The 527,556-nt window shown below is 42.2% G+C and overlaps 1 protein-coding gene, 2 non-coding genes and 1 pseudogene across 4 annotated transcripts; 2 read left to right on the top strand and 2 right to left on the bottom strand.

Moving 5' to 3' along the window:
• Positions 1-89,191: 89,191 nt before the first annotated feature.
• NLGN4X (neuroligin 4 X-linked) lies at positions 89,192-316,705 on the top strand. 2 transcript variants are annotated; one of them, XM_006210173.4, is made up of 6 exons: positions 89,192-89,930; positions 194,969-195,028; positions 198,529-198,681; positions 301,671-301,856; positions 305,563-306,352; positions 315,834-316,705. In XM_006210173.4, exons 1-6 carry the CDS (start codon positions 89,459-89,461, stop codon positions 316,681-316,683), a joined length of 2,511 nt encoding a protein of 836 aa, XP_006210235.1. In that variant the 5' UTR covers positions 89,192-89,458; the 3' UTR covers positions 316,684-316,705. The 2 variants fall into 2 exon arrangements, with proteins under 2 accessions (XP_006210235.1, XP_072811755.1); XM_072955654.1 differs by lacking the exon at positions 194,969-195,028.
• On the bottom strand, positions 148,906-149,011 carry LOC116277230 (U6 spliceosomal RNA). The gene has a single exon (XR_004186709.2). It is a non-coding gene; the product is annotated as a U6 spliceosomal RNA (small nuclear RNA).
• LOC140692024 (uncharacterized) lies at positions 248,213-262,792 on the bottom strand (annotated as a pseudogene).
• Positions 316,706-437,662: 120,957 nt separating the features above from the next.
• On the top strand, positions 437,663-437,734 carry TRNAG-GCC (transfer RNA glycine (anticodon GCC)). Its single transcript has one exon. It is a non-coding gene; the product is annotated as a tRNA-Gly (tRNA).
• The last annotated feature ends 89,822 nt before the right edge of the window (positions 437,735-527,556 follow it).

The raw sequence follows: 527,556 nt of genomic DNA, 5'->3' as shown, positions 1-527,556 counted from the left end.
TATACTTCAGATAGAAAAAAAAGAATGACATAGGATAAATAGGTGTCATAAAGTTAAAAAAAAAAAAAACACAAATCATTCTAAGTTGACATGGATTTAAAGGGCCTTTATTTCACAACAGCAGATCTCATGAGATTTCCAGGGGAAAAAAAGTGATATTCGTCAAACAAAACCATGGTTGATGAAGTCAATAGAAAGATGTAACAGTATACCTAGACTTGTTGTAAATGTCCTTGTTAAAGGTACATCTTGAGTAATTTAATAGGTACATATATAAGACAGAGTTCTTTTTTTTGTTGAATTATGGTTGATTTACAACGGTGTTAGTTTCTGGTGTACAGCATAGTGATTCATTTATATACACACACACATATATACATACATTCTTTTTCATATTTTTCATTATAAGTTACTATAAGATAATGAATACAGTTCCTTGTACTATACTGTAGGACCTTATTGTTTATCTATTTTATGCATAATAGTTTGTATCTGCTAATCCTAAAATTTATCCCACCCCCCATTTTCTCTTTGGTAACCATAAGTTTGTTTTCTATGTCTGTGAGTCTGTTTCTGTTTCATAAGTAAGTTCATTTGCATCATTTTTTTAGATTCCACACATAAGTGATATCATATATTTGTCTTTCTCTGTCTGACTGACTTCACTTAGTATGATGATCTCCAGGTCCATCCATGTTGCTGCCAATGGCATGATTTCATTCTTTTTTATGGCTGAGTGGTATTCCGTTGTCTAAATAGACCACAGCTTCTTTATCCAGTCATCTGTTGATGGACATTAAGGTTGTTTCCATGTCTCGGCTGTTGTAAACAGTACTGCTATAAACATTAGGGTGCATGTGTCTTTTCAAGCAATGTCTGACTTTATCTTTCTCAAGCCATGCAAGTGCAATTTAACTCTTTGAAGGGTTGTTTATAACCGAAAAATAGAAACAGGCTTGTGATCCTTATGACTGCATCGGCTCCCTTCTGAGGGCGTTGCTAGGCTGAGTGAAATTCCACAAGAAGAGGAGAGAAGAGTTACTGTTGCTGCATTCTCTCTGATGGTCTAGTTTTGTATCGTCACAATGTAATAATCACATGCAAGTCAGCACCTTGCCTCATGCCCCCGTCTTGGAATAAAAGGGAGCTGTGAGAATTCAATTAGAAGCAGAGGAGTATTAACCCGAACACGTTTGCTTTTAAGTGTGAAGCAATTAAAGAGAAAACAACACTCATTTAATTATTTTCTCCGAAATAAGACTTTCTTCAGAATCCATTTGGCACTTTTTGAAAACGTTATTTTTTCCCTATCTCCTCTCCTCTCTGTGTCCAGAACTATATTTGGAGAGCGGTGTCAGGCGTAGACGTTGCAAACGCTTTAGAGCTAAGAGAAGAGGGCAAGTTACGGTTAATCGTGGGGAGGACGTTGAGTGACCCTTGACACCATGCAGATCACGTACCTGGGTATTTTCCACTTTGTAGCTGCACGAGGTAACTGAGGGTCACCCGCAAGCCTGCACTGAAATCCTCTCGGTTTTTGACCTCCCCTTGTGAGAGGCACCCGTTGAGGGGTCAAGGGCTCATCCCACATGCTGCTTCGGTGGCCCACGACCCTTCTCATAGGGTTAACGGGGCTTGCAGACTCTGGGCAGTCAGCCTGTGGGGCTGGGGCTGCACCCTTCCATGGCTTCATCCTCCTGAAACCCTGTTCCAGGCCAGGCCCAGGGACACCACGCTGCACACCCGAGGAGGAGGTACTTCAGTGTGTGTCCCTACACCTAGACGGTCACGGCATGAATGGCAATTTCTTTTAGACTTTCCTGGCGCGATGCTCTGTTGCAACTTCTCAGCTCCCAAGGCAGCGTGAAGCAGCACAGAGAGGCCCGGACAGGCGTGGCCGTGTCCCAGTGAAGCTTTCTTGGTAGACGCTAGAATTTAATTTTCGTAAGTTTTTCACGTGTCAGTAAAGATTTCTTTACTGCAAATGTACCGTCCTTACCAAGCTCGTGGCCAGGCAGGTACCGGCAGAGGTTGGCCTTGGCCCAGGGAGCTTCGTTTGCCAAACTTTCCCATTAAGGACTAGACTCTCCTTTGCTGTGATGCTTGCCGCTCACTTAGGATGTGCAGATCACTGCAGCTGACTTTTTTATTATTATTATTATTGAAGTACAGTCAGTTACACTGTGTCCATCTCTGGTGTCCAGCACAGTGTCCCAGTCATGCACATACATACGTACATACATTCGTTTTCATGTTTTTTCCCCATTACCGCAGACTGATTTTTTTAAATAGCATTTAATTTTTTTTTTACAACCTGAAGAGGAACAGCATTAGATTCAGAAAAACAGGATCTGAGAGCTGATTCGCACACATTTGTCGTTCAAGTTCAAACAAGTCCTGTGTGAAAATCACAGAGCAATAGGAATTCCTCTCTTGCCCAAGTCTCTGGATTTTTCAGCAGAAGAACACAAAGGAACAAAAAGAGAGACTGCCTTTGTAGCATCAACAGAAATGAAACGCACAGCCTGCAAGTTCAGGGTTGTCATTCCTTCATCGGGCGGACTTCCGGACGGCCTGAGCCTGGGGGCCAGCCTCTCGGATCGTGCAAAGAAACTGGTGCAGCCAGGCAGGGGAGAAGCCAGGATATATAAGGGTTTTTGGTTTTTGGTTTTTGGGGGTTTTTTTGGCAACAAAGAACAGGTACTCAGATCATCAAAAGATTAATGTTAATTAAAGAAAGCCAGACGTCTCAAGTTAAGGAAGTTAGCGCTTTTCTACGTATAGGAAGGCGGAAAGCTCTGGGCTCATTGACATCACTCCTTTGCAGTCGGGGGCCAGTGCCTTGTTCTTTCATGTTCTGAGTTCCTTCCAGGTGCACCGTTGGGGGTGGCTGCAGAGGCCGGGCGCCTGCCTGTCTCCACCCTGAGTTACCTCCACTCCGTGTTGGGGGTGGGGATGGGGTGCACAGCATAGTAGCGGCTGATGACTTGGTTTGTTTCCTGACGTGGCTGCGATCTTTTGCACACGCAGTGGTACGTACTCTCCACTGCAAATGCAGATCCCGTGGAAGGGGGTTTGTGTGGCTTGGATGTGACTCTTTGATCCTCGAAGAAAGACATGTATCCTTTGCATTGCCGCCCACCCCCTGAAAAGAAATGGATTTTGACTATCTTGGCTCTCCCTCATTCTGTCTTTTTATAAGTAATTAACAGATACGGTCTCACCCACAACTTAGTTGCCGGGATGAGATTGCCCCCAAGGTGGAAATGATTCTGCAGTCAGCGCCACGTCTTCAATTCACAGGTTGACGTCCGTTGATAAAGGGTTACTTGAAGGAAGCCACTTGTCTCAGTCATGTCTCCTGCTCACTCCATCCTTGGTGTCAGAACCAACTCCTCTTTGCAAGCATCCGCTTTCTAATGACCAACAGACAGTCTGAGTGTGAATCCCTGCCGTTGAACGGTTAGGGTACCCAATCTCTCTTCATGTTATTTTTGTTGTAAATTATTTTAATGTTTCATTCATTAAAAATATGTGGATTTAAAAAAAAAAGTGATACAAGTTTTATTTACAAGCCAAAGTCGTACTCACACAGACTTAGAAAACAAACTATGGTGACTAAAGGGGAAAGGGCAGAGAGGGGTACATTAGGGGTTGGGGATTAATAGACACACAGCCCTGTCTTTGCATGTGCATTTGATTCAGCGATTGTCTGAGAAGTCACTTAACCAGTTCACCCAGTTAACAAGTGGCTTTGAGGTTGCATCAGGAGAGCCAGCCACATTTTACACACTTTGAGTTATTCCAACATCAAAACAACAGCTGAAGTATTTACACTAGCCAAGACATGGAAGCAACCTAAATCTCTCCATCAACAGATGACTGGATAAAGAAGCTGTGCTCTATTTGTACAGTGGAGTACTACTCAGCCATAAAAAAGAATAAAATAATGCCATTTGCAGCGACATGGAAGGACCTAGAGATGATCATACTAAGTGAAGTCAGTCAGAAAGAGAAAAAAATACTATATGATATCACTTATATGTGGAAGCTAAAAAATAGTATAAATGAACAGAAACAGACTTTCAGACATAGAAAACAAACTTACTGTTACCAAATGGGCAAGGGGATGGGGAGGGATAAATTAGGAGTTTGGGATGAGCAGGTACAAACCACTATATGTAAAACAGATAAACAACAGGGTCCTACTGTACAGCACAGGGAACCATATTCCATTTCTTGTAATAACATATAATGGGAAAAAATCTGAAAAGAAAATGTGTAGGTATGCATAGGTATAACCGATTTGCTTTGCTGCACACCTGAAACCAACATTGTAAATCAACTACACTTCAATTAAAAATTTTTTTTCCCTTTACCTTTTTATCTGTCGGCTGAAAAAACAAAGAATGCCCAATCGCACAGTCAACTTTCCTGGATTATTTTAGGCCCACACAGCCCTGACTGTACTGCTGGGAATGGTTGTACTGATCCTGACCATCTGTACTGGAATTTATGCCACAGAGTAAGCCCACCCTTCCAGGAAATGCATGTTAATTATGCTGAATGCAGTGCCTGAAGGAAAATGAAGACATATCAGAGAGTTTAAATTCTCACGCTGGATGTTTTGTCTGCGGAATGAAACCAGGGGCATGCATTTACAACGGGGTGTACATAACAGTGGTCTTACGGCTCTTAACAAAGATAGTCATTTAAATCAATGACTTCATTGTTTGAGGCCTGATGTAACTAAGTTTCCTCTATTTTTGTCTTTAAATTTTTTTTTTAAGAAGGAAATGGGAGGGGAGGAGGGTGTAGCTCCGTGGTACAGAGCCTGCTTAGCATGCAGGAGGTCCTGGGTTCAATCCCCAGTGCCTCCTCTAAAAATAAATAAATAAATGAACCTAATACCACCACTTGCCGAAAAAAAAAAAAAAACCCAAAACATTTAATTAAAAAAAAAGAATGAAATGGGAAGAAGAAAAGCTTAAACACAGGGTGGGAAATCCTACTATATCAAAGTGGAGATAAATGGTCTTGAATTCTTCACATAGTTTTTCATATTTCAGTTTCTGGGAAAAAAAAAGTGCTCATGTGCTTTAGTTATTATTTTTACAGTCTTAAAATCAAAATGTCTTCTAAATAAAGCCGAACACTAAGTTGAAAAGTTTCTTTCCTTTTTTTTAAAAAAATCTTTCAAACTGGTTGAAGCTTCTGCTAATGCTGAGACCAAAACAAAACTGACTTAACGGCCAGACCAAATTGGTTGTTCAATTTCAAGGTGTCCCAAAACGGATTGAGTGTACCTTCCATTCAGATCACCGCAGACCTATTGGGACAGCCAATCCTATTCTTTAAAAAAAAAAAAAGCAAACTTTAATTTGAGCTTTGTGTGAGCTCTGACTTACCGAGAAACAGAATCGACTGCCTCTGGTTTCAGGTTTTCTTAGCTAAAGCCACAGTCACTGTGTATCTTCAGTGTGTCTCTTGACTGTATATGAATTTGTTTGCGGATAAACACTTGCGTATTTTAACCCGTGGTTTAGCCAGAAGACTCTTTGAGGGTGAGATGGGACTATGAGAGATCATTTGTCCCCTGCCTTGTATTTCCCAGATGAGAAGTTCCCAAGGGAAGACCCTCCTCCCATTGGTGGTCATACACTATATATTTATTTATCTCAACAGAACAAGGTCCCCGGAAAATTACGACAGCAGTGTGGCCGACCCCCATGAGGTTTGCAAAATATTAAAATGAAGCTGGGTTCCTTGTGGCCACGAAGGTTCCCTCGGAACTCTTGTCCTCAGCTAAAATTCTCTCCGAGCCCTCATATTTGCGCATCCTTAAAATGGACACTATTCAGCCGGCTTCGCAGGGTAGATGCAGCCAGCTCCATCCAGATGGTAACAGCCAACGCCAACTGGGAAAACCCAGTTGTTCACAACTGAAACTTACCCACGCACGTCTGAGGGCAGCTCGCTCACTTAAAGTCTAGCACACACGCAGGCTGGCAAAGAGGGAGCCAGTTTTCCAACAGTAAGGAGATGATTATTTCGAGGTGGTTAAAGGTCTCCAGCATTTGAGAAGCAGAGGAAATGTGCCATGATTGACTCTGCCAGTGGAACACTCATCAAGATTATCCACATCCTAAAATAAACACACACACGGCAGCTCACCCACCTGCTCTCAACACACACAATTGGCCACTGCAAGCTCACTGACTTTTTCACAGTATAAACATATAACTCACCAGACTTCTACCCTGTTCTGGAAATATACCCAAGTGCCCTCTAGCACATTTTTTTTTTTCAAAACATAGACTGTTTTAACTGTAGCTTTCTGACTTTTCATCCCCAGTAAAGCTGTTAGCCACACCCCCTGCATCACACAGACAAAGGAGAACACGTTTGAAGAAACACTCAGTTTGCCATGAATGCCAGCAGAAAGGTCTTTGATCTCAGGCATTTGCCTTCCCAGAAATTTCCCTGGTAGTAAAACTAGGGGCTTTGCATTACTTTTTTTTTTTTTTAATGGGACATCGTTTTGATAAGTGTTTTTAAAACATCCAACTTGACCAACAAAACATGTCAAGTGCTTCTCTATAAAAGTAGGAACCATGCTTCTCAGGCTGACTAATGGCCTTGATATGCTCGGCGAAAGCTCCCTGCATTTCCACCTCCCCATGATGGAACGCAAGAAATAGAATTTAGCACATTCCAATAGTTCACGTTCACAAATTGTTTCCTGCCTGTCTTTTTTCTTCCCCTCTGGTCATAAGATGAAACATTCATCTGTGGCAAATGCCCAAATTCCATCACCATGTGACGTTTACTGAAATGTCTCCCTCCGTGAGAGCAAGTGGGCATTCTCAGAACTAAATCTTGTACGAGGGTTTCCTAAAAATCGACTGAAATTTTGTGTTGCCACTATTAATCCCTTTACAGGGTGAGATGAACGTTTAAATTCCTCTCCGTCAACAAAACAAACCTCCGTAATCGCACAGGAAAAAAAAAAAAGATTGCTTTTGATGTTTCTTTTCTTTAATTGCGGTTTAATAACACTGGCTTATGAATAAGAGGGGAAAGTTTTGCTAATGCTTGAGTTACACTGACGGATGCAGACGGTTCTCTGGATGACTCACTGCAGGGCTGTGGGAATATCTACGGAGCTGTGTCTGGCGCATCCCCAGTTGGAGATCTCTTGCTCTGATTCTGCTCTCAGATCACTGGGGGAAGTGGCTATGGCTGGAATCTTCAGTATCCAGGGAGCTTCCGTGTGCCGAGAAAAACAATTGCTTGCATTTTGTTCATTGTTCACTTTATTAACGTATAAAATTTATAAAGCAGGTTAATAGAGACTCTTCAAGGGGGAGACGGTGCACCTCAAGTGGTAGAGCTCGTGCTTAGCATGCACGAGGTCTTGGGTTCAATCCCCAGTCCTTCCTCTAAAAATAAATTAATAAACCGAATTGCTTCCCCCCTAAAAAAAGAAAAGAAAGACAATCTTCAAACATCGTCAGTAAAAAGAACAAATAAACTCTATAAATGCTAAGAAGATATAACCGAATACACTGAAGCTTCAATGCAACCAACTTTAATATCTGTCTCTTAAACCTAGTACTGAAGTCTCATGCCTCAGTTTCTCTCTCACCCATACCATCCTCACTCCCACCCCCCAAATCATAAAAATTAGACCTCATCTCCTTTGGAGAAGAGGATTTCAGAAGAGGACAGTAACCAATCACTCGTTGCATTATAGCCACATCTGCATTTTTATTTAAACCGAAATGTACATGTTCACGTGATAGGTTTGGTGGAGTTTCATTTCGAACAGTTATTTAACTTCTTAAATATGAAAACTCAATGACCAGAAAGCACGTTTGCTTTAAAAAAAAAATAGTTCTGGCTCCTTCCCGAAAAGCCACAGAGGTCAGATTAAAAGGTTTTCCGTGAGTCTAGTCACAATAACGTGACTGTTTTACATACAGTAGCAGTAAAATGACCTGGGACCAGCTGACTTTGTGGAAAACCATCAAAACTCAAAGAAACTCAGCAAAGAGAAAGTGAAACTCAGCAGCCAGGCAGGTATGGACACAACCAAAGGAACCTGACGCTAGATTTGGTTGAACTCTTCTTAATTTGAGTAGTTGATGCCTCGAGCAATTGATTTTTGATTCCCTGAAGGGCATCCTGCCTCGTCGAGGCCTCCTGTGCACACCGTCCGCCGTTCCCTCCAGGCGTGTCTGCGCTGTTCTGGGCTCGGTTCATGCCGTCTTGTGATCACGGCTGGCTCACGCTACAGGAATTTTGAAAGTGTGTTCAGTGGAGCCCTCCGTGGAAAACTTCATTATAGAATCTTAAAATTAAATGCATCACATAAAATGCTGACAAATGCTTGCAAGTCATCACTCACGATTTTGTAACATTTTGTGATTCTCCGTGCTCTTGAGTTATTTATCAAATCTACTGTACCTTTGTGGTGTAAATCTGGTATCACTAAATGCCACTAAACATCGTCCAATTTCAAAGTTCTGGAACTTCACATTTCTATAGGAAACTGGCCAGGATGCAAGGAAATCATCAAATGGCACAAACCACATCCCCTTGCCCCACAGACCTGATGGTTAACTATTTGTCTGCAGACATCATGCTTGACATGTATGTTTTCCATGTGTATAAATACATGTTTCCTGTGCACCGTGCCTTAATACCATTGGTTGATCTCATTAAACTGTCCTGCACTAAATGGAGCTTGTACAGATTGATTAAACTTTTCTTTTCTTACTTTAGGTGAGTGGCTGGTGGTGCTATTTGAAGAAACAGTAACATGCAGTTTGCCCCTCCACCCACATATTCAGTGTCTGCTAGCAGTGTTTCTCAGCCTGTTCCTTATTCGGTCTTCACCCCCAGTGAGAATTTTTAGAACTTTTCCCCTAATTTCCCATCTTCATGTTTTTCAATACCACAGGTTTACTGTGCATTTGCTTACGTATGGTCTCTGTGTGTGTGTGTGTGTGTGTGTGTGTATCTTTATACACTCAAAGAGTAAGGTTTTTTTTATCCCTCAAGAACCAAACAACCTAAGTGTCCATCAACAGATGACTAGGTACATTTATACAATGGAATACTACTCAGTCATGAAAAAGAATAAAATGCCATTTGCAACACCATGGATGGACCTGGAAATTGCCATTCCAAGTAAAGTAACTCAGACAGAAAAAGAAAAATACCATATGCTATCACTTATATGTGGAATCTAAAAAAAAAAAAAGACATATATGAACTTATTTACAGAACAGAAGCAGACTCACAGCCATGGAGAATAAACTTATGGTTACCAGGGGGGTAAGGGGGTGGGAAGGGATAAATTGGGAGTTGGAGATGTGCAAATACTAACCACTATATGTAAAATAGATAAACAGCAAGTTTCTACTGTACAGCACGGGGAACTATAGTCAACATCTTGTAGTAACTTATAATGAAAAGGAATCTTCAAATGAATATATGTCTGTATATGTATGACTGAAACGTGATGCTGTGCACCAGAAATGGACACAACATTGTAAATTGACTGTACTTCAATAAAAAACAATGCCAAAAAAAAAAAAAGAACTAGTTTTTACCCCCTTGGAAGTGGCATCGCCCTGTTGAGAATGCAGATTTTCTGGTTTAGATTACTGTTGGCCACTCCCCTTTCCCGTTCCTCATTAGCTAAGCCACATTACGTGAAATTCTTCTTTAATATCTTGCTGACGTCTTTTGTTGTCTCTGCTTCCGTGTAGGAAACATTGAGTGTTCTTTGAAGTCCTGCCCCGTCCTTCATTAGCTCCGTAAATCAAAAGCCTGCTTCACGCAGCCTCTAAGCCTTCCTCTCCTCATCCAGGTTATGGGCGACGTTAAATGCCACCTTCTTCCGCTTGCTGCAAACGATAAGGTGATGTGGGTGGGAAACTCTGTTCCTCTCTCTGACGAGCCTTCCTGCACTGCCCTGTCCATGAATTAAAAGAAAATCAGCTGTTGGAGGTGCCTATTGAACAGTATCCTTTCACACTTGCTAGAATGATGGCTTTCTAGGACTGGGTGTGGCGGAGGAGACATTTAAAGGAATGCAAGATGGTTCACGTGAACACAGAGTCAGAGGGTCTTCACCTTACTGGGCAGTGTTTTTCCTGGAATGCTGTACCCTTTCTGGAACTAGGGAGCGTGCGTCTGAGATTTTACTCAGTGTGATAGCCAACAAGATAGCCAGCCCCAGTTTGATGACGCTGGCAGAAGACACGAAACCCCTGGGTCACAGACGAAAAACTGTTACTCTTTACCCACAGCAAGCAGCCTTGTCAGCATGGTGCTGTAGACGGTCTTCGCCCTCTGAGTTCCAAAAGTAGCCCAGGTGGCTACTTCCCATGCATCCTGACTTGACAGAAGTCATGCATTTTATAACAGGCAGCAAAAGAAAAAAAACCCTGCATTTGCGGGGAGGGTATAGCTCAGTGGTAGAGTGCATGCTTAGCACGCACGAGGTCCTGGGTCAGTCCCCAGCATCTCCATTAGAAAGTAAATAAATAAACAAATAAATAATAAAATAAATAAACCTAATTATCTTCCCCCATGAGAAAGAAAGAAAGAAAGAAAGAAAGAAAGAAAGAAAGAAAGGAAGGAAGGAAGGAAGGAAGGAAGGAAGGAAGGAAGGAAAGGAAGGAAGGAAAGGAAGGAAGGAAGAGCAAGCAAACCTGCATTTGCACTGTAAGGAGACACTATTCCGTCTTCCCACACTGTTGACTGCGCAGATATTCTTGGAAAGACAACGCAGAACATATGAAGGGCGAGTGCCCCTCTCAAAAGTCCTACAGGACAAGAGAGCCTGATGGAAAGTATTTCCCATCACCCATCCCCGAAGGAACTCTCCAGTTGAGGATGAACCCAACACAATTTTTTTTTCCCCCAATTTTGCAAAGCGGAAGCTGGAAGGCAAGAACATTCATGTCCCTTGTGCGTTCTTAGCCGGCTGACTGGGAGCCCAGAGGATGAAGGAACACATCATGTTCTTCCTCCTGCCTGTCCTCACAAGTTTTGTTTCTGTTTCTGTCTTGCCGGTTCCAGCCGCTGCTTTAGCCCTGAGGGTCTCCACCCCGCAGGGAAGCTCTAGGAGCTTCTGGAGTTTCAGGACCAACAAAGACATGAGGCCCGATTCAAAACATGAGGAAAAGCAAAGACGAGGTCGTTTCAATCATGCATTTCCTATTTTTCTAAAATGGGCGGGAGTCCTGGCTTTTACTCACCAGTCCTTTCCCCAAATGCAGAGGTCCTGACCTCTTCTCGGAGAAGCCAGAAATTGAGCACAGATTAAGGACATCTTGCAGATCGCCTGCCTTCTTTATGTCTCTACTGTGTCTGTATAATTAGATATTAGTCATGTCACTGGCAAACTTAAACTCTTGATGTAAGGCTAAATATTTTCATGAGGTTCGTATAAGATTGAATTTGAGGGGAGGGTACAGCTCACTGGTGCAGCATGTGCTTAGCAGGCACAAGGTCCTGGGTTCCATCCCTAGCACCTCCGTTAAAATAAATTAATTAAACCTGATTACCTCCCCACCAAAAAATAAATAAATAAATAAATAAAAACCATTAAATAAAAATAAAAATAAAAATAAATAAAAAATAAAATGTTTTTTAAAAAAGGATTGAGTTAATACGTGGTATTTAAGGTGTAATGTCTACTGGCATGGGACCAGCTAAACTCAGATGTGGAAAACAATTTGAGGGGAAAATGATTCACTTAAGATTCTGGTCTTTGTCTTTCTGTTTCTCTCTCTCTCTTTTCATTTGTTTCCTCCCTTCCTTCCTTCCTTCCTTCCTTCCTCCTTGTCTTCCTTACCTCTTTCCCTCTGTCCTTCCTTCCTTCTTTTCTCTGCCTCACTCTTTCTCTTTTTCCCCTTTCTTTCTCTTTTTTAAACTTCAGCACAACTGGCAGGTGGATTTACAATAGCTAGACCCCCGTGACCACCAAAGCCCCTGAAACTGGAAATACACTTAGGAGCAGAAGTCTGGAGCGGAAGGCACAGAGAAGAGTTTCTTTCTCTAGGAATTCTCAAACTGCCTTATTATCTAGGGTCTAAGCCAACGCTGGGTGTTGGACTTCCATGAGAAATCAACGTGTGTGTCATTAATTAAGAAAAAAAAAAAAGTGGCTTGAAAGAAGCCAGATGGTTGAGGAGTGAGCCTCCGGAGGAAAGACAGCTCTCCTCGTCTGACGAGGCAGACGGGGTGCAGACTGATGAACCCCAGGAAGACGCAGCCTCTGCAGCCCAGCAAAGATTGCATTCCTACCCCTCGGATTTAAAGTGCCAGCCCCCAGGATGAGCAAAACTCTTGAGGGCTGCCCATGGCTGCCTTGTTCGTGTGCAGCGTTATTGTTTGCACAGAGCAGACAGACTCGAGGGGAAGGTCCTCTGGGGCGACCATTCTGCAACCTTAGACCTGCTCTCCTGAAGCACGGGCCAGGGGGAAGCAGGCAGGTGGGCAGGGCCAGGGGGCGTCACACATTCGGAACGTTTGCAATTTTTGAGCCTCTGGTTAGATGTGAAAGCTAATGAAGATACACTAAACAAAAAGGTTATAAAAGCCGTGGACTCTTTTAACATAAGAGTCTATGCACTGAAAGAATGATTGCTTTTAACACATAAGAAAGAGAAGACACCACAGTGATTGCTTAGGGCCGAAAGCAGCTCAGACCGGGGTCCTCGGACACATGACCCCTCAACCTCCTGACTCTCATCCTCTGCCCTAGCCTTCTAGGCTTGTGGGGTGGCTGCAGGGACTGGAGATGAGCCAAGGCAGGGGGTCTCCTGGAAGGGGCAGCTCCACGTGCCCGGAGACGGACGGATGGGTCCGGGGGAGGCAGAGGTCTGCGGCCATCCAGGGCCTCTGAAGGGAAAAGCTGGTGCAGCAGGAGGCCCAGAAGGGCCCGTGAGGCCCCTGCGAGGACCAGGAGAGGCTGCAGAATGAGGTCATCCCTGCTTCTCACTGCCCAGTCCTGCACAGGGAATAGACGTGTGTGTGTGTGCGTGTGTGTGTGCACGTGTGGGTGAGAGGGAGCGACACAGAGAGACACAGACAGAGGAGAAAGAGACACACTTCCAGTGTGCATTTTAAAATATGATCTGTGCGTGACTTTTATTTGCTTTAAATTGGCCAACTTGGAATAACTGTCCCTTTGTAGTGTTGTCACCCATGAGCTAGGAGCGCCCACTGAATACTGTTGGTCCCCGATTGCTACAGTGAGGGCTTGTTTGCGACCCTGTCAAGGACCTACAGACCTTAATGATGCTGGTGATATCTGAGGTTGACTTAAGAGCGGTGATGCAGTGGGCACGAGGCTTCTGTTGACGGGGACTTCAACCCTTCCGTGCGATTGCTACAGCCGTGTGGCTTCATTTCACACCAGCAGGCGCGTGACTGTACGTTGGGATTAGATCACGTGTGCAAATGACTTCATCGTGGCCTCCCCAGCGTGGACATGTGAACCCTCAGGAAGGAGACATGGGAAGACAAGGTAGCATCCGTCCTTCCTGGCACATTTCCACTGATGCTGTCAGAGGAATCTGCCCAATTTGTGAAGTGAACGTGGATGAACGGGCGGGTAATGGCTCAGTGGTAGAGCGCGTGCTTAGCAGGCATGTGGTCCTGGGTTCAATCGCCAGGACCTCCATCAAAAAAGAACTTCCTAACCTGTATGTCACTTCCAGCCATAAAATTGGCTTTAATTAAAAAATTAAAACGAAAATAAAATAATTATTAAAGCCAAGGAAAGGGAATGAATGAAGATGAAACAATTCAACTTCTGCTATGTTAAAAATAACATTTTAAAAGTGAGGTGCTAGGAAAAAAATGTGACAATGAGTGTGTATATGTCCATGAATGACTGAAAAATTGTGCTGAATGCTGGAATTTGACACAACATTGTAAAATGATTATAAATCAATAAAAAATGTTAAAAAAAAAAAAGACTCCAGCAGAGAAGAAAACTTAAAAAAAAAAGTGAGGTGCTAGGGATAGACAAAATGCAGCCTACAGTGCACTGGACAAGATACACACACACCCTCTATGTGCCACTGGGAGTAGGTGGTGTACGTGTTGTCAGAAGATCAACATGCTTTGGGACCAGTGGAAGTGGAATGATGAGTTTTTTCTGAAGGAGGATGCAGGAGCAGAGAGCTGGAAATTATAAATCCTTTGGAGTAGAAGAGTATCTCCCAGACTCTCCCACCCTAGTTAGCACAGGGCTGACCAGAGAAGGGCGTGTGTTCCCTGATCCCTCCGTGATGCGCTGCATCGTGAAAACATCAAGGCTGTGGGCGAGAGAGTTAAACAATTTTCAGCCAGAGTGCAGGAAACCTATTTCGCCGGAGGCAGGAATTACAGATTCGGTTGTCACATTGTGCCTCTCCGTAATTTGATACCTTTTGGCAGTCTCCACGAGCAGATAATGCACTTGTTCCTCTGGTTCATTCATCTACAGTGTCTCTGAAAGAGCTGTTGCTACAGCTTGCTTGCGGTATCTTTGTCCATCTGTGCGTGCAGGCAGGCATACCTATTTCTGTAAGTAATATGAGCTGTCTGTCACAGTGTAACAAATTACCAGCCGTAGAGGCTGAGACACACACTGGCTACAACTTAGCCGAGTCCTCTGCAAAAGAAGTTCGGAGGCTGCAGTCCAGGCACCCGCTGGGGCTGGGGTCTCATCAGAAGAGTCGAGTGGGGAAGAATCCACTTCCACGATCACATGCTGGTTGGTGAGAGTCAGTTTCACACAGGCTGTTGGGCTGAGGAGTTCGGTTCTTCCCTGACTTTTGGCCGAAAGGCACCATCAGGTTCTTGAAATGAAGATATGACACAGGTTTGGCTGTTTTCTGTGTAACTGTGGGCATGACTGTTCTCAGAATGTGTTACCTTATTACTCATGGCCCAATGGCTTATTACAGAAGTTGACTCCTATTAAAAACCAATCCGTCCGTGTTAATTTGCGTCTTCTTCCTGCTCTGGTACCAAATGTATGGAAATCCACATACATGTCACATGCAAAGGACAATGTGTAACACTTTCCTCTCCTCAAGGATGAATTAAAAAAAAAAAACTGAAATGATTATTTTAATGAAAACATTCCAAATCTTGAGGTTGAAAGGGTAAAAGACAGCAACTATACTCATAATGTTTTGCTCAACCTCATTTTCTTTAAACTGAAATTTTAAGCCACGTTGCCTTCACCAGAGATGTTCTATTTCCCTCCTGGTAGAGCTGATACAAGTCATGAACAAGACAGAAGGCTTCCTGCGTCAATAAACAAGGTCATCTATGCCACTGCTCCTACTTTGTGTCCCCCATCCCCCCAATACTCAACTTCTTTCTTTGTAAACATAGACGATCTGAAGCAAAAAGTAGGGAAGTAGGTAGAGAGGGAGTGTTTATACACAGGACAGGGATCCAGGGAGAGCATCAAGAATCAAGCAACCATGCTGGGAATATAAACATGCCTCTAAAACATATAGTATATATATAATATAGTTATATTTACCTATAAACTAGAGATAGAACATACACTTTATATATATAACCCCATATACATATATCATATATAATACTATACAAGCAGACCTCATTTTATTGCATTTTGCTTTATTGTGCTTCACAGATATTGCATTTTTTTTTTTTTTTACAAATAAAAGGTTTGTGTCAACCCGACTTCAAGCATGCCTATCAGTGCCATCTTTCCAACAGCGTTTGCTCGCTCTCTGTCTCTGTGTCACATTTTGGTAATTATTGGAATATTTCAATCTTTTTCATTACAATCCTACTTGGTATGGTGATGTGTGATCTGTGGTGGCCCTTTGACGTTACTGCTACAACTCGCGGAAGGCTCAGAAGATGGTTGGCAATTTTTGGCAATACATTATTTTTAAAATTAAGATGTGGACAATTTTTTAGACAGAATGCTATTGCACACTCAGTAGACTAGAGAGTCTAGTGTAACCAAAACTCTCATATGCTCTGGGAGATCGAAAAAAATGTGTGACTTTCTTTATTTCTGTAATTCTCTTTATTGTGGTGGTCTGGAACTGACCCACACTATCTCCGAGGTCTGCCTGTGCAGCATATATAATGTATATAACCATTTACATTATAGATAAATATAATAAAAATTATAAATGCTATACATATTTCCTATAACCTGATATATAATATATAACCACTCTCCATTTTATATACACACACACACACACTTTGTGTGTTTTTTATATATGTATATGTGTGTGTATGTGTAGGTATAAATATAAAATTTCAAGTACCCTGGAAATAGGAAGTTTATAAAGTCTTAGGCAATAACTGTGGGAAAGTGGCTGCAAAATGTCACTTAAAAATGAACTCTTAACTATTTAGGGCTACTATTTGGGATCCAGTATTCATGGTTTTCATACAAAAGCAATAGCTAGTGGGTTTCTCGCCCTCAAGGAACGTAGTGAAATTCAGGAGCTTGAATCCTTTCTAAAAGTCGGGGCCATTTAAAGGTCATTTAGGCTAATAATGTCCAGTGACGAAATAATAACTAGGAAAAGAATTTCTAAAAATCAGATGGAAAGTCAGTGTGTGTCTCTGCACAGTGTATGCATCTTACATAATTAGTGCTGTTTTCAGGAGTTAAAATAAGAGTCAGAAGGACAAAGTCATGCTGGAGACTGGGGGGCAGACTCCCACCCAAAGCCAGTGGAGACCCTCTGTGTATCTTCTAACTAAATTTCTATAGATATTGTTACACGTATGAACAGGTACATACATCAAACTCATCTGAGAAAACTTCACGGATGTGGTGGACGTCAATGTGGAATTCATGACAATTCCACTTCAGCTGGTGTCAAGTTTCCTTGTGTCACTGAAATGACGAGATCTCTTGGGAACTTCGGAGCAGAAAGTAGGACAGAATGGACTTTGCTGAACGTGTTACGTAGCTGATCGTAAGGCACCTTCGGCTTTCAGAGGCACTGCCTACTCCATGTCTCATTTGCCTCCCAGACGTTGCCCACTGGGAGAGATTTCCCAGCTCTGCTCTCCAACTCCCCTTGAAAACCTTGTTTCTCTCTGAAGGAGTTTCTCACCGTCCCTGCAGGGAACCCACCATGCCTCTCACAGTCCTCCAAGATGGCACAGACCTTGGATTTTAGTAGCCGAAGAGCCTGATTTATTGGATTTTAAGCACCTTGTGGCTTATACACATTTATATCTCCAATAGTGTGTGGTCATTAATACAGTAGTACATATTCATATTGCACTAATAATTATTCATCTTATGTAATCATATTCTGTTTCATCGTAACCATTGTACCAGCGGAGCCAACGTGAGTTTTGCACGATCGACTGTCTACCTGGCTTCGCCAATATTGCACTTTGGGTTAAATGTGTCAGCCCCCGAGGAGCATGAACATGATTATATCAGAATGTGGCTGGTGCAAGTAAGCTGAGATCATCACACATGGTGCATTACAGATTGATTCTCTCTCAAGTTTCCTCTTGTTTTCTGGTACCACATCCAGCTCCTGTATCAACGAGGCTGTCTCTGTACCTTACGGTGTTACATCTTTTCTGACCTGTGTCCTCAACTCACCAGACTCCATAATCGGATTTCAAATGGAAACAAGAAGAATTATCTCCTCTAGGAATCCTGGATTTAACACGTTGTGACTTTTCCTTGTGTTACAATCTGTTCTCCCAACCACTGAGTGGTGTTTTTGCTTTTCTGAGCCTGGTTTGAGGTGGGGGACTTTGGATGAGGGACAATGATAAACTCTTAAAAAATACACATTCACTTTTTCTTAAAATAGTTACTCTGTCTGCTTAAGTTTTTTTTTTTTTTTAAGAATCTCTATAGTCACTCAGACAGATATAAAAATGACCTTGCCTGCCCCCTCCCAGATAACAGGTCAGGGAAGCGAGCTGGTACTCGGCCCATCCCCCTACACACTAAGACAAACAGGAAAATTTTACCCGCTAATCCGAACTCTGTCACCAAGTTCACTTTTTTTTTTTTTACATGCTGCCTTAATGTATTTAGAAATGACGTCTTCTACCAATACTAACAGCTATTTTCTTCCTTCCTTTCTTTCCTTTTCTTTTCTTTCCTTCCTTCCTCCCTCCCTCCCTCTTTCCCCGTCTTATTTAGGACTTCATTCCTCTAGGACATCCCTCCTTGCAACAGTCTCAGAAAACATGTCTTTCCTTTCAGGCCTGTCCTCCTCTGCCTCATTTTTCCCATTGCACCAAAGCAACGGTCCTAAAATACAAATCTGATTCTTCCTCCCCTAACAGCTACTGAACACATGTTCTTGGTGCCCGCTGCCTGTTGGATAAATCCCACCTATTGAGCATGGGATTCGAGATCCTCCAAAAGCGGGTCTCAGGAGAATTCTCCACGTCCTTGTCTTACCTCTCTTCTTTTCACACCCTATACCCTGCCCGCACCAAACCCCGTGCATCTCAAATCCCCACCTACAAGTTGTGTCTGCTCTGCCTTGATCCAGGCTGTTTCCGTGGATTTTTTTTTTTCCCTTGATTTCTGCACTTGATCAATGTCTATTCACTGTCCTGTTACTGCTCACTGCACAACAGGCCAATAAATTGAGAAGCGCTGGGGCAAAGGCAAAGGACTTTATTTGGAGAGCCAGCGGACCGGGAAGATGGAGGAATAGTGTCCCCAAGAACCATCTTCCCAGAGGTAGAATTTAGGCTTCTTTGATACTAAAAGGGGAGGGGGTGTTGCAGACTTCTTGGTGCCTTTTGTTCTTGCAGCTATCCATGGTAGTTCTGGTCATAATGTTCCTGTAGACCTCCAGCAAGACAATTGCTACCTTCTGTCCTGCAACTTTTTATTATACCTTTAAAGGTCAAGCCCCGAGGCAGCGACGTGACAATGGGCTCTCCTGTGTATTTCAGGGCACAGGCAACATTCCTTTACAAAGTTGCAGAGCGGGCATGATAAGCACAGGTCCCAGAGCACAGAGATGAGAACTGAAGGAATAGGTCCCATATAGAGCCAAGGTAGCTGTTCTCTGTTAACAATGCCTTCCCAGCTGAGAGCACTTTTTCTTTGAAGACCTTTACTCCACCATTTCCACCCCGAGGATCCCTAGGAATTCATAACCTCCTGGTAATCTTTCTTTTTTTTCCCCCTTAGGCCATTGTCTCCATTATCCACTAGACTGTATGCTTCTTCAAAAACAAAGGGATGTGTGTTACAAATTCACTTTAAGTGCTTAGGACCATGGCTGTGCTCAAAAGATACTTGATGAAATTGTAAATCAATCAATCAATTCACGCTTTCATGGCAAAGCCAGTGACCTTCTGAACTGCTGTAAGTTGTCTACTCAATAATAGCAAAATACATACTTATGTAAGACATATGTATGTTTCTTCTTAAATATATCTATGTTTATATATAGTACATGTGATTATAAATAGCTCTATATATCTATGTGTATAATATAATATGACATATATATATATATACATAGCCTTTGGTAAAGGATATTTTCATGCATATTATGTCATTTAGTCATCCCAAGGAACGCACAGGAAAGCTTTTTTTTTTTTTTTTAAATTGAGGTATAGTTGACTTACAGTGTTGTGTTAGTTTCTGGTGTACAGCAAAGTGATTCTGTTACACATATATTTTTTTCATTATAAGTTATCACAAAATACTGAGTGTAGTTCCCTGTGCTATACGGTAGGACCTTGTTGTTTATCCCTTCTGTATATCCTAGTGTGTATCTGTTGATCCCAAACTCCTAATTTACCCCTCCCCTACTGTCCCCCTTTGGTAACCCTAAGTTTGTTTTCTTTGTCTGTGAGTCTCTTTCTGTTTTGTAAATAAGTTCATTTGTGTCTTTTTTTTTTTTTTTAGATCCACAGGAGAGCTATTTTAATCACTGTTTCACAGATACATTCCCCAAGATTCATAGAACCTCACAAACTTTCCAACAGGTCAAAGCGAGCAGAGGTAAGACACGTGATTTGAAACTAGGCTCCCAACACAACGTTCATTATCTTCCCGACTGCTGGCCATGCCCCCTCCCTGAGAGTCCTTGTCCTAAAACTTGTGAGGAATCCCTAATTATGCCATCCCACCAAATAATGACAGCTGGCTGGATGCCTAAGTTTGCTGCCTTAATGTGAAAGCAGTTGTGAGGAGATCCTATGGATCGAGGACATTATCTTTGTCCTTCAATGAATAAACTCATAGACTTGTGAAATAGCGTTAAGAAAAGCAAACATTTATTCAGAGCTTTTCCATGCCTAGTCCGTATTACCTAGCATCTCACAGTGATATTGCGAGGTCGTTTCTTTTATCTTCTCCATCTTCCAGAGACAGAAAGCCAGACAAAGCATTTGAATGCACATCTAAGGTCGTAGGTAACTTGAACCCAACATGGCTTGAGAATCTGCATTCGTATTGCCACAGCGCTATGTTGTGTTTCCAGATTTATCAGTGAGGCCCTTCAGACATTGCCCCAATTTACAGCCAACTCCCTCTAACCCAATGGTAAACAGCAGGTCATATTACCAAGCTTAAAATTGGCTGGAAAAGATTAACTCCTGGATCCCAAAAGTGAAAAAAAAAAATTAAATATATCACTGGCAGATCCTAGCAGCATCTCCAATTTTTTTTTATTATTTATTAAAAACATTTCCCCCCAGTTGTATGGAGATATACTTGGCACCGAACATTGTATCAGTTTTAGGTGTACAATATAATAATTTGGTCTCTGTGTATATTGCAAAATGATTGCCACCATAAACTTAGTGATCACCTCATACACTTACAGATTTTTTTTCTTGTGATGAGAACCTCTAAGATCTACTCTCTTCACACATTTCAGATATAAAAATAGTTACTCAATGTTTTATTCATCAATATCATTACTGTATAAAGAAGGAAACAAACGAACAAATTCCAAAAGGCATTAACCCATCACCTGGGCATAGAAGACGTTCGGTCCTTTGCGGATCTTCATTCTAATTTTGCTGTCTGTGTGTATGTCATTGGGGTGTGTGTGTGTGTGTGTGTGTGTGTGGGTGTGTTTGCTTGCCAATGCAACCACCATAGTAACGTCTACAAACAGTGACCCATTCCGCAGCCTGACCCCGGGGAATAGCTCACACTGCTGGCTGGCACTCACGCTGGGAGAGCATGACCTTAAAGGGTTAAAGATGTCTGCAAGGATGGGTGTTTGGGGTTCTCTGCAGGGCCTCTGAGCAGCGCAGGGAAACAGAGAGGAGGCCCTCCCGAGCGCGTGTGGCGCGGCGGCCCAGTGCGGCAGGCTCACCTGTCCCAGCGCCGGGGCACCGCGCAGCGCTCGGCTCCAGCTGGTCTGCGCCGGGATTAGCTGCTCTTTGCACCGGCGTGTGGCGGTGGCTGTGGTTTCTGTAGTGACGGGCCCGACTGCGGAGACCCATTGGCTGCTGGCTTTGTAAATTTCATTCAGTTTGGTCCAATAGCAGAGGGGGAGCTGGGAGCCATCGGGACCTCTCGCTTCAGTCTCTCTCTTTCTTGCAGACCAGTCTCTGTCTCTCCATACAGAGCTCTTATTCAGACCCTTCCCGCTGCCCTTCCTGCTGCGACTGTGTGCTGTGTCTTCCTCCCCCGAAGACTATTTACAGCAGAAACAACGAGTTTCCTCCAAACGGCGGCGGTGCCGGTGGTCCTCACATTCCTGCGGGGGAGACACTGTAGCTGGCACTGGAGAGAGCCAAGGCGCCTGGACTTGACACGTCCTGAATCATACCCTCGCCAGGGCTCCCTAGAAAAATCTGGATATATAAAAATATCTCTTCCAGCCCATGCTGCTCTCCCCCGGCTAAGGTAGGTGCCTTTTTTTTTGTTCGTTTTTTTTTAAAGATGTGTCTCTGGGTTATTATTATTTTTTTAAGCCTTTTTCACATTTTGGCTTGTCTGTGCTCCCCAGCAAAAGATAATCAGCCTGACTCCAAACGTTTGCGCTTCCCTTTATCCGACATTTAAAAAAAATTTAAGATTTTTTTTGAAAATTTGCATAGGACATTCTTCCATCTATCGCTCCATTTCTTAGGTGTGGGTGGGAGTGTGGACATATATGTTCGGCGTGTCCTGTGAACGCTTCAGGCATATCTCGACAGAAACGTTACATGCTTTTTTTTTTCTTTCTCCCTTTTGACTTAAAGAAAAAAAAATTGGGACCATCGTGGTCTGGAAGCATTTTGCTGCAATCAGCTATTAGAACGGCTCTGGACCGTGTGTGATGTGTTTACAAAGTAGCGCTGTGTTACATAGAAATAAACAGAGGAGTGTGGCGGGGAGAGGAGGAAAAAAAATATATCTGCAATACAGGGCGAGAAAGAGCGAAGCGCCAGTTCTCTGCAAACCGAGGCTGGAGCTGGAGGCAGGAGGACTTCTTTCTGGAAACTGTGAGCAACCAAGGGCTTTCTTTCCTCCTCCTCCTTCTTTAAGGAAACTGTCAGGTACCACCTCCCGGGGTGCATTTGGGGGGGGGAAGTGGTTAACCAGAGAGTAAAAAAAAGGGAAAACAGGCTTAGCTGGGTTTGCATGAAGCGATTTTTTTTTCCTCCTTCCTCTGCTGGCCTTGGATAAGATGACGGCGTGTGTGATGCACGAAATAGCGCACGTGATTGATTAAGACCTGGCTGGGCTTTGCTGGGGAGCGACCCGGGCGCGCTGGAGACCCGCGGTGAAGACGAAATGACGGTGGCTCAGCGCTGTTTCTGCAAAGCTGGGAGCGGGCTACCCGCCCCACCTCCTTTTCCCGTGCGTGTGGGTTGGGGGAAGGTGGCGGGGGTGTGTGGGGGGGTGCGGGGGGGCGGCTGGTGGTTTTGCTTCTTCGGGGGCCTTTGGGTCTGGCCTGGACCTCGGCGAGGGGCACGCAGCTGCCGCCCGAGCACGGCCCCCGAGCTGCCCGCTTTTCTGGAGGACCACAAAAGTTGGTAGCCGCGGGGACAGGCGCTGGGCGCCCTAGCCGGGGTCTCATGGGATGCAGACCCCATCGGCGCCCACGGAGAACCCCGGTCCCCTGGGGTAGAGCCCGCGGGGCGCATGGCCCGCCGGTCCTCTGGTCCGAGGTAAGACCGGGGCTCTGGGGAGTCGGTTCTAATTTGCGCACCACCCCCATAGTCCTGGGCACGGAAACAGACAACCCCCATCGCTGAGCTCTCCGACATCCCGCGCTTCAGATCCCGCCCTCCCCCCACGCCTTCCCAGCCGACTTCATCCCGACCTCTCCCCCCACCCAACCCCCCACCATTCCCCAGCCATTCCCGCGCGGCTCGCCCTGACCCCCTCCTACTCCAGGGGGCCGAACTGGTGGCCAAGACCCGCCGAGCCCGCAGCCTGGGGGCGGGGGCGGGGGGGGGGGCGCCGGAGGTGGGTGAGGGGCTCTGAGAGGATTGTGAAAGCAAGTGAACTTGAGTCGCGCCCCCTCCCCAAGGCCGCGGCGGAGGCGCCCCTGGCCTGCGCCCGCACTCGCGTGGCCTGACCTGCGGACACGCGGGCGGGGGTGCGATGGGATGCAGGGATGTGTCGCTCAGCTGGAAATGGTGCGGGGGCCGGGGGCTTGCGGCGGGAGGACAGGCTGAGGCCCCCGCCTGCACCCCCACCCCACGACTGCTACCTCCCCCTCCCGCTCGCCAGAACGCCCTCCGCCTCTCTGGACGCAGCGGCATCCTTGTCTCCCAGACGCCCGCTCTTCCCCCGTCCGCCCCGCAGCCTGTCCCCGATCTTTCGGCCCCCGGAGAGCCGGTAGGCTCCGTTGCCCCGCACGGGTCTTCCGGGCCGGCCCCCCGGGCTTTGCGCCCCCGGATCCGGGCCCGGGCCCCGCGCAGCCCTGGGCCCGGGCGCACCATTCCGGCGCCTGCTCGCCGCCAGACACAGCCCCCTTTCTTCCCGGAGCGGCGGGGGCGGGAGCCGGGGGTCACTGCAACCCCCGCATCCCCGCGGCCTGGCCCGGACCACCCTGGGAACGGATGTCCTCCTCGGAGGGCGAGGGGCACCCGGAGGACGTCCTCTGCATCCCTCCTGCCCCTTTCCCAGAGGCTTTTTAAATTTTTCATTTAAATTTTTTTTCTCCTTTGGCTGCGGGTTTCCTGTTCTCCGACTCCTTGCTCTGAACCGACCAGCAGGTGTGGTTTCTTTTTATTTATTTTTGGAGCCACTAGGCTGCCATTTCGGGGCTAGCGGGGGAGGGGGGTGCAGGAGGCAGCGTCGGGGGTCCAGGGGGTGGCGGTGGGGTGGCTCCCGCCCTGCGCGGCGGCTGGCCGCCTGCGCCCGCGCTGGGTGCGCGCGGAATGAATTAAGCGGAGAGCCTGGGCGAGTCTGGGGTGAGGCAGCACCGCGCACTCCCGTCTGTCATTTGGACCCAACTTCAGAAATTTGGGGTGAGCGTTGTCGGGTGGGGGTGATCGAACTAAGCAGGTGCTGTTTTTGCGAACAGAATCCACAAGGTGGTAGTGTGGACTCTTCCTTTGATTTTGGTTTGATTTGATTTGACTTGGGTTTTTTTTCTCCCTTCTATTTGGTCAGTTGGGAGAAACGGCTTTCGGTGCCCATATCCTGTGCTTTTTTTTTTTTTTTTTTGAAGGGATCCGCCGTTGGCCGGGCGGGCACATCCAGGGCGCGCGGTGCATCGAACTGTTCTCTAGCTGGAGGCTAGAGAACAAGCTACCTCCCTTTTCAGACTCGGACGCAGCCGGATTTGAGGGCCGGTGCGCAGAGGAAAAAAAGAGAGAGAGAGAAAGGAAAAAAAAAAAAAAGAAAGTTTGGGGAGACTTAGTTATCCGACGAGGCAGCATTTGCAGGTTGTGTAGGCGTTCTGCGGGCAACTCAGGAGTGCGTGCGCAACACATGGCGGGTGGGTGCCTTGCTGCGCGAGAAATGACCAGGGCGCGCAGACCTGACTTGCCACCAGAACAAAGCCAGCCTCAGCTGTGAAGACAGCTGCGCCGTTTGAATGGAGAGGCTCAGCGATTCTCCTAGAGGGCGGCAGATCGTGGAGAAGCGATCCCATGGCTGAGAAATCTGCATTTTTTTCTAGGGTCAGATCTGGGGAGTGGGCAGTGATTTCCTGCCTTTCCTTGGCTGTGGGAAGGGATGGACCGCAATCCTGAAAGTCCTCAGGCTGGATTTCCCTGTGTAGATGGAGGGGAAGGTGTGTGTGGGTGGGTGTGTTTGTCTGTGGCATGGGTGGAGTGGGGCGCGCGTATGGCACGTGGCTGCACCCATCCCTTATTTCCAGATTTAAAGAAAAAAAATTCGAGTTTCAAAAATACATCCCCAAATTAAGAATGTAAGAATTTTCATGGAAGCCTCTGCAAATACATATTTTCTTGCCAGATTAGAAGTTCCGTATTCCATTACGGAAGGAAATGTCTTTGGAAATATATATATATATATCAATTTTAAAGAGTATTTTCCTTGACATGTAAGTGAACAATCCAGGCTAGTAGTAGTAAGTGGAAAACGACTTCATCAGTGTTAAATCACTGGATGCCAATGACAGGTTTAATTTTTTTGGAAAGCAGAATGATTTCGATCAGGGATGGAATGATAATTGCGTTCTCATGATGATGGCTGTGCTTACATGCTTTTTCCAAGGTGCTTGCGTCTCCTTTCCTTTGGTGGAAGAATGGTGGCTTTCCTTTGTGCGTGATTTGTCTGTTTATTTATTTTTTATTTTAATTTTTTTTTTTTTGCTAAATAAAATAATGCTAAATTTACAGTTGGCCTTAGACCAGCTCTCCAGCTAATTTTTACTCAAATGTAACAATAGAGAAGATACTTGCTCAGGGACCAGTTGCTACAGGAAGTGGATAAAGGCAGCTACATCTGTGCTATTTAATTTACAGTTGAACAGATGTGAACAATTCCAAAGTTCATTTTTCTTGGGTGGGGGCGCCTGGAATATAGACTGACAATAAGTATATATATGGGGAGGGTTCTTTATTTCTGAACTTGGCCTTTCCTTTTTTTTTTTTTTTCCTTTGTGCTAATTTGTGAAAAGCGTCTGGTCTCTACAAAGATGAGTGTGTCTCCTCTCTACACATCACCTTGCTTTCAGAATGCGCAAGGCTCTCTTTAGGAAGTCCTCAGAATATTGTGCTTTTATGCCTGGACCACAACCACAACCACCACCACGACACACACACACACACACACACACACACACACACAAAACCCAGAGAGGGTTCCCACGAAAGTAAATGTTCAAGTGCACAGGGACTGCCTGGGTTTACGGTTCCTCCGTTTTAATTGGTGCTCCCTGTCTTAAATGTCTATCACACAGCATCCTCAACAGTGCAACTCATGCACAAAACTTTAGTTGTTCAAATAAAGCAACCATAGGAAGATATTTAAAGTCCTTGAATGCCCTCACTCTGAAGACAGGCTTCTCTGCTTAAAAACATACTTAAATTTCCAAATTTGGTGACAGCTGATTTTTTGCATTTGAAAATTAAGGGTAAGAAACAGATATTTTTTCTTTTTTTTAGTGCAAAAGCAAGAACTGTATTCTTTCTGTAATGGTCTCCACCCTTCACATTATATATTTTATTCCCCAATGAGAAAAAATACGTTCAGGGTTTAGTTTAAATCAGTTGCCCAGTTTAAAAAAAAATTCTGAATACTGTATCTTTTCTGAGGAGACCCTTCGTCTTCTACTTAATTACGTTCAAGAATTCTGAGACAGACTCTGCCCTTCTGATTAGTCCCAAACAACTGATGTCTTAAACTTGTCAGCTCCCAGTACGAAACCAAACAGCCTGCTTTTGCCCAGTTCCATCAAGAGACAGCGAGAATCTTGAAAACTGAGCCCACGTCTTCCTAGGCCATTAGGTCATCTGTTGTGGGCGGTGACCATTCATGGGCTGTTCACCCCATGAATATTTTCCAGTTTTGTCATTTTTCTCTATAAACGACCTACATTGGGCCTTTCAAAGCCTCTTCTGTTCTTTGCTTCGTGAATGGCCCCATGGGACGCCCGCCCTATTCCTTCGTGGTGGGTGGGAGGGGGGGTGCAGAGTAGCACAAATGAAGAAGGGAGGAGAAAGCAAGGGGCCTTGCCTACAAGTTTGAACTTGGCCACTGAGGCTTGGAAGGGCCATTTCTCTCTGTGGTGGTTACATAACCCAGCCGTGAAATAAAAGGCATATGAAGCTAGCGCCTGAGCGGAGAACAGCCCGTCCAGTTAGGGATCTGGCTTCAAACGTCAGACGTTGACAGTTGACATCACCTGTCCCAGGTGTGTGCGCTGAACCCCCGGGCTCCACCTGCCTGTGGAAATTGACCAGTTTCCAGAATGATCGTTTCCTCTGACCCAACCCACCTTCCTCCTCCTGTAAGTGGTTGAACCCCAGTAAACATAAAATATTCGGTAAGGTGAGCTTCTTGACATGGAATTTTTAAAAACTGAAGTGTAGTCAGTTTAACAATGTGAGATCTTATGCGATTGATCCCAGAAGGGAAAAGTGCAATCGTCTTAGGGAGGATGTGAGGGAGAAGAAACCCTGCAGGGCCTCACTGGATGCATCTCAAGGAGACGGTGCTAATTACATGACAAGGGCTTTCCCAGCTCTTTGGAAATGAGGAGAAGGAACCCCGGGTTTTGTCGGGGTGTTTTTATTTAAAATGTGTGTGCTGGAAACAGTGATTTGCCCCAGGACAGAGCGTGAGGGTCTGGCTTCCCATTGGACCTTCTTGGGTTGGGTATGTTGAGGTTGGTGACCGCCTCTAAGAACATAACTCACGCCTCATGCTTAACATATACTTGAAGTTACTGTGATTTTTTTTTCCCTGGCAACCCCCTTCCACTCTTTCATCCTATGAATTTGTTTCTCTTAGGTATCTGCAGGCATCAGCCCCTCCTCCAGTCCCCTTGTTCATTTTTGTTTGTTTGTTTTTCTCTTTTGCCGATGGCGGGCTGGGGAGGAAAGAACGCATGTCTTACAAAGTGCACGTCTTTCCATCGCAAAACTTGGCTTCCGATTTTTGTACGTGAAGATGAAAAGAATCTTGGTGAAGGTTTTGGATCCTCTTTAAAAAAAAAAAGTATGAGAGTGAAAGAAAGCGTGATTGGCAGCGGTGAGAGGTGTTAGGGTGGGCGCGAGTTTATTTTTGCAGAGCGCGGAAAACGTGTCTTGGGCTGTGCTCCTAGAGCTGTGATGGGCTTTGCACATGGTGTTTCATGTATCAGCGTCGCAGTTCTGCTTGGTTCAGAACTGTGACAGGGACATGGATCATGTTACCTCGGAGGGGGTCCGCTGGCTGCTGCTGCTCAGTCTGCAGCATCCAACTGTGGTCTCAGAAAACAGCCAGCGGGGAAGGGGGTGTGGGGACCAGAGCCCACTGGGGTGGCGTGCCTGTCACGTTTACAGATTTTTTTTTTTTTTTACTCCTTTGAGTATCACTCTGTGGATGGGCGAGGTGGGAAAACATAAAGATAAACACAGTAAAAAATTGATTGAAGGGTAGTCGGCTTTACCTCATTAGTTTCGGGTTTCATTACAGCATAGTGATTCAGTATTTTTACAGGCTGCACTCCATTAAAAGTGATGGAAAAATATTGGCTATATTCTCTGCACTGTACAAGGTATTTTTGTAGTTTATTTATCTTGAATCTGGTACTTTGTGTCCCTGAATCCTCTGTCCTGACGTCACCTCTCCCCGCTTCCCTCTGCACGCTGGTAATAACCACTAGTTGGTTCTCTAGATCTGTGAGTCTGAGGAGACGCGTCTATTAAACAAACAAACTGTGTCGCTGTTAACTGCTTTTCTCAGCCAGTCAGATATTCCCTCGTGGCCAAAAGGCATGTGGTAAGAGCTGAAGTGTGTCTGAGTCTGTTTATAAACTTAGGTGTGCCCATATGCCCCAGTGCAACCGGGAGGCATGGCTCCCGTCAAATGTTCTTCTCAGCCACTGCAACACATTAGAGCAAAGCAAACAAATACAAAAGATCAGAACGAAGAGTGTTCTTCTGCCGTGGTCATTCTCCGTGTCTTTGCTCCATCTTTCACCAAACGTAAGTGATGTTAAAAAGAATTTCACAATGTCAGTGACCTGCGGGGGAACTTCTGACTACGTCTTCTTGGACGGTGAAGACATCCATTAATAATGAGACTTAAAAGCCAGAATGAGAAAGAAAAATACCATATGATATCACTCATATGTGGAATCTGAAAAAAAAAAAAGATGCTATGAACTCATCAACAAAACAGAAACAGACTTGCAGACTTAGTAAACAATCTTACGGTTACCAGGGGCGAAAGGGGATGGGAGGGGATAAATTTGGGAGTTTTAAGATGTACAAATGTCAACCACTATATATAAAAATAGATTTTTAAGAAGTTTTTTTTTTGTATAGCAAAGGGAACTATGTTCAATACCTTATAATAACCTTTAATGGAAAAAATATGAAAACAAATGTGTGGTGTGTGTATATATATACACACACACACACGGCTGGGACATTGTGTTGTACACCAGAAATTGACACATTGTAACTGACAATACTTCAATGAAAAAGAAATACAGAGACTTAAATAATTTGAGAGAGTCTGCTTAGGGACAAGGCTCCATTTTCTCTAACTCTCCATCAAGCTCTCTCTTCTGGTTTGAGTAATAATTGCTAACGAGGTACGTAGCTCCAGGTGGCATACTGGGGTGGAGAAATGGACCATTTTGGCAGGGATCAAACTGGACACTCTGTTTTCAAAAAGGCACAGCTAAATAACCCTTCTATCTGCCTCATGGGAGATGCACGCCTTTATTTCTCTCCGCGCCCTGAGAACTCTGCTAAGGGACTGCTGTCCTTGCAAATGTCTGGCACAGTGATTGGCGTATCGGGTCAGCCCAGCAGACAGACCCCGGGGTTCACGTTCAATAAACACGGAGACGCTCCAAGTCCCCAAAGTGCAGAAACTCATACTAGTCTCTTTGTGGTCTTGGGTCCCCGCTTCTTGGCGAGTTCCCCTTCTTTCCAGTTTGGCGTGGACCACTCATTCGCAGTGCACCCACGGACACGCACGGGCAAATCCCAGCCCGCAGGAGAGCCACCGCCGAGGTGAATTAATGCCCGAGGAGTTCCCGACCCGGGCTGTCACTTCGCCACCGTGCGCAGGTTCTTTGGAAATGGCTTTCCAGGTAGACCGCAAACAGACGTGGGTCCCTGACATGTCCGTGTGCTGGCGTGTGGGCGCGAGCGGCCTTGGGACGGTGACAGCCACAGCACAACCAAGCTGTTTCTTGCATAAAATCCTTTTATTGGCCAGTCATATCTACAAAGCCTTCACCATCTAAACCAGCTGAATTTCATTTGAATATATATGTATATGATGATTGCTCTATTACTGTGTTTCTATATTGATGTAATTATATTTATATACTATGCATTCATATAATTGTGTTTATAGACAGTTTATATACTCTATCATCTCAAGACGCTTTATTTCAAAATTCGTTGGAAAGCCTTTACATAGATAATGAATAAAATTCATTTAGCTCTGGAATGTATTATAGAAATGCAATTGCATATTATATAATGTGCGTAAATATTTATCATATACAGTAAATTAATACATAAAAATTGATGTAAATATACATGCAGATAGAGATGAAGGTAAATGGGTAGATAGTCTGGTGTACATTTTCCAGAAGAAACCATTTCATACATGGTAAGTGGACTTGCAGGCTGGTCCGCAGACTATGCATTTAATGGTCCACAGCAATGACGTCTTCACATCCCAGTGATGGTGGAAGGAGCTATTCATGTTACCATGGTAACAAGCATGTTGCAGAGCTCACAGAAACATGAGAGACTGACACTTAGTTTGCTGCTTTGAACCAGTTGAGGAGCCTCGCGCCAGTGGCTTCTTCCTGCGTGGATGGATAGACATCACTTTCTGCCACTAGAACACAGGACGAGGGTCTGTCTCAGCAGGACAGAAGCTGTGGCAGATCAGTGCTGTCCGTGATGGGCAAGGGAGTGGTGGGTCTGGGCAGTCGCTCTCCATCTGAGGATCTCTTTCTCCTCTGTGGGCTGTGTGCTGTTGTTGGTCAGGTCTCTTGTGTGACCTTCAGTCAATATGGTAGGCTCAGGAGTGGTGCTCCTTAGCATTGGCAAGAAAGAAATTCGGTGACTAAGTGACATGTATCTTTTTCTGGAAACGAGCTTCTGACTTCTGTTTCTTCTTTCATTCATCACGTTTTTAAAATTGAAATGTAGTTGATTTACAATGTTGTGTTAGTTACTGGTATACAGCATAGTGATTCAGATATATATATATAAACACACATACATTTTTTTTCTGATTCTTTTCCGTTATAGGTTATTACAAGATATTGAATATAGTTCCCTGTGCTCTGCAGTAGGACCTTGTTGTTCATATATTTTATATATAGTAGTTAGTATCTGCTAATCCCAAACTCCTGATTTATCCCTGCCACCCTTCTTTCCCGAGGTAACCAGAAGTTTGTTTTCTATGTCTGTGAGTCTGTTTCTGTTTTGTTAACAAGTTCATTTGTATAATTTTTTTAGATTCCACATGTAAGTGATATCATACAGTGTCTGTCTTTCTCTTTCTGACTTAGTTCACTTAGTATAGTCATCTCTAGGTCCATCCATGTTGCTGCAAATGGCATTACTTCGTTCTTTTTCATGACTGAGTAGTATTCCATTGTATAAATATACCACAACTTCTTTATCCAGTCATCTGTCGATGGACATTTAGGCTGTTTCCATGCCTTGGCTGTTGTAAATAGTGCTGCTATGAACACTGGCATGCATATATCTTTTCAAATTGGAGTTCCCTCTGGCTATATGTCCAGGAGTGGGACTGCTGGATCATATGGTAAGTCTATGTTTAAGGTTTTTTAGCACTCCATAACATTTTCCATAATGTCTGCACCAGTTTACATTCCCACCAACAGTGCATGAGGGTTGCCTTTTTTCCACACCCTCTCCAGCATTTGGGTTTTGTGGCATTCATCACTTTTCTCGAGTGTGTCCAACTTCCAGGATTGGAAGTCAATTTAGTCTTGGTAATATAGACATGAATTAGGCATGTACCTCCTCAAAATCCTTGCCTGGCTGTGAATGTTCATAAGAAAGTTGCTAAGGCACTGAGTTCATGTGTACGTTGCCCCTTCCCATTTTCTGCTATACATTATGAATTCTTAACTTCTTTTAATTCTCCCTCCCTCCCCCCTCTTCCCCTCCCTCCCTTTCTTCTACTGGTGTTGAGTGGTGAGAGCTCAGAGGTCCTTAAAGGACTAAAGGAGTGAATGAAGGTAACTAGACAGAGGAATGGATGGATGAATTAGTCATGGAAGACCAGCAACAGGAAATGTCCAAGAACAGTTTCCATGAGAATTTAATAGAACTGCTTCACATGCCCCTTTGTGTAACTGCTTCTATTTTTAAAAGTTGTCAAAGACTGTGTTCCTAAAATGTTGATTTTCATTTTAGTAAATCATGTGAGTGAATACATATATAAAACACATGACTTTTTTCCTTATCTATTTTTTCAGTTGAAGGATAGTTGATTTACAGTGTTATGTCAATTTCTGGTGTGCAGCATAATGCTTCAGTCATACATGAACATCCATATATTCCTTTTTATATTTTTTTACCATAAGTTATTACAATATATTGAATATAGTTCCTTGTGCTGTACAGTAGGACCTTGTTGTTTATCTATTTTGTATGTAACAGTTAGTATCTGCTAATCCCAAACTCCTAATTTATCCCTCCCCCACCCCCTTTCCTCTTTGGTGACCAGAAATTTGTTTTCTATGTTAAGACAGATTGCTTTGCTTCAGTAAAGTATTGAGGGCCCATGGAATATTGTTTTGTTTTTTTTTTAACATAAGGTAATGAATCCAGCCTCATTAATTAATGGCCTATCTGGTGGTCATTATACAGATCACCAAGCAGGAGGTAGATACTTCAGCATTTTTGCAGGCCTGACCATACATTCTCACGTACCCGAATCTCAGAGATTGTCAAATCACAGATAATTGTCTCAAACTCCAGCACCCCCTCGTAGAATCCACTTTTCAACCATTTAAGGTCTTTGCCAAGACCTCCCATATTGGAGTTCTCTCTCTCTCTCTGTCTTTTTGTTGTTTTTTTAATTGTTTTGTTGCGGGGGGAGAGGCAATTAGGTTTATTTATTTATTTAGTGTAGGTACTGGGGATGGAAACCAGGACCTCATGCATGCGAGGCATGCGCTCTGCCTCTGAGCTGTAGCCCCCGCAGATTCTCTTTTAAAAAGAGGCTCCCAGATCAAATAATTTTGGAGAACCTCAGATGTCATACCCGCATCTTGAATTTTACACTGAAAATAGACACATGAGTGACTTGAGACGCCCGGCACTAATGGATTCAGGAGACGTAGTGTAAATCAAGACTCTCTGTCACCAGTGTGAGGCAGATTCCCCGACGGCAGTCACGGAGAAAGCTTCTGCGGTGTTCTGTTGACACGGAGCGGAAGGAGCGGGGGAAAGGGTCCGGGGGTAACTGGAAAGTGTTTAAATTCCCTAGGTAATCTAGAGAAATGGACTTGTTGCTTTTTTTTTTTTCCTATTTCATTCATTTATTGAACGTTTCCTGAGGCTGTGTTATCCACAGGACAGAACCCCCCCCCCCAAAATGATGTGTGGGAGCTGGGTGCACACAGCAGAGCACGGACCATTCTCAAAGTGGTAGAGCACATGCGAAGCATGCATGAGGTCCTGGGGCCAATCGCCAGTCCCTCCTCTAAAAATATTAAATAAAGTAAACCTAATCACCCCCCCAAAAAAATTTTTAAAAAAAAGCACAAAGAAGCAGCTCGCTTCTGTTTTTAATTTCTCATGTCCTAGGTCCAAAATTAAGGAAAATAACAGCTTAACTGGACGTTCATGAATCTTTTAAAAATAAAGGCAGGTCATTGGGGGCATATAGGTGAACTATTAGAAGTCAGGTTATTTTATGATTTTCAGATGGAGATGATGGACTTAAATTTTGGCTTCTTCCAACAGCACAGGCTATTAGAGTTACTAAGCAAAGAGATGATCTGATAAAGGATGGGGGAGTTAGCCAGCAGCCTCGGGAATAGGAAGGCTACCTGCCCTCGAGGATGCCAGGGACGTCACCGTGTCCCAGTTTTTAGCCAGCAGGCTGGGTCTCTCTGCTGCAGCAGGACCAGCGAACGCATCCACGTGCGTCTAAATTTACCCACATGCCACGCTTTCGCGGTGCCCAGCCCTGGAACAGTTCAGATCACGGTACGGAGCATGATGTGGAGCTGGTGTTGTTAGAGAATCAGAACCCTGGGCAAGTCGAAGACACTCTGAGGACAAAAAAAAAACAAATATAAAACACAAGGCAGAACCCTGACTTGTGGACTGACCTTTGCCTCGCAGCACAGAGCTGAGGGCTGCAGGATCCCTCAGCAGGCGGGGCAGGGGAACGCATCTCTTGCTGGGGACTAGGGTCGTGCAGACCCCAGAGGGACCGTCACACTTACACGGAGTCAAACAGCAGCTCAAGGTGCGGACAAAGGACGGATCACGCAGAGATGCCAGGATGGCCAAACAGAAAGGTGGAGAAATCTGAATTTGTTAGCACCAGCCAGCCAACCTCAGTGAAAGTGTGATTGGTGGCTGAGCTGTGGACGATACAACACATTAAAAAAAAAAAAAAAACAGGACGAGGAAGGAGCATCATATTTCCTATCCTGGGAGAAACACTGTCTCGGCTCCCATCTCCTGACAATCTGGGCTCATTGCAGAAATCAGCCAGCAGTGTGTTAGGGGAATCAGCGTGTGCTTCACACATCGCTTGGCTTAGAACTTGTGCTGCGCTGATTCTGCTAAAGTGATTTCACAGATCAACTTAATGTCCATGAATCTGTGTGATAATTATATCGATTGGAAAGTCTCTCTGTGATGCATAACAAGAATCAGCTATTAAAATGTATCAAAAGTACATGAAGTCACATAAACAAGCATGCGTAGTCATTTCACAAGATTGGGGGGGAGTTGCTGGTGTTGAGACGACTATGTCTTCCCACGTAACGGTCGATGCGTCTTCCAGTTTCTCCTGACGATGCCAGGAAGTGTCCTCTTACTGGCGGGGATTACCCGGCAGCACGTGTCCCTAAGGACGTCGTAGGCAGCCATCGATGGGGGCGGCAGGTGGCTCCCTCTGGGTCCCGCGGGTCCTGGGGGTCCCAGCAGAGCGGGTCCGAGAGGAACACAGCTGTTTCTACTCTTCGAGTCTGACAGTCCTCCAAACTTCCTCCACACAGAAGCAAATCCTCTCTTTCAATTAAGAACAGTATTCAAGTACGTACTATATACAATCTTTTTTTTTTAATATTTCACTTTATGGGTTCGGGGAGAGGATGCCATGATTCCAGGAAAGCGTGCGTTTTTGTCCACTTTTAATTCCAGGAATATGAAAATGAGCTTAAACCATTCCTGAATCACCCCTAGTAAGTGTAAAGCATAGTTGGTTGAAGTATGTGTGATAAAATAAGAAAATAATTTAGAACTGCAGGTTGTGAGGACTTGGAAGAGAGTGACTCACTGTTTGTATCCCCTCGTTCACACACAAAGAAACTGAGTCACGCAGAGATGCAGTGATTTATCCCCGACTGCGCAGCTGGTCGGGACTTTCAAAACACCGTTCTTGAAATGAAGACCAAACACCTGTCATTTCAGGGTTTGTTCGCTCTGTTTTGGCCAATTTATGAGAAGCTTAAGAAACCCGAGGCGTCCTCAAACAAGTTACTGAAACAAAGCGAGTGATTTCATTTTCAAAACCTGCTTTTCTTTCTTTGGCGCAGCAGAGATTTCAAAAGATCACATCGTTTTGACAAAAAGAACTTGGGGAGAGAACTGGGGGGTGAAATTCCAAAACTGAAAGCAAAACTTGTTACTTGGAAATAAAAAAAAAATTTTTTTTTTTCTGAGTTACTATGAAATCAACTGACCTGCTTCTGGTCTTCCTTTTCTCTTGATGCTTAATTAGTATGCGTGAGAACCGGGCGCCTCTGCATTTTTTTTGCAACGTTACTTCATTGCACTTCCGCATCCCACCTGGCCGTGCTTCGCCCGTTCCTAGGAGGGGGTGCAACTTTTTCAGGCGTGCCGTCTCCCCTCTCCCGACAGGATTTCATCCAAGGTGGGACCTCTGTATATGCCATCTCTGCAAACACAAGTGGATTTTACTTCTCCATCCGTGTCTTTACAGTCCTGGGAGACAGAATCCAGAGGAAAGAAATGGCCACCATCCCTTAAATTTTAAAGACCACCAGAGGGGTGGCGGGGTGGTTCCTCTTTCTGGTGAACATAGGGGTCTTCATCTGTGCAAAGGGGGCGAAGGCAGAGCAGCAAGGTCAGTCAGTTCACAGGGGCTGGTCTGTGAGTGTCCGGTCACATTGAGGGCTTTCCAGGGCCACTGGGGACTCTCCAGTAGAGAAGCCGACTTGGGGAAAGCTGTATTTTTAGGATGATTCACTTGCATCTGAGGGCTGAATCCAGAAGGACTCAGAAGTGAGGATAAGGTGTTGCTGACTTACTATGACCCGAACGATCTGTCTTGTGCATCAACAGAGTCCACTCCTGACCCCTGTATTTTTGGATAATGGTCTGTTGTCATGTGCATCTGAGGAGCCTGGAGTGTTAATTGGGTCGCAGCTTTCATCGAGATGCTCTGCTCCATCACGGCTGTTTAATGCTTTTTACTCTCAGCCACCGAAGGACTTGAGCACGGAGACGGGGGTGAAGATCTCTTTGTGTCTGAGACCATCCCCCCGGCACCTCCATTTTCCATGATGCTTTAAAGTGAATGCCCTTGAAACGAATCCTTTTTTATCTCGATGAGAAGTTAGTTTTACAAAATAGAAACCTTTTTTCTTGAGGGCGTTTTGCCATACAGTCAGACTTGGTTTTATTGCACTTTACACATAGTGTGTCTTTTTTTTAAAATATGTATGTATACAAATTGAAGGTTTGTGGTAACCGCCTGTGGACCAAGAGTCTGCATCATTTTTCCAACAGCGTTTGCTCACTTCATGTCTGTGTCACATTGTAGTAATTATCCCAGTGTTTCAAACTTTGTCATTATGGTTATATTTGTTACGGTGACCTGTGATCAGCGATCTTGGATGTGACCTCTGTGACATGCTGAAGGCTCAGAGAATGGTCAGTAATTTTTAGCAATAAAGTATTTTTTAATGAAGGTCTGAACATGTTTTTTTTTAAGACACAATGCTTTTGCACACTTATAAGACTCCGGTCTAGTGTAAACATAACTTCTATATCCACTGGGAAGCCAAAAAATTCGTGTGACCGGCTTCACACAAATGGTCTGGAAGCAAAGCTTCCATATCTCCGAGGATATGCCTGTACCGCTTTCATTTTTAAAAAATGCACTGCGATTCAAAATAGTTCTAGATTTACCAAAAACATCATAAAGATAGTCCAGAGAGTGTCTGTTGTCCCGACATCCAGTTACTGTCTGATAGGACTATGAGACAGCTGCCGAAACCGAGCCATCAGACTGCCACAATCCTGTTAACTAAACCATACACTCTGTGTGGATTTCACTGATTTTTTTAACCTAATGCTGCTTTTGTTTGTTTGTTTGTTTGGTCTCAGGTTCCCACCAGTATATCACATTGCATTTATTATTATTATTTTTCAATCCAGCAGACTTTGTTCCCCGCATTGCATTTAGCTCTGATGTTTCTTTTTCTGTCTAGTCTGGGACCTTGTTTTCCCTGAGTTTAATACCTTCGTATTATTATGTAGAAAGTCCGCTAGTTGGGGTCTGTCTGATGTTTTCGACTGGGGTCTGTGTTTGAGGGAGGAGAGCCATGAAAATAAATGGCCTTCCTCATCCTGTCCACGTCCTATCAACACGTTGATGTTGACCGTGATTACCGGGTTGAGGGGCAGCGTCTGCCGGGTTTTTGCGCCGTCACACCTCACCTTTGCATAGTCTGTTCTTTGGAAGCGAGTCACTTAAAGGTGCCTTCAAGGCGGGGAGCATCCAATGATGGAATATTGGCATCAGTTTTTTATTTGTTTTTTTTAGAATTTCCCCTGTGAGGAAGATCCATCCTTCCTGCCACCCTTTATTTACTGATTCATTCAGTTGTTCCTTTATATCTGTACAGACTCATGGATATTTACTTTGTACTTGATATACTACAGTCCAACCCTGCCCTGCTGTTACTTTGTTATTTATTGTACTTTGTGGCTACAGTTTGGACACATAGACGTCCGTGCCTTTTGATAACTGGAAAAGCAGAGAACCCTACCTGGTAGAACCACTAGAGGAAAACTTCCATCCAGGGTTTGGACCAGGGAGGAGGAGTCTATTCTTGGAAGCACCAGATGTGACTCTGCTGTTTCATTCAGACTCTTGCTTGTGTCTGTCTCCACAGTGTTTACCTTACAAAACTGCCACTTGCCATCAGGAAGCCTCAGTGGACTGGCAGAGCTCACAGTGTTCTTCACGGTCTCTCACTGCATTCATCTGTAGCTGTTGTGTGTGTGTAAGTGCAGGAAACAGAACGCCCATCTTGCAGCTTGAGGTTGGCGTGGCGCTCACTCCTTCCCACACCTCATCTGAATATTTATCTGTAATGAGGCGCAAAGTTCAGGGAGGTCTGACTGACCAGAGACTTCCCCCTGGCACCCTGTCCGATTTTCAGATGTCCATGACCATGGCCATGTTTTCATCACGATCGATATTTGAAAAAGTAATTTCATCCTCTTAACATTACCCTGTGGGTTTTAATATAAAATTTTAATATGCACACCATGGTTATCACTTAAGTGTTTCCTAAGAAGTGTTCCTTTTTGAATTCTGGTAATGGGATCCATTTGATGAATAAGTCATAGACGCACACTGCAGCCTTTTCAAGGAGATTTTAGGGACAGTGCGTTTTTCTTTACAAAGAAGGACTGAGGAGTGTTATAGGAATATAGAAGTTTTGAGGAAAAAAATGTAAACAACAATTTTTGTTCCATAAGCCAGTGGTTAAGCAATTTGTATAATTTCTGTCAGAATTTACTGTCTTAATTATCTCAATATTTTAGTTATTTATCTACATCTTTATCTGTACATGTGTATGTGAATACATATATATATAAAACTATATGCATATTCCACTTGTATCTGTAGTATCTGTACCATCTATATTATAACCACATCTACAACTAAACCTATATCATATTGTTCCTACCTATATGCATGTCTCAATTATTTCCATATTTATATTTCTATCTATAACCATATCTTTCTTTACGTACCTCTTATATAAGATCTGTCTGTATCCATCCCACTTAGAACTTAACATTTCCTCTAATATTGTAACAAAAGTTAGGATTATTACAAATCCTTATAAGCATTATTTTTCATAGTTAATTTTTTCAAGGAGGTTAGGTCTTAGGTTATGTAATCATTTCTTTAGTATTTTTTCCATTATAGGTTATTACAAAACATTGAATATAGTTCCCTGTTCTGTATATTAGGACCTTGTTGTTTACCTATTTTATATATAGTAGTTTGTATCTCTTAATCCCAGACTCCTAGTTTATTGCTCCCCACCCTTCCCCTTTGGTAACCATCAATTTGTTTTCTATGTCTGTGAGTCTGTTTCTGTCTTGTATTAAGTTTATTTGTACTATTTTTCAGATTCCACTCATATGGTATTTGTCTTTCTCTGACTTCACTTAGAATGACAATCTCCAAGTCCATCCATGTTGCTGCAAATGGCATTATTTCATTCTTTTTTATGGCTGAGTAGTATTCCATTGTATAAATACACCACAGCTTCCTTAGCCAGTCATCTGTCGATGGACATTTAGGTTGGTTCCATGTCTTGGCTGTTGTAAATAGTGCTGCTGTGAACATTGGGGTGCAGGTGTCTTTTCAAATTAAGAGTTTCCACCAGATATGTACCCAGGAGTGAGATTGCTGGATCAGAGACTAAGTCTATTTTTCACTTTTTAAAGAACCTCCTTACTGTTCTCCGTAGTGGCTGCACCAATTCGTGTTCCCACCAGCAGTGTAGAAGGGTTCCTTTTCCTCCACACCCTCTCCAGCATTTATTATTTGTAGACATTTTGATGATGACCATTCTGACTGGTATAAGGTGTTACCTCATTGTAGTTCTGACTAGCATTCCTCAGATAATTAGCAATACTGAGCATCTTTTCATGTTCCCCTTGGCCATCTGTATGTCTTTGGAAAGATGTCTGTTTATATCCTGTGTCCATTTCGTGACTGGGTTGTTTGTTTTTTTGATATTGAACTGTAGGAGCTGTTTGTGTATTTTGGAAATTGAGCTCTTGTTGGTTGCACTGTTTGCAAAGATTTTCTCCCAGTCCATAAGTTGTCTTTTTGTTTTGTTGATGATTTCCTTGGCTGTGTAAAAACTTAAACAAGTTTGATTATGTTGCATTTGTTTATTTTTTTCTTTTATTTCTTTTGCCTTAGGGAGACTGACCTAAGAAAACATTGCTACAATTTATGTCAGAGAACATTTTTTGCCTGTGTTCTCTTCTAGGAGTTTCATAGTGTCATGTCTTACATTTAAGTCTTTAACCCATTTTGAGTTTATTTTTCTTTGTGGTGTGAGGGAGCATTCTAACTTCATTGATTTACATACAATTTCTTTATTTTTTTTGACAGGTAGAGTGTTTATATAGGTTTACACTTATATTTTATTTTCAAATCCTGTGTGTGTAAATCCCACATTCTTCATCTAAGGGGCGTTATTTATTTAGTTTTGTAGATTTTTGTGTAGTATTTTGATTTGTAAACTTATTTTTTCTTTTGTAATTTTGTGTTGTGCTTGGAATCTATGGACTATTTTACTATTGAAAATTTCAAGTACTTGCAAGAATAAAAAGAGGAAAGAAAATGGAATAAGTCACCCCAAGTACGCATCACTCAGACTCCACAGCTGAGAACACACACCCTAATCTTTCCTATTTAACCTCATCCAGGGAGAAGGAACAGCTCAGTGGTAGAGTGCGTGCTTAGCGTGCACGAGGTCCTGGGTTCAATCCCCAGTTCCTCCTCTAAAATTAAATAAACAAACCCAATTACCACCCCCTCAAAACAAATAAATAAAAAAATATATATCAGCCTCAATTATTTCCCCCATTGTCACTGTGGCAAACTGTAATGCATCTAACAGTATGTCAGTATATTGCTTTAAAATATGAGAATTTCCAGTGTAACCACTGTATCTTATTACACAATTCCTCATTGTCATCAACTCTCAAGTCATAAAAGTCAAAGATGAATTTTTTTAAATTTAAATTTCAATTAATTTTATATATATTTTTAAAATTAGAATAGAGTTACAATGTGTCCGTCTCTGGCGTACAGCACAGTGTCCCAGTCATGCATATACATACATACAGTCGTTCTCATGTTTTTTTGAACGGTTTGCCAGCTCTCGCAAGGTCTGTGTGTTGCAGGAGGTTGATCTGTCTTTGGAGCTTCTTTTCCTGGGCCTGTGTCCCTCTCCATCTTTCTCATACAGATTCTTGTTGCAGACATGACTATTTCTTTTTCATCCTATAGGAAAGTAGGTTGTGGCATCAGCAAAATGCAGTACTCAAGTTATTTTTAAAAGATCGTGAGTGTTTTCCGGAGCACTCAGGCTCAGCGCACCAGCTCCTTAGGGAGGAAGCACTTACCTGGGGCAGAGCTGTTTCATACGGCCGTGTGTGTGTGTGTGTGTGTGTGTGGGTGCCCTCTGGGATTACTGGATCTTGTTTTACCTGGTACCCACAGTGCTGCAGAGATGGGGAGAGTTGGAAGGTAACCTCTGTTCCGTCATTGCACACACAAGACCTGCAAGCTTTGCCCCTGAACAGTTTTGTTGAGATTTAATGGACCTATAACATTGTGAGTGTAAGGTGTACAATGTGATGATTTGATACATTTCTATGTTGCAAATCGGTTACCACCATCACATTCGTAACACCTCCATCATGACACGTGGTTACCATTTCTTTTCTGTGCTGAGGATGTTGAAGATCTGCTGTCAGCAATTTTCACGTCTATGAGACACTCTTGTTAACTGCAGTCACCATGCTGTCCACTAGACCCCAGACTTTATTCATCTTCTAACTGGAAGTCTGTGCCCTTTACCTAACATCTCCCCCTTTTCCTCCACTCCCCAGCCCCTGGCCACCACCATTAATATTCTCCCGTTCTAAGTTTATTTCATCCTTCAGCACAATAGCATCCAGCCTTGGGGTACATGACTGCCCATTTGAGAAAAAAATCGATACTTATAAGATACCTTGTAGAGCAGAATGAAAGGAACAACGTATCGACCTCTCAAAAAAGCAGAGTCTTGCTAGGAACAGCAAGATGCGCCCTACATGTACGTGTGTCTGTGCGTCCTTGATAAACCCAACGTCTATAACATAGATTAGTGATGTTAAACTAATTGGTAGGAGATCATTGGAATTTATTACGGAAGTCTGCGTTAGAGAATTTTGCAATCTAGTAAGTGCTGAAGAAGATTGGAAAATGTGGTTTGATTTACTCAGGTGTGTTGTGGGATTACATCTTTGTTAAAAATAAGATGTGTCCGCCTTCGCACTCCTGGTGTGGGGGCTGGTGCAGCTTTTTGGGAGCTGGCTGTCAGCTGTTTAGCGAATCCCTGGATTCAAACGTCTGGATGCCTGTGGCCCTTCCATCCCTTGGGGGCAAAATCCATCCCGTGAGAGCAGGACCTCTGTTACAAAATGAGGGCTAGCCAGGGCAGGCCTGACGCAGGGAATTTCACTGTCTGTAGGGTTCTGTTAGTCCATGATGCGTGACAGGCATGACCAGGAAAATTGGGCAAATGATATGCAATGAGAAGTCCTAACGGTATCATTTCAGACGTTCTTCTGCAAAGACTCGGCTTTATGAATTGTATCGGTTGTAAATGTGAATGACGAGGATGTTTGGGGACGGTCATGGTCATTGCCCGTCATCGCAACGCAAGAAGGCATCGATCTGTGTTAAGGGGGAGCTTTAGAGAAAATTTAAAAAGAGAATTGAGAATAGAAAAATCCCTGGTAAGTATCTTTCAGAACAAAGTGCCAGGTGAAACGCAGCGAGCTTATCTGAAATGGGGGCAGAACCGCACTGCGATTGAGAGCTCGCTGGATGGGAAGACAGGATGTGAACAAGTTGATGCACAGGACGTGATTTTCAGTTTGCAGATGAGCACAAACTGGCGAGAGCTGCCCGTTACTTAGAAGTTATCGGCATCGCTGGGAACGGCACGAACGGGCTGCTCGGAGGATTTAAGCCTTTGTTGTATTTTCTGAACTGTTCCCTGGATTGTTTAAAATTAGGTCCTTCAGCAAAATAACAAGTCTTAATATTCTATGAGTGAATACAAGATGGATTTAAATGGGGGAAAAGTGTGTTTTTCACAGAGGTGCTATATTAACCTCGGCGACTCAAAAATAGTATCATTCACCCTGAATGAATGCAGTGTAAGATTTGTCAGAAGTGACTGCAGAATAGGTCACTTTGTATTATTGTCTTTAATTTCTGTAATAAATGGGCACCTTTTACGTTTTTTATGATAAAAGGATTATGCAAAAACAGCGATTTTTATTCAGACGGTAATAAAACAGCAGTGCATGCCTGTGCTTCATTTAAAGTGCTGGCATCAGCTCCGAAATTGTTCCTGAAAGTCTGCATGACACACACCAGCGAATTATTAGGATTCTGATTCTGTGCAATTGGATCATAAACATGCAGGCTGTGCTTTCTCTATACACCCGCCTTCAGTATCTATGTTTGCTATAAAGAATCGTATTTCATTGTTTTCGCGTCGTAATTCAGACATAACAAACGTTTTACTTTTTCTTGTCTACGTGTTGAAGACTTGGTCGTATTTTTGAAACGCGGATGCCGTGTCTAAAACGTTCCAGTGATAATTTTTAATTTGTTTTCAGCGTTAAAGGATAATTTTAATAATTGTACCATAAATTTTCGATTTTTATTAAATTAAAATGGTCCTAAGTGTTTGCTCCACACAGACGCTAGGCTCCAGTAAGAATGGGAAGGGCAGGTTTTGTTATGCAGTTACCGCAAACAGCTTTGGGGGCGTGTGTGCAAATCGCCCCCAGGTACAGTTCGGCTGCTGTTGTCCCCAGGTTTCTGGTGGATGCGTGTGTGAGCGTGAGTTCTGCAGGCAGCACACGCCAGCCCTCCTTCTTTGCCCTGATGCAGGTGTGCAGAAGGCGGTCTTTGTATGATGAACAAAATACCTGGTTGAAAGTGAACACATCCAGCCAGTCTTCAGAATCTTCCGGTTCCACAATTCACATCCAAATGCATGTGTGTGTGAGAGAGAGAGAGAGAGAGAGAGAGAGAGAGAGAGAGAGATTGACTGGTCTAGAGCAGTTTTCTCGTTCTGTTTCAGTCTAACACTAAGAACCAAAGCCAAAAATTCGTGACCCAGCCATCCCATTTTACGAATAAACCCAGCAAGGGGGGTTGAATTATGTTTCTCGAAAACGTGTCCTGCGGTCCTGACAGGCCCCAGGACCTCCAGACACGGCTTGTCTGAAGGCAGGGTCTTCTGCAGACGCGGTTACAATGAGGTCATTAAAGTGGGCTCTGAGCCAACGGGACTGGTGTCCTTTGAAGAGAGGAAGACGCCCTGTGAAGACGCAGACGTGCGCAGTGGGACACCTGGCGAAGGCAGAGGGACAGCCGAGGGCAGGACAGCGGGACCGCGGACGCAGAGACTGGAGGTGTGCGGTTATAAGGCGTGGACCACTGTTGATCACCAGCAAACCTCCCAGACCTAGAAGACCCCAGAAGGATGCCGCCCCCGGCACAAGAGGCTTCAGACGGAGCGAGGACCTGCAGCACCTTGCTTTAGGACTGCTGGCGCCCAGAACACAGTCCTGTTCTTTTCAACTGGTCCTTGGTTCCAGCAGCCCTGGAGCTCTCATACTGCAAGGTGCGCAGATCACTCTAGGATTAGCCGAACGGCAACAGCCAGTGTGGGGTCGGGCTGGGTGAGGTGCAGACTCCCCACCGCCCGCCCCAGCTCTGTGCACGTTCTCAGCCTTGTCCTGTTTCTCCGACACACTCCTGCACCTGGGGGACGCTGCTCTTCCACGAGCGGCTCTGTTGCATCATGATTGTAAGGATGCCACGCGTTCTGGGGGTGGAGGTGGGATCCCCTTTTTAATCACAGTCTTTGGAACGGAAACAGCTTCGTTTACCCCTCGAGGGTAAAATGAGTGGGTTGGACCCATCTCCAGGCCCTTTCCTGCGAGTCTCATTCTGCCTGATTGGAGAGCCGTGATCATGGTAATTAAGACTCTTGATGTGAATACCGTGCGTTTTGAAGCGTGATTAGCGGTGCCACGTGCTCCGTGGATTTTTCTGAATGAACGTCACTGGGACCCGGTGCATCGTGGGGGGCACGTTGTGGGCGGTTGGCACTCGGAATTCTGGGCGGATCGACCTGCCAAAGGGCATCTAACCTGTCGAAAGTCCAGATCACGAACCACAGGGCGGCATTCCCGGGATGAAAGTCAAAATTGCACTAAAATGAGGTCATCAGGTTTCGTCTTTCCCGCTCCCTCTTCCTGCGGTGTCTGGTGGTGAGGAAAAGCGAGGGGCACCGCTGGTTTTTCTGCAGGATGCTCTGCACTGCGAGCTGCCCCTGGGTGGGAAACAGAAGCCAGAGTGCAGGCGTTGAGTCTTTCTCGTCTTTGTGGGCACGAGAGGGGACGTCCTGTCCCGTTAGTCATGGCTTCTCTCCTGCGCCCCCCTAGGAGCGGTTCCGTGACCTCTGTCAAGTGGATGAATAGGAGCTTTTTAAATCTCCCAGGCCGCGTGAATGTCAGCCCCTTGAGAAGCACAATTGTATGTTTAACACTCTGAGTGCCTCTTGCCTGGCGGGCGCTGGACGGCCCTTGGCGGGTGGATGAGGAAGAGACACCAGCTCTGTGGTGGGGTCTGTGGTCCCCTGGGAGGACGGAGGCAAGGAGCCAAGCGCCTGTGACATCCTTACTTTAATGAAGGTGGCACAGTCACAGTTTATAGAGCTGGACACACAGGAAGATGCATGAATGGAAGAGCTGGTTCCCACCTCCTTGCTGAGATTTTCCATCCGTGGCTTCGGGGCTAAATTCCCGTCCGTTTTATTTCTGACCTTCTCAGAATAATACTGTGGGGGAGTTGGTTCCGGGAAGAAGGTCTTAAGTCCTTGTTAAACCAAGGCCCCTGGGGTCCACCCGTCGGAGTTTCTGAGTCAGTGGATCCAGCACGGGACCCGATACCTTCGCACGGGAACCTGCTTGCTGCTCCTGGTCTGGGGGCCACCGTCTGAGGACCACTGCTTTCCCCCTCTTCAGGTTGTCTTTCCACAGACGACCTGTTTCATTTTCGGCCTCGATGTCTTATGTTGGCCTTTCCTGTTCGGAGGGTGGTGTCAACACCTCCGGGTCGCATCGTCCGCTTTTCACGTCCGGTCTCGCTCTGCTGGTTCACGAGTCATTGTCGTGTGTGCAGGTTCCCAGTCCGTTCAGGCCAGTGCGTGTTTATTGCGCTTTGACCATGTGCTCTACTCGGAGGGATGTGAAGATTGGTAACAACCACCATAAAATCCAAGGGACCCAAGGGCGCTTGGACCAGACAAAGGGCTGGTTGTTCCAGGCTGCCCGGAGCTCCTCCTCCTTCAGAGGATGAGAAACCCTTGAGCAGAGCATCATTCGTTCATTCATTCATTTGATCCTTTGATCACCATGTGCTCACATCTTATTTTGAGAAGGTCACCTTGCTAGATACTGCAGGACATAGAAACATAGACGAGGTTCAACCCCTGATCCAGTGAGGTCACATTCCAACTGCGTCGCTGGTGCTGTCCAGTTGTAAACGGGGAGACGCAGTTCAATGGAGGTGTGAGAGCACTTCTGCTGTGCGCCACGGGTCACACCGTCCGAGCCTGCTGCCCTGGGGAAGGAAGGGGACCACGGCAGGGTGTTCATGCATCTTGGAAGCTGCTCTGTCACCCAGGCGTTTCCAAAGGAGGTGGCTGGTGAGCTGTGGCTCAGAGGACGGACAGGATTTTGTCTCAAAAGGGGAGAGGGAGTAAGTACAGGGGGCTCAGCAAGTGTTGAGGGAAGGCGTGTGCTGAGTCCACGCCGCTGCGTGTGGAGAATTAAATTGAAATTGGAGCATTTTAGCTGAAAGCCAGTTGATATGATGCTGGGGGCAGCGGAGACCGCAGAAAGGAGGTGTTTGCGGAATGTCAACTTTGCGGTGACAAGCGTGGCGGAGGCAGGGAGCAGTGACGGTGCACGGCGACGGCACGAGGCTAATAACAACGTAATTTAAGATCGCGTGATGGTGGAGGCTGAGGAAAGGCAGCCGCTTTGCCGCTCCCCGGAGGCCCGGGGAATATGGCAGTGGCAGGACCTGGCATCCTGTTGGACACAGAACAAGCCACGGAAGGAACCCCCAGAGGTTGGGGTTGTATTTTGGGCACTTTAATGACGGGGAGAGGGAAGGTTCAGAAGTTGAGCAGGCAGGTCAGCGTTGTCCGATAAAACGCTGTCAGATCTGGGAGATGGACAGGGAACCTCTTCCTTTTTCGGTGATGTTCAGGAAATGGACAGACTTCAAAAGATGATCCGTTGTTCACCCCACCTACTCTCTTACTGTTACTGTTCTCCTTCCTGAAATGGGTCTCACATCTTCATTATCAAGACCTTCTCAAGCATTCTCATCGTCTTTCCAAAAAATCCTATTTAGGCCCTAACCCATAAGCCCTGAAGGAACTCTTCATACGAAACATTTATTTATGTACTCTCTCCCCTCTCTTCTGCTTTCTGTTGGGCAGCACCCCCGGCCCCCACTGGTGGTCCAGCTCTCCGCGGGAGCGGCCGATCCCTCAACAGAGCCCACTGCCTCCTTGGATTGTCTCCGTAGCCTCCGACATGTTCATTGTCTCTCTGATGGGCCTTTAGCCTTCCTTGAATTCCAGAACTCTCCTCTCTAGCCTTTCTGCTCTTTTAATGAACACTTTGCACTCTTCTGCATCTTCAGTTATGTGTTGCTCCCTAAATTCCAGCTTCGAGACTATCCCACATCACTTTGGATCGCCTCCCTTCCACCCGGGAGACCCACGTGTCTCTACTTTCTGCCCTGAATTCTCTCTTAAGCTCCACCCAACCCTTCCATTGCCTTTTGGACAAATATCTTCTGTGCTCTCTGCCAAAAACTTGTCCAAAGTCGATTCACCGTCTTTCTCACCAAGCTTGCTCTGTTCTCTGCATTTGTTTCCCCATGAATAGCATCTTCCCTACACAGTCCCTCCCCTTGCTCTCTGAATCTCATGTCCTCATTTTGTCCGCAGTATCAATTTCCAGGTCTTAACGGTTTCCCCAGCTGAGGTACGTCCTCCACTTTCCTTGATCATCTTTCACTTTATGTGTTATATATTTTTTAATGATTTTTCATAACGTCCTGTCTAGCCTTTCACACTCTTTGATCTATTTTTCAAATCTATTCCCTGTTGTAGCATCTTAAATAATAGGTTGCATAAAACAGCCATCCTATTCCGGAACCACCCACAAGCATCCGTCTGGGTACTTCCTGGTCCATCTAAAGCGAGTGTGGCTGGGAGTCCCTACACTTGTGTTTTGTTTTTGTTTTTTGCTCTCTCTTAATTCTTCTCACACTTTCTTTCGACCTGGGATACACTCATATTCCCCCCTCCCGTATTATTTGGGAAAAACACTCCTGTGTTTCTCCTTACGCGCTCATCCATACTACTGAAAACACACGTAGGATTTTTTTTTCCCCGCCACGCCAAGCCATTCTCCGGGACACCAGCTGGGTGTCCTACAATTCGTCCCATTGACAATAACGAGTTGGTGCAGCTCTACAGGTTAGGGACTCAGACTTAAGACTGCTCCCCTGCCCCGACTTCAGACGCCAACTGCCAACAGCAGGTCCCCCCAGATTACTCACAGCTTGGCTACCAATTGGAGGTTCCCATGATTCCATCATCTGCCAGAACAGTTCACAGAAGCCAGGGAAACACTTCTGTAATGGTTTCCGGTTTATTTGACAATAAAGAACATGATACAGGAGACGGATGAACCGTAAGATGAAGAGATACAGAGGGTGAGGTCTGGAAGGGTCCTGAGCGCGGGAGCGTCTGTCCTTGTGAAGTTGGGGTGTGCCAGCCACCCCGCAGCACGGGGGTGGCTGTCCAACCTGGAAGCGCCCTGAACTCTGTGCTTCGGGGACTTTTATGGCAGCCTCGCCATGTAGGGTTTAGCAGTCGTGAGCTCAATCTGCAGCCCCTCCCCCTTTTCTAGAGGATTGTGAGGTGGGGCGGGCCGGCGGGTGGTGAGGCCGAAAGTCCCAATGATCTATCTATGGCCTGGTGTTTCTGGTGATCAGCCTCTGCCCTGAAGCCACTCAGGAGTCCACCCAGAGTCATCTCATTAGAACGAAACACACCCAGGGCACTCCAGGGGATTTGGGAGTCAGGAAGCAGGTTCCAAGGTCAAAATATTATAATGAGAGATGCTCCCAGCGCTCTCATCACCTGGGAAATTCGAGGGGACCTAGAAGCCCCATGGCAGGAACCAGGGCAGGCACCTATATATGCATTTTCCATTATTTGACTCGAAGACATACTTTGTCCATCACGTGGGGCCAGGGTCGTCTTCCACCCACGCGTTCCTCCCCCTTGGACGTGCATCCCTGGCGATCCTCTGGTGACCATCCGTTTCCACCAGAGGACCCCGGCCGCTGGATACTTCCAACTGTGCGGACTTTCCACGTTTCAGTTTTCTCCCTTGTTATAAGGGTTATGAAGAGAGTTCTTAACCTCTAGGGACGATCGCAACGTAAATAAGTCAGTGGAGCTTCTAAAGGACCTTAACATCTAGGCACGGAGCGAGCACTGGCGGTCGCGTCTTCCTAGTGTCTGTCTTTGACCTTGTGTTACTCCTTCTTCACCTAAAATATTTTACAAAGCGTGGCTTCAAATTACACTTGGGCTACGCCCCCCAAATTCCTTTCGGTGACCCCCTCTTTGGCTTTACAGAACGAGCGTCTTTTCTACCCCCCAGTTCCAGCCCTTTTCATTCTCTGATGATGGCAGTGCTGGTGTACCAGTTGCCTTTGGGTTTTGTGACCCAACTCGGCAAGTGAGGGCACAGCGCGTGCCACTGCCCCTGCCCGGACCGACCGTCCTGTCCTCTTCCCGCTTAAAGTGGGCTGCACGCTGCTCTGCTGTTTCAGATCTCTGCTGTTTCTCCTTCCTTCTCAGTTCTCACCCAAACTTGAAAGCATTCTTAGCGTTTTGTCTGTACGTGTGTGTGTGAGAGACGTGATTTATTTCTGAATGCCTGTGCATGTTTTAAAATCTTTGCCTGTATTCACATCCTGAAGAGTTTTTACAAATTTTTCTTCTGTATTTTTTTTAAAGACAGTATCACAGAAAACCTTTTGTCCGATTTCTCATTCTAGTCCACGGCTAGAAAATTTAGAGGGCTACGTTTTAGGAACATTAAGGATTTTTGGAGCTTAATCATTTAAAGTCTTACGTGAAAGCCATAAACCTATGTTGCATTGCTGCTTCTTTGCACTGTTCACTGGATGGACGGCTGTGGTTCTTTTTAATTTTACTGTAAATATTTGGGTCAAAATTAGCAATGCGGACAAGAAAGGAATTTCCTGGGAGTTCATCAGAATTCTGGGAGGCTTTGGGACGAGAAGGATGGTGTAAAATCGATTATCTGTATTTTAAGTTACTCGTATTAAATTCTAAAGGAAACTTTTTCTCTTCATTTCTTTTTTCTCCTGGATTTTCATCACGCTAAAAATTAAACAATCCAGAAAATTGGGAGTAAATCCAAGGCAGAAACGTACGTTTTATTAAATATGCATCTTTTCAAAAATGAATGTAGTTTGGAAGATTGTTCTGTTTGAGAGAAAGGAGATAAAATCTGGGTTGGAGAAATTAGGGTGCAAATTAAAGTGGTTTATGTTAATTTGAACATTTAAATACACATCCGGAAATATCCACGGTGACCCTGCTAAAACCTAGAGCGGGCATTTTTATGTTAAGCCACTCACGAAAGTCCATCAAAATTTAACGTGTCCCTCCCATTTTTCTTTTAGAATGTTAGCAGGTCATTGTGACTCAGAGGAAAACTTAATACATGGTGGCTGGTGCAACTTCTTTTTCTTCTTAATTTAAATGTGTCTGGAATAGCTTTGGGCTTTAAAAATAAGTTTAATATTTTCCTGTTTGTGTGCGACTAGATGCAGACGTTGGTGATAAGTGAGGTCAGATTCTTGGGAGTCCTTAGCTGTGACCTTGGCACAGACTCCCTGAGGACCTTGGACAGTCCGATGTGCTTTCCGTCTCACGGTTCCCATGACAAATACGGTCTTCCTTCGAAGCCGTCTGCAATGCCACCTCCTGAGGGCTTCCCAGAGCTGTTACATCTTCTGCCCACGGCGCTCTGTTCCTTGATCGCTGATGCACATGCTCTTGCAATTCTCTCTGAACACTTGCTTTAACGATGCACCCCTGCCCCCCGCCCCGCCAGGAGACCGCACGTCCCTCGAGGGCCACGTTCCTCTTTGGAATCCCTTTTCCTGTCCTCCTTCCCCATTCAAAGCCTGTGCTCAACAGATATTCCTGGAATGAAATAACCTAGGATTTCCAGACAGTGTTTATTGTACATTTTTTAGGGACAAGGGACTAAAATCACGCTCGAACCAACTTTAAGTCAGAGCGACGTCGGCAGCATCTTTTATGAAAGTATTTTCTATCCTGTTCCCTTATGTTCCAGGTGTCTTTGTGACCTGCTCCCCAGGGCGAATGGGAATGGCTGTCAACGTCTCTACGAAGCCCCAGGTCTTCAGCTGTGAAGATGAAATTCTGTGGCGAGTCTTACTGGACGCGCTGTCGTAGCATGGCATAGACCAGCTCGGCGTCTGCGTCTGCGTCTGATCGTCCGCCAAAGGTCTGTGCGCCTTGACTCACGTATTCTCCGTGTGCTAAAATGCCGATCACGTGGCGTCAGGTTTTTATGGTGACGTTTGCTCATATGTCTGTGATTTGTAAATGTTGGGTTTGCCTTGACCGGTTGATGTCAAGCATCACACGTGAGTGATCCTCCTGTTTAAAGGAAGCTTTTACAGACGAATCAGTAGCTTATTAGGGAGCGTGGAAGTCTTTACAAGTGATCTGTATATGGTGGCGTATAGTTTTGCATGAAAGCAAATTATAAAGCGTAATTTCTTACTCATTTCAAAGTAATCGGCTACTTGATGTCCTATTTACCTGCGTGGTTGTTGCAACCGAACTTTCGTAGAACCACCCATCCGTGTTTTCATCCAGGAAATTGATTCTTTCATCTCTGAAATATCTTAGCCACATATCTCTGTCTTAGGATGGTAGTTTCAAATACAAGAAGTAAAGCTTACGACCTCATGGCTGGCCCCCCACGGAGCCCTGTAGCAGAAAACAGATGAGAAAAATGAAAGAGCGATTATTTGAATATAGGAACGTCCACAATCAGCATTCCACCTTGATATCAATAGTTAACACCAAAATCTCACCGTGTTAAAAAAAAAAGGGGGGGGCACTGCCTTTTTTCTGGCTCTTTGGGGTGTTTGGAGATTTTTGATACAAAAAGCAGTCTGAGAGGATGTTAGGCTGTGAACTGACACACGAAGGGCTATCCTTTGAGAAGAAGTTACAAAAATATTTGGAATGAATTTCCCCTTGCACAGGAAACATAGTCCAATCTGTGTTGATCATACTTAGCCGGGCCCAGTAACGGAGCTAAAGACGGTGAAGACGGCAGGCGGGGTGGGTGGCCATATTCCTGCCAGGTGAGTAAAACACTAGAGGATGTGAATATTTTGTTCCATCAGATTTTAGGGGCACCCGATTTGAAAATAAATGAAACTCATGCCAGTACTAATTCCTTAATATTTCCATCTCACTTTTGCCCCCTAAAAACCATCTCAGCAGAATCAAGCAAGCCAAGAAACAGACAAAAACTCACACCCAAAATCCTAAGTCAAATAACATTTTTCTTGACCATCGTACAAGGGAAGACAAGGCACGGTCCGTCAGACATGACTCGCTCGTTTTGGTAGGGCCTTTCCTGACACGCACCTGCAGCGTTCACGTTGCGATTGTGAATTTAACGCTTGCCTGTGGCTGCGAGCCAAGATACGATCTCCGATCAAGTGAAACAGAGCCAGTTTCTAAGTTGTGACATTATTCGTACAGGGTGAGCATAGCTAATACTGCGTCAGCGTTTGCTCGGTGCATCGCTCGCTGAGGCTGTCTTTGCGACTGATACCAAGTAACCTTTCTGTGTTGCTGATGAAACCTGTTTGGGATGCAGATCCCTCACAGAGTGGGGACTGAGGGCGGGCAAGAGACATGACGTGAACTCCTGCACCTGCGATAATGTCGCGGTGTCGATGGAAGACAAACTCCCCTCTTTGAGTCCCACTGCACCCATCCCGGCTCCGTGATCTTGGGCAGGTCCGCCGACACCTCCCTGACTTTGTCATTTCGACTACTGGACGTAATGTTACCGTTTGTGCTCATTATGACACAAAGAGTCTGCGTATAAAATAATGTGTGAAAGGCTGACCCACCGTAGACAGGTTTCTTGTGATAACAGTTACTGTTATGTTGGGTTGGGGAGGGAGCTTGGTGATGTGAAGAGAGAGCGGTCTTTGAAATCAAGCCAGACTTACGTCCGACTCTGCCGAACAGCTTACGCGTCGCGGGACTTGACCTCGGAGCATCGGTGTGCCTAAGTGGGAAGTCGAGGTGATGGTCCCTGTTCCGCCTGTCTGTGGCAGGGTCAGCTGTCAGTGACTGCACTTACAATTGTCATTACCTAGAAGTTCATTTTCACCAAGGTGTGTTTTAATCAACGTGTTTACGAGATAATAACTAAATGTGCTCGGTGTCAGTAGAAAGAGGCGGCTTGCTTGAAAGGCATCCTTTAGAGAGAAGATTCCATAGTGAAATGACAAGAAAAGTGCCAAGTGGTCCAGAGATGGTAACTGATCAACTGGTGACTAGTTTTGTCCCTTGGGACAGCCCAGACAGTGGGGCAGGCTTGGATTCTGTCCCTCTGACCCACTGCTGGAGGGAAAGAAAAAAATCTCTGCAGGCTGAAGATTCGTTCTTACAAATAGATGACTTCTAACAGGTTACGTTGGTGGCTTTCACAAATTAAATTTTGCAAGGATTTTATTTAATTTTAATTTTAATTTTTATTTGCAAGGATTTTAAATTCTTTTTTTTAACTTTATATTTGTGTTGCTATTTATTTATTTTTATTGATTGATTTTTAACTGAAGTACAGTCAGTTACAATGTGTCCGTTTCTGGTGTACAGGACAGTGTCCCAGTCATGTGTATACATGCATACATTCTTTTTCAGTATCTTTTTCATTAAAGATTATGACAAGGCATTGAATATAGTTCCCTGTGCCCCACAGAAGAAATTTTTTTCTTTACCCATTTTTATAGATAGTGGCTAACATTCACAAATCTGAAACTCCCAAAGGATTTTACATTCTTAGCTTAAAGTAAGCTAGGTTTAGCATAGATGTGGGACTGCATGGATGAGCAATCTCCAAGGAGAATTTAATGGTGCCCAGATGAAGGCAGATGAGAAGTATGTTGGTAACCACCAACTGTCTCCGTGTATTCTGGATTCTCAAATTGCATGTGGACTTCAGTGGTTGGACATAGAATCGACATTTTGCCATAACCGTGTATGTTAGGAATCAGTTAAGATTACTTTATGCCATTACCACCTCATTCTTGTAAACTACCCAAAAGGAAGCTTAGAAGGAATGTAGCATTGGATTGGAAGCATAGCGCCATCTCTTTTACTGAGTGGAGAAATCTCTCTCTGTCTGTCTCATTTTAAGAGGGAAAAGTGTGCTGAGATGGAAAAGAAATCAAGTAGGTTTCTGTGGAGGCATTTTTAAAGGCATCTCCTTAGAAGGACAATGTAGTGCTAAGTATCCCCAAAAACTCGCCATTAATCTCCATAATCTAGTTTATCTGGTTGATGCATTTACAGCCTGGTTGATTCAAATCTAGCCGCAGTTTCAGGTTACGTTGCTGGTGAAAGTCGTTTCGTTTTGTTTTGGTTTGTTTTTAAAAGATCTGTTTGAAATTCACCCAAGTGCAAAGCAGTGGTTTCAAGCTGGCTTGGAGTGCTCATAATGGCACGCTTTGAGAATTTGGGATTCCCTAATAATTGTATGTTTCTCCAAATAGCCACAGTGCAGAGTATATCTCATTACATAGACAGGAGAGTCAGCCCTCTGACTCACGTTGTGTAAATCCTCCTGGAATTTGCCCTCATCCCCACTGGCCACGGGGAATCCACTCCATTCTGTGTAAGCACCTCAAGCTACGGGGGCGTCTGAACCACCCCAGCATTTCATATTATTGTTTTTGGTTGCAGTCCCTGGAGAGTGCGATACAAAGTGTCAGGTGTGCTTCTAGTGCAAGCTGAGGGCCCACTGAGACCACGGGATCGTTCTCTTCATCTGAAAGCCGGACACAGAGCATAGCCGAAGGAAGGGAAAATGGGTGGAATGTTTGGATCATCTACGGTTGTGAGGTTCTGTAAAATTCAAAACTGGGACTCTTTCCCACCATGTTTAAATTTCAGCAAGAATGTGTTTTGATACATTTCAAGTAAAGGGTGAAGACTTCTCAAGGCTTCGCTGTCAATTCAATCCCTGCTGGGGCAGTATTGATGATTTTATGGATACAATAGTGGCTGTTTACCGACTTCCTTACCGATTTGAGCGCCATAGCCTCCAAACATTTTTCAAAATGTAGGCCCTAAGTAGCTTTTGGGTGTCTGTTTACAGTTAACCACCTAATATCCTTATCTGCACCCTGTAACGCACTTCTGTAACTTTCCTGCGTTCTAGAAGATTCTCAAGGTCTCACCCTTCATCCATCTCCTTTTTCCAACACACCAGATTTCCAACCTCCTCTTCTTGTTCCCTGCCGGAGAAAGAAATGCTAGTTTTTTTTTTTTTTCAAAAAATTTTAAACTTTTTTTCTGTTTTTATCCTTATCTTTTTTTTTAATTTTTAAAAAATTTATTTATTTTTTTGGAGGTGGGGAGATAATTAGGTTTTCTATTTATGTATTTTTTTAATGAAGATACTGGGGATTGAACCCAGGACCTCATGTATGCTAAGCTTGCACTCTATCACTTGAGCTAGTCCCCCACCCCCTTTTTCACTCTTTTTTTTAAAAAAAAATATTTTGGGGGGAGGTAATCAGGTTGATTAGTTAATTAATTAATTTTAAACTTCTTTTTTTTTCCTTTTTTTATTTAGTTTTTGTGGGAGAAGTAATTAGTAATCATTTTTTGTGGGACAATTTGGTTTTAGAGGAGGTACTGGGGATTGAACCCAGGACCTAGTGCACGCTAAGCACATGCTCTGCCACCCTCCCCCATCATAGATAATTTGTGATTAATAAAGAAAGATGAGTGCTGGCCCCCTTTGTGCTGTTAACATGCACATGTGGAAGATGCTCATGGATGAGAAAACAGACGGTCAGTTGTCTGTCTTTATTGCGCACGGAGGTACCTGTTTCATCAAGGGGGCTCAGCGTATATACACATTTCTCATCAGCACATCCAGCTCAGCCATCAGCAGCCTCACGAGACGTAAATCCCTTTGTCTTCCCATTTTCAAAACACTTTTTAAAAAAACCCCTGCATGTTCATTTCCTTCCCCCCACCCCCCCGAATCTGGAGGAGCATTAATATTACCACCGAGGCATGAAGTCTCCCAAGGCTCCGTCTGCCCTGTCACCACCAGCAGCCCGCCTGCGGCTTCGGCTTGCCATCATTTCAGGAGCTGCAGGCAGGGAGCACTTGGCGTCACAGAATCCGGCTGCCCTAGTTCCGAGGCAACGTGGTCCTCGCAGGTGTGGCCTCACACTCAGCGTGGCAGACGGCACAGCTGGTCTTGTGGCAGCTCACACGGGAAACCCAACGAGGACGTTCTGTGACGTGCACCGTCTGGGGACGGGGAGGACGGTGTCTGAGTTGGGGAAACACTTCTTACCGTTTTCCCATACGCACTTCCGTTCCGTCTGTCTTTGGAACCCCTGGGGATTGATCCATGTGGTCGTGCTTAGAGTCTCCGATAAGGCGGACACTTTGCAGTGTGGATGCGTGGTGGTCTGGTGGTGGAATGTCCTGTATTGTCTCATGAGGACGGCTTGGCTGAAAAACTAATGGCTAAACAGCTTTCTTTTCCCAGCATCCTCCAGACCCTAAGTGACAAGGAAAAGCTCCGTCACTCTTTCTTAAAATATTTTTAAATTAAAAAAATTTTTTAATTGAAGTATAGTTTGTTTACAGTGTGTCCATCTTCAGTCATGCCTAGGCATACATATATTCATTTTCATAGTTTTTTCATTAAAGGTTATAGCAAGATATTGAATAAACTTCCCTGTGCTCTACAGAAGAAATTTGTTTTTTAATCTATTTTTATACAGATAGTGGTTAACCTTTGCAAATCTCAAACTCCCAAATTTATCCCCTCCCACCCCTTTTCCCCAGTAACCATAAGATTGTTCACTGTGTCTGTGAGTCTCTTTCTGTTTTGTAGATGAGTTCATTAGTTCCTCTTTTTTTTTTTCTTTAGATTTTCCAGAGCAATTGTCGCCTATGAGGGAGGGGTCCGGGGGCACGTGTAGACCCATGGATCAGGGCATGTCTGTTGTCTGCAGTCATGGAGTTCTGCTGCTAATTAGCCAGTTTCTGACGGTCAGGCTTCTGATGTGTTTAAACAACAGATGTGTATTTATTCCCTTTTCACTGTGAAGAATCTGTGATTATAAATGAAGAAAACCGTTTGTGCAGGACGTGCAAATAATTCATGAAGCCTATCGAATACTGGAAAATTTCAAGCCAGGCCACTTTAATGCAATTTTCCCTAGACTTGTAGAGTGAACACTTTCTGGGTTTGTCACCCTGTGAAAGGAAAGTCTTTGCCGTGGATTTCCATGGCTGTCTGGGACGTTCTGTGTGAACCGATCTTTGACATTCCTTTATTTATTTATCTATTTTTCCCCAAAGATGGCTTAGTTCAGTTCAAAACTGATGACCAGGAACAATTCCTTTCACGGCAGCCCTGAAAGAGTACTTTTCATCTCTCAGTGAGCGGATCCAGAGATGGACTAGAGTTAGGGAGTTCAGTGTTCTATGCACGCACTGAATTTGTGGCTGTTGGAGATCCTGGTACTAGGGTTACCCCAGGGGTAAGAAATGTGGGCTTGTTTTTACTCTGCTTGGTCCCGATCACCCATTATCCAAACGCACCTCTTATTGAAGCATTTTGTGATTGACAGGGACACAGAGGGAGGCCTTACGGAGATCACTTTGGTATAGCACGTGGCGTAGAGATTTAAATAATGATGAAGAGGCACAGAGATGTCATAGGTAGCACAAGAAAAATGCTTAAGATTCCTGTGGTCACTTCTGTGTGGGAACAGATGGTGACGAGGCTTGTCGGGGTGACCATTTCGTAACGTATGCAAATAGCACGTCATTTTTGTAGCGTATGTGAAACTAACATAACGTCGCGCGTCAACGGCCTCAATACAGATGTGAAAAAATCAAAAAACATAAATGCAGAAGCATAAAATATAGCAATACTAAGTAATGTAAACACATACCTGGAATATGCATATTCTCTATAACATGTTATAGAATATAATACAGTAATAAAGTCGTGTAAATATTAACGATGCATTCTTGGGTCCCCTTGACCGTTTCCTTGTCAGCTGTCTCCCAAGCTCGTAATATTTCCTCGTACCAAATACTACACTGCTTATTTTTATTTTTTTTTTTCCTGTGTGGAAAGAGTTCTTTTCTGCCAAAAAGATATGTATCAGACTTGGGGGGGAAAAATGGGCAAACGTATCCAGTTGAATACATCATCCTACACTATCAGCTTTTTTATGCATAAGCTGGTTTGGTTTGGTCTCTGGAGGCCGTAGATACACTCGGCTTTGATTAAGTGACCGTGGTACATGACCTAGCAGAAGATGACCCACCCATAGCCTGTAGGTGAGTCCACCTGGTTTTATAAGTAATGCCTTTTTATCTATTTAATTTTATGTATTTATTTTATTATTTGTTTTTAGTAACGTCTTTTATACTGCAATGCCAGGGTTGAATGATTGCAATGGAAACTGCATGCCCTGGAAAGCCTAAAACATGTATTATTTGACCCTGCAAATTTTATTATTATGAAGTCAGTTTGCTTATCCATACTTAGGGCCATGGCGTCATTTGTTGGGGAGGTGGGGTGGGGGTGCAAATCATGGTAATTATCTGGGGTGCACAGATTACTAACAGATGTGAACATATAGCAAATGATCAATCCTACAGGGATATGCTTGTATGTTAGGAATTCTGCTGATGGTCCCACTACAGTCTGGTAACCAACCATGCAGCAGGTGTCTGTGATCTGCAATCTGGGGTGCACGCCTCCGTGGGGTCTGGGTGCTCCCTGGAATTTTACCTGTGAAACTGATATGCACCAGGGGGAGATTCGATCGATGGTTGTCACAACACAGCCTAGGCGATGCAGCTTACCTGTCCTCGTGAGCGTGGGGTGGCTCTACCAGCCACTTCCCGTGGCTCTCTGATGGTTAAGGCCAAGGTTCCCGATTAAGCCGATGGAGCCTGGGGCACCCTGTTGACGGGTTTTGCCCCTGTGCTGGTCCATGGGCTTCGCCATCTAGAAGATGAAGCAAAAGCAATTAATGTGATTTTTTTAATTGTGCTCCACTGAACTTCACCTAATGAAGTGCATTCTATGCAGTTAAAACCAGAGAGTTCATTGAGTCCACTTCTGTTGTGTGTGTGAGAGACAGGACCGGAGTCAGCACGCTTCCCTGAAGTGCATGATGAATACCAACGGCGAGCGGGGTTGTTCTGGCTTCCTCCGCCGGCTTGTCGGATGTCACACTTGGCGGGCTTGTGGACCCGCAGTAAATAGTCACAAGACATACTTTTGTTGTAAATGATGAAGGCTCTTTGGCCGAAAATTACGGGCTTCCTATGCCCGGCGTCCTTCTGTTTCCACAGTGGCTGCAGACACAGGATTTCCCACCATGTTGCTCAATACGAATTCGCTGAAGCAGGACGTGGGGTGGTGGGGAACGGAGCACGCACGACCTGCACGAGGCAGAAGGGAACAGAATCCGTGTGAAGACCCTTAGTGCACGGCAGGGACGGGGGAATGCCATCGTTCCCCTCCCGGTGTCCTCCTTTGCAGGCGGTCGGAAATTTCAGTAGCGATCTGCGTGTCTAGTCAGATATCCCTGAATCCCAACGCATTCATTCAGTGCTACTTGACTCCTTTTTTTTAAAAAAACACAGCACAAGGCGTGTGGAAGATTCGCGGTAAGCCCCGGATGAATGCAGACCCGCATGCTTACCTCGGTGGGTTAGCAGGAAGTGGGAGACGGACTTCGTGGGAGCCAGCAGCCTGGCTGAGGTGCCCAAGGGGGCTACTCACGTTGGACAAGTCCCCCTCTTTCCTCCTGCCCCTGGAGCTCACGCGTGGAGGCATCAGCCTGGGTGACGTCACTTTTGTCCAACTCTGGAATGGAAGGTACCGTCCATCACAAGCCGGAAGCTTCCCTGCATGCTGGTCCAGAGCTGACCAACCTGTGAGTGGACCCCACTCTTCTGCATCATGCAGAAGATCCCTTGGCGATCCTTTAATACCAGGAGGAGAAAGCAAAGTCATTCTGGCCCATGCTAGTTCTGTTTCAGGAAACCAGACATCTTGTTTTTTCACCCAGCGGTGAATCGATATTACTTTATCCTTTGCATTTTGTGAATCCGGTTGGAGAAGAAAATATTTTTCTTCTCCCCGCATTTTTCTATAGGTGTCTCACCGCATTTTTCTATAGGTGACATCAGCTTGGAAGCAATGGAGGGTCGATCCTAGAGATTTTTTTCCCCCGGTAATTCGTTCCGGTCTGGTATATATGCACGGAAGAATGTAAATTATTTAGCACTGACATGTCTGTAATTAAGTCTTCTAAAGGGACGACCCTTTTCGCTGCTATATTTTCTTCCCAATTACTTAGAAAATTTAAGCCTTCCCTGGGGAATGCCTTCTCTTTCACTTGTCCTTTTAATGGTAATTGATGGGCTTCTTCAAATGATGCTGTTCTGGGAAGAAGATTAAATAAAATCTAGCAAATAGCGCCATATGAATGAAGAGCTCTTGACGTCCTGGATACGTGGCCTCATTAATTTCTCACCTTCCCAAAGTTACAGCTTCTTGACGAAAGTAGACCTGAAAAAGCGAAATACCCGAGCTTTTCAAGGAGTTTAAACTTCATGACGGGTGTTGTTTGGGTCTCTTTTGTTGTTGGTCTTTGCGTGGAGCCTTTTATAATCAATCGTCAATTAAAAATCTCCACTAATTTAATTCCTTTAATATTGTAAGTTGTATTTTCTTTAAAAAATAGTGAAACCCAGTGCTTGCTCAAAAATCAGTTAATGGGGGAACTGGAGCTGAGCGTGGAATCATTTTGATCGTGGAAGCATTTTACTGAAAGTGTGCCATCCTAGGAGTGCCCATTGTTTACCCTCGCTTAACCGTCCCTGTATTTTAAAATCATCATTTCAGTGATGACGTCTAAGAAGCGGTCTCTGAGATGATGGGACAGGAACCATTTAAAACTTGTTTTTTTTTTTTTTTTTTTTTAAAAAAGGAGTCAAGTAGCACTGAATGAATGCGTTGGGATTCAGGGATATCTGACTAGACTGGAACCGATTTAAGGAGCAAGTCAGTTTAATCTGATTGCCTTTGAACGTTAAGAGCCAACACTGGCAGTCCGTTCCCACGGTGCCGCCATCTTGTTTCTGCGCAGCTGAATGGATCTTACGTCTTCCATGTACATTGGGATGGTTCTTTTTGTACTGAAGTGGCTAAGCTGCTTTGGAAAGACATTTTTCCAAGAGATTTGCCTTTTTGGGGCTTCGAGACAAAACTCTAGTTCTGACTGTGTACGCTTTCTCACTAATGTTTTCCACCAGCTGCTGGTGGACAGTCTCTCCAATGGATTCCTTTCTCAGGGCCCCTCTGGTTGGAAAGGCAGTACCCTTCTTTCACATCTGAAAGGCTCTCTCTTGAAGCGTCACCATTACATCTGCTGTGTATTGCTTAGCCAGTCTTCTTGAAGGAGCAGTCAAAATGCATTTTCCTTATTTCTCAGTCTCTTTGTAATGTAGTAGTTATCTTGCTGTTGTCACAGATGCTCACAGACTTAATGGTGTGAACAGGACACAGTAAGAAACGCAGTTCTGGAGGCCAGGTGTCTGGGGCAAAAACCAGTGTCGGCAGAGTTGGTTCCTTCTGGAAACTTTAGGGGAGGATCCGTTTCTTTGCCTTCTCCCACTTCTACGGTTCCTTGGCTCGTGGTCTCACATCATGTCACCTTCTTTCTCTGTGTCAGGTGTCACGTCTCCTTCTGTGACTCTCTGACCGCTCCCCACCTTCTTGTTTAAAGACCTTGTAATTCCACTGGGCTCACCCAGATCACCCAGAATCACCCCCGCTTTTCAAGACTCTTAATTTAATCACATCTACAACGTCTAGGTAAGGTTCTTTACCATGGAAGATTATATGTTCTCAAGGATTCTGGGAATTCACAAGTGCGTGATGTTGCGGGGACATTAGTCAACCCACCTCACTTAGGACTCCAGGAATGCGTCTCGCTGTCATCTTCAATGATCTATACAATGTCCATCCCCTTCCATGGAATTCTCTCTCCTCCATCACTGTGAGAACATTCTTGTTTCTCCTTTCTCTCCCCAGTGGTCACCTCTCAGTCTCATCCCTAGGGTCCTCCGCACTCCCCTTCTTCCCCACGCCCCTTCCTCCTTCTTTGCTCCCATCCCTTTGGAATCTCACCCTCCGTACTTAACGGAGGGTGTGTGTAGAAGACCCTCCCATGTGTGAACAAAGACTGGGGGCCTTTGGTGACTTGGCCGCAGGCTCCCCACTCTACCCCGATGGTGACATCCTGCCACAGATGCTCTGTCCCAGACACGTCAAACCATTCAGAACCTTCCAGAACCGGCTGTGTTCGGTATCAGACCTCCATGTCGCCTGTAGGGCTAACCCCCATCCCCTGACTTCGTCCCTTAGCTGACCTTTCTTGGAGCAGAAGAAAATCCAGTCCTGAACAGCACCTCCATTGTAAGCGTTCTACTGCCTGTTTACTTAAACGTCTGACTTCTCTCCCAGCCTGAAAGCGCCTTCACTATGGGAACTATTTCGTACCGCTGTCACCACCGTCCCATCTCACGCGGTGCCCGCCCACCACACAGTCAAAAATGGTTGATCGAATTAATATTGTAGTGAAATGGCAGTGACGAGTGTATTTCAAGGTCATTTCACTAATTTGCAGTCACTCTCTTAGACTTTTATTCATTTGTGTTAGTTCTGTAGTCTGTGTATCTTCGTGTCTAGGTCAATTATAATGGATGGCTGAGGAAGTCACGCATCTCTTGAGAATTCTTCAGGCCACCCGCTAAAATGGATTAAATCCATACAGAGTTGTCGAAAGAGGGCAGATGTTCCAAATAAGCTGAACCGTCCTCATTCTACACAGGCCCCTTCCTGAGAGCTGTCGACGCACCAAGGAAAGTGAGAATTAAGTTCCATCTTGAGCACGGAGAATTATTGTCACTGTCCCTTCGAGGGGGAGAGGCAAAATATTGCTGTCTCCTAATGCAATATTGTTTTCCTCCAAGAATGTGCTGTCTTCACTTTACTTAAAGAAAAATGTTGGCTGGGGTGGTGGAAATGAACTGATAACCTTGTGCTGGTGGATGGGACTCTGCTCCAGGGAAGATACTAAAGAGTAATGTTTTCCAAATAACATTGAGAAATGAAAGTGAACATTAAAAAAAAAAATGCTCTCAGCAGTTTAGACCTTCTGAAGGTCATGTGGATGGAGAATGGCTTAACTAGAGTTATTGCAACTCTGATCTCATTTTTTTTTTGAGGAATGGCTTGGCCAAAGATTTTTTTTCTGATACTTTCTATGCTTATAAACAGTTAACGGGCATGTCTGATGTTAATTATGTGCAGTAAACGGACACGTCCAACAGTACATTGGCGCACTTCCATCTTAATTTGTATTTTTTTTAATTGAAGTATTGTTGATGGACAATGTTGTGTTAGTTTCTGGTGTACAGCATAGTGATTCAGTTATACATATGAGTGTGTATATATATATGCACGCACGTATATATATGCATACATATATACTCTTTTTCAGATTCTTTTCCATTATATGTTATTATAAGATACTGAATATAGTTCCCTGTGCTGTACAGTAGGACCTTGTAGTTTGTTTATTTCATATATAGTACTTTGTATCTGCAAACACAAACTCCTAATTTACGCCCCCCCCCCCCCGACCCGGTAACCATAAATTTACTCCCTATGTCTGAGTCTGTTTCTGTTTTGTAAACAAATCCATTTGTCTTTTTTTAGATTCCACATGTGAGTGATATCATATGGTATTTGTCTTTCTCTGCCTGACTTACTTCACTTAGTATGATCATCTCTCGGTCCATCCATGTTGCTGCAAATGTCATTATTTCATTCTTTTTAATGGCTGAATAGTATTCCATTGTATAAATAACCACAGCTTGTTTATCCAGTCATCTGTTGATGGACATTTAGGTTGGTGTAGTTTCATAAGGGTTCTCCCACTTGAAAATTCACTTAGGACTTTTTATTCTCTTGAAGATCTCTTGTGTTAATTTCTGAGTTGAACAAATTTCCTGAAGCTATGCATTAAATTCTCTAAGACAAAAGGAGCTAAGTCTACTTAAATCTTGAAGGGCTCTTAGTGTCAGGACATCAACTTCTCAATCTTTTCCTCTGTGCTCTAAAAAGGTAGTTGTCTTCATCATCATGACTGTTAGATGAAAGGAAGTGACAAGGAGACGTCTTCGGGAAGGAGGAGAGGGTCAGGGAGCCTACATCACAGCCCTGCAAGGGAGGAATAACCCACTTCTTTTTCCATCTTCTTTGTGCCTGTGACATAAGCCCAAACTTTGCTGGCATCCCTGCGATTTGTAGTTGCCTCCTAATCCTGAGGGAGGAGTGTTTGCCCCTTCCAGCAGATGGCTCCAGGAGGCCAGGCTTCAATGCCCAGTGGTCACTACTGAGAGACGTGCAGTCAGGGACAGCCCTGCAAGACGGCGTGAACCCCAAACGGACCAGAGTGGGACATCAGCGTCAGCTCACCCCCACCCAGTTATCAGACCAAGGTGCCCCATGTGCACCCCGCAAGATGTCTTTTCTCTTAGGAATGCCATCAAAGTTACATAAGTAGCCCTATTCTAAATTTCAGCCTACTGTCATTTTTGGTTTTTTTAAATGGCTTACTCAGAGCCCTTGACACTCACAGGAGGTGGTCGATATGCAGGATATTTCAGTCCCGTGTGTCTGTCTTGCGTGATCGTAATGCTAAGATGACATGGTCTGAAGCCTTGAATATGTTGCTATTCCATAACCTTGCTGGACAAAATCAGCCTTTTCCCTTGGTCAGTGAAAGTCATGCCGTAAATCGGTGGCTTGGTGTTTTTTAGTTATAAGTGTACAGGAGCTTTGTCAGCTCAGGACTTCAAAAGGTTCAGTTGATGTTCTGTCTTTGCCAAGCCCATGGGATACATGTTTCCACCATCATACGTGAGCTATTAAACTATCTTGGCACACGTGTGTGCACGCGCACACCGACAAAGGTCAATGTATGCTTTAGCATTTCCATATTTCACACTTTTTTTTAGGATACGTCATTGAAGAAGGTATTTCTCTCATGCTTTTGGACCCCAAGCATGACGTGGAACCATTCGCACCATGGTTCCCGTGGTGGCCACCACGGCATTCCAATACTAGATTTTAAACAAACGAATGAATCAGTGGCCACTAGAATACTCGTTCATTCATGTGTTGCTTTACAGTTCTCAAACTTCCCTTCATAGCTGGGGTTATATTGGATTCTGCCAGCAGCTTAGGCTGACCTATCCTGTCCGTTTTCCGGAGGTACATACCGAGGTGCGAGGACATGACGTGGTTGCTGGAAAAAAAAAACTTCACCGCGACTCCTTTTCACTGATGGTCTTGTCCGTTGCGTACAGAAGGATCCTAGAAGGTGGTGCCTTCCCGCAGGCAGTGTAGAGTAACAAAACTGGTATATGAACGCAGAGAGGAATCCACTTCGACTTATAGTGAAGCACGCTGCGATATGTAGTCAAGTATCAGACCTCAGTGAGTGAACGAGATGGCGTTCAGTGGCACTAAGTGATGTCATGGTGGCAAGGTGGGCTAATGACCCTTCTTACGGTGATTTTTCATCATGGGATTCTGGTCATGTGTCATCCTCTGTGTCCAGTGCCTTGTTTCGGAGTCCCAAGTTTTGTGCGTTTGTGTGACCGAAAGATGGGCGTCCGTGTTTTATCTCAGGCAGTCATGGAAGCCAAGGAACCTCCGAGAACACACAGGGGGACAGCCAAGACCTGCCTCCCTAGCTCCAGGAAAACATCTGAATCCTGTCCTCCCCCATCATCTTCCCGCCTTTTAAAGCCTGGGTGGGTCAACATTAGAAGGTGTCTCCTGGTGTTCTTTAGAAAGTCCTAGAGCTCTTTCTGTCCACAGGCAACGTTTTTCATGCTCAAAGGACGGGATTCTGCGTGACTGGTCTGTTGCATCTGAACCACTGACTAGAATGATGCATAAATCTTGACCATCCCCCTGCAGGAAATCAACACGCATCAGGGTATAATGCTTGCGTCGTCCAAATGATGGTTAAGCAGTATAGGGCCCCATTGGCAATACTGAAAGTCTGTTAATGGGAGTTTTGTGCCTCCAGATACCACCATGTCCCTGTTCACTTTGCCAACATAGCGTTCCGCCGCTGGAATTCAGCCTTATCTCTTTGGGTCATCGCTCGTAACCTTGCTCGTGACAGAGGCTGCCGTTCTCTGGGCGAGGACCTGTTCCGAGTGCTGCATATTTACTAACTCAGCCATCTCAGCCACTGGACCGAGTACTTATCGTCAGCCTTAGCTTCCTATTGCTGCTGCAACTAATTACTACGGACGTAGATGTATTATCTTGCAGCGCTGGAGTCAGAAGTCCAGAATGAGTCTGAAAACCAACATGTCGGCAGGGCTGCGCTTCTTCTGTTTCCAGGGGACACTCTTGTTTCCCCGCCTCCAGAGGCTGCCTGCCTCTGTCTTCAGAGCTGGCGGCTTGAGCCCTCCTCACGCTCTCTGGCTCCCTCTTCACTTATAAGGATTCCATTGGGTGCATCTGGATAATCCAGAGTGATCTTCTCACATGCCAAGATCCACTGATTAGCAACTGTAATTCCATCTTCAACCGTGGTTGCTCCTTTTCCGTGTAAAATTCACAGGTTCTGGGGGTCAAACCCAGGGCATCTTTGGGGGACCATTACTCCTCCCACCAAATGATTATTATCTTCGCTTGACAGCTGAGGACACTGAAGGCTGCATGGGAAACAACTTCCTCGAGGGTAGGACTCTGACGTGATGGAGGAGGGGCTGGTGCAGTGAAGCCAGGACTGCAGTGTTGTGGGGCTTTGCACTGGGCCAGGGGGCAGGGGCAGATATTTTTCTCTGATCCTTGTGAACACAGAGTCAGTAGGTGCCTATTGACCTTCAGGATGGAGGAGCAGGTGCACAGAAATGGGGTGGAAATAGTGGGGGGAGGCACAATGAAATTAACAGGGACAGTGAAACAACATTGTACCGAAATATGAAGCCAATGGAAACAATTTTGGAGTCATAGATTTTTTTTGAGGGGGTTGTGTGTGTGGAAAGTACAGGCACCAAATTCCTCAGAATCTGAGTTTAGAGGGTGCTCCTTTTTAATTTATTTTTTAATATATATTTTTATTGAAGTATAGTCAGTTTACAATGTGTCAGTTTCTGGTGTACAGCTCAATGCTTCAGTCATACATGAACATCCATAGATTCGTTTTCGTATTCTTTTTCACCATAAGTTACTACAAGATATTGAATACAGTTCCCTGTGCTGTACAGTATAGACTTGTTGTTTATCTATTTTATGTATAGTAGTTAGTGTCTGCAAACCTCAAACTCCCAATTTATCCCTTCTCACCCCCGTTCCTGCCTGGTAACCATAAGTTTGTTTTCTATGTCTGTGTGTCTTTTTCTGGTTTGTAAATAAATTCGTCTTCTTTTTTAGAGTCCACATATAAGTGATATCATACGGTATTTTTCTTTGTCTTTCTGGCTTACTTTACTTACAATGACGATCTCCAGGTCCATCCAGGTTGCTGCAAATGGCGTTATTTTATTCTTTTTCATGGCTGAGTAGTATTCCATCGTAGAATCTTCTTTATCCAGTCATCTGTGGGTGGACATTTAGGCTGTTTCCATGTCTTGGCTATTGTAAATAGTGCTGCTATGAACATTGGGGTGCAGGTGTCTTTTTGAAGTAGGGTTCCTTCTGGATATATGCCCAGGAGGGGGATTTCTGGATCCTAGGGTAAGTCTATTTTTAGTAGAGGGTGCTCTTTATTCCCTAAATGACATAGAAATTTTACATGAATTATCAGAAGGGAAAGACATCTGATGATTATCCGAACTCAGTTTGTACATGGACCAGGGCGGTCCAGATTTATCAGAGTCCTTTCATCTCTACAAACACTTTGATTGCAGTATCAGAAATGAATTTCTTGGTTTCAGAGACTTGTGAAAAACCCTCCCACAAAACAAATGGTAACTTTCTCAGTCCTGTGTTTCATTCTGAAGATCACAGCTTTATTTAAAATATTTAATTTTGCTGATGCAGTTGAAGCACTCAGACTACGGAGGGGTCGCTTTAAAGTCAGCCCTCTTTTTCTATGAGTGCTGCCAAATATCTTTAACTTCAAAGAGAGTTAAGTAAGGGGCACAGGAAATTTTACAGTGCAGTGAACACCGACGGGGCTTTTATTGTTTAATTTTTTGAGCCCCACCGTGTGGTATATTATCATGCTGGAGAGACTGTCTTTCCTCATGGTTCGGAGCACAGGCTTTGGGGAGGGAAAAAAAATGGTGTGAAGACTGACTCTGTCTGCTTGGATGGGTTTCAACTTTTTAGAGCGTCTGTTTTCTCCTCTGTGAAATGGGTAGAGTGTCTCTCAGGGGATGTCTTGCAGAGTAAGTGGAAAGGCCTGGAACTCCGTTGGCTTGCAGTGAATGCCTCTGAAATAATGATGACTTCTGGAGGACAGAAATATTTTATTTAAAAACAGTTTTGTTGTGATTACATGATTTTTTGGGGTATCTTTTAAAAAATAAATCCACACTTTCTTTCTAAATAATTTCCTCCGCTGTCTAACTTCTTGCTGCTTTTTATTTTTTTTTAAACTGAAGTATAGTCCGTTTACAAGTTTGTGTCCATTTCTGTTGTAAACCTGTTTAACTCCAAGAGGGCTCCATCATCACCTGGATTCTGTGACCAATGGCCTCAGCGGGAAGGTTGCTTCGGAATTTGGCCCAAACCACACCGCTGTTCCCATCTCGAGTGCAAACAACCTTCAATCTCCCCTCTGGTTCTGGAGATCCCGCTTGGAGCCAGCAAAGATGGCCTCGGGCCCCAGCCTCCCAGACATCTTTCTCCTTTTAGACGTCCTGCTCCCAGCGCGCATGGGCTCCGAGATGGCTGAAAGAGCTCTGACTGTTCTTTGAAAGGAAGATTTTATTTTCAGAGCAGGTTTAAGTTCACAGCAAAATTGAGAGGAACGTACAGAGAGTTCTCGTATGCCCCTGTGCCCGCTTCTGCCTGGACCCCACGGTTATGAACATCCCCCACCCCCACAGTGCCATATATATATATATATTTTTTTTTTTTTCTAACAAGGGGAGAATTTTATTGACAAATCATAATCTTACAAAACTCACTGTTAGCATTAGGTTCTTTCCTGGTGTTGTCCATTCCATGGGTTTGGACACATGGATTAATGACAGGTCCCACCATCACTACAGAATCATAAAGAATATTCCCCGTGCCTTAAATTTCCTTTGTGTTCTGCTGAGTCATCCTTCGCACACTGCCACCCCTCCATCCTAAACCCTGGCAACCACTCATCCATTCACTCTCTCCATAACTTTGTCTTTTCTCGAATGTCAGAGTTGGACTCCCAACAGTCCACAGCCTTTTCAAACCGCCTTCTTTTCACTTAGTAATATGCGTGCATTTAAAGTTCCTTCGTGTCTTTTTATGGCTTGATAGCTCATTTCTTTGTAACACTGAGGAACATTCCACTGGAGGGACCCCCGTGTATGTATCCCTGCACCTCCTGAAGGGCATCTTGGTTGCCTGGGCGGTGGTAGACACAGCTGCTGTCAACATCTGTGTGCAGCCTTTGGGGGTGAATGCACCTTTTTCTACTCCTTTGGGTAAATGCCAAGGGGTGTGGTGGCTGGGGTACACCCGATTCGTCCTGTCCTGTGAAACGGAAGAGGCTCCTTTTTTCTTGAATTCTAAGAAACATACCACGTGAGATCACTCATATGTGGAATCTAAAAAAAAAAAAAAAAGGAAAGAAAAAGACAAATTGAACATAAATGCAAAACAGAAACAGACTCACAGACATAGAATACAGACTTATGGTTGCCGGTGGGGAGAGGGCGGTGGGAAGGGACAGACTGGGAGTCGAAGTTGGTAGATACTGACAGGCATCTGTAGAATAGATAAACAAGATTATACTGCATAGCACAGGGAAATATATACAAGATCTTGTGGTAGCTCACAGCGAAAAAGAGTGCGACAATGAATGTATGTATGTTCATGTATAACTGAAACATTGTGCTCTACAGTGGAAACTGACACAACATTGTAAACTGACTACAACTCAATAAAATAAAATGAAGAAAAAAACAGTTGTGTGCATGGGGAATGAGGGTGCATTAGCAAAATTATCCTTCCAAATACAGTGCCCACGTGTTTGCCAAAGGGATTAATGAGACCTATTTTTAGGATGGCGTTTCTAGCGTGGAAAACAAGAAATGGGAGGAGGCGTTTGGAAGTGCCCACTTGTCTGCAGACCAGCCACCTGCCATCAGCTCTTTGGGTGAGGCTGGTGTCGGAGGCAACCCAAACTGATTGACATTGACCTTCCTGAAACACACGTGCGTCCCCAGCAAATCTCTACCTGGGAAAACTTAAAAGAACCGGGCAAATCTAGTACGTGATTCATGTTGCAGAAAATCAAATCTGATCCCCTGTCCTCTCCTTTTTTTTCTTTTTTCCTCTCAATGCAAATGTTTTCCACATCTTCGCCACCTTTCCCTGCCTACGCCTCTCTTCTGCGGGAAATGTATGGGATTTGATTTTCTCGGTATCTAATCCGAAAATTGGAAAGTTAATCCCACGGGACTGTTTATAGATAAGCTCTTGCGTTTCCATTTGCAAATTCGAGGATATGGAAATTGGCATACGATGCGGATATATTTTTGTCTAAAAAAATTGAGGCCATGAGAATGTAATTCTGATTAACTGTAGCATCTGGGGTGACTGCAAAATAGCTGTAATGCGTTCTGTTTTTTATTTTTTTAATTTAATTTTTTATTGAAGTGAAGTTGATTTACAACGTGTTAGTCTCAGGTGTACAGCAAAGGGGTTCAGTTATACACACATATATACATATGCTTTTTCATATTATTTCCCATGACGAGTTATTACAAGATATTGAATATAGTTCCCTGTGCTGTACAGTAGGGCCTTGTTTTTAATCTACTTTTTTATTTTTATACTTCTTTTTTGGGGGGTAATTAGGTTTATATGTTTATTTATTTAGTGGAAGTGCTGGGGATTGAACCCAGGACCTCACGCACACTAAACACGTGCTCTACCTGCTGAGCTCTACCCTCCTCCCCCAAATCTATTTTACAGATAGTCGTGTGTGTCTGTTAATCCCAAACTCCTAATTTATCCCTCCCCCGCCCTTTCACCTTGGGTAACCGAAGGCATTCTGTTTTGATAGACAACTGTGTTTAATTATTTCTCTTCTATGCTTTTCAAAGGCATCTTTGTATTTCTTACCCCGTACAAAGGAGCCTCCAGTCCCGGAAAGCTGGATGCGCAGTGTGGAGCTGGTTGGCTATATGTTACTGTCTTGCCCCTAGGGTTAATTTTAGTTTCACCAGCACCTCCCACAAGATGACTTGGGGGTGCAGGAAACACCAGTGGACGGTGGTGGCCATGTCTTTTTTTTAAATTTGCATTGAGTTTTGGGGAGAGCATACATCTAGTTTATTGCCCCAGTTACCGTATGACTACGTTCACTGAGTTTAAGTAGAGTGCGTTGGGAGACCCAACATAGTCAGTTCCATTGGGTGTTGGGTATCAATGAGACTCTTACTCCAGTTTTGATTTAAGACACCTGGGCTGAGTCAAAAAAACACTCGTGGCCATTATGAGCCCTTTGGGAATATAATGGACATCAGAAGACACACTTTGTGATCTAGAATTGATTGGATGGCGAAGATGGAAGAGAGTGAGAAAATTAATGGAGGAGCGTTTAGAGCTCAAGGTTGGCCAATGTATTTCGTCATGCATTCAGTGTACGCGACCCTCATTCCTCGTTCCATCTTATTTTTCTGTATAAGTTTTCACTTTTAGTCCTATTTCTTTTTTTTTCTTTTTCTTTTTTTCTTTTTTTCCTTTTTCTTTTTTGAAGTAGAATTGATGACAATGCTGTGTTAGTTTCTGGTGCACAGCATAAGGATTCAGTTATACGCATATATATTCTTTTCCATTATACGTTATTACAAGCTATTGAATACAGTTCCCTGTGCTGGACAGTAGGACCTTGTTTGTAGTCCTCTTTCTTACTTATTTAAAATTTGCTTTTGTCCTGTATTAGAGGCATCTTTGCCAGATAAAAAAATGAAGAAAACAGAAATAAATTGTTTAGGATTTGATACGTGGAATGAAACGATGAAACAGTACATGAAAAATATCAGATCAAGCGATTTATTAAAGACTTGGGAAGCATTTAAATCCATGTGATGGAAGGTCTATTTCGTGGATCGCATGTACCCTGCTTCAAGGGGGTGTAATTCTACCTAATTTTTTTTTATTGAAGTATTGTTGCTGTTCGATATTGTATCAGTCATGGGTGTACAGTGCAGTGACTCCCATTTTTTAAAGCTTTTATTCCATTTATGGTTACTGTAAAATATTGGCTGTATTTTCCGTGTAGTGCAGTATACATCCTGGTAGCTCATTTTATACCTGAGACTTTGGACCTCTTCATCCCCTCCCCCATCTCTCCCCTCACCCTCCACCCTCCTCTCTCCCCTACTGGTCACCACTAATTTGTTCTCTGTACCTACAGAGTCTGCTTCTGTGTTGTTAGATTAACTACCTGATTCTTTGCCACTCTGCCATTTACATGCAATTTATTTTAAATGCAGGTCTTCCTTTTACATGCAGTGATACTTTTCTCAGAGTAAGAAAAATAAACATATTTCCTTGATGGGGGAGAATTTGATTATCTCTCTTTGTCTAGGTTCAGCTGAGTACCCTATTTTTTTTTTTTACCTCTTTTAAAACTCTAAGCTCAGTTGAACTTCTGTTAGACCATAGATTTCCATCCTGTGTGGCAAAGTACTGTCTTTTCCGTCTACTCCCCAGGAAATAGAAGATGTTGATTTTGGAAGGAATTTCATGCAGGAAGGCAGGACCCAGGGGCTTCAGGATGGGTGGAGAGAGGACTGAGGGTCCAGGCTGGAAAAGGAGGGGATTACGCACGGCAAGTGGGCTCCTACTGTCCCCTCCCTCCCTCCAACATGAAAGCCACTAGACTTGTAGAGAGGGACCGGAGGCTCCTGTGTACAGGGAGACTGAACACGGTCACTGAATTCCGCAAACAGCATTTGAAAGCCATTTGCATCAATTAGTTTTTTTCACTGAACAGAAATCCACCTGCTGAGGGCCACTGCCGACTGGACACAGAGCTTATCTTAAAGGAGAAAAGAGAGATTTCTATCCTCAATATTCTCAGATCGCCTCCCATAAGAGAGTCTTAAAAAACAAACAATTCAGAAATGCTATCTGGAGGAAACGACAGAGCACTTACTAGAAACATAAAAGAAAAGAGGAAAAAAAAACCCCAATTCTAACTTGTGGGAGATATGCTAAAATAATCATCCTTTAAAAAAGTGAAAAATCCTATGAAAAAGGAACTTAATAGCCAAGTTTTTTAAACAATTGGATCGGAACATAAATAGGAGGAAATTTCCTACAGAGAAAACCTGGTGAGAGACAGATGGTGGCGGGGGAGGGGGAAGAACTAACCTTAAGTCTCAGTCTAGGAATTCATCGTCCACACAGTAGTTACAGCAAAGGATGACGTGAAATACAAGAAGCAGGAAAGACTCGTAAATAATTTTAATTTTTTCCCCTTCGTTGGAAGCTCTCAGCTTCCAGGCATAAGTGGCACATTGGATGGCCAGCACCTGAAGGAAATGAAAGTCACTCCCTAAGCACACAGCTGTGAAGTTTCACGACAGAGCTGCGTGGACAAGATTCTAAGGGCTTGGGACCCTCAGGGCGGTTGGAAGGGCAAATTTAAAAAAAGAGAAAAGGCTCAAATAATCAAGACTTAGAATACCACGGGGGTGGGGGGGCGGCCTTCATCATCTTTCCCGAAGATTCAGAGGCAAAGAAAAAGTTTCAAAATTGTGAATGAAACTGATTTCCAACCTGGAACCCCATTCTGAACCAAAGTATCCACGTAAGGTCAGAATCCAGAGCTTTTAAACTCATGCACGGTCTCCAAAGATGTATTTATTTTTCAATTGTACTAAATGCTGTATTTTATTGTTTTATTTTATTTAAATTTCTTTTAATTGAAGGACCGTCGGTTACCATGTGTCCGTCTCTGGTGTGCAGCACAGTGTCCCAGCCATGCATAGAAAATGGATACATATATCTATTTTCATATTTGTTTCAGTAAAGGGCATTACAAGATATTGAGCATAGTTCCCTGTGCTCTGCAGCAAAGGTGTATTTTTCAGGCTTGCTTTCTCCGAGAGCTGTGCGGTGGTGTGTTCCTGCAAGTGGCACAATATGTGATGAGGGGGAAGGCGTCGCTTCCAGAAAAGAAGGGACTGAACAGAGGAGAGGCAGAGGAGCTGGGTCCCCGAGGAATTCTGGGAGGAGGCTGGGACGGGAAGGATGCTGGAGGGAGAGAGCAAGGGAAAAAAAAAATTAAGCGCCAAGGGAATGAAGTGTTTGGCCCCGTGGACGTCATCCTGGAGATGATATTTAGTTTCAGGGGAGGAGGGTGTAGCTCAGTGGTACAGCACATGCTTAAAATCCACGAGGTCCTGGGTTCAGTGCCCAGCACCTCCATTAAAATAAAGAAAAATAAATAAACCTAATTACCTACCCCCCCAAAAAAAACTTGAAAAAAAAAAGTGACCACTGTGGGTGGAGGGCACAGCTCAGTGGTAGAGTGTGTACTTAGCATGCACAAGGTCCTGGGTTCAATCCCCAGTACCTCCAATGAAATAAAAAAAGACAAACCTAATTACCCCCTCCAAAAACCTTAAAAATAAACGAATAAAAGTTTTTCAAAAGAGTGATCATTAATTGCACGAGTCCCGTAACGTTTGTGTTGGAAAATGATACAAGCAAAATAGTGCTGTAACGACACTGGGGAAATTCAGAGGGAAGCGGTAGATCGCATGGCTCGTCTCTAGCTAAGAGCTAAAAATGATTTATCCAGAAAAAGTAGGAAAAAATAAATAGTTTTTAGAACTACGATGGAGCGTATTTTGAGAAGCAAAGCTGAGGCACCTGGAAATGTCTGTGTCCTGAGGCATGGTCCTGGCAGGGAGGGGGCGTGCACTTTGGGGCAGGAATTTAATACAAGGAAATAATCCATGTTGTTTGGCTTTTAAGACTCTGTGTGAGTCTTCTTTTGCTGAAATGGATTTTTCTGTAAAGGAAAAGAAAAAAAGATGGGTTCCCAGATCCGACGGCGTGTGCACGTGACGACGTGCGGCCGACTTGCCCGCCCATTGGAGGCACCTGGGGCGTTTCATCAGGAGCAACGCTTGTGCCTCGTTCTCCCCGCGATTCAGGCTGCCTTGGTCTGGAGAGCGGCCTGGGCAGGGCGGTTTTTCAGTTCTCCCCCAGGACTCCGACACCCAGCGGATTTTCCGAACCTCGGGTCTGCAGGAACACAGATTCCTGCTTCTTTTAAAACGGCATCCAGCGTCCCCGTCACCGTGGTAAGGAGCTCTTCTTTAAAAGATAAAAACGAGGATGTGCACTGAGCAAACCTCATCACTCAGCTGTTTTCTGAAAGTTCCTCTCTTATCTGAGACGTTCTTTGTACGAAGGCAGTCATGGCGTAAAAAAATGACCTCCTGTGTCTCTCAGAGAGCTTTCCGTTTCCTGATTTCTCTTGTTGTTTGTTGGTTTGAGACCAGAGTCACCGAATGTTCTGGCCGTGCGGTCCTTTGTCGACCCTCCGGGAGCGTTCAGCGGTGCCCCCTCTGATCTCGTTGTCCCACATTCCCCGGTTCCCGCAGCCGCACGTGAAGGTGAACTTAAATATGATTTTCCCCGGTGGCACTTCCTGGCGGTCACTCTTAAGTGGAGGAGGTTTGTGCATTCTGCCGGGCTCCTTCCGTGCGGTCCTCGGAGTCAAGGGCCCGGGACATCATTACCGGCCTCTCGAAGTTTCGCCAGGGGTCCAGGATTCTTGTGTTGACGCCAAGTTTTCTTTCGCTGTGGTCTTGCCTTTCTCAAGCTTCTGCGGGGAGGAGGGCTGAGCCTGTCTCAACAGCAAATTATGGAGTGGTTCTCAACAGGGAGCTTCGTCTTCTGCAGCCAGGGGAGGCTGCGTGCCTCCTGCACATTGTGTACCCAGTAAACATCAGATTGGGTGTGCTTAGACGGGAAGCCAGAGTGTGTACTTCTGAAGACTTGCGTTTATGCTCTGCAAAAGGCACTCATTAGCTGGCGTGCAGGGCTGGCTTTACGACACGATCTGATCCTTGGGTCTCTCCCTCAAATGACTGATCTCGGTGGAACTCGCTCCTTTTTTCCCCTGTGTTCTGTCCTGCCTTGAGGTCCTTTCCTGTGTCTGCAAAACCAGCCCGTTTCCAGGAGAAAGGGCTCCTCTCACGACATGTGTTCTGATTCGACTTTACTTTTTTTTAAGAGTGTCGGCTTCCTTACGTTGCTCTCGGAAAAGCCGCAAAGCGAATGCCTTTCTGATGTTCCTTGGCGTGTTTCTAGAAGCTCCGTAATTTGTGAAATAAAATTAAACATCACAACGGGCCCCCGTGGAAGGAGGCTTCTAATTTTAATCTAGTTGGTAAAAGTCTCGGGGAAGCTGCCACAGGCGGCCCCACCGCCGACACACCTGAACTTTATTTGTGAAGACACGTTGAAGACCGTTATCTGGGCTGCCCCGAGTTTGGCGTGTTTTTCTAATGACGTGAGTAATTCAAGGGACATGCTGAACAGAGGCAAACTGTTTCCTACAGGGTTGTTTTAAACCCTCTTTGACGCCGTCAGCCTGCGCTGTTCCCGTATTTGAAGCTGGAATAGGAACTCTGCCTTCCAGTGGCACCCACCTCCCCAGTCCCCTCCCCAGTCGGTACATTTCCATTCAGGGGAATTTGCCAGATGATAATTTGACATCAAGATTTTATATAAGCGTGTATCACGTCCTCTCACTGACGCCGTCAGGGGTGAGCCGGTGGAAAGGAACATGCAGTTCTAACAGATTTGTTAGAGCGTAATTAAACGTGGGGGAAATAGAACCGCCGTGGCAGACGATTTAATTGGATTTAATTGGCTTCAGAGCAATAGGCCAGGGTAAAAGAATGGCTCTTAATAGGAGGTCCGGAAATAGCCAAGGAACGCAGGAATCGCAGGAAAACCGGGTGGCATCTGATTACTGTGGTTGGAAAGAAAAGATCAGCGTTTTTATATCCTTCTCTGTCCAGGAGGAGAGAAGGACTGGGAGACAGAAAACTTCCCTCCTCTGTATTTGAGGGAAGCAAGAGGGAGTTTCAGACGCAGAAGGCACATGGTACAGGCGATGGGTCAGAAGAGACGACCTTGACTGTTCAGGGTTTCGGGGCTTTGGCATTTGTTCGGAAACGTGCTGGAGCTTCGATCTCACCGAGCCTTTCTTCATCCGTTGTCTTAGACAAGGAGCGTGGAGACCGGGCAGGGACAGGAGTGGAGAGACGGTGGGGTTAGGCAAGCGTCCGTCCAGTCTGTTCGTGCCTGCCATTGTCCGTGGCTTTCACGAGCAGACACTCTGTCCGGGTGCAGAGCATCCGACGGCGACTTGACTAACGCCCCTCCTTCCGACTTGGCCTCCCTCTGTCCCTGTGCGGTGCTTCAAGTGGAAATTCACGTCTCACCTGTGATTAGAAAGACATGGTAGCGTTCAGTGTTCCTCTCTGTTCAAGTCTGACGTTTAAAATTTAAGTGGCTTTGGTTCCGAGAGAGAAGGACCGTGTCCTGGCTGCAATCATTACAGAGGTTGTTGGTGTAGGGGGGTGCCCTGTTCCTGGAGTTTATCCCTGTGCATATCCACATGCATGTGGTGTAGACAGGTTTAATTCCTGGCTTCGGTGTTCCCATTAGTCACGTGTGGTGGGCATACATTTGGCAGCTAGAGAAGCCACGCTGGGCCGATGGCAGGTTCCCCCAAAGGTGAGTGGTGAGGGATGTCCAGGGAGACTTGCCTGACCCGGGGGGAAACGACCGGGGCAAAGTAAGACCTCCCCAGGATGGAGGCGAGTGAGTGTCAGTCACTCGCATGGAGCGCTTGTCGCCAAGGGCAGGTGTCCCAAAGAGAGGACAGAAGAGCCCGAAAAGCTTTGTTACAACATAGTGAAGTATGTCGTCTCTGTTCACTCAGCCCCGTGCACCGCATCCACCAGCAGGAAGCCTACATGAGTCTTAAATTAACTCTATAACTTTTGCTCTACCCACCGGGTCAGGGCAGCTGGAGATGCTGGTGGGCTCAATACTTTGGCAATTAAAGGGATCTTAACCACACATACTTGGGGTGTGTGTGTGTGTGTGTGTGTGTGTTACACCTACATTGGCAACGGAAGCAAACACTACATTTCAGTGCACAAAACAAAGGCGCCATTTCTCTTGTTTCTTCCAGTTTATAAACCCGTGGTTCCCATTCCAGAGCACCTGGGTGGGAGTCCGGATCGCGGACCCTGAGTCGAGAAACCCTGCATTTGGAACTGCGTGGAGGAAAGGACTTTAACATTTATCTCCTTTGCCTTTTTAAAACCTGGGGGATGTGGTTGGGAATTTTAGCAGGGGTGGGGGATGGGAGAGTGATTCGTTTCCAGCAGAGCAGGTGGTGTGTGAGAACCTTGGTGTGTGTGTGTCCAAAAAAAAAAAAAAAAGTGAGGAATCTGGTAGGTTAGAATCTCTCTGCCACTTTCATTAAAAAAATGTGAACGTCTCAGGAACAATTAGTGTTCAATGTTATTTACAGTGTTTCCATTTCTCTTGAATGAATTTTACTTGGTTACAACGGTTGCAAGACTTCGGAGGTAGATTGACATGAAGGTGCCTTTGAGTCTTGCCTAAACCCTGACTCCATCTCTTGACTCCAAACGTCTTTTTCTTCCTTCTTTCATGAGCCTTACCTTCCCCTGCACCTCTTTTCTTGCTGCCTCTTCTCCGTTCCCACGCCAACGTGAGACACCAAGGTTTTCATGCGTGTGTTCCACATCTTGGAAGACCCGGGCAGGTCCTGGAGACGGAAGGTCTCAACTCAAGGTAATGTCTGATCCGAAGGTGGGAAGCCTCTCTGGAGTGTCTCAGCGCCTGGGAAGGAGACAGTTTTCACACGTTACATGTTCCTGTTTGAGGAACGCAGAGGAGAGGTTCTGGGGAATTGGGTGGAGATGGTGGCGGCCAAGTCTGAAGACAGTTCCTGCCTTTTCCGGGTGCGTGGACACAGTCCTGCTCAGCGAGGAAAAGGATCACTGAATCACCCGGAGCCCTGCCACGCAGAGGCACATCCCTCCCCGTTTCAAGTGCGTCTACACCGGCAGACACACAGGAGGAAAGAGCTGGGACTGCCACAGTGACTGTCGCCCTGAAAATAGACATTTCACAGACACAGCGTCTTCCCTCTGAGTCGAAACAGCCTTCCCTGCAGGATGAAGTGTCCTTTAGGCAAACAGGATGCACACTTCAGGGAGAACGTGGGGCACTCCAGCTGGGGCTGCGTGAAGCGGGGCCGGTCCTTGAGTCCCCGGCGGTGTCCCCGGAAACGTCTTGAGCACACTCTCCATCTGGGGACATTGTCCAGTTCAACAGGACAGGCCGTGAAGAGCCGTTTCAACGCCGCTTACTCAAGACCCACAGAGATGCACTTAATCATCATCCTTCACCATGGCGCTTGACTCTCATCTCTCCTTTGGGCGAACTCAGCTCTTCTTCTGCACGTTAACCCCCAGAGTGTCCGAGTGTTTGGCGGTCGATCTGCAGACCCACCCTCGGACTGGGGGAGGTCCCACCACCTCTAACGTACTCAGTCCAGGTCAAACCGTGGTGTTTAGCAATGGACCTCCTCCTCCTGTTTGACTCAAGGTGGCAGCTCTCGGCGGGAGAACTCACTCAACTTCCTCTGTCTTAAAATACGTCCTTTTGGGATCAGGATTATTCCTACGGAAGTTTTCCAGCTCTGGGAAAGCGTGTGATAGTGACGAGTGATAAGGCTGCCTGGCACCGGGGCTTCCTTCCTTTACTTTCAGACGAATCCTCAGAACTGGATCTGAACCCTTTAAAAAAACAGGTTTTGTTGAAATTGGCTGAAACTGGCAAGATGCCGAAGCCGTGAACACTTTGTATTTCTGTGTCATAGAGCAAACGCAAGACACGTTCTGTTTATTATGAAATCACAGCGGCTGGGTCCTGATCCAGTTGGGAATATGAATGCAGGTGCTGCTGGGGTCCCCACAGGAGGGGAGCCAAGGACGGCGTGGTGAAACCCGACCTTGGCGTTTCTCTGCCTTTCTTGTCCCAGGGTCCTTCAGGCTTCCTTCTGCACCATGTCTCTTCCTTTTAATGGAATGACTCTTTGCTGAGGTCCCTGTCTTTCCCAAGTCTAAGTATTCATCATCTCTGATCCCTGCCCTTAGATTGCTCAGAGTCTTGCGGTGAATGTGAACATGGAGGCATTCTCTCTGACATCATGTGTGTGCCTTCGGGTGCGGTATTTCTCACTCCTGTAAATCTTGGTCAGCCTGCGTTCACTGTCTTGAATTTCACTGTTGAACTCCTCCGGGACTGCCTTACAGAACCTCCCTGGCCCAGCTCTCTCTAGATCTCTCATGTTTTAAACGCCTCTCTTGGACATTCCATCCGAAATTCCATCCTGCGTGAGCCCCAGGTCGGTCCCGCAGTCCCACCAGAGGAAGGGATGGGCACAAACGGACCCCTTGGTTGCTTGATTATAATAATTTAAATAGAAGCTTTATCTCTTTGAGTGTCATGCATGCTCTATTCAGATGGGAGCTGGATTGGTGTATCTTCTTGTTTATCAAAGTGGCCTTCACAGCGGAAGCGCTGAGTAGGACTTCAGTAAGGAGTTGCAATTAGCTGTCATTTCTTTGGGGAACCCTTCTTGCTCTAAATTTTTAGGTAGATGTTTATACAGCCATATGTATGCATATGTGTATTTATAGACGTATAAACCTTTATGTATATACATTCACGCAGATGTGTACAGCCCCACGCGTCTACCTGCGATGATGTCCATGAGCTGCGTCCTATACTATGTGCATCTGATAGTGAAGGGTAGGGAGGCATCGATGGTTCACACCCTTCACCGTGGTTGCCTATGTTGTTAGTTACAGCCAGGGTTTAGATCTAGGAGCCCACGTCCGGAAGGCGTGCTCCTAACTACCGCCCCACGCTGCCTCCCAGATACGTACACTGAGTACAAGGAATCCATGAATATTGGGGGAAAGAGAATGAATACTTGTTCTGAGTCTTGGTGTAGGATTGAGCTGAATGAACATCTGGTGACAGTCTTATCTTGCTAATAGACGTTCTGTGGTGCTGAGAAATGCATTTCTTAAGAAGAGGGCTGGAAGCCTATTTCACCTGCTTCTCATACCTCAAGTCTGTCCGTGTCCCTTGGTGTCGGTGTCGCGGCTTCCTGCTTCCCTGGAGAACTGGCCGTTCCCACCCGCTTCTGTGTTTCATGCACCCTCAGTTTTGAGGGTAACAGCCTGTGGTTCCAGAGGATCCTCCTGCTGAAGGCAGCTGAAGAGGTCACTTCATCTGCACCTTCGTGGTGCGGTCCAAGGAGCGGACGCTCTGGGCGCTAAGTGATGTTCCAAAGGTCACCTGGCTAATTGGTGACTGAGGGAGCAGCGGTCATAGGTGACGTGACTCTGTTTTAGCGGTGCTGTGGGCAAGCGCTGCCTTTTATGGATGGTGTGGGCGGATGGTCCACTGCCGTGGGCTTGTGATGGAACCTTGGCGTTTATCATTTTTCCTTCACTTTTGAAATTCAAAGCATTGTAATTTAGAATTTAAAATAGTTTTTTTTTTTACTTAGAAGTTCTTTTTTTATTGAAGTATAGTTGGTTTGAATGTGTTAATTACTGGTGTACAGCATTGTGGCTCAGTTATACACAGACATACATTCCCTTTCATATTCTTTTTCAATATAGACGAGATATTGAATATAGTTCCCTGTGCTCTACAGTAGGCCCTTGCTGTTTATTTATTTTGTATATTTATATAGTTAGTATCTGCAAATCCCAAACTCGGAATTTATCCCTCCACCCCCTCCTCCCGTTTCCCCCTGGTAACAACAAGTTTGTTTCTGTGTCTGTGAGTCTGTTTCTGTTTTGTAAATAAGTTCATTTTGTCTCATTTTTTTTAGGTTCCATATATTAGTGATGCCATATGGTGTTTTTCTTCCCCTTTCTGACTTACTTCACTTAGTATGACAATTAATAAGTTGTGGTATATATACACACATACATACATACACACATACAGTGGAATACTACGCAGCCATAAAAAGAATAAAACAAAACCACTTGCAGCAACATGGATGGACCTGGAGATTGTCATTCGAACATATTTTTAAAGTGCTTGGGAAGATAAAATTGTGGAAGACAACCTATGTAGACAAGCATCTCTTGACTAAAATTGGCATTGTAAGATAATTATCTTCAGAAAACATTCACTATATGGATAAACATCTAAATACATATATAAGTATATAAATTAAGCAAATATACCTACTGCTGGACTACGAAACACAACATTACCAATATCTTTGTACATCCATGTGAGTGACTATGGGATAGTAGTTGTCGATCCAAGAACTTGGTTTTAACAATGCCCTCGCTACTTTTATATTTGAGCACCAGTGCAGCGCTAAGCACTGGATTGTTTGGTTTTATGTAGTCTTATGCAAGTAGCATCACACCCTATGTATTCTTCTGTGACTGGCTTTTGATTTGGGGGATTTATCCGTTTTAGCTCATATCTGGTGTTTTATTCATTTTTCACGGGTATGTAATGTTCCGTTTTACTAGCCAACACTTCACCTCTTAGTGGACGTCTGGTTTATTCCAGTTATTTTGCTATTAAGACCGTGCCTTCAAATGGAAATTTCTGTGCATGTCTCCTGACACGAATATTCAAGAACGTCTGTAGGAAAGGTAAAGACTATATATATATATTGTGTGTGTGTGTGCACACTCAACACTTTTGCATGTCAACTTTCCTACAGAACACACAATTTTTTCTCCCGTGGTGCCCCTAATTTTCACCAGCGTGGCATGGGAACTCTTCCACATCCTTGCTTGACACTTTCTGCCATCGGTCTGGTATTTTTGCTGACCTGTTGTGATCTCTCCTCTGTTTCACCGATAACCGGTGAGGTCACATCTCTTGTCCCTGTGTGAAGACCCCCAGCAGATTTGAGGAGTTAACTGTATGTGGGATCTTGCAAGGGGAACCACCAAAGATGGCTTTGAATCTAGTCTCAATAATTAGATAAAGGTTGCCTACCCGTGGTTGAGATATTGAACAGACGTATGGAAGGAGGTGGTTTGAGGAGCTCAGAAATGAGATTTTTCAGAGCATCACAAGACGTCTTGAAGACGTGGCAGTGTGACCGTGATGATCTGTGACTGAGTTTGCTGAGCGAGGTCCGCACAAACCCTGGAGGTATTTGCAAGTCGTTTGGTGTAGATTTGGAGATCCCGTTTGGTAACGGTTTAATTAGACACAGAAAATCCAGCATTTAATGAGCTTTTTCATACATGGCAATCCTTGTGCTTGCTTTGGATCTGACGTGATGAAAACGGTGAAAAGCACCACTCTCGGGGTTACTTTTTTTTTCTCCTGAATGGCATTGTTTATTGAATTCACTACATTATTGTGTTTTCTTAAAGCGTACAGGGTATCGTGTACCCACTTCATTAAGTACTGTGCTCAGAAATGACTCAAGTGTTCACAGACATTTAGCCTGTGATGGCTCACAATCTGTTATTTTTTAGTTCATAAAACTACTTTTTACTTATTTATTCACTCTCCCCTGTTTCTTTGTATTTTCTTTCAAAAGATCCCTTTCGTTTTGTTTTTTCTTTCCCCAAGGGGATACTTTCATGAGCGTGTAATCTCCTATGAGCAGAAACTGTCTCTTCTCCAACCATGTCCCCATATCCTAGAATAGTGATCTTTGTGACCTGTGACAAAGTCTTTTTTATTGAAGTATAGTTGATTTACAGTGTTGTGTTAGTTTTTGGTGCACAGCAAAATTATTCAGGTATATATACACATATTCAGATATAGATACTATTTTTCAGATTCTTTTCCATTATAGTCTATTGCAAGATATTGTTTACAGTTCCCTGTACTATATTACTATAGGACTTTATCTATTTTATATATAGTAGTGTGGATCTGCTTATCCCATACTCTTAATTTATCCCTCGCCCTACTCCCCTTTCGGTAACCATAAGTTTGTTTTCTATGTCTGTGAGTCTGTAACTGCTTTGTAAATAAGTTCATTTTTTATTATTTTTTTAGATTCCACATATAAGTGATATTATGTAATATTTATCTTTCTCTGTCTGACTTAGTTCACTCAGTATGACCATCTCCAGGTCCATCCATGTTGCTGCAAATGGCATGGTCTTACTCTTTTTTATGGCTGAGTAGTATTCCATTGTATAAGTATACCACATCTTCTTTATCCTGTCATCTGTCAATGGACATTTAGGTTGTTTCCATGACTTGTCTATTGTAACTAGTGCTGCTATGAACATTGGGGTGCAGGTGTCTTTTTGACTTAGGGTTTTGTCCAGATACATGGCCAGGAGTGGGATTGCTGGATTATGTGGTAGCTCTCATTTTAGCTTTTTAAGAAACCTTGACAGTTTTCCATAATAGCTGCACCGAATTACATTCCCACCAGCAGTGGAGGAGGGTTCCCCTTTCTCCACAGCCTCTCCAGCATCTGTCATTTGTGCACTTTTGAATGATGGCCATTCTGACTGGTGTGAGGTGATACCTCATTGTAGTTTTGATTTGCATTTCTCTGATAATGAGCAATGTTGAGCATCCTTTCATGTGCCTATTGACCATCTGGATGCACCTATGACTAAGGGGACAGACAGGCTTAATTCTCTGGCCAATGTAGGGTCCAAGAATGACTGTCTTGCAGGGAATCATTCTAAGATACCCAATCAAGGTATAAATCAAGTTGAAACGGCACTTTGAGATATTACTACTAGTATAACTTTTGCAGAAATAAAAACATGCTATGAAGTCCTTCCTAACTCCCCCATTGTGTGTATTCAATGAATTCCCTTTTCAGTATCTCCTTTTTATTTGGGGAAAAAAGTTATAATACATACATTCATATTATGGAAAAATATATAACATATACCTATATGTTTAATGTATAATATGTATTACATATCTACATATTATGTGTAAATATAACAGCATTTCACTCCTTGTGAAATCTTTTTCAGTATGTGAAGTTCACCTGGAAGTTCTTTTATCTTTTTGTCCCACATTTATCGGTTGGTCAAATTTACAGTGATTTTTAAACAATGATGGTGATGTGTGTTTAATAGGTTTATTTCAAAAATCTTGATTGCTTGTAGAGCTAAAACCTTTAAAGTTGCCAAATATGGAGCACACACATCCACATTTGTGTGAATACACACACAAATACATATTTAATGCCTCTGATTGTAGTTTTCAAATGGACCTACTGATGGTTCATTGTTTATATGGCCGCCATATTCCTGTATTTGAAGATTTAGACCAGTATTTCTTTCCTTGAGGTGATTTTGCCCCCAGGAGTCATTTAGCAGCGTCTGGAGACATTGTTACAACTGAGACGGGGTGACGCTACTGGCCACTAGTGGGTAGAGCCCACGGTGATGTTAACCACCCACAGGGTTCAGCATGGCCCCATGACAGAGAACTGTATGTCCCCAATATCAACAGTGCTGACTGTGACACACCGTGCTGGCAGTTGGTTGCATTCCATTTGTGCAAACTGCCAAATTCCAAAAATGGAAATAATTCAGATGGCCCAGAAGGTATGATTCTTTTGAATGCCTAACCTGAACGTAGCGAGTGCCCAGCTGACCTACTCGTCTTAGGTCCAGCTGCTTCATGCTCTCTCTCTGGCCCTCAGAACCTAGTGGACAGGTCGGTTTAGACAGAGAGACTTGATCATACACCGGGAGCATGAAGTCTGGGTGTGACCCCACTTGCTCAGCCGTAACGCACAGGGGACAGGCAGGAGCTCTCATCCCTGTGGAGCTGGAGAAAGGATGCTGTGGGCCAGATGTCCCCAAGAAGTTGACACTGTCGAGTCCTGGGACACATTCATTCTACCTTTATGGGACTCTCCATTCCGGGGACTGTGTGATGCCTTGGGTGGACGAACTTAGGGAATCCCCAAAGAGAAACTCATCAGTGAAGAGGGGAGGCTCAAAGAATTGAAATGCCCTGCACCATGCCTGCTCGATGCCACTGCTGGGCTGACTTCAGTGCGTTTTTGTCTCTGTTCCCTGGGGGTCTTGTGAGCAGGTCTGCGTTCAAAATCCCAGCATCGCACATGTGTTGAGTAGCCATTTGCTCCACCCTGCCCCTTCTCATACTGCCTCACTCTTGACTCTCTGCAGCCCATGAAGATGGCATGATGGGGCATTGATTGAAAGCCCGGGGAGGTCACCTCGGTCCCCTCAGCCCACAGAGGGAGCGCTGAGGGACCCAGGTCCGTGAGAATCAGAGATCACTGGCATCTCCTCTTACCGTGAGGAAGGCTTGAGAAGGAAGTACTGACGCTGGTTCGAAACCAGAAGGTTTTCAGGAAAACAGAGGATTGCAAACGTGTCATCACCTCTTTCGTGTTCTTGTCTCGTCTGTGAGTTATCCAGGAATTGGATCGCAGTGTGGCAGGAATCCAAATGTTGTCTACAGTCGAATTCAAAGATAGAAGGAAACACATAAATGAGCCATGGGGTGTGATGCTAATTTCTACTTTCAATGCTCCCATCCAGATTTTCAGTGCATTTTCATTCAGCTCTGGTGAACTTGGCCCAGAATGTCAGGGATTTCGGAAATTTCCCCAGAGACATTATACCTCAAGAGAGCCAGCTTAGATAGGTTTCATTTAAGAAAAAAATTATCTGAATGACTTAGTCTGCTCAATTGTTGACTTAAATGAAGTGCATGATCATATTCTGGCCCAGAAATGCTCTGAATAACCCACAGTGTCCTTACAGACACATTGGTCTATTTTGGGTGCGGTTGAAGAATGCTGTATTTAAATGTGTAAGTCCTTGCAACACCGCATGCCGTGTTTTCTATCCCCAGTGCATTATTTGCAATGCTCTCCAGTCTTGCAGGGCATTCTGTAATGCCGTGCAAGCAGTGGTTGGTCTAGACGGAGCTGTCATACGATCCACCCTGAGACACATCGAGGGAGTTGCTCCTTGGAAGGTGACTCCTCCCGGACTCAACAGGGAGATCCCTGAAATGGACCATATGCTTCTCAAATAGGCTGCAAGGTTTACCCTCAAGGCATGCAGTGCTTTACATGGAAATCAGGATAGCTGTAGCCACACTTTTTAAATGATGAATGATGTCTTGATGTGACAAGCACTACGGCACGTACTTGAAATGCACCATCTTGTTCCGTTTTCCTCACAAGGAAGCTGAGATTCAGGGTGATGATGGATGTAGCCCACTGATGACGTGTGCTGTTGAGTAGCCCAAAGAGGATTAGTGTACGGCGTCTACACCCTTTCCCTTAGGTGATGCTCCCTTTGTGTTAGCCAATCAGTTTGGTCTGAATGCACAGTTCCCTTTTCCCCCCTTTTCCCCGTCTTGGACAACTTTTTGAGGTCCGCTCTTATCACCTTGAGGGGACACGACAGTTTTCTTAAACACCCGAGAAACAGTGTTTTCGGACTCCCTTTCCACTGATGGGCTCATCCTGAAACATAATGAGATTGGGAGATGTCGGCAGTTACTGTGTAATGCGTATAACTTTGGGCGATTGGTGTGTTTGTTCACCAAGGACTTGCGTGTTTCCCAAATCCTGGCCTTGTCCCAGGGGCTGGGGCTCACCCCTGGGGCTCACTGCACAACGTAAGCCAAGTGACGGTCTTGCCAGACTCTGCTGCTTAGAGATGCTCTTCCTCAATGAATCAGAATTTCCTTGTGTGATGTTGACTGTTGCATGGAAGACCCAGCAGACGCTGTAAGTGGCCAGTGCCTTGACCTCATTATCCTTCTCTTTTTCTTTCTCCCATTAGGCTGACCGCTCTGACTTGGCATTTTTGTGAGGAACTGTTGCCCACAGGAGGTGTTGGATGGTCCCTGCTTCCTCGGAGCCTGGCCCTCGCTGGGATTCAGATCCAGGACTGAAGGAGGGTGGCTGTCTGGCCATGGGCTGCCGAGAAGACCTCCGGGCTTGCTCTTAACCCTGGGCTCTGTCTATGACCCATCACCCATCGGAGGGGCTTCCTAAGCAGCCCTTCGCCTCTCTTGGGTCTTGCTGCCTGCAAAGCCCGCTCTCTCCCGGCCTCGCCTGCTCGGAGCTGCACCCCACGGACGCCTGCGGATGTGTGGCTGAACCATGTCGCGACCCAGCGGACTGTTATGGCTCCCGGTGTTCCTCACCCCGGTCTGCGTCATGTGGAACGCCAACGTCCTCCTGTGCATAACCGCCCTCGCCGTCAAGTTCACGCTCACCGGCAGCCAGGCCCAGTACCCCGTGGTCAACACCAACTATGGCAAAATCCGGGGCTTAAGAACACCATTGCCCAATGAGATTTTGGGTCCCGTGGAGCAGTACTTGGGGGTCCCCTACGCCTCGCCGCCCACTGGAGAAAGGCGGTTTCAGCCCCCGGAGCCCCCGTCCTCGTGGACCGGGGTTCGGAACGCCACCCAGTTTGCGGCGGTGTGCCCCCAGCACCTGGACGAGCGGTCTCTGTTGCACGACATGCTGCCCATCTGGTTCACTGCCAATCTGGATACTCTAATGACCTACGTGCAAGACCAGAACGAGGACTGCCTGTACTTGAACATCTACGTGCCCACGGAGGACGGTAAGTACCCGACCTGGACAGCCGGCACCTCGCTGCCACTCGGTGCCGGAGCCATCGGCCAGGAGGGTTTTCTAACTTCCTGTGCGTGGCATTTTCTGGGACCCATTCTTCCCCCCACCTTCCGAATGTTGCTATTTCCGTAACTTGTCGTTTGTTCCACTCAAACATTCACACAGCGTCTAGTAGGTGGACCACACCGTCATGAACGACTTGATTCTTTCCCTGGGCTCCGTCTCTAGCCTTGCGGTGGTGTTTGTCTGCAGGTGATCACAAGCGAAGGCGGAGAGTGTTACGCGTTGTATCCTGAATCGTCTGTAAAGGAAGGAATCTAGGCGGAATAAGAGAATTAAGAGCACGATCGTGGTCAACTGAGCAAACTGAAAATTATGTAAGGACTGGTTCCTTGTGCTTGGACACCTTTAGATGTTAGCGCCGCTGTTTTCTGAGTCTTAAAAGGAACCGCTGATACTTTTAAATACACAAGTAAGGGATGTTGCATGAAATGATAGGACTTTCTTGTTTAGGATCCACGTTGTTGACATAAATTCGGACTAGATTTCCTTCCGATAGTCGCTGCCATCACACGGCAAATGTGTATCGTTGGGGGATTCTGGCTCTGCTGGAAGATAATGTGTTTGTCTGAACAGAACGCCCCCCTTTTCTTGGTGACATCACAGCAGTGAAAAAATCTGTAAACAAACAAACAAACAAAAAAACCCACCCTGTTCCATGTATCGACTCAGTGCAGGGCCCGTAAAATTTGGCTGCCTCCTTGTTGATGTAGAGGTCAAATTAAAATGCTTCGTAAAGGCTAACCAGACTGAAGGGGTGCCAGAGTGATACCCCGTTTCTTATTTGCATATGCTGTTTTAATGTAAGAGAAAGAGAAGCGTAGAACGAAATCTTCCTGGAGTTTAAAAGCGTCCTTCAGAGGAATCATAGCCATCACTACTACTGACTATAGGAAGTGAACTGCGTCCTTGTCCTTCGTAACTTCTATGGCGGTATTTCTTCCTTCCTCCCTCCCTCCCTTCCTCCCTTCCTCCCTTCCTCCCTTCCTCCCTTCCTCCCTTCCTCCCTTCCTCCCTTCCTTCCTTCCTCCCTTCCTCCCTTCCTTCCTTCCTCCCTCCCTTCCTTTCTTCCTTCCTTTTCTTTCTTTTCTTTCTTTCTTTCATCCTTGGGAAAAGTTGCTCCGTGCAATTCGGCTGCAAGTCTGCCATCAACAGTCACATTATTCAGTGATCTCCAAAGTGTGCCTGCCTTACCGTTCCTCCTCCGTGGGGAGGCTGAAAGATGGTCTGAGTGCCTTTCATGAGAAGCCAGGCTGGGGTGTCTGTTAGGGAGATGACAAAGAACCCGAGGGAAAGAAATGACGGGACTGAGGTCCGTTTCATCATAGCTTTTGCCACGTGGCCTCTGTCGTCACGATGACAGGTCACACAGTTACCCTGTGACGTCGTGGTCTGCGTGGGATTGGAGGAGTTAAACTGGCGTTTGGACGCAGCACATCCGTGCTGGGCGCTAGGCTGCGTGGTGCTGATGTGGGATTGTGCGTGGGCGTCCCCGCCCCAGAACCAATCAGAGTTCTCACTGCAGGAGCCACCTGGGTCTCCATCTTCCTCCTAATGAGCCGTTCAAATAGAGGAGTGAAAAGAAAGACAGACAGAGGCGGGGAAAGAAAACAGAACAGGGTACAGGATTAAACTTGCTTTCAGAATACATTTTGTCGAGCTGGCGTCTGCGACCCAGTGACTTGATTGCGTTAAGCTTTCAAACGAGGAATGCGCTTCAGATGGCATGCCTCCTTGGGAGAGGTGGGACCCAAGAGGATTAGCCATGAAGAAACAGCAAGTGTCTCCTTTTTTTTGAATTTTTATTTTTTTTAATTGCAATGTAGTCAGTTACAATGTGTCAGTTTCTGGTGTACAGCACAGGGTCCCAGTCTTGCATATACATACAGATATTTGTTCTCATATTCTTTTTCATTGTGAGATATTGAATAGAGTTCCCTGTGCTGTACAGTAGATCCTTGTTATGTATCTATTTTGTATATAGTAGTGTCTATCTGTTAATCCCAAACTCCTAATTTATCCCTCCCTGCCACCCTTCCCTTTTGGTGACCATAAGTTTGTTTTTTATCTATGTAAGTCTATTTCTGATTTGTAAATAAGTTCATTTGTATCGTTTTTTTTGGATTCCACGTATAATTGATATCATATGATATTTATCTTTCTCTGTCTGACTTACTTCACTTAGTATGACAATGTCCAGTTCCATCCATGTTGCTGCAAATGGCATTATTCCATTCTTTTTCATGACTGAGAAGTATTCCATTGTATAAATATAACACAGCTTCTTTATCCAGTCGTCTGTCAGTGGACATTATCACAGGCAATACCTCACAACATCCTGACAAGAGAATCAGAAATCTCATAGGGGCTGCATGGGTAAAAATCGATCTCACTGCAATATGTAACTAATGGAATTTTGCTGGTGAGAGAAGCTACATGCCTGCACATTTGCAGAAACAAAACGTACATATATTGTGAAATGATGAATGCAAGAGGTTCAGCCCACATCTGTCTTCTCATACAAGTATGATAAACACAAAGGAAGCAAACAGGTTTTTGTTTCCTTGTGATGAGAACTCAGGATTTACGTCTTGACAACTTGCCCATATCTCGTAGAGCAGTGGGAGCTGTCATCATCTTATTGCATGTTATCCCCAGTACTTATTTATCTTAGAGCTGGGAGTTGGTACCTTGGGGTCACCTCCATCCAATTCCCCAGCCCCCAACAGCCCCCTACCTCTGGCTGCAACAAATCTGATCTCTTTTTCTCTGAGTTTGGTGGTTTTGTTTGTTTTAGATTTCACATACAAGTAAATACACTGTTTGCCTTTTTCTGACTAATGTCACTTAGCATCATGCCCTCAAGGCCCATCCACACGGTCACAGATGGCAGGAATTTGCTTTTTTATGGCTGAGTAATATTCCATTGTAGATCCACCACAGCTCCTTTATCCATTTGGTGGACACTTAGGATGTTTCCATGTCTCGGCTGTGGAGACTAATGCTTCTATGAACATGGGGTTCAGATCATCTTTTCTGTACCCTTTTTAATGCAAATGTGGTTCACTCCTTCAGCTCAGCTTGGAGGATTGGTCGAGAACGTGCCTGCCAGGCTTCCAGTGCCAGCTTGTCCCCTTGCCAGTTGAGTAATGTGGGCATGGAACTCAGGTGCCCGTGTACCTCAGTTTCCTCGTGCGTAAGTAGAGGCATGCTGGGAGATAAAAGATATTAATTAATGCAAAGTGCTTAATATGTTGCACATATAACCACCCAGCAGTCTGATGTTAATGGAGCATAACTCATAGTAGAAAACAGAACCAGAACTTTTCAGCTAAATTGCATGTGCACATTGGTGTTTTATGTATATATGTTATATATATAATATATATGTTTTATATATATAATATATATATTTATGTATATGCATGTCTGTTATATGCACATATATTAATAATATGTGTGTATATAAATATATGCAAATAATATATAGATGCACACAGAAATATAAATGCACATATACATATGCATATAAATCTCATACATAACTCATGTGCATTGTCCGTAACGTCACTACTTCTTGTGGTCCTGGAAGGGGTCAGCTTAAGAAATGAAGGTAGGAGTCAAGGGACCGTCACTTCTGACAGTTCCTAGCATGGCTTTCAGAAAAGGGAATGTTGAGGAATGGCTTTTTTTTTTTTTTTTTGGAAGAGCAGGGGATTATCTCGTTCTGCTTGATTCCTAAGCTTTGTCTTCTTCGGCCTGAGGTGTCAAATGGGTTTTTAGCCTCCTGTGTGACGTACGGAAATTAACCATCAAGAGAGCATTAAAATTGATGCACTCTGTTTTTTTTTTTTTTTTTTACGTCAGATAAAGGGAAACTTAATTCCTTTCTCTTCTTGACAGTTGCAAATAGTTCAGTTGTCTGCAGAGAGTGGCAGAGTCCAGGCGAAGGACTAAAACTTAAGTGGGTAGAGGCAGTGAGACCGACGCTTTAACCGACCAGCTCTGAGAAAATAACGAAATGATGTCCATTTTCGTCTGTCAGTTGGACCTTTGACGTTGTGTGCATGTAGCTTGTAAGTGAAGATAATTATGAAAGATGATTAAATAAACATCTCCCTGACAGGGATTAATTGAAAAGAGTCCAGTATTTTGTGAACATGGCTGAGCAGGAGTGGATTCTTGATAACACGTGTCTGTGTTCCCAGCTTTTAAAAGGTTCACCCTTAGGGGAATAATCCTGTAGGGGGTTTAGAAATTGTACAGATTTGGAATAATACCATTTGGTTACGATGACTTAGACCTGTTTGGATAATTTAGAAAAACTGACAGCTTGCCCTTACACCTTGTCATCTTCCAGGACGTGAATTTTAACTGAATTGCATTTGCAATTCAGGGTGCTTTTCTGCAATCAGAAAAAGTCCAAATGCCTTGGAATGTATTAAAAACCAACTTTGCTGTACGTGCAGATCATGAGCAATATTACCCCCAAGAAACTGTTCAAGATAGAAACTGCAGGTGCAGTTAGTCTGCTGGAATATTTGTCAGTTCCCAACAACATGCTCATTAGTTACTTGTGCAAGATCTTGCCCCCAGGACATGGAACAGCTTCATTTGTTGCCAGACATGCTGCTGGTTTGGACAGGGTATTTATCTTCCATGTCGTCTTGGTCCAACCTTCAGCCTTTTCAATATTTAGTGACCTCGGTTACATAGTATTATAGCTCCTCTGAATTTTTTTTTTTAAGGATTATAGTGATTTTTGGAGTAAGCTACTGGGTAAGAAACAACTATAAAATAAAGTCCGCTGTTTGGTTCTCCTAACCCCGGCTGTTTCCAAAGGGAAATATTTCATATTTTCTCCTTCTTGGTTCCGAATCCTTCTTCCGGGTGCAATAATGTCCAAACCGCAAGGGAGGCAAAGAGCAGCTGGGAATCGCTCAGCTGCGGGTCTGAGGACCACGGAGGGTGCGTGAGATGCAGGGAGGAGGCCGTCCAGGGGGAGGTCAGAGCTGCCCGGTGGACGCACAGGCACCGGCGCCGGCGGGGGCGCCTGAGCCAAGTGTGGTCTCTTCATGTACAGACCCCTTGTTAACCGGAAATGAGGATCAGACACTGTGGTCTCTGTGTTAGCAATTCCGTCAAATATTGTGTACTTAGAGAAGTCTGTTTCCACACATTGGAAGCAGATGCAGAAAACAAAAATGGGGACAAAAAAATGTCCTGTTAGATTTCAAATGTCTGATTATCTTGGGTGGGGAAGGTGGGCATTGGTGTATAGTCTGTGCTCTGTGTGTGTGTGTGTGTTTGTAGGAAACCCCAAGAGAGAAATATTCAGAATTCCCTTAAGATCGAATGTGTTCAGGTTTTCTGGAAAAATCCAAGGTTAGATGAACACGGAACTGACTCTACTGCGCTTTCTTCTCCGAACTCCCACGCACTCTGAAGTCTCCCTTGGTCAGGACACCCTCTTGTCTGCTGTGAAAGGGGCTGTGGGCACAACAATCAAGTCTGCCCTGGTTGGGGGCGTGCGTTCCCATCGGAAAGGGAGGAACCCTGAAAGTATGGAGGGCCTTTTGTAGCGTGGTTTCGACAAGATGGGAAAACCGTCCCTTCCAAAACACTCCTGTCCCTTTCCTTCACACTGATGCTTTGAGCTGTGTTCTGCTCCATCTGCTTTATGACAAGACACAATCCATCATTCCATTAAAAACTGGACCGAAGGTTCACCTGACACCCATCTGCCTGCTACGCATTCCTGTAGTTCTGGCTCAAGCCAGATAACCTATTGACCTCTGGATCCCAGCTCTGATTCTCTGTGTATTTTCCTGTCTCCTCCATCCTTTATTCTCTTGAGAGCTCTTTTCAGCTGATGTATTTAAAAATCGTTGATCAACAAGTTACTGTTTGCAGTTACCACGTGCAAAGCTTTGGGCAAGTCCAAGGGGTGATGGAAAGAGACGTGAGCCCTTTGATGGAAAAGGACAAAGAGCCCCCAGCAAAGCTCAAGTTTCCGAAAGGGGTCAGCGTGCACATCAGATTCAAGCAGGGGGTCTTTTCAGCTTTCAGGGGAAAAAGGGAAGAATCTGAAAGTTGGTGTTCTCCATTGGCAACCCATCACGGGAAGGTTTCCGCCCATCTTTTTATTTTAGTTATTTTATTTTGGGGGGGGGATGGAGGAGGTAATTGGATTTATTTATTTTTACAGGGGATCCTGGGGATTAAACCCAGGACCTTGTGCATGCTAAGCATGCGCTGTACCACTGAGCTATACCCTCCCCGTCTCCACCCATCTAGAGATCAGTTTCCAAGGCACATAATCCTACGTTGTGTGGTGAAGATGTGCTTTCTCAGTTCCCTGAAACTCAGCTTGTCTGTTGCCTCTCTAGATGGACCAAGACAAAAATGGGGAAGGAGGGAAGAGATAAAACCATGCCAGAACTATAGGAAGGTGCATTGACGGTATAATTTGTCATGCAAGGTCCTCACTTAGGTATTTTTTGCATTGTTATATTTTTGACGTTGGAGGATTTGTAAATACAATTCCAACCAAAGGAGTGCTAATGCAGAGGTTTGTTCTCAACAGGTGCTGTGCTAAGGTTAAATCAAAGAACTCATGGTTCCGTTCTTACCAAATTCAAACGTACTTAATTGCCTGGAATTTAAAAAAATACATGAAAAGTCTGACTGCTCCCCCCAGTTTTTATGCCATGAAATTCTCTCAGAACTCTATTTTATAACATGTGCATTCAGATAACTAATCGGATATCACCATAATATTAATTTTTTGTGTTTTGAAAAACAGATTTAAAAGTAGAGTCATAAACCTTAAAAACTGTTTCTACTCTAGGAAAATTAGACTGATAAAAGCATACAAGCTTAGAGTAGATATTTCCTTTTGAGTTTTGAAGGATCCGGTAATAATGAGCTCAGATTCCACGAAAGCGCGCTGTACAAGGATGTTTGCATTTCATGCGTTTTTTTTTTTTCTCAAAGAAAGGGATTGTGGTAGATTGACTATCATACTGTGCAATCACCGTATTACCTGGGGGTAAGAGATGGACTCAGCTAAGACTTCAGTCACACAATTCTAAGATCTTCCACGTTGAAGGAACCTGAGGGGCTGTTTCACCCAAACTCTTTCCCAGTGCGGTATTTCTGTCTTCATCAACCCTCTGAGGCCCCAAGCAGAGATGAAACGGCCCCCTCTGTGTCCCCAGAGTCCCACTCTGATCACCATTTTACAAGTCTGCACCCCTGGCCGACTGTGCACCCTTTGAAAGCAGGGTGCATTTGTGCATTTCATGAATGCATCGTCTGCTTGAATGCATGAAGCAAATGAATGCGTGGACAGTCCCCGGGCACGCAGCCGCCTTTGAACCTGGCCAATAAAGACATTTGCAGCTTTGTAAGGGAGTCCCTTTCACTGCTTGAAAGGACTGGCGATCCATACATGGGAAATCTCTTACCCACTGAGCCAAAGCACTTTTGAATGGATTCCTGCCTCACCCAGCCTATTGCTCTGGAAATCTTTGAAGACAAGAAATTTTGTTTCTTCCACAGACGTATTTTGCAGGCTCAATTTCCTCCTGCACATGGCTTCAAGACCCTCTCCTCCTCCTTTGTAGCCTGCTGTGGGTAGGCTCTCAGCCCATTATCTTATTTTTATGTGGATGTCCTGGTAGCAACAGTCATTGCTGATGTCAGCCAGTAGGCATGCGTTTGTTCTCATTCATCACAATATGCATTGTAAACTCTCAGAGTTCATGTTGTGGTTTTTTCCCCCCTTTTTGGCGAGCGCCTTCAGCTGTTGGCTTACATATATTGAACCTGAAACTGCGTGTTTTCATAATGTTTTTAAAGTCACATCATATTTCACAGTATGAGTTAGAAACTCAAGGGAAATACGATCCCTCTGCTTTTTACCGCAAGCTGTCCTCGTACACCAGGGCAAAGCAGCTTGCAGCTGTGGCTCAGGTGCCCCCCGGGACGTCGCCTGCACGACAATTACCAGTCGCAGCCCGGCCAGAATCTGTTGGCTGCACATTTCCCCGAAATACCAAGCCCCTGAGGTGTTACGAAGGAAGGAAGCATAAAATTGGGACAGGACGGCCAACACACTAATTGGTTTGTAGTTTTGAGAAAGCGGTGGGGTGCCTGGTTTTGAATGTGATCGACTGTAATTTGACTTAATGGAGGCAGAATCATTTCCAAGAAATTAATTAAAGTTCACAGGTTGCAAAAGAGTTGAGCTCCACATCTTAGAAGGCTTTTTCTAGACTTAGGGGAAAATGAGCTTTCTCCAGCGTTTTCTTCAAATTAAGATTCTGTAGTTTTTTAAATTTATTACTGTTTTATTATTATTATTATTATTATTATTATTATTATTATTATTATTATTATTACTACTACTACTACTACTACTATGGTCATGATTTAAATTAGAGAAGCTATGAGGAGGTACCATGACGTGATAACTTGGAGGAATTTGGGGTCTGTGAGATACAAAATTATTATTCTAAGACCACAGAATATCAGTTGGAATCTTTGAAAGACTTTTACAGACCATGCCATGGGGATTAAATCCTTCAAATTTTTCTCTTGTCACAGGTTCTGAGTTGACCTGTGTTAGGGGTTGAATTATGTGGCCCCTCCCCAAACGATGTGTTGAAGTTCTAGCCCCCAATACCTCTGAACGGCACCCAGTTTGGAAATAAGGCTTTTACAAATGTACTCAAGGTAACATGAGGTCACCCTGTATTAGCCAGGACCCTGAATCTATCCTACCCGGGGTCCTCAGAAGAAGAGACACATTATTTTTTCAAAAATACCCCAACAATCCAATTTGAAAATGAGCACAAGGTCTGAATAGCCTTTGTTTTCAAAGAAGACGTGCGGGTGGCCAACAGGTACATAAAGGGAAGCGCGACATCATTAATCATCAGACAAATGCAAGTGACAGCTACAATCAGACGTCGCTTCACACCTGTTGGGGTGACTATCATCAAAAGGATAAGAAATCAAGTGTGAGCAAGGATATGGAATAAAGGGACCCCTTGTGCACTGTTGGTGGGAGTGTAAATTGGTGCAGCCACTCTGGAAAACCAGTATGGAGATTCCTCAAAAATATAAAATAAATGATCCTATGAGCCAGCGAGTCCACTTGTGGGTATTTATCTAGAGAAAACAAAAATACTAACTTAGAAAGAGATCTGCGCCCACATGTTCACTGCAGCATTATTTACAACAGCCAATATATGGAAATAGTCTAAGTGTCCACTGAAGGATAAATGGATAAAGAAGGTGTGGTGTGTATATACATATACACATATACACATACATATAATGGAATGTTATTCAGCTGCAGGAAACGGAAGTCCCGCCATCTGCGACAACACGGATGGATCTCGAGGGAATTATGCTCAGTGAAATGAGTCAGAGAAACACAAATACTGTATGATTTCGCTTACAAGTGGAATCTAAAAACGAAAACCAGAAACCAAAGAACCCAAGCTCATAAATACAGAAAATAAATTGACAGTTACCAGAGGTGGAGATCAGGAATAGGGGGGAAGTAAAAGAATCATATAAGTTTCACTTCTTTCATTTCTAGGACTCCATTAAAAAAAAATTGGGGAAGCCATATCTTCTCTGTGAAGAGAAGTGGATGTTTTCTTCAACATGTAGGAAAGAAACAAATATGAAAGAAAGGTGGTCAACCACGTCACCGAGAGCACCTTGTCCTTCTCGTCTCTGTTGGGCAGAAGGCTCTTAAAACTGAGACGGAATCTTAGAACCTCAGCACAAGCGCTCCCACCTGCACTGTTACCAGGCCATGAATTAATGTGTGTTGAATGCTTACAGTGTAAGGAGGAGAAGGAGAAGACGACGAAAGCAGAGGTTCACAGGGAGAAGACCAGGTGGAGATGGAGGCAGAGACTGGAGACATGCATCTACAAGCCAGAGAACGCTGAGGATTGATGAAACACGCCAAAAACTCAGAGCTGAGAGAGAGAGAAACGGAACCGAGTTTCCCTCAGAGCCTACAGGAGGAACCAGCTCTGTGGACTCCTTAATACTGGGGGTCTCTCTGCAGAGCAGGGAGACATTTAAACGCCCGTGGCTTGAAGCCACCCACTGTGTGGTCGGTTGATGCAGTAGCGCTGAGAATCCTACTACAATCTGGATTGTAATGCTTTCTCTCTGCACCGTGGTTGCTGAAACCCTCCATCAGCACCCGCTGCTCTCTCCTTAGGGAAGCCCTCCCGACAGTCTCCTGCTCTCCTGGCTGTCTTCTCTCCCTCTGCTCACCAGAGAAGAGCATCTTCTCGGCTTGCCAGCCCCCTAGGGTGGTGGTTTTCCAGCTGGAATAGTCTGTGCATTAACGAGCTAGAAAATGAATGTGATGTTCTTCTCCTGAAGTCTTGTTCCTGAGGAAGGACTGGCCATTCCTACACTTCTTTCTCTTTTTGGAGAATCCCCTTGAGTCCATCCAGGAGGCCCAACTGTTCCATCTGAATCCACGTCTGGCAGGCCAGGAAGATTCTCGTTGTCTTTCTCTGGAAAATTCAAGGCACCAGCACCACTAGTACTGCTGTGGGTGGTGTCTGGTCGACTGACTCCAGCAAGGCCTTCTGTTACCCTGGCATCCTGGTAGTCTTGCTCTTGTGGAATTCCGTCTACTTGAGCGTGGGCAGGACGTGGGGCTCCCTTCTAACCAGTGGGATGTGAACGGGTTGGGGCGTGTCACTCTCCATGATTACATTGCATTGGCTTGGGACTCGTGTCTTCCAAGCAGGCGCTCTCTGTTGCCCTGGTAGTTTCCATGCTTTGTTGGAACAAACTGCCATGTCGGAAAGATTTCCATGGAAGGAAACAGAAAGCTGCATTTGATGAGGAGCCAGCAAAGAACTGAGGCATTCAGGTCAACAGGCTACAAGGAACTGGATGCTACCAAGAACCAAGTGAGCTTGGGGTCCAGTCTTGCCTGGTCAGATTTCAGAAGAGACCCCAGCTCTGTCCAACGCCTTCACTGAAGCCTCATGGGAGATACTGAAGCAGAACCCAGTTAAGCTGTGCCTGGATCCCTGACACACAGAAATTATGATAAAATAAATACATTGTTGTGAGCCACTAGGTTGGTGGTAACTTGCTACGAAGCATTCAGTAACTAATGCAATGTGATAACGTGATATGTAAAAATCAATGAATTTCAAAAATTGGCCAAATTGTAACTCCAGTCCTGCTTAGATATCATGTCTCTGGTTGGAGGGATATGTATTTTGAGACTCATGAATCTGTTTCTTACGTAGAAATGTTTTGATGGCCGGTGAAATAAGTTCAGCTTCAGTTCGCTTAAGGGGGAAAATGCATTCATGGGCTCAACGCACTGAGAGTTCTAGCCATGGACGTGGCTTCAGAAATGAGGTTCTCGGACCTGAATCATTACCTTTAGGAACCTGGCACGTTGGGGCCATCTTTTTATGTTGACTTTCTTCTCAGAGTGGCTGTGTTCATGTGGTGGCAAATATAAAAGGTCACCAGCATTTCCCTGTGACATCGTCACTGAGCTCAGAGAAGCACATTGGCCTGGAGATGATTTTTTTTTTTAATTAGCCTAGTTTGGGTTATAGGCTAACTCTGAACCAGTTTCCATATCTAGAGGGAAGAGTGCCTTGGATTGCCACGGCCTGGGTTAGGTACACACTTCTGGATGGGGAGACGGATGGGTGAGTCCAATAGGAACTAGCTTAGGGAAGATTCAGAACAGGCAGTTCCCTGAAGGGAAATTGAATGCTAGGCAAGCGAAAACCACCGATGTCCATTGCCATCCGTCACTTTAGGGATAGTAACTGGACAAGAAGGAATGGTGGGGCGTCGTGGCACAAGAGGTGATCATGGTAGACCCTTACCTTAACTATTATTTCTTTTTTGGCCCAAAGAGGAACCTAGTGATTTGAAAATGAGAAACCGTGCTTATGAGGTGTTACTCTTGTTTTGTAAGCATCTGGATGCCTTGGTGACATGTAGTGATAAAGTGACCGGCCACACCTAGCAGATCAGGAAATTTATACTGGGACATCATCCAGGAAGTGCCACATTGGGTGTCCCACTCCAGAGAGAGTTCCGGATCTGAAAGATGTCAGCTGACGGCAAATAGGAGAAACAGAGGCTGTAGCTCCAGATGGACAGCTGGGCCTAAGATGGGTGAGATGGTGTAGCTCAGGGCGTTACCTGCTGTTCCCACAATTTCTTTGAAGAGTTCCAGCTAAAGGGTTAGGGTTACTAAAGGATCAGCCCGTTTAGAGAGTTGATCCGGGGGAAGGGAAACTGCATTTGAACAGCTTTCAGCCTAAGCCTCTAGCAGGGGGAAGGCGTGGGAAGGGTTGCGCTGAGGGGCGCTGAGGGCTGGCAAGTTCCAGTACTCCCCTCCTCTGTCGGGGGGGTCGGCAAGCCAGGAGGCCACAACTGGACGGCTTCTTTCTACTCACTGGGCTTTTTTTGTGAGAGGCTGAGGTGGCCTTCGGTTTTGTGCAGCTGTGTAAATCCACGTGGCTTTACTTAATTGACTTTGGCTTGTTGGTTAAGATTTCCTGCTGTATGGGCCCTGACATGAACAAAAGCATGTTTTTTAGTGTTTTTTTTCACTTGTGCTCATGCATTCAGGGACTACTTAGCTGGTTCTCATTGACAGACCACTTTGTTGAATGCGGTCCCATCCCCTCTCTTGCAACCACACGGGGGAAGACTGACTGGAATCACCATTTGGTGCAGTCGATGCTATGATGCCGCACGTTGGGGAGATTCGGGGATACCTGGAGTGACCCAGGCTCCAGGCTCACGGGGTCAGAATACACTAAGGAGAAATTTTAAGGGCAAATAATTGACCAAGTTGCTGTGGGAAGAGGTATTGCTGAGGGGAGAGTGAATCACAGGTTCAAGGATGGAGCCTGGAGGCTGATGTTAATACTGGTTCTCTTAGCTGAGCATCGTTGAAGAGACCAAGTGAGTGCATCTGAAATCTTTGCTCAGCCAAGCATCCAAAGTGCAGCCACTGGGGTCAGTTAATGGCGTGGCAGCGTGCTCTGATCATTGGCTGAGCTACGGAGACTACTGACCGATGCATTCCTAGGAAAATTGAGAAGCCCCACGAGGACAAGTGTTGGACTAAAACACGACCTCCCTTCCTTGTAGAGACGTGAAGCAGGAGTGAATGCTGTAACTCAGAGGCTGAATCTGTCTTGCTGCTCGTCTTGTGAAAAACGTTCCTGGGACACAGCCACGCCAATTCATTTGCCTGTTTTCAGTGGCTGAGCTCACACGACAGTGGCAGAGGTGAATGGCTGCAAAAGAGGCCACATGGCTTCAAAATCTAAACTGTGTATTATCTTGTCCTTGGTGGAAAAAGTCTGCCGACCCTTGATATAAAAGGCTACCTTCATGAGGTCATTGGGGAATCTGCTCGTTAACACACAGGCATGAATGACAGAGCCCAGACTTACATGCTGCAGAGCAGTTGTTCCCCAACTAACCAGGAACTTGCTCATATGCACTTTCCCAGGCTCCATCCAGGCCCCGCCCTGGCTCACTAATTTGGGGGGTGAGCCCCAGGAATCAGCATTTTAATGACCCTGAAGGTGATGCTGACAAAGACCTTTTGTATAATATCATCATAAAAAGATGTGTTAATATATATTAATGATTATCATATTATATGACTATATGGACCATAGATTTCGTGATATGACTAATTTTAGACCTGAAATATTTTTAAACCAAGTGTAAGCAAATACTCCTTTTTGCCATTAGGGGAAAAAAATAGGAAAAAATGATGAAATCATTAAGGAATCCATGATCCATAGAGCGTACACCCAGGGTGGCTTTTCAGAGTGACCTCCAAGGTGATCTGGTTATGAATTGGATCTGTAGGCCATTTCATTAATGGACAAACAACAAGGGATTATTAAATTAATCTTTAAAATCAAATCAGTTTAAACAAAACACTAACATCCCTGTGGCCAAAGTTCACAACCGACCCATAGATGAATAAATAGAGATAGCAGTAGATTTTGAAGATGGTGCTGATACAAGAAAAGATGGTGATGATGGTGTTGATGATGGTGAAGACAGCAATGAAGAAGATGAAGATGATGATGGTGGTGATGATGACGGTGATGATGCTGATCATGATGATAATTTTGACAATGAAGATGATGATGGTGGTCATAGTAGTGATGGTGGTGGTGGTGATAATTGTGATGGTGATGATGCTGATGGTGGTGATGGTGATGATAATGATGGTGGCGGTGATAATGGTAATGATGGTGATGATAATGATGGTGGTGATGATAAGGATGGCAATGATGATGGTGGTAATGATAGTGATGGTGGTGGTGGTGATAATGGTGGTGATGGTGGTCATGGTGATGATGATGGTGGTGATGATGGAGAAGGTGATGATTGGGTGATGGTGGTGATGATGGTGGTGGTGATGATGGTATCAATGAAGATGATGGTTTTTGTGATGATAATTTTGGTGGTCATGGTGAAAATGACTGTGATGATGGTAACAATGATCATGATAGTGACAGAGGTGAGGATGTTGATGGCGATGGTGATGATCATGAGGATGATATTAAGTGGCATCCAGTGAGGGAGTTTTTATAGCACATGCATTGCACTAAAGCTTGGGAATCTTCTATCCATGAGTACACCTCATAGCACTCCAAAATACCATGTCACAAATGGGGAGAGTGGAGCCACGAGTGCTTCATCCTTTATTTAAATCATGCAGTTTGTAAAAGGGAAAACCAGAATTCAGATCTAACTCTTTCTGGCTCTGTGTCATTCTATTAAGAGTAATTAAATGTGATTTAATAAAAGAAAAAACCATTTCGCCTATAGTATTAGCAAAGGCTTAGTAAAACAATATTCAGTGCCAAACAATGTGCACACATGGCTGTTTTTATAATTGAAGTACAATATTGTGTTTCAGATGCATAGCAAAGTGATTCAGTTCTATGTGTGTATGTATACCCACATACATATATATGTATGTTTTTAGATTATTTTCCATTACAGATTATCAAGAGATACTGAATATAATTCCATGTGCCGTATGGTAGGTCTAAATTGTTTATCTATTTTATATATAGTAGTTTGTATCTGTTAGTCCCATAGTCCTAATGTATCCCTCCTCTACCTCCCTTTCTCCTTCGGTAACCATAAATTTGTTTTCTGTAGCTGTCTGTTTCTGGTTTGTTTATAGATTCACTTGTATCATTTTTTAGATTCCACATATAAATGATACCATATAAGATTTGTCTTTCTCTGGCTTAACTTCACTTCGTGTGATATTCTCCAGGTCCATCTGTGTTGCAGGAAATGGCAATATTTCATTCTTTTTGATGGCCGAGTAATATTCCATTGTTTAAATGTATAAACACCACATATTGTTAAACCAGTTGTCTGTTGATGGGACACTTATGTCATGTCCATGTTTTGGCTATTGTAAGTAGTGCAGCTGTCAATACTGGGGTGGGGGCATGGATCTTTTTAAATTAGAGTTTTTGTCTCTCTAGATATATGCCCAGGAGTGGGATTTTTGGATCATATGATAGATCTATCTTTAGGGTTTTTTTCTTTTCTTGAAAATTTGTCTTTCAATTTTTTTAAGGAACCTCCATACTGTCCTCCATAGTGGCTGCCCCGATTTACATTCCCACCAGCATTGTAGGAGGGTTCACTTTTCTCCACATCCTCTCCAGCATTTGTCATTTGTGGACTTTTTGATGATGGCCATTCTGACCGGTGTGAGGAGACACCTCATGGTAGTTTTGATTTGCGTTTCTCTAGTAATTAGAGATGTTGAGCATTTTTTTCGTGGGCCTGTTGCTATCTGTATGTCTTCTTTAGAGAAATGTCTATTTAGGTCTTCTGCCCATTTTTTTTTTAATTGGGTTTGTTTTTTTTGATATTGAGTTTTATGAGCTATTTGTATATTTTGGATATTAACCCCTTGTCGGTTGCATCATTTACAAATATTTTCTCCCATTCTGTAGGTTGTCTTTTTGTTTGTTTGTTTGTTTGTTTTTGGATGGTTTTCTATGCTGTGTAAAAACTTTTAATTTTGGTTAGGGCCCATTTGTTTATTTTTGCTTTTGTTTATTTTGCCTTGGGAGACTGATCTAAGAAAATATTGCTACAATTTATGTCAGAGAATGTTTGGCCCGTGTTCTTTTCTAGGAGTTTTATGGTGCATGAGTGACTTTTCTTGGTAGATGTTTTTGTAAATAGATACATGGAAAAGCATGGGGCTTTTGAAAAGTAACATAGCAGTATATATGAAAAGAAGTTTTTAAAATGTGCATAACTTTTGAACAAATGGCTCAACCTCAAGCAAGCCATGTTAACAAAATGACTTTTAAATTTGATCCTAGAGGTTTTAGGGGGCTAAGCATTTGCATTCATGATAGAGGAAATAAAGGAAATATAAGAACAGATGGGAGGTAAATTAGGGTATCTTAGTGGGATGAAGCGCAGTGTAGCCTGCATGCATTTACGGCATGCACGCAAATGCCGGCAAATAATGCCCAAAGGTCAGGGGCAAGTTTGCTGTGACCAGCGTTGAGGGCAGAGAGCCTGCCTTGGTTTCTCCCCGTCGGACCACAGGGCGCCGCCTCCGCCTTCTGTAGCGTGGCTCTGTTTGCGGCCAGTCAGGGCCCTTCTGTGGCACTAGCCTGTCCAGCAACGGAGCATAACCATCTGATGCTCTCGCTGCTACTGGCAAATCCAAACTTGGATTCTTTGATTTGAACGGCAGATGATGGATTGGAGGTGTGGGAAATGAGAGATGGCAGCTGGGGGCACACTCAGTCCTCCTTAAAACTCCTTGACCATGAGGGAACCAAGGTGCCGAGGTCTGTGTTCAGGTCCTGCCCCAGGCTTTGGTGGTTGGATGTCCTGTGACACCCCGTGGACAAATTCCCGACCCGTTCCCTCATTTTCCCACCACCTCCGAGATCCTGTCGGACACACGTGATCCTTCACTCAATCGGTGATATATTGCCTATAGGTTCAAGATGATTAGATTATTAAATAATGTATGTCAGGCATGGGCACGCAGCGTCAGGGGTGCACCCAGGGCTGGGGTGTTGGATGCAGGGTTGCTGTGAGGATAATGGGATTTGTAGTGGCACTACTCTTTCACTGTTTAGAGACGTCAGCATCGTCCATACCTGGGTCAACGTGTGGTGCACGTGAGAGCTGATCGTACAAATATACATATCCCATTTCATCCCCAGCCCTCTGCACGGGGCCTGGATCACTAATGGAAGGCTTGGAATAGGAGCTTGACCTCATTCAACAATTTCTCTCTCTTTTTTTTTTTAAATTATTTTATTTTACTGGGGGGAGGGAGGTTTTTACTTTTGTTATTTTTTTAGTGGAAGTCCTGGGGGTTGAACCCAGCACCTCGTGCGTGCTAAGTGCGTGCTCTGCCACTGAGCCATACCCCTCCCCGCTTCACTCAGCAATTTCTGGAACACATGATTGTCCGTCATCTAATTCTTAATGTCACTTTATGGCAGAACAGTGCACACCAGCATCAAAAAGCCGTAGACGTGCAGAGCATATGGGTAGGTCTAATATTCTCAGCAAGTCAGCGTTCTTCGTGGATGAACACGCATGTTCCCAAAACGTTCGTGAAGTCAGAGCGTTTCTCATCTCTCTTGTTCACTTTTTCTCCCTCTGCTGACGTTTGTGGACCTCAGCACTTCCGGCATCCTCCGTTGAGAGGGGCTGTCCCGTGCAGGGTACACGTCCGGTGGTCTTCCTGGTCCCCACCTGCCGGAGGGCTGGGGAAACGCTGCAGGGCCAGAACGGTGTGAGCGATGCGGATAAGGTCCTGCGGAGGCAGGCTGGAACCAAAGTGCACCGGCTCTCCAACGGGACAGGGAGGCAGAGACAGAGCCCAGCAGGTGGTTTGCGTGTGTGAGCTCATTTGTCCTTTTTGGGAATTATCTTGTTGACAGCCCGAGTCCCAGAAAGGAACGTTTTTTTAAGCAGTCAGATGACAAGCTGTGATTTGCATTTGGAGATGAATTAGGCAGACTGCGCACTCTTTGTTCCCTTGCTTGATTTGGCCCCAGCCGACATCTCAGTGGTGTAATTTGATTTATTCTGTAGAGAGGTAATCTGCCCCTACACTTCTCCTGGCCCGCCGCCTAAATTTCTGACCACTAAAGACATATTTGTTTCGATTGTGGCAGCTCATTTCCAAAGATCATCAAGGAAGTGACAGGTCATCCTTCAAACAAGATGACCAGTGGGTTACTCTATCTGACGATTAGCTTGACCTGGCTTGTTTATCAAGAAATGGAGCATTAAGAGGGGAGAGTGGGACAAGCTGGGTTATAAAACGCTGTTTACTGCTGTTGTCTGAAATAGGGGAGGTAGAGCAAGAATATAAGGAAGCATGACCTCACTCCTGCAGGTAACAGTGTTGTTGTATTTTGCCATACTGAGATGCCTCAAGAAACCATCTCAAATGCAGCAAAGTAGCTACATTTAAGAATAAAAGCTACATTGAAAAATAAATGCAGCTACATTTGTAAATAAACGATGAATCCTTCATCCTTGGTAGAAGAAATGATCTATTTACAATTGCATGGAGTCTGAAGCGGGATGTAGCAGTCGCCATGAGGAGGTGACAGACAGTTCCCCGAGGCCCTTCTTCTGCAAGCCGTGATGACAGCCGGAAGAAAACTTCAAGAAAGACAGACTGTGGCCCTTTTACGTACAACCGGTACAGAAACACCCACATCGCCGCAGACTCTGAAGGCCACCATGCAGACGATTCTTCCACCGCCATTAACAAAATTAGTCTGTGGGCCCTACCGTGGGATGGCTGATGCATTTTATATGTTCTTGATTAGATTCCAGAAGCGAACAATAAGGCCTAATTGATGAAAAACAGGCTGTAATTTTGTGCTTTTAATATCATGGCCTGTGGCCAACTACAGCCAAAGAGAAGCACGTCTGATTCGTTGCTTCACATTGGTTTCTCCCATCCTGCTGGAAAACAGAGATGATTTACAGTTTTAATGTATTTTTCATGCACAATTAGCATCATTGTTGCCAGATTTACAGACAGAGCTGGGAGAGCGGAGTCGCGCTGATTTATTAGGACTGCGGGAGACAGAATTAATGCCACCAGCCGCAGAGTTGAATGAGACCAGGCTGAAGAACAAAATCATAGAAACGCAAAGAAAGCTTGGTTTCAAAAGCATGTCAGCTTTAGGTAAGTGTCTGGCTTCAGTGGACACTGCTTCTTCTTTTTTTTTTTTTTTTTTTTTTTTTTTTACTAACAGCAACAATAACGTATTCACAATGAGGACTCTGGTCCATTTGAGAAGGCTTCTTGTGGCATTTCAGTATGGTAAAAATAAGACAACACTGTTAAATGAGGGACCGAGGCAAAATCCAGTTACAAGGTGAACATTTCTAGAACGAAATACGTAGGGGATATTTTAAGAACCTCTTATCACACTTGCTATAGAAATTGAAAGCCATGCATTCAACAACAGCCACATGGGTTTTTTAAAAAATTGAAGTGGAGCTGATTTACAATAGCATGTTACCTTCAGGTGTACAGCAAAGTGATTCAGCTATACGTGTATTTATTTTTTCACATTCATCTCCCTTTATAGGTTATTACAAGATATTGAATATAGTTCCCTGAGCTCTACAGTAAATCATTGTTCCTTATCTATTTTATGTATAGTAGTTTTATCTATTAATCTCTTACCCCTCATTTTTTCCTCCCCCTTTGGTAACCATAAATTTATCTTCTATGTCTGTGAGTCTGTTTCTGGTTTGGATCTAAATTCACTTGTTTATATCATTTTTTAGATTCCAGATATAAATGATGTCATATAACATTTGTCTTTCTCTGTCTGACTTACTTCCCACAGTAGGATAATCTCTAGGTCCATCTGTGTTGCTGCTAATGGCAGTGGTTCATTCTTTTTTATGGCTGAGTAGTATTCCATTGTATAAATATACCACATCTTCTTTATCCAATCATCTGCTGATGGATATTTCGGTTGCTTGTCCAAATAGGTTTTTTTTTTTATAACATTTTAATACCAAACAGTTGTCCATCTTGGGTGTTTGTGCATGATTTTGTGTTGTATTTGCTTTATGGTTTTTGTGTGTGTTGTGGGGGGGTAATCCTTTCAATGGATCTTGGAAGAGTAAGATGCATTTTTGCCAAGGGGTACTCCTCATGGACAGATTTCTTCACCTCTCCACCACCGTTGTTTGAGACCCATGAAGTGATTAGCACTCTTTTAGGCGGGGATGCGAGCCCTTCACCTGTCATCAGTCATCCTGTAATGTTCTCTAGCGTATGGCAAACAATAAGGGCAAAATCAAGACCTTGCTGAAAAGCAAGCAGGCGTCTGTGAAGCTACTGTGTTGGAGGACTGGCTACACCCAGGGGTACCTCTTCGTCTGCTTAGCTTGTACCTGCAGACGGGCACCATCACACATCGGCAGATGAGTTCACTGAAGCTGGTTGCTAATATGTCTTCTCTGCCCCTCTGACCCTGAAGATCGTCCCTGTCTGTGGGGGAGATTGCCTGTCATTAGGTGATGCGCGGCCTTTCTATTTCCACCACAAGTAGGACTCCAGGGACAGGCAAGACTTGCGCTCGTCCCTGTGAACCTTCGACGTTGCAGAGGACCGAGGCATGCAAACACAGCTGACGCTAATTACTCCTTAAATCTACATACATTTTAGCATAAACAGTGAACTCACATCTTCCCGTTCTCTTTGGAAGGAGGACGTGAGTTTCCTCTATAGCTGTTGTGCTTTGCGGGATCAGCCCCTCTGCCGTCTCATAAAACCCCGGTAACTATGGACGGGGTTAAACGCCCACCCAGCCACACCGTGCTGGAGGGTTCGCCAATCTGCAGATTGTCCTCACCTTCCTGGGAGAGAATGTAGCACTAGGTGGCAACTGCTCGGACTGTGTGCCAGGGAGACATTTCCCAGCACAGAATTTTATCCTTAGGAAAATGCTTGGACACGTGCAGAAGGATGCAGGTGTATGGATTCTCACTGCCGAGCGCTTGTGATAGCGGGAAAAAAAAAAAAAAAGGATGCAACAGTGTTTAACAGGCTGGCATGTGTTAGGTCATTTGAGCTATGGTACAAGCATGGAATACCAGCCATTGTAATTGTATTATAGGATAATATTTAGTGATATGGGGAAATATTCAGAATGTATTGTTCAGCAAAAGCATCTTAATCATATTATCTTCCATTGGACTTGCAGTCTTTTTAGGCTCCCTTTTACGATCTACTCCAGGTCTCAGTTTTATTTCCTATTATGACAGGAAGAGAAGGCGATGAAGGGTTGGCGCGTTACATACTGAGAATATTTATAGTGGTGTAAACAGAAGACGCTGCCCGGGTCGGGAGGAGCCTGCCAGGCGGCTGTGTCTCCTTCAGGCTGCCCCAGCCTTCATGACCCCAAGTTGTGGTTCTCCACCTAAGACACACACGGTGCCAGGCACACAGGTGAGTGTGCTCTGGTTAAAAACTCAACCATCGATCATTTTATACATTACAGATACCTTCTCACTTTGTCCCAATTCTCTCCCATCCATCACCACCATTTCTGATGCCCTTTGTTGAAACAAAAATGAATAGTTTTGATCTAGCAAGGATCCCTCAACATTTTTCCCCCCCTTGCATCCTTCTCTAAGTGGAACATACTGAAAAAAATCCCAGCTGACCTCAAGATCACAAAATTGTTCTCCTGCATGTTTTTTTTTAGCATTGTTAGAGCTCAGACATGGTTTTCTAACCTATGCAGAATTTATTTTTTTAATATGGTGTGAGGTAGGGATCTCATGTTATTTTCCTCCAAATGGTGAACCAGTGTTTCAACATATAAGATACACAATATATCCTTTCCCAGTGATTTGTGGTGGCGGCCAGGGTTCTGATAGGGAAAGGTAACACACACAAAAGGGAGTGTATTACACATGATAAATGCCGGAGAGGGTGTGGAGAAAAGGGAACCCTTCTAAACTGCTACACTGCTGGTGGGAATGCAGTTTGGTGCAGCTATTGTGTAAAACAGTATGGAGATTCCTCAAAAGACTAAAAATAGACTTACCACATGATCCAGCAATCCAGCTCCTGGGCATATATCCAGAGGGAACTTTAAATTGAAAAGATTCATGCACCCCAATGTTCAAGGCAGCACTATTTACAGTAGCCAAGACATAGAAACAACCTAAGTGTCCATCAACAGATGACTGGATAAAGAAGTTGTGGTATATTTATTCAATGGACTACTACTCAGCCATTAAAAAGGGTAAAATAATGCCATTTGCAGCAACATGGATGGACCTGGAGATTGTCATTCTAAGTGAAAGTAAGCCAGAAAGAGAAAGAAAAATACCCTATGATATCACTTATATGTGGAATTAAAAAAAAAAAAGACAAATGAACTTGTTACAAAGAAACAGACTCACAGACATAGAAAACAAAGTTACGTTTACCAGAAGGGGAAGAGGGTGGGAAGGGATAAATTGGGAGTTTGAGATTTGCAGGTAGTAACTACTGTATATAAAATAGATAAGCAACAAGTTTATACAGTAGAGCCCAGGGAACTCTATTCAATATCTTACAGTAACCTATGGTGAAAAAGAATGTGAAAATGAGTATGTGTATGTATATGCATGACTGGAGCGTTATGCTGTACACCAGAAATGGACACATTGTAACTGACTAGACTTCAATTTTTTAAGAAAAGGAGTATAATAGAAAAAAATAGGGGCAGGATATAGGAAAACCAGCCCAGGGCAATGCAGCTACCATGTTAGGGAGCCCTGATGTGAAGTTACGGATATCTACTGAAGCTGTACTGGGCGTACCTGCCAGCGAGAGCTGGAGGTTGTCCATGCAGGCCACTCCCTCCTTCTGCCATCCAGATTTCCTGCTGGTACCTCACTTGGCTGAAACCCAAGGGAAGCCGCGGGCAAGACCGACTCCCTGTGGGCTCAGGGCAGAGACCAGTGTGGAACTCTGAGAGATTAAGGCTGAAAAAATAGCCTGCCAGAGAACAACCCAGTCAAAACACCGGACGTCCGCCGCGTACACAGAGGACAACCTACGGCTTCTCTGTCTGGTCCCGTCCACCTCCTGCTCTGCTCCTGCAGGAGAGCAAAGCGTGAATCCCATACAACACATAATGTGTTTTTCTTCTTCAGTGTTCTCTTTCCTCTTTGTCGACGATATCTATTCCTTCACATACAATTGAGAATCAACTTGTCAAATTCTGCAAAAACCTACTGTCTTTGTTGGGAGCTGTACTGAATGGAAAGATGAGTGTAGGAAGAACGGATACCTTTCCAAATTCATGTTGCCCCCGCCATAAACTGGCATAGTTCACCGTTTATTCAGACCTCCTTTGAGCGCTGTTAAATAATATGTTAAGTAACTTGCTCTTTTGGTAAATATTATCTTTTTTCCTATGTCATTTCCTACTGCCAGTATAAAGGACTGTCTTGACTTTTAGTACATGGATTATGTATCGAGCAATCATTCTGGAGTATCGATTATTTGTAGTACCTTATCTATTATCTTCTCTACGTGCATGGTTTGCACAACAATGATCACACTGTCTACGTCTACATACAGGGACCATTTTCTCCCTTCTCTTTGAATATTTGTACTTTTCATCGCCTTTATTCCTTGCATTGTGGCATTGACTCAGCACACTGTGTTGAACTGTGTGAGTGCAAACTTACACCCTTGTTCATGATCTTACAGGAAAGGAGTCTAACCGTCTTTAATAAGTGTGATGTTGGCTAGATATTTTTGGCACATGGCTATTATCACATAAAGGAAATTACCTTCAATTTCCAGCTTTCTTCCATGTTTAAAATTTTTTAAAATTATAAATAGGTACTGAATACTGTAGAAACTATTTGGCATCTCTGCAGCTGACTAAATGATTTTTCTCTTTTTTCTTCTATTCATGTGGTTTAATAACCTAATACCTTTTTTTCTGTTAGTGCATTTTTGAGACAACCCTGTTTTGATCATAACGTGAACTTTCCAAAAATTGCCCGTGCTCTGTTAGATTAGGTGTTAATATTTCATGTGGGATGTCTGCCTTCACATTCATAAGTGGACTTGATTTATAATTTTATATGAATTTGAATCGGATTTGATTTCTAGATTTGGTTTCCTCATCATGCAAGTCCTTATGTGCTTTTGTTGTCTTAGTAAACTAATCTTACAAAAATAGTTTGGCTGTTGCCTTTCATGATATATTTTCTGAACAAAATGTCAATACAAAGAGTTACTAGAAACTGCCTGAAAATGATCTTGGCTGGTGAGTTTTCATGTGGGAGACTATTTATTTCATAATATTAATAATGTTTAGCTAATTTATTTAAATCTATATATTTGTGTTCAAGCTTTATTATTATTTTCTCAAGTATTTATTCAAATTTAGGTTTTTCTAGCATCAGTGCTTATATCATTAAAGTTTTACTTTGTATTTTCATATTGTTATTTTATTTAGGGTTACTTGAACTGATTTTGCTCTTATTTCATTTATTTTCATTATTTCTTGATTTTGCTTGAACAGTCGCACCAGATGTTTGCTTATAATACTGAGCTTTTCAGTAAACTAGCTTTCATTTTGCTAATTAGTTCAACTGTTTCCTTGTTCCCTATTTCACAGACTTCTACTCTTATCTCTGTCTTACATTATTTCATTATTTACTTGGGTTTATTCTGTTCCTATTATTCGAGGATTTTTGTTTGTTTGTTTGCCTCTGTGGCTCATTTATTTCCACTCTTTCTCATTATCTTGTAAGTGTATCTGAAGTTTTAATTATCCATGTAAACATTTCTTTGAGCCCATCATATCTGTACATGTGATGCCTACATTATCACTGAATTCCAAGTATTTTGTATCTTTCCTTTAGCCTAAAGGTATACACGCATACACGCAGACATATTTAAGTGTTCTGACACTTCTATGGGGTGTTCGAAACTGTTGGTTTCTAAGTCTGTTGATTTATGGTCAAAGACTGTATTGGTGTGTGATGCTGGTGCTTTCAAGCACCGCTTACGAACGGTACAGTTTGTAAACAGTGCGTGTGCTTGAAAGTGAACACAGACATATACACACGTATACAAATGCATATATGTATTTGCAAATATGTGTGTGTGTTTTGTCAGGCGTAGATTTCCCGGTATGTCTCTTGGATGACACTTACTGAAATGTTCTGTCTTTGAGTACTTTTTGTCTCCTAAGTTGAGCCATTGAAAGAAGGCGCTATTTTAATTTCTTAGAGCGTTTTATTTTTTCTTACATTTCTTTCAGCATAAACATTAGCTGTATTATGTATCAATATTATAATAATATGGTATTAAATGTAATATTTATAAATATAATTTTTAACTATGTATTATATCATCTATAAATATACATGATATATTACATAAATAAAATGTACAATGTATAACATAGTTACAATATTATAAATAGATTTATATATAGTATATAATTAATATATATAAATTAATTTTTTAATGAATATAATATAAATTTATATAATATAAATACATGAAAAATAAATACATGAAAAAAATATTAACACACAATATATATATACTTCATGTACACATGTAATATACATTTTTCTCTTTTTACATCCTTTCAGGCTTAACTCTGAGGGTTCTACATAAATGAATCAGTTACACATTTTCTCTCTTCTGTTCATTTCCCAATATTTAATATCCCATCATGACGGTTAAGATTTTTTTACCTGATATTAAATTCGCATCCCATATAGTTTTTCACTGAACTTACTTTATACTTTATCTTTTCTGTTGCTTTTATTTGAGGATCATGTAGCCTTGGGTTTTAAATGTATCTCCTGCCACCAATATGTTGATAAAAACTGTAATCCAAATGGATCCGTTTATGCCATTTGTATTTTTGCAACTACAGTTCTTTTAGAGCATATAATCTGTGTCTTTTTTGTTTGTTTGTTTATTCTGCTGACCACGCTTGCTGGATTTTTACTTATTGTCTTTGCTTTTCCTAATGCCCATTGTATACAGCTCTTGAGTTTCTGTGGCTAATGTCATTGTCTTACAATTTTTTTCCCTCTGTTTTGTCTTCTTCTGCCTTCTTATAGGTTGGATTCATCAAGTTTTCCTCTCCTTGCTTGAAAGTTATATTCTGCAATTATATTTTTAACATAAGACCCATACCTGTTCCTAGTGTTACCTATTAAACTTTCCAATATTCATAATTTCCCCCAGAACAAGGCATGAATTTAATATGCTCTTTGACTATCTCTCTCTCCTCACCCACCCCCAACCAGGCTGGATTCGAAGGGAATTTTGAGTCTAGGTTAATTTTTTTTTCAATTTCTTTTAGATGACTGTTTTCTGAAACTACCAACGCTGTCTGCCTACCTTTGTTATATTGCCTTGTTCTGCATCCAAGTCTCTCCCTGTAGAAATAATCACATGATTCCAAGAGTGTTTTCAAGAGGGCTTTAACATGCAGTGCATTTTATAAGACTTTTGCAAATTTTATTTTCCTTTTCATTTAAAGCGTAGTTTCACCATATAAAAAATCTGATAAGTAGCGGGAAGTAATGCTCCACTTGCAGCCGGTGTTGCTTTCCTCTCTTGTGCTGGTGGGAAAGAGCCCGCCTGAACTAAATTTCCCCTAAAATTGGCGTAGCATCTGCTTTTTTTTCCCTCACTGAAAGCCTTCAGCACGTTTTGCGTGTAACTTATGTTCCTAAAAGTCATGGTAATTGGTCCAGAAGTTGAGTTTTCATATTTTTTTTTTAAATAAGCTTGCTCTTTACTTTGTGAGGTTTCAGCTGTAAGCCTTACGCTTTTCTTTACTCCTGGAAAAGAGCTCTTACTTTGAGCAGAATTCCTCTCAGCCTTTCCATCTTTGTTGGTCTCTTTTCAGACCTCCCGTCTTAGAAGATGGGTGGATTTGTCTTCCAAATTTTGGCACCTAGGGGATTTTTCCCCCCATTTCTCTCTCCCAATGCCTTTTCGAAAAATGACTATCTTTTGGCCCCTGTGTGTGTTCTTTGGCTGAATTCTCTGATTTCAGCACATCCTTTGAAACTTTCAGTTCGGTTACTTTATTTGTCTTGCCCTGTCCTCTCTCTTGCTCCCTTCATAATTGTTCCAGTCTCCTTCCATCCACTGGGGGATATTTCATAGACTTACACGGAATGCCTTCTGTTTGTTCATCTAACCCATCCGTCTTTCTAGTAAATAGATGGTCCTTTTTGTTTTTAGTGTTTGTGCTCCTGGCTGACTGCTAAGTATTTCTTATGAGTTTATCATGGATTTCCTTGGGACCGGCAGATACCTTGGCAGGTAATTTTTGTCCAGTGTCCAGTCAAGAGCCCTGCCCTTGATTTAATGCCTCCAGGTCTATTGGAGGGGGAGGCGAGCCCCCCTTTAGAAGCCCCTCTCCTTCTGGCTCCCGGACCGAGGACTGGACCCGCCTTCCTGTCTTCTCCCCTGTCCCATGCACAGGCAGGCTCTTGTCTGGGACATGCAGCAAGTTGAGTTGTAAATACACAGCCTGCCGCGTGTAGGACACCAGGACGGAATGCCACACACACAGGGCTTCACCAGCTCGACTTTTTATTGCTCTAAAATCCCCACTGCAGTGGGAAACCAGACGTCTACGGAGTTTGCAGGAAGCTCAGGCCTTTGCTTTTTCCAAGGCGTGCACCGTGCACTTGCCGACTCGGAGCCCTGACGCCGGGGGAGCCGTGACCCCGCACGGTGAGCGGGAGTGATGGACACGCCGGCGGCGCCTTCCTCCCCTGGGTGGCTCCGCTGCGGGGACCCCCTCCACCTCACCGTGGAGAGCAGCTGTTCCTCGACTTCGGTCGTGATTTCAGAAGAGGCCAAGGGTCGGCTCAGAGAAACAGGGACAGAAATGGAGGCGGCGCGTTCAGAAAACGGAGTGGAAAATTCTGCGGCTGAAGTGGTTTTGAAGTATTCCTGTTTCTGTAAATAAAAAGCCATTTCCAGATGTCTTAAAGAAAAAAAAAAAAGAATCTGGCTCCGAGAACATTCTCTCGCAACATCTTATTGCCTCTCCATGTGGTATTGTTAACTTGTGGACCAACAAACCTGCAGCAATTTGCCGCTTTGGGGATTTTTTTTTTTTTTTAAGTCTGAGGCTTTTTGATTGGCAGCAATTTTCATTGCATTAGAAGCTGACCTGTCTGTCTCATGTCAGTGTTTATTTTTACCATCACCTCCTCTATTGGTTTCCAAATATCCTGCCCTTAAAGACATAAGGACCAGCTCAAAGACATCCCTTGAACTTGCGAAGCTGTTTTTTTAAATTTTATTTTTAATGGACGCAGTGGGGATTGAACCCAGGATCTCGTGCATGCTCAGCACGCGCTCCGCCACTCAGCTCTCCCCTCCCAGGGGAGCTCTTTTCATTTAGACAGAACAGTGCAGTGGATTTTACTCGTGGGTTAGTCACCCCAGAGAGCATTCTGAATATTCTAGAATATTGTATGTTGAAACGCAGGCTGTGTTAGACAGTAGATTTCTCCTACCTGAAAACCTTAGGGTAATACACTTTTTTATTTCAATTAGATTTTTTTTTTTTTAGACCTTTTTGGCCTTGAATAGGATTTTCCCTGGGATGTAAGGACTTCAGATGAAGGTCTTTGTAATTCATTTAAGGATAAATTCATGCTTCCTTAGAAGCAGCAGGCTGTAGGACCCCCACTCATTGGCTAAGGCTTGTTAGCATTACTTCCCGTGGGGGATGCGTGCAGGACCAGCCGTTTCTCTAAAGCTTTTTCGGCCTGTGTTCCATAGCATCCACCAACTGCAGTTTTTCATTCTCATTCCTCCTTTGTATTTCTTCCCTTCTCCTTTCCCGCAAGTGCTCACTGCTCTCTTCTCTTCGCCGTGTGATCTGTGCCCCCAGATCTGGTGACCAGTCTCCCCAGAGCCCTGCTGGAAACAGAATAAAGAAAGCTTTGTAGTTTTCCGTGCAGGGGCACTGCGCCGAGGGGGGCCACACTTTGAGTCCTTTCCCTTGCTTTTCTGAGGCACGACACCCCACAGCTGACTTACCTGCCAAAAACCTCACTTGTCTGGTAGAAAAACCTTGCTTATCTGGTGGTGAACTGAGGCTAAAAACCACGCCCTCTGCACAGGCCTGTTGTAAGGATGGCGATGATTTATGCAGCTTCCTAGCTCAGCGCCTGACTCTCGGGACGTCCTTAATTCACGCCAGAAGTGACTAATTTTATTACCTTATGATGACTTGACTGAGTGAGTAAGGGCCACGCCCACTCCCATGCCATTCTTTCATTCAAATGACTTCCAATTATTTTTAATTTTTCTTTTGCTCCAAATAAGTGCCAGACATGGTGCTGGGTGCTGAGAGCACACTGACAGCTAAGCAGTGTTTTCATCCTAAACACTCATCTCTTTTTCAGGGACTGGCCTTTCTCTGTCTTGCTCGGAGATGCCTGTTTCGCTGTAAATCATGATTCTTGCCTCTGTTCTGTGTAGCGAGGTTTTGGTAGCAGCTTTGTGTTCTGAGCATGTTTAAGTTAGACGGGTTCATTGGTACATCATCCTCTCGGAGTTGGAGGCAGGTCTGTATAATGGTGCCCTGATAGTCACCCTCCTTTGACTTTGCAGGCTCTGAAACAAGTCTTGTACTCAGTTAAAATGTTTGGGCATACAGAGATGCTGGAAATTTTTGGCTAAACAACCCCCCATGTTTATAACATCTCCAGAAAATGTGTAGGATTTGGCAGCCCTGAGCCAGTGGTTGAAGAGTAGGTGTTTCCTTGAGAGACAGCATTCACTCGGCCGCTTGGCCACACTCCCCACCACTCCCTAATGTCTCCCCCAACACTCAGGTTGAATGTATGTTGCCTGATTTTTTTTCTTCTTCATTCTTTCCTGACGCTTGTATTTTTTTTCCTGAAAATGTATTTGAATTGTTGTTTGTGTCACACAGTGGTTTTGTACTTTTGAAGAAAAAAAATCAATAATTCAACACCAAGTATTGACTCAAAACTTTTCATACCTTCCTGCTCATCTCTCTGAGTACTTAGGAAATGTTTCTGTTGGCATTTTCATCAACACCTACAGTATGTGTGTAATTATCCAAGTAGATACTGAATATGATTAAGATTTCCATCTTTCTAAATCTTCTGTCTGTGAGCCACTTTATTCCTAAGCGTAGACATTCGGTTATTCATTCAACAACTATTTACTGAGCATCTACTTGGAGCCAGCCACTTTTCCGCACAGTTAAATAACAGACCACAGTAGACAGCATCTTTCCCCTTAGGGAATTAAAATGAATGAATACTTGAGTATCTAGTTTTTTGATCGTGATTCATGCTGTGGAGGAAAACCATACAGATTCAAGTAGATAGGGCGTAACAGGAATGGGCTGGCACATGGTTGTTTTAAGTGCAGGGGTCGTTGGAAGCCACCACGAGGGGTCTGAAGGCAATGAAGGAAGAGTTTTCTGGAAGCAGGGAACAGCATGTGCACAGACTCTGGAAAGGGACTTACAAGGAGACCATTGTGGCTGGAGATGCAGAATGAGGGCCCAGTCGTGGAGATGAGAATGCTGCGATGCTGGACATCACACCATGCAAGACCTTCAGGCCATTGAAAGGGCTTCCGCTTTCCACCAGTGGGGATGGGAAGCCACGGCAGACTTTTGAGTGGAAGAATAATGAGCTATGATTTACATCTTTTCCTGGAGCGCTCTCATTCTGGTTGGAAAATGAGCTGTAAGAAGGGAGATGACTTAAGTAGCCTTCATCATTATGTAGTCAAGAGATGATGGTGGTAGGGGAATGACGGGCGAGAAGGGTTCGGAGTCTGGGACTGTTTCAAAGGAAGGACCGACAGAAGGATGATGCACTGGATATGAATTAAATCCATCATCCCATCCGTCACCCATCTGTTGCTCCATCCCAGGATGGGTGGAGACAGCTCCAGACTTGACAACGGTTCTTTTGTCCAGAGTAACCGGAAGGCTGGAGTTGGCATTTCCTCAGCACAGAGAGATGGTGGGTGGTGTCGTTTAGAAAGAAGGAGATTGATTTTGTTCAGATTAAGCACAACCAACAAGAGATGTCTGGTGGATAGCTGGGGACAGGAATGCCATTGTGAAAGGGACAGGTCTAGCCTGGAGATACTCATTGAGGAGAAATCAGAAAGTAGATGGGTTTGGAAGTTATGAGACCAAATTGGATTTCCAGGAGAAATGAATGTAGGTAGAGATGCAGGTGTGGTCAAAGGGAAAGGGGGAGGGAGAGGAGGAGGGAGAGAGAAAGAGGGAGAGACACTTGGAGTCCAACTGCATTAACCCAAAACCATCATCTCAGTTATCCACAGCACGAGCGGTTTAGTTTTTTTCCGGTGATGCACCCCCATGATGGGGTGGTGTCAGCCCAGTTCCGTGTCTTCCTCATGCTGGAATCCAAGCTGGGGGAGCCCAGAAGACCGGGCTCACGGCAGGGGTAGGGGGAAACGCGCAGTGGTCCTTCAAGTGTCTGCTCGTCTTTGGACTGTGCCACATCCACTCACGCTGGATTGCTCAAACCACTCCCCGCTCTTCTGGGGATGCGCCACAAAGACCATGGCTGTGGGTGGTGACGGACAATGGAACAGCAAATTAGGTCCCCGCAGGCATGTGTGCAGCATTTCAGGAAAGAAAAAATAAAGGGTTGACTGTGCGAAATGGTGGTGCTGCGTATAATCACGTGGGGGTCACAAATGACTGACCGCTGAGCCTTTTGCTTGAAGGTCATGTTGGGGGGCGCTCCAAAGAGTGGAGAACAGAAGCCAAAGGCAGTGCTTTTCAGGGATGGTGCTGTAAGTGGCAGCCGGGGGGTGGGGCGGCCTATGGCCGTAGGGCAGATGGGCTGGAGGGGAGATTCTCAAAGCCGCAGAGGGTTAAGAGTGGTTCTGGGCAATCAGGGAAAGAGGGGGAGTTGAGATACTGATCAGAGGGACAAACTGCAGGGCACCATCGCTGAGTTTGAGGGGGTGTGGACCTTTCTTGTCTGTGCCCGGGAAGGATGGGATGACGGGGTCCCCTGGCTGAGAGGCAGGCGGCAGAGACCCTTGGTTGCCCTGGGCTGGCGGAGACTGGGGAACGTTCTTGCGACTGCTTCTGCTTTCCTGGGTCTGCCGCTGAGCGTCAGGCTGGGGACGGACGGTGTAGACTAGTCGTCCGGGAGATGGATGCATGGACCCCGGCCTGACGGGCTGTGGGGCACGTCCTGGAACGAGGTCTCCCTCCAGCCCTGGCCTCCTGGTCAGGAACAGCGGTACCGGGGTACGGCTGGGGCTGGGGCTGGGGCTGGGGCAGGAGCGGCGTGACACCGGCAGCGGGCGCCGCCGAGGGAGTGCCCAAGCGGCCAGAAGGGGGGTCCTGAAGCCCGGCCAGGCTCTGCGCAGGCTTGAGGCAGGTAGCGGAGAGCACCGGGGGGGGGGGGGGTTAGTCTCTTCATGGTGCTAATTCATGCATTTATTTTCTTATTTTTATTGGAATGCCGTTGAGTGACAGTACTTTATTAGCTTCAGGTGTACAGCATAATGATTCAAAAGTTTTGTAGCTGATGCTCCCTTTGAAGTTACTATAAAACAGAGCCTGTGTTCCCTGCTCTGTATAATACATCCTGCTCCTTATTTACTTCGCACATGGCCGTGTGTACCCTTTAAGCCCCTTCGCCCATCTGGTCCCTCCCCTCCCGGTCCCCTCCCCACTGGCGGCCACTGGTTTGTTCCCTGAGAGTCTGCTTTTGCTTTATCGTATATATGCATACAGTTCTTGTCCCTGCGTGTCCCGGAGCCTGGGAGGCTTCGTCCCAGTTTTTTACGGTTCCGACTCCTCCTTCATCATTGGGGATGCAAGGTTCTGGGTTGACATATCTCTTTCCCCAAGGAGACCCTAGCCATATTTTCACCCAGCTGCACCCAAAATAGCACGAATGTTCTATAAACTGGGGAGAAATGCTTGCACTGACGCAGATTTCGTTTTCAGCTTTTTGTCAAGAGGATGCATGCAGTAGCCTCTATTTTCAAGAGCTGGCGTGCCGTGATTTTGTTCCTGTGTGCAGTGCTCTGCTCATGGAAAATGCATCTACTCTGCTCCCAGCCCCTCCTCCGCTCCTAGTACCCGTGTGCCCTGGGACACCTGACGCTGAATTATTCAACCGTCCCCTCAGCCGCTTGCTCATAAAAGCACAAGTTCTTTCATCACCACGTCATTATCCCTCAGTTTTTTTTTTTTGTCTTCCCAGAAGCCGCTTGGAGATGAAGACCCACTTTAGAAAGTAGGTTTGCTTTTTTAAAAATAGCTTATAGATGGCAAGCAGTGACAACAGGGCGACTGGCATTTATTCCTGTTCCAGATTGTTTCTCCGGAGTTAATGAAAGACAGAACCAAACGTGTAGCAGCTTATCAGCAGGGTTTGGGCAGTTTCCAGGGTGAAGGGTCCCGCTTTCTGAGACGGCAGACCTTTAGAAAGTGGGCAAGGATGTTGACTGAACTTTCTATGAGATACCTAATTCGCAGATTCACAAAGAAGTGGTCCACCTGCATCCTCACGGACAGCTGCGCCCACTGCCTTCAGTGCCATCATGGTCTGTTACCAGATGTTGGAGTGTGCGTGTGTATGTGTGTGTCTGCCAGTTCAACAGGAAGAGATTTTACAGAGGCTGGTTCTTCTTAAGACCTTTCCGTTCCATTCAAGCTTTAAGTGGGTTGTAACATTGATGGCATATGTCGGGGAAATTGGGAGGATGTGGCTTAAAAGTCGGCAGCACCTTGTTGTGGTCCAGACGGAAATGTGTCAACAGGATGCTTTTTTGTCTCCGCTTATAAACAGGAGCCGAGTGTTGTGATTTGTCTCAACAAATCCCATCAGTAAATGTTCGTTCAATAAATAAACGAAGCTGACGAATATCCTTGACTATCCTAGTAAGACACTTCTTTCCCAAGTGCGTCTTGCCAGAAGCCACCGAGTGTCCCCGGAGCCTTCAGTCTGTGATTATGTAAGGGCGGACAAGACACTCAGGGAAGATGACGATGTAGACCAAGTTTAAGATACATCGGTTTAACAAAAGCTGCTCCAGTTCTGCAAAACTCCACCATGACTCAGATATGGGTGGGTTCTTCAAGTCATCTGTGACTCTTGTATCGTTTATAGATGTTCTTGGAGAACCAAGCATGTCACAACCTGAATTATCCCTTAGTATCCTGATCAAAGCCAGGGTGTTTCAAAGGAACCCAATGATGCTAGATGGAGTAAATCGAGGCCTCTTTTAATTCTTCAGGAATTTGAGATTTATTGCAAAGTTGTAAATTCCTCCAGTGTTTTTTTCCCCTCCTGTCACACCCAGTAAGTTTAAAAACTTGAACAACCGATTTCCTTTATAAACCCTCTTTTCACTACTTGCTCCTTTTAGATTTTTTCCTTTTTGCTAAATTATTCACGTTCAAAATGTGAAGAACTATTATGTGTACACTGAAATAAAAATTTTAAGCGTATTTCTTTCAAGTTCATATACACGTGAATTACTCTCCTGAGAAAGCAATTTGTAAGAATGACACTCCTGAGAAAATATTATCTTGGGTTGTCCTTAAAATAAACTTTCATTTCTAGTTGGAGATTGATGGAAACGTTGGGAAGATGTGGAATTTCTCTACCCCTGGTTTCCTTTGCTAGTGACATCTTGCATTATGAATATACATTAGTAATAAATGTGCAATTAATGAGACCATATCTACGCAGTACTGTCGCCTGAAGTCCACACATTTCGAAGGTTGTCCCTGCTCAGCATTTGTGTGGTTCTCTTCCAGGATCTCATGATAACGTTTAGTCTTTACAGCTCCTTAGGCACCTCCTGGCTGTGACGATCTCTCCTCACCTTGCCTTTTGTGCCCTTGCCTGTCTTGAGGAGGGCTGCAGGTACCTCGTGTGTGACGGTCTTCGCGATGCTGGGCGGCGGTTATGGCTCCGGGCAGGAAACGCTGTCTCTCCTTGAGTGCAGACTAGCTCCATAAATCATCTGACCTTATTCTGCGTGAGAGATTTGTCCATTTTTTACCCCTTCCCCATTTGTTTATTTAATCATTTACTTCTGTCAAATGGGCTCTATTTTATACTTGGAATTAGACTCCAATATTGGGTAACGTATCTGCAGCATGTCTTAGCAAATAATCTAGAAATAGGAACACGTTTATTTTTGAGCGTTAAATTGCCAGGATCTGGTCTGGGACGTAGGTCAGAAAAACACAATTCTAGGTCACATTTTAGGACGTCAGTGTTTCCTAATTCACCTTGGTGTCCTAGAAACCGGATTTTCTATGCGTTCACTCAGGACTCTTGCTTGCTTCGTTAAAATTCCTCCCCTAAATCTAAGGGCCATGTTGTTACCCTGAATTTTTTTAAACAAATATTTGCACTACTGTTTCTCCTAACGGCTGTGGTTAGATTCCTACAAACCACCAGAATATGCTGTTTGATCTGTGCTGAATGTGAGATCTAATGGCCTGTGTCAGGTGAGGGGTGTTTTGGACTTGAGGGACCCTACAGGAAGCTCGTTCATATATTCCTGCTTTTCCTGAAACTAAACTGAGTGAAGAAATGAATGAGATTTTATGAATCATAAAGTAACGGTTGGGAACGGCCCAGGGAGGGGCGTCGTGAGCTTTTTAGGGCTTCCCGTCTCTTGTGGTTTTCGTGATGGGCTTGGCTTTGTCAACTGGGACAGGTCCAGGGACGCCCCCCGCCCCTCCACTTTCAAAAATTCAGTTTACGCCACCTCACCTTTGCCAAAGACCCATACTGGAAGCTGTTTTTGCTAATGAAAGAAATCCAAGGGGCATTTTCACTTTTTTTTTTTAAGAATTTCATTTATTCATTCACTCATTCATTTTTTGGTGGGGGAAGGTAATTAGGTTTCCTTATTTATTTACTATTAGAGGAGGTGCTGGGGATTGAACCCAGCACATCATGCATGCTAAGCATGTGCTCTACCACTTGAGCTATGTACTCCCCCGTCTTTTTTTTGTTGTTTTTTTAAGTTGAAGTATAGTGGATTTACAATGCTGTGTTAGTTTCTGGTGCACAGCATAGTGATTCAGTTATACAGGTATGTATATATATATATTTCAGATTCTTTTCCATTATGGGTTATTCCAAGCTACTGAATATAGTTCCCTGTCCTCTACAGTAGGATCCTATTATTTATCAATTTTATATATACTAGTGTGTATCTGCTGATCCCAAACTCCTAATTTATCCCTCCTCCCCTTTCCCCTTTGGTGACCATACGTTGGTGTTCTACATCTGTGAGTCTATTTCTGTTTTGTAAGTAAGTTCATTTGCATCATTTTTTTAGATTCCACATATAAGTGATATCAAGTGGCATTTGTCTTTCTCTGCCTGACTTACTTCACTTAGTATGATGATCTCTAGGTCCATCCATGTTGCTGCAAATGGCATTATTTTTATCATTTTTTATGGCTGAGTAGTATTCCACTGTATAAATATACCACAACTTCTTTATCCAGTCATCTGTTGATGGACATTTAGGCTGTTTCTGTGTCTTGGCTATTGTAAATAGTGCTGCTATGAATATTGGGGTGCAGGTGTCTTTTTGAAGTAGGGTTCCTTCTGGATATATGCCCAGGAGCAGGATTCCTAGGTTATAGGGTAAGTGTGTTCCTAGTCTTTTGAGGAATCTCCATACTTGTTTCCACAGTGGCTGCACCAAACTGCATTCCCACCAGCAGTGTAGGAGGGTTCCCCTTTCTCCACAGCCTCTCCAGCATTTGTCATTTGTGGACTTTTGCATGATGGCCATTCTGACTGGTGTGAGGTGATACCTCATTGTAGTTTTGATTTGCATTTCTCTGATAATTAGCAATGTTGAGCAGATTCGCACTCTTAAGAGAAAAGTTGAAAAGCAAAAATGGCATCCAGCGTGTTTTGCAGGGAGCATAGGGGCCGCAGGCACCCCAGCAACCTGCGGGCGCCCCCGAGCACATTCCCAGGGAACCACAGCCCCGCATCTCAGCGTCCCGCTGCCCTGGTCTCCTTCACATGGTGTCTGTGAGCACCTGCGCTTTATTTCAGTTTATTATGTGCATCCCTGAGCAAGATGTGCCCTAAGGCACTTGCATCTTTGTTCTACGCCGTTTCGGCTTAGGAAAGATTTCCTTGGAGCGCTGTACTTTTGGAGGGTGGCGGAGACCTGCATTTCCCCCCAGCACAGCCCTGGGGGGGTGACCTTCAGTGGTGCACATGCGTCTTCTGAGTCACACCGCGGGTCCTCCCCCTGCACAGACTCAGGGATGGGCGATACAGAGGTTCAGATCTAACCATTCTCTGTCGTTGCCTTTCATCATCATTCCCAATGCCTGCGAAGTCTTTTTTTTTTTTTCTGATGAGTGATGGTTTTCTGTTTTATTTTTTATTTATATTTAAAAATTTAAAAAAAGTTTGGGGGTAATTAGCTTCCTTCCTTCCTTCCTTCCTCCCTCCCTCCCTCCCTCCCACCTTGTGCATGCTAAGCAGACTGGCTACCACTGAGCTGCAGCCTCCCCCTGCCCCACAAAGTCTGTATTCGGAATCACACCTGCCGGGAGACACTCCACGATTCCGGGACCGTGGCTCCCAAAGGCACGCAGTTCTCTCGGGTGGACGTCACAAGCATCTCCAGGATTGAATGCATTTCTTTCGTTCTAGATTTTCAGGGTTTTAGCCCCAGCGCACTGTTCCCAGTGAGACTGGTAGTCGTGAGGCTTCCTGCCTCGGGAGACCCGCGGCTTTGAAGTCGATGCTGTGCAAGGCTGCGTGCTTCCCGTGGTCCTCCACCGGTAAACTTCGCTCAGAACGAATTTGCCCGTGGCCCTCAGCACACGAGGAAGTCCCCATCGGCCGGGGGTCCCTGCCAGTGAGTGGTGCAGGGGACCTCCCGGACAGCCAGGGCTCCGATGGCTCAGCTCTGTGCTCAGGGAGGCCCCCAGCTGCCCTGCTGCAAGCCCTGTCTGTTCGTGGCGGGGTGCCCCTGTGCCTGGGCTGTGGTGGCACACGGGCCTGGGCGCGCAGCGAGAGCCCTGCGGCTGCCCTGGGACTCCGGAAACTGCGCCTGCCCTCCATCCTTCCAGCTCGCTCTTCCAGGACGTGCTCTGCGCCCGTAAACAGAGCTTCCGACCGCGCCAGAAATCTCAGGAACAAATCTGCCTGCCAGTAGAGCTGGGAGCGTAATTCTCCAGTGGCTTTTAGTCTCCTCCCCGGGGCTGCCTCTTTACTTTCCCACGAGGCTGGGCGGGAGAGGCAAGAGGGGACGGGCAGCCACGGCCCTGCATCGGAACCTGTTTGGTTTTCCTTTGGTGCATCAGAAGTGCATCTCTCAAGCTCCAAGACGTGGGTACCCAGCAGGGGATGCTGGAGTCCGCACCTACTTACCTGGCTGATTTCTGAAGCCTCCCCCTTTGGGGCGTCATTGCTGGCATCAGGAGACCTGTAACCCACAGATCTGGAAAAGGTTTGCAAGCACAAAATAAAAATGAGAAATACTAGGAATCAGCTACAGTGTCTGGGCATTGTACGATTTGTTGTTTTTCACCCAGACTGCTCACAGAACAAACCCAACGTGCGCGTGCATCCACGCACGTTAGCCGCCTTTGAAAGTCCAGGTTTATCCTTGATGGGCCAGAAAGTTGGAGATCAGGGAGATCTAAAAGACGGATGAATCGATGAATCAGTGCATACATTTTGTTGTGGTGGTGGTTAGTTAGGATCAGGGCATCAAGTAATAGAGTAAGAGCTGTCCGTGTTTCCCATGATAATGAAGGTCGACTCATGTCATGTTGAAGCCCATCCTCTGTGTGTGTCTCTGTGTGTGTGTGTGTGTGTGTGTGTGTGTCTTCCTTTCCTCCTACTGGTCTCCCCCTCCCGCCACCCCGTATTTTATGTGATTCAGGGGTCTGACCCACATGTGCAGTATACAGCCAGGTGTTACTTCATTTCTGAAGGTTTATAACATGGGTGGGTGTGATACACGAGGCATGAGAGCTCTTGTTAAAAGGCAAGACGGATAATGAATAAATACTAGTTCAAAATGTGGTTCGTCTCATGCTGCTTAAAACCACAGTGAGCTTGGGAGAAGCTCGTAGCAGAATCTGATCGGATCTTGGAGGCAGCCTGCAGGGCTTCCTGGAGGAGGCACAATTTTGGCCCAGACCTGAGAGAGGAAAAGGGAGGGACAGTCAGGCAGTGAAACTCACACATTAAATTCTTCAGCCAGTGCGTCTGATTGTATGGAAAAGGGATTTCTCCAACTAAGCTTTATGTTTCCTTCGTTCTTTATTTTAATTCATTTTTTTGGTCTCTCTTATTTTTTCTTACTGAATGAAAGATTCTTTAAATTCTGCAGTGCTTTACAATTTTTAAAAGTTTCACACACATGATTTCATATAATCCCATAATCTCTTTTCATAAACTCTTTTCTTACTCCTACCCCTTAATGCCCCTCCCTCCCTGTCCCTTCTCCCCGCCTGTAACCACTCATTCTGTCAGTCTGCTGCTTCTTTCTTTTATTCTCTACTTTGTTGTATTTTTTAGAGTCCGCATAAAAGTGATACTACACAGTATTTCTCTTTGTCTGTGTGACTTACTTCACTTGGCATAATGGCCTCCAAGTCCATCCATGTTGCTGCAGACAGATGGCATTATTTCATACTTTTTTATGGCTGAGTAGTATTCCATTATATAAATAGACCATAACTTCTCCATCCGGTCATCTGTGGATGGACATGTAGGCTGTTTCCACGTCTTCTACTGTAAATAGCGCTGCTATGCACAGTGGAGTGCATCTAACTTTCCGAATTAGAGTTTTCTCTGGATGTAAACCCAGGAGTGGGATTGCTGGGTCATAGGGTAAGTCTACTTCTTAGATTTTTAAGGAACCTCCATCCTGTTCTCCATAGTGGTTTCACCAATTTACATTCCTCCAAACAGTGCAGGAGGGTTCCCTTTTCTCCACACCCTCTTCTGCATTTATTCTAAGCCCTGGGCTTCTGATTCTCCATGTAGTTTTGTCTTAGGACTGGCTGGAGGAGATCAGAAGGTACGCCCATCCAGAGCCCCTTATGGACAATTCGAGATCAAAGCATGGGAATGATTTTACAACTCATCTGGGGCAAAACCTGACCTGACTGGTGGCAGCTGATGGTCTTTATTTTCCCACATTTAGATATCTTGCTGCGAACGTTATCAGTGAATTTGATTGTGGAACGATGTCCTGGGTTCTTTAAGGGCTGTTGTGTTATGTATGTAAAAAAACGGAGAAATTCTCAATTCCCTTCCTTCCCCCAAAGCACGTTCGTTCTCAGGGGTTTCAGATCACTAATGGTGGACCTGCGGGACCAGATTGTGCAAGATCTCGGTGGTCAGTGGTCACGTGGACAGAAGGTGTGCAACGTAGCCTGGGATGCACCCAGTGCCCACACTAATTTTAGTCATGTTTACTGATTTCCAAGAGATGGCAGGCAATCTAACTGCCTCCCTCCCTTACCTCTAAAGACTGATAGAAGATTATGAAAGCTGGAAAAAAAAACAAAACAAAACTGGCTCCCATCAAAATAGTGACGTTTCTTTGTGTTGAAAGGAGGTGAAGGATGAGTCTTGACGTGAGCCCTGTTTGTCAGTTAAACTCCCGGCTTAATTATCGAGGTGGATTTCCAAGGCATGGTTCTGGAAACCAGTGGCCGTTAGAGCAAGGTGATAATTTCCCCATTATAACATTCATTAAGAAAATACATAATTTGCTTAATAAAACAGGTGAGGCGACACTTTCTAATACCGAAAGGTATTGAATGCACTTACCTTCGTTCACTTACAATGTTTCTATTTGAAAGATGCTAATCTACAGGTTTAAGGCAAGACTTGTTTTGAGGCACAGTTTTTGGTTTGACTTCATTAAGTGACACCCATTTAGACATTTCATTCCATGTTGTAGGTTGTACACATCGATACACACCCATCCGAGGCTACACGTGAAGGTCCCATAAAAAGGAGAGAGACGCTTGCAGGTTTTATAGAATCACATTGATGAAAGAGTCTAAAATAATTTGGTTTTGTGCACGCAGTTGCTGCTCCCACATAGGAAGTATCACGGCGGTTTAAACAGCACGGACGTCTAACCGCGGTGCTTCCATCCCGACCGTTGTCCATCCACCCAGGAGCTCCATTTAGCTGGGTCCGTGTGCGAGGGTCTTTTTCGTGCCTCCGTCCCCATACACTCTGTTTTTGTACCTCCCCTCCCCCTGCAGGTGAGTCCCGGGGTCCACCTGCCAATCACTGCGCGGGTCCCGGGAAACGCGTAGAGCAGGGAGGTCGGTGGGAACGCTGGTCTCTCCGGATGGCCTCTCCCTGCAGCCAGGCCCTCAGTCCCTCCCCTCGCCCGGACTCCACTCTTACCCTCTGAGCGGCCGCGGTGGAGGCCAGCATCCACTTCCCCACTGCTGTCTTTTCCAAGCCCTCATCATTTCCGAAAACAGGAGGTCCTCGACTTTCCCGGGCAGCTTCCTTGTGAACACAGTCAGACCCTTGTGTGCTGTTAACGGACTGATTTGTTGATGGTCAAAGTACCTACGAACAGATTTGGCTAAATATCCCGGCCCTCCCTCTGGAATAAGTAGCCTGGCTACACGTGGACGAGTGTATTTTACATTTAGAGGAGCCAAAGAGTTGCAGGTCTTGGTTAAGTAACTGAGTTACACTGTACACAGACATACAATCCTATATATGTATATATATTTATATATATATAAATATATATTAAATTTATAAATTATATGTATGCATATATATTTATATATATACTTATATGTATGCAAATATATGCAAAAGTTTCTACACATTTGCATATATATAATCTGACCTGCAAACACATGCACACGTATGTGTGTGTCTATTTCTACCTCTCTGTCATCTATCCATCCATCTACATGTCTATATAGGGAGATGTCTGTTATATCTAATTCTCTTTGGTACATTTCAGTCAAAATCCACATAGCTTGGAGGACACTGTGAGGATATGTACGTGCAATCTAATTGTTTGAAATTAATGGATAAATGATGCTATTAATTATAATTAGAATTAAAATTCTCCCTCAGGAATTAAATTCTCCATTCGCCTCATTAATTGTCATTAATAGTATTTTAGCTTTCTGTCTATATCTGTTTATCATCTGTCTGTCTATCATTTAGCTATTCTTTCCATCCATCCACCCACCCATCTATCTACCTATCTACCCATCCATCCATCCATCCATCCACCTACCTACCTACCTACCTATTTATCCATCCATCCATCTATCCATCCATCTACCTACCTACCTACCTACCTATTTATCCATCCATCCATCCATCTATCTATCTATGTATCCATCCATCCATCCATCCATCCATCCATCCATCCACCCATCTACCCACCCACCTATCTATTTATCTATCTGTCCATCCATCCATCCACCCACCCATCTAATCTACCCGTCTGTCTGTCTTTCCATCTGTCTATCCATCCATCTATCCCTCTTCCTTCCATGTATCTATCCAGCCAGCCAGCCAGCCATCCACCCGTCCGTCCATCCATCTGTGTATCTATCTAATTCTTGAATACAGGCTTTTAAAATAAGCTTACATTTCTGACGGATTTCATGGGGGGGTGCAGTCTAACAAGCACATCAACCTTACAGTTTGAAAGTTCTATTTCTCTTTCTGGCTTTTCTTCCCTTATTGAGTAGATAGATAGATAAGATGAGATTCCATTGCCAACTGGTCCTGGTTAGGAATAAATTCCCCCACTGCACTCCCACTGAACCTTTACCTGCATCCGTACATTACGCTGCAGTTTCTGGCACTCAGCCCTCCCAGGTGGTAGGACGTGATGGAAGTGAAAACCCTGCTGGCTTTGCTTTCAGAAAACCGAAACGACATGCTTTGCACTTGGCCAATCACAGGCAGCCTTTCATTTTGTCCGACGGTGGTTGAACGAGGCGGGGACGTGCTCTCACCTTATTCAGTAGAGAAAGCAAAAGCCCAGAAAAGATGACTATGCTGGATTTTATTCCCAACAAGTAAGCAAAGGCGAGTGTCTTGACTTCAGATCAACCGCATCACAGGGTCATCGGAACGTTTTCCCAGCGTCCTGTGCCTCCTCCATGTGCGTGTGTTCAACCCTGCCGTTGTATACAGTCCAGCCCAGCCCAGCTTGCTTGCTTGCTTGCTTTCTTTCTTTCTTTCTTTCTTTCTTTCTTTCTTTCTTTCTTTCTTTCTTTCTTCTTATGGGGGTAGTTAATTAAATTTTTATTTAATTTTTTTTCTATGTCAGTACTGGGAATTGAACCCAGGACCTCGTGCATACTGGGCACGCAGTCTACCACTGAGCTACACCCTACCCCCGGCAGCAGGCTTCTTATCCCAATCAGGTTTTGAAAGGTGGATGCCTGCGGAGAGAAGCCCTCCAAAGAATGAAGAAACGGGTCTTGCCTTCAGAAAGAGAGGAAGGAAGGACAGAATGACGGTGACAACAAAAAGGTCGTGAGAGGACGCAAGTGAGGCGTTGCTGGATGCACTTCAGAGCCACTTTTGTGCTCAGACCTCGATAGAAACGGACGAGTAAGACCTGCTGATCTGAATTGTCGCTCCCAGAATATCCCACCAGCTGTGACCCGGTCAGAAATTAACCCACAGTTACTGCCTGTGGGTTCACGTGCCCACCAAAGTGCCTTGAGCACCTCCTGCGTGTTCCCCACGGAACGACACTCTGAAAACAGAACTTTGGGCAAAACAGACATCGTTTGTAAGTTAGTGGAGCTTGCACCCTAGATCAGCGATTCTCAATCAGGGGCGATTTTGCCCCCCAGGGGACATGTGGCAATGTCTTGGGACAATTTGGACTCTCGTGACTGGGGCTTCCTGCTCGTGGGTAGAAGCTGGAGAAGCTCGTGAACGTCCTTCAGCACACCCCCACGAGAAACAGTTACCTGACCCAGAATGTCAGCAGTGCCCAACGAGGTTGAGAAACTCTTGTCTAACGGCGGAGGAAAAATGACCAACTACGTACCCTTAAGGATAATTGCAAACTCTAATAAGTCTTCATTGCTGGTGGGGCTCATTTCAGGGATCTTGTCAGCAGGATCCCCGATGACAATGAGAACAAAAGGGAAACCAAAGGGTGAGGGTGGCTTATTAGGGCAAGAAGATCCTGGTGGTAGCGGGACTGGCATGTGCAAAGGCCCTGGGGTTGAGGTGGGGGGGGGGGCTAGCATAGTCCAAGATCTGAAGATACAGGTCTGGCTGAAGTGCAAAGGGGTTAGACAAGAGGAAAAAATGGAAATGCAGATGGGGGAAGATCTGTGAAGTGTGCCGTGCAGTATGCGCTTTTGATTCTGCCCCACAAATGTGATTCTGTGGACTCCTGTCCTGTTTTCTGTGATAATATCCAATCCTTGAATCACCTTTTTTTTTTTTTTATTGTTGTTGTTGTCCACGCCCATCTAACCCAATGATAGACTTTGGGGATGGAGAGATGAATACAAAGTGGTCCTTGCCTTAGGGAGTTTGTATTCTCCATCAGAAGAGCTTTGCTGGGCTCCATCTGTGATTCTCAGATGCATGTCCTCTTCTCCTAGTTCCTCATGCTTTTCCAGTTTCCTGTTGGTCTCTTTTCTTCCCACATTTTAGGTTAGAGTTACTGAGTCGTCACTGTTCTGTTGAGGTCTGTCTTTCCTTCTTTCCTTTCCTTTCCTTCCCTTTCCTTTCTTTCTTTCTTTCTTTCTTTCTTTCTTTCTTTCTTTCTTTCTTTCTTTCTTTCTTTCTTTCTTTCTTTCTTTCTTTCTTTCTCTCGTTCTCTCTTTCTCTCTTTCTCTCTTTCTCTCTTTCCTTCCTTCCTTCCTTCCTTCTCCTTCCTTCCTTCCTTTCTTTCTTTCTTTCTTTCTCTTTCTCTCTCTCCTCTCTGTTTCTTTCTTCTCTCTCCTCTCTCTTTCTTTCTTTTTTCTCTCTCTTTCTTTCTTTCTTTCCTTCTTTTTTTTTTCTCTTTCTTTTTTTTCTCTTCCCAAAGTCAGACTGCAAACAATCAGAGCTTGTCACTCACAGATTTGAGATGCTGCGTGTTGATTCTTCCAGAAGCGCTCATGAAGAGTTCTGATTTAAGGACTTTGGTCATTTGTTTTAAGCCTGCGGTTGAATTGATTTGAGTTGTTCGTGATTGCTAAGCTATCCTGCGGGGGGCGGTGGGGAGCCCTCTGAACTGAAGGGTGATACACATCTTTTTTTTTTTTTAATTATTATTCAGGTGGACAGTACATGTGCTAAAGGCGTCTTTTAGAGTATCGTCAGGTCATGGTACCTGTTTGCCATAAAAGCTGAGTGTACTGTGTTTCTCTCTCTTTTTTTTTTTTTTCAGTCTTTCACTATTTCTCCCTCCGCTTGTTAAACCATTTTAAACTCATTTTGGGGGTTGTGTTTGCTCCGGGGTCCCATAGAGAGGCTAGCTGGCTAGGGTTAGGGTGAGGGACTGTCCGGAATTCCATGTTTTTACAACCACGGCAGGATCATTTAAGACTGTTTTGCTAGATTTAAGTCGTTGTATTCCTCACATTTTATCATGCTACCATGAGCATTTTCAAAAGAACAGCCAACAGACACAGAATTGTAGACTCTTCATTGGTTTTGTCTTAAAATCTGGAACAGAAGAAGGAGGTCCACTCTCCCTACGTGTCTTTAGCAATGAATTAACTGGAGGTCTTCACCAGGGCAGGGAGGTTTAAAAAAAAAAAGAATTAAGAATATGTATTTGGAAAGAAGAACTGTCTTTATGTGCAGATGACATGCTTTTGTTATGCGCAAACTCCTCAGGCTTTCACAAACTGCTAAAACACCCAAGTGATTTTAGCAAGGTCCCAGGATTAAACAGAGACAAAAATGTTTCACTTCTCTACTCAACTCGTTAGAAAAATGAAATTTACAATAACATGATCAATCATAGCAAACTTAAGTTTAAAGCATTAGAAATATGTTCAGTAAAGTTTTTGTAAGACCATACAGATTGAGAGAACGTGTATTATTTTTAACAAAGAAATGGGATTTGGGGATTTTTAATTAAATTGGTGATAAACGTATAAACAATCTGACTTTAGACTGTCGAGTTATCCAATCCATGAGCATGATTTAGCTCTCTATATGAATCTTCTTCATTTTAGGAGGGGCAATATTTGTCATTTTCCGTGTAGAAATCTTGCTCATTTTTGGTACATCTTTATTCCTATCTAAAAGTGTAACCATACACTAAGACTGCAATTCTCAGACATAATCTTGCTGATGATAATGAAATTAAACTAGTAATGCATCTTAAATTTTATAATATCTGAAAATGACACGACAAAATTGGATGAACCAGCGTCCTAATATTATTACTTAATCTGTCTCTTCTGAAATATCCATACCCAATTAGTGTTTATTTATTCAATATTTCATAATCCTCGACGAAGCCTTGTCTTTTAAATCTTCTTTTGGTGTTTATGGCAAAGTGGCCACATTCAGTATTCCCCCATTGGGGCAGATTTTCTTCTTTTTCACGTTGAACCATTTCTATCCACTACATTCCCAGATTCAACCTGTGTTAAGAACGCTCTTTTCTCTGGCTTCCATTGACGTGATTTTTTTGGCCTCTCCACCTTGCTCTTCCTCATCCCCCTGGTATCCTGAGTCTTTTTGCCTTTCCTTCTCCATTTAGACCAATCTTTTCAAAAGGTGCATCTCAAAGGGAGCAGTGCTAAGGGGGGCAGAGGCATGGGAGGCAGTGGGACTAGGGGAAAGTCTGCTGGTTCCTCAAGCATCACTTGCCCCTCTGTCTCTGTAGAGCGTGTGTACACGGTCCGCTCACCACCTCTATTTACACTGTGCTGTAGTTTTAGCTTGTTATCAGCACCTTCAGGAGCGAGGAAGGCTCTTTGTAGACAACACAGTCCTTTCTCAACGGAAGAAAAAAGTGTATCTTAAAATCCACGCTGTCCTTTGTTGTCACTCATGGGTCTACATCCAGCGTCCGCCATATTGTAACCAGCAATTTTTTCTTCTGCAACCAACTGAGATAATCTTCCAAGGTCCTGTGTTACGCAGCTTCAGAGGCTCAAAGCACAAATGCCTTACAATCAGCGTTTTATACATTTATTTACTTACATCACCTTTGCTCACGTGTTTATATGACTTTGCAGTGTCCCAAATGCCCCATAGATGCTTCGGTGGTATGACTCGCGTCCTATGAGATGGATGCCATTAATCCATCATTAATAGATGAGCTAACTGTGTGTGAGAGATGAGTGAGCCATTCGAGGTCTAGTTAATGCACTTACAGCTCAGACCCCAGTGTTCAGAGTCTTTCCCTCCCTTGTAGGAATCCAGCTGCTTGGGGACAATGAAGCGTCCTTGAGATGTATTTTACTTGATTTTTGTTTTTAATTTCAGCCTTTTTTCTTCCTGTTATACCTAGGTTTAATCAAAATCAGTAAGATTTTGTTATATCTGTTACAAATTTGTCTGCAAAAAATAGCTTGGTATCATAAAAATTCTTTTAAGTAAATCAAATGCAAATGAGATAATAAAATACTAAACCTTTAATTGATAAACATTGGCTTCCTTTTACAGAGAAACTAAAGGTATTCAGGACTATTAATAAGTATAAGAAAGCACATGGTTTTTAGAATTTGTTGGTATTGATGTTTGCCAATCTACAAAATGCTAATATGAAAGAGAATTCATAATTGCGTACTTCTTAGTTTTCACTAGAAATTGTGGGGGTTTTTGGGTTTTTTTCTTTTTTTGTTTTTTAATTTTATTTTACTGAGTTATAGTCGGTTTACAATGTTGCGTCAATTTCCAGGGTAGCGCACAATTTTTCAGTTATTCATGAATATATACATATTCATTGTCACATTCTTTTTCACTGTGATGTATTTACATAAGTAGTCGAGCGTGTGATTTTAGAGATTAATTTTTTTAAATAACTTGGTTTGGAAACTTGCTTTTGCTGGAGCAGAAATGGTTGGTTTTAGCCAAAACGTTTCTGAAATGTTTTGTTTTTGGTCCGATGACACACTCATGTCCGTATGTGCTGGCTTCTGTCTATGAGATTTTCACATCAAGTGGCCAGAGGCTCTCAGCACATTAACATCTTTGACCTTAAATTCCTCACGTAATGACTTAACACTGTCCATTCTTCTACAGGAGGCATTTGGGGGGTCTAGGGACACACGAGCCTTCCTTTTGAAAACAGAAAACCAATTGCATTGTAAATTCCATCGTTGTTCTGGGATGTTTCTTCCCATCATTAGTATTTCTTTTAAAGATGCGTATTGCAAAGGTTAATTCTGAGCCGAAGACGCTAAAGGTTCACAGTTAATCAGGGCACATTGCACACTGGGTGTTCGATGCCAGTGATTTCAAATAATGAGATGATTGTTTCCGTTTTTCCAACTGCAGCTTGGCCGCTGATCCCTGGGAGAGGCTGTGTGTTACAGGCAGGAAGTGGGGCTGGTTCAGAATGGGAAGGACCAATGTTAATTGACCGTGACAATCCACAAAAAAAGAGGGTGTCCCGTGACAGGCTTTGAATGTGTTCGATTAGTGGCTGATTGTCCCCTCCGCTGTGCAAATGGTCACTAGGGCGAGCTTGAGTCAGGAGGGGCTCCCCGTTTGGAGTCAGCTAGACCCGTCCCGTGGCATCAGGATTTGTGTGTGCAACGTACCCTCTTCCTGGGCTGCAGGACATGAAACGGTTCTTCCCTTGTGTAGACAGACAGTTCTGTTTCATGGTGAGTACCCTCCACTGGCATAATTAACAGTGTGCTTGATGGTGAGGAAAGGTTTCAGCTGAAATTCCAAACCACTGAACGCTGGGGCTTCCGTGGTCAGATGGGGATGCTACATACAGGGGATGCATGGAGTCAGGCCAGGGGCCATTTGGGTTTTTCCACCTGTTTCTTCCTCAGACCCAGGGCTTGTCGCCATGGGCACTGTTGTCACTGCACGATGTTTCACAGCATCCGTGACCGCTACACACAAGACTGAGTTGCAACCAGGAGTGTCTCCAGACTTGGCCAGCTGTCAGCTCAGAGGGCGTCACTTGTCCTCTGACGCACTGAGCCCCCATGCCCTCATCCATTCAATTCTGTGATGACTCCTCAGCCCACATGGGGAACATTTGTCTAAAACACGGCATGAACATGAATTTCATTGGTAATTATTTGTAGCTGTTGCAATTATATGATATCATCTCAAAAGGTTAAATCCCCTCTTTACAGAAACCAATGTGACTGCATATTAAAAAAAAAAAAAAACCCCAAAACTCTTTTTAGTCTTTAGGCAATGAGCATTGTGACAAAGCTACGTCTTCAAGGTGGCCGTTGCTTGGAAGGCGAGGTGCAGTTTAAGAGTTTAACAAGCACAGATTTATGCATGGCATTGAGGCATCGCCGTATTGAACCTGTGACGTTTGTGTGGCCTTGTTATCCTGATGTTCCTTTAAAACCCTCCGTCCGCGAGAGAGTGACATGTGTCCTCCAGGATACAGCATGCTCACTGGAGCGTGTGTCTGCTGAGCACGAGATACCAAAAGCGGGCTCCCAGGGCCCTTGTTAATGCCCTTGTCAACATCACCTTAATTACACACCTGTGCGCGCGCACGCACACATACACACATTCTTAAAGCCTTAGCTACTTTTTAATAGAATGTAACAACTAAATCTCATCAACATAGACCTCTACCCAGGGCACCATCTTGTGTGCTCTAGTAGAGCAAACGTATCCTGGAAAATAACGCTCTAATGAAAATTTGAAATCGTCGCCTGTTCTTTTGGTTTTATGTGGTGCATGTTTTTTTCATGGACACTCTAAACCTTTACGCATGGTCCACCCAAATTTGGTGTCCGAAATTCGGCAGTGACTTTCAACTCACTTGACTTGGGTGCTCTGCTTCATGCCCAAAACTTTAGGATGGAATGTTGAGACAAATAAAACTTACACGTCACGTGGCTCTAGAAAAACAGTTTTCACCTCTTGGTGTCTCAGTGGTGGTGTTTGTAAAATGGGAAGACAAACCCATCTTCTCTGAGGGTCATCCTGACACTGAATATGGACTGAATAAATCCCTGTATGTGGTGCACATCATTAGAGTATCGATTGATTGAAACTAGAATGATAAACTTCGGTAACTTTCAAATCAGGACGTTGGAGTGTGTTTCATAGTTATTTATGACTAGGGTGAAAAAGTGGATGGTGATTTAAAAAAAAAGTACTTTATTCTTTCATGACTGGCTTTATTTTCTCAATAGTGTGTTTTCATTATGTAAGAATTATAAAATACAGTAACATAATTCCTTTTAGTGCTAGGATTTGTCTGTATAAATAAATAATAGAAAGTGTCTAGTTTGGGAAATGTAGCTCAATTTATGCAAGTTATTAAACACATAAACATGTTCACTTGTGCATTTTATATATAATATATGAAATATTATTATATATGTATATATATTTACCAGAACTCTCTAAATACTTACCTAAGTATTGAGGGAATGTTCAAATATGTCTCTTCTCCATTTCATTTCCTCTTCATGGGACTCTAATAGATACATCTTACACATTCTCGTCTTCACACATATGTCCCCAAATTTCACTGTCCTATTGTTCATTTCTGTGTCTCTGCTGTGTTTTCTAAAGCTTTCTAAGCTATATCTTCCATTCTCTCTCTTTTCTACTGTGTCTGGTCTTCTCTTTGACTAGTCTACTGCTTGCTATTTTTGTCTTTCCCAGCAATTTCCTGTATCTCGCTTCTCTGTTTATCTTCCATCCTTTATCTCTTTCAACATTTCTTACATGGCTGTTTACATTTTATATACAGTACTTTAAAAATCTCCATGCTCTGGTGCTCAGTGATCTCTGATTGTGAGCTCATGTTTGCTTGATCTTAATCTGTGGGAACTTTCAGGACTCGGTGTTGGGGATCCTTTCCCCAAACAGGTTTGCTCGTCCTCCTGACTGGAGTGTGAGATTTGAGCCCACGTGGGGGTCCAACGTCTCCACCTTGCTGGAGTGTCCCCTGTCTTGCTGATTGGTTACCCTCAGGTGTCTGCTCTCATGCCCTGATATGACTGTAACCATGGACCTCCTCTCTCACGGCCAATCCCCTTTTCCAGTTTTCTCATTACTGAGGACACTCAGGTGTCCTTTAGCTCACGCTGGTGGGGGAGCATCCACCTGGGCTATTTCCCTTAGGTGGGTAAGCCTGGAAACTCACCACCAATACGTCTTAATCCAGATGCAGCTGTACTATAGAGAGGGGTCTCTCAGCGTGCTGCTTTATCTGCTGCTGGTGTAAGTGGAAGCTTTTCCTTTCAGAAAGTTTCACCATATCAAGAAAGAAAGAGAAGGAGAAACAAAGAGAGGGACAAAGGGAAGGAAGGAAGGAAGGAAGGAAGGAAGGAAGGAAGGTAGGTAGGAAAGAGGTAGGGAAGGAACGGAGGAAATAGTGATGTTTATCCTATCCGGTTGTGAAATCCAGTCCCCGTATACTGTTTCCTACAAGCCAATTACATTTTTTTTTTCCCAGAGAGAATTGGACTGTCTCACTCTATAACACAGGTCCATGAGAGAATAGGTTTCATGTAAAGGGATTTGACAGCATTATACAGTTGGCAGGACTAGAGCCGCATGTTGTAATGGTGCATACTAATCCTAAACAGGAGGATGAGAAGAAAACCAGCGTTCAAACGGTAACTTCATTTGTGCGTGTGTGTGGGTGACACTCATCCAGTATTGATGTGGAGTCACGCCCAACTTCTGGGAGCAGCTTCCTGACCAGGAACAGAATCCCCTTTAATGTTCTGTAAGGAACGGGCATTTTTAAGAACCAGATCCTGCTATGTTGATGTATGAAAATGTGTATTCCTTTCACGAGGGTTCCGTTTTGTGGCACGGAAGACGGGGGACGTAAGCGGGGACCTTGTGAAGCTGAGAACGTCCAGTCACTGCCCCCTTATTCTCGCCTTATGTAAACAGAAGGCTTCCGCGTGGTAGAATCTTGGAACCTGTGATATCTGGGGCAAGTCATTAACCTCTTAAGGTATTGCTAATGCCCTTGCAGTAAAATGGAGACAAAAATGTCTAGTTCCCAGAGTTACTTTTAGGAATAAATGATCTGTCTTTTTACATATATCAGACTATCATAATACCAAGCTGATTTTCTTTCCTCCCTCTTTCCTTCCTTCCTCCCTCCCTTCCTTCCCTCCTCTCTGTCTTCCCTTTGTGACTAGATTTCTCAGCCTTGGCACTACTGACATGTAAGCCTGGGTATGATTTGTGGATTGGAAAATCTTTATCACCATCCTTGCCTTCTACCCACTAGATCCCAGTAGAACCCCCACCTCAAGTTTTGAAAACCAGTAACGTCTCCACATATTGTCACATCTCTTCTGTGGGTCAAAATCATCCCCGTTTATGAGCCCCTGCTCAGAAATGCACCATCTATTACGAAAACCCTGCTTTAAATCTTTCACTCACTTCAAGGTTATAAGGTTATAAGATGCTGGTGTTTGTTTACAAAGTTCCTAAAGATGCTCTTGGATTGACTCTTAAAATCTTCACCACCATTGATGGAAAAAAGATTATATTGTTATTTTTATATCCCCTCGAATATCAGCATAAACTTGGTGTTTTATGGGAATGAGTATGCACCTTCATTGAATTGTATCAACAACTTTTACGTGTCTAAAAATGAGGCTGTGATAAGGGAAAATCAAAATAAGAGGGCAAAAATAAGTCGAAAGATAAAGATAAGGCATTATAATTATTGCCTGATTTCCCATCTCAGGTATGTGATAATGACCTTATACTCCATTATTCCTGGTACCTTACCGGAATCCTTAAGATGAAAATAGTTTTATTTAGCTTTGATCTAAATACATTGAATGGAATGTATAATCATATATTAATGGTATACTCTATCCACATATTGATTTATGCATCAATAGTGGGATATGGGAAGACCAAACACTAAAAGTTTAGCTCATCCGTAAGATTATGAGAAATACTTACAAAGCAAAGACTAAAATTAGGTTAGCAGAACACATCCCAGCTTCATGGCTCCAGGAGAGCTGATCTTAGTGTAGGGCTGGGGGAATATTACTGTGTCCTGTTCAGGTTATTCTCAGATCTTTTGTCACCTTCGTTCACCAACTTGCAAGCCCATGGTGCCTGATACGGACCACCACGGTCTCATTAATTATCTTCCTTTTACAGAAAAGGAACTTGGGGCACTCGGTGGTTAAGTGGCCAAGTGAGGTCAGCCTCCTGCTTGCTCACGTCTGAAGCCAAGGCATTTTCTCCGTCTCCTCCGTGGTCTCCCGGCAAGCATGTCTGAGTTTGCCATGTTGGACTCTTTCTAAAGGAGGCTCTTCGACATCACTGTTTCTTCACTGCCTTTATTTACTGAAATGTTGGTGTGGATGGTTTCCCATGCTGTTCAACCTACCCCCACCGCCCCACCAACCCTTTATTTTTGGATGGGGGGTGGGTAGCCCTGTTTCCCACACTTCACCCACTTTTCTCTTTCTTATACCCCTGGGGTGAATACATGGGGAGGCAGACAAAAGCAGAAATTAATTACATGCTACTTGTAGACATGTGACTTCTGTTACCATTGGTAGGCGACTTCGGTTTAAATAAAAATATCCCTCAATTCCCGTATCTTTCAATTTCGCAGTGATTCATTGAACACCTGCTGTCTCCTTGTGCTCTATGGAATAATTCAGTGATAATATGAGAGCTTGTAGAGATACTAGCAAGCTCTCCTTTTCACCCAGGCAACATAGCTAAGCATTAAACTCCTAGTGGACAACACAGGATGAAGGGGAATTAGTCTCAGGATGTAGGGAATCGGAAGTCATTCAGCTTTGATTAGCTCAGTAAGCATTCACATTTGCTCATCTTTACTTACATTGATTGAACATTACCCAAACGCCATTCACTGTCATTTCTAATACGTTACATTGGATTTTATACATAGTCATTTTTTTGAAAGCTGAAGTACAGTCAATTGCAATGTATCCATCTCTGGTGTACAGCCCTGTGTCCCAGTCAAGCATATACCTACATATATTTGTTTTCATATTTTTTTCCATTAAAGGTTATTACAAGATATTGAACATAGTTCCCTGTGCTCTACCAAAGAAACTTCTTAAAAAATCCTTTTTTATACTCAGTGGCCAACATTTGAAAATCTCACACTCCCAAATCTGTCCTCTCCCACCCCTTTTCCCCGGTAACCATAAGATTGTTTCCCCTTCTTTTTTTAGATTCCATGTATGGGTGATATCTTATGGTATTTTTCTCTTTCTGGCTTACTTCACTTAGAACAGTGATCTCCAGGTCCATCCATGTGGCTGCAAATGGCATTATTTTTCTTTTTTATGGCAGAGTAGTATTTCATTGTATAAATACACCACAGCTTCTTTATCCAGTCATCTGTCGATGGACATTTAGGCTGCTTCCAAGTCTTGGCTATTGTATATAGTGCTGCTGTGAACACTGGGGTGCATGTACCTTTTCTCATTAGAGTTCTCTCTGTTGTGGTCTTTATTACAACTTTAATGCTGTGGTCATATTTTTCTTACCATTATGGAAAACTGTTGTCTTGTGGTTGAAATTAAGTGGTTTCCAAATTATGAATTTTTGTAAGGAGTTTACTTGTGATTATCCGAGGTGCTAACTTCATATGTCATATTTTCATATGTCATGTTTTCCTCTCATTGGGTACAGATAGTTTTTATTCCATTCATGGATTTTACAAACATTTATATGCAGTTACTCTGTGTGAAGTGAAATGTCAGTGTCTGAATGGAAGATGGTCAAGAGAAGGATGCTCTGTCTTTGTTCCTCAAGGAACTTACAGTAGAAGTACAAGCACAACCAATAATAATTGTAAAAAAAAAAATAGCCAAAGGAATTTTTAACGACATGCCATGGTCAACCCCATGGGGGAAAGGTAGAGTGTCGTGGTCATGAACCAGCACTCCAGTGTCATCAGTGAGAAGAGGACTGAGTGGCATTTGAGCTGAGGCAGGTGGGAGCGCCCTACAGTCGAGGAGCTGAAGAATGAGTGTGAGGATCTCCTGTCCCTGGGTTTGGGGCTGGCACGTTTTCAATGCAGAAAAATAAAGAGGAACGTAAGGTGAGGGTGACAACATAAAGTGGCCAAGTCATCGAGGTCCCTGTTGGAGAATTTTATGCAGGGATGTGTCCGGGTCAGTGCTGTGGTTTTGATGGGTTCCTCAGAGTTGGGAGCCACAAGAAGAGCGGGTGGGCATTGAATCAGCACGTCACTGTTATCCAGAGAGAGGCTGGTAGCCCTGACCAGAACGGCCAAGATGAAGAGAGGTGGATGGAACCATTTAAGAGATACTTGGGAAGGAAATCAGAGAGGGGTTAATGATGAATTTATGTTACCGAGTCCAAACTCGTTCTGCTCGCTGCACGACAGGCCAATAAATCGGGAGACTCTGAGGTGTTGGGGCAAGGAATAGCGACTTTATTCAGAAAGCCAGCAGACCGGGAGGATGGCAGACTAATGTCTTGGAGAACCATCTTACTCAAATCAGAATTCAGGCTCCTTTTATACTGAAAAGGGGAGGGGGTGTGGTTGGTTGTTGCAAACTTCTTGGGTTAGGAATTCTTTGTTCTTGGAATCCTTTGTTCTTGCAGCTGTCCGTGTGGTCAGATCAGGGGTGTCCCTGTAAACCTCCAACAAAGCAATTGTTATTTTCCATTCTACAATTTGTTATCTTTATATAAGTGCAACAGTGTTAATATCCTTAAAGGTCAGAGCCTTGAGAACCCGCTCTCCTGTCTATTTCAGGCTCGAGGCAACATCCTTCTACAGAAGGTGCAGAGCCAGCGAGACTAAGCCCAGAAAACAGGGCACAGGGTTAAAGGCAAAGAAACAGATTTCATATGGAGTCAGAATTGTTCTTTGCTATTACACTTAGACTCTGGGAAAGAGAATGGAAAGTGATGTTGAATCTCCACTTAGTTTCTGTAGATCATCTCCTTGCGTGGGAAGCTCATAAGATGGAAAACACTTAAGATAGAAAACACCGGACCATTACAAGAGGCTCAAGTAGAGGTTCCCATAAAGAGGAGTTCCGTTTCTAAATCCTCGTCTAAACAAAGATTTGAAGAGCATTGTCTGTTACTAGATACTTACAACTTCATGATGTATGATTTCAGAAGCTATTGCCTGTCGGGCAAGTGGCCTCTGAGAGTAATGCTTCGTGCAAAATGTTACTCAAGGAATAGTGATTTAAAGATGATTTCATCAGTGACTAATGTATGTGTGGCAAAGAAAATAAATATGTAATATAAATCTTACATAATCAATGCTCATAGGATGCATTTCCCAAGATACATATTTGAAAGGAAAATCAGAGAAGTGGTCATGATTGAGGGACCTTGGCCAACTTTCATGGTGATAAAATGTTGAATACTGTTTCCTTTCATGGCAGGCATCCTCGGATTGAAAAATATCAGTCCACAGAAATATTTTAAGTAGGGTAATGTCAACAATAACTGTAGCATGTATAGCAGATAATTAACTATGTAATTTATGCATGCTATGTAGTAAATTGTGATATGAATGATAAATAGTGATAAAGAATCACTTACACTATTTTACGGAGGTAACATTGTTTAACAGAAAATTACCAAACGTGGTACAGAACCTGCCATGGTTTAGGTTGTCTCAGTTTTACCTGAGTGCTGCTGTATTTTTGAGAATACAGTGGAAAAAAAAACAACTAACTGCAAGCTTTGAAACTGAAATCAGAAATAGGATAAAGAATATGAAAAAGTATACATATAGGTATCACTGAATCACTCACTATGCTGTACACCAGAAACTACCAGAACATTGTCAATTACCTACATGTCAAAAAAAAAAAAAAGAGAGAGAGATAAAGGAGTTACAGCAAATTTTCCATCGATACGGGAGTGATCCACTGCGCTGATCAGAAGGTAAAGCCAGACAGCCTTTCCTCTCCATCACTAACTCCCTGAGATGTGTGCGTGGCGTTGCCATGGGTTACATCACCGTCTCCGACGGGACTGGACCCCGATGCCGTGTGACGTAAACATTGTCACGCAGTGAGCATTTCGGGAAGGAGCAGTTCCCTCAGTTTTATTCTTGGAGGAAGTCGTTTATTGGCTTTCTACCTACATAAGCAAAGCTTTTTGATCATAACCGGAAGATGGTTTGGTATTTTTATTGTCCTTTAAAGCTCCTGTCTCATTCCTGTGATAAAACAAAGCCAAGGCAACAGACATTTATGCACCTCTTTCTAGGTACCAGACACGGGGTGGAGCAGGGAGTTTGGTGCTAAACCGGACCAAGGCACTCCTGAAGCAGAGAGCCTGATAAGAAATACTGTGTTATAAACTGTGTGGTGAATCTGCCAAATAAGAGTTGTGGGGACAGACAGGAGGCTACGTATGTTATGTTCTCAGATCTGATGCCTGAAATCACGTGTAGGTGAGCCCGTGGGAAGAGAGTCCAGTGGGAAAAACAGAGACATGCAGACAAATGGGGCTGGGGGGCAGTTCTTACGCTGGCTGTGAGCAAAACCATATAGTACATGGTCCTGGGCTGGGGGAGGAATGGTGGGTCCACACTTGGGCAGCATGATGTGTGCCCTTGAATGTCATAGACAGGTGAGATCTACTTCCTCTGGGAACTGAGGAAGTAAATGAGGTTTAAACCCTTTTAGATTTAAAATGAATGTTTCCTGGACTGACAGGGGATTTGTTGCTATCACAAGAGAGGCTCCTGTTTATTTGAAGAACCTGTGGTGGTACGTGCTCCATGCTTTAATTTTGTAAGGTGATATCTGTTCCTTTGTTTCCTCATGGAATGAAAATCATTGAAACCTTTAACTTGATTGGTGATGATAAAGCATCCAAAGAGACCTTAGGGCACTGTCCTCCCGGTTATCAGAAAAATGACTTATTTCTTGACACTGAATAATGATTATCTTTGACCATTTCCATCCGTGGGATTCTTCATGTTGCAGTAATTGTTGTAATTATCATGATGGTTGCATTTCACGGTCAGTTTATAGTAAATCACAATCTCAGTGCCTCCATGGATGCTGTAGCTTCATGAATGGAAAGTCAAAATGGACAAAAGAAATACTGAATACACATTTGGGGGGAGGGGAAGATTGCCAAGATACGTTTTCCAAGAGAACTTAAAATTTTAAATGGTTGTGTTTTCCTTAACATCCCATGAATATTCACAGTTGAGATCTCATATCCTTGCTATTTTATGTTTTCAAGATTTTGGAAGAATAGTTAAATTATTGTCATGCCAAATACATAGAACCAGAAATCTATTATCCTTAAAGAAGAAATAGTTCAAACAATTGAGAGGTACTTTTTTTTTTTAATTGAAGTATGGTCAGTTACAATGTGCCCATTTCTGGTGTACAGCACAATGTCCCCGTCATGCATATACATACATATTCATTTTCTTATTCTTTTTTTACTAAAGGTTTTTACAAGATATTGAATATAGTTCTCTATGCTATACAGAAGAAATCTGGTTTTTTTAATATCTATTTTTATATACAGTGGCTAGCATTTGCGAATCTCAAGCTCCCAAATTTATCCCTAAAAATATGGAACACTTCACGAATTTGCATGTCATCCTTGCTCTCAGGGGCCGCGCTAATCTCTGTATCGCTCCGATTTTACAATATGTGCTGCCGAAGTGAGCATCAGAAGCACTTCTTAACACTTCGTTTTTAGTTCATTAATTCTTAAATCAGAACAGCTTTTAAAGTTAAATGATTTTTCTTTCATTAAGCATATCCAAATATAAATGACTGTGGATGTATATATATAAATTTTTTTCTTTATTGCATGATGTGAATTCTACTGCCTTACATTTGTCAAGAGATGTGTTCCTTAATTTAAAATAATTATCTATGTGAACTCAGCACTATTTATATATATAATATATATATATAATATATATGTATATATTATATTATCATCAAACATGTTCAAAACTCACCAACATCTATTGTTACTTTAGTTAAAAAGCTAAATGGAAAATCGTAGTTAGGGTGCTTGGATGGAGAAAGGGGAAGTTTAGTTTTTACATTTCCAGCGTTAGTCCCTTGGAGTGTTTACACAACCTTTCTTTGGTGACCTCACAGTGTAAACTTATTTTGTCCTTAAAATGGGCAGTAGAGGGATTTGCTTGGCTTACCCTGTATAAATGCCATATTAAGAGTGGATTTCCTTTGAATCGCGGTTCAACCCTGGTGGCATCCCGCAGCACCATTCCTGAATCAAAGCACAGGAAAACCAGCTCCCCCCCCACACACAGGGCCACACGTGTGTCTGACGTCCCCCCGGATGGAAAACTGTTGGATATTGATGGCTGGTTTTCAGGCACTTTGACCATCTCGCCATAGATTTCTAGCCACGGACCGTGAGAAACAGCTTCTCCAGAGGCTTAGGAGACAAAGTGAAGGCCGTTGCATTTTCTCTCGGCATTTGCTGCTATTGTGAAAAAGGTCAGATGTGCAATTTAAAGTGGGCCGTGTGTGCCGCGTGACAAATGTCACGTAGAAAATGAAACTGCTTGAGCTGGCACTTTTGGCGAGTTTCCATAGGGTCCCGGAGTGCACATTTCCCCCGTCTCGTGGATTTCCAAATCTCACTTGGTGTGAAATGCCTGCCCCACCGTGAATTGCAGGCAGGAAGGGAAGTGCTGTGAGTCAGAGATGGAAACTCTGTGCCCAGGAGAACGCTGAATAGAGAATGAAGTTGAGAAATTAAGCAGCACCCCAAAATATAGAGGGGAGTCTTGTAAATGACTGTCAGAACTGTTAGGAAGCACATAGTTGAGGATGTAAATGTCTAAAACTCATCAACAGAAATGCCAAAACCCACTCATGTTTATTGAAAGGCAAATTAATGTTATTTTATTTTACTTGATTTTATTATACTTTTGCCTAGCTTAGTGGCAAAGCTAAATTCATTTACCTGCGGGCTTGGTCAAAGGAGCCTTCTCACACTTTGCTAGAGGGTGGATGAATGGATGGAGGCTTTTGGAAGACTCAGTATTAAAGACTCAAATTCCAAAAGAGACTCAATTTTCTCTCCAGCAATTCTCTCCCAGGAATGTATGTTACATACTCGTGGCCTTAGTTCATTCAAGCTCCTGTAACAAAAATGCCACTGACTGGGGGTTTTAAACAGACATTTTCTTTTTTTAACTGAAGTACAGTCAGTTACAAGGTGTCAATTTCTGGCGTCCAGCACCATGTCCCAGTCATGCATAGACGTATATTCATTCTTCTTTTACATTAAGTTATAATTCACGCACGTTATAATAGTTTCAGGTGTACAACATAATGATAGAATATTTGTGTCTATTGCAAAGTGATCACTGTAATAAGTCTGGTTAACATTCCTCCCCACACATAGTTACAGAGTTTTGAAGACTTGTAAGATCTGCTCTCTTAGCAACTTTCAAATATGCGACACAGCATTGTTCACTGTAGTCTCTACGCTGTAGATGGCGTTCCCATGACCTACTATCTCTCAAATACTTCTTTGCAAATAATCTCTATTGACAAATGCACGAGAGAGATGACTTTTACCCAAATTACAGGCTATTAGAAACATAGGATCTCCTTGGGTGAGTTCAGGTCACGAAAAGGTGGGTGGAGGGTAATTATTTTATATTGGAAAATTACTCAGTGAATTATTAAAAATATTTATTTGACATGACATGAATCGCCCAAGGCTTCATGCATCATAGCACAGTTGAAGAAACATGGGGACGTCTCTCGGTTTTTTGTCTCCATCTTCGGTGAGAAAGTTCTTGTAGCTCGACGTTGGCGGCGTAATCCTGCTGTTGGAAAATGAGACCATTCACTCCTTCATTTCTCTTGCCTCATCTGGCATTTTGACTCCTCTTGGGTTTCCTGTTCCAGAGTTTTGGTTTCTGGTTTCTCGAGCATGGGCCAGGGGATGGCGTTTGGAGGGAAGGGAAGCACTGGCAGCAGTGAGATGGTGTAATGTCATGCCTTCCAGACCCAGTGTCCTTTTGTGTCCTTGAGGCCATGCTTTTTCTCGAGTGGTTTGCCTCTGGAATGTCTCCCAGCCTCTGTCCCCAGGGAAGCAAACTCTTTCCTCTTGTCGGGTCCACATTGTCCAGCAGATCAACCAACTGGGAAGACGGTCTTGCCCAGACACACCTTCTCACTCTGATCCTTGGCTTTTACCGACCTGGAGTGATTCTGTTGCTGAGTCCAAACTCGTTCTTCCTCCCACGTGACAGGCCAATAAATCGGGAGACGAGGTGTTGGGGCAAGGAATAGCGACTTAATTCGGAAAGCCGGCAGACCAAGAGGGTGGCAGACTAATGTCTTGAGAGCCATCCTGCTCCAGTCAGAATGCAGGCTCCTTTTATACAAACCAAACCAAACCAAACAAAACCAAACCAGGGGAGGGGGCGTAGTTGGTTGTTGCAAACTTCTTGGTGCAGGAATCCTTTGCTCCTGCAGCTGTCCACCTGGGCCAGCTCATGGTGCTCCAGCAAAACCTCCAACGAAACAAATGTTATTCTCTATTCTGCAACTTGTTACCTTTACGTGAGTGCAGAGCTAGCGAGACGAAGCCTAGAAAACAGGGCACAGGGTTCAAGCCAAAGGAACAGATCTAATATGGAGTCAGATTTGGTCTCCTCTATTACAATTCCAGAACCTTCACCGCAGGCAACAGTATCAAGTGCCCCTGGGGTTTGGCAGCAACTTGAGCCAGCCCCCCAGTGAGGTAGACCAGCTGTCTTGTTTGCTGCCCTGCCCACCTTGTATTTTGTTTCTCTTAGCAAAGAAAAGGCTTATGTGAAAACTCAATATCCACGCTGTGTAAGTAGAATTGTGCATACAATAAAGGTTAAAAACTCTTTATTCCAACAATCTAAGCGCAGAATATATTTACCTTATCTAACTGATGACAGTGTATTTTTATTTTAGTTTATCAGATGGCTTTTTATTTTAAGAAGCTGAACGTTTTCTTTAGACTCAATGCACACCAAGTTGCATTTCAATAAACGCCATGAAAACTAAGACAACCCAGGAAAAAAAGGGGGAAACAGTTTGCAGGCAGCGAACGTGTGCTTGTGGGCGTCTTGGATAGAGTTACCGTTACATTCGTAACTTTTCGTTATCCCACACCGTAATATCAGACGACTTTCTGCTTTGGTGGTGGCCCTTATTTTCTGACGAGTTGATTTTGGTAGACTGAGGATGCCCATTAAGTGAGGTACCTGGAGACACACTCAGCACACACGTGCATGTCCATCTGGGCCACTACACGCAGGTGCGTGAGAGAACCCACACGCCCTTCTGCATGGTGCTACTCCCCTCCCTCCCTGTGGAGAAGGACTGACGTGTACTGGGGGCACTGAGGGTGTCCTTCCAGGGGCCGTGAGGGTTTGGAGGAGAGGATACTTTTGTACTGGACAAGAGGAGGTAAAAATAACCAGGATTGACTTCTGCAGCTCTGTGTGCACTTGTTCTGGAAAGCTACCCCAAAAGTGATGCACGTGGCCACACCTCTAACTGCGGGCTGTGGTTTGCAGCCAGCCCTGCAGGTCATGTGGCCTCCACCGTATAAAGGTGTGGATCTGACCTATAGGCAAATGAGGAGATGGTGGCCGGGAAGGGAAGGAACGGGGACAAAGCTCCGGTCTGAAATCGCTGGCCAGCATCCTCCTGCCTGACGGCCTCCAGCCGCCGTCTCTGCCGTGAGAGTGGGGGCGCCTGCGCAATTGTTGATCGAGATTTGATTATTACTTTAAATACTATCATCTTGTCTCCAGTGGGTCAATTTGTTTTCCAAAGAAAGGCACCCTTGTTGCTTTTAGCCCGGGGAGAGTTTCCAAGCTAAATAGATTCCTCCTAAATAATAGGGAGTTTGCTTTAAGTCCGTACGGCGTCCGCGGCTGTCAGTAAAACACGCCAATCCCTGGAGAAGACATTTAGATCAGCTAAGAGAGAAGCACCACTGTTACGTTTTCTTTATTTATGGGAGTACAGTTGAGTTACAAGATGACAGTAGTTTCAGGTGGACAACGTGGTGATTTGATGTTTTTCATAAATTCCACACCTTCCCAAGTTCCCGCTATGTTATGACTGTGTTGCCTGTGCTAGTCATGGCATCCCTGTGATTTATTTATCTTTGTAACTGGTCGTTGGTAACCTCCTAATCCTTTCATTTAAATTTCAAATTTCTACTTAGTCCTGAAAGTCTGATGCTGTGGACCTTGCGTATATCCCCTTTCGTTCATACTGAAGATAATTTTGCATCCTTGAAACCAGCTGTTTTCAGCTGACGGCCGTGAACCCAGGTGATCTAAGATACCCGCCTAACCTTTACGGCACTTCTGTTAGAATGTATTTTCCAATGGAAGGAACGTCCCCTCAAAGAGGTCTGCGACCCAGAAAGGAGGAAGGCTCTCTGATTTGGATTCTGAGTGTCAGGACCACTCACTTGGAACATCAGATCTTCTTTGTATATATCAGATTCTGTCAGAACCGCGTGGAATTGACTTTCGCTTGGACCTAAAACTGTCAAGTATTGTCACGTTCATAGGATTCGTACTGTATTTTTCATGCATTCACGTTACCTCTCCTCCAAAATAAATAGTCAACTCCTCCAAAAGGCAGAATATATTTGCTTCCTGTCCCCATGGACCTCTTTTTAGAGAAAATGGCTGGAACAGAGGATGTTCACCCTGAAGAAAGTGTTGGTTTGAGTTTGACGGCCCTTGTGTGAAACCTCACCTGAGTGATCCGGGGTGAAAGTGTGCAGCTCTCTGGAAAACTGGTAATATGACCTCGTATGATTGTGAGAAAGTCTCTGAAGTTACGAATTTTACAATAAACAAAAGCGCCTTTCCCTTTGGGTGACAAAAATGACACAGAGGACAATGCCAAGGTCCCCCTTAGTGTTTTAAACACACAACCGCCACTCACATCCGTGGAGTGTTTACTGTGTGCTGAATACAACTGTCTGCTTTAAGGTATTTATTCTCATACGAAACAAGCGTTTATTTAATTCCTACTGTGTGCCCGACACTGAAGACCCAGCCGTCGCTGGCCCCGGGGCCCCCTGCTGTCGTGGCTGCACCTTCCGGCGGGGGAAGTGAACGCGCAGAGATGGGCTCAGCGTTGTAAACTGGGTCCTTACGCTCAGTAACCAGGACGGGGGTGGGCGGTGCTTGACGAGGGCGCAGATTAAGCAAGGAGGTTAGGATGTGCGTCTCTTCTGGGCAGCGTTCGAGTAGACAGTGGGCGTAAACCTTACCTGAATTTTCCTAGTAGGGCCAGAAAGTGACAGTACTTATGAACGTGGTTTTATAGACGTGGACACGGAGCATCAGGGCGAGGAGATGACTCGCAGTCTTCAGATGAGGCGCGGGGCTAGCAGCCTTTCCAGCTAGACTCTCTGGCCACTGCGCACAGAGTGTTAACATCACCGCGACAACCGTGACGAAGGACAGAGGGCACCTCTCAGTTCTCTTTACAAGGGCATGCCCCTCCTTTAATTACCTCGTTCAGATGCCCCCGGACCGTGACTCAGGGAGCGACAGGAAACCAGTCCTGAATGGTTTCCACGTGATCTAGAAACTCTCAATATGGTACTTGTGATCCGTGGTGAATTAGAAAATGGTGACTGTTGTCTCAGTGGCTGGGGTCACTGGGTAACCCGGTGGACATCGGGGTTTGGGTACATCGTCAGGAGTGTATAATTAGAGTTGCTCTGCGTGGTTGTCATGGAAACAATCCTGTCCCTTCATCCCCCATCACAACCAGCTTGGCCAGGATGGGCGAACTCAGTAGTGAGATGCTACAAGTCACCAGAGATCAGAAGTTAGTGGGGAAGGAGCAGGAGGAGAGGGCCTTAGAGCAGAGACAACGTGGATGCATGGCCGCAGGTGAGGTGAACCTTTCAGAGGCCACTCCACTGCCTGAACCTCTGTCTTCCCTTCCCCTCCTTCTTTTTCTCTTTTCTCTTCTTTTCTTTTCTCTTCTTTTCTTTTTCTTTCTTCCTTTTTTCCCTTCCTTTTTTCTTTTTTCTCTTCTTTTCCCTTTTTCTTTCTTTTCTTCCTTCCTTCCTTTCTTTCTTCTTCCTTCCTTCATTTCCTTTCCTTTCTTTTCCTTTCCTTTCCTTCCTTCCTTCCTTCCTTCCTTCCTTCCTTCCTTCCTTCCTTTCTTTTCTGTTCTGTGAATACTGATGAACCCTTGTTCTTCATCCTGAGGCCACACTAGTAAACAGTTTACACAAATGTCTTTCTCTCTGTAGTGGGGGAGGCAGATGATAAACCAGGAAACAAATCCTTGGAGAACAGAATTTCAGACTGTGATTAAGAACTGTGAGAGTAACTTGAAGTGTGTGATGGGGACACTTAAGACTGCACGGCCAATGAAGGTCTGTCTCCATGAGCTTTAGGAATTCAGGGTGCTAGGGGAAAGACAGGGAAAAAAATAGAAATGCAAAGAACAGAACAATTATATCCCAGAGAGAGATTCTGGGCTACACGTTGCGTTTTTCGCCCTGTGAAATAGCCTTGCAAGTTTGCTGAAATGTAATAAACTTGACAGTAGGAGTTCAGGGTCACGCTGCAAGGAAGCCAGCTTTCTGTGGGGCCAGAGGGATCAGACAAGGCGCATTGCTGTAAATCCCATGGGCAGTTTCCAAAGCTGGTGACAGACTAAGGCGAAGAAATGTCTTGCCATTTGCCAAGCAAACAAAAATGCACTGAACCTGGCAAAGAAGTGTCTTCCTACAAATTCTTGCCTTTTCATAAGCCTGACTTCTCTTTTTTTTTATTTTATTTTATTGAGTTATAGTCAGTTGACAATGTTGTATCTCTTTCTGGTGCACAGCACAATTTTTCCGTCATACCTGAATATACATATATTCATTTTCAAATTCTTTTTCACTGTGTGCTACCACAAGATCTTGTATATATTTCCCTGTGCTCTACAGTATAAACTTACTTATCTATTCTATATATACCTGTCAGTATCTGCCAAGTCTCAAACTCCCAGTCTGTCCCTTCCCACCCCCCTCCCCGCTGGCAACCACAAGTTTGTTTTCTATGTCTATGAGTCTGTTTCTGTTTTGTATTTAAGTTTATTTTTCTCCTTTTTTTTTATTTTTTAGATTCCACATATGCGTGACATCATATGGTATAAGCCACACTCTGTATTAATTTTCCTTTTGGTTCAATTGGTCAGTGGTTGGGTAATTAGCTTGGTGCTTCTCACATAGAGAAGAGATGAGAGGAAAAGGGGGGCAATTCCTATTAAAGCTAGGGGGAAAAATTTGAGGAGAAATGAGACAATACTGGTGTATAGAAGTGTAGAATTTCAGAATGTAATATTATTGATGCTAAGGCAAATTATGAGATAAGGTCACGTAAAAATATGTTTGCACCTCACGATATAAATTCCTCTCTATGGATTAGTTACCAAAATTGGAACACAAACATTTTCAAACACACAACCTGTGCCCGTATTAGGCCTGGCAGGTAGTACATGATGTTTTATATTGAAGATGTATGTGGCAGTGAAAGAAGAAAGGTTAAAAAAAAAGTGTACAGTTTGGAATTTTAATGAAAGAACATGTTGGAAGTAGGGGCTTTGTTCTTTCAGGGTCGGAAAATCACCGATGATGCTAAAAACAGACCCTCAGGTGTTAATTGACATCCATTTGAAATCAACGCTGAGCGCTGAGAACCGTAGCACACGCTATCAGTCAGATGAACCTTGTAACTGCTCATTTTCCTCTGCCGAGGAAATAAGAAAGACCCATAGGGTTAGTCTGCTTAATTGGTATTTTTATTTCAGTGATGCAGTGATGAGTGTGGCTGAGTACATCCAGCATTGCCACCTGAAGCTTTCGGCACATCACATGGTAGCCAGTACGGAGGGTTGGAGAGGATCAAGTTTCCCCTGGGGTTCGTGTGGGAGCCGATGCAGAGACAGTCCCAACTCCGACCCCAGAGCATTTCCTCCAATGTGGGTCCTAAGAGACGATCAAGGCTAGACCATTGTGCCTTTGTAAGATGTTTGCTGCCATGAAAGTCTCAAACACTGCATCAGAACCCTTAGGAAAAAAAAAAAAAAGAAAAAAGCCAGATTCCACCAGAAGCTCTTTATTCCTAAATAATGCCTTAGACCCTCTTAATCTACTGTGTGGTCTGGTCACGTCTGTGTTGGAAGCTGTTGCAGCCGTGGGTAATTCTGATAGGGTCCAGGTAAGACTGGTTTATGGGGCTGTTTATGACGCTGTTTTTTGTCCCCCTGCATTTACGTGTTCAGAGACCCGTGATGCTAAACCTTTATCCCCCTTCGCCATGTTGTAAGTGGGGTTGGTTCTGCCCTCCCCCAGACACTCTAATGTCAGTCTGCAGTGCAGAGATCACGGCATCCTCTTGGGATTAGAGTTACGCAGAGATTTTGCTGGTATGTCTTGGAGACTGACTTCAGTGATGAGGAATTGGGAGGGGAAGAAGGTGCTACGTCAGGGCAGAGTTCATGTTTCTGGCTGTGGGGGCCAGTCCACAAGGGAATGAAACCGTAAGAGATTGCTCCTGAGATGACCTCAGTTCTTGTCTGTCCTCCCCGTGTTCTCCTCCCACCTCCTCTTAGGTCCCCACTGTCTTGCATCTACATGATGGTCACGTCTCCCTCTCAGGAGCCTCCAGCTTCAGTGATGTGTCTCGAGTTATCTGTAAAAATGCAGACGTGGGTGAGTGGAGGGTGTAGCTCAGTGGTAGAGCACGTGCTTAGCATGCGTGACGTCTAGGGTTCCATCACCACTACCTCCATCAAAATAAGCAAACGAACCAACCTAATTATCTGTCCCCCACGAAACCCATAAAACAAAAAAAAATTGAAAATAAGAGGCATTACATTGAAATACCAATGTGGTCACCTTTCTTTCCTGCCGGAAATGCTTTAGAGGTTCCCTGCTCTTTACGAGTTCTGTCTCCACCCCTGCCCATCAAGTCCACGAAGACCAGGTCAGAGTCTCAGCAGACCCGGTACCCCTTCTGTTCAGGATTCCTAACACACTCAGCCTTCTCCGTGAAGCTTTCTGTCTCCGCGCTGCTCACGGGGTAGCCACGTCGCCTCCAGCACGCCCTTCTCGGTAGCTTCCAAAGGCTCTGATTTAGCTTGCGTCTCTTGCTTCCGCGGCAGCGCTCTTGCCCGTGCACGTGTGGGCTGCTGGGTGCACCAGCCCAGTACCTGGCCTGCAGCAAGGTCTCCGGAAGTGATGGCGTAGCTACCAGAGCTCCCTTTGCTCGCACACGTTTTCCTGAGCATCTTCCGTACCGTGACCGTCGGTTCTCCGTGAGTCAGTCTGAATCAGAGACGTGCAGTCATACAGGCTTCGGTCTCATTCTTCCTTCCTGATTGCACTTCCTTCTCCTGCCTGGTCCAGGGCTGCTAATTGGCTCTCTCTGCTTCTCCGTCTCTTCCTCAGTATAATCCTGTTAGGTGGCCGTGCTGTCTGCTGTCGCTATGATGATTTGAATGGGGTCAGACTTTAACAGTATCGGCGGGTAACACAGTGACAAGACCTTCACTCCCTTACATGAGAATCTGACCTTTGTTTGACTGTCTGGCTCTGTTCACCTTTCAGCCAGTTGAAGGGCAGGGGAGCAATGATGGTGGTCACTTGCCTTACCATACAGGGGTCACCATTTCAGGAAAGCACATCTCGGACTGTGTAGAACCGTGAAGAACTACAAGAATCCACAAGCGATGTCACAACCTTGGCTTCCCTGAGGGCAATGTCTTGCGTAACTGCCATGTTCCCTCTGGGGACCCTGGAAGCTCTGCTTCTGGGGTGTTTGTAGGCAATGTTGGCTCCTGTGAAGCCAGCAGTTCCTACACCAGGGAGAGGCTAACCCCTATGTGTGTGGACCTTGTAGGGATCTTGTCTCTTAGCATCTGAGTGGCCACCTGTGGAGTCAATAGCTCCCAGATGCCTGCTGCAGTCCTGCTGACAAGCTCCAGCTCCCTGTCGTGTATCCTTCTGAGTTGGCTGGTGCCCTGCTGACCTTGGATGGTCTCCTGACCATGCATGTTCAGTTGGACCTAAGAAGACCCCCACTGGGCATTAACACCGAGCAGAGTGCTGGCTCAGCAACCCATTTCCTCTCTGATACCTCTTCCCTGCTTGGAAAGCCCTTTAGTTCTAACTTAGTCATCTCTTCTTAGACCCAGCTCAGCCTTTACATCTTTCTTTCTTGATCAGTAGTCTTTCTTGATCTTCTCTCACCCCACACTTTAAAAGTTTTTTCTACCTGTGTCTCCTCATTTCACCCTTTCCTAGTTGATGATGCAGTTTCTTATATATTGTCTGATGACTGCCTCTCCAGTCACCACCCTTGGGTATTTCACCCTCGCCTGCATCGTGCACTCCCTGAGGGTAGAGACCATGCCTTTCTCATCTTCCTTCTTCAAAGCATAAAATACCACAATGGCACAATGAATTTTCTCTCGTGAGCCTCTCTCCTGTTCTACTGGCGCACAGTGACACAACTTTGGCAAAGGTGGCATAGGTCCTCTGGTGAAAATTTGACCATCGGGGACAATGCTAGAATAGATCGTAAATCTCAAGTCCAACTGTATGTTATCCTAACTTTAAAATATATGAGCTTGGCGCTATTGCTGTATGATTCATTAGTTCATTCCAACAGCAAATATTTATCAAGTTCCATATCTGTACAAAGCAGAGTCATAACTGCTATTGGGAAAAAATGGGGGCAAAAAACCCCCAATTTCTAGAGTAAGAGAAATAAAATATGGATGACGTTAACTTTCAGACAAGGCAGGGGGATGATTCTGGACTTGTGCTGTGGGGATAAAGAGGAGGCTTGATGCTGTTTAGATTGTAGCTCTAGGAAGGAAGTCATAAAAAGGTGCTGTTATGACTGGCTTTTAACATACAAGTCAAAAGGAGGCTCTGGGATTCACAGTTAACTCCAAGTACATTGGAAAGCTTACCTTATGACTAGAAAAATGGAGGAATTCTTTAGAAATAGTGCCGTTGGAGGGCTGTTAGTCCCCGTTCGGAACTTCACACCTGTGGTCTTCAGTAGTTCCATTTGTTTTGCAGGGAAAAGAGAAAGACAAGGTGGAGACAGATGTACCTGACGGCTAGATTATTCAGGCATCAAAACCTGAATATCCCTCAAACCCCAGGGAAATCCGTCTCCAGCTTTCTCTTGCAGTCCCCGAGAGTAAGAGGACACATACACCATCCACGCTATCCTGTGGACCAGTACCTATCTCAGCTCATGGGGGGAAAAAAGAGGGGAAAAGAACATGAGTTTGCCAAGGATGTTTCTGTAGTCTTTGGGTAGTCATCAGCTGTCCGTGGTGCTGAATTTGTAGTGACGGTGTCACATTGACGAGCCAGATCGCTGGACTTCTCCAAAGGCTCATTGGGTGCTACTTCAATGTGACGGAGCCAGGCTATTGTCTATAAAGCACTCTCCCCAAGCATCTTCATTAATGACGTTGGGTGGGAGGCCCTGCTGCCCTGTTAAAATTCAAATCCTGCTCATGGCAGAGTGAGGCCAGGATTTCAACGCACATCCAGAGATCCCTCCAGCCACATGCAGCGCACAATGCGTGTGTCGGTGATATTATGCTGTACAAAAAGGTGCAGAGCGGCTGCCTGTGTCCAGCACTGGGATGACATCAGTCTGATTAGGGCTTCCCTCCCAATCACAATGGCAGGAAGCACAAACCTGTAACATGCCTGACTCTTCAGGACCTGCCTTCCTTGTGGTAAGAACAGTTCTCTATTAGAGAGTCTTTTGCTTCACTGCTTTTGGATTTCGTTCCAGAAGCACATTTTACTATTGTTATAAAGGCTTTAACTTTAAGTTTAAACTAATCTTGAATGGACACATTTTTGGCTCCCACCACCATGAATATACCATCTCTTGGCTATGATGATTAACTTCTTAATTGTCATGAAAACATGGTGCCTTTGGTCCCAAATGGTTTCTTACTCTCTCAGGCAAAGATTTCATATGAGCTAAGATAAAACTTGGGTTTCATATGAACACATTTTAAGGTTTTCCAGCAAAGAGAGAGTTTCTCTGTCCAAGCTTATGGGAAATCTGTATTGAGTGAAAAAAAATCAACACCGTTAAAATGTATTGTATTGACATTTGAGAAATAACTGAGTTTTCAGTAAAGCCAGCAGTTTTAGTAGTTAAAGTTGTGTTTCTAACATCTTCATATTCTTGTTTTAAGGGTTATATACATTTTTGTTTGTTTGTTGATGGAGGGTTTGTTTTGGATGTTCACCTGTCCTGCTGCTGTGGACACCTCTCAAGGATATGGTGTTGTCTTATTTAACAGGTGGTGTGGTGTCAGGCACCTGGGTGGGGGCTTCATGAATATTAAGTTTGAATTAGTTGATGATTGTAGTGGCTTTTTGTTGTGTTACATTCAGGCGTCTTTCACTCCCACATCATTATTTTCTATCTAGAAACTAAAATTCTACTTCGTTATCTCATATGTCAGGTATCCAGATAGTTTTCCTCCATTTTGCATTTCAGGATGAATAAAATTATTAGAAATGTTCACAATAAAGCTTCTCACCTCAGCAAAGGGTGGGTCTTGTTATGGTGACAAATAACATCAGTGTAACTGATGGAATCTTCTCTAAAATGATTAAACATGGTTTATGGATTCTGTTTCTGAATGAGCTACTGGGTCATTAGATATATTTCCAAGTGATGTTTTTAAACTGTTAAATTTAAGTTTGACTTTCTATAAGATAATCTTCTGAGATTTGAAATCCACAAGAAAATAAATGACTGATACTCATCAGTGATCTTTCACCTTCTTTCATAACAGCAATTGACAGTTACTTTTGTCTTTTTGTGGGTGGATGGGAGGTAATTAGGTTTTATTTATTATGTATTTTTAAATGGAGGTACTGGGGATTGAACCCAGGATCTTGTGCATGCTACGCATGTGCTCTACCACTGAGCAATTGCTTTTGACAGTTGTTACTTTCATAATATTATTTTATGGTCCGTATCTTCCTTGTTATTAAATTTTTATTCAACTCTGTTCCCATAAGTCTTATCCCTTCAATGCTTTGCACCAGAACTGTGTCTAATTCTTTTCTGTCTCCCTTGCACTTAAGCTGGATACCGTTCACTACTGGATGTTGGGTAAATCTCGGTAATTTGGCTGGATTCCTGGTGGTGGAATGTTCACCTATGCTGTTGCTCTCAGGTGAAGGGTGTAATGAATTAGAAAAGTGATCTAAGCTTGGCTCAGTGACATTCAGGCATTAAAATGGAATTACCTCTTCAGAGCAAACCTGTCCTTAGAACTGGGCGCAACTTGGTCAGCTTTCAGTACACTTTCCCAACCTGCCTGTAGTCAGGGGGCATCAGAGATGAGTGGGGCCAGGAAGACACCTGAGGACTCGTACGGGGACTCTTTCAGAGGAAGCTTCCTTTCTGGTAATAAAAGGGGCCCGTACAATTTTCACCAACTACTTCCGTTCCGTTCACCGGGATCGGGGTGACGTGATCTCGTGTCAGGAGCTGCAAACCTGAGGACGAGGTAGAAACTCAGTGCCAACCCTGGCAGGGTCGTGAAATGGAAAGAGGTGACCTGGGCTCCTGTGGGCATCACTGGCAAGCTGAGCCACAGGCATCTATCACTGGCTTTCTAACTGTCAGGTTAAAAACATCTCCTTCTTCTTTGATAAAGTTCCTAATTTAGACTTTCCAGTATACACTGCCGGATACTCCTTAACTACGATTGTGGGCTTTAATCAGAGATAAAATGTCATGCGCTACCATAAAACTGTACGGTAAACACAGAGAGACTGGATTTGAAAATACAGATCCTACACAGCGGAAAGTGCCGTGAAGCTACATGGATGGATTATTGGGGATTTGAAAAAGGATAATTTCTTTTGTTTCAGTTTTGAAGCAAAAGAAATGGCGTCAAAAGACAATTTCTCCTCTCTTTTGCTTTGGAGAGGAACAGAATCTCGTAGAAGTGAGATGAGCATTATCACTACAGTGTTCATTTAAATGAGTGATTCCAGCGTCAGCCTGCATGCCACTTGTATCCATCTGTTTCAATTTTTTTGGCAAACAGAATGACAATTAGAAATGTGTGTAAGTCATAAAAATAATAACGTGAAATGCAGATCATCCCAAATCCCCTAGGCATTCCCCCTGCGAGAGGAGGTCTGTGATATGGGGTAACTGGATTATGGAGAGTTCGCCTACCCAGGCAAGCGCTTGGAGATGTGCCAGGACCTGGTGTGTACCTGGATTGTGACACAATATGGTCGTGGAAGTAGTCTCCAGTGACCGTAATCCAACTCTAATACTGGAATGAAGTAGACTAAAAGACAAAACCTTTATTATAAGCGTGTGTGTGTGTGTGTGTGTGTGTGTGTCCGTCCGTCTGTCCATCCTCTGGGGTTAAGGTGCCAGGGTAACCACTATTATGAAAATAATAGTGGCAGAAAGATCAGAGAAGGAATGATCCAAGCAAGAAGAAAAAGATGAGAAGAAAGAGAAGGTAGGAAGGAGAATGAGCGTCTCTGGAGGATAGGAGGACCTCAAGATCATCGCATGCAGTGTACTTATAAGAAAGAAGCCAAAACTCACCAGCGACCCACGTCTGTTTGTGGATGAACACTGAGAATGGCAGTCGTGGGCGGGTGAGGGACGGTTATCAACTTGCATGCCTCCTGAGACTTTTCTTAATCCAGATTGTCTGCATTTGCTTGTTTATTGTCTTGAGTGGCATTTAAACTGTGAAAGGGAATGTCAACTGGGTAAAGCCATGTGGAAGAAAAAAATACCAAGGGTCTGAAGAGGGCATGCAGAGAAGAAAGTGGAAGAGAAATAAATAGGCTCTGAGACCAACGTGAAAGTGCATGGCGAGAAAGTGGACTTCTCTTTCTGCAGAAGAATTGCAAAGGACAGAAATGATAGGACACTGAACATCTGAAAAGTAGAGGATGTTTGTAAGGAAAGGTAACCACTGAGGAAGAAGAACACATGGAATCATGTTACTTATCTGAGTAGAACAACCCTGGATGGGAGTGGCAAACATCACATCTGATTCACCACTGTGTTAAAACATACATAGCTGACTCAAACCTTTGCTAATATATCTGAGCACTAAACACTAAAACTGGTACAGATAGTGTTGTTGAAAAATGAGCTTTATACCCCTGCAAAGGAAAAAGTTCTAAAAACTTAAAAAAATGAGTATTATACTTAAAAATCAATCTTAAGATAATCATAATTTGTTGGAACCATCTATTCTGTTTCCTAGCTGAATGTAGAATTGGTAAAAACATACTTGGCATGTTTTATTTTGTTGTTTTTGTTGTTGTTGGCATTTTTAAATGAGGAATTTAATTACTTGAAAAAGCAGCCTTAAAAAACCAAACAAATAACCTTAGTGTGTCAAGAAGCATAAGAGAAAATTTTAGGCACCAAAAAAATTGAGGCCATGTTTTCTGACCCACCCTACGTGAGTTGGATGGAGATTTTTTTTTTTTTTTGGCAAAGAACAGATTCCATTTTTGGTGCACCAAAGCAAAATTTCCAGAACTTCTATATTGAAATCAGCTTTGAAGAGGAAGCCCTGGCTGTGTGGTAGACATCCTATTCAAGTGTTCAGTTAGTTAACTCCCAACTATCTCATCCTCCCTTGAAAAAAGCTTGGATGATAAAATATGATTAAAAGTGATCGTTGTGTGTCGTTCAATTGTCTGCCATCCTTTGTTTCTTATCTTTTTCTTCTTCTTTTTTATTTACTTTTCTGTATTTTCCTAAAGTTTGGAATTGAACATGTAGGACCTTGTAATCATAAGCAGGGATGACTTTTTTCTTTGCCAGTCCATTTGCGTCTTAGAAGTTTCCACTCCCTCTTGATCTCCTGTGCATTTCTGCTTCCTTCCACTGCACAAACTCTATTCTGTTGTTGACTCCACTGTATGTTTCTGTTTCCACTTACATTCCCTGTGCACATGCACACACACACACACACACACACTTCACCAAAGAGACTGCTGCTCTCTGCCTTCCTCTCCCTGATCATGCTCTCTATGTAGCTCTCAGCATGCACCTGCCTACCTGGTTCTAAGATGAGATAATCATACACGTGTTTCCTGGAAATGGAATGGCACCCAGGAGAAGGTCGGCACATCTCTTCTGGAAGGGAAACCTCTTCTCTGAGGAACAGCAGAGGTTCACGTGTTTTCAGAGGCAACGTAGCCTTTGGTCCTCCTGTGAAAGACGGAGGCTGGCTTCATCATCCTCCAGAAGCTATTCCCAGATGTGCAGCTGCATTACCCATCTGCTGTAAAGCAGAGAAAATGTTGATAAAATCTTGACACAGGCGAACCCTGCTTTTCAAGAATCTTTTAGGACTCTTAAGACTTCATGAGAAAAGAGCTGGGAGGAGGTAGACACAGAATGGGGTGGAGGTGACAGAAATAAAAGGACAACCCTTTGAAAACCAGAGAATATATGCAGTTCATCAAATTGTTACATGTCTGTGCAGAAGGGCTATAGACTCATTGGTGACATCTCAAAATAAGACAGTGAAAGTGAAGATATGTATGTTCATGTCTGACTGAAGCATTGTGCTGCACACCAGAAACTGACACAATGTTGTAAAATGACTATACTTCAATTAATATATATATAGGACAAAAATAGGGAACAAATAAAGGAACTGAAATATCAGTTCATCTGTGACAAAAGCAGGAAGCCAAATGAGCAAATTAAGGCGAAGCCACCTGCAGCACTGGAAGCAGCCGTCTGAGTCATGCCTCGGTAACCTTGGAAGGACGTCTCAAGTAGTTCTGTATCTGGTGAAGCTCCTTCTGTACAGTTTCTCGACTTGTCCTTTGTTGATCATCACTTCCCCTAACCTGAAAATTCGACTTTTCAAGTAAACGAGTCTCTAACATTTTTAAACATTCATTTTTTGTGCTTTACACATCAGTATAGCAGTGTGTATAATTTCCCCCAAAAACAACATTCACATCATAGTATCTTTTAATAATTAATTTTTACCATTGATTCTTCCAACCAGTATCTTAGTGCTCAACGTGTGTTCGGAATTGTTCTAAGCATTGTAGACTGCATCCTTGTCAACACAATAGACAAAATTTCCTGCCTCATGAAATTTATATTCTATGCAGGGGATGGAAAATAAACTTAAGAATTAGATATGTTTTGTGTTATTTGGGGAAGTGATGAGTGCTATGAAAAAAACAGAAGAGGATAAAGTAGATTAGGACTGCCGTGGAAACTGCAGTTCTAAGCAGGGTGGTCAACATGCACCTCACTGAGAAGGGAGAATGCGAGTAAAGAATTGAAGGAGGTGAGGAAGGAAGCCTCACCTGAAAGGCGTCCCAGGCGGAAGGCACAGCCAGCACAAAGGCCCTGGAGTGGGAGGGCTAACAGCTGCATTGGGAAACACCAGTAAGATTGAAAGGGATCAAAGTGGGATGGGACCATGAAGAATTTGCCTTTAATTCTGAGAACAAAAGGAGAACAATTAGAAGAATACGGAAGGGGTGGTGAATTCACTTCAGCAGCCTTGTCAAGACGAGGCCATGGGGGCAAGAGCAGAAATCAGGGGACAGGTTAGAAGGTGAACGCAGGAGTCAACATGAGGAACTGTGACTGCACATTTAGGATGGGAGCAGGAAAAGTCACTGGGTATTTTGTTCTTCTTGTTGTTGTTAAATATTTTGAAAATAAGGTTTGTAGGTAATTTGGATGTGCAATACAAAAGGAGTCCAGTGTTTTTTATTTAAGCTCCAGAAAGGAAAGAGATTCCAGACAAATGAAATTGGAGAGAAAGGAGAAAACCTTGAAAATTCACTGAGGTTTGAAAATTTGAGTTGGAAGTGTATGTGGGACGTCACAGAAGAGATGTCCCGTAGGCAGGGGGATGTCAGCATCTGTGGCTCAAAGGAGACATCTGTGCTAAAGAAAAGAATATCGGACTAGTCATTGTGGCCGTTATTTAAGGTCAGGAGAGTGAATGAGGTCACCAGGAGAGTTCTGGAGATAGAGCAGAGGAGTGAAAAAAGGTCACCAACATAGCAACCTGGAAGTTACTGGTAATTTTTACTAGAGCAGTAGTCATTTTGGAAGACTGTTAGGTGCACAAGCCCGGTTGGAATAGGTTTAATAGACAATACAACGTTGGAATTGGAGTCGGGGTATAGAGACAACCGTTTTGGAGAACTTCTCTATAAGAGAGCAGAGAACTAGGCAGCAGCTGGAGGGATATACAGACCCAAGAGAAAATGACTGTATTTCTTTCAAGGCAGAAGTTCTCACAGCATGTCTGCATGCCGCAGGTATGAGCTAGAGGCATGTTGTGTCAGTCAGTTTAACTTAAGTTGTGCTGCGTTAACAAACATCCCTGATCATAGAAAAGCTCTTCGGTAGCTTGTAATAAACTATAATGAAAAAGAATATGAAAAGGAATATATATATAGGTATAAGTGAACCACTGTGCGGTACTCCAGAATCTAACACCACATTGTGAATCAACTGTAGCTCAATGTTTTAAAAAAGAAAGAAAGAAGAATGATGCAGGGAAATTGAGGGTATATGCAAAGTTATGACTCTATGATTCAAATAAGGAAAGATCAAATATCATTATCACCATCGTGGAAATGATAAAAGAATGAAGCAAATTTATTTGCCAGTTTTCACAGGATTCTGGGAAAACTTCATAGTTTGCCTGTTTCCCGTACCATCCTCTGTGTGTAAGTAAGAACAGCTTTCAGGGTTTGCCCTAAAATGTGAACCATATAGATTCATTTTTTTTTCCTGTTCAAGTATCGTTGATTTGCAATGTTGTGTTAATTTCTCATGCACAGCATGGTGACTCAATCACACACATTCATATATTCCTTTTCATATTTTTTTCATTATAAGCTATTGCAAGCTGTTGAATATATTTCCTGTGCTGCACAGTAGATTCTTGAAACGAAAGCAGTAAATAAGAGAAAGGAGTGAAGACACGTTTTTGTGTTTTCCGTAATTAAAATGGGTGCCTCGGCTGCTTATGAGTAGGAAGGCATTTGAAGCGGAAGCAATTTGTCATGTGTTCAGTTTATGCCCAAGAGTAGTGAGATGAAGTCAGCTGTATGATCAGCTTGGTGATGCAGAAACCTATCCGATGTTTTCTTGAAGTGTCTTGTCTCAGGGAAGAGTCCTTGTGTCATCTTGAAGAAAAAAGAAAAAAGACTTGGTATCATGAACATAAACAAGATAGGAGAGCGATGCTATATATTGTGCAGACAGAAAGTGGCAAAAAAAAAAAAATGTGTCTTAGTAAATAAGTGGCTGGCCTAAATTCTCATCATTTTGGATCCAGATCTTATCCTGGAGTCTCGGCTGAAGTCGGCCTTCACCACATGGCGTGCTGTGACGTGTGGTTATCATTTAAGCAGAAAGCATTTGTTGACAACACACCATGTGCTGCAGGAAGGCAGATGCTGCAAAAGGAACGTGGGTTTTGACACAGTTCCCAAGAAGCTTCACGTCTTGTTGGGAAAACCACCCAGACTGTAATTAGGGACTAAGAGAATGTGTAATTAACTGCCAGCATGTTGCGGGGGCGGGGCGGGGCGGTGCATAATTAGAGGAGAGGGCGACACAGATGTTTGAAGGTGCTGAGGGTAGGTTTTAGACAATAATGGAGGATGGAGGGGAACACCACCCACGTGGGTTGAAATCATCAGGGAGCTTTGGGTTTCTCTTGTGTTGTTCCCCTCTCACCCGTGTTTATTGAGTTTGATGCTCTCCCTGTGAATGGTAGCTTTTTCGGAGCGTCTCTTAGTTTCTCAGAGAATTGCTCCACCCCGTACACGGAGAGATTCATTCATAGATACACAGGGATCTCATTGGTAGGCAGAGGGGAGCTACCAGTGAAACCCAATCACATCCACCGCCTTTCCGAAATCTGCCCACATCACATTCATAAGTCCATGGGGTCCGCTGCGTGTGTTTGTGAGCTAATTCGAGAACCTAATTCACTTTGATCAGTAGCCTCGTGTGGCTTCCGTGTCTTGCCTTCACGATCAAACATCTCCGTGGCTCATCTTTCAGTAGACCATAGGTCAGGTAATTTGGGATGACACTTGTATTAATCTTCAGTGAATCATCCCATACTAGAGGTAAACACATCCGTCTTGCTAAATCCATAGCACAGTTGTCTTTTGTTATTTTAAGCAGGTTATGCAGGTGGCGTAGACACGTTAGGTAGATTGTGTACACAGACCACGTATAAGGCGTCGAAGTGTTGTGCCCAGAATCCACCTTGTGTTTAACTATGTTATTTTTTTAAATTGAGTTGCAGTCAGTTTATAGAGTTGTGTCCATTTCTGGTGCACAGCACAGTTTTTCAGTCATACATGAATATATATATATATGTTCATTTTCATACACCTTGTGTTTAAAATCATGTTTAATGACTCTAATTACAAGTAAAATCTTGTATCAGTCATGCAGTTTGAGTCCCTTATTTCTTAAATAACTGTTAATGTAATAGGTCTTTTCCTTAAAAAAAACCCATAATACTCCTTTGTCTGTCAAACACTAAAAATAAAAATCCCTAACAGGTGGGTCATTTTCATACACCTGCAAAATACGCGAGTCAGTATTTCAATAGCAGACCTTCAACAAAATAACCGCTTCCATATTCCTTTGCTTTCATTTTCTGGATCAGATAATTAATTTTTATGCAGTTTTGAATCCTCTGTGTGTAGTAAATTGAGGCAAACGGGTATTCGTTTTCTTCAGTCTGACAGCTGAATACCTGGAACATATTACATTATGTTTTGTGTGCGTAGATTTCCAAATTGTCTACAGCAAATGGCAGCTGCTACAAAACTATCTTAGACTGTAACGTATCACGCATCCGAGCCGTCAGTGATTCACATTGTACGTGTGTTAACACAGGAGTCCACCTTCCGTGAATGGGAAACCTCTTTTGCTCTTCTTTGTGACTGTTGACACCTGAAATTCTGCCCAGAAGCCCAGGTGTCTGTGTCCTTTCGGACACTTTCCGTGCGTCTGCAACATCTTGTCGGGATTGATACTTGAAAATGTGAGCTGTGCATTACCCCATGTCTCCAAATCTTATCTCGTGCTGATGAGTTTTAGGTGGACTTCTTAGGCGGGAACTTGATTGCAGCTGGCTAACATCCTACGCCGAGTGTTTCGCTGAGGTACTTTTGGGTCCCCTGGTGGCATTTTTTTCGTTTATTGACTTTCACTGTTCACGCTGCTAATTTGGAAGTAAATCTTTGTTGTTGTTGTCCTGGTTAACAGTTCTGTCAGTTTATGTATCAGCTCCCCGTGGGTCACATCATGTAATTAATTACAGAAAAAAAAGTTAAGTACATTGTATTGAAATTAGAACCTTGAGCCTGCATGGATATGAATGAAGTTAAATTAGCCGGATGGTCTGCCGTGGTGGTTCCATGTTCATGAAGTCTCTGATCCGTACCCAGATACCTGTGCAGTTTAATGATCTTTAAATATGAAAAAGATATCTCTACCTGTCTGTCTGTCTATCAACCATTTTATTTGTCTATCTGTCTGTCTATCAGTCTATCTATCATTCTGTCTAACTCTTATCCATCAGTCAATCCATCATTCTATCAAGACACTTTGTAATTTAATCTCTTTGATGAACGGTTACTATGGTATTCACTAATCCTTATTCTGAATAATTTTGAGCCTCTTAATGGTTTACACCCCGCCTCTGCTCCTCTTCTGGGTGTCCGTCTAGGCGTCTCGGCCTTCGTATGCTTGAGAATTGTTGGCGGGTCCCACGACCCCCAGCGTGGTCCTCGCTCCTCGGACCTGATTCTGCAGAATCGCACTACCTCTCGACAGCCAACCAAATCCATTTTCCTACGACTGGGTTCCTGGAGCCACTTTTCCAACGTTGGGAAAACACTGCTGCTCGGTGCAGGCAAAAACCCACGACACGTGGCGGGTCACTCCGTCAACATCACGCAGCTGCCTTTTTTGGCATGCTTTGTTTTCCGCCGTGATCCTGTGATGACACGACCTGTTTATTCTCACCACCTGAACGCTTTAGATCAGCACCCCTGCTCCCCGTAAGTGTCTCGTCCTGTTGTCTTGGTTTTCCTACGCTGCTCCATGTCGTTAGCAACAACCGTAGCATCACTGGAGACATTGCCCGATGGCGGAGGAAGGTGCTGCTCTTCAGGCCGATCCGATCACCGCTGACATTGGCTTGGATTTAGCAGTTGTCTGTCTCTTTCCACTGGTGTTTGCCAGTAGCCTCCTTTTCTTGGTGACCTGCGAAATATTTTCTCGTCACACCGGGCTGGTCCCAATCTGCTCCATGTTGCTCAGGCTGTCAACTCATAATGTCCAGCTAAAAGATGGTAATGCATTGTTGGCCTGGGTCCCTTCCTCTCTGCCTAATTGTTTGCTTTCAAAGCAAGAGGTCACGTTGCACGCCATCATTCCTCTGTCCAGTTAACCCATGCTCCCCCTGGCCGGTCTAATGGGGAAGTTGACCCTTCTTCCTTCAGCCCAAACAAAACAAACCAGAAAACAAAACAAAAACAAAACAAACAAAAAAACCCTTGCACGACACTGAGCTTTGCTTCTTTTGCAATCTCTTAGGCTAAGGTTCACTTCACATCACACTTACCCATCTTTCCACAGCGTGAAATTGTCCAGGGGAAATGATAGCTCTTCATTGATGGCATGGAAACCCTTCGTGTGGGTTTAATAAAACAGAAATAGGTTATAAATAACAAGAGGACTCCATCCGTCGTATGGGATGTTGCTGGCATTTAAGAAGTTTAACACTTGCCTGGCTCTTTGCCTCGACACGGTCTGTCCTTTCGTCAAGAAGACTGGAAGAAGTAAGTGGGTAGATGGCTGGATTTGGACTCCAAGATGGCAGGAGAAGGAAGACCAAAGGCCAGGTGCTCAACACCAGTTTTCTCCTGCCCCGTGAGGAGTGTAGCTGTTGGCCCCCAGCCTTCCGTCACGGTGGGGCGTGTCTGCCTTCACGGCAGAGTGGCCGACCCTCCTCAGGCCTGAGTGATGTGGGCTCATGACCGCTGGGAAACTGGAAATGGTTCTGTTGATCGCATGGAAGAACCACAGAAGTCTGCAGACAAAGACAAAGCACGGAGATTCCAACCAGCGTGGAGATGACTGCAGAGAGGCATGCTCAAAACGCGATGCCTGATTTAGTGCTGGTTTCCGATCTGTACCTTTGTCCCCACCCGGGAGTTCTAAAAGCACAGCTGGAAGGATAGGGTGAAATGTGACACATGCTCCTTGGTCTAGGGTTAAATGGGATAAACTTAGAATGCAACTTAACCTTGTTCTTCCCCCCAGCCCCCCCAAAACCATGCGAGGTTTTTAAATTGCAGGACAAACATGAAGATGGCTGTGTTTACACACACAGTAACTTTAATTTTTAACTGCACCCAAAAACATTTTATTTGGACCTAATCGTTCCCTACCTCCTAACGAATGCTAACAGTTTGTGAGCTCCGCTGATTTTCAGTCCCTTCTGTGCTTCCCTTAATATAGGTCATTCTCCCCTTGGCAAATCGCGCTGGAATACAAAGGTGGTCCATCGCAGACAAAGCAGACAAGACAGGGCAGCGCCCCAGGGGGGATGTAAAATGTACGTGTCTTCCTGACGCTCATTTTTCACGGCAGTGAAGGCGTCCAGCTGAAAGAGACCACCTCTGCTTTAAATGGCTCATATCCTCGCTCCTTTTCGAAGGCTCCCTCGGTAACGCCGGGTGCCAGGCCCTGAGAGAGTCTCTCGCAAGGACCCAGAGTTCATTTGGATTTGGTTTACTGGATGCTGTTAGAAAATGTGGTGGTGGTTTCTAAACGATCTTCATAGCAATGAAATGGCAGTGTATATGGGGTAGGGGGTGGATGTGGTTGCCACCTCTCTCTTGACGGATAGAAATGGAGCTTTGTATGCCTGTGAATTCAGGGATTTGACCTTTAAAAAATGCCCCTTTCCCTCCTCGTGGACGTGCTGACTGTGCCGTGTGCGCAGCGGGGAGCCCGCTGGCCAGCGTCCGCCTGGGCCTGCCGGGGCGGGGGGCGCCGGCCGCGGCTCTGCGGCGCCCCGAGCCAGCGGGCACCCCGTCTGCTGCGTGAGCGGCGAGTGGACACACACGGTCCTCCCGAATTGCTCACGGGCTGCTCGGGGAGTGATTTGCGCCCCCTTGGAACCCATCCTGTCGGGGGAGTGCTCGGCCCTCCCCGAGTTATGGCCGTGTGTCCGTGTCGTCGGAGGATGGAGATCGTTGCCGCATCCCTGCCTGAGTCCAGATTTTTGTGTTTTGTGGAGCAAAAACACAGGGTCGGGCTTGGCAGACGAGACAACGTGCCATCTCGTGGGGGATGCCTTTCCTTTAGCGACCTCAGTCCCGGGCATCCGAGCCTTTGCCTCACGTGGACTCTGGCAGGTGTCCATCTGGGTTGAGGATGGCGCCTCCGTGAGGGCGGGGGAGACTCTTAGAGTCGATGTCGGTGAAAGGCAGTGAATGAAAAAGGGACAAAGGCAAGGCGAGACAGCCAAGGCCACCGTGGAAGGTTTTCAGAGCACCCAGGGCATGTCGGCCACAAGCCAGTGACTGCTTCCATTTCTCAGCAGCGTTATCATTTGATGCGTCAGTGGCTCAGATGCCATTTACGGCTTGGCTACGGCATCGCACACTCTGGCCTGTGGGCCCGGAGGTGGCCCACGGGGTGCGCGTGGGACAGATGGTGATACTGACCGGGCCGCAGGAGGGCAGCTGACAGGCCGCCCCGACGCCCGTGCCCACGGCTAGACTCCAGATGGCTCTCTGGGGCTCCCGGGGCCTCCCGTACATCCTGCCTTCCTTGGGGTCTCTCACAGAACCCCCACTCCCTGCAGTTTGAGGCAATTTGTCGGGTTGGCTAAACCAACTTGACACGGGCGGTCGGTGGGCAAACTGATGGAAAAAGAGACCAAGGCTGCCTCTGGGGGTACTCGCATCTTTGTGTTCCGTTGCTGCACCACAAGTCACCACTGACACAGTTCCTGCCACTGAGGGAATCTGGGCACATCTCAGCCAGCTCCTCTGCCCAGGGTCCTGGGGAGATGCAGTCAAGGGGCCAGCTGGGTCGCCCTCCTTTCTGGAGCCCGGGCTGTCCTCCCAAGCTCACGTGAACATTGTAAGCATTCAGTTCTTTGCGGTTGTAGGACTCAGGTCCCCCTTCGGTGCTGGCTCTCCCGGAGGGCTGCCGGAAGCTCCGTTCCCACATGGCAGCCTGCTTCTTCAAGGCCAGAGGGGCAATCTCCTATTCCAGTTGGCCGAGAAGCGTATCCTATACAGGAAAGCCTAAGCAGGGGAGTGGCACCCCCCTCCCGTTTCCCAGACAATGTGATGTCAGCGGGGGTGCGTCTTCCACCATCTGTGCAGGTCCAGCTCACACCAGTTAGCACGGCTCATTAGGGCTTGCTTTAGGGGATGGTCACCATGCTATTGTTCAATGCCCAGCGTCTTAGTTTCCTGGAGCTTTTTCTATAAAAATTTGCACAAACATGGTGGCTTAAGATACCAGAAATGTGCTCTTTAGATATTGGCCAGAAGTCCAAGGTGTCGGCAACGCTTGGTTCCCGCTGGAGGCTGTGAGGCAGAATGTGCTCCAGGTCTCTCTCGCAGCTTCTGGGGGCTGCCTCGCTTCGGTGCCTGCCTTCATCTGCACACTGTCTTCCTCTCTGTGTGTCTCCCGCTGGCCTCTTCTCTTCTGATAAGGACCCCAGTCACTGGAGTTAGAGCCCCCTGCAAATCCAGGGTGATCTCACCCCCAGATCCATCACGAATTACATCTGCAAAGACTCTGTCTCCCATCAGGTCATCCTCTGTGTTCTGGGAGGACAGGAGTTGTTCTGCGGCAGTCTGCCAAGCTTGGCCTGTGGTCTGGCACTGCCCAGCCTGCCCTGTCTCCTCTGGCATCCAGCTCTGAAATGTTTTCCCCTTCTGCTTTTGGTCTTCTTAACTCCCCATTCAGCTGACAGCTCCGTTATTCCTTCGGGGAGATTTTCCTGACCACCAGACGAGACAGGGTCCCCGGGATGTCTACATATCCCATATTTATTTGCATGTCCACACATCACGTTTTCACAGTAGGGATTTTTAAAATGTGGTGTGATTCTCGAATTAACTGTCACATATTCCAGGAGACTGTGGGCTTCATAAGGGCAAAGACAGACTCTCCTTATGACCATTACCCCCAGCCGTAGCACTTTGGAATAAATGGACGGCAGGTTACCCCACGTTGTCTTCCTACTGGAAGCATTCTCTGGCTCTAAGAGGGGATGAATGCAGATTCTCTGGCACTCCTTTTTAACCAGGGGCCCTGCCTCCATGCTGTGCTTCCGACCTGGGGATTTTATATTAGCCGTTGAAGGCTGGAATGATCCGTGGTACGAGTTGGATTCCTGCACAGAAATATTTTCTAAGTGTGATCCAAATGTGTCCCCTCCCAGATTTCATGTGTTGAATCCCCAACTCCAAGACTGATGTGTCAGGAGGTGGGGTCTTTGGGGTGTGATCAGGTCATGAGGTTGGAGCCCTTAGGAGTGGGATGAGTGGCCTTGTGAAAGAAACCCCAGAGGGGTCCCTTTCCCCTTCCACCAAGGCAGGAGGACACAGCAAAGAGATGAGTATCTGCGAAGCAAAGGGCAGGTCCTCACCAGACGCTAAATCTGCCTTCACTTGGATCTCAATCTTAACAGCCTCTTTTTTTCTTTTTTTTTTCTTTTTTTAAATGAGTTATGGTCAGCCTCTTTTTTTTTCTTTTCTTTTTTTTTTTTACTGAGTTATGGTCAGCCTCTTTTTTTTTTTCTTTTCTTTTTTTTTACAGAGTTATGGTCAGCCTCTATTTTTTTTTCTTTTCTTTTTTTTTTTTTTTACTGAGTTATGGTCAGCCTCTTTTTTTTTTAATTGAGATATAGTTAATTCTCAATGTTGTGTCAATTTTTGGTGTACAGCATCATGTTTCGGTCATCCATATATCCCTCTTCATATTCTTTTTCACTATAGGTTACTATACCATATTGAATATAGTTCCCTGCGCTACGCAGCATAAACTTCTTGCTTACCTACCGTATATTTAGTAGTTAGTATCTGCAGATCTCAAACTCCCCAGTGTATCCCTTCCCACCTCACTCCGGTCAGAATTGTTGTGATTTGCGTTTCTCTGATCATTAGTGACACTGAGCATTTTTTCATGTGCCGATTGGCCATTTTCTGTTTAACAGCCTATCGAACTGTGAGAAGTACATTTCTGTCACTTAGAAGCCACCCACTGTGTGGCTTCTAAATCACGTTTTGTTATGTATATATATACATTTTGTTGCACACACATACGTGTGTGTATATATCTGCATATAAAATATTTGTTTTTGTTACAGCAGCATGAACAGACTAAAATAACGTCTCTGATGAAGGTGCCACAGGCACTGAGGTAAATGAAACAGAGAACAAAAGTGTCCCGGACGTATCTTTAGACATTAAGTACAGTGACAGTGTCATACCCTAACTTCTACCACTGACTATTTTTAGATTTCAAAAAATCATTTGTCACGAATTTCTCCAGTTGAGTAGCTTGGTGAGACAATTTGGGACTTTCCCATTGTATCTTTACTTTTTCCTGTTAACTGCCTGAAATTGGCAGCTTATGGTGTTTTCTTTTTTTTTTTTTAACGTCACAGGTGATTTTATACATAGTCCCATATTATTAGCTAAAATACTCTTTTTTTTCAAATCACATTTATCTGACATCTCACTTTGTTTAACAAGAAATTTGAAGTGATTATTCTGTATATAATTTTCAGTCCTTCTATGTCGTTATTTCCCCATCCTTCACCTTAATTCTGACTTCATGCTCCTTGAATTCTTGACCTTAATGGAGTTTCATTCTCCTCAACGTATTACACGACGGGAGCATTTCTTCGTATTAACTTTACAAGAGCCATCAGGGAGCATATAGTTTCTTGGTATGTGCATCTCAGAAAATATTTTCTCAAAGGACAGATTGGCAAGGGTTTTCCACCAAAATATAACAGATCCTGCCCCATGAACTAGTCCAGAGAATTCTAAAGTGAGAGAGATTTTGTGTTTATAATGGTCCTGAAGACGTTTTAGGGAGCGAATCACAAGCAAAGTGACAGATAGAACACAGATTGTACAAAGAATGTAGAAACCCATTGGAGCACAGGGCGGGATACATGTGGAACCCCACGGGACCAAGAACCAGGGATGGATGGAACCCCAGCACCTGGGATGGAGATGGATGGAACACCACCGCCACCTGGAATGCTCTTTGCCTGTCCATAGTCTGACGTTTCTTCCTGTCACCTGGTACCCAAAGGACTGGGGACATTTCAGACTGGCTAACTCCTTTGGCTCCTTTGGGAATAGGGGTGTCCTGGGATGTCTACACAGCTGACCCTCAGATCACAGCCAGGGCCGTGGTGGGGTGGGAGCTGGGTGAGGAGAGCCCACAGAGCCTTTGACAGTGGCCCTCTCATCTGGGGTTGGGCTGATGTCCAGTCCTGAAGGATGCCTCCAGAGATGCCCGCTCCTGCAGGGAGGTTCTGCTGGTTTCTTCTCGGACGCCTGTCATTCTGTTTGCTTTTCTTTGCATCACTGATTTTTTTTTTTAATTGAAGTGCAGTCAGTTACAGTGTGTCCATTTCTGGGGTACAGCGTCATGTCCCAGTCATGTATAGACATACATATATTCGTCATCATATTCTTTTCCCTTGTAATCACCTTTAATGAAAAAGAATATGCTTCACTGATTTTAAAGCAAGTCACCCGGCTGCGTCTCCGAGCTCAGCTCTTTTCACGTATTATTCTGGAAACGACAGGGCTGTTACTCTCAGAAATATGGTCTTCAGTCTTTATCCGGATTCTGCACAATTATCTCTGCTTCCTTCTGCACCAGCCCTCTTATGTTGTATGTTCTTTATTGGTTGATTCTCTTTTTCTCTTTTCCTTACTTTTGACACCCAATATCATTTTCTCTCTGAGTCCTTTCTGTTTCTGACTATATATATATAATTTAAGTATGTGTAAGTATATCTATTTCCTCAGTGATGCTGTCTTTATTAAATACACATATTCACATATGTACAAATGTGTGTGCACAAATATATATGGACATATGCATATTTTATTTAAATATATAAATATAAATATGTATTTTGTAAGTGAAGCTAATTTTCACTAAATATATATGTATATATGTATGTGTGTACACAAATTTTTGTAAATATACATATTTTAATTTAAATAAATGTATATAAAATATATATTTAAATTTATTTTTCATGTATATAAATATATATTTATTTTTAAATTTTTAAAAATATATTTAAACATTAAAAATATATTTCACATATATACATTTTATATATATTTTATATATTATTTTTATACACCTCATATATATTTAAATATATATAAATTTATATAAATATATATGAAATATATATTCAAGCATATATGAATATATGTGAAATATATGTTAAAGTACACATAAAATAAATATTTTCTGAGTGATGCTAATCTTTATTAAATATATGTATACATTTGTGTGTGCACAAATATGTATGTATATAGACATATTTTGTGAGTGATTCAATTATTTTTAATATGTGTATACATTTTATGCACATTTGCTTTTACTATTTTAAAATTATATGTATTTATATACGCATTTATATGTTTACATGCATATAAATATACAGGCACCCCTCAGAGATATTTCGGGTTGGGTCCCAGACCACCACAGTAAAGCAAATATTGCAATAAAGAGAGACACTTGAATTTTTTGTTTTCCCAGGACACACAGAAGCTGTGTGCACACTAGTCTGCAGTGTGTCAAGTGTGCGGTAGCATTACGTCTAACAGAACAATGTACATACTCTAACTTCAAATACTTCATTGCTAAAGGATGCCGAAGAAATGGCAGCGACCATAGGAACATCAAAGACCACTGATGGCAGGTCACCATAACCAATATAGTAAGGATGACAAAGTCGGAAATATTGTGAGAATGACCGAAATGTGACTTAGAGACACAAAGTGAGCCAGTGCTGCTGGGAAAAGGGCACCAGTGGGCGTGCCCGAGGCAAGGTTGCCGCCAGCCTTCAATCTGTGAAAAATGCAATACGTGCGAGGCACAGTCAGGTGAAGCACAGTAAAGCAAGGTCTTCCTGTGTACTTTCTCATAAATGATCAACGTGTATATACATTATATGTGTGTGTGTGTGTGTACACTCAGAGCGGCATTCGGAAAACATCCCTGTAGAAGCTGACTATACAATCATTTATGTGCCTGTATATAAAACCAGAATGCCATCATCTTTATTAATCAATGCTACCTTTCTTTATTAATAAATATATTTCAGCTCAGAATATTCACCTAGGTGGGAGGGTATAGTTCAGTGGTAGAGCGCATGCCTAGCATGCACGAGGTCCTGGGTTCAATCCCGAGCACCTCCATTAAAGATAAATAATTAAATAAACCTAATTACCTAATCTCCCACAAAAAAACCCCAAAATCAAATTAAGTTAAATTTAAAAACAATATCAACCTAAATGCAATAGTCTCACAGATACGTTTATTGTTTTTTTTGAAATAATATATATTTAATGAATCCAGAATAAATTTTGTACCAAGATGATGTTTTTATATTTCTCTCTTTTCAAATGTTTAGTTAATGGTACTTTTTAAAAGAAAAGACTTTATCATGCTCATTCTGCAATTATTAGTAATATTATAAATAATGCAATGAGGGCAGAAAAACCTCCTTTAACCTTCTTTGAGCCAAAATTATTCATACTTGCATATGTTTTTCAGAATTGATGTTATAATAATTTTGTTCAGTTGTCAGACAATCTGATTACCAATGAATTCATTTGAAAATGCATTAATAATGTTGCACACGGTTTCTACCACTGAATACTTCCAAATAAATACGGTTCATCTTTTATGCCTGTTATAATTTGATAGATTTTATACATTGTGGGTTTTACACTTCTTAAGGTTGTTCCTAGAGCATTTACTAATACGAAAAACATTTCTTTCTAAATATGTTCCTCTGTGTATGAAAGTTGATTTTGCGTGTTGTGTTCATACAGTTAGAACCAATAAGTCTTCCATTCTAACTGATTTTGTCGGTGTTCTAAATTGTTTTCCCCTGGTTAGATAATCATTTGCAGGAAATTGCTACTCCTTTCTCACGTTTTCAGTTCTCATTCCTTCTTAATGTTTAACACATTAGCTAGGACTTGCAGAAACATCTTGAAAAGTGATGGACATCATTTCATTGCTTATCCTGTTAGGGAAAATTCACACATTACAACCTTTCCCCAAAGCCTGTTCCCTGCGATGATATGTCAGCTTTCCACTGACAGAATTAAAGGGTTAAAGTTTCCCCTGTCAGAATAAATACTGCTGAGACTGTGACTCCTTAATTAAATATGTGAATTGTATCACATGCTATTTGCCATCTTTGGGATGGTTTTTTTTCTCCTCTGATATTTCTCTTGGCTGTCATTTGACTTTCTTCCTTCCACTGTTGAGACCAAGCAAAATACTACATTCTTCCTGTTCAATCATTGTCAACACTCTTCGCACAAACCCAATTCTTTATTAGATCACAACAAATCTTTTTTTTTTTTTAATGTAACATTTTGTGTTATTTATCCAAGTGGCCCAGCAGAGCAGACCCCGGAACGTGCTGGGATTTTTCTTAACCGAACCTCCACCGTTTGGTGCTGCTACTTGAACGGCATTTGGGTGGAGAAGGAAACACACAGTGTGGTTTTCTGGCTTTGGAGTCTTTGAAGGCCTTTATACCTGAGGAGATACCGAGGACTTGACTTTACAGATTTTTCTTGCATTCAAGTCCCACCTCCTTATGGTAGTTCCCTTGCAAAGTACTTCTGCAGCAAGATTTTTTCAAATGTATCAATGCAGTGTGTACTGAGTGTCCCCTTAAAGACTTGCTTCTTTGTCTTATACTGTCTATCAATGTCCATTTCTGTTTTCTGATCTAAGGTACAGATTTGTTTATGCTTTTTTGTTTTCTCTCCAAGAGTGTGGATTTTAATCCCTTCTCTAAACTTGCTGTTTCTTCCCATCAGCCTTCAGCACCTCAGCCTTTACTCAGGCTGATCCCTTTCTGTGCCTGTGAACAAAGGAAACTGAATCTTATTTTGCTCCCTGAAAAATGGCACATGGTTATCTGAATGTTCCCGTGGAGTCTTCCAAAGCCTGTGGGTTTCTTTTGTCCTGTGCTGTGTTTATTCCCCATAAAACACATGCTGGCTTTCCCATTTTCTACCTCCTCACTCCATCGGGTGTCTGACAATAGAAGCCATATATATGTCAGAGGTCCTTGCCTTTGCTAGCGTTCCATCAGGTTGTCATTAGTCAGCGGGGTGGTCCCAGACCACCTGCTCACGTACCTGGGGCTCCTTAGAAGTGGAGACCCTCTTCAATTGTCGATCTAGTCAACCCCTTCTCAAACTCAGTTTGTAATGAGATACTCAGCTCCAGGCAGCACGACCCCTTACTAAGACAGTCGAAGTATGAGTTAGTGCTCAGAGACCTTGTACGTGCTGAGTGTGTGGAAAAACTTCATTGGATTTCTAAGACTTTTCCTGACTCGTCCAACCCTGCAGCAGCAACTAATGACTGGATATTTCCATGTTTGTTTTGGTTGGTTTAAGACATGTTTAATTTGAAGGTGTACATAGAAATGTTGGAGTCAGCAGGTTTCCTGAATGAATGTCCAGGCACCGCCCACACCACCACAAGGTAGGAACACGTCTTAGTTTGTACAGACAGGCGCCGTTCTTTGTGACAGGTGACTGAATGCAGGGAGAAGGGAGATTTCCAGTTATTCCCTAATTCGTTTCCCATGAGGCTTACAGAGCAACTCCCAGGGCGGTAATGCCATCGGAGGACCTCTGAATACACTGAACTCTCTTCAGCTTCATGAGTGAGGTTCATAGAAACCCGCCAGCTGTGGCCTCAGATTTTCAGCTGTTCTGGGTTGCCTCTGACTTTTACATCTGTTTATTTGTTTTTGTGAGTTTTAGTTCAGAAGTTTACATCAGAGATGCTACCTGGACACCATAGTGGGAAGTTGCTTCTTAAGAGAGGTCCCTTCAGGGGACGAAGAGGGGTAAATTAGGTGTTTGCGATTAGCAGATATGCACTACTGCACATAAAAGAGATAAACAACAAGGTCCTAAAGTATAGTACAGGGAACTATATTCAATACCTTGTAATAAACTATAGTGTAAATAATCTGAAAAATAATATATATATATCTGAATCACTTTGCTGTACACCAGAAATTAACACAACATTGTAAATCAACTATACTTCAACAAAAAATTAAAAAGTGTCAAAAAAAAAAAAAAACCAGAAGTCCCTGCAGGGAAGAAGTTTCATCCAAATCTCAAAAGCTGGTCAGGATGCTGGCAACTACGAGAGTGAGCCCGGGTTTTCTAGGTGAAGGACTGGCCGTTGAGTATCTCAGGACACTCTTTACCCTCTTCTTATTAACTCTTCTTTCTGCTGTGAAATGTTTTGAGCTGGACTGACTCATTCCTGGTTCTGTCAACTGAAAGTAACGCCCATAATAACCCAAATCCATAACGTTGAGAGATTTTCATAAATACCTGAAGTTGCATATAATTACCAAAGAAATGAAATCCTTAAGCTAGCCATGGCTTTGTCTGTGGCTCTCAAAATAACATGCTTTCAAAAATGGAACTCATTTAGCATAAACCTGTAAACACCTAGAGGGATATTAAGCTTACGTCTTGGCCTGAAGCGAACACTTTATGGATTTAGCATAGAATGGATTGATTGGCTTAACGTCATTAAGCCTATGGGATTAAACGTCTAATCCGCTCGAACAATCACCACCGGGTGTTATTCTCTGAAGCAATAGAATGCTAATGTAAATATGTGAGAATATGAAAACGGAGGCAAATGACAGATTATCAGGAGGTGTTCACTAAAGTTGGCTTATATTTTCTGATCGCAGCATTACAGAAGGATTCTGTGTCCTTAGAGCCAGTGGCTTTGAATAGCTTAAGAATCTCTTTATGGCTAGCACCTAGGACTGTGTTCAAAATACAGGTGTCTTTTTCAAGTTCACTGCCACAGTCTTGCCCAAAGAATGGCTTTTACTTGATAAATAATAATCTGATGATTGATACCCACCCCCAGGCAATGGGGTCTTTTTGAATTTACTCTTTGTCTCCTCACCATTCCTTTGAAACATGATTTCCAACTCCCAGTTCTTGGCTTTTCCTGAACAACAATTGTCCTTCGTCTACTTAATTATTTAGGTGTTTTTCATTTTCTTTACTAGACCAGTGCTCCCAGGACCCCATCTATGGCTTATTCATCTATGATTTATAAGTTATCTGGGGGAGCAAAAACAAAATCCCTTTGCCAGAGACGAACCTGCCACCTTGCATAAGATGGTTTTCACTATTTCCCAAATGGTGACGTCTGATTGCCAGGCTGGGTTTGGGTTCTGGGTTTGAATCTCCAAACTGTGTCAGGTTGTACTCCTCGACCAAGTTACTTATTTGTTTTTGGGGGGTTTTTGCTACAGTTGTCTCATCTGTACAGTGTAGGGCAAAAATAGTTCCTGACTAGATTTCAGGTGGTTACAGAGTATATGGGACAGTACCCTGCATGTGTTAAGCAAACACGGGCAATTTAAGCTCCTCCTTCAGAAAGTTCCCGATGACTGGATTAAAGGAGACAGTGTGATCTTTTCCTCGTCTCCATTATTTTACAACGTCATCATGATAGTATTTTGCTTAGTCAGCACAAATATGTGGGTACTTTATGCCAACAGTCCCATGTTTTCACTCCACGAGTTACATGGTAGTTAGTCCCAAGTACAGAGGTACTAATTTTCTGTAACAGGTGAGGAAAACTGCGGTGCTACTAGAAAAATGAGGCAGGCACTCTTACGGGAAAACTGCCACATTGGCTTTGGTTTACAAATACTAAGCGTGCTCGGGAAGCAGACACATTTCTGATTGAAAATGACCTCTTGGATGATGGAGCTGTACATTGGAATGTTTGGAATGTTAAGAGAGGCTGTGTACCAGTCTGAGTATACATGTGGCTGAATGTGTGTGTGTGTATGTGTGTGTGTGTGTTCCTACTGGAGAGAAGCAAAGAGATGCAACAGTCAGCTTAGGCTAAGTTGTGCTGCTGTAACAAAAGACTATAAAATTTCAGCAGCTTGCAACAACGAAAGCTCCTTTCTCTTTCATGAAGTTTGTGTCAATTTTGGTGTGACTGAATGTTGTCTACACCCTCTTCTTTCCAAGACCAAGGCTTGAAGGGGTCATCCCCATCCAAGCCATGCTGGTCTGGTGGTAGTAGGGGGAAATATATATATATGGTTATAGTGTTTCAGCCTGAAAGTGACGTGGGTCTTTTGTGTTCACCTTTGTTGGTGAAGATTCATGTCTGCAGGTGGGGGAAGGTATCATAGTTCCCCAGGGAAGGGAGTGGGATATTTTGAATAAATAATAGAGCCCTTTATACAGAATGTGTTGAATGAATATAATCCAACTGGAAAAACCGGGTTGAGAGTCGCTTCCCTCAAGTTTGTTTTCTGGTTGACATCTTTGATGATTATATTCTTTTAGTTTCTCACTGAAAGGGACAAGGAACAGCTCTCTGGGGGGCCGTCCGCTAAGTTCAAAAGCAGACAAAGCAGCAAAAGTCCTTATCTGCGGGAAGAATGACCCTGTGCTCCAAAGACTCGAGTGACCTTGTGATTCTTTAAAAAAAAAAAAAAAGAAAACAAAAGAAAAAAATGTATTTTTTTTTTTAGGACCTTTAACTCAGGTCATTCGATTTGCCTCTTCCCGCAGGACAGGCTCAGGCCCTGGAGAGTGAGCTGATTTAGTATAAATTGAGACTTAATTTTCTCTGGAGGACGTGATTTCCTGCTGGAGCCCTGGGTCACACACACGGACGGGGAAAACTCCAGGTAGCGGGGCTGAGTCCGCTGCAAAGCTGGACAAGCCGCTTTGAGATGCAGACAGCTTATTCTTTTTTATAGACAGTACAAAGAGAGTAACCCAGCGGCTCTGGCTCCCCATAATTCTTGTCCCGCACGCCAGACAGTCCCATTGGTCAGTGGTATATATGTTCTAACTCCATAAGGAAGCTTTTGGTCACAGTTAACACCAGGAAACAGAACGCCAAATCTTCCAGAGTCTTGGCAGAGAATATATGAATGTGTGTGTAAATATGTGTATGTGTATAAATAATATGTTTAATATATGTTTTACTATATACATATCTACACACAAATATACATTGTTTTTCTATTTATTGTTTTTTTTTTTAATACAACATTTCAAGAGTTGCTTCAGGGCAAATCAAAGCCCGTGCAGCATGAGTTTTCCAAATAAAGATGCAGAGAAAAGATCTAGCGTAATTCCATATTAAATTAATTCCGGTTTTTAAATACACTGTCATTTAATCTGGAGCTCAGGGAGGTTGCTCAGGGAGGTAATATATTCTATGAGCTGTGAGTTCTAATAAAAATGGGACAAATGCATGTAAATCTAATAGGATGTGCCTATGATTCCTGTGAACAGAAATATTTTAATAAGACAATTTATAACAAACCAATGCTTATGTAAGTCTATGCGGTGCCCTGAGATTTTAATAAGAAGCATAGACATACTTCGGAGAACAGTAAAATGTTAGATTTATTTTGATTTTTCCCAGAGAAAGTATGAAATCAGTTCCTCCTAATTCCAGCAAAACAAGAAAATTGTTGTTCACATTTTTATCTTAGTCTGTTTTCCGAAGCCAGTCACAGAAAAAGAAAACACGCATACCCCTCCTGCAAAAAAAAAAAAAAAAAAAATCACTCGTATCATTTGCCTTATTGCAATGAGGCAGTTTGAACGTCTAGAACATTAGAGAGAATTAGACCTGTGTTTACTGTAATCACAAACATAACGCCTCTGATTTTCCTGAAATAACAACCCAAGATAAATTAACTGAATTCTTTTAGTTTTCTTTTCTTTTTAAAATTCAAGTAGAGTTGATTTACAACATTGTGTTAGTTTCAGGTGTACAGCAAAGCGATTCATATACATATATGTGTATATATATATGGTTTAGCTTAGTCTGCATTATAAGTTATTTTAAGATATTAGATATAGTTCCCTGTGTTATGCAGCTAATCCTTGTTGCTTATCTATTTCATGTATAATAGTTTCTATCTCTTACTCCCAAACTCTTAATTTGTCCCTCCCCTTTCCCTCTCCCCTTTGGTAACCATAAGCTTGTTTTCTGTGTCTGTGAGTCTGTTTCTGTTTTGTATACAGATTCATTTGTGTTATTTTTTTAGATTCCACAGATAAGTGATATCATATAATATTTCTCTTTCTCTGTCTGATTTACTTCACTTAGTATAATATTCTCTAGGGCCAGCCATGTTGCTGCAGATGGCATTATTTAATTCTTTTTTATGGCTGAGTAGTATTCCGTTGTGTGTATATGTACCTCATCTTCTTTATCCAGTCATATGTTGATGGACACTTGGATTATTTCCATGTCTTGGCTATTCTGAGTGGTGCTGCTATGAACACTGGGGTGCATAGATATTTTGAATTAGAGTTTTCATGTCTGACAGATATCTAAGTGGCAGAATTCTTACATACTATAAGTGAAAAATGAAAACAAAACAAAACAGAAACAACAAAACTCTAAACTAATCAACAAAACAGAAGCCTTTCTACGGCCAAGTAACGGTAAATAACAATCCAATAACATTCTAAAAAGCAAATAAGAGAGCTCAACCTTTCATTTCTGTATTTGAATGAGTTATGCACACCACATAGGAGAATCTGTGTTTCCCTCGCCAGTATTTATGATTGTTCCTTGTCGGTGGTGTGACAAGTGTTCCTGCAGTGTAACAGTTGTGGGCCTGAGGTCACAAATCCTCGATTCACCCCAGAGATATTTATCGTGTGCCTTCCACATGCTGAATAGTTTGGTAGTCATTGCAAATTTGGGGATATAGTATTAAAAGAAAAAACAGGCAATGTCTTTGTGCTCTGGGAGCTAAGAATCAAATGAGGAGAGAGTTATTAGACACATCATATTATGAATTATAATAAGAGTTTTGAAGAAAATTGCGTCCTAAGGTGAATAAAAGTGACCCCTGTGCATTTACGAATGGAAAGTTGGGATGATCAGGGAATCTCTTTCTGAGGGAAAGGAATTAAAGTTGAAGCCTAAAGAGAGGTGAGCCAGGAGAATGGGGTGAGGGGTAGAGTCAAGGGTGGGATATGGGGAGCAATTTTGCAGAAAGATGGAGAAGTGGAGTATCCAAAAGTCCCAGGGAGATGTGATTATCTGAGCAGTTAATCCAAGTTCATGCTGGTGTATTAGTTAGCTTTTGCCGTGTAAGAAACCATCCCAAATCTGAGCATTTTAAATCATCCTTTGCACATGATTCTTTGGGTTGCAGATCTCGACTGTCCTCAGTGGAGAGGTCCTTTCATCTGGGGTCAGCTTCCAGGTCATCTGGGTGCTCACTGGACAAGGTCTTTCTCAGCAAGGATGCCTGTCTGGGCTCCACTGGCATACCTGGGTCGTGGAACCCAGCAGGCATGGGGAACATGGGAAGTAACGCATCATCACTTTGTTTTCTGTTGGAAGAACAAATCATAAAGCCATTCAAGGTCCACATGGTGGGGACACACACTCACAAAAGCACAAGGAGGACTGTACAAATGGGGACCTGGTTCCAGTCCATCAGCCACATCCTGTTATTCAGCAATTCCGTGCCTATCTATCCTGGAGCAGAGGTCTTCAAACTAGGAGAGACCTTTCCAAAATATTTTTTCAGAGGATAGCTCTGCTGATGTCTTTAGGGCAATACATTTCTGTACACCCCACTCGTAAATGTGCTCTTTCCTAAGGCTTTCTGGTCACCAAAACCCCTCCTCCCCGTATTACAAAAGAGGGGCCTTCACAACTGATGCCAAGTGTTCCCGTCCTGCGTTGCCCTGGCATATATATATATAAAAAGAAAGAGATCATTCTAAATCCTGGTCTGGGGGAAGCCTCTTGGTTGAAGTTTCCACTAGACGGGCTTCACAGATGTACACATTTTTTCGTTAGTCATGAAACTTGATCTTGATAAGATGCTCTGATGTCAAGAGGAAACAGAAATGAAGGAGCAGGTCTGCAATGCTGATTCCTTCAAATGCAGAAATTGAACTTGTTTATAGGTCACCAGTTTTTTAAGGGGCACGTACATTGCTAGACCCACAGATAAAATGGTCCATGTTATGTTTGAGATGCTCTGTGCTAAGGGATATTTCAGTGGAGGTCGGAATACTTCTTGTGATTTATGTGTGGAGTGTGTTGACGGGAAAAAAAAATAATAATGCACAACTTAAAAGTTGAGAATTAGGTTTTATTTAGCAGACAAAACTGAAGAGTAAAGCCCACAAGGGAGCCTCTCACGTAGCTCTGAGAGACGGTTCCGGAGAGGTAGGGGTGGAGCCACGATGTACAGTAGTTTTTGCAACAAACACCAGGTAATCGGAACATCAAAAGATCACTGTTAATTAAAGAAAAACAGGCATGTCAAGTTAGTGAATTTAGTGGCTTTTCTATGTACGGGAAGGTGCAAGAGTCCGGGCTCATTGAAATCATTCCTTTGATGTGCACCTTAACTGTCCTTTTCTCCATCCTGAATCCCCGCCGGGGGCTGCAGTGTATGATGGCTTGCTGGCCACAGCATCTTTTGTTTACTGATACAGCTGGCCACACTTCTCATCCACAGGGGTTTATCCCTGTTACAGCCAATTGTCAAGGTGCCGGGGTGACTGAAGAGGTAGCTCTGTAGGCTTCCTGCCCCCTATTCCCCCCTCCTGGGGGTCTCGCCTGCCTCCTTTCCCCTCCCCCTCAGAGCAGCCCCCCTCCTTAGCTAATAGGAAGTGAGTCCTCACCCTATCCTTTCTTACTGACACCTGCCCCTTCCTCGGCAAGCAAGCGCATCACAGGTGACTTCCCGCCCGGAGAGGGCTGTAAATGGATGAAGACATTTTTGGCCCCGCCTGCATCATCCCTTGACGAGCCTGTCTCAGATAGGAGTGACCTCCTTCAGGATAGGTGTGCCCTCCTTGGGGACACCTCCTCCTCGCCTAGCCAGGGCCAGCAGATTTAAAACAGAACCTGTTTGGAGAAGGAATGGGGGGGATGGGGGTACCTGTGCATAAGCTAATGAGGCACAGACCCTTTGTGGGGAAAGTCCCCATCCAGCTCATTAGCACGCGAGCCCGGATTGTCTTAAGTGCTTGCTGGTCCCCTCCCAGTATTGATTAGATTCAAGAAGCACTCCTCTGTTGACTCAGGACCAGTTCATCACTCGCATCGTTATCGGCGATGGCCAAGGGAGCATCTGTTTCCCGCATAACCCATTACAAACTTCTTCTGCAGGCAACATGCCACGTTTAGCCCAGACCCGCTCTTGGTAAGATATTTACTTAAGATAACAAGACTGAGTAGGACTTGGAATTTGCCCTCTTAAGAGATAACAAAAATAAAATTAACGTGAACCAGTAAATGTCACGTTCAGAGCAATAATTTGGAAGGTTTAGGGGATTCTGTAATTTCTTTATATTTTTGTTATCATGTGATCGCGTAACACCATCTGATGACTTTATTTGATGATTTCCATACCTTGATGGCAACGTAACATATATTAAAAACAACAGATACAAAATTACCTTCCTGCCCCAGAAGGTTAACTGCGGCGCCTAGAAGCTTTCCATAGATTATTATTCCCTCATTGACTGTGGTTGGTCTACCTTTTGTGAGTTCTCTTCAAAGGGTTGGGTTCCTGGTACATTTGTGATACAAAGTACTACTTTAAACACTTTGACTTGTGAAAACAACGTTGATAAATAACAAATGGGAACATCAGAAGAAAGGGTGTAAAAAGAAAAAAGGATGGACATCCTGCAGGACTAGGGACGTTGAGATATTTTATTTATAAAATCATGTTTAAATTTTAATCATGGAATGGCTATATGTTTGTTTGAAGTTATTTAAACATTCCCTTCAATATTTAAAGCCATTTTCCCTTGGAGGTTTACTGGAGATGCTAATTATTCCATGTAAAGGAATATTATTATGGCCTTTCGGGGACCAGGAGAAAAACTCGGGGCCTGTCTGGACTTTGAGGTGCCTTTTTGCAGCCATGGGATGGGTTGACTCTGAAATGAATTCCAGCAGGATCTTTTCCCCTGTCCTCTAATACCTGTATTTACATAGCTCATGATTGTGACTAAATTAGGTACTGGAGAGAACTTGGTTGGTTTTTAGGCCACTTAGTTAGTTATGTCTGAGAGAGCAAATATTGCAGCAGCTTATCGAAAAAGAACAAAGGGGTAGAAAATTAAATATACATAGAACATGAAAGGCGATGTCTAATTATGTTTCTGGGTCAGAGTCGGCTATATAAAATTAATTTAAAATTGTGGTGCAGCAAATAATTTCTATCAGAGTCTCAGCGGTTTTTTGTTTGTTTGTTTGTTTGTTTGTTTTGTTTTTTGGGGGGTTTTTTTTTGGTTTTTTTTTTTTTTTTTTTTTGCTTCAGTTAACGGTATCAGTCGATCACTAGCATGGAAAGGCAGAGGATCTAAAATGGCCAAACTACCTTGAAAAATCAGAAGCAGATTGGAGCACTTACCTTTCCCTCTTTCAAAACGTGCTAGGAGGCTCGGAGAGTAGGGTGCTCATGTGGATAGAAATACAGATGGGTATATAATTAAAGAGCCCAGAAATCAACCCTCCCATTTATGGGCAATGGAGTCCCAGGAATAGTGTCATAACCGTTCAGGGAGGAGAGGCTAGTGTTGTCAGTAGATGGTGCTGACACCACTGGATAAGCATAAAATTAAAAACCTTTGCACTTCAAAAGACACCACTGAGAAAATCAAAAGAGAAGACACAGATGCAGAGAAAAGATTTGCACATCATCTTTCTGGTAAAAGACCTGTCTCTTGAAAATACAAAGGACTCTTACCATTCAATAATAAGGAAAAAAATGAGCTAATTTTTCTAATACGGGCAAAATATTTGAATAGACTTCACGCCAAAGGAGATAATACATGGAGATCATTGACAGGATTAAGTCATTAGCTAAATGAAAATTAAAGCCACAGTAAGGCAGCATCTCACACCCATTAGGATGCCTGTCACTAAAGAGATAATGACAGGTGTTGGGGAGGAGGAGGAGAAATTGGAACTCACATACACGGCTGATGAGGATGCACGGTGAGGCAGCTGATTGGGAAAACAGTCTGGCAGTTTCTTAAACTACTGAACATAAATTGGCCACATGACATAGCCATCCCGCTCCTAGCTATCTCCCCAAGAAATGAAGATATCTGTCCATAAAAAATATTGCACATGAATGTTCACAGACACCAACTGGAAGCAATACAAACGGCGGCCAGCCGATGAGTGGATTAACACAGTATGCTTTATCCACATTGGAGAAGATTATCCATCCATAGGAATAACAAGAATGAAATGCTGATACTTGCTGCAACATGGGTGCTCTTTGAAAACATTACACTACGTGAAAGAAGCAAGACACAAAACAATCACATATTATATGAACTCGTTTATAGGAAATGCTCAGAAATGGCAAATCTGGAAAGAAAGTTGACTGAGTTAAGACAGAAGGTAGGAATGTCACATACCTGCAGTTGGATGCAAGCAGTCTTTTGGGGGTGATTGAATTGTTCTAAAAGCAGATGGTTAGGCTACTCCATAGACAGACTGAAAAAAAAAAATCCTCAAATTCCATGCCTTGATGAGTTGATTTTGTGATTTTTAAGTTGTACCTCAGTAGAGCTCTTAAACATCACAGTTTGGTGGACAAAGGAATTTGGTGAAGAATCAAAGAGTTGACCCTAGATTGCCACTTTAACTGGGTTCTGCAAATTGCTAAGGGATTGTACATCCTTAGAACCTTTCCTTCCTTCTTTGTGGGGGGACATTTCCCTGAACACTGCCTCTCACCCTGCCCCTGGAAGAATTCCCGATTACTCAACTCTCATGCACTGACGGTGAGCCTGAAGGCACTGGGAACTGGGTCTTGGGGAGAGAGCTCTGGCATTGAACTCAGCCCAGACCTTGCAAATAGCCCTTGTTTGGGCTTGAGCCAGACCAGCGTCATGCTCGTGGGCTTCCAGCCACAGCATGGAAGACAAAAGATTTTTACAAGAAGAAAACTCCAAAGGAGGCAGGGATATGAGGACAGCCTCACGGGAAAGGCAGCGTGCAGGTATGGGGTCCTCATCAAAGACCTTCCTCAGTGTTTTCGGGAGGGAGAGGTAGTCCAACCCGAAAGGGGCACGGTTTCTGGGGCGGAATCAGCTTAATCACAGAGACGCTCTCTCTCCCGTAATCCATTCCGTGTCTTTTGACTGCACTTTTATTTTTCTAGCATCGTTTCTTTTTTCATAATGAAAGAGATGACCTGTTTCTATAGGAACTTAGAAAATCCTCCAAAAAAATTTTGAATTTTTTTTTTCAGAAATGAGGACTTGTTTTTAACACAAGCACTTTAGTTCTATCATCTGTAGCCCAGTTCTCTAAGAAAGGCATTTCTTTTAGATTTCTTAACACAATTTAGCCATCAGTCCGGCCCACAAGACAGCTTTGAAAAAGGTATTCTATTAGTAAACCCTGACCCAAACAACCGAAAGACAGTGGAGCTAGCTTGATGAGGATTAAGTTTGTTTCAAGATCTTTCAGTGCTATGGACTTCTTGGACATGAACCGATTTCTGTATGGTGCTGGTAAACGTAACAGATTGACACATCCACGTCATGGTGTTTTCTAAAAGATTGCACGTGAACATGTTGGAAGGAGAAAAGGTGGTCTCCTGGGAGACCCCCATTCTCCCTTCAGGTAGATGAGGTCAAACTAGTGGTATTGCTGGAATTTTCCTGGGTATGTCTTTTCCAAGCTGTTTTCAATGACGTTATGTTGGCAGCTTGAAATTGTCTACAATTTCAGTATTTAATCTCAAATATTTAAATCACCCAAGGTCAACCAGGTCAAGGAATTGGGCTTCCAACTCCTCCACCCTACCAGGATTGCTGACTGAAGCACGTGAAAATGACAGTATTCAACCCTTGACTGAGCCACTTCAAACCTGGTCTGAAAACATATTAAACCTTTTTGACAGATGTGGACTAAAGAATGTTTTCCAGATACAAGTGTTGTGAGTGACAGTGACCAGATTCCCTCTCGGTCTAACCCATGTGTCTGAGCATCACAGAGGCAGGCAGAGACCCGTTTTGATTGATGGCCACAATTCAAGTTATCCACAGCTGGGGTATCCATCCCTGTGGGCTATGTCTGTCTGTAGCAAGAAGGCAATTGAGCTCCTTAACTAAACAGTTCAGGAGGTAGTGAATGTTTTGGCCTCTCGTATCTGCAAAATACAAAAACCAAAATGGCACATTGTGTAGAGAGAGCATGGGGAGTTTGTTGATGGTGGTATTGGTGAAGGGACCCGCCATACACTTTGCCTACGTGGAAATTTCAAAGTGGGTTATGTTTCAGGTCATTCAGGTAGGTGACTCCATTTATTTACTTACTTTTAGAAGTAGCAGTAACATTCAAGTAATATTTAATAAGTGTTTCAAGCACAGGAAAACATGATCTATAATGTTTTATCTCGACTTGTGAAATATTTATTGAAAGTGGTCTTTTTTTTTTTATAAGAGGCAACAGAAACAAATAATGTGCAATAGTTCTTTAGCCACTGGTGACAGGTGAATCTTTAAATTACTGGTATTTCTGAATTTTATTTGAAATGGTTTGCTTTTAAGTTCTTATGCATGAAACGAATGTCAGTTTTAAATACTTTGCTTGAAGTGGTTTCATGTTGATTCTTTGAATGTGTTTCTTCTTATATCATGGAATTTCGTAACCAAAGCGTGTCGCTGACATATCAAAAATGTATCTAGATTATAATCTGTTAAACTTACAGGAACATTTGAATACTTCATATGAATTTCTTTTTAAAATGTGGGAAACCCCTTTTTAATAATTTCATCTTTTTTTTCCAACTCACATTAACGTTTTTTGTTGACAGTAGTGTCATGTTAACCTCCAGACTGCATTTTCACGGATACCTAATATTTTTTGCAAGGAACATTTTGAATTAGTCCTTCTTGACATATTTATGTTTATACGCATTTTGCATCTCGCAAATTCATGTTTTTGAAATCCAAACGTAATCGATTTCAACTTTTTGTATGGCATTATTTTTTTTTCTTTTACTGGGTAGTATCTCTCCTCTGATTTTTTTGCAAACCTGTTGTTTTTGAATTCTCTTTTTTTTCCCCCCTTTATTTTCTTTCTCAATATGACCCCAGGAGCCAACACAAAGAAAAACGCTGATGATATAAGCAGTCATGACCGTGGTGAAGATGAAGGTATTTTTTGGTTTTTTTCCAAGCTCGACTTTGATGCATGATTTTATATCTCTCTTTCTTTTTTTGTTTTTTTTTTTTTTCATTTCAGCCTGTTTTTCCTCCTGTTACCTGAAGTGAGTACACTTTGGTGTGCCTCTTTATTTTATTCTTGTTTGGAAACCACTGTCATTTTTAATCCCAGTGTCCATGTAGATGACTGCAGATCACCTGGGGGAACCTAATATAAATGTTTCTAAACATCAAGTGAATAACGAAATGTCATTTACAAGGAAGCTCACCTTTTACTTTTTCTTTTTCTTTTTTTTTTTCAGTCACAAGAAGACAAAAATGAAATTTTAAAACATGCATGTGTGCTTTCTTTTCTTTCCCCCAAATGTTATTTTGTAATTTAGTATTGTCTTTTGGAGCTTTGGTCTTCTTAATTTCTTCGGTGGACGGTGAGGCACCTCAGGAGAACTTTTTTGAGGGGCTGGCATTTCTGGTTTTGTTTGTTTTTCATTTTGTTTTTTCCCCAAACATACTGATTCCAAAGTAGGATTTTTTCTAAGAATCCTCTCTGGCTCACAGTGAAATACATGAAAAAATGTTTTAATGACATGTTTTTGTGTCTTTCAGAACTGCCTTTTAGCAACATTTAATTTCCAAAAGAGATTATTAGCAAAGAATTGAAAAAGATCAGAAAGCTAGATCCATGCGTCTTTGTTTTCACACCACAGCTGCTTTAAAAAATGGTTTTTTTTACCCCCAAAATGTTTAGTTGCTATGGAACCTTTCTTGTTGAAAGATCCCAAATGGTTTGACAGATTATCCACCAGAAGCAGGGTGATTTTTTTTTTTTTTTTTTTGGAGATGGAAGATAACGTGGCGTGAAAGCCACCACTAGCACATTGTATCCATTTCCTTCACCAGAATTAATGGTTTCGAAGAAACGAAAATAAAAAGTCTTAAAATCAGCCGTGGCCGCCCGGGGAGGCTGTGCCGGCCATGTGCGTGGAAAGCACGCCTTCCCCATCGGAGCTGCAGAAGGCGTGGCGCTCCGTGTAGTCACCTTCCCAGGACGAGGGCCCTCTCCTCTGGCTGAAAGGCAGTTTCAAATGGGGGTGAGCGATCCTTGCTGGACAGCAAAACGTCCTGAAAGTGCCTCTTTAACCCTCCCTTCGTTTCCCTGCCCTCTCTGATTTCTTTTGCAAACCAGCAGTTCTCCAGGAAAGCAAGTTTTGCCAGCATTGCTTTCACACCTGGTCTTCTCTCAATGTGACTGTTTATTGACTGATTATTATTATTTTTTTGCATTCATAGGGTCCGCCCTCCCTCTGACAGCCCCGTAAAGGAGGGCTCTCCTCCCTGCCCCTGCGGCATCAGCGAGCCCCTCCTTCCGGGAGGACCACAGCACACCTGCTCTTGTGCCAGTATTCCAGCATCCATCCCCACACACGCCTCCCCTCTGCTCTCTTACACCATCTGCAGATGTCATTCGCACCTGACTCTGCTCTGACATTTCAGTGCCTCCCCTGCTGATCACTACGATCTGTTTACACAATGCTCGCCATGCACCTTGACTACCGTCAGAATGCTGCCTACGTTTCCTTCCATCCCAAGAACCAGTGATGGTTATGTTTTGTTTTTTTTTTTTAACTTTGAACTCAGACAGCATCTGGTTACTTCCTCCTCACGTCCACAAGAACCTTGTCCTGGCTGTCTCAGAAGGAAAGAGGTGTGTCAACCTCACATTTTCTCTGAGGAAGCCCCTGGAGCAGCCCTCAAGGTCTCGACTTTTTTCCTGGCCTGCCCAGGAGGAGCCAGCAGCCAAGAATGATAAAATAAAGAAGAGCTCGGGGAGAGGGTGTAGCTCAGTGGTAGCGCGCAGACTTGACATGCACGAGGTCCTGGGTTCCATCCCCAGTGCCTCCATTAAAAAAGTAATTCAGTAAGTAAACCTAATTACACACCTCAAAAAAAAAAAAAGGCTAAAATTGCAAATCACAGTGCTGGATGGTGCAAAATGCCACGCTCTATACACACTGAAGGGACAAGGAGTTTATTTGAAAATTGCACCTAGCATAGGATGAATAAAGGCTTACTAAGGGATTTTGACTCTGTGTTTGAGTTTTATATGAGACAATAGTCCAGATTTTTCTGCTGTGGATTACATGCCTGCAGACACATGGGCAGTTTGACACTTTTTTTCTGTACTTGACTGTGATCGCTTGGGGATGCTGGATAGTGACCGCCCCCCCAGGAGCATGTTTCGAGATGGTGATCCTAATTCATTTTATTACTACCCACCATACAAATGGGGGGTTATTTCCTTAAAATTCCTTTCTGATATGTCCCAAAATATCTCCATGAATTAAAGGGAAAAGAGTTTTTATTTAAGAAAAACGTGAAAATAAATAAATGTACATGGATATATTTGGTTTTTCTTTGGCTAACACATAGACGTTTAAATTACACACACACGCACATAAATATTTGTACATGTACATACATATCCGGACACAATCGTAACTGAAGTAAGGGTTCTGAAACATCAAATGTAAGCCTGAAGGATGGCTAGCATGAAACACATCATTTAATCACAACTTTTCAGAAAGCAGGGTCTGCAAATGGACACACAAGTCTCGAAATTTCTATTGTCACAGGCCATCACAAAATATGGCTTTTACATCATTGTTAAATAAAATAATAATTACTGAGGGTACTCACCGGTTGCAAATCACAGTGGGAGTTTATATTCCCTGTAAAACTATGTAGCATTTCAGTAATGTCATCTTGAGGTTGGAATCTCGTGTCATCTTTATTACTTCTCTTTTTCTTTCTTTTTTTTTTTTTTGGCATTGAGGTGGGATGGTACTGCATGTAAATTAAAGACACTTGCTTGGACGTCTTTGTCTGGTTTTGTTTTTGTTTTGCACATTTCTGTTCTGTTGATCATTTTAAACCACTTATTCATTTTTTTTTTTTTGTCGCCATGTGTCCTGTACTGAGAGCTTATGGTTTCCCTAGCACTTTTATGTTCTCATTGACCCCTTGAAAACGAATCTGTAATCCCACCTTTGACGGAGGATGGCAGTCAGAGGGAAAACGAATGATCATTTTGAAGTGGATTTCACACTTACATAGAAGATGCAAATGCGTTTTGTGGTAGATAGCGAGTGCTTGTTCAATTCAGATCACCACCTAGGTCTTGAGGAAGTAAGCATTTCATCTAAATCCTTCCATTTTTAGTGTTGCAGGCACACGCAGAAACATACATATGCATACACATTTCTTCCAACGTCTGCACGCTTCCCAAAACAGCATTCCTATGAGCAGAAGATATCACAACATTGACCGTGTTCCTTAGGCAAGCTTACCAGGGTGTCCATCCTTCAGTAAGGGACACGGTGGATTCCAGTTGAAACTTGGGAGAGTCACCCATGTCCTTCGCCCTTGATTTAAGCATCCGTCCACCAGTGTGATGGCTTTATGGTGTTTCCTTACTTGGCCCTGTTTTCCAGACATCCACAATCAGAACAGTAAGAAGCCAGTGATGGTGTACATCCACGGCGGGTCTTACATGGAAGGCACCGGCAACATGATCGACGGCAGCATCCTGGCCAGCTACGGGAACGTCATCGTGATCACGATGAACTACCGGCTGGGAATCCTGGGTGAGTGACCGCGCCCGTCTCCTCGGTCCGGGCGTTTTATTTTCTGGGCGCTCGTGGGTTCAAACTGTGTTACTCCAGCTCCTCACGTCATGCTGCAAGACGTGTTTCTTCCTTCGCTTCCATGCAGCACGGTCTGTTTTTCCTGGTTTTTTTTTTTTTTAAGTTTGCAAATTTTTAACCAAGGAATTTCGTTTCCTGGCCCCCCAGTCTCTTCCCAGACAAAGGCAGCAGCCTCCACGGTCACCCAATGAAAGTGGAATTTTATTGAAAGCCCTTTTCTCTCCCTGCGGGCTGAATGAACGCGTGGGTTAGCCAACGTCAGCCTGTGGAAGGAAGACAGTGTCGGTGACGTGTGAGATAACACGTGTGATCATGGGTGATGGATCACGTGGTCCCAGTCGATAATGACCGCAGATAACTCGCCTTCTTTTGTGGATTTGTAGGTGTGTTCATTAGTTAATCGCCTATTGGAAAATCTTTGACTTAATGCCCCGAAAGGCTTTTTTTGTGTGTTTGTTGTGTCTTGAAAAGGTGCTCAGTGGTTAACGTGGATATTATGTTTGCATGTGGTGGAACTGAACGCTTATTTGAATTTTGTAATTTTATGATTTTTCGTTTCATTTAAATGATACTACTTAAATACTTATTTTTCAAAGTGTATGATTTACGATGAAATTTATTATTTAAATTGTGTGATGCACTTGGCTAAGTGCATACAAATTCAAGATGGGCTCTCTGTTGTCTTGGTGTTAAATTCATTTTCCCCCAACAGAGGTTGGTTGTGAAAAAATAATATATTTTGAGGGTAATATTTTAAGGCTTACCTTCTTTTGTGATCTTCCCTGTCGTCAGGCAGTTCATGAAAAATACTCGAGCCTCTGTAGCAATGTCGTTTTTCAAGGCAAAAATGCATCGAGAAGGTGCAGGAAAATGAGTTTTTAACAGTGTGTCTATGACAGCAAGATGCGTCTGTTACAAGGTGGTTATGGTAAAAAAAAAAAAAAAGGAAAAGAAAAGAAAAAGAAAAATTAAATAAGATGGAGTTGCTTAACAGCCCTGTGTGAAACAACAAATACGGTTGAGAATGTTGTCTTCAAATACACAAATATCACCAAGAATATTTTATGTCCAACTTGACGTTTTGATTTTTTTTCGAGCATCTTTCCTTTCACTCGTGGGAACCTTCGCCCATAGAAGACCTGGCAGGAGGTGAGTTGCAGAAACGCACTTTCTAACTTCGAAATGCAAATCACCCACAGATGTTTACAAACTTGTGCCTCTTGGAGCGCCGATAACGTACTCGAAATCCCCTGTCGGTTTTCAGCATGAAACACAGCAACAGATCCTAGAATCCGAGCCTTCTTGTTGCGTGATTTTTAGCCCTTTATCCCCCTTTTTTCTCGTCGGTGCTAAGAGCCAGATATTTGCAGAATGACCTCACTTTGTTTCCCGTAGCGATGGCTGCATGCCTCGCTGACGGGTTTTCAGAAGCCCATGGCTGCTTGCTTTGGGGACTGGCGTTTGCAACAGGAAATGGTGTTTCTTGATCTTTTACAAAAGGTCCATTCTGAGGCAGAGGTGGGGAGAGGGAGCCACGTACCGGGGCTTGCTGCTCGCAGCCCTTTCAGAGAGGGCGGTGTGGGGACCCCGGTACCGGCACCTGCTCTGGGCGCTGCTGTCTGCAGGAGGCCACGGGCTTTGAGCAAGTTCTGGCTTCGGTGGAATAACAAAATGCACGCCGTGATGACGTGGCTTGAAAGGTTCGATTTCAAAAGAAATTGATCTCTCGCTCCCTCTGAGGCCAAACGGTATGAAACCAGCTTTACCGGGTGATCTCTTATCTGTTGGGCCCTTTGTGAATCTGGGAAGGAACTGGGGTGATTAGACACACCTTCCGTTTTTGTTTTGTTTTGTTATGTTTTTAAGAAAAAAGAAGAAAGCTTGCTTTTAGAACAGGTCTCATTGAAAAATTTTTAGTTTACCTTTTGCTGCTGAGAGTTAAAAAAAAAAACAAACAACTCTTGGTGAGATCAGAGAGGGCTGTGAGAGGCAGGCCTGTGAAATATAAAGAAGCAATTTAGCATCTCCATGCCAGTCTATTAACATTCCGCCAGTAAGTGACTGTGAAGCCCACAGACCCCCTTTCATCAGAGGGAGCAAAGTCTGCCAACTCTGCGGATGATGCTGTGACTCAGAGACTTCTCAAATGTGACTTGACGTTTATCTTCATCAGGGATCTTGCAAACTGTCAGGGGGCACTTTCTGTTTGCTTGCGGGAAATCACTATGTTCACTCTCAAAATATTTTCAAACCATTTTCAAACCATTGGCATCCAGGTTTTTTTTTTTTAATTGTCGTACAGTCAGTTACAATGTGTCGGTTTCTGGGGTACAGTTCAGTGACCCAGCCACGCATGTACATACATGTATTCATTTTCATATTCTTTTTCATTATAGGTTATGACAAGATATTGAATATAGTTCCTTGTGCTCTGCAGAAGAACTCGGTTTTTTCAATCTATTTTTATATGTAGTGGCTAACATTTGTCAATTGCAAACTCCCAAATTTATCCCTTCCCAGCCCCTGTCCCCCAGTAACCATAAGATTGTTTACTACGTCTGTGAGTCTGTTTCTGTTTTGTAGATGAGTTTATGAATGTCCCCTTTTTTCTTTTTTTTAGTGACATATGAGTGATACCATATGGTATTTTTCTTTCTCTTTCTGGCTTACTTCACTTAGAATAATGATCTCCAGGTCCATCCATGTCGCTGCAAATGGCATTCTTTTATTCTTTTTTATGGCTGAGTAGTATTCCATTGTATCAATAATCACACAACTTCTTTTTTTAATTGAAGTTTACTTGATTTATTTGTGTGTGTGTGTGTGTGTGTGTATATATATACACACACACACACACACAAATATACTTTTTTTATCTTAGGTTATTACAAGATATTAAATACACTTCCCTGTGCTCTACACTAGAACCTTCCTGTTTATCTATTTTATATATAGTAGTGTGTGTCTGTTAATCCCAAACTCCTAATTTATCCCTCCTCCTTCCCAATTTTGGTAACCGTAAGTCTCTTTTCAGTGTCTGTGAGTCTGCTTCTGTTTTGTAAATAAGTTCATCTGTATCATATTTTAGATTCCACGTATAAGTGATATCATATGGCATTTGTCTTTCTCTGTCTGGGTAACTTCACTTAATATGATCATCTCTAGGTCCATCCATGCTCCTGCGAATGGCATAATTTCATTCTTCCTTACAGCTGAGCAGTAAGAAATCCCATTCTGTATATTTACACATGCACACATAGTTGTTTGAGTTTTTCCTTCTGAAAGTAAGACACGCCTAGGTGCTATTTTTCTGCCTCAGGTGTGGAAAAGCATCGTTGCAGGTTAGCACTATTTTTTTTTTTTTAACAGAGGAACATATGCTATTTTCCCACCCAAAAGAGAGGCTGGGAATGATGAGTGACGGCGGGAAGAGAGGCTGGAGGAGGCTGGCGTGGAAAGAGCACAGATTTTAGAATGAGATAAACATGAGCTAGAATCTTCCCGCTACCCCGCGTCTGGCGTGTGACACTGAAAAAGTCAGCTCACTTCTTCTGAGTGTCTATAAATGGTGCTTCTAGTCTCTCCCCCTGCAAGGTTGTTGTCCCTACACTGTAAACACCCATTGGATTTGTGTCCGTAAGTGAAGTTTCAGCTCCCAGCACTAGGAACCAGTAAACCCAGTCGCTTTAACATCTCTATTGTGATGTAAATCACTTGGGTATCTTATTAACATCACTGTGCAGCCACTGGAAAATTTTGCATCCGGCCAAAAACATAATGGAATCTCTTTCCAATACCACCATCTAAACGGAACCACCCGAACTCAACAAAAATAATAAGATGCTCGTAGTCTGAGGTCAGGGGCAGGGTCTTCACACTTGCTTTTTGGACTATGAATATGTCCTTTAATCGGAACTGGGTCACACAGCCTTGCTAGCATATAACGTATTGCCTCATACAGGACCCTCTGAGGATCGTTAATAAGACATAGATAAACTAGGATTGTCCCAAGCAGACTGGGCTGTACCGTCATACCTATAAAGTAATTATTTATACCCACATAAGGGCCAATGAATTAACAGGTGTTTAGTTTCAAAGGAGATGCTCTTTTAAAAGCATATTTCCTTTGTATTCTGCTGCATACCTTTATCAATTAAAAAAAAGCGTATGGAGGCAAAACTTGACTTCTATCAAATCTACCTCTATTTCTTTTCAGAATGATTGTTCAAAGACCTTTGCTGTGAAAGAGAAACCTCCTTGCTGAGGGTTACGGAAGGGATTTAGATAAATCCCTTTAGATCTGTAGGTGGGTCTTACCTTCACTTGTGTGCAATTTGCATGCCTTTCCATCTTCAGCAGGTGAATTCTGCCTCCATCCAAATGTGCATCTGAGTGTCGCTCACAAGGTGTGTACCCTTTCTGGTTTTCCTGTGATCTGATGCCTCCGGCAGGCTTTTATTATTTTGCTTCAAAAGAGTCTTCATCTACATGCTTTTAGGGCCAGACTCGTGGAGAGCCTGCGTTATGTTCAGCGGTGCCTCCCACGGGGCTTCCTCCGCTGAATCCTCATAAGAAGGGATGGCTTCTCTTACCTTGGAGGAAGCAGAGGCTCAGAGGTGACAGTGTTGACTCCCAGGGACATTGCTTATGGGGGTTCGAGTCGGGACTGGACCCTGGTCTACGAGTGTGAATCAGGGGCACTACAACATGACTTAGGGAACAGAATGCCATTCTCGCATCAGATTCAGCTTCCAGAATCCCCCCGAACAGTGTCAAACTGTGGTCGATCTAGATACAAAATTGTGATTCAATGTTTACAATGTGTCTTTAATGTTTAAAGCAGGTCCTTGAGAGCTGATGCACTTTTTCATCAAAGCATCACAGATCATCCACAGTGGTCCAAGGAGGTGTGCTATCAGCCCCAAGGACGACAATTGCCCCATAAAAACTCTTGGATGCAGTAGATCTCACGCTTTACCAGCCAGCTGGGTGTCTGGCCTCTAATGCCCGTTCCATTACCTTCTTGTCTGTTGCCCCTAAATGGAATTAAGACCATTGCCCCAAATGATGACTTCAGTAGATTTCACACCTGACCGGTATCTTTGGGGTCTTAAGAAATGTTACCCTTGTAGGTTTATATAACTCATTTTTTTCAAAGATTTAAAAAAAAAAAAACCCAAAAGGAACACCTGCTCCTTTTTCAAGGAGTGTAGCCCTCCTGACAGTTCTCATCTCAGGGAGGGTTGTGGAATGGTGCTCTGAAGTTGCCTTTCTCTTTAAGCTCATTAATTGCCCGAAACTATTTACCTGCATTGACTGACATCATAACTTTAAATGGAAGACAGAATTGGTTTGAAATACAGGCAGAGCAGGAAGAGCATTTGAATTAAAAGGCACATGACTTTGAGCATGGTGTCACGGTGTGACCACCTGAAAATGTGACCGCCTGGCCTCCTGGTCTCCTTTGTAGGGTCTTCGTTTCCATCTGAGATGGAAGGGGGTGGGCTGGCATTTGGAGGCCGTCCTTTGACCTCAGCCAGAGCAGTTTGGCTGTAATCTCTTGGATATACTGGAGCTCCATGTCTGACTCCCTGCAAAAAACGGATCTGGGCATCACTGGAAGAGAGGCTTCACGTGCACCTGCAAAGAGCTATGACCTGAGTTCCACGTGCACACAAGCAGTTTGCATCACAGGTATTTTAGTGGCTCCCTGGCACATGCCTGCCACACCTCTGCTGAAAGCAGTCAGCCTCCCATATAGATAGATGGTCTTAAGTTTCCCTTTCATTTGGGAGTTAAAATACTGTTTACTCTTTGGTACTTTGGCCTTCTTTTTTCCTCCTGAGTCTTTTTCTTTTTTTTCTCTCTCTCATTTCTTTGCTTTTATCTTTTACTAAGAATTTTTGTTTCAATTACGAATGGAGGACATCTTACCTATCAAGTCGAAAGTTCCTAAATGTGTATATAAAGAAAAAAAAATTACATCTCTGCCTTCAAGGATCTCCGTGCCGCCCCCTCCTGTGTCCTCTGTATTCCCTCTCCTCTCAGATTGCCCCTGATGAGATGCCCAACGGGAACTCTTTCCTTTCTCCATCGTCAAGTGCGTTCCGGAGGGACAGAAGAATGCTGTAAGGAGTTCAGAGGGTTGAGAGGGAAGATGAAGTCTTGCGCTGAGGGGAAAAGAGAAAAAAAAAAAAAAAGGTGGAGAAGTAAGGAAGGTTTGGGAGAAGTGTGAAGCAGTGGGAGCAGAGGCTGGACCCTTTGTGAAGGACCACACAGAACCCTGAAACGGAAAGAGGGTGGATGGAAGCCTTGAAAACCCTTAGAATAAGACCCTTTGTGGTGGGTGGAGGGGATCGGCCAGTCTGGGAACAGACCCCTGGTCTCATTTCTGCAGTGCTTGCTGACGTGGTTCTACTTGGGCTGGACGGGGGTAGGGAGGGAGGTTTGCCCTCCAAATAACACATTATAGGGTGGACACACTGGACTGGGGAAGGGGCGGTGGGCATTGCTTCCCTGATCGAAAACTTATGCAAAAAAGGAGAAAAAAACAGGTGCTCCCCCACCCCCGACACACACCAAGTCAGTGCCTTTCACCATCTCCATCAATAGCTCTCTGTGCATCTCATACTTACTCGGAAACCCCATAAGCCAGTCTTTGTGGTTGCTGGCATGTTGGTTAAGAGCCAGAAGATGTCTGGGCAACATCACCCACCGGTAGCTTTTGTTTCTCGATGATTTATCTCCTTGGGTTCTCCTCTTCCGCCTCCTGGTGGCTCGAAGTGCCCATTGCATGAATTTGATTAGTTCAGAAGATAAGGACGCTGGTTCACGGAGGGTGGAGACTCTGTCTCTGGGACTTTGGGGATGAAGGTTCTGTCCCTGGGACTTCAGAAGCACGTGGGAGTAGATGTGGAAACCATTGCAGCAGGATAAACATGCTATAATGAAGAAAAAAGGCAGGGGGAGGGGACACTATGAACTCATCTACAAAACAGAAGCAGACTCGCAGACAGTGAACAGTCTTATGGTTACTGGGGAAAGGGGGTGGGAGGGGATAAATTTGGCAGTTCGAGATTTGCAAATGTTAGCCACTATATATAGAAATAGATTTTTTAAAAAAGTTTGTTCTGTATGGTACAGGGAACTATATTCAATATCTTTTAATAACCTTTAATTAAAAAGAATATCAAAATGAATATACGTATGTGTATGCATGACTGGGACACAGGGCTGCACACCAGGAATGGACACATTGTCATTGACTGTACTTCAATTTAAAAAAGTGTTTTTGGAAAAGATGCTATAATGGGACAGATGCCTTTTCTGGAAAAGTTGGTATAAACAATGAAACAAAGAGATGCCTGTTCTCACGTGACAGAGGGCCACGGGGGAAGCACGCTAACTCTGCAGCAAACACAGGCAACGAGGGATGTGGAAGGATTGGGGGGGGGTGACGGGAAGGTAGAAAAGACCTTTCATTCCCAACCTCAAATGCACAAAATGATGGACTAGCATGCGTCGCACAATGGACAACTTCCTCGATCTCTTTAGGAAGCCATCAGAATTTCCTAGTGAATGGGTGGGTCCACGGGTGTCTCTCTTGGTGTCTGTGGGAGACGCTGAGCTAAGAGCGTCCTTCTGCTCTGCCATCTTGGCTGCTCCTGAATCAGAATTTCTGAAGGAAGTTGGGATGGTACCTTCGCACCCATAGCCATTTTTGGAAATCGCAACCTTCAGACACACTTGAATGAAGAATGTATTGAAAAAGTACCTCCTTTCCAGTTAGTAGGTCCCAGAACGTCACGACACCTTGGAATAATCACACAGGGTGTACGTTTAAAAAAATACTCTTCCTTTTTTTGTTTTAAACATTTGTTTATTGAGTTATAGTCATTTTACAATGTTGAGTCAAAAACCTCTAGAGAATAATAATGATAATAATAAAATAAAAAAAAGTATAAAAAATTTTTTAAAAATGCTCTTCTGTGGAAATGTTTGCATCCAAAACAGACTCTCCTGAGATGCTTCATTCTGAAAGAAACCGACTGCTTTCTCTTCTTCGCCTTTTTTCTTCATTTTGTTTCCCAAGCGATGTATGAAGGATTGATCCCTTTATGTTGATTAGGAGAAAGTGGTCACTGTCTTCATGGGGAAAGAGAGGCATGTGCACCATTGTGCATGAAAAGGAAGGTGTGATGGAGGCATTTCAGCTCGGGGGGACACTGGGACGTTCCGACGGGAGGAGCCCTGAATCTGAGAGCTGAAACACATTAGCTTGATTGGGTGAGCTGGAAACGAAGATTCAGGCAACCGTTGCATCCAAGAAATGCTTGATAAACATGGCCTAAAAAGTCCACACATGCCTCCCTGTCTTGATACATGCAAGGAATTAGTCCTTCCAAGTCAGATAGTTGAAAAATCTCCACAAGGTGGTCAGAGCGGGCACTGCAAAGACTGCAGGGCTGAAATACTCTGGGGCTACACACGTTCTGCAGATCATTTTTCCTTTCTTTTTTTCTTTTCCCTCACATTTGCCTGAAAGCCTGAATTTCATGTTTTACAAGAAGCACAGAATGAATACGCACATGTCCACACACACGTGCATGCGTGTACACACACAGACACACACACACACACGCCCACAGCAGTGATACCTCAGGGGACATGTTCTGTTCTAGCTTAACTCCCCTGGCTTTGCTCTGTCACACATCAGTCCGTCGTTGACTTTATGAAATAACCCCAGAGGGATATAAGGCACAGGTTCAAAGGGATCAGAATGTAACCTGGAAATGGCAGATTTAGCAACATCAATGTATTTTTCAAATAAAAAGACACGGTTACAGATGCGATTGGGTAAGTCCCACCTAATGGGTAGGGCTGGGCAGTTTTTCCTTTGATTGCAAAAAAAAAAAAAAAGCTGTTCTCTAAGAATTGTGCAATTCTCAGTATCAAAGAATCAGAGATATTTTAGAATGGTAAACGCAGCATTCCTCTGATGGAACACTCATTAGACGTGCATGAGCTGGAGTCTTCATGCCAGTAAGCCAGTCGCAAAGCTCTCCTGGTTCCATTCATTATTTGAGATTGCAGGCACTGATTTTTGCTGCGTTCAGTGCAACAGCTTTTATTCTAGGTTCCGATATTCCGGGACAAAAGGCCATGTCCTATGAAACCGGTGGGTAGGACAAATGCATTCTTATTATAAAGATGCACGCTTCATACAGACATAGGTAGGACAGGATCTCCCAGAGAAGCACTGTCAGTTACACCGAGGTGACTCACATCTGTACTGGGGTTCAGAGAACAATTTTACAATGATGAAATGTTTCCAGTTTGGATTGAGAAATGTTTCTGTCATTCAAAGTGGCTGCTGAGAGTTTGCTAAAATATCCTAGTGATGGTTTAGATGGCTCTGTGGTGCTTTTTCTTAGCCATCTGATACATAGCTAGGTAGGATGGATGGATGGATGCGTGGGTGGGTGGGTAGATAGATTGATTGATTGACTGATTGATTGACTGATTGATTGACTGATTGACAGATTAGATAGTTCGATAGATGGGTGGATGGATGGATAGTTAGACGGATGGATAGATAGATAAGATAGGTAGATAGATAAGATAGGTGGATAGATAGACAGATAGATAAGATAGGTAGGTAGGTAGGTAGGTAGATAGACAGACAGACAGATAGACAAATAAGATGGATGGATAGATAAATAGGTGAGTGGATGGATAGATGGATAGATGGATGGATGGTTGGATGGATGGATAGATTGGATGGATGGATAGGTAGGTAGGTAGATAGATAGACAGGATGAATAGATAGATAGATAGATAGATAGATAGATAGATAGATAGATAGATAGATAGATAGATAGATAGATAGAGACAGATAAGATGAGATGGATGGATAGAGAGGAAAGAAGGATGAATGGATGGATGTGTAGCTGGGTGGATGGAAAGACATTCAGATGGATGGATGGATGGGTGGATGGATGGATAGAAAGAAAAGAAAAGAAGGAACGAAGGGAAGAAAGAAAGAAAGAGTGGCTGGGTGGATGGGTGGTTGGATATGTGGATGGGTAGATGGAAAGATAGGTAGATAGACAAACAGGTAAACAGATACAGAGTTAGATATATAGATTGGAATATATATATATATATTTTAACTCCATCTTATGCATTTTGAACACATGGGGGATACCCCACCCATGTTCCTCTTTCAGTACATTTGTGAACCTCTCAGCATCTGCTCCCCTCCTTTCCATCCTCTTCTCCCTTCTAAACATGAACCTGTAGTATCATTCAGAAATACCAGCCATCTTTTCCTAGACTGCTTCTTTTTAAAACCATGCATAACGTTTCATGCCTTTACAAAAACGAATCTTGCACAAATGGCCTCAACAATTTCTCCATCTCTTCCCTGCCCCCCACACTCCACTCCCCTGGGTATTCACTTTTTTAGTTCTATTTATCCATTTCTTCCCCTCTTAGGTCTGATCAACCAACTTCCTGCGTCTTAGTCATAGTTCATCAAAACTGTTCCCTTGCAGGCCCCCCGTACACCTAAGCACTTTCTCCCCCTTCCTTTAATGGCCTTTTCTGCACCCTCATCTTTCTTAATCTTCTTGGAAATGACCCATGGGTTTGTCTCCAGTCCCACCTTTCATTGTCTGCGTCCCTTCTTTGAAACAGTTTCTAAACCATGTGCACATTTGAAGGGAACAGTTCCACGGCCTTTAGGATAGTGACGACATTGCACCGCCATCAACACCATCTAATTTTTGAATACGTTCATCACCCCTAGGAGACAAGGCAATATCTGTTCTTTCCAATCCCTGAAGACGTAGGGGACCACGAATCTACTCTGTCCGTTTTCTGTGCGTTTCCTATAGGTGCACTATTTTGCATTCCCACCAGCAAAAGCTTTCTAATTTCTCCAGTCGCTCACCGGCGCTTGTTGCCCTGTGTCTTTTTGAGCGTAGCCGTTCCAATGGGTATAAAGTGGTGCCGTTTTTAATGTGCGTTTCCCTGACGCCTAGTGATGCTGCCTGTCCTTCCATGTGGATGTTGGCTGTTTGTATATCCTGTATTCCTAGAGAAATGTCTATTCAGATCCTTTGCCCTTTTTTAATTGGGGCATTTGTGTATTTTTTAGTATTGAGTTACGACTTTGTTTTTTAAAATAACATGTTCTGTGTATTTGTTCCTTGTCAGATACTACAACTTGCAAATATTTACTTTCATTTTGTTTCTTCCCCACTTTTTTCATGGTGCCTGTTGGAACACACGTTTTTAATTTTGACAAAGTCCAGCTTAACTCTTGTTTTTCTACGCTTGCTCTTTCTGCCTTTAAGACAACGTCTTCACCAAACCCAAGATCACACTGATTTATTCTTATATATATATTTTTTAAGAGTTAGACTGTTTTAGATGTGCTTTTAGACCTGGTTGCATTGGGAGTTAATTTTTCAGAAAATATTATCATGTGGTCTTTGTTGTTTTTTTTTTTTTTTTTCTGTCAGTATAGTACATTAATCCACTTTTGAATGTTAAACGGACCTTGTATCCTGGAGTAAAACCCTGACTGGGTCACGGTGTATAATCCTCTTTATGTGCTGCTCGCCTTGGTTTCCTAGTTATGTCTTTGGGGATTTTTTTTTCCCCATTTAACCTCCAGTTCTGGGGGAGGAAATGACCTCTCATTCTCAGGATATTATCGATTTCATGGTTTCTGGACCTCTGCACCACTGACATTTGGAACAAATGGTTCTCTTTTGCGGGGGTCTGTGTTGAGCATTGTAGGATGTTACGCACCGTCTCCAGCCTCTGCCCCCTGCATGCCAGTCACACCTCCCAGCCCCCGATCATGACAACCACATGTGTCCCAGCCTGTGCCCAGCACCTCCTGGTGGGGACGGGCTGGGAAGCCTCCACCTGGTTGAGACCCACTTCCTTTCTTCGTGTGTCCCTTCTCTGAGGACGGAGGGGCCCCGCGGCACCCTCGTCTGTGCCAAAACATCCACACGCAGATGTGTGTGGCTTTATTTCTTCGCGTGGACAGTGTCCACTTCCTGTCTCCGGTGTCTAAGCTCCTTCAGGGCTGGGGTCACAGCGCTCCTTGCCTTTGTCCTCTGAGTGTTCACCAGATAATAAACACCTCCTGGGGGGATTCATCCTGGCCAAGGTTTCGACTTCAGGTTGCAAGATGAAAGCTCATTTACAGAGCAGACACTGTATTTATTTGAGGATTTTTTTTTTTATTGCTGTATGTGTGAACTCCTGGTTGTCAAAATCCATGATTGCCTACTTTTATGGAAATTGTGTTTATTTGCACGTCTTCCACTCAGCAGCTGTTGCTTTTTCGCAAGCGCTGAAGGTTTCATTTTCCTCGAAACATCAACTTATGTCGGAATCATCCACTGGGGATTTCATCTTCGCTGCGTGTAGGATTGCTCGGATGCAGACAGCTTTGTTTGGTAGCATGCGTCCTACCTTGAAGTAAAGCCCACAGTTCTAAAAATGTATATTTTAAATCTGCATGTCTTTATAGTTCTATGAGGTTTTGAGAGTTATTTAAAAAAAGAACAAACAGTAGAGTTCTATAATAGAGATTTTACTTCTTCAACTCTTTGCATAAGTGTTTCTAACAATTAGGATCATTCTGAACCTTTAAAACATCCTCACTGGTTTAAAAGCAACAAAACCATTTCCGCCCATTGGCTGCAAAATGCGTGCCTTCGCTCCAGCAACGCATAAGGCTGTATCTCACGTTGTCTTCTTAAATTACGAAGCTGTAAATATAAAGCCAAAACTGTCACTTGGCTATCTTCTCTCCACCTTTTATAGAATCCAATTACAAATGCTCCTGAATGCCGTCTCTGGAAATTGCACATTGGACACACGTGCCATCCCGAAGTTGAGCGGAGGATAGGGGGTTCCTAAAAATCTACATTCGAGATCAGTGTGGGTTTTTAAAACAAGGGACTTGTTCAGATCCAACTCAAGTTTTAAAGTGACTCCTGGACTTTTCAAACAATGAATGGCCTTCTTCGAATGCCTTGCCACTACTTTTCAAACTCAATTGTTTCCCACGCCGCCTTTTAGAGTGGCTTGGGTTCGCTGGACTCGAGAATTTGGGATGTGGTGTCCTTGGTTACTTTTTGTTTTCAGTCTTGCCCCGCATCACTGCCGAGGCATCATGGAACAATCTTTTCTGGTTTTAAACATCGTTGAGTGATGATGGCATTTCTTGGAGGGAGAGTTGGCCAAGTGGTGTTAAGATGGTGCCCTTGTTTCAAGGACGCCAGCATGGCCCTCCCTCGAGGTGGGACTAAGCTCCCATGAGCTCCAGCTTAGAGGATGGGTAACAGGACAAGATGGGCGACAAAAACACCTCATCCCCATGAGATCTTAGTCCACTGCTCACATGGGGGTGATTTTTTTCCTGAAAGATGACATCATCTTGTTGGTCTACCAGCAGAGAGTTGAGCCAGTGAAACAAAGGAGTCCATTATAAGAAAATTCTTTAGATTAAAAAAAAATCCTGGAATAATTCCAGAGAATCCTAGTTCTGAAGCAAAGATAGGTAGGTAGGTAGACACGTGGATGGATGGATGGATGGATGGATGGATGGATAGATAGATAGATAGATAGATAGATAGATAGATAGATAGATAGATAGATATTCCTGAATTGGGGATGGTGGTTGTGGATAGAGATTTATCTCAATGAAAATAGACTTGGTTCCCTTTTGGCCAACGGCTTTCCCCAAGATTGGCCAAATGATTGGTTTCAATAGAAGGGAGACCGTGGGCAAGCCAGGTAGAGGTTTCTGTTATAAGTGGCCCAATTCACTACTCTTCCTTCATTAATTTGCATGGAGAGCATCTTTACTCTGCATTATTCTCCAGTTTTATTGAGATAAACTTGACACATAACATTGCATCACTTTTAGGCATGTAACAAGCCAACTTGATACTTGTCGATGTTTCAAGATGATTAATACAATCAATTTAGTTGACGTCCATCACCCCATAGAGTTACATTTTTTTTTCTTCTGATGAGAACTTTTAAGATCTACTCTTGGGAAATACAAGTCTCGGCACATGTGTAGATTTAGAGCTTAGTAAACATTTTAAGCACGGGGAACTATATCCAATATCTTGTAATAACCTATAGTGATAAAGAATCTGAAAAAGAATATATATATTCAGCTATATATCTATACCTGAATCACTATGCTGTATATCAGAAATTAACACAATACTGTAAGTCAACTCTACTTAAATTAAAAAAAAAAAACCCTTTAAGATAGGGATGGAACCGCACACATACGGTCTATTATTTGTGGTTGGAATTTAGTACTTCTTGAATCTGCAGCGGGATTTCCACGTGTATTAACTTTTGAAGCTGTCCGTGGTGCTGAGTGAGTGATGCAAGCTTTTCATCATTTGTCCCAAGGCTGTTCATTTGAAGTTCAAATCTGGGGACTTCCCTATTCTTCTGTGGGAAGCAGAGATGATAGCAACTCAAAATGAGCACGCTCTAAACCGACGTAGAAGAAAAGGTCTGTAATACGCATAGTACCCAAAAAGTATGATCAAACTGTTGAGTGCAGGAGACAGGAGACTCCTCAACCCCCTGACCCATCAATGAATTCTTGCAGATGGTAGGCTCTGGCGTCAGAGTTCTGGAGGCTCATTCAGCCCAGGGATGAACATTTTGGGTTGCTGGATCCTGGAGGAGACGGGGGGAGGTCTCTGAGGAGGGGAAGCAAGAAGGAAACATACCTCAGAGCTCCAGACACCAGCATCCACCAGCCAGCGGAGAACTACTTCCTGATGTTAGCAGTCAGCGCTGGGTGAGGGCCAGTCCTGCAGTCACTTACCTGTTCATAACAGGTAGGACTACACCTGCCTGGGGTTCCACCTGGCATTCATGCTCGTGGATTCACCTTCCTGAACCAGGGCCTGAAATTGCCCTTCCTTCTCCATTGTTTTGCAATACGTCCCTGGCTTCACTTCTTGATTCTCTGTTCTGTTGGAATAACTAGGTATGGAATTTGAGTCTCAAGTTCAAATGCCCACGGAGCTTGAAATGTGAGGAGAGACGTGATAGAAGAAAAGGACAGATGAAGGGTTAGGATTCAGAGGTGTCTGTTCTGTGTACAGAGGTCAGGGCTGAGTCTTACTGAGATAGGGACCTCTGGTGTAGCCCGGCATTGTACACTCTAAAACGGTTAATTTCATGTTATGTCAGTTTCACCTCAATACCGGAAAAATAAAGTTGGAAGCTGGCACGTGCCTCACTGAGCCCCCCTCTTTACAGTTGTATAAAAGGAGCCCGGTCTGAAGCCACTTCTTAGAAGGAAGATGTAAATAAACTGAACGGCGTACGAATAGAACCTATCAGCACACATCACACTTCCCTGAGGGCTGAACTTGACTTTTGACAACCCGTGGCTCCGTGTGAAGTCAGAGCAAGTGCAGAGCAAACTTCAGTTTAACCAGAGGCCTCCAATGTTTTAAAATTTCCTTAAAACTGCAAACTCAAGCTTGGAGGAAACAGAGAATTTGTATGCATCCATTCAGCACTGACATGCTATCAGCATGCCGCTTACAAGGCCCTGGGCCCCACCTGCCCAGTTTAGTTTGCATATTTCTCCTCTGTTTGGTCAGCAAGTATTGTTTTACTTTATGTAATTATCAGATGTCCTAAGTGTAGACCATTCAGCGTTTGAGGAAAAATTAATTAACCGTTTATGGTTTTAATTTAACATTGTTCACCCCCGACTTTAATTCTGTCAGAAATAACAAAACCAACCCATTGTCGACTTAAGTTGCAGTGTATAAATGACCTGAAATGATTTCCATTTAATTTAAGTGATTTTAAATATTTACTAATAGGTACCAATGGAATACTTATTGCTGTTTCCTGCAGAAAGGAGGCAGTGGTTTCCTAAATGGTTATTTATTTACTCTTTCTATGATTTTTTTTAAAAATGGACGTATACTCAGTTTACAACGTCGTGTCAATTTCTGGTCTCCAGCATCATGTCTCAGTCATGTATATACATACATACATACATTCCTAACAGATTATTTTAAAATAAGCAATATTCTTTAAGAGAAAGTTTTTCAACTCGTTTTTTGGGGTACTCACTTTTGAATGGTCATTCATTTCTGTTCGTATTGTAACCTGCTAAAATCATGATTTTTAACAAAGAGAAGGGAAATGAAATATGCTAGCTATTTATTAATGCCGTATAATTTCTCATTACAAAGCCGCACCTAAACCCCAGGTGGAAGGAAGTGTATAAAATAAAGTAGCACAGGATTCGAGGAAAATCCATTTGTCCAGGTAAAGGTGTTTGCAGAATGATCAAGTCATTTGAGATCCCATTTTGGTGTGGATTTCCTACCATTGGTTAGCGTCCTCTTCACGACCCCTAAATTATTCAGGCTTTGAGCCAATACTTGCTTTTGCTTGGGTCGTAATCAGCTTTGGGACTCTTAGTGAATCCATGACTATCATTAGTAGGATTGTAACTGGGCATTTACAGTTGGTGCTTGGATTTTTTTTTTTTCTTCATTTTTCTCTTTTTTTTTTTTTTTACATTTTTATTGATTCATAATCATTTTACAGTGTTGTGTCAAATTCCAGTGTTCAGTACAATTTTTCAGTCATACATGGACATATACACACTCATTGTCACATTTTTTTCTCTGTGATTTATCATAACATTTTGTGTATATTTCCCTGTGCTATACAGTGTAATCTTGTTTATCTGTTCTACAATTTTGAAATCCCAGTCTATCCCTTCCCACCCCAAGCCCTGGAAATCTTCCTTCACTTTCCTTTCCCCACTCTCCAGGGAGACCAAAGAGTGACCCAATTCTCATCCCTTAAATCCTTTATTTTCTTATTCTGGATACCCTCCGGGCTTGACAACCTTGCAAGGACCTTTCCCAGAAGAACTGGCCGGGGCTCGTTCACCAAGGGGTGAGCCGTGGGATGGGGGCTCCAGGTCACAGCCTGAATGGTACCTTGTTTGGGAAGACACGGAGCACGCTTTAGAGCTCCGTCACCATCTCAAATGTCTTTATAATACCTAGAACCCTGGGCACCCACGTAACCGGCGTGCATTGTGACCTCGGCCACCTGTTGTGATCTTACAGGCCTGAGAAATGTACCTGTCCATTTGGGGGGGTGGGGTAGAAAAACTGATTTTAGTTGCAGGTGAGACACACCACTACATCCCATCCTGAGGGAATCCAGGTATATGCGTGTTCACAGGGTCTCCATCAGAGCTTCTTCTTGGAGTTTCCAGTATAATTCTTCCAAAGTAATTACTTAAAAAAAAAAAACTTAAAAAAACGTTTCAGTAGTCTGGAAGTGAAAATGTAATTTTAAAAGGCTCGTGCTTATTTCGCTCAATATCACTGCATGTGTCAATCTTGGGATTTAGAACCTAGTTTTCCAGCTCAGAAATAAGGGGACCCTTGTGGAAGTCATTTCGTAGGTAAAATTCCTGGCATGCTGTGGCGCATTTCCCTAGATCAGAGCTCCTCTCAGGCAGGACCTGAGTCAGCGCTCAGTATTTAATAAATGCTCAGTGCCTGCCAAGGTCTGCCCTTTGGCTCTCGATCCGTCCGCCCCGTTCATCACATAAGCTTGTAGATCACCCTTGTAGGGGCCTGTAAGTTACCAAGCTGTGCCCCAAAGTCCAGTTCATGCGTGGTCTTAGAATTGCCCATCTGACCTAAAGAGAAGGAAAGATCAGAATGCAGGAATGTTTGCTGCCTGTATTGTTGATTAGCCATAATCGAACAGAATGTGATTGATGCTGACCCACGGTTTTTGGGTTCTGTAATCAGTGGATGTTGATAAGCAGTCAGATGCGGAATTCAGGAGATGCTTTACAGGGACTGGTGCACGAGGGAACGAGAGCAAGTAACAGTTGTCCTCGCTTACTCCCCTAGCTGAGGGTGGGCTGGCTCCTAAAATGGGGTGGATGGGTGGGTTGGGTGGAGGGGTGGTCCTAGGGGTCTGCCCTCCGCTTTGGTGGAGCGAGTGCACAGATCTCACCTGGCACCTGCCTTTGCTCCTGGCACCTCAGAAGTGGCAGTTGGGTTTGGCCTTTTTGTGTCTTGTTCATAATTTGCCCCAACTGCACATGCATGTGGTTATTTTCAGTCCCTTGTAATTTATTTGTGTATCTGTTGCTGGAGGAGACGTTTGTCCAGGGGCAAGCGTTGCAGTCGGGGGTGTCAGGTCCCAGCCTTCCTCATGATTAGACACGTTGGGTTACATAAAAGAGAATGAACCAAAAACATACTCCGATCACCATGATTTACTAGAAACGGCGCAGTTAAAAAAAAAAGATAGACTTTCAAAAATATACCTTTTTTACAAAGATTCTAATGAATTGCAGAAAGGTTAAAATAAAAAAGGCCAGAAACCTTCCATTCATCAGTAACTATCACGTCTTCACATGAAAGCTTATTAGAATGGGTTAATTTAAATATTTAATGTATATTCAAAAATCAGTACATCAGAGGGTGAAAATTTACAACAGCCAAGTGAAACCAGACTCCTTACAAAGACTCTTGTTTGCTTTCATGCTGCAAGTATTTAGGAAACAGGTTTTTTTTTTTTAAATTTTTGGTATTTTCTGCCTTCTTGAAGGTTCTGATACGTGGTTAAACCTGAGTGGGGAGACCTCCTTACTGCCTGGGGTATTTCGTCATAGGACACAAGAGTAATGATTTTTTTATGATGCCTTCTGCTTTTTTTAGCCGTCCCTGCTGCAAAGATTTTTGCTTGTGATGCCCCGTTCGGTCCATAAAGACCAAAGTGAAGGAAACATGCTCTTTTCTTTCCTCTACCGAGCAGTGCGCCAAGGCGGGGAGGGGTTGAGCGCCATCCCACTGCAGACCTACACGGAGAACCGTTAACATGTGTTAGTCTCAATCCAGACCTTTATGAGGTTAAAAAAAAATTACATAACTTCAGGGCTTTTATATCCCTTTTCTAAGTAGTCAGACCTTTTGACTTAAAACCACAGGGACTCCTAAAATATGTAGTAGCTGCCCAACATGTGTGAATCGTAACAATAATGTAGCATTTTCTGCAGCGTCCGTGGTGACGCTCTGAGCTCTCTCCGTCACTTGTTCTGATTCAACTCAGTGTCCAGATTTGAGGAGCAAGCCTGATGTCAGTTTGAGATGTCTTCCCCAAGTTGCATGATTTTGGGTGAGTCTATGACGATTTGTAAAAATCCTCAGGCTCTGCAGACCAGGAAGTGTTTTCTTGTCCCCAGGATACGGTTGGCTGGACTCACGGACGCACACACTGGCGAACACACGTCTCCACCAACATATTAGGTTAACACCATACTCATCACCTGCCGTGAACCTTTTGATAACTTTACCCAACTTTCGCATGGATTATCGTATTTCATTCTTACAAAGATCCTATGAGTTCATCACTAGTGTATTTTCCCCAGGTGGCATTTGTGCTCTTCAAACAAATACACCCTCGATAGCCCTCTCCCTGAGCAAAACCGGGTTCGTCGATGTTGCAAAAGGGGAGAATGCAAACCGTAGGGGATATTGAGTCAGAGAGGGTTCGCGAGGACTCGGAGGATGTGGATGCGTGTGAAGTGATTCTCTGCAGAAGGACGCCGGACGTGCCTTGGAGTGGACACTGTTAGGAAGTGGAGGTGCTTTTATGAGGTCAGGGGCTGCTGTGTTCTTTGGCAGGTGACTGAGAATGAAATAAACTGAATGACAAAGGAAGCAATGCCGAAGTCTCAACAAGGACTGACCAGCGTATTCTCAACTATTAACCTTCAGCTTTTCTCTAGGAATCTGAACGCCAGCCAACCTTGTATTTGTTGCAGAAAGGAGAGCTCCCGTGCAGTCAGTGCAATGTAATGTTAACTGGACTCTCCTTCAGAATTTGAGGAAGCTGGGAAAAGAGGAGCTGTGTCCCTTCCTTGCAGGGGTCTGATCTCCATGTCTGGTCAGACAGTGCCACCTGTGTTCTAGGGAGGAGGGGATGTTGAGGACGGCAGAGGGCCGAGTACAGCCCGGACAACCTCTCCCGTGGACCTCGCTTGGATGGAGGTAGTCACAACCAGTGTCTTTGAATTTTACTTTAATCGTTCTATTTTCTGTGGCTGGTTAACAACCCATCCAGTCTGAACCATGTTTTTCTCTGATTTTGGTAATTCGTTCTATTTTCTGTGGCTGATTAAAACCCAGCCACACTGAAGTGAAGGAAGCCGGAAAGAGAAAGAAAAATACCACGTGATGTCACTCATATGTGGAATCTTAACCACAGCAACAAAAAAGGACGCTATGAACTCATCTGCAAAACAGAGACAGACTTGCAGACTTAGTAAACTGTCTTATGGTTACCAGGAAAAGGGGGTGGGAGGGGAAAATATGGGAGTTTGAGATTTACAGATGTTAGCCACTATATATAAAAATAGATTTTTAAAGAAGTTTCTGTTGTGTAGCACAGGGAACTATGTTCAATATCTTGTAATAACCTTTAATGAGAAAAATATGAAAACAAATATATGTATGTATGTGCATGACTGGGACAGTGTGCTGTGCACCAGGAACTGACACATTGTAATTGACTGTACTTCAATTAAAAAAAAAAAACGCATCCACACTGAACCATTTTTTTCCCTCTGATTTTGGCCATTGGAGTCAATGATTAACTGCAGAACGGTGGCTTTCTTTGCTGTAGCAAAATTCCGTAGAACAAGTTATTACTCCCATTTCTTCTTTCCGTCCAAGAGCAGCTACAACTTGTGAGCCACACTGGGGACAAGGGTCTGAAATTTAGAGCTGGCAACATGAATGCAACATGAATGCAACATAATGCAACATGAATGCAACATAATGCAACATGAAGAGACTCTGATGGAGCTAAAACCCCAAGGGGAGCGTTCCTTCAGGGGCATTGCTTCTTGGGTTTGAAGAACAAGATGAAATGAAGAAGGCAGATATACACCAAAGACACCCTGTAGTTTATTTGCAGTCGTAAAGCCGTGGATTCTCACAAATACACTCTTAGTTTTCCAATGTATTTCATTCTAGGTTTTTTTTTTTAATTTTTATTATGATTATTTTTTAATGGAGGAACTGGGGTTTGAACCCAGGACCTCGTGCATGCTAAGCACACACTTTGCCACTGAGCTACACCCTCCCCCTCTGATTCTAGTTTTTGAGATCAAGCAATGTATACAAAAGAAACTTTTATTTGTGTAACAAATGGAGCCTATGTTCTCTTGTTTCTGATGAGCGATCACGGCTCTTTTTTGATGAGGTTTTGAGAAAGGTGATCATACCCTACTTATTTTAGAAATAGCAGTGTAGGTTACCAAAACTATGTTGTTTCTTTGCTTGCTTATTATTCTTTTAAAATTGAAGTGTAATTGATTTGCAGCATCATGTTAGTCGCAGGTGCACAATGTAGCCACTCAACACTTTTACGTTTAAGGTCACCCCACAGTACTGCCTACATTTCTCTGTACTGTGCATCCCATCACTGCAGCCTGTCCATTGCATACACAGTAGGTTGCACCTCTCAGTTTCCTACACCCCATCCCACCTCTCCCCCGTCCCTCCCCATTGGTAACCACCGGTCTTGTTTCTGTTTTTGCATATTCATTCATTTGAATTACTGTTTAGATTCCACATTCTAAGTGATAACATACAGTATTTGTCTTTCTCTGACCTATTTCACTCAACATAATATTCTCTGTGCCCATCCACGTTGTTGCAAATTGCGGAATTTCATTTTTTATGGATGGAATAATATTCCATTATATATATATATATATAAAGTGGAATATCTAACAAATAAATTAGTAAAGAAGATGTGCTGTTTATATACTGATCTGTGCCTGGCCCCCCCCCACCTGTCTGCGTATGTCTGACTCTGTTTTTTTCTTCTCTGTTACCCTCAACTTGTTTTTAAACTCGGTTGCTTTCAGAAGAAGACTGAATAAACTTTCCCTTAAGTCCAAGCAATATATGTATATTTTATACATATACACACCACTTTTCTTCTTTATCCAGTCATCTGTGGATGGACATTTAGATTGCTTCCATGTCTTGGCTATTGTAACATTTTTCCCATTTTTTTTAGATTCCACATATAAGTGATATCTTATGGTCTTTTTCTTTCTCTTTCTGATTTACTTCACTTAGAATGATCATCTCCAGGTCCATCCATGTTGCTGCAGATGGCATTATTTTATTCTTTTTATGGCTGAGTAGTATTCCACTCTATAAATATACCACAGCTTCTTTATCCAGTCATCTGTGGACGGACATTTAGGTTCTTTCCATGTCTCGGCTGTTGTTAATAGTGCTGCTGTGAATACTGGGGTGCATGCATCTTTTCAAACTAGAATTTTCAAGGTTTTGGGTTTTTTTCCCCAGATGGATGCTCAGGAGTAGAATTCCTGGATTATTTAAAGATTTTAAGAGGAGCAGGTTAGGAAAGAAGCCGATGGACTGCTTGAAGATTTTTCGATACAGAACTTTGTACTCAGGTTTCTTTAGGTTGGTAATTAATCCTGTGGCTTTTAAACCACAGCTGGGAGCGTTTAGGACAGCATGGGGGTGTTCGTGCTGCCAGCCAGGCTAGCAGGCGGAGAGCAGTTGTGAGCAGAGAGGAGGAGGAAATACATCCATATATATGGATGTATTTTCTCCCCTTGCAGAACCAGCTGCTCCTAATTAACCAGGAAAGATGGACGGGAAAAGTCAGGGCTGAGTCAACACCGTCTTGGTGCCCATTGGGAGTCTGGCTTGCTTTCAAGCTCAGTGTTAGAAAGAGTACTGCCAAAACGCCTTCCCCACAGCAAGGGGGGGTGTTCGTGAATAGAGGGCAGAGAGAGGCAGTCATTTCTACAGCGCCGAGGAGGCAAACTGCACAGAGTTTTCCAAAGAATCTACTTCACACGCAAGATACGTATTTACACTTTCTTAAGATGGGACAACGGCAATTTAAAATGTGCCATTTTAGCTGTTGGGAGAGAAACCCGATGTGCATTCACTGTATGCCCGGATTCTGCAGATAATAATAAATATTTCACCATCTTCTCCAGACATCATAGCATATGTTTGATACAAAATTCATTTCCTTGTGTTGGTGACGCATGATACAAAACGTGATACAAACGTGATACAAAATCACTCCCGTATCTTGGGATCATGTCAGCCAGGAGATCTTTACAAAACGGTGCTAGTATTGAGAAACGTGTCTGAGTAGAACTCTTCTTATCTTTAAATTTGTAAAAATTTTTATGTTGAAGTGCAGTTGATTTACAATGTTGTATTCGTTCCTGGTTTCAGCCCAGTCATTCAGTTGTACATACGTATATATATGCATATTCTATTTCATATTCTTTTTCACTGTAGGTGATTACAGGATACTAAATATAGTTCCCTGTGCTGTACAGTAGGACCTTGTTGTTTATCTGTTTTACATACAGTAGTTTGTATCTGTTAATCCCAAACTCCTAATTTATCCCTTCCCCCCCATTTCCCCTTTGGTAACCATAACTTTGCTTTCTATGTCTGTGAGTCTGTTTCTGTTTTTAAATTTAATTTATAATTGTCTTATTGGCTTATTTTAACTATTATTTTTTGTTTTGTGGGGAGGAAGTAATTAGATTTCTTTATTTTTAGAGGAGGTACTGGGGATTGAACTCAGGATCTCGTGCATGCTAAGTATGCCGTCTACCAGTGAGCTAGACCCTCCCCTTCTCTGTGAGTCCCTTTCTGTTTTGTGAGTAAATTCATTTGTGTCATATTTTAGATTCTACGTGTAAGTATTATCATATGGTATTTCTCTTTCTCTGATTTACTTCAATTAGTACGATAATCTATGTCCATTCATGTTGCTTCAAATGACATTATTTCATTCTTTTTAATGGCTGAGTAGTATTCCATTGTATAAATACACCTCAGCTTCTTTATACAGTCATCTGTCAGTGGACATTTAGGTTGTTTCCATGTCTTGGCTAGTGTAAAGAGTACTGCTATTAACACTGGGGTGTGTGTATCTTTTCAAATTAGAATTTCCTCCAGATACATGCCCAGGAGTGGGATTGCTGGATCATATGGTAGCTCTATTTTGTTTTACTGTTCTTGCTAGGAACTGTGGGGGACATGAGAAGATGCACAATCCAGTTTTGTATGTTGAGTTTCCAGAGCAAGAGAGTGTTTGTGAAATATCAGAAGAAATGCAGAGATCTTCAAGGTGCAGCATTCAGCAAAGACAGGTTAGGGCTGCTGGAAGATGCATCTCTCCAGCTTTATGGCTTTGCCTGTGATGAAGTTAGCACCATGTTATGGCCTCCTGAGCTGTGTGACATGGAGCAGTTGACTTAACCTCTCTGGTCCTGACTTTCTCGTCAATAAAGTGGAGATAATCAGAGAACTCCTTTGATTTTCTATGAGTGAATTGTCAGGTGCTAGTAATTGTCAAATGGAATGAAAGTTCATATGTGGTTGAAGCTCCCCTTTCTCCCGGTGCTCTGAGGCAGACCCTACGGCTTGGATGTCATCTCTTGTTCTATACTTTGAAAGAGGTCACCTGTCACAACTGGTCTAGATTTAAAAGGCTTTATTCTAGGTATTTCCGTGATAACTTTTTTTTAACCCCACTTTCTCCCCCCGACCCCCGTACAATTTCATATGATTCTCCTTTCTCTTCACTTCTTTTGGTTCATTTACATTTTCCTAGAAGATGAAGGGAATTTCCATCAATGTTTAGTTTGGGGGAAAGACTTGCACGGCAGAGAAGCGAAAGAAAACTTTCAAAATGTGCTTCCAAATTTTAAAAAGTCAAAATGATGAGCAGTGTGTACAATGTGATCTCACTTTCACAGTTTTAAATAGCATAAATGTGTAAAAAGCCCGTAAACTTGATAGCCATATATTCACAGTAATATTTCAAGGTAAGGCTGAAGACTGCTTTTATCCTTCTTGCAAATTCTGTGTAATTCGAACGATAGAATAATGTTTTAAAAATCCACATGTGCCCCTTGGGAGAGAACCTCCAAGTGTGCAGATACTGGACTGGGTGTTCATGTGGTCCTTCCCCGTCCCTGCCCTGCCCGCCTCTCTCTGCCCCCGTTCCCTGGTGCACCTCCACACACTCGGCCCAGGCCCAGCGTCCTCCTAGCCGGCTTCCTTTTCATCTCCGAATGCACCCCTCTCGTGTCTGTCTGCCCTGAGCCGGTGGAGCGAGGCAGCCACAGCCCCACCTGACCGCAGCCCGAAGCCCGTCTGGGCTCTCCTCTTCCCGGAGGCTGGCTTCGCACGTCCCCGCTGCACGTCAGAACTGCCAAGACCCGGCTGCCGGCAGGAGACAATGAGTGTTCTCTGCAGGGACGTCATTTTGGTTGATAAAGAGTAGGCAGCGGGTGCTAAGGGCTCTGAGGGGACTGTGGACGAAACAGTTGCTCAGGCTGAAGGTGGGAACTTACATATACACACATACATACATATATATATATATATATATATATATACACACACACATATGTATACATAAACACACACATGTATACATATGCACACACATATATACATATACACCCACATAAATATATATACATATACACACATGTATACATATACACACACATATATACATATACACACATATACACATATGCACACATTTATACACATACACACATATACATATACACACACATAAATATATATACATATGCACACATATATACATATACACACTCATATATACATATACACACATATATACATACACACACATATGTACACATACACACATATACACATATGCACTCACATATACACATACACGCACATATACACACGTACACATGTGCGAATACACACATATATACACATATGCACACTTATGTATAGATACACACATATACATATACACACAAAAATATATACATAAACATTAAAATGTGTGCATGTGTACATATATGCTATAGATATGCTATAATAACACATACATTCATAAATATACATACATGTACACATATGTGTATATGTAAATATATATCACATACATGCATGTGTATCTTTTTCTTACTTATATATAAATATATATACAAAATTCCCCAAGCCTTCTTATATATGTATATATAATTTACATATAACATCTAATGTGACAATAACAATGTATGCATTTATATGTAATGTATCTATATTCATTTCATATTAATATATGTATTAATATATATAAATATTATATTATTCTAGGTATTGTACATAGGACATGATACATATTAATATAATGTCTTAATGTTACAGTGCATATAAATATTTAAGTTATATTTATATAATAAATATATAACAGTACATATATATCTATGCATTTATATTTTATATATTGCACATACAACATATATAACTTTCGCAGACTCTAAGTCTGTTATGTTAATGCAATCCTTTCCCCCTGTGCTCCCCCAAAAAAGGTGGGCACTAAAAGAAAGGGAATTTCAAGTCCTGTGAACCTTACACAGCAGCAACAACCTGGACTGATAGTAACCACAGTATCTTACTGCACAGTATCTGTTTCGGGCTTTTTCTATAGGCACAAAACGTATCTAAGAGGGCGTTGTCTTCCTTATCTGTGCCCTTCCATGCTACTGCCTCACTTTCCGCTAAAAAACAAAAAAAGGACGTGGATTCTCACCATCAAGTCTGAGGCAGGTCCAGGCGGCGTGATCCCTTGAGCCACGCACCTGCGCACGCGAGCATCCCACTGACACACGTCAAAGCGACGGCTGCTCGTGATCTCCCCTGTCGCCTCCCGCAGCCCACGGGCTCTGCTGGACACGGACCTCTCGCCCTCTCTTCTCCTCCAGCACTTCAGTGACCCAGGCGGGCAGAGAGAGGACTGAATCCAGCTCGTCTGCAAAGAAGAACACCCCAGAGGCAAGGGCGGAAGGGAGGTTGTGGTCACCGGTGTCACAGTGAGACTCTTATCTTGAGAGCACTCACCTGAAGTTCAGGCTTCACAGCTGAGGTCCAGGATCACCTTTGGCCATCAGATACGCTTTGCTGATTTCATTCTGATCTTTCTGTCAGCGGAGGTGCTGCTGTGTTGAAGGACTGAACAGGGTCTGCCTTTCGAGGGAATCCTTTCTGAAGTGTCTCCGGCATCGCTTTGGTGGCATAGCTGGTTTTTTGTGTGTGACAAGACACCTCTCGGTTTCTGACATGTAATAGAGAAATGCGTTCCAGGCTTAGAAGACGTTTAAATGCAGGACAGAGGGTTCCTTTGCAGAAAGACAGTCATAGAACTGGCAGCGCCTGCCTGGATTCGTGTATACAGCTGGTGCCCAGTGAAGAGCAAGGCTCCAAGCTCTCAGAACCGAAGCAGTGAGGAGGGGCATTGCTGCAGGTGTGAGGGGGAACTCAGAAGGGCTCTTGCTGTTGAAGGAACACAATGTTTTATTTTTATTCAGCACCACCCGACGTCCTCACCCTGCCTGATGCCACCCCCTGTTCAATAAAGCACTTCCTCGATGGTCCCTCAAACAGAGCTGCTTTGACGTTGAGCCTCGGATGTTTCACGTGGAGCTCCTAAGAAGTCTACTGTCATGGCCACTAAAATTTTTGTCCCTGCCTTGTCTCCAGCGTCACATCTTTTGCTGTGCAGCTGCTAAGCCTGCATGTAACCATTGGGTAAATCCCAGCACACTCATAGTTGCTAAACTCCAGCCAAGTCTTACTGCTGGCCAACATCTGGCCAGAATAAGGTCCGATGTCTCCAGCTGCTCACTGCAGAACTCAGCCCCCACTTTGCAAAATGCATTAGCTGTTGCATTGCTTTTTTTTTTTTTTTGCACGTTGGTGAAAAATAAGTCAGACAGAAGCAGCGTGCTCTGCGTGAAACTCTTCCAGATGTTTCTACGCAAACATTCCACCCCTCCGGTTTCCCTCTGATGCATCTTTGTGTCCCAACGCCGCCCTCTTGTTTAACAGGGCCGAGCTGCCTTCTGCGCACAGAAGCAATGTCTTATTCAGGGTTCCTCGTGCAGAGAAGAGAGCAGTACCTCCGTGCTAACATTCCTTTCTGTTTCCTGGGATTCGTGTGCTTCACCGAGGGGTTTCCTACGCTTTACCCCGGGAGGTGGGCAAAGTCCTGTAAAAACGTCACGGAATTGAGAAGGATTATTAAAGGACATTTGACTGTTCATTGGAGGCACAGGGACAAAGGAATCACATCAGAAAGGGTTATCGCAAGTACTGCTAAGATACCACGGACATTGGGGGTGGCCGGTGTCAGGACATCCCAAGCTCCCTCACTGTGGTTTCCATGCTGCACGTCGGTCAGAACTGTCCCCAGATCCCCTTTGGGGCCACTGCGAGGCACGCTTAGGAGGTCAGAGGTGCCACTGAGTGAACACTCTCGTGGTCCCTGGGGATCTGCCGGGCATTCGGAGAAGGGACACAGGAGATATGACATCATCTTTATACTGTTCGGTCTCAGGGGTCACCTGGTGGTGAGGCTCTCCACGGCAAAAGACAGAAGGCATTTGCCGACTTGATTTTGGTTGGGGGATGTATCACTTTTACTACAGTCGTGCAGGCAGTTAAACACAAGATATTCAAGGGACCCGGTGGCTTGCATTATTCCAGTCCTCAAAGCTCGGGAAGTGTCTGGGGTAAAATACCCCATTAGGTGTCCATCAGCCCTGCAGCCTCCTGTCACCTAAACGAGGAGCAGACCCCCAGGGTACGAGGTACAGCCCCAGCGGGAAGCAGTGTCACTCCCTCGGCAGCTCATCCCTCAGCCCACTCTTGCTCCTTCTTTCCCACCTTTGTGTGGAACACCTGGCAAGCGGCCACTCACAGAGGGTCATCACCCACTCCCCTTCACTGCAGTTTCTCCTGCAGAGAGCTTCTCCCCTCTGCTTTCTTGGGTCAACCGCAGACCAGGAGAACCATTCGATAGGAATGGAGGGTCATGTCGGCCCCTTTTCTCATCAAGAGTAGACAAGACACTAGAGGAAAAAGCAGACTCTTACAAGAGCAGTGGAGGGGAAATCTGATGTCACTCACTCCTGGGCGTGGCCGGTGTCCAAAGCTGGACATCACCTTGGGGGCATATCTGGTTTCCAGGGTCCTGCAAGGGGTCCTCCGAACCATGGTTGGTCGGACTTGAGTTGAATCACTTGTCTTGGAGTCTCGCATCTGTGTCTGGCTTCACATGGATTTATTCTCTTGCAACTCACCTGCTTTCTAGAAGTGGTTCTCTTGAGGACGGTGTCTTTCTAGATGACCACGGAACACTTCTTTCTAGGATGTCCACCAGATCGCAGCTCACAGAGCCCTCTCTCCAGGAACCCTCCACCATCTTCAGCCTCCACTGTATTTTCTTCTCTGCCTGGCAGGTCATGAGTGAGGCTGGTGGGCTCATGATGGCAGAGTCTTTTAGCATCTTTGGACTGTGTCCTTGGTGGGGAACCGTGGCTCCCCTCCACGGACGACAGTGCCCTTCGTTCAGTGACGAGTGGCGTCGGCAAACCTTTCTGGTTGTCACTGCGAGAGCACAGCGGGGTTCTGGCATCTCAGGGACGGTCGTGACTGCCCTGCGACACACGGGACCACCCCACATGAAGAGTCACCTGCTTCCAGAATTCAACAGCTCCAATACCTGCTGACCCAAAGCATTGCCTTTGTCACTTACGAGACAATCACTCTAGCCAGCCAGCCCTCCCTGGGGACACATTTGCCTCCAGGGGGACATTGGCTGTGTCTGGAGATCTTTCTGCTTGTCACAAGTTGAGGTGGTCACATCTAGAGGGTGGGGACCAAGCCATACTGCCCAGCATCCCTCAGTTCACAGAACAGCCCCCAGCGATAGACGGTCAGCCCTCCGTGGTGTGGCTGCTGCTGACAAACCTGGGCATGTGGATGGCCCCGCATCAGGCTGTTCCTAGGACACTGGACATGCAGGAGCCAGGAGGAGAGATCTTTTGAAGCCATTTTTTAAGTCCCTGGATACAAATCCTCGCTTGGGTACTTCCAGCTCTGGCTGCGATCTTGGACACGTTCCTTAATCTTTCTGTGCCTCGAAAACCTTTGTTTCCCTTTGCCCCCCGAGGTCTAGCATGAAACACAAGGAGACAGCGGACGCCCGTGCAGGCAGAAGCCCGTCTTCACATTGGACGCGGCGTTCTCAGGGCCTTTATCCCCAGTGGCAGTCATTCCTCACTGGCTTGGCAGGCGACGTCCCCTGCCTTCTCAGGACGTGTGCTCGCCGGCGGTCATCGCGCACACCTGTTTCCTGCTATTGGCGTGGACGGATAGCATCCCCACGTCTCCCCGCGAATGCTGCGTCCTGATGAAACCGTACTTCCTTGGTGTGCGTCCACTCCTGACCTATTCCTGTCTTGTTCGTGGAGGACCCAGCGGCCCAGGGAAGCCCCAGGCGTGCGAACGCCGGTCTGCCTCTCCTTTTCGAAACGACGAGGGTCCCCGAGGTGGGGAGAAAGTTCTCCGCCCTCCCCTTATTTCCTGGCCTCGGAGATGGAAGATTCCACCGTGACAGTACTGATCAAACCGTCAGGGGAAGCCGGTACGAGGCACTCAGTCCCTACGGAGAAATGTCAGTGTGCCAAGCCTAACGTTTAAGGTTTCTTATGCCATTTGGAGACTCACTGCCTGCGGTAGAAGGAACACTGGTTAATTTCTTTTTTTTCTCGGCGATTTCTTCCCATCGGTTTTTCATACTCTCGCCTTTGAAAAATTTCCCAAATTTGGGAAGTCTCCCAAATTTGTTATTTAAACCATTTAATTATGTATACATATATATGTATAATATAATATGTAGAAATAAATATTTATATATATATATGTCACATAGTGTATCATCCTTTTTATATGACTTTCTAGGAAATTCATTTTCTGCTTAGTTTTTAATTCCAGTGAGTGTGTGTGTATATATTTTTTTAACTTAAAAAATTGTAAAATTTTTAAATAAAATAAAATTTTATTTCTTGTACTTAAGAAATTTTAAAAACTATTTTAGGACCGTTTTCTCTTATTCTCATAAGAGTCAATATTGTTTCAGAAATTATTAGAATCTCCATTTCCTCCAAAGTCTGGCCTTCGGTTGTTGACTTTTTTGGGTTTTTTTAAGGACTTTATTAAGAGCAGTTTTAGGTTTAGAATAGAACTGAGAGAAAGGTCCAGAGCTCTACGGTAGAGCCCCAGCCCCTCGCCGGCACCGTCGCCCACGTGTCCCGCCAGAGCAGCACGCCTCTGACCCAGGATGAACCCGCCTGGGTGCCGCACCACCGGAAGCCCATGGCCAACGTCAGCACGCCCTCTTGGCGGCATACGTTCTGGGGGTTTGGGCAATGTGTCCATCACTGCAATGTCCTTCAGTGTAGTCTCACTGCCCCGAAAACCCTCTGTGGTCCCCCTGTTCCTGCCTCTCCGTCCCGTGAACCTTGACAACCATTGATCTGTCCACTGTCCCCATCGTCTTGCCTCTTCCAGAAGGTCATAAACTCAGAATCATGCAGTCTGTATGCTTTTCAGACGGGCTTCTTTTGCTCCATCAAATGCACTTAAGGTTCCTCCATGTCTTTCATGGCTCGGGAGCTCATTCCTTTTTAGCGCTCAGTAATATTCCATTGTCTGCATGGACCAAGGTTTATGTATCGACTTACCTCCTGAAGACGGTGTGAGTTGGAAAATATTTGAATAAATACCCATAAAACATTGAAGGTATGTAAGTGCCGGCCATTACATAATTAGGCTGATACAATTTAGCAAGCGTATCAGAAATTCTGTACCCCAAAGGGACACGATCGTACACAGCTGAGTCCCTTCAGAAGCAAGACTCTAACTGCAGTAAAATAAGACGGCTGGAACCTCTTGGGTTTCTGCTCATTTTAAATTGCTTGAAAGCCCTCGGTAATTTATTTGCAATATCTTGCTCTGAGGCAGCCCTTAATCCTGAAGGAGGGGTTTATATTTGGAAACAGCCAAGATTCTGTTAAGCACGGTTGGTAACCACGTTGCATAATGCAATTTTAAATGGAAAACAAGGTACGGCTATAAATAAATGTTAGCTTGATCCAGCTAGCTTTTAAGGCACATTGAAAAGAAAATTGAAACGCTCTGAGGCACCTAAGTGCCACCTGTACACTTCTCCAAATTGACTATTCTGAGGGATGGCATTCCTTGGGAGCTATGATTTGCACCATGCTTTTAAAAAATTAATTGAAGTGTAGCTGGTTCACCATGTTGTGTTAGTTTCTGGGGTACAGCATAGTGATTCAGTTATACGTGCATATATGTATATATTCCTTTTCATATCCTTTTTCACTCTAGACTATTACAAGATACTGAATACAGTTCCCTGTGCTCTGCAGTAGGTCCTTGTTGTTTATCTATTTTATATACAGTAGTGTGTGTCTGCAAATCCCAAATTCCTAATTTATCCTCCTCTTCTCCTTTACCCCCTGGCAACCACAAGTTTGTTTTCTAGTCTGAGTCTGTTTCTGTTTTATAAATAAGTTCATTTGTCTCTCTCTCTTTTTTTAATTCCACGTATAAGTGATATCATAAAATATTTTCCTTTCTCTTTCTGGCACCATGCTTTTTTTTTTTTTTTAAGGAAAGCTCATTTTGCAGCCTCACCTTCTAAAAGTCTGTTTAATGAAATGATTCCTCGCTGTGTCGTGTATCTTCAGCCTAATTTTGGCCAGTTACACAGTCATCTATAACCCTCGATGCTAAAACCTAGGTAATGTGCTTTCTGTGGCATGAGGTCATTTTTTCCCCCAAAATGATATTATGAATCTTTAAAAATTTCATAATATCATTTCCATAGAACTAACTGAATATCTCATGTGGCTTGATCAATTGCTAAAGATACAGTAGCAATTGCTGTAGATTTTTTGGAATGCGGCAACAAATTATCACACATGCACACAGGCAGCCAGAAAAAGAAAAAGTGTCCCGTAAGCTTCAGACAACGCTGCAGACGTGAGCATATGCGTGGAATGTATGCAGAGACCACTCCGTTTTGGGTTAGAGTTTGCCATCTGGGAATGAGTGGACTCTGGGCTCTCAGCCGGCCGCTGGTCTTGTAGGAAAAGGTGCAAAGTTAGGGGAGCCTGAAGGCTGGCATCCCTTCAGGGCCGGGAGGCTCAGTGGGGCTTCCCCCCACACTTCTCCTGGTTGCCTGGAACAGCAGGACAGAGTAGCACCTTCGCATTGTCCCTAGTGTCTCTCCAGTAATGTGGGATTTTATTCCATGGCAAGATGGACAGTTCAGAGGCACCCATCAGAAGCTACAAATAACAGAGGAACACACAGAGAAGGTAACTTACTCCACATTGATGCTGCAATTAGATTTACACTAATTTAACAACACGTCACCCCTGAAATACAACATCCAGAGAAGTTCCGACAGCATCCATATTCGGTGCAATGTAAAAACTTGAAGCAAATATTCCCGTGACCACCCACCCTGTCAAGAAATAAAATGTGTACATTCTCACAACAGCACCTGCTCTTTTCCTGTTACAACTCTGTTCCCACCCAGGTGGTAACTGTTATTCTGACTTTTATGCAGATGATTTCTGTGTCGTCTGTATAGTTTCCCACCAATATAAGCAAACCCAAATCAGAGAGATTAAATTCTACGTGTTTGGGGACTTTAAATGAATGGAGCCTTGCCTTCTTTTCTGCTGCATTCTTTTCATGCACGATTGTGTCTTTAAAAGTCCTTGTGTGTTGTTTTATGCAGATCTACCCCATTCGTGTTCATTCCTGTATAGTACTCCATCCCATGACTGTCTGAGAATCCATTGGTCCATTGTATTGCTCACAGATAGGTGCATTATTTCCAGTCTTAGCTGTTACAATCCTGAGTGTTGTAACAGTTCTTTGAAATACATCTTCATTTCTAATGAGCGTAGACAAGAATGAACTGTTCACCAACATGGGAATAAATGTCTTCACCAGCAGCATGAAATCCGCACCAGTGAATTTGGGTTTTCAGAATTTTGCTTTCTTGTTATACTCTAGTGACTGTTCGTGGACGTTCACAAGTGTTTCTAGTTCATGGTTTCCTGAGGTTGAAGCATTTCCGTATCCCTACCAGCCATTTTATTTCCTGTCTGGTGAAGGGTCCTTTTATCGGTTTTTCCGTGGGCTTGTCTATCTTTTTCTTCTTGATGCATTTTGACGAGTGCGCTTCAACAATTACATGCATTGCAGATGTCTCATATCCTCTAGATCGCCTTTTGCCCTCTTTAAAGATTTCTTTTCATGAACTGGAAGTTCTTAAAGTTAGTTAATTGACTTTACAACCATTTTGGATTAATGCATTTGCAAATTTGTTTAAAATAACTTTTCCCACCCAAAGATGTGAGCGTATCTTTCTATGTTGTCCTAAAAAGCTTACTTTTGTCTTTGGTATTACAGTTCCATGTGGAGTAGATTATGTTTGTGTTGTCTGGGTAATGGGTACAATTTATTTTTCCAGTCAGATAATTAAACATCACAGTAACATTTCTCAAAAAGAAAAGCATTTCTCCACTATACCCAAAGTTCTTTTAGTTTCTTTGTCTACTTCTGTGTTGATATTTTTTCTTAAATATTGTATTTTATAATAATTCACAATATAGCACATAGCAAGCTTTCTCCCCTTGTTTTGTCAGCGAGTATTAGCTATTTTTGAAATTTTGCATAAACTTTAGAATTTCTCCTTGGGAAAAGAAACAAACCAACACCTAATTTTCAAGTAAGTATTTAATTCATCTTGGTCAGATCCGGCTTATTGGACACCTTTCAATATTGAATAGACCAATTCATGAATATAGTATATCCTTAATACTAATTTAAGTATGTTTATTTTTTTTCTCAGAACTGTTTTGCAGAATTCTAAATAGAGGTCTGGTACACATTTTGCTTAATTGATTTGTAGGAATTGATGTTTTCAGATCATCTTTTTAAAAAAAGCTCCATTTTCCTGCTATTGCCACAATATGAAATATATTATCTTTGTTTAATATTGGCTTTATACTCAGCGAATATATTACATTCTTATTGTTTTGGATTTTCTACATGCACATGTCTCATCTGTGAGTAAAAACAAATTTAACACTTACTCTTTCAATCTTTATACATGTTTATTTATCTCCCTTTACTGCAGTAAGTAAGACCTAAGTGCAGTCAATCTCAAATAGAAACAAGGATGTCAGTGTTTCTTTTTTTAACATCCGGCTTCAAAGGCAGTGTTTCCGGCGTTTAACCAGCTGGAATGACTTCTACCAAAGGCTTTTACTTGAGAATTTGTATCACATGGAGCAGTTCCCTTCTATTCTTAGTTGGCTAAAATCTTTGTACACGGCTGTTACATTTTATCATCATATATTTGTAAATGTGTTCAGTTGGTCATCCTTTTTTCTTAATTTTGTTACTGTATTGATTTTCTTTGATATATATGTGCACACCGTTTAGATATATTGTAACACATATTGTATTATATTAGACTATAATGAGAACGTTTATGTATTCTAATGTGAATACAACTTTGTGTGTTGGAGTTAAACCGAAATTGGTAGTGATAAATTCTTAACACTTTTTGTATGTTACTAAATATTGGTCACACGTGACTTGATTTATCATTTCTTAGTCCTGTTCGCTGCTGGGTTTGGAGTGCATGTTACACTATCAGAGAACAAATTAAAGGACAGTTCAGTTTGCTTAAGGCTGAGAATATGTCCCTCTTAATACTTCCCAGAACCGATGCGTGTAGCCATTTCTGCAGAGAATGTTCTCTGTGTCATGAGTTCTGACACCTAATTTGAAATCCTCGGTGATTATGGGACCCTTCAGGTTTTCTATTTATTTCTGGGTCACTGGTGTTAGGTAGGCTGTAATTCTTAGAAGTTTTTCCGTTTCTTTTAAGTTTTCAAAGTTAGCAAAATACAGAAATTAATAATTCTTTTTATCTTTTAATGGCTGCAGGCATGTCTTGATATTCTGTTAGCTTTTTTTATTCCCCAAATATGTATGCCCTCTTGCTTTATTGGTGTAACTCATCCTTTTGGCTCTTTGAGTACACTCACCAATGAACCAACTTGTGTTCCCTTTCTTTACTATATGTTGATTTAATTTCAGTAATTCCTGTCCTTAATCTTTCCTCCTCATTAATCTTATTGTTACTTTATTATCTTCCTGAAGTATAAGTGTATTTTATTAATTTTCAAATTTCCTCATTTCTGAAATCTCACTGTATGCCCGTGAACTTGGCTCAAGAAACGCACTTAGCCAGTGAGCGGTTCTTAACCCTTACAAATGGGGTAAGTGATATTTGCTCCTTCAGATAAAACATTTTGTAATTTCTACTCTGAGTTTTCCTTTGACGTGTGAATTTTTTTTTTTCAGAGAGGATTCTTTGCTTTCCAAACAGATGTTTTTCTAAGTTACATTTTAAACTTTTGAGTCCTTGTCGATGTGTTTTGCCTGCGTGAGGAGAGCGTTTATTTTGCAGTAACGATTTGGAATAGTTTGTTTCCATCTAATAACGCAAGGTGTTGTTATATTGTGCACGTATTCTGTGATTTTACTGATAATTTCCAAGCTCTGTCAGTTACTAAGATAAGCCTGTTAAGTTTTCCCGTGATGGGATGGATTTTTCCCATCTCTATGTTTTTATGAACTTTTATTTTGTGCATGTTATGTGCTTATCAGTTTAGTGCATGGAATTTGTAGTGCTTGGTGGCTGTTTGGAATTCTTACCATCATGCAGGGCTCCTCTCTACCTGTTACAGCTTTGGGCCTTAATGTCTGTTCAGCTTGATATGAATACCGTCATATTTTTGTTACTAATCCCGTTGAATATAACGTTTCCATGTTTTTACTTCTGGCCTTTTTCATAGCTCATGTTTTAATTGTGTCTTTTGTAGATGGTGTATATCAGGGTCTGCTGATCTTTGCTTTTTGCCTGTATATCCACCAATATTTGCTTTTAATTTTTGATATCTTTGTGTTAAATCTTCTGTCCTAAATGTGTGCTTTTGCTACCATACTTCGGTTTTTTCCCTTTCCTTTTTGCTCTCCTTAAATTGTTTCTTTCTTTTTTTTAATCATTCTGTTCTCTTGCTCCCTGCCTTCCCCACTATGTGGAGAGTTAAAACACTCTGCCTGTTTTCTTTCAGTGGAGAACGTTGCAAATTGCAACATGGATCCTTAACAGAATCATGAATTTTAATTAATACAACTGCCACGTCTATGAAAATGCTACATAGTAAATATATTTTCACTCCATGTTCATCCATCTGACTTACCTGTTATAACTGCCTTTTGATTTTCCATGTGTGTGTTTTAGGAATCTCACCGGAACCATGTGTTTATTTAATTTACTCAACATTAATTTTAATTTCCCCCGAGTTAACATCATTTTGTTTGTTTTTTATTACCTCTTGTGCCTCTGACTTCATCTGTGAGAATTCTCTTCACAAAATCTAATGATCTAAAATGTTTTTTAGAGCTCGTGCACTGTTGAGAAACCTCAGCTTGCTCTGAAGGTATCCTGTAATGCCCTCTTCTTGACCAGCTATCCTAGCTGAATTTTATTTGGCAATTCTTTCCTTTCGGCCATCAAGGAAACCATTCTCCTCGTCTCTGGACTTTATTGCTACTATAGAGCAATATTTACTCCTTGGAAAATGATTTCTTTGCTCAAGTCTATATCCCATGAGTATTTCAAAGGTTGTTTGTGTTTGAGTCTCTGCAGTTTTACTGTAATGCAACTAGTTATGGCATTCTTTTAATTTCTCCAATTAGAATTCCTCAATCATCTGAAGTTCTGTAGTACTGCTTTTTTGAAGTTCTGAGAATTCTCAGTCCTTCCTTCTTCAAGTATCACTGCTGTTTTTTTTTTTTTTTCTGCTCTCCTGTTGGTAATCTAATTGCACACCTCCCAGACTTTCTCTCTGGGACTCCATTTTTACCTTTGCTTTTGTATTTTCATTCAGTTTTATTTTTGAACTTCACTCAGCACTGTTTTTTTTCCTCTGGACCTATAATTCATTTCGCTAATTCTCTTTCCTTCTGTGTCTAACGTGTGGTTCAACCAGTGCACCAAATTCCTAATTCTGTTAACACCCTTTTCTTACCCTTCTAGAATTAATTTTTGTTGCTCTATAAAATTTGCACATTTTTGAAATTCTCCCATTTTGTCTTTTTTGAATACATTCTCCCCAGTTACCTTAAATTCCACGTCACGGATTTCCTGCGCCTCAGTCACCCTGGTTCTGTTTCTCTGTCTTGGTTGTTGATCTCACTGTCTGATATCTTCATGGGCCAAGTATTCTGACTATGCATCTCTCTGAAATTCTCATTTTGTTTTCCCTATTTCTAACTCTCCTCTCTATATTCTCTATCTTAAAAGAAAAAAATCTTTCCATGACACATTCTGGGTCATTTCTTCTCACCTTTCCATAAATACACTCATTTTCTCTTCAACTTTTTCTCATCTCGTCTGAAGCTGACCCACTGTGCTGAATTTGCTTTTCTTCGGGTACTGTCATCCAGAATTTCCACTTGATCTTTTAAGATATCTTTTACCCTGTTTTGGAATCATTTTTCACTCCCTGCAGAGTTCTTGAAATTCTTTGAAATTTTTTTTTCAAAAAAAAAAAAAACTGGGCTATCATGCACTCTTATTTGCACAAGGCATCCTTTTTTAGTGACTTATTTCTGTTACGTCTTATCTGTGGCTTCTTGTTTCTTTCTTTACATGCTTGGTCATCTTTGTGAACTGATCATTGTATCTGAAAAGGTTTTTTTGTTGTTTTTTATCTATTTTTATATATAGTGGTTAACCTTTGCAAATCTCAAAGTCCCAAATTTATCTCTTCCCACCCCCTTTCCTTGATAACCATAAGATTGTTTACTATATCTGTGAGTCTGTTTCTGTTTTGTAGATGAGTTCATAGTGTCCTTTTTCCTTTTTTTTTTTCTTAGATTCCACATATAAGTGATATCGTATGGTATTTTTCTATGTCTTTCTGGCTTACTTCACTTAGAATGATGATCTCCAGGTCCATCCATGTTCCTTCAGATAACATTATTTTATCCTTTTTTATGGCTGAGTAGTATTCCATTGCATAAATACACCACAGCTGCTTTATCTAGTCATCTGTCAATAGACATTTAGGTTGTCTCCGTGTGTTGGCCATTGTAAATAGTGCTGCTGTGAACACTGAGGTGCATGTATGTTTTCAAATTAGAATTCACTCCAGATATATGCCCAAGAGTGGGATTGCTGGATCATATGGTAAGTCCATTTTTAGTCTTCTGAGGAATCTCCATACTGTTTTCCATAGGGCTGCACCAAACTGCATTCCCACCAGCAGTGGAGGAGGGTTCCCTTGAAAAACGAAACATTAATAGTAATAAAGTTGATACTTGGATTAATGGTTTCTCACTCCAGGGCAGGTGACCTATGGATATTAAAACTCCAGTTTCCTTTATCCATCAAGACTTGCTGTTCTCTGATTTTTTTTAGATATGGTGGCGGTCACCTTCAAGCCCCTAGGAAGCCTGAATTTGCACGTGTTTCCCACTTGCCCTGAGGGTGAAGCCCGTGGAGGGAGGGAAATAGTAGGGGGAACTTATTAGATGGCATACTTTCAACAGAGAGTGGGCTGTGGCACCTGACCCTTTCTGCAACATTCTCTTCTTGAATGGAGAGTTCTTTGGGGCAAAGCTGCTTTGTGTGCTGAGTGTCCTGCTGGTCTACCTGCCTTTCTCATCACTTTCTCATCAGTGTTGATACTGTAATCAGTGAATGTGATTTCAATTCTGGATTTTTAAGATGTTTTGGATCATGCAAATTTTAACTTGTTCTCAAAAAGGGGGTTTGAATACCCAAGTCTGTTCCCACACAATGTCAATGTCTGATTTATTCTGATCTTAACACGAATAAGAAGACAGGAGACACCAATTGATAGTGATAATGCAGAATACTGTATTAGAGCTGTAGTCTCTTTAGAGTAGTTTAGAATTCAGAGAATGACTGCTTTATTTTCCAGGCATTAAATAGGCAGTCTTATTCCTAGCAACTCAAACTTCAAAGAAATCTCAGACAGTTCATCATCATTTAACAAGACAGCACATGCTAGTTGGATTTTAATTAGGATTTACGTTACTGTTGGAGTTACGGATGAGAAGATATTTTCATTAACATTTCTCTATGAAACGCTGAGTCATACTCTTCGTTTTTCACAAGTCTCTTTCTACTTTTCAATCAATATTGGAGTGTTTCCTGGGAAATCAGAGTTTGGCTGTAGCTTTATTTGAGAGTGTTTCATCTTTTAAAATGCATGGTGAAGAGCCATTATACTAATACACACACAGGTGTTTTAAGTAGAAATTACTAGAGCCAGGGTTTCATTTAAAATTCAGGTATTTAAATTTTCCCCATCAAAATGCCCTCCTTCATATTTGCATAATTTTATGTAAGATCATTGACCTCAAAGATTTATGGTGCATTTACCACCAGCTGCTCTATGTGAGTTACCTGATTTAACAGTAGCTAATTTGCAGAGTGACTATGAGGGATACACAACACCGTGCCTTTCCTTGGACTTAGCCAGCTTTGTCATCTATATTAAATAATCCATAAATAATGGTATTGTCACCGTAGATCTACGATCTGTCCCATAGCATTGCAATTATGTTTGAAATCCAGGTGCAGGAGAAAAAGAGTAATGGTGTATTTTATGCCCAAAGTAAAATTTACTGATAAAGGAACAATAACGCATTTTCCAGGGAATGCAGATTAGGCTTTTGTATCGATCCTTTTGAAGATCTGGCCCTGCTTGGGATCCTGTCACAATTGAGTTGACCGACTTGAAATACAAATCGACTTTCAAATCCTGCAGCATTGACCGTGTTTCAGTAGCAGGGAATTTCAGTTCACGTGGGTGAGACACTCGCCCAGTGGACCCACATCAACTGTACAAGTCATAACACTCATTCACCAGCTCAGGGGAGCGGGAGTTGACCGTTTTACCAGGTGTTCAATGACAAGCAGAAAGAAGAATAAACTAAGATGTTATCAGGACGTTCACAGATACTTTGGAAATGGGGAAAATTGCGAAAGGTTCCTCTTTCTCAAGAAAATCTCATAGCACAATGCTTCCACTCTGTCATGGATAATGAGTTTTTGTTTTGGGTTTTTTTTGGTTGTTTGTCTTGTATTTCCAATCCATCGCAGAAACATAATTTGATACATGAATATGTAAACTGGATAGTGAAAAATCTGACAACATATATGCCAGGTCAGTGCAGGGAAAAACTTTTGAAGGAGTGGTCCTTTCTAGCCTAAAATCATATACTTTGAACTATTAAAATAACATAAAGAGAGTCTATTTTTAAAATTTTTTATTGAGTTATAGTCAGTTTACAATGTTGTGTCAATTTCCAGTGTAGAGCACAATTTTTCAGTTATACATGAACATACCTATATTCATTGTCACATTTTTTCACTGTGAGCTACCACAAGATCTTGTATATATTTCCTTGTGCTATACAATATGATCTTGTTTGCCTATTCTGCATATGCCTGTCAGAATCTACAAATTTCAAGCTCCCAGTCTGTCCCTTCCCACCCCTTCTCCCCTGGCAACCACAAGTCTATATTCTATGTCTGTGAGCCTGTTTCTGTTTTGTATTTATGTTCTTTTGTTTTAGAATCCACACATAAGTAATATCACATGGCATTTTTCTCTCTCTGTCTGACTTACTTCACTTAGAATGAGGATCTCTAGGTCCATCCATGTTGCTGCAAATGGCATTATTTTATTCCTTTTTATGGCTGAGTAGTATTCCATTGTATAAATATACCACCTCTTCTTTATCCAGTCATTTGTCAATGGACATTTAGGTCCTTTCTGTGTCTTGGCTGTTGTACATAGTGCTGCTATGAACATTGGGGTGCAGGTGTGTTTTTGAAGTAGGGTTCCTTCTGGATATGTGCCCAGGAGTGGGATTGCTGGGTCATAGGGTAAGTCTATTCCTAGTCTTTTGAGGAATCTCCATACTGTTTTCCACAGTGGCTGCACCAAACTGCATTCCCACCAGCAGTGCAGGAGGGTTCCCCTTTCTCCACAGCCAAATAGAGTCTATTTAAATCTAGGTATATACTCTAAATAGTAAATCTGGTTTGCACCCAAAAATGCAGTTAATTTTTTGCCTGTAAGTTTTCTATTTTATTAGCATTTTTAATCATGCAGAAAATTAAAATATAGCAATGTTGATAGTATGCTTGATCCTATGATTTTTTTTATTAAATCTTGTTTTGAAATCCAGTTGCTGTGGGTGGGGAGGGCTGTCTGCAAACTCTGTATTTTCTGCTCAATTCTGCTGTGAACCTGAAACTGCTCTAAAAGGTAAAGTCTAATTAGTTAAAAAAAAATCAGGATAAAAGGGAAAAAAAAAAGAAATCCAGTTGCATGTGTTCATTGGAAGATGTTTTAAGTGAGATGGGTTCAGAACTTTTAATACTTTGTAACCTTTGAAGGGTAAACATGTGCCACAAAGCAAGTGACTGTCAGAAATCTGCTCCCAGGTGTTTGTCAAGTCGAGAGCGTCTAGATTATTTTGAAATTATTTATTTATCCAGGAATATTTGTTACATATTTCAGGACTTTCTTACTGAAATATTTTACCAATATGTATTGGGTAGATATTTGTATCTCTGCCAATATTTCTTTTTTTTTCCTTCAGCTTTATGGAGGAATAAACTTGGCCGATGTATCTTTATTTCTCCCTGACCCTTACTCTCGCTATGAAGCCTGGCATATCTAGAAAATTATGTCTAGTGAAGCAATTTTAGTTTCATCCCATTCTCTTCTGTGTCATCTATGAAAGAAAATAAATTGTGTCATCATTTACCTTATAAAAGGCAGTTTTGCTTCACTACTTCTGTTGGGGATTGGAACAGAAGCGGATTTATGGAGATACATTGGACCTTTCTCTTTAAATAGTCTACGTTAATGGAAATTTAACGTTCCCCTCCACAAGACCACCTTTGAGAAAATGACCTACGCTAAATATGTGTTTATTAATATTCTTCGAATGTATGAGCACAGCACTATTGGACACTTTTAAAAAAATATTTCAATACCACAGGCACATAGGACCCCTTCAGAAGTTTTATGAAATCGTTCATCTTCCTTTTATCCTCATGAGGAAAACTCATAATCGGAATGTTCCTCCACCGGACCTGTTTCTCTGGAAGCCGAGAGCCAGGAGACGGAGACAGATTTTACTCTTTATCTTTCCGAAAGGCTTTGGAGACTTAAAATGAAGTGCCTTAAACACCCTAACATGGAGATCTCCCAAAGCACAGTCATGCATGCAGTCAAGAGGAAAGAGAGTTGAGTTGGAAGTTCTCTGTTCACTTTCCAGTGCTCTAATCTAAGCAGAAGAACCGTGGCAGGGGACCGTTCATTTTCTTTCCTCGAGAGCAATACAAAAGCAGAGAAACACATTAACCAAAGGGGAAGACTCTTCAGTGTCTATTACTTCCTCTCCCAGAAGGAGTGATTTCAGAGCAGGAAAGAAGCCTGTGGGTAATAGGAAATCCCTTCAGTTACCACGTGAGCTTTAGCATGAGAAGCATGAAAAATCCTCACCTTCATGTTTTTCTTGCATGGACTCCTTTTGCCAGAAGATCTGTATCTCAGCCTTCAGACTTTCCATCTTCTACTCTCAGTGTGGCGGCCTTTGGTTACCAGGCAAGATCATGCCCATTTGTATCTACCCAAGGGATGCACTCATGTGTTTGCAATTTAAAGTGCAGTATTCCCAGAATAGACTCTGTGTTTGTTGGAAACATTTTAAGTACGAATTCAGTGAGGATACCGATGGGAAGACACTCCTGCTTAATCCCGTGGTAACCGTAGACATTCCTTTCTCCTTATCGGAGTTTTCAATTGCCAATCCCTCTTTCCTTGGTCAACAGACTTTCCCAAAAGGGACATTTCAGTTGTGAGGTCGATGAAGAACGTCTGGAGATGGCTTGGTGGACAGGTGGTGTGGCCAGGAGGAGGAGGAGGAGGGGGACCGGAGGGAGGGTGTCTGCAACTAAGGGGCCCTTGTTGCTTCGGTTTGAGTCTTATCGTAAAATAGAGGAATGAGATAAAAATATGAAAATTCTCAGAGAAATGCAAATCAAATCCCCAATGAGGTGTCACCTCACACCAGTCAGAATGGCCATCATTCAAAAGTCCATAAATGGCAAATGCTGGAGAGGCTGTGGAGAAAAAGGGGACCCTCCTACTCTGCTGGTGGGAATGCAGGTTGCTGCAGCCACTGTGGAAAACAGTATGGAGATTCCTCAAAAGACTAGGAATAGACTTACCATAGGACCCAGGAATCCTGCTCCTGGGCATATACCCAGAAGGAACCCTACTTCAGGATGACACCTGCACCCCAATATTCACAGCAGCACTATTTACAATAGCCAAGACATGGCAATAGCCTCAATGTCCATCAACAGATGACTGGATAAAGAAGAGTGGTATATTTATACAATGGACTACTACTGAGCCATGAAAAAGAATGAAATAATGCCATTTGCAGCAACATGGATGGACCTGGAGATGATCATTCTAAATGAAGTAAGTCAGACAGAGAAAGAAAAATACCATATGAGATCACTCCCACGTGGAATCTAAAATATGATAGAAATGAACTTATTTACAAAACAGAAAGAGACTCAAGACATAGGAAACAAACATGGTTACCAAAGGGGAAAGGGGAAGGGAGGGATAAATTAGCAGTTTGGGATTAACAGATCCAAACTACTATATGTAAAATAGATAAACAACAAAGACCTACTGTACAGCACAGGGAACTATATTCAATAGTTTGTAATAACCTATAATGAAAAAGAACATTAACATGTGTATAATTGAATCACTATGCTGTACACCAGAAACTAATACAACGTTGTAAATCCACTGTACTCCAATTAAAAAATTACGAAGATTCAGTTAAGAAATAAAACTAGCAGGCTTTTTCTTTTAACATACAGCAAGCTTTATCTTTTATCAAGCAATTTACATGACACTTAGTCTTTCTGAACAGTTTTTAAATTTTTATTTGTTCTTTTATTTGGTGGGGGAGGAAATTAGGTTCTATTAATTAATTAAAATTTTAAATGATGTGCTGGACCATGCCCAGGACCTTGTGAGTTCTAGGCACACGCTCCACCACTGAGCTATCCTCTCCACACTGAACAATTTTATAATGTGACCTCTGCCCCAGATCGCCAGGCAGAGTGACCCGAATTGTGTCTCCACTTTTTATTCAGTTGTCGTTAAGTCCCCCTTGTACAGAATCCTTGCAATATTTCAAGGGATTTAGATGCCTGGTTGGTGTTCTCCACAAGCAAACACCTTTTCTCCTCCAGTGAATTTGAATTGGCACCCACTGCACTTAATCATTTAAACCCTTGGTCCACCATACCCTGCAGAAGAATTTTTAATTTGTCGCAGCATCAGTCCATATGGTTTGGCGAAAGGAAGACTCGTGTGTTCATTTTTCTCTTTAGATGTTCTGTCTGCCCCTTTCCTCCTTTCTCTTCAGCCTCGCCAGCCGTGACGTCTCCTCACGTCATTCTTGTCATGACGTCAGATAGAACCCTGACTGATCTTTCTTCTTTTGGGCTGTTTCTCAAGCTCGCTCCTTCCACTGCATCCGCCAATGTGGTCCACAAATCCACATCGGAATTCCTTGTCATCTCAGCCCACCAGGCGTTTGTTTTTGCTTCTGGAAATTTCATTGTACCCGTAGTTAAAAATCCAGTGAATAAAAGGCATTCAGGGAAACCCTGGCGCACCTCAGAGATAATGGGGGTTCAGACTGCAGTAAAGCAAGTCATGTGAATTTGGGGGGGTTCCCGGTGCATATCAGAGTAATGTTTACATTAGAATATAAATCTTTTTCAGGTTCTTTTCCATTAGAGGTTATTACAAGACTTTGAATACAGTTCCCTGTGCGCTACAATAAAACCTTGTTGTTTATCTATTTTATATGTAGTTGTTTGTACCTGCTAATCCCAAACTCCTAATTTATCCCTCCTTCCCCCCCTTTCCCCTTTGGTAACCATAAGTCTGTTTTCTACGTCTGTGAGTCTCTTCCTGCTTGGTAAGTAAATTCATTTTGTCCTATTTTTTTAGATTCCACGTGCAGGTGGCATCATACGATATTTGTCTTTCCCTCTGTGACTTAACTTAGTAGGATAATGTGAGCATCTGCCCATGCGTTTAAAATCCATCCCTTTCTGTTAACGATCTGTACCCTTTGCCCGTTTCCCATAATGTAGCTGAACTTTCTCTGATTGCTTTGTGAGAGCTGTTTATATATTTGAAACCCAAGCATGCTTGTGTATCCTGCAAATGTGATGATCTGTTGTCCCAGGTGTTACAACAGCTGGCTTTCCTATAAATTCCTGTTTTATGTACAACTGGGTGGAAATAGACAACTGCACCTCATACTGGTGTCCACTGTTATAAATTTCTAAGGATTTTCAACCAACAGTGCTTTATTTTTTAATTTTTTGGTAGGGGAGGTAATTAATTAGATTTACTTACTTCTTTTTAGAGGAGGTGCTGGGGATTGAACCCAGGACCTCATGCATGCTAAGCACGTGCTCTGCCCCTTGAGCTGCACCCTCCCCCTCAACCAACAGCCTCTTTATGGGATCCTCATCATCTTACTTAGAGATACATTCTCACTTTACAGAGGACGAAACTGACGTTGCAAAGAATTTAGTCACCTGAGCAGGATTATAGGTTATAAGCATTGTCACTGAGACCATCACACACGTGTAGACTTCCGTTATAGGTTCCAGTCACTCCTTGTGCCCCCCACCTTCACTGCCAGGCGCCGTGGGGATTAAAATACACCTCTTACCGTGCATCCCCCGCCCCTGCCGTCACCGCCGATCTGCATCCAGGGAAGAAGACACAGCCCTGCACCTGCCCCCTCTTCTTCCCAAGCCCAGTCATCAGCTCTCCCGTTCTCTTAGAATGTCTTCCCTTCCGCCAGAGTTTTCCTTTTCTCTGCTTCTCTTTCCTCCTGTGTGACGTCGCAGTGGGGCGGTCACAGTAGATGCGCAGTGACATCAGGAGTGCCATGGATTGAGAAACACCTGTTGACAGGCTTCCCCAAGGCAGAGGTAGGACAGCACTCTCCCGCACGGAAGCGACGTCGTCTAGATGTCTCATCATCACCTCGGGGCGGGCAGCCGGGGATGTTACCACCCACACAGCCTGAGGGTTCCTTTCAGGTGCCTTCCATCTCTGTTTGGTACAAAACCCATTCATTCATATATATATGTGTGTGTGTATGTGTGTATATATATATATATATACATATATACTTTTTTATTGAAGTAGGGTTGATTTACAGTGTTGTGTTAGCTGCTGGTTTTCGGCACACTGATTGAGTTAATTTTTCATGGTCTTTTCCATTATAGGCTATTATAGGATATTGAATACACTTCCCTGTGCTGTGCAGTAGGACCCTGTTATTTATCTATTTAACATATAGTAGTTTGTATTTGTTAATCCCAGATTTCTAATTTATCCCCTTTCTTTCCCCTTTGGAAACTGTAACTTTGTTTTCCATGTTCTGTTTTGCAAATAAGTTCATTTGCTTCATCTTTTTTTCTAGATTCCACATATAAGGGATATCATCTGGCATTTGTCTTTCTCTGTCTGACTTACTTCACTTAGTATGACCATCTCCAGGTCCATCCATGTTACTGCAAATGGCATTAATTCATTCTTTTTCATGGCTGAGTAGTATTCCACTGTATAAATATACCACATCTCCTTTATCCAGTCATCTGTCGGTGGACACTTAGGCTCTTTCCGTGTCTTGGCTGTTGTAAATAGTGCTGTTATGAACATTGGGGTGCAGGTGTCTTTTTGAAGTAGGGTTCCTTCTGGATATATGCCCAGGAGTGGGATTGTTGGATCACAGGATAAGTCTATTTTTAGTTTTTTAAGGAATCTCCTAGACTTCGTAATTGATGAGAATCATGTATTTAGATTTTCCAGAATAGGCAGTAGATACAGTTGACTAACTACATCAACTATTAATTTTACATTAATTTTAATACTTTATTGAGGTTTTTGTATGTATGTTGGTAAAGGATCACTGTTTAGGTATGCAGTACACTCTTTTCTCGGGGTGTTGTTTTTTGGGTTGGGGACTTCTAGTGGCAAATCCTTTGTTTCTTACTATAAGAAGGACAGCAGTAAGGAATTAGTCTCCAAATGCCAGTTTTTCAAGAGTAAACGCCAAACTGGAGAAGGACTTCAGGAAGGCGCAGATTAACTAGATTTGGGGAACTGCTTTCCTAAGTTGAATTAATATAGTAACGTGGTACATGTTCCAAGTTATGTATTCCTAGTTTGGGAGTTTACGTCTGTATGCCAAGTCTGAAGCCTTTGTAGTGCGTCACGTAAATGGGGTGAGACAGTGCGGACACAGGTGCACACCCCAATCTGGGTCTGGGGTGTGAACTTTTCCATTAGTCCCGTATATTAAACACATCTGCCATTCATCAGATAGTGTTCATGGAGACAGTGCGATGCTATAAATTACCATTATCTTAAGGATGTTTTCAGATTGCTCTCACAGCAGAAATCAATTCATTACCTTTAAAGAGGTGCTGGCATCTGGCCAGAAAGATGAGCGTTAAGATAAATTTTGAAAAATAATAGTAAAGTTGCCCTCTTGAAGTCATGTCCTACTTCACTTTTTTTTTTTTTCCCCCACCTACCAGAATGATCTTTGCTTTCAGGACACACGTCATGATCCAATCAATCATTTCACCTCCTTGACCCAAGACAGAAGATACCGGGAGAGCATGGCGGGGGGGGGGGGGGGGTTGGTGGTGGGGAGGCTGCATTTAAATCCCAATTCTGTCTCACATCATTTTGCCAAAACCCATTCTCTCTGTTACTGCGCGGGTCACGCCCAAAGGATACAGGCAGCCAAGATGAAGCTGATTCAAGAAGTGTGTCATCCCCTTGCAGAGAGGAGAGTGTCACTGAGAAAGTGATGGTGACTCCTGGGGCTCAAGAGTTGGCATCACCCCCGTGCCCTTCTTCTTTGCTGAATGACGGTCTACCCCCCGAAAAGCATTTCTGGGAAGCACTAGTTACCGTGGCGTCATCCTCGGATCCGTTGTGACTGACTTGATCCTTCTGTTGGGCGCTGTTTCGAAGTCACAGAGGAGGTGATGATTCACACCCATGACTCCAGGTTTGTCGTAGCTGGTGTGAGCAGGACCCAGTGAAAATCTTTGCAGATCGTGGCAAACACAACTGCACGGCTTTCCTTAAGACTCAGCGGACAGGACTCATTATTTTTTCCCCGGCTGGCTCCCAAAACCTCTGCAGCACCTCGGCTGGTGGTGTGACAAGCCTGGAACGAGGCAGAGATGGTGGCGTCTGAGTTAGAGAACCGTCCTGGGGCTGGTCCCATGGAGAGGGCCTGGGAAGAAGGGGCTGTGGTCCGCCCCTGGAGTTGTTCGTCTGGAAAAGGCTGGCGCTGCTCTGCTGAGAAGCTCTGATCTGGCGACCGATACGGTGGAAACGTCTATATCCTGGTGATCTGGGGGACCACCTGAGAGGCAGAAGGAGGGGTGGTCTGCAGCCCTTAAACAGAGCCTCTGCCCGGCCTCCCTGCAGGGTCCCCCGTAATTATTTCTTTCTTTCTAAAAAAAAATTTTGTTAAGTACAGTCAGTAACAGTAAAAAACCATATGGTATCACTCACATGTACAATCTTAAAAAAAAGAAAAATGGACACTAAGGAGCTCATCTACAAAACAGAAACAGACTCACAGACGTAGTAAACAATCTTATGGTCGCTGCGGGAAAGCGGGTGGGAAGGGATAAATTTGGAACTTTGAGATTTGCAGATATTCGCTACTATATATATAAATAGATTTAAAAAACAAGTTTCTTCTGTAGAGCACAATATCTTGTGATAACCTTTAATGAAGAAGAATATGAAAATGATTAAATGTACGCATATGCATGACTGGGACACTGTGCTGTGCACCATAATTATTTCTAATGAGAGAAATTTTATTTCTAAGGATAGTTTGGCTTCTAATAATTATTAAATGTTTCTCAGTCATTTCTTAAATGGAGCTCACCATTCGTGGATGGGATTTCCCCAGAACACAGTGAATTCCTTATCACTGAAGGTATTTGAACGGCAGCTGGACAGACAGTAGCCAAGATGGAGCAAAGAGGAGTCTTCCTTTTGGAAGAAGATTTGAATTGAATGAGGCCTGTGGTTCATCATCATGCTAAGATTCTTAATGTCTGGTCCCTTAATACCCAGAACTCCCTCATCATCGTGGTTCTAATTATTGCCAGTTTTAATGATTGAAAATTGCATTCAGGTATGAAATGTCACCTTTGAAAGCAGAGGCATCTGGGGAGGTGAGAGATGCACATTGTTGGACGTGAATATGTCACTCCAGTTACTTACACTTGGAAGGTAAGAAGAGTGTGTTTCCTAAGGTAGAGCTGAAGGAGTCTTCCTCTTCAGTCCAGAAAAAGGAGAAGAAATATGTAGAGAAGAGACAGGATTTTTATAAATGGCTTGAAGGATGTAAGAAGTTGCATGTTGATCATCTAAGTCCAGCTTCTCCTCGGATTTAGTTACTGTTACCTGGAAAGGACTTCAAGGCAGATTTTTTTTTTCCTCTCCGTCATTCTAATCATTGGGAACAGTCCGCGTCTGCACTGAGCTGACATCAGTGTCCCCCCTGGTTCTGGAGGGAAGACGTGGATGGAGGGGAGAAGTCCATGAAAGCTTGGACGGCTCTGGGGGTTGAATGCATGAAGCAGCTCCTGGAACAGCTCCTTGGGGATGGCCCTTCTACATCAGAAATGGTACTTGCTGTGTGTTCTCTCAGTGCCTCCAAATCTCAGGGGCTGGATCCTAAAAGGTCCAGAAAACTTACCCATTAAAAACGCACCTTTAAAAAAAAAGAGAGACACAAGCCATTGTTTGTTGCATTTCTGGAACCCAGATTTCATAAACTCTTCTGGATGAGCATGGTGACTCAAATGCATGAATTCATCCATGTGAGTTGATTTTCTTTTCAAATAAATTGAAATTTTAGATAGAGTGTGTATATACGCAGAAATACTCAGGGTCGTAAGAAAAAGTTTTGCTTGATATCTCAGGGTCTGAAACTTAAACGGACAGAGACAGATGGAAAAGAGGGAAGCATGCAGATTTATCTAGCAGTTTTAGGTGACGTGGGAGCCTTCGTAAAGAAAAGAAGACCCAGACAGATGGACCTGAGGATTCGGTGTCAGGTTTGATGAAGAGTGGATGGTCGTGGGGGCAGGTGAGAGGTTAAGGAGTGGGAGGTCAGCGTAGTGAACTGGGGGAAACTTAGCAAGACCTGTTTGTTACGATTCTTCTCATGTCCTCTTGTCTTGGAGACAAGGATGGTTCTTCATCCTGGTCCAGAGAGGGTACCTCTCCCCCGAGGGTCTTATGTATTGCAGGGGAGAAGGGGGAGGTCCAAGTGACCTTTCTGCCTCTGCCGTTTCCTAAAATTCTCTCACCTTAACATAGTCACTGAGCAGAGGTGCCGTATTTGGGTGTGTCATGTCCTGAGCCCCATCACACCCCAAGATGACGCTACCAGATCCCGTTGGTGCAGACGAGAGAAAGAGATGAACAGGAACAGAGGGGCAAGTTGAGAACACACAGGGGCACTTTAAAAGCACGCACTTTGACGGAGGAAGTGGGCAGAAGGATCAACTTCCCACTAAGCTTGTTTCAATCCTGACGTCCACGTAGAGTGTCCGTTCGCATCCTGGTCCCTTTCAGGAAAGAGTGACAGGTCCAGAGCAGCGGGGCGCGCGGAGCGGAGAGTCGCAATAAAACTACCGCACGGGGGCTTTTCCAGTTTCCTTTTAGCAGGGTTCACTGATTCCTGCATGGGGGGTAAAAAAAAGTTACATGGAGTGATCAGCCACTTAGCTTGCCACGTCTCCTCCCAAAGGCTCAAGTCACAGACGGACGGGAAGGCGAATCGATAGATGGATTTTGTTTTTTGTAGTCGGCGGTGAGCATGGGATGAAACACTGCTTGACTTCCAAACCAGATGGGAAGTCAGGTTTCAAGGCTACAAATGTGAAGACTTCTAGGAGTTAAATAGATAAAAAGAGGGGACGAATGCTGTGTGTGTGTGATGGGGGTGGAGTTGACTTACTAGCAAATCACAGGTCCTTTAGTCCCTGGGGAGTAGGAAGATTATAGGTGAACCTTGGTGGGATGTGCTCACGGGTAAAAAAAAAAAAAGGTTACAGGGCGTCATCTTTCCTGTGTGTCCTCCACGAGCTTGGCTTGGAGTGTTTCCGAGGCTTCCAGGAGGGACAGCCAGCCTGGGTCTGCTTCTCTCCCAGGCGTGTCCCCCAGAGACGGCTTCGCTGACGCAGATGAAGTGTCACCTTTTCTTAGAACCGGTTTCTCAGACACCCAGATTCAACTCCCGGGAGGAGAACTGAGGGGCAGGGGGATTTCCTGCCCAGAAGGAGAACGGAGGTGGAACGGCTCCATCTTTCCATTTTTTTTTTTTTCCTGAATTCTTGAGGCTTCCGTACCTTCAAGTCCCTGGGTTCTATCAGGGACCTCTCGTGGGCTGCTGTGGGAACAAACACACCAAGACCCAGACAGGGACTGGGACGTGGACAGAAAAGACCCATGTTTCATCCTTCTTCTCTCCCATCCTTACCGGGGGGGCTTCCATTATGAAGCACGTTCGTGTTTTCAGATAGTTGATTTTTTTTTTTAATGAAATGAGCAATGAATACTTTGTAAATGGTCCTCTGGCAGTCACCCCTTTGGTCATATTTTAAAACAAATCAATGCATTTTGCTGTAAAACGTATTTCTTCCTAGATCAAGGAGCTAGAGAGGGAAAGATGTGTGACCCCATTTGCATCCAAGGTAGCCAACTTCAGCGGTGTCTACTCTCTCTCCCCCGGGACGGAGCAGCCCCATTCTGTCAGCTGAAGTCCTCGCGAACTTTTTCTCCTACAGCAGACTGAATTTATCCCCCATGTGATAGGAATCTTTATCGCCTTCGCGGCCGTCAGCCTGCCGAATCTAGGGTTACGATGAGAAATGGGCAGCGATCCCATGTTTTATGGAAATAGTAAAAATGGAAACGGTCCTAGGATTTTTCATCCAGTTGCAGGTGTTGGTTTTATTAGGCAGTGACTTTTTCCCTCCCAAGTTTTAATTAATCAAGTTTCACCACCACGGTCTTCCCTCATTTCCAGTTTGGGCCATGGCACGTTTCCCAAATCGCTTTAATTTGCATTGCGGCCATTCAGGTCAACCTTGGCGTTTTTACTAAATGATGGACCTCCTACGTTAGCCACTGAAACTCCATCTTAAAGAGGTCATTTCAAAATTAAAATTTTATATATAATCATCATGCTTTCCTCTCCTTGGACATCACACAGAAGCATCTTTGCAGAGTATACTTGAATGTGGTATTAATCCCGTAGACATTTGGCTGTATTTATTTTGTTTTAAGTGTAGTTATTTATTCATAATACCCGACCCATGTGGTGTTTGGACAATCACCCCTTTTCCGTGTTCTAAAGTATAGAGTCCTCACCGACCTTCCCCCTTCTGCTCTGAACACCTTCTCTACACATTTGTCATGCAAGTCATACTCTGCTTGACTTTTCATGGGCTGTGAGGCATAGGAACAGCCTAGACAGCTTTGTAAACAAGCCGCAAACTATGCCATGAAACATTAAGCCATGTGAGTGGAAAATCAAAAAGATTAATTTACTAAGTGTTTTATTAATGTTGAAGTTACGCTGATGCTTGACTCAACATCTTACTCAGGCTCAGGTCGGCTTCTTTCCCTCCCCAGCTGTCTGTCGGATTGTGTGTCAGCCTATTAAAAGAGCAATAAAAGATACACCACATTTTTACCCTTTTGAGAACTCCCACGAGCAAATGTTGCTGAATGCTTTTGGGTTGTTATTTTTTTTTAACACCACTACGAAAAAAATTTCAAAGCCATGTCTTTCAGTTTCTCTGGAGAGGTTGATCGGTGATCGATAACATTTGCAGGAGTCCTGGCATGCGGTGGCTTGTTTTTCTTTAGACTGTGACACATTGCCCCCAGGGCTCCTTACGGCCAACGAGGCATTCAATTTTATTAACTGAAAAAGATGTTAAAACTGGTCTAGTGATAGTGGTACTAAGAGCTGCTTCTTGGTTTTTTTTATGGAGTTTGGCTGACGCTTAAGGAATTCTCCCTGTCATTCAAGCTGAGTGGCACTGTAAAATGTAAGCCATCAAATATACGTTTGCTTAGTGAGGGTGATCGTTACGTGGAGTTGTAGAATGTTTGCTTTGAAATGAGGTTTCCCCACTTACCTAATGCAGGTATCCTTCTCAGGGAAGGGATGAGGCCAGCAAGCGTGGTGGTCCTACAGCCATCTCCTTCTGCCCCGATTTCAGCACTGTCCCAGCGGACAGTTCCAAAGACTCCCATTCATCGTCACCCCACCCCACCCCCACCTCTCGGGGGCACAGCCCAGAAATGCCGCTGAAATAATACCACTGCGGTTGGGAGGTGGCTCAGGTCAGGGTATGCCTCACTCAGCCTCAGTGGGACAGTTCTCAGGTGCGTTCTGAGGTGTTCCTAAGAGGTTTTCCGGAGGAACTGAGCTCCAGGTGGCCACATCAGAAATGCATTCATACACGCTCTCTTAATGGACTTCCCTCCATCTAAATAAACGACCTGCACCCTGGTGATTTTCTCATGTGGTGCTTTTTTCTAACCTCTGCATCCATCTTGTCTCATTTCAGGTTGGATGTAGAGGTCAGAAGTTTGACCATGATGCTTGCATGGTCTTGCCCAAGGATGAGTACTCATTGTCAAGCTTGTCCAACACTGCTCTGATTCCTCTTTTGCTCACTCTGATAAACCACCCAGTTACTGTTTTAGTTTGTGCAGCCTCTTATAAACAGAGCCAGAGACTGAGTGGCGTATGAACAACACAGATTTATTTCCCACCGGCTCTGGAGGCTGGAAGTCTAAGATCAAGGTGGTGGCAGATTTGCTGTCTCCCGAGGACCCACTTCCTAATTCTTGCTGGTGGAACAGACAAGGGAGCCCTCTGGGGTCTCTTTTAGAAGGCCACTAACCCCATTCATGAGGGCTCCACCTTCATGACCTCCCAGAGACCTCCCTCACTTCCTGATACTGCCACATTAGTGGTGGAGGAAAGGAAAATTGTTTCCTTCTAGGTTCTTTGGCTGGTCTAATAATTATACTGACATAAGGCAGATGAACAGGAGGAACATTTTGTACATACAAAAGCCCCAAAGATATGAGATCCCAAAATAGGTCATTGAGGCTTCTACGCCATCCTGAGCTAAGAATAAGGGGGAAGGGGTCAGGAGCTTCAAAGGGGAGAAAGGCAGCTCACAGGAAGGTGAGAAGAGTAAATGTTTGGTGAACAAGTCTATGCTGAGACATGCAGACAAGTCTTTCTGATATAAAATGTTACCTCTGGTAATAGCTCTCTCCGGGTACAGGCCCCCACTCTAAATTCTTTTAGGCACTTAAGGGGAAGGTAAACAGCTCTTCCTCCGGAGTCTGTTGTGGCTTGATTGTTTTCACCTCCAAATAATCTACATGGCAAAGCAGCACATGTTGGGGGGTCACATACTCTACTCTCTCTCAGAGGAATAGATTTTAATATACGAATTTGGGAGGGAGACACAGACATTCAGTCTACAGCAATTACATAGGTTGTTGTCAGAAGGCATTTCAGCTAGTGTCCAGTTAGCTCTTGCTTCAACTCAGCATCTGTATTACCGTCATGGTCCGTGTATCATAGTGACCTGTAATTTAGACCTATTTGATGTTTTATATATATAGCATTTCATATAGATACTGGGAAATTCTCATTTAAAAATAAATTTTAACTATTGTTATGGGAAGCCTTATCTAGACAACTCTGTCTTCTTTTTGAAGTTGCATAGCATTAGTGTATCTACATGCACCACGTTACATTTTAGTAGAGAAGACCTACTTCTGAAATGAAAAACAGTGGCCAGACTGCATTCTTCTCCAGAGAAATTAATTTGCCAATTCAACCCTGCTTCGCTTTTTCCTCTGTCACACTTTGGGTGGCAGCCCATTCTTATTTTGAGTTATAATCCTTTTAGAACACCTAGGACTAGAATAAATGATACCATTCTGTGCGTCCAGTATAGTGACTTATTTTAGTAACTTTGCATTATATTTTAATGATTTATGTTGGACATGTCTATCACCGAAATGTGCTAGCAGCCCTCTAAATCAAGAATTCCTCCATGGAATGGATTTCCTCTCATTTATTTTTGCATGGTTGGCAAGTTACTGAGAAGTGAGTTCTCTGCCCACCTCTGCCACTATGCATGGCATTCCCTGCACACTCTATTAAAGGAACTTCCTTGTATCGGTCTTAAGATAAAATTCATCTTATCCTCACTTTTAAGATATTATAAAGCTAAGGAAATGTTATAAGGAAGGTATGGAAATCTGTAAACTCTGTGCTTTTTTAAATTAAAATACACTCAAGTGTGTTTTTGGTTCTACACCTTTTACTTGAGCTATGTTAATCTTTATTCAAAAAATGAATGTATGTAGTGATCCATAATTATCTTACAATGTATTGGCCAAAGTGTGGCTTTTGGTTCTCTGGAATTCTCATCTCTGAGTTTATGTGATCATGGGGAAATTACCCAGTATCTTGAGAACTTGGTCTCTGGAGTCTTCAAATGAATGTATAGAGAAAAAATTTCCTCTACTTTTCTAGGTTCTTGGCTGGGGCCCCTGTAAACCAAAGACAAAATAACAGGGGGGAAAAAATCAACCAGAAGTTTTTGAACATGTGTGCCTCATGTGTGTGTGGGAGATAACTCAGGGAAAATGAGTAAGTCTGCAAGGGGTGGCTTAGAATTGAGGCTCACACACCATCTTCAGCAAAAGGCAGAAGCCGAGGGAGGCCAGTTTGGGGGAGATGACCAGGCATAAATACACTGAATCAGAGTAAAGTTGTGAAGCAGATTTAAGTGCCTTTCTCAGGGATGAGTTTCTTGGTTATATAGAGACATCCTTCTCTCCCTGGTACAGAGGGGGAAACACTTTTACAAATGAGGATTTCTCTTGTAATTATCTCTTACATAAGAGTAACTTCTGCTCTGTGTTCAGCGCTTCAGTGTCTCCAGTTTCTCAAAATAATCAGCTCTAAATAATCCATACACCCAAACGCACATTTCGGGGTGGCTTGTTCTGCAACTTTTCAAGTGCAGTGACCCTGGTCCTATCCAGCTTGTAAGGTGATGCATGGAAAAATCTGTCTAGTATGCGGATCTTTGAGTAGAGAATGCTGGTGCCCCAGCATTCAGCCTTATTATGATTCATTTGACTCTCTGCTTCCTTTTTCTCTGGAAACATATACAAATACTTAACGTCACATGGTATGGATTATTTTATTGGCCGATTTGGAGAAGCACATTTTCTTTCCAGCGTGTTGCTTTGAAACCCCTCCTCCTGGGAGCTCAAGGTAAAATGAGTTTTGGATTCACATCGACATGAACATGAGACAGAGACACCTGATGTTGAACAGAAGGGGAAGCAGGTAGAAGGTGGCATGGGGTAAAATGCGCACGAATCTTCCAAGTTTCTCTCCATTCGGCTTATCCCATGCCTTGGAGAGGTGATGCATGCCTACTTCTGAGGCTGTAGTTGAAATAAGCCCATCCTTAAATACCACCTCTGCGCGGTTCAACACCATATACTATTGTATGTTGTAAGACATTCAGGTGATAAATCCTCCTCAAGATACCTCAGAGGCTCACCAAGATGTAAAAACGTTTTAAAGTTTGAAATGACTCACATTTTCCAGTATCCATGGCAAAGGACGTCTTTCTCAACCTTAATAGGATTTCAAATTGACATTGACATTTTAGTACATCAGAATTAGCTTTTGCTGTTTAAACTCCCGTGTCTTATGTAAATGGCTGTGCTGACTTTTATGGAACTGAAGATTCCAGAAAATGTCATGGAACCTAATATAAAACAAGTTAACATTCTCATTTTTAGATCTTAAAGGGGTATGGTGTTAAAATATAGATGTTGACAACCATCCAGACTGTGCTAGGTTTTCTACGCGTGTGGATTTCAAAGTCAGGAGTTTAGCACGCCCATGAAGGCGTATCTATCCCGATTGAGAGCAAACTGGAAATTCTGAAGGAATTATTATAATTTTCTTGAATAAGAACTGCTTTCAAAGTCGAAGACTGCTAATGGTGTAAGAATAGGTGTCTACTGACAGCTTCATAAGGTTTTCATTGACCACTGTTACAAGGCTACCAAAATATCGGTTAGACTCTGAAAGCCAACCTCTTGTTTAAAAGAAATCATTATCCAAAAATTTAACTTATTTTTGCAAAGAAAATTGTCCAGTGTTCTTGTGCATTTCTATACAATAAAATCTGCCTCCTGAAGTCTAAAGTTTATTACCAATATGAAAATGTTAAGCATTTTCAGAAGAAAATAGTTTTGAAATGATATCGTAAGTTATGGAAAATATTCACAGTAATGGAGAATATTCACAGGACAGTATAAATTCCACTAACTTGATAGAACATTTTCACTAATTATGAACTAATTGTTGGACCCTGTGATCTGACTCAGTTGACATCCTGGCTAGAGAGGATAAGGAAAAAAAAAAAATATATATATATACACATATAAATTTTATACACACACACACACACACACACACACACACACATGAATTTTTTCCGCAAGGATTATACACTTACTTTCCAAAAGCCTCCTCTCCTGAGAAGCTACTTTATCTGAAATTCTCCTCAATTTTGTCATTATTTTGTTTTAAGGAATCCTGTCTTTGGAAGGCTACTGATTAATGTGCTACATAGAAGAGATAGTAAATTAAACCTCTCACCCATGCTTTATGTTATTTTATGACAATGTTTTAAAGACAACAGCATAATCAAGATAAATTCTTTGTTCTCAGTCAAAATGAGGCATCCTTTGGCATTCCCATCGCTCATTATTGCTGACTTCCATTGTGGTATTATCTGGTTATGTTCTTTAAATTGCCCCTTTAAAATATGTTAATTTGTAGGCATGTTCAAACAATACGGAAATGTGTAGCATACACAGTGAAATTCTTCCATCAGTTTTTTCTGATATATTTCCAGTTCTTCCTTGAATCGCATACAGCTGTTTGACAGCCACACCACACACCACACACACACAGGTTTGTTTCTTTAGTGTCTTCTCATAAAACTGAGATCATCTTATTCATACTATTCTGCAACGTGCTCTGTTCGCTAAAATCTATTTCTCATTATGGAAGATTACAGAAGTCAATCATTTTCAAACAACTGCATACTAGTCAAGCTAATGTTTTGTAATTTATTTAACTGCTCCCCTGTGTTAAGAGATAAACTGAGGTGTATTAAAATTCCAAGAGTTTATTTGAGCAAAAAGTGGATTTAAATGGGGCAGCATCTAACCTAACAGATAGATAGGAACTCTGAGGGGATGTATGAAAGAAAAGATTCTCATATCCAGAAGGAACAAAGCAAAGAAGTTCTACTGGGCAATAAAGCAGGTTGGTTATTGCAAAGTTAGTTGCTTTTAATGGGTGGCAGGATGTATCAGGCAGGTTGCCTAACTAGTGTTGATTGAATGGTTTTAACATTCTATTTCTGGGAGAGTCTAGACTGTAATTAAGTGTTGCCTTGGTGACCTGGACCTTAGCATAAGTGACTCCATTCTGGACCCGTTGTCTTTTTTTTCTTAACATCTTGTTTTAACCCTTGTGTGGGGGCATTTGTGTACATTTGTTGCAATGAAACCCCACCTTGTATACTTTTTCACCTTATGATAACTCCACAAATAATTAGAAGCGATTAAGGACTCAGTCCTCTCACAGTCTTGGTGACACATTATCACGTCACTGGAATAAACTGGACATACGCTGTCAGTTTGCTCAGGTCTCCACAGGTAACTTTTTTTGTTACCAATAAAATGTAGACTGATCTTCCTCGTGCAAGGTTGGCAGTGCCTTGGAGTAGGAATATAAATCACAACAAAATAAGCAAATGGCATCACTACCGAAAAAATAGCAAAAACACTCCCTTATTTACAATAGCCTAAGCGTCCACTGACAGATGACCAGATAAGGAAGATGTGGTGTATACATACGTTGGAATACTACTCAGCCATAAAAAAGAATAAAACAATGTCACTTGTAGCAACATAGATCGACCTAGAGATTACCATACTAAGTGAAGTAAGTCAGACAAAGACAAATATCATATGATATACATTATATGTGGAATCTAAAAAAAAATGACACAAATGAACGTATTTACGAAACAGAAAAGACTCACAGACACAGAAAACAAGCTTGCAGTTACCAAAGGGGAAGGGAGGGGAGGGATAAGTTAGGATTCTGGGATTAACAGATACAAACTACTATACATAAAATAGATAAACAAGGTCCTACTATTTAGCACAGGAAACTATATTCAGTATCTTATAATAACCTATAATAGAGAAGAATCTGTAGAAGAATGTGTGTGTGTGTGTGTGTGTGTGTGTGTGTATGTGAATCACTTTTCCTTTTTTAAATTGAGGTAGAGTCAGTTTACAATGCTGTGTCAATTTCTGGTGTACAGCACAATGCTTCAGTCATACATGAACATACATATGTTCATTTTCATATTCTTTTTCACCATGAGCTATTACAAGATATTGAACATATTTCCCTGTGCTCTACAGTATAAACTTGTTTATCTATTTTGTATATACCAGTCAGTATCTGCAAATCTTGAACTCCCAGTTTATCCCTTCCCACCCCACTCCCCACCTGGCAACCACAAGTCTGTACTCTACGTCTGTGAGTGTGTTTCTGTTTTATACATAAGTTCATTTGTCTTTTTTTTTTTTTTAGATTACACATATGAGTGAAATCATGTGGTATGTTTCTTTTTCTTTCTGGCTTACTTCACTTAGAATGATAATTTCTAGATCCATCCATGTTGCTGGAAATGGCATTATTTTACCATTTTTATGGCTGATTAGTATTCCATTGTACAAACATACCACAACTTCTTTGTCCAGTCATCTGTCGATGGACATTTAGGTTGTTTCCATGTCTTGATTATTGTAAATAGTACTGCTATGAACATTGGGGTACAGGTGTCTTTTTGAATTAGGGTTCCTGTTGGATATATGTCCAGGAGTGGGTGAATCACTTTTCTGTACACTGGAAACTAACACAATGTTGTAAATCAACCATCTTCAATCAATCAATCAAAACTAAAAATAAAAACCAGACACCCCAAAAAAACATTACTTGAGGGTCTTGAGCCCCACACCCCTAAAATATTTCATATTTAGGTTTTAAAAGAGGACCTGGCAGATTTCTTTTTCTACCCTTGCCTTATGTCTTGAAGTTTCTATGATGTGAAATCGAGGTATCTCTACAACTGAAAGGGAAGTTGTGGTAATTTAAAAGAACAGCATAGACAGTATGATGTTATGCATGTGCTAGTTATGATAAGGAGGATGCAATTGCTTTAATGGCATATCCACTCTCCAGGAGTGATCAGATAGCCCTACATCAGAAAACTCACACTGTAGTGTTTCAGCTGTCCACCTGGCAGTCAGCTAAGCTGCGTGTAATTAGCATGTCAGAGACGCACTGCATTCGTGAAATGAATTGCTTGTGAAGTCAGGATAACTGTATGGGTGTGCAGAACACTCTCAATGGTGAGATTAAAGATACTCAAGATAGATCGATTGGCTGAAATACTTCACGGACAGTATCTCCACTTGCATGGTCAAGGTGTACAAATCCAGAGCTGTCTGTATTTTTGACATGGTCCCACCCAAGTGACTTGAAACGTCACTAGTGCTGAGCAAATTCACTGATGAAGGAGAATTCCTCTTTTCCTGATGCTTACTGTAAAGTGAAAAGACCACTCCTTGGAGCTGTCCTCAGAGAGGTGAAAGTTAGAGGAGGAACAGGGTAGAGCTTGGATGTCTTACAAGTTTGTAAGGCATTTCACATCGACTGGTTTTTGTGTCTGCTGTGGGCATCTGGTAGGTCGCTGTATGTGGAACAGATTTGGGTTCAAGACGTATAGGAAAGGGAGAATTAGCTTTTCATCACCTCCTTCACTTGGGGAGGTCCTGTTACAAACCAAAATGAACCTAGGAATTATGCATAAACAAATTTGCTTAGGGAGCTTTGCATCACTGAGTTCACAGTTTGACCCGGGGCTGTCCCAGGGGCTGCACAGAATGAAACTCAGCCAGCTGACATAAAATTGCACTGTACTCTACATCTTGGCTTTCCACCATCTCCTTTCTAGATCGGGAAATGCTGCCTGCATTGGCTGCAGGCAAATCTTAAATAAATCATGACAGAGTGAGAGGAGGAATAAAATTATGTGGAGGGATAGTTTAGGGAAAAGCTAAGACAGCTGTGTTGAATGTGAGCCAGAATGGTACAGATACTCATGTTCCATTACAAATTTAGGAGACCTAATTATTTTAGAAAACCATGTTTAAGGTTGTGCTAATGATATGTTAGGCATTCAGTGTGATCTGCAGAAGCCATGGCCTTCTTGCTCTTAGCACAGCTCCTTAGACCCCTCATAGCAGAAAAAAAATTTAAAAGAAAAAAAAAAACTTTTAACCACTTCATGATACTTAAGCAGGAGGCTGTGAAAATGCAGTGTTCATCATTCTGCAGCTCTGGTCATTGTACATTTTCTTCCTCAATCTCTACTGCCTCCATTTAATAATAGATTGAAAGAAAGAAATATAGAGGGATGGGTAAGTAGATGAGTGGATGTGTGGGTAGGTGGATGGATAGATGGATGGATGTGTGAATGAGTGAGTGGGTGTGTGGACGTGTAGATGGATGGTTGGGTGGACGGGTTGGTGGATGGATGGATGTGTGGATGGGTGGGTGGATGGATGATGGGTGGGTGTGTGGGTGGGTGGATGAATGTGTGGATGGGTGTGTGGGTGGATGGATGGTTGGGTGGATGGACATGTGGATGGACTGATGGAAGGATGGATGGGTGGGTGGGTGGATGATGGTTGGGTGCGTAGGTGGATGGATGGATGGATGGATGGATGTGTGGATGGGTGGGTAGGTGGGTACATGGATGGGTGGGTGTATGGGTGGGTGAATGGATGGATGATGGGAGGGTGCATGGGTGGGTGAATGGATGGATGGATGTGTGGATGGGTGCATGGGTGGTTGGATGGTTGTGTGGATGGACATGTGGATGGATTTATGGATGGATGGATGAGTGGGTGGGTGGATGATGGTTGGGTGCGTGGGTGGATGGGTGGGTGGGTGGATGGATGGATGGATGGATGTGTGGATGGATGGGTAGGTGGGTACATGGATGGGTGGGTGTATGGCTGGGTGGATGGATGGATGACGGGTGGGTCCATGGGTGTGTGGGTGGGTGGATGGTTGGGTGTATGGGTGGATGGATGGTTGGGTGTATGGGTGGGTGGATGGGTGGATGGATGGATGAGTGGATGACGGGTGGGTGGGTGAATGGATGGATGGATGTGTGGATGGGTGCATGGGTGGATGGATGGTTGGGTGGATGGACATGTGGACAGATGGATGGATGGATGAGTGGGTGGGTGGATGATGGTTGGGTGCGTGGGTGGATGAGTGGATGGATGGATGAATGGATGAATGTGTGGATGTGTGGGTAGGTGGGTACATGAATGGATATGTGGATGGATGGGTGGGTGGGTGGGTGCGTGGATGATGGTTGGGTGCATGGGTAGATGGATGGGTGGGTGGATGGATGTGTGGATGGGTAGCTAGGTGGGTACATCGATGGATGGATGTGTGGATGGGTGGATGGAAGAATGAATAGATGGATGGCTGTATGGATCAGTGGATAGGTGGGTAGATGGGTAAACAGATAGTTAATAACACTGGTTTATGGAAGATAATATCTATTTAAACTCATTCTCATATATTTAATGTTGTACTCTTTCATCCAGAAGTCTGTAAAAGATCTGGAATTACTGCTACCCTTGTCAAATACATGTATGCTCTTCTCATAGAAATGTTCAACTTTTTCCCCTTGCTGCTCTGCAACCTCCACTGCTGATAGAGCCAAGATTTTAGGGCCTTTCTCGGCCATTATCATTCAACTGCACTTCACACGTCCCTCAGATGTAGTCTACAAGACTGGTTCAATAGAAGCTTTACCTTGTGGCAGAGAATGCAAAACGTGTTGTTATGTTAAATATATAAAATCATTCTCGTGAACCAAGGGTAATAAAAGCCAGGAAAAGACCGTTTATAAGTAACTCACTTAAAGAAAAAGAAAGAAAGAACCAACATTTTATTTCCCTCCAACATGGAGAAAAAGTTTGTCTAAAATGCTTTTTGAATGGTGACATTATGGAATTAAGCTCGTCTCATGTTTAGGAAAAGTTGTTACACATGAAACGATGTGAAAATGAAAACTCTTAGACAACAGAGGGTGACTGGTGGTGTTTGAGCACTGTCACTGACGTGGATTGTTTTTCGGATGTGACCTCGTGACCCAGCCACGTCTCTGTTTGTTAGTAGCTCAGCAAGTGATTCCACGAAATTCATAAAATCCCAAAATCTTTGCAAGACCTGTGCATTTACTTCACCCGGACCTTGCTCTGTTGTTCGGTCCATGAACAGGACTGGGGAATTAGACACATTTGACCAATGGCTGCTTGGGTATGTACGTGGGAGGTGCTAAGCCAGGGGTGGGGGATGACGGTGTGGAATTAAGGATGTTTGAATGAATATTCCACATCATGACACACTTTCTTGATAGGTAGATGGATGGATAGATGGATGGATGGATAGAGATGGATGGATGGATAGATAGATAGATAGATAGATAGATAGATAGATAGATAGATAATTTATTATTAACTCTTTTTTCCTCCAAGGTATGAAGCCAGGGCCTAAAATTTTCTTTCCTCCGTTTGTGCATAGAAATTACCATTCTTTTCCACTGGCTCAGCCAATACTTGACTTCTTAAAGGGCTTTGATCCTGACTGTATCAACCGAAAGGTGGTGTCCTCATCTGATGCATGTCAAATATAAGAATGAGTGAACCATACTTGTGTGCAAGATTCCGTAAGTCCCGAACCTGGGACTTCCTCTTCCCTGTGGTTTCTCCCTGCAGGTACGGTGCTCAAAATGGCCATCAGAAGCAACACTTGAAAGCAGACTCCATTCCAGACAGAGGGTGTCCTAAAGCACGTGTTAGTATCTTATTTATTTGCACATTCAAAGGCAGGTGGTTATAGACTGGACTGCATTTTAAATCAGTAACTGGCCTTGGTTGAAAACCGGGATTCTAGAGGCATGCTTGGGGAGGTATAAGGTAGTTGTGGGATGTCCGTTACAAATGATTGATGTCTGTCTCTCTTTTGTCTCTCTCTTAGTCTCTGTCTCTCCATCTCTGTCTCTCTCTGTCTCTGTCTCTCTCTCTGTTCTTTTATTTTGTACTTGTCCTTTTTGTCCTTTTTAATTAAATGAATATTGATATACTTCAGATTTTTAAGACTGCTCTTACTGGTGATGAGTGTTTTCTTTGCCAGGATTATGTTTGCCATAACATTCATTTCTGGAAAAAAAAATCTGTGCTTTCAGAATTTCTTAAACGTTCTGATTAAATACGTTTCTGGCACTATTTGCCTATTTTGTATTATATTATTATTTCAGATCCTCTTTTGATTCCAGCCCTGGGAACTGTTTTTTATTTAACTGGACACTTGTTTCGTCCGAGACTAAATTTTTCTTCCCTATGTGTGTAGAAATGACCATTTTTTCCCACTGTTTCAGCTGATGCTTAACTTCTTAAAGGATACATATTTCTTTTTGTGATTTGGTTACGTTTTGGATGAAACTAAATAAATATCGATCTGTACAAGATGAGGTTTTTAAATTCTCATTGGTGGTGGATTCATTGATTTTCTTACCTGGCACACCAGCTGTGGCTAAAATCAGTGAAGCATTCCTGCACCAGTGACTGACAAATAAATGAAGGGCTGTCTTTCGGTGCTAAGTGGATGGCTGGACCACAAGCTAGTTAGTTTGAGCTACACCCCGAGGTGTTCGTGGTTGATAAGGGTTTGCGTTATAAGCTGATAATTGTTGGGTCTCTGGGGTCTTTGAGATGCAAAGTCCAGTGCACCTTTGCAAGCTTATAAACTTTGTTTTAGAATAAGTTTATATTCTTCAAAGGATCTGATTTAATTGACTGATACTATCATCAATTTCTTGAGCACCTATGGCGTATTTCATTTTCGTGCATTTTAACGGTTCAGAACAGTCGCTGGCAACGTATCTGATGAACAGAAGGGGCAACTGGTGACAGGGACTTGATGATACTAGTTACAATGTTGTTTGAAGCTGAGTCTCTCCTGGTGATAATTATAAGTGCTTGTCAAACTCAAAAATGAAAAACAGAACAGAAGGGACAAAGGGGAGGTCACAAATGATCCTCAAGGCTCTTTCAAGTGGCAGATGCTAAGTTAGACCCAGACAGCTGATACGTCTTTTAAAATTGCACTACCGTTTGAGGAGAATGGTAGAGGGAGGTGGGATTTTAGCTGGGAATTGCCAATGCTGTGGGTGGATTTTTTTTTCCTTTTATTAATTTCTTTAATGATGGTACTGGGGATTGAGCCCAGGACCTCCTGCATGCTAAGTATGCGGTCTACCACTGAGCTATCACCACTCCACTGTGGGCTGGTTCTTCTCTTGTTTCTGTTCTCCCAAATACCTCGCAATCTTCCTAAACTTTGATTCCTAATTAATTCCTAACATTGATTTTATTTTTTCCCCTCTAAATTTCCCAGATAAATAATGGGAACGAGAGCTCAGAATTTGGGTTTTCCCAACAGCTGTCCACATTGCCTGGCAAAACGTCAGGGCTTCCCTCTTCTCTGGGCTCTGGGGTGTGGGCATAAATTAAAACTTTATCAGGCTGAGCACGTATAGCCGGAATCCACTAGAGACTTTCCGCAGCCTGGCTCGTTGGCAGAAACGGCATCTTCCCTTTGAGATTCCCACCCCATGAAAGCGAGGTTGAGGCCCCCAGTACTATCATGCGCGATAGCACCATGGTGGAAACATGCACCAAGTGTTCCAACACCCTTTTTCCCCAGGATAGAAACGACTCGCAGCATTGCATTTGCAAAGTAGGAAGAGAGAAGAGTCGTCTTCCAGCCTATTCGTCAGAATTCGGTAGCTCTGACCTAAAACAGAGAGCTCCCACTTTTAAATTCTAGAAGTTTGCTCTTCCGATAAACACAGTGATGTCTTTGACTTGACTTTCTGATCGCACCGTCTCCCCATCCCCAGAAACTGGGCTTTCAAATCTGGTGCTGAAAGAGGAACCCAGATGATCTCTCAAAATAGCACAAACCTGAGCTGGTATCTATCACGTGGAACTTTATATGATACACACAAATACACCAAGGTAACTTCTGTTGCTCTGTTAACTCACAGGCAGGAAAAAATAGGCATGTTGCTTAATATTAGACCAATGTATATTGAACATAGAGTGTGCGGCAGATACAAATTTTCTTCAGGGGTAAAGTGTGACATGGTCTTATTTCTTGTCCCTGTGGTACATCACGGCAAACGGTAAGGTGAGAAACAGCAGGCATTCTTTCATGTAATATGGTTAGTAACTTACCAGAGGCACCCAAAGTTGCACAGCTCACCTGTGATAATGGAATTTTCATTTGTACCCTGTGTGATGCTCAGTTGTACGTGACACCTCGTTTAGACAGTAGTACCTGGTCATTTCATCAGCTAGTAATCTAGGTGTTGCTGGGTAGGTCATATTGTAGATGTGGTTAATATCTAAAGTCAAAATCCATTGATTCCAATGGAATACTATTCAGCCATAAAAAAGGAATGAATTAATGCCATTTGCAGCAGCATGGATGGACCTAGAGATTATCATACTAAGTGAAGTAAGCCAGACCAAAAAAAAAAAGTACCATATGCTAGCACTTAGCACAGAAAGAGACTCACAGACATAGAAAACAAACTTATGATTACCAAAGGGGAAGTGGGGGGTGGGGAAGGATAAAATAGGAGTTTGGGACTTACAGATACACACTATTGTATATAAAATAGATAAACAACAAGGACCTACTATACAGCACAGGGAACTATATTCAATAGTTTTTAATAACCTGTAATAAAAAAGAATATGGAAAAGAATATATATATATAACTGAATCACTGTGCTGTACACCAGCAGGTAACACAACATGGTAAATCAACTATACTTCAAAAATTTTTTTTAAAAATAAATTAAAATAAAATTGGTTGACTTCAATAAAGCAACTCACCCTCCATTAGGTGGGTGGGCCTCATCCAATCAGTTGAGGCTCTAATTACAAAATCGAGGCCTCCCCAAAAAGAAGGAATTCTGCCTCAAGTGTGCAGCATCGACTCCTGCCTGAATTTGCAGCCTGTCAGCCTGCCCTACACATTTCACACCGGCCAACCCCCTCCATTGCAGAAGCCATTTCCTTAAAATAGATGGTTTTAATCAGCTGATAGGGTTCATACATCTCACAAAGAACTTGGGTGAACCTTGGTACCCACTCTTATTGTACGGTTTTCAGAGAACTTGGAGTAACTTACCGTGAAATATAACTCATTGTCTGGCGAGTGTGTGTTACAAATGCACACGTCGACTCCGAAAGAGATCCAACAGCAATAACATATAAAGCACGGTACATAAAGGCATGGACACCTAACGCATAGACGATCTTATGTTGGAAACCCCATCCTTCTCACACCCACTCAAGAACTTTGCCTCCACTATCCTCCCCCAACCCTAAGTCTCCTATTTCTTTATATCCACGGGATATACCTGGCAAGAAGGATATGCAAACGCTCTCTTGTGGATCCTGTTTGCAAACAGCTAACCACACTTTGGTCTCCTGTCCTTGTTCCTGTAGCGTCTGTCTCTTGGAAGAGTTCTCCCCCGTCACTGTCTCAGTTCCTCTCCTCGGGTCCTCTCTTGAATCCACTCAGATCTGTATATATCCCTCACCACTCTGTCAGGCTCCTCTTGCCAAAATTCACCCTTGGGCTCCAACCCCCATGCTCTGGGAGGACTTCAGAAATCCTTTTGAAGCATTCGGGACAGCAGTGAGGTTGGAATTGTCTGCAGAATTAATGGAAAGGGATGGAGTCTATAAACACCTGGAATCAGGTGCTGCTCGCACACTGTTCTCCCATCAGAGAGACTAGGAGGGGAAGGGCTTCGTGTGTCTACATGCAGTGCCTTTCTGCCTACCGGGTGGAACACACCAGCTGCTTTCTGTTTCTAATACTCTTGGTCCATCTGATCAAGGGTCCAGTTGCTCAAATGTCAGAAAAACAAGTCGCATGACACTTTGGGATTTTTTGAGTAGAAAAAAGAAAAGGGCCAGATTCTGGCTCAATCTTGGACCAGGAGGAAGTTCCTGTTTTATTGCTCTGTAAATAAATATAGCGTCCCTGGTGCCTGAGAATTTGGGGCAGGTGGTCCTCCTACGGACTGAGAGAGCATCTTCTGTAAAGGAATGATTTGTGCAGAGCACTGTGAGTCATTGCAGCACTCGCCGTCGGGAAAGAAAGAAACATACTACCTTGGACAGAGGCAATGCTGCTTATTAGAGGTTAATTATGACTCTCAGAGTTCATTCTGATTTGCAGCGACAGAAACGCAAGCGAGAGAACGTAGGAAAACCACACTCAATCTGAGCCTTAAGAAGAATCGGAGCCTCAACACTCACCTTGGGAGGAACTGTTCTTTCTCCATCCTCCCTTCTGAGAATGAAGTCAGGTCAGAACACATCCCAGGTACTTCCGTGGTTCACGGTTCACTCCAGCACCCGGGATGTCTACACTGTTTGCAAACCAAGACATCTAAGAACCACACATTTTCTCTGGAGAAGCAGTGCCCCACAGACGTGTCATAAGTTCCAAGTTTTCTAGTAAAGGCATCAAAGAGAGAGCAAAAAAATAAAAAAAGCAGGTAGGGTTAATTTTAATGCTACATTTAGTGTATCCCTGTATTTCCAGAATATTATCAACTCAACATGTAATAGAGACAAAACTATGAATGAGATAGTTTGCATGTTTTTTTTTTTTTGCTAAATACATGCTATCCGGTGTGTATTTCACATGCGCAATGCATCCAGATTTGAACAGACCACATTTCAAGGGTTCAATAGCCAGCTCTGGTGATGGGTACCATCTTGGAAAGCGTGGTACTACAGTCTGGACGTTTCCACCATTATCCATCACCCTTTCTCTCTTACACATCAGGCACGCTGTCCTGACTGGTTTCTAGACATCACTCCTGCCCCAACAAATCAGTTGGCTTCTAGAAAGACCACCTAACGTTTTATGCAATGCATGATGGAAACTCATCTTGGAATCCGCCTTTACAACAGGGTGGTCATAACTCCACGTGGTTTTCAAGACTCAGAATGGTCTCTTCCTTGCTAAGCTGTTTTGCCGTGTCCCAGACCATTACCCCTTCTTTCTGTGTACTCTAGCTTTTCTGAGCTAAGCCTCCACTACCCTGTACGTCAACCTCACATCTGCCGTGGTGCTTTTAGTCTCTAGTATGTATCTGGCTTCTGTTCTTGGTGGTTAAGTTTCACAATAATAACCCCAGTGCCTCCCCTTTGCATGATCCAGGCAACCATCATGCCTAGAAGGGTGCCCCAAATGTAGCAGATACAATACTCCATCAACTGTGCTGAATTCATATTTGAAAAATTACACCTGCAAGTATCACGGAAGATACAAGTATATATGGCTGTCTATAATTAAAAAAAAAAACACCCATGAACTTTTGTCAAAAGTCATCCATATCCTTACTACTACTGTAGAAATTAATCTATGGTATTTCAACAGCAATGTGGTTGAACTTTATGGTTAGTGTGAGAAGTTGGAACACACATGGTTACTTGATGGAAGCCTGAGTGCTATTTTGTTCAGTGATCTATGTGTGATTTGATGGATAATGTATGACTTCGGGCAGCGTGAGGGCCAGATACTCACTCATCTGGGCTAAGTGTTTAGTTTCCTGTGCATAAAGAGATGACTTTATTTATTTTTACTCTTTTTAATTGAACTGTTGTTCATTTACAACATTGTATTAGTTTGTGGTGTACAACAAAGTGATTCAGTTATATGTGTATGTGTGTATATTCTTTTTATATTCTTTTATCATTGTAGGCTATTACAAGATATTGAATATAGTTCCCTGTGCTATACAGTAGGACCCTGTTGTTTATGTATTTTTTATATCATAGTTAGTATTTGCAAGTCCTGAACTCCCGATAAGGGAGAACTTTAGAATAAATCAGAGTCTTCAGTGGACAGACTCTTCCTTATTCTTCCTGGCAGACATCCCTAATTTAATGCAGCATTTATCCGAGTCAGGAGATGAACTCTGCTGCTCACAGCCCCTGTTACCCACCTATTGGCGTCATCACATGGCGTTAAGCAGATGTCACATGCTAGGTGAGCTAGATAGAAATTGACCAAAAAACATTCCTACTAGGCTGTTTTTCCAACTTGGAGGTGAATTCTGTTTGGATCTGGGTGGCTTTCTTGACTAGTAGAAGTTTCCTGAAGCAAGGTGCCGGGACTTCCAGGGCTGGATGATAAGAAGCCATGAGGTTTCTGTTCAGACCACTAGGAACCCTAGCCCTTGGGACCATCCCTCCTGGAACACAGACACCAAATCGGGGAGGCCCGGTGTCTTGCTCCCTTCAGGAACCTCGGCTGCACACCGTGGACAGCAGCATTCACTACCAACCATGGAAGTGCACCACCCAGGGCAGCCCACCTGCTTGAGCCCTCAAATGGTTCCATCCCTAACATCTAGCTGAGCTGAACCCAAAAGATGTCAAGGGAGAACTTGCCAGTTGAACCCAGTCAATCCACAGAATCATGAGAGAGAATCACAGACTGTTGTTTAGAGCCTCAGGTTTCAGGCTCATTTGTTACACAGCATTAGCTAAACCAGAAAAGAAATTGAAAGCAAAAGTGAGATGCTGTCGTAACAAAAACCCGAAATAGATGGTGTTGGTTTGGGACCAGATGGTTGATGGAAGCCAGTCATGGGAAGAGGGTTATGGCCTTGAAGGACAGATAAGGGAATTGGAGACTGTCAAAATGGGATGAATCAAAAGAATTCCATGAAAGACTGACTTAATGAGACTCTTACGGGGGTGGGGGGGAGCTTTTCTTGCTGTACAATTTCACATCGATTTGTATTGTCTTGTAAAATAGAAGGGTGCCGTCCCAATGAACAAATTTGTCATTAATAGTCACTAAGGAAAATAACAGTTAACGTGAATTTCAGAGGTGTTTGTTACTTATAATCTTAGTCTAAGATAATTTCCACTGTATAGCCAAAGGTCACAGATGTAATTATAATAAGATTCCTTTTTATTTCTTTTCACTGTGCTTCCGTGTGAACTGTCAACACCATTTTTGTTTTGTCTTACAGTCCATGCCTTTCCCATTGTTGGAGTCATATCAAGATTGATTTCTTTACCTTACGAATTTGCAAATTATAGTCCCACAGAAAATAACGGTTTACAAAACATGCAGGTTGTAGCTATCTTTGCTTTCAAAGTGAATTTTCAACTAGTTTCCCTTCATGTCTGTTAAATTGCTTCTGCTGACTCTGATTCAGTTCCTTCTCACCTATCCGGGAATGTTCCTATAAAGCTGGAAACATTTCCTTCAAGTTCTTTTCGGTCTCTCTCTGCCTAGCAAGTATTCAAGTTACACATTTATTTCGTTGTCTACGTACAGATACACATTTCCATTTTCAGGCTCAAAGTTGTCCACACACACATTCTACAGATAAGACAAGAATAAAGAAAGGGTATCTGTATCCTCTGCACTTTGCAGAATGTTTATGTCTTTTCGTAAATGTGTATAACTTTCCCATTTGACAACCTCAAACAGATACACACGTGTATTTGTAAAGGATATATATGAGATATTTCATACACATTTGTGTGTATGCTTATATATACATACCTATGTGTGTGAGATACCTTTAACTTCTGAAAAATGACTGCTCCATCTAAATGTCATTATAGCCACCGAATACAGATCCTTCCCAGGCTTGGAAAGACAGATCCTCTGTCCCCAGTATCAAGCCAGCCCCTCAGTCTAACAGTCACTTGAAGCTACTTCTCTTTCTGTAAAGAACTTCCCATTTCCTTTTTTCAAGCGTTTCATGAATTTTCATGCATTTTTGTACCTCGGACCTGGAACACTCTGGAATCTCTCCCTTATCCCTCTGAATCCTCACCTCATCCTGAATGATGTATCTTTATCCATGATATTAACATACTTTTGTTGAGCGTTAGAGACACTCTCCTAAATTTCAAAAATGAGTTTTTTTCCATGCTTATAAGGCAGTCAGTCTGTTTGTGCCTTCACTCCTTCCTGCTTTGCTATGCTTCTTGGCCCCACTGAATTCTCTATAAGCCACAGAATCACTACTTATGAATTTATTTCTGTCTCTACAGTACTGCCAGGCTCTCTTTTATTTCAGGGCATGCACAAAGACTGTAAAAAATATATATATTTGGGATATGTAATGGTATTCGGCACTTACAAAGAAGATTAAGTACATTTTTGAAAAATAACTTAAAAGTATGAAAGACGGTAAATAGATATCTAATTGTCTAGGCGATGGTTCCCAACCAGGGAAGTGTGTCGACATCTGGAGACACTGCCGATTGCCCCAGGTAGACTGGAAAGCGGGTGATGGTGACGTCTAGAGGGCAGAGGACAGAGATGCGGGTAAACATCCTACGTTGCCCAGGACGGCCCCTGCCACACCCCCACCTCGACAAGGAGGTATCCATCTCCAGATGTCGCTGGTGGCAAGACAGAGGATCAGTGGTCTAGGATGGTACAGCTGAGGACAAGGTACACCTTTGAAGTGCTTTTTCCTTGCATGGTTAATGCCTGATTTTAAAAAACAATTACGGGAGGAAATAAATCCTTGGTTACGTGGAATTCAAGACTAACATTTTGCCCGTGTGCCTATGCGGTTGCTCTTTGGAGCAGAGAGGTGAAGATCGGTCAGGGTGCTTTCCAGAATCTTCCATGTTAATAACAACATGGTGCCTGTGAAATTCCCTGGGGACACGTGTTTCCGGACTCCACGCCTTCGGGACCATGACCCTGAAATGGTAAATGGTGAAAAAATTTCCTTTTTTAACCCTCTCCAAACTCACCTGCAGCTGAGCTCGCTCCAGGCGGACCAGCAGAGCGGTCAGGCAGCCGCCTTCCTTCTGCTGGGCCCGCGGGCGAGATGAATCCCGCGTCCCTCCTCCTTCCCGTCGCATATGCCACTTTGTTTTATTCCGGGAGCCGGACTCGCGCTGCACATCTCTTTCAGTGTTTTCCCTTGAGTTCACGAGCGGTGCTTCCTCAGAGCGGTTTCGTACAAGGATGCTCCCTGACCCAGCCCATCCGTTTCGCCACGGCCTGCAGCCTTTGCTGTAAACCGCTTGCTGCTGCCCTGGTCTTCTGTCTGCACGGCCAGGCTTTTTACGGCTTTTCCCTCTGCTTGGCACGTGTCATTACTTATTGTGACCCTGGCGTGTCGGACAGTGAGGAGAGATGTCCGGTAGTTACCCAGATGTGTGTCTAAGCACAGCTCTCTCAGACCACATCGAACGTTCCCCGTATTTTTAACATCACCTTCATTCTGCACAATTTTCCGAAATGCTTACGCCTCCTACATTTATAATGGGACACGAGAATTTGTCCCATTTTGGCTCATGCTCCACATTGCCTTCTTCTTACCCGTTCCCTCAGCATTCCCTCCACGGGAAGGTATTAATTATCATTACCGTCATCTTTGGTGTGACAAGAGAATGTTTCATAATCTGCCAGGACTTCTCCACCTGGGGGTCAACAACCCTGGGCATCTGAAATCTATCTTCCGGCCGCAAACTCACTGTCCTTTCCATGCGATTGGCTATCCTCCTACTAAAAATGACTCTTCAACAGCGCTCCAAGGGTCCAACCTCCTTGGGCCAATTTCTTCTTGTAGGCAAGAGGGGTTTCCAAGGTTGGAGTGACCCACCGGTGGGATGGTCTTCCTAAAGGAGGGGGGTTCGAATGCTCTGTTCATTTGTGTCTCGTCGTGAACTGATGGCGAAGGGCTGCTTCGGGGTTCTGATGCATGGCGGGGCCGAGGGCACGGCCAACTGCAGGACAAGAGAATAAAGTAGCTCGCCTGTGTGCTTCCCAGACGTGACTCTCTGAACCTTCCTACAGAAGCGAGGGAAGCTTCCGCTCTGGGCTAGACTGGCAGTGACTCTCTGCATTGGAACAGAGCACAAATTTCAGGGACAAGTCAGGTGATCTGAGCTGCTCTCGTTCACTCAACGTTGGGGGTTGGTTGTTGAAGTTAGGGTGCCCCCAAACTCGGTGGGTTTCTTCATGGAACTTCTGGGTCACCTCCGTCAAGTCAAGATAAAGAGTGCATTTGTAACCTTTATGGGCAGAGCTGGCGCCTCCTCTCCAATCCTCCCTGATCTTTTCCAGTCCCTGGATCTCATCCGGGGATTATCAGTGAGGTATGTAGTCATGAGACATTTCTGTCCCAAAACAGTGACGGCAAACTGCCAAGATTCATGTTATTTTGTAATCCAGATGGCTGTCTCGTTGGGAAGGCATAATGACTTAGGAACAATTGGTGACTCTATATATTTAAATTCTCTACCTTTGAAGGAAGATTCACCACCCAGTGGGTCTGGAGAGTCTCAGAGTCCATGGAAATATTCTTCTGAACATTTCAATGTGTATTTCTCCAAAACCCGTCTTTGCAACTTCAAGGTCATCGCAACCTATGTTTCCCTGAATTTATATCTGCTTATACCAAAGAACCCCACACTTCCTGTCTTCAGAGAACACTAGTGTGTCTTCTCACAGCTCCGTGCAGCATAAATCTGAGCTGTCTGGGTGGTTTCTTGATGTTAAGCCTCACAAAGCTGAAATCAATGTGTGTGTGTGTGTGTGCTGGACTGTGTTCCTTACTTGAGACATCCAAGGATGTTCTAAGGACACACTGAACATCCAAGAACATTGGGTTCATTGGCTGAATTCAGTTCCATGTGGTGCTTACGATTCTCCTCTCCTCGATGGCTTTTGGCCGAGGGTCATTCTCAGTGTCTTGAAGACCTCAGCATCTCCTCCCTGCTGGCCCCTTTCCTCTCTCTTTCCAAAGCCACAGGGGTGGTTTCTCTTAGCTCCAGTCCCTCTGACAGCCCTGGTAGCTCTTCTGTCTCTGCCCGTCTTCCCTGGCATCTCCGACTGATGGTTCTGTCTGTATCTTCAGCTCTTAAAGACCCATGTATTTTGCACCCGCTTAGATATTCCAGGGTACTTGGCTTACCTTCGGGTCAGCTGCCTAACGCGCTTAATCCCATTTGCAAAGTCCCTCCGCAACAGCCCTTAGACTCATGTTGGATTGAATAACCAGGAAGACACTAGTCTGTTTATACAGTGGAATACTACTCAGCCATAAAAAATGACAACACAACGCCATTTGCAGCAACGTGGGTGCCCCCTAGAGAATGTCATTGTAAGTGAAATCAGCCAGAAGGAGAAAGAAAAATACCATATGAGATTGCTCATATGGAAGATAAGGAAGATTCTCCTGTGTTCATGCCCTGACCCCTTCCAGGTAACAATCCTCAGGTGGCACTGCCTGTAATCTGGGACAATTAAGTTCTCCACTCTTTTCTGACATGGCTGGCCACCACCTCAATTATATCTGCCTTCTTATTTAAAAGACTCAAAATACCTCCTTTCACCCCTTCACTTTGTTGTCTGTTTACTGTCTTCTCAAAATTCTGCACCCTGAAATCAACCCGCTCGAACGACACGGCGGTGATGATTTACATACTTCTATTTAGGGTATGATTTTCAGCTCACCTTAAAGGGGACTTGGTCACTCAGTGTCCTTGAATTCCCACGCTGTTCCCTCTGTCCCACTGGGTCATCACAGGTTACATCTTTCCCTCCATCAAGGTCAGCAATGACGCCAGAGGCAGACGCATTTCCGGGAATCAGCCATTTGGCAACCTTTACATTTTTAAGCAGCTTGCGGTCCCATCAGAGAACAAGGCAAGACCTTGGGCGGTCACTCTGTGCGTTGGGAGTCTTCTGTTCTTAGGAAGAAACCGCCTCTGCGTTTTTCTCCCCTGCTCTGCCCCAGATGTCCAAAGTGTTCACATTTACCACGTTTCCTCAGTGAAATTCAGCGTCAGTGCCCTGTTATCTCCCATCTGTGTCCTTACCCGTTTTGTTCCAAGTCATTTTGCAGTTCAAGACAGCTCTCCAAGCACAGCCAATTGCAAAATTCTATCTGACCTGCCGACATCTTCTGATGTTACCTTTTCTGTATATTCACTGGCTGGTTTGGGTTCCCGCCTAGGTGATTCTGGTACCTTCATTGCAATTTCTCAGGGAATAGGGCTTGGGACACAAAAATGGTCTTCCTTTACCTCTCCCCACCACCACAACAATAGTAAAATGTCAGCGTCACATCCAGACAAACATTGCATCTTTGTATCTGTCTGAGACGTCCGCTGCCCCGGGACGCCTCGCGCAGACTTTCGCAGCAGCCTGGCTTTGTTGACGTGCACGTTGAAGTCCTCGTGTGGAAACAGCTTCTCCAGGGCCACGGTAGGTTACAACAGAGTCGTGGAAGAAAGGTAGTTTAAAGTCATTTCTGACTGCAAATCCCATTTTGCTCAGCTAAAAAAAAAAAAAAGAATTGTTTTTCCTAGAAGATAGAACTAAGTCTGTTGAACATTAATAGAAATACTCTGCAGCACTGAATCCTCACAAAAAAAAATTGGATTCTGCCATCTCTTCCCGTTGATTAACAGCACAATAGCTATTAAGCCGTTTTCCTACAGGCAACAAAATTAGCTTCTTATAAGACAGCGATTTGAAGACACGCTGTAAGAAAGGGTTTGACCCACCTATTTAGCCCTCAGAAATACTCTCTTAAATCACAGTTCAATTAAGAATTAGCCTCAGATAGGAATTGTAATAAAACCTGTGGTTCCAAGATACGGACGTGACTTTTTTTTAATCCGCCACTGGTATAAGAGAGTCGAATACATTTAAAATAAACTTACAGGCACTGATTGATTCCCAAAGTATGACTTCATTTTTATGAATGAGTGACAGACAGAAGGGTTTCTTTTCTTTTTTTTAAATTTTTTCCCCTAAATGAAATGCAGTCCTTAATAGAAGAAAGGCATGCGAAGCAGTGTATTTTGGCGTATTTAACCTTGAACTCAGGCAGGAGAAGTGAAGAGATGACATTTTGGGTGTTTCTGCACACCCTTGCCCATCGCCAGGTGACTCTGGGCTTCCGTCTGTATTTCAGGGCTCTCTGAGCTGGGCAGCAAATGCAGGTGTCCAGGGAGGCCTGTGAACATTAACGTCTAAGCAGAAAGAGCCTCCAGGTACTTAAAAATGAGAGAGCTTGCTGATCCTCTATGGTTCTTGTCGCTAAGTGAACCCAACTGTTGTAGGTGTTTCTCCCTGACATTTTTCTCCTTGTGTTATTTTAATTTCGGAGCATCACTGGAAACTGAGAACACCACAGCGGATACTTACCACTTGCATTATTATGATTGAAAATCGTAATTAGAAAAAAAAAAAAAAAAACACGTAGAAAGAGGAAACCCTTCATCACCACCAGTGTGTATTTTTCTGAAAATCTTGAAACGCATCAACGCTAGCATAATTAGGCATGAGAGGGAAAGATTATTTTTTAGTTTTCGTTGTGGTGGTCCATTTTTGGTGCACAAAAGATATCAGGGAAAGAATGTTCTATAAATATAATGATTTGGCCGATTTACTTGATGGAACATGGATATTGTGACCCATTTGTAGCTAAAAGCGAATTGAGCCTCTTGTTCGACCAGCCCATTGGGAGCTACAGAGATGGTGTGTCTGTGTGTGTGTGCGTGTGTGCGTGTGTGTGTGCATGTGTGCCCCATCCCAGTGTTCACATTTTTCACAATATCCCTATTGGAAATATTTGTGGTAACCCCTCCCCATTTAAATATTTATGTGTTTATATGAAATTTATTGTTCATCTATTTTACGCATAGTGGTTAATACTTGCAGATCTCCAACTTCCGGTTTATCCTTTCCTGCTTCCTTCCCCCGCCAGGAACCATAAGATTGTTTGCTATGTCTGTGAGTCTGTCTCTGTTTGCAGATGAGTTCATGAGTGTCTTCTTTTTTCTTGTTTTTTTTCTTTACATGCATATTTTGAATGTCAAAACCTTTTCCGTACTTGGCACATCTGTCCTCACGAGAACAGGATATGATTTTCACTGTTCTTTATCTGCATGCGACTAATGCTGTTTAAAATTTTTTTTTTAATCTCATGACTGTAAACTTGTGTATCTTTTTAAAGATGTACTGATTTTGAGTGTACATTCCCGTGAGCTTTAAAAATTTTTGGATGATTTTTTTGACCATAAAAATTTTTAACAAGTAGTTTTATACTTTTTCCATTTAGAGCTTGCACACTGTCCAGTTTCATTTATATTTTCTTTTTTATTTTATTGAGTTATAGTCACTTTACAATGTTGTGTCAACTTCTGGTGCACAGCGCAATTTTTCAGTCATACATGAACATACATCTATTCGTTTTCATTTTTTTTCTCTGTGAGCTACCACAAGATCTTGTATATATTTCGCTGTACTATACAGTATAATCTTGTTTATCTAGTCTATATATATACCTGTCAGTATCTGCAAATTTCAAACTCCCAGTCTGTCCCTTAACACCCCTCTCCCCACTGGCAACCACAAGTCTGTATCTATGTCTGTGAGTCTGTGTCTGTTTTATATTTAAGTTCATTTGTGGGTTTTTTTTTTTTTAGATTCCACATATGAGTGATCTCATAGGGTATTTTTCTTTCTCTTTCTGGCTTACTTCACGTAGAATGACGTTCTCCAGGAGCATCCGTGTTGCTGCAAATGGCATTATGTTGTCGGATTTTATGGCTGAATACTACTCCATTGTATAAATATACCATGTCTTCTTCATCCAGTCACCTGTTGATGGACATTTAGGCTGTTTCCATGTCTTGGCTACTGTAAATAATGCTGCTGTGAACACTGGGGTGCAGGTTATATTTTCTTATTTTGGTAAATGACATCTTACACTTGGAGGGCATTATGCTAAATGAAACAAATCACACAGAGAAAGACAAATACTGTGGGATATCAGGTATATGTGGGATCCCAATAGTAGAACAAACCAGTGAATTAAACAAAAAAGCAGCAGACTCACAGGCTTTGAGAACAAACTAGTGCTGTCCAGTGTGGGGAGGGGAGAGGAGAGAGGCAAATATTAGCAGTAGGGTATTTAAAATAAAGAAAAATAGGAGGGAGGGTGTAACTCAAGTGGTAGAGCGCATGCTTAGCATGCATGAGGTCCTGGGTTCAACCCCCAGTGCCTCCACTGACAAACCGAATAAATAAATAAACCTAATTACCTCCCCTCTGCCAAAAATTTTTTTTTAAATAAACAAATGAAACAAAATAAAGAAAAATAATAATATTTCCCCTCCTGAACTGTGTTGCTGTTATATAAGAAGAATATTGGCTTTCATATGTTGATTCTGTTAGGTATATTGATATATGTTACCATTAGTTTTAATAATTTTTAAGTGATCGGGTTTCGTATGTACTGTGCAATATGATGTCTCTATAGTGTTATGACACTTCAGGGAATTCTCATTTCCTCTCGCACTGTTTTCGTTGTTTTTCTTACAGAGGTAATTAGAGTATCTGAATATTATGTCGAATAAAAATGAGACTGGGTTTCCTTGCCTTCTTCCTTTAGAGGAAAAGCGTCTAACATTGTATCATGATGAATAATATTTGGAGCAGGCTATGGGCCAGTGACCTTTTTCCAGATTAAGAAATGTTTTATTTCCGTTTCTTAATCTGATGTGTATAAATTCATAAATCTGTTTCGCTGAAGCAGTTTCTTCACCTCTTAAGGTGATCTTTGTTTTTCTCTTTAACCTTTAATGTAGTAAATAATAAGCAAACATATCTGTTTTATCTACTGAAATTTCTACATTGGTCTGTTCCAATGGTGATGTCTCATGTAGAAGACCTTTTTCTGTTTAGATGATTTGTGTGTGTGTGTGTGTGTGGTAGCTGTTTGAGTTTACAGTTTCTAATTACTGTTTATAGTCACTGTTTCGCCTTTGAGATTAAGTTCCCTTTAAGGGGATGAACCCAGCTACCCTTACAGGTGGATTTGTTGTCCCCTGGGGTCAGGTCCAAGTCTGTGCGTTTCTTGTAAGAGGTCAACAGACAACAAATGATGGCTTGATGCCCTTGCTGACCTGAAAACCTATTCGAAAAAGCTTCTCATTCAACATTTAGCTTTCAGCTCCTTGGGAAAAGCTGTGTTGGGAAAAGGCAGGTTCCTTCGCTGGCTCTTCACCAGCCCTGGGAGTGTGGACAGGTAGCGGGTAAAATAGGAAATGCTCTTCACTGCCCGTAAGTGGCTGGTGTCTCTTCGTATTTTTCAATCAGCGCCTCAATCCATACAAGCTTTCCTCTGACCTCCGAGGGTCCCTCTGCCTGGGTGCTCTTCGAGATTTGTGCATAGTGTGGGATGGAGGAGAGAGAGGAGGGGTTGACAGTGATTAAGTCAAGGCATCGATGGGGAGAGACAAGAGCCAACCTCAGACGCTCCTCCCACCTGGCGTCTTCTTGCTACGGTGGGAGCTGTCTGCCCGAAGTTGCAGCCACTCCCGTCTGCCATATATGGGACATCGCCACCTCTGTTCTCCCCAGGGTGGCTTAGAGATGACTGACTTTGCCGTTACTGTATTCCTCTTTCAGCAAATTGACGCTTTGTCTTAACTCCTGTCACTCCTCATTTTGGGCAGAAAGCATCGTTCCATAAAATTCAACATCTCACAAAGAGGAGAAAGCATGTCTTATTTGGTCCTTATGTTTCCTGTCTTGTGTGTGTTTCCTATGGAAGGAAAGGGTGAAAACCGTCCAAACAAATGCTTACCCTTCTCCCCACGGAGTTTTGAGTAGAGTGGAGTGAAACGTGGTGAAGTGTTTGACTGTCTGCTAGTTTCTTTCATCCCAGCCCCGACTTAATGGGTCGTAGTGACTTAATACATCAGTGAGGAGGATTGCCCAGACCATCAGGTGTACATCCTGATGATGTATTCATTTGCTAAAAACTTTCTAAAGGGCTTTGATCTGTTTCTGAAAGGAACCCCAAGTACAGAAACCCAGGGACAGTTTCCAAATGCTCAGGATTAGAATTGCACCTTCATCATCCTGTGTCATACCTGTGACTGGATACCAACCTGTTTATGTGTTCACAATGACAGTTTTGCAGTTGTGACAATAAAGGTTACGTGTGTTCAAATCACTCATTACACTTTTGACTGCCTTATGATTCTTCTTTATTAAAGTATAGTTGCTTCTGTACAATATTATAAGTGGCAGGTGTACAGTAAAGATTATGTTCCATTTATAGTTATTGTAAAATATTGGCTATATTTCCCGTGTTGTGGAATATATCCTTGTAGCTTATTTGTTGTTGTTGTTGTTAAGGTAGAGTTGATTTACAATGTTGTATTAGCGTCTGATGTACAGCAAGTTGGTTCAGACATATATACACATACTTTCATATTCCTTTTCATTATAGGCTATTGTAAGATACTGTGTATAGTGGGAACAGTGCTGTATAGTGCTGTAAAGTAGGACCCTGTTGTTTATCCATCCTTGTGGCTTATTTCATACATAATGGTCCGTACCTCTTAATCCTCTACCCGTATATTGCCCTAACCTTTCTCTGTCTCCACACTGGTCACCACTAGTTTCTTCTCTGTATCTGTTAATTCGCTTCTTTTTTGTTATATTCACTAGTTGGTTGCATTTTGTAGATTCCACATATAAGGGATATTGTACAGTATTTGTCCTTCTGTCTGACTTACTTCACTTAGCATAAGGCCATATGGTTTTTTTTTAAACAAAAGACTTGTGATGACCTGCAGAAGGCATATTTGCCCCATTTTGTGTCCCTTCCCCAGTCTCCCCTCCTCCAAAAAAATAACAACTATAGGAAACTATTGATTTGTAGGAGAATATGTTACCTCTTTCCATAAGATAGGGCAATATATACATAACATTCCTTGATTTCTGGATTGGAGTGATGGAACACTTACTGCAGTGGGTGTAGAGTCTCTCGTGATGGGTGGGTCATTGAGCTGGAAGTCTGAAGAAGGTTGGCCAAGAGGAAGATGTAAAGCCTTAGGACCCAGAACCTCGGAATGCACGATAAAGCACGGTGAAGGAGGAGGCAGGGAACTTGACAAGGGAACCAGTATGTTTGGAGCAAATTCTTTTTATTCTGCCATGGAGGTAAAACTAGTGTTTCTGGATTGTTGAGTATGTCTTCTTCACGAAGGTGGCTCTCTCATCACTCACTCCCGTAGACCTCATACACATGTCAGGTTCAGTTTGTACCATCTGGAGGAGGGAGCGGCCCTGCTTCCCCAGCGGCACTGGATACAGCCATCACATGCATTCATACATTGGAAGACATTCTCACACTCATGTTCTTCTTTCAAGTTGGTTTTATTTTATTTTATGTTTTATATATTTTTATTGAAGCATAGTCACTTTACAGTGTTGTGTCAACTGGTGTCCAGCACAATGCTTCAGTCATACAGGAAGATACATATATTCATTTTCGTTTTCTTTTTCACCATAAGTTACTATGAGATATTGAATAGAGTTCCCTGTGCTGTACAGGATGAACTTGTTGTTCCTCTATTTTATGTACGTTAGTCACGTCACACTCATGTCTTATCTCATTTGTAGAACTCTAGTCAACGAGTGGGTCCATCAAGTGTCTTTTTAATACATTTACCCAAATCTTCCACTGGGTTATTGCCCTGATCATGTAGTTACAGGTGGTATAGAATGATAGTTATGGCCACGGCTCCTCCCTACCAGAACACTTCAGCGTTTGTCAGCATCTACTGAAGGGCTGATTGAAATGCAGATTCCTGAGCACATTCCTCCGCAGTTTGGATTCAGTCACTGTGAGGTGTGACCTGAAGGTGACCGCGGGTAACAAGTTGCCCTATGACGTAGTGACTGGCAGCTCTTGGATGCTCTTTGAGCAGTGCCATGTATAACCCTCTGATACCATAAGAGTTGTGATTGTCATCTCCTTTGTGTTGCTGGTCAACTACCAGTTACTTTTATGTTGTTGTTGCTGAATTATATTCCATTAGATTTCAGGTGTATAACGTAGTGATTCAACATTTTTACAGATTAAACTGCATTTAAAATTATTCTAGATAAAATAGGAGTTTGAGATTTACAAATACTAGTACTATATACAAAATGGATAAACAACTGATTTCTTCTGTACAGCACAGGGAACGATATTCAATACCTTGTACTAACCTTTAATGAAAAAGAATAGGGAAGTGAATATATGTATGTATATGTGTGACTTTAACATGCTGTACACCAGAAATTGACACATTGTAAGTCACTATACACCCATTAAAATTTTTTAAAAGAATTATAGATTACATTTCGAGTTAGTTAGACAATTCCGTTAATTATTTAGCACCAAAACGTTAAAAAAATACAGTTTTTGTAAAATATGTACATTAAATCCGTGTACCTTATTCATTTTATACACAGTAGTTTGTACCTCTTAATTCCCCACCCCCATCTTGCTCCTCCTCTCTCTCTCAGAATCTGCATCTGTGTTATATTAAACTAACATTTAATTTATTCCACCCTCCAACTATAAAGAGATGCCCACTTAGTGATATTTCTCATATAATTCCCTGTTCCTACACATCAGCTAATCGTGTGGCGTATCAGTGTAATACATGAATATATGTATATATTATGAAACATTATGCTATGTAGCAAGGTATCTATAGTATTTATTATCTCTCCATCTATTAAACAAAAGTTAATATAGAGTCGTTTATTGACAAAACTCGTATACATTTTGTTTCAAAATGGACACACTTGTATCTCTGAAACAAAGCCAAGCTTTGCATTTTCCGTACAATAGATTACATCGTGGCTCAAGGTTGATTAAAAAAAAAAAAGGGGAGGCAACTTTGTGACAACGCTCGGGTGATGTTTTTGAAAGGGCCTTCTCCTTCCAATGTAGCCAGCTCTACCCCTAGTGTCTCATTGCCGACAGAAGGCGGGGCTCCCGGGGGCTTCTGCAAAGACCAGATACAGCATTTTCAGCTGCAAATCCCTGCCATAGAGGCATGTCACCCATTCCTGTGAAATACGTAATTGCACAGTCCATGAATCACATTTCTAAAGGTCTGCTCCGTGTCGTCTGTGGAAAACAGATGACTCTGGCAAGCAAACGGTCCAAAATACGGGTGCACCGTTGCCAGTTTAATCACTTCTGTCTTCCTATCCATCAACCCCCGTCCTCTTCGTCTGCTCAGATCACCCCGATCCTGGAAACCTGATTGTGTGGAAGGGAGAAATGGCCACCTGTCACCTGTTAAGAGGACATTGATTTATCCATTCAACATTCATGTAATGAGGGCATCAAATGGGTGTAACATGAATGTGGGAACATATTGTTTATAGCAATAACCTGGCTGAACGCAGAAGGGACAGTAAATGTTAGATGACACCATTGTGTGTCTAGCTTCAAAAGACAAGACTGGAAGCCTCATCCTATTTATACAGGGCAAGTATTAAAGGATTCTGGGGAAAATACGTTTTCAGCCAGAATCAGTTTGAGGATAGTAAACAATGTCTGGGAGTTGAGATTTTTAAAAGGGAAAGCCATGGCAAAAGTAAGAATTCAAATGTTTCCACCTATACATCTGGGCACATGGTTGTGATGGGGACACAGGAAGTAAGAAAGAAGACTGGCGTGTGAGAAATAAAGACGTTCGGCTCCACGTGGGACACCCTTTACGGGAACGTAGGACGTCTGAGTGCAAAAACTCCGCGATGCATGGGGAGGTTTGAAACTGGAGCCCGTGGGATTCCTTCAAATTTTCGGCGGGAATGGTCATCAGACGGCAGGTGGCGGGAGCGTGGGACATGCGCGTCCTGCTGAGCTCACACAGTCACGTTGTCGCACTGCCTTTTGGAAAAGATTCACTCTACAGCTGCAGTAATTTTTGTGAATCCTCTTCTATCCACTTTTATGCTCCCCTTGGTACATTTATGAGGCTGCAGGTGAAAAAAATATTGATCCACCTGTGCTCTCCATCTGCTAGAAATACTTCCTTTCGGCTGAGTTCCACACTTAATACTTGGTGATTTTTTTTTTCCCTTGAAGTTTGTTGACACGGGCTTCCGCTCCTCCGTTCGCTCCCACAGTGGCTGCAGAGCCGTTGATCAAATCTGCCTGCGGAAACCCAACGGCAGTCATTTGAGTGCCTTGTCGGTGATTCCCAAAACTCAGAATTCTAAGACCATGAAACACCAGGTGGGAACTGTCAGCCTGAATTCCATTTCAGATGGTGGCACCTTCTTGTCCTTCATTTTATATTTCTCTAGTCATCTCGTTGCTGAAAAGCAATGCGTGTTGAATGCTGTGTAAGTTTAAGATGGCAAAGGGCACAAAGAAGAGAATTATTTTAACATGTAAAATCATTATTAGTAATTTATTTATGTATATATGTATATATGCATGTGTCTATGTGTATGAGTGTATGAAGAAAACAAGAGAAACACAGAGACCCCAAAAGTCAACTGGAAGGACCCTGGTTAGCAACAATGAGGCAATTTGAACATTCACAACAATAACCAGTTTGCTCAGTTGGAACATGATGAATATATAACCATCCACGTTTTCATCATGACACTCAATATAAAAGCTCATTGTTTACAACGAACTCTTAAAACTCAACAGTAAGAAAACCATTAATTAATAAAAGAAAGAAACAAAGAGTTTAGCAGACACATCACCAAAGAAGAGACACAGGTGGCAAATAAGCACATGAAGAGATGTGTTAGATCATATGTCATCGGAAAAATGCAAATTTCAACATCAAAGAGATACCACCATCCACCTGTCAAGAAGCCAGAAATACGGGTAGCTGAAACGAAGCTCATTTTCAGCAGCACAAACAAAGTAAGGTGTAAAAATAAAGGTGTGCTTTGTTCATTATAAGGTGTTTTGTGCTAAAAAAAAAAAAAAAAAGTCAGGTGTTTTTTGAGGTTTCTATTTAAATAAGATGGTCCGTTAAATATTTTCTTCCATTTTATTCCTTGCCTTGAAAGCATTTAAATGTGCAACAGTGTAGAACTGAGCTATGGGGAAAAAAATGTCATGGCATCAATATAAGGGGATCTTCCTTGGAAACTGGACATTATGTCACATTTCAGAATCCTCTCCTTGAAAAAATGAGCCCTGCTTCTACATTCAGCAAATTGCCGTGGACGTAGAAGCATCTTGGCTGACCTCAGGCCTCGCTAGGGTGCAGAATATTAGTTCAATTTTAAACCAGTGGACAATTAGACAAATTGTGTCCTATTTCCCATCAACGGTATCTTATCTCCCCAGTTAAGGTAAACATGTTTCACAGTTGCTCCACTTAGATAAAGGTTACAAAACCACACTCACAAGTCCAATAAAGTCATGCGAAGGGATCTTCCAAGCTGAGTTATGGCGAACGTTTTAAAAGACCTTTTCTTTTTTGTGTGTGTATGTTTTTTTTTTTTTTAATTGAAGCATAGTCAGTTTACAGAGTTGTGTGACTTTCTGGTGTATGGCATAATGCTTCAGTAAACGACCTTTACTTTCAGTTGGAGAAATGGCTGTTCAGATCTCCTAGCCAGCAAGGGCCTGTTACTGAAGCAAACTTCTGGGCCCACTCCCCCGACACACACAGCAAAGCCAGTCTGCTGACACCACCTGGTGGTGAAGGAGAGTGCAGCGTTTATTGCAGGGCTCCACGCAAGGAGAATGGTCGGCTCATGCGCAAAAGACCTGAGCTCCCTGGTGACTTTCAGAGAAGGGTTTTTCAAGGCAGCATTAGGGGTGTGGGCTGCTGAGCACGCGATCAGCTCATGCACAGTTCTCGGGTTGCTTGGTGGTGGGGTCGCAGGGTGATGTTTCAGGAATGGCAGTCATCGGCCTTCTGGTTCCAGCTGGTCTGGGCTCTGTGTGCCGGTGGTCAGCATGCAGGTGACTTCCTCCACCTGGTGGGGATTTTAGTATCTGCAAAACAGCTCGAAGGACGTGGCTCAGAATATTCTCTGTAGCCCTTGAGGAGGAACTAAAGGTCCTTGACTTTGTTTCATGGCTAAACTATGACTATTTTTGTCTTGCTTGACTGCTTCCCTCTGTTTCTGTCTTGCTTCACTTCTGTGATGACATCTCTTTGGAACTCAGGGAGGCCCTGGGAGGCTGAAGCTTTTCTGCAAGAGGTGGGGGGCATAACAGGCAGGGGCGGGGGGAGGCGTCTGCCCCTGGGAAGGCACACAGCATCCTGCTCAGCTTCACACAGTCCAAGTGTCCCCGACTGATGGTGCTGCCGCAATAATCCCACAGACTGGGTGACTGATAAGAACCAGCCATTTATTCCTCACCATCCTGGAGGCTGGAAGATGACGGTTCCAGAATGGCCATGTTCCGGGCAGGACCCTCTTGGATGTTGCAGACTGCCGACCCCTTGAAGGCGTATCCTCATATGGCTAGTTCTCCAGGGTGTCTTCTTAGAAAGGTCATGCATCCCACTTGTGAGGGCTCCCTCCTCACAGCCTTATCACCCCCTCCACGGCCCCGCCTCCTAGTACCATCACACTGGGAGTCAAGATTTCAACACTTGGAATCTGAGCAGAAAGATTCAGTCCATTGCAAGGAGGAATGGTAGGAGGAATGGCTCTGGTCATGAAATACAGGTGTCATAGCTAAGTAAGCATGTTCAGCCCAGCATGTAGGTAACACATCTCCTGAACTCCACAATTCAGTGGGACTCATTGCCTCATCATTAGAGACGTTCCCTTTGGGATGATGAAGAAGTTTTGCAAAAAGACAGTGGTGATGGTTGTGTGTCATGAATGTCATTAATCCTGTTGAATTGTACACTTAGCAATGACCAATACAGCAAGATGCATAGAATACACTTAAATCTGTATCTTGAAGTGATTGTTTCAGTTTTGTTCAATGTAAGGACAGGGGGAGGAAGCATCAGATGGCAGCACCCCTACATTTTTCCCTAAAAAAGAGGCCAGGTTCTATCTCAGAGAAATAAAAACGGCAGAGATTTTCAGGTACTTGAGTCAAGCATGAATTTGGTCACAATTTCTGACACTTGAAGCAGAAGGGAAAGAGACAGAGAGAGAGAGAGAGAAACACATTTGGTTCCAGGATTTTTATGTCTGGCAAGGGAGAGCTTCTCCCTTTTCCCTCTGCCTCTTTATAAAGAGCAGTTATGGGGTTGGCGATAAAATAGCATGGGTGAAGGGAGGTTCCATGCTCTTTTTTTCTGCAGTGGCTTGAAGATTCACTGATGATATTAAGAATCATCATTCAAAAGTCCACAAATCACAAATGCTGGAGAGGCTGTGGAGAAAATGGAACCTTCCTACACTGCTGGTGGGAATGCAGGTTGGTGCAGCCACTGTGGGAAACAGTATGGGGATTCCTCAAAAGACTAGGAATAGACTTACCCTATGATCCAGCGGTCCCACTCCTGGGCATATATCCAGAGAAAACTCAAATTGAATAAGATATCTGCACTGCAATGTTCATACCAGCACTATTTACAACAGCCAAGACATGGAAACAGACTAAATGTCCATCAACAGATGACTGGATAAAGAAGAGGTGGTATATTTATACAATGGAATACTATTCAGCCATAAAAAAGAATAAAGTAATGCCATTTGCAGCAACATGGATGGACCTAGAGATTATCCTACTAAGTGAAGTTAGTCAGAGAAAGACAAATACTATATGATATCACTTATATGTGGAATATGAAAGGAAGATGGCAGTGAAATTATTTGCAAAACAGCAACAGACTCACAGACATAGAAAACAAACTTAGGGTTACCAGGGGGGATGGGAGTGGGAAGGGATAAACAAGGAGTTTGAGATTTGCAGATACTGACTGGTATATATAAAATAGATAAACAAGTTTATACTGTAGAGCGCAGGGAACTATATTTAATATCTTGTAGGAGCATACAGTGAAAAAGAATGTGAAAACAAATCTATGTATGCTTATGCATGACTGAAACACTGTGCTGTACACCAGAAATTGACACAACATTGTAATGTAAACTGACTATAACTGAATAAAAAAAAGTAATGAATGAATGAATAAACAACAAACAAACTGCCACTAAGCACCGGGGGGAAAAAAAAAGAATCATATACCAAAGTTGGCAATGACCTCCCTGAGCAGAGACTCTGCCTCTCAGGTTATGACTGTGGACACTCTTGAACCTGGAAGAATCCTACCTTGGCGGTGCTAAGTTGATTCTTAAAAGACCAACCCCAGGAGAGCTGCAGATGCCCAGTGCCCCTGTGGGGAGCAGCGCCCCTCTGACTGGGGACCCCTTTTGGATTTTCCCATCTACCCCAGGGTTGGAGCATCAGATTCTGATCCTGTGGTCTGGGATGGAGTGCACCCATTGCCATTTTTGCTTTGAGAACTCAGGGTTGTGCAGGGGTATCCCTGACCCACGTTCTGAGATGGCCCCACCCTCCCCGACTCAAAGCATCGTGCAAGCTGGGAGAGGATGGTCCAAGCTCCCCTGGGCAGAGCTGCCTTTGCTAAATGTGCTGAGGAGACAAAGAGAATCTGCCCCTGAAGGAACTCACTGGCACCTCCCTCCCGGGTTCCTTTGCAACGTAGCAGAGTCAGATTTGAGCTGCAGCTCCAGGTCAGGAGACTGGGAAGAGGACTGAACATGGTTCCCACTGAATTCCTATTTTTAGCATTTTCTGCCCTTGGCTGTCAGGTGTGGCAACCTTGAAATGGATGGGATGATAATGAAATAATTCTATGCTATGTGTTATCTTTTGAAATTATTTTTTGGTTTTGAGGGTTTTTTTTTACTGAGTTATAGTCAGTTTACAATGTTGTGTCAATTTCTGGTGTACAGCACAATGCTTCAGTCATACATGAATGTACATATATTCATTTTCAATTCTTTTTCACTATTACAAGATCTTGAATATATTTCCCTGTGCTAGACAGTATAAACTTGTTTATCTATTCTATATATATATACCTGACAGTATCTACAAATCTCAAACATGCAGTCTGTCCCTTCCCACCCTCCTCCCAACTGGCAACCACAAGTCTGTATTCTATGTCTGTGAGTCTGTTTCTGTTTTGCAGATGAGTTCATTAATGTCCTTTTTTTTTTTTTTAGATTCCACATATGAGTGATAATCATATGGTATTTTTCTTTCTATTTCTGGTTTACTTCACTTAGAATGATGTTCTCCAGGGACATCCATCTTGGGCTTGATCTCCAGAATATATAAACAGCTCATATGACGTGATAAGAACAAAGCAAAGAGCACAATCCAAAAAATGGGCAGAAGACCTAAACAAGCAATTCTCCAAGGAAGACACACAAATGATCCATAGGCATAAGAAAAAATGCTCAATATCACTAATTATCTGAGAAATGCAAATCAAAACTACAGTGAGGCATCACCTTACACCAGTCAGAATGGCTGTTATTCAAAGGTCCACAAATGACAAATGCTGGAGAGGCTGTGGAGAAAGGGGAACCCTCCTCCACTGCTGGTGGGAATGCAGTTTGGTGCGGCCACTGTGGAAAACAGTGTGGAGATTCCTCAAAAGACTAGGAATAGACTTACCATATGACCCAGGAATCCAGCTCCTAGGTGTATATCCAGAAGGAATCCTACTTTAAAAAGACACCTGCACCCCAATGTTCATAGCAGCACTGTTTACAATAGCCAAGACACGGAAACAGCCTAAACGTCCATCAACAGATGACTGGATAAAGAAGAGGTGGTTTATTTATACAATGGAATACCACTCAGCCATAAAAAATGATGACATAATGAAATTTTTCAAATCATTTTATATATATATATATAATTTGTTTTTTTAACTAGAAGATCTTTTTAATTTACTATGTATGGTTTGAAACATAGACTCTTGTAGACTACAGCCCTCGGGTAAATTTTCCCTGCTTTGAAAGTACTGATTGTGCCTTTGACTGAAGGTAAATTAAACAGGATATACTATTGGCTTTTTATTTGTAATCATCATCACCCCCAAGCCCTTAACAAGTATTTTGCAGCACAGAGATGACAATAGCTACTCACACTTACGTGGAGCTTTGTAACACAGATGTGCTTTCATATGCATCCTTATTTTGTGTCATCGACTGAAGGAGTTTCACTGACCTTTTCCTTGCATGATGGTCGAATGGGAGAAGCCCACCATTCAGAGTTAAAAAAAAATAAAACAAAGGAACCACCTGGGTTGGATTCAGTTTGCCGTAGTCAGAGGACTGTTGATGGTGTACCCAACTCAACCAGGATCGCAGCCTGGGGTAGACAGAATAACAGCCCCCTAAGTATGTCCCCATCCTAACCCCCAGAACCTGGGGGTGTGTATTAATAAGAGGGGTTTCCTGGTCAACCATACACGGGAAGAGGGACTTTGCAATGTATTAAGATGAGGGTCTTACAGTGGAAATTGGGAACAGGCTAAACGCAGTTACCAAAACTTGGTTTTGCCTTTGTAAGGAAACAAGGCAAAACAAGCATTATACAGTCTTATTCTCTAATAAAAAATATATATATATAATTCCGTGAACCAAAGAAAGTAGCTTTCTTCATGCTACCAAACTCAAATGAATAAACCTGTAAATCCTTGTGAACAGAACCACTGTACTCAGCAAAACATGATGGATAAACACATAGAATTTGGTGTTGGTAGAGCCAGACTTACATTCCAGCAACGTCACTTCCTTAGGGTCCTCTTTGCATCTTAGTTTCCTCATTTGTAGTAATCAAGATAACAATGCATCTTTCATAGGATGTTTCTGAGGATTAAATGAGATAGTATGGATAAACTTCTTATCATAGTGCTTGCTTCATAGTAAGGGTTCAGTAAGTGTTGGGATTGTGTATTTTTGTCTTTAAAATAGAGGACTTACTAAACATAAGTAAATATTTTTCATATAAAAAAAAAGATAAGGGTCTTGAGTTGAGGAGAGCTTCCTCAGGTGTTCAGGTCAGCACAATGTAATAATAATAAAAAATCCTTCTAGGAGAAAGGCTAGAGGGTCAGACCCAGAGAGGAGCTGAAGTTGAAAGCGGAATTCAGTTGAAAGCGGCATGGTAGATGAAAGTGAGTGCAGGAGACAAGGAGTCTCCAGGGCTCGTAGAAGCTGGGAAAGGCAAACAAAATGTTCTCCACTAAGGTTCAGAAAGGAAACATCCCTTTAGAAGTGTTTTAGACTTCTGATGTCCAAAACTGTAAGATAAGAAATAGGTGTGTGTGGTGGAATACTATTCAGCCATAAAAAATGACAACATAATGCCATTTGCAGCAACATGGATGTCTCTGGAGAATGTTATTCTAAGTGAAGTAAGCCAGAAAGAGAAAGAAAAATACTACATGATATCACTCATTTGTGGAATTAAAAAAACAGAAGAAGACATATGAACTTACATAAAAAACAGAAGCAAACTCACGGAGACAGAATACAGACTTATGGTTGCCACTGGGGAGAGGGGTGGGAAGGGACAGACTGGGAGTCTGAGATTTGCAGATACTGACAGGTATATATACAATAGATAAACAAGTTTATACTGTCTAGCACAGGGAAATATATTCAAGATGTTATAGTAACTCATGATGAAAAAGAATGTGAAAATGAATATATGTATGTTCATATATGACTGAAGCATTGCGTTGTGCACCAGAAATTGAAACAACATTGTAAACTGACTATAACTCAATTAAAAAAAAAAAGAAATAAGTGTGTATGAAGCCACTAGGTTGGGGCTAATTTCTTACAGCAGCAATAGGAAACTCATAGAACATGCAGTACTTGGTTTTTGTGTGTATATTGTCAGTCTACACATACTAGAATAGAAGTTTCAGGCAGTCAGAGATCTAATGTATCCGTTCGTGGCTTTCTCTTCACTGTAAGGACAACCAGTGCCTGGAATATTCCAGATGTCCATAAAGGATCTGTTGAATGAGCATTCAGCTAACTCCATGTGTTTGTTAATATTTTATCTTTACTACATTGTCATTATTTTAAAATCGGTACTTTTCCCCCACGGTGGACTCCAACGACTGTTCGGCTTTTGCTTTTTGGCCATTGCAAAGTTAACGATAATTTAACACAAGGGTAATGGCCGAAACGGAACAGACCAGAGGTGTTCCACACGCTGTGTGGGTATGGGAGACTAGATGTTTTTGACTCTGGAGAATTGCTTTGTTTAAGCAAAAGTTTGTGAGATAAAAGTTGTTACATGGAGAATTGGGACAATTAGGGGGGAGGGAAGGTATAGCTCGGTGGTAAAGTGTGTACTTAGAATGCACGAGGTCCTGGGCTCAATCGCCAGTCCCTCCATTAACATAGATACTAGATAGATAGATAGATAGATAGATAGATAGATAGATAGATAGATAGATAGATAGATAGATAGATAGAAAGATAGATAGATAGATAGATAGATAGATAGATAGATAGATAGATAGATAGATAGATAAGATGGGTAGTTGGATGGATGGATAGATAGATTGATTAGATGGATGGATGGACAGACGGACGGACGGATAGATGGATGGATGGATGTGTGGTTAGGTGGATGAAAAGGTAGGTAGATAGGTACATAGATAGATAGAAAGAAAGAAATATACATAGATTAGACACATAGACAGATAAACAGATAGATAAACAGAGAAACCTAATTACCTTCCCCCCAAAATTTTTTTAAAAAGAGAATTGGCACAATTAGAGTTGATTAATGTCTAATCTTTAAAAACAGAGGCTTATCTTCTTTTGGGGGATGAATTTGCCCTTAACTGTTTTGGTATGTGATGCATTTAATTTTTTTTGTTGTTGTTACATTAATGTTTTTCTTTTCAGAGGGAAATCTTTTATTTTTTTATTTATTTTTTTATTTTTGGCGGGGAGGTAATTAGGTTTACTTATTTATTTTTAGAGGGGGCACTGGGGATTGAACCCAGGACCTTGTGTGTGCTAAGCATGCGCTCTACCACTTGAGCTAGGCCCTCCCTGTGCTCAGAGAGGAATCGTTAATTCCTGCCCTCCTAATTTCTCAGTAAAGTCTCGCCTGTATCTTCATGTGTCATGAGGACACAGTTAACATAAATGACAGTGCTGGTTCTAACAATACACCTTAGCACAGTGAGGGAGACAAGGGGATTTTACGACCGATCACAAGCCAGGTGTGTCTCCTGTTGCGTGAAAACAGACATGCAACGATCTCATCTTCCTCACTTGGTGGAATCCTCTTCCAGTGTCTTCCATCGGGTTTTGAAATCAGCTACCATTCGGGGTCTTGTAAGAAGAAAAATGATTTGAATGAAAATCCAACCCAAGGATGCATTATGATTGAGGGTGACAGGGACTCGAGAGTCATGGGCATAGGACCCTGACATCTTTGGCAAGAAAAATAGCAAAAACTCTACAAAAATAGTGGTCTTCGAACAATTCTACACGTCCTGTTTAATAATTGAGAAGTGGATGAGACGGGGAGCCTGGTCAAAGCATTCACCCAAAGGGACAGATTTAGTGTGTGATGCACAGAAGATATATCCCCAATTTGCTCACACTCAGTGCTGGAAAATACCATCTTCTTTCTTCGATAACCCTTTCTAGTACTGAAACCATCCTCTTCGGATTTTCACTCATTTGCAGGTCACCCCATTCACTTGTTGCTAATCTGTGTGTTATCTCCTGGAAGATCTTCCCAGTGTTTGTTGTAATTAGAACAGTCTTCTTAATTATGTTGCAAGTTTCCCAGAGAAAAACCAGTGTTGGAAAGCTCGGGACTATTTCTGAGTACAAAAAAAAATTATGTGAGCTTGTAGACGTCCCTGGATTGTGATAGAGTTGAAAAAGAATGTGTGGTTTTTATTACATTCAGTTGTTCTTTTTTTTTTAAACATTTTTATTGAGTTATAATCATTCCACAATGTGGTGTCAAATTCCAATGTAGAGCACAGTTTCTCAGTTATACATGAACATACATGTATTCACTGTCACATTTTTTTTCGCTGTGAGCTACCACAAGACCTTGTATATATTTCCCTGTGCTATACAGTATAATCTTGTTTATCTATTCTGCATATGCCTGTCAGTATCTACAAATTTTGAACTCCCAGTCTGTCCCTTCCCACCCCCTGCCCCCTGGCAACCACAAGTTTGTATTCTATGTCTGTGAGTCTGATTCTGTTTTGTATTTATGTTCTTTTTTTTTTTTTAATTCCACAGAAAAGCGATCTCATATGGTATTTTTCTTTCTCTTTCTGGCTTACTTCACTTAGAATGACATTCTCCAGGGACATCCATGTTGCTGCAAATGGCATTATGTTATCATTTTATGGCTGAATAGTATTCCATTGTATAAATACACCACCTCTTCTCTATCCAGTCATCTGTTGATGGACATTTAGGCTGTTTCCATGTCTTTGCTATTGTAAATAGTGCTGCTATGAACACTAGGGTGCAGGTGTCATTTTGAAGTAGGGTTCCTTCTGGATATATGCCCAGGAGTGGGATTCCTGGGTCATATGTTAAGCATATTCCTAGTCTTCTGAGGAATCTCCATACTGTTTTCCACAGTGGCTGCACCAAACTGCATTCCCACCAGCAGTGTAGGAGGGTTCCCCTTTCTCCACAGCCTCTCCAGCATTTGTCATTTGTGGATTTTTGAATGATGGCCATTCTGACTGGTGTGAGGTGATACTTCATTGTAGTTTTCATTTGCATTTCTCAGGTAATTAGTGATTTTGAGCATTTTTTCATGTGCCTATTGGTCATTTGTATTTCTTTCTTGGAGAATTGCTTGTTTAGTCTTTTGCCCATTTTTGGATTGGGTTGTTTCTGATCATCTCACGGAAAAATTAAAACAAACCAGGTTAATTGTTGTCTGCCCACAGAGAGTATCTTACAGTAAGTCCCAGGAAACACCACCACCATCACTCTAGTTTTGCAGTTGCGGGTAGGTGAGTGTATCTAAACAGAGCAGCGTGTTTTGAATGTGTGCCCTTTTAAAAGGAATTAGAAAAATTATGTTTCATCATTTGTAACATCAAGTTGTAAAAGTCCTCGCTTTTCTTATATGCAGTTCATAGTGACCTGAACACCACAGAGGGACAAAATTTATATCTTCTGTATGCCCTATAAGTAAACTTTGATGGCAAAATGTACGAGTTTCGATCCTAGTAAGTTTTACAGTATTCTTACTGAAAACAAATTGCAGCCGACAATTTTTAAATAAGTTTCAGGTAGGTTTTCAAAATGTCTACAGAAATCCACTCAAATAATGCATCATTGTCCCTCAGCTTTGAGCACATTACTTGGGTCGTTGTGTGTATGTAGTAAATATTGGATGAATAAGCATCTCCTTGATTTTCCCAGCGTGCTTGAAAGTGTGACATATTTTTGTCCTGCCTTTCTGTTTAGACTCTAAGCTCGTAGTCAACACTTAATAAACAAACTGAATAAATAAGTATGTTCCACCTTCATGCAAAGTTATTCACCACCCCCTCTGCACTTACAGAGCATACGCGTTTTCTTTACCATCTGCATCGTTTCTCAGTCCCACAGTTGACAAAAGTGGGGCTTTGCCCTCTGGCGTAACATGCCCAAGCCTTTGGCGTGGATTCACATCCGAGGCTGACGGACTCTGAATCTAGAGAAGCCAGTAACCCTGCTGCTGACCTCCGAGCAGACAGCCTTCACGTAGGGCGGTGAGGTCTGTAACAGAAAGTCACTTAGAGCGGGTTTGCTGTCGTGAGAGAACTGAGACCATGAGGACCGGCTGGGAAAGGGACCGCGTGGGTAGCGGGTGAGAGCTGGAAGGGCACGGCCTGTGTCTGTGTCTGCAGGGGATTCCTGCCTAAGGGGCTGGACCCCGGACAAACAGTGTGGTCTGGCGTGAGGCCATACGTACAGGCGGAAGGCAGATGACAGGACCGTGGCGCCCCTGTGTACGGCATCCTGGCTGGAGAGCACTGCATATAAAAAGGCAACAAAATATAGAAACGCAAGGCACACCCCAGGGCAGTTATGTGCAATGGGGTAGACTCGCCGGCTGAAGGATGCGGGCAGGGTGTGTCCAGAGATGTGAAGATGGGGTCACGGGTTCGTAGAAGTCCCACAAATGCATCTGACTTAAAAGAGACTTGGTATATTGTGTGCGTGTGTCTGTGTGTCTGTGTGTGACTGCTAAAAAAAATCTATAAATTAGAAGGAAATACAGATATTTAAAAAATTTTTTTAAATGCTGAGGGGTGGGGAAGGAAAAATTAGGAGTTTGGGATTAGCAGATATACACCACTATATACAAAACAGATAAACAACAAGGTCCTACTGTATAGTAAAGGGAGTGACATTCAACATCCTGCAAGAAACCATCATGACAATAATGCAGGGAGGCCCATCATTAATATAATATAGAGCTTTCTGTCCCTCCCGCCCTTTTGACTGCTTTTCGTATTTCTACCTCTGCCCTGATTGTCATCACGCAGATTTCTGTCTGGGCTTCATGCGTGTGACCTCAAGTCAAGTCTGTCTCTCCTCACTGAAACAAATTTTTATTGAAACATCTCCTTTTTGCTTTTACTCCATTAAATTTAAACATCGTGTGTACGCACACTCGTGCACAGATACATGTATGTATATACAGGTAAGAGGGACGGGTTCTGATGTAATAAAGGCTGGGATTTGCTATCTGTTGCGAATCCTCACGCCACCCCGAAGAAACAAAATTTGTAGAAAGTAGGTCATTCTGCAAAAGTAAACGTATGGAGATATAGGTACGTGTATGTAGAGTCCTTATAGAAACACAGTTGAAACCGTAAGTTAATGCTGCCAATTTCTGCTACATATACAGCCTGAACATGTAAAAGATATATATATATATATATATATTCACTTAGTAATTGTCTTCTGGTTAATGGTTACCCCCCCCCCCAAAATGCCCATTGTGCTTATGGAATGAATTATCCCCTAAAAGAAAGGCAGTCATTTGGGGCATTAAAGACGTGTGACCCCATTGCATTCCCTACCGTTGCCTTGAAGTGGATGCAAAGCCATGTGACCTGGAGCCGTGCACCTCAGCTCTTGCAGTGCAAAACATGATTACCTCTCCTAAAAGCCTGCCACATTCTATTCCACAGTGATAGGAAGAGCAAACAAAAGCTCACGATACTCATTTCATTTAACATGTAGGCGGGGAAATGGGATTTGGGTTTTTCCAGCATCTTTTCCATGAACCATGTTTAAAAGTTGTGTGTTTGTGTGTGTGTGTCTTGTTCCTTCCACTGCTTTGAGTGAAGCCCGGCATCCATCTGGTCACTAATCTGTCTGAATTCAAATGGTCTCTTTTGTGTCCGTCTTTCATTGTTCAGTTGTTGGGGGTGGGGGCCAGACGCTTACTGATCTACAAGCTTCGCTTCAGAGACAGTAAATCTCAAAAACCAATGTTTCATCAGCTGACATGCTCAGAGGATTTTGGAGCCGAGAATGCCTGTCCATGAAAGGAGCCATTTGTTGAAAAATCTCTGGTTTCAGCCAGGCAAAGGGCCGCTTCCACGAATTCGTCTACGGCGTGTAAAGAACCTCATATACTCATCTGAGAAACTGACTTCTAGGGACGTCTCTGTCTTTGGTCACAAGTGTGTGGCTGTCTGCAAATCGATCAGCTGCTCACATGTCGATCCGACAATCGATGCTGGGAAACCCCACATGCGTCCCATGTCTCCATTATCTCAAGCACTGCATTTTGACCATCAGAAGAGAAAAGGCATTTGCTCTCATAGAGAAAATAAATCCAATGCCTTGCACTCCTTCTGCACCTGCGATGGGGACTTGGACCCCTTGATCATTTAAATTTAAAAAGAAAAAGCAGTAAAACAAAACATAATTAACCCCTGGGTGTTTGAGTACGTGAAGACGCCAGGGCAGATGCTGTGGAAGCCCCAGCTTCAAAAACAACCCCAAGCAGGTTCATTTGCTCAACTTCAGAGACGCGCCTGGGGAGCTGTTTCACTGGGGACTTTTGGAAAGAGGTCAGAATCCCGAAGACCAGACCTTCCAGTGGCGTGATCTTTTCAAGAAGTGGGACTTGCCAGGGCACCGAATGTTAATAAGACTGCCCTCGGGGAGGTGACGGCAGTCAGGTTTCTGCCGGGGAGGGAGGGGCGCTGGTTGAATAGAAGCTGGTGGATTTAGCACACGTTGCAAATGCTCAGGCCTTTCTGCGCAGCAAACAATGGGCAGATAGGCGCCTGCGGGGCAGCAGACGGAGGGAGGGAGGCGGCCGGAGCAAACGCTGCCGGAAAGGGTCTGCAGCCTGCAGACGTTAATCACCTCTTTTCCTTAATGAGGGGAGAGAGGCTTGTCCTGGGGTGATTACCCGGCACCCAAACGGCCATTATCGGCCCGTTTTCCTGCATAAAGCCGCATGAAAGAGGCTTTTCTCCCAAGCAGGCCGCGATCCATTTTACCAGAAAAGCGTGTAGAGCGCAGAGGGATGAATGCAGGGGACCCGGAACATTTCCCGGGCAGGAAGCACCAATTAGTAATTGCTAATTAAATAAGGGAGCGCCTGGTAATGTCTGAACCTGCCCGCTCCTCACAGCCAAGCCCACATCCGCCCCCGTGAGCTTGAGACAGCGTGTGATTTGTGGGATGAGCCCTGAACGTGCAACCTTGTCATGTTGCATCTCAGGCTGTGGGGCTGTGAGCCCTAATGACTGCGGGACGGCAACCACAATGACAAAAACCACCCCTTCCTGCTGCTTTCCTTTGAGCCAGGCCATTGGTTCCTAATCCCCTTTGGCTCCCGTATTCCACTTTGCACAGGTAGGTGCTCGGCGAACTTCTGCGAAGCCCTGTTCCCTTAACGGATGTGAGACCCTTTCCGTTCGGATTTTGTTTCAGGTTTGAGAAGCTGGTTCCCCGAGAGCTCCTGGGAAGGCTGTCACCTTTGGTTAGGGATGCGTGTGAAGATGTCCGTTCTGATTTCTGTGATTTTAGGGGCTTTATTCTGCCTTCGTATAAACGCTGCTGCAGGCGGCCACGGCTATTTAATAAGCATTCATTGAAATGGGTGTACGTCGTGACGTTTTGTAAGAAAGAAATGGTACCGAAAGCAAAAATATCCTAACTGGGGATTTGGAGATGGAGGCAAAAAACAGTAAGAAACGGGGGGGGGGGGACCACCTTTTTGTGAGTTTTTTTCCGCTCCCAAAAGACTTACTCAAGACAGATTTGGACATAAAGTTGGATGAAAGTTTGTACAATGATTTAAGTTTGGAGGATGCTTTATAACATATTCACAGTTTTGACTCTTGACTGCGAGAATGTCTCTTCAACAACATGACTTGAAACATGAGAGGAAAGCAGTGTTTCCAGGTCAAGATCTTCCTGCAGAGTGAGAGGAGCAGGCAGGGAGGGAGATCTCTGCACCTGAGCGCTTTGCTATAAGTAGGTACCCGTATGGCCTTATTTGCAGCTTTGAAGGAGGAATTTAGAATTTGACGCCTGGAGTGCAAACTAATTCCTTCATTTACGGAATCCTCCTCCTTTTTAAAATCAAGTGTAGCAGCTCATGCTGTTTGGGGACGGTTGGGGAGATTTGAATATGCATTGGCTTTTGGCTGAGATTAAAGAATTATAAGGTTTTTTTTTTGCATGTAACTGTAATATTTTTTTTCCATGCAGAAAAAGAGATGCATACTAAACTAAGAGTGGAAGGTCATGATGGCTGTAATTCACTTTGAAATTTAAGCATTGAAAGGAGTTAAATTAAAATATGCATAAGGAACTCAGTGGGAAAAATCTATACTGTTCTTATAAACACTGTACACAGTCTTACGCACAGATGCCAACACAGACATTTTTTTCCTCTGAAAAGCTTCTTTTAAGAGCCTCTTTCGTCTTGCCAAGGAGAATCGACACGGACGCAGAAATGATGAGTTGAATCTAGTAAAATTTATTAAGTCCCTGGTGTTGTCACCTACTGTAGATATTTTAGATCCATTTCACCTTGTATGTTAGCCCCATACGAACCCACAGATGAGACGCGTCATCATAGCGTCCACAGAAACAAGACCGTGGTAACTGTTATTTGAACGACGTAATTCTTTCTGCCACAGAAAACCTGCTACACTGTTGCTTCGGGAGAAGAAGTAAAGCCTGAATGAAGTCAACCACAAAGTATCTTTTCAGATGGCGGCGGTGTTGATGAGCTTTTTCGGAGTTGACAACCCCAAGTATCCTGTGCTCTTTTGCAGGGTTCTTAAGTACCGGTGACCAGGCGGCCAAAGGGAACTACGGGCTCCTGGATCAGATCCAGGCGCTGCGCTGGATTGAGGAGAACGTGGGGGCCTTCGGCGGGGATCCCAAGAGAGTCACCATCTTCGGCTCCGGCGCGGGTGCCTCTTGCGTTAGTCTCCTGACCTTGTCCCACTACTCAGAAGGTAATGCAAGCACCCCCACGGTCGGCGGGCCAGCCCAGGGACCAAGAGATGAACCCGTATGGAGTTCTTATCCAAGGTGCATCAGGGTTGCCCTAAGTCTCTCTGGAAAGCCCTGCAGAAAACCCCAAATGACACATACCCACCTTCTCGTCTCATGAGTCAGCTTTCTTCCTAACGTTTAAAACTGAGGTATAATGGACAAGCAACATTATGTTAGTTCCAGGCGTAACGATTTGATATACATCTATGTTGCAGAACAGTCACCAGGGTCAGTCTCGTTAACATTCCTCACCATTTAGATTCAATTTTTTTTTCTTTCAGCTGAGAATTTTAAGATTTCCTCTCTTAGGAACTTTTCAGTAGCAATACAGTATTATTAACATTTGAACAATATATGTTTTCTCAGTGAGATTCATGATGGTCGGCGTTGCTTACAATAATTACAACGTAACTTCTTTGGACACGCCAACCCCTTACTTTTGCCTTTCCGACTTTCTTCGGTCATCTTTAAACTTTGTTAACTTCTATTTTCAACTTGGGACAAGTAATATGAAAGAAAAACAGTACGCAGATGATGGCTGAAGATCGGTAGATTTCATCATAAAGAAAGCTTGTAACCATGTGTTTATAAAGTCCCTTTTTTTTGTTGCAAGCTACCTCAGGGTAAGTCTTTGGTCATTGGTGATGGAGGTTCTCAGCTATGTCCAGTGAGAGATTTAAAAGAAATATCAACAGGGATTCGATGCAGTTGGTCTGGAAGTACCGTGGTAACTTCCTTTTGTCTCTCCTCTCAAAAATGAAACAAAAAGCAAAACAAAACAAGAAAATGTAGCCCTGGGATCCCTTGGCGGGCACAGGTGAATATTTGTCATAACGATGTAAACCATCAAGGTCATGTTACATTTCCTTCTGTGTCATTGGTTGCTTTAAGCATTGCACCACTTCTGCGGATGGCTATAGCTCAGCGGTAGAGCATGTGTTTAGCATGCACGAGGTCCTGGGTTCAATCCCCAGCATCTCCATTTAAAAATAATAAATGAATGAATGAATAAATAAATAAACAAACAAAAACTAAATACCTCCCCCCAAAAGAATGGCACCACCTCTATTTGAACCGTTCATATCAAAACACTTGCAACTTTAAAGGAATTATTTTTCTTTTAAGAGTCTTGTAGTATCTTTCTTTAAAGTGCTATAAACATGCTAAAAATAAAAGGGGGGGGAGTATAATCACGCCAAGTGACAGCACCTTATTTTATTTTTCTCGCTTCCCTCACTATGGTGGGAAAGTTGCTGACTCCTTCTGCACCTTGATTTCTCCATTAGCAAGATACGATGATCTTCAAGTCTTCGGAAATCTGAACTTCTTGATTCTTGATGTCATAGTAAGGGTGAGGAGGGGCAGAATGCAGGGCTTATGTTTGTGTTCATCCTTTATTTTAAGGAAAGGGAAAAGTGAGAAAATCAGATCATTGTGGTAATAGTGATGCCTATAGCATTTCAGGAAATACCTAGACGTTCCCACATCTCCGTGGATATAGTCGCGTTTGTCGATTAACAAAGCAGTCAGGACCACCTTCAGTAGTGATCGAACACCTGTCAGCCCCAGCTAACTGGGGCAAGGATGTTAATTACTTAAATCAATAGATCAGAAATGACTCCGCTGTGGGACAATGCCTTGCATATGAATTCATTTCTAAAGAGAAGTTCTTCCAAAGCAACCCAGCAATAGAATCAAGAATTACAAACATAGTCCAGACTGTTGGCCTTAGGAATGGCACTTCGAGCAACAGAGGTTAATGGAGTCAACATACACATGGGGAAAAAAAGATGTTTTCATGGAGATGTTCACTGCAGCATTCTCATAGCAAAGGAAATGAAAAGCTAAAAGGCTAAAAAAGACAAGACTGTTATAAGAGGCATGTGCGTTTACTCAAAGGAACAACAGTTCATTTTAAGAACTGTGCTTAAGATACGCATGAGCCTGGGAGACACAGTGTAAAGAGCTTACCCAGCAGACCATCACCCTGGCCGGGTACCACATTTCCTTTGGTTCTTTCACGGACAGGGATGTTATTCCAGACAATCCTCCAATCCTGAGGAAACAGGGGAGTTCCTTAATTGTGAAATCAGTATAATGTGCAGATACTGGCCACTGTGACATGAATCAGACCCATAGTAGGAAAAGAACCAAGAAAAGAATGATACTAAACTATTAAAGTAACTCTTCTAATATGAATTGTAGGTGATTTTTTTCCTTTAATTTTTTGAATTTTATCACAAGTTATATTCCTTCCCTAACAAGCATACACACACACACACACATACACTGCTACCTCCATCATGGCCAATTGTTGTTAGAGAGAGAGAGAGAGAGAAAAATACGTAACTTCTAGCAGCATGTTTCTAATTCTGATTGTCTTATTTTATGAAGGTCTTCAATAGATCAAATACTGACATTGTTTCCTTCAGGTGCTTTGACACAGCCCTCTTTAGAACCAGATGCACAAGTCAATACTTGATTGTTTCCAGCAGAATCCAAAACATTGAGAAATTGGCCCCCACATGAGTTTGATGATGAGTTTGGTGGGCATAGCCAGGTCAATGTAAAGTCTCGGTCTCGGGTGTACCTTTGGGCAGTCCTCTGCTCTTTAGAACCACGTCTTCCTGATGGCAGTCGAGTTTTCTTCATGTTTGGTGGCTTGAAGTCGACAGGGCATGAACTTCTCGACTTCCAGATCAGTGCTTTGTTCTCCCAGCTACTCAGGAGGCACCGAAGCTTGAGTTCAAGGAAGTGGTGGGAAGAGACAAGGAAGAGGATGCTACGATTTTCTAGCCCATCATGTCTTGTCCCGGGGTAGTTAAAATCTGACTTTTGTTTACTTTCAGACACCCATCTGCTAGACTGATCTGACAGAAAAATTTTAAGCTACACAGAATTTTACTCCTAAATTTTTACTCCTAAAACGGCCCCAGAGTTTTCACCTTTCTCACCCAAGAGACATGTTTAAAATGTGGCAAAATAAATTGTACAAAAGTCTTGGGCTTTGAGCGGATGCAATGTTGAAGTTAATTTAAAAAAAAATGTTTCAATGGGACATTCAAATGATGACTTCTTTAGGAATAGCTAATTTAGTTTATTTTAATTGCACATTTTAATACCTTCAATACAGAGAGGGTGGAAATAAAAAATAAATTCTGGATTTTGTACTCTTAAAGTGATTTCAGCTGTTTATTTTTTCCTCATCAGAGAGTGGCACCTGGTTTTGCCAGTGAGACAAAATGGCTTTTGACCTCTTATGGCTGTGAAGCATATTTTTAGGGAATGGGGGATGTGATTGCCCTGAGATGTTTTATTTACAACATCTGGGGATGGAGATGCTAACATCACACTAAATCGAGGAAAGATAAAGCAATTGCATGTTTTTACCTCCTCAGCTAAAGTGTAAATGCTGTTTCATTTTTTTAAACTCTATGTGTGCTCGTGTGTGTGTGTAGTGTAAGAACATCCCATAAAACCGGTGTCCAGTGGGGGGCGGAGAGGGAGAATGAGACGAAAATGAAAGAAAGAGGTGCTGAAGGCTGAATGCTCCTGTATCCAGAAATTCACATGCCCGAGGGACAATCAGAGCCTTCTTTGCTGAGTCAAAGCTGCTTTTCTCTCTTTCGGCTTTTCATTTGCATGTCCACAATTTTGCACCTGCAGGTCTGTTCCAGAAGGCCATCATCCAGAGCGGGACCGCCCTGTCCAGCTGGGCGGTCAACTATCAGCCTGCCAAGTACACTCGGATATTGGCAGATAAAGTCGGCTGCAACATGCTAGATACCACGGACATGGTGGAATGCCTGCGGAACAAGAACTACAGAGAGCTCATTCAGCAGACCATCACCCCGGCCACGTACCACATCTCCTTCGGCCCTGTGATCGACGGGGATGTCATCCCGGACGACCCTCAGATCCTGATGGAGCAGGGGGAGTTCCTGAACTACGACATCATGCTGGGTGTCAACCAGGGGGAAGGACTGAAGTTCGTGGACGGCATCGTGGACAACGAAGACGGCGTGACACCCAACGACTTTGACTTCTCGGTGTCCAACTTTGTGGACAACCTTTACGGCTACCCCGAGGGGAAGGACACGTTGCGGGAAACCATCAAGTTCATGTACACGGACTGGGCAGATAAGGAAAACCCTGAGACACGCAGGAAAACCCTGGTGGCTCTGTTTACAGACCACCAGTGGGTGGCCCCCGCCGTGGCCACCGCGGACCTGCACGCCCAGTACGGCTCTCCCACCTATTTCTACGCCTTCTACCACCACTGCCAAAGCGAAATGAAGCCCAGCTGGGCGGACTCAGCCCACGGCGATGAAGTGCCCTATGTCTTTGGGATCCCCATGATTGGCCCTACGGAGCTCTTCAGCTGCAACTTCTCCAAGAATGACGTCATGCTGAGTGCGGTGGTCATGACCTACTGGACGAACTTCGCCAAAACCGGGTATGTTCTTCTCCTCATCAGATTATTGCCCACCTCCTAGCACGTCTGGTTGTTCCATGGAAGTGTTGTGTGCACGGCTGGCTAGATCACAGTACAGAGCCACGCGCACACATGCACACACCTGCACACGCCTGCACACACAATAACATGAACGGTCTTTTCCCCTCCAGGTCTAGAGAGACCTCATTTTTTCCCCTTACCTCTAATTTGTTTTCTGTCAAACCAGATTTTTACTAAGGTGCTAGATGCATATTGAAAACTACTTTCTGCCATCTGGGGGTAGGGTTTAGGTCTATTTCACGGTTCTACTGGAAGTTGATCCCAGAGTTTCAAATCTAAATAGGACCCTGTCTCATTTGGTAAGTAATAGGGTTATCAAAATGTATGTGCTATGTGGCAAATTGTGTTTACTGCACAGCCAAGAAATGAGATAAATCTCATAATAGATATAGAGAAATACTATCTGTGTGTATAATATATACATTGTATATGTGTATGCACAGAGCTCGTCTTCTCATAACTATAGAGAAATCCTATGTAGGGGTGCGTATATATATATAATATATACAAAGCATTTCTCTATAGTTATGAGATTTACTTCATATACAAACATATTTACAAATATATTTATTTCATTTAGATATAGCTATTTCTGCCAATTTATTTCATTAATAAATGTGAATTTTATACATGGGAATATATTTATCTATATGTATACATATATAGAAAGCTCTTTGGCTGAATGTGGTACAAAATATACAAGAGCTATGCATACAACAGGGTCCTCTGATACTGTACAGCACAGATTCCCTGCAAACAATAAGAGAAAAGCTTCCCAAAATCTTAAAGAGCTCCAACCATCAGAGCATGCTTTTCATTTCCTCTTGTCTCGTAACCTGATGGTGGAAATGAATGAGGTATCATTCTGTTCTACCTGCGTGCGCTTCTGTCATTAACCTTGAACTTCTTGTACTGAATTGGAAATGAAGATGCCCCGGGCTCCGGGAAGCGGTGGTAAATCTTTCCGCAGGCGGCTGGGTGGTGGAACCAGGCTCGCACACCGCGGTGGCCCTGCGGTTCCTCCAGCCTTCTGTGGCTCCGGTGTGGGCATGTGGGGATACAGGGGATGTTTCGGGGGTTAGCACGTATCATTCTTTTCAACGATTCCGAATAGCCCTTGGTGGGAAGTGGTTTCACAGCTTTGCAGTCTTAGGAAAAGCGTGGCTTGTTGCATGGATACCATTTAAAACGGTCAGATTTGGCAAGTTTTACCTGAGAAAGGCAGCGGGAGACGGAGAACGTGCAACCGTTCGGGAGAGATGCTTGTCTTGCACCACGGGTTCTTTCTCTGACAAGGTGATCGAGGTCGCATCGGCAAGTATTTTTGTGTAGCCCTGGTTTATTAGATTCCTAGCATGACTGTAACTAAGCATCAAAAACAACATGGCTTAACACAACAGAAACGAAATCTTTCTCCATTTCTGGAGGCTAGAAGTTTGAGATGAAGGTGTTGGCAGAGGTGAATTCCCTCTAAAACCTGTAGGAGAATGCTTCCCCGCTGCTGCCTAACTTCTGGTGGCTTGCCGGCAGTGCTTGGCTTCGCCCGATCTGCAGGGGCACCTCTCCGAGCTCTGCGTCTGTCCTCTCATGGAGGTCTCCCAGCACATCTCTGTCCTTACGTGGCCACCTTCTTATAAGGACACCAATCACATTGGTGTAGGAGTCTTTCTTGCTGCAGTGTGACCTTATCTCAACTTGACCGACTGCATCTCCAATGACCCTATGTCCAGTCAGATCACACCATGAGGTCCTGGGAGATTGGGACTTCGGCGTATCTTCATTTGAGGGAGAAACAGTTCAACCCATAACCTTTTTTAAAGGTGGGACCAGTGTCCAGTTGTGTCATAGAACTGCTGTTGCAAATGTGTGCATTCTCTTCAAGCAAAAAGACCCCCACGGGGGAGGAGGGTGTAGCTCAGTGATAGAGAGCATGCTGAGCATGCACAAGGTCCTGGGTTCAATCCCCAGTACGTCCATCAAAAGTAAATAAGTAACCCTAATTACCCCTCCCCACAAAAAGATTAAAAAAAAAAAGACCCCCATGGGCATACCCCAAACAAGGGCCATGTCTATTCAGCACATTCCCATCCAAACTTCTTTCCCTAACATCAAAGCACAACATCGTTGCTTCAGTTTGCTTAAAGCCACCTACTTTCTTTTTTCTCTTGTGTGTTTTGCAAATCACCTTTATATGCTTTCCTTAAGTGGAAAGCTGGGATCATTCATCATGAATGTAACTGAACCATTGAGGGAGGAAAAAAATCTGTGAAATCCAAATAAAGCCATTAAATTCTCATTAGGTGTTCTTGCCTGCCAAAGGCTCCGAGACCTAGCCTCTCCCATCATTTAAAACAAGAGAAAGAGAAAGATAAAGGAAATTAATGAATGTCATGAGATGGTTCGGAGGTGCTAGCATTAAATGGATACATTTCCCAGGACCTATCGGAGACTAAGCGAGGACTGAAAACGTGGACAATGTTGACTGCTTTTTAATGCTGTAACTCTGTTTCCTAAAATCACTTTGCCTACTGCCTGTGGTTCACACCCCTCATTGGGGGAACTTAGACATGCAGATATAAGATAACCTGGGCTTAAGCACTGGCCCAGTATACTCACGTGGCCATCAGGGGTACATGTTCAGGATAATTTAGGATTTCGTAAAGATGCTGAAGTAAGTGGTGCAGATGGGAAAGGAATGAGGACTTACTTGGAAGTACAGCTGTCATCTGAACCGGAGTCCAGAACTTCAGGTGGAGATCTCAGGATATCCCTGATGGGAGGACCTTGGATGTCAGACTGAAGAAGCTGGACTTGGTCCAAGCAGGAGCTATTTTTGTTTCTGCGCTCCATGTGGAGCCTAGCTGGGATCGCTGTCAGGGGTACTAACGCAGTGCGTTTTCTCCACTCATCAGAAAGGTCGTTGCAATGACTCAAGTCATCCTTCAAGGACGTTACCCAGCCCTTCCCCTCTAACATACGTTGCAAAGGGCAACTTCAAATGTCGGTGAGTGGAAGGTCAGATTTCAGTGGCATCTGGTGAAACAAGAAAGCAGATTGAGCTCAGGATGGTTGCAAGCTATTTATTTTAAACATGATCAGCCCTGTGTCGGTGAGGATTTCTTTGTCCCTACGAGGGCTGCTAAGGTGGCCCAGCTGAGCAGAGTGAGGCAGTGTGGTGCCAGGGAGGGAACAGCAGAGGATAAACCGTCTCTGATGTCACTGAGTGAAGTGAGATGCTCGACTCTGTTCTCCAAACACATTCTCAGGCAGTGACCCACAGAGGACGATGGAATGCATTTGAGTGCCTTCAGCTGCTCCCTGGAAGCCCTAGGGAGAGGGGAGGCTGGTTACAAGACGATCTTGCCTACGTGTATCACGACATCTGGCTGGGAGGAGAGGATGACGTTGCGACAGAACATAATTTTCCATGCCCCCTGGGTGGAAATTCAAATCTGCTCCACCTGGTGAACAGCGCCCTGATGGTCTGATTGTCCAGACATATTGCTAGGGAAGCGTGCACCCTGAGGCTTCTTTTCCTACAACCAAAGCTAAGAGATCCAACATTACCTCTGGGCTTAAATGTATCTGGTATGCCAAATAATTTGGGCTTTTTTTTTTTTTTGAGCACAGAAAAGTAATGTGGGGATGGTGCATGTGGTAAGCATGAAGGGAAGGAAGGAAGAAGGCAGGGAGAGAAGAAAGAAGGAGGGAAGGTGAACAAAGGAAGATGGTTTTGTCGCTAGGAGACTGTTTCAATGATCCAACTGAGCAGACGAAACCAAAATGGTGCTGCAAAAGAGCAACGAAGGCCAAAATATTAAGTAGCTGGATGCAAGTAAGGCTATTTAGAGAATTTTGATAAATGAGAAGTAATGTCAGGGAAAAATTTTAAACTAATTCCAAGATTTGCCAATGATTATAAAGATTTAAACTCTTTGTCCCATGGAATCTCTCTGGAACTAGGGCAGGAAGGAGTTGGTCCTGAGCAGGCAGTAGAAATCAGGTGCTCATCCATCAAGGACCATTTCAGTTTGGGTTCCGTGTGGGGAGAGGTGGATGAAATAGGCAGAAAGAGGGTCTCTACAGAAGATCTGGCAGTGAACAGTAGTTTATAAGCATTATAGATCAAAGACTTTAGAAGCTCTTGAATTCAGAGATGGGAACGCAGTTGGCCAATAAGCCAACATTTATTATGTGATAAAAGAAACGTATATCTCAATATGTTGAAATATACCAATGTAGGTAGGGTGGTGACTTTTCAGATGCCATGGTGACTTTTGATTTTGCTAGTATCCTTTTTTTTAACATTTTTTTGTTGATTTATAATCATTTTACAATGCTGTGTCAAATTCCAGTGTAGAGCACAATTTTTCAATTATACGTGAACATATATATATTCATTGTCACACCCCTTTCCCTGTCAGCTTACCATAAGATCTTGTATACATTTCCCTGTGCTATACAGTATAATCTTGTTTATCTAGTCTACAGTTTTGAAATCCCGTCTATCTCTTCCCACCCTCCAACCTCTTGGCAACCACAAGTCTCTATTCTATGTCTATGAGTCTATTTCTGTTCTGTATTTATGCTTTGTTTGTTGGTTTGTTTGTTTAGATTCCACATATGAGCGATCTCATATGGTATTTTTCTTTCTCTTTCTGGCTTACTTTATTTAGAATGACATTCTCCAGGAGCATGCATGTTGCTGCAAATGGCATTATGTTGTTGGTTTTTATGGCTGAGTAGTATCCCATTGTATAAATATACCACCTCTTCTTTATCCAGTCACCTGTTGATGGACATTTAGGCTGTTTCCATGTCTTGGCTAGTATCCTATAATTACTGTATATTCAACTTTTGCTAAATCTTTTCAAAAGTCAGAAAACAGACAGGGAAGATGGCTTAGAAAGAGTCGTGGCATAACTGTGGTTTAAAAGTGACCTTTATTGCCCAGAAGTGTTTTGAGCTCAGTGAATGAACATCTCTATGTGTTGCATGGGAGGGACTGAATACATAATTCTGGGTGCATGGGTGCATCTCTTCTTAGAGGTCTAGCGGCTGTAAGCAACCAGGAAGTTGTTTTATGGGTGAGGAAAACCTTGAACCATCAGAAGGAGCACGCCAGAGGTATTTTTAAAGAAGTCACGTTATCCATCTCTTGCAAATGAATGAACCATGGGACCTCGGAAATGCATTTAACTGTCCCCTGCCGACGTGATGTCCCAGGTGAAAAAGTGTGTGTTAGGTATTGAGAAATACGGATACAGATACACATTAAGGCTTTTCCTAGGGAATGGAGATGTGTCTGTTTCGTTCTCTTTAATCATTATCAGCTTTAATTTTACTCACGGAATTGAGACACGCCGTACGCCAAAGGAAAGCGTAAAACACGAAACACTGGTGTCCTCCGAGATCTTAGTGTCTTTGGGGTCTTTGACAAGGGAAAATGAGCTGTGCTAAACTCTGTGAGTTTGTCTTGGTTTACGACTTCTGACTGTGCGTCTGTGCATCTCCGAGAACCTTAACAGACAGATTGTACCAGGCTAACGCTTACTTATCTGTATTTTCAAAATCCTCCGCTCTGTTCTTCGAGAACAGAATAAATGTGTTTCCTTACCTTTCAGACGTACACCACATTCCATCACAAGAAGCCTCATATCCAACACAAAGAGACGCACTCTCTCCCAGATGCCTTCTCCTTAAAAAAAAGTCAACACGTCTAAAAGACCCAATTCTGTGAAATCAGATCACTGCGAAAATAATAGGAATCCTCACTACCTTTCATTGCTTTTAGAAGAATAAAAATTGACGACCGACTTTTCTGTGGCAGATTTCCAATTAAATAGGAAGTTTTCAACGATGCATGGCAAAGACTGAAAAGAAACATGAGGTGCTATACAGAGTCCAACATTTTTCTGAAACATAAGGATATAAAAATAAATTCAGTGCAGATTACTTTAAAGTATTAAATATTTAATATTTATAGATAGTATATTATTAATATTATTGTTTATAAATGAAGACAGCATCAGGACAGGACATATACTTTTTCAAATATTTTTAAATTTTTAGAAGTATTTTCAATATTAGTAAAATTTTAAAATATCTTTAATATGAATAAAAATGTATATGTTCATGTATAACTGAAAAATTATGCTCTACACTGGAATTTGACACAACATTATAAAATGATTATAAATCAATAAAAAAAATTTTTTTTGAAATCTTTTTCTACTCCTTATTGAAAGCACAGCAGTTAGTGTGTATTTGGTTACATGCTAAGATTTCATTGTCTGGTATCCCACATATATCATCATATCTATATATTGCACATCTAGCCATCTCTACATATACAGTATATACTATGCAGTATGTCCTCTACTATACAAAATGTTTTATACAGTATTTACTATACACAGTATAGAGTGTACCATACATGCTGTGGTATACACACTACACGTTTTTACTGCATATACTATATATAGTATATAGTATACCATATATACTGTGGTATACAGTATATTGTCATGCAACGTAGACCATGTGTAGTACATAGTGTACCATATATACTGTGGTATACGGTGTACTTGTATACAGCATATACTATATACATTATATAGGGTACTGTATATGCTATGGTATACAATATATTGTCATACAACATAGACCATGTGTAGCATATACTGTACCATATATACTGTGGTATGCCATGTATTATTATGCAAAATAGACCATCTGTGGTGTATAGTGTAGCGTATGTACTGTGGTATATGGTATATTGTCATACAGCATAGACCATGTGTAGAATATAGTATACCGTATATACTGTGGTATACAGTATATTATTATGCAACATAGACCATGTGTAGTATATAGTGTACCTTATATACTGTGGTATGCAGTATGTTGTCAGGCAGCATAAACCATCTATAGTATATACTGCACTGTATATACTGTGGTATATGGTATATTATTATGCAGCATATACTATATATTGTGAAACATATCCTGGTATATAGTACACATTTTACAGTATAGAGTATATAAAATATATAGCATATGGCATATACTGTGGTTAAATACAGTATATTATTTGTAGTCCCCTCTCCCTAGCCATTTTTTAATTTTTTAATTTTTATTTTTTTAACATTTTTTTATTGAGTTATAGTCATTTTACAATGTTGTGTCAAATTCCAGCGTAGAGCACAATTTTTCAGTTAAGCATGAACATACATACATTCATTGTCACATTCTCTTTCGCTGTGAGCCACCACAAGATCCTGTATATATTTCCCTGTGCTACACAGTACAATCTTGTTTATCTATTCTACATTTTGAAATCCTAGCCATTTTTTAAAATTAATTTATTTTTCTTAGTTGAGTTATAGTCAGTTTACAACGTTGTGTCAATTTCTGGTGCACAGGACAATTTTCCAGTCATACCTCAATCCCTAGCCATTTTTAAGCGTTCTTATTTATGCATTGCAGAAAGGAATACCATTTATTGAGCTCTTACTACATGCCAGGAATATTGTCGTTATTATTTAAGCTTCATCACTTACTTCTTTTCTTTTTTTTAAACATTTTTATTGATTTATAATCATTTTACAATGTTGTGACAAATTCCAGTGTAGAGCGCAATTTTTCAATTATGCATAAACATACATATATTCATTGCCACATTTTTTCTCTGTGAGCTGCCGTAAGATCTTGTGTATATTTCCCTGTGCTATACAGTATAATCTTGTTTATCCATTCTACAGTTTTGAAATCCATCACTTACTTCTAATTGCATGATTCTTACCCATTTTATAGATGAGGAAGATTAGACTAAGAGAGGCTTAAGAATTTGCACAAGATTTCACAACTGTCAAGGAGAGATACAGAGCCCAGGGTACAGAGGTGATTCTGACCGCCTCAGACTGAGGGCTAAAGTCCTTCCTGTAAGCAGATGTTATATCTGTTGGTCAAGGGTGTTGTTTGCCTCCTGTACAATATCTGGGGACATCTGTAGACTTAAGGTCTTCCGGTAGGGCCTCCCGGTCCCCCAGCCATCTGGCATGTGAGCAAACAGGCAGTGGCTGGAGACAGATTCATAAACGTGCTGCCAAGAAGTTGCTACCTGCAAGGTGGAAGTTAGAGCACCCAGAGCAATAAATCTGAACAAGCCGAGTCTGCACATCATGTCTCAGGGTTTAGTGCTGTCCACTCAGTGACATTTTATCACGCACAATCTGAAGTTTTCCAAAACAAAGAAACGTTGCAATGAACTCTCTCTTACGCCTCATGTTACCAAGACTTAAAAAAAAAAAAAAGGAAGAAATGAGAATATGGTATCTTTGGGGATGTTGTTTCTTATCTTTAAAGAGTTGGAGACAAAGATGTTTCAAGTACCATGTTTTGTGGAGAATATCCAATTTTGATGATTCTCACCCTGCCTGTGCCCACTTATGTAAATCAGGAGAAATTCTTACGTGCCAAGCACACTTGACATCTATAAAAACCCTCGATTTCTTGCCTCTTTTGTGGTTCTTCTAATGACCGTAACTTCAGCCTATTGGAAAGCACTACCTTAGCAAACCTCTTCAATTAATAGACTGTGGATTGATCTTTATGAGATTCAGTCTTCAAAAGGTTTTCAAGTATACAGGCATTTTAAGAATACAAACAAGTGATGCCTATTTCCACTGGTTAACATTTAGTCATTACAAAAGCCAGTTTTTATTTGATTTTTAACGTGTAGTTTAGTTGTTATTAGCTGTAATATCTATTTATTTACCAAAGAACATATTCCCAAGCAAGAAAGAGAATGCTCAGATTTTGAACCTGAGCCGGTACATCAGAATTGCTCAAACCCAGTACTGTTGACATGTGTGACCAGATACGTCTTTGCTGTGGGGTGGGGGCTGTCCTGTGCACTGGAGAACATTTAGCATGGACCCTGGACTCTACCATTCTTAGCACCACCCTTCATCTATAATAAACAAAAACATCTCCAGACGTTTCCAGATGCCCCGTTGTGGGCAAATCACCCCTGGATGAGATTTATGACTGAAAAGGAGTTAAAATGTTAAAACTGAAATCCTGAAAATTTTCCAAGACACAATTTATTTTCCTTCTTTATGGTGGAAGATAATTCGATGCATTATAAAATATATATATATAGCAATGTTATGAAAATGCTGCAATGTGGCCATCAGGAGTTACTTTTTAAACAAAGATAAGAGGAGACTTTAAAGAAATGACAAATGGTAGCCATGTTGGGATAAAGACAATGTATTTGTAGCTCTTCACCCCTTTGTGCATATCGGTAAACGTGTGAAAGGAACGGATTGTAATTTCATATTACGTTATTAAAATTTACTAGTGAAATGTGGAAGAGTGTGACCTTTCTCTTTTTCTTTCTCCCTTCTGTCCCCAGTGACCCCAATCAGCCTGTTCCTCAGGACACCAAGTTCATTCACACAAAACCCAATCGCTTTGAGGAAGTGGCCTGGTCCAAGTATAACCCCAAAGACCAGCTGTATCTGCATATCGGCCTGAAACCCAGAGTGAGGGACCACTACCGAGCCACGAAAGTGGCCTTCTGGTTGGAACTCGTGCCCCACTTGCACAACCTGAATGAGATATTCCAGTACGTCTCCACAACCACAAAGGTTCCTCCTCCGGACATGACGTCCTTCCCCTATGGAACTCGGCGGTCCCCTGCCAAGATATGGCCCACGACCAAACGCCCAGCGATCACGCCCGCCAACAACCCCAAGCACTCCAAGGACCCTCACAAAACGGGGCCCGAGGACACAACCGTCCTCATCGAAACCAAACGGGATTATTCCACTGAACTGAGCGTCACCATCGCCGTGGGGGCGTCCTTGCTCTTCCTCAACATCTTGGCCTTCGCGGCGCTCTACTACAAGAAGGACAAGAGGCGCCACGAGACGCACAGGCGCAACAGTCCCCAGAGGAACACGACGAACGACATCGCTCACATCCAGAACGAGGAGATCATGTCCCTGCAGATGAAGCAGCTGGAGCACGACCACGAGTGCGAGTCCCTGCAGGCTCACGACACGCTGAGGCTCACCTGCCCGCCGGACTACACCCTCACGCTGCGCAGGTCCCCGGATGACATCCCACTTATGACACCAAACACCATCACCATGATTCCCAACACACTGACGGGGATGCAGCCTTTGCACACGTTCAACACCTTCAGTGGAGGGCAAAACAGTACAAATTTACCCCACGGACATTCGACCACTAGAGTATAGCTTTGCCATCTCCTTCCCATCCGCCCCGGGCTCCCCCCCCCCGCCCCGGGCTCCCCCCCTCAACAACATCGAAGACAGAAGGAAAGAGGGTAGCAATATGTCCCAGCAAAGACTGTGTTTCATCCCACTGGCTTAGGACAAAAAAAAAAAAAAGGCAAAAGGGCATCTCATGTCCTTGCAAAAACCCTCCCCATCCACATATCCCAGTACAACGAGATCAACTACTGACCCTACAAAATGTGAAACGTATACATTGCTGTTACAATACTGCTTTAAGATCGCCGCCACTCCAGCAAACGTTAGTGTGACTAGGACATCACCATTTCAAGGACGTGGATCTTTCCGATGTGACCGCAGAAGCTGACACTTCTGGAACTCAGCCAAGGACACACTGTTTCGGTTTTGGTTTTTTTTTTTTTTTTAATTACAATCGAAAAATAAATAAATAAAAGTTCTTTACGTGCCATGCAACGAATGGCTCTACTTAAGCAAAGAAAGAGTCTGCGGGCTTTTACTCAGCATACGGAGCTGTAATCGAGAGAGAAGGAAAAGTAGAATTTTATTATTAAAATAAAGAACTGACTATGCACTTACATACATAGAGTTCTGTGCAAAGAGATGTTTTGCCAGCCTGAACTATATTTAAGAAACTTTGTAAAAATTTAAAAAAAAAATGTATATAGCTGTGAGTTTAAACCAACACACACACACAGAGGAAGAAAACAAACAAACAACAAAAAAAAAGCTTTTATTGGTGTTTTTCAGTTTGAAAGAGCTTTTAGCAAGATTGTGCTTTCCATTGTGGTCTGTATGTATATAAATATATATATATATATATATATATACACATTAGTCATATCACCTCTGTTTCCTCCAGGACAAAGGAGGATTTTTTTCTTAATTACTTGTGGTCAAAAAAAAAGACGTGGGGTTTTCTGCTGCGTTTCATTTGTAGGAGAAGGTGGCTTTGCCACAGCGGACCCAGCCCGTCTGTGCCACTGGGCTGTCTCCCCTTCACGGGCTGAACAAGTGCATGCAACAGCATTCTTAGGAGACCGTTGTGGTTTTTGTTTTTAGGAAAACTTTTATTTGTGTGTGTGTGTGTGTGTGTGTGTTAAGGCTTCATGAAGCTGCAACCCCAAGGTGGACCCCTACGTGGAACGTATTTACAGCTTGTTGAATTAGAAACACGCACATCCAGAGTGACAGCAGGAAAAAAAACAAAAAAACAAAACAGAATACAAATCTCGTTCTGTGGTTCTGGTTCTTTGAATCGCTTTAGGAAGAGTTGCTTCTTCCCACTCCAGGGTCCTGCCAAAAAAAGCGAAAGAAACCTTGTCTTTGGTGGGGCCACGCTCTGTCGCGTCAATGCAGCTCTGTCCTCCCCGGCAGCTGCCCGAGGGTTTGGCAGCTAAAGGACCTGCTCAGTTTAGCTAATCAGACTGAAGGAAGGCATGTGTCTTTCCTTTCTGTTGAAGCAGTAAGTCCCCTTATTTATCAGTAAGCAGAGGTTTTTGTTTTTCGGGTTTTTTTTTTAATTCTTTCTATCATTTATGGGATAAAACATATGCTTGTCTGAAACTTTTACCTTTTGTGGGTTTGTGTATCAGTCACTGATCCATACGTAGGACAGACGGAAAACAGACCAGAAGGACAGAACATGAAAAGTGCTTTGCATCGGTTTCCCGGGAAGTTAGGGACAGCTTCACTGTCAAGATCACACACGGAAATATTCGCCCACTTTAAATTGGTGAGATGGGGACTAGAGATCTGTCTGTCCCTCCGACACTTTGTCATTTTCTCATTGTCCTTTTAATTTTCCTTAAGGAATATTTTGAAAGTGTCCTAAAGTGGAAGGGAAAATTATGATGATAGTCCCTTTATATTTTGTCTTTGAAAAATTTCTGCAACACCAGGAGGTATCCAAAGATATTTGAGGATAATGTCTCTGGGCATGAGGGTGTGGATCATAAGAACCCAGTCTTAAATTTCCAGGGTGGGCATTCTCCACAAAAAAAAAACCAACTTCCTTGTCCCTTTGCTCGATCTTGGATTCATGAACCCGTAACCTAAAACCGTAGCGGAATCTATCAGAGTGTTTGAAAAATGCCCCTTAGGAAAAGACAGTTCTTGCGAATGCACACAGTAAATTCTGTTGCTCATCTTGGTTTAAGTTGGAGAGTGGTTCTCTGTCTGTACATAGCTGAAACATGACGGCCCCAACTTCGCACACAGTGACGCAACAGTTTCTTTTCCTGCAGCTAGCGGTGCCATGGGTAAGACTTCTGCTCACCATTTTTTTAAAGCTCTTATCAGGCCATTTCTGCAAGCTCTGCGTTACCCCAGCTGAGCTACGACAAACAGGCTTTCATGGAACTGCAAAGGAAGTCATGCTTGGCACCCGTGTGGGTCTGGTATGTTTGTAATGTGAATTCCAGTATTTGTTTAGTATTTCCAATTGTCTTCTGCTAGCAATATGCACAGTAATGTATCAGGCTTGTGACATTTGGATAAGGAAAAAAAACAGAGTTCTTGTTAAGTGAATAACTTTAGCTTTCACAGATGATTGTGATAAAAAGCAATTTAATACACCTTAAATGGTATCTTATTTCTACATGGAAAGAAGTTATAGAATCTTCATAGAGTTCTATGAGAATACAATATACTTGCTATCTATTAAAAAAAAAAAGAGGAAAAAAATGAGAAAAAAAATTAGTTTAAAAAACAAAAAAAAACTTTCCTAGGCTTTTTTTCTTGACCTTCACAGGCACGCAGGGTTTAATGGTTTCTTGGATTATTATTTTGCGATTTTGTTTTTGATTTTGCCTTAAGTAATGATAGAAGATATATATGGCTGGACACATATGTATAAACTTTTCAGCAGCATTTTTAATAATAAAATATCACAGTATTTTCTAATGCTTTGTGCAAATAATTACGCGTCCATTCTTTATTTTGGAGGTGGCCGATTTTCTTTCTTTGTGTTTCCTTTTGCAGACGTCTCTTTGGTTTTAAAAGCTAAGCGATGCCTTGATGTAGGTGATGAAGGGGAAACGCAGTGGGTGATGGATCTGTTTCTCATGCTGTGTCCTGGTGAACCGTTTTTGTGCCACTGGTAGGGATGTTCAACTGGCCTGACCTGGGAGAAGGGCGTCTTTCGTGGTATAATTCGTGACAAGGGGACGTCCCCTAAAATGGAACCCTTGGGTTTATTGCTCCTACAACTGCTTTTTCTTTTGTTGCTGGTTCATGAGTTGTGTTTGTTTTCGTGCCTTACAGCTTTCCAACAGAGAGCCTTATCTGGGTAAATCTTGGACAGCAAGGCATTTATTTGAGTAAGTCTCGAGAGGCAGAGAATTACTGCCGCGCCGTGGAGGGCTGACCTGTCCAGTCGTCGCCTGCATCTGGCCCCTCCTAATCGCGCATGACATTCACAGCAGCCCCAAGGGGCAGGCACCTGTGTGGTTTCTGTTTTAAAACTGAACAAGTTTGAGGATCAGAAGTGTTAAGTGGCTGGGCAGCATCAGAACTGAGATTCAGAGGAAGATAGTGTGTTCAGGACCCAAGCTCTTTGCCCATAAGGGGTGCAGTGAAAATGTCTAACTCAAGTTCAGGGATGTCATGACAGTATGAGCTAATGGTCAGATAAAAGAAAGCAGCCAATACTGTGACTGTCTGCTGTATTTGAACTCTGAAGTTTTTTTAAGACGTTGGAGTCAGGTCATTTTCTGAATGTGAGGCACACAGGATATATATATATATATATAATCTATCTATCTATCTATAAAATACACATTACATATAAATAATGAAGATTAATAAATATATGTTATATATTCATAATTTTATTATAATAAATGTCCAAATATATTTATAAAGTACAAGAATTTATAATTATATAGATAATGTGAATATATAATACACTATTTTTATCTCACCATGTGAAACATTTATATACACTTGTATATAAAATAATATATAGATAATATATCATACCATATATGTGATCTACTATGTAATATATATTTTGTATATTTATTTATAAACATTACATATATATGTATTTATAATATTGTTATCTATTACATATTCTCATGCATACATGGTATCTCATACAAAATATGTATTACATATGTATGTAGACATTTAAATAGCTAAATATGTGAGTAACATCTCATAAGTAGATAAATAGATACATCTATTTAATGGAAATGCCAATTTTAGGTAGAGGGGAGTGAGTCACTGTTTTTTTCACTCTTTCATGCATTCTTGGCCTTTCTGAATAACTCAAGGACTGAGAAAAGTGTACACACTCATTCGTTCAGTCATGAGAATGTTAACCAAGGCCTGGAGCTGCTGTTAGAAATGAAAGAGGAGGAACCTCTTTCCAGACCAGAACCCCGGTGCAAGTAGGCACTACAGCCAGGGAAGCAGCAGTAGGTGCTGGAGAGGGGACCCCCCCCCCCGGTGACGCAGGAGTAGACACACCCATTTAACCTCATCCGCCAGGACGGGGCAGCGCTCTGCAGGATGCTACCCCACCCCATGTTTCTCCAAGTACGTGGCGGGGATCCATGCTGACGAATCACTGGTGGTGGATGCTTGGGGGAGGGCACAACTCCACACCTTTAAAGTGAGAAGACCTAGGAAGTTGGGGGGACCATGACTTTGTTTTTTTCTGTCCTGGCTGAAAAATAGAAGGTGTCACTAGGAAACAGTGTGAGGAATGAGGGGAACAGCATCTGATGGATAAAATGCCTCAAGTCACATGGCGTGCTGTTTGCACCTTGTCCTGAATTCAAGCAGCAGGTGCTGAAACGTGGCACAAAAGTGGTGTGAGCATGTTTGTGGTTGTGACCCATCCTTGTCAAGTGTTGCTGTTCCAAGAATGCGCTGGACCCTGGGCTACAGGGCAGATGCTGCCACGGCAGGGGCGCTGTGGGAGGGAGTACCTGCGTGTCCAACAAGCCTGCACAGTGGTGCCCACCTTGCTGGTTCCCAACTCCCCTTGACTGTTTTGTGGAACCAGATTCAAGAGCCTTCACTCCAGAAGCAGATGTGGGGATGATGTGAAGTGGGGTGGAGGGGCTGGGTGCAGTGAAAGCAGCTGAGAAGGCAGGTAGAGTGATCTGCTTGAGAAATTAATTCCTATCATCTTTTCAGGAGTGGTGGGGACAGAGATAGGAGTGAGGGAATAAATTCAAAAAGATAGATAGACAGACAGACAAGATGGATGGATGGACGGATGGATACATACATACATAGAGAGACAGATTGGATGGATGGATGATGCATGGAAAGATGGATAGATAGATAGATAGATAGATAGATAGATAGATAGATAGATAGATAGATAGATAGATAGATTAGATGGGTGGACAGAGAGATAGACGGATTACATGGATAAATAGGTAGGTAGATAGGATTGATGGATAGGTAGATAGCATGGATGGATGGATGGATCGATAGATCGATAGGTAGGTTGGATGGATGGAAAGATGGATGGATAGATAGAAAAAAATGATAGATCAATCCTTCGAGAGGTGAAGGGAGAGGAAAGGAGAAACAAGTTTTACAGCTTCATGTTTCAGAACCCATAAAGTGCAACCATCAGAGATAAGCAAGCACATCTTGGTGGAGTTTAGTAATTTACAGGCAAGAACGGTGAGCCCTCTGGGTGAGGAGTTCAGATGGAGTAGACAAGACTTTGGGGTTAAACTGGGTGGCTTTAGGAGGGCTGAACAGAGCAAGACGTTGTTCTGGATGGGTGGCTCTCGGGATAATTCCACGTCAGTAACTTTTAGCCAGGAAATGAGGGCAGCAGGGCATGGCTGGAGTTGCCGTGGGCAAGTAAACCATGGAAGTGAAGACAGTGTGGAATCGTTTTGAGGGACTGCAGACCTGCCTTGTTCCTTATCCCAAGCTGTTTGAAGGATGGCCTTCACCGGATGTTATCTTGAATTATTTTTATGCGGTGAGTGTCCACCCCGCTTAGCCATTATCAGGCTAGTTCCTAGCAGTCAGATGGCAGAATTGTTCTTTTTTTCTTTCTTTCTTTCTTTCTCAGAACTTCCTCCAAACATATTCATCACCTCCCGCCTTCTGGGGTGCCTGATTAGAGAGGAAAAGAAACAAAACAAAACAAAACAACAAACTAGGTTCTGCTAAGGGAGTAAACGTGAAGGTTTTTCTGCTAAAGAAATGGGTACACAGAGAAAGGTCTTTTATTATGTACCTTCCCACAAAGTGACCGTGAGCACATGGGAGCTCCTGGAAGCTGAGAAAAATGTCCACTGCTCTCCGCTGGGAGAAAGCTCCAGAGGAAAGTTATTCTAAACCCCTCACCCCGAAGACCAACACGGAACAGAGCTGGATATAGGAGGGAAGAGGGGAGGTACATTTCAGGAACTCCAAAACACAACCCCAAAAAATGTCCCCTAAAAAAACCAGGAGTTCAGATGGTGCCTCATTTCAAATATAAGAAGCATCATTGTGCTTCGCTGATAAGATCAGTCCAATATTATTATCATTATTAATTTATTAACACAGCTTTCAAGCAAATATCTTCGGGCTTTCCATATTATTGGGTTTTAGGGATGATTTTAGCTACTGTGTAGGTAACACTGAAATTACTTTTCTCAAATGATAATGACGGCAAAAATATGTCACGTTGGATGAGGATATGCATTGTTTGCAGAGAAACTCTTAGAACAAGTGCTTAGAGTTTTTTTTTTTTTTTAAGTGTTGGGTCAACCATTTAAAGAGCGTTTACAGGTGTACCTTGTTCTCCTGCACAAATAGAGGGTTTGTGGCAACACCATGTCGGGCAAGTCTGTTTGCATTGTGTTTCCAACATTTACCCGCTTCGTGTCTCTGGGTCACATTTTGGTCATTCTCAGAACATTTCAAACTCTTTTACGATGATCATATTTCTCACGGTATCTGTGATGAGTGACCTCTGACGTCACTGCTGTGACGCGCTGAAGGCTCAGATGATGGCTAGCATTTTTTTTTAGCAATAGCTTAAATGTAACGTATATACATTGCGCTTTTAGTTGCAATGCTGCTGCACACTCAGTAGAGCACAGTTACTTTCACATGCACTGGGACACCAAATACTTCACGTGACTTGCTTTACTGTGATACCCACTTCATTGCAGTCGTCTGAAGCTGAACCCACAGTCTCTTCGAAGGACATCTGTACCTGAATTTTAAAACTTTCAAATAGTAATCAAAATGCGGTGTTCTAAGTCAGCTAGATGTATGAAGTCATGTCATCTTTATGCCACCCTCCTGGTGTCCATATTTTCATTTGACTGATGGGGACGCAAGAACAGATGAGTCAAAGAATCCGTCAAAGTTGCATTCAGGAAACGGAATAATCGGGGTTTGAAACCCAGTCATTTAGCTCTTGAATGTGAATCACCTATTCTCTATTATCCCTGGTTAGTAGAGAGAGAGAGAAAAAAAAAAAAAAAGCCCCCTAGAGGGATTTTGAAAAATCTAAAAGAAAAAAAAATTCACCGTCATTTTGAGAAACCAGATAGCTTTAAAAATTTTTAATTCTTTCCAGGGAAACGTAAGCTCAGCCACCTGGTACTCACACCCCGATGACATGTGGCATGCATATCGGATTTTGCAGAGCGCCCGTTTATTTAAAAACACATTGTATCATTTTAACCTATTGTTTTATTTACAATGTTAAGGCTCATTTTGGGTCGTTAAACGTTCGTTGTCTCATTTTGGCTGAAATAACATTTTAAGACGCCGACTACGCCTACGTCTGACCTGAGTGGGTGAATACAGAGCATGAAACTTGAATACAGAGCAAGTGAAGGAGACTGGAGAGTCTGAAGGAGGTAGTGTTACACGAGGAAATATTGTAAATAATTTGTAACACGGGAGAGGAAGGCTTACGAAACGCCTTATAAAACCCAGCTTTTGAAAGACATGGCATTTGAATGGTGGGAGAGCAGAGAGAATCCTGTTCACAGCCTCAGGATTTCGCGTGCCTGGCCCCTACCTGTGTGGCCTCAGCACGCGCTGTGTGAACTCGGTGGCTATTATAATAACCCCATGAGCCCCAGTGCCCCGAGCCATCCCCATGAGACTGCGGGAAGAACCCCACACCCTAGATGTATGCAATGTCAAAAAAAAAAAAAAAACCCTTTGTCATCTGATTGCGATGCAGTCACCAATCCCACACATCCGTTTTAGAAGTTCCTTCCATCCTCTGGCCATTGGAAAAGAATGCAGATCCTGGCCGAGACCAGATCCCAGGTTCTGAAAACAAAACAACCTACTATTGTTGATTGTTGAATTTGTCATTTAGGAAGTGTAATTTCACCTCGAATAGCTTTCATCTATTGCTACGTGATATTTTCCACTCTGCCTCTCCCTACATTTGAAACTCACGTTTCTATGAGCAGTCACAATTCTAAGAGAAAAAAAATGTAAGGACCTGTGGATGCTTTTCACAACCTTGAGCCACCTTTTTATTCTAGACCTAAAAGTAACCATCATATAACAAGATTTCACCCTATTCTTCCAAATTGTTTTCAATCACATTTATTTTTGTAATTGAAATACAGTCAGTTACAGTGTCCACTTCTGGTGTACAGCACAATGTCCCAGTCATGCGTATACATACATACATTCGTTTTCATATTCTTCTTCATTAAAGGTTATTACAAGATATTGAATATAGTTCCCTGAAGAAATTTGTTTTTTAATGTATTTTTGTATATAGTGGCTAACATTTGCAAATCTCAAACTCCCAAATTTATCCCTTCCCACCTCCTTTCCCCAGTAAGCATAAGATTGTTCACTATGTCTGCGAATCTGTTTCTGTTTTGTAGATGAGTTCATTAGTGTCCTCTTTTTTTTTCTTTTTTTAGATTCTGCATATGAGTGACAGTATATGGTATTTTTCTTTCCCCTTCTGACTTACTTCACTTAGAATAATAATCTCTAGGTCCATCCATGTTGCTGCAATTGGCATTATTTTATTCCTTTTTATGGCTGAGTAGTATTCCATTGTATAAATATACCATAACTTCTTTATCCAGTCATCTGTCGATGGACATTTTCAATCACATTTAAGTGTGTCCTACATACCAGCAGAAAGAAGGCATGCAGTAGCTTTCCAAGATATGTCTCTTTGTTAGTTTCCAGGCATATATGTATTTTATATATAAAATAAATTATGCAAGGTGGGGAGCTAATGTTTTATATTTTGAATTCATTATCAGGATGAGCAGGATAAAAATAATTTATATCATGTTTGCAAAGAGTATGCAAAAACATGTGAGGGCTGGAGGATCTGTGTGTGCTAGAAAAACACATTAAAAGTCCCTTTGTTAAAAAAAAAAAAAAGTAGATGACAGTTATTGTTCAAAATAGCCCCTGGAAATACTATTGCAGTAGGAGGCTAATGAGAGAAGTGGACAATTTTGGCTCCTCTGATCTGATGCGGAAGAAATGGTCCCCGAATTATGCCATCTTTACAGGTGCTGAGTGTCCAAAATTGGAGGAAGTGTGACCTTCAGTTGTGGTCCATGAAAATTAAATCTCATGTGGACCTTTGTCCCAAAGGAGTTTTGAACTCTTGCATTTATGGCAAAAATAATTTAACAGAAGGAGTGTCCACTTGGGAGCCAAGATTGCTAAAAAGTGTGAATACTTGTTTATACCAAAAAGTCACAGGGCACCTTATAGTTTACCATCTCATTTACCATAATGTACTTTATTGCTCATTTATGTTGAGGGAAATGTTGGAGCCACATAAATGCAATATTTCTACAAATAAGCATCAGAAATTGACTTTCACTATATAACTCCGCCTACAGTTAATGTAAGCAAAGGCCACGGTAAGCCCTGTGGCAAGTAAACAGTGTGTGGTCGGAGCCCACGGTACCGTTCTTCACCCGGGGGGGTGTGGGCGGGGGGCGGGGAACCCCTCGCTACGTGTCCATACAGTTGTATGTGGTAGCAACTGTCTCGGACTCGGTATAATTTGGGACAGTCATTCAATTTCATGCACGATTTAAGTTATTTCTCTTATTTCCCTTAATAGAGAGTCAAACTTTTTAAATGTTTATTCCTCCCTCCCCCCACCACCCCCACACATGGGTTTAATCCCCAGGACCTCCTCTAAAAATAAATAAGTAGACCTCATTAACCCCCCCAAAATAAATGAATAAAGAAAATTTTAAAAAAAGAAAAACAGAACAGGAACCCAGAGTGGGCATGTTTGACATACATGAGAGCAAAGAGACTGAACAATGTTGCGCTAGGACCACAGCAGTAGGAAGAAAGTCAAGTGCAAGATTTGGGGGAAGACTAGTGAGCCAGGGAGGAAGCTAAGGGGCAAAGCAGAGAGAGGGGGGTGCTGCAAAGGGAGCACTGCTGACTGAACTTTCATGTTCCAGGTGCCGTCTGTTTTCCTTTGTGACAATCCTCATCGGATGTGTCGCGCTCTGATGGGTCTCCCATCCTTGCAATAACATCACGAGTCAAAGATAGACGCACAAACGTTGCTCGTGACTCAGGCACCGTTTTCGGTGTTCGTGGACTCCCCGACCCCTCCCTCACCTGCAGCCCTGTCTCCCTCTCGCTGATGGCGAAGCGCCTTGCTAGGGTTACCGTGAGTTCTGACGCTGCTTGCGGGAAGGGTGGAAATCAGAAGTAAGTGGACAACAGTGGTCCTTTTCCCTTTCAAGTCAGGTAGCACTCTTCCCCTTAGAGTATCTTAAAAGGAGTCTTCTGGCTGAATATTCCATCTTTGTAAAAGCTAAACCTACGTTTCTGCTCTGCTTCCCATCCCTTCCCTTCATCCTACAACATCCGATTTCACATAGCATCCACCTTTGCACTTCCTTCTGAGCTGTCATAACAGAACCGCCTCAGCGGGGAGTTTCAGGTGTGGCACACGCCTACGTTGGTCACGAGCCCTATTCTCTGTTGTCCTAAATTTGTAATGACTGGTCCGTAAGACCAGGGGTGCGTCAAAATGACAGGGAAGGAGGGTAGCTCTGCCCACTCCTCTTTACAACAAGTCCAGTTTGCACCAGCAAGGCCACTTCTGCCAGCCGGATGAGTCAGATTGGAAATGACCTTTAACTTAGGGGCTCAACTTGTGTCAACAGCCCTACAAAAGGAAGTGTGTGGAAGGGAAAAGGGAATGTGCTTTGTGGTCGGAAAAAAACATCTCTTAGACTTTGATTAGAAAAAAAAAGAAAAGAAAAGCAAATGTATTGTTGCCAGCCTATTGCAAAGAAGATACAGTACTTACGGTTGGGTGTTGAAATGATATGAAATTAGTTTTCTCCGTAGAATCTGGTTGTGCAGAAATGTCTCTTTTTACGGCAGGTGTTTTCAGTCTAAAACCAGCGGCTAGCCTCTCCCCTTTCGTATAGATGGTGGGGACGGTGTGATCTGTGGTAGCCAACACGGAGGGGAAAAAAGAGGAAAAAAAGGCCCTTCCCTGCAACTCCTCACTGCTGTCTTAGTGAGCCTTCAGCTATCGGGGGAACGACCTTCCCGCCTAAGGTGAGGACCTCAGACGCTGTGTTTCTTGCTTGGGCTGGGCGCTCACCCTGACCGTGGTCTCATCTGTCTTTGTTAAGACAGACGTGCAGAAAAAAGTCCACGGCCAGATGCTTCCTGGCAGAACTGTAAAGAAAGGCAGCAATTTGAGGGCGTACAATTTTTTTTATGATCAGTGTGCCATCACAAGGGATGCATCAACAAACAAATCAAAAGCCGTCTTCCTGGGGGGAGGGTATAGCTCAAGGGGTAGAGCGCATGCTTAGCATGCACGAGGTCCTAGGTTCAATCCCCAGTGCCTCCTCTAAAAACAAATAAACCGAATTACGTCCCCCTCACCACCACAATAAAATAAATAATGCAATAATACATAAATAAATAAATAAATAGTCTTAAAAAAGCCGTCTTCCTGTAGCAGCACTGGGAGGAATCCACACTCAGCCTCCAAGGGAAAGACTCAGAGCTTTGTGCTAAGGAAGCCCGTTACGTTAACCTGCAAGGCGTGTGGCTAGTAAGAGGGAAGCAGCCTGGAGCGTGTCACAGTGCGTGAAGGCAGCCGGAAAGAGAAAGAAAAATGCCATATAATATCCCTTATATGTGGAATACTGAAAAAAAAAAAAGACAAATGAACTTATTTACAAAAATGAAACATACCCGCAGACATAGAAAACAAATTCATGGTTACCAGAGGGGAAGGGGGCGGGAAGAGATACACTGGGAGATCCAGATTTGCAGATGCACGCTACTATATACAAAGCAAATGAGCGACGCGCTTCTTTGCATACCTTGTAGTAACGTACAATGAAAAAGAATGTGAAAATGGATACATGTGTGTTCGTGCATGACTGACAAACTGTGCTGTACACCAGAGATTGACACAACATTGTAAACTGACTATAACTTCATTAAAAAAAAAAAAAAGAGGGAAGCCCCCAGGACCCAGGGACCAAAATCGGGGGTGGGGGCTGGATGTTTCTCCTCCACGGGCCAAAGGAAGGTCAAGTGACCTTGGGCAGGTCACGTAATTCCCATATGTTTATCTGCTAAGGAGGGACAGTGTTTGCACCTCGGGGTACAGTAAAAGATGCAGCAGAAACGGCAGATTTGAGAATTTCTGATAAACGCACCCAAATCTCAAAGGGTCCTGGGTCATCGGAGTCTCTTTCCAATGCGTTCCCGGGCAATATCTGAAGAAAGCTGTCACTCCATTGTGCTGTCTTCTAGGAACTCCGCTTAACAACCCGGCATCATGCGTGTGTTGTTTTGTCCCCTTTTTGTCTGGCATCTTTGCAGCTAGCACAGGACTGGGCCCTGGGGTGGGGGGGATACATGAGAAATAAAGGAACATGTTTTGTTCATCTTCCATAGGGGACAGTGCAGACACGGCAAAGGAAAAAGAGACGATTTATAAAGTAATAGTCAGCGATGTTTACCAGAGGAGATAAAAGAAAAGAGAAAGGTATTTTTTGCTGGTGAGGGGTGTCTCGGACACGCCACTTCTGATCTTAAAGGGGCAGGAGATATGATTGGTACAAAGACTAAAATTTCCTCCCCAAGGATAAACGCCACGCACGTACTCACACACTTACTCTATTAGGATGCTTAAGCCCTCATCATGTCCTGGGGTGGGCATGGGACCGGTGGCTAAAGAGAAGTGATGGTACTGAGACATGTAGGATTTGGGGCAATCTGGGGAACAAAAAGTTACTAATTTTCCTTAAGTTTCTTGATCATTAGGAAGTCTTAATATAAATCCATCTGTAGTAATAAGTATAATATATATTAGACACTTATAATTTCTATACATTCACTTCTATTGTGAGACAATATTTTGAGACATGAAAAACATATATACACATGCATGTATATATTTATCCTAATATTATAAAGGCTGTTAAAAATATATATATAATACATAGTGTAGACTATGTATCTTGCATACACATGTATCTGCAATGTGTATATATATATATATTATATACATATATATTATATATATACACACACATAACTGCTGATGGAGGAAGAAAAGATCTCCGGGGCATACAAACTTCTCTTTTGAAGCACACCAATCATGTATTTTTTTTTTCAGTTTTGTCTTCTAAAACCTCCACCCAGGATTTGAACATAAATCTTTACTTTTCTTGCAATTACTTTTATTTTTTAAATTTTTTCAATTAATTAAATGATTTATTTATTTATGTTGAAGGAGTCAGTTTCCAATGTTGTGTCAATTGCCAGTGTGCAGCACAAGGCTTCAGTCATACGTGGACATATGTACATTCACATTCATATTCTTTTTCACCAAAAGTTACTGCACGACATTGGATAGAGTTCCGTGTGATCTACAGTATGAACTTGTTTATCTATTTTTTTTTAATTTTAGGCATTTTATTTTTTTTTTAATTTAGCATCTGTTTTTTTTTTTCAAGCCAGTGGAAGTTCTGTGGCTTTCTGTTTTATATATAAGACTGAGTACCTGCAAATCTCGAGTGATGTTTAGATCCGTACAGTCTGCATCATTCATTTCAAAGTGATGTAGACCTGCACATGTGACACGAGAGAGGGTTCTTGGGCCACGTGGCTGGTCTTTTACCATTAGCGTCGCATGGACACCAGCAGTGGAGACAATGTTGTTAGGCGTCCGTCAGACACAGAACAGGTGCCACGTTAGGCGGAAGTCGACACCCACCTGGGGCAAATGCCTGTGACCCACGACATTGTCCCAGCAACAGAGAAGTCATTCCGTATGCAAATATGCAAAGTTCATAGCACTGAGGCCACTTTTTCTCAATCCAGCTGGGTGTAATCATCTATACCATCTTTGGGGGAAGACCAGAGGCCAACTTCTGCTTCTTGCTTTAGAAACTATTTAGAAACTGGCTAAGGATGGACACAAAGACACACTCTGGGATGTGTGTGTGTGAGCAAAATATATACTTTAGGTGTTCAATGTATAAGAATATGGCGTTGTACATATGTCAATGTGTGAATATTAATAAAGTATCGAATATTTATAAATACAAATTATATATATAATGTTTTGCTGAGCCATGAAAAGTTCTTTCTATGAAGTTGACCAGGGTGCTTTGAACAGGTGTCGTTAGAAGAACGTGAGACAATGATTCTCTCATCCGTGAGCATCTTCCTTTATGGAGACAACATATTTTGTGGCAGGTGAGAAACCTTCAGTCTCAAACCACAATGATTCCAGTTTCCAGCTCCCACACTGACTCACTGTTATTTGACCTTAGATGCGTGACTCAGAGTCTCCTCCAGCTTTAGCATCTTAATATACATCATGTTATAGAAATAGAGGAATATTATAAATATCTTGCAGTGACCCCGTTTTTCTCCTGTGTGTGTACTGAGAGTATAATCAGGAGAGAAGTAAAGGTTTTTTTTTTCTTTCTCAGTTTTATTAAGTAGAATCATTACAGCTTGACTGCACATACACATTATATTGCATGTAAGTACACATACACAACATACTGCACATATTTTCTTAGTTTGCATATATGTTCATTGTTTCTAAGAACAGATTAGAGCTTTAGCTTTTTAAACTGACGTAGTTATCAAAGGAATGAAGCCAACCACAAAGTAAGAATCCACAGAACGCGGTGCAGTCATAAAGGAGAGTCAAATGTGCTTACACATATTCAAGAAGTCAGTCATTTAACTGATCAATAAAAAGTAGTTCATTTGTGTCCTTTTTTTTTTTGGATTCCTCATATAAGTGATATCATACAGCATTTTTCTGAGAAATAAATGTTTCAACAGAGGGAAAGAAATGAGATAAACACTGGGTGTTCCGTGAACCCGCGCGGGTGGTCCAGCAGGTGGCGCACTGTGTCAGGAGAGACGGCAAACGTTGAGGTGGGAGACAAAGTGATGAGGGATGGATGGTACCCGGTGTGATACAGGCAGGGCTGTGTCGACGGGAAAGCCAACCCTGGGGACGAAGCCCCCATCAGTCTTCCCAAACGTTCCAGTAAGGCGCTCATCACCATCCTGCCTACGGAGCCTCATGACACTTGAATTTATTTCAAAGAGGAAGATTCTCTGGGTTTTGCAGAATCCCTTCCAGCTCAAGAAGCCCCCTTTTTTTGTTGTTGTTCATCTCCCAGAGGAAACAGAAGCAAAAACCCAACCTAGATTTCACTCTCCATGAACTGCAAAATAGAGCTTTTGACAAGAAGATATGAACATTGATTTTCTTAATATCCTTGGATTCACAGCACAGCCTCTGAATTTCTTTTTTTTTTTAATCTCCCAAATATTACAGTGGGAATTTGAGACATCTCATTGGGGAATTATTATTCTATTTGGTTCTTATAAAGTCGGCTCTAGGAAAAGATGACAATTATTCCAAAACGATGAGCAGAGGAATATAGACAAATATCTCATTGTCAAATGGTTCTTGAAAGAAGTGAATTATGTGATGTGAAACCGTCCAATGGGACATAGGGGTTTTGTGTCATATGGAAGACCGTGTTCTGTCCTAGCTCTAAAGCCTTGTTTCTATAACATTTTTCATTGCAAAATTCATTGGAAATTATGTTTTAGTGTTGAGCTTTTTGCCTGGCACCCTGAAAGTATTCTCTACTGTGTCAGAATAGCTTGGCATTCATGGTCTCCTATTTTTACAGCTGAAGAGACTCACATCCTGAATTGCTAAGTAATTTGGATCCAAAAGCGCTCTCTCTCTCTTAAAATTGGTCTACCCAAGGGATATTTGTTTAGTAATTTTTACAGATCTGCTTTCCTGCTGGCTTCTGGGACGCACTCAAACAGAAGAGAGCTTACCGTTGGCCTGAGAAACTAAACAGTAGGAGCCAGGAAACAGAGATGCAGTTTCAAACTGTGTTTTGCATGGTGCAGGATTGGATGATGGAATAAAATGGGTGCATGGGGGTGCACCTTGGCCAGGAGCTGCCCGGGAAACAGTGACCGGCCAATCAGAGCTGAATCCTGCAGGGTGCTAAAGAGCCAATCGTGCTGATGTTTAGAGGCGGGAGGCAGAAAGTGCGTAGACAGGAGGGAAGTCACCGGCAGGTCAGGACTTTTCTGAGAACTGAAGGGAGCCCGGGAGGACCACTGGAATGCAGATGAAGTAGGTGGATTGAAAGGTGAAGCCAGATCTATGACCTTGTGGATCTGGCGAGAGATTGATCGCTTTCTGTCAAATCATAGGGAAATTACCAGGTTAAACCGAATGGTGACATGAGGCTTTGATCTAAATAAGGTCCATCAAGCTTGGCAGAGGGCAGAAGGTGAGTGAGGAGGGTAAGGCAGGCTGGGAAGACATCAATTTAAAGCCAAAAAGGCAGTAGTCCCTGGGGGGAGGGGAGGTGGCTGGCTTGAAATAATATAGAAGAGAAAACAGTGGCTTCTTTTTTAATTTTAATTGAAGTACAGTCAGTTGCCATGTGTACAATGTGTACAGCACAATGTCCCAGTCATGCATATGTATACGTATATTCGTTTTCAAATTCTCTTTCATTAAAAGTTATTGATAATGATTATATATATATATATATATATAATCTCGATATGTATCTTTCATTAAAGATATTGAACATAGTTCCCTGTGCTATACAGAGAAAACTTTTGTTAAATCTATTTTTATATATAGTGGCTAACATTTGTAAATCTCAAACTCCCAAATGTATCCCCTCCCACCCCTTTTCCCCTGGTAACATAAGATTGTTTACTATGTCTCTGAGTCTGTTTCTCTTTTGTAGATGAGTTCATAGTGTCTTTTTTGTATTTTTTTTTTTAGATTCCACATATAAGTGATCTCATAAGGCATTTTTCTTTCTCTTTCTGGCTTACTTCACTTGGAATGATAATCTCCAGGTCCATCCATGCTGCTGCAAATGGCATTATTTTATTCTTTTTCGTGGCTGAGTAGTATTCCACTGTATAAATATACCACAACTTCTTTATCCAGTCAAAAGATGGCTTCTGTTCGGTTGTGAGCATAGACACTCCTGGGCCTGCCCTTGGGTGGGTGATGGACGTATGAAATAAGTCATAAGTCTACTCACTGGAAAAAAAAAAAAAAACAGAGTGTGCATTTTTACCACTATGAAGGGAGGAAAGGGCTCCAGAGAATAAATCACAATGTCTGTTCTGATTTTCATTTCTTCTCTGGAGTCGTGTCCTCCCTCCCTAAGAAACCCGTGCACTGATAGTCATGTAATCTATGACAGAGGAGGTAAGAATACACAGTAGAGAAAAGACAGTCTCTTCTAGAAGTGGTGTTGGGAAAACCAGAAGGCTACAAGGGAAAGAATGAAGTTAGGTCATTCTCGAGCACCATGTACAAAAATAAACTCAAACTGTATTAAAGACCTGAATGTAAGACCAGATACTATAAAGCACCTTGTTGCTTAAGGAGACGGATCCAAAAAAAAATTATTGCTGTGATTTATATCATAGAATGTTCTGCCTACGTTTTCCTCTAGGAGTTTTATAGCAAAAGGGTACAAACACTTGTAGAGCTTGACCACATTTCTGCATGCCAATTTTTAAACAAAATCCAGCTGAACTATTTGAGCTGACACTGAAGACCAACTCTCCTCATTCTGCCTTTTGCAACAGCTGAAAGAAAATGCCCTTTTGCCCCCTTCACCTTTCTTCTTATCCTCCTGTGAAATACGAGCGATGACACTTGTGGTCCCCACAGAAAGATCCACTGAAACATAAATGAGAACAGAGTGTCCCTTGCCATTTCACGGGCTACACCGAGTTAAGTCCACTTAAAGTCAAAATTCAGTTCTGTAGGATTTTCATGTAGTTAGTTTGCTTTGAGCTTGTCATTGGGATAACGAACAAGAGACTCAGAACATCAAAGGAAGGGAAGAAGACATGCAATGTTTTATTTAGTGCTGATCACCGACCAGAGTACGTTTTGATTAAAGGAGAAAAAAAAAAGAGTCACTATTTGCATAAGTTTGTTCCAGAATTGATTCATAGCCTCACAAATGAATGACTCCTCTTGTTGGTCGAGAAGACCTAATGAACAATCATGTTATCGAGTGAAGACTGAATTATTGATTCACACTCCACAGTAGGTCCTTCCTAGCAATCGTGAGAGGTATGCCAACCTAGCCCCGTCTAGCCCCTTCCTCTGTGGGACCTGTCTTCCACATCTACATCCGGTAGTAAAGACCGAAGTAACTTTTTTCCAGCACCAAAACTCTCTTGCTTTCTCCCCTAACATTTGAAAAAGAACAGCAGAACCAAAGATTCTAGGGAATGACCCAAGCGACTACTGGACTGCATCAGGGCTGCCTTTGCAAACAAGGTACCTTCCGCTCAGGGGTTCACTTCTATCAGGAGTGTGGATAATGAGCCAAGGGAAACAGAAATCAAATAGAAAGTGACAGGAAACTCAAATGGTTGTGCCAGTGATGATGCAAGTGTTTTGGTTCCTGCAACCCATTCCCCAGTTCTGACTGACCGCCTGGGATGATTCTCCGATAGACTGTGTTTTTCCGAAACATCTGTGACTCTCATCCTCCCACCTGGAACCTAGGACTCCACCTGCTCCTGTGCATCCGTGTGAGTTGTCACCTCTTGCTGCGTCACAAATTACAACCAATGTGTGACTTAAGGCAGCACAATTGTTATCTCACAGTTTCTGGGAGTTGGGAATCCAGGCGTGACTTAGCTGGGTCACCGGGTCTCGGCGTCCCTCGGGAGATTGACGTCACAGCGGTGGCCGTAACTGAGGTCTCATCTGATGGTTTGACTGGGGAAGGAGCCGCCTCCAAGCTCAGTGAAGCTGTAGGCAGAATTCAGTTCCTCGTGAGTTGTCGGACTGAGGGTCTCAATGGGTGTCACAGGTCCTTGGGCTGCCATAACAAAACCCCATGGACAGGGTGGGGGCTTAGAGAGCAGACCCTTTTTTGTCACTGTTCTGGAGACTGGGAAACCCAAGGTTCAGGTGTCATCAAGGTAGGGTTTTATTCTCAGTCCTCTTGTCTTGACAAGCAGGTGGCTGCCATCTCTCTGTGTGCCTCCATGACCTCTTCTGTGTGTGCATTGGTGGAGAGTGGGGAGAGGGGGAGGGAGAGAGGAGGACATGGGGGGAGAGAGAGAGGGGAAGAGAAAGCAGGAGGGAGGGGGAGGGGGAGAGAGGGGAGAGGGAGGTGGAGGGAGGGGGAGGGGAGGGGGAGGGGGAGGGAGAGAGACAATGCTTTGATCTCTCTTCTAAGGATGGTAACCCATCATGGTGGCCCCAACCTCATCTAAACCTAATTATTTCCCAAAGGCTCCACCTCAAATACCTTCACTTTGGGAGTTAGGGCTTCAATATATGAATTTGGGGGTGACACAAACATTCAGCCCATAACAACTGGCCAGAGGCCACCCTAATTTCCTTACCCCATGAACATCTCCAGCATGGCTGTGTTTTTCATCAAAGCCTGTAAGTCAAGAAGGTGACAGAGAGAGGTCCAACAGGACAGAAGTCAGAGTCTTTTATGAGCTAATCATGAAAGTGGCATTCTGTCCCTGGAACAGCCAACACTCGATGAGGCAGCATTACACAAAGTGGTGAGTGCCCATACTTGGAGACCAGCAGGGCCTCTTGCAGAACGGTGCTTCCCCAGGGAGCTTGCTTCTGGCCCTCTGGCATCAAATACCTTGCTGAGGTTTGGAAGTGAGCAGAGTCAAAAGATGCCCACAGTTTATTTCTGTTAGCTTCGTATCTGCTATGAGAATATCTCCACAAGCCAAAAATATAATCAAAGAGCTTATAAAAATGATGGGTTCCAAACTACATACATGTAATTCAGAATCTGAAGACTGTTAACCAGGCCCCCATAAAAAAAAAATGCTGCAAGAATTACAGCGTCAGCCCGATTCCTTTGAACTCCTCGCCACAACCCAAAATCCAATCTGTGAAAGATAGTAACTGATTGACTCTGCCCTTTGCCCTTTCCAGATAAACTGTGATTGTTTCAAAATATTCAATGCTTTATGAGATGTACTATTCATAATACCAGTACAAAGAAGTCCTCCAATTTTCAACGATGACTAAAGATGTAGGAGAGAATGCCTACGGGAATTTGGGTAGGAAAACATTTACAAATTGCTACAAGAAAATGTGAAGTGTTACTTTCCCACTGTCTACTCTTGAAAGAAACATTGTTTATTCTTCTCCATGGAAAATTCCCAGTGGAGTTTCGGTCCATAACAAGAATATAACCAGACACCCCAATTCTGAGATAATTTGAGTGATTTTAAAATAAGTACTAGAGTGACACTTTGTCTCAAATCCTCATCCCACCATTATTCCCTGGCACATTTTTTCTTAGCTATTTTATTACAGTGATTATTCATCCTTTTAATTAGTCAACATTTCACATTGGTTATAGCCACGTAAGCATCCCATTACTACATCTGCGTTCCTACATAATGAACATGAGCATCATTCTGTCTTGCCCACATACAGTTATTTCGAGTCTGCTTAAATGTTAAAGTTTAAAAACGTCTATTAAGAAGGGGTCATCTCAAAAAACAAACAACCCAATCCAAAAATGGGCAGAAGACCCAAACAAGCAATTCACCAATGAAGAAATACGAATGATCAGTAGGCACATGAAAAAAATGCTCAATATCACTCATTATCAGAGAAATGCAAATCAAAACTACCATGAGGCATCACCACACACCAGCCAGAATGGCCATCATTCAAAAATCCAAAAATGACAAATGCTGGAGAGGCTGTGTAGAAAGGGGAACCCTCCTACACTGCTGGTGGGAATGCAGTTTGGTGCAGCCACTGTGGAAAACAGTATGGAGATTCCTCGAAAGACTAGAAATAGACTTATCATATGACCCAGGAATCCTGCTCCTGGGCTTGTATCCAGAAGGAACCTTAATTCAAAAAGACACCTGCTCCCCAGTGTTCATAGCAGCACTATTTGCAATAGCCAAGACATGGAAATAACTTAGATGTTCATCCAGTCACAAGATGTGGTAATATTTGTACAATGGAATACTACTTGGCCATAAAAAAGAACAAAGTAATGCCATTTGCAGCAACATGGATGTCCCTGGAAAATGTCATTCTAAGTGAAGAAAGCTAGAAAGAGAAAGAAAAACCCTATGTGACATTACTTATATTTGAAATCTAAATAATAATAATAATAAGACAAATGAACTTATATGTAAAACAGAAACAGACTCACAGACATAGAATACAAACTTGTGGTTGCCAGGGGGAGGGGAGTGGGAAGGGACAGACTGGGATTTCAACATGTAGAATAGATACACAAGATTACACTGTACAGCACAGGGAAATATATACAAGATCTTGTGGTGGCTCACAGCAAAAAAAAAATGTGAAAATGAATGTATGTATGTTCATGTATGACTAAAAATTGTGCTGTGCACCAGAAATTGACACAACATTGTAAAATGACTATAACTCAATAAAAATTTTTTTAAAAATTAAAAAAAGAAGGGGACCACTGTACTAAATCACGTAGTGAAGAGTGCCTCTCAGCAGGGGAATGAGACAGTATGTGTCCTCTCCTATGAGAGCATCCAAAGTGGCTTATTGCTGTGCAGGAGTACGGGAGCTGAGGTACATCCACAGAAAGCTGAGCGGTGGTGGCGTTTTTCCTGTAGACTGTTTCCACATTTTTTTAATGAAGTGTAAAAGAAGTCTTCTGGGTCATGAGAGATGACCAGTGAGTTGCAGATCTGCTCTAAATGTTCTGTCTTGTTCTCTAAGAGTCTGGGTGCACCATGTTCGATGTCTCGTCGCAGTGCCTTACCCAGCCTGGCCCAGGGTAGACTCTTCTTCTGTTGAACTAACCAGAAGCATCTGCCAGGGAAAAGAAAGGTACTGGGATGAGTAAGTGTCTCCCACGCTTGTTACCGTCTGGTTGGAAGTTTGATGATTGTGTAATGATATAATCTAACTTGTGCACAGTCCACGTGTAACGAGATACCAGTCAGGGAAATGCAACATTCTTTCTTCAACACGTTGAGGGGGAAAAAAAAAGAATTATCATCGGTAACTTCTCATGATTTTCAACGAGTGAATCGGTTTTCGTTTATATTTCTAGCAAACAGACTCAAGGAACCATTGATGGCGTGACGTCTTCCAAAACCCTTAAATTCCTTCACATTAAAAAAAAATGTTTACAATGATGCTGTGCATTTTCGTTTCAAGCCTGCAATTCCACTAGAGTAAACTGGAGAGTCATGATGAGGTCAATGTTTCATCTTCTCGGTAACAAGAAGAAAAGCTTCTGAGCAGGCACAGATGACATGCCTGAGACATTCCTTCTGTTTCACATCTCGTCCTCATTATGTTAACATGCTGCTATTATTAACTTTTTCATTCTTCTGAGATCATAGGTACTAAGAGAGATGAGCTATGTCCTATGTTAAAGTTATATGACCAATTTGAGATTGATACTCACATCGGCAGCACCCCAGAATTGTTGCTGTGTTCACTGATCTATGATGAATATTAATTCAAATACCAGAATTTAGAGTGACTTAAATGTCCTTTGTTTCCCAATGATGAAATAGCAACCAAAGAGCTTCCACATGTATGCAAAGGCTGAGTTGGAACCTAGAAGCTAGATCCAGTGATTAACCTTAATACCATCTTAATATCTAATATCACCTTAATGCTATCGTCACTAATCTTAAGTTATGGCAGATTTCTAAAAAAAAAAAATCCAGAAGTATTTTTATAACAACGAGAAGTAACCAGAAATAACACATACCATAGAATCCATAATTATAAGATAGCTATGAATTAGAGCAATTTCAGTAGAAGCTTGTGAGCTATAGAAGATTAAATGACAAACTTGAAACGTTTCTCTTTAGCTAGACAAAGAAATAGTTGGTGTTGATCCAGGCATCAAAAACCCCAGTGACCCCATCAATGTTGCTTTCTTATCAGATACTTATGCTGAAAGATACAACAGGTATCAAATGAACAGCTCAAAGTCCAAGGAAATTGTCCTTCTCAGAGAAAGAAGCAATTTCTTTGGACATATTCACAGCTTAGATTATAAGGATGTCCCTCCTCCTTGCTAAAGAGGGTATTAGGCCCACGTTTGATGTACAATGAAATGACTACAACACTATGAATAAGGCTGTACTTCGGGTGCTATAGATTGAATGTTTGTGTTCCACCAAAATTCATGTTAAAAACCTCTTCCCCAGTGTGAAAGATCTCAGGAGGCGGTGCCTCTGAGAGGTCATGAGGTCATGAGGGTGGAGCCCTCATAAATGGGATTAATGCCCTTATGAAGGAGACCCCCAGGGAACTCCCTCGTCTCTCTCACCATGTGGAGACACAGCGAGAAGATGACTGTCTGTGAACCAGGGAGAAAGGAGGGTCTTCACCAGACACAAAATCTGCTGGCGCCTTGATCTTGGACTTCCAGCCTCCAGGCTGTGAGAAATAAGTTTATATTGTTTTTAAGCCAATGAGAATGTGATACTCAGTGACAGCAGCCTGAATGGACTAAGACAGTGGGGGTCATTTGAACCTCTTCACCTCACGCATGTGTCTATCAGTGTAAATATTTAACTCAACTCTAGCTTAATGTCCTCTTAGGTCCTCCAGTCGATGTTACAATCCCAGTGTCCACTCAGAGAGAAGCAACTTTCCCAAAACCCTGAGGATAATCGACATGGTGGGGAGAGAGAATTTCTTCAAGTTCTCGGTGACTCACTCAAGGAATACTGTGAGATTCTGTGCTTCAGATGAGCGGTTTGCTTGAGAACACATGGAAATGCGCTCAGCAGAAAGGTTTTGAGGTTGGAATACAAATGTTCACCGACTTTCACATCTGGGGATTGTAAATGACACTGAGAAAGACAAGAAGCCCAAACACACAGGAAAAGGCACATTAAGAGCACAGTTCATTTTGTCACCCTCTAAATAGTGCTCTTTCCTAGGTGCCAGGCAGTTTAATAGCGTGGGACCCTCCCTCATTCATTATAACCCTTTCTTCTAAATTATCTTAGGTTGGTTTTGGTTTTGGTTTTGGTTTTTACTTTTTACTCATATTATCTCATCTCCCATTTCTTAGATATGGACATTCCTGTGCCAAATCATCACCATTATCACCGTCACCACCATCATCACCACCATCATCATTATCACCACCATCCTCCACCTTTATCAGTTTACAGTTTACATCACTATTACTATAATCATCCCCATCATTATCACCATCATCTGCAGAGAAAATGGGATTCTTTAAGGGATAAAAACAGACCTTTCTTTTCCTATGTTCAAAAGGCCATAATATAACAGATGAATAAGCTTTATTTTCCTGGTGGTTACAAGAACTCCTTTTTTTACTGAAGTACAGTCAGTTTACAGTGTTGTGTCAGTATCTGGTGTACAGCATGGTGCTTCAGTCATACATGAACACACATATATCCCTTTTCATACTCTGTGTCATGGTAGGTTACTACAAGATATTGAATAGAGCTCCCTGTACTGGGTCCGTGTTGTTTATCTCTTTTATATATAGTAGTTAGTATGTGCAAACCTTGATGCATAGACTCTTGAGAAGAATATCCCATAGGGGTAATCTTAGATTCCAGACATGCCTTGTGGATGAATCGATGGCTAGGAGACGCAGGCAGGGCTTGATTTAGGAAAGCTAGCCCCTGTGAATGCTTTGATTTTCCCTCAAATTCATATAAAACGGGACTCTCTAACTTCAGTGGAATTTGGAATCATCTCTCGCGTGTTTTTAGTAACAGCTCCTTTTTTTCCCTCCAGGCAATCTCAATTGTGCTCCTGCGAAAGGCATTCGAGTGGAGCCCCGAACTGCTTACTGCCAGAGCTGCAGCTCACAGGGGCCTCCCAGTTTGCTTGGCTTTTGGCGGGTGGACTTAAGTCCGTCCCAGCTCTGCCGCCCTGATCAGCCCTGCCTATTTGATGGGTGCGAGATGGACTGATTGATCTGCGACTTAGCCAGGTCATTGGCTCAACCCTTGGTGAGGAGGGGAAAAGGATTAGTAATTAAACATGTTACCCAGATAAAAGTGAGAGGAATTCCAAAGGGTGGGCGGGTGATTCCAGGTAGAAAAAGAAAGAACATTTTCTGGTACGTAAACTAACCTTAACTTTTCTTACTCATCGCTGAGACTCTGCAACTCATCCTTGGAGCTTTTCTAAGTGGAATTCCAAGTAAGTCTTAATGATTTTGGAATGCAGCTTAGTGAGAATTGAAGAGTTGCTTTTGTGTGTGTCTGTTTGTGTTTTGGGGGTTTTTTGTTCCTTTTTTAGAAATTAGAGAGAGTCTGCATAGACCACCTGGACAGGGAAGAAAATTCTAAAACTTCCTTTGAAATGCTTTGCACTCAATTTGCTGGTCAGTACGACTCAAGCTTCTGTAATCAATACAGCAATCTCCTTTCCACCTTCAGACCTTATAAAGGCAAGTGATGGTGAGATTGTAAATTTATTTTTTTAACATCCTCTGGAGGAGGCGTAGGGAAGGGTTATGCAGACTAAGATCCACTCTACCAACTGCTTTTACAAATAAAGTTTTATCAGTTTACTTAGCTAAGATGGCAAAGCTGAGTAGTTTGCACATAAAGCCAAAAATATTTACTACCTAACCAGTGCGGGGTTGGGGGGTGGGGAATTGCTCTTCAGATAAAGGCAGTGCCTGTGTTTTGCTTTCAGCAGCGTTTGCCAAATGCTACGGTCCAAAATGATGCTAGTACTTTCTGCTCCAATAGAATTTTGGTCTGACGGACAAGAGATTGAAAAATTAATAAATTAATTTATTGTCCAGAGTCTTTTTTTTTTTTTTTTGGAACTCAGAATTTCAGACGTTCCATTGAGAAAGGGAAGAGTTAAGTTTTACTTAAACACAACACAACAGCGTCTCAAAGACCGCATTTCATAATCATTCGATGAACACAGAATTCAATGACCATGGAAATGGTTCCGATTGGTCACATGACGTTTGTCGGCAAGTCTAACCACACCTGGGTCCGATCAAGTCAAATACGGCAGTTCAGCTGTCCCCTAAAATGTTGTAAAAAATAGAGGAAAGAGCAAAACAGATCCTTGAAATCACTCCTCACGCCTTTGCCCTCAAAACCTGATTTTTCCCCAAGCCCTCCTGAGTCACTCATCACTCACGTCCTTAGACAGTATTTAAACTGTATAAATGTTCTCAGATCTTTTTGGTCCAAAAAGTAGTCATGTTCTGGTTATATGGGCATGTTAGTTTACAGTAGTTGAAGCCTCAAAAATCATTTGTTTGGCTACATTTTGATAAGATTTCCCTTAATGGTAGTATTCAGATTTTGTTGTATGTTTAAATCTGCATTGTATACACTTGGTGTCTTTTTTTTAATTACAGCAATCCTTAAAGTTAATCTTCATTTACTCACGAAAGAAAGTTGTCCGCATTTTTAAGTTTCCTAAGCGGAGCGTTGCAGCTTAATTTATTTGACTGGAAAATTACCCTAGCACAATTATTACCTTTCATTTATTTCTTGTCACATTTGTTCTCATCTTTGTGTCCTAATGGGTATTTTATATTGAATGTTAATTGTACTGAGTAGAGGCTCTTAATTCTTTTTAACAGTCTTCTTATAAATGTATAGCAATAGTAAGTAATCGGGTAATGAAACTGAATTACGTTCAGAGATACAGAACCAAGACATTCATTCATGTTTAAAGGCAACAAAGCAGGAATATTTTAAAAATAAGTATTTCTAAATAAAGCTGACTCCAATCCACTTGTCAAGTCTGCGTAACACACGTACATAACTTAAAAAGATTTCTCATACGTGGTATTCAACATTCAGAAACAATATGCGGACTCCATCTATGGCCAAGAGCTTAATCAGCATACACACCTCCAGGGTTATTTCTTAACCGAAAGTAGGTGGCCTTTTAGAAAAATGCCCAAATGCACATACATCTAAAAAATGTGCACACTCATGGCTTTCAGATAGAGTTGCGGTTCGACAGTCTAATAGGAAAGGCACAAAACCTGAGATCAAGAAACTTTAATTAAAGATAGCAATTGTAGGGTACTGTTGGTTCTCCATCATGTCGTGAAGTCTCCTTTCTCTTTGTGGAACAGTCCTAGGAGATTTCTTTTCAAAACATTATAGGATGTAAAAAATGTTAAAAAAAAAAAAAACAAACAAAACATTATAGGATGTAGTGAAACCACAAACGTCAGTGGAGGAACCCGGGGCCAGCAGTGGTGGAGCTGTCAGTATCTCTAAGCCCAGAGAAAGAAAGAGCGAGCAAGGTTATGAGCTGGGTAGGGGGAGCCGTGATGTGAGCTTCTGAAAAACCATTGCTAGTCCACCTCACCCATTTTAGAATCACGAATTCCACTGGAATGACCTCCTGGCTTCCAGATCTCACAGGAGACCCGTGATGTTATCCATACAATTGAGCCAGAAGCAAGAGGGCAGAATAGACAATGGGTCTGAACAGGCAAGTGAAAGATATTTGTCATACTTTTGGTATTTCTCAGAGATGAACCCAACCCTAACATGTCTCAAACATTCGTGAGACCCTGTCCTTTGACCCAAGGATCATTACTCTTGGTGTGAGCCGTTTTCAGAGTTCCTACCGCTCTTTCTGGAGATGCCTTGGGGACTGAGAAACTGCCCAGTTCCCACCACTGAACAGTTGAATAACTTGTACTGGGGGGCTTCTGGGAAAGGCTGGAGGAGATAGCCTCTCTCCTGAACATGACTGTGTGTAATGGTGTGTGGATCGTGTGGTATGATGTGAAGGACTGGGGCTGCCATCTCGGGAAAGGGAAGAAGCTGGCTTGAGGACCAAACGGAAGAACGGAAGGATGGAAGGAGTGTGTGACTCAGCAAATGTTGTTGGATTTGTCAGCCTGGGACCTCCCCTGATTTGACATCTAATGGTTTGTGAGATAATACACATTGTTCTAATCATCAAAGGCTTTTTGAATTGGTCATGTTTGTTTCAGCCAAAGGCACTCCAATCTATAGGGGTTCCGTTGATGGAGTTACATGTCATCTGAGTTGTAAGTTGAGACAATATTGTGGAGCCCAGAGAGTTAGAAGTCTTGGATGGAAGGAATTTTATAATGAAGACATTGGAATGTCACATAGAAGGGAGTATGTATTGTGAGATGGACTAAAGGAGAGTGAGACACAGTGCAGAGAGATCAGCGAAAGCATTTATGCAATAATTGAAAACTCAAGTGTCAAGCACCTGTCAGAGGATGCAAGTCTATGAAATGGAAAGTAAGGCAAAGTGAGAAATTCACTTAAAAATGAGAAACCACAAAACATATTGAGTGGGGCAGGAGCAAAGAAAGAAAGAAAAATAAGTTTTTAAAAGATCATTTATGTGCATGACTGGGACATTGTGCTGTACACCAGAAATTGAGACATTGTATATCTTCTTTGGTGAAATATTGATTCATATCTTTTGTTTTTAAAAAAAAATTTCATTCACAATTAGATCTTTCCTTAAAGCAGTTTAAAGGCTTAATATATATTTTTTGTAGTTTTTTTAATTGAAGTACAGTCAGTTTACAAAGTTGTATCCTTTCTGTCATACAGCACAGTGCTTCAGTCATACATGAACATAAATATATTTGTTTTCATATTCTTTTTCACCATAAGCTACTACAAGATATTGAATATAGTTCCCTGTGCTGTACAGTAGGACCTTGTTGTTTATCTGTTTTATATATACTAATTGGTATCTGCAAATCTCGAACTGCCAATTTATCCCTTCCCATCCCCTTCCCCCCCAGTAACCATGTTTATTTTCTCTGTCTGTGAGTCTGTTTCTGTTTTGTAAATGTTTGTTTGTTTTCTTATTTTTAGATTCCACATATAAGTGACATCGTATGGTATTTTTCTTTCTCTTTCTGGCTTACTTCAGTCAGATTGATGATCTCCAGGTACATCCATGTTGCTCCAAATGGCATAATTTTATTCTTTTTTATGGCTGAGTAGTATTCCATTGTATAAATAGACCACAATTCTTTATCCAGTCATGTGTTGATGGACATTTAGGTTGGTTCCATGTCTTGTCTATTATAAATAATGCTGCCATGAACCCTGGAGTGCATGTATCTTTTTAAGGCTTAATGTATTTTTTTAAGAAATCATTTAATCTACAATTCAGACTTTGTTCCAACTCAAATGATCAAATTTGAGTAACAAAAGAAAAATTCAGATTAGGGTCATTTTATTTCAAGAGTGACTGATGCAAGTAAAATTCAAACCGTCTATCAATATGGATTTGATGATCAGAAACAGCTTTTCCAAAAACAAAATAAATTCCAAAGAAATTAAATACGCTCAGTGAAGCAAGATATCAGTTATGTGATTCTTCATCTTTTTTTTTCTTTTAACTCATGGTGGAAAACATTTAGCGTATGGCCATTGTCTTGGGCACTAAGGATGCAAAACACAGGGCTGCCTTCAAGTCATCACCATGGAAACATTTGGAGCCAACCAACAGCTGAAACATGAGATAGAAAGTACTGAATTTTAGGTATAGCTGAGGTGTTGTGGGAGTACAAAGAAACGTCATCCAAGCAAGCTTGGAGTCGGGTAGTGGAGAGGCTCAGGGATGGCTCGTGGAGAATGTAAGCCTACGATGCGTTTTGAAGAAGAGCAGTGAATTGACAAGGAAAAAAGAGCCCATGGGAATGACTTCTTTCCAAGAATGGAGTCAGGCATGGCTGAGACATAGTTGTTTGTGCAAGAAGGGAGCTGGTTCAGGCTACAGACTCAAGCATAATCCTGTCAGAAGGAACTCCTTATCCCCACATGGGATGCCTTATCCTTTCTTTCCTCATTCTTGGTTGCAAATGAGAGTTGGCGCCTCCCAAGTAAATGCTGCAGGAGGTTTCTTAAGAATTTGGGATGCTTCAGGAACATCTACGTGAGGACTGTTTATTTTAGCTAAAGCAGCGCACTATTTTTCCCCTGGGACTTAATGTGACAGAACAAGTCAGGGTTATACCTGTTTGCAGATCTTTTTTTTTTCTTGCCTGGAAATTAAAAAATACAATTTTAATATTGTCGTCTTTCACCCCAGATTGAATTTAATCAAAGACTTCTTACACTTTTTTTATTTAAAAAAAAAAAACTGTGTATGTCTCCAATAAGTGATTCAACATTTGAGAGTTGATAAACCCTTCAAGGTCAGTAAGAGCAAATTGCTTGTACATATGTTAGTATGAAATTCTTTGTGCAAGTTTGATTTGTGTAAAATAAATTCATTAACATTCACATGTTTAACTTCTGCTTCTAGCGATGCAGTTCTTCAAATAAGATTTGCAACCCCAAATGTTCCGACTTGTTATTTTCGCAAAGACCAGATTGAAATTTAACCACCTTCATCCTAAATCAGTGGACTGACAAAGTAAACCAGCTCTGAGGAATAAAATCAAATTGAAAAGCATTTTAATACCCTCTTGCCAAGTATAAAATTATAATGTTAATGAAACCATTCTGTATTTTCCTAAAACGATACTTATGAATAGACTTTTTCTAACCTGTCCCGATACAAAATTACATTGTGAGTGCACTTTGTACGTCTTCTTCACAATTAGAAAGTCTGAAACTATGGTTGCACAATTACGTGGGTTCAAAGGGCAAACGTTGTTGTTTTCTGTACATTTTTTACTTTGTGTTGGAACAGTCTGAACATTGAAAGGGTTTATCAGAAGCTGAAATCACTAATTTTGCAAAAATCTCTGCTATCATCTGAAAGCAGGAATCACTGGTCTTTATTTTAAGAACTGGGAAATGGTTTCCCTAAGTTAAAAGAAATTAAAAGAAATTATTTTTTTCTGACATTTCTTGAGAAATTAGCAAGGTTAGACGAAATACTATTTTTAAAAAACATTTTTTGGGGGGGGAGATAATTAGGTATACTTATTTATGTATTTTTTGGAGGAGATACTGGGGATTGAACCCAGGACCTCGGGCATGCTAATCATGCGCTCTGCCACTTGAGCTACACCCTCCCCTCGAAATATTATTTAAGCAGCCATTATTAACATCCTTTGAGCCACAAACACCTATGAGCATCTGTCAAAAATGGCTGACCTTGAGCAGAAAAGTGGTCAGAGGTGCCTTTGCACATAACACAGTTTGGGGGATTTTCAGCCCATCTATATGGATCAGAGGTTAAAAAACGCCTCCTTCAAAAAGTAAATTATCCTCCGAGGAACGAGCTGCCTTTCTTAACTTGGGAGAGAAAAAAAATAGAACTTAAGGGAGAACTACCAGCAAAGATTCATGGTGAAAATGATATGTTACCAGCATTTCCTGCAATGCCTGTGCATTAAAGAAAATGATTTCCAGGAGAAAGAATTTTCCATGACCTTAATGTTCATGAAGATGTTGTAAGAATAATCTGCAATTCTGAATGCTAGGACAAAAATGTCTAAAGCTGGACGTTTCTTAGGCAGAAATCTGAGGTGGGATCCAACAGTGATGGAGTCTTCAGTCAGTTTCTCTTGGGCAGCAGAGTGACAGCCTGTCTGTTCTTGTGCTGATGTGGGATTTTAGAGCCTCTACCAAGTTCCGTTGAAGAATCTTCTACCAGCAGATAAGACGTGTATTGTTAAGTCGCATTAGCAGGATTCTACTCTAGTGTGGGCCACGCTGGAGCCGTGTCTGCTTCCTTGAGTGGTTCCACATTCTAACCTCTCACAGTATTGCGACCAAATACAAGCAGGCAACTCAGTTTCAATTGGTTGGATTAGCAGGATGGGCCAAAGGCGACAACCACATGGATTCCTCTCAAAGCCGAGCAGCACACTGTACCACAGATGATCTCCATGGTGGTGACACTGAGTTACGAAGAATAAGTGACATTAAACCAGAAGAAAGTCTAAATGCCCATCAACGTCATTTTGTGCCGTGAAAGAAGCCAGACACAAAAGTGTGCCTACACCGTGATTCCACTGATAGGAAGTTCAAGATCAGGTGAGACTCACCCACGATTACGTTGAGAGATGAATTTTTTTTTGAAAGTGGACACGAGGAGCCGTCCTGGGGTGATGGAAATGCTTTGTTATCTTGCTCTGCTTGATGCTTCCACGAACGCATATTTGCCCAAATGCACGAAGCTGCGTACTTCAGATGTGTGCCTTCTCTTGTGCGAACATTATATCTTACCGAGATCCCCATTTTTTAAAAGATAATGCATTAAATTAGCATCTGCTAAAATGTATCTGTGGAAGCAGCAATTCCACAGGGCTCTGATAGGTGTGTCGACTGAAAAAAAAATGTACAACCTAGACGTTGAGAATCATGTTTTATTTGGCAGACGTTCTGAGGACTTTGGGCCGGGGGAAGCATCCTCTCGGATCGCTCTGAGGGACTGTGCCAAAGAGGCAGGGGAGGAGCCAGCATATATAGGAGTTTTGGGAACAAAAACCAGGTAGCGGGAACACCAGAAGGTGACTGTTAATTAAAGAAAAGCAGACACCTCACGTTGGTGAATTTAGCGCTTTTCTGTATCTGGGAATGTGCAAGAGTCTGGACTCCCCGAAGTCCTTTCTTTGATCTGCACCTTAGCTCTCTAGGGCCAGTGTCCTGCTCTTTCCAGTCCTCAGTCCCCTCAGGGGCACCTTTTGTGTATGGCCTCAGGGGTTAAGATCTTGGCATCAGGCAGCCTGCTTGTCCCTGTCCCGGGTCCCCTCAGGGCTCACCTTTGGGGGCTGCGGTAGCAGCTGAGGTCTTAATGGCCACAACAGCCTTTGTTCACTGCTCTGGCAGGCAACATTTTTCATTCACAGGTGTTATGCAATATATTTCATTATCAAAAAAAAAAAAGAGAGAAAACAAAACCCTGTGGGATTAGTGTGCCTGACAACGCAATTTAGGAAAGTCTCCTTTAAATAGCTCTTTGAATGTCTTGGAGTATTTAAAGATATTAAATTTTAACCCAGTTTTTATAGAAGTGTTTGCCTTCAACATGGTTAGATTTTGGAAAAGTGGCTTCGGGGAAACAGTTCATTGATGAATAAATTCCTTCCTGCAGAGAGATGGAGAAAAGATTTTAAATGTTACTATTTGAAGCATGAAGCTCATTCTTAACATCAATGTCAGTGAAAATAGAGCAGATCAAAATTCCTTTGTTTGCTTCATCCACTAATTTGACAGGATATATATATATATATATATATATATACTAGGCTGCTATTTAAAAATCTGGTGGTTTATTTTCTTAATGATGCTGTAAAATATTTTTCTTTTTCTCTCTTAGAAATCGTTCAGGACATCACGTACTCAGGCACACTAAGAGGTGAGCTATGAATCCTTTAGAGGGACCCAAGAAATGTATTATGATGTCATGAAACGTCATATAGTGTGTCATACATATTGAAATGTACAACATGAGTCAACGGAGAATCTAATTTGAATATCTTGCCTGTGTCGACAGAAAAAATAATGCACCGTCTAAAAGTTGAGAATGATGTTTTATTAGCAGGGCACACCAAGGGCTTAAGCCCGAGAAACGGCCCCTGAGATCGCTCTGGGGACCCATTCTGAAGAGGTAAAGGAGGAGCCAGGAGATACAGGAGTTCTTGCAACAAAAACCGGGTAGTCAGAACATCAAACCATTAATGTTATCTAAAGAAAAACCAGACATCTCAAGTTAATGAATTCAGCACTTTTCTATGTATGGGAGGATGCAAGAGTGGGCTCACTGAAATTAATCCTTTGATGTGCATCTGCGCTGCCTAAGGCCAGGATCCTGTTTTTCTCCATCCTGAATGCCCTCGGGGGGCAGAGTTGGGGTGGGCTCAGGGTTGATGGCTGGAACATCCTTTGTTTACTGATACGGCTAGGCGCCATTCTTTGTCCACACCTACAAGAGAGAGCCTGGGTGGGGGGGGAATTATCTTTCCATTCGGTGGGCATCTTACATAATTGTAATTAGTTTGGCAGAAATTCGTAAGGCTTTCAACTCCTTAGAAACCATGTAACATTGTGGGTCTCCCAAGTGCATTTTAAGTTTGTGAAATTCTGTGATACGATGGGTTAAATCTGTAGCAGTTCATTTTTCAGCCTCCTCATTTCATGAAAATGCATGAAGGTGGATTTCTTTCTTTTTTTTTTTTTTTTTTTCCTCCTTAAACTGTCCATACATGCTAAATCTGAAACCTTCGAGGCTCCTAAATGAGACCGAAGTGCTTGGCTGCCGATCCTCGGCAAAGCCACGTGCGATGAGAATTGTGACAGACCCTTTTAACTTAATGATCTGTGCGTTGCCGCCTGCCTCTTGTCTCAGTCGCTTTTCCTCTGACGTTTGTAACTGGGACTGCAGTTCTCATTTTTGTCTGCCGCTGGTAAACAGGTCTGTTATTTATATCAGCCACAGCCTACGCTTGGAGACAGGTCAGGGTTGCATTCTGCCTGGAGTCTAAATGCCCCGCTTACTCAGAAACGATTAGTAACATCAGAGCTGTCATTGCAAATTGAGGCAGCCGTTGAAATTCTGCAGTTTGTTTTAGCATCAAATTAGAATACAATGAGATATACGAAGCTGACTTTGCTTGAATGAATGTGGGATATAATTTAATAGAACTTGAATCTGGAGCTAAACTTTTCCCCCACCCGATCGCACTAATTCCATCCATACAGACCATAATCACCTTCTTGTGTTCCTTAGTCCTAAAACCCAGTAAATCATCCCAATAGATTAAAAAAAAAAAGATGTATTTTTGAATATTGGTGTATGTATGACTGAAACAGTATGACACAACATTCTAAACTAACTGTACTTCAATTTAAAAAAAAGTAAAAAAAAATAAAGTATTGCCATTTTTTAAAAGTATGTTTTTTGCCTTTTCATTACTTTTTTAAAAAAATAAATCTTTTTTTATTGAAGTCCAGTCAGTTACAATGTGTCAGTTTCTGGTGTGCAGCATGATGTTCTGGTCGTGTGTGTGTCTGTGTGTATAAGTGTGTGTGTGTGTGTGTTCCTTTTCCTGTTTTAAAAAGTATGTTTTATGAATCATTGGAAGAAAAACAGAATCCAATGAAGAATGGAAACTTCCCCAAAGATATTGGTAGGGTTCAAGACTTTATTTTTTTTCCTATTTTTTTCTGTCTGTGGGCTGCTTCTCATTCTGAAATCTCGGATGTATCATAGGAGTTGCGCCCGATTTACATTTAGTTCTTAAACAGAATTTGTCCTCGCTATCAAGTCATTTGCTTCTGTGTTTTTGCTCTTTTGCCTTTCAATCCCTTGTGTTTGAGAGAGGTGATTTTCTTTCATGTTTCATGAAAAGGTATCGAATGCTGGATTAAAAAACACATTTTAATTGAGAGATCTTTCAACGCCAAGGAAACGCACCGCTTTTAAGTACAGTTTGATGCTTTTTGTCAGCTTGTATATTCATGTAACAGCCACCTGATGTGTGCAGAGAACATCTCCATTACTCTGGAAAGTCCCCGTTCATGTTCATTCTCCATCCATTAACTCCTCACCAGAGACAGCCATTGTCCAGTTTCTGCTGCCCTGGAAAAGTTGTCCCTGTTCCTGTATTCTTTTTTTTTTTATTAATTAGATAGCATTATGTATTTTGTTATTTTTTAAACTCAGTGTGACATTTCTGACATTTATCATGGTGTTACAGGATGTCAATAGATCATTTTTACTTGATGTCAGTACTGGCTTGAACAAGTAGAAACTTAGTTTCTCTTGTCTCCAGATGTTGGACACTTAGACTGTTTCCAGGTTTTGGCTGTTACAATTAGATGCTCTCTAAATGTTTGTGTCCATGTCTTTGCATGGACATAGTTCTTCATATTTAGGGACTTGTGCAGTTGTAGACTTGATATACTTTTAACTTGGTAAGAAATTGCTGAATAGTTTTCCCAAGAGATTGTCCAGTTTTGCACTTCCTCAACAAGGCATGAAAAATCCAGTTACTCTCAGTCTTCACTAATATTTGGAACTGTCCGTCTTGATAATGTAGACTGTTCTGGTAGATATGGTTTGAATTTAATGTTGAGCAAATTACTGCTGAAATTTTTCATGTGGCTATTGGGAATTTTATGTATTGAGTTGTGAATTATACATTTTAGACTTTCACTCATTAAATTGCATTTTTCATCCTTTATTGCCTGTTTGTAGGAGATGTTTATATATTCTGGATATGAGTCTATATGTATACATATATACATTAATCTATATATATGTTTATATTACATATATAATACATAAGTATAAAAATATATATTTGTGTGTGTGTGTGTATATATATGTAAAAATATATAAAAAATTTTATCCATCATGGTTAGCCTAAATATTTTCACAGTGGTATCTTTGATAAGTGGAAATTATCAATTTTGTCTGATGTATAATTTTTCCATTTGTTCTTTTATGGTTGGTTGTTTTCCTGTCCAGGAAATCTTGGGTACTATGTTTAAAGTGAAATTCTTCTGTATCCTCTTCCAGAATCTTTCTTTTATTTTTTTTTATATTTTAACACCTATATTGTAGTATGATTCCTGTACGGTAAACTATACCTATTTCAGATGTACAATTTGATTAATTTTGATAGATGTGTGACCCATGAAACCACCACCACAATCAAGATAGCTAACATTGCCCTCACTTCCCAACAGGTGCAAATCTCCAACTCCCAATTTATCCCTTCCTACCCCCTTTATTCCTGTGATAACCATAGTTTGTTCTCTATGTCTGTAAGTCTGTTTCTGTTTTGTAGGTAAGTTCACTTGTGTCCTTTTTTTTAAGATTCCGCATATAAGTGTTACCATATGGCATTTTTCTTTGTCTGTCTGACTTACTTCACTTAGTATAACAATCTCTAGGTTCATCCATGCTTCTGCAAATGGCATTATTTCATTCTTTTTTATGGCTGAGTAGTGTTCCATCATATAAATACACCACAACTTCTTTATCCAGTCATCTGTTGATGGACATTTAGGTTGTTTCCATGTCTTGGCTATTGTAAATAGTGCTGCCATGAACATTGGGGTGCAGGTGTCTTTTCTTTTTTTTTTCTAATTGAAATACAGTTGTTACAACGTGTCAATCTCTGGTGTACAGCACAATATCCCAGTCATGCATATATATACATACATATATTTGTTTTCATATTCTTTTTCATTGAAGGTTATTGCAAGATATTGAATACAGTTCCCAGTGCTATACAGAACATGGTTTTTTACTCTATTTATATATATAGTGGCTAACATTTTCAAATCTCAAACTCCCAAATTTATCCCTTCCCACCCACTTTCCCTGGTAACCATATGATTGTTTACTATGTCTGCTAGTCTGTTTCTGTTTTGCAGATGAATTCATAGTGCCCTTTTCTTTCTTTTAGAAAAAAGATTCCACATATAAGTGATATCATATAGTATTTTTCTTTCTCTTTCTGGCTTACTTAACTTAGAATGATGATCTCTAGGTCCAACCATGTTGCTGCACATGCCATTATTTTATTCTTTTTTAAGGGCTGAGTAATATTCCATTGTGTAAACATAGCACATCTTCTTTATCCAGTCATCTGTCCATGGACATTTAGGTGCTTCCATGTCTTGGCTATTGTAAATAGTGCTGCTATGAATACTGGGGTACATGTGTCTTTTCAAATTAGACTTACCTCTAGATATATGCCCAGGAGTGGGATTGCTGGATCATAGGGTAAATCTGTTTTTAGTTTTTTGAGGAATCTCCATATTGTCTGGAAACAGTGTATTTTAAATGTAGGTATATATCACATCTAGAGTTAAATATTAGCCGTTGTGAGATAGAAATCCAGGTTCTCATTTTTTTCCAATTTACCAGTTTTTCTAACATCATTTATTGAAAGAAGTTTTTTATATGCTTGGGTTTATTTTTCCTGTGGTGTACTATCTTTCTTACTACCACAGTGTCACCATGCTGATAATAATATTCTAGAACGTCTTGACATCAGATGGTGTAAATCCTCCTTTTTTTCCTCGTTTTTCAAAGTCATAATATAACAACGTTTTTCTACTTTGCTGGATTCAATTGCCTAAAATTTTGTTGGGCATTCTTGCTTCTATATTTATGAACTTATTCTTCTGTCTTGTTCCGACCTAGTAATGTGTTTGTCAGGTTTTGGTATCAAGGTAATGTTGGATTTTAGGACAAGCTGGAAAGTGTTTCTCTTATTTTTTGGAAGTGTTTATGCAGCATTGGAATAACAACTTTTTAAAATATTTTAGAGAATTTACCAGTCAATCTACTGGCCTGAAAGGAGTTTTTTATGGTATTTTTAAATTACTGTGTATCAAACTAATTTGATAGTTATATATCTGTTTGAATTTTATTTCTCTCATGTCAGTTTTGGTAAGTTGTGTTCTTTTAAAAGAAATGTTTCTTTTTATCTAAGTTTTTGCATTCATTACCATAAATTTACTCGTGGTGTGCCCTAATCATCGTTTCAACATCTGTTATCCCTTTACCATTCCTGGCATTAGTAATTTGTGTTTCCTGTCTTTTTCTTGATCAAACACTTTCATAGATGTTTATTAATTTTACCAAATTTTAATGGAAAAAACAACATTTAACAACATTGATATCTCTATTTTGCATGTTTTCTAAAATATTAATTTCTACATTTGTTTGATCACTTGATTTCTTCCACTTACTTTGCCCTTTTTTTTTCTTTTAGCTTTTTAATGTTGAATTGTGGTTTTCTGCTTTTATACTTTTCCTTCACCTAAGCACAGCTTAGCTGTATCACACACATGTTGCTATGTGTTTGTTTCCTCTTCAAATGCTAATATTTTCTATAATTTTTTAGCTATTCTCTGGTTTTTAAAAACTATGTTCCTAATTTCCAAATATATGAATTTTGTGTTTCTCTCTGTCTCTTTGTGTTTATCAGGTTTTGGTATCAAGGTAATGCTGGTAGCTCCTGCACACACAAAACACACACACACACCTCTTGCTTCGTTAAAGTGCTTTGGAGATTTCCCACCTATTTAATTGCTAATGAAATATAACTTAATGTCCTTTTCATCAGTGCATAGACTTAATACAATTGCAACCCTTTAATGGTTTTTGAGGCTTATATTAAGGTGTAGCACATAATCTTAGCAAACATCCACATGCACTTGAAAATCAATATATTATTTTTAAATTCCTGGGCATGCTGTCACATAAATGTCATTTAGGTGAATGTTACCGATCATGTCATTCAAGCCTTCCATATTTTTACTGAACATTTGTTTGTTCCATGCCACTAAATGTGAATGTATTTTTTCCTTTTTTTTTCTTTTTGAGCACTGCAATATTTCCTATATTTTAAAGCTGCCTCATTAACATCTCCTGTACTGCAAGTCTGCAGGAGAACAATTCTTTCAGCAATTTATGGTTTTTATTCCCGTGTCTTCCAGGCTTCCCTGTATATGGAGGAATGTTCCATTTCATCCTTCCCATAAGAGAGTATGATGTGTCTTTATTGACAGTTTATCTTTACTTTGATTCCATTAGTTTGACTACGCTGTAGCCCATGTAGTTTTCTACGTATTTACTCGGCTTGGTGATTGTCACACGTTTTGCTTCATTTAGGTCGTGTATTTTTTTTAATCAACTTTAGAATATTTTTGGCTATTTCGCCTTCAGATGTTTATCTGCCCCTTTTCATGCCTCATCCCTTCCTGAAATTCCAATTACTTGTATGTTGTAACACTTGATATTGCCTGTCGGATGTCAGATGCTCTATTGGGTATTTTCTCCATTCTTTTATTTAAAATTTTTGTTGATCAGTTTGGACACTTTTCTTGCCTATGGCAAATGTACATATATGTTTTCTTTTGCAATTGCAGTTTCCTGTGGTGTGACTCCAATGAATAGGTCATTTTTCATACTATACTTTTTAATTTCCAGTATTTCTTTTTAGTGCCTTTTTATATTTTTCATCTCTTTACCAAAATACCCACTTTTTTTATTGAAGTCTAGTTTATTTACAACAGTGTGTTAGTTTCAGGTGTACAGAAAGGTGATTCAGATATATGTGTCTGTATGTGTGTGTGTATATATATACACACACTTTTTCAGGCTCTTTTCCGTTATAGGTTATTGCAAGATATTGAATACAGTTCCTTGTGCTACACAGTAGGTCCCTGTTGTTTATCTATTTCATATATGGTACTTTGTATCTGCTAATCCCAAACTCCTAATTTATCCCTCCCCTCCTTTCCCCTTTGGTAACCATAAGTTTGTCTCCTATGTCTATCGGTCTGTTTCTATCTTGTAAATAAGTTTATTTGTATCATATTTTTAGATTCCACATATAAGTGATACATGATATTCATCTTTCTCTGTCTGACTTACTTCACTTAGTATGATGATCTCTGGGTCCATCCATGTTGCTGCAAATGGCATTATTTTATCATTTTTATGGCTGAGTAGTATTCCACTGTATAAATATACCACAACTTCTTTATCCAGTCATCTGTTGATGGACATTTAGGCTGTTTCTGCGTCTTGGCTATTGTAAATAGTGCTGCCATGAATATTGGGGTGCAGGTGTCTTTTTGAAGTAGGGTTCCTTGTGGATATATGCCCAGGAGCAGGATTCCTAGGTTATAGGGTAAGTGTGTTCCTAGTCTTTTGAGGAATCTCCACACTGTTTTCCACAGTGGCTGCACCAGACTGCATTCCTACCAACAGTGTAGGAGGGTTCCCTTTTCTCCACAGCCTCTCCAGCATTTGTCATTTGTTGACTTTTTAATCATGGCCATTCTGACCCGTGTGAGGTGATACCTCATTGTGGTTTTGATTCATTTGATAATTAGCAATATTGAGGATCTTTTCATGAGTCTGTTAATTACCTGTATGTGTTCTTTGGAAAAACATCTGTTTAGGTGTCCTGTCTATATTTTTTGGATAGGCTTTTTTTTTTTTTGAGCTGTATGAGCTGTTTGTGTATTTTGGAAATGAAGCCCTTGTCCATCACCTTGTTTGCAAATATTTTCTCCTAGTCTGTAGGTTGTCTTCTTGTTTTAGTTTGGTTTTCACTGCTGTGCAAAACCTTGCAAGTTTAATTAGGTCCCACTTGTTTATCTTTGCTCAAAGTATCCACACTTCATTCATGGGTTCATCTTCTACATTAGTTCCTACAATTTGCTGTCTATCTGTCTGTGTGTGTATCTATCTATCTATCTATGTATCTATCTATCTATCTACCTAACTACCTACCTACCTACCATCTCCCCCCACCTCTCTCTTTCTCTGTCTGTCTGTATATCTTAGTTATTTTAAATAGCCTGTCTGATAGCTGTACTATCTGCACCATTTGTGGGTCTGCTTTTATTGACTATTTTCTCTTTTAAGCATAGGTTACGTATCTTTCATTCTTTGCGTATCTCATAATCTTTAGTTTGCCTATCGTTTATTTTATATAAAAGAATAGTAGAATGTGAAATATATAATCTTTTACTTGGGAGGGGGAAAACCATCCTTTTTCTTTTTTCTTTTAAGCCCCTAGTGTGTGGGGCTATGTCAGTATGACGTCAACGTTTAGCAGCTTTGGTAGGATTTAAACTTCTAATGCCTTCACGTGTTTTGAGAGCATGCTCCAAGCTTTCTTTTCAGCATCAATGACATCTGAGCATTGGCTGATTTCATTCCATGTCTTTCTTGTTTACTTGTTTGTTTCTAAGTCTCTCTTGTTTACTGCCTAGCACCCAGCTTTCAGGTTTGCTAAGGATTTTCCCTCTGTTCTCTCATCGTGCTTTTCTATTTCTGTGTCTGAGAGACCGCTCCCTGGGCTGAGGCTCTTCCCACAGACTTCAGAGGGCAGGTGCTTCACGGTGTATAAGGACCAGGCATGCTGTGGAGGACTCGGGTGGCATCCCATCCTCCTGCCTTTGGAGTATGGCTGCACAGTACTCGGGTGAGTCCTGTGAATACCTCTTTGGGGATATGCAGCAACTCTCTTGCCCTGCCCCAGACACGCATGTGCAGCTAAGACCTGATATTAAGAATTACTGGGAAGACACAGACTCACAGACATGGTAAACAATCCATGGTTACTGAGGAAAGCGGGTGGGAAGGGATCAATTTGGGAGTTTGAGATTTACAAATATTAGCCACTATATATATATAAATAGATCTTTTAAAAACTTTCTTCTGTACAGCACAGGGAAATATGTTCAATATCTTGTAATAACCTTTAATGAAAAAGGATATGAAAACAAATATATGTATGTGTGTGCATGACTGGGACACTGTGCTCTGCACCAGAAATGGACACATGGTAATTGACTGTACTTCAATAAAAAGAGTTAGTGGGAAATTTTGAGTCCCTTTGTAGGACACCCACATATATGATTACATACTTATGCATAATTTCGTACCTGTGAATCTGCTGTGAAGTGTTTCATGTTTATTTCATTATGTAGGGTTGACAATGGAAGGCAGTGATGGAAATCTTTTTATCTGTACTCCATATTATATGACATAGCAATGCAGAAGAAAAAGGCTAAAATTTCTCACAATAGACACTTCAATTTCACAGACCACTTTGGAATCCCTGCTTATTCAAGTCTCTTATAAAGTTACATTAATAGGTTTTATTCAAAGTTCCTGCCTTAGGAAAGCATTCATCCCTTTGTCACCTCACATATTAAATTATTCAAATAATTACATTTTTATAACCACAGTGGGTGGCATGTTTCACTTTATAAATTGAAGGATGCAGTGTAGAATGAAGATAAAAGGTCTTAGGCATTTTCCGTTGAAGAAGACTCTTTTGGGAATTATAGTACCTCTGTTCCTCTCTATTTAGGGACAGATAGAAACCATATGCTCCTGGCTGAGACACGGCAAAAGTGAAAAACATTTTCCCGAAGACCAGACATCGAACTGAGGTCCCTTGTAAGGTGCAGTCTCCTACCTCCCGCCATTCCTCCATAAATTCCATGTACTTCAGACTTTTGTTTTAACCCCGACATGACCTAACACCATTCCTTGCTTGATGAAACGTGCCTGGCCGGACATCCATCTGTGCTGTTTCTTAACCTACTGCTGTTGAAAATCAACCATTCTCCTTCTGTTGGCCCTCATTTGAGTTGTCCATTTACGATGGGCTCACCTGCCTGGTGCTTCTGCTCGAGGCTGGGCTGGGCGGCCTCCTGGCTTTAGCCAGCGCACATCGGCCAGCTGCCCTTCTCCTGGAGGCTGGCTGAGGGGTGGCTGAGAGATTCCTGGTCTAGAATGGCCTCACATGGAACATCTTGACTGTGGGGCGATGAGGTGACAAGGAGTAACACAGATTTAAGACAGAGAGAAGGCAACAGACTCCACATCCTTAGAGGAAGGATGTGTATTAGAAGGGCACGGATACAGAGAACGGTGAAAAAGTGTGGCCCAGATTGCTAGCAACCTACCAGGCTCCATCTGCCCTCAGACCAGCTGACCTTCTTGACTGATTCATACCCTCCGCGTGTCCCCCTGCCTGCCTCATTTCCACGCCCTCGTTCATCCCACATGCCCCGGCTTATTCTGACGTCTCCCTGGTGTGAAGTGTACATCCTGGCTAGTCCCCAAAGACGATTCTGTGGTTTGCAAGTTTCCATTTCAAGGACAGTCCTGTCACTAGTGATGCCGATGTCCTTGAGGTTAACATATGATTTAGAATGAGGGTTTCCTGATAATTACATTGCCGCTGTTTCCTCTTCTAAGTCAAATCTGGTTTTTTTAATGGCTCATATTTTATGTATTTATTTTTCTTTTAATGGAAGTATAGTTGATTTACAATGTTGTGTTATTTCAGGTGTTTTTTAAAGTTCTGGATCCAACTTTGTCACAAAGAGCAAGATTTACTTCTCTTTGAAGTGTCTGCCTATCTATCTATCTATCTATCCATCCATCCATCCATCCATTTATCCATCTATCTATCCATCTATCTGTCTATCTATCTATCTATCCATTCATCCATCCATTTATCCATCCATTTATCTATCTATCTATCTACCTACCTATCTATCCATCCAATCTATCTATCCATCCACCCATCTACCCATCCATCAATCTATCAATCTATCTACCCATCTATCTATCTATCCATCCATCCATCTCTACTATCTATCTATCTATCTATCTATCTATCTATCTATCTATCTATCTCACATTTTCTTTATCCATTCATCCATGCATGGACACATAGGTTGTTTCTGTATCCTGGTTATTGTGAATAATGCTGCAACGGACATGGGAGTGCAGATGTCTCTTTGAGATCCTGGTTTCATCACCACCCCTCTTAACCCGTTGGGATCAGATTGTCAGTCTTGCTAGATGGGGTGGCAGAGCACTTGCAGGCAGAGCTGCGATATCCATGCTTTCCTGCACTGGGGTGCTGCCTCTGATATATGTCCTGGAAAGTTTGCCCAAACCTTTCAGAAACACTGCGATTGTTAGCTTGCTTTGCAGTTCAGTTGCATGTTAGAAAATCATTATTGTCATCACCCTAAATCAAGGTGCTTGGCGTGGAATAAACAACATGGTAAGACCATTTGTTTTCTGCATTCTTGTAAGAAGCAATTCCAACTTCATCCACTCCTTCCATTTAAAATGACTTTGAAATTGAGCATCATTGCCTATGTTTGTGACAGCCGATGCACATCTTCCAGATGAGATATTTAGACATGACTGACCTTGTGTGCGGCTGACAGGACATGTTATAAATGAGGACAGAAAACTGCCACCTCTCACTTTTTTTTTTTAAATTTCACACAATCTCCTACAAACCCAAGAGTTAAGTAGACTGTTTCAGTCTCTCAGGATTTTTCTTTTACCTGAACAGAAGCAAATTCAAAACTAAAGATAACGTTATGTCGGCAACTTCCAGAAGGGTGGGAGGTTTCAAAGTCTTGCATCTTTTCAAGACTATATGTATGTGTTCATGATGTATAAATTGCAGCTGGAAAAATAGGCAGTCATGGATCTATTTCAAAATTCAGCTGAAGGGGTTTTCCAGGATGCATTTCATCATGTTCTTACCGAGTTGGAGAAAAGTGAGGCCATATGGAAATATTCGTCTATTTTCAGGTAACATGTCCTATTATCAAAAATAAATCTGCCTAATGGAAAATAAATAAAGTGGGAGAAGAGATTGTTACGTTCCAAGAAAAAAAAAAGTAATTGAGTCAAATCAAGTAATTACTGTCATCACATACAAATCTTCAAATATGAAAAGAATCTTAGAAACTCTTTTATCCAGCCAACTTAATAAATCTACATGCGAAAGCTGAGGACAAAGACGCTGCTTTATTTTGACTCTCACTTCGGCAATTTTTCCATTTTCTAACTGTATTTCTGGAACAGATATGCCCATATTTAGTACGGAGGAGAAAATTCCATTTAAATAAGTGTGGAAATTGCACGTGAACCAGGACCATTTGTACAGCATATTCCAGAAGATTTTTAATATTGTGATGTATACTGCAAATCTGAAAATCTTATTTGAACCCGGAACCTACCTGCACCTTTTCCTCTCAGAAAATCCCCTTAGATGAATGTTTTGAGTAACAACACACTTTAAAAAACAATAAAAAATAATAAGAATACAATATTCTGTTTCTGCATCATGATCTGAGTGACAGCTTTCATGAGCCCACACTACCTTTGCCCCTCCAGAGTGTGTCCTGGGATGGTCCGCCCCGATGAATGCACAGGAAATATCTTCAGTCTACATCGCATTTCTGCCTCTGACAGATCTCTGCATGATCTTTAAGAAGACAGGGTATTCCTAAACTAAATGAAGTCACGTCAGAGAGTTCACTATGAACTCATTCACCTGTTTTGGAAGAGAATTTAATTTTCTCAGGTATGCTTAATGCTTAATTTTTAAAATTCTGTTTCTTGTGAAATTGATATGAAAGGAAAGATAGAATGGATATTCAATAGGAAAAGGTAGATATACCATTTGAGAATTTTTTTAAAAAGGATTATTCTTGTATATTTATAGTTCCCTGAGGAAACACATCATGATGTCATGATGAAATCTATACACACATATATACAAACATACATATAAGTATATAGTATGCATGCACATAAAACATAGGTGTGTATGTATTGCTATAGAGATAGATAAGATTGTTATATATAGATGACAGATCTATAAAGATATACCATTGCTATTGCTGTATATATTAAATATAAGACACATGAAATATTTATATATATATATATATATACACGTATATATATAATATATTTGTTGTATATGTATCTGAATCTGCCACTTCCCTCCCACTCATCTGGGATGTCAAATTTGTGTTCAGGATATAGAGTTACTCAGAAGCACCAAAAAAATAAAAATAAAGAGAGAAAGAAATAAAAGATAAGAGTGTTAGGTTTGTAGCATTGAGTCTCTAAATCTCTTCTTTTTTTTTTTTTTTTTCTGAAATATTTTCTTGGACCCGGCTCCATCAATCTCATTAACCTCCATCCTTTTCCGCTTCGATTACTAGGTGTGCTGACCGTACCGTTACCTACGGAGCCGTCCTGACACCTGTGTTTGGCATCGCAAACGAAAAGGAGGGGGGAGAAAATACAGGACGAGATAAACGAGGAACACAAATGCTTGAGGCGGGATGGCTCAGTCCCCACGCGCACGGGATCTGATGACCTTGAAGGAAAGAAGAGGTGAAACAACAAAATTTCATACTTTTCGTTTAAATGTGGTTTCCTGACACACACAGACACTTAAATAGTAGTTGGCCGTCGACACGTATGACATCGAGGTAAAAATCAAATGAGTGTGCACTGAAAAGGCACAACGCTTAACCAACACATGTTGACACACCTCCTTCATTGCTGGGGTGCATCTTGGTAGATTTATTAAATTTTTTTAAATTCTTTTTTGTTGGAGGGGAGAGGTAATTAGGTTTATGTACTTATTTATTTAATGGAGGTTCTGAGGGTGGAACCCAGGACCTCATGCATGCTAGGCACGCGCTCTACCCCTGAGCTAGACCCTCCCCGCTATTAAATGTTAAAAATAAAATAAAAACATAATCCAACCTCCTCTTCAATAATGTTTTTTTTGACAGAAACACATGGCAGCAGGAAATGTAATGCATTCTCTTCCTGCTCACCATGTGTTAAAAGCACTAAAAAAAAAAAAGAAAAAGAAAAAAGACCAACCAGCTGGAACTTAAAAAAAAATTTGATTTGGAAGAGAGAAGAGTGGCCAGGTGATTATCAGGAAGCCTTCAGTAAATGCCATTTCACTGCGATGCCCGCTGCCAATTTGGGAGGATCCCGAATCCCTTGAATTTTTGCCAAAACCCAAATTGGCCTGGAAAATGTATGGAATTGTTACCATGGGTTCGATTTCCTTGAGACAATAATCCAGAAGAGCTTGTCCTCTGTAACTTCTGTTTAATTTGAATGATGCTTCTCCTTCGTGGAAAGGAAGTCAGGAATTATTCAGCAATCCTAGTACCCAGTTCCATCCCCCAAAAGAGGCACCGCAATGACATCTTACAATAAATTTGATTTTCCATTTCGGTTAGGTCCGATGACAGGACTTCGGTTTTGTGAAGGAAACGTCCACAAAATTATCGTAATTGGAACCTTCTTTATTTTCTCAGAAGCCGTCACTGAATTTATTATTAAAAGTGGGCAGAATCACCCGAAACAGTTTTAAAGACGTATTTTTAATTCTGTAGTTCATTTGGGTTCTTTGTCCTTGCTATCTAAACAGGGATAGATATATATATATATATTTCCCCTTGTTTAATTTCCATTGCACATTGGTTTTACTATGAGTCCTGTATTTCTGAATTTAATTAACATTTTACATTTCTTAATTTCTTTCCCGGATCTGAGTAATTTTGTCTTATTAGCACTTCAAAGTCAGGCGGAGGACTCCAAGTGGTGCCCTTAATTGCGCGAGCAGTTAATTTCCTGTTACAGACAAACTCATACATAGCAAGTGGTTTTTAACCTTTTAAATGTTCACAGGAAAGTTAGACCGCCAACACCTTCCATCCATTTTTACAGATTAATCTTCTCACAACTTCCATGAAATGAGAAAAGAAGATAAAATAATAGATACTGCTTTCATGCAAAAGAATCAAAAGCTGGTGCCTCTGCTAACGCACCACAATTTTTCAAGTTTCTGTTTTCCTAGGAGTCAAGACAAGTGTCATGTATCCCAGTTCAGGTTTGCTGAGATTTGCTGAATTGCAATTTTTTTGGTTGCTTGCCCTTTCTGGGAGAAATATCAACATGACTTTTTTTCCTTTAAAAAAAAATAGCTGATATATTTATTTTAGGAATTTTCTTTAGGAAATGATGCAGGTAGGGTGAAGATTTTCAGTGAGAATGTTTACTACCATGTAGCTTATAAAATGGATGCTTCAACTTTCTAAACAGACAGAAAGAGGAGGGACGGTGTAGCTCAACTGGTAGAGCGCATGCTTAGTATGCGTGAGATCCTGGGTTCAATCCCCAGTGCCTCCATTAAAAAAAGTTATTAAATAAATAAACCTAATTATTTCCCCCCACCAAAGAAAAACCCAGAAAGAACTAAAAAAATTTGCAGCAATGGATAGCTAGATAAATCATAATGTATCCAAACATTCCATCAATTGTTATGATAATGAAGAATAATATTTAATAGCAAACGAGAAATTGTGTATATCATTAATTGAAAAAAAAATGCCCATTTCAAAAATGTGTAGGATATGTTTGGAAAAGACCAGAAGTAGATAAACTCCACAAATTTATTTACAAGATTTAAATTAATAAATACTGCAGAAAATGAAAAAAAATAAAGAATCATTGTCTCGCAGGTGAAGGTGACATGATCATTGCTACAAATGGTCCCTGTCAAAGAGAGGAGACCACAGATTGTGTACCAAGCTTCTCCAGCGAAGCAACCAATAGGAAATAAATGAAGAGATTTATTTTATTAAAAATAAAACAAACAAAGAATCATTATTTGTAGGTAGTAGAGAAAGATTATTTTCTTTTCCCTTTGGGTTTTTTTTAATGTAATACAGATTTTGCGGGGGGACAATGTCTATGTTTATATAATGAAACAGTGAAGTTGCCTTAAAAATATGTATTTAGAATTCTATACCGCCACTCTTTTGAACAGCTTAATTTACAGCGTGTCTACACGGTCGTGGGTCTAGGGACAGAAGCTTGTGTATTATAATTTAATATACAGTGACAACAGTATTCGCTTTTTCTGTGGTGTTTTCACAGTGGACTTTGTCTTCCTGGTCACAGGGACCTGGAGGGTGTTGGAGGGGAGAGTATGGTGTACAGTTGAAATCCCTCCTGATTAAACCTAAGAAAAAAAAAAAAAAGCGAGTCATATCAGATGTGAGATAAACCCCAGGGGAGGTGTGACTATTAAGAAAGAAAGAAAAAAAACCGAATTATATCAGACTTGAGATAAACACCAGGGGAGGTGTGACTATTAGCCTCAGCCGCACCACAAAACCTATGAACGTGAAAAATCACACCCCCAAACTCATGTTTTTTGCTTGCTTGCTTGCATTCATATTCCTTTGGCCTCAAAATCCTGTACCCGTGGCCTTCAGGACATCCTTAGTTTGGCACGGTTGCTCACGAGTGATTGGCAATGACCTTTATGAAGGACAAGACTCAAAGAGTTGGCGGGGCTGGGCGCGGAACGGTAGAATGGAATGGGTGGAATTGTGAACGGGTGAACGGATCATGTCTTCCGAGAGGCATGCTCGCCCCTCTCCGCTGGACGTGTTGACCGCGGTTGGCTCTTAGCTTCACCCCTTCCTGAGAACTGCTCAAGACGGCAGAACAGCGTCTACCCGCAAGGGTGTACTCCCCACCAACTGGTGGACCTGGACCCCTGATGGGTTGGCTTCATCAATGGTGTTGAGTTCTCCCCACCGTGCTCTACCAAAGGCGTGGCTGTCTCTCTCTCGGGGGATCTCAGAAGACCTGGATGCTCATTGCCGAGATCCATTCATTCAAAAGGGGGCTGAAAAGTGATGACACTTTCCTCGGGCCCATCTTTCTTAGCTTCTCACTTGGAAGTCATCTGCAAAGAAGAATGCCCTTCATCGGTTGTGTGGTTAGTGGAAAGCAAAACTGTCCAAGACTTCTGGGCTGGTGTCAGAAGAATTCAAGACCCAACTTGAGTAGGTTCCCATTGGCTAACGATGACACCCCACTGACCTGAGTAAGGATAGTAATTTACGTGTATTAAAATTTTATCACATGTATGAGTCCATGACAGCGCTAAAAATAGGCACAATGATCATTTTTACAAAATAATCATGAACCAGATCGTGATTTTGCAAACTAGGAAATCAAGGGGGAAAAAACAAGCATATAAAGACTAACTCAGATTCATCAATGGAATTTTAACTTTTTTTTAAATGTATTGAATCGCTCCAGGATATATATTATATAAACATAGATCTCCAGTGTCCTATATAAATCTCTAAACCACATGTATAATTCATGTTAATCTAATGGACTCGGAGTACAGTGAGAAATGAGAAAAAAGAAAACGAGTCAGAAAAAAACAAAACAACCAAGGTACACTTTAACAATGGTACGGAACCAAAAAATAAATAAAATAAAATAAAATAAAATAAAATAAAATAAAATAAAACAAAATAAAATGGTACGGAACCCATTGAGCTGTTTGGTTTTTTTACCATGAAACTCCAACAGACAGTCTAAGCTGTGTTTTGAGTTCCTGGAAGAAAGCATTTTTCCTTACTTTGTTGGCTGCTGGCACATAATATATATCTTTGAGTATAACTTCAGAAGAAACGAAGATAATTTATTGGAGCATATGAACTTCTCATCATTGCCTGTGGCGCGAATTACTTACTAATGATTCCAGTGTCTCTAATAGGCGATAAATGAAGTCCAACAAAATAAGGGTGAGATGAGAGAGTCAAATGAATTACGACAAAATTAGGTAAATAGCAAATAAATTACAATCACCCTCTTAAAATACAAATGGAATCATTTCAGGTATCACGGTTTTAACTTCCAAGTTCGTTTATTATGGACTGTATTCATTCTTCAATTTACTTAGAAGCAAAATGAGCCATCATGGTGATTACAGCATGTGTAATACAGAAAGAAATCTCACTTTAATATGATGGCATTTTTTAAAGCAGACACAGGAGTGGAAGTTTGGGACTATTACTTCAACACAAATGCTCTGGAAGTCTAAAGTCCCACAGGTTGTAAATCAATGAACAAGACAAGGATAATTTAATAACAGTCCAGGCAGTGTTCCCAGACTTTATCATTTTTTTTTTCCTGCTCTCCACTGGAAATACACTGAAGGGAAAAAAAATTAGGAGGCAGAAGCACAAAGTATTTTACAAACACAGGCGAATGAAGCTGATTGTCACTGTTGTCGTGGGAGGCACGACTTTTCGCCGTTGAGAAAAGAGATTTGGAGCTTTGCACACCTGTACATTTAAATAGCCCTTTAGTCTTGCCACACAAAGTGTGACCCGTACTAATAAGGTCCCAGAAATGTTGATCAAAAGAGATGCTGCAGTTGCAAGAAAAGGAAAAGCCCGTTAACTCCTTCCAGTTGGCTATTTCGTCCTCTTTGGAGAGGGTGATTTGAGTCTCGAATATATTTTTATAGCAATGATTTTCCCTGTCTCCCCCGAGAATCGCATATGAATGATAACTCCCTGTGTTTAACAGCCAGATAGTCTTGGGTTCAAAGTCCAACGCTGGCGCTTAGCTGTGCATTCTTGGCCAGTGGACTACACGCTCCTTTTTTTTTTTTTCTTTTTTTTTTGAGCTGTTGCAAGAATTAGAGCTAATGAAGCTAACATGTTTGGCACAGGATTGCTCTTCTGTAAAGTGTAGCTGTGACTCGGTGGCCAAGGCATGCGGCTGGTAAGGATCTGAAAATGCATCCCTGAGCCTAGCTTTTTAAAGGGGCCTCCAGTGCCGTATGCTGTTTTAACCATTCATTCACTTATTCACACGTTTATAGAACAAAATTTAAGCCTGCTGACTCAACATAGAGATGCATGACAAATGCGTACATTTTATGACGGCATATTTTTAGCCAGAAAGACAAAAGAGCTAGCTTTGCACTGCACGAGCCAGCAGGGGGTTTGGGGTGACTGTGGGATTCCCAGACGGCGCACGTCGGCGTGTGAAGGTGTGCTCAGCACCCAGCCAGGAGGTAGTCCCATTCACTCCTCTTGTTGTCATTTTATTCTCTTTATACACAGGTGTGATGCCTGTTTTAATGCCATAGTGATTCTGAAGACCAGGAAGATTCGTAGGATGTGCGTACTGTTGCCCTTGGCCATGGGGGTTTAATTATGGTGCTGGTGTCTCAGAGCTCTAGACCCGTCACTGCGGACTCAGGACCCAGATCCATCACCAAAGGTAGGATGACCATTTACTTACTTCATTAATGTGTTACCTGAAATGCCAGCCACACCAAATAATACCTCCAAAGTCCAACGTCCATCCAGAAATACGATTACATCAAAACTCGAGTGGAGAACACAGGTCATTTTCAGCTGCTAGGTAGTTAAAATTCACCTGTTAAAATGCGGATTGCCCCAGGAAGACTTAATACTTTAGCAACTCATTCCCTGTTTCATTTTTCAGTTCTTCTCACAGAATTTCACCCGTACTCAACACACATCTTTCAACTTCACCTACACCTACCTGATCCTTCTCCTTCCCATTCTCCTAACTTATTATTTTTTTTGCAACCCCGTGACATCACGTTCTGTGCATCCCTTCTGCTTTGAAATTTCTCCAGGGTAGCTCCTTGCAGCCATGACAGACCATAAGTGTTACAGCTGGAGTTCTGAGAAAAGCCAGGTCATCCAGGTAGAGACCCAAGCCACTTGATTCTTATCACTTCAAAAATGATAAAATTGGAGGCAATTTTTTTTTCTTGGTTTGCATTGATACGTTTATGAGAAGAGTCTGCCGCTCGCTGGCTGTGCTATCTGCTGCTGACTTATTTCTTTGTTCCTCTTGAACAAGAGTCAAGAATAGTTCCCATTTTAGTTGCTTAAAACAACGGATGGATTTCTGCAAAAATGTTTCCTTTTAAGAAGCAGGGGGAAATTTAGCTTTCACGTATATTTTTAGTTTTTTAAAAATTGAAGTACGGTTGATATACAGTGCTGTGTTAATTTCTGATGTACAGCATAGTGATTCATTTGTATCTGTCTATATATATTCTGTTTCATATTCTTTCTTATTATAGGCTATTACAATGTATTGAATATAGTTCCCTGTGCTGTACAGTAGGACCTTGCTGTTTATCCATTTTGTATATAGTAGTGTGTGTCTGCAAATCCCAGACTCCCAATTTATCCCTCTCCCCACCCTCTTTCCCTGTGGTTTCTGTGTCTGTGAGTCTTTTTCTGTTTATTAAATAAGTTCATTTGTGTCATTTTTTTTTAAGATTCTACATGTAAGTGATATCATGTGGTATTTGTGTTTCTCTTTCTGGCTTCCTTCACTTAATATGATTCTCTCAGGTTCATCCACGTTGCTGTAAATGGCATTATTTTATTCTTTTTTGTATTTTATTAACATATTTTATATTACGTATTTAATACCTATATTTCCTAAATTAGGGTGTTGGCTTAGAAACGAATGAAATGACACATTATTAGGGACAACGGACCTGAACGCAACTTAATGTTAAAAAAAGGTACTAGTCTGCATTCTGTTATGTATGTTCCAAGTCACATAAGAAAGAGCCAAGGCATCACGGCATTCCGGCAAATTACTGTCAACGGATCTCCCAGAGAGGTACTCTTTGCTGCATTTTTTCATGGGTCTGATTTATCAATCATGAAGAAAAACGGGGAACAGTCTCACTACTTAAAGGCATAAAAATACACTGTGGATTCATTCCTCATCCAGAGGGACGGAAGCCACAACCCCTCTGCTCAAGAGCACAGGAGAAGTGTATGGTGTAGAATATTGAAGCCTGTCCCCTCGCGGCTCTTGGGAATTCCAAGATTAATGTCCCAAGAATGGCAGCATCTAATTAGTCCCTTGAATTCCACTTAGCCAGAACAGAATAAATTCTGCCTCCAATTATGTTAATGGAACCCCTAGGGGAATCAAAACTTCCAGTCCTTGCAAACAAACGTCCTCCCACCGGGGCGCTGGCGCCACTTCCTCACGGCCCGTCAGCTCCTTCAGAGTTTCCCAGAAGCGCTCCCATTAATTTTGCCGTCGGGACCAAGCCCTTGGCCAGACGATGTTTCCGGTTACCCTGGGTTAGCATGAGTTTACTTTCAATCTTTGGGAGCCACTCTTGGAGCAAGAACCTAAGTGCATGACTATGAAGGAATTGCAATCTTGAGATGTATTTGAAGCTAGTGGAAAGCAGGGCTCCCCGTCTGGAACAGTTGCCCGGAATGGACAGACCAGCAACGCTAGTGGATTCTGTGGTCACCCCATCTAGAGCCTCCTTAATGGGTCGTTGCGCATCATCACCAGCTGCCGTGAATGTCGCCTGCTAATCACATGACGTCATTCTTCTCCAGAAAAACGTCCTTCCGGAGTTTCCCAACTTTGGAGCTACTGACGTTGGAGACTGGGTCTTTCCTCGTTATGGGGGCTGTTCTCTGCCTTGTAGGACATGGACCTTCACCTCCCAGAGCTCCGTGTAGGGTCAAGATGAACGTCAAGTCCACCTGAAGCTACGATTTTGCTTCGCTTCTTCCCCTGCCCTGTCTTGCTCCCATGAGTTGCTTCCATACAAGCTTTTTTTTTTTATGAATAAGTCACTGACCTCAGGTGCTGCCTCTAGGAAATTCTGCCCAAGAGAACGATGCATTTCAATATCTTCATATTCCTCCTCCTCGTCTGCTTCTTAATTGTCGCTATCGCCAGATAGTCCATCACATATGTCACACATGTTAGTTCTTCTCTGCCTAGCATCCCCGGACAGTAGAATAAGGGACTTAGAAGGACTCAAGAAACTTGCCCAGGGCCTCGTGGCTGATTCATGACACAGAGGAGGTGCCTTCGATCCACGCTTGAAAAATAATTCTGCACATATGCACTGCTCAAGGGCCATGCAGACTCTAAAACATCCTGCCCGTAAGCTGTCAATTTTGCTACTTGACCACAGAACAGATTCGGCTAACACTGAATTACACACAGTATTGCCCACAAATAAGTAACAACCTTGAGCATTTCTTCCCATGTGGATTCAAATAATATGCAAAGATTGTTTCTAAAGACATATGTCTGTCTCAGGACAGAAAGAGAATTCACTGGAGCAAATATTATATAATAGATGCATTACCAGGTCTGTGTGTGTGTGTGTGTGTGTGCGTGCACGCACGTTCTCGTAAAATGGATTAAAAACTCCAGCAAGAAGCATATGGTTGCACCTCAGAACATATGAGTATCCACAGGTCTGAAATCCGTGCCCATTTTTCTCGCATTCAAAAACTCCGGGGGGTGGTTTTGCAGAGAGACCGCCCAGGAATTAGTGTTAGAGTCTGAGCCGAGCCCTTTCTTTGCTTTGATTGTGCCTTAGAAGTCTCAGGGTACACAGCACATCCTTAACTTGTGGGCTCCCAGCCCCCTAATGCAGTTCACCGAGGCAGAAGTCATCTCTCTTAAACAGGAAAGTAAATGAAGGCTGAAGTCACTTCCATTCATGCTTTCATATCCAGGGTCACCTCCTACTTCAAGAGCCACGCAACACCTGGAGCTCCTAACTCACGAAATGTCTGCGGCAAGCAAGCTCTTTATACCCCTAAATTCCCAGCAACCTCCTGCGCTCATTTGTCACTGTCCCCCGACCACCGTATTTCTGCCTTTTCTCTGCCACGTTTGATCTGATACCGCTGTATCTTTATTTTGGGGGAAAGAGATTTCATTTCTAACAATGGGAGATGGAGTCACAACATACATTATTGTAATCCACGCCGTTATTTCGGGAGTTAGGTGTCCTCGGTTCAAAATCATCTCCTCAGGAATCGAATTCCTCATGGATAGAACTCTGCTGGCCTCCAGGTAGGCATCAGCCTGGAAAGATTGCATCGTATTTACTGAATAGTGGGCCGTGCTCCTGTTGCGTGGGAGAACCATTTAGCATCACCTTGTAAATAAATCCAGCTGCTCCTTTCCCTGAGGCCCGTGCACGGCGGGGATGGAGAGGGAGCCAGCTCAGTCACCGGTGGCCACAAATCAGAGTTGATTCCCCGGTGAGACCTTGCGATGCTGGGGAGGCCCCTGGCTGGTTTTCTCTGCCCAGAGAGTCTTAAAGCAGACACAGTTCTCCCAGTCGGAAGGCGGATTGCTGTCTCCACGTCCATCCGGACTGCAAAGGCAGTTCAGTTGAAATTCATGCAACAGAAAGCTTTTAGGTGTTTTTTTTTTATTTAAGATAGACTTATGTGACATGACGGACCTGGAGAATGTCGTTCTAAGTGAAGTAAGCCAGAAAGAGAAAGAAAAGCACCATATGAGATTGCTCCTATGCGGAATCTTAAAAAAAAAAAAAAAGACAAATGAACTTATTCACAAAACAGAAACAGACTCACAAACATAGAAAACAAACTTATGGTTACCAGAGGGGAAAGGGGGTGGGAAGGGATAAATTGGGAGTTTGAGATTTGCAGATACTAACTACTATATATAAAATAGACAGTAAGCTTATACTGTAGAGCACAGGGGACTCTATTCAATATCTTACAGTAATTTATGGTGAAAAAGAATATGAAAGCAATTATATGTATGTTCATGTATGACTGAAACATTGTGCTGTGCACCAGAAATTGACACAGTGTTGTAAACTGACTATACATCAATAAAAATGTATTTTTAAAAAAGGTAGCCTTATGTGGCCTTCCAGACACAGAAGAAATCCCTTCTCCAGGGGCAGGTGAGTTAGGCGTGTGGAGTCCATGGTAGGTACCACATCAACCGTTCAGCGCATCTCAGAATCTCATTTACAAAGCCAGGGCACACGAATCATGCCACGTCTGGCCAGCAAGGGGCAGGTGTGTCTAGTTTGCCTCTCTGCAAATCTATTTTTTGGAGACTTTCCTACTTTCCTCTCTTAACCTCTTTTCTTCTGCCTCTTCTCTTTCTCTTTTTTTCCCCCTTCCCTTCCTTCCTCTGACCCTCCTAGGAAAAAAAAAGGTGGGACTGTGGCTTACACCACCTACTTCCGTGCAGGGGCTAACAAAACGTGACGATTCGGAGACACTTTGATCATTCTTGCATGGTAATCAGAGTAAGGAGGGGAGAAGGAAGACAGAGCGAACTTGCCCGCGTGCTAAATCCATACACTTCGCGGTGAGCAAAGCGTGCGCATTTTCCGCAGTCAATTCAAGCTCCATTTCGGTGGGAGGATTTCGGTAATCCATTCGTGGAAGACTGTAAAGCGAAATTATTCCTGTTAAGTTCTTTTTAATGGAGAAAGTCCATTTTTCTTTGCTTCGTTTTAATAAGTGTCATGTTCACGTTCCTGGTGTTTTTTTTAACATGCTGTTGGGGAAGGTGGGAATGGATTGTATTTTGTGTCAACAATTCTTTTAAGGACGTGTATGCAATAATAAGACGGAGAGTTCCAAACCTACCTCATAGGAGACAGCGCACGTCTGCAGAAGTGTGCACACATCTCTTTTCTATAAAATGAAAATCCGTCAGAGAGGTCCAGTTAGCCAACAATTCCAATGCAATTATCCACAGGATCCATTCTGATCCCCGTGGTGCACATGTTGACAGTGGCTTCGGAGGATTTTAAGTCATTAATATTTCCAGAGTGGGGGGTGGGGCCCAGGGCTGAAGTGGTGGAAACACCACTGAATATTTACAAAGAAGGAAAAGGTTATTTTTTATCTAGCGGTTTTGAAAGAGACGCGTCTCAGAAACCAGCCGTCCACTAGATTTAGTATTCCTTGTTAACATGACACCCCTTGGCTAGGGAAAACGGGGGCGGGTGTTTAAAATATTGCTCTTACAGTCGAGCTGAATAAATACATCATTAAGAAAGAAAAAACGTAGTGTCTTCTCTCCTGCCACCCCCAGGAGAACTTTCTGCTTTAGAACGTGAAGCAAATCAGTGATGCCTTTCCGTTGACAGCGGGGCTTGGAGACATGACTTCAGGACGCAGACCCTCCAAGGAGAGGGTAGGCTAGTGGCGAGTCCCTCTCTGACAGTTACAAACAGCATATGACATCCCCAGAACCCTTCATGGCAGATTTGTTCTTTGGTTAAATGTTTCCTATGCATCTTTCCCCTTGGATGGTTTAAGTTGGGAACATGCCTTAATTTTCCTAATGAAGGGAGACCCGTATATCTTGATTGACCGATCATGAACCATGGAGTGGGGACATCGATGATCGGAAACAGTCTCATGAGTTGCAAAATAGGCCGTTGGATTATACACAGAGCCTAGATCAAACAATTCTAGAAGGACACGGAAACCCGGCGTGCAGGTGGATGTGGGATGTGCCCCTGGTATGTTAATATGGTGCAGTGAAGTGGAGCCCAGATGCAAACTGTAATGTAGCAGGGGCGTTTCCTCTCAACCGAATCGTGCGCCGAGCCAAATGCATGCAGCAGGAAATTCAGAGGCGTTCTGCCCGGTCCCCGGGGCTCCCTCCTCCATGCACTCTCAAGGCTCTCAGGAAGACGGGCTGGAAACCACAGTGGAGGGAAGCTGGTGTCCGTTGGTGGCGAGCAACGCTGCGTTCAAGTAATGCCTGGACAAACTAATTCTTTTTTTGTTTTTTTCAATTGAAGTCTAGTCAGCTACAGTGTGTCGGCTCCTGGTGCACCGCGTTGTGTTTCAGTCATGCACACACATGCATATATTCCTTCTCATGTTTTCGCTATGGGTTACTGCAAGAGAGTGAATGTGGTTCCCTGTGCTGTACAGAAGAAACGTTTTAATCTATTTTATATCTGGTAGTTCCTACTTACGAATCTCCAACTCCCAAGGGCTATCCAGGAGAAATTTGTTTTTGTATCTATTTCATATATAATAGTTAATACTTGCAAACCTCCAGCTCCCAATTTACCCCTCCCCACTCTCTTTCCCCTCCCCAGTAACCCTGAGTTTGTCTTCTATATCTGTGACTCTGTTTCTGTTTTGTAAATAAGTTCATTAGTGTCTTTTTATTTTTCTTTTTTCAATGCTTGAGTTCCAGCTTGACGTCAGTTCTGTTGTGCTGCAGTTCCCTTGCCCGTGCAACCAGGATACTAACATCTCCAAGAGTACAAAATCTATAGAAGAAGGTGGAACACGGGAATCCCTTGGCACCCAGCAGGCCCTTCCTAAATAAACCTTGGTTTATTTTAAGTGCACATTTCGGGTCTGTCCCAGTCTCTAACCTCATACATCCCTTTCCTACCAGAAGTCCACCCGTGTGCCTAACCAGGGAACGCAGAAAAGGCTCTTTTCTGCCCCGTAGACTGTGAACAAGTAGGGCACAGCAAAAAATACTCTTTTTATCTTTCTGGCTGACAGCTTTTGGCGGGATGGAAACCGTCAGCATACAGGGGGACGGCAGAATTGTCTCATCCAGAAAGCTGCATTCCAGGGGGCGCTATGCAACCATGAAGTGCGATTCATCGTTGCACAGATGCAAGTATAGACATTATACAATGTACGAAGCCATGTTTTACACAATGAGTATGCCTATGTAAACCCATAGGTGTTGCATATAAATGCATACTTAATGTGCATAAATAAAATACCGATTTTTTCTATTTTATTAAGTATATAATACATACTATGAATAAAATAGTTATATTTCTGTATATCAATGCATTCAATGTATTAGACCTACATTATATGCATGGTATGGACTGCATGTCTTTGTCTCCCCCAAATTCATATGTTGAGGCCCTACCCGCCCCCCCATGTGATGATACCTGGAGATCGGAAGGTGATTAGATTTAAGTGCAGTCAGGAGGGTGTGATGGGGGGTCCTCATGATGAGATTACAGCCCTGATCACAATAAATGTAGGCTGGCATGAATTATAATTCCCCCTCCTGTCCACAAAGGCAGCACAGGAGTAGAGCACCCTCTCTGAAACCAGTGTTTCCCCTACTCCCATAGATCTTAACCCGCATTTTCATTTCTCACTTACTTTCTGTCTCCCCAGATGCTCTTAGTAAAGGGACAGTTTCCGTTTGATTCATCTCTTCGTCCCTGGCACTCGGCTAAAGACCTAGCACACGTGAGAAGCTGAGTAAGCTTTTTCTGAATGGAGACAGAGGTGGAAGGCTAGAAATGAGATTTCAGGACCTGGTTTTTTTTTTTTTTTGGTGTGATTGCACTATCATTGGCACATTACCTTATGTTAATTGCAGGTGTCCTCCATCACGATTTGGCCCTCTTACGAGCGGCATGAACCCTGCAACTCTGGAAAAATTAGGGAACCCTCCGTGGCTGTAACTTCCTCCCCTCTCCTCTGAGGGGTGAGGATTAATTATATGAGCTCACAGAATCCAGCTCTATTGCTCTCTGCAACCCCCTGTGCCCCGTACCCATCACCCTGGCTCCACGCGGAACGTGTGTTCTTGAGGCTGAGAAAGGACACCTGCTTTAGTGAAGCAATGCGAAGAGGAGGTGATTCTGCCTCAGGCAAGTGATGTGGGCATGTTTCTATCCACGGGGATGGCTGGGGGGCACGGGAGTTGAGACCACGGATGGAGACAAGGCAGTCAGTGTTTGCAATGGACGTGGGTGGTTAACCCCAGATTTTGTGTGCGTTGCTTAATATTTGTATCTGTGCATATAAATCTGTATCTGTTCTCAAGCGGTTGCAGAATTCTCCAAAGAACACCATCATCCATGTTAAGGAATGCTAACATTGGCTGGGTCAGAAAACATAAAAATGGAACAAGAGCAAATATTTCCGTAGGACTCAGGGGAACGAGGGCAAATCCTAAGGAAGCCTGGTGAATAACTCCTTAGGAGGGACGTGCCAGCATCTTCCCAAATACTCCGGCTTGGTTAGGCAAGGACACTGAACCAGGGTGGGCCACAGGTAGCCAATGCTCTCTTATGATTAATCAAATTTTCTCCTGAAAGCCAGGCCTATTACAAATCCTAGAAACGGAAGACGCATGAGAAAGATGGGGAGTTTCCTTTCCTTTGCCCTGGTCTGAGTGGCCCACGATGTCAGGCTTCCAAAGTGGAACCCTAAAAAAACTTTTTTTTTTAAAAATCGTTGCTGTTTCCAGGAGATGTACTGAAGGGCAGCTCCCAAGGGCCCCGAGGAAAAGCTTGCCGCATAATATCCGGAAGCCTGGCCGCATCTTGGAAGGAAGGTCAGACAGGATAATCACTTCCCTCTGACCAAAGTGAAGTTGTTTGATTCCAAAGAGCCGGCGAAGCTATGTGTATCCACCCGCTGTTGGATGGGGTCATTAGTATCAGAAGGGCACTCTGGCTGTCACCCGCAGGGCACCTTTCCCTCATGTTTAGCTGCGGACCCCAGGCCTTACCGCGGAGCCCTGACAGTGACTAAGAAATTCCCGGGGAACGGCCAACCATGAAACGATTTATATTCCTCGAAGGATGCGAACGTTACCTGATTCTCCCTGGACCCTCAGACGGAGGCTTAAAGATGAAGTGTGTGCAGCATTATAAATCTCCTTTAGCTGCGCGCTATTTATCAGTTTCCGATTATTTTTTTAAACGATCGTCTTGGATCGATGTTTGGAGGAGGCAGATAACACCCTCTGTCTCTTGAGCCCATTTTTCCATTCATCCCCCGGCTGTGCACGCAGGAAGACCTTAGAATTCCACCAACACATGTTTAGGTGGTCTTTGTCCTAAAACATCATAAAGGAAGACAAAAAGCACAGGAATCAAGCCAGACACCGCTTTTTGTCCTGCCTGATGTGTTCAGATGCCATCTTCTGCCCTTGAAATGCAAGGACCTGTTATAATGAACGAAAGGAACGTATATTTAAGATTGGAGGGAGGGGAACAAGTATCTCTAAAGCTCAGTTCTGTACAAGAAAAGCCTGCTTTGAACTCTGTCATCAATATTTACACGCTGATGCATGAAGACCGTCTTGTGACAATTAGACACTTCGTATGTAAGTAAGTGATGACGTGGGATATGAAATTAGGGAGACACAGGGGTAACAGAGCATCCTGAGTGAGTCACAGAGCGTCCCGCAGCCACTCTGCCCCCTATGGCGATGAGTTTGATGGTGTTCAGGGAAAATCTGCTGCATCTGCCTGAGAAAAGCAGCCCATATGTCTCCATATTCTTACATCTTTATTTTTCAGTTCATTTCACCCACAAGAAGAATTTATATGTGCCGTGTGTCTGTGTGTGAACCATCCCAGTATTCTAGAACTTAAGCACATTTTATCTGTCATATCTATCTTTGTAAAAGCATATTTCTCTATAAAAGGACACACACACATATCTATTTATTTATTCAGAATGAACCATGATAAGAAATTCATACTGGGAGATTTCAATCTAATTGTGTCTTTCCAGAAAAAAAAAAAAAAGATTTTGTGTCATTCCTGAAAAAAAAAAAAACCCTGCTATTTCTTGAAGACACAGCTTACATAATATTTGTGTGTCTTGAGAGACAATATTTTCTGCTGTTTTTTAAAAAAAATGGATCATAGTGAAGATACTTGAGGCATGAATCCTGTTAGCAATTGGGAACTGGGACGTGTGACTCAGCCATGAGTAGAGAAGCTGAAAGGACAGAAGGGAGAAATCACGGAGAGGGGATGAACAGAAACCAAGTGTTTTACGTCTCATGATTACAACGCTGTGCGTCATCACTCCGGAGCAGTGCAATGCCTGAGGCAGGTCTTTTGTTAGACCTCGGCATGACCGGGGGAGTGGAGTCTATGGGAGAAGACTTGGATTTTTTGCAGAAGCTCAGTCCTTTACTAGTTGTGTGATCGGGGGATTGGGGCAATGGCTGAGTGTCTTTTTCTCCCAGTGATTCGACAGTCAGTGGAAGAAAATGATCCTTCTCTCTCAAATTTCATGTGTAGATTCAAGGGGGTGTCTTCAGGGCATCTAGAAGAGTATGTGCCTTTCAAGGATTGCCAACTAAGTTCTAGTCCTTTACGATACTCCCCTTTTGTTTTGGAAACTAAATTTGATTGGGCTTGAAAAACATCCACCCCCTGCACCCTTCTTGCCGTCCTGGTTTTAAATTGAAGTTTGGTTGATATACAATATTGTGGTACTTTCAGACATACAGCAAACTGATATGTATATATGTATATGTACATAGAATTCTTTTCCACTAAGGGTTATTACTAGGGTATTGAATATAGTTCCCTGTGCTGTACAGTAGGACCTTGTTGTTTATCTGTTTTATATACAGTAGTTCGCATCTGCAGATCCCAAGCTCCTAATTTATCCTTCCCCTTCCACTTTCCCCTTTGGTAACCATAAGTTTGTTTTCTATGTCTGTGAGTCTGTTTCTGTTTTGTAAATAAGTTCATTTTGTTTTTGGGGGATTCCACATATAAATGATATCATACAGTATTTGTCTTTCTCTGTCTGATTGATTTCACTTAGCATAATACCCCCTCTAGGTCCATCCATGTTGCTGAAAATGGCATTATTTCATTCTTTTTTATGGCTGAGTAGTATTCCATTGTATAAATACACCACATCTTTATCCAGTCATCTGCTAGTGGACACTTAGGTTGCTCCCATGTCTTGGCTGTTGTAAATAGTGCTGCTATGAACATTGGGGTATGTGTATCTTCTCAAAGAACAGTTTTCATCTTTTCTGAATATATACCCAGGAGTGGGATTGCTGGATCATAGGGTAAGTCTATTTTTAGCTTTTTGAGGAATGTCCGGACTGTTTTCCACAATGGCTGCACCAAACTGCATTCCCACCAGCAGTGCAGGAGGGTTCCCTTTTCTCCACAGCCTCTCCAGCATTTGTCATTTGTGGACTTTTGAATGATGGCCATTCTGACTGGTGTGAGGTTGTACCTCATTGTAGTTTTGATTTTCATTTGTCTGATAATTAGCGATATTGAGCATCTTTTCATGTGCCTGTTGGCCATCTGTATGTCTTCTTTGGAGAAATGTCTGTTTAGGTCTTCTGCTCATTTTTTGATTGGATTATTTGTTGTTTTGATATTGAGTTGTATGAGCTGCTGGTATATTCTGGAAATTAACTCCTTGTCGGTTGCACCGTTTGCAAATACTTTCTCCCAATCCGTAGGTTGTCTCTTTGTTTTGCTTATAGTTTCTGTTGCTGTGCAAAAGCTTATGAGTTTGATTAGGTCCCATTTGTTAATTTTTGCTTTTATTTCTAGCGTGTGCGTTTTGTCTTTTGGCACAAGGTGATATTTATTTCTAAATAAAACTGCCATTGTTGAAAACCCACATTGCTGGCAATCCTGTCGGGTAAAGTGAGGAGGGAGTAAAGTGTTAAAAAGTCTGATATAGGTGGGTTTTGGGGGGGGATGGTTCTTAAAATGAATTCACTTCATGAACTAATGATTTTTCTATTCATGTGCTTGATTTACCACCTTTCCTTCTTGTAATTTTTTTAAATTTTTATTTTATTGAGTTGCAGTCACTTTACAGTGTTGTGTCCATTTCCACCCTGTTGTGATTTTTGAGAAACTTCTAGCTTTGTCTCTGCCCCATGAGTATTTCCAAAAATGTATAATTAAATCTTTGTTTTATGCATTTAGATGTGGAAATATTTACATTTCTCTAAAAAAAAAAGTGTTCTTTTTGTTTTCTTTCCTATTCCGACCCCAAATGTTAAAATGGTCTCAGATGAAGATTATGCGTGAACATTTTCAAGATGAATTTACATTCGTTACCATTCAGTACATCTAACGTTAAAGCAACTACTGGGTGAAACGTTCTGAGTTATCAGGCAAGTGGAGCACGCCTCTGCATAGTCCCTGCCCCAGACGGGTTGGTGTGTAATAATGGTGGCATATACAAAACGATGTGTTGAAAAAAAATCAGTGATAAAAAATAGACATTCTACACTAGATACACAAAAAGAAAAAAAAAGGATCCGAGTGTAGATTCTTAGGAATGCGGGCATTTTATTGGAAACGTAGAATGAAGATTTCAATAGAAAATGGAGCAAAGAGATTCTAGTCTAAGATAAGCATCAACCCAAGGCATCAAACACTAAAATTAAAAATCGCACACACACGACTTGCAATCATAGTTTATGCCTGGGGTGCAGAATCAGAGCAAAGTGAAATTTGTACAAGATCCTTATTGGTGTAATCAGGTACCCTTATTCTGTAACACCGGGTAATAATCACTACTATAATTATGATGATTAATTGCTAAAAATATTTTAGGCTCATCTGAAAAAAAAAAAGATTAAAAAGAAGGCAGAATTAAACGGAGATGATGAATCTGAAAGTAAGCCATACCGATCTCTTGGAAGGAAAAACTGTAGATCTTATTTTTAAAACACAAAACTTGATCATCGGAATTAATCATTTACAGGTCTTCCTAACCACCCCCCCCCCTGGGCTGTGGGAAGGTTTAGCCCTAACCCCTGGATGAGTTTTCCCAAATGTTTCCCACCTGGTTATCTGAAGAATGCACAACATCCCACGCATCCACCAGGAGCACGGCCAAGACAAAGGAGATTCTGGCTGTCCTTGACCAAACCCGCCCACACTCTGCCTGGGTTTATGCTGTCTTAGCAACACTGTCTTCCAAAGATCCCGTTTCCCAGATACACCTGGACTGTTTTCAGCGGGGACAACGGGGCAGTTCTAAAGGGAGGAAGATGTATGTGCTCCTTGTTAAGACCAGTGCTCTTAAGGGAAAGACCGTCTTTAATCACAATTAACAGAACCATCTGACAGAAGCCCCATGGGGCCACCTGCCCTTTTCCATCGATGATCAAAGAAACCTTCCCTTGACCCACCGAAATATCAAATACCATCCATGGTGGTCCCACCATTGTCAATCGTCTTGACAAATGCAGTTGCCTCTTCTGCACACCCTGTTTCCTCCTCCCCTTCCTGACTTTTCTTTCTTCCTTTCTTTTTTTTTTCTTCCAAGAACTGTGTACACAGTTCACATATTTCATGTTTATAGATCATTCATGATTGAAGACTACGCCATGCATTTTTGATTCGTGATTTCCATTCCTTGTCTTCTTTTTTCACACTCTCAATCTGAGCTCTGTGTGGTTTTTTTGCCCACATTACATTAGTCATTTTGTGATATTTCCCCTGAGGCTAAAACTTCATTTTCCAATTCTTTTTCTTTTTTTTTTTTTTTTTTTTTTGGCTAGGATCTCATTTTCTGCTAGTTTAGCTTCCCTTAAACCACAGGATAAAATTTAATTTTTAAAACCTGACCTATTTCTAGGATTTCTTTCCTCCCACTTGCTTCAACACAGGCTCTCTTAGCACTAACACACCTTGGGGCTGGGTCCCACGGGGAGGGAGCTGCTGTCTGGGTAATTAAGAAGTAGACTCATTTCTACTGCATCACAATATTGAAAACATGCTACTTATCCAGGCCAGGCATTGCAACTTACACAGTTGCAGGACACAGTTAAAAAAAAAAAGTTTGTAAGGTGTGTCCCATAGACATTTGCCAGTGCATATCGAGGAATTTAATTATGAGACTGTACACGGATTTTGGTCTTTACCACTTAGTACTTCTGGTGCTCATGGACCACACCCCAGAAGGTCATGGACTCTTATCTAGGGGCGAACGCTGATGATCAGTATGCTGTACCTTAACCCTGGCTTTCAGCACCTTTGATGGACCTCCAAAATCTGATGGCATGGCTCATTCTTCATTTCTTCATCATCATCTCCATTTGGCCAAGCAAGGCCAGTCGCTGGGTTCATGTCGCATTCCCCGTGATTGGAGCCCTCGCACTGAGAAACCCTCTGGTTGTGCCTGTCCTTCCTCTGACGTTAGCCAGCAAGTCTCAGCAAAGGCTCTTTATCCCCCCGGCGAAATCTCCCTTCATCTCCCCCATCTGGCCGCTCCCTTAGAACCCTGGACCGCACCCACGTCCTTCTGTCCTTGCTTCCCTTGCTAGACGGGACGCCCCCCACCCCGCTGCAGTGTTGGGGGTACCTCCTCGGCAGCAGTGCCTTCCCTGAGCCCGGGGAACAGGTCGTAAAGCAGCACCAAGTGGACGTTGCCCACGGGACATTGCATAAAGTAACGAAGTGTGCAGTGTTATCGTCCATGTTGCAGATTTCAGTGTACGAAGTCCCGATTGTAATGCAGCTTTTGTGGGTGTTCCTTTCATTTCCTTATTTATTTATTGGCGATTTCTGATGGGGTGGGCTGCTTCAGACGTACGTTCCTGGACGGCACGCCCTGGGGGTGGTCGTCATTCGTCTGTTCCATAATTGCATGTTTGTGCTTTTACCTCACTCACCTTGGATCAGCTGATACCTGTCAACCGGCTGCAGGAAGGGGGATGCCTGAGCCTCAGGGCTTCACAGCGGCTCCACAGGGGGCAGCCAGCATGGACAGTCTCAGTCCTTGGGCTGCTTTTCTTGGGCTGGTGCATCATCCTTGAACTCCCTTGATCAGTCTCCCTGCGTTTCTGAGCTGAACTTAATATTTTATTTTTTTTAAAAGCTGCTCCCAGATTCAGAGCAGGCATGACTACCAGGCTTCTCTTTCTGTGCCTGCACTTACAGCCTCCTTTTTGGAGTCCAGTTCTCTCTGTCGGGACCCACTGTGCCGCGATAGCTTTCCGCACCCTCGTGCACAGAGCCTCCTGGAACCCGCATCCTCTCCCCGGACGTCAGGCAGGAGAAGCACAAATGAGTGCGGGGTAGTCTGGGTCTGCCTGGAGGGCTGGAGAAATGTTGCACATTTCGTCTTTGGCTCTTTGTCTTTTTTTGTTTTAAATTTAAGCCTTGGTGTCCCGTAAATGCTGAGAAGCACATTTGCACTCTTTAGGTGGAGTCAAGGGCAGGGTTTGAGAAACTCCACACGTGGCCCCGAGACCTGTTTCTGTAGAGCTTTGCTGGAACCCCGGTACACCCAAGGGTTTGCATGAGGCCAGTGTCTGATTCTCTCCTCTCCAATCAGAGCTGATTCCCGGGGCCCCCCAGAACCCAAAACGCTCTCTGTCCCCAGGCAGAAATAGGGGGTCATCCTGTTCCTACATCACGAAATGAAGCTGGGGTTTGTGATGAGCAAAAACTTGTGTTGATTTTCTCAGGTTTGGTTTGGTTTGGTTTTCTTCTCACAAGAGAATTTGTTTTGCCGTATATTCTGAATTCTTCCGAAATATGTCAGCACCAGATACTGTGTATTTGTAACTGTGACTGACGCCTCCCCGCCTCCCCTCTCTCTCCCTCTCTCTCGAAACATCACGGTATAAACCTGCAAGAGACAGTCTTTGCAATGTCTGTTGGGGAGCTATATCCTGAATAAAGGCTATATGTGTTACCGACATTTTTCTCTTAATTAAGACTTGTCATTTCCTGGTACGATGGCTTGTATCCACGTTAGGCATTCCTGGGTACATGCTAGAAAAAACAAGAGAGAGAACGTTTTGCAAAATGCTCTGGAACTAGTGACAAAGAAGAGTTTAGGTAAAAAAAAAAAATGCAGGTTGTTGGGATCCCCCTAAAATAAAAGTGTTTTAATTGATACAGGATATCTTATCATTAACTCAAAACCCACTCTCAATTGTTTGTGGAAGTATGAGTTGATATTGTAAAGTATTCAGGGGGGGAAAAATAATCAATGTCTAATGATCATCACAGGGCGAAAATCTTGTATCTACCAGATGAGGACAAAGAGCTTGTAGGAGGAAAAAAACGTATCTTTAATTTTATAAATTAAGTTAAAGGGGAAATACTTTTAAAATGCAGGAAATGTACAAAGGGAAATAAAAAATCTGCATTATCCTAGACCACAGAAGTAACTATGTAACTGTATAGTTTACATTTTGGTACCTTGTCTCTTTCCCCTTTTGCTAAATGATTAATGTTTTCAGTGGCGTGATTGCTCCCTTTGGGGATAACAGAAAGGGGGCATTGAAGATCGAGGCTTCAAAGCCAACAGTGAAAGCATATTTAAAGTAAAAGTCAAACATAGTTTAAAAATTAACTTAACAGCCCGTGTTTGTTTGCAGGTACTACCTGTGTGTGTGTGTGTGTGTGTGTGTGTGTGTGTGTAAAAATCTGAATTCCAGAATAAATTCAGTATAATGTGATTTGCAATAGAAATTCAAGGATTACTGAAATAGGAAGTTAAGTGGGACATATCTTTCCTTCGTAAAAACATGTTGAGGACAAACAAAACAACTTAGTCCCAGAAGTACCCGTTGGGGAAATTCTGTTTTGCTTAGTGAAACATTACAAAGTATTGAATATGAGTCCATTGAATCATTCTCTCAAAGAACAATTATAAAGAGAAAAACCAAACCAAAAAACTATTCTTTGGAAATAGTCATTATTTAGAAACTGATTGTTTAATTTCAGTTTTAATGTTTAATAACTGCTGTAAGCTTATCGCCAAATCATGTCTTTAGATGTTTATTTTATAACTAAATGATAATGCATTCTTCTTCTGTAATGGTATTTTTCCCCCTTTGGGAGAACTAGATCCATGATGAAAATTTAATGATGAAAAGTGTTTCCATTGCTCGATCATAGCAGGGACTCCAAGTGTGTCATCCAAGAACAGTCATTGCTAACGGGTGTCATTCAGTTGGCTTCAATGGCGTCTCTTTTATCTGCCTTTCGACATCTCAAAGCTGTTCTCTGAGACTCCACTGGAGAAACTTACCCGTTGCACGCAAACTTTCTTTCGTCCCTGAGAAAAACTGACCAATGATGGAACCTACCACCAGGACGGTTTCTTCTTTAAAAAAATAATAAGCAAGAATGTGCACGCGTTTGAAAATACGGCAGGTATGATTTGAAGCATTCAGAATATATGACGCCATTTATTTGCCCTCCTAAGAAAATTTCAACCATCCTTCCCCCTTTCATATGCGAGGAAATTGAGGCACAGAAAAATTAAATTGTCTGAAGTCACAAGGGAGGTCAGCAGAAGGGTGCAGACGGAAAACCTAGTGGGTGACGTGCCATCTCCTTTGCTCTTAAATCAGCACAAAGTTATTTCACAACATTGGTCGGTGCATTTGATAGGCATGCATCATTGCCAATGTAGACATGATTATGTAAGATTAATGCAGAGAGTCTAAATTATTCTATAACTTCTTTTTAAGAAACTGGCTGCCCTCGGGGTCATGAGCCTTAAGAAGCCTGTGGTCTCTCCCCACGATGCTGCCTTCTTTCTGTAGAAGTGGGCATGTGTACTGCACACGGAGTCCTTACCGAGTCTCTGCCAGTGTCAACACAGAACATCTCCCAGCGGCTCCCAGTCGACTTTCAGGCATTGAGTCATCTGCCCAGTCCTCTCTAGGAGCAAAAGCATTCTTTGCTGAAACAGCTGACCAGGATGAAGCCTCTGGAGCACATGTAATATTCACAGACCTGCAGTTGGAGATATTTTTGGATCCTAATCTCCTCTGCAAGCTGCTCATCCCTGCGGAGTTCAGCTCAGAGATGCGCATATGGGGCGAGACAGAAATGTGGGGTGTCCAGTGTTACAGACCACTCTCCTGGTCACTTTTTCATGGACTTGCAGGTCTCCCATCAACACGTACAGTGGTCCCCTGCTCCCATCAGGGGGAAATACATGATCCCAGAGGACTACATTTGTGCACAATATCCTGGTTCAAAATGAAATAGCACTGTCACACATGACAGATAGACTTAACTTTAGGTCGAATTCGTTTTCTCCTAGAAAGCTGGGAGCGATGTTATCAGCCATCCTTAGAAGCGAATCATTAATGCTTTTATTGTCAGTATGAGGGAGGAATCCGGGCTTCGCGGTGGGAGGGTCGCATCCATCACAAGGAGTTGTGAGCCTGAACAATGGTTGATGTTCACATAACGTTTTCATTTCACACTTAAGAGAGTCCGTTTGTGAGGTGGACAGCTGGGGCAGTGTGCATCTAGATACCGTACTAAAACAAATTGCACCGAATCTATTTAGGTGGAAGGTTCCAAAGCTTTGCAAAGGGAAACTAAGCAATAAGCAGGAATATGTAGCTCTATTCTTCAATCCTCCTTCAGTGATCTGTGTCAACTGGCAGAATTATCAAACTTCGGTAGACCTGGTTACGTAAGAAGCATTCAGCTAAGTGAGTTGGCCGTGAAATGCGTTCGTGGTTTGTGCTGGTTTGAAGGGATGCTGTCACGCACACGTGACCCTTGTTCCTAACTCGTCCATCCTAGATTTACCCTGACCTGTGTGGACATGTATTTTCTTCTTGCTTTTTGAAAAACAGCTTTATTTTTTTTTTTAACTTTTAAAAATTTAATTATTTGTGATTTATTTTTTAATGGAGGTAGTGGGGATGGAAGTCAGGACCTCGTGCATGCTAAGCACGCACTCTACCACTGAGCTAGACCCTCCGCTTTAAACGGCTTTATTGGGTTGTAGCTGGCATCCAAAAAGACACATAGTTGATATACACAATTTGACACGTTTTGACATATTCATGGACCTGGGAAGCCACTACCACAATCAAGGCAGTATACATTCATCATCTCCAAATATCTCCTCCTGCCCATCCCCTGACTTTTTTTGTAATCAGAACACTTAGCTGCAGATCGACTCTCTTGACAAATTTTTCAGCATACGCGACATTATTGTTAACCACATAGCAGGTCTCTAGAACCAGGGACAATGTTTTCTCAAATGCTCACCTCTACAAAAGTACGTACAACCCTCCTTCCCCCCCCCCAAACCTGTGTACAAATTATGCAAAAGTTCTGTATTCTTTTTCATCTTGAAGTTCCACCTGTTGGGTTGAAGAGTGTCTTCCCACGTTCATGCTCACCCAGAACCTGTGAAGGTGACCGTCTGTGCAAAGAGGGTCTTTGTGGAGGTCGTCAAGTTGAGATGAGTGAGGCCATCCTGGAGCAGGGTGGGCCCCAGCCAATCACTGGTGTCCTTAGGAGGGGAGAGAAATTCGGTTGGGGTCACCCAGAGGGAGGACAGCCATGTGAAGGTGGAGGCAGAGATTGGGGTGATGTGGCTTCAAGCACAGGGGTGCCAAGCATTACCAGGTACCACCAGGAGCCGCAAGAGGCAAAGGAGGGTCTTCCCCTTAGAGCTGCTGGACGGAATGCCTCCTTCCCACACCGTGATCTGGGACTTCTGGTCTCCAGAACTGTGAGACGCTATTTCAGGGGTTTTTTAATTTATTTAATTTATTTTTAAATGATTTTGCTTTTTTTTTTTTTTTTTTTTTTAGTTGGGAGAAGGGAATTAGGTTTTTTTTTAATTTTTAAAATTTTAGCAGAGGTACTGGGGATCGGACAGGACCTCATGCATGCTAAGTATGCACTCTGCCACTGGGCTGTGCTCTACCCACACCGGGGTTTTAAATTTTCTTTTTTTTTTTCTTTTGTTTTGTTTTCTTTTCTTTCTTTTCACCACCTCATAGATAATACTTCGTTAAGGCAGTCCTAGGAACACAGTTATTGACAACATATTGGGTCTATGGAATGCCAGGTGACTTTGCATCTATGAAAAATCAGTTCTGCACTCTAAATTGACACAGAATTTAAATGATGTCCTTCCCTGTGTCTAGATTAAGGCAAATCTGTGATGCGTTTCTTATCGTTTATCTTCCCTGTGGTGATTTTAAGAGGATTTAAGAATCACACTTTTTAAATGTGAGAAATGTCGTGTGTCATTAGCCAAAAGATCTGCGAATATCGTCGCAAAATTCTCACTGAACATCTAAAGTCCTTAGATTGTAGACGGAAAGTGGCTTTGAAACCACGTTCACTGGGAAGGCAGCGATTCTCAGATTTTCGGACACGTAAGGAATGACTCGTAGAAATGCACTAAAATGTAGACTCCAGCCCCGCCCCATAGTCTGATTCTGTAGGTCTGGACCTAGACTAAGAGTGGGTCAGGTTGACTGACCAGGACACGGCTCTCATGCCATCTTATACGTGTGTGCCTGTCCTGTCCCGTCCAGTTCCATCTCACTGGAAGGTTCACCTAAATCTCTGGGCCTCAGTTTTCTCACCCATGAAATGGGAAAACAGAATGACTACACTTTGCATGGGTATAAGGATCCAATGACATTACAGAATAAGTTATGCAATTTTAATATATGACTATGCTTTTGTATAATATACATGGACATGCATACATTATTCACGTGTAAATAAACATGTGTATATCATATGTAAAATGGCATTATATAAATATGCGTGTCCATATATAATATATTCACACAATATATGTATTTCTTAGTCCGGGATGTGGGACCCATTGAGTTCTGCATAAACAGAACTTTTCAATGTTAACTTCAACCCATTGTTTTAAAAATGAGAATACTACAATTGTAGAATTGAGGATATGTTTAGGAGGAGTTGACATGCCCAGGATAGTGCAACGACCTCACGCCAAGTTCATAACAAAAATTGGATTTTCCTTCCCCCAACCTCCCTCCTTTATGGTGGTTTATAAATCCTTGGGCGATTTAAAAAAAAAACACCAAAAAGATATTTTATTTCATAGGTATGCTTTATCATACAGGCTTCCCATTTTTAGAATCACATTATTTTTTAGATGGTTTAGCCTTTTAGGGAAAAGAAAAGGATGGTGCTTACTGAACATTTGGCCATATCATTTAGAACCATGATTGACTGTTAAGCTGTCTAACTTGACTGCAATGCCTTCTTTCCATGGACAGACTTTCCTGAAGGGAGCAATGCGTCGACACTGTGACTGTAAGAATTTATCATTTCTCATTTAAAAAATATGCTTTGCAGAGCTAGGTAATCTCTGACAAAGACTTTCCCCTGCTGCAAATTATTTTGGTGTGCACGCAGAAAACCAAGCTCCGTGCTTTTCTACCTGCGCGTTAGTCTCAGCCAGAACCCCCCTGCGATGAGAAAGCACCCACTGGCGACAAGGAGGTTCATAGGTATTTAATATCCGCCTGCAGCCCGCCGGGTGGCCATCACTCACTCACGAGGCTCGCTGACCTCCAGCTGTCGGGAGAGTGGTCCCTCTGTGGCTGGACAATGATATCGTGTTCAGTAGCAAAGACCCAAACATACTTTATCTTCATCAAGGCTGTAATTATACCCAGGCAGGTGGCCCGGAGACTGAATGGCCTTGGGGTGCAGGGGGGCGTAGGGCAGAGGCTTAGGTGGCGCGACCGGGCGTCAAGCTGCGATTACGCCACTGGGCTTAAAATGAAGGGGCACCCGTCTTCATGCCACCTGCTGCAAACGCCTGACCCAGGACACAGGCACAAATCGACTTCCGTCTCCCCATCGCAAGAGGATGCCTGCCAATTGGGCATCAGACAAGAGGGGATCTCGCCTTGCTTGAGGCTTCAGATCCGGGGAGAACCGTACAGCGAATGGTCTTGCCCTTCTCTCGTGCTTTGTGTGTGTGTTTTGTTTGTCTGTTTTTCTTTGCCCGGTAATTCGGCTCCACGTTGTCCCAGCCGCCCGTGATGGGGTTTTGAGTCCACATAGGGAGACGTGAGTGCAAGGCAGAGGGTACAATTCAATGTTCACAGTTTTCTTTCATGTTCTTGTGTCACCTCAGGAGGGGTGCATGCCACCGCCGTCTGAGTCACCCTTTGCCCCTGCGCTGGAGAGCGAAACGGTCCAGATGAAGGCAACCTGGGGTTTGGTCTGCCTGAGTTTCCTCTGGCTGCTTTTAAGAAATTGGCACCAACAAGGCGGCTTGGTGAGAAAACACAAATTTATCATGTTGTCGTTCAAGAGGCCAGAAGTCTGAAATGGGGGGAGGGGTCTCCTGGGGCGAGAATCTAGGTGTCCAGAGAACTGCATTCCTCCTGGAGGCTTTAGGGGAGAATCCATGTTCTTAACCTTGTCCAGCTTCTGGAGGCGCCCACATCCTTGGCTCCTGGCCCCACTTCCATCATCAGAGCACATCACCCTGACATCTGCTTTGTCATCAGAGCTCCTTCCGTGACTCTGACCTCCCTGCTTCCTTCTTATAAAGATCCTTGTGATGGCATTGGGTCCACCCAGGTGGTCTGGGGTCCTCTCCCCTTCTCAAATAATCCTTCACCACCTCTGCAGAGTCCCTTCCACTGAGTAAGTTTATTTTATCTGCCACAGGAACTCAGAATATGTAAGCGGTGGCCAAAGCAGGCCCCTGGTGGTCCTCCGTCTACACCCGGAGTAAGAGCAGTCAATACGGCAAGGCTGACCTAAAACAGCAAATGAGAGCTCTCGCTGAACTTCATTTAACTGTGCTGGAGAGATTTACCCATCGGAGATATGGCTCTATGAACGAATGTGAGCCACGGCTGTAAATTTTCATTCGTGATGGGATTGAATTTTCACAGATATTGGGAAGGTGATTTTTATTTGCATTTAAAATGCTGTATGGATGAATTAAGGTTAAAAAAACCATATCTGATTGATGGACGTGATTATTAGAAGCCATATTCAAAGGGCAGTTGCTTTCACAAATGGTCATTCTGCTCTGCAGGCATGGAAAATGGATATCTCACTTATTGTACGCAGTAAGGGCCCTGCGATGCAGTATATTTATAAATACCTCGCTAACTGCTTGATGAATTCTTAGAAACAACAAAGCCGTATCGATCAACCTCCAAGGACTATTTTAACACCCTTGCAGGAAGAAGAGGGTTCGAATGTGTTTTAAAAGCCCGTAATTTGCGGGCTATTCAAAACACTGTGACCTCCAATGATTTCGTAAGTTTATCAGTACATTTTTTTTCCTCCTGATTCTTTAACCATTTCAGGGCAAAAAAGAGAAAAGAGTTGCACGATTCCTTACTTGTGGGAATCAACCCTGCCTGTTCCTGAGGTTCTAGACTCATTTATTCAGAAGGGCTCAGGGAGCTGATTAAGTGTGAAGGCCTAGGAACAGTGCGGGAAAAGGTGGAAATATCTAGAAATATTTCACACAGGGAACTGTATTCAGTACCTTGTAACATCCTATAAGGAGAAAGAATATGAAAAGGAATATATATGTGTGTAAATGATTCACTGTCCTATACACCAGAAGTTCACACAACATTGTAAATCAACTATACTTCAGTAAAAAAAAAAAAATTTTTTTTAAAGATGGAAGTATCTGGGACAGTGACTTCAACAGGCTCCCAGGGAACCCCAGAAGTACCCGGAAAGTTGCTAAGCTGTGCGCTGAATGTCGTGAAATCCATCACCGCGAGCGTCTCTGGACACACTTCCTAGCGTGTGCTTTCCTTCCTGGAAGCAGCACTCAGGTACGTCCCGTGAGCCAGGGCACAGATGCGGAGGGTTTAAAGGAAAAGTTTAGTCCAGCTGCTTGGTAGAAAAGTGTACACTCTTGATACTCAAAGAATGGCCAAGGGGCCAGTTTTGCATCCGTGCGCTACGGCTCCGGTAACAAATTCCCACAAACTGGGTGTCTTCAGACAGTACACGTGTATTCTCTTGCCTTTCAGGAGAACAGAAGTCTGAAATCAAGGTGTGGGCAGAGCCAAGCACCTCCAAAGGCTCTAGGAAAGAATACTTAGCTGCCCACACTTGCTACGACTAATTTCAGGCACCCTTGGCATTCCGTGTCTTACAGTCACCGCATGCCAATCTCAGCCTTCATCTCCACATGGCCTCCTTCCATCTGTGTTTCTGTGTCCAAATTTTCCCCTTCTTGGAGGGACTCTAGTCATTGGATACGGGGCCCACCCTACCCCAATATAACCTCCTTTAACTTGATTACATGTGCCAAGACCGTATTTCCAAATAAGGGCACATTCACTAAAGTTGGGACTTCAACTCTTCTCTTCTGGGGACACGGTTCAACCCACATACACACAGCATCAGGATCACTCAGGAGATCCTTAGAAATCAGATATCCCATGATCAGAGTTGGCTTTTGAGTTCGTGTGGCTGCTTTGGGAAGACTTCAGGGGATTGAACACTGAGCAAGAGGACACGTTTAGGAAGAGTATCCAGGGAGGCAGGGTGGAATAATGAGAACCTGCCTCGAAGCCACAGGGGTGGAAATGAGCCAAGAGACTCAAAATACAAGGGAACAAAAAGTTGGTTTGATGAGACTTGATGGTCATCTGAATGTAAGAAGGTGGAGAAAGAAAAGTCCATAATAATCCATCATGGCAAGTGAGCACCCGTGTGCCCAGTGGGGCCACTCTCCGTGGATAAGGCAGTTCTGGAGGACCAACTTTGAGGAGGTGGTGGGACTTTCTTTTTCAGGCATCGACATTTCGGGGCATCATCAGAATATTGGTCCCTTTGGAGTCTTGAGAATGAGTGCAATTATCCAAGGAGAGATTTAAGGAAGGAAGGGCAAAGAAAGTAGGGCCAAGAGTAGGTTACCGAGTTGGAGATCTTGACTACTCTACTGCTTGTCTGGAACCATATTTGGAAGAGATAAAGCCAAGGGGATGACGTGAAGACGCCTCCCTTGGGTTTGTCGATGGAGCGAAAAGAAGTCCAGCCCAGAGACAGAAGGGCAGAATGGTCAAGCCCATTGACTCTAGAATCAGCTCTCCTGAGTGTCTCACTAGCTCTGTGACCTTGGAAGCATGATTCAACACCTATCGGCCTCCACTTCCTTATCTGTAAAGATGAAGGATCTGGTTATATCCACCTCCTCGAGCTGGAGCAGTTGCCCCGCATAGAGTGACGGCTGTAGGCTCATTTGCCATTTTGATGATCTCCGTTACTACGCTACGACTGCAGATTCAGTTTAGAGGGGCAATTTGTTTTCTAAGAGGCTGTGGTATCAACACTTAGATACCCTTTTTAGGGACACACTGCTGTTTCTGTGCTATTGACTGTCTGCCACTGTCAACACCTCCATGGGTGGCTCAGCCGCAGACAGTAACCCCAGAAGGTACGCTCCTTCAGACCATCCCAGCACCGCTCCCCGCCAAGACCCCTCCATAGGGTCTCAGACGCCCCGGAGCCCACCTGAGTTGGCTGACGCTTTGTCAGACCGTCTTCTGTTTCCCTTTCCCTTCCCCTGAGTCTTGCTTCCTCTGCCTTAACCCCAAAATACTCCCCTCCAGCCTCCACGTCAGCATCTCCTTAGTAACAGCTCAACATGCAACAATGGCTCTGCCATGCACGCTGTCATAATGATGCCCATCAGCTCACAGGATGATGAATTTGCAGGGCAAAGGGCAGACATTAGATAAGGGGATTCTCCATGATTTACTGCCTATGGCAGCATTCTAGTGGTGAGGGGAAAAATGAATCCCTTTCTTTCTGTCTCATCTAGTTTTATCCATTAGTGACTGGTCAGTACAGGGTCCCAACTCAGGATGGTTGACACTCAAAGTAGGATCATTTAAAAGAGGTATTTACACAGTGTATGAGTTTCCTCTGGCTGCTGTAACAAATGATCACGGTCTTGGTGGTTTGAAATCCACAAATGTATTATCTTACAGTCAGACGTGGCCGTCCTGGAGGTCAGAAACCAGAAGTGGAATTTTGTGGGCTAACGTCAAGTTTTAGGCAAGGCTGTGTTGCTTTTGGAGGCCCTAAGGAAGAATCCATTTCCTTTGCTCTCCCAGCTTCTAGACGTTGTCCACATTCCCAGTGGGTAGCCCCTTCCTCTGTCTTCAATACCTGGAATTCTGTGACCTCTTCTTTTACCTTTCCTTCCCCTCTCTGACTCTAATCCTCCCACCTCCCTCTTGTAAGGGCTTTTGTGATTAAAATCTCCCTGTTATAAGACCCAGAACTTTAGTCACATCATCAAGGTTTATTTCACAATGTAATATATTCGCTGGTTCTTGGGCTAGAACGTGACATTTTTTGGGCGGGTCCATATGCCACTGATTATACACCAGGACTCCATATAAAAGAGTGGCTTGGTTGGGAGGAGGGTACAGCTCAGTGGTAGAGCACATGCTTAGCATGCAGGAGGCCCTGGGTTCAATCCCCAGTGCCTCCATTTAAAAAATTAATTACTTTAAAAAATTACATAAATAAAAATGTATATAAAAAAGAGTGGCTTGGTTACAGGGGAACTTTCAAAGAAGCAGTGAGAATTCATAATACTGGAGACCTTACTGTCTAGAAGCCCGTCCAGAGAAGGGGAAGGAGATTACCAGAACCCAAAGGAGATGGTCCTCTGGGGAAGGGGACATCATGATAAGAATTGCCTTTAGGATGAGGGACTCTGCCATCCTCAGAAGCATCACAGGGAGAAAGCCAGGAGAGTGAATACCCTCCAGTCATGTTCCCTTCACCCCACACTCTGATCTCCTGGCCGGACTCCCCATCAGCCAAATCCAAGAAAGACCAAAGAGTCAGGGGCCTGACTGATGGAAGCCAGACAGCTCGTGCTCTCTACGCAGGCAGCAAGGTGAGGGCAGCGTATCTCCCCATGTGAATAGAAGACTCTCAGCCTCATGCACCTTCCATGGGCCTCAACATGCATATCCATCCTTCATCTGGGACAACATCGTAGCCTCAGTGTCCCATCAACTTCCACATCACGGGGGGCAGATACCAATCTGGTCATAGTCTACCCATAACCTTGGATGTCAGCCACCACCCTGTCCTTGACACATGAGATAAAAGGGAGTGTAAGTAACTTCTTTTGTATCATTTTTTTAAGATTCCACATGGAAGTGATATCATATGATATTTATCTGTCTCTCTCTGACTTACTTCACTTAGCATGGTCATCTCTAGGTCCATCCACGTTGCTACCAGTGTACGCGTAACTGAGTCACTTTGCTGTAGACCTGAAGCTAACACAACATTATGAATCAACTCCACTTCAATAAAAAAGGCATTTGTCTTGAAAACAAAAGAAAAAAAGGAAGTGTAAAGGGAGAAAGACAAGACATTGGGATAGTGGCTGCAGCCTGCAGCCCTGATGGTCTGCAGTTGGCAATGATACCTGTTTTTCCCCCCTCCAAGGGACTATGGAAGTGCCTTGTATTATTCTTTTTTCCCCTGGTGTAATAACTTTTATTAGTTTTTATTTATGTATTCATTTTACAATATCATAATTTTAAAATTGAAGTAGAGTTGATGTACAGTATTGTATGTTACAGGTATACAATGTAGTGATTCACAATTTGTAAAGGTTATACTTGCTTTTCTTCGCTGTTCTCCATTTGTCTCCCCATCTCAGCCCAACTTCAGTTGGTGGAGTCAAGACAAAATAGGATTTAGACTATCAGTGTCTTTTTTTCTCTTTTTTTCTTTTTTTGATTCCTTTTGAACCCACTAGGTAGGAAGTATGAAGAAATATGCTTCTTGTCATAGAGTCCTTACACCCTGCGGTCGAGAGAACACCTGATTTTTAAGGAAGCTTTCTGTAATCACCTCCACGATGTAGTTTGCCTCATAAAAACCTGCAGGTGCGCTCGGAGCGGGGCCACGTCAGCAGCAGGCCAGGGCGGGGAGATGGGGAGGTGCCGTGTTCTCTGCAGTGTCAACGGAATATTGAGCCCGCTTTTCTTTCACTGCAGCTCACTGGGGATGCGCGTGTGTGTGAGTACATTGGAAATTTTTACGAAGCTCTTGCATTCTACCCACAAAGACAATAGAAACAGAATAAAGGTAGACAAGTCTGGGGTGGGCTGGTTGGGAAACAAAGTATGCTACATGCTTTACCTGCTGCAACTGAGGTGGTTTTAGTGAATTCAGATCACATAAAAGTGAAGCACTACTGTTACTGTTTTAGCGTGTACAGTGCAGTGGCATGCGGTCTGTTCATAACGTCTTGCCCCATCACTAGCGGCCACGTCCAAAATGTCTTCATCATCCTCAAAGGGAGCCCCGTGTCCCTTAGGTAGTCTCTCCCTCATGACACCTCCCCCAGGCCCTGGAGTGTGTGTGTGTGTGTGTGGTGTGTGTGTAATATCATATGGTCACATAGGTATAAAGACAAATCATTCCACTTAGCTTGGTTTATCCTTGCATGGCTGGTTGTGAAAACAGTTAATGCCATTTTTGTCCTTAATATGTGTTCTTTTTCTTGAACAGGAGAAGATCAAACCAAGTTTAATAACACGTATACATGGGACAGAGCCAGGAAAACTGATTCGCTCTTTAATACTTTTTTTTTAAATTGAAGTCTCCTCAGTTTACAATGCTGTGTCACTTTCTGCTGTACAGCACAGTGCTTCAGTCACACATGAACATACATAGATTCATCTTCATATTCTTTTTCATTATAGGTTACTTCAAGGTACGGAACGTAGTTCCCAGTGCTAGACAGGAGAAAATGTTGTTTATTTATTTTGTACATAGTAGTGTGTATCTGCAAATCTTGAACTCCCAATTTATCTCTTCCAAACCTCTTACCCCCCCTGGTAAACATTAGTTTGTTTTTTGTGTCTGTGAGTTGGTTTCTGTTTTGTAAATGAGTTCATTTGTGTCTTTCTTTTTAGATTCCACATATGAGTGATATCATATGATATTTGTCTTTCTCTGTCTGACTTCACTTAAAATGCTGATCTCCAGGTCCATCCATGTTGCTGCAAATGGCATTATTTTATTCTTTTTTTATGGCTGAGTTAGTATTCCATTGTATAAATATACTGCAGCTTCTTTATCCAGTCATGTGTTGATGGACATTTAGGTTGGTTCCATGTCTTGTCTATTATAAATAGTGCTGCCATGAACACTACAGTGCATGCAACCACAAGTCTGTATTCTATGTCTGTGAGTCTGTTTCTGTTTTATATATAAGTTTATTTGTCTTTTTTTTTTCAATATTCTATATATAAGTGATACCACATGGTATGATTCTATCTCTTTCTGGCTTACTTCACTTAGAATGATGATCTCTAGGTCCATCCATGTTGCTGCAAATGGCATTAACTATTCCTTTTTATGGCTGAATAGTATTCCATTGTATAAATACACCACAACTTCTTTATGCAGTCATCTGTCAATGGACGTTTAAGTTGTTTCCATGTCTTGGCTAGTGTAAAGAGTGCTGCTATTAACACTGGGGTGTGTGTATCTTTTCAAATTAGAATTTCCTCCAGATATAATCCCAGGAGTGGGATTGCTGGATCATATTGTAAGTCTCCTTTTAGTTTTATAAGGAATTTCCATCCTGTTTTCCATAATGGCTGTACCAAATTACGTTCCCACCAACAAGGTAGGAGGGTTCCTTTTTCTCCACACCCTCTCCAGCATTTATAATTTATAGACTTTTTCATGACGGCTTTTATAGGAACGTTTTTATTATGGAAACTCTCAAACACATGGAGGGAAAAGAATGAATCTCTGCATACTTATCCTGGATGTCCCATATTAAATATTTGCCAACCTTCTTTATGTATTCCCCTGCTTCTGTTTTATTTCTTTGTCTTTGATCAAAGTCTGTTCCATTGAGATCCAGACAGCACCTGTCCTGTCCTGTCCTTTCACCCCTTTAACACTCAGCTCCGACAGACAGGAAGTTTATAAATGAACATGATGCTCCTGTCACTTCTGGACTTGTCACAATAGTGTCCTCCAGAGATATGTCCACCTGGAACCCATAAATGGGAACTTCTTTGGGAAAAGAGTCTTTGCTGGGGTGATTAAGTTAAGGATCTTGAGATGAGATAGTCCTGGATTGGCAAGTTTTTTTTTAAATTAACAAACTGTGATTATTTAACCAAAGATACATTTTTTTATACAGATCCATCCTACACTGTCAGCAAAGAATGTAATGTACCTGAAATCAGAGAAAATAAATTAAAAATCCATAGCATAGGTAAGGATGCCCAATGACAAAGTGTCCTTCCTTCTGAGAGACAGAAAAAAGAGTCCAGAGAAACAAGAACAGAAGGTTTGAAGACAGAGGTGGAGATTGGAGTGATGAAGCCAGGAGCCAAGGGCCTCCAAGACTTTCCAGCAGCCGCCGGGAATCTAGGGGGCAGGCCTGTGACCAGTACCCCTTCAGCATCCCCGGAGGAAACCGACCCTGCAAACACCGTAACCTCACACTTCCAGCCACCAGTCGGTGCGGGAACACGTTTCTGTCCTTTTAAGCCATGCAGAGTGTGTGAATTTGTACAGCCTTGCCTAGGAGACCAATACAGCACCTAACAAAATTCATAATCATTTCTTAACGCCATCCAGCACTTGCTCATATCCAAATTTCTCTCTGATGTTCACCCAAAAACTGCCTTGCTTACACTTGGTTTCTTTGGGTAAGGATCCAGTTTGGCTTTGCAGAATGATCTTAATGAGAAACGCCCATCAGGACAGCACCCCATGTTGGAGGACAGTCCAGTTCAGCTCATTCTGTGTAATTGCACAGGACAGCTTGGGTGGAGAAGAGCTGCTCAGGTTTAAATTAAATATAAAGGCAAAGAACCCAAAAGTCACACGCGACTTAATATGTCACCATGAATACACGAGCGCAAGAACACAAGAAAGCCGTGAAGGAAAATATCAGACGGAAGAACTTGCTTTCCCAGGAGCTGTTTTGGGGTATTCTGTGTCCTGGGTAGAATGTGGCACTGAAAATGCATCTGTGTCATTCTTAGAGCCCCCCCACCAACCCCCCCCATGCTAGGTCTGCAAGTCAACATGTGTTTGGTACGGACGCAGCCTGGGAGTCAACGCATACAATCGAGTGGGAGGTACCCTGACTGCCTTCCCAGCTCTGGATGCCCCAGAACGCCTTACTGAACTCGGCCAGGCTGACGTGAGATTTGACAACCAGGGTGAGGAGACTTGCCTGCCTCGGGGCTGGATGCAACTAACTCACGATGCCAGAGCATTTGGAGCCAAGGTTTATTTCCATCTGCTTCGTCCATGAACCTGCATCTCACCTTCCCAGGTAAGCAGCTCCGTTTGGGATCCGGCAGGTCGAGACGTACCAGACTTCTTCCTTTCATTCCCTTTCCCGCACAACCTCTAAGCCAGTGGATGCTCCGGACAGGAGTGATTAATCAGTGGGCCAGAGCTATCTGAACAAAGTAGTGAAGTTCTTATATGTCATTAATTGACCCTGTCCTCCCAGGCAGACTGGATTTCATAAAGATGCTAACTTAGACCTGTGATGAGGAGAACCTGATGCCTTGGGCCGGGAAGACCTCCACATGTTCACATCTCACGTTTTAAGTTTTCTGCTCTCCACTGCCCTTCCAGTGCCACCACAAATAGCTTCTTTGACAGTCACCTGGTGCTTTTTAATGCGTCAAACATAGACAGTTGGTGGGAACTAGGTTTTAAAACCCTTGGCCAGAAAAAAATAAATGATCTTTAAAAAAAAAATCAGCCAAAACGTGCCTTCCTGTGTGCAAAATATATTTCACTTATGTTTGAATTTCTGATATCAACATTCATGCCTATAATGAATGTGATTATGAAACTCCTGTACTTACTCAAATGAGATGTTTTCATTGTACAGTTTTACAAAAGATGGTTTTGTTTTTATTTTATTTTGGGTGGGGAAGGTAATTAGGTTTGTTTATTTATTTTTATAATGGAGGGACTGGGGATTGAACCCAGGACATCATGCACGCTAAGAACACTACCACTGAGCTATACCCTCCTCCCCAAAAAAGATGATTTGAAAGTCCTGTCGTTAAGTTTTAATGGTATTGTTCCACTGGGTCTTCAGTATGAACCGATCCCTGTGATGTGTTGATAAGAATTAAGGTTAACCGTGAAAATGAATTCTGATACAGTCTGTGGATAATGAATTCTTTTAAGGAGCATGCTACAATTAATGTATGTTTGAAGTGTTGTGGATATATGTCTTCTTTGGGGCAAGAGGAAGCAAAGATACTCCAGAAGATGGGAGCTAAGACATGCTCATCTATTCACAGCATGTAGGATCTCAGGTTGGACCCAAGGAAAGCGATGAATCTGAACTCCAGGAAATGACATCCAAGGTTTAGGTTATGCTTGAGCAGAAATCCACAAAAAAAAAAAATAAAAGGAAAAGTTGCCCACGTGAGACCCATGCCTTCATTTACAAATCAACACCAGATGCCTCCTGACTGCACAGGTGAGAAATCTGACGCTTAGTATGTGTACACAACTGTGCGGTTTAACCTCCCAGCTGGTCCCCAGACCAGGGCCCGAGAGCGCATTTTTCAAGAGTGGCACCTTCAAAGCAGTGTGGTCCCTGCTCGCAGTGTGAGGGGTGGCCGAGAGGTTGGGATCCAGGGATAACTGCGCATCTGTACGTGTTCCTTCGCGTTGGGGCTTCTCGCCCGGGATGCGCAAGTGTTCCTGGTAAATGATGCTGGAGACACATTCCGAATAGGGGTCGCTCCTTGTTGGACCGAGCCACGCAAGCACCGACCTTAGGCTCCTGCAAATGTGGTTATGACCTGTCCACCCTTCTCCCTCTTTTTTCTACTCTTAGGTACCAAGGAAACCAAAGTCATTATTAACAGTTTTCTTGAGTGGAGCAACTGCCGCCCAGTCTGAAAACGCTCATCAGCAGCGTCACTTTGCCGTGAAGCGGGGTGGGGGCTACAATACACTGAGGGTTTTTAGCTGAACCCTTTGGCTACACCAAGCGGTGTCTTCCCCCGCCTGGATTCCTAAGGACTTTTGCAGTCTTGGCCTCTGTGAAGGGCACACGACAGAAGGATACCTTTATGGACGTTTGGGAGTGACGTGCCCAGCTTCTGTGCAATGCAGCGCACGTCACCCACCTTCTCCTAAGGTCAATCCGAGGAGAACCGCAGTATCCTCTGTCTCTTGTCTTCTTCCATCCCTTCACCTTCATTTTATTCCATTTGGATATTTCTGATGCATCTCACATGCTTGCGACAAAACAGCATCCTTTAATTCAATACATAGTGATCTTATTTTTTTTTTTTTTTGGTTAACGTTCAAACCTTACGCGTGACACGTTTGGAAAACAAAATTATTACACGTATGAGACATTGCGTTTAATTCCTAAAATTTTGTTGCGTTGTGAGCCCCGTATGATACATCATGTAAACATGAAGTTTAGGAAAGTGCCCGTTTTTCTGAAATACTGACACACCCATAATATTCGGTAGATCTTATAATACTAATAATTCAGCATTCTTGTACAGAAGCCTAGCAACTCAAAAACATCCCCCCCCCCGTTTATTTTTGTCCTCACCACCCAGATGTAAAATTCTTTGAACCTGGAATTAGCAGGGAACTCATTGTTTGAAGCTTTTTTAGGCTGCAGTTTGTAAGTCCTTGACGCTGAGTTTCCAGAGCTGTTGTTACTGGGGGATAGAGAAGGCAGGCAGAGTCCTACAGCATCCTACCGCTTTGAGGATTAAATGGGAGAAATGAGCACAAGGTGAAACAGGCTGGGACCTGGGACCTTTCGCTGCAGGGTTTGCACCTGGACAAACGTCTCCTTGAGCAACAGATACAAAGAAACTATAAGGGACTAAAAATAACTTCCTGCATGCAGAACTGGGGCAAATTATGAACAATAAGATACAAAAAGGCCAAAACCCAACTGCCACTTCTGAGGTTCCGGGAGCAAAAGCAGGTACCACGTACACCCCTGCACACGCACCACCAAGGGGGCGGGCAGAGCACCTAAGCCACGCCTCCTGCCCGCCCCCGGGCCCGCCCCCACCCCTGCCCTATTTAAGGGACCAGCCCCACCCTCCCGGGGGAGTGAGCCAGGGCACCTGTTTCTTGTTCTCGCTCCTCCTGCTGCAGCGTGAGTCCCGGTAAAGCCTTGACTGAGTTTCTCATCTGGCCTCTGATCAGTTTCTACTTACTAAAGAGTCCAGGGACCCTGGTTGGTGATGTTTCTTGTGGCGACTCTGCCCCGGGAGCCTTCTGCCCTGTCCCCGGACAGAGAATCCAGGACCCCCCTGGACCACTGAACGCAGCTTCCCTGTGGATGAGAAGTGGCCACCTGAACCTCTTGTTCGGGCGTCATCGTGTTTGGTAAGTGTGCCTTCATCCCCCCAAGGGTCTTGGTATCCTCATTCAGGCAACAGTTCCCCCCACCCTTTGTCCCTTTGCCTCTCCTGGGCCCTCTCTACTTTTCCTGTCTCCGTCCCCTCCTGTTTCTCTGTCCCATCCTTCCAAGAGAGCAGACGCCTGGCAGCTACAGTATCACCCTTCTCAGCTCGTGAGACCCTGCTCCCCCAAAAGAAACGTTCCATAAATGTCTGCTATCACATGATCACTGTATACCGTATTCCTTTTATGTTTTCATCTGTTCCTTGAAAAAAAAATCCAATTTTTCCACTGATCCTTGTAGTAAAACTACTTAATTAGTTCATCCATGTTGAGTACCAACAACAGGTGTGCTCTGTTTTACAAAGCCGGCCCTATATAAGGGACCGGTGGTCGAAAAAATCTGGGAAGGCTTTTTTTGGAAAGAACTTTACGATGGCTATAAAAAGAATTCGTTTGAAACAGGCAAATGATCACAGTTCTGTAAATTTACTAAAACTCACTGAAATATATACCCTTAAAATGGGATGGATTTTAAGCTTTGTAAATTGTAACAATAAAGTTGTTTAAAGAACAGTACAGATTTTATTGCCCAGGCAATTTGAATAGAGCTTTATAAGATACTGCCAAAGGGACAGACTCGAAATTAAGTTTCTGACCAAAAAAAAAAAAAAAAATCCTATTTACAACTAACTCTTAAGGGATTGATACAATTCCCCGATTCATTGTCAGCAGAGAAAGCAGATCATGCTTTGTTTTATCAGTCAAGACGTTCTCCTGCGTCGTCCAAGATCTGCTGAGCCTCTTCTGGGTGTCCCTTGCTATTCTGGTCTCAGGGTGGCGAACTCTGGGATGTTACTTCCATGGAAATGGTCCTTAAGCTAAAGATCAGAAAATTATTTCTTTCTGCATATGCAGTTGTTGAGTTTACTCTAAGCACTGTGTCTTCAGTAGCACGTTGGAATTCTCCAACATGGTGTATAAATCTCAACCATTTCTTACCTTATTATCTTAGGACTGAACGTCTTCAAAGGGGAAAAAAATAACATGCCTGTCTATCTAGAATTATATATTTAGTAAAAATGGGCTTTGGAAGGAAATCATAAAAGCTGGAGTGGAGGAAAACGAAATAGAGAATTGAAAACCAGAACACAGAATGGATGAACCCAAGAGCTGGTTCTTTGAAAAGATCAACAGAATTAACAAATGTTTACTTAGACCGATCAAGAAAAAAAGAGAGGAGTCAAATTACTAAAGTCAGACTTGAAAGTGTGGGCATTGCTACCACACTTACCAGAAATGAAACCGATTACCGGAGAACACTAGGAACAACTGTATGCCAAACTTTACATCACATACGTGAAGTGGGCCAACTCCTCGAAGTACACAGTCTACCAAAACTGACGAAGGAGGAAATGGAAAAGATGACTAGATGTATAGAAAATTATGCTTCAAAGACAAATTTAAAATTTGGGGGTATATATAAGCTGAGTAAATTCATAGCTCAGCAAAAGTAAGTTACAAGAAATCCTAATGAAGGTGCTATTTTCTTGAAGGGAAGTAAAACCAGTGGAAACACACTTACACAGGGAATGAAGACCGCTAGAAAAGGTAATTATACAGGTAGATATAAGATAAGTTTATCTCTTTCAATTCATTAAATCTAATTTATTGTGTAAAGCAGAGCAGTGTAAAAATATATTCTGTTATATAATACACATGAGGAAAGTCTGAGCCAAAAATAGTACACATAAAAAGAGGGCTATATCAGAAACAGACTCACAGACGTAGAAAACAAACCTGTGGTTGCCGGGGGGAGGGCGGTGGGAAGGGACAGACTGGGAGTTCGAGATTTGCAGATACTGACAAGTGTGTACAGAATAGATAAACAAGTTTATACTGTAGAGCACAGGGGACTATATTCAAGCTCATGTAGTAGCTTATTGTTGGAAAAGAATATGAAAACGAGTATATGTATATTCGTGTATGACTGGAGCATTGTGCTGCACACCAGAAATTGGCACAACTTTGTAAACTGACTCTACCTCAAAAAATGATAATAATAAAAGAAAGAAAGAAGAAAGGGGACAATATGGGTGTGTAAAACTTGAGGTTCTTCAATTATGTATAAAATGGCTTAACTTACTTGAAAGATAAGTTAAAATATTGTAAATCATGGAAAAACAACTAAATCAATAAGTAAAGAGTCAGAAAAAAAGCCAATAATGGAGCGAAAACGAAATACTAAAACAGACCCAATCCAAAGAGTAAAAGAAAAAGTGTGACTAAATTGAAAACAATCAGCAAAATGGTAGGTGTAGCTTTCTTACAGTAGTTAATAATTGTGTTAAAGTCAATGGTGTCTCCCTGGACTATTTCAAGAGAAGTGTGAAATGAGCCAGACCTCTGAGCCACACGTGTAATTTTAAATATTGCACCAGCTGCCATCGTTCAAAAAGGGAATAGAAATGGGAGAAATAAATTTCAAGGCTATATTTCACAGAATGTGATATGGCCAGAATATTACTGTTTCAGGATGTGGTGAGTGTACAAATATGAACAAGCTGTTAACATCTCTTGGTGTTTGATGGTGGTGTACACCATTTTGAATTCTCCATGGGTCAAACAAGGAATCACAGGGGAAGCTGAAGATATTTTGGATTAAATGAGATGGAAAGCATAGCACACCATATCTCTGTCTTGTAGGATCTGAGGGGATGGCAGTATCCTTTACCTGGTGGATTACACAGGTGTGCATATTAGTTGAAACTCAAATGATTTCCTTTGATTTGTGAAAAGAGTGGATGAATGTATGTATGTTCATGTATAACTGGAAAATTGTGCTCTACACTGGAAATTGACACAACATTGTAAACTGACTATAACTCAATAAAATAAAATTTTAAAAAATAAAATAAGGCAAAAAATAAAAAGTGGGTGTGTCAGAAACTCATACAATGAAAAACAAAAATAATCAAATGCCACCAATGACAAAAATATAACATTTATGAAAACAAGGTAAATAAATAAAATTCTCTATATTGGAATTTTATTTATATGAATAAGTGAATTATATACAAATCATTAATATAAAGTAACACATTTATAGTAATAAAATTCTAGCAGTCCAAGCAGGACAAAGTGATATGTAGCAAAAGGCAACAAATGTGGGGAAGAAATTATCAGAATGACTCAGAGGAAAACGCATGAATATTGTCTTCAATTGGCTGTCAATATAGTATATTCTGTGTTGCTTTAGGTACATGAAGGGACAATTTATCTGTTTATTTTTATTGAAGTATAGTTGGTTTACAAAGTTGTGTGAACTTCTGGTGTACAACATAGTGATTCAGTTGTACATATGTATATTCTTTTTCATATTTTTCATTATCGGTTATTACAAGATATTGAATATAGTTCTGTACTGTACAGTAGAAACTTGTTTACCTATTTCATGTATAGTCATTTGTATCTGTTAATCTCAAACTCCTGATTTATCGCTCTACCCCCTGCTTTCCCCCTGGTAACAAAAATTTGAAGTGTAGTTGATTTACAATATTCTGTTAGTTTCAGGTGTACAGCAAAGTGATTCAGTTATACATCCATATATATATTCTTTTTCATTATAGGTTATTGCAAGATATTGAATATAGTTCCATGTGCTATAGAGTATGAATTTCTTATTTATCTATTTTATATATATTAGTACCTGCTAATACCAAACTCCCAATTTATCCCTTCCCACCCCCTTTCCCCCGGGAACCAGAAGTTTGTTTTCTACATCTGTGAGTCTGTTTCTCTTTTATAAATAAGTTTATTTGTATGATTTTTTTCAGTTCCACATGTAAGTGATATCATATGATATCTGACTTTGTCTGATGTACTTCACACAGTATGATAATCTCTAGGTCCATTCATATTGCTGCAAATGGCATTATTTTATTCTTTTTCATGGCTGAGTAATATTCCGTTGTGTAAACATACCACATCTTCTTTATCCAGTCATCTGTCAATGGACACTTAGGTTGCTTCCATGTCTTGACTATAGTAAATAATGCTGCTATGAACATTGGGGTGCATGAGCTTATTCAAGTTTTCTCTTGATACATGCCCAGGAGTGGGATTGCTGGATCATATGACAATTCTATCTTTAGTTTTTTAAGGGGCCCTCCATACTGTTTTCATAGTGGCTGTACTAATTTACATTCTCACCAACTATGTGGGAGGGTTCTAAGGGACAGTTTTTAAATAGAAATTACAATGTTTGTATTGTTAGATGGTAGCAGTCATGTTAGAAAAGAGAGATTTTTACATAAACTGTTATATTTGGTTCAGCAAAATAGAAATTCATTGACAGCCTCGTAAAAGACTCATGAACTAACTACTTCTTTTTTTTATACATATTCTTTATGTTTTTTAAATTATTGGTTTAGTGAGGGTTGGGGGGGGTAGAGAGTTGGAGGTACTGAGGTTTCATTTACTTTTTTGATGAAGGTACTGGGGATTGAACCCGGGACCTCTTGCATGCTAAGCACATGCTCTACCGCTGAGCTACACCCTCCTCCCCACCAACTACTCCTGCCACCTCTTCCTGACATCCTCTGAGCTCACCTTCTCTGTGTTACTGAAGTGTTCTGTGTGCTCCCATCTGTGTCCCATCTTCCTGAAGTTTATGTGATTTCTTATCTCTTGGTGATTTCCCATTCTGTGTGCTTCACAGAATTGTATTTACTGCATGTCCTTCTTTCCTTCAAAAATTGCATCGTGCCAGCAGTTGGGGAGGGGGAGTGGGAGTTCACACCACGAGTGGGCCCTTCCCAGTTGGACCAGATGTCTCTGTAATCTGCCATCAACCCTTGCAGCCGCTTGCCTGGATGCGGGTAATCGTCTAGGAGATAGTTTTGTCACCATCAGTGTCTCCACTTCTGAACAGCATCCCCACACATTGGACAGGATTACCTCATCCTTCCATAGAACCATTTTCCATAGAACTTCCTTCCATAGGACTTTTCCTCTTCTCTTGCTCAAAAGAAAAATAAACACAAATATTTGAGATAGAAAGACCTTCGTCATAAATCCTTGGTTGACTTTTCCAGACCCATCTGACACACTTCTATCTCAACCTCTTGGCCATTCCTTCCCCTGGATAATGTGACGTGCCCCTAGCTGCCACATCAAACTGGACTGTCTCTGTGGTTCCTCTGTTGGGTTTTAACCACAGCGTATAGGAAGAGTTCCAGCAGGATGAGCTGGACTGGAACCTAAGAAGTAGACCATCCTGCAGTCAGGAGATCAAACACCACAAGTTAGAAGGTGTTATCTTGTAGCTGGTTTATGCAGAGGGAGAAAGGAGTAAAGAAGTGAGGGGAGGAGGGAAAGTTAGGGTGAATTTTTATAGTAAGAAAGTTGACAATACAAAACAATAACCCAGAAAACCTCGAACCACTTTTTACTCCATCAGGATGGATGGCAAGGAAACAAGGGTTAACACATTAGCTAAAAATCAAGTCCGTTATCTCAAAGCCGCACTTCCAATGCTGGACAGACTCGTTTCTAGAATTTACGTGGCAGAGAACCTCGTGGAGCTGAATTATTGAGACTGACCACACTGCAGAGGCTCACCTGTGTGTGAACGCTGCACGTCAGTGGTTCTGCCCATCTCTTATTTGAGTCAAATTTATTCGAATTAGGCCAGTGCGCTCTCTGACCAAATGCATAGACTCTGTCAATCTCATCCTCACATGAGTGGTCTCCCCTTCCCCAAATCTGAAGAATTTCATAGAACTATTATTTCAGCAACATGATTTCACAGGAGTCTAATAGACCTCGGGAAAAATAACCTTCAAAGTGCCCTATGACCTCATGATCCTCTTAAATAAATTGAATAATATAAGTATATTCAAGGGGCAGTTGGGTAAGTGGGAAAGTCTCCTGAATAATTAGATAGCCAGGTAAGGCACAGTGGGTTCAAAATGAACTCATTTCTGTTTTCCATCATGCATTTTACAATTTCTTCTTTTAAAAATAAAACCCATCTCAGCCTCACCAGCCGCCTTTATTGCTTTTAGTTAATTCTATCATATCCATTTCTATGACCACAAAATAAGTCCGAGATCCCGCCAAAAAAAATACTAAGGAGAAAAAGCGTACTTTGTTCTTTTGTTCTTTATTCCTCTCAAAATGAAGTCGGTTTGAGACACCTTCAGTTCCTCTGAAATATGTACGTCCACGCAATTCATTTCATTAATAACGTATCGGTGGTGTCCCACCCGTATTTTTTTTTCCCCTAAAATGCAGGCAAAAAAATCAGGAATGACCTGAACTGATAAGTCTTTGCCTGTTTTTAGTTTTAAATCGAAAATCTTTCCTTTACGTGCATAGCTGTGAAGAAAGGGAGCTCCTAAGATACGGTCCTCTTTGTAATTTTTTTTTCTAATTATTTCAGCCAAACTATGAGAAAAGTCATCGAACTGAGTTTTTGAGAACTGTACAGAAGCTTTTCCTCAGGTTGTATATTGCCTTATCCTTTCTCAGTGAAAGGCTGACTTTATCTCGCAGAAGTCTAAGCTGATGTATTTCATTCGTATTTTATTCAGAATCGTGTCTTTATATGGAAGTTTGATTCCCCTCCCCGTGAAATTGTTCAGACTTCCATTTCTTATTTTATACCTCACATGGAAAATCTCTTAATATTTTATAATGGAATTCTAGGACAGGAACATAGATCGATGTGAACCAGGTGCATTATTCAGGCTTTAGAATTGGATTTTTTTTTTGTGCATTTGACATCTTTGAACATTTTGTAAAATAGGGGAGTGTGGGCAATAATGAAACGTATCCATCACTTGCTTGTTAGCGTCTCTGTTTATATTTCTGTTGTGTGTTTCGCTCCTACGAAAAGTAAACTACATGTTTTTTTTCTGTTGCAAATCCAATTCTGGTCATTTTACCTCTGTGGCAGTGAATTCACACAGGCTCAGAGTCAATGGTATTAAACTGTAAGTAAAACGTGCATTGGCCTTATAATTCCTATTTCATTTTGGGGGGGGGGTCACAAAAGTTCCATCTTAATTGGGAACTATCTTGCCTGAAAGGTGCATTTTTCTAGGCTACTGCAGTTTACTGAGCAGGGGCGAGCACTTCCCTATGGTATTAATTAATGCTTTTCTTCCTCGCTGCCTTTCGAGGACACACGGTGACAAACCCCAGAGGGTGAGAAGAAACACCATCACCCGTGGTTCTGTACACCAACAGGCACTGGAGGAAATGGGGACACTGTGTCCATCTTTAAGACATAATGTTTGAAATAATATGGTGTCCACGATTTCCATCATAAACATGGGGTCCTCCTTTCCAAAGTAAATGACAGATGACACACTTTTTCATCCACACAGTTTTAGAAGCAGCAGTGTTAACCTTCAGCACATTTATTATCGTATGGACCGTAACTCCAAACTCCTTAAGTAGACTGGAGACTTAGAAAAATGTAAAATTGACGAAGTTTGGCTCTCTTTACACTTCATTCTGTATTCTAAGCCAAAATATGGGCATTACAGGAAAACAGGTGTGTAGGCGGCGTGTACAGTGAACCAATGTCCCTCCCATACATAAGACGTGTATTAACATGGTATATGTCTCAACATTCTGTATATACAGGCCTTATATATATCATACAGCTATTTCTTCTTTGGGTTTTCTTCTTTTTTTATTGAAAGATAGTCGATTCACACTGTTGTGTTGGATTTTTTTCTTTTCAACAGAGAGACTGAGTGTTGACTTTTATTCAACGCCTTTCATCACTTTTAGCAATTACGCATATGTTGTGGTTGTATTAATACGTTTAATAAATTGACTGATACCTGAATTTGTATTTGTCCTTGAAATGAATCTCAAGTCATCACAGTGAATTTTTCTTTAAATATCAGCTGGATTCTCTTTTCCAGGTTAAAATATTTTCTACCAATTATTTGTTGCTTGTTTTGCTATTTCTTGGATTTCTGTCAATACTTTGCTGGCTCCTTAATAACATTCGGAATTACTTCCCCTCTTCTATGTTCCAAACCAGGGTAAATAGTAGCAAGGAAATCTCATTTTCAGAGAAGAAAATTGGGAAGCCATCTGGAAATGATGTCTTTGTGGGGGAAGTGGGCGAGGCAGGGAATGAAGTCGAGTCTTTCTGGGATTATGTGATTAGTCAGTCTCCAGTTCCTATTTCTTCTAGGTGGAAAAAAGCCTTCATTTCAGCCAGATTTTCAAATGCATTGACAAGGGCTGGACCAAACAAGTTGATTTGATTCCCTAACCTCCTTCATAGCTACGATTTCCTCTGATCATTTCTTGCATTATATGTTTGAACCTCGCTATTTTTCAAATTATCCTGTTGAATGGTTTGTCCTTCATATTTTTTTCTTTACCAAAGAGCCAACCCTAGGAATTTTTATTAACTTTTATTCTCACTTACCTTTTTAAAATTTTAATCTTTGTTAATTCCTCTCTGACTCCGGCGGTGTGCACGTATTTGTGGCCGCTGTTGTATTTTGGATTCTGCTTGGAAAATGCAATGTGTAGTTAGAATGCTTTCTTAGAGCATCTCCAGCACTTGGCAGGATTAACTGGCTTTTGCATTAAACAACTAAATGACTCACTGTAACTCTCGATGGTTCCAGAGGTCTCTGAAGTGTTGCCATTTAAAATTTCATGCCCACTAGGCGTAGGGCGTATCGCGAAGTGAGAATGGGGAAATAGCATTGCCGGATTTCTGCCAGCAGCCGCGCCAGTGGAACTGGTGTATGTTTTTGGAATCGAGGCACAGTATTGTTTTCCAGAAATGTGAGGGAGCCAGGATACTTAGTGGAAAGCGTAACCGAGATTTTAAAGTTTCCCCACCAACAGCGCCCTATTTGGTAACAACTTCTAACGTGTTATTTCTTCTGCTGAGCTCACATCATCTCTTCTCAGAAGTTACATTTTCCTCTTTCTTCTTCCAGGTTTGAGTTACTCAGTATTTGATTTAGACGGGGGTTTCCAACCATAGACAAAGTTAGAAGACCAACAAGAGTGTTTCAAGTACAGCTCTTTGGAGGAGGTTCAATCTGAAGTAGAAATAGTTCATCCCATGAATCCAAATTGTCTGTTTGAGCCAAGCGCTTTGCTATTGCCACCCGGCTTTTTCTTTTTCTTTTTTTTTTTTTTTTTCTGACAAACTCAATTATAAATCTGGCCACTTATAAGGTGGGTTTCTAGGAAGATAGCAAGCTTCAGCTATTTCACAATGTCTGCATAAAATACTTTGCACCGAAGAAGTGTGATTCCCTATATTAGCACTAATGGAAAATGTCTCCAAGCCGAAGCGTTTTCAACAAAGGTGCAGGTGAGTGTCTTGGAACTTAACTGGCGCTGGGGATTGAGGTGGTGACCTCAGGAAATTGTTTGCTTTTCAGAATTTTAGCACAATTTTACTTTGTTATTTAACAAGAACGGATAAAAATAAACTGGTTGAAAGCAAACCCTTTAACTCTTATTCACAGTAAGGACTCTTGAAATTGAGCTTTATCCATTTATTAACTACTCTAAGAGATCCCAAATTTGGGTCACAACAAAATTTCAGACAAGAGCATTGGCTGCCTGCTTTAAATTTTCATGACATTTCATTTTTATTTTTTCCAACTTTATTGAGATACAGTTGAGTTATAACATTGCACACATTTAAGGTGTACAACGTGATGATTTGACACGTGTGCATATTGTGAAATGATTACCACAATAAGCTTAAGTACACATCTTTTATATCACATAATTACCTTTTTTTGTGGTGAGAACTTCAAAAATCTACTCTGAGCAACTTTCCAGTATACAATAGAGTATTGTTTGCTTTTTTTAAAAATTGAAGTATATTCAGTTACAATGTGTCCATTTCTGGTGCACAGCACCCTGTCCCAGTCATGCACATACATACATATATTCATTTTCATATTCTTTGTCATTAAAGATTATTACAAGATATTGAACATGGTTCCCTGTACTATACAGAAGAAACTTTTTTTAAAATGTATTTTTATATATAATGGCTAGCATTTGTAAATCTCAAATTCCCAAATTTATCCCATCCCACCCCCTTTCCCCAGTAACCATAAGATTGTTTACTGTGTTTGTGAGTCTGTTTCTATTTTGTAGATGAGTTCATAGTGTTCTGTTCTTTTTTTTTTTTTTTTAAGGTTCCACATGTGTGTGATATCATATGTTATTTTTCTTTCTCTTTCTGGCTTACTTCACTTAGAGTAACAATCTCCAGGTCCATCCATGCTGCTGCAAATGGCATGATTTTATTCTTTTTTATGGCTGAGTGGTATTCCATTCGATAGAGTGTCGTTAAACTGTATGTTCCTTGGGTTTGTATGTAACCATGCTCTACATTAGATCTCAGGACCTTCTTCTTCTTCTTATAACTGGAAGTTTGTACCCTTTGACCAACCTCTCCCTCATTTCTTTTACCTCTTGGCACCTGATAACCACCTTTCTACTCTTTGGTTCTATGAGTTTTTGTTGTTTTTTCGGAGTCCACATATAAGTGAGATCATACAACATTTGTCTTTCTCCGTCTGACTTATTTCACTTAGCATAATATCCTCAAGTTCCATCCCTGTTTGCAAAAGGTAAGAATTCTTTCTTTTCAACTAATATTCATGACACATTATATATATATATATATATATATATATATATATATATATATATATCGGCTATTGTAAATAATGCTGCAATGAATGTGGGGGTACAGGTATCTCTTCAAGACAGTGATTGATTTCATATCCTTTGCCTATATGCCCAGAAGTGATATTGCTGCATTATATGGTAATTCAATTTGTTTTAAATTTTTTTTTGATTTATAATCATTTTACAATGTTGTGTCAAGTTCCAGCGTAGAGCACAATTTTTCAGTTACATATGAACGTATATATTCATTGTCACATTGTTTTCTCTGTGAGCTACCATAGGTAATTCTATTTTTAACTTTTTGAGGACCCGCCATTCTGTTCTCCATAATGGTTGTACCAACTTATATTCCAACCAACAATATGTAAAGGTTCCCTTTTCTTTTTTTAATTTTTATGTATTTATTTGTATTTTTATTTATTTATTTTGGTGGGAGGAGGGAGGTAATTATTTATCGATTTATTTATTTACTTTTGGGGGAGGTGCTGGGGATTGAACCCAGGACCCTGTGCATGCTAAGCATGCACTCTACCACTTGAGCTATACCCTCCCCACTAAAGGTTCCCTTTTCTCCATGTCCTTGCCAGCATGTTATCTCTTGTCTTTTTGATGATGGCCATGCTAAAAGGTGTGAGGTGATCTCTCACTGTGGCTTTGATTTGTGTTTGCCTGATGGTTAACGAGGTCCAGCATCCTTGCGTGCATCTGTTGGCTATTTGCATATCTTTGGGAAAACGTCTAACCAGGTCCTTTGCCCATTTTTTTAATCAGATGATTTGTTCTTGCTATTGAGTTATGTGAGTTTCTTACATATTTTGGACATCAGCCATTCCATAGGTTGTCTTTTCATTGTGTTGATCATTTCTTTTGCTGTGTAGAAGTTTTGTAGTTCGGTTTAGTCCCACTTGTTCATTTTGTATTTTGTTGCTTAAGTTTTTGTGTCATACGCAGAAAAATCATTGCCAAGAAAGTGTCAAGGAATTTTTTTCCCCTGTGTTTTCTTCTACAAGATTTATGGCTTCAGGTCTTTTGTCTAAGTTTTAACCTATTTCAAGTTAATTTTTCTGAGTGGTGTCACTCTTTTGCATGTGGTTATCCAGTTTCTTCAACATCTTTTATTGAAGGGACTCTCATTTCCCCATTGAGTAGTCTTGGCTCTGTTGTCAAATATTAATTGACCACATATTAGATGTCAGTTTTAAGTTGGGGTGATTCTAGGTAGACTGGAAAATCTGACACGTGTAGGATTGTTGAACATTTTAACTCAGTAGGGAATAAAATGTCTATCAAATCAACATGGGTCATCCAAAGCAAGAACCCATTTATCCTGGCTTATATTAATCGTTCAATTTAGAATTTTCAGTCACTATTGGCCAAAAGAAAGAGAGATAACCACATGATTACTTAATGTTCAAGTCTAAAGCCTTTGAAATAAATCAGGCTGTTTTCTTAATATTCTTAAGAGAGTTTTCATGTTAGCGAGTAATGGTCTGTAATACCTTGATGTCTAACCCACCTGGTACAGTTGTCTCATAGCCTCTGCTTGGAGAATGTGTGTAATGCAATAATCAGACAGAAAAAAATAAGAAAGGTGGGGCACACATGCCGAAATTCTCTGCTGTTTTGTAGGGACACAGATTTTGTAGGGCTGGCAGCTTTGAACACTGCCAGGGGAGCGAGAATTGTCTAGACACTCTGGGGTGGTGATGAGCCCAATATGAAACTCTGTGTCTCAAACTGACACATTAGAACTTCGTCTCCTTTTCCTCCCTTCTGATGGAAGTGCTAATAAATAGAAAAATGGGCAAGAGACTGTCAGAGCAAAACAAAAGGAAGAATAGGAAAAGAATAGGTCTTTGGGACGTGACTGCGTTTTCAAACAGTAAGGGAATGAAACCCTGGTATTACTATTGTTCTTCGGCCTTTGTTTCTAAGAAAACTATTCCTGTATTGTGGTCCAAGGCAGACCGTAAATCATCTTGCGTAGATCTTGCTCATTAATCAGAGAGAGAGGAAACGCAGAAAAGAAAGAGCAGGGCGGCTCATACGTTGAAGATCATTATTTAGAATTTTAGGCAACTGACTCTTTCTTTTATGGTCAAAGACGTTTCATTTGTTACCAAATAAGTAGTTACTTCACAAGCATTATCTAAAGAGCCAATGACCTTGCTCGAAAGCAATCATAATGATGACACATGAAAAAGAAAGGAAAGGGAAAAGGGAAGTGTTCTCCCTTCTAAAGTCAAGAAACCTTGTCCTTATGGTCCTATCCAACCCCACTGGGACACTGGATGGAATCCACCTCCGTGTTCTCCACTCTGTCTCTCCTTTGGGGTTCATGTGCAACCAGGTTGTCCTCTTGGAAGATACCGTTTGCATCTCAGGCTGCCCTGGTCCTTCCCCACCTTGCACGATTTCATGTCTTCATTATCACGTGCTCGTTTTTGAACATTGCAACCTAGAGTCTCTTTTTACTACTTCCTGAAAATGCGCTCTTCAAGTCCTGTAATGATTTCCTTTTTTTTTTTTTTCTGGCCACGTCCTTTGATCTTTCTCCTCTCCACTCCCGCTTTGACTTTTGATATGATTGACCATCTCCCATGAAAGATCATGGCTTCCTTGGTTAGGACTGCGTTTGTAAAGCCTGCCTTACCTCCAGTGGCTCAAACAATCTCTCCTTGGTAGACCTCTGCCTCCCCCTGCTTTTAATACCCGGTTCCACTCCATCTCCCTTACTGGACCCATCAGTTCTCAAGGCTGCAAACGATCACTCGTATTAATGACCTGCCAACTTTGCATTTCTAGTTTCTCTACAGTATTTTAAATTACTTCCAGAACATATTTTCGGGACCCCTCTGAAACCACACCCTAGAGAGTTAACGGAAACGGATAACTAACAGGAATTCTTGAGTTTGTCTTACAGCTTGTTTAAAATCCCATCTGCGTGTAACCTGACTTCACTGTTCAAGCTCACGTGAACTGTTGCTACAAAAACTTGCATGACCTTCAAGCAGCACGTAGCTCAAAAAATAACAAGGTTTGCCCAAGTTGTTTTTACAAACTTGGGGTCAGCTGTGTCCAGTTCCAGCTCAAGTCAGTTAAGACAGGTTGGGACTACTGACCCAAAAACTGGGCCTCTGCAGGTGCCCACGAGTGACCTTTTGGTGTCAGAGGACCAAAAACTCCACCCTCAGATCATGCTAAATGCCTCCATTTTTTTTTAACATGCATCCCATGAAGAAGCATGTAATTCAGATATATCTGTGCAGGACGCCGATGACTTCACCTTTTCTGTACCGCCAGTCACCTTTCCTCTTGCCTAAGAGCACCCTGCTTCATCCCATAAATATCTCAAGACCCTCACCTTCAGGGAGGTGGCTCTGAGACTTGTCCTCTTGTAAAAGGACACCCATGGAGTGAGGTCAGTCAGTACAAGAGGTCATTCTTCCACAGTCTGAGGGAAAAAAGAAGAAAAATTGGGTGGATTGGGTATTCTTTTTCAAGTGCACCAATTTCTCTTCCCCCGTGTGGTTACCTCTGTGCCACCCTCCTACACACCCTCAGATGGGAAAATGGGGCTATGCAGGTGTGTGGACCTTGAAAACCTTCCTCAGTTCATTATGAAACTTGTCCACGGTTCTGCAAGAGAGATTCCTCTCCTAGAAAAAGCTGTTGGGAGCACCAGCCCATGGTGCAATGAGTTGGGCAATGATCATAGTTACAACTTCTTGAGTTCTCACCTTCAGCTCTTAAGGTTAGAACGTTCATTATTTCAATGCTTTGAAAAGTCCTGAAGTCGTAAACCCACATCTTCCAGAACACAAGTCATTTCTCCATCCTTTTCAGTGGTGGTGATTTTCTCATACTGTTAATATTTTCAGTCCACACACTTGTTGCTCTTGGGGGGGGGGATCCAAGAGGTAGCGATGATTTGGGAGAGGGGTAAAAACCATCAACCAGGATATACGTTCTGTCCCCAGTGCTCATTCACACATCCTGTTCTCACACGCCAGTATGAACGTCTCCATTTTCCAGCAGCTCCGTGGCACCATCCCAAAGTTATAAATTCTTACCAGTGGAAACATTCACCCAACGTCATCCAGTAGGTGAGCAAGCAGGAGCTGAAATCCAGAACTTCTGCCTAAAACGTTAGTGCAAAGTGGGAGATACAACTGAGAATTTGTTTTATTAGTAGGGCCAAATATTAGTAGAAAAAAAATAACTATTTAAGAAAACCTGGGGTCTACTTGTATTGACTTTCCAGCTGGCAGGGTGTTGTACAAGGCACGTAATGGTTGGGGGGCTGTATTTCCTTCTCTATAAAACTGAACTCATAGCACTTACCCTCTTACTTTTTTTCACTGAAAGAATACTAACTAATATATATAAAATAGGTAAACAACAAAGTTTATATTGTACAGCACAGGGAACCATGTTCAATACTTGTAGTAACCAATAGTGAAGAAGAATGTGAGAATGAATGTGTGCGTGTTCCTGTGTGATGGAAGCACTGTGCTGCACACCGGTAATTGACACCACATTGTAAACTGACTGTACTGCAATAAAAATATATTTTTAAGAAAGAAGAAGAGAAAATGCATAGGAAGCATTATGTGAATTCCACCGCATGATAAGGACGAATGGTGGTTATTACCTACCGATCGTTTTGTGCCTTCCCTTAAAAGCTCAAATAAAGCAGTCCTTCCTTTAAAGGGCGGTCTGCCTCTTTCTGCCTGACATAAATTCTGATAGTAAAAAACGTCAGATTCTTCTTTCCTGACTGAGAATTGGACAACGAGTCGCCTGTAGGACTTCCGAGCTCCGTCTTGAATAGAAATGCACAAGATGGACTTCTGTGTGAAAGGCGTTCTGCAGGGTGATTGATTCAGTAGAACTTTGACAATGACCCAACTGTCACGATCCTGGCTCTGGCCGTGCTTTCTTGCTGAACTCAGCCTTGCCGTGCGGGACGCGGGGCACACCTGTACTTGAGGATTTAAACGAGGTGGGAATACATAGTACCTTGAACTGCTGGGGATTAATCACCCGAAATCATTTGATGCACCCCGAGGGTCGATACCAGCGGGCATCTTAGTATCTATAAGACTCATCATGGACTGCAGCTCACAAAACGTTCTTAATGTCAAAAACGTCCTGATCTGTAAAACTGCTCCCAACTCAATTATGCAGAAGTGACTTTTTTTTCGTTTTATTTACTATGTTTTTAAAATTTTTTCTTGTCAAGGACAAAGCATCTGTTTGGAATTTGCATGTGGTGGTTCTTTGAGGCTACCTCCCCGGTCTTATACACCACAGATTCAAATTATGAAAAACTGACTGATTTCCAAAAGATGAAAATGTTTTTCAAAACTTTTCTTTTTCATTCTTTTTGAATTTGACATTTTGAATCAGTACTTTTCCTTTTTTTTTCTTTTTGTCTTTTTGAAAGTTTTCTGGAGGGAGGCAATTAGGTTTATTGATTGATTGATTGATTGATTGAATGGAGGTACTGGGGGTTGAACCCAGGACCTCGTGCATGCTAAGTACACGCTCTACCACTGAGCTACACCCTCCCCTTGCTTTTCTTTTTGATGATGCTTGGTTAGTGATATCTACACACTGGCAAATATTTGCCATTTGATTTATACTCTTGTTAAAATAGACAAACTGCAGTAGGATGGGTGACTCTGTGAAATTTAGGATGTTAAACAAATATTGGGATGTAAATTTCAGTCTGTCATTTTTTTTTTTTCCCCTATAGTGATTGTTTGAAAAGCAACAGTTTTCTAAATTTCCTTTGAGTTCTTTGGAACATCTTCCAGTGGTTATTGTTCTTTTTTTAATTTCTAATTTTTTTAAATCAACATAGAGTTGATTTTCAATGTGCTGGTTTCAGGTGTAGAGCAAAGTAATTCAGTTATAAGTGTATACGTATATTCTTTTTCAGATTCTTTACCATCATAGGTTTTACAAGATTTTGATTATCGTTCTATGTGCTCTACAGTAGTTCCTTGCTGTTTATCTGTTTTATGTACAGTAGTGTTTATACGTTAATCCCAAACTCTGAATGTATCCCCTTCCCCTTGCCCAATGTTACTGCTGATTTCCAAATTTTGACTTGGGCAGCACAATCAAACGTAAAACCTAATTTCAGATTCTAGATCTGTTTTCCCTGTCATGATAGTAGCTCCCACAAAACCACCCTACTTTCCGTCTCTAAAATTTTCACCCGTCCTTCCTTCCTTCCTTCCTTCCTTCCTCAACTTCACGACTTACCTCTTTCCCCTCCTTTCCTTCAAGAAGAAATCCAGAAAAGAAAATGCTACGATATAAAATGATGATTACACACGAGATCATGCCTTAGAATGAGAATACTGCTTCTTTCTTTGTTGGACTCGTTGGAGGACACTGTCCCCAACATCGCTCGCTTTCTTCCGTATCAAATTCAACTTCAGTTTCCACGGAGCAGGTGGTGTAGTCAGCCTTCTGACATTCCTCCTCCGCCCCTTTTCTCTCTGCTGCATTTTGGTTTGCTTATCTGAGAACTGGACCTACCGTGCATTTTTATGGGGAGAGTTCATACATTCACAAGTTGTCATTGAGAAGGAAATAAGGATTTGGACACGGCGAGTGTTTTTATGTCATCAGAACTGATTCTTCCTCCAATGTCTTATCAGTTCTGCTGCTGGTGGAATGGTTGCTGAAGTGGAAATTTTCAAGAAGCGATCAGTACAGAAAGTTAGTGAAGTGTCCTCAGAGTAGAGATCATGAGAGTGGATAGGACGGAGCGGGGACACTTGACCACCAACCGCTGTTGCGACTGTCAAGCTGTCTTTGCTGGGGTCACGCTACTTAAAAAAATACAAACAGAATCCCTCAGACGTGGCGAGAGAAAGCTAGCTAGCTTCTTGTGCTTGAAGCTTTAGGAAGCAGACAGAAACTTTCCCAAAGGTGTGAGCATTTTTTCCAAGATTAAAAAAAAAATTTTAATATATTTTTTAGATTTTTAAAAAATTATTTCTGGGAATTTGACACAACATTGTAAAATGACTATAACTCAATAGATAATGTTTAAAAAATTATTTCTGCTTCTTCACCTTTTCCTGAGCAAAATTCTTTAGTTTATGTGTTTTGCTTCTTTTCTCAGATCTTCAAAGAAAAATACACATCCACAACCTCTCGCCCACTGGACTCATTTCTTTTTACATCCTGGAAGTGAACAAAGGTGCCCACAGACCCTGTTTTTTGCCCACACTTATCTCGCATCTTACACTGGGATAAATTCTAAATTTATCATCCTCCTAAGGGCTGGGGGCATAAAAGTAAAATTTCTGCCTTCTTGGACATGGTCATTGTAAGCTGGTGACGAGTGTAAATATTATTTCCGAACTAGATGGATGGGCTATCGAAATGCTGGCAGGAAAGTTTCTATCTATCTGGTGTCAAGTGTGCAAAATCACAGTTTCAGGTGGACGAGGATGGAGGGGATAGTGGACGAGGCACCTTGCCTTGTGTGGGAAGGTGGCCCTCAGTTTAACTTGACATACCCCATGGGAGAGAGAAAGGGGGACAACTGGGATGCAGAGAAACCCACATCATTTAAAATCTTTTAGTAGCTCAGATTAAAAGATTATTTCACGAAGAATGTTCACCATCAAAGTAGAAAGAAGGGTACTTCTTTTTGGTTTGATGTTGTTTCTATTTGATTTACGAGTTTTCTGCACCAACTTTTCAACGCGGGTGCAAATTTCTACGTTCTAACTATGTGCAGAAAACTTGGGTCTTCACGTATGTCTTTCTCGTAATCTCTAAAACTTAAAAAAGAAAAGTGTTGTCTCTGTTGTCTGTTGAATTGTCCCCCCCCTCCCACAGGTGGTATCCTGCACACTGGTACCTTTTGCTGTAACCTTGCTTGGGAATACAGTCTTTGATGATGTAATTAAGATGTAAGTTGAAGGGGGAGGGTAATAGCTCAGTGGCAGAGCACGTGCCTAGCACGCATGAGATCCTGGGTTCAATCCCCAGTCCCTCCATCAGTCAAATAAATAAGTAAGGAAACCTAGTTATCTCCCTCCTGCAAAAAAAAAAAAAAAATAAACATAAGTGTAAGGTCAGATGAGGTTATCCAGGACTAGGGTGGGCTCTTAACCCTGGATAATGGATGTCTTTATAAGAAATGAAGAAACAGAAATAGACAAGCACAAAGAGGAGAATTCTATGCAGAAAAAAAGAGACATTGGTGATGGGAAATTGGTGTGAGGCCACAGGTAGAGATGGGAGTGAGCAGCAGCCAGCCAAGGAATGCCAGAGGCTGCTGCAAGAGAGGCGAAGAGAGACTCCATCCAGCTTCTGAGAGGGAACACGGCCCTGTGGGCGCCGGCATTTCAGACTTCAGCTCCACAACCATGAGAGGGTACATTTCTGCCGACGTCAGCTACCCCGTGGGCGAACCTTTGTTACAGCAGCCACGGGAAACTGATACAGTCTGTTTTTATGTCTATGTCTTTTTTGATTAATAGACTTATTTTTTAGAGCAGTTTCAGGTTCTCAGCAGAACTGAGCAGAAAATAGAGAGTTTGCACAGAGCCCTCCCCACCCACAAGTATACACTCCCCTGCCCTCAGCCTCCCTCATCAGTGTGGCGCATTTGGTACAATCAATGAACCAACACGGGCACATTATTATCAACCAAAGTCCACAGTTTATGTTAGAGTTCACTCATGATGTTGTACGTTCTGTGGGCTTTGACAAATGCATAATGACATCTAACCACCCCTATAGTGTCATACAGAATAATTTCATTGCCTTAAAAATCCCCTGTCCTCCATCTGTTCATTCCTCCCTCCCTCCCTCTCCCCAGACCCATGGAAACCAAGATCTTTTTATTGTTTCTGTAGCTGTGCCTTTTCCAGAATGTCCTTTGGTTGGAATCGTACAGTTTGTAGCCTTTTCAGACTGGCTTCTTTCATTTAGTAACATGTCATTTAGGTCTCCTCCGTATGTCTACATCTTAACGTCTCCCTATTTCACTGTCTTCTCCCATGTCTCTGTGTCTCACGGTTGAGCCTCTGTCTTGAGTTTGCCCTCTCTGATTTACCACCTGTCTAGCTGGTTTTCTTTTCCCATCTCTGATTTCTTTCCCCAACTTACCCCTTAACTGGCAAGACGGTCAACATGGGACAGTGGAAAGAGCTTGGATCAGGGCTTCAGAGCCCTGTGGTTTTTGGTCTTCACATGGCCCAGACATCAGGAACCACATTCATCCCTCGCCTCAATTCTGTGCTGTGGTGATTGCACGGATAATCTCCGAGAAAACACATCACAAAATCATCATGAAGTGTCTGCACTGATGCATACATTTATATTGGCCATGTAGAATTCATGCATGTATATATTTTTCCGATGTCTATGCACCTGTCTTTAAACTAGTAGAAAAGTTTCACTTTGGATACGCACACATGCTTAGCATCTTCCCAGTGCCGCCCAATGCCCATTCATTCATAGGCTTGAAAATTATTCTCCTGTGCGTACTCCTAGTCTGATGTCTCACTAAGCTGCTTTTCCATCCTACAGCCTCTCAATTTCAGGGCAGATTTCTATGAACTTATCATAGCATTGTCCAAATCATGGCCAAGACTCTCCTCCCACTCAGAGTCTAAGACATTGGCATGGACTCACTTTCATTGTGGGGGACACTTGCAAACCAGTTGGTAACACGGTCCTCCGTGATGAAGCTACGCAACTTTATCCTTAGGTGTAACAGTATTCCAATAAGCTGAACTTACAAAGAAAAGTTTTTTGTCATTTTGTTTGGCCTCATGAGATCGGAATAATATTCCTTTCTTTCTCTGGGTCGATAGACCTTGTTACAAAGACTCTGTTTGGCCCAGGTTTCAAATAAGCTGCTTTGTTTTGTTCCCCATTCATACAGAGTTGTATACGTGTCCAGACATGATGTCAAACCCAGAGGCTTATCTCATTGGAGAATCTCGTTGAAAATATGGAAGAAAGAGCAAAAATGGACTAACAGAAAGAACAAATGTGGGGGGGAGGGTATAGCTCAGGGGTAGAGCACGTGCTTAGCATGCGTGAGGTCTTGGGTTCAATCCCCAGCACCTCCATTAAAAAAGCAAATAAATGAATAAACCTAATGACACCCCAAAACAAAATAAAACAAACAAACAAAAAATAGCAAACACAGGTGGCGACAGCAGCATTATAACCTGGGATAAAGACTTTCTAAACATTAAAGTTTAAAGCTATTGTTTTTAGTGTCAGTTGACAAGACGATTCAATTTAAAAGCTCGGAGGTCCCATGGAACTGAGAGTCCTTAAAGGATAATGCTTATTTGGGGAAATTCAGTTTTATCCAAGATAGGAAAATATACATGCACAGTAACATATATGCACAGAGGGGCAATGAAAGGCTCAAGATAAGGGAAAACGCATTTACGGGAATGACTTCTGAAAATGTGACGCATGGCTGTCTGCACAGGTGGACCTTCGAGACCTCTTTCCCGGGTGTGAGATGCAACCAGCCTCTTCCTGACTCCATCACTCACTGCTGCTTCATTCTCCTGTGGCCAGAGGCCGCTGTCGCAAACCCTTGTGGAGCATCAACGCCGTTTCCTGGATCCCTTGGTTTTCCAAAACAACTCAAAACACATCGACCACTCACTCCCGCGAAGTCAGCGAGGTAAGTGGTGTCATTTGATAGTTCTTTTGAATATCCTGTGTAGTAATCTTTGTTTTTCCTTCACTTCCAAACGGTGGATCTAATGACCATCAGTATGCCCATCATGGAACGGTAGTCTTTATGTGAGAAAAGAAGTCTCACTAATTTTAACAAAATATGTAAGAACAGAGGACCTTTGACTAAATTCAGAGGCTACTGCAGGTTGGTTGCCCACGAATGTTTAGCAAATGAAGGTCTGGCATTCATTAACTTGTAAGGGACGTATACACAGCCACACACACAAACACACACACAATGTACACGAAATCCTTTCTTTGGATATTTTATAATGAAAGAGCACATTCTGTCCAAAAGTGATGCGGTTGAGGTGAGATCCAAAACTTTCAAAATTATGACCAAAGAGAGCTCAAGAAAGACTCTCCTGTGTTCAGGGAATTCCTTGCAGTGCAGGTGGAGATGCATGTGAGTCTGTGAAATGCGTAAGATTTCAGGTGTGGAACTGATGGTTTGAAAACTAATTCTTCTCTAACAAATGTGGACCCTGATCATGGATAACCAAGGATGGCTGCTGGTAGGCATGTTGCATAACTCAGATACAGACCATTTCCATCACTACAGAGACTTCCGCCGGAAAGTACTTCTCTAAGAGCGAGAAAGAGGCTGAGTTCTGTTTCTAAAAGGAAAATCATTCACAGTTTTCAATATTGTGACATCTTTTCTAATGTTAAAAATACTTATTTTCTAATGCATCTTCCAAATTCTACTCTCTAGGGATGTTTAAAGAATTACGACAATTTATAATAGATAGAGGGGAACACAGTTAAACTAAGAGCAAGCTTTGCTTTATGTGAGAAAGGACACCCTTGGAGGTTTTGTTTGTTTTTTCCGTAGTCAATTTTGAAATCTCCATCCTGTACCTCTAGAGACGTCATTTGAATCTAGCAAAAATAAACGCTCAGAAGATAATGTTTTCTTGCAAGATAAGTTAAATGCGGTGGCGTTATCATATTGTATGTCTTATTATTTCTGTATCCGTCAGTTTAATGCGGAGTGAAAAACGGTGGCTATCTTTTTTTCCCCTGTAAATTCAATAAAGTGTTATTAAGTGGGCCCCGGAAGGCATTTATTAAACCTCTATAAAGCAGGGAGCTGGGGCGGCCAGCAGCCTGGTTATTGGTTTCTAGGCTCTAAGTTCATATTTCATAACTAATTTAATTTGTGTGTTCCGTGGACTTGGTTTTCAAGGGAAGTTGTCACATCTCATACAAAGAAGGGGAGACATCTTTCAGAGATAAGCGGCCATTTCTCATGCATCTCAGATGAGTTGTTAGTCATCTAAAAACCAACAAACTCCTTCGAGATCGAGGCGGATAGACTCAGTGGGTCACAGGCAGATTCCTGACGTGTTCTTAACATCCCTTGAGAATGAAATCCTTTCTTCCCTACCCCGCCCCCAATTCATTTATTTTTCCTAGAAACCAACTCTTCACTTATTCACAAAGGGGAGTCTTTCAAACAAATTTTAACTGCCTTTCCATCAGGCAAAATGGGAATAAGGAAGGAGACAAAAATTTAGAAAAAAATAATTAAAAATTATTCTGAGAGATGATATCCATGTACCCCTAGAAATCCCCTTTCAGTTAAATCGTTGAGCTAATTCTATAAAGAACCTCTTGTTCCCTCAAATACTTTGAATTATTATATTACTCAAAATGAAGATTATTTTCAAGACATGTTTTTTAATACATTTATATTGAAGTTTATAGCTTGTTGAAATATTTATGGCAATATGAAATCTTTTTAGCAAAACCACTTTTTAAAAACTCTCATTTTGCTCCCCTTTAATATTCTTCTTGGTCCGTTGGAGATTTTCTGGGCATACGACGTGGTTGCTTTTGGGGCTGTAATGTGTGTAATTAATTCGTCATGTGTTCCGTATATTAGCCCAGTAATCATTATCAACCATTTAGAATTTTTATCGACCATCGTTTTAGTTAAATATTCTTTTTTTTTTGAAAAGCAGTTGATCCAAAATTTTAATTGCATGATAGTTGATGAGATATTACAATGTAATTGCGCATCAGTCCATCTTTGTCTTCCGTCTTTCTCATGCTCTTTGTCTCTTTCACGTCCATAGTCTTCAAAAATATTGGCCTCCGTCCACTTGACTTGCTCAGGTTCCTGACGACAATTGCTGGAAATGGTGGCTGTTGAGTTACTGGAAATGACATTTTCAAGAAACCTAGCAGAGGGGTTCGGGGACATAAACCTGAGATCTCAAAGGGTTTGACAAAGGACAGATATAAGAGGAAGACGAGGGGTCTTTTTGTTTTTAATGGGATTTCTGGAGACTGTTTTCATCTGAGATGCAGAATCTCCATGACCAATGTTCCTCCTCACCTGTCCCCTCCACCCACAGCCCTCACTCCTACACACACGCACAGACACACGCCTCCACAGACAGTCTCATCTGTGGATTTATCAGCCACTGCTTTGCTTCCATGAACCATACAATCCAAAGTTGAGAACCTGCAGACTCAAAATGTGGAAACCCAGATTATACTTCCATATCTCTCTTCCTTCCTCCCTTCCTTCCCTTCCTTCCCTCCCTTCCCTTCCTCCCTTCCTTCCCTTCCTTCCTTCCCTCCATCCCTTTATCCCTCCTTCCTCTCTCTTTCTTTCTTTCCAGTGCAATATAGAAATTAGTCACTGCCTCACGAACATCTCCATGCACAGTATCAGCTGTGAGAATAACTTCAGATCTGAGTATTTCCTTCCAGGATAGGTATAACTTAGCCTCATTTTTTGAAGTCATCAAGAAAAACAATCTGGTTGTCATTTCTCAAAAATGGATATTTCTCATAGGAAATATTGATCCTGTTCATTTGGTTCCATTTCTTCATAATTCCGCACCTCTTTGAAGCGCAATTTGCCTCTGTAAGACACAGTTAGTGAGTTAGCTTCTATTTTGTTTATTTCCTTGTCCAGTGGTTTCGAAGATGTTTGCTTGTATATGTTCATTTTCATGGTAAAAAACAGTATAACCTCATAATAGAAAATTTAAAAATAAATGTGTTAATATTCATTTTATGTATATATATTTCTTTTTGGGCTTTTAAAAAATTGAACTATGGTTGATTTACAGTACTGTGTTAGTTTCAGGTGTACAGCAAAGTGATTCAGTTATACGTATATAAGTTATTTTTCAGATTATTTTCCATTATAGGTCATTGCAAAATATTGCATATAGTTCCCTGTGCTATAAACCTTATTGCTTATCTATTTTATATATGGTAGTGTGTATCTGTTAATCCCAAACTCATAATTTATCCCTTCCTCCCTTTCCCTTTGGTAACCACAACTTTGCTTTCTATGTCTGTGAGTGAGTCTGCTTCTGTTTTGTAAATAAGTTCATTTCTGCCATTTTTTTAAGATTCCACACACAAGTGACACCATGTAATATTTATCTTTCCCTTTCTGGCTTACTTTTCTTAGAATGACAATCTCTAGGTCCATTCATGTTGCTGCAAATGGCATTATTTTATTCCTTTTTGTGGCTGAGTAGTATTCCATTGTATAAATATACCACATCTTCTTTATCCAGTCATCCATCAGTGGACACTTAGGTTGCTTCCATGTCTTGGCTATTGTAAATAGTGCTGCTGTGAACACTGGGGTGCAGGTGTCTTTTTGAATTGGAATTTTCCCCAGATATATGCCCAGGAGTGGGATTTCTGGGTCATATGATAACTCTGTTTTTAGCTTTTTAAGAAACCTCTGTATGACTTGAGTATGTTCTGCTGTCTTCCACATCAACTTTTCTGTACTTAGGTTTCACTCAACACAGTACATAAGGTCCTCATGCTGCTGTCAACATCCCCCTTCTTGGTTTCAGTTGCTAGCCCATACGTTGTTGTGAGAGCATGCAGGAATTAGGCTATTTGCAACACTTTGACGTAGTAAGGACTATCGTAAACATGTTTGTACAGATTGTTCAGTGTTTTGGAGGAAGTACTCAGTATGTCATCTCAGTAAACAAACTGCCAGATTAGTGCATAAAGAGGGTCCTGGCTTCCCATTCAAACTGACACAATGCTTGCCCCAAATCTACACTCCCTTATAATTTCATAAGTATGGTGGAAAGAATTGCTCAATACTCACACCAGGCAGGGATAATGTAATCTTGTTTGTTTGTTTGTTTGTTTAAGGTGTAATTGGCATACAACCTTTTTTAAAAAATTTTTTTATCTTTTTTTTTTAATTGAGGTACAGTCAGTTTACAACGTGTCCATTTCTGGTGCACAGCATCGTGTTGCAGTCATACATACACGTGCATATATTCGTTTTCCTATTCTTTTTTATTAGAGGTTACTACAGGATACTGGGCATAGTTCTCTGTGCTCTGCAGAAGAAATGTGTTTATTTTATATACAGCAGTTACTATAGATAATGTAATCTTTATAAAGTTAATTGACGGGATGTGGTGACATGTTTTAAAAATTGATTCTGTTTATTATTAGCAAGACTGGATTGTTTTTCTCCTGAAGACTCAGTGAAGGTCAGTTTGCTGAACGAATTTGTCCATGTGCTATACTTGGTGTGGTCTTCATATCTTAGTATCTTCTCCCAGCAGAATTTCAACATGCTTTTCAGAGGATAATGTTGTAACAGACCCGTTTCTAGTGTTCTTCCTAACCTACTATTCACTTTTCTATTTCCCTGCTGCATGAATTATGAAATATTTCGATGCCTAAAACCCAGGCACCCATATTTAACAGCTATTACTACCTTAATCCATAGTTATTTCAGATCCTCCTTAAAAGAAAAAAAGCAATATTTGCAGATTTGATATTTCCAGATCATTACAGATTTAAGAAATTCTTAAAAGAAAAGAGCAAAAAAATATGGTTGATCTATTATCTGAAGAATACACCATTAAAAAGAAGTAAAGAAATTAAAGAAATATCGAGGAGGTAGGGTGAAAATACAGCACATGGCAACATGGTGGATTGTATCCTACAATGTAAAGTTTATTTAGCCTTCAAAACTCAATGCAGTTCAACCAGCCCTTCAATATATTGAAAGATTTATTGAGATATAATTGACATAAAGGCAAGTATCTCAAGTCTACTAACTGGTTAATGTTGAAATTCACATATATATATATAGTTGAATATATATACACACACACACACACACACATATATATATATACAGTGTTGAATGTTTTATATATAATGTTGACATCACATATATAGTGTTAAAATTCATATATATAGTTGAATATATATATAAAATGTTGAATGTTAAATATATATAATGTTGAACATCATATATATAATGTTCAAATTCATGTATATATAGTTTAATATATATAATGCTGAATGTTGGATATATATAATGTTGAACATCACATATATATAATGTTGAAATTCATATACATATAGTTGAATATATATATAATGTTGAATGCTAAATATATAAAATGTTGAACATCATATATATAATGTTAAAATTCATATACATATAGTTGAATATATATAATGTTGAATGCTAAATATATAAAATGTTGAACATCATATATATAATGTTAAAATTCACATATATAGTTTTATATATATAATGTTGAATGTTGAATATATATATAATGTTGAACATCATATATATAATGTTGAAATTCATATACATATAGTTGAATATATATAATGTTGAATGCTATATATGTATATATAATGTTGAACATCATATATATAATGTTGAAATTCATATATATAGTTTAATATATATACAATGTTGAATGTTGAATATATATATAATGTTGAACATCATATATAATGTTGAAATTCATATATATAGTTTGATATATATATAATGTTGAATGTATATAATGTTGAACATCATATATATAATGTTGAAATTCATATATATAGTTTAATATATATATAATGGTGAATGTTGAATATATATATAATGTTGAAGATCATATATATAATGTTAAAGTTCATATATATATTTGAATATATATAAAATGTTGAATGCTAAATATATATAGTGTTGAACATCACATATATATAATGTTGAAATTCATATATATGGTTTGATATATATATAATGGTGAATGTTGAATGTATATAATGTTGACCATCATATATATAATGTTGAAACTCATATATATAGTTGAATATATATAATGGTGAATGTTGAATATATATATATAATGTTGAATATCATATATATAATGTTGAAATTCATATATATAGTTTAATATATATATAATGGTGAATGTTGAATATATATAATGTTGAACATCACGTATATATAATGTTGAAATTCATATATATGTATGTGTGTGTATATATATATATGAAATCATCACTATGAGCAAAATTATAAACATTACTATCACCCTCAAGAGCTTCCTTAAGCCCCTCCCTGCCCCCAGCCCCCAGTCCCCGGCCATCCCCAGATGAACAGTGATCTGTAGCAGTTCATTGCCTGCAATAGCTTGTTTATGAATTTACCTCGGTAGAGATTTGAGTTGTTTCCAGTTACCAATGACTACAAATAAGGAAGCTATGAACATCTACGTGCAACCGTTTGTAGGCACAAGTGGTTTGATTTCTCTGGCAGTCAATACCGGACATAAAAGTCTGGGTCACATGACAGGTGTGTTTAACTTCATAAGTTAAACTGCCAAAGTGTCTTCCAAGTTAGTGGCACGCTTGAATATTTCCATCAGCAACGAATGATGCTTGGTTTAGCCAACCTTCCTGTTGTTACAGCCAACCTGCTGTGGGCAGGATTTTTAAAAATTTTTGCAATTCGAATAGATGTGTAGTGGAATCACATATTAGTTTTAACCACACTCCCCAAATGACTACTATATTGGGCACATTTTCACATGTTTATTTACTATCCATATATCATGTTCCTTGCTGAAGTGTCTGTTTGAATCTTTGCCCATTTAAAAAAAATTCAGGTTGTGTCCCATTAATCAGTTTTGAGAATTCCCTATGTATTCTGATTACATTTTTTAATCATATATATGATTTCTCTCAGCCTGTGTCTTGTTCTGTCATTCTGTTAATGGTGTCTTTTGAAAACCAGGTACTATTACTTTTTAACTTCTATTTATAATATATTTATGGACTGTGATTTTGGTGTCATATCTAAATCACTGGCTAACCATTGGTCACATTTGTTTTTCCTATGTCAATTTAGACTTCAGATCTAAATTTAAATTCACGCTTATGGTTCATTTTCGATTAACTTTTTAATGCAAGGCATATATTGATGTGGGTTTTTTTTGATTTTGAGGGTTTTTTTTTTCACATATTTCCTCCAATATAATTTGCTTAAAATACTGTCCCTTTTCCACTGAATTGTCTTTGAACAACTTTTCAGAAATCTGTTGTTCATACGTGTGTGTGCATTTCTGGACGCTGTATTCTGTTCCGCTCATTTATTTGTCTGTGTTGTTGGCGACAGCATCCTGTCTTGATTATGGTACAGCATCCTGTCTTGATTATGGTAGCTTTAAAATATGGCTGGAAACCAGGTCAAGTGTGTTCTTCAACTTTATTCTTTTTTTTTCCAAAGTCATCACAACCAAGCTAGGTCCTTGTATCTGCAAAGGCATCTCAAATTCAACTTATCATTTTTGTACCCAAAATCCTACTGGGAATTTGACGGATACTTCACTGAATATATAGGTGGATCTGAAGATAATATCTTAACAATACTGACTCTTAACATTGTATATTTCTCAGGAATTTTTTTTCAGTTGACAATGTACAAGTCTTTAAAATCTTTTGTTAAATGTGGCCCTCCATATTCTGTATTTTTGATGCAATGGTCAAAGGTATTTTTTTATAAACTGCATTCTGGATTTGGTCTCGACAGCATATAAGAAACACACTTGGTTTCTGTCTACTGATTACGTCTTAGGAAATACTTTCGATTGGATGCTGGACACTGTGCATTTGACCTTGTTGGACATTGAATATTTTTGGATTCCTATAGATACCACTGGAGTTTGTTCTCGGACACCCACTTAAATCATGCAGACACAGTGTGATTTTTTTTTTTTTACCTCATGCTGTTAACATTTGTTAGACTGCACTAGAGTGGTTGTCAGGTAAAGGCTAATTATGCCTTAATGAGGCAGAACCCTTCTGGGCATCATATCCAGTATCCCGTAACGAGGTTTTTCCAAGTTGGAGCAGAAACCGGTCCTGGTCCTGGGTGATCTCTGGGAAATATTCCTTCTCATCTTCTCTTCTGGTATTTCTCTTGGCCTCATTTTTTTAAAATGCACTGCAATATTTAGTAAAAATACAAAACGCAAAAGGTGAGGGGGAAAATGTCTTTTCTGAGATTCTTGAGACTTGAGTAGCTGCTTCCTCAGAGACAAGCACTGCTATTTCCTCAGCTGACAATGTGGGGGGACTCTCTGCAGACCCCCATTCTTCTCTCTGCGGTAAACCACCTCTTTTCTCGTTCTCTGTCCCAAGAACCCTACCTGCCTTGGTCTCCTGAGAGTCAGAGAAGCTTTCTGGGCTCTGCCTGGATTCTCTTTCCCCGGCTCATGGCTGGAAAACATTCTCAACACAATAAGCTTGGGACGTAGTCAGTGTCAAATGGCTTGTCTGGCATCTGTGCATGATCACTGTTGTCTGTTTCCTGATACCCACTTCCTCGAAAGCTGTCTTTTCTTCCGTTCCAGAAGGCCCCTCATCTTGGTTCATTTTGGCCACTGACTGATGTCACATCTTGCCCCTTAACCTCTTACTTTTAATTTAAAACATGCTGGGTTTCTACAGGAGTCCCATCTTTCCATGTATTGTTCTAAAGAGGATCTGGAAAGATTCATTTTTGTGTATTTTGAATGTGATTGTTTCATGACTTGTCTTAGGATTTTTTACGTTCCCGTTTTGCTTCACGTCTGATTGCATTTTAAGGTCTATGTTGCTGCTGGTCTCTTGCAATTCCCCAAAGGAAAGAAAAAACCAGCTCATCGGGTGTGAATTCTCTTTGAACGGGAAAAATCACTTTGGCATTTCCTAGCAACGTCCCCACCTCCCTTTCTCTCCAGATACACAATGAGCAAGAGCCGCCGTCTTTGGCATAGCACGTGCACTGCACTGAAATATCGAAGCTCTTAGCACCACCACTGAGGCTTAAAAGACCCACAGGCACTGTAAATGCGGTGCCAATGAGATGATCGCACACGATCCGTGCTGGGCTTCATATTAACTGCCTTTCTGCGACAAGGAGACAGCAGAGCCTCCATTTCCAGTGAAACCGTGTTCCAGTGACCCAATTCGGTGTGTGGGTTAGACTGTTACTTTTTCGGGTATGCATTCTCACTAGTCTCCTAGTTTCAATGGAAAAGAACCTTCATGTTGACGAGCTGTGAAATAATAATAATGCCATCACGCACGTTGCATTCAAAGGGATCCACATGGAAGACTTACGTATCCGCACAGCTAATTCAACCCCCAGAGCTGGGCCATCTTTTCCCATCCCCGGTAGGAATAGTTAGGGCGTAGGTTTACCAGAAGCCCGACACAATATTTTTGTAGCCATCCCGTGTCGTTTGATAGCCTTTAAAGGACTCATGCAAACATCCATGTGGGCTGTTTTTTTGAAAGCCAAGCCACTTAACAAAGTGAGCTTTTATCAAAGGATTAATTCGTTCATAGATGAAGAGTGTTTCTCTGCAGAAGGGCTTCACAGATGAGCGTTCTTTCTCTGTCGCAGCTGCCCTGGCCCCGTGGGGAGGGCGCCGGGGGACGGATTCACAGCCCAGGATGAGGACGGGCGGGAGTCCAGGGGAGTGGGAGCAGGCGGCCGGCCAGGCGTCAGGGAGGCTTCACCGCAGGCGCTCCTGCAGCGTGCAACTCATAACGCTTTCTAAAACAGTTGTGGAGAAAGGAGGCCGCTTCCTCTCCTTGCACACTATTTCATCTCCTTTGATTTCAGATCTGTTTGCATGGAATCGTGTGTTCAGTTAGCAAAGTGGTTTTCTCTGCCCTGTTATTTAATGAATCCAAAATTTATTCTTAAATAAAAGCATGTCAGTCCTAATTATTTGAGAGAATCTCTTGATTTAGGTTGACCTAAATCAGGTCAAGTGTGCAAAAAAAAAAAAAATCTAGAGAATAAAATGAAGGTCCAAATATGACCTGTAGGTACCCTGGAAGGCAAAATACACGTGAGTTTCACGGAACCTGCCTGATACAATGATGCTTCGTAGGTTATTTCTATATCGTAAAGAACGTCATTTGATGATACGTTTCGACTGCGGATTGCCGCTATACATCAGCCACCGTGGCACAGGGTGAAACAATGTGCAGAGGCAACTTGAATTGAATGGAAACTTCCAAGGCATCTCTACTTCCTTGTGTTTCTTTCTTTGGCAATGTCAAGACTGTGCCGAGGAATGCTGGTTTGGAAATCAGATTACGAGCTATCAGCAACTCAGCTAGCCCTGGGCAAATGTATCTTTGATGCAACCTCCATCTCCTTGACTCTAAAAGGAGGAATGATGATAATATGGCACCCTGTTGATTTCTCAAAGACTATGAAATTATTTACCGTAGGAAGTAAATGCCTGGCACATAGTAAAAGGGTAATAGATATTAACTAGATCAACTTGGCTATTGAGGAAATACTGTTCCCTATAGTCACTCTGACTTTTTGGGCTGGGGTGACATTAAATACAATATCTAGAGAAGGATTTAGATATATAAGTGCATATATATTTTATATGACTGTATACATAAAAACTTATAAATACGTATATGTATTTGTGTGTATATATGTGTATAGATAGATAGATACTTAGATAGACAGATAGACAGACAGGTGACTCATGAACAACAGAGGTTTGAAATGCAGGAATCCACTTACACTCAGATTTTTTTCAATATATACCACAGTGGTACAGGATCCGTGGTTGGTTGAATCCACATATGTGGAACCATGGATTTAGAGAGCCCCCTGTGGGACTTGAACATCTCCTGATTTTGGCATTTGAGGGGAGGATTCTGGAACTAACCCTCCACCAATACCGAGGGATGACTGTGTACTTGAGATTGAATCTTCTAGACATGTAATTATTGAGGGAATCAAATATCATTTGGCAGTGTTTGGACTTGTTCATGCAGAATTCAGATCACGCACCTTGGATTTTGATTCCTTCTTTAATCTGCTTCTTTCGTGCTTCCTCTGCTGAGGATTTCATAAATCACGTGTTCCCATGAGCATCGCAGGGCATTCTGATTTCCAGCTATGTGGCGTCACAGAGAGTAGCTGGTAGGCGTGGTCCGTTTACCACCTGGGTAACAACCTTGAGTACAACCATCAGGACATGGTGGAAACATCCTGGACACCAAACCCAGGATTAACTTGGCCATTAAAAACGGTGATGTCAGGGAACAGAGGACAGCCCAGCATGCAACACTGAAGGGAAAGCAAGAATTACTCACATGACATGCACAACACGTCCCATTTTTGCGTGACTGTTTAAAGTTACAGGAAATGTAAGAAGATCCAACAACAGCTCCCTAAAAGTGGTTACTCTGTGCCTCATTCAAGGTGATTTTTATAGTATGTGTTGTTTTGTGTATTTTTGCCTAGTAACTTTTCTCCAGTAGCCATATGTGATCATTAGTGTAAAAATGTTCAATGCTTTGCATCCACAATTTAATATGATCCTAAAATATCCCAGTGACTCTGGCACAAAAGACAAGAGAGAGGAATGAAAAGTAGGGTAGGTGTTGGTGACAGGGGTCAGGAATATTTACATCTGGGTCATTGTCACAAAGACTCTTCCCCATCAGCTAAAAAGGCCTAAGAGAAGGCAGACATACAGAATACCCATGCCTTATGACCCAGCAGGGAGGATAAAATAATTCTCTTTAAAATATTGCCTTTGGGGAGGGTGTAGCTCAAGTGGTAGAGTGCATGCTTAGCGTGCAAGAGGTTCCAGGTTCAATCCCCAGTACCTCCTCCAAAGATAAATAAATTAATTTTAAAAAAAAAAAACCTTTGAGGGGAGGGTATAGCTCAGTGGTAGAGTTCATGCCTGCCATGCACGAGGTCCTGGGTTCAATTCCCAGTTCCCTCCTTTAAATATAAATAAATAAACCTAATTACCTCCCCCTACAAAAATAAAATAAAATAAAATATTGCCTTTAAACTAATCCATAAGAAGTCATTCTGCATTTCTCTACAGTGGTTCACATATATTGTCAGTTTTACCAGTACTCGAAGTCGTATCAGTGATGTCGCTAAAAACTCGCCAGGCCTAAAAGGCTAAGATGAAGTGTCAGTGTCTTACCAGTAATTCACAAGTGTATGGTCTAGTTTAACAACCAAGCTACCGTTCCAAAAATGACAACAAAACAGCAGAGCTAGGATGGGAGACGTGGAGGAAGTGCCCTTGAAATGGGTCCAAATCAGTGCCGGGGCGGGGGGGCGCTGTAAACAGAACAAAAATTACAAAGAGAGATTTTATAAATATGTTCTTGCATTTATTCAGAAAGTTGTCAGCGTGATGGATAATTACTGGAAAAAAAGACTTGACATCTGGTAAAGCAGTAATTTTAGCGTCGAGAGTATGGAAGTTTCCACTAAAATGGTGCACATTTACACTTCAGCGTCACTGAGTTTCTTCCCTGAGATCGTCCTGCGCCCTCCAATACAAAACAAAGCAAAAACATTAAAACTAAAAGTCAAAGATACAGTCTTAGCTCAAGGAAGGCGTTTGCTTGTGAAGTACACGTCGGTCTGAAAATGAAAGAGGTATGTTCTCAACATTGTCAGTAAGAAGTTACAGTCTTCTTTTTCCAACTGCATGAACTGACTTGATACTTTTTAGCATTCAGTTGCATACCGACATGCGTTATGGGACTTCTGTACGTCCCCGGCCCAGGGGGCGACTTCACAATAAATGTGTGTATTACCTTTCTCAATTTATCTTTGTCGTCCTTACAAACAGCACTTCACAAAGCCATGACATTGCTGACCCAGGACAGGGGGTGGAAAAAAGGACAGAGGGACCGATGACCAAAGAAAAGGTGGAGAAGAGGGGAAAAAAAATACTCAGCCTCCAGAGACAATGTGGGTTTTGAGAGAAAGAGCGAAATGAGAGGGAGCAAAACAGAAAGGGAAGGGGAAAGAGATTTATTGGGATGCTGAGACAGTGGCATACGGCGCCACTGTTGCCTTGACATTGGACCAAGAGCAAGCCCATCGTTCCCGCTGGTTGACAGAAAGCACACTTGGACCGGGTGCCCCTAGAAGGGAAATATGCGGATGGCAGGCATGCAAGTGACCTGGAGATATCCGTGTGCATCTGATGCCGAAATGCTTAGAGATACAGAATACTCAAGAGCAGACCCGCTCTGTAGTCCCCTGGACTCCCTCTGACCTCAGTGACCTGAGCACAGAAATACGTGTGCCTTCACTATGTGGGGGTCTTTAGAAGTTGCGAGGGGGTTGAGCCAAGAGGGCGGAGTAGAGAGACTCAGAGCTCACCCTCTCCCACAAAGACACCAAGAATTACATGTACACAGCTATTGAGTCTCACAGAACACCTACTGAACTCTGGCAGAGTGTCTCTCGTTCCGCAATACAGAAGGATTCTCAAAAAATCTGATAAACAGCAAGTTTATACTGTAGACCAGAGGGAACTACATGCAATGTCTTACAGTCACTTACGGTGAAAAAGAATAGGAAAACAAACATATGTATGTTCCTATATGACTGAAGCGTTGTGCTGTGCACCAGAAACTGACACATTGTAAACTGCCTCCACTTCAAAAGAAATTTTGAAAAAAAAGAAGTTACAAGAAGTTAACTTTTGCTGAAATGTTGCTACAATATATTCTAAAATTATCCACGAACTGAGTTTCCCTCCTCCCAGCTTCCTTTAATTCGACATCAGGAAACACATGCTTCAGCAAAAAAAAGCAAACAGAAGATACTCATTAACCATCTTTGTATCACAGTGAGGCTTAATAATTCATAATATATTATTTACCTGAAAATGAAATAGTCAATCTAGAAAGATGTATGTTGGAAGACTCCCACTGTAATTATGAGCTTTCTTCTCATGTGAGAGAGAGAGACAGAGAGAGAGAGAGAGTGTGTGTGTGTGTGTGTGTGTGTGGACTTTAAATAAATATTTTTGTAATGTGGGGACCAGAAGAAATTACCTCTTGAAACTCACCAAATCGAGTATCTTTCTGGGAATTGATGAAGCTCTTGCTTGAGATGAAAACCACACCATTGCTAAATGTGTTAGTTCTATTTAATTATTTATTCCCTCCACCCCACACACACCCTTTTTTGTTTCCTGGGGGTATAAAGGGGGCATAAAGTTGCAGCAGATTAGGAAAAACATCTGGAGACCTAGTTCTAGCCACATATAAAATAAAACCATTCATGCTTTCAATATATACTATTCCATTAATGGACTTTTTTCCAATATATTTTAATTGAAGTTTACAATCTTGTGTCAATTTCTGCTGTACAGCACAAATACTTCAGACATATAGGAACATACATATATTCGTTTTCATATTTTTAACCATAAGTTGCTACATGATATTGAATATAGTTCCCTGTGCTGTATGCTATAAACTTGTTGTTTGTCTATTTTATATATAGTAGTTAGTATCTGCAAATCTCAGACTCCCAATTTATCCACTCCCACCACCTTCCCTGGCTCGTAACCATAAGTTTGTTTTCTCTGTCTGTGAGTCTGTTTCTGTTTTGTAAATAAGTTCATTTGTCCTTTTTATTTTTAGATTCCACATATAAGTGATAGCATATGGTATTTTTCCTGCTCTTTCTGGCTTACTTCATTTAGAATAATGACCTCCAGGTCCATCCATGTGGCTGCAAATGGCATTATTCTATTATTTTTATGGCTGAGTAGTATTCCATTGCATAAATATACCACCTCTTCTCTATCCAGTCATCTGTTAATGGGCATTTAGGCTGTTTCCATGTCTTGGCTATTGTAAATACTGCTGCTATGAACATTGGGGTGCAGGTGTCATCCTGAAGTAGGGTTCCTTCTGGATATGTGTCCAGGAGCAGATCCCTGGGTCATATGGTAAGTCTATTCCTAGTCTTCTGAGGAATCTCCATACTGTTTTCCACAATGGCTGCACCAAACTGCATTCCCACCAGCAGTGTAGGAGGGTTCCCCTTTCTCCACAGCCTCTCCAGCATTTGTCATTTGTGGATTTTTGAATGATGGCCATTCTGACTGGTGTGAGGTGATACCTCATTGTAGTTTTGATTTGCATTTCTCTGATAATTAGTGATATTGAGCATTTTTTCACGCCTATTGGTCATTCGTATGTCTTCCTTGGAGAACTGCTTGTTTAGATCTTCTGCCCATTTTAGATTGGATTATTTGTTTTTTACTTTTTAAGCTGTATGAGCCATTAATGGAGTTTTGTTTAGTTGTGGGGAGAAAAATAATACTTATTAATTTTGAATCAGATTCTGTTAACAAGACAAAATCAGCTTTATAAGCTAAGGAATTACGTTATAGCATGCCTTTTTCAATCCTCTTAAGTGGTTTCTCTACACCGTGGAAGCTGGGATCTGTCATATCTCCTATTATTTGTTTTATTTAGGAAAAATTAGAGTTGATATTTTCCACCGTTGCATGCGTCCTACTCAGCCACCTGCTACCCCAGCTGTTTTCAACTGAAAAGTGAAATGAAACGCCTGCAGAAGTCAGTGAAGGCATAGCACTCTTTTCTTGCAAGATCTGTTACTAAATCTTATGGGTTTAGGTCTGATGTGAGCCAGCCCATGCAAAATCTGGCTTCCCTTATGAGACCGGGTATTAATCAGAATATTCTATGGCTTCCGTGGCTTAAGAATAATTCAAGAATACAGCACGGTCCCGGGAATCGTATGTTGGGTGTGTAAATAAGGTAGTCTTACCACATGCTTTTGGACTAGTATTTCAAATTGATACTTTATTTTTTCCTTACGACTTTGAAATGCTATGCGTAAGATACCCATCCATCTTAAATTAATCTATGAATGCGATCTGGTTCAATCCAACGGACAGGCGTTTTGGCATAATTTACCAGAGTCAGTTTCACATTTTGGGGTTGAGAACTATGCTATGTTAATTAGGGAAAAAATGTTTGAGAAATAGATATAAGGGGGAAATACTGCTTCCCCAGCTTTAAGAGGTCCTTCTCTACCACTGTCATAGAAACAGGAGCTAAAATCACAGAGAAAAAAATATAGCACTAAGAAACAAAAATTTAAATCTAAGGCAGATCCAGGAGAAGAAGACATTTATCATACATTAGAAGATTATATTAAATCAATGAGTTATTTGCATAAATCTTGTTAGGATGTTTGGCTGCCTAAGTGGTGCTAAACATAGATTTCTACCTACACACACAAGATTTTAAAAGTCTTAAAAACCTGAAAAGAAGCAAAACAAAAAAAATATTATTAGGAGAAAAGAAGGCTAATATTTTGCAGATTTGGCAGTGGAATAATCTTCCTAAAATCTACATAAGAACAGAGAATGATAAAACCGTGAGAATTGTCACTTACATGAGGCATCTAAAAAATGATACAAATAAACTTATTTACAAACCAGAAACAGACTCACAGACATAGAAAACAAACCTATGGTTACCACTGGGGAAGCAAGGAGGGATAAATTTGGAGTTCGAGATTAGCAGATACATACTACTGAATATGACAAAAATAAACAGCAGAGTCCTGCTGTAGAGCGCAAGGAACGCTATTCAGTTTCTTGTAGTAACTTTTAATGGAAAAGAATAGATTTATACACATGTGTATAACTGAATCACTTTGCTGTATGCACAGAAGTAACACAACTTTGCAAATCAACTATGTTCTTCAATTTAAAAAAAAAAAAACCCATGGCATCAAATATCCCAGTCCACGTGTCAAATTCTAGATTGCGCGTACAGAAGCCAGAAACGATAAACAAAGAAAACAAGGAAAACTGAAATGGTGGTCTTTTCTATCATTTCAACACGTAGGAGGGGTGATTGTCCAATTTTAGTATTTGAAGAAAGAGTCCTTCCAATGAGTAAGAAAAGTTAATAGAATGATCAGACCACTTGAACCATTTTAATCAGACTGCTAGATTAATTCTAAAATATGAAAAAAAAGGTATTCATGGAAAAAACTGTAAATGGCTCAAGAACTTACGACAAATGGTCAGTGACACTAGGAATCAAAAAAAAAGCACAAAATAAATGTGAAATGTTTTTTTTTTTTGTACTTTATATTGACAAAGGTTTTTAAATTAATTAAAAATTTCAATCAACTATGTGGGGAAATGGGGTTGCGGTCTAAATTTCATCATAAAATGACATGTTTTGTTTCTCAAGATATGAAGAATGAGCTCTAAAACTGATATGATTTCAATAGGGTTACACACACATTATTATACTGATAGCATCTTTCAAGGATTTATAACTCGGCTTTACTATATTCGTGGCATCCTTCATCAGATGCTATATCGGAACCCAGAAATGTATGGTTCCACGTTGCCAAATCTATAAAAGGTTTAAAAATAGTTTGTGAGTCTGCCTTCACGCTTAGAACACCTATGCGCTTACATCACGTCTACATCCTGGTCATGCAGGTGACATCTTCCACCTGCTAGGGCTTTCAATGTCTGCAAAACAGCTCAAAGGATGTGGCTCAGAATACGATCTGTAGCCTTTGTGGAGCAACTAAGGCCCCTGACTTTGTTGAATAACCAGACTATGATGATTTCGTCTCGTTTGCCCGCTTTCCTTTGCTTCCGCGTCTTCTCCCGTCTGCAAATTCCATTTCTTCTTTAGCTACTGTTTTTCTACAGATAAGAGGCCGTGGTGGGGAGGACGCTGCGGGGGCGTGCTTCTGTCCTGGGCCGGCTTCGTAGGGTCCTGCTCTGAGACGAGATGGCAGAAGGAGGCAGCCGTCCCTGCTCCTGTCTATCTTCCCATCAACCCCACGAGGGCTGTTTCTCCCTCGTCTCCTTTGTGAGGTGTCTGAGCCTGACTCCTCGCAGCGGTTCACAGCTTTCATCCACCCACCTGGAGGTAAACAGGCCACACCGTGGTGCACAGGTGAAGCAGTAAGTGTGTTACTGAGTTCGCACCCAGTTGAGGCCGCCTGGCTCTGCTCCGGGGAAGAGCTGTTTACATGGTGTTTGCAGAACAGCGCCTTGTGTGGCGGTCGGCTCGAGCCCGATTTAGTTGGTACAAAGAAGAATTGTTTAATATTCCTTCTCGGCCACCTGTCTTATTAAAGCCCTGTGCATCTGGCAGTTACGGATTAGCAGACACACTCTTTGGAAAATAATTACTTTGTGCCTTTGGGTGTGGGCATTCACTTCTTCGTCTTGGAATCTGCTGCATTCTACATTTCAAATTACCTTGTGCCTTCTGACTCGAAAACGTGTTTACTTCCTCATCCGAATTCACCTTCAGGGAGCTGGAGAGAAAAAAATTAAGGTAGGGAAACGGTGGCAGGGAGCGGGGTGGAGCGGGGAGGTAACTCATTGTTTGATTCGAAGGACTGGGTTTCGAAATAACGAAAGAGATCACTAGAAAACAAAGGCTTTGATGAGCTCTGAGGCAGTGGAAACGCTTTCCAATATTGCGAGCTAGCGTTCATTTCTTGTGCAACAGCGAACACGTCACCTCCACGTGCTGCTTTCAGACGCAGAGACGCTGGTGTAATTCACATTCTCACCACTGTTTCTCCAAATGTGAGGGATCAGACCCCCAGTAGCCAGGTCACGGGTTAAAGAGAAATTAGCCGGTGGTTCCAATGAGGTGATGCGGGAGACACTTTGTGGGGGGTGGGGGGATCTGTGAAACATACTATGCTATTTTTATAATACATCCATTTGGACCAAAGTATCTAGAAGTTTTTGAGGAGAAGACAGGATCTATTGGGAATAATACGCATCATATATTTAATCTCTGTCCGTCCATCCATCCGTCTGTCTGTCTATCTACCTATCTACCCATCCATCCATCCAATCTATCCATCCATCCTATCTATCTATCTATCTATCTATCTATCTATCTATCTATCTATCTACCTACCTACCTACCTATCCATCCATCATATCTATCTATCCATCTATCCATCCATTCATCTAATCTATCTATCAATCTATCTATCTATCTATCTATCTATCTATCTATCTATCTATCGGGTCAGGCCATGCCAGATGGGTGTCCTCTTGCTCTGCTGTCCGCCATCCCCTGCTCAACCAGTTCTGATCACTCACACGACTACCCAATCCTCTTAACAATGGGGACTAATTAGTAACTGCCTCCCTGCTTGCCCCCTGCCCCAGCTGCAGGTCCCCCTGGCAACGAATGAGCCAACCTGATGTCAGCTCCCCCTTATAAACGGTAGCCTCCTTCTCCCCCGAGGAGAGAAGACTGTGCCACGTCCTGCTCACTGTCTGCCGCACACGGTGCGTGAGGTGCTGCTCCAGGACCTGGCTTCAGACGTGTACATTTCCCCGTCTGTTAAACCACGGATGCTTCTGTCACTGACTCCGGGCTCTCTCATTGGCTTTGAGGCTGAGCAACTCCAAGCCTTGTAGGCCTGCGGGGTGCAGCCCAGTAATGTATGAGCCAACTGGGGGGCCAAGGAAACTCCCATTTTCTATACAGACGGGGAACAGAAGGTTGCGGGCTGATTCCGGGGTGGCCGTCCCCTAGCTTGTGGGGTCCTGCAGCAGCTGACCACCACGAGCAATTCATTTTTCATTTTAGTGTACTTGGCGGGGAGGGAAGTAATTAGGTTTATTTATTCTTAGAGGAGGTGCTGGGGATTGAACCCGGGACCTCGTGCATGCCAAGCACGCGCTCTACCACTGAGCTGTACCCTCCCCTTCTCTGTCCAGTTTAAAAGTGGCCGCTCGGTCCTGGTGCTGCATCTGGGTGCCCGGGGATGCCTCGCCAGCACCCAGCACCGGCCGTGGGGACTGAGGGCGGGCGGGGGCGTGGTGCTGCAGGCCAGGACAGAAAGCACAGGCGGGGGTGGGGGGACTGTCTCCGAATGCTGCTGCGGCGTGTGTTCTGCTTAATGGCCTGAGCTCCCCTGTGCTGCGCCTGGTGAACATGTCACACTTCATGCCCAGTCTGCGCAGAGGGAGTCTGTTCACGGACTGCGTGGGGGCAGCGCTAGCCTCCCTGGGACACCAGCTTGATTGTTGGGTGTACGGCGAGATACTGTTGTCTCCATCCCCTGGACGTCAGTGAAAGATGGACCCGAGAAGCACTTGGCTTGGTCTTCATTCTCTTTACCTGCCAGTGTCCGTGTTGCGTCTGTGGTATTTGGTTGCAGCCCAGCTCAGCGTACCCAACCCCAGGGACACCACGAGAGAGAGGCCGACCAACACTGTAAGGGTCGTGCAGGGTCGGTAGGGTGGAGCGTCTGGTCAGGCTGCCCAGCGTGGCTGTCCTCTTGCTCTCTGTCCACCCCCTGCTCGGCCAGTCCCTACTTCTGTCCCACGACTGTCCAGTCCTCTTAATGATGGGGCTTCAACAGTGACCGCCTACATTCTTGCCCTCTGCCCCGGATGCTGGTTTCGCTGGTAGCCAGTGAGCCTACCTGACATCAGCTCCCCCTGTAAATGGTAGCCTCCTTCTCCCCCCAGGGACGGAAGAGTGTGGCCGTGTCCTGCCTGTCATTGCTGTAAGCGGTGGGGGTCCCTCCAGCACCTCTTGCTTAAGGTGTTCCTTCCACTCAACCATTGACATCTCTGTCCCTGTCTCCGGGTCCTTCCTCGGCCCTGAGGCTGGGCAACTGCAGGGCTTGTAGACCTGCGGTGGGTAGCCTGACGCTCTCATTTGTCTACATCAGTCTATAATCTATCCGTGTATCTTCTCTCTCCATGGGCCCATGCATACATCTCCATATACGACATGCATATGGTATGTATATGGGTATGTACTTGTGAACACACACACACACACACACACACACACATATACACACAGGAAGTGACTGAAGGTAAGGGCAGCCTCTTACAACACCTTCCCTACCAGGTGGGAGAAATTTCGTTTCCCTGCAAGATGGAAGGATGCAAAAGCCAAGACGAGGTGAATGTGAAGAGCTACCTGTGAAGCCAGTTCGCCTTTCCCATCCAGGTGTTTGATGACCTGCATCACACATTATTTTTTTATAGGTGGGTTGTAACTACTGGTATTGGCTACATTAGAAGTCAGAATGAAGAACTCTTTAAAGCAATTCTTTAAAAAAAATTCTTCATCCCATTTAAAATAGCAAGTGCATTATTTTTTTTTTTAAAAAAAGGTGTAACTTTGAAAGTAATTATGTTTTCAAAACAGTAGGGAGAAGAGAGGAAGTGTCCTACTTTCTTACAGCTACGTTGGCTGTCGAGCTTTCTCAAACCCAGCTGGGGTCTCCTGTCTCCACCGGGTTTACTGTGTGGGGGCACCTAAAGCTATGTAACATGTAGCAAACATCACTGTACACACCTGAAAAAAAAAAGGTGGAAACAGTAAATCAAGTCCTAGTATCATAAAAAGAGCTTTGACCTTGTTCACCCCCAAGGTGTGCCCGGACCACCCTTTGAGAACCACTGCTCAGAGTTCCCTCTGTCTGTCTCAAATTCATCTCGAATGCTGGATGGTCTTCCACTGACATTACGTATTTACAGGAGGCACGAATGCTAAATGAAAGCTGTGTGCTTGCACAGGTTTTGCCAACACGGGGGCTCACCCTTAAATTGGGGGGGCAGGTGTCTTTAAAGGCGACACATCAATGTTGGTATCTGCGTCTGTTTTCTCTTGATTTTCCCTGTTCTCCTAGAGAGAAAGGTTTTAATCCCTGCTGGTAGCGATTTTAGAATCCACTTGGAGACTGGGCTGAGCTCCTCGGCATTCGGTGCATTGACTTTCCCCTGAATTCCTGTGTTTTCGGTAGAACTCCACCCCCGCCCACTAGCCATCACTGGTGTTTGGAAGGATGAGGCACCCCCCGCCGGAAAGAAACGATTTTCAGTGGGTCAGTGATCATGTCCTGTAGGGGGTGACTTTTCTAGCCATGTGGGATGGAATATGGGGGTTGGGAGACGGAGGTTTTCAAGGAAGTCCTGCTTTATCCCCACCTGGTATCCCACCTTCAGACGTCTCTTCTACTGCCAAATACTAACATTTCTGCTCTTTGGGGCCAAGACTTGTCCTGTTTCCTGGTCTTACCTCCTTTAGGCTCATCTGGAGGAGGTGGGATTTACCCATCTCATTTCCGACACATTAATTTGCTGAAGTTTTCAAGATACGGTCACCTGCCCTATTTCACAGGCATTTTTGCCTCTTACGTATGCTTTTCTTGAGGCCTCCTAGTGAGCTTATGGAGGAAAACGGTGTACAATTTGATAAGTTGAACTAGGTGTCTGTAAAGACACTCACATTTAATCCATTGGTCATGCCTTAAAGTAGCCCCTGCTTGAGCATCAAGGGAGTATTGACCACCCAGTCCTTGCGTCATTGATTAATTAACATGTCTATGACTATGCACTGAGCACCCACTCCCCGACGCCCATATCTGTCCTTCTTTCTATCTTTCGTTCTCCTCCCTTTCCTGGGGGTGCCCATTCCTTATCCTCCGTGAACAAACGAACAAAACACCAAGGGAGGAATGAGGACGGTTGGGTTGGCGTCAGTAAGGACTTCGATAAGAGTAGCTGGTGGTCAGCAGTTGGAAGGCAAAGAGCTGGCTGGAGAAGTTCAGTGCTGGACAGAGGTAGACTCGTTCTCGTGGACATGCTTGTGTTGCAGCCTCTCTCTGCAGCCACACAGACACTACGGAGTGCTGTGTTCTGCGGCTACTGCATTCTCCCCACTAACTGAAGCTTTGTCACGTTGGATGTTGTTTGTGTCCACCTGCTGGCCTCTGAGAAAGGGCTGTAAACATTTCAAGCTTCCCCAGCATCTGTTGAAGGACCTCAAATACATGTCCTTATTTTAACCTGACTCTTAAATCCAGTTGATCTATAGGGTTTAAATTATTAAACCCAACAGGAGAAAAGCAGCATTCTTTCTTTTTTTTAATATATATTTTTATTGAAATCTAGTCAGTTTACAGTATTGTGTCAACTTCTGGTGTACGGCACAATGCTCCAGTCATACAGAAACATACATATATTTGTTTTCATATTCTTTTTCACCGTAAGTTACTATAAGATATTAAATAGAGCTCCCTGTGCTATACAGTATAACTTGTTGTTTATCTATTATATATATATATATTAGAAAAGCAACCTTCTTGAATGTGCAAAGAAATCATCATAATATATATAAGATTAACATTGCATCCATGACATTTTTTTTTTTTTTACAAAAATCTCACTGCACATACCTCATTCGATGCTGGCATGGAATCCCAAACATTTGCCTACCCGTTGCGGACAAATCCTGAAAGAGGTGTCGTAGTCAATATCAATTACAGAAGCAAGAAGTTGCAAAGTGTGCCGACAGTTTGAATTTTGCTTCTGAAGATAGAAAAATGCGTCATCTGAATTTGTTTCTCAGAATACATCACCCATAATGGAACATTCAGATTCCAAAACATCCTTAAGATGCTGTTTTTATGAATCTGCATTATGTTTGTTCTGTCATGCGATGTGGGTATTACGTGCATGTTGAAGACTACATCTTAATCAATCCAGTTTTATTCAAGTGTAACCGTAGGAACACAGGCTGTAATAAATCCCCTTATAAGAGAAATACACGGGAGAACTCATTTTACCACAGTAAGATAGAAAGTGTATTTAAAAGTAGATTTGGATTGCTTAGGGTTTGGACTGGTAGTGAAAAACAAAAGAAAATCTTACATACTCAGTGGCTTAAACATCCAAGAACAGTGTCTATCATGTTTCAGCAGCCTGGAGATAATTGCTCGGGATCTGAATGACCATTGAAAGCATTGGAAATCAAGATTTTTTTTCCTGCCTTGTCCCAGGTCCAAAGTCTTTTCATTATCTAAGATAGATGTTTAACCTCCTGTTAGAAAAGGAATGGCCAGTGCAAAGGGCACAGCTCTCTGCTTTAGGAAGGCTTCCTACATTTTGTTCAGACAACTCATTTTTGCATCCAGTGGTCCAGAATGTGGTCTCACAGACACACCCAACCCCAGGAGAGACTGGACAAGGTAGTCTATGCTCCTAGTAACCGCGTCTGGACAGGGACTGTGGTTAATTAACTGAAGAGCAAGAGTGGAATGGATATTGGGGAAAAGCTATCCATCTCTGCTTTAGGATTGAATGTATTTTTTTGTTTGTTTTCTACATGGGAAACCACAAACTTCCCTTGAGTCATATAGACAGTAACTATGAAAAACATAGGAATCTGTCTCGTTCCTAATAAAAGGAGGTTTCTAAAAATAGTTTTGTCTTCCTCTTTTAAAAGTTTTATCCCCAAACTTTGATTTTTATCCACATCCATCAAAGGAACTGAGGTCCGAAAATGTACCAATGACTATGATTTGGGGAGACAAGAAAATGCTCATTAAAATTCACATCTGAGCAACACCGTGAACACTTGAACCTACAGATAATCTTCAAATTACAAGGGAAACATTTTCCAGAGAGGCAAGTGGTTTTCCATGCACAGAAAGAGTCAGGACAGTATTTCTCAGTTTTGACACCTCTACATTCTCTTGTAGAGGACCGTGTGATGATTACCTTTGGAATGGTCTGCAGAAGGCCAGGAAATTCTTGTGAAGGAAACTGCTACTAACAAAAAGGCGTGCTTTGAGAAAATTTGAAAGCGGAATGACACAGGTTCAACTGAAGTGTGACAATCAAACTACAGGTAGGTAGACAATGAACGGGAAATGTTAGGTAGACAAAGAAGGCAGATGATGGATGAACATTTGAGGCGGAAAGGAGGCAGGTGAGAGCATACTGAGCCATGCACGGGAACTGTCTAAGGATGCAGAGGTCCATCATTCCAAATCCAGTGCGGGGAAAAAAGACTGACTATTCCCTGTCCACAGCCACACAAATCACCAGCTCCAGTTTCCAAGTGACCCAGTCCATCCATGTTAACCATGCATCAGGAATGACACCTCTGGAACCCACCCAACCAATCATGGAACCCTGGGCTTCTGAAAGCAAACCCACCAGTGACCAGCCTCTCACCAGAAACCATGTTTCTATCAATCACCCCATAAAGATTCCATGTTGAAAGTTTGCCAGAAGTTCCCAAATACAGGAGAAGAGCATCAGATGTCTGCCTTCATACCCGCTTTAACCTATTAGCCGTCCTCCCTCCTCCTCAGCTAGCGATACATTTGTCCTTTGGGGCTCTTTTTCAAGCACTGAGTGGTAGCCTCTTTCTGCAAACTACTTTCGAATTGCAGTAGCTTCTAGAAAATGTGCTCTTACCAGATAATTTAGTTTGAAGTCACCCATTTTTGCTCTTCCTCTGCCTCCTTCTTACTGCATTTGAGTGACTCAGCAAAAACAACTGCCCACTTTTAAAGCATAGTTGAGGTACCAGGTGTACAGCATAGTGATTCAATACTTTTATAGATGACACTCAGCTTAAAGCCATTATAAAAGAATGGCTGTATTCCCTGTGCTGTGCAATATATCCTTGCCACTTGTTTATTTTATACTTAGTAACTTGAACTTCTTACTTATACTGTCCTTCCCCCACCCCCTTCCCTCTCCCCGCTGGTAACCACTACTGTGCTCTCTGTATCTGTCAGTCTCCTTCTGCTTTGTGACATTGACTCATTTTATTTTTAGATTCCATGTGTAAGTGGTAACATACGGCATTTAACAAACATGCATTTTTAAAGCCATCATTAACCGCTGTGATCTGCAGCCCATGGCGATGACTTGTAGATGTCTTGGGTAGCAAAGCAGTAATACCCATGGTTCTAAAATCTTCAGAGGATGGACAGTTCATGAAAAAAAAAACAGTTTAAGTGTTTGTTTTCTGTTCACACGGATAATTCTAAATGTGCTTGCTTGCTTGCTGTCAACAGTTGGTGGTGTTCTACCTCAGGTGGCCCCAAATGAAGTGGGAGGTAGGGAGTGATCAGAGGTTCTTGAGCCAGGTAGACGAGAAGGCTGATCAAATAGGGCGGCACGGGATTGTTTATTATGTCATCCAGGAGAGTTCCCGTTTCCGTGTGTGTGGTGTACTGATGGCCACAGGATTTACCATGACTCTGCAGAACACTCCATAATTCACTCTCTAGAGCTAGTTGCTGTACCCTGTATGGTACACTACTTACTACAAGAGAATTTCCTAATGTAGAATTTTTAAAAGGACTTGAAATACATGTGGACTTTGAGGGAGGGAGCCAGTAAGTGTGCTATTGAAGAGATACTGGGTTTTAGTGTCCAGAAACACGTTTTGGCTATATTCGTCACGGTTCTTACAAGAACTTGTAACCCATTGAAGGAGCTGCATTTCAAATCCTTTCTCTAAGGATGGAGAAAACCACAAATTCCAATTCTGCTTTTATGCACTGTATTAGACATTCTAACGTATTTGTGTATTGGTATCTTTAATTCTGTTCTACACACTTGTGACAAATATACCTACAATATGTACACACATATGCACATGTGTTAACATGTGTGTATTCTTAATTTATTAATCTGTATGTTCTTTCTTCCCTCCCTCTATCTTTCTGTCCTGGAAGTTATAAAGTCTTTTGGGGTCACAACTGGGAATCCTAATAATGAAACATGAGTCACATATATATGTTTGTGCAGTTGAGAAGTTACTTGCTTCCTCTCTTTCTCTTTATCTCTCTCCCTATGTAGAGAAATTCAGTTATATATATATAAATAAATAGAGATTTACTTATATAGAGATAATATATATAGCAAGAGATTATATGGAGAGATTTAGTAATATATATATATATACTATATATTAAACAATAGAGAGATTTAATATATATTACTAAACTACTTGGATATATACATATATGATTTTTAGTTTTTTATTCCAAATCTGTCTCAAAAACATTAACGCCCCATGCCATGAGTTCCTCAAGAGATGCATGTCTTTTTTCTTTCAGTAAGAGTAAAAATTTTTTTTGAGATGTATGTCTTTTTTTCCCAAACAGGTTTATAAAACACCATCTTTCATGTTTTGATTTGATTTGATTCATTCTGGCAGGTCACGACCTTGTCATGTTGCATTACCTGCAACATCAAGTCCCAACCATTCGAGGAGACGGACAAGCTCCATGGGGACTAATGTTTAATACAAACATGTACGTCTGTGGAGGCTGGAAGGCTGCTGAGTGGCTTCTGCCTCACACTGCTGAGGATGCAAAGGCAGTCCCTTGATGCTATGGGGATTGGCTTAATGTTCCTCAACAGTTGGACCCACCACTTTTATGCCAGAGAAAGACCTTGATCCCAGGGACCTGGGTTTCCCAGTTGTAACCTACAAAACATTGCCACTATTCCCCATGAGGACTCTTGGTCCATCATCCTGGCTGATGTGTCTTTGATTTGGGTGAGAGAAAGGTTGCACCAACTTCCTCTTCCTTAGCAAGCATAATTAATAACTCAGGTTTTTCCAAATGAAGCAGCTGCTACCAAACATTTGCCTGTAGTTGTATTTTTCCATTCCATTGGTCATGTGGTATTTTCTCTCCTTCTTCCCTTGTCTCATCAGGAAGTCACATTCTAAAGCACCTGTTTTTGCATGTGTGACCTAAGATTCAATGAATGACGTTGTAAGTAGTTAAACCAGATCACCATGTCCACGCTGCTCTTAATTCCTGCAAGAGTGAAACAGTGGTGGACACATAACTTGCTCATTCTGTGGGTGCACTGGATGATTGGTTCTTTCCCCACTTTTTCCACAATCTCACTATTGAGGCAAGTTGTGACCTCTGCAGAAGAAGACACATTAGCAGACACTGATAGCCGCAGATCAAAGGGAAAATCATGACATTATATACACGTGCACATATAGTTCATGGCAAAAATCATACATGTCACATGTGTCAATAGTGATGAACATCACTCATACTCTAAAGGAGAAACTGTTGAAGTGTTTAGGGAGTTTTCACTCCTTAGACAGATCTCTGGGCAGACAATATTTATCTACAGTTATTTAAAAATTGTATTTTGTTAAAGAAAAGCCTGATCCTTGCATTGCATTCTTGAACCAAAATGACACCGTTTTATATTTGACACCCTTTCCCCAGAGCGTCACGTTTTCTGTGTACACATCAACTGGCATTCAGTGAACTCCCTCACTCCATTTAACACAGCTTTAGAGGTATTTTGGCTCATGCTCTTTTGTCAGTTTGTATTGTTCATGGTCAGTGGCTTAGACTTCCAGTGGTTGGATTTAGGCAGGGCATGAAAAAAAGGGAGAAGAGACTGACCAATCACAAAACTTTTCAGTTTGGGTCTACACTAGTAACTGCGCTTCGTTTTCCGGGACGGTTGCGGTAATTACGAAATTTGAAAAGGTCATCAAAGATGGTCTGACTTTTCTCTCCTTTGACGTGGAACAGGGTAGACCGAGACTGACAATGCCATTCATCTCAGAACAGGGAGTAAAAGACAAGATGTTGGACTCAGACTGTGACCCCATGCTTACTTCAGAAGAACGTGGCTTATCCTGACCCCAAAGCTGAGCAGATAAGGATTAACGTCTCATGCAGTAAAACCTCACCAAGTATGTTCCCAAGAGGAACAGATGTGGTGGCTTCCCTCAGCGCCAACCAGCTCTTTAGAGGACCCTAAATATTGTCTTTGGAAGACAATGTAATAATAACTATGGTACACATATTATTATAACTATTATTCTATCCTCATGACCCTAGTCAATTATGAAATATCTACCATAGGCCAAAGGGCTCTAACCTTACATAAGAGCCCTCATTTGCTGATAAAAAGGGATTCCGGCTCTAAGATGTTAAACATTTTTCCCAAAGTGATAAAGCCCACAGGACAGAGTGTGTAGAGGACTGACCTGCCTTTAGGCTGCTTAGAGCTGAACGTCCACACTAAGTCTTAGTAGCTGTGTGGCTCCAGGGGAATCATTCAATCTCTCTGAACTTCAGTTGCTGTGTTGGCAAAGTGGCAGGCATTGCATTACAGCGCATAGTGTAACAGAGCATATGTAGTAGAACGTAGCATAACGTAGCAAGACAACATAACCACGTCAGTCGGCTAGGCTGCCGTAACAAAGCACCACAGAATGGGTGCCTTAAATATCAGAAATTGGTTTTTTTTAATTAAAAAAATTCTTATATATATATTTATTTATATTGGTGGGGGGAGATGGTTAGATTTATTTATTCATTTTTAGAGGAGGTACTGGGGATTGAACCCAGGACCTCATGCATGCTAAGCTGGTGCTCCACCACTTGAGCTATACCCTCCCCCCAGAAACTGATCTTCTCACACTTCCAGAGACTAGAAACTTCAGACCATGGTGAGGACAGGGTTGCTTTCTGGTGAGGCTTCTCACCTTCGCTTGCAGGTGGCCATCTTCTTGCTGTGTCCTCCTGTGGCCTTTCCTCATTTTACGACCTCATTTTACATTAATTACCTCCTCCTTGTAGCCTATTTTATACCTAATAATTTGGACGCCTTAATCCCCTAGCCTTATATTACCCCTCCCCCACCCTCTCCCCACTGGTAGCCACTAATTTGTTCTCTAGATCTGTGTGTCTGCTTCTTTTTTCTTGCATTCACTAGTTTGTTGTATTTTTTAAGATTCTACATGTAAGTGAGATCACACAGTATTTGTCTCTCTCTGACTTATTTCACTTAGCATAATGCCCTCCAAGTCCGTTTATGTTGCTGGAAATGGCAAAATTTCATTCTTTTTATGGCTGAGTAATATTCCTCTCTCTCTCTCTCTGTGTGTGTGTGTGTGTGTGTGTGTGTGTGTGTGTGTGTGTGTGTGTGTGTGTGACATTTTCTTTATCTATTCGTCTGTTGATGGACACTCAAGTTGCTTCCATGCCTGAGCTATTGTAAGTAATACTGCTGCTAAGAACATTGAGGTGTATGTGTCTTTTTAAATCAGAGTTTTTGGGTTTTTGGATATATACCCAGGAGTGGAATTTCTGGGTCAAATGGTAGTTCTATTTTTTTTGGTGGGGGGAACCTCTATTCTATTTTCCGCAGTGGCTGCACCAAGTTACAGTCCCTCCAGCAGTGTACAAGTGTTCCCTTTTCTCCACATTCTCATCAACATTTGTACCTCTTGTCATCTTTTTTGTTTTTTTGGAGGGGGAGGTAATGAGGTTTGTTTATTTTAATGGAGGTACTGGGGATTGAATCCAGGACCTTGTGCATACTAAGCGTGCAGTCTGCCGCTGAGCTATATCCCCTCAAATTAATTTTGGAGGGAAGTAATTAGGTTCTTATTTATTTACTTATTATTTCAAAGGAGGTACTGGTGATTGAAGTCCGGACCTTGTGCACGTGAAGCAAGCACTCTGCCAACTGCGAGGGGGCTGTACCGTCCCCCCTTGTCTTTTTGATTATAGTCATTCTGACAGGTGTGAGGTGCTGTCTCAGTGTGTTTTTGATTTGCATTTCCCTGATGATTAGTGATGTTGAACATCTTTTCGTGTGCCCATTGGCCATCTGCATTTCTTCTTTGCAGAAATGTCTATCCAGTTCTTCTGCCCATTTTTAATTGGTTTTTTTTTTTATGTTGAATTGTATGAGCTCTTCATATATGTTGGATACACTCCCTTATCTGTCATATCTTTTGCAAATTTTTTCTCCCATTCAGTAGGTTGTTCATTCTCTCAACAGTTTCCTTTGCTGTGCAAAATCCTTTAAGTTTAATTAGTTCCTATTTGTTTATTTTTGCTTTTATTTACTTTAGGAGAGGGATCCAAAAACAATAGTGCTTCGATTTAGGTCAAAGAGTGTTCAGCCTATGTTTTCCGCTAGGAGTTTTATGGTACTCAGTCTTACATTAAGGTCTTTAATTAATTTTGAATTTATTTTTGTATATAGTGTTAGAGAATGTTCTAATTTTATTCTTTTACAGGTAGCTGTCCAGTTTTCCCAGCACCACTTATTGAAGAGACAGTCTTTTCTCCATTGTATATTCTTGCCTCTTTTGTCATATATTAATTGACCATAAGTGCATGGGTTTATTTCTGGGCTGTCTATCCTGTTCCATAGATCTGTGTCTGGTTTTTGTGCACATACCATACTGTTTTGATGACTTTAGCTTTGTAGTATAGTCTAAGTTAAGGAAAATGATTCCTATCGCTCTGTTATTCTTTCTCACAATTGTATTCACTGTTTGGGACATTTTCTATTTCCATAAAAAACCTAAAAGTATTTGTTCTAGTTCTGTGAAAAATGCCATTGGTATTTTGATAGAGAGTGCATTAAACCTGTAGATGGCCTTGGGTAGCATGGCTATTTTAGCAATATTGATTCTTCCAATCCAAGAATGTTTCTGTCATCTTCAGTTTCTTTCATCGGTATCTTACGGTTTTTGAAGTGCAGGTCCTTTGTCTCCTTAGGTAGGCTTATTCCTAGGTATTTTATTCTTTTCAACGTGATGATAAATGGGATTGTTTCTTTAATTTCTTTCTCACAGTTTGTTGTTAGCATATAAAAATGCGGCAGATTTCTGTATATTAATTTTGTCTTCTGCGACTTTACCAAATTCATTGATGAGGTCTAGTAGTTTTCTGGTGGCCTTTTTAGGATTTTTTTTTTGTGTACAGTATCGTGTCATCTGCACACAGTGACAGTTTTATGCCTTTTCTAATTTGTATTTCTTTTATATTTCTTTTTCTTATCTGATTGCTGTGGCTAGGACTTTCAAAACTATGTTGAATGAAAGTGTTGTGAGTCGGTATCCTTGTCTCGGTCCTGACCTCAGAGGAGATGCTTTCAGATTTTCACCCTTGAGTATGAAGTTAACTGCAGGTTTGTTATATATGGTCTTTATTATATTGAAGTATGGTCCCTCTATGCCCACTTTCTGGAGAGTTTTGATCATAAATAGATGTTTTAGAGCCAATGTGTCTTTGATGGAGACATCTAAGATCCTTTGGAACCTATAAAGCCAACTGGACCCATTATTCTACACTCACGTCTAGTTACTAATCCAACCAGATCTTCAATGACGAACAGTTGGTGTTTTCACTTACCAACTTTAAATCGAACCATCCCAGCCTTGCTTTTACCCAATAAAGTACATTGAGTCACTGTGAGTTCCCTTATAATATTCAACTGTTGACGCCAAAGCAAGAAATACAGTTGGGATGTTGGTTCAAGAGAGAATGTGATGAAATTCTTGACTAGTGATTTTTTCCTTTCAGTTTTAAAAACTAGAAAAGCAATGTTTAAACAACTCATCCTCCTTAAAAGCCCTAAAAAAAATTCATTTCCAAATGTGAGAGAAAGTTGAAAGAGGCTGTAGGTCGGGGGGGTGGATTGAAGATAATAAGCACTTGTGATTAATTATCACAAGTGAAGATAGAAACTTTTTTATAAAGGAGAAAGAAAAAAAAAACAAGGAGACATCTTTCATCTTCCCTCCAAAGACATTTAATTCAAACTAATAATAATTTTCCCAATTTTCATTTTGATTTTTTTCACGTTCATACATCCATTTGAAAACAAACTATTGATTAAACGCTGCTTAGTCGTTAATTAGCAATGTCAATTGGTCCTATTGTTTAAACTATTTAAAGTAATTTTATATTCCTAAATCACTTATTTTCCCTGGAATCTGAACTTGATTTTGTAACAGTTCATGTACCTTTTATAGTAAAATTTCTAAAACAAAAACCTTTTAACCTTCTCGTGAGTATTTTTCATAAACTAAAAAACCATGCCTTAATAATGTGGTTACATACATCCAGTTTTTCTAATTAATAATGAACTTAATGGATACACAGGTTGTCCTATTTTTATTTCATTATTTATTGATAGTGAGCTATAATTGACGTGTAACATTGTATTAGTTTCAAGTGTACAACATGATTGCCTGGATGTATATATTGCTGAAAGATCACCACAATAAGTCTAGTTAACATGCATCACCACGTATAGCTACCATATTTTTTTCTTGTGATGAGAATGTTTAAGTTCTACTTTCTTAATAACTTTTCAGTGTGCAATACAGTATTATTAACTACAGTCAACATGCTGCACATTACATCCCCAGGATTTATTTATCTTATAATTGGAAGTTTGTTCTTTTGGATCATGTTTATTAATTTTATTTTTTTAATTATTATTTTTTTAATGGAGATACTGGGGATTGAACCCAGGACCTCATGCATGCTAAGCATGTGCTCTACCACTGAGCTTATGGTTCTGTTGGACATGAATTAGTTTTAAAATTTTTTTTTGTTTTTTATTTTTGGAGGGGCTTGGTAATTAGGTTTATTTATTCATTTATCTATTTATTTATTTAATAGAGGCACTGGGGATTGAACCTAGGACCTCCTGCATGCTGAGCACACACTCTCCCACTAAGCTATACCACCCTCCTCCACCGTTGGATCATGTTTAAATCCAGTCCTTGGACAATTTGACTGATTTTTCTTGATGACAGAGGCAACTCGTTAATGAATCATGGCACTGCACAATTTTATTTGTTTAATGAGAACCTTGTCTAACAATGGGTGGAGAGAAATTTTCTAAGTCTCTTGCAAGCAGGATGATCTAGGCTTGTCTATGGTAAAGTCATTTCTTACAAATTCTAATGAGCGCTCAAAATGTGTGATATCTGTGGATCTGCATCTGCCCCTGGGATGTGGTTTTCCACCTATGAAAGTGGGTAGAAACCCCAGCCTTTGCCTCCTGCCCACTCATGGGATTCTGTATGTGACCCATAACTTCTCGTGGGGACTAAGCCAGAATCTGGCTCCCTGGCCTGAACCAGAAAATTAACACGTATGGAAAAGAGAAAGAGCTGAGTGAAAGAACAGAAAAACCTAATATCTTAACGTGTATTTGTCACGCACAATGTAAATTCTGAAATCAGCAAATAGGTAGTTGTCAAAACGTGTCAGTCCTCTGCAGTGGCGGCTAACAATGCGTGAGATATTTTAGGTGCGTTTTAACAACAGGAAATAACTGTGGTTGCATTGGGGGAGGATATTTACTGAGAAAATCAACCAGAGCAGATATCCCAGGTAGGCAGGCATGTTACCAGCAAAGGCCCTTCTTTCTCCATAATGTGTGACAGCAAGGAGGTAAGAAAAACTTCTCTCCTCTGTCCTCTAGGAGTTACAAAACGGTCATCCTCTCCTAGGAACCAGCGGCATGCATGAACATGCAAGAAGAAAAAAAAGAAAAAGATAAAAAAATCAAGATTTTACTTGGGTAAAAATAGGTGGCCAAGTCAGATTTTTTTTTTTTTCAAGTTGTGGTTTTCACTGCCTTTCGAAAGATGATAACGAAAACCAATATTTGAGTCACAGGGATTGGGTTGTGTGTCTGCGTTAAACATTATTGAACGTTCCTCCTGGGACTGCGATATAATTTAAAAAACAAAATAAATTTGAAAAACAGAGCAAAAGCATTAGAACCTGACTCAAAAACCAAGTAAATGACAGTTAAAATGCAGCCTTTGGTTTCGGCGATGGGATTAAGGTGAGGTCTGCAAAGCTGTCCAGATGTTTGTCAAATAAGTTTATGTTAGGGGTCCTTTGGTCGGTTTATAACCTTTTATAATGAATGGAACAATCAGCAATACAGATATTTCATCACAGGTTTTGTGGGGGGGGGGTGTACCCTTAAAATACATTCATTTCCGCTTTCCTTAATCCATCTCCAGAGGACTTCTGGTATTTTTAACCAAACTCTCTTTCCCAGCACAGCAGTGCAGTTGGAGAAACTATTGGAGGAGCAAATCTTGTTCTGTCTTTAAAAGAGATGAAGTTTTGAATGTATAATCCTGAACTAGGAAACGGTGTTATGTCAGAGATCAAGCTGATACTCTGAAAACGATGAAATTTTTAGTTTAAACCAATCGCTGGTTCTTGGGTTTTAATACAGCACTTCTGGTGGTTCGGTAATGGTTGATTTTAGGAGCTGGCGCACGGATTTACCCCTAAATAGATTTCCACGCGTACATTGTCCAGTGACCTTTAGAAAGCCTGCCTTCCTGAGTTGTGATGAGTGTCCACTCAGACTGGTTATAAGAGAAGTCATATGGATAAAGACAAACAGCATTGTCTTTGAAATGTGGGATTGTTACCCTCAGGGAACATCACCTTTTAAAAATACAGCTCAATAAAATAGATTTTTTTTCTATGAAGAGGTCATCGGTGAATGCTATCTTTGTGGTGTGTTGAGGATTTACAAAAACTCCCTCAGGAAACCTGTCCCTGCTCATTATAACACAGCTGCCAAGCACGGCCGTCCACGTCTACGTTAGGTTTACCCAGAGAGCCTTGAGTGGGTACTCATTTATGCTAAGGTGTTCAGAGTCTAAAGACATGGTTTCAACTGTTCCGTGATTTCAGTCACTCTCTACCGTCTCTTAAAGTTTACCCAGGAAGTATTCTTTTTTGGGTGGGAGGGGTTTATTTATTTATTTATTTATTCACTTTTTTTTTATTGAGTAATAGTCATTTTACAATGTTGTGTCAAATTCCACTGTAGAGCAGTTTTTCAGTTATACATGAACACACAAATATTCATTGTCACATTTTTTTTTCACTGTGAGCTGCCACAAGATCTTGTCTGTATTTCCCTGTGCTAGACAGTATAATCTTGTTTATCTATTCTACATTTTGAAATCCCAGTCTGTCCCTTCCCACTCCCCACCTTCTTGGCAACCACAAGTTTGTATTCTACGTCTATGAGTCTGTTTCTGTTTTGTATTTCTGCTTGGTTTTGGTTTTGTTTTGTTTAGATTCCACATATGAGTGATCTCATATGGTATTTTTTTTCTCTTTCTGGCTTACTTCACTTAGAATGACATTCACCAGGAACATCCATGTTACTGCAAATGGCATCATGTTGTCATTTTCATGGCTGAGTAGTATTCCATTGTATAAATATACCACCTCTTCTTTATCCAGTCATCTGTCGATGGACATTTAGGCTGTTTCCATGTCTTGGCTATTGTAAATAGTGCTGCTATGAACACTGGGGTGCAGGTGTCTTTTGAAATTAGAATTCCTTCTGGATATGTGCCCAGGAGCGGGATTGCCCAGGAAGTATTCCTGTTTCAGTTGGACACATGAACATCACATACCAGTTCCTTGCTGTAATAATCCAACCAGCTCAATGCTGACACTTTAGGTACGTGAGTATCTTTACTGGTGGTTGAGGGTCTAAATATAATCTCTAATCCGCTTCCGTCAGACCAAGAATGAAAAGGGAACAGATCCAGCAGCAAACATACTTTGCTCACAATTAAAAATGTCAACACCCCAGGGATACAGGGTTCATACATCCTTCTGATTGGATGATCCTCTCTTCTTTGGATCCTGGGTCTTAATTGCAAGCCACCCAATGCTGAGACGATTAACTGACAATTTATCTAGAAAAGACACCTCAAGTAGCAACCTGGCATATCCTAGGTGCCTGGTGCATCGTTAAATGTTTAAGAAAACATGAGTCCAGTAAAACTGGAGTCTCGTGCACAGTGCGGTCCCAAGCTTCGGGTCTTAGCTTTGACCAAAGAACCATGGTCATTACCAGATTTTAACACTGGAGGAGCTGGTTGGAGGTTATAAATGGGAACTCCCTGTACTGGCCCGGTACCTGTTCTGCAAATATGAAAATTATTCCAAAACTGAAAGTTTATTTAAAGAAAAAACAGAAGCCAGCTTGGAAGAGTGGAAACTTGAGGACCTGAGTTCAAATATGTCTGTCCCATTCTGTGTTATTAGTCAGATCCCTGCTGGCAGGCCGTGGCTCTCGGGTGTAGAGATCACTGGTCTGCCCACATCAGAGGTGGGTGTTGCACTCAGTAACCACAGTTGGTCCACTCCAGCCCTCTAGAAATGCACGGTGCTGTTCCTGCATTAAGACACCGAGAAAACACCTTGAGGATAAATTTACCCTCGAGTTCTGTGCAGTGCACACTTAACCGTCTTTACATCTACACAAGCATCATGACTCGCTCACTTACATCCTGGGTCGTTCAAATCTAATTAATTACAGGCATATCATTTATAAGTAATATGATTAATCATGTTAATTAAGTAAATGTTGAAAAGCGGGAAGCAGGCAGGCAAAAGGAAGTAATTTCTCGACCCTCACTTTTGACATAATGGTGTCAGATCTTCACTGGCTTTGTGAATACCGCCCCCCCCCTCCCCAGCCCCGAGGCAAGTAGCCAAGGCAAATAATTCAGTCCAAAAGGAAAGAAGGAATTTGGCCTCAATACGACAGCCTAGTTTGTAATTTATTTTTAGGATGCTGTGGATTTAGGACAAAAAGGAGTGACTCTGATCACATTTCATAAAGCGCTGACACATCTGTCCTAAAGGGGATACTGTGTCTTTGGCAAAACATTGCTCTTTGGGATCGTTTTGTGGTTTTTTGTCTATCAGGGATGCTTTCATATGTCACAGAAAGGAGAGAAAAGTCTTTACTTTGGACGCTGACTTGACACAGAATTTGCGTGGGAATAGACCTTCTCCATGTTATATTCAAAAAATTGTAAAACAGGTGATTAATGTGCCAACCAGGGATGCTTCAAATCATCTCAAGTTTATGCATTTTCCTGCTTTGTTTGCAAACATTGGGAATGGGTCAGTATCTGATGGCAGCCTCCGTCGCATTGGACACAGGGCGGGGGGTTAAGCCATAGCCAGCAGGGTGTCTGTGATCCCACACGGCGCCTGTGCGGACGACTCAGGGATCGTTTTCTTCCTGGCCACCAGTGCGGACTGGAGCTACTTAACTGGATTTGCTCGTCTGATTATCCTCAGCAGGAAACTTTAAAATGCCTGTAAAGTGAGTTATGACATGAACAATAGTGTTACTGCTACTGCTGGCTCTATCTGAGCTGTTTGCTACAGTTGCTAAGATCAAACAACACGAGACGATGGGTCCTGGTAAATCACAGATGACGGCGTTCCGTTCACACACACAGGCGTGTCTGGGATTCGCACTCAGAACCAAGAATCGCGTGTTGGGTATTATAAGAGCCAACTGAAGAATTTTTGATTCTTTGAAGATCTCCCATGAGCTCTAGATAATTTGTGTGTGTGTTGATTTTTAACCTTTAGAATGATTTCTTTTCTTCCTACTCTTTTTTTTTTTCTTTTCCTTTTTCTTTTTTTCTTCCTACTCTTGACGTCTGTTGGAACTTTTGGAAAGGTGATTCTCCATTTAAAGACACTGATAGAGCAACTTAAAAAAAAAAAACGAAAAGAATGTGACAGAGAATAGCCAGCGTGGTTTGGAATCCCCGCGTGCACAAGGCTTGTGGCCAGGACTTCCTGACTCCTTCTGTGAATTCTTTGTGTTGTTTCTTCTTGTGCCTTTGGTCCTGTGGCTTCTCCATCCTGCGATTACAGCCTTGGCCGTTCCTCAAAGCATTTGTCACGCCAACCCCGCGTCACTGGGTTGGGAGAGCACGTGGGGTCTGCTGTTCCGCTCGCACCAGCACACATGTTCCGTCTGCAGAACTTTAACTGAGCCCATGTTACAGACCGGGGACCCGTGGAGGGTCGGTGTGGCAGCAGAGCAAAGAAAGGAGTCTCGGGTGACGCGCTTTTCCGTCTGATCATTTGGATGATGGTGACGTATTCTGAGAGGAAGAGAGGCAGCTTTATACAAGTAATGCGATGACTATAATTTTGAAATGCCTTTAAAGTGAGTTATGACTCGAAGCCATTGTCCGTGTAACTCTGTGTTTCGGGGGATAGGTTACCTTGGCAATCATTAGCACATCGTGATTAGAAGATATGTTTTTCATATGAAAACGTGTCCAGTCATATCTTAGTTCATACGTGTTCTATTTTGTTGTATCTGCCTCGGTGCCTCAGTTACATCTAATTTTCATCAGACCTGCATAAACGCATACCTAAAATTCAACGGAAAGAAAGAAACTAAATCAGTCACCATGAACATATCAACGTCATTCTGCATGACCAGACTGCATACAAGAACACAAAACCATATAAAAGTTGTTTTCTTTATTTTTCCTTCACTTTCCAAAATTCCTCCTTTGGATTTCATATCCAAAATTTAAATGTCCACAGGCTCGTGGGCAGTGTGACCTTATGACTTATTCAAAAGTAATTTTCCACACCCGCCCGCCGGTGGAGGATGGTGTGGTTACTGTAGCGGAAAGAACGTGTTGGTGACATGTGACATGGCTTCTTCAGTGTAACTGTAAGTACCCTGATGCTTGCTACTGTAACTTTGTAAACACTTACCATCCAAAAGTTACATCACTGAGAAGCCTTCTCATTGAGCCCCCCAGTCACAAGAGTGGAAGGTGAACTGAGTCTGGATATAAAAAAGGCATCTCCCAGTTTCACTGTTAGTGCTGCCAGCGGCTTGAGCAGAAATGCAAGGTGCGATTCATAACAATGTGGTTGAAAAGACACCTGTGTGCCGTAGGGTGGGGGCAGGGAGATCACTGAAACAATACAGTGCATCGCATTCTGCTTTCATCCATCAAAATGCTTTCTCGGTGTTCTCCCATGTTTGCTTCCAAGTTGGTAAAATTAATATTAGCGTACTCAGTGCCCACATCTTTCTCCTCTCGATCCATTGATAGATTATGTAGGTGACATACAGAAAAAATGGATTAGAGCTTACACAGGCATTGGACCTAGAAAGCTAAGTATTATCGATCCAATTTTAACAGATGTGGAGCAGGTGCCCCTTTGAGACGGTCTCCAGGCATCTTGAGGCAGCAGACTGCACAGAAGTAAGCATCGTATCCGAGGCTCTGCGTTTTCCACAAAATGAAACTGAAGACCCTGTAACATCTCCCTTTTCCTACATTTTAATGGCTTCATCAAAAGAGGGATATAGACCACTGTTAGCCACTCTCAGAGCATCAGGGACAGAAAACATAAAACTGTCCTATGAGATGGTTAATCCGGAGAGCTGAATATTATACGTACATTTCCTACAGGACAAAATAAATGTCCTCTATATAAGCTGGTGAAAAAATCCTCGGATAAGAAAGATGTACGCTTCATTCCAGCAAAGTTTGCCATCATTGCCCCCTCAAATATTTGTACACGCAAGCTCTTTCTCACCTATAACATCTGTGCCATGCTGTCCAAGAATTCTTACTTGAAATTACTGGTTTCTGGGTTTTCAAACCCAGGTTGGAAAGCCTCCTGTATTGCAAACAATTTTGAGATTTTTTTTCAATAATTAACTAGAATCAACCTGTCCACCTTTTTTTCCCCTATAATCAGAGCAAGGTCAAAGTAATCACCCTGAAAAAAAAAAAACAAAACACTCTTGCATTTCCATGTGCTAGTTTTCTTGAGTTGGAGAAGGAGAATTGTGAAAAAAGAAATTAGGGTTTTGACTTAAATATAAACTACTGCCTCGGAGCCTAAATTGGCGTTCAAAGGCTGTGATTGACAGAAATCACAGGAATTGGTAGCTGGGGTGACAGTGTTGCTGACTGACTTCGCCCAGAGATGTCGTGCATGCTATGAGGAGCTGGGCTGGCTTCTGGCACGAATCTCGTCCTGTCTCCCTGGGCTTGGAGGCTGCCTCTGGATGGGGGGACACTCTAGGGCACCTTTGCTTGGCCGCCACTGAGCAGCCAGCAGAGTGAGCTTGTACCCAGAGGTCCCCGAATTCCCATGCTGGTGGCAAGACTCAGAGCAGCACTCAAGTGCTGCACATTCACATATCGCCCGTGGCAGTAGCTTGCAGAATGACCTGGAAAAGATGGTCGAATATCACACTGTTCAGATCAAAGTTGTGAACCACCTAGATTCCTATTTTTCACCCCCAAAAAACTTTATACTAAAGTTGGAAGTCTAGAGATACTGGGTTTCCCTTGCTTCCATTATATCTAAATTTCAAAGGCTCACATCATGTGACATGGCCATCTTTGAGCTACTGCATGGTGGTACCACAGGAGATTTTATGGGAAAAAAGATTCTCTGAAACACAGTCGACAAGATCTCTCTGGAGGAAAATCGAAGGAAGGAAGGTTCTGAGGCTAAAGTGGCAAGGTCATAAGCATCTGAGGTAATAGGTCACTGTGCATAGATATTACAAGACCATGTACCTGGTTCTCCTTCTTGAGTTAACGTGTGGTTTGTCTCAACACTCAGAAAAATCACTTTAAAGCAAAACTGTGGAGTCACTGGAGTGTTTGCTTTTGAAGGAGCAGAGAACCTCTATTTTTTTGTTCCATCACTCACCCACGCACATCCCAGGCACCTGCTGGTGGGACCCGCCTGTTCCAAACCTTTTCCACATCCAAAGCCAATACCAGGGGGCATCCGTGTCAGTGAAACACTAATCCATCAGACAGACTGCCTCTACAGTGAGCCCCCATAAGAGGAATAAAGAAATCCCTATGCACCAAAGTCAGTAAGGATATCAACAGGGAAGGGAAGATTTCACTGTGCTGCAGGCTTGGATGTCGAAGGGTGTTTTCCCCAGAGGAGAGACCATTAAAGCAGGGGAGACGGGACTCAAGGGAAAGGAAGCACAACCACCTTGCATCTCCTGGTTTCTCTCTCCTGCACCAAGTGTTGCAGACGGGGATGAAATGGGGAGAGAGCTGGTCAAGTTAACAGTTGGTCCCTGGGGAGCAGTGATGGATTGGACAGGGCAGAAGCGTCATTTTCTAAACTGGCCTGTGATGGGTCTTTGATCCACAAATTGGAGCATCAACACAGGGATATTCAGTAATTCGCTGATTGTTTTCAGGGTTCCCCTAGAAAAGGAAAAAGGGCCAATTTGTTACACAGCGATAGCGGACTAATATAACCACCTCTTAACCATCTCTTAATAACTTTATTATAGATTAACCATCTCCTAATAACTTTATTTCGAATACTCACACATACAATCTCCAAAGAAGGCACATGAGCCTCAAATATGTACTAATAACTCATAAGTTTTATTTATTACCAATTATTTATCATTGTATATAATATGTATAATTGTATAGTTTTACATATCATTACTAATAACTAATATATTACTAATATATAGTCATATATAAGTATATATCAATGTATATATTACTAATGTGTGTAGTTTTATGTATCACTAATTAATGTATATTAGTTATTACTAATGGATGTATACTGTACATAATTTTATATAGTCTTATGTTATTACTAATAATGAATATATACATACTAATAATATATAGTAATACACAACTGTATATGTACATAAACACTATGTAGTTTATAGTAATATATATCAATATTTGTGTGTGTGTATATACATATATATGCACCCTATTAACTAATTTAACATTTTTTCCTGAGGGCATGAAAATATCCAAGTGACTTTTAAACATTCTAAATCCATTTTAGAATCCATATAGTAAATGCATTATTTGTAGGATTAATTCTGCACGTATCAATAGAATGGAAAAATGAAGTCCTAATGGTATAAAAATGGGCACACGTGCCTTACAATAAAATTTCCAATCATGGCATCATGCAAAATCTGCTTGACCTCAAGTATTCCTTAGATGGAAATGAATTTGGTGTCTTATGAAGTGCTGTATTTGGCTATCCTTGTGCTGAAGGAGACCTTGTCTGAAAATGCACTGAAAAGTGCATAAAATCATGTCACAAAGTATAGAGGAGAGAACGTAGTGTTTCTAAATTAAGATATTGTTTCATATTACATTCAAATGCATGCTACTTAATTAAGGATTTGATCATTTCATCTAATTCCCTAAATATTTATATATTCAAATGGCACAAATTTATTTTTAAGCCTCCCTCATTAGAAAGATTAAATATCTCCCTGTATTCAGGATCGAGGTTACTCATGGATAGCTCCCCCTCCCCCGGGGGGGCCAGAGAATACAGAACATTTTGAGAGCATAAAGACAAATTTAAATTTTGAGACTGCTTTAACAGAGGTTTATTTCTAGTGGCAGAGACAAGATGTGAAGACAGAATGTTTTATGCATGTGATGGATTAGGTAGAAAGGTAGAGCTTAAGAAACACAGTGTGGGTTTTCAAAACACCATGTGGGTTTTCCAGAAAAGCTACTTGTTGACTGGAAGGAACAAGTCTTATCATCGACTATGGAGAGAAAGTAGGGGTAATCAAGGCAGTTGCACTCCCCACCCAACTGAAGCCCAACAAACAAATCTCAGACACCCACATAGGGGGCAGGGTTGGAGATACCAGGAGTTTCCTGTGTTCTGTGAGCTTATGGTCAGCAGGAAGGATGTGGAATTTGACTTGATAGTACACAGAAGTCAGGACACAACATTGTCCTTGGGGGAGAATAACAAATGTGTGTATTAAATAAGGAATCTGTGTGTTCTTTTCTGACCTTGGAGAGAGAATGTGATGTGTTGTATTTGGATATGCAAACTACCACTGGGTTCAGACCATTGCATTCACGGTAACCAAGAAACGTCGAAGGCCGCTCACTGCTTGGATTTACGTGTGACAGGTCTTAGCTCTGGGAGGTGTCGCTGAAACGGAGGTGTCCATACTTAGATTCATGGTGTCTCACATCACAATAACTACTTTAACTAATTGTGTCCTGTCTATGTGGAAAGCAAACCTTCCTTGAATTCCATGTCTATCACGACCACCATCACCTGCCTGGACGTCCTCAGAGCCTTCTTACTCATCTATACGTCTTGCATTTTGACTCCTATGATCTGTTCTCTGCAGAAATCTGAGGATCTCTTCTGTTTAAACCCCCTCAGTGCTTTTCTGTTACAGTCAAGAACAAGCGTCGAACTACTGCATGTGGCATCCATGTGGCAGAGTAAGGAAGCAGGAGAGGGTGCAGGGTCACTTCCAATCACTTTTTCCACTCATTTCCCCAAGATTTTGCCTTCTTCTCTTGTTCAGCCAGCTTCCAACCATGTGTGTGTATGTACATGTGTGTGGAACACCCTCCAGAACTGTTACAGGACGTTGTGACCATCAACCAAAACCAAGGAAACGTTCATACTCTGTCTTTCCCTCCATTATAGAACTTTCTAGAATCTGGCATTAGATGGCACATCGTCATTTACATGATTAATCAAATACGCTAGTTTCTCAAAGGGACAGTCATGTTTATTTCCCACACCACTGTGTATTCAGGTCCTGGAAGGGCTTGTAGGAGAAAGCATGTAGAGTAAGTTGGTAGAAGAAGTTGGTAGAGTAGATTAAATACTACATTTGCTTTAAAAATTGTCCTTCTAATTCTAAGAGTACATTGATAATGACAGAGGCTTAGATAGTGGCTTTTTGGTTGACAAACCTTTATGTAAAATATAAAAACAAAAATTATAGCAATGCTTATAGTAAAACAGCATTTGCTACTGATGTAGAATAGTTTTCTCTTTTTTTTTTAAGACTTTATTTTTTAGAGCAGTTTTAGGTTTACAAAACACTTTGAGAGAGAGACAAGTGGTTTCCCATATACCTCAAGCCTCCGCTGATAACAGCATCACCGACCAGAGTGGTGCATTCTTGCCAAGAATGAACCTACACTGACACATCATAGTCACCCCAAATCCACAGTTTATCTTAGGAATCACTCCTGGTGGTGTACCTTCCATGGGTTTAGACCATGCATAATGACATGTATCCATCATTGCAGTGTCATTCAGAATATGTTCACTGCCCTAAACAAAAACAAAAACAAAAACAAAAACAAAAACCTCTGTGCCCTACAAATTTCTCTCTCCCCCCTAACGTCTGGAAACCACTGCTCTTTTTACTGTGTCCATCATTTTGCATCCTCCAGCATGTCATCTAGTGGGAATCCTGCATTATGGAGCCTTCTCACACAGGCTTCTTTCACTGAGTCATATGCATTTAAGATTCCTCCATGTCTTTTTATGGCTCATTTCTTTTGAGTAGTAAATAGTATTCCATTGGCTAAATCTAGCACAGTTTATTTATCCAATAACTTACTAAGGGGCTTCTTGGTTTTCCCCAAGTTTTGGCAATTATGAATAAAGCTGCTGTAAATACCCATGTGCATAAGTTTCTGTGTGTACATAAGTGATCAAGTCCTGTGGTTACACACCAAGAAGTGTGATCATTGCGTCTTATGGTAAGAATATGTTTAGATTTATAGGAAAACCACCAAACTGTCTCCCAAAGTGGCCGTACCATCTTTTATTCCAACCAGCAATTTATGAGAGCTTCTGTTACTCTAAATCTTTGCCAACATTTGATTCTGTCAGTTTTCTGGATTTTGGCCATTCTCAACAGATGTGTCAAGTTCTCTTATTTTTATTTTAATTTGCATTTCCCTGATGACATATGGTCTGGAGCATCTGTGCATATTTTTATAGCCGTCTTTAAATGTTCCCTGGTGAGATGCCTGTGAAGGTCTGTGGCTCCTTTTTTAATCAGGTTGTTTGCTTTCTTATTGTTGAGTTTTAAGAGTTCTTGGTACATTTCTGATAACAGTCCTTTAGACGGTGTCTCTTCTGCAAATATTTTCTCTGAGTCTTTGATCTGTCTTCTCATCATCTTCACATTGTCTTTCACAGAGTAGAAGTTTTTATTTAATTCTGTGATGTCCAGCTTGTCACTTACTTCTTTCATGAATTTTGTCTTTGATCTCGTATCTAAAAAGACATCGCTTTACCCGAGGTCTTCTGGGTTTTTTCTCCTTTGTTATCGCCTAGGAGTTTTATAGTTTTGCTTTTGGCATTTATGTCTGTTATGCACTTTGAGGTAATTTTTATGAAGGGTATCAGGTGTGTATCTAAATTTATTATTTTTTTTTGCAAGTGGATGTCCAGTGGTCCCAGCACAGCTTGTTGAAGAGATTGTCTTTGTTCCATTGTATTGCCTTTTTTTGTTTTTTTTTTTTGCCAAAGATCAGTTGACTGTGTTTTTAGTTTCTGTTACTGGGCTCTCTATCCTGTTCCATTGATCTGTTTGTCTGTTCTTTTGCCAGTACCACACTGTCTTGATTACTGTAGCTTTACAATATATCTTGAAGTCAGATAGCATTAAGTCCTTCACTTTTATTCTCCTTCAACACTGTGTTTGCTATTCTGGGTCTTTTGCATCTCCCTATAAACTTTAGAATCAGTTTGTCTATTTGTATAAAAAATAACTTGCTAGAACTGTGATTGTGATTGCACTGAATCTGTAAGCAAAATTAAGAAGAACTGCTATCTTGACAGTATTCATTCTTCCTAGCTGTTACCATGGACTCTATCTCATTTATTTAGTTTTTCTTTGATTTCACACGTCAGAGTTTTGTAGTTTTCATCATGTAGACCTTGTGCATATTTTGATAGATTTATATTAAACCATTTTGTTTTGAGGGGTGCTAATATAATGGCATTTTATTTATTTCAAACTCCATTTGTTTGTTGTTGATATATGGACACGTAATTGACTTTTGTATGCTAATCTTGTATCCTACAACTTTGCCATAATCACCCATTAGTTTCAGGAGTTTTTTTAATCAATTATTTTAGATTTTCTACATAGGTGATCATAATGTCATCAGAGACATAATATCATACAGAGACAGTTTGATGTCTTCCTTCACAATCTGTGTAACTCTTATTTCCTTTTCTTGCCTTATTGCATTAGCAAGGAATTCTAGTACAACGTTGAAAACAAGTGGTGAGAGTGGACATTCTGGCTTTGGACGTGTTCTTAGAGAGAACGCTTAGCTGTGTTTTTCATAGGCAGTCTTTATCAAATTGAGAACGTTCCCTTTCATTCCTAGTTTACTAGGAGCTTTTATCATGACTTTGTGTTGCATTTTTGCCAACTGCTTTTCCTACATGTGTGGATATGATACTACCTTTCTCCACTCTGAATGTATAGTTCTTAAACCTGGAAATCTATCTGTGATTCCTACTTCCTCAGCTTCTAAATGAATTTGGATAAGAATATCATTTTTGTACAGAAATGCAAAAGCACCGTGTTTTATTTTAAACATAACATAGCAGTATCAATACCAATGGACGTCACAGGTCTTGTGTTATTTTTATATGCAAACATCAGCTACTTTAAATCTGTACCTACTTCTGTGTTGCCACAATACAGAATAGCCAGTATACAAATGTTACTATCTTTGCTGTATTTAAAAGGTCATAGAAATAGATGCCAATGCTCTCTGTATCTACTTCAAAAGTTATTCTGCTTTTTTTTTTTAACATTTCCAGAAGTTATACTACCTGACAGTATTTCAAAATGAACTGCGTTTGTCAAAATCATGCCTGTTTTATGTCAGACACCTGTGGTTTTTCAACACTAAAAACAGCATTTCACCTAAGGGAATTCTTGGCTTCACAAAAACTTCACTGAATAACATTTCATGGTAAGATCCCAGTTTCTCAAGACTAAGAAAATTATTGTATTTTCTTATTTATAGTCAGCACCTCTATATCATGGTGCAATTGAGTCTTGTAAATTTGTCATTATACTTTGAATAAATAGAAACTATCTGTAGACACCCAATGAGGAAAAAATCAATGATTCTGTATGTGATAATTATTTCTTCTATTAAGTGTATGGTTATATGCTTTGAACACTTCTGATTTTATTTTCCTGTAAAGACATTAATCACAAAGCTGAAAATAATCTGATGGCATAATTTAAAAAGTGAGAATGCTTTCTAGTCATTGGCTTTGTTGAATTTCAACCACATTTAATGTCTATATGACACAAAATCAGATAGAAAATGCCTGTTTCCTTATCTACCTAGTAAGCCACGTTCTGGGTCTGCTATTGACTATTTATTGTATTAGAAATTCAAGAGCATATGTTATCCAACCAGTGTATTTTTCAAACATAAACATATTTTTGGGCTATCTGATTTTTTTTGGAACATGTAATGGACAAAGTAATGAATCTACACTAAACCAAAATGCTTCCCTCTGGAATGGATTCATGGTTTGGCTTCTCAATGAGTGAAGACGTTCTCCTTGTCACCCCTAATGTGCTCATTAGAGAGTAAAAGGACAAATTCACTAGAATCAGTGTTGTGTTAGTCTGTGCCTTCACTTCCCTATTGGCACCGACCCCTGAAAATGCAACTCCAGAAGTTCGCGTTGGAGGCTTAGCTGTGCCGGGGCAAACATCAATGCCCTTGTCTGATTGTTTTCTCTCCCATGAAGATAAGTCAACAAGGCCATTTGAGCAGGACGACCAATTCTTTTGATTTGGCCAAGGGTCTTGAACCATTACTACACATTTTAGACAAGATATGTTTTACTTAAAGTTAAAAATGAATAAACAAAAGATTGCACATTTTATTAAATGCACATTAAATGATGAATTTTTTTCTAATTGCAGTATTTCTTTTCTTGACTTAAAAAAATTTCAAAGCATTCAAATGCATAGAAATGTAGAGCATAGTGTATGATAGCACTAAATGCTCTTTCCCTAGATTTAAAATTTTTTAATATTTTGCTGAATTTGCTTTACTTACATCTCTTTGGTAGAAGATGTCAAATGAAAGATGAAATGGCTTTCTATAGCAAAATGTTTCACTATCCTTTCTAAACAATGTGTAATTTCTAGTTTTATTTCCAAAAGTAAATAATTATGAACAATTCTTTCATATCTAATACCCAGTTGAATTTCTTTTATTGCCTCCAAGATGCATCTTATCTTTGGTTTATTCAACTTAGAATTAAATCAATGACTGACTGTAAATCTGCATTTTTTTAAAAGAAATTAAGGACAAAGGTGAATGCCTTTTATTACAACACATTTTCTATAATATCATACAGTATTTTTATTCCAGTATAATTATTAGTAAAGAATAATATACAGATATATTAAAGCATAAAATAGATGATAAAGACTAAATTATAAGTAATTGTCCTAATTATACCAAACCTCCAAAATCAACTGAAAGCATAGCATTTTAAGTTTCTAATATCACCTTTATCTAGTGTAATTTTGCTCCAATTCAAATAATTATCTTTTTTCTTTAAATAGTCCCCACTTTAAAACTTTGTCTCTGCATCCTTTACTCATTTTTTCTGCCACTATTATATATTTCTGATTTATTCCTGTTAACATTCAGAGTTTTCTATAGTTGATTTCACAACCATCCATCCAGTCTGTATTGACCTCTCTTTGTAATCTTGATTATTATTTTAACTTAGTGACACCGATGGAAATTAGCATCCTAGGGTCCATAACAGAAAGGGGATACATGAATTTGTTGTAAGAGAGGTAGTTTGTGCTGTTAATTTCTTTACAGATAATATTGTTCACACATGTATTGTAAGAGAGTTAATGGTCTGAGCATTTACCTAAAATAAATAACAAACTCATTTTTGAGTTATAAAAAATTATAAAAATTATAAAAGAAGATGTTACCAGCGTTGCCTTATATTCCAATGATACTGCATTTGTATCCTCACACTCCTCCACACCATCTTATGTCCAGATGGTTTAAATTCTGACCCCTGAATATACAAGATATGCCTGAGGTATAGTGAATTCCAGTACTAACTGAAACTGGAAACATAGAACTACCTCAGCAGAGAGAGAGGGAGAGAACAAAACAATAATAACGAAGGAACAATCTCAGAGAAGTTGTGCCCTTCCTCCAAATCTTCGTGCACTTGCTGCACTGAGATAGTTTCAGCAAACAAGTGCTACATTGTGTGTCATTTTTCCTTCCGCTTTGTTGGTGCCCCTGTGCTCTGCAAACAGTATCAAATTAAAGGCTGCAAATACTTGGGCAGCAAAGACAGAGAAGTGTTTCTGAGCTCCTGGTGTGGTGGTGTTCCACGTCAAGGATGTTTAAGAGAAATGCACAGGGAGGCATACCTGTTTAAATTCACTATGCCTGGGACACAGCTATGAAGTAGGTGCTCAATAGTCAAGGTGTGAGTAAGCCTGATGGTTTTTATCGCATCTTTCCTGAAACACAAAACTGTTTTTTTTTTTTTCCATCTACATTTAACTTACAAAAATTATTTTGGGCAGACTTTTTTAAAGATACTTTCAAATGAACACTCAGTTTGGAGTGTTATTTCAGTGTTTGGTTTGATGCCTTTCCCTAACTCCTGGTGGGCTTCCATATTTGCAGCAATATGTTGCTTTCATAAAATGCATTCATCTCACTCAGTCACTTGACCCACCCTAGAAACGGTCTTATGGAGTAATTGCCCCAGACTCTCCCATAAGAATAGACACTTATGCAGACGCATTTGACTGTCCTTTAGGATTGGATGACTGCATTCTGTTGATTCTTACTTTGTGGTTGGCTTTATTCCATTGACAAATATGTAAGTTCATAAAGCTAAGGCTCTAATCTGTTCTTAGAAACAATGAACAGTACCTCTATGTAAACTAAAAAAAAGTGCAGTATGTTGTGCACATGTATTGACCTGCAACATCATGTACATGAGCAGTCAGACTGTAACAATTCTGCCTGATAAAACTGAACAAGGGGGAGGAAAAAAGAAAATGGTGCCAAGGGATGTCATTCATGGCAATAACTATTTTAGTCTTCAGATGACATGCCAAAACAAACAAACAACAACAAAAACCTTCGCAGATAACTGTTCCGAGTACTACACGGTACTGAGTCAAGCTGAAGGGAAATTCTAGAACTTGTGTCCACGTGTCCATGTTTTCATTTAATTACTTATTCAAAGTCTGTTTTCTGGTCAAGAAATGTCCCAAGCAGCGTGCTGAGGATACTTTGGTGATGAACAAAACAAAAATTCTGACCCTTGAGGGTCTTATATTTTAGTGAAAGGGACAACAAAGAATATAGTGGGGAAAAAAACCATGGCTTCAGAAGACTGGAACAGAAGAGCGCGTGTTATTACAGAAGCTGGCGGTGTAGACCAGGCGGGGCTGGGTGGGGGACGTGGCGGGTGTGGGCTGTGGTTTTCACTTAAGGTCTAAAGGAGGAAGGGAAGGCATCGTGGACCTCACAGTAAGTGAAGAAAGATCTGGAAGAGGTGAGCGATGGAGCTACCCAGATCTGGGGAACAACCAGTGTGGAGACCCCAAGGCAGGAGTGAGCAGGTGGCTCCCAGGTGCCTCTGGGTGGAAGGAAGGGAGGGCAAGAGGAGGCCACGATGAGGAGGACTCGGTGTGACATGGTGGGTGGGAGGGGACGACAGATGTTCACGTCTGTTACACTGACTACATTGGGGAGCTGCTCTACTGAGCAAGGCAGTTATCATCCACTTGACTGTGTTGGCAAATGTCTTAGAGCTGCACCCAAGTGGCGGAGACAAGGATGCAGAGATTCTTGGGGAAGAAAATGGCAGCTCAGCCTTCAGGAGGCGGCTGTTGAGTGTGGTCCAAAGTGGGATCTGATTCTCCATGTATTTCAAAGGTTTGACCCAAAGGATCCACCTATGAGACTGGATGTAGGGTATGACAGAGTGTAGACGGAAAGACGTCTACAGTTTGAGAAACCTTTGAACGGTCCACCGTTTCAAGCGCTCACAGCTAAATCCAAAGCGCACCCTTGAACAACCCTCTAAATCGGGATCGGTTTGAAATCCTTAGTTTTGAAACAGGAGGGGATGTCAGTGTGGTAAAATACGAGTGGCTTAGTCATAGGTGTCACTGAAATGTTGTGTTACTGAGTTCAAAGCAAGGGATTTCACTTTAAAACATAATGCCTTTTTTTTTCCTCCACCATTTCCAGCATTTCAGGGTTACACATACTTGAAACATTCTCTTCTGTTGTACGGTAGAACGCTTCGATATACAGATTCATAAAAATCAGTGCTATCTGGCTATCTAATGAAATTGAAACGACAATAGAGAGAGGTTCTCCAGAGAAATTTAAGTACATATTTGTGCTATTTGAGATGCAAATTGGCTTTCTGCTAACACTAGAAAATAGGTAAATGTGTTGTTCTGGGGAAAAAAAAAAAAACTTTAGTATTATTCCTGTTTTGGGTTCCTTTTTCAAAAGGTAAAAATTCCTATTTAAAAGGATATCAGGAAGATCTGTAACATTGCATATTCTTTCATTATTTCAGTGTTACAGATGAAAGAACGTTTGTAAGATGATTAAGGCAAAAACGGATCACAAAACTGCTGGGTAATAATAGGCTAGCAACACCAGCGAGAACAGCATAAAATTGGATTAAAAATCTCTACTTAAAAGAAACAGTGCATACAGGGCGAATGAGTATTTTTTAATAAAAGAGACTGTCCCCTGATAACTCTGAAATAATGTTTACTTTAACCAAAAACAGATCAATGTGAGCAAAGTGAAAATAAATCAGTTCATCTGGGTAACGCAAACACACAAACAAAAAAACACCCAGGAAATTCTGTTTTCTCTTGATCTATTTTTCTGTTCTGAGGAGGTTTTAATACACAGTCATCGGTCTTGGAAAACACTTGTAGGAAGAAGGACCATGAACTCATAGCCGCAGGGCAAAGATGTTAACAAGGCTCTCTTTATAATATCGAAATCAAGACCCCCCCAAGTGCAATGCCCCGTAAGAATTTGAAAACATATTTACAATGTATTATATATATGATAAAAATATGTTACATTGTACATTAAACATACAACAGAGGCATGTTTCTAAATTTATAATATCCCATCGGATAAAAATGTTCATAGGTAGAATCAATGCAAACATTTCCCAGGAAGGCAGAGGACATGGACAGTTTGGGAGAAACAGTTCTTCTGCGCGTGAACGTTATTGTCTGCATCAAAAACAGAAAAGTCATGGGAACCAACTAAACAAACCATTCGGGTTTTGAACATCCGATATTACGCCAAAAATATGGGTCAGCTTTGTCTTATGTGTTCATGTTACTCAGGTCAACATATACTAAAATTTATCTGTGTGAAGGACAAAAAAAAGAAAAAAAGTTTACGAGTTGAGAACATACTGATTTATTTAGCATGTAGACATGGATGAATAAAGGACAATTTAAATAATACTGTTAAGCCACGCATTAACCTTTTCATTATCTAAACAAACAAACAAACAAACAAAGCATAAATACAGAACAGAAATAGACTCACAGACATAGAATACAGACGGGGTTGCCAAGGGGGCGGGAGGTGGGAAGAGACAGACTGGAATTTCAATATTGTAGAATAGATAAACAAGATTATACTGTATAGCACAGGGAAATATATATAAGATCTTGTGGTAGCTCACAGCAAAAAAAAAAATGTGACAATGAATATATGCATGTTCGTGTATAACTGAAAAATTGTGCTCAACACTGGAATTTGACACAACATTGTAAAATGATTATAAATCAATAAAAAATGTTTTAAAAAAATTAAGCTGTGTTTAAACATCCTCTTATGTTTGCAAGTCATGCGTTAATCTTTAAAACTCTTACGTACCCAGAGGACATTGGCTGTTCCAAGAATGGTAAGGAAATGATTCATTACTTATTATTAGAAAACACATAAGAGGTATTCCAGTATTTTGGAGCAAGGAAAATGTCAAACCTCTTTTGGGTACTTTTTCATTTTCTAATGTATGTATGATTTTTTTTTTCTTCTTTGATATTTGGTAGGGTATTTTTGAGTGTCAAAGGTAGATCCTAGTCAAATCTTTTCCTCAATTAATTCAAAAAAAATCTTTAGAAATAACACTGGTAACCAAAGATCACTGTTGGAGCTAACACTTAAATATACATGGCAAGAAGACTCAGACAACCCTGGGGCTCACGTGAAGTGATAATGTTGAGTTTTAAATAAATGTCTAAAAAATATGCTGCAGCATTTTCAGGTGGGAACATCGGTTTGCAACAGAGATGATTGCTCACCTGGAATTTGGCACCTGTGGTTCCATCCGAGAGACCCGCTTGGGATGAGGGCCCCCATGATTCATGTTTATAATAACTGCCAGAAAGCATTTAGGAAAACAACTGTGCGTTTTGCGTGAAATAAAAGATGCATCTAGATGGATGGTGCCTAGATTTTGTAAGAGCTTTCTATATTTAAAACACTTCTGTACAAAGCACAAGGCTAAGTCAGGTTTTATATAAGATCAGTTTTATTTTTTTTCCAGGAAGTGCTGGCTAACGAATTTTGGCCATTTGTGTCATCTGGATTATTTTAAATTTATGTCTGTAACAGGCACAAACTTCCAGCTTGAGTGTTTAGATTTCTAACTGAGGCTGAAATGATAACACACGTGAAACGTGGAAAAGGCTCAGAGAAAGCAGAAAGGAATTCAGAGGAAAGATGTTCGGAGGTAAAAGATGAGATTATGGAAATTGTGGAACCGTGAATTCTTTTTTTTTTTTTTTTTTGGCATGGTGGTTACTAGCAAGCAGGGAGGGAAATAGCACTGAGATTTCAGTGCATGCGTTTTGCAGTCCTGGGGACCTCTGTGTGGACTAGGAACAAGGGACTCAGAGACGTCACTTGGGAGAAGCATGGTCACCAACCACGTGGACTTTGATTTCTAAGTTCCCTTCCCTGTTGAGACTCCAAGGCTAACCATCTGACAGGTGATCAGCATCAGTCCTGGGTAGCCACCCACTTTCTCTAACTTTCTTTTAGGAATGGTGAGGGGGGAGGCACCTGTGTGTTTTGAGTTTGAAGGGCTGTTCAGCTTGTAATAAAAGTACTTTTTTTGGGGGGGGGGTAAGTACCAAAGTTTTTCCTCTAACGAAACCTTTGTTGTCATTGAATCTTACTTCCCTTTTTCTCTCTCAAACTTTTTTGACAAAATTAATTTTTTTTCTTTAGAATATAATTTATGGGCTATTGCTTCCTCTTGTGTGTATATTGATGTGTGGATGGATGGATGGATAGATAGATGATTGGATGGATGGATGGATAGATGATTGGATGGATGGATGGATAGATGGATGGATGGATAAATAACTGGATGTATGGGTGGATGGAAGGATAGATGATTGGATAGATTTGTAGATGATTAGATGAAGGAATAGATGGATAAATAATTGGATAGTTGGGTAGATGGAATGATGGATGACTGGAGAGATGGATAGATGATTAGATGGATGCACGGATAGTGCACAAGATGGACAATTTGATTTTTCCTTTTGTCTCATAGTGGATTGGTTGCATATCATCCACATTACAATCATGTGAGGACTGTCAAAATCCTAAGTTTTCCACTCTCTAGAGTCAGAATGTCTGAATACTCGTTTCCTTCCTAGAACGCCTCTACACGAAATCTTATGGAGAAATCTTGCGTCACAGTTTTGACGCGTCTTTTTCCAGTTTGAATAGCCACCTGCTTCTCCTCCATAGCAGCCATTTGGATGTCACTCAGGAGCACGGTAGAAAGAGATGCCACCCCAGACCTGTCGAATCAGAATTTGCATTTCAACAGCCATCTGTGGACATGTGACATCTGAGAAGCACTGTTAGCCTGTGCGTACGTCAGCTCCAGATCACAAACACTCAGGAGCAGTCACCACGACTATTCGGGAAAAAAAAAATAGGTAAAATAAAAGACAATACAAAGCCAAAGTCACAGAAAAAAAAAATGTGCCTGTGTGTTGGTGGGAGTCAATAGTCAACTAAATCAATCTCAACTCAGTGACGGTGAATGGGTTATAATTCTTCAGCGTGAGAGGGTGGCTCGTGAGGTCTGCCAGCGCTGAATATTTACTCTGCCTGGCTGTATGTCTGTCATTTATTATACCTGCCTCAGTCTTCACACTGAATTATGGTGATGTGTTTGGATGTCTGCCTCTCAGGCTGGGATAGGCGATTTTTGAGCATGGAAACTGCCAGGATGGGGGAGCTTTACAATATATTGAATTGGAATAAATGCCACATTTTATTTAGTCATTACAAAAAAAAAAAAAGAAAAGAAAACAGCTGATGTCTTCTGAGTCACTCCATGCTCCGTGAAAACACAGCGTCATACGCCCAGAAGTTTACCTGAAAGGCTGTTAACACGGAAGCGTCAGCTTCAACACCTGGGGCTCTGCCTCGAGCTGGCAAGCTGTGCACCGATAAACTTTCATACAGTTGCCCCGGGAAAGCCATTTCCAAGTCAAGTCGAGGATGCTCTGTAAGAAGGGACCACATTTCATTGCTCCATTTTCTGTATTAGACGCTTGATAGTCCCCTTTTTCTCTGGAGGTTAAATTATATCAGTGCTGAATGATACAGGTGTATTTTGAAAGCTGTAGAGCAGGAGAAAATTGAGATCTCTACCCACCCCTGTCATTATAGCTCTAACTACACGGCGATGGCCAGCATCCTTCCCTGGCGTGCTTATCCATAGTTTTTGTTACTCAAGGTGACATCAAGTTCACTCTTTCTGGTACTATCTTACCTGACTGTACTCCAGTGAGCTGAGTTATGCCCCTCCCCCCAAATATGCCCAGGCCCTAATGTCTCAAACTTATGAAAACATTATCTTACGTGGACAAAGGGACTTGGCAGGTGTAATTACATTCAGGATCCAGAGATGGGAGGTGATACTGGGAGATCCAGGGGGGCCTAAGGCCATCACAGTGGCCCTTACAAGAGTGAAACAGGACGCTCCAGTCCTAGAGAAGATGTGAGGTTTACAAAAATAGCCAAAAAGTGAGATTTAAATACAATGCTGCTAGCTTTGAAAATGGATAAAGGAGCCAGAAGACAAAGGAGGCAGGTGTTCTCTGTAAGCTGGAAACAGACTCTCCCACAGACCTCCCAGAAGGAACACAGCCCTGTGGACCCATGTTTGACTTGCGTTCTTGGAACGTAAGTAATGAACCTGAGTTGCTTTCAGCCGCCAAGCTGGGGGTGATGTTTGATAACAGCAGCAACAGGGAAAGAAATACAATTGCACCTTGAATGACATGAGTTTAAACTGCACGGGTACACTTATTCAAGGATTTTTTTTTTTGCAACTTCCTATGCATCCATAATTTTTCAAAATGACAAAAAAAAATTTTTTTTAAGACTCTACAAAATTTGCCTCAAATCAACCGTGTAAGGTCCCTGATGGCTTTTAAGCCAAAGGGACTAAGATCGGGGAAGAATTGTGGCAGTTAATCTTATCTGTGGTACAGTGTTACACGGCCTGCTGCTGGTTGACTCCGTGGATGTGGATGCAAAGGGCCGACTATGGGACTTTTGAGCATCCGTGAATTTTGATATCCGCAGCAGTTCCTGGAACCCATCTTCAACAGATACCCAGGGACTTCTGTACGCAGTGCCAATATAGAGTGATGTGACTGTTTTGTTCTGAATTACTTAACAATAAACTGTATCTGTTGCAGAAAATTGACATCTTCCATGGCTAGTAAATTTAATATTCCGAATGTTTTGCACTCACACATTGACTCTTGACTTTATGAGGATAGGAACCTTTCATTACTATGTTTAATTTCCAACAGCAATGTATTACTACGTAAATAAAAGACTGAGTTATTTTCATCCATAAGTGATAAGATTAACTGTCACATTTCCTCCCTCTTCTTAGTCCGTTTGGCTTAAGAACCATCAGGGACCTTGCAGGGTTGATGTGAGCCAAAATTTGTAAAGTCTTAAAAATTTTTTTTTTCATTTTGAAAAATTACGGATTCACAGCAAGTTGCAAAAAAAGAAAAACAAAGCTCATGGAGGTTGAAAGTCGCTTTTGGTTTTTCTCTCCCAAAGTTGATGTCTTACCCACCATAGTACAGCATCCCAACCAGCAAATGGACATTGACACGATCCACAAAGCTCATTTTGTTTTTCTCAGTTTTATATGCACGTAGGGGTGTGTGCACATCTGTGTACGTGTGTGATGCTGTGTACTTTTATCATGTGCATAACTTTGTATAACTTCCAGCACCGTCAACATGTAAAACTCCTTGCCCATCAACAGATGAGTGAATAAAAAAGATGTAATATATTTATACAGTGGAATACTACTCAGCCAGAAAAAAGGAGGAAATTTTGCCATTTGAAGCAACATGGATGGACCTAGAGATGATCATAATAAGTGAAGTCAGTCAGACAGAGAAAGACAAATGTTATATGGTATCACTTATGGTTACCAATGGGGAAGGGGGGTGAGGAGGGATAAACTAGAAGTTTGGGATTAGCAGATACAAACAACTATATATAAAATAGATAAACAACAAGGTCCTACTGTATTGCACAGGGAACTATGTTCGATATCTTATAATAACCTATAATGAAAAAGAATCTATATATCTGAATCACTATGCTGTGCACCTTAAAATAATGCAGTATTATAAATCAACTCTACTTCAACGTTTAAAAAGATAACAGAGCTACTCCCTCACTACAAAGATCTCCCTGGTCGCTACCCTTTTATGTTTTCATTCCCTCACTATCCACCGCCTCTGACAACCACTCACCTCTTCTTCATCTTGATAAGTTTATTTCAAGAATGTCGTTTCAGGGAGCCATGCAAGGCTGTTAACACTGGAGGTAGAGCTTTTTCACTCAGCATAGGACTCTTTGTTTTCTGTTTCTTTTTGAAAGTGTGCTGCCGAGGTTAAACCCAGGGATCTCAAGGGGAGAGGCTCTGGATCGTGACGTTTAAGAGAGCTAGTTACCCATCTGTCTGGCCCTTGAATTTCTTGTCTATGCAATGGGGATCATGGTGTCTTATCACAGAACCGTATGAGGATTCAGTGAATTCATGCACGTCAATCTCTGATTCGACTGTTGGTTACAAGATAACACATCAATTAAAATGAGCTATTTCACTATGGAAAACAGCGTGGAGGTTCCTCAAAAGGTTAAAAATAGAATTAACGTATGATCCAACAATCCTTCCTCTGGGTAGTTATCTGAAAAAAATGAAATCAGTGTCTCGAAAACCCGTCTACGCCCCCATGTTCATTGCAGCATTGTTTACAATTGCCAAGACATGGAAGCAATCTAAGTGTCTGTCGGTGGATGAATGAATAAAGAAGACAAAATACACACACACACACACACACAATGGAGTTACTCTTCTTCCATAAAACATAAGGACATCCTACCATTTGCAACAGCATGGGTGGACACTTAGGCATTAAGGTAAGCAAAATGAATAAGGCAGAAAAAAACACTGTATGATCGCAGTTATATGTGTACTCTATAAAACAAGCCAAAAAACAAAAAAAAAATTCAAATCATAGATACAGAGAACAGACTGGTGGTTGCCAGACGTGGGGGGTCGGGGGTGGGCAAAATGGGTGAAGGAGGTCACAGGCTAAAAGCTTCCAGTTATAAAATAAATAAGTCATGAGGATGTAATGTCAGCATGGTGACTATTAATGACACTGTTTTATATTTGAAAGCTGCTAAGAAAGTAAATCTTCAAAGTTCCCATCAGTAGGGGAAAAACTGTGCAGTGATGGATGTTAAGTAAATCAATTTTGCTGATCGTTTTGCAATATATACATTATCAAGTCGTTATGCAGGACGCCTGAAACTAATAGAATGCGAAACGTTAGTTCTGTCTCAATAGATACATGAATGAGCTATTTCGTCCATGCAGTGCTCTTTCTCTCCTCTAGTCAGTGGGACCTAACATGGTTATTCATATTTTCAAGTATTAAGTTATCTGGAAAGGGGCAAAAAATGTTCCTTAATCTTAGGCTCTCTCTAGCAAAATCCAGACCTGGCATTTGGATGTTTGTACCGTGCATTTACTTTGTCAAATTTGTGCTTCGGTTTGAAAATGATCTTTTTTGAAAAAGTGAAGGAGTTTCTAGAACCCTAGCCACTAATTAAGAAGAGTTCAGTTAGTGAGCTTGTCTGTTATTTGTCGTCTCAGATTAAAATGAGGACTTTTCCCCTAAAAAAGATTTTAAATATATGCATTTGTTCTTTATTTATGCTTTGTTTATTTCTTATGTTTCATTTATTTTATCTTGGTGGGGTGGGAGAGGTGATTATGGTCACTTATTTTTAGAGGAGGTGGTGAGGATTGAACCCAGGACCTCATGCATGCTATACCGTCCCCTCCCTGTAGTTGCTCTTCAGTGTTGTTTAATAATCTAGTTTGATTGAGTACAGGCTTGGAAACTCAAACCGTGTAGTTTGACCCATTTTTCCATTTGAGAACAGAAGGGGAATGGTCAGGCCGCTCAGGCTGTCCATCCTCCTGCTCTCTGTCCATCCCCTGCTCAGGCAGACCCCCCTCTGCTTCATTCACACGCGTATCCAGTCCCCTTAATGACGCGCTTCAGCAGTAACCACCTACGTGCTTGCCCTCAGCCCGGATGCTGGTTTCCCTGGCAACCAGTGAGCCAGCTTGGCGCCCACTCCTCCTATAAATGGTAGCCGCCTCCCCTCTGAAAGAGCTAAGGTTGGTGCCGACTTCTGCCCACTGTCTGCTGCACACGGTCCCTCCAGGACCTTCCTTCAAGGTGCGTGAGGTCCCACCTGTCGCTGACCCCGACACTCCCTTTGTCTTCAGGCGGGGCAGCCACAAGGCTTGCAGGGTGCAGCCCAGCAGAAGGCAAAGGGAACATGCATGCACGGAAGGTAAAAACGGCCCAGACTTTAAGCAGATTCACATGATGCCCTCCAGACCCATCCTGAACATTCGCACACTTTGACCATTAAGAGCTGAGAGCCGAGGACTGAGAACACGTCTGTGTAGTACAATCATGTGCTCTTCTGAGACAACAACCTGCTTTTCCGTGATCGCTCTGCTGCAGATAAGACACGAAGCTCACAGAGATTGTGTGATTTCCTCCCCCCTCCCAAAATTTAACACCTTCCGATGATCACAACCCAGGCACGGTGAATCCCAGGACACACGCCGACACGGCCCAGCTGCAAACATTCCACACACAGCCTTTGCAAAAGAGAAAATGGTGTGTGTGTAACTCTGGGAATGCAAAACTGGGGCCGGGATCTATTTTAAGTCATTCCTCTTTCTAAAGCCTGCCAGACAAATGACTTAAAATGCATCATTCACACTTAGATTGGTAATTAAAAATGCCAGCCTGAAGGTGTAAAAGGGAGAAGAAAAAAAATCTCGTGTATTTCTCCTGCAGTTCAGATTATTCCAATGTCTCAAAAAAGGCAACTGTGTTTGGAATCTACATAAGTCATTGACTCACATACAAGTTACGCTCTATAAAAAAATTCAAGATACAGTGAGGAGACTTAAAACAGCACAATGTAAGTTATCTGGACGTTATGAAGAGAAGACGTGACGAATTAATAAGACCTCTGAAATATAAAGAATTTCCTTGTTATCCGGTTACTTCCAAGAGCAGGGAGTAACAAGGGGCAGAAAATTAAAGCATTTCTCAGGAGATTCACTTAGAAAACAGTTTATGAAAGTAAAAGATAATTTAATATTCACGGACCAGTCATCACTTGAGACTGCGTTGACATTTATGATTTTTTTTCCGTTATCTTTAACTCTTCTTAACGCATTATTACTTTTTCAAGCAATTTTTTTAAAAAAGAAAAAAGGGCTGTGTAAACATCAGCTTAAATCCTCGTTAATTTTTTTTTTAACCGATTTGTCGTTGATTACATCTGAATTCACCACGTGTTTGGCCTTGATGTGACCAATGAGTGAGTGACTTGCCAATGTTGGGGTTTTTTTAGGGGGCTCAAGGATTATTGAAGTGAGCTGAGGTGTGACTTTCCAGCTTTGATTTTTAAACGTAGCAATCCATCTTTTATTCCGTAAGTCACAGGAATCTGCTAGAGCTATCTGCGAGAAAGAAGACAAGTCTACCATCTTACTTCCTCCTTATTTCTCTTAAAAAGCTCTTCAGTTTTGTTAACACTGGATTCTGAACCTATGTAATGCTTTTCTGCGCTTGAAGCGTGTGCATTTATAATTTCCATTTTCTTTGCTAAAATATTTTTGTCTTTATCATTTCATTGTAGTATAGTTGATTTACAATGTGTTAGTTGTACAGAATAGTGATTCAGTTGTACACACACACACACATATATTCTTTTTCAGATTCTTTTCCATTATTGGCCATTACAAGATATGGAATATAGTTCCCTGTGCTGTACAGTTGGACACTGTTGTTTCTCTGTTTTATATATGGCAGTTTGTATCTGCTAATCCCAAACTCCTAATTTATCTCTCCCCTCCTATCCCCACTGGTAACCATATGTCTGTTTTCTATGTCTGTGAGTCTGTTACTGTTTTGTAAATAAGATAATTTGTGCCATATTTTAGATTCCACATATAAGTGATGTCATAGGATATTTGTCTTTGTCTGACTTATTTCACTTAGGATGATAATTTCTAGGTCCATCCATGTTGATGCAAATGGCAGTATTTCATTCTTTTTTATGACTGAGTAATAGTCCATTGTATGTGTGTGCGTGTGTGTACACACCATATATATGTGTGTATATATACACATATACATACACATACATACACACACACCACTTCTTTACCCAGTCATCTGTTGATGGACATTTAGGCTACTTCCACGTCTTGGCTATTGTAAATAGTGCCGCTGTGAACATTGGGGTGCAGGTGTCATTTTGAATTAAGGTTCCCTCTGGATACATGCCCAGGAGTGGGATTGCTGGGTCATAGGGTAAGTCTAGTTTTAGTTTTTTAAGGAATCTCCATACTGTTCTCCACAGTGGCTGCACCAAACTGCATTCCCATCAACAGTGTGGGAGGGCTCCCTTTTCTCCACAGCTTCACTGGCATTTATTGTTTGTGGACTTTTGAATGATGGCCATTCTGACTGGTGGGAGGTGATTCCTCATTGTAGTTTTGATTTGCATTTCTCTGATAATTAGCGACGTTGAGCATCTTTTCATGTGCCTGATGGCCATCTGTGTCTTCATTGGAGAAATGTCTGTTTAGGTCTTCTAGTCTTTTTAATTTTATTGGGTTTATGTTTTGCTATCTAGTTGTACGAGCTGTTTCTATACTTTGGAAATTTAAGTCCTTGTCAGTCGCGTCATTTGCAAATATTTTCTCCCATTCCGTAGGTTGTCCTTTTATTTTGTTTATAGTTTCCTTTGCTGTGCAAGAGGTTATAAGCTTAATTAGGTCCCATTTGCTTATAAAAATATTTTGTCAACTGTTGGACATTTACATCCTTGTCCTTGGGAGGCTATTTTTTTCTGGTATCAAAGTATTATTTTCGTATTCAGAATATATTCATTAGCATCTTATGAGATATTCCATTTTCTTACAGAATCAAATGATTAATTGTATAATCCTTTACTATGAACTACAGTGACCACGCTGTGCGTTCGGTCCTCAGAAGTTACCCTTGAAAGTGGCTGAGACTAGACATTAACTGTTCTCATCTCCCTCCTCCAAAAATATCAAAGTTAACTATGTGCGGTGATGAACGTGTTAGGTATCTTGATCTCAGTAATCATTCCACAGTGTACGTGTACATCAGATCCTCACATTGCACATTTTAAACATATACAATTAGATTTGTCGATTATTCCTCTATAAAGTTGAAAACAATTACAAAAATCAAGAATACATCAAATGATTTTGGTGTCCTTGACGGCTCACCTTTTACAAGGCAAACCTGCGTAGGAAACCCAATTATGGAAGTCCTTTGTCACCAACGAATCCCTTCCTGTCCCCAAATCTGTAGAACTGTACCTCACACTTTTTTTTTTTTGCCCTTTAAACTGATATAACAGAGCTATTCACCTTCCCACTCCCACCCACAAGCCCAGTTCAACATATCCGCATGTTCCCCAAGAACCACTCTTCACTGCCAGGAACGGCTGACCTACGTGGATAACCTGCCTTCTTTATGTCACACGTCTCTGCCTTGCAGTTCCTGCCATGACCCGACTATTCGTGGGCGAAGTAAGCTGGGACAGCGTCCCCCAGGTAGGCAGACGTTGCAGGAAGCAGCCACGCCGAACACACAGCCGCACTGCGCCGTCAGCACGCTGGTGCTCGCGGACGGACGGTCTGCGCACAGCTGCTTCGCCGCCAGCCTCGCCTTTGATAAATGGAGTCCTTGCTTCCTCAAGGATCCAGGTAGAGCGTGTCTGCTCTTAGGAAAAGCGTGTTTCCACAGCCGGTGAAATTTAATATCCTCCTCGACATCCTCTTTAGTAAAATCATGTCACTATGTGCAGATGTGAAATAGGGTGGCTTTTTTCTATAAGGTCCCTCTGATGTTCCTGGTGCCCTCTTCAGAGAACTAATTAGTTCTGCTCTTTTGAAGTCCAATGGCTTCATGGTAAAGGAACGTTTAATTTCTGCCCATAAGGAAGCACCCCCGAAGGCTGGTTTCTCCTTCATGGATGAGAATGAGATGGGATATCCTGTGACCGCGAAGACTTGTGCCATACTCCATATAAACTACTTGAAGGTCATCAGAGACCTGAGGAAACTCTGGGGATGGAGGTGATGGTAGACATTTAGGATTCCTCTGAGTCTGTGACCCCGGGATGTTCTTTCTTAGTAACATTTTAATAACATCTTAATGACCAATTTATTAGCACCTACAGGAACAGTAAATCCAGCACCTGTTCACAGCCGTGGGCCCTCGCAAGACGCCCATGTGTCCGAGGGAGTGCTAGATTGGTTCTGTGTTCCTGTCTTACTCATCACAGTCAGCCACATTCTTTCTCCAAGATTATCCCCTGGAAGGACTCCACCCGAGGTCCGTGGAGTGTTTGAATTAACAGGACACACCATGAGCCCTAAGTTGACAGACTGCTTAGCCTACGTCTCTGGACGTGAGAGGTCATTCATTTATGTGCATGTTAAGGATCCACGCAAGGTGCACTCAGTTAGCCGATGGGCACACATCTCTATGAACACTGCAGACCTGTCCACTCCAAACACAGATGTGCTCTGAACCTAAATCCAAAACACACCGAGTTTCAGAGACTTAGTAGGAAAGAAAGACTATATCTCATTCATGATGCTTTACACCGATTACATGTTCTGCTATTTCGTACGTATTGGGTTCAACCAAATGTACTTTGAAAACCAGCTTCTCCCATCCTTTTCACTCTTTTTCACGCAAGTGACTTGAAACATTGACCTGACCTCACGGTACGTTCCTGTGGGCTATGCTGGAATACAGGATATACACTCAGATTTTATTGCCAAAAGCTTTTATTGTCATTGCAGACAGATTTTATTTTTGTTGCTTGTTACAGCTAGGAATTTTAAGCAGGTGAAGTGTCCATCTCTGTGAAAGTTATTACACCCACCACGGCACACCTGTACCATTAGATTCCTCAAAGGAAATAAAGGACATGGTGTAGATTCGTATCTAGAGATATGAAAAGTTTTCTAAGTGGAAAATTAAAAGAGCCCCAAACAGTACCTAAAATGGGGTGAACATTGTAGTAGGGGTCTCCAGAGAAACAGAACCTGACTTTTCTCTTAGCCTGATGTGTGTCCCCATCTCTCAGGGGCTGAGATAGAGAGGCTCAGATTGAATGTGAAGACGTCACCTGGAAGGTTACTAACAGTGCAGATTTCCCATCTCCACCTCTAGACATTCATCCTAAACACTCTCTGTGTTGCTGAGGAAACCTGCATGTTCCCATGCTCCATGGGGATCTTGGCAGAGAACAATTCCTCTTCAGCTTTGCTGGGCCGTGTAAGGGCTCTCCTTCTGGAACCTTCCATACCTGCACAGGGCTTTCCCGTCTCCAGGAGCTAGTAATCGGGTAGAAGAGATGATCTGTCTTCTTCGTCCTGGTTTAACAGTCCTGCACACACTTTCTACCACATTCTGCCTGCGCTCTTTGCAACTAGGGGTCCCTTCTCTGAAGTTTAAAACATCCCGGACAAAGATGAATGGTCTTGATCGCACGCCAAACTGTTGCCTTCTCCCCTCTCTTCATCTTGTTCACTCTTAGTCACTCCACGTAGGTCCCAGCGCTAATGTCACTTTCTAAGAGAAATCTACTCTCAACATCCCCGGAAGTACATCCAATCAATTTGAAGGGAGACCCCCCTTTCCCTGAGGTGTTCGTCACAACAGTTACTCCACGTTGCAATGATCTATCTATGTGATGGTGTAAACACTATGACGTGTCTTCAGAACCCAGACTGTGAACACTACGCTGTGTTCATTTTTTTTTTTTAATAAATGATGAAGTGGTGATAATGATGATGATGTGGCGTGGGTGAATACTGAAATTTTCAAATATAATCACCTGACGTTTCCAAATGTTTGATCTAAAAGGAGTGTCAGGGAGAGAGAAATTTCCCCCTCTACCCTTCTTGAGTCCTTGGGGCTGGACTAACAACAAAAATGACACAAGGTAGACGAATTGGAGAAAAAGAAACACGTTTTGATTCGTGCACACAGAGGCCTCCTAGAAGTGGACGAAGCAGGTGGCATTTCAGACAAAGAAAGAAATGTGTGAGGCATTGATAGGACAAAAACTTAGGTTTTGCGTGCTTAGTTGGTGAAGGATCTAAATAGAATTTGGGATGGGGTAGTCAACTAAAGAAAAACCAAGGTTCGTTTATACAGGCTTCTCACCCCAAATTCCCCATCTCTGAGGATCAGGGTGTCCTTTTACCTGCAGGTGTGGGGGGAGGGCACCTTCCACAGGGGAGATTGATTTTATGCTTCAGAGAGACAGAGAGGATGGTCAGAGTGGCCCTCTTTTTTTTGGCCATTTCTCAAGTAATTTTAACTCAAAATACTCACTACTCCACTGAGGTATATACTGAGGTGACCCGCCATGGGCCCCAACAAGATCTTGTCCCCTTTCAGTATTTCAGGGGTTTGGTATTTTAACTCTCAAATAAAAAACGAGTGACTCTCCTGTGGAAATTTCATGTCTTTCCCATAGATTTTTATTCTACCTGAACTAGTTTAATCGACGTGCATTTTGTCGTTGTGTTAATGAACATGGTATACACACGTCGATACTTACAGGAGCACCCTGTAATGAGCAAAGCATGTTTCAGGGTAAAAACACCTGCATAAAGAAAATGCCATCCTCAGCAAACATTCATATTTGCAGAAGTTTCAGTGGCTGCAAAACCTATGTGACACCGTGTCTTAGAGTTGCCAGAAAATGTGTTCCCTTCACAAGTGCATATTGGGTGATGTTTTAGGAATTACAGGATCAAAATCCAGCTTGATTCTGAAAGCCTGGGGGCTTGAAAATGTTCCTGGATGATTTTCAGAAAGCGTAGTTCTCCAGGTGAAATGTCCCATTATTGCTCAGCTAAAATTATAAACACCCTAGTCATGCACAACATTTTATTAGAATGAGCCACAAACTTGGTGATTACTGGCTCCATGATAATGTATGTGTTCATTTCTCATTGCCGAGGCTGCATATCTCTCCTTTTGCAACTTAAATGTGTGTGTGTGTGTGTGTACTTGCATGTGTATCCACGGAATTTTTTTACCAAAAGTATTATCTTGTTTGTTAGAGAGTCTTCTGTATTTTAGGAAGACTACTGAACTGTGGCTGTTACCACTGGGATGAAGTTATACATTTCCCCTCCTCTTTGGATAATTCATATATTTGTCCTTCTTTTTTCTTTTTTTAAAAAAATTTTTAAATACATTTTTATTAAAGTATAGTTAGTTTACAATGTGTCAATTTCTGGTGTACAGCACAATGTTTCAGTCATACATGAACACACATATATTCATTTCCATATTCTTTTTCACCATAAGTTACTACAAGATACTGACTATGGTTCCCTGTGCTGTACAGTATGAACTTGTTGTTTATCTATTTTATGTATATTAGTATCTGCAGATCTCGAGCTCCCAATTTATCCCTTCACACACCCTTTCCCCCGGTAACCTTAAGTTTGTTTTCTATGGCTGTGAGTCTGTTTCTGTTTTGTAAATAATTTTTTTTTGAGATTCCACATGTAAGTGATATCATATAGTATTTGTCTTTCTCTTTCTGGCTTACTTCACTTAGTAGGATAATCTCTAGGTCCATCCATGTTGCTGCCAATGGCATGATTTTATTCTTTTTTATGGCTGAATAGTATTCCATTGTGTAAATATACCACAGCTTCTTTATCCAGTCATCTGTCGTTGAACATTTAGGTTGTTTCCACATCTTGGCTAGTGCTGCTATGAACACTGGGGTGAATGAATCTGTTTGAATTAAGGTTCCCTGTGGATGTATGAAAGCTATGCATTTTTTTTATTGAAATGTGTTCTACATTTCAGATATATCAATTTCAACTTTAATTTTTCAGTCCCAACACCCACTTGTGTTCAAACAAAGTCTCAAATGATATAACCATTGAACTCCCCCATGATGAAGAAAATTTACTGTTTATTTAAAGCATGTAGAAGTATGTGCTCTTTGGCCAGAATTAAATGTTATAAGTAAAGTCCTTGCATTGAGTACTGGCTTGGATAGATAAATCGCACAGTTTACATAAAGCTGGACATGCAGAGTTCTTATTTCCAGGAGCTCAGAAGCCAGGGAGAATAATCACTTGCATTTCTAAAGACACCGAGTCTAGGATGACTTCATCTTTGTGACCTCTGTGTTTTTCTTTCTCTTTTCTGATCACTCGCTCCTGTCCCCCACCTCCAACAGAAATAGGACTACCTATAAGAAATTGCATCTCCCCCCAGCCCCCTGCTATCTACCACAAACCCCGTGCACACCTCAAATTCCTCATTGAATGCATTGATATTGAAAACAGAGAGAACTCTGAGTTGTGCTGTCTCCCTAGTCAGTTCTCCACACATCAGTGGTCTAGATATTTAACCATAAGAAATACAGGGAACATGAGCAGAGAAGGTCTGATCAGCTCCGAAAGCAGCCAATTAACGGCTCCGGTGCTGTGTTAATTGCTGCATTGATGTTCCCTGGGTTTCAATCAACACCTCAGGAAAATTTTCCAAGGACGAGAGGAAAAGATTGTGCTTGGTTTTATCCACAGCCAGTGTCTCCTTTCATGACGTGCCCTGACCTCCTGAAGGGATGCCCAGTCCTGTTTCCAGAGTTCTCCCCAGGACTGCACAGGTGGCCATGAAGAAGTGGCCACCTGAGCAAAAACACATTCAGAGGATGCTGCCCCAAGGCAGTGGGGTGATTGCGAAACATGATGATTTAGTGATCTGCCCTCCTTGCAAATGGCTTAAGGCCTTGGGCGAGAAGACTCTTCAACACAGAGAGAAGAAAGGAGACCAAGGAATGTTCGCATCGTTTTTGTGAGAAAGACTTTTGTTTTGGCAGGAGCCGCACTGAGAGGGATTTCTGGGGACTCTGGGGGCGGATGAGGGGGGCTGCCCCAAAGTACATCTCGATGGCACACTGACGATTTTGAATTTGAGTTCCTCAAGACACGGTCAAAAAAAGGGACACCCTGACCATCCTCTTTGTCTCCCTGAAGCAGGAAATAAATCTCACGTATGAAAGGTGCGCCCCCTGCATCTGGAGCTCGAAGGACACCCTTACCCTCAGAGACGGGTAATTCGGGGCCAAGAAGCCTCTATAAACAAACACTGTTAACTCCTTTCATTGACTACCCCAAGCCCAAACTCTGTTCAAATTTTTCGCGAATTAAGCTCCGCAAACCTAAGTGTCTCTGCACTGTCAGTTCCCACAAATGTATTGTTTTTTGGGATTTTTTTTTTTTTGTCCAAAAAGTATAAAAAGCTGCCTGCTCTGTTCTCTTCTTTGGTCCCATTTCTAAGAGACCTCTGCATGCACATTTAAAGTGTTTTTCTTTCTCTCCTGGTCCTCTGTCTTCTGTCAGTGTTATGATGGGTCCAGACACAAGACCGCAAGGGGAGCAGAGGGGGAATCCCCTCTCCCCGACAGCCTGTAGGCGGCGTTGACCTTGGCAAGAGAGAATGTCAACCACAGCCTGTTTGAAAGAGAGGAAAAGATAGGAGCAGGAGAGAAAGAGGAGAGGAAAGAGGTTAAAACACAGAAGTCACACCAGTCAGAATGGCCATCATTCAAAAGTCCACAAACGATAAATGCTGGAGAGGCTGTGGAGAAAAGGCAGCCCTCCTACACTGCTGGTGGGAATGTAGTGTGGTGCAGCCACTGTGGAAAATAGTATGGAGATTCCTCAAAAGACTAGGAATAGACTTACCCTATGATCCAGCAATCCCACTCCTGGGCATATATCCAGAGGGAAGCTTAATTCAAAAAGATACATGCACCCCAATGTTCACAGCAGCACCATTTACAGTAGCCAAGACATGGAGGCAACCTAACTGTCCATCGACAGATGACTGGAAAAAGAGGCTGTGGTATATTTATACAATGGAATACTATTCAGCCATATAAAAGAATAAAATAATGCCATTGGCAGCAACATGGATGGACCTGGAGATTGTCATTCTAAGTGAAGTAAGCCAGACAGAGAAAGAAAAATATCATATGACATCACTTATACGTGGAATCTAAAGTATGACACAAATGAGTTTATTTATGAAACAGAAATAGACTCACAGGCAGAGAAAATAAACTTGTGGTTACCAAACGGGAAAGTGAGTGGGAAGGGATAAATTAGGCGTTTGGGATTAGCAGGTACACACTAATATATCCAGAGTAGATAAACAACAGGGTCTTACTGTAGAACACAGGGAACTATATTCAATAGCTTGTAATAACCTAAAATAGAAAAGAATATGAAAAAGAATATATATGTGTGTAACTGAATCACTATGCTGTACACCAGAAACTAACACAACATTGTAAATCATATATACTTCAATTAAAAAAATAGAAATGGAATTAATGTTCTTAATGGGAAGTGTCAGTAAGACCCCTTTGCCCATCATCCAGGACTTCCTGATGCCACTTGGAAGAAAATGGGGGAAAACTTTTGTTATAATTACCCCCAAACCAGCTACTTACAAACACCCTTCTCCTCCCCTTAAGAGAGCACTTCCAGCCACATGATTTCCCTTCTCCTTTCACAGGATGTGGAAGCTAAAGAAAAGGTGAATAACGCATCCATAACCACACCTGTAAGCTGCTAAAGAGCTAGCATCTCGACTCCCTGCTTTGAAGCTTCTGTTTCTTGTTTTCTTCCATTAGACAGGTGTCCTCTTTCACATTTAAACCAGAGGAACGGCAGGCTTGTACTGATGAAAAGATCACGGTGACCTTCAGTAAAGCGATATTTTATGTATTATTTTGTTTGTTTTTCTGGGCTGTCATATAATCTTCATTACGTATATATATTTTTTTATTGTAGTACAGTCAGTTTGCAGTGTTGTGTCAATTTCTGGTGCACAGCACAATGTTTCAGTCACACAGGAACATACATAGATTCATTTCCATATTCTTTTTCACTATAAGTTTCTACAAGATACTGACTATGGTTCCCTGTGCTGTACAGTATGAACTTGTTGTTTATTGTTTTATATATATATTAGATAGTATCTGCAAATCTCCAACTCCCATTTTATCCTTTCCCAACCCCTTCCTCCCTGGTAACCATAAGTTTGTTTTCTATGTCCGTGACTCTGTTTCTGTTTATAAATAAGTTCATTTGTGCCACTTTTTTAGATTCGACTTACAAGTGCTATTATATATTTGTCTTTCTCTGTCTGACTTACTTCATGCTTAGAATGGTGATCTCTAGGTCCATCCATGTTGCTACAAATGGCATTATTTTATTCTTTTTTATGGCTGAGTAGTATTCCATTGTGTAAATATACCACAACTTTTTTACCCAGAAATCTGTCGATGGACATTTAGGTTGTTTCCACGTCGTGGCTATTGTAAATAGTGCTGTAAAGTGATATTTTTAAAGTGTAGGTAGAATAATTTTATGTTTAGGTATGCACTGGGCTCAGGTTTTGTCTCTTTCACAGATTGTAACCATGACGTCTTTCTGCTCCTCTGGGATTACCTGTGTGTTTGCCAGAAAGTGGCACACACAGAAAGTCTTCCGACGTGGATGTGAACCCAGTGTTGCCTTGTCTCTCTCTCTCTCTCAACTTACCTTACAAAACAACACACCCACCCCCTGGGCATTCCTGGGTCCTGATTCTCAACGTTCCCATGAACTTCTGTAGTGTGGGTTTCCCGTGGAGCAAGCTTGGGCCAGTTTCTCCAAACGCAGCGAGAGGGCAGAACCACAGCGGAAACAGTGCTGAAACGTTGCGGTAACTGACGTCCCATTTTCCCGCTGACATATTCATTTTCCAGATACAGGTTCTCAGAGAAGCAAGGGTAGCCTTCAGACATCTGAGAAGTCCTTCTGGAGAATTCAGCACGGAAATAAAGTGCTGCAGATAATGCCAATGAAACACTGGTGGCAGTATTGAAACAGTCCATTATGATAATGAGAAAAATGAGAATCCAGTGTCCTCGATTTCCAGAAGCCATAGGCACAACCGATAAGATGGAGGAAGAAAGAGGCATTTTAGCTCTAAAAGATGCTTTTGCATTTCCAACTGCAGTATCCCCCGAAGTTACCTGTTTAACCTTCCTGTTCTCTTGTGTGAGTCCTTTAGAGTCGGCCGTGCTGCTAAACTCTGTACCTTACGGATCTTAGGAGCTGTGTGCCCCTCTTGAAGGCTGTCCACTTTGTCACTGGAAAAATGCAGACAGTGGCCACTTCCCTGCTTCATGCAACCGCTGTCAAGAGGAAAGACAGGTAAAGACACTTAGTAAAGTGAAGCCATGTCCCCACTTCCTAAATAAAAACCACACCACAGCGCGGACAGTGGAAAGGCAGGATGTCACACACTCCACTCAAGGATGCGTGTGCCCATGTCCACGCTGACACTGTTGACTGTGCAGAATGTCTGCCACCTGTTACCTTTAGAGATTCTCTCAGGGTGCCAGGGACTTTGTGAGTTAAAAAAAACAAAGCAAGACAATCGCTTTACCACCGTGAACCATCAGGAAAGAGAATATTTTACTCAACCCCAGAGGGCTCCCATAGACCTGGCACCCCAGGCATAGAAACATACAATGGGTCTACAGAAAATAATGCAACAGGATCACACCCCAGGGTTGCACAAATATGGCGCACGGAATAATTGCCTTCCGGTGGAACTAACGTGATGGTGGAAGTGAAACTCCACCGCGGTTGTTTGCAGTGAGGAGACACTGGGCAAGGAGCAACCCGTGGATCAGAAACTCTGAGGTTGGAGCCAGCGAACTTTGCTTTACCACACGGCCAGGTGATTCCACTCAAGTTGCAGAAGCAGGGCATCAGGACTCTGCTCCCCACGGCGACAGGTAACAGATCAGGTCGCCTGCAGGTGCCACTACCTCTTGGCTTCAAATCTCTCCCACCCTGTCCTGCTTCCCTTAGTGGCTTCCCCTGAGAGTCCTTCTTTGATCATTCTTTGCATGAACATGTCTATCTCAGGTTCTCCTTCTGGGAGACTGAGGACCCTGGGACGATGGCTCTTAGAATCAATCTTATTTGAAGCATCTCAATTCTTTTTTTTTATTTTTAATTTTTAATATCTTTTTTTAAAAAAAAACTTTTTCTTTTAATAGAGGTACTGGGGATTGAACCAAGGACCTCATGCATGCTAAGCAAGCGCAATGCCACTGAGATGTACCCACCCCTACCCACCAAAGCATCTCAATTCTGTGGACCCAGAGCTCCAGGAAAGATAGAGCAGAGTTCAGGTATGAATCAGACTTCTTTCCCTGAGGGTTTTCTATAACTAAGAAGGCAGGTTGAGTAGAAGACTTCACATTCGTTGGCATGTCCATGAATAGAAGCCATACACACGAAGGATGCCAAAACTGACACTGCGCAGTGGACTTCTCATGTGTCTTCCTTCCTAACCCCCCTCCCCTAACCCACTCCATCCTCCACAGCGCTCCAAGTGTGAACGCTGCCACGATTCTCCCAAGGTTCTCCTCTGACCACGCTTGTCATCAGCAACGTCCAATTGCTGCAAAATGCTCGGACCGGGGTTTTGAAACCCACTCCCTTCAACACTGGGTTAGGGTGTTTTCCTTTCCATCAAAATCAGGTCAGATAGCATGGCCTCCTCTTGCAACATCAATGCATTTCCAGCTCCTTTGCCCATCCCTCCCCACTCAAACGCCAAATCAGCTGGCATTTGCAGCCAGAGTGCAGGAAATGTTATTTCAGCCAAGACTCCTTCACTAGCCCTTCGGGTCCTAATGAACGCCAGCCGTCCCCCTGAGCGTCCTTTCTTCCCCCTTTTGTTTCTTCCTCCCTCTCTTCTTTCTTTCCATTCTTCCTTCATTCCTTCCTAATTTCTTTACCGATGTTATGAAATGTCTGCCGTGCAAACGTCATGGGGACTGAAAAAAAAATAAAGATCTCCCATGACGGAATCTACACACAGTGCGGAAACCTGCAGAGAACACGGCCATGTGTGGTACTCGGCCGTTTTCGGCTTTATTCTAGCCTTTGCAAAGTCCTGTATCCTATAACTTTTGTATCTTCTTTCTCACCAATTGCTTTTTTTTTCTTTTTCTTTTCTTTATCACTAATTTTTATAGCATTTTCTTAATATTTGCAACAGCCATGCAGCTGTGTTCATTCTGTTCCCTGCAGGCTGTTTGCTCTAATAATTTCTTCAGGTGAAATATATGGAATAGACACAGACTTCAGCTTATCTCTTTACAGGAAAACCACACAGACTCTGTGACTTTCACGTGAAAAATCATTGCCATGCGGTGCACCCATTTCAATATTCTACAGTGTGTTTTTAGTGTCTCGAGAAGATCTGAGCTCTTCACAACTTCACCACCACTGAACACTTTCCTGTTTGCCAGACTCCGGCTGGTTAATTTCTCATCCTCAGGAAATCCCTGTCGTTGGTGTTGACTGTCTTTCGATTCCTCCAAGAAAATCGCGGCCAGCAGTCATCCTCAGAGCCGTCCCCTGTGGGTCCTGCCTGTAAACGCAGGTGTGTTGTCCCACCATGTGACCCGCTGCCTTTTCAGAGAGGCCCAAGGATGAGCGATCTATGGCGGGCTGGAAGGGACCCAGTGTGTTAAGATTACCCGGGGATGGCTGAAGCTTGACTGGGAGCTCTGGGTGGAAACAAACTGCTTCCTTGGCATTTCAGTTTTCCCATCGTGATACAGTGATAAATACTGCGTAGGGTTGGGCCGTTCAAGATGCGTGTCCTCTTGCTCTGCTGTCTTGTCCGACCCCTGTGGACTAGCCTCTGCTCACTCACACGAGTCTCCACTCCTCTTAATTATGAGGCTTAATTAGGAACTGCCTACGTGCTGGGCCCCTGCCCCCACCCTGGTTCCCCTGGTAACGGATGAGCCAACCTGAAGCCAGTTTCCTCTGTAAATGGTAGCCTCGGCCCCAGAGCAGTGAAGGTGGTGGCTGTGTCTGCCGGACGCGGTGCGGTGTCGCTCCAGGACTTTCCTTCTGTTAAACCATTGATGCTTCTGGGCTCTTTCCTCCATCTTGACGCTGGGCACCTACAAGTTATTGGGGTGCAGCCCAGTGACCACCGACCTCCCAGGATAAATGTAAGATACTATGCAAATATAAGATTTTTTTTATTTTGCACTCTGAAGGTGACAGCCAATTAAATACATTCTGCTCCACTAACACAGTGCTCCAAAATCACGAAGAAACCATAGATGACATGGCTGAAACCAACCAAAGATAAAAGTATATTCATTGTCATGTTCAACTGGAACCCAAGCCGGGCCCTGCGGGCCTTCCCGGTACAGAAGTCTGTCCGTGTGCCCCTGTTCCTTTGTAGGAAAGCCGCGTCAGCCTCCTCCGAGACCCTCCCTGGGTTCCCTAGGGCAGGTTCAAACAGCTGTTAATTAGGGGAGGGAGGGAGGGAGCGCAGAAACAAAGGAGGAGCAGTCAAGAAACAAGAGGCAGGGTTAAAGCCGGGCCTCAGGGGACGCACGCACAGCAGGTCTCCGGCTGCTTCTGCACGAAGGCCCCCACCAGCCTGAGCACTAGCACCTGGGCCCCAGACCGGGTGCAGCCGGTAGGCTGACGGTGAGATTCCTGGAAGACCCCCGTTACCTCCCCACCAGCCAATCAGAGGCAGGTCACCCGCACACCTTGCAGCCTCCCCCTCCCCCTCCAGTTTTGCCTGTTAGCCCCTTCCCTGAAATCCACCAGGGCGTTTGGGCTGTTTGACCACGAGTTGCCCGTTCTCCGTTCTCCGTGATGGGCCCTGCAATTAGCCTTTCTGCTGCTCCAAACTCCAACTTCTGGGTTTGCTTGGCCACCAGCAATCTTGGGACTTTGGCCAGGTGGACCCCAGCCGGGGGCAGCCCCTCCCCAGGACATCCAGACCTCACTTTAATCCGAGGACGTCAGAGGGACCCTCGCTGACGGCAGGAGGCCGTTTGGGGTGAAGAGACAGCTGCGGCCCAGCCCCGGCTTCGTTTTGGGGTAAGTTGCCCCAGCGTGCCTCCGCTGGGGACGGTCTGCTCCGACCTCTTTCTCTTTTGCAAAGTGAGCCCCGCTGGCTCGCACCTCTTTTGGGAGATGTGCCAATGCGTTTGGAGGCGTCTGTCTGGGAGTGGCAGTGGCATTTTTGGACTGCACCTCATCTGATCTCATGTCTGTGCAAACATGTTAAAAAAATTGAAGTATAGTGGATTTGCAGTGTTGTGTTTGTAGTGGATTTGCAATGTTGTGTTAATTTCTGGGTGACCGTGTTTGTTGTCTGCGCCTCTGTGTGTGTCTCAGTGCCTGCGTTCGCTGGTTGGGACGTCTCGTGTGTGGACGCCAGGGTATCCTTCCCTGCTGCGTTGGCCTCGCCGTCCATGGAGCATTGGTTGGGATTTTCCCATTTGAACTGAGGCTTGGTCATTTGGCTTCTCCCCTGATGGCACATTGGCTGGGGTTCTCGCCTTTGGCCCCAAGCTTGCGCATTTGGCTCCGTCTCTGACTCGCGGGGCATTGGCTGGGAAATCTCCCTTTTGAGGGCTAGGGAACTGTGACCCTGAAAGGCCGTTTTTGCATCACATTGGTTTGCCGTTTGCTCCCTGTGTGACAACACCTGTTGTGAATAGTTATGGGTGATCCGAGCTCAGCTCCATCTTGTACTCCCCTAGGGTGTATTTTGCAAAACCGAGAGATCTTCGGGTCTGCTCCCGCGCGTGAAAGAAAATGGTATTTTGTTGTAACACTCCTTAGCCTCGCTACTTCTTGGACCTGCAGGACAATGGCCTTTAATGGTGCTAAACTATAACCCCATCATTCCACTGGAACTGTTTCATAAAAGGGAAGGGAAATGGCACGCACTTTCTCATGTATACGCTTTTTGTTTTGAACTGAAGTACCGTCGGGTACGATGTGTCAGTTTCTGGTGCACAGCACAGTGTCCCAGCCATGCATATGCATCCATAGATTCGTTGCCATATTCTTTTTCATTAAAGGTTACAAGATATTGGCTAGAATTCCCTGTGCTCTACAGAAGAAATTTGTTTTTATCTGTTTTTATATATAGTGGTTAACGGTTGCAAATCTCAAGCTCCCAAATTTCTCCCTTCCCACCCGCTTTCCCCTCCACCCCCTGCAATGGTAACATTGTTTACTAAATCTGTGATGCTTTCTTATCCAAATGAGCCTTTTGGAACTGGTTTGGCTTTTATCTTAGTTAACATGTGGTGAGTGTACCTGGAGAAGAATCCTGATCCTGCTCTGTCTTTGTTAGAGGGTCCTGGTGACTTGAATGCTGATTCAAGTTCCTGTGGAAATGGGGCATATGAATGTGAGTGAGTGCTGTGTATTATTTTTATGACTATGCTATTGATTGGCAAGTAATTGGCTCTTTTTGAAAGTGAAGGAAACCTTGCCCTGAAAATGGCCAAGATGGAACTTTTCTGACCTTCTAAGACGAGCTGTTGCATATGCAGTGAAAGGAAGGTGGTTTTCAAGGAGGAACTTGCATTTGTTTCCCTGTGCCTTTTGAGATGTAAATTACCCACCTGGCTTCTCGGGAACTTTTATCTAAACTCAACTGGGATCCCTAAGACTCAAGAAAGAAACAAGGACTTTTCAACTCAAGCAGGAAGACCGTGAGGCCTCTGTATGAATGTGTACCTGTGTGCATTACAGCTACCTCTTTATTCTGGGTGGTATTATCAAAATTAATTTGTAAATGAGCTCTATTTAAGTGGCTTAAAGGAAATTAAGTGCTTATGTAAATTCTGAGAACTATAAAAGAAATGCCAGAATGAATTTCAGGTTCATGGAATCTGGGAAAGCATTTTGCTAAAGGGAGAAAAAAGGGGAGGGGGATCATTTTGTCCTCGAACTGGTTGTTCTTGAGTGAAAAAGAAAATAAAGGACAAAATAATATGGACACAGAAAGTTGTAGAAGGTTCGTGGAAGAGGAACACTGAGTGAAGAGTTTGGTACATGGTGAGGATTGGCTAAGATGAGATTAAATTTAATTAGGTAATTGGATTTTGTCAAGAGTGTGCTGGTGTGGGATTGGATGTGGTTTCTCTGTGAAGAGAACAAAGTTTTCTTGGAATATTGATCTGCTTTTGGCAACAGATTGTGTGAGTTTCTTTGCCTTCAAGCCATCGGTATTTGGCTTTTAAAATACTTTATTGTCACTTGGATTAAGTTTTGTGTCATAGTGATCTGTGATTCTGTTTGACCAAATGTTTTGAAACATTTGTGTTATTTTTGACCAACCTGCCAAATACCAGATTCTAACTGGAATTGTTTTGACCTTGAGTTAACTTTGGGATATTTCAGACGAACCCTGAGGCATCTCAGAGAGATGTTTTAAGTACAGATTTATTGACGTATAATATACATGCCGTAAAAGTCACTCATTTTAAGGAAGACTTTCTAAGAATTTTAATATATGTGGTCACATAATCAGCAGTACTGTGACAAATATTGTCCTTACCCAAACCTTCTTCCCCAGCCCCCTGGCCACTAGTAATATTTTTTCTTCTGGAATTTTGCCTTCTCCAGGATGTCACGTAAATGAAGTCATACCATGTTTGCTTTTTCAGCCTCTTTCACTTGGCATACTTTTTTAGATTAATAGTATGTTCCTATATATTGCTGAAGAATGTTTGACAGAAATGATATACCTCTGTAGGAAAAACAAATAATTTTCCCTCTAACCCTCTACGTTCTTGGCTGAGACCCCCTTGTAATAAAAGACAGATTAATGAGAGAAGAATAGAAATTTGATAACGTGTATGTCTCCTGTGTACATAGGAGATACCCAGGAAAACTGAGTAAAGAAGTTTTGAAATGGCTCAAGGCATCACTTTAAATACCATCTGCAGCTAAAAACTAAAGAAAAATATTATGGGGAGGGGAGTCAGGTAAGGGACTTTACCAGGAAAAGCACCAAAAATAAAGGTGTAGTTTTCATGCAGATTTAAATTCTGCCTTCTTCATTGATAAAGAGTTTCTAGAGGTTTAGAACCAGCCTTCTCATCCTGGTTCAGAGAAGGAAACACTCTTACAAATGGCGATTTCCCTTGTAAACATCCTTATAATAAAGAATGATTCCAGGGGGTCCTTATTCCATATTCTCACCAACGCTTGGCAATGCCACTGTTCCCTCCCCCCACCGTAGATGATAGATATGCATTGTAAGCTAATGGGGTATTAACTTGTAAATCTCTAATGTTGAATTTCTTTTGCTTATTGGCCATGGAAGTAACCTTGGTGCAGTGTCTGTCCAGATATGTTGCTCAATTTGGGGAGGAATTGTGTGTTTCCTTATATCGTATTGTGAAAATGTTTTCTTTCAGTGCTCAGTCTGTGAGTCCTTTATCGGCTGTATGTTTTGCAAATAGTTACCCCCAGTGTGTGGGTTTTTTTTTTCCTTTCATTTATGGTGTCATTTTAAAAGCTTTAAATTTTTTTGAGAAATGTCCACTTTTGTCTTTTACAGTTCATGACTGTGTATGTGTTTGAGAAGACGGTGTGCTTATTACCACAAGTCATAAAAATTTTCTCCTGAACTTCCTTTTCTCAGCAGTTTAAGGTTTCCATTTTAATCAAATGCATATGAAGTTAATTGATAGTGTGGTTCAAGAAAGGCATGAAGTGTTGGGGGGGTATTTTTATGCACACAGATGTGCAATTATTCCAGGACCAATTGTTGAAAGATTGGCTGTATTGAATTAGTTTGATGCCTTTGATCCTTGTATCAAAAATAATTTCTCTATGTGAGTCTATTTCTTAATGTTCAAATCTGGTCCAACAAAGCTGTGTGTCAATATTCCATTCTCTTCAGTCCTGCACTTTTAAGTAAGTCTTGGAATCAGGTAATAAGAGTTTTCAGCGTTTGAGTTCCTATTTTTCTAAATTGTTTTGATGACTCTAGCTTCACTGCTTTCACATATAAATTTTACAAACTGCTGTCAGTTTGTCCAAAACTTTTGCTGTGAATTGTTGGGGATTGTGTTAAAAACCCAGAGATCAATTGGAGGACAGCCGGCTTGTCACCAGGATTGCTGTCTGATTTCTCTCATTAATATTTTGATTTCAGAAAACAAATCTTACCTATACTATGTTAGCTCCGGGCCTTAATAGTTTGTGTTTTTGTGCTACTGCTAAGTGTTTTAATTTAAATTTAAATTTCCAAACATGCATTCTTAATATATATATATATATATGTGATGAGTTTGGGGCAAGCCGACCCAAAATACACTTTCTTGGCCTATTGATTATTTTGAATTGAAGTTATTTAAGAAACAGTCAGTGCAAGATGGACCCTCCGACCCTTCTTTTGTCCCCCAGAAATTAAGAAATGAATCTCACAGGTGAAAGGTGCATTGTCTGTACCAGAGAAAGAGAGACATCCTTATCACCAAAGACAGGGAATTCAGAGCCTAGAAGGGTATGTAAACAATCACCGTTACCTTTTACTAATTTACAACCCCAAGCCCAAAGCCGTTTCTTTCTCTTGTCGGTTGCTCACAGATTGATTGCATCTCTGTCTGAAAGGGATAAAAGCTGCTTGCTTTGGTTACTTATCTAAGTCTCCTAATTTGATGAGCTCCTGGACATACAAAATCAAATTTGCTTTTCTCCTGTTAGTGCTGTCGTAGGTCCATTTAATTAGGCCAGCCGAGGAACCTGGGAGGACAGAAAGCGTTCCTCCCTCGAAGGCAACTGGGTTTTACGTACGAAGCTTTGAGCCAATTTAATTGATAAACTCACCATTTTTAGAAGATTTCAATTGAACTCAGTTAGCCTTATCTATGCAGACAATCATGTCATATCTGCAAAGCAAGGCAGGTAGGGTTCTGCCTTTCCAGTCTGTCTGTATGCCTTTCATTTTTTCTTGCTCATGACACTGACTAAAACTTCCAGTACCTCATTTTTTTTGTGTCTCACTTCATTGTGCTTTTCACGTACTGTATTTAAAAAAAACAAAAACAAATGGAAGGTTTGTGACCGCTCTATGTTGTCAGATGAATGTTGGTATATATATATATATGTATTTTTTTTTTAGCAATGAAATTTTTTTAATTTTATTTTTTTATTTTAAATTTTTTAAATTAAGGTATGTAAGTTGTTGTTTAGACATGATTCTGTTGCACACTTAGGCTACAATGGGGCGCACACATTACTTTTAGTTGCACTGGGGAACCAAAAAAATTCATATGACTCACTATATTGTGATGTTCACTTTATTGCAGTCGTCTGGAACTAAACCCCCAACATATCCACTTAGAGAAGCTATTCTTGTTTGTTTTCTAATGTTGGGGGGGGGAGCAGTCATTCAATCACCAATTATATATATATCTAAATTTTTTTAGACACTCTCTGTTGGTTGAGTAAGTCTCCTTGTATTCCTAGTTTGAGAATTTTTATCAAGATTGGATGTTGCATTTTCCAGATGCCTTCTCCAGTTATCTATAGATTGTGATTTTTTAGTTTTTTAAAACATTTTTTAAAATTTTAAAATAACCACATCCATCTAGACTTCGTAGAGTAACCTGAAACATATTCCCTCCTTTTCTATTTATTTGTCGTAGTCAGTGGTAGCTTTGCAATCTTCCAATGTGAGATATTTAATGGAATGCAGCAGGGGAGCGAGCTGGGCCTGGAGTCTTCTCTATTAGAGTGACTTTTTAAGCTAGGAATTCAGTTTCTTTCGTAATTATAGTATATTCATGTTATGTTTCCCTTCCTGACTGAGCACTGGTGGTTTACACGCTGGATAATTTTGTCAGAGCTATCTAACGTGTCGGCATAACATTGAACACAGCACCCCACGGCATAAGGGCATATGTTATTTTTAGTGGTGTCCACTGGTTAATTTTTGTTAGGAGCAATTTCTGTGCTCTGTGTCCCTCTCTCTGTTTATCTCTGACTAGAGATTTACAGGAGTGGTTTATTCCAGCAAAACAGCTCTGCATTCTAATGCTTTTCCCTATTTTTTCTCTTCTTTGAGTGCACGATTTCTGCCCTTCCCTTTATTTCAATCTTCCTCTTGCTTTGCTGGAAGTTATCATTGTTAATCCATCATCTCCATCATTGGCCAATGTCAGCATTCAGTGCTTTGAGTTTCCCTCCAAACACTGCCTCAGCTGCATCCCTCAAATTTCTTTGTAATCATTTATTTCTTTTTAATTGTGCAAAAAAATATATGCAACGTAAAATTTAACAAGTTAATCATTTTTTTTCCTTCCAGCTTTATTGAGATATAATTGACAGACAGCATTCTATAAGCTGAAGGTGGACGGCATAATGATTGGACTGGCATCCATCATGAAATGATGGCCACACTAAGATTAGGGAACATCCATCACCTCATAGAGATGCAACGTTAAAGACATAGAAAAAAAGGTTTTTTTTCTTCCTTGTGATGAGAACTCTTAGGATTTAGTCTTAACGACTTTCCATGAAAGATTTTAGATGGAAAAACTCACAAACTGATAGTTGAGAAGTAATAACAATATTAGCTATCATTTCTTGGACCCCTTAGTATGTGCCACCCACTGATCTAAGCTCTTTACAGAAATTTATCTTATTTAGCCTTCAAAACAATGATATGAAATAGGGGATATTTAGTGTCCCCTAAATGTGCTAATGGATGCCTTAATTCAATGGAATGAAACATTATAAACACCAGAATATGACATTAGTACAAATGAATGCCCAAAAAGCTCAAAACGTCTATTAGAGTTATTCAGGAGCTTGGGAAGGTAGCTGGATGCAAAATGAATATGCCAAAAATCAGCATTTTTTCCCCCTATATTTATAATAAGCACTTAGAAGTCGATATGAGGGTAAGTTTAGACGAAAGTCACAAACATCTCCAGGAATAAAGCTGCCAAGAAAGAGCTATTATAAAGTTGACTAAATAGAACACAAATCAAGATCTGAACAAATTCTGCGTTCTTTTCATTGTTGTTGTTTTTAGCACCTTTATTGTGGTACTCAGATTTTTGTGTATTTTGTTTTCGTTCTCATTCAACTCAAAACATATTTTTGCCTCTGTTGTAAACACCTCTTCAATTCATCTTCGACTCCTGGGTTACTTTGCAACGTGCTGCCTAACATTCCAAGTCATTAGAATTTTTCCAGACATACTGTTTCTAACTTCTAATTAAATTTTGTTTCCAGCTTTATTCTGGCTTAATTACCATTGTAATCAGTAAAGGAGCAGAATGTGCCTCTCTAAATACGCCGCCGCGTTGGCATGTGGATTATTTTGAGCTGAAGGCAGTCAAGACCCAGAGGCTTAGGGAAAACGTCTCTCTCCCTTAACTGCCTAAAAGAATTTAGACAGGGGACCTACACCAGAAAAAAGGGCTCCTGCCAGAGAGAAATGTTTATCTGAAAGAGCTACCTGCATGGCAGGTCAAACTTCTAATTACCAAACATCTGTTGTTCTTACCGTCTTGTGGGTTACCCTCCCCATCCTTTGAAGCCCCCAGACCCCTATCCCATTTCTTAGCTCAGGATAACATATAAGCCTTAATCGACCGACTTGTACATACATAATTATATTTGTTTTTCTCCTGTTAACCTATCTTATGCTCATTTAATTCTTAGGCCTGCCAACACACCTAGCAGGAAAAAGGGAAACATTTCCCACTCCTGCATCAGAAAACATACGTGCATGACTGTACATCTTTTAAATCTACTGATGTCCATTGTATGGTCTAGCACATCCACTATATCTGTGAGTATTTGTACTACCAAACAGTGCGTGTTCTTGTGTTGAATGTTGTGTCTGTACGGGATAATTAGCTCATACTGGTTCATAGTCTTGTTCAGGTCTGTCGGAGAAACACTGAGATTTTGTCTGCTTTATTTTTCCGTAAAATTCTAAGACTGCCGTATTTTCAAAACTCCTATTATAATTTTGGATTTCTTTATTTCTTCTTCCAATCTGTCTGATTTTGCTGTATGCCTTAGAAGCCCAGTCGTTTGATGCATAAAAAATTGAGGATTTTTATGTTTGTGGTGAGTTGATCCTTTTATCGTCCCGTGATAGCCTTCTTTATCCCTGGCATTATTCCTGGCTCTGAAGTGCACATTTTCTGATTTCCAAATAGCTGATTCAGCTTTCCTTCGGCATTTGCATGATACAATATTTTCTCATATTTCTTTTTCCTACCATGAACCATTATGTGTCTTTAATGTACATTCTTTGTAGACAGTACGTGTCAATTTTTAAATCCAATCTGATGATTTCTGCTTTTCAGTTGGAACAACTGGATCATTTACATTTATTAAGATTTTATTCAACTGATTGGAATCAATTCACCCCTCTGTTCATTACATTTATCTTTTTTTATCTGCCTGAACGTGGAGCTTTCTTCTAAGAAATAGAGTCACAAACTCTTACATTTTCCATGTTCCATTGATTATATTGTAAAAGTCTCATTCTTATCAAGAATTTTCTTAGCTTCTCTCTCCCCCACCTCTCTCTCCCTCTCTCCCCCCGTCCCCGTCTCTCTCTTTCTCCTTCTCTCTTTGTCCGTGGCTAGCTTTGAACAAATAAGCTGGCATAAGTTCCCAAGTTCTGGACCTATAAGGAAATGAGTTCTTCCAACAACCTGAGTGAGTGTATTAGAGAAGTGGGTTCTTCAAAAGAAAATGCAGCCGGGACCAACCTGCAGATCGCAGTGTTGCCCATGACACAGGTGTGATGTGCTCAGACTCCTGTACCACAGAGGCTGGAAGATAACAACCGTGTATCATTTTAAGCTGATACAGGTAATTTCTTAGGCATGATAAAAATTTAATGCTTATGTCTAGAGACTTCCATTTATTGGGAAAATTCCCCGTCTGCTATCATACAGGTTTGTCTACAGCTCTCTGGTGGACTCAAGGAAATGATGTGTGTGTGTGTGTGTGTGTGTGTGTGTGTGTGTGTGGTTGGCTTTTTCTGCTTCTTTGCATCAGTGGGACACTCTGTCTTCATCACAGGGGAAGGCAGGACACTCTTCCCCTTTTTAATGCCTTCCATTCTCTTCCTTTGCCTCAAGGGGTTAATTGCAAGGATTACAAGGGACCGGTCATTACCATTGCATTTGATCACGATTTAGAATCCTGGAAACCCGTAAATAGAGGAAGGTTTAGAGGGAACTCATTTCTCCCTTCAGTCTGCGCCTCATTCCATGTATACTTTTACACTTCAGCATCCAACACGGTGCCTCACACGTGGTGTATGTTTGTGGGGCTGAATATTCTGTTCTTTAAAAAATGATAAATTTCTAACGGAGTAGAGCCATTATTCACTCATGGAGCTTGTCTTCCTAACCTCCAGGGTGTGTTATTTCCAAATGTGAGGATGGCAGGGCATTCGCCTAGAAGCACACCTTCGTACCTTTCTTGTCTGTGGTTGCCTGGGAGAAGGTTTGGTCCCTTGACCTGGGCCACTGAAAACCAATAAAGGGTTTTTCACTCTCAACTCTCCCGTAAAATTCTCTTCCTTACTTTATCGTGTAGGTGTCCCTCGATGCGACCTTTCTCTTACAACGGGGGATTCCTCCAGGTGCCACTGCAACTTCAATTCATAGTTTGCTGTGAAGTCATCGGTATGGAGGGGCGTGTGCGCATCACAAAGCATCCAGCGCGGGCAGGCCTCACAATTTATTCTAATGGTATTCCGGTCGCAGTCTGCACATGCCTCTGCACACAAGTATCTCTCTTAATCTCCGCGTGCCTCATTTCCCAAGGTTACTCACATAAAAGAAGATTTACAATTCTTTTAGGAAAATTGAACGGGTAGGGTAACCTTTCCAAGAGGGCTATGGGGAAGGTTTTAAGCATTTACTTCTTAAAAGGCTTGAAGAATGCAGCAACGTAGGGCACAAGACTTTTTTCACCAGATCATCCAAATAGGCCCTGTATCTCTGTGTAAAACTCCTCTTTTCCCAGTAATTACAATACTATGAAAATACCAAAATTGATTCTATAACTCTGCTTTTACCTAAAATTAAATTGTGGTTTGAGATTACCTAAGAACTTGTATCACATGGGATAGTACAGTATAGAAGTTTTATGTTACATATGGATCATATATCATATATACAATAAATGTAACATAGTATATATACAGCTATATTGATACTTGGTTTCATGATTCACCTTTGTGGTCATCCAGAAACACTGCAGTTGGCTTTTTGCAGGTGAGTGCTAACAGAAAAAAAAAATGACTTCATGCAATTTGATGGAGGTTGAATATAGCTAATGTATCTCTGACTTTAAACATAGCGACATGTTAGTTTAGTTATAAACTCAAATGTTTGGCTTAGTTATAAACTCAAATATTTAGTTTAGTTATAAACTCAAATGTTTAGCTTAGTTATAAACTAAAATATTTAGTTTAGTTATAAACTCAAATGTTTAGCTTAGTTATAAACTAATATATTTATAAATGCCAATGTTATAAGCAACATAAATGTAATCTCTTCACACATGTCCAGGAAGTTCTACTTTTCAAGTTATTTTATCTTTAGAGTACTGGGATTTTAGTTGGATTGGTATAAGGCAGAATTCTCCTATGATCTCCACTGTGCAAACCTTGACTTGTTTTTTTTTTTTTTTTTTTTTGTTTTTTTGTTTTGCAAGCTCACAGTGGTATTTTGCAAGGTTGACAATTGCAGTGTTTTTATCTGGGGTTTTGTGGTTCTAATCTTGGATTTTACATGCTATTACATTATTCTCCCGACAGTCCTACAATATTGTTCACTGACTTGAAGAGCTGCAAGTAATTTAGTAACGCCTGCTGTGTATAAAATTCTCTTCCCTAAGTCATGTGCGTAATGTTGAAATGCACTGCACACTTTGGAAGATACAGAACAGAGAAACCTTCGGTGTAAGGGTTGACTTGATTCTTAATGTTTTAAGCCCTTAGAAGTTCATTCATGCTTTCTGTCCTGAGCATCTATTTCATTTGCACATGATGATGATATTTGGATGAAATTAAACTGCTAGCCTAACATCTCAAAGTTTTATATTCCATGTTGATAGAACTGTTTCAATTGTTAATGGAAGGTGTTAATAACTAAGAGATACTAATTTACTTTGGCCATGCCGAATAGAAGCCTGCCCTCCAGGCTGATAAATTGCTATACCACTGTTGAGTAATAAGTTGGCCGTGGGTTGGTCATAAATGGTTTTTATTATGTTTCCTCTATACCCTCTTTGGTGAGAGTTTTTAGCATGAGTAGATGTCAAGTTTTACCAAACGCTTTTCCTGCATCTCTTGAGATGATCACGTGATTTTTGTCTTTTCTTTTGTTAATGTGGTGTATCACTTGACTTTTTGTGGAACCATCCTTATGACTCAGGAGTTAATCCAACTTGATCATGGTATATGATCTTTTTCTGTATTGTTGGATTTGATTGGCTAATATTTTATTAAGGATCAGCAATAATTGGGCTGTAATTTTCTTTCTTTCTTTCTTTCTTTCTTTCTTTCTTTCTTTCTTTCTTTCTTTCTTTCTTTCTGTCTTTCTGTCTTTCTGTCTTTCTTTCTGTCTTGTCTTTCTTGTCTTTGTCTGGTTTCAGTATCTTAGGATGAGTTTGGCAGTGTTCCCTCCTCTTCAATTTTTTGGACAAGTTTGAGAAAGATCAGTATAATTCTTCTTTTTATGTTTGGTAGAATTCCCCAGTGAGGCTATCCAATCCTGCACTTTTATCTGCAGGGAGTTTTTTGTTTATTTTTTTTAATTTACAGATTCTATTTCACTTCTAGTGACCGGTCTGTTCAAATTATCTGTTTCCTCTTGACTCAGTCTTGGCAGGCTGTATGTTTCTAGAAACTTGTCCACTGCTTCCAGGTTGTGCAATTTGTTGGCTTAAAACTGTTCACAGTATTATAATTATTAATATTTCTGCAGTATTGGTGTTGTTTCTCCACTTTCAGTCATTTTATTTTGGTCCTCTTTTCTTCTTGGTGAGCCTGGCCACAGGTTTGTTGATTGTGTTTATTGTTACAAAAAACTAGCTCTCAGTTTTATTGATATGTTCTTTTTTTTTTTAACACTTTTTATTGATTTATAATCATTTTACAGTGTTGTGTCAATATGTTCTATTTTTTTAATCTGTTATTTTTTGCTCTCTGATATTTGTCTCCTTCCTTCTGCTGATGTTGGGTTCTATCTTTTCTTTTTCTAATTCTTTTAGGGGATAGGTTAGGGTGTTTATTTGAGATTATTTTGTTGCTGTGAACTTTTCTCTTACAGCTGCATCCCATAGATTTTTTAAAGTTGTGTTTTCGTTGTTTGTCTTGACGTACTACCTGATTTCCTCTTTGACTTCATCATTGGCCCATTGATTTTTTTTTTCCCCAGTAGTTTGATGTTTAATCTCCACGTGATTCTTGTTTTCCCCCCTTTTTTTCTTTCTGTGGTTGAGTTCTAGTTTTATATTGTCGTGGTCAGAAAAGATCCTTGAAATAATTTCTATCCTTGAAATGTGAGGCTTGTTTTTCTCCTAGTATGTGATCTATCTTAGAGAATTTTTCATGGGCTTGAAAAGAATGTGTATTCTGTTGTTTTATGGGGTTTTTTTTTTTTTTGGATGTAATGTCCTATAGATATCCATTGAGTCCAACTGATCTATTGTGTCACTAAGGATCTGTGTTCCCTTATTGTTTTGGGTTGTTGTTGGGTTTTTGGTTTTTTGTTTTTCTGTTTGGAAGATCTGTCCCTTGAGGTCAGTGGGGTGTTAAAGTCACCGACTGTAATTGCATTCCTGTCCATTTCTCGCCTTGTGTCTGTTAGTATTTGTTTCCTATATTTAGGTGTTCATATACTGGGTGCATATATGTTAACAAGTGTAATACCCTCTTTTTGTGTTGATGGCTTCATCGTTATATAATGTTCTTTATCTTTCTTTATGGACTTTGTTTTAAAAGCTACTCTGTCTTCATGAGTGTTACCATTCCTGCATTCTTGTTTCCATTTGAGTGAAATACCTTTTCCATCCCCTCACTTTCAGTCTGTGTATGTCTTTTGCCCTAAAGGGAGACTCTTCTAGGTAGCATATTGTAAGTTCTCTCTCTTTTTTTTTTTTTTTTTTTTCAGCCCAATTTGCCACTTTTAAGTATTTCGGTCAGGGCATTCAGCCTATTGACATATATATGTATTTATTGTTATTTTAAACCATTGAAAACCATTTTTTTCCAGCTGACTTTATAGTTTTGTTCATTTCTTTTTCGTTTTTCCTGTTGTGGTTTCATGATTTTCTTTTGTATTATGCTTGAGTTCCTTTCTTTTTGGTTTTTGTGAATCTGTTCTATATTTTTGACCTGTGGTTACCTTGGTTTTCATTAACCCAAAACAACATCTGCTTGCTTTGGTCCGATTGTCATGTAAGTTCAAACACATTCTAAGAGATCTGAATTTTATTTTTACTCCTCTCTCCCACATTTTGTGATTTTTGATCTAAAATAGGACATCTTCATGTTTGTCCTTTTGCTGTTAATTGTAATTATAATTGGTGTTATAAATTTTTCAATTTTTTAATCTATTTTTTTTAATCTACGTGCTGGTTGTTGAAGTGATCTTCAGTCTTTTTTGTGTATTTGCCTTTCCTATTTTGTTTTCCCCTTTCCTACAGATTCTTGCTTCTTTTCTATTTAGACAAGACCTTTCAATATTTATTTTAGAATAGGTTTACTATTGCTGTATTCTTTTGGTTTTTGCTGCTTGAGAGTTTCTTTCTCTCTCCTCTGTTTTATTATCTTTACTATCTTAAGATAGTAATCTTTCTGGGTAGAGTACCTTAGGTTCTAGGTTTTTCCTTTCAACACTTTTAATATATCTTGCCAGTCCCTCTGGCATTCAACATTTGTGCCAAGAAATGAACTGATAGCACTATGGGGGTTCCCTTATATCTGACACTTTGTTTTTCTCTTGCTGTCTTTAGATTCCTTAGCAACACTCATAGCAGACAAAGTAGCTTTTCAATCCATTTTATTCTGTATTCCTTCTGGGATCCCTATTATGCATTGGCACACTTTACATTGTCCCATAGATCTCATATGTTCCTTTCATTTTTTTTTTGCTTTCTTTTTTTCATTTGTCTTCCTGTCTGCTGTTGCGATTGGGTGATTTCCACTATCCTATCTTCCAGATCACTTATTTGTTCTTCTGTGTTATGGTCTGCTATTCATTGCTTCTAGATTGGTTTTTATCTCAGCAGTTGAGTTGTATAATTTTGATTGGTTCCTCCTTATGGTTTCTAGTGCCTTTTTACATTATCTGGATTTCTATCCGTAATCTTAATTCCTTTAGAATTTTTACAACCTCCTTTTTGAACTCGGGGTCTAGTAGACTGGTGATGTCAGCCTCATTATTTATACTTTCAGAGGATTTATCTTGCTCTTTTAACATATTGATTGACATGTCAGTCAAATCTAGGTGACATGTGTTTCCTTAGAGGCAGCTGTTTCACAGTGGGCGATCTTGTGGGCAATTCTTCATCTTACTTTCTGTCTCTATAAATTTAGGAGTAGTAGTTACCTACTGGGGTCTTGAAGGGCTGCTTTTAATGTGGGAGCACACCATGTAGACCATGTGTGTCCAGTATTTTTGGTGCAAGGGCTGTTTTTGTTAAGGATGGCTGCCACATCTCTCCTCACATTTTCCCGGCCATTATTCCATTGATAAGGGATGCGATGGGTGTTGTGGTGACCAGAGCCTGCACTGGGTGTTGGGTGGGGCCTCCTCTTTGCTCCGTGGCTGTCACAGCCCTGCAAGGGGCCAGGTCTGCTCCCCCATTGTTGGAGTAGAAGCCCTGAGGGTCGGCTTTGATGAGGGGCTGCAGCTGCCCTTAAGTGTGTGTCGGTCCCCAAGGAGGTGAGCAGTGGAGAAGAGAGGCCCATGTGGTCCCCCCAAGGTCATGTCCATTTCTCCCTAGTGTTTGCCCCAGACCTAGTGGTGGGGGCCGGGCCACTGTGCTGCTGCCTAGGACCTGGGCTGCATGTGGTAGGGGTCTCCCAGGACCTGCCCTCCCCAGATCCAGCTCCAGGCTGGGTAGAACTGGAGTGCTCCTACCAGGGAAAAAACGCAAAGAACCACTGTATACTCCTCCCCGGGGCTGTCTGCTGGAGTCAGGGGGTTCTGTGGTGCTCCCCACTGTCTGTGGTGTGCACCGGCAAAGTCCACTGTTGCGGGACCCACCTCTGGGCCGGCCCGCACTGTGCAGGTGCCGTTAATGGGTCCCGAGGTCCGCCCCCGCCCTGCCAGGCACAGGCTCACGGTGTCCACCCGCTGCGCAAGCCCGGACAGTGGGCTCCAGGGTTGGCCAGACCGCACCCTAGGCCCTCCGGGCAGTCTCTGCACAGCTAGACGGGGTCCTCCCCCAGGGCCTGAGTTTCAGCACCTCGCCGTTGCCTGTAAGAGCAGCCCCATTTCAGGCGTTTGGGGGCTGGTCTCCTTCAACCCGATTGCTAGCCAGCCGGCATGCATGCACTCGAGTCCAGGCTGCTCAGCCCCTCGGTCCAACCCAGGGCTGCTCCCAGCCTGCAGGGCAGAGCTTTGCAGGGCAAGAGCCTGCCGGTGTGGACCCTCCTTCCTTCATAGATCCCTCCCACGGCTCCACTCCTGTGCTCATGGCTTTTTTCTTTTTGTCCTGCTCAGTTACATGGAGATCTTGCAGCTTTGGTTGTGTAAGAGAGCTGCCAATTTCCAGTTGGTTTTCTGTGAGAACTGTTCCACATTTGGATGTATTTTTGATGTGTTTGTGGGAAAAGGTGAGCCCCAAGTCCTCCTGCTCTACCTCCAGAAACACAGTGACTTTGACTGATGGTCATCAGATTCCATTGTATTTCATGAACTTAAATTTCCTCTCTGAATCTACAATAAACAATGCTTCCATTGTGCCATACTTGTTCAACAAAACCTGCTAAAAATGCACTTTTACTAAATTGTGTGCAGACTTAAATTCAAAGTCCACGTCCTCATGGGAGAGACGCATCCAACACTCTCTTAGTTTTTTCTTGAACCATAGAAGTGCCATATGTTTTAACATGAGAAATTACACGTTAGGAAGCATTATACGTTTTGAGGAGGAAGAGGAAAATGTCTGTTTAGGAAGCTGTAAATTTTTCTCAATTTTTTTGTGATGGTTTCTCTAACACAGTAAAACGGCACCTTCCCACCTGGGCTGTGACATCCAGTCAACACTGGTTGTGGGGATTCAGTCATGACTGTGGCATTCAGTGGCTGTAATTTATGAGGGAGGCGGCAGTTACCCCAGCTGTGAATTTTCATCCAAAGATTTTGTCACTTTAGAACCAGGGTCTAGAAATGGTTTCATGTGCACAGCACGGTTCTGTGATTGATTTGATACGCTGTGAATGACAGGCCATTGCAGGCCCTCCACGGCCGGAATATTTTCTTTTCTAATACTAATATAAAAGAAAAGTTGTTGCAAAGAAAGATGAACAATAGGTGCTTTTATAACCACTCTTTGTAAAACTTTCCGTAATTTAAGGACTTTGGAATACAACTATAGTTTACATCACTCGTGCCCATTGAGATTCAGGTTATTTAACGATTATGGGGTGTCTATTTACATTCCTAAATAAAACACATGGATGTCTTTATGCCTTTTATATAGATCTTCTCTGACTTACTGTTAAATAAACTTAAAACTCTAAAAATGTCTCACTGCATTTGTCGATTCAAGACATAAAGAAGCCAACTTTTATCGCTATTGAAAATTAATACATCTTTTTCTCACACTCATAGGCACCTGTTCCTTAAATTCCTCTAAATCCCCGTGGTATTGCTATGCCATTCATTATGTGGTGACTTCTATACCCTGAAAAACAGTGTTAGAATTCTATGAAAATGACCACCACCTTATATCATCTTGCAGAAAGCTAAAAATGAGCGTAAATTCCAAGTGTCTACGTATCATTTCTCAGTTAACATTTCCATTAATGGAAACAGCACAGAGAGGAACAGGGGTCTCTCTGGAGAAAACTGTATTCAGAAATTGTCTATGGGATATTGGGGAGAGATACATTCTAGAAAGTTGAGTATTCAGTCCACGAAACTGGAACAGCTCATCCGGTGGAGTGAGCATGGAACCTTGGGGGATAAAAAAATATTTAATAGGTCAGTAAGGGAAGAGAAATCCTTAAACAAGAGCCAAAATATAACATCGGTAGTCATCATGGTATACTGTAAATGAGTGTAGTGAATTACTGTAACAGCCAAAGGCACAGTGATACGAAATTGCAATGGATTGAGCATTGGCGTACAATAATGTGATTAATGGAACCACGTCATCGAAGATGACTCTTTTGGGGAGAAAGAAGCTTGATGAGTAAAGCCCTTCCCTATGTCCTCTTCAACAAGTTTATTACTGACCCAGATGAAGACTGTTTAACACATATAATGAACGCTGAAAAATGACACGAAATTTGAAGGAATTGGCCATTATACGGTTTGCCAGAATCAAGAAGCTCTCAAGCTACGTAGATAAATTACATACTGAGATTCTGCACTTAGATTCAAACGTCTTTAGCAGAACTGGAGGAGGAAGCTTAATTTATTATTGGCTTGGTGATGTTATGCAGAAAGGCTTTGACGGACTGTATTTGCACAGGGTTGGTGAGTGAAAGATGCCAAAACGTCCTTGCAGAAATGCTCTCAGAGTAAACGTGTTTCCCTTTGCATTGGTCAAAAGACACCTGGGTTACTGCCTTTAGTTCTCAGTTCCATCTTTGAAGAAGGGCTGGGGTCAGGTATTCAGAGAACATTGAATGAGTGAAAAAGCAAGGAAACGGAGTCACTTCAAGTGTGAAATATTCTAAGGAGGTGGAGATATTTGGTCTGGGGTTCTGTTATCCACTACTGGGGTCACATTTAAGGAATAAATGATTGTTTCCCTCACAATTTTAACTCCTGCAAGAGGAAGTGAGAGGAAAAAGGTTATTTCACAGAGCAAGTGGGACTTATCCAGTGATGGAGAGGTTGCCCCTGGAAGTTGTAAGACTTCCCTCCCAGCAGGTGTTCAAGGAAAAACAGCCAACTCGTTTGGCAGAATTTTCTTGATTATCAATTTTCTTGAGGAAGGGTTGGTCAAACTGAATTCTTCACTGTCTCTTATTCTTAGATCCTCTGCTGTTCCAATTTGTTCTCAACTAACAATTTTGAAGACCAGGATAGGATTAGCCACCTCTACCTTGAACCAAATATCAGTAGAATCTCTGTTCATCTTCCCTTTCTCATGCAGGCACTAATTTTCGGCATCAGCTATCCACCACATTTCCGTTTAAATTGTAATCAGTGATGATCATAGATTTGATTCAACTTTTTTCCTTAGTTTTATTCTATTTTATTTTTAAATTTTTTTCAATTGAAGTATAGTCTTGTTTATAATGTGTCAATTTTAGGTGTACAGCATAATGTTTCAGTGACACATAAACATATATTTGTTTTCATATTTTTTCATTGTAGGTTATTACAAGATATTGAATATAGTTCCCTGTGCTGTACAGTAGGACCTTGTTGTTTATCTGTCTTATATATAGTAGTGTGTATCTGCAAATCTCGAGGTCCTAATTTATCCCTTCCCAGCCACCCTAGTAACTAAGTAGTATGTTTATTATGTCTGTGAGTCTTTCTTTTTTTTTTTTTTTGATTCAACTCTTTTCAACATCTGCTTATCTGTATATTCAATACATTTGGGCATCTTCCTTCTTCTAATGCACCCATTTGTGCTATGTTTTCAATATTTTCACCAAACTTAGGATAACCTTGTCAACCTAGCGTTTTTAGCCTTCAAAAGATCCATTTCTTGCCCAAAAAATTAGACACATGCATACAGAAGACATATTTCATTGTGATTGAAAATATTTCAGTAACCCAATGGAGAAAAAAAAAATCTTCAAAACCATTTCTTGCTCCTTTTTTTCTTTAGTGAAGATGTGGGAAGTTAATGAAAACTACAGAGATAAAATTGCTTAAATGTATCATCAGCCTTAGACCTTTCAGAAAGTTACTCTATGACCTAAACACATCTTTGCATAAAAGAGCAACAATTATAGACTAGCTGGAGAGAAGGGCAATGTAGAATAGTATAATTGGTTAAAATAAAACGGCTTTTAATCAGCTTGACTGTGGGCTAAAATGTGATCAGAATTGCTACACACATTCTTCAAGTATTCATGGAAAGATTTCATGCACATAAGAATCACAGAAAATTGGAAGGAGGGTCTTTGGCACAGATAAAATTGTGCGGGCATCCTTAGCTGTCACAGAGGACTTGATGGTAGCCTGTCAAACAGCAGAAAATTTTAATGTTGTTTGTTCAGCCTTTTCCCCCCACCCTGTAATCTCTTCATAACGTAGTAACACAGAGGTGATGTTAATGTTTGCATTTCATTGGGAAATACACTGATGTCCGCAGTACAACATTTCACTATAATCATGAGGTTAACAAAAAAATATTTAAGAGCAAAGAATATTGTGGTACAGCATGCTCCTAGAACTCAGTCGTGCCATCTCTTTGAGATTCACAAGCCAAGTATTTTTAGAGACATTAAGTGTCCTCAGAAACATCAAGCCGTTTAAAATCATGACCCTCCTAGGCGTCTTACTTTTAATCACTATCTTAGTGGAATCAACACAGAGCAGCAAACGTACATTTCCAGGCAGGTATCCCATTGCAGGGGCATTACGCAGCTTACATTTTTACAAGATGCCCTTGGCATTGCATAATGTATCCACCTGCTTTCGAAAACATATTTTCAAGTGGAAGTTGACAGTCAATTTACTTTTTTCCCCTCAGTCTCTATTTCCATGTCCATTAATATCACACTTCCATCATTTCACCTCATAAGAAAAATGTTCTTAGACATAAAATTAAATATACGTTTATATCATTGTAAACGGGAGGAGAAATGTATGCAATTAGCAAATTAAAATAATATAAATATGTAGTTTATATCTGCATGATGTTTTCATAAGATAAATCTTTACCAGTATAAGTTTATACATTGCCAAATTATAAAATAGTCTGCCTTTATTTAAGGTATCAGTATATTTTCATGGACAAATGGAATATTAAAATAATTAACCTTATCTGAAATTGATCCAAAGATGAAAAACATGTAAGTGTTTATGGAGAATGTAAACAACATAAAATAACTTACAAGTCACTTTATATCCCTAATTAAAAAAAAATGGGAAAGGTCAAAGTTTTTAATAGACTACTGAATATAAGACTTTTGATAGTTGAGTTTTAAATTATATAAGGCTATTAACTCTTCTTATTCGAAGTCTGTTTCAACTATATATATATATAAAATTCCAAAAAGATATATGTTAAGTGGAAAAATATTATCTATATTTCATAGATTGTATTAGATGTGTATATTCAGTCAAATTTGCAATTAGGAGCCAAGTTGGTAGAAATCTCGACAGATTTTATGGCGATCCCAAACTTTTCCACCTGGGTTAAGAAAACGTTGAATGTTATTTCAGATTGCACAGCAAGGATTTCGCACATAGTCTTTTCATTGGCTTTTGTTAAATGTGTTTTGACAGATTTTTTGTGTACGGTCGCAAATAGATTTATGCCCCCAAGAGTGAACTGTTTGCAGTTATTTGGAAGTAATTAATCATCAGCACACTTTAATTGCTGTCTCCATGTTTCATGCTCTGTTTTCCATTTTTATTTTGAAGAGCATTATAGTCACAGAAAATAAAGACATAAATTGTTGAAGCAGATTCAGCATTTACTGAATATGTGTTGCCATTATGTGACCATGGAAAAATGATAAATAATACATGGCAATTGACAACTTTTTTTTAAGGAAACACACCAAAACGTAGCCTATCTTATGATTTATTTTATGGGATCATAATTATTTTGAACATTTTGAGCCCGTTCACCATTTTGGGAAATATTTTTAATCTGAATCTATTGAAGTTTTAACTACATAGGAGTAAATCATTGGTTTGATACGAAATCCAATGAAAACCTACTTGGTGATTATTTGCAATGGTTTTGACCAGCTCTGTGCCATAATGTCTTCTTGCTGAAGGTGATCAGATGTGCCGCCATCATATCTCCCAAGAATATCTTCAAAGTTGCTATAGTTAAAAAGGATGATCCACCTCATAAAGCTTGATGCCGACTGTGATCAAAGGCAGATTCCAGAAGAGAGTTTGGGAGCGGCAGGGTTTGGGGGGTGGAATCAGCAACGGGGGTGGTGATGTTTTAGACAATTAGTCAGTCGGGCATAAGGTAACACTGCATGTTGATTTCAGCCTCCTTCCATGAATCTCCTTAGGCTTCCTGGTCCGTCTGTCTTTTGAAGAGACCTGCTATCAATCTGGGCTAGAAAGGGTGGCTTGAATATCAGTAACCAACTCGGACATTCGTTGAGTTGAAAATTGAGAAGCAGGGTGGCTGTGGGAAGATAGCTGTTAGGCAGATCCAGCAGAGAGAAGGGGGTTCTTAGTACGAAGGGTCACTCAAATTCACGTGGGAATTAAACATGAAGTCTAAGGAAAGACTCACCACCAGGAGATAATAAAAAGTGACAATTCATTATACATCCACTCTGTCCCATTCACTTTATGTAAATACTTCTTAGCATAGTAAGTTATTTCATCAGACCTTAATGGGTTGGAATAGAACATGGCATTCGGTGTCCACTTAACCTGTATATTCCATCTTGAATGCAGTTCACAATATTTTCCTTTCCAAATACAAGCCTTGGAGCGCAGAGCCCAATTCTTGCCAGAGAAAGATGCAATTTTCTAGCATGAGATACTGATCACCGAAGGGGAGGTACATTGTGTCAGTCTCCAATTTTGAGATGACCTATTCTGTAACGTATGACCATCTGCTGAAAATGAAAAGAACTAACATGGGAGTGAGAGAAGCAATCTGTGAATGGACTCCCAGTTCATGGGCCAGCCCATCATTCCAACACGTGCATCCCACGTGACATTCACCTTACTTGTTATAACTTGCTCAAAGGCAGTCTGTGTACTAGGAATTGTCACTTTTCTCAAGTCAGGGAACCATGTGAAAATTGCTTATGGACGCACATATGCTTGAAAATGCATCCAGGGTCTTCCCTGACGGTGAACAACCCTGCAGTAGGCAGCCCCGTGTGCAGAGAAACCTCATGTATTTCCTTCAGTCCAACGGAGGCAGATTTTTTCTCTCTTTCCCTGGCGCCGTGTTGCTTGAAACAGACACAGCTTCACACAAGATAGTCTCATTCTGTGTGTTGAGGTCTGCATGCTGCCCCAGACTTTCTGGAACTGGGGTCAACAGAGGGGGCGCCTGCCCTGTTTCTTCTGGGACATTCTCTTCGAGCTCTTTTCAGTTACTTCTCTTTCTGCTTTCTTGTGTGTTCCCTGTTGACGGGCAAGGACCATTGAAATCCTGTAACTTCAGTCCCTATATAATGCAGCATTCCTACCTGTGTTTTTCTTTTTTTAACTCCTGGTTTCTTAAGTGTGTTCTGACCACCTTCAGTGTCATGACTTAACTCCATGTCGCTTGTAATACTGCACCCACATTTCCTTTTTTCGATTTGCGACACGTTCTGATGCATGAGTCCGGCTCTTGGCCAAAAAAACCAGGCCTGACTTTTCAGGCCCCTGCGGTCGGCAGGTACAAAGTCTTTGCCTGGCAGGGAAACTGCCTTCCCTACACCAGACTTCCTGCACGGCCACTGTCGTGCAGTCTTTGAAGGGTGGAGGTCAAAGACCCGGGCTCGCTGACTGGCCCTGCTCTCATGCAAACTCATGCTTAGCTTCATGGCTGGCCCAGGTGCCTCCATATGGGGGGACCTTGGAGGCTCTGCTGGGCACCTGTGCTGAGACCCCCTTATGGAGGAAAGAGGGGTCCTTGGACCTTCCCCCATCCTGACTGAGCATCAGCGCTTTTCCATCCTGACTCCCTCACCTCTCCTTCCCCGCACCTGCCTGGGCCTGTAAGACTGCAGGAGCCCTTCGCTTGGGGCTGCCTGGGCAGTGAGGCCACCTCTCGAGACCTCCCACGTCTATGCCAGTCCCCCTGACCCTCACCCAGCACGTTTCCGTGGGGAAAAATGAACAGGGAGAGTCAGCACTGTCTCCAGTTGAGCCTCCTGCTTTTGCTACGGCAGTGAGACAGTTAATGTCTGTTAATTTCATGTTGTGACTCCTGGTCGTCGTGGGCTGCCCTGCCACCTGGCAGCCCCGTTCTGTCCACTCCACGGAGCACCTGACGTTGACCCGCTGTACTAAAAGCTTACACAGTTGGTCCTCTGTGTCCTTGCTCGTGTTCAGCACCTCAGATCCAACCAACTGCAGGTCAGAAATATTTGGGGAAAAAAAAAATTCCAAAAGGCAAAACTTGAATTTGCAGGATGCTGGCACCTGTTTGCAAAGCATTTACATTGTGTTTATGGTGATTTACATTGTATTAGGTATTGTAATGGTCTGAAGGTGACTTATGTCTCCAGGAAGATGTGCACAGGTTATGTGCAAAGACTACATGATTTTTTTTATATGACATTTGGGCATCCTCAGGTTTTGCTATTGCTGGAGGTCCTGAAACCAATGCCCCTTGTGGATACAGAGGGACACTGTACCTTGAAGCTGAAGTTTCCCAGTAGCATAAAATCTTTGCATAAAAATAGCCTTGCAAAAAATCACAGATGTGAATTCATACTTGTATGCACCGTGTTACCTTCAGAATCGCCACCGTTACAGGTGTCTCATAAGGCGGAATGTCTAAGATACATGTTCAGTCGTTAACTGAGTGATTGCACTGGGATGTTTAAAAATGTCCCAAGTCCCCATGGCCGTGCCACCTGTCAGGACAAACACCTGTTCAGTCGCCTTGGGATGTGCGCCATGTTGTTGCTTGCTTCTCTTTCCTTGGTGCAAGGTATCTCGAGAAAAGGTGGACTCGGGTCCTCCCCGACTCCCCCATCCCCATCATGGCTAGTAAAACTCCCCTGGAAGGAAGCAGAGAGCATGTTCTACAAGTGAAGACTTGGTAAAGACACCAGCTGCCCTAAAGCTTCAGAGTGAGCCAAGGTGGTGAAGGTATAAAAGACGCAATGACACATGGGCTATTTGACATCCATACTACGGTTGGTAAAACAAGGAAGGGGGGAAATGGTGATCATTATACAGATGGCACTTAGAAGCGGTCAGGAAGTAATTAAACATGTTTTCCAGGGACCATGAATTGTCTTGAGTTGCAGATGGTGATCGAATCCATGAACTTTCATGCGCAGGTATTTGTCACATGCATCATTCATTTCTGGAACCTATGCTGTTTGGGGCATAGTAGGTGCTCAACTAAATGTCAACAAATGGAATTCAGCCTTTGTGCTGTTGGGTACAAACAAGTTTATAAATTAACTGTGTTTCTCACATGCTCCGAATGTTTCGTTAAATCTAATTGAATTAGTTCTTTTTCTTGTGTAGTTTCTCGCCCTTAAGGGACAATAGTCCTTAACATAGTCACTTACATTTTTTTTTCAAGTTCATACAACTATACTAATATTTATGATTATGCAGTAAATTAGTCAAGGACAAACCCCGTGAACATCTCTGATAACTCACGAGGTGTCAAAGAAAATCAAGTTAAAATTTCAGATGTGGTAGAATGAATGGGATGCATGTTGTCCTAAAATGCTCTCCCCTTTCCCCCCAAATGATTTAAATTCTTCTTATAAAACACAGGCTTGGGCATAGTGTTTCAAAAAAGTTCAAAGTCATTCATTGTTTCTCAACTTGGCAAGCACTGACAGTTGCAAACACACACCAAACTTGACTTGTTTTTTATTTTGACATCATTTTAATTTTTATCACTTGGCAGTAATACGCGGTGTATCTCTTCTGCCCTGGATCTCCAAGGATTTCTAATGGCTTCAGTGCCAAAAAAAAAAAAGGAAAAAAAAATCCCAAAGCACATGGATTTGCAGTTCATTTCGATTCCATTAGTGATGGAGGCTGAGTCTGCAAGCTTGGCTGCCGCCTGTTGACTGGGAAGGTATCTCCGGAAATACTTGGCATCTTCAGTATGTGTACTCCTCAGCGTCTTCATAACCTCCAGACGTAGTCATGAATTTACAGACTCGGATCTCTAGTTGATCGGTAGCCTCTTTGATTTCCCCCAGCGCCCAGGCGCCTTGAAGATGATCCATGAAGCTACTCTACCTTGAGCCATCCTGAACTGATTTAAAATTCAGAAGCTCTTGCACACGATCAGGTAAAAACCAAGTGCCCCTTCCAACCTTTCAACGGTCCACAGGAATAAAATATTGTGTGCACTGACAGAACGCATGACTTTTAAACGTGACATTTCATTTGGTGACACTTGATGAGAGAAGAAAGAAAGAAACATTTCATTTATGATGAAGGCCCGGGGGGCTGGGGTTGGGGTAATCAGCTGAGATTCAAACGGTGACACCTGATGTTTTCCGTGAATACTTAGAGCGAAGCTAAGCCAGAAAGAGAAAGAAAAATACCGTTAGATATCAGTCATATGTGGAATCTAAAAAAAGACACGAAAAAGAAGATACTAATGAATGTATCTACAAAACAGAAACAGACTCAC

This window comes from Vicugna pacos, chromosome X (genome assembly GCF_048564905.1).
Source record: "Vicugna pacos chromosome X, VicPac4, whole genome shotgun sequence".
Classification (NCBI taxonomy): Eukaryota; Metazoa; Chordata; class Mammalia; order Artiodactyla; family Camelidae; genus Vicugna; species Vicugna pacos.
Note: the sequence above shows the minus strand (reverse complement) of the source record. Positions and strands in the feature narration are given on the sequence as shown.

What these genes read in the sequence shown, in the direction of transcription:
- NLGN4X (XM_006210173.4), top strand. Translation starts at nt 89,459, where the DNA reads ATGTCGCGACCCAGCGGACTGTTATGGCTCCCGGTGTTCCTCACCCCG. An exon ending in CTACGTGCCCACGGAGGACG is followed by an intron (nt 89,931 to 194,968) that starts GTAAGTACCCGA and finishes ATATGACCCCAG; the next exon opens with GAGCCAACACAAAGAAAAAC. An exon ending in CTTGTCCCACTACTCAGAAG is followed by an intron (nt 301,857 to 305,562) that starts GTAATGCAAGCA and finishes TTGCACCTGCAG; the next exon opens with GTCTGTTCCAGAAGGCCATC.